Source organism: Rhea pennata, chromosome 1 (genome assembly GCF_028389875.1).
Source record: "Rhea pennata isolate bPtePen1 chromosome 1, bPtePen1.pri, whole genome shotgun sequence".
Classification (NCBI taxonomy): Eukaryota; Metazoa; Chordata; class Aves; order Rheiformes; family Rheidae; genus Rhea; species Rhea pennata.
In genome coordinates, this window is record NC_084663.1 from 7,650,371 (window position 1) to 8,186,179 (window position 535,809).

At 43.0% G+C, this 535,809-nt stretch overlaps 3 protein-coding genes across 11 annotated transcripts; 1 reads left to right on the forward strand and 2 right to left on the reverse strand.

Moving 5' to 3' along the window:
• Positions 1-1,033: 1,033 nt before the first annotated feature.
• On the reverse strand, positions 1,034-47,222 carry BEND7 (BEN domain containing 7). Of its 4 annotated transcripts, none has more exons than XM_062596289.1 (9): positions 46,936-47,222; positions 42,938-43,021; positions 31,699-31,998; positions 25,914-26,036; positions 23,241-23,506; positions 18,738-18,963; positions 14,318-14,437; positions 5,742-5,792; positions 1,034-1,238 (listed from the first exon to the last, which is right to left on the reverse strand). In XM_062596289.1, exons 1-9 carry the CDS (start codon positions 46,994-46,996, stop codon positions 1,201-1,203), a joined length of 1,269 nt encoding a protein of 422 aa, XP_062452273.1. In that variant the 5' UTR covers positions 46,997-47,222; the 3' UTR covers positions 1,034-1,200. The 4 variants fall into 4 exon arrangements, with proteins under 4 accessions (XP_062452273.1, XP_062452189.1, XP_062452364.1 ...); XM_062596205.1 differs by having other exon boundaries at positions 1,034-1,319; XM_062596380.1 differs by lacking the exon at positions 5,742-5,792 and having other exon boundaries at positions 1,034-1,319.
• Positions 47,223-59,139: 11,917 nt separating this feature from the next.
• On the forward strand, positions 59,140-75,744 carry PRPF18 (pre-mRNA processing factor 18). Of its 2 annotated transcripts, XM_062581178.1 has the most exons (11): positions 59,140-59,265; positions 60,470-60,547; positions 60,671-60,697; positions 63,461-63,565; positions 65,347-65,460; positions 67,215-67,361; positions 69,088-69,156; positions 70,288-70,428; positions 70,905-70,976; positions 73,370-73,525; positions 75,119-75,744. In XM_062581178.1, the coding sequence occupies exons 1-11, from the start codon at positions 59,200-59,202 to the stop codon at positions 75,197-75,199; spliced, it is 1,056 nt and encodes a 351-aa protein (XP_062437162.1). In that variant the 5' UTR covers positions 59,140-59,199; the 3' UTR covers positions 75,200-75,744. The 2 variants fall into 2 exon arrangements, with proteins under 2 accessions (XP_062437162.1, XP_062437171.1); XM_062581187.1 differs by lacking the exon at positions 60,671-60,697.
• Positions 75,745-79,717: 3,973 nt separating this feature from the next.
• On the reverse strand, positions 79,718-311,262 carry FRMD4A (FERM domain containing 4A). 5 transcript variants are annotated; one of them, XM_062581146.1, is made up of 23 exons: positions 310,949-311,262; positions 219,381-219,446; positions 186,023-186,117; positions 178,075-178,167; positions 164,288-164,372; positions 158,258-158,314; positions 155,074-155,096; positions 147,500-147,583; positions 140,600-140,665; positions 140,083-140,140; positions 138,240-138,326; positions 122,125-122,201; positions 118,106-118,244; positions 111,174-111,315; positions 102,301-102,434; positions 98,630-98,752; positions 95,279-95,507; positions 93,987-94,043; positions 93,261-93,498; positions 92,578-92,742; positions 89,819-90,678; positions 87,194-87,290; positions 79,718-83,404 (listed from the first exon to the last, which is right to left on the reverse strand). In XM_062581146.1, the coding sequence occupies exons 1-23, from the start codon at positions 311,012-311,014 to the stop codon at positions 83,302-83,304; spliced, it is 3,144 nt and encodes a 1,047-aa protein (XP_062437130.1). In that variant the 5' UTR covers positions 311,015-311,262; the 3' UTR covers positions 79,718-83,301. The 5 variants fall into 5 exon arrangements, with proteins under 5 accessions (XP_062437130.1, XP_062437112.1, XP_062437139.1 ...); XM_062581128.1 differs by lacking the exon at positions 310,949-311,262 and adding an exon at positions 274,800-275,327; XM_062581155.1 differs by lacking the exon at positions 310,949-311,262 and adding an exon at positions 235,483-235,538.
• Positions 311,263-535,809: the final 224,547 nt, after the last annotated feature.

Sequence of the window (535,809 nt, forward strand, 5' to 3'; positions counted from 1 at the left end):
TCAAAGGCCAAATAGTGTCAAGGAAAAGAAACCTCATGGGCCTAAACTACACAAAGGAAAATGAAACACAACGGTGAAGGCTACAGAAACCTCTCAGGTTCCAGGAAACACACTCAAACTGTCTGACGATCGATATATGTTGCAGGTAAGACCTTCTAGACTTTTTTTCCCCCCCCCCCTCCTACGTTTTTAAAGTGAATTTAGTGCTGTCGAAAGGTGCAGAAGTGATAGTTTGCGTGGAGGGCCTCGTAAGATTTTTGCCTTAGCCCTGACCTGAAAGGACCAACCCTTCCAAGGCCTAAGAGGTTAGTGCAATTTCTTGATCAATTCACTCATCTTAACTGCTGAGACATCAATCGAGTGCCAGTCAAAAGGAGACTTTTTTTTTTTTTTAATTGGCGAATATTGTCCCCGAGGGCAGTGGTTGACAAATCACAGCGTGCAAGACCCGCTTCCTGGAAATCAGCAAACTAATATATTTTAAGATTGAGGTGGCAGGGAAAGCTGGAGAAAAAAAAACAGCAAGGAGAAAACTATCTCCTCGTGCCACCTGCACTACAAAACTCCTCGGGAGCCGTCACACTAGCACCAGGCAGGGGAACTCCAACGCGTTCGAGTAACAGCTTCTCCCTACGGTACGTGAGGAATTTGACACTGCTGGCACAAACCCCGCTCGACTGCTTTACTGCTAAATCCAGCAGGGACCTTTTAATTACTGCATATGGCCGTTTGTACCATCCTTCTCTGAACAGAGAAGCAGCTGGAAAAGTTGCAGAACCACAAGAGCAAAGCGGTTCCCCTAGGGAAAGGGTTGTTGAGCCCCCAGGCTCGCGCCGGAGGAAGATGCCGTCCCGGTTCCGCGGCCGGGAGGAGCCACCCCATCGCGTTTTACTTCGCCTCTGCGGAGCTTAAGATGAAACGCTGCTGGCGAGCGTACAATCACGTGGGAAAAGTACGGTCGGGAAGGAAAAACCAAGGCAGGAGAATGTCTTCAGTTAGAGTGGATCCCACATTAATTAAATTATGCATTGGATATGGAGGAAAATCATCTTTAATTAAGATGTAAAATAGCGAAACGATCTGGCGTTTTTGTTATTTCAGGTGACAGAGGATATGGATGATACAGATTTGAAGGGAGAACGGTATGGATATCCACGTCTTGCAGTATGCTGAAATTCTCGCACAGGTCTTGCGGTAACATTATTCGAATGAGAGGATGTTTCTATCTGCTAAAAACACTGGCGCAGAATGTACAATTTAAGCAGAAAAATCTGGGTTTGTGTCTACCAGACTATCTGTTGTTGTCTCAAAAAGGTTACCTGAAGGAAGAAAGAGTTTGAAGAAATTACGTTATTATTTTTTTTAACATCCATTCAGTCATTTGTAAAAAAACCATGATGGAAATTATATATTGGAGTTTCTAATTTTAATTTGTGATGGGGCTGAATTGCTGGTATGTATGCCAAAAGCAATTGCTGAATTCCACTTAGAATATAGCTCAATTGGCTAAAGAAAGCAAATAAAGAGATTTTTTTTAAATCACATTATCTGTGAGCAAAGGTTTTCATAGAAAATATAGTACATGCCACTTCAGATGTAAAGCACTGCATTAGAATATGGCACAAACTGTACTGCAATGCTCACTGCTTTGAAGTATGGTTCTGAAGAAGTTTAAAAAAGAAGAAAAAAAAAAAAAAGCACCGCATGAATTTTAAACCTAGAGTACATACTTTGGGATGTTCTTTGGAAAAGACTGAAAAAAACCCCACAGCAGTCTAAATGCATACAGCAGAAGGAAAAAAAAAAAAAAAAAAGTACACTGTATGATTATATGCCATCTTTTTTAAACCACTTTAAGAATGTATTTTTTCTAAACAGAACAATGAAAGATGGACAGAAGAATTACAACTATAGCACTAAGAACACAGGGCAAATAGGAGACAGACATCAATCAGTGTAAGAAGCAAATACAACCCAATGAAAAGGGAAAACTCACACAATCATGCACTGAAAGGATAAAGATTTATATTACAATAAAGGATTTATATTTAAGGTTTCGAAGTTTTTTTTTTTTTTTGAAGTTTCATTTTCTTGATATTGTATTTCAAGAGAAAAGGAGACAACCTGTATAGAATTTGATCATTGCTGTTTTCTTATCATTGGTTTCTTTACCAAGAGATTGTTCTCATCTTTTCACAAAGCTGCATCACCCCAAGACCTGAGGATTGGGATGTTGCTTTTTCTGCTCCTTTTAGGGGTATCAAAATTCTTTCTCATTCTGATGTTAACCCTAGTGTGGAGAAACTATGTGAACCCTTCAGCACAGTTTTGGTCCAAAGCACAGGTATAAGGAGGGCTCTGTCATGGTCCTGGGCTGCCCATACCATTCTAATGTAATTTTAAAGATGAGGATTCAAGAAAAGGGTTTTGCAGCTGGCTTATATTTGTTTCCACATGCAGAACTGCAGAATTTAGGGATTTTTTTTAAAACTAAATCCAGATGCTGTTGTAAATTGTAGGTTAAACTAAGAGCCTTTTTTGCAATACCACTTACATAAAAAGATTCAAAAGGCTGGCACATCTTCATTCTGCTGAAGATTTATCTGACACCTTCGGGTTCTTAGATCACCAAGAAACTAATCAGTCTTTCCAGTTACTCCACAGCAATTAGCCTGGGAACTGTCAGATCTTTCTCAGCTCAGGTTTGAACACAGACTTCAGCTGAAGCAACAGACTGCTCGACCAGCAAATGCCGGTAACTAGGGAAAACCTGGGCTTTGTTCATGTTTGTTAGAGACAATTCTTCTAGTATCTCCTTGGAATTTATCTGCTAATACGCTAAAGTTCCCAGTAAGTTTAACTGCCACTGTTCTTCCAATTCGCTTTAAACACTCTTCAATCAACAACTTTCAGAGCAAAGGCACACTTCGCATCTGGGGTGATTCTAAAATGATAGCACAATTTGTGCTTTGAAGTGCTAAAATATAATTGGGCAAGAACGTCTTCCTTCATTTTATGAGGATGTACTAGTGACATCTTTTACAGGAGCAAACAGAACACCTCTGCTCTCCTCAAAGTCCAAGACTTTGTTAGCGCTGGATAAGGAGGCAGCGGATTCAACCTAACCGTAGATACCTATACAACATAACTGAATTAAGAGCACATTCCTCCTGGCATCAACGCAGAGACATCTCTAAACACCGACTTAGCTGATCTCAAATTCTTTCTGGGGAAGCATCCCTTTCCCCACCAACTATGAAGAGGGCTGAGAGCAGCTACGCTTTAACTGAGCCTTAGGTGTCAGCCATAGGTTGTAAGCTGAAAAGGTGCAGGTTGCAGAATTTCAGCATTAATATTCCATGTGTGCCCAGATCTTGTTCAAAACATTGCCAGGGGCATGGGCAGGGTTGACTGAGCAGAAATGGCAGATCAAATGCATCTGAGGTTTTTGTCGTCGTCCCCCACCCCTTAATGCTTACTATTGATTCAATTTATTCATTCATTCTGGGCTTTTTCACTTCACAAGTCTGTTGAATCCTTGAAGACTAAGTCAGTAACCATCTGATGTCTGTCATAAACGGATTCAGCACCCCACTTTTTCTCCAGTCTTCTGCAAGACTCTCCTTGAGCCATCTGATTCCATCTGGTTTTATTCTACCCACACACTAGGTTAACCACTGATCATTCCTGATTTATCTTATAACAGCTCCTGCAGACGTTATGTACGATCAAGGCCCGTTGCACCAGGCACTGTACAAACACACAGTAAGAGACACTCTTCTCCAAAGAATTTTCAAGCTAAATAGAAAAGACAGCTGAATAGACCACACTAAGGCTCCTTTAAATGATCCATCAGTAACAGCCCCTTATAAAAGCAGCTGCACTAAGACAGGGAAAGACCTCTGCAGAAGTTACATTCCACCTCTTTTGCTACAATCCTTGATAGAAAGCGTCTGTATTATGGCTCTCTATCATAATTACTGTCATTATGCTGTCTGTATATCACTTTAAATGATTTGCTTCCAAGAACAGTATGATATTACACTGATACATTCTATAAAGAGGCTCTTGCACATATATAATAATGGGTGTGAGTCAAATGCTTGGCTTACAGCCTGTGAACATCACCTCCCCCACCAATGCAAATTGCAGCAGGGTTTATTTAGGAATCTTTCCACAGATAGCACGCAGAAGTGTACATTGCAAAAGAAATATTTCAGCTGAAGACTTGTGCGTACGCACAGATGCTCAAAAGGTGTGTGAGCGGTAGGACTACAACGGCAGCGCTCTTCTGCGGAATGGAAAGGGAGTCTTTGTTTCCATCGATAACACAAGATGCAAGTGGTAACTACAGAAACTGTGCTCAGAGAAAAGCACAACAACCCGATAATTCTGCTCCTTAATACGATTACTAAAGCACTGAAAAGATAGCACCACGTCGCATTAGCAACCTTTATTAGGGTTCGCTTTCAATACAATTGCTTCCCTCGCTGATAAAAGAGACAAACAGGATGTCACTTGGAAGAGACCTTTCAAACCAGAGCTTCCTGCATCTATTATCATACTACTACCCTGAAACATTCAGCGGCTAGCCAAGAAAGCAGCCCGGCGGCTCACAGCAAGCGCGTGCTCCCAGCCCCCACTGGGCCCATGCCAGAACAAGACTATAGCTGCTTGTCCTCACAACTGCCTCGCTGGTCCTGCTCCTTAGTAACTGCACGTGCGCCGACAGCCGGGTTTCAACCAATGGGCTCTGCTGCCGGCAGCTGCCGCTCCAGCCCCAGCGCAACAGCACCCATGTACGGAGGACCCTTCTCCGGCCCTTGCTAAGGGAGATCAGGAAGCGACTCTGCCGAGACAGATGCTGCGATGCTACCGTCCCCATCACCCCGGAGCCTCCAGGTACTGGGTCAGGCACTGAGCAACCAGTAATGTCCTGTTCTTCTCAGGAATTGCTAAGCCGTGTTTCTATTTGTCTGCTACAGATTCTCCCTCCTTTTTCTTGGACCTTGGGCACATTAAGCTGCATCTCAGTGAAATTACAAATGCAGGGAGACAGTCGTCTACGCAGATTCTGACCCTGCTGCATTTTCAGAGAACAGGAGCTCAGCTCCTACCACCACGGCACGTATTGATGAACTGACTTTTAACAAGAGGGTGCTCCAAAGGTTGGTCTCAGCTTATCTTAATTTCAGCATCGCACACAACAGCGTGCAGAAATTTCATTTCCTAGTCCACACCACTGCATAGCTGTGCTCCTGCTTAACAACTGTTAGGCTTCGAGGCAAGGTGGCTGTACTTCAAGACACACGTAAAACAACATTTAACTATCACATAAATCTGCAATCCTTCTGTAAATCCAAGATATTATTGCTAATATCTTGGACAATGGAAAAGAGGCTGTAACATAACTTATTGTGTCTGTCCCTGACAATTATTGGGTTAAGATTCTGAAAACTCCCAGAAATACTGGGGATGAGTGCAAGTTACTATATGTAATATGATGAGTCACTTACTTGTCTTGTTACCTTAGCTGCTACTGTGAAACTTGAAGGTGAAATTGTAAAATTCTCATGCATTTCTTTCTTTTTATTTATTTATTTAAATACAAGATATTCAAAACTTAGCTGGGTCCTCTGTGCAATTATCCAACTGCATATGGCATGCCAGGATTATTGAAAAATGCTTCTGTGCAATAAATACACACACTGGAAGCTGATAAAAATTTTAATGCATTTTACCTGTCTGTAGTAAAGAAATGTCCGGCTTCTCATCACAGTCAGTTGCCTCTGCTGATTACAAATATAAACAAGAAATCTCATTACTTTTACTGAACACAGGAATGCGATTAAAAATCTGCATACTACAGAGTGATTTTGCATTTTCTATCTACTTTCCTCACCTGCAATACGCTAGTGTTCAGTTAAAAAGTCACTCCTTGGAGGAAAAGATCATACAATAAAAATGCAAACTTAGAAGAAGTTTTGTATTAATAAGCAGTAATAGGCTGGAGTAATATCTGCTCCCTTTAAGGTTTCAGGCCATCCGGCTGATAAAAGGAGTTGGGATCATTTTATAAAATTAAACAAGAAAAGTCCCATTTGTTAAACCAGCCCTGGTGGTCCTTCGAGGAAGAGCCTCAAAAGCTGGTAGTCCATGCTCCAACAACTGCCAGCACCAAATGCCAAAGCAGAAACTGTGAATACTCCCATTTCTGACTTGTGCACCCAAACTTCCTGTGACCACAGGAGAGTTCATTCTGAGAGGGACAGATTTGCAAAGGCAGGATGTGTTCAAAGATGCAGGTGGGCACCCAGTATAATTACAACAGCACATAACTGCTCAGCTACATAGGCAATTACAGTGTACATATACACACATGCTTTCAACCCACAGCTTATGCAAGCTCATTTGACTTAATTTAGCCCACGGTGAAGGAAGGCTAAAAACCTAATTTGTTCATCTCATATTTGCCACAGGCCAAGGGTATGCATAAGGATGGTTAATTTGGCTCAGTTGATGTGCAGTAACTTGTTAAGACTGCGGTACCCTGGAGAGCGAGTTTGAACCCCGACTAAGTTATAGACATCTAACAGAAATCTGGTGCCCAACCCACACAAGCCCTGTTCAAAATCCTATTTCCTGTGTGCTTTGGCACCTCGGCATTGAATTTAAGACCTTTAAAATACAATGAGATCTTCAAGAGTACTTAAGCAAATTAAGTGTGGTCATAAAGGAACAGGCAGGTATGTCCATTACATTATACATGTTCAGTGTGGTGGATATACACCTACTCACAAATACACACATTCACTCATTGCACAATACCCATAAACGTCAAATCTGCCAAGGCTATAGATAAATTGAGCAACTCAGTTCAGCTCACACCTGAAACTAAACTGACTGTTCTGATAATCTTTGACATAGCCCTACATGCAAGGATGTTGAGATGCTGCCTTTATGAGGATATCATAAGAAGAACTAATCCAACTGCTGGTCTACATCCGTTTCCAGCTTCCAACTACTCTTGGCTATTTGTCCTTAGACCAAAAGGTTGAATTCTCTCCCACTTCCCACTTTATGCCTGCTTAATTTTTATCTGTATGCTCTGTAGTGAGTTCTGTGAAACAAGTTGGATTAAAAAAAAAGAAAAAGAAAAAAAAGCCAACAGCCCCCCCCCGCAACCAACCAACAGCCGCCAGTACAAAACAGCTCTCCTCCCACAAAAGGTTTAAATAAGGAGCACTGACAAGCACAGCCATGAAATTGCAGGTTAGTCTGAAATGTACCTTGAACCAATACCCTTTCTCCACTTCCTATAAGAATGTTTCTGAGCAGAAACAAAATAGGTGCTCAGTACAGCTTATTGTAAAAATCTTTTTTGGAAGAACTAGATGGCTCACTAAATGAGAAGAGATTACATGATTCTCTACCTCTAGATTAGGTTTGAATCTGGATCAGACTAACATTGATGAAAAGAATGGATGAGCAAGGGAGGAGACAGCATGGTGGTATGAGCAGCTGAGAACCATCCAACAGGACATACACCATTTAAAACTGCAGTGACAGTCCGAGACTAACTTCTAGCTATCTTACGAAGACCTACCTGCACCAAGAGATGCTGTGGCATAGCCATTCAGCATGCAAGAGAGGAAGCTATAATTGGTCCCATGGGTTGAAGAGACACAAGCTATGAAAAATCAGGGAAGCCATATATTAGTCCTGGTAATGGTCTGGAAAGATTCCTCCTCACAGGCCCTTGGCCTCACAGGCCAACCAAGGGACAGGTTTTCTGAAAGTCTCAGCAGAAACTCTTGAAGTCACTCTAGAGATGTGGTTACCCTTCTACCTAATGGCTCTTCTTATCCCTTGGTAAAACTGAACTTAGTGGAAGGTAGAAATACAGAAAGAAACAAGTGGAAGCTAGGATGCACTTGGCTTTCAAAAAATAAAGAGTCCAAATTTGCAGAACCAGCTTTGTTGATGACAAAATTAGTTACCTAGCTATTTAGTTACCTCGCTATTTTAACCCAGCAGAAGACTGAGATGCTGCTTAAAGATGAAGTCTTGCTCCCCTCCAATTATTTCAGTCCCATTCCTCATGGCAGCACAAACATTCATGCTGTCACAGGGACTGGATATTGCTAAAAACTGACAGCATGGCCACATTAATGCTTGTGCCAGTGCCAGAAAAGGAGTGGGAAAAAAGAAGATGCATGGAGAGCCTATTCACTCTTCTCAGTAGCTGCCTGAATTCGTTCCATGTAACTGGATGAGTAACCATAGCTTCAGGGGAAGTATGACCAGCAAAGCTCCCGCTCACAAATGCATGATAAACACCTTGACCTCCCAACATGGATGTAAATCAGCATCTTTTCACGTTCCATTCCGAACAGGAAAGAAAGTTTGCCTTCAACAACCACACCCACAGATAGCCAGCCAAACTCTACTTGTCTTAAGCCAACTTGCAAGACAAGGCAAGCAGGAATAGATTCTACTGTGGGAATTCTGCACCTCTCTATCCTCTGCTTAGATAAAGCTCAGTAGGTCTTGCAAAACAATCCTAGTAGTCATTTCCTTAGAGGGTTCTCCCTCCCCCAGCCCCAAAATTGATTAGCTTATTAAGTACGTAAGTTCATCTGTGAAGCATACACCTACTGTCTTTTCCCTTAAACAGAAGTACATGTATGCTCAAGACTGGAAAAGTTAGCACAGCAGTTACTCATTTTAATATTGCTATCTTTACCTAAATAAGACACTGGCCACAAAAGCACTATACCACATCTCACACTCCTACATCAATACACCCTACATCCTTTCTGGCCTTGTGTCTATTGCTAAACAAAACTCAACCTGATCTAGAATCTGTTGTCTTGCAAGACATAGATAATATATCAAAAGCATAAACCAGGGAAATAAGAAGTATGGGGAGAAATAGAATGGGAAGAAGAAAATCATACAAGACAACAAAAGCAGAAGTTTGAATAAGGATGTGAAGAAAAGGCATATTCCAGAAAGAACATAAGTATTTTTTCCTTCCTTTGTTCCTACTACTTTACATTGCAACAAGGTAATGTTAACTTTAAGGAGCAGTTTAAGGATGTAACGTCACGGCATGTAATTTATTTAAATTAATCCAGCCTGAAAAGTTTCAGCATGTTTTCTAACATTGCTGTATTTTCCTTTATTGAGTACGGCAATCAAAAGCTTCCAGGTTACGTACAATGTAATTACTTTGCATGAACAGCTCTTACCCTCTGTACTTCAGGAGTATTAGTCATACAGTATCAGCTTTCCTGTCTAAGCAATGGGCAGCCATTATAGAATAATGGCTTTTATGCTCTTCAAAACATAAAAAGAGAGGAAGAACTTACTGCAAGAGATGTAGCCCCTGACCTGTTACTTATTAATGGATGAAGAGTTGAGTAATCAAAAGGCTTGGACACAATGTCTAACGAAGAGGCGACATGAAGAGCAAGTCCGTTCCTTCTGATTCTACCCATCTCAGATCTCTATGCCAATGGTCATCTGTCTCTTTCTGTTGCCACTGGCAGGGCCACCAGTCACCTACTCATATTCTCTTTGCAGGGTGAAAGGACTATGCCGTAGGAAACACTGCTGCTCAGAGTAGTGGTAAATTGCGATGCCATTTGCATTGTAATTCACCCTGCTTTAAGAGAGGAAACCTATGCATATGCCTTTTCCTTCGACTTCTTCCTATCCAGGGCCACTTTGCATCCCATTCCAGCAGTCAAGAGGGCTCAGCTTCTCTGCTGGGACAAGACAGATGTGGCACGAGGAAGCTATGACCCAGCACGCTGTGCTGCTAGCATGAGATGGGACCCATAGTCAAGGCTGAAAAATATTATCATACTATTTAATTTTAATTATAACATCTGTTTGTAACATTAACCTCACAGTCTCTTTTCCCCTTTGTGACAGTCAACTTGTGAAATTTTGAAAAGACTGAACAAGGCCAATAAAAATTTAATGGTAGTGACAGCTTTATTCTCAGATCTAACAACTAAAAAAAAAACCCACCCAAGTCTCAGATCTCAGGCAATAATCTGAAAGAACTAAGAAAAGCAAAAGCAAAATAAATAAATTAAAAAAGAATACTTCCAGTTATGAAAAATATTGTCACGGATTCAAAACTTAAATGAATTTCTATTTGGCTTAGGATAACAACCCTTCAAAATCTACATGAGGGAACTATTTTCTAGAAAGCAGAATTTTAAAGTGTTTTTTTGATTAGCTTTCCAAGTTAGGAGCTTTTCTGTCCCTAATTCCAGGAGATGAGCCAAACATGATAAATAAGGCAACAATGGACAGCCTCTATGATCCAGTGATCATGATTTCATTTAATCTGGAAATATTCAGGAAAGCAAGCTCTACAGAAAGAGGTACAATAAACAGATCCACCCCACTCATTTGCTGGGATTCTCTGAAATTATTAGTATCACTGAAAGCGAGAGCAGGATTTACATTATCAGACTGAAATACTGTTTCACAGGAGAAAGTATAGAGGGCTGCTCATGAATGCAGTGTCTTACAGTCTGGTCTGAAAGAAGAACTAATCAGAGAATGGACTAACTGGCTCAGAGGAAGGCAAGCAGAATAGAAAGCCTGCCCCTTGTCTCATAAATACTCCTGCAGTTAAAATTTAGCTCAGCTCAGTGGTGACTAAAACATTGTTTTGTGGCTTCCATGAAATGCTACTGAATAGTCTGCACTGGATCATCTTAAGCTTTTTCTATATAAAGCCTGTGCATCAAAATAAACTAGAAACTGATTTAGATAAATCCATGTGACCCACCAGCAGGGAGGCATATTGGTTTTAAAAAGTCTCAGATCAGTTTAGCTTAATTTTGATTCAGCTTTGATCTTTGGGCACCCTGGCCTATACCCACAAACTTGGACAAAACTAAGAATGGTTTTGGAGTACAGGAGTCAGCATGTGCTCAGGAGGGCTGAACCTCTTGTCCACATGCCACACACAAACTGGATGAGCTCAACAGCCACAACTGAATCCCACACAACCTGGAGGTCAAAAGCGTGTCCTGAGAGGGGGGAGATATGAACCAAAGCATTCAAAAGCAGAGGAGGGATTTAAACCCCCATTCCCATAGTCCATAACAGTGCTCAAAGCAATACATTGTTGTCCACATGTAGAAGAGGGCAAAAGGGAATCAATACTTCTCTTGGCATTTTGCAAAACAAATCTGACTGATCCCTTAGCTCAAGGACAGGACTCAGAGTTGTGAACTCCCAAGGGCTGGAGAAGCCCAACAAGCCAAGGCAAACAGGACTGAGGTCCCACCTAGCTTCTCAGCACATCCAAATATCTAACTTGAAGGCGGTTCCTGCTCAGCGCTCACTCTGGTGGATCTCCTTCTCAGTTATTGCTCCCCATGCACAGTACTGAAGGACTGCAGGTATTTAGGTGATGGGCTGTGATTCCATCAGTTACCAGGTTCTCAAAAGCTAAGTTTTGCAACCTGGAACAGGTGTGACAGCTTTTTACCAAAGCACTCCAAACCTGCTTTTTCCTCTGCTCTCTCCTCCCCTACTGCTCTAAGCTACATACAGATTTAACAGTTTTAGTGAGGTTTCACAATGAATAGTTAGAACTGGTTTAAACTCTCAGCACAGTGAGGCTTACATTAGGACAAAACCGTGGAGGATTATGAGATTGTGCTAGCAAACACTGCAACATCCTTCCCTTGGTCGTACACACCTCCCTAGGCACCTGCCAACAGCCTCTGTTAGAAACAAGATATGGGACTGGATGAATCTTTGGTCTGATTAGTACAGCTCTATGACCCTCCTATCAGAAACCCTGGACCATTACACACAAGTACTAATGGATCTTGTTTCAACAAAATGTTACTGCAGCCAACTGTTATGTTCCTGCCTCTCTGCCATTCCTGACTGCTTTACTGTCACAAAGGCCATGGATGTGAACACTACTCCTTCGCTTCAGTGCAAGGTCAAGGCAGGTTAGTTTAAGCCACCAGTGAAGATGGTTGGAGTTAATGTGGTTGAGCTTGCTCAACACTGAGTGCCCCATGATCAACTGTAGCAGCTCAGCTACAGAAGCAGGAACCTTCGAGCGGCAGACAGTAATATGCAGATGGCCATGGCGATATTTTCAATCACTCCTGCGAGATCTGAAAGAACACACCGATCTGTGGCCTGGCAGAAAGAAAGTGAGGCACTTCAGGAAATGGCCAGTAAACTAGACAACACAAAAGGGACAGCCTTTCTAGCAATGCAGTTATCATGTAATTATTTTAGTAAGTTCAGGGACTGCTAGGTATATTCCTGTTTGCTGCTCATCCATGTACTAGGTTGATGGGTTCGCTTCTCTCTGTGGCCTGAGACAGATATTGGAGCCCATCTCATTCAGCCACACTACATTCAGCTTCACCTATTTTTTTCATTCTTTTGCGAGCTTAGAGACAATAACCCCTGCTTAGATCTCCCTTCCTGGGAAAGGACCAGAGATGGAAGCGGTCCCATTTAAAAGGCAAAAATCCGAATGTCATTGTCATTTTAATTAATAGCCTGCAGAGGCATCAAGAAACACATATAAGAAAAGGATGAAAGAAAATAAAAATCAAAACAAAATTAGGTCAATCCTCTTTCCCAGGGGATCTTGTGCAGACAAGCCAGGGACCGGGTGTTCCCCACACCCCGGATTGCACTCTTCACCCGACTGAAGCCTGACATCACAGGGCCATTCTTCCACTCTGGGAGGGACAGGCAGCCTTCAGAGCAGGGAGAAAGCAGTCCTGTTGTACAACACCAGTAATCTGACACTGTCTTTAACAAGATTAACTTGTATCCCTCTTCTCCCTCCCCCAATGCATACAAGAAACCCTTTTTAAGGCTGGTGCTTGTTGCTGCTCTGCTCAGGGAAGCTTACGCTTCTGCTAGTCTGTACCTTTTTCTCCACATTACTTCTCTCTTTTTTTTTTTTTTTTTTTTTCCTCCCAGTCTTACACTTTTCTCTCCTGGTATTAATTGAAACTGTGGATAACGATTTCAGATGCCAGTCTTGGTGTATGTTTCAGAGACACAGCTTTGGACAGAAAACACGGGCTCTCTGATTCAGAGAGAAGTGGTTTGTTCCTTTGCTGCGGTCTAGCTCATCCCTGCTTAGCCAGCTGGGCCACTGGAAACCTCTGGGGAGCCATCAGGTTTCTCATTCTTTAAACTAGCAGATATTAACAAGCACTTAATTGTAGTGAAGGACAGCAGGGAAGAGGGGAAAAGGCAGGCAGCTACATACAGTAAGAGTGAAGGAACATGTTTAAGGATAGCGGCACAGGTAATGCCCAAGAGTGTCAAATGCTGCATGGGTGAGATGGACAGGAAATCTCACCATGAGAAACCCTCGAGAAAACACTAGGAGGGGAAGCGTAAGTGAAGCCCTGTATAAAGGAAACCCCTTGTAGGATAGCAGGCATTAAGATGAGGAGGAGAATAGTTACGTTTATAAGGTAATTACATGTCTCCTGTACAGTGATACTGTCTTCTGATTCCCAAGATTTCTGCAGGGAATTTCGAGACTGCACATTGCTGCTCACAGCTGGAACTGGTCGTTCACAAGCAAAGCAATGCAGCTCCACGCTGTCAGCACAAAAGCTTAGCGCTGTGCCTTCACTGTGGAGCTAACTCTCTGCCAGGCGGGTCCGAGGTCCGAGCACGCACATTATGTGGCCCAAGCTGAGCAGCTTTACTGCAAATCTCTGCCTAAATATCTGTTACTCGCTGCTGGCATGCTCACTCCTATGCGTTGCTAAGACCTCAGAGGCACAAGCAGGGTTTTTTTCAGCTGCAGTGATGCCAATTCTTTCACGAGGAGTTGTGAGAAAACTTATCCATCCTTCCAGACCCATATGGTACAGAAGGAAAGGTGATTTAGGTTATGTCCTAACAGTAAAGTGAGTGGCTTATCATACAAAATAACAAAATTTAATGTCTTTAACCTACAGTCTTGGCTGGGAAAGCTACTTTCCATCAAATTTCATCAAACACTGGGAAGAAATTTTGGGTGCTCATGGAAAGTGGTTAGAGGCAACTACTGAGGAAAAAAAGTCTGATTTAACTTGGCTGCAAAGACACTTATTATTCCAAACAAAAGGAAATATTGCATTTAACATTTCAGTAGAAAATTGCTAAAAACTTAAGAGGTTCAATTTTCAAAGACTGTACATACACAACTCTAATTACAGCCAACAAGAAAATCACTTCCGTGGATAAAAAGGCGCTAAGACTTTAATTTTACATCTTATTCCTTATTAATACATACCTGAGCCTCTTTTTAATCGTCTTCTTGCCAGTTTAATTTGATCCTGAAGAATCTGGACCCAGTCCCTAGGACCAGGAAGTTTATCCACATGGTTAGCAGTGCAGTATTTTTCTGTAAAGACTGAAACAAAAAAATACCATCTTTTCTTAAATGTGCCACTGGAACTGAGAAAAGGAGGCAGAAGAGGATTAAAAAAAAAAACCCAAAAAACTTTACCAAAATACAACATTTAAATGGCCTAAGACAGTAAGAACAAGGTCTGACTCAGTGCCTTACATGTTTATTATTCAAAAGTCATGTTGGCATATAAACACCACAGTAATACCACAGTTACTACTTACCAAGCTTGTACTAGAGAAAATGTCTACACTTTTTGTCTTACATTCATGAATTTCACACACACACAAAAAAAAAAAATCTCAGAAAAATAGCAGTGTACTTTGAACACCAGCAGCAGTGTACTTTGAAAAGTAGCAGTGTACTTGCAGTCTCCAGATGTCACAGATACTTATAAATGATGCCTTACATATGATAAAAGCAGAGAAATGAAGATCTCCCAGTTATTCTATTTTCAGAATTGTTTCTAGTGCAACAAGAGCAAGCAAACTGAGGAAAAAAAATCAAGTCCTACCACGGCAGAAATCTACACAGTTATTACACTGCCAAACTAGATGAAATAGATTTTTTTAAAAAAGCTTTTTAAAAAAGCCATTCCTGAGAAAAATAAGTATCATTTAGGTCCAAATTTATATTTTGTAAACATAGTACATAGAAGATCAACACTGCTGTTTAAATCCATTCACAAAAGAAAATTCTGTGCCATACTTAGAGCAAACCTAACAATGTCCTACTGAAAATATGAAATTATAAATTGAGTGAAACTGATGCAATTGATTTTCATCATGCAACTGAGAGGTGTGTGAAAAGTAAACAAGAGCAGAAATAGAAAAAATATTACTGTTAGTATTGCTATCGTAGCCTTGGTCAGAGGTCTCAGAACCCAGTGTCCAATTATGACAGGCAAACAAAGAAAAAAAACGGTCCCAGCTCCAAGAATGTGCAATCTTTGAAAAGAAATGTCACACAAATGGTGTGAGGAAGCACTCAAGAAACAGTGACAACTTTGGTATTTTTAAACACACACGCTTTCGAAACAACTAGCTGATAGGTATAAAGGGTCCAAAAAGTAGTTGCACCCTCCAAATTCTTTACATTTTTGCAGCTTAAGAACACTTTCCTCTGCAATCTGCTTGGCAAGGACATAAGACCAACTGTCATGGTTTCCCAGAGAAGTTAGGTTAGCTCCAGACATTCCCAGTTTCTGATTTTCAACAACTACAGGATCTTTGGAGGTAGAAATAATCTCTCTCTTCTGAATTCACACAGTGCACACAATGGGAACCCGACCAATGCCTTACACCTCTACCTCCATAACGCAGCAGTAATCCACGTTTGTGACCAGGGTCTAGGAGGCAATCTGTGGCACAAGGCCATGTCCAGGCCACCTTGGAAGTACACCTACCTCTCTCTGCTGCCTGCACAGGAAACCAGGCTGGCGGCCGTGGAGAACAGATTCATTAACTCGCTCTTCTCTTAAATTAGTATCAATTAAAGTATATATCTTTGATTTTTTTTAAACATCCCTGTATCAATTTTTCTTGTTTGACAGTGTCATTCCCTTTCTTTTTCTCTCCTCAGTTCTGAGAGAAAGCCTGATGCGACTCGCAAGGGAAACCAATTACACAGGAAAACAACGGATTCAATGAGTACCACAGCATATCCAAGGTCAAAAGACAGAATTTCTCCCTAGCTAATCATCCTGTGGTAGAAGTGTTAAATTACTTGTAAAGATGGCAGTTAAAATGTTTTTAGTCAGGAAGAGTAATTTTCCAGCAAATAGTCTCTCCTTTAAGTTCTCTGCTAATTTCTGTTGTGAATGTAGCCTTTTCTCCACTTCTGTATCTCTGTTGTGGAGCAGGACTAATGTACTGCTAAAGAATATCTGGGTACGTGGTGGAGAAATATCCTAATGAAATAATACAAACAACATGATGTTGTTCTCATGGAGATTTCATACTGGCTCTGTCATTTCTCCGAATAAATGAAACCACAGTGTCCTACAGTCCAGCTCTTTGGATGAAATATGGGTGCTATTGGAGTCAGGCTGAGCAAAGACCAACACTGCATCAACCCTTGGCACCTTATTCCACCACAGCTTTCACAGATGGTCTCCTTTACGAAGCTAATGGAGATCATGTACTAGCACTTGGGCAATATTAGCAATGTCAATAAAGATCACTGTTACTGTTAGTACTGTACCACTGTACTAGTGGTACCTCATAGTACCATCACACATAAAAGTTAGCTGTTGAAGTTGAAACTTCCTCCTTTTCTTCCCCCAGGGTCAAGGGAAGTGGCTAAACAAAGTCTGCCAAAAACCCTGTAAGATGTATCAGGACTAAGATATGACAACAACACACACTTTATCAGAGAATCACACAGGTTGAAAGGGACTGCTGGAGGTCTCTATGTCCACACTCCTGCTTAAAGCAGGGCAACGAGATCATCCTGCTCAGGGCAATGTCCAGTTGAGTTCTGAATATCTCCAAGGATGGAGATCTCTCAGCCTCTCTGGGTCCTGTTCTAGTGTTTGACCACCGTCATGTTGAAAAGTTTTTCTTGATCTTGAGGTGAAGTTTTCCATGTTCTAGTTTGTGTCCCCTGCCACTTGTTTTATCTCTGTGCACCTCTGAGAAGAGTCTGACTCCGTCAGCAGCAAAGGTGCTTTCTAGCCAGCCAGGTTGCAGGCTCTCCTGCTGCACGAGGTTAGTCCACACCAGGTACTAGACTCTACATATGCCTTTGCTGAACTTCAAAGAGGTGCCTGCCAGCCCATTTTTCCTGCCTGTTAAAGTCTTTCTAAATGGCAGTCCTGCCCTCCAGCATACGGACCCCTCCACCATTTGCTCTCATCTGCAAGCTTGCCAAAAGGGCACTCTATGGCATCATCCAGGTTGCTGATGAAGATGTTAAATAGTATTGGCCTCGTTAGCGATCCCTGAGAGATGCTACTGGTAACAGAGTACCAGACAGACTTTGTACTGCTGATTACAACCCTTCAAGTCTGGTGGTCCAGTCAATTTTTCACCTACTTTATTTGTCCACTTATGTAATCCACAAATCATCAATTACGCAGTAAGGAGACTATGGAAGATTACGTCAAAGGCCTTGCTAAAGTCAAGAGCTCACTGCTCTCCCCTCACCCACAGGGCCAATCACCTCATCACAGAATGCACTTGACATATTCAGGCACAACTTGCCCTCAATAAAACCTTGTTGGCTGTTGTCAGTCACCTTTTTGTCTTTCATGTGCTTGGAAATAGCTGTCAAGAGCATTTGCTGACAACTCTCTGAAGAACTGAGGTGAGGCTGCCTGGCTTATAGCGACCCTCGATCCTCCCTGCCCTTCCTGAAGACGTGTCTTTTACCTTCCCCCATCACCACAACTTTTCAAAGATCATAGAGAGCAACCTCGCAATAGGAGTGACCAACTCCCACAATGTATATATCCATTCACTGCCACAGACTATGCTACCAGGCTTAGAGGGCATGCTTTACCATGAATACTGATGCAAAGAAGTATCTTAACCTTTTCCATGTCCTTTGTCGCTGGTTCTCTGCCTCCCCTTTTGCTGCCGATGTACTTACAGAAACTCTTCTCGTTGGCTTATATCTCCTAGGCTAAGCAATCTGTATCTCAGGACAAGTCCTGTGCCCTAAAGCAAGCTCTACTTTGCAACACAAACTGTCTTTCGATAAGGAGTATTTTTCCTGGTACATTAGATTTCAAACTAATACTATCCAGCTCTGAGACTCTGACCTAATACCAAATCTTCACATGTTCAGACCACAGAGTTTAATGGCAGACATGTTCTTCTGGAACCCTGGAAGACATGATCACTAGGAAAACGCACCCAGCACAGGATCCTTCAACTGATTAAGAAATTCACTCCCACAAGAGAAGGGGAAACACAGTCCTTATGAGTATCAAGCTCATCTTCTGCCCCAGTATAATCTTCCCAATCCAGCCACAAACTACTAACTATTTACAGAGCAGACACAGTTACATGTAGTTATGCTGTGATTATGTTTTCAAGATTTCTTTGCATCTCTGATATCTAAAAAAATGTTATTTTAAATGAACATTAAGATTCTAATCTTGGCTTCTGAAACTGGTATCACCAGCTTAAACTTTATATAAACTGTGCCTGTAGAAACTATTTTAAAAAGTAAATTAAAGGGAACAAATATAAGACTGCATATTTTAATATATCTAACACACATCAAAAATACTAACCCCTTATACTCTCCTTAGTTGAGAATGTATTCTAATAAAACATATGAAAAAGCAAGAACATACCTTTTATTGCACCCACAATATTTTGGTCTAGTCCTTTTCGGTTGTCATTAAGTCCTCTTTTTCTTTTGCCATTGGGTAAAGAGTTAGCCAAAGTCTTGTCATCAAAAAATGCACAGACCAGCTTCCTAAACAGCAGACTTCCTGAGCGAGTATAGTTTGATAATATAGAGTCCAGCTGAGATTTCGGCATGAAGACGTCAAAGCCTTCTGCAAGTTGCACTTCTGGCTACCAAAAGAGCACAAATGTTTTAATTCAAATAACATTCAAATGTGTTCTTTTACTTCAATCACGCATCTGGCAAGACTTTACAATCACTTAAATAATCAAACCGTGAGTCTTTTTCCAGCTATCGCTGCCTACTTCATTGAAATCAAAACCCATCAGTGAATAAGCACCTTAAAAGGCAAATCAAATAATCATACTCGTGTCTACCGACTGTAATAGTTAAGAATCACTGACATTATTTCTAGGTGTACAGCTAACAAAAAGGAAAGAGAAGAAATACCTTTCAATATTGGATAATAATTACAGGCTAGAGGATCATCCCAGAGCAACATTCCTACATAACGTTTTTGGACATTTATCTAACCATTTTATGGACTTGCTTCACTGCCAAATGATGCAAATGAGCATGCTTTGGAGCAGCCAGGCATTTCCAGGAAGGATGATGGCAGGGTTACCAGCACCTTCCACACATTTTCACAGAAGGGCTTCTAGTGCAACTACGGCTCATAGGAATAAAAGTAGATGATGAGTTAGATTGTCTCTATGGCCAGCGTTTGCTGATCAGTCTTATCTCCCGCCTTCTCATATCTGCCAAAATGCATCTTAAGAACGTGTTATATAAACAGCTTATTTTAGCACAAAACCCCTCAGTGGTAAATCACAGAGATTTATGCCACTGCCTGAAAGCAAGATGGAAGGGAAGAAGAGGAGAAAAATCATCTTCTATTTCCCTAGACTCATCTCAAGTACATTGTGGGCCAAGGCAGACAAAGGCCCTCAAGTAAGTCCCCTTACTGAGATATTTTTATTGCCCCTGTCCATACATATCAGAATTACATGAGCAATATTTACAGTAGTTTCTTGTATAATGACTGTGCCACATAACGCTTGCACAAGCTGTATGTGTGGAATAATTATATATTTAGAACGAAGATGCATCATGAAAAGACTAATTTTTCAGGATATTATCTGGAAGTAGGCAATGGGAAAAAAAACAGAAACAGTGGTCATGATGTAAGGAGGTAAGATAACATTACAGACTTGCTTTTACTAAGTTTTTTTTTTCCCTTAAGTAAAAAATACATCCACCAGTGAACAGCATAGGTGCATTTTCAAAGGTGTTTACAGAAGAGCAAATGCCATCTTGCATCAAATCACCTGCAAACTTCTTCAGTCTCCATAGAAGGAAGGGCTGCTAATCTCAGTAGGATTTGGCTGTGCCACTCTTTTTCCATGAATTTCCTAATCAATACCAGGAGAGCTACAGCAAGCAGAGTATTTTCAAAGCATATCCTGCCTTTGGGTATGCACGTTCATTGTGCCATACATACATAAAAAGCTGTAGATTACAGCGCTTTGAAAAGCCACGACGAAGAATCTTGAAATATACAGATACTAAAGAAAACCCCAAACAAAACGAAACAAAAAAAAAAACACATAAAAAGCACAAAAGATTTTCAGCTGGATCTGGATGAAAATGTTTTTTTTTTGGGGGGTGGTTTGTTTGTTTTGGGGGGATTTCTTTTGTTTTTAACCTTGAAAACTTTCAAAATGACTCGAGTCACGTTACTCTATTTGGCAATCTTCTGATGTAGGTAGGATTTTAGTATGTTACTTCTAAACTTTCTGGTGATGGAAAAGATTCTCAAGTTTAAAAAAACATAGCCCAAGTTTACAACTTGGGAAGAATATTACTTCACATTACTCAGAAAACCCAATGCAGCCATGCATAGTGTAGGATGAAGGTATCCTACACTATTTTGTTACTTCAGTCTTGGCCCTTCCTTAGCAGTCTAGCGTGAGTGTGATAAAAGCAGCACAACACAGACAAGCCGTTCTCACTTATACGATTGTAAAATATATCTGAAAACTCATCAGGTCACCAGCAGAGAGGAGTCAACCTTATTTTAGTTGCAACTTTATTTTTAACAAATGAAACAATTTGTGTATCAGTGAAATAATTTGATGTTAAAATGCTGATTCCTTCTTGCTTCCTTCAGTAGTAAATTATTCTTCGGTCAAAGACAATCAGTACCTAATTGAGCTTTATGATCACTTTGAATGTGATTTATCACAAGGAAAAACATTTGTTAGCAGATAATGATCACGGTATAAAGAACTGGTGGGTAACCTATTCGTGTACAATGATACAAGTATGACCTGAATGCCAAAAGCTTTTGCTGTACAGGCAGCAAATTAGATTTAATCCTAGACACTTCAGGATGTTACACCTACTAGAAATGCAAAGCCTTTCCCAGTTTACAAAAGTGTTATGTTATTGCACTAAAACAAACAGCAGAAACTTACCTAAGAGCAAGGGATCATTACATTTAAAAAGCAGGTTATTTGATTCACGGGCCAGATTAAGAATTGGTCCCACAGATCCAAATCAACACTTCTTCCATCTCCATGGATGGTATTTTTACATCTCAACAATTCCAAACTAATTCTACTAGTTTCAGTGATGTGGCCCTGCTTTTACATAAATGAAATGGAGATCAACTTAAAGAGGAAGAAAAGTGAAGAAAATAACAGTGGAAGCAGTAGTACTAGCATGGGTGTGATGCACAACACCCTACACACAACTCATACAATTCTAAAAAGAACATTCATTTATAGTGTTGCGTAAAATGTCTTTCGGTTTCTTTAGGCACTCAGACATATTGGTCATCAACATATTAGAGACACTTATGAATAAAGAGAAAAAGATAATATCACCATTCATTCTGAAAAAAAATATTACATTTAATCAACTCAAATTTTTAAGGTCATATTTTATTTTCACTGTTAGATACATCTATTTTCAGAACTCAACTGTTTTATTCCCAAAGACAAAACAAAATCAATTTGTTTAATCTTTGGGTTCTGACTGTAAATATATTCAACCAACTACTGTGGCAAACAGGCCAAAGCACAGAAGGGCAGATAAGAATCTGATTTATGAGCCACGTGTTTTCTTTGGGGGGGCTGATTTTTTTATTTTAAGTGCAAATTGGCACAGCCAAAGAATTACGTTCAGCAACGGAACGCATCCACAAAACCAAATTAAACTCATCGCAAGCGCAAAACTGTTCTCAAAACTATGTTTCAAGCTGTAAATAATGTCACAAACAAAGAAAAAGTATAAGCATTAATTACATTTTGGAGAAAAATTATGAATCCCTTCCCAAATCATTCCCTCAAACACTATTAACCATAATACTACAAGAGGGGAACCTCTGAAAAAGCATTAAGCTAGTTACTTCATATCACTGCAGACACTATGGCATGACACTGCAATCTAATTAGCGGTGTGGCTTGCATCTATATAACTGAATTATCATGACTGCTCTTTTTTATTGTTAGTTCTCACTTCCAGAAAGGTAAAACATTATCTGCAGCATTGTTTTCATTTACACTCATTGATACAGAATTTAATTATGTTTTTCTTGTTTTTTTTTTTTGTTTTTTTTTTTGTTTTTTTTTTTAATAAAACTCACAGTGCTTGGGAAAGAAAAACCTGCCTTCTGAAAATTAAAAATGTATTAGAGAAACTAATGATCAGCCTACTCATCAGTGAATTGGTCAGAAGACACTATTTCGTCATCAAACAAAGCCAATCAGCCACCGGTTACATGAAATTTCTATCATGTTCTGTGAATCAAGAAAATATACTTACTGCAATTTTGCATGTGACAAGTACCTATTTTAAAGGCAGCAAATTTTGGCCCCCCTTAGTTACACAGACATCATCGACAGTGTCAAGGCCCTTACCGGCAACCACAGCCATGAACGCTAAATCATCCAATTCAGCACAGACTTGGCTACAAAGTTTATGGAGGTGAGGAGTCCCAGGAAGCCAGTGGGACCAGTCAGGCATGAAATGAAGCACATAAATGCATCTTGGCAGGATAAGGGCATATGTGTGGACTATACGCATTAATCAGCAAATGACAGGGTTGTGAATCGTTTATACACGCAACACTTTCCACAGCTCCCAATCTCACGGTGGCTCTTGGCAACAAGACAGACGAAGAGCAACAAGTTTCCACTGCAAGCTCAAACAACAGGGAGCCTTGAATTCAAGAGAACTACGTGCTCATGGAAGTGGAAAAAAAACAACGTTGTAATCAGCTCTCCCCAGGTCTATATCTACTATCTCCATCCAAATCCACTCAAGTTTTGCTTGTTTATTTTAACAAGAGGAAACACGTGGCAAGCTGACACGAGTACTAATTCTCCTGAACTAGTCAGTGCTTTAAAAACCTGTCATCCCATGTATCAAAATATTTACTTACATCTGATGAAGCTGATTCAAGGATAATTCCAAATCCTGAAACAGGGGTCTCTGGTTTTAGGGAAGGCTCAACTGCATGCAGACTTGGCCGTTCAGAGTTTGCCAAAAGCTTTTTTTCATTCTCTGCAGTGTTGGGTTTCCTATTCACGGTAATCGGTTCAACAGTTTTGAGGGGCAGTTTTTTCTTTTTATTTCTCTTTCTTGATATTGTCGACTTTTGTGCACAAATCAGAGGAATAGGAGGCTGCTGTCTATTTTGAGTCCCAACTGAATGAAAGCAATAAATTAAATTTATAGACAAAAAGACACACGTATAACCACACAGACGCACCATTAAACTACTGACATGCTGAACTCATCTTCTGGATAAATGATACCGTATTCACTGCTGTTTGTGCATGTGAAACAGTTACATTTTATCACCTTTGCATAATTTTCCAATCTGTACAATGGGGATAATGACACTGAGCTCCACCATGAGCAGTTTTAAGAGGTATGATGAATAGTGTTTTATGAAAATTAGGAGTATGCGGCTCTTTTGCCTAGTGACCACTGGATGGTTGGTGACATGAAGGACTTAAGCAATGATTAATTTGTATACCTTCTTGAATGACTGAGGATCTCATTGTCTTTGAGCATCTTTTACTGATAAAATAAGATAACACAAGTGCTAATCCAATTACAGTTATTTTCTGAATGTAGTCACTAAGTTAATTAGCTCAGCAAGAACATTTTAAGTACCATTATGTCAAGAATGAGTGAAAAATACTATTCAACAGTTTAATGTCTACAAAAAAGTAACCCAAACTCATATATTAGTTTTTGTTTGTATAGAGAAACTGAGAGACCTTATTTTATACTCATATTAATATTTTGCATTTTTCAGGATCCAGCAACATTTGTGCAAATTAAAGCACCAATTCTGAACTTGTATCAGTGTTAGTGAGTCCTCAAGCAGAATCTTACGCAAATACATGGATCTGTACATGCAGATTAGTTGACAAGATCAAGGTTAGAAAGAAAAAAAAAATCCAAGTATCTTTGTTTTGCCACACGCAATTCAAGCTACAAATGAACTACAAATGGTCCTAGTCTACAAAGCTCTGGAAAAAACAAATACCATGATGCTGTTTATTGAATGATTTATGAGATACTTTATCTTTTGTGGGGATATAAAATGTTATAATTTATAGTTTGTCATTCAGACAGAAGGGTGCCTGAATATCAAAATAAGTTATTACACTTCCACTTACATGTTTATATTTTAGGTTCTTTTCTTTTGGCAAAAAAAAGTCAAACTTTTTTTTCTCTGCATACCAGAAAATATTAACTATTCCCAGGCCTATTTCATCAAGACACTCATTAACTAACAAGGTATTTATACTGTAGGTATATAATAAATAAGAAATGTTCCTGCTATTGAGGAGCCAGCTCCTCTGGCATAAACTCCAGTCCTGTATCTCTTATCCACAAGCCATTTTTAATCATGCACATAATTTAAATGACATCAGTGAGATTGTGTAAAGAATTCCTTGTCCAGGCAGGATTGTAAAATTGTGCCTTCACGTACTTCTTCATAAACCAATGACTTTTAGAAAAGCGTATTTACTTGTATTGTATTACAAAACTTGTCTGATCTTTTCCTTAGCTCACCCAAGCGCTATACACAGTGGACACAATTAGCTTAGTCACCCCCTCACTCCACCCATATTTCATGTAATTCCTCAACACTCCCTTTTCTTACAGAGGTCTCATCCAGTGACTCTAGGGGAAAAACCTCCATGGCTCCACCCTGCCCCAGTCACGATGGACAGGGAACTCAGCCTACTGACAAAATCTATGACTCCAAGTCCCCATTCATATTAACACTAATTTTTAATGAAGCACAGCGGCTGCAGCTTCATGGCAGCCTCCAATGACATACCTAACTGCTGGCTGCCATGGTCTCATCATCTTGCTGGCTCTAGTGCTCTTCTGGCTCTGCTCTGTTCTGTGTCAGCTCCTAACCTAGCGGAAAACTATCCTCATTAGTTCTCCCAAACAACGAACAGATATCTGCTAGTTCAGCCAGTAGAAACAGCTTAACAGAGGGACTGGGGAAGCAGCCCAAAGAAGGGTACAGGCCACTGCATGCAACACCTAGCTCAGTTTGGCTGTGTGGAGCCATAACCTGAAAGGTCTTTGAATGGAAAGTGGGCCTTGCAAGTCCCACTTGCAAATAGGCCCCCGAATTAGTTTTTCCTTCTAAGATCAGTGAACTGGGTGATAACAGCTGAAGTCGGATTTTGTGCATCTGAATGAACACACCAATAAAACAGGAACTAAAGGTGGTTATGGCATATTAACTTGCCCACACAACTCCCATTACTTAACTACATTAAGTAATGCAGAGTTAAGAGTACTTAACGACATTACAGCCTTTTATTTAATTTAATCTTAAAAGACTCTTACAAGATAATATCCCATGTTGCAGGTGAGGAGCTGAGGCCCAGAGGATTAAAAATTACATTTCCAAAAGAGCCCATGAAAATTTGACTTTGAGTGGCATGTCAAGAAAGCAGGCAACAAACAAGGTTCTCCTGAGTTTCCAGACAGACTTCTAGCTCATCTGACCATTCTTCCTAAAACCAGGATGCTAATCATGGATATGCGAGTGTCGGACTGATCATTGTACCTGCTTGAATCTGCATCAATTTCCTCATGGTCTTGAGTTCTTGAAGAATAGCCTGTAGAGTTGACTGGCAATTACAAGTACAGCAGTTTGGTCCAAATGATGAATTCATCATTGGAATTTCTCCTGAAAAAGAGAGCAATGAAATGGGGGACAAATGAGGTAACCCACACAAGAACACACAAAACAAACAAAAATTGCCATCAGGAATCTGAACGTAGCTTCAATACACACAATCATGAAATTAGATCCAAAGCAAGAAAGCAAGTAATTTTCAACATCCTCACTTTTAAGAGGAAGAGGCCAGGAGGTTTTATCCAATTACCAGTATATGCAATTACATACACTAGGTGATGTGATGCTACATGGGCTGGAGAAGACTGCACAAAGTGTGAATACAATGCACTCTTCACAGCAGGGCTCACTATTGTGAGGCTAGTTCATCTAGAATAACAATAGCACGAAACCTCATTATAAACACAGTCACTTTATCACACACAAAAAAGCCCGTCTCCCAGAACAGCCTTACAAAGAATGAAGAGCAGTCTGCGTAATAAAGGTTTATACTGAACATTAAACGAGGGTCTAAAAATTTTTAAATTGCTTGAATACTACATGTGACTCTTTATCACGTGAAGAATTGAGAATGAAAACAAAGTCCTCTATTCAGAGAGTAGAAAAAACAGAATGGAAAAGAACTACCCGAAGGAAAGCTTTCAAACCTTTTCTTCTGTTTGCTTATGTGGAATTGTTTTCTACGGCAAGCTTTCTAAAACTGTGATCTACTAGAAGGGTTTTCCATAGCTTCTCTTTGAGGACCAACGTAGTAGTTCAACAGATTCTCCTTTTTTAGTAATTTATTCTAGTATTTAACTGAACTTACATACCTTTATTTCTATCCCTTTGCAATCCTTTTACTATGGCCTTGCTTTCCAGAAGTTTTACATTGAAGACCTTGAATGAGGATAGGCTGTAACAGTTCAGAGATTTCATGGTTTGCCTCAATAGCTGTATCCTGTCCTTTAAATTAAAGTAACCGTATTCCTAGCCTTAGTTCTACAAATACAAATTATGAAGTACAACAAAACACCTAGTGGTATCTGCTTGAAGCTGAGGCCAGATAAGCAGCACTCCATTAATTTAAAAATGTGCTCAGAGTCATTTTATTGCTTTCCTAGTTCTTCCGGTGCGTTTCTCCATCCTCAGAACTCCCTTCCCAAGTACCTGTTCTCCACCTCCTTCCATTCAGTCCTTCAGATCTTAGGCAACATATATCAGACTTCAGAAAATTGGTAGCCATTCTCCCAAGAGTGAGTTACTTGTGAAACTAAACTGATGTGTTACTTAAAGATTGCTTATATCTCCTAGGTATCAGTCTCCTCCTTTTCTCAGGCATTTAGACTGTTCCCACTAATGCAATTAAAAATACTGGTATTTTAAAACATCATCTGTGACATAAGCTATTCATGAAGGACTATTACATCAGAATCTCTGCAAAGCAACAAACTTGAATGTGACAGATCCATTGGCTTCTTCAAGGTTTCAGATGTGACTTTCCTTTGCTTACTTTTTTAAAAAAAGAAAAAAAATGGAAAAGAGGCTGAGCACCTCATATTAAAATAAAAACAGGTTACTGACTCAGTACGACTCTGCTAGTTTGATTTCATCCTCCCTTTGTACATTGTCTACTCACACTGGATTTTATCTTTGCAATGGACCACAAAGTGGCTAGCCTGTTGTTAAAGGTATATAGGGAAAACAAAACAAAACAAAACCTAAGACCAATCTTTAGCCTTGCAGCAAATTAGTCAAGAGTCCCTAAACTTGGCTCCACCAATACCCTTTACTTATGCATGAAATACAGACTTCTGAAATAGACGAGGTTCAAGGCTACTTTCAAATTCAATAGCATGAGCACACATCCTTGTCTTTTAGGAAGACAAACAGCTATCCCAGAAACATCATATCTGTTTCTCACAGACACGGAAGCCTAGAAAATGTGGAGAGTTTTAATAATAAGAGAAATATATAGCAAGAAAATCCTGAACATCCCTTCCTCTGGGCACTCCAGTGCTTTCTCTGTTCTCTGTATTGTTTTCAAATAATAAGTGTTGTAGGATGAGGCCTGTCCTCTCTGTTGGTCAGAATCCAGCATTTTAGTTAGCAAATAATATCTGAAAGACTATAGCAGGGGATAGCGCTGTTGACTTTTGGTTTCTTTTTAACAAAGACTCTACATTGTGATGAATTACATGTAAAAACTTCCATCAGTAAATACCTGTACATCTTTCCTGCTGCAATATAATGCATTCCTAATGAAACCATGCAGGCACTCGAGCTCCTGATGGAAAACCAAGGGGTCTATTTTCCCATTGAGGCATGGGGATTTACATTATAATCCCCATTAGCATTGATAGAAATTACTCGTGTAAATCTACCATAGGTACTGGAAATGGGAAAAGAGACCACCAATATTTCAAATCAAAGCAGGGTTCTACAGACTTCATTCATATTCATGAAGGTTTTTTATTTTACTTCTATCCTCCCTCTTCTGATCAGTTACTGTGATGTAAGAAACATCTTGTAGAGTGTTTTCAGTCATTGTTTCAAGTACTATCTTTATCATTTTTAGAGGACAAAAAGCAACCCTTTTCAACTTGTTATAAATCAATTTTTAATTTTAAAAAGAGAACAGACTTCTTATTTTTATGAAGGAGTCTTTAAAGAGCCATCTCCCTCCTTTTGGAAGCTAGCCAGCATGTGAATTTGATACTGGTTTGCATGATGAAGAGAAGATGACACAAATACAATAGTTGCTTTCCCTGTGCGAGCAACCAAGTAGCCCAGGACAGTGGTTCTTGCAGATGGATCTGCTGAGGGTAAATTCCACCTGCTGTAACACTGCTACAAGTTTGCATCTGAAAAGCGTGCAAGTGCAATCCATCCAGAACAGCCCTGGCATGACCAAGAAGCTGTTCAGCTGCTGCATCACTGCCACAGTTACTACAGAACACAAGCAATGAAATGAAAGTATTTAAGATCCAGGTTCTACGAGTTTGATGACTAACTAGCTAGTCTCAAACTCTAGGCAGGCTTGGTGATCACTGTAACCTCACAGGCTTCCACTTAAATCAGTGGGTCACAGACACCTACTTAACATCCCGACTTGCAAAACTGCTGTCTTAAATTCAATTTGGAATAAATCATTGTGCTTTTAAATACGTTTCTACTCTTTCCCCTATCTCCCCTCATTTCTCCTTTTCTTTCTTAGGCTATTCTTACCAATACCTTATTCACCACTGCCTGCTCTACCAGCATCTATTAAACAGAAAAATGATCTTCCACTCATTCCAGCCTTTCCCTGATACACCTTCACCATGCAGGTAGGTAACTATGCTGGGCAGATGCCTACCATACCCTTCAGACTTGAGTAATTCAGACAGCCAGGTACTTACGTCTGCCAGACCCTAGCTTCCTAAACAAGGTCTGTACAATGGACAGAAACAGCTTGCAGACTCAGACCACCTGCTACAGGTGCCTGAACATCTCTCTAATGATGACCTATAAAATAAGCCTCTGGGCTATCAGGCCTGTCTAAACTGTTTTGCTCACAGAAGTTTAAACACCTCCATAAGTGAGTACCAAGAATCAGTATCTCTCTTGATGCATAGTTCAGCATTATCAGATTTTTAAGGACTTTGTCCTCTGAATGGCACCCAAAATCCTGAGTTACATACTGAGGCCCCCAATACAAAGGATGTGGAAAATGAAGCGCACGAGGCTTCTCTAGAGCTGTATGCTGGGCGAGAAGTGGCTTAGAGCGTGTGTGCAGCACAGAGGTGCATCAACAATTCTCATTCACCAGATAACAGAACCAAAGCAGCAAGACTGTCCAGCAGGATCCAGAACATCTTACTGAAGACACCCGTAGTCTTGCTCTCAAAGAGCCACACAGGTTGCCTTTTCAACCATGGCCAGAGGAGAGGGCCCACACCTTCCTTTATGTAATAGCCTAAAGATTGCATTCCTTTCTGCAGCAGAGCAGCTGCAGAGGGAGGTGTGGAAGGTGCCTCCACCCAGGCTCACCCTGGTGCACTTCCCTGAGAGATAGGCAATTTGGGCACTGATTCTGTCGTGCTGAGGAGGCCACTCAACCCAAGTCCTCAGCTTTCTTGGAGACTGTTCTAGCCTCTGGGATATTTACAAATCAGACAAACCCTTGCTCCTTGTACAGAAAATTAGAGAGAGGACATTTTATTGCAGAGGGGCCCAATTCTGTCAACACGTTTTGGCTCACATGCTGAATCAGGCCCCTAAGGGGAAATAGGTGCTGCTCCACCTACTTTCTGGATCCAGGAACTAGACACCTAAGCTGTGCAGGCTTGGGCATTTCTGTGCATGCAGAGAACTGTCCCTGCAGGTGCCTAGGCCAAAGAGGAAGATGTGCAGTGAATTTCAGGTCCTTCCACATTTAGAAGGTTGCTAAGGTGGCATTTTGAGAACATATCTTTTTTTCAGCTTTGATGCTAAAACTTTAATAATGCTAAATCCACCCAAGTGTCTTCCTCTCTCCTCTAGATCTGCTTCTAAATTACTGCATATCTTTAAAAAGCTGAACTATTTTTGGTATTATAAAATGAATAAAACTAGCATAGCTATGAAATGAGTTACTGCAACATCTTTCTCTAGGTCACCCAATACAGCTGTGCGAATCATTGTCTATACAGGGAAACAGTCAATCCTGTGAAACCTATGACTGTAAGCTTTTTAGTGCAAGGATTGTACTTCCTCCTGTAAAGTACAGAGATTATATATATATATATATATATATATATATATATATATATATATATATATGTATTTTGCATCGGTTAAAAGCAACGAGGGCATGTGTGCTTTTCGATAAGGACACATAGCAGACATCTCCATACAGTACAGAAATACCTTTGGAACCTATTGGAAATTGGTAATGTTTTTAGATATAATCTCGCAACTTGTAATTTTCAAGATGATAGAATGGAGGTACTCCTTTAACATAAACAAAAGAAAAAAAACCCAGACCCTTGAAGTTTAGAGTTGAACACTGGGAGCAAGCACTTTCTGAACTGAATTTAGAGTATCAAGGAAAATCTTCAGAAGACCAGCAGTAAAATCTCCATTCATTGGGACTTAAAGTAATAGGGGGAAAACATTTAAAGGGCATATTACCATCTACTTTGGAGTATAATTCTCCACTAGAACAAAATGGACTGCACCCTAGTACATGTTATTCGTAACTAGATTCTATCACATCTTTTCTCCAATAGTCCCTTCAGAATAAAAGTCTAGGGCAACACTTGGATTTTGTACTTGAAGTTAAGTAGTCAGTTATAAGCCTGATGCTCTCATCTCACAGAAGTCAGCAAAATCCTGCTCCACAAGTGGTGTCACAAGAGTACTATGTTACTCACTGCAAAAAGAAGTAGTAGCATATAATTAGCTGTGGATTTAGTAACAATGGCAAAAGCTGCTTTAATAAGTCTATGTAGAATTTAAGTCCATATAACAGTTCTGAGTAATTTTGTTCTCTCACCAGAAATCCGTTGTAAAACCTAAGACAGATGGTAGCAGAATGCACTGTGCCCACTTTCGCACCTTTCCAAAGTGATAACTATGTGCTCATTTTGTAGTCTCCGAACTATAACTGATTTCAGTGCAGTGGTACAATAAATCATTGGAACAAAGGCAGAAATTTAGTACAGTACAAGAAAAAGAAGGTACTATTCTCAGTATCTAATGTAGATCATACCATTGGATGCCACGGTTCGTGTCTGATTTTGGAACGTTTTAGATCGAGTTCCATATTGCCCTGAAAAATGGCTAGCCTGGGGCGGTAATTCGTTCCATGCACCACTCTGTGAAGAATGAAGGCTTGTCTGGGACTCTGCAGGGGGATTCAGGCGCTGGGCCCAGGCTAAGTCTAAATCCTGGGGCTCCTCCTTCAGTTTTTCTCCTTCTTTGCCAACTCGCTGATAGATTCTTCCAGTGCTGTCATTCAGTAATCTTCTCATCCCTGTAATTTGTTTTTTAATTTCCCGGCTTTCATCTCCTAATGAAAACAGAGCCACAGTTATCACTGTAAATTAGCAAAAACGGTAATGGGTAGAGATTACTGATTTTAGATGCCAATAAGAGTTTCTAGCTGTTGGAATAGGAAATAAATAAATAAAGAAGAAAAAGAAAAGACATGGTTGAGTGGTAGTTAGTAAGTACTAGGCTGTACTTTAACACTGCAATAGTTGAGCTCTCTCATGGTTAAAAGACCTGCTGAACTTGGCTTTTTTAATGCTATTTCTGAAGCTTTGATGAGCAAGATTATTTTTCTCCAAAAGGAAATAGTAACTAGAGCAGTTTCAAATAAATTGCCCTTTTAAAAGACTGATCCTATTCAGGCACTGACATCAGTGGATGTTTTCTAAGTAAAGCCCAAAGGATCAGACTCTTTATATATCAGCTTGCTATATGTTTAAGGATATATATTAAAAAGGAAACAAAAAATATACACACACAGGGAAAAAAAAAAAAAAAAAAAAAAAAAAAACTCAAACCCCACAAAAAACACCACTCCACGCACACAGAGCAACATAGCATCTATTGATTCTAATGGAACAAGATCAGTTCCTTAGTCTGCAGAATTTAATAATACTGGATTATACAGGAAAAAATTAAAAAGCAGCTAATACATGTATAACTGAATATAGCCTAACTGCCGAATATCTTTAAAGTGTAGATTATGAAAGCAAAAAGAAAATATATACAAGAAAAATGTGACCGTTTCAAATAAATTCAGCACATTTAAATAATAATGATTACATACTTTAATACTCTTGGCACCATTTAAGTATTAATTTTATGTATGAAACTGCTCATTGCACAATGAATATATATGTTTTGGGCAGATAGCAGCTATTTCGCTCGTTAAAGCATGCATTACATTTTACTAGTAATAAGGAAGTATTCATAACCACATCTGAAATAAGCAGCTTCTATTTTTTTATTGTTAATAGAAAAACAAAACATCCTCAGCAAACGGAATAATGAAGATCAAGAAACTGATGAATCAACCTCCTTTTATAATACACTTAATACTACTTGGTATCCTCTAATGAACTTACAGTCTCACTTCCCAAAATAAACCTGTATTTTTGGAAAAACATGCGTGCAAAGGAAATTTCAGAGGGAAAAAAGCACGACAATACCTTGTTGAATCAGGGCGATCGCCTGTTGAGTGTTCAAAAGCACGCAGAACGCCTGGCTTTGCAACAGTTTTATCAATTTTAGGCACAGGAATAGCGCTGCTGACTTCAGTGAATGCTTCGATAACTGGCTAAAACCACTTTTTTTTTTTTTCCCCCCCCTCGGTGCCGTGAGGATGCTTTGCTCCAGGAGGCGAGCTGCGGGACGCGAGCAGGCCGGCGCTGAGCCGGTGCGGCTCCCGTGCGACCCGGCGCGCCGGCAGCCTGGGCCAGCTCCGCTTCCCTTTGGGGAAACGCCAGCTGGCTCCGGCTCACTCCAACCCAGCGCTCAGAGTGGGCGGCTAGCGAGAAAGCTTCCCGGCCAAACTTCGGAAATATTTGTCAACCCAGAACGACGGTTTCCACTCTAGCTTAAGCAGCCAGAAAAAGCCATTTGCAAGGAGGAGCTGAATGCCATATTTATTTTGCTGTTTCGTCTGAAGGTGATCGAGTGAGTCAGTGCGAGTGTAGAGGGGTGTTAATCAACAAACCACAGCCCCAATTCCTTTCTCTTTAAAATTGCACTTTTTAGACCCAGTCCACTGTGCTGTTGAGTGTTTGCAATTCCCACCCTGGATGGGAATCTAGAGTCCTCAGAACACCATGAAGATTACCTTTTTTGCTTCTACATAGTAGTACTTGACAAGAAGGTTCTTGCCCCATATCTGAGCTCCAAACACTCACATGGTACAAAAAAAAAAAAAAAAAAAAAAAAAAAAAAAAAAAAAAAACGGAACAACCCTCATCATCATTGCACTCAGCAGTACACTGGGTACTCACAGTTTTATGTTAACGATTCATATTTGTATATAACAGCAGTATTATTATGAATATGAACACAGCTTCCCGTCCACCTTCTCCTATCAGGTTTAGTGGCTGAATGCTACAGGGGCTGGTCAGGTGACACTTTGTTTAAAAGATTGAATTTCCCTTACCCAATTACATAAAATATTAAAGTTAACCAAGTTTCTTTGACCTTGATGCTGGTCCCCTGCTCCTCCACACAGTGATCTTTCTGTATATTGGCAGGAGGGCACTGTTCTCCAAATAGAATATACTACGTTACATTACAACAGCCCCGAGCTTGCAGAGAGTCCTCTGCAAGCTCATCTTTGCATCCAGGTAGCTTCTTACTTACAACAGGGACATTACTGCTGAACCTACAAAATATATCTTGTCTTGCAATGAAGGTCTTCAAACACGCAGGCCGGGCAAACTCCAACTTCAGTTTGAGTTTATCGCCTCATAGGACCTTTTCACATTTTCAGGCCTTTAATTTGTAACAGCCCAGCTACAATGACAGTCCGCCTGACGCGAAGAGGACTGTGTAACTTGATGTTACACCACCCGCCAGAATCTGTGGGCAGTCTGGAACAGTAACAAGTCTCACTTTTTGCTCTTTACTTGCCTAATTTGGCTACGAGCTTTACAGCCCAATGACAGCATTTTGCTATCAGCTATTCTACTGTTGCTCATTTTCACAGATAATAAGCAGGTAATTTAAAAACTAAAAAGGAAGACAGAGCACAGAGAAAAAGCAAATGGCATAAGCTACCACGTCCTAAGGAAGAGCCAGCCTCCCTTTCCGAATGCTGAACAGGATAATAAAGCACCATAAAAAAAAAAAAGGGAAGTTTATTACATAAAAATCTGCATTACATATCTCTGAAAAGACTCCTGAGATACCTGTTGTGAACTGAGCGGAGTAGTATTTGGAAGACATATCCAAGATCATCTACCAGAATTGAAAATACAATCTCTTTTCTGGACTTTCACACCACCACTTCAGGGTACGTATTCCGGTCTTTGCCTGGAGGGCACAGGCTGAATGAACATGCAGCAGGATTCCCTGTTGCTCCTAGGAGAAGGGGTTGCCTCCAGCCAGTAAACTACAAGACAGATTTTGCCATTTTAATTTCTGTTATAATCCCTTTGGTTTTATTTGGAAGCAATAAACTTACTTGCAAAGTACTACTCAGAAAAGATAAGCTGCCAAACTGCAGCCCTATTTAGAAGCTTTCATGTGAGATAATGATAAATAGTTAAAGCAAAAAAAATTAATAGCTTTTTTTAATTACTGTTGTAATTGTTTCTGTGATGGTCTCTCATATAGAATCTAATCTTTCACAAGGCCTGACTGTAATCTTACAACAGCAAAAGGCAAAACAAAACCTCTTCATAAATACTACATCAAATACTCAGAAAAAGTAAATACTTCAAAATGAATTTTAAACTCTTTCCTTACTGAAAGTATGTGCACAGTATTATAACTTACTGCTTTGAAAGTTTTAAAAATGTTAACAATTAAAAATGCAAAAATTAAAACCAGAATTGCCCTAAAAAGAATTAGCATCCAGGTGTTAAGTACACAACTCTATGAACTGCAGAACTGCATTAGCAACTTTGGTTAATGAAATATCATTGATAATTCAGTAATTCAAATCTTAGCTCCTAGATGCATCAACATCTTTTCAATATTACGCTTATTAAACTTAATGTAAATATGGCACACTGCCTACCATGTACTTTTCCAAGTAATTTAATTGTCAAAATATCATCATAATGCTACAAAGAATTCTACAATTATATGCATCCACATCCATGTGTTAAAAAAGTAACTACTGCAATATGAAGTAAGTGACAATCAAACACATAATTAATGCACATATTGGGCAGTGTACGTACGTGTGAATAGAGAAATATTTGATATTTTCTTCCTTTGATTTGTGTAAATAAATAACCTTAATTGGAAAATACTGGGCCACGGTATTTATTTACTTCCTTATTTTTAACATTTCTGGGAAACATTTTGGGAAACATGTATGAGTAGCTCACTTTTTTGGAAGTCTGATTTTCTACGAATTAGCGTCTCATTCTGTGTTCTGTTGTGCCTTGTTAGATGCAACTTTTAAGAAAACTTTTCCTTTCTTGGCTACACAAATAAGCCTTCTTATTCTATCAAGCTGCCTTCTGAAGGAACTTTGTATCTCATAGATTTCTTCCTCTGTGTCAAACCAGGCTGACATTGGTGAGCAAGTTCAGGAGTTATTAAGAGGGCGGGAACCACAGCCACAGACAGCTAGACAAACACACGTGATGCGACAACATCAGCCTGACCTGTAAGGAAACAAGACTAGAGAAGGGAGAAAAACTAAGTGCATGCGGTTTGAGAGTTTTGTTGGCTCAAGAGAAGTTGCGACAGAGCATGCAGGTTATATCAAACATGAAATACCAGTCCATTAGACACCGCTTGAACGCTGCCTTTCCTGGAATAGGGCCAGCAAAATTCAGCTGCTGGGCTTGAAAAATTTACAAGGGCTAATTCAGAGCACTTCAGGGAATTGGGGAGGCCATTCGCAAGCACGGTGCACTTCTTCAATGCACAGCCTAACCAAAACAGCTCAGCAATGGTCTCGCGCTATTCAGGTACTTGCTTAAAGAACAACGGAGAGTTATCTCAGAAGAGTGTTAGGCATCCCTTCTCTGCAAAAACTATATCCACATCAAATCATAACTTTCCCAGCTCAGCCATTTTTGCCTCTATCTTCTACTGTACAGTGGTTCTGAGACCAGGAAACCATAAAGGTCAGCACGGGGAGCCACATGCATGTTTCTCTACCAGATCAGAGGTTTCCCAAATCAAACGGCAAGTTGTTGCGACTGTTCTGTAGCTAATTTGAATTGGGCATTCACGTAGCTAAATTGATACAATAAGCACACATTTCTCAAATAAGTGATCCCTGGTCTTTGAGCCCATAGAAGAACCTATATTGAACAAGTAACATCGGCAACATCACTCTTGGCAAATTAAAAACTCAAAACTCAAGTCAACACGGAGAGCAGTGATCATGGACGATGTCACAGGGTCATATAAGCAACGAATTACGACCTAGAGAATTTCACTCCTCAAGCAGACATTTAGGGATATTTAAACAGTCTTACTTGAGGCATCTTACCAGTGCTCAAAAATGCCATTTAAAATCACTTACCTTTCTTCATGTCACTGCACAAAGCACTAGAGATCCTGCTTTGAGATATGCTGGATCACCCTCAAATTAGATTCCCTCACTCACCACCCCAAAATCTAAGCATGAAAGTACGTGGATCGATTGATATCCATGCCTACTACAAGACCTGCAAAGTTAATGAATGTCGCAAACATTAATATAATCAAAGCAATTTACAGAATCAAACCCAGGATCAAACCCTGCATGATTAATCAGACCACAGGTCAGTCCAACCACCACCACAATAAAAGTACTCTTCTGAAGAGCTTGGTGGAACAGTTTCAGACTTCTAGATGTGATCATGTTGCATGTTTCTAAGTTACACACTTCAAAGCCACAGTGCAACAACTAAATCACTCAGGCAACTGCAAGTGAACAACTACTCAATAAATACGTATAGTAATGGCATCATATAACTAAAAAGGAATAGAAAAAAAGAGAAAGAGATGCAATAACTTCCCCCACTTCTTTGACATATCCTAGGCCAAGATTAAGAAGAGTCCACTTCAGTCCCAAAGGGAAATGTTTTACAAAGTTGGATCATTTGGAAACACAAACACACACACATATATATGCAGTTTTAATTATAGAAGCTATTATTGCAACAGTCATTCTGGGGACATAATTCTATTAAAAGTAACAAGTAACTTCAGACTTACGTTAAGTCAACTTTTTCTCTATGAATAAATTGCAAAGGATATTATGCCTGGGACAGAATAAATTCTTGGAATTACTGAGTAACTTATGCATCATTCCCCTGTTCCAAGAACACATTACTTATTTTATCATGACATAGTAAAGTTATTAATCTGCTGCCTTCCATTTCAACAATGTGAAATGCTGTAAAATGTGCAGACACCTGCATTACAGTGCATTTCAGTTCCGCTTTATATCAGTCATAAACATCTCTGGTTTGGACATCTCTTCAAAACAAATGCTCCAAGCATACTGTGTGTAGCATTCGATTTTATGAAACTATAAAAGTTCTTCACTGTTAATTACACAGACAAATGTCTCATCACACATTTGGTTACCAGGATAATATAATTAGTTTTCTACATTAACCTTTCAAATATAGAGCCTGAATTTCAAGTTGAAAGCATTGTAAAAACACTCAGTCTGGAGGTATATTATATTTCCACTTTTTTGTGATGATAATAAAATACTAAGACTGAGGAAAACAATGTAGTATATGCAAAAGACATTTTATATAGCCAAGATAGCTTTAACCAGTGTTGTCCACAGACCATGGCTTGTGTAGCCCCCTCATGGGCTTGTACTCCTAAGTCTGGGCTAGTATCTGTAACAGAACATTTATGCTGACAAATGGTAAAAGCTGAAGACAGTTCTGCCTTAAATCTTACTCACATTCAAGGTTTAAGCACTTCACCACAAGCTGCCTTTTCCTTTTCAAGACGACCACTCTCTCTTGATATTAGATAAATAAGCTCTTCCCCTCAAAACCAAAGAGGCACCGGTCCTTGTCCGCAAAATAGCGTAGTGATCTATTCGCCCCAAATACTGCTATGGCTGTGTTCAGTGTATCCTCTATGCAGGAAGACTTGAATTTCCATTTAGCATCTTATCAAAACAAAGGACAGGAAAACATGACCGATCACCATGTCTACCATCCCATAAACTCAGCTACTGGACTAGATAAGCAACCTTCATAAGCTTATCAAGCTCCATTTAGAGAGCAGTTGGGCTTTATTCCCTCACAACCAATGTAAGTCGCTCCTAGTACCTCATTCCTCTAACTGTGGTGAAGTTTCTTCTACTTCCCAGGCTGCATTTATACAAAGCCACATTCTGCCCCTTCGTACTGGTGCCAAGAAATGCTCCTCATGATTGAACGGTTCAACGGATCTTTGCTGACGTTTGACTCTTAATTTATTTGCACATTAAACAAACTGGACTCTTCTAATTTACTTGCTTATCCTAGAGTCTCCCCTCTTCTCCTCAGTGCATCTCCTCCAGTCTGAGTTCATCATTCTTGACTGTAACCAAAACATACGCATAATACATTCCAGATACAACTTCACCTGTTCTTTTGCATAATGCCATTAACATTTCCCCTTTTCCACTGAAAACAGTCTAAATGATGTATCTTAACATCCATTTACACTCTAAAGTCTTCATCACATAGAGGTTTCAACAGCTGCAATCATCCATGATCAATTAAAAAATACATATAAGATAGAGAACAAACTTTAATCTAAACCAACAACTAGAGCACTTGCTGGAGTGATTATCCTTCCCTGATGAATTTTGGCATAAAACAGTGAAATTAAGCAAAGCAGGGATTAGATCCTGAGGATTCTGATCAGTGGACAGAACACTGAGCTATGAGAACTGTCATTCTCCCACTATCCCTGCAGCACAATGAATAATTTATTCCATACAACATGAATATTTTTAAAAGCAAGCTGGAATGCCAAATGCCACTCATCCCAGATGTGGCACATCCTGCTGGCAAGTGGGAGATAGGAGTTCAAGTACTCTCAAGTGAGTTCAGTTCCTGCCACTGCCTTTCCTATATCTCAGATTAGTGCTTTCATCTCTAAGAATCCAGAAAAAAATCCTACCTACCAAGGACACAGCAGAAAAGGTTATGCATGCTTTGAGTAACCTAACTGATACAGCCCCCTAAGAAAAAAAAAGCCTAGTCTGAAAGTCCTGCAGAGTCCTATGTCATTCAGCTTGGTCAAAACAAATATGTTCTGATGATATTTGAAATTCAGAAACTCAGGAAAGCTGCAGGAAATAGGTATCTTCATCTTTTCATAAGAACTGAAGGTGGGTTCTCAGAACTGCAGTTCCGGACTTCAATATGGAATCACAGAATAGCTGGGGTTGGAAGGGACCTCTGCAGATCAGCTGGTATAACCTCCCTGCTCAAACAGGGTCAGAGAAGGTTGCCCAAAGACAGACAGCTTTTGAGTATCTCCAAGGATGGAAACTCTACAACCTGTCTGGGCAACCCATTCCAATTCAATTGCCCTTGCAGTGAGAAAGTGTTTTCTTATGATCAGTCTCCTGTGTTTCAGTTTGCACCCATTGCCTCTTGTCCTGTCATTGAGCACCACTGAGAAGAGTCTGGCTCCATCTTTACATCCTCCCATGAAGTATTTATAAACACTGATATGATCCCCCCTGGGGCTTCTCCAGGCTGAAGAGTCTCATCCTCTCCTCACAAGAGATGATCCAGCCCCTTAATCATCTTTGTGGCCCTTCGCTAGACTTGCTCCAGTACATCCTTTTCTCTCTTGTACTAGGGAACCCAGGACTGGACACAGCACTCCCGATATGGCTTCACCAGGGCTGAACAGAAGGGAAGGATCACCTCCCCTGACCTGCTGGCAACACTCTGCCTAACACACCCCTAGATACACTGGTGGTCTTTGTTGCGAGGGCACAATGCTCTCCAATGTTCAACTTCTTGTCCACCAGGACCCTTGTTCTCTCTCTGCAAAACTGCTCTCTGGCCAGCCACCCCTCAGAATATACAGGTATATGAGATTTTTCCTCCCCAGGTGCAGGACTTGGCATTCCTTTGGTTCAATTTCATCAGGTTCCTCTTTGCCCATTTCTCCAGCCTGTTGAGGAACAGCAGTACAACCATCCATTACATCAGATGCTCCTCCCAATCTTGCATCATCTGCAAACTTGTTGAAGGTGTACAAGGTCCCATCGTTCATGTCCATTAATGAAGAGGTTAAACAGTTATTGGACTCATTATTGACCTCTAGGGTACACCACTAGTAACTGGCCTCCAGCAGCACTCTGATCCTAGCACTCTGAGCCTGGCAGTTTAGCCAGTCTTCAGTCTATCTCTCTGCCCCCTTACCTAGTCCATACTTCATCAGCTCATCTATGAGGATATTATGGGAGACAGTGTTAAAAGCCTACTAAAGTCAAGATGAACAACATGCACTGCTCTTCACTTATTCACCATGCCAGTCATCATAGAAGACTATCAGATTGGTTAAGTACGATTTCCCTTTTGTGAATCTATGCTGACTATTCCCCATGACCTTCTTGTCCTTCACGCACCTGGAAATGTTTTCCAGGATTAGTTGCTGCATTACCTTCCCACAGATTGAGGTGAGGTTGGCCACCCTGTAGTTCCCCAGTCTTCCTTCTTGCCCTTCCTGAAGACAGGAGCGATATTTGCTTTCCTGATACCTGATAAGGAAATCCTTCAATGGAACTCAGACTCTTAAGGATTAAATTCAGACTAACTTCTAATATAGCTGGACTTTAGGCACCTAAATGTCACAGAACATTCAATCTTAATGCAAAGCTGGGCATGGTCAAAAAGACACAGAAAACCCAACTGAAACAAACCAAAATCAATTGGTCTGTGCTTTGACAAAGCACAGACTCCTGCAAATTCTTGGAAGCATCCTGGCTTAAGCAGCTGGGTACCAAGCTGCCAAAGCTTCATCTAAGCACCAAAAGCGCTTAGAAAACACAGAATTCAAAGAGAAAGCCTATCAGACACCTTTGCTTCTCCCAGAAAATGGGCGTAGCGAAGAAATATTTGCTCAAAATCCTAATGGTGAGGAGTTGAGCAGCAAACTTAACACAGCTCTCACTCTGCTTAAATACTTTGAACAGCCCAAAACATTCTCCCTCTTCTATTTGTTGCTCGTCTCTAAAAGCAGATATAGCCTTAGCACTACGAATGAAGAAGACAAAGGCATTTTGTGTTCAACTCAGTTTCAGGTGCCGATTCACACATTCAGGGCTAGTGCTTATCACTGACTCTAGGGGGCTCACACAGAGAATACGGAAACCTTAAATCACCTTACAGAAGTGCTTACATTTCTAGTACAGTCAAGGAGAGGTGGACACCTCCCTTGAGTGATTCAAATTTCTCTCCACAAAGGCACCAGCTTTCTCAAAAGCCTGAGCAAGGTGACCAGGAACTTGCTTTACATGGTAAGAATTATTACAGTAGGACAAAAACAGGCCCTTATTTCTCTGGAACCTGCCCCTTGTCCCTTTGCAAAGGGGTTCAGCAACTGGACAAGGTCCTAGATGTGACACAAGCAGGACTGGAAGCAGGAAAAGTAGAAGCAGTCTACAGCAGAAGAGTTACACAGGACAACGGGCACACAGACAGGAAAGATAAAGGTTCACTGATAACCAGTCCTATCATGCTGCAGTATATATCATGCTACAGACTATATATTACTTCTCTGTTTTCTTTATACTTTTTTAACTGTTGATTTAATTTAATTTTGCCATAGCACGATTAGCAGGCAGGCTAGAGAGGTGGAAGGACATTACATTAAGACAGCACATTAATCCTCTATCCCACCCAAGGCAGAAGCAAAACCAAACAAATAGCAGCTTCCTGGAAATTGAATTTCTGTTATCCAGATGTCAAAGATGTAATACCCCAATTACACAAACTATTGCCAGTGAAGCATGCCAGCGAATATGCAATGTAAATGGGGTGAGCACAGAGCTGCAAAACTGCACAGTCAGCATCTGGCTCTCTGAGTGAGTGATAATTAGCACTGTGTGTAGACACTAATAAACATTTATGTCTGAAATTACAACTTTTAGCAGTGTTAATAAAGGATATATTGGCAATTTGCAGAATAAAAGGGTCTTGAAAAGAACGTCATATTAAACAATGGCAGGCACTTCCTGTGCTTGCACAGAGATTTTTTTCCTCTCTAATTGCAAATGGCCACGCTATGCTGCTCGGAAATTAATCAATGCAAGAACATACCTAAAAAAACTGGTTGTGTTTCTTTGGTCTCCCCATTAACATCATTGCTGTAGTCAGAGATCTTATATATCTCGTGATGGTAATCTGGAATGAAAAACGATAAAAAAAATTAGAACTCAAGTGATCTGGAAAAAATGAACACTGAACACATTGCTACAGTTTTACTACATAATTTATCAATATCTCTGCAGTTTATTTCATGTACATCAAATTAACCACAGAAAATGTGCTCTGTATCAGCACCTCCTAAAAAAAACTTTGCTCACACTGGAGAGATTTCACTGAAACATTTCACAGATTTTAGGGAATAGCTATGCCTGCCCTAAATTACTGTGTTCATTTTCACAGCAAATTATCCCACCAGATGCCAATTATCTGGCTTCTTGCTTTACAGATGGAAAGCAGATTTATAATGAAAACTTTACCTTCCTACAGACCAAGGGAAACTTTCAAACTTTTCACCTCAATAAGAAAATCAGCAACATTTATTAGGGCTGCATTTTTTTTGCTATGCTGACTTATCTTGCTACCACCGGCCTCTGAATTCTGAAGAAAGGAGGATCAGGCACATCTTAAGATATTTACCTATAAACACCTGCGTCCATAATGACCCTAAACATTAGCATCTCATATTCAGAAATACTACACGATACCAAAAAGAAAAAAGCACTTTCAATCTCAAATAAAAGCAAATTTTGATGGACAGCCCCCACCACAAGCACAGGCACGTGTTCAGTAAAAACCAAAGCTTTGTTTACACACATGTATGTGGGCAATAGCAATTACAAGAAAAAATATCTAAAGGCAATTCTCTTGGATTCTGACTCTGGTACTGGCACACACTTTGTCCTTAGCAAATCACTCAAGGCTGAACAATATAATCAGTGTCTTAAAAGAGCTACCTACCTGATCACCTAACTCCTTTAACACTTAAGCCCTCCTAGGTCCTGACTTTCGCAGTTACTCCTATACTGGCTTTTTATATTTACCTGCCTGGCAGAAAGCAACGTAGAGATTAATTAACACATGGAAGAGTACTTCAAGGGATTCACTTAAAAAGCACAACAGAAATGAAGAGCAACATAAGCAGTTTCTGCTTGCATGAGAAACACACCTGCATCTCTGACAAAACGATCAGCTGCAGAAATGTAAAGGTCTCCTGGCAGTAAAACTTTTTTTGTTACATATTATTTATTTGGATAGCATGACTGTCTTGATGATTTAAGAGAGTGGGGAGGAAGAACAGCTCAACAAGAAAACCAGAACACAGCAAGACAAAAGAAAGAAAAGGGCCTGGAAACAAACGTCATTGTTTTTTTTTGTTTGTTTTTTTGTTTTTTTTTTTTAAGAGCAAGCACAGATGAGAGAAAATGAAGTTAGAGAGGTCAGCAACGAGGGGTTAGCAAAAAGATAACGTTGGGGTTTCTGTGCTGCATGGGGCAAGTGAAATGCACGGGCTGCCTGATGCAGAAAGGGCAAAGGCAAAGTCTGAGACACAGTATCAAGAAAGTGGAAGCCCCTTTTGCAGGACTAAAAACTAAAGGATTTACGCTAACTACACTGAATGTTCTTTAGCTCTTCTCTACATTTTTATCCAAGAACTTCCAAGAACTAGTAGAAGTGAGTATATGGAAAGCAGGTACTAAATAACTAACAGATTCACAGTGCCTAGATACATTGCTTACACGCAGTTTCTTTTTAACACTCTGTATATCCAGCTGGTCACAATACTCTTATTTTCTGACTTATACACTGCTACCTTAAAGTCACCACATTTCATCCCACAGGTGGCTGTGTTTTAATGAAATAATGGATTTGCTTTGTATATGGGAGTTAAAATAATTTTACCATGTTGATCAGGTGCCATGAAGTTTTTTGGGACAGTGTTGTATATACACACACATCCATAACAGATTGTGTGTTACAAATAAACAAACTCGGCATATGTTTTTCTCTTTGGTTTCTCTCTTCTGCTTCAGATGTCACAGTCCAGGGGCTGTGAAATCCATATCAATTTCACAACAGTAAACACTAAACTGTGACATTACTGAATGACTCCAGCAAGAGGCAAAGGCCAATTACAAGAGACAACTATTTATATGTAATTATCTTTATAATCAACCACAACAGAAAAAAGTATGCAAGAGCGGGCTCTGCTAAAATGTGATATTTATCTTCACTATTCTCAAAGTACAAAACACACATTTGCTCTCCAGGACTTGCTTTTAGTGCAGTTTTCTATTTAAATTTCTATATCTAAAAAGATAAAATATGAATTACTAATAATTTACCAACACAAACTTATTTCCCTACTAAAACAGTTAACTACACTGTTGTAACTATACTGTTACAAGTGTCAACTGAGCATTTGTACTAATATATTTTTGAGAGCACATACTATTCTTTTACAGTTTTATTAGGATGAAAATAAAACCAAGTCTTCAATTTCAGTTTTGCTTTTCCATGCATTTCCCCATGCCCCAGCCCAATGTTGCACAAACTCTGCACTGAAGGCGATTCAGAGTATCTGATGCAAAAAAGGAAAAAAAAAAAAAAGGAAAAAAAATCCTGCAAACCAAATCCATTCTTTTTAGAAATTTAAACCCTCAACAGGTTTGCTCATGTTTGCACTTGTAAGATCTCCAGTAGATTTTCGGACGAGTCTGACCAGTCGCTATCCCTCTAGTTTTTAAGAGGCACAGGCAGTGCTCAAGATCCTCCTATGATGTTAAAACAGTAATTATTTATTACGCCCATCAAGTGAGTTTATTCTCAGCTTTTAAATCCTTTGTGTCTGATTTCGGCTTGCCAAACACCTAGGAAGGAATCGCTCTTTAGCCAGCAAGTATTGAAACTCGCCTCTTCCCCTCCTTCTCTAACTGTGACATTCTGCCGAAGCAGTCACCTGCCCTGAACTTGGCATGCAGGACACACACAGCATTTCAGGGAGGTATTTCAGCTCAAGACTTTGAAACACAAAAAGGGGGAAATAATAAATAAAATCTTAAGGCAAATCAGTGAGGGCAAAAGATCTAATCAGCTGGAGAAGCAATAAATACCCAACCAAAAGAGAAAAAAAAAAATAAATAAAAGGAAAAGGAAAACCCCAGGGCTGGGAAGTCCACCTGTTAAAATGACTCCCAGCGGCTGTATTTTTTTTTTTTTTTTTTTTTTTTAAAAAAAACACGACTGAGAGACAGGGCTGTGTTTCTTCCTCGACATGAATCCAAACATTTCCTTAACGATCCCTTCTAAAACATCCTCTTTTCGCCGAGCAAGCACACACGGAGCGAACAAGTTGCATGCCAGCCAGGCTTCCTCGCCCGCGTACCACTAATTAGCTGCGTGGATTTTAATAAAGCCACCGCGGTTCGGCTTTTCTCGCAAATACGTGTACGGACGCAGCCAAGAGGAGGGGGAAAAAAAGCCCACAAACACACACGAAAAAACCAACACAACAAATCCACAGGAGTTGAATGCTAAAAAGGTCTGCCGCTGCTCAAGTGTCATTATTTTCCTAATTTCTTCATTTCACCTTCCTTCTCTCCCTCCCCGAGAATTTATAATGAAATACGATCCAACTTTATTTTGTGTAAGATTTTTTTTGTGGGGGGGGGGGCGGGGAAAAAAAAACACGTCTACCTTTGGGGGCGTGTGGGGTTTTTTTAACACTACATCGTACCATTAAAAAATTTTTTTTTTAAAAAAAGGAAGAAAGGGGATTTAAAAAGAAAAGAAAAAAAAATCCAAGGTTTTGAGGAGTTCAATCCCACGACTGCGGAGTTAAATAATAAATAAACGGAGGGAGAGAGAGACATTACCGAGGGCAGGGAAGGGAGCACACACATTTCATAACATCCTGCTCTTCTCCCCCCGAAACCCAGCCCCGCTCACGCCAAAAAAAGAAAAAAGAAAAAAAGAAAAAAAGTCTTTTTCAGCCACAAACAAATAAACAAAACAAAGCGCCCCCCCTCCCCTCCCCGCAGCCACCACTTTACCTTGATTTATCAGTTTAAAGCTTTGGGATTTCCTGCTTCTCTTCCTCTCTGTAAACTCCATAGTGCGGGCAGGAGGGAGGAGGAAGAAAGGAAGGAGAAAGGGGATGAGAGAGGAGGGAGAGCGCGGCGAGGCAGCGCAGCCGGTCGCCCGGCGGCAGGAGCAGCAGGACCAAGGTCCGTCCCTTTAATCAGCGCCACCAGCCCCGGGCTGGGCGATGTCGGCTCCGAGAGGGGCTCGGGGCAAGTTGGCGGCGGCGCCGCTGCCGCCCCGCGGGCCCGGCCGCCCGCGCAGGCCGCCCCCAACTTCGCGGGGTGCCGCGGCGGGGGCGAGGCCGGGCGGCGAGGCCGGGCAGCGCCGCCGCCGCCGCCTCCCCCGCCGGGCGCGCGGCTGGCGGCCAAGGGCGGCCCGCAATGGCTCGCCGCCGCCGCCGGGACCCCGGTGCCACCTGCTGGGGGAAGGCGGCGGGCTCCGCCGCAGGCCGCCACCCCGAGGCGGGCAGGGCGGGCGGGCGGCCCCGCGGGGGCGGCGCAGGGGGGCTGCGAGGGCAGCGCCATTTTGTGTCCCCCCGCCGCCGCCGCCGCCGCCTGCCCCTCGCCGGCTCCCTCCGCCGTGCCCCGCCGCCGCCGCCGCCACCGCCCCGCTCGCCGCCGGGCACGGGGCGCCCTGCGGCCGGGCAGCGGCGGCCTCTCGGCGCGGCCTGCGCCGCGGCCTCGCCGGGCGGCGGCTCCCGGCGCGGCGGCTCGGCTGAGGCGAAGCGCGGTGCCCGGCGAGGCTGAGGCGAAGCAGCGCCCGGGGCCGGAGCCTGCGCCCGCGCAGCGCCCAGCGCGGTCCCTCGCGGCGAGGAGCCCCGCGGCCGCTGCGCTGCGCTGCGCTGGGGGCCACTGGCCTCCAGCGCTTGACGCCTTCAGCCATGTTCCACTTATTTCACTTAATTCCTGTTTCAGGTCCCGCTCAGCCAGCAGCGCCTGTGCCCATCGCTGGTAGAAGGCGGCTCCAGAGAACCCGAAACTCGGATCCGGCCGCTACTTAGCGTTTCAAACGTAGCCAGGCCGGGTTACGGCGGAGAGGGGAGACGCGGTGTCCGCGTGGGCACGCGCGAACGCGGGTCGGCGCCGATTTGCGCGTGGCCGAGCCCCAGCCCGTGGGAGAAAGCCACCCGCTTTAGTGACGCTGCCAGAGCCCGTCGCTAGCCATACGGAAATAAAACTCCGAAGTGGAAAGCGAGTTGCCCATTAACAGTAATTATTTGTGTCGTGATTGTAGGCTCCCATCAGACCTGAACCCGCTTGTGCGAGGCGCTGCTCAAACGCCCAGCAGAAAGTGGACCCAGTTCCAAAAACCAACCAGGAAATAGGCTTAATGGTGAAGCGATATCAGAAAACATGCCTAATGGTAAAATTTATTAGACTCAGGAAAATTAAATTCATAAGGGAGGTTATGGAAACCTTACAGATTGGGTAAGGGTGTAATTTTCTATTAAACTGCTAAGTGGAAAATCCCAGAGGCAATCAATATGCTACTTTTGGAATTTTCCTAAACTTCGCTGCAAGACTTTCAGAAGGAAACTGGGCTAACATACTATTTAAAATCCTACATTATATATTTTTGGGTGATTGCTGAAGCAGCAAAGGTAGGTAGATGTCATATTCTGTTTGCTGAATTACATAGGTCCAATTAATCTCTGGTATAATACAATGAAGTGAAGTCTGAAATGCAACAGTAGCATGCATTAATTTTGTGTACAAAAAAAGTATTTGCTTATTTTGCCAAACAGTCTGTTTATTCCTATCCGCTAAGTTTATTTACGAGACATAAAACATTTCTGAAACTGTTGTGTTTGACTCTCATCCTTACTGGGACGGGAGAATGTTATAAAGCATGAGGCCTTCATTTACTGTTCAACACGCATGATAGGTTTTATCCTGCGTTTGCCAAACAAATGTGCTGCAAAAATAAAGAAGTCTTTTCTGTTTCCCTCCTGTTACTCAATTTTGTAAAACATTTGGGGATATAATTTATGCAAAAAGAAAGGGCAGTGTTTTGTCACCTGCTCTCTTTTCCCTCTTAGTTCTTCCTTCCCTGTGGTATATTTTTTGCTTAAAGGGTCACCCGTGATTTGAGAGTGACATTTCAGTCTGAAAACTGCATGTTGTAGTTTCACGAGATTTTTAGGAGCATTAGCACATCCCTTTTTTATTAGCATTTATCATTTTGCTTCTTGTGCACTTGACAAGAGAGGGAGATTCACTCTTTTCTACCTGTAGAATGAGCCTGATCCTGCAAAGAAACCGACGTGTGTTAGCTCAGATGAGTAAATCTTGCGATTCTCATTTGTGGAAGTATTTGCCAGTTTGGATACCTAGGCCCTGATCCTGTAATCTCATCTGCATAAAAGTGAATTAGAAACTAGGACAAGGTGACTTTAGGTCAAAGTCTTCTAGTTATCCATAGAACATGTAGGAGGATCTGGTAGCTGAAAAACAAGCTTTCCATCGTGAACTGCTAACGTTTCTCAGCCATGACTTAGAAAAACTACTTTAAGAATTCAAAGGTTAGTATAGTCTCTATTTACAACAAGTTGCAAGCCTGTTCTGGGGGGCATATTGGGGTTGGTATCCTGAAACTGGACTAAGACCATCTGCTCATTTGTCATAGGCCACCATCACATTATTCTAGCTGGAGACCCAGAGATAAAAGTCGTCTTTATTCCATTAGAATAGCTGCTTTGTTTCATCCTACATATTCGCTAGCTACGTCTCCTTGGCAGCCAAATGACTTATGATAAAGTACGCTGGCTCCAAGGGGCAGTCGGCTTTTAATTTCATCTTTTATTTCAGTTAATGCCTCAATATTGGATTGTTATTACGTATTACAAATTATTACGTATCCCTTTTTTTGTGATGAAAACATGGAAAATTCACAGCATTTGGTGTATATATTCGTGAATAGCCAAAAAGTATTCCCCCAATCGAAACATTAATTGAATAATGTGTTTTTTCAAAATACCATGAAATTAGCTAACTAAATAAAGGTTTTATCTTGCAATATATTCCAAGTCTGCATGATTATCCTTGACTATTTTCTAGTTACCATTTTATTATGTCGTAAGTTACTTTGAAAATCATTTCCCCCCACTTCTAACCAACATTAATTTCTCAGATAATTTTCTACTTAGTTTATTTCAGGTGCTAGATCAGTAGCTAATCAATTAAATGTAATTAATCTAGTAATACAAGCAAATTACTAGTGTTAATGAGAACTGTGCTCTTCACATCAGGATGTTTCAGGCTTCTTTTCTTTGCTTCCAGGCTCATCCCCAAAATGGGTGTGTTGAGATAATTACAATATTTTAATTGTTATTAGGAAGGTAGGATAGTGTAGGACAAACAAGAGGGAAGAATCCTAGAGCTGAGAAGAATTGTATGGGGGAATTATGAGCTTCCTCGGTCGTCAGCTGGAAAAACTACTTAAGTCTTAAAAACTTCATGACTTAATTTATATGTCAAGGAATCCAAGTGAGGTTGGGAGAAGCAGAAAGATGCTGCCAGTTGTTGTATTAATAGCGCTAGGATTGCCACTTGTTTTGGAGATCGAAGAACATCTATGTGGTATTAGAAAGCAGGAGAAGGGTGAAGGGGTAAATTAGAGATCAAGAGTTGCGTAGGTGACAGGTTAATAGGTTAGCTATTTCACCTAGTTATGTTTAATGAATGTAGCTGAGGGTTTTATAAACTGTGGTAACATTTTGCTCTTGCAGGATTCCAGTGGTGTTTTTGTGGCCATATGAAATATGCAGGCAGTACTTTTTTTTGGCTCCCCAACTTGACAATAAATTGCTTTGATGCGATAATGTCTTACTGCAAACCTTCCATTTTGTGGCGCTTTGATGCTGATGGGTCATTGCAGAGGTAGGGTTCTGAGTGTCATGAAGAAGTCTGAAGCTTAGGAGTGCAGTTTGTCGTGTTTTCTGATCCTCCTTAAGTTCTTCCTGTAACAATCCAGTCATGGCACTTGATACCCTATTACATCTCTATCCTTACTCTCGTTTCCCTTTGGGAAACTTGAAATAGCCTCTTCTGTCTGTTCTGCTGCTTGTTAACCTTCCTCATATAAACCAAAAAGAAAAAGCTACAGGATTGATCAATGTCTTCATCTGCTCTCCAGCTCAGGGGTAATCACCAAAACTTCCCATAGTTGTTTCAACAGTGAATATAACTGAATCTATGTACAACGTGTTCTTTGTGTGTTTACAAGCTTTGTGTGTTTACGTGTGTTTACAAGCTTTATATATATTGCTCTAACAGTTTACAAATTCCATCAGACTGGTCTTTACCTGCCTTCCATCATTTTGTGTCTTCCTTGGACTAAAAACACGAGGAAGGGTGGCATAAGAGTCAAGTTTGATGATCTTCCATCTTGGTAGAGTGCTTGTAGGATAACTGGATGTTGAGATACTAACTGCTCCCTAGGACAAACCAGTTTTCATACTTGGATTCTGGGGGGAGTGGGTGGGGAAACCGAGGTGGCGAAGCAATAGATGGGGTTGGAGGATAACAAAGAGGTCTCAACAACCATTTTCTGATGAGCTAATGTGAAAGAATGAGAGAAGTCTATCCATGCATACACCTCTTCTGTGCTTCTTCACAACACGCCGAAATCAGGAGCTGCACAAGTTTTGCCCTGCGTCTGGCTTACAACCAAGGTGCCACAAGGTAACTGAGGATAATGTGGGTAGGGTTTGTTATTTTGGCTGAATCTTTTTCTTCTTTGTGTGTGTGTGTGTGTGTGTGCTAGCGTGTGCGTGCTATATAAAGAATAATAGAGCTTAGTTCTTTGTGCTGTAAAAAGAGTAATAGTGCTTAGAAATTTTAGCAAAGCCTGGATGCATCTTTGCTATGTTATGTCCTCTCTCTGAAGAGATGAAATGTAAAGCCAAGGATGATATTTGAGGAAGGGGCATATTTAAGCTTTTGGGTAGTTCAGGAGCTGATGGTGGGAGCCGGAGCATGGCTAGGCTAAGTGTCTAAGGGAAGCTCAGCTCAGTCCAACATCTCCTGCTCAGAAGAGTTCAGAGAGGGTTATGTTGCTAATCATACCTACGTTTTTGTGTCAGTTTGTTTCAGTATCAGAGTTGAAGGCAGATGGAAGAATGCAGCCACGGAAAGAGTCCGTCATTGAAGCTACAGATGGAAAAGCAGGAACAATAGCATTTAGCAACGTTAGACAGCTCCGACAGGCTGCGGGATGAAGCAACCCAGACAACAGCCGTCCTCCTCTAAGTCCTGGCTGAGACTGATGTGGGGACGTCATGCTTTGCCTCCCAGCCCAGCCTTCTCGCTGTTTCCAGCATGCCACGGGGAGCTACCTTCTGCGTCTCGAGGCTGCCTTGATCCTCTTCCGTTTTTCCTGCCACACATTAGTAAATGCGCCGCACTAAAATCAATGGGAGTTTGGAAACTAAAAGTAATGTGTGCTTCGGTATGCTACTAATCCACTTATTTGGATCCTCTTATGGCTCCTCTGGGCTGCCCTGATCCCCTCTATCAGCCCACCCAGCTGCTCTGATCTGCTCTCTAAACTTCCACTGCTGCTATATTAGCATCCCTGTCAACTCACAGGGCTGCAGCTTCAACTTCTTCAATCCCCTCTCCCAATGAGAATCTCTCCACTAAATTATAATCCTTGTAGCTCAGAATACTGATGCAAGCTAAAATCAAACCACCAAGAGCTGCTGCAGCCCCCACCAGGATGTTCTGTTCTGTTTCCCTAAATGTTTTCAAACAGTGCTTACATTTCAGGCTAGGGAAATAGTTTTAAGACACATTTATAACCACCTGCCTGTATTTCAGCTCTGAGAAAAAAAAATACTGCAAGGTACAATGTGATTCAAAATCTACTCATGCATGCACTTTTTAAAGACAGATTATGTGAATTTATTGTCTGTATCAGGCTGGAGACTGACATCCCCTGAAGATGGTGCTTTCATTCAGCAATAAGGTATATGCAGCAGCATTTTCATTAACGTAGCTCCCCCTGGGTTTGCCTTCAGAGATGTGTAGATATTGAAGACTCCATCACCTGTTCAGTTCTTGACCTCTCAGCTGACGCAGCCGGGACACCTGAATGGGTATTTTCTCTCAGATGGACAAATTCTGCAGGGATCTAACTGACAGCACAGAGCTCTGATCATCTGGTAACAAATTTGAGAGATTTCTTGCCAGGGTTGGATAGAAACTAATGAACTCAGAAGTACAATACTTTACACTCAGCCTTTTATCTTCTATACACATAAAGAAGTAGAAGAAAATAGATTTTTTTTTAATCAGCTTTTCTACCATCCAGCAAGACCTCCATGGCATTTCAGAGTGTTCACATCATGTTTATTCACCTAAAATTTAAATACAGCTAAAATGTCTTGAAAATGAGAGTTGTGGGGTGTAGACCTTGCTTTGGGGCTAAACTCAGGGCGTGAGATTTGACAAGCCCATCTGCATTTTCAGGTATTAGCCCTGTTTCTGCATCTTTCCTGAAAGGGGTTTGCTGCTTGCGTGCCTATGGTGCAGGGTGATACTGATAGACTTGAGCTTCCGCTTTGCTGTACCCTAGTTTACCACGACACTGTTCACCATCTCGTACTGCAAAGTGTTACTGTGGTTACTCGTCTCTTCTGGCTGCCCCCTTTTCACATCGCAATCAAACTAATGGGCTTGGCCTGATTTGTCTGACTTTTAAAATATATTTTGGCTGTATTTGTGATCTGTAACTATTCTCTCAAATTTACTTTCCTGGATAAAATCAAGGGGATATTAACATTATGTTCCCCACTTTTATGGTTTGCCTGGTCCTGCTGAAGTGATAGAAGGAAGGAACATACTTATCTACAGAAATATCCACACACACACACAAAAACCCATGATTATTTTCCTGCAAAACGTTTTGAGATCTTTAAGAGCAATAAATGGCCAATATCTCTGCTATATACTGCTTTCAAAAGAGCATGGTCTCCCTAATAGCATCCTGAGACATGATTCATTAGCAGTTCTCATGACACAGTGCCACAAGAAAAGTTACCGATATTGTTTCATGAAGCAACAACATTTTCTCCAGATAGCTCCTATGCCACCCAGTTAGACCATAATTAGCCTTTTTAAAATGTAAAGCTTTTTAGAAGCAGTAATGAGTTCTTATAGTACCTCAGTTTTACAGACAATAAAACTACTGGGATAGGAATTGACCCAAAGTGCCTTTGGACAACCTAAGCAATTCACCTAAATATTTATCAAAACTGGAGGATATAGCATTCAAACAATTATTAAAAGCTTATTTCTAAAAGTCATACTAGTCTCACTGAGCAATATGTGGAGTCATATTGCTCAGTCATATTCTTTTGAAGACTCCTTTGCCAGAGGTGGATATATTCAGTCATGATAAAAAAAGTTTTATTAAATGTGTTTTTTGTTAGTGTTCTGAAGCTGAATAAAAAAGAATTCTGTACCTAGCTAAGAAAATTGTTACTTGAAATGAATTTTCCTGCAACCTCTCTCAGCTGTAAGACATCAGTTTTGCCTCTTTTGTGTAAAGAAAATCATACAATGGCTGAGCTAGGGTTTTCCCCTGTTTTAGTATTATATAGAGCAGGGAAACGGGACTCGCACATAAAGTCTCAAATACAACCTGAGAACAGCTGAATACAACTGACTGCAACTTGAATCATTCTGATGTGCTTCCCCACTTTGGCAAACAGATGACATCTGGGTTGTAATGATGTATTTCCGAGCTGCCTTCAATAATCTTTCTGTAAACTGACAGTTGGCCTGCAGGAGATAAAGCTGAGCAATCAGTTAATCATGGCAGAAATTGGGATGAAACACTTGGTGTGTTTTGGGAGCTTGTATTTCTATTACTTGTAAGGCTATTACGAATATTCCAGGATTCTGAGTAACTTCTAGATTTCCATTTTCAGTCTTGATTTAATACTGAATGCTGTGAAGTGAATTACTTTAAAGTAGGTTTGTGGTTAACAACATGGGGTTGTTCCAGAGGTCTGCGGAAACCTGGATATAGGAAAAACATGGGTAATACTATTGCTTCCAGACCCAAGCTCAGTTGCAGTGAACTGTCATGACTCCACAAGTGGTTTGGGGAGGGCTTACTGGCCTGGCTACAATCCGAGAGCAAATACAACTTTTATTAATCCTATGTGAGCTAGAAATACACTGCCATCACGGTACCAAAACCAGCAATATTGCCCTGAAAAACAACACAAGCGGTTGAAAATAAATAGTCAAAGTCAGGATTCGTAGCGTGGATCTCATTGGCGCTAATGAATACAGTAATGCCATATATGATAAATCAGGAAGATGCTCTTCGCCATACAGCTTGGGAAAGCAAGCTGTTTCACATGTTAAAAGTTATCTTTTGCACTGATGCCATCAAAAGGATCATTGCATAGACGAGACACCAGCACAGTGAACGACTTGTGTCCTTCTGTAATGTCCTACAAGGTGCCTTCCACTGTCCAAGGGCCCGTGGAGCAGCAGTGTCTGGAGGCGTGGAGAATCGATCCCGCGGCGCGGAGGACCCGCGTTTCCACCGCGTGTGGTCCAGGGAGCAGAGTGCAAGGATGAACTTCCATGTGTGCCACGAGTCCGTCTGGCAAGGGAGGCTCCAGATATCCATCACAGAACAAAGTAGCACGTGTGAAAGAGAGATGGTCAAAGGACCCAAGCTCCATAATGAAGCAGGCAGGGACCATAACAAATTGCGAGCATAGATGTATCCTCAGAGAATATCCGCTACAGAACAGAGGAGCTTTGAACAGAGTTCAGATGAGGCTTGACCCAACCATCTCAGTGATTCATGTCTCTGAGAAAATGCTGCCCTGAGCCTAAGGCAAAGAGGAGTCAAACAGATTTGCCATTCTGGAAATCAGAAGGCAAGTGGATATACTCACGAGTTGTTGAAAAAGAAGGGAACATCGCTTCTTTTGCATAAAAGGATTTTCTAGTCTCTTTGAGAAGAGATATCTTGAGACAATGGATGACATCAAACATTAAATATATTTTTTTCCATTCATGGGGATATTGGTGACGGTCCTCAGAAAAACAGTGTTTGCATATATCCAGTACCGCTGTTGGAAGGTGCTGGTTTTTGTAGGTAGCTACTCATCTTTCACAGAACAGAACAATCACGGGAGGGATTTACACTAAATCATAGTTTGATTTGGAGGCAAAAGAGCACCTAACCAGGAGTACTGGAAAGGGCACCAAATTACAATGATAATGAAAGGTCGTGTCATCTTCAGGTAAACTATTTTAGAGGTATAGCATTAATTTCAAATCTCACAAAAACTGTTTCCCAACATAAGCTGGTTTCTGCTGTTTTTCCTGTTCATTATACCCCTTCCTGCTGCTTTACTGGTTTGTTTAGACTCTTCTAACCTGGAAGATCTTTGCACTAGGTACCACCTCAGATTAATTTCATTATTCTTATGAATATTGCACGTGGTTTAGCTTTCCCCCTTCAATTAGCACTGTCTCTAATTGAGATATAATGTCAGGCTGGAGCAGGAGATCGAGGCAGGAAATGAAACCAGGTCGAAGGTTACATCTACACTGCGGAGTTAATTGTGCGGGGCAGCTGACACTGAGACATGAGCATCCGGATGAGTTTGCCACAAAGTCCACCAAGAGGTATTTCTGCAGCCTCGCTCTTTCTGCCCTTACTCCTGGGTGCCTCTGGGCACATCCCGTGGGCCTCTCTGCTGAGACCTTCTTGGATTCTTCACAGTCTGTTGTGAAATAATTTCCTTTTAGGAGAAAAAGCGTAGGAGGGCCGTTCCCGCTTCCTCATTGCTAAGGAATTGCATTGAAGACCAAGGTATTCTAATCCATACCCCTCCAGCTAGGGTCTAAAAACACCTTTAAAAAATAAAGATGAGCCTTTTTCTGCAGGGAGGAGCCAAGGTGCAGAGCTTAGATATCCAATCCAGGTAAAAAGCCAGTCGCAGTTACCACCCTCCAAAATAACTCTCAGAGCAACACAGCAGCTACAGGGAAAGGGAAAATTTGGGGAGGACCAAAAGGTGAACAAAGCCTGGCAGACACTGCGGGCATAAGCTGCCAAGGAGCCATAGCAGGAAGCTGCTACGTGTGCTGCAGGCAATGCCAGCCGGGCTATTTCTGAAACAGAGGAACTAAGAAGCTTTTTGGTAGCCTCCAAAACACTTCCGACCAAAGTGTAGTCTTTTACATGATGAATTTAAGCAATTGGCTTTTCTCAGCCATCCCTCAATGCTTTTTCTGGACTTCTTGGACTTCACAAGTCACCAGATGAAAATCACTGAGTGAAAGCAGATAATTAAGAAAAATGAGATGAAATTTGCAGAGTTCAGCCTCTCTGCATGTGGCTTCTTCATCTGTGTCATGAGCGTGGTATGCCTGGTGACAAGGACTCAAGAGAGGGGAGGCTTTTACTTACAAAATATACACACACACGCGCGCGTGTCCCCACGCACACACGTTTTTACACATACTTGCACAGCTATATGAAGCCCACGTTGGGGCTCGGTTCCTGCCAGCTATTCAATCCTTTAGACCTGCAGGAAGGAGTAACCAGGCACCACACCGAAATCCCGATGCACTAACTCAGGGCACAGACAAGAGTGGGGCTGGGGGCTGGAGCAGCCCCCCACGCTCCCTAGGGCCTGGGGAGCCCCCCATGCTCCCTAGGGCCGGGGGCAGCCCCCCACGCTCCCTAGGGCTGGGGCAGCCTCCCACGCTCCCTAGGGCCTGGGGAGCCCCCCATGCTCCCTAGGGCCGGGGGCAGCCCCCCATGCTCCCTAGGGCTGGGGCAGCCTCCCACGCTCCCTACGGCCGGGGCTGCCCCCCACGCTCCCTAAGTCCGGGGGCAGCCCCCCACGCTCCCTAGGGCCTGGGGAGCCCCCCACGCTCCCTAGGGCCGGGGGCAGCCCCCCACGCTCCCTAGGGCCGGGGGCAGCCCCCCCACGCTCCCTAGGGCCGGGGGCAGCCCCCCCACGCTCCGCACGGCCGGGGCAGCCCCCCCACGCTCCCTAGGGCCGGGGCTGCCCCCCACGCTCCCTAGGGCTGGGGCAGCCCCCCACGCTCCCTAGGGCCGGGGGCAGCCCCCCCACGCTCCCTAAGTCCGGGGGCAGCCCCCCATGCTACCTACGGCCGGGGCTGCCCCCCACGCTCCCTAAGTCCGGGGGCAGCCCCCCCACGCTCCCACGGCCGGGGCAGCCCCCCCACGCTCCCTAGGGCCGGGGGCAGCCCCCCACGCTCCCCACGGCCGGGGCAGCCCCCCCACGCTCCCTAAGTCCGGGGGCAGCCCCCCCACGCTCCCACGGCCGGGGCAGCCCCCCCACGCTCCCTAGGGCCGGGGCAGCCCCCCCACGCTCCGCACGGCCGGGGCAGCCCCCCACGCTCCCTACGGCCGGGGGCAGCCCCCCCACGCTCCCACGGCCGGGGCAGCCCCCCACGCTCCCTAGGGCCGGGGGCAGCCCCCCCACGCTCCCTAAGTCCGGGGGCAGCCCCCCATGCTACCTACGGCCGGGGCTGCCCCCCACGCTCCCTAAGTCCGGGGGCAGCCCCCCCACGCTCCCACGGCCGGGGCAGCCCCCCCACGCTCCCTAGGGCCGGGGGCAGCCCCCCACGCTCCCCACGGCCGGGGCAGCCCCCCCACGCTCCCTAAGTCCGGGGGCAGCCCCCCCACGCTCCCACGGCCGGGGCAGCCCCCCCACGCTCCCTAGGGCCGGGGCAGCCCCCCCACGCTCCGCACGGCCGGGGCAGCCCCCCACGCTCCCTACGGCCGGGGGGCAGCCCCCCCACGCTCCCACGGCCGGGGCAGCCCCCCACGCTCCCTACGGCCGGGGGGCAGCCCCCCCACGCTCCCACGGCCGGGGCAGCCCCCCACGCTCCCTGTGCCTCCACGCTCCCTGTGCCCCCACCCGCACACACAGTCACAGCTGGTCAGAGCTGCACACCTGGTGACACTGTGCATGTACAATCACACTCACAGCCACACGAACAAGCACACGTGGACACCGTCACACAGTCACACTCACACGCACACTCACTCGCGCACTCCCTCGCGCACTCACTCACTCGCGCACTCGCCCCCGCCCGCCGCAGGGGGCGCTGTGGCCCCGCCCCCCGGTGCCGCCGCTCCGCGCGGCCGGAAGCGCCGCCCCTGCTGCCGGCGCCTCTTCCGGCGGGCGGCGGCGGCCGGGCCGGGCCGGGGGCGCCATGGACATCCTCAAGCGGGAGATCAGCCGCAAGCGGCAGCTGCTGGAGGAGAAGGAGCTCGTGGGGGTGAGGGCCGGGGCGGCGGGGCGGAGGCGAGCGGCCTAGGCGGGGGGGGGTGGGATGGTGCCGGGAGCGGCCCGGGCTGGAGGGGCGGAGCGGCTCGGGAAGGGGCCGCGGGAGCTGGGCTGTGTCAGCGAGGGGGTCAGGCGGGGCCCGAGTGGGGACTGGCGGCCAAGAGGGGCTTGGGAAGGAGTCAAGGGGAGCTTGGGGGCGGCGGGGGGCGCAGGCGCGGCCTGGGCTGCGGGGGGTGTTGCAGCCCCCCAGGCAGCCTGGCCTGGGCGCTCGCTGCCTGCTTTTGGGCCTGGTTCCGTTTCTTCAGGCGCTTGAGGGATGACAAAATCTCTGCCGCCTTTCCCGAACGGCACGCAGCCCCCTTTTCTGCCCACTGAGGCAGTCGGCTCGTAGTAAGGCTGTAGCGCTGCGGGGCGGTGTGTGTGTATGCAGTGTGGTAGCTCAGCTACAGCCACAGCAGGGCAGGGCGTTTCTGTAGAGGTCTGAGTTTAGGTTGTGGTGTTAGTGGTTGAAGAAAAAAACTTTGGTCAGGGGCTGTTGTTGGTCAGGCAGGCAGAGCGTGAAGAAAGGAGTAATATTTGGTATTGGATTAAGGGATGTGTTTCAGGGTGAGGTTTTGGAATTTGAGATATCCTTTGGGTGTGAAGCTGAAACAAGTTCCTTAAATACGAACAGAGAGCACTTATGTTGACTTCAGGTGGGTGCACCTCTGAGTGCAAAAACCTGGATAACCACAGTTGCCAGCTGTTGTGTGTCTGGAAGGTCTTGTCAAACATGTATCTATATAAGTGCACCAAACAAGCTTAGAAACTATTTTGTACAGAGGAGACTTCTCCCATCCTTTTGATTTAGTACAGTTTAAACATTTAACTGTACTAAAATCAGGGCCTTTAATGCACTTTTGAAGTGAAGCAGCGTATGCTTTGCACTAACTAGTACCGTGCCCTTACATTATAAAGAGTTTTTCTTTTTTTGAAGGCACTGGTGAACACGTTATACTTCCAAGCCTCACATATTATAAATATTTGCTGAGAAGTCACTCTATATTGCTGTCATTCAAACAAACAAACAAACAAAAAACCAAATTGGAGGTACCTATGAAAATTTAGCTGAATTCACCAAATTAAGTAAGAAAGTTTGAGCCATTGCTGCAAAAATGCATTAAACTGTAAAATGTTAATAGTATCCTCTCTTTTAGGAAAATAAAAAATATTTTAAACGCAGTGAGTTAGCCAAAAAAGAAGAGGAGGCCTACTTTCAGAGATGTGGTTACAAGGTATTGTAATTATTCTTTCAGGAATTTGTGTTTACTTTGAAGTCTACATTTTATTATGAATAGTATAAGTATTGTTAATGATAATTGTTGTTCTTTGTTCAATCTGTTAATGTTATACATTAGCCTGTAAATGAGAAGCCACCTGGAGAGGTATGAGTTTCCAAAATCGTTTTCAATGCAGGAAAAGATATGCATGATGTACAGCTACTTAAGTTTGTGTTATGGTTTGGCTTTTCCTTTTTTTTTTTATTTATTTTTTGTGGAAAGCATGAAGTGGCTTGGGATCAAAGCTTGTTTTCTGTTCTTTTTTAAATTGTGTTTTTAGGCATGAACACTGGCTCTGATATAGCCACCTGCCCTTATTTAAAATAAAATTGGACACACTGTACTTTCAGATAATTTTCAAGGTGGTCTTGCCAAGATATCCAAAAGAAATCAGTATAGAATGGGTGCATATTAAAAAGATCTGTCAAATTTTGTACTATATTCGTTTGTAATTGTTCTTTTGGCTCCTGATCATCCAGCATCGAAAGAGTGTATTTGTTTTCTTGCTGGCAAAATACGAGAAAAAAAATTGGTAACTTAGGGTGCATTTTGAAACAAATGATTGATCTGGAAGGCTTTATCTGCCTTGTAATCATGTTAGGGAAATAGTTTTCTGGGAAAGAATGCTGTTTTATTTTACAAGTGTGTGTGCGTGTATGCCTGCTTGCTTGATTATATACATACATGAGGGGGTTTGCAGTTCATTTTGAAAGACAGAGGCTATAATCTTGTTTACTGTTACTGGGCACAGATAAGAGGCTTTGTTTTCAATTGAACTTTACCCAGTCAGTGACTTATTCTGAAACCTTGATCTGTTTGTAGAATATTTAAACATCAATGCGAAAACAATTTTTTGGAAGGCATCAATATGCAGTGTAAAGAGTTCTGCAAATCCAGTCACTCTTCCAAGTGGAAAAGACTACATGCTGCTTTCTGAGCCTTAGCTTGAATTGTTCAAAACCTTACATGGCAGTCAAAATGGGATATCTGTGCTGCAGCAGGAAATGGAATTGAAATGTAACCCTGAAAATAGTTTAAAACTAAGGTGTTTTGATAAATTTAGCACCTTTTCAGAGCCTCCCAGATTTCTGCATTTGATCTTTACTATATTAATAAGATGTAGAGTATCGACTGATTTCTTTTTAAATTCAGGTGCTTTTTTGCTTTGCTTAGATTTAATAAGCTGTAATTACTTGATTTGCTTGATTTGCTTGAAAAAGAAAGCACTGAAACCAAAATAACTGTGGCAAAGATGCAGCTTGTAACTTGGAGTCCAGCTGACAGAATGGATCAAATCTTACCCCCAATGCTGCTGTCTTTTTACAATTTCAAGAATGTTTGTAAGTTAAAATTTGTGTATATCCTTCTGCCATGGGAGTGTATTTCCTTGTATATGTTTACACAGTTCTTTCATATTTTGTGTTGCCTGTCCATTCCCCTCTCCTGCATTGATGGATGTTTCATTTCTCCCCTCCCTTTGTGTGTTAAGTATTGACTTGATTGTCCGTTCCTTGCTCGCCCCAAACTCCTGTGACTCTGGGATTAGTTTCTGTGTTTGCTAGTATGGCATTGAATATAGATTTGTGGCTGAATATTGTAGCTGGAGCCACAAGGGTGGATCCTTTTATGCTCTTGGAGTCATACTGGTGCCTGAGCACAAGACTGGGACATTGGTCTGAAAGAATATAAAAATTACTTAAAAAAAAATCTGTCTAGCACATTCATCAAGCTGTTGAATCTGAATATAAATTGGAAATGACAAATCACTGTCCATGTGTGGGATGCGACAGAGTACTGTAGAATTGAGTATTTCCCTTTTAGCAAGAAAGGAAAGGAAATAAATTCTTGTAAAGCATCTAGGAAAAAAAACCCCCAAGATATGAGTAAGAACTGGAAATATTTAATATTATAGGAATATTACCAACACCAATCTACTCATGCAATCAGAAATGTCACACTTCAGCTTATAGAGGAAACTGTAGTTACATGACTGCTTTCTCAAAGTTGCCTTGATCAAAGAGGTTTTTTGCATTATTAAAATATTGAGTAATGAAGAAGAAAGGCTCTGTTTGATTCAAGGACCTTCTTTTAGATTAAGAGAAATTGTTAATGAGATGCTATCCTTATGAGGAGAGGTAGCTTTATATATATATATTTTTAATCTGCAAGAAACTGCTCATTTGGCAAGTTTGGAAAAATGCATTACCTTAAATGAACAAGCACATCTTAAAACACAGGTTAAATCATGGATCACTGCTAATTGTCCTCAGTCTAATAAGGTTGTAGGTAATGAACATTTTCAACTGACATAGACACCAAAAGAAGCAGTCCTATCCTCCCCTTGCTCCTGGGTTTTCATTTCTGCCCTTGTGCCCTGCATGTATTTGTGCTACTGCCTCGTGAGCTGGACGAGCAGGCTAAGTGGGCTGAGAAGAGTACCTTTTTTTGCCAGATTAGTTTCTGTTTGAATAATTTCCCCCATCTGGTTCATCACATAGCAATATGAATGCTTTTGCATGAGTAAGAAAGATAGGGTAGGAGCAGGAAGGAACAGGCAGAGGGTGGGTTTGTTGTTTTTGGCGCCAGTGCTGACATATGCCTGCTAAAATGACTGCCAAACCTTGGCCATTGTCTGTTCCAGTTGCCATGAAGATTGCTTCTTGCAACCTGCAGAAGTGTTAAGTAAACCCTTAACATATAAAAAACATATTTTTTTATAGTATTCAGTTACAGGCAACAAAATTTATAAAACTAAAATTTTAAATTGATACCATCATGTTACAATCTGTGTTCCAGAGTTTCTGTATTATTATCGATGTATAGGTTTACTTCTGTTGACACATTAGTAATGATATCTTTTGTATATAGGTACAGCAGCAAGAAGAGGAGGAGAAACCACTGACTTCATCAAATCCAGTGCTAGAACTAGAATTAGCAGAAGAAAAGTTACCAATGACTCTTTCCAGACAGGAGGTAAAGTCCATCATCATAAGATAATCAGCTTGAGTTTGCAGCAGATGTGTCTGAAATTTCTTGTTAAGGCTATGTTTTCTGATGAACTTTACTTTCTATGGCAGTTTAAGTAATAATTACATAATGAGTCTTCATTTTTACAGTCAGTTAAGGGTCACCTTTGCTCATCAGGGATCTGCTGTCTGCACGAATGTAGCTGTGTTAGAGTATTTTGTAAGTCTTTGAGATGATCTCTTACAACAATAGCCTGATTCTGAGATAATAATGAAAATGGCATGCGAGATTTTTTCATTTTTTTCCAGCTTCTATGCTTTGTAGCTCATTGTTCTGAACTCAAATTTAGAAACTAAGTAGATTTTTGGATATTTATCTTGGTCTCTGGAAGAGAGACTCCTGAAGCTAAAGCTGCTGGTATGTTCTTTGTCCTTTCTAAGGATAAAAAAAATATCTATGTGAATACAAGTTCGTAAAACAGATCTGTACCCCAAAGCAGAGAGGAAGCAGGAAGTTTAGGAGTAATATTAAGTACAGAATAAATTCAAGACTTAGAATACTGAAATTCACAGCTGAGATCATCCTAAGGATGTCATTTGTTTTCTTAATTTTGCAAGACACATGCTTTTTGTTTTTTTTTTTTTTTTTTTTTTTTTTTTTTTTCTTATAACAGAAGAATAATACAGAATTTGTGCTGTGGGCTATCGGTTGCATGGTTGGTTGTGAGGTTTTATCCATATGCCCTCTGTAAAGCACACTGTCTCATTGTTATTGATCTACTTAGATGCATGTTTTAATGGAGGTTTAAGTGTTCCTGTGCCAGCAGTCTGTCCACCTCTGGTTTTGTGATCCGTTTGCAAGTTAAATGCCTGCCAACATATGGCAAGGCAGAAATCTATTTGGAGAATTAAGGAAATGAATGAATGTCTCACTCCATTTAGTTGTTTGTCATCTAGCCAGACTGTTGGTATAGTGAAGTGATGGCATGAGATAACATGTAAGCCTTTCTCTCAATCACCAGAGGTACTGCATGGCTCTTCATGTATTAGTGAACCTAGTGCTTGATACACAGAATGAATAAGGGTAAATAATGAGGTTTAGCAGGAGTGTGTGAGATCAAGAATAGGGAAAATTAAGTTCAGTTCTTGGCTCTGCCCATGACTTTGTAATTCAGTTGAGCAAGGCTGTTATACCTCAGTTATATCTAGCTTTAAAATAACTATCACATGAGATTATGGGACTTAATGTTTGCCAAGTGTTTTCGGGTGAGAATCTTCAGCAAGTCAGTCTTTCAGAGGTGTTGGGACAACCTGCTGCATAGTTATAGAATTTGCCTTTGCCAGCGAAAAGTATTGTTATTGCCCCAGACAAGTAAGTGAGTGAGATTATTGTCAAGTTCCTCTGTGATTTCAAAAATGATATTTATACTCTGCCAGAAGGATTGTGTCTGTGTGTGTGTGGGTGTGTCTGTGTGCGCGTGTGTGTGTCTGTCTGTGTGTTGAAAACAAGTCAGAACAGGAAGAAGTTAGGCTACACCAAACAGCTTGAGATTTTATGCAAAACTTGGAGCAGTCATATTTGGAATGACCTTTTGCCGAAATACCGTGGGAATTTTATATTTAGATTGTAAAGTGTCTGGAACATTTTTCTACTACTTAAAATATTGCCATTTCCTCTCCAGGCAGACCCAACTTGTTATTCTAAGCAATATAAATAAATCTAGTGTTCTGGATTTTATTTTTCTTCCTTTGAAAGTTTATGTAAGGGAATGCTTTGATTCTTTTCAGGTTATTAGGAGGCTGAGAGAGAGAGGTGAACCAATTAGACTGTTTGGAGAAACAGATTATGATGCATTTCAACGTTTGAGGAAGATTGAAATTCTTGCACCTGAAGTTAACAAGGTAAGACTGGCTAGTAACTAGTTATTTATGGTGCAGTAAACAAGTCTGAATGCTGTAAAAGTAACAGTTACGGAAAATGTGTTCCTGTAAAATTTCACAAGGGAGAACAAAGAAATATGTGCTTTTCTTCACTTGCGTGTTGTCTGAGAAAGTGTGTTAAATGTCATAGAGTTTCTGTGCGCTATCATAGTTCCTTAACTTAGACAGTTTAACCCTAGAAAACTTCTAAGCCTTTGAGTTGAGACAGGGGCCTCCAGGTGGCAGTCATATGCCAGTCTCCGCTGTCGGCCACTTTTTAATCAGCAGAGAAAATGGTTTTTCTCGGTTAAAACTGGGCTGGTTTTGTGATTATGTGAGTCTCTGAGAAGGTACGGATAGGTAAGAGGAGGATTGCATCCTGTCTGCCTGGTACGTACATGAATTTTCAAATCTCTTATTTCTAGATCTATAACTTTTTATGAACACTCTCTTTCTAATTTTCTTCTTCCATTTAAAGTAACAGTCAACTCCAAAACTGACTAAAAGATGTATTTTAGTTTCCAGATTTGTTCATTTTGTCTTAAAAATTGATCAGTTAATTGTGGAGATGCAACTGTGGTTTGTTTTATGTTCAGTATTGACCAAAGTTGCACCTAAACTAAGAGCAGAGAGCTGGATTTTATTCCCTGATTCATGAAAAACTGAATTGCTTGAAAGCTCTTTGAAGGGAAAGAAAAACCCAGAAAGGAAAACCTTTTCCTGTTCAAATCATTTAAAGCAGGATAAACAGATCTGAAGATTTGGAGGGGAAAAAAAAGTGCTAACAAAAGCTTTCTCCTATTGATATCTGTGACAAAACTTTTGATGACATTGATAGAAGTATGAGGAAGTAATAAGGTCATAAATAGGATTGTTTGGGATTTTTTTAATCATACGTTTTGGTCACTATTGTTGCTAAATTTTCACTCAGATGTGGATAATCACTATAAGCACATTGTGGTTCAGACGTTTTTAAACAAATAAATGGCTCCAGGCAGTCAAGAGCAAGGTTGGAAAACTGGAAGTAATTTTGTGTGTGTATTTTGAGGGAGTAAATAAATTTATCTTAGGGTAAGAGATGTCATACTCATTTACAGAGCTTTATACTTTTCATATTAAGAAATGCAAGACTTCTGACTGAGACTAAGTCATGTTTCTTGTTCTCTTTTAAAAAAGCTCTTAACTTAGCATCAGTTTGAAACTAAATGTGGGTGTGTATATTTAATCATATGTTCTGGAGTGGAGGATAAAAGCATTGGCAATAATGGGATGCTGCATAGATGCTTCATGTGATAGTAGTGAAGAAGTAGTGCTTTTATTGTTTATTACTTTAAGGTAAATATGAAGACTTGATAGAGCTGATGTTGGTTATGATGAATTTTTTGTTTGCTTGTTTTGGGATGGCTTAGTGCTCTGCTTGGAGAAGGTGCCTTGAAGAATGTTTTGGAAGTTGATTCAGTCTTCCATGCTCTTTTGAGTGAAAATGTGAGGAAAAAGCCATTTTTTCATAGGTGTGACAGTTGCTTAGGTTTATGCATGTGCTTTATGCTAAGCACTGAAGCAATCCAGAAACTGTTCTTTGAAGTCTATGTGAATTCAGACAACAAAACTAAACCTTCTTGCACATTTTTGAAGAATCTGACTTTTCTTAAATAAAGGTTGGATGTACACTGTGACAATTCTGAACTGCTTTTTTGTTTGTTTGTTCTAAATTGTTTATTTCTTCTCTCTTTGAGGGCTTGAGAAATGACCTGAAAGCTGCCTTGGATAAGATTGACCAGCAGTATCTGAATGAAATCGTTGGCGGCCAAGAAGCGGGCGAGGATGACTCACAGAACGACTTGAAAGTCCACGAGGAGAATACTACTATTGAAGAACTGGAGGTAGATGATGAGTAGATTTTAATTCTGTGGTTTTTAGATGAAATATACCATTATATTATTGCGAGCAAGCTTCAGGATTTGTTCAAAGTTATCTTGTTTTCAGTGTCTAATATAGGTGTTATAAATAGCCCTTTATAGACAGTCTATTAAGAAAAATAGCTTTCTAAGTTTGAAGCTTCTAATTTTAGCTACTTTTCTAATCTCTGAATTGCACCATAGGTGGTTAAAATAGGCATGTGAAAACTCATGTAGTCTTTGTTCACAACACCTCATTAAAAAGAGGCGAGGAGCTTCCTGCAAGGAAAATGACATAGTTAGGATTCCCTCTGTAGGTGATTTGAAGTAGAGAATTTAATACAAAAGTATTACCTCATCACAAATAGTAAAGCTCTTGCAAGGAGTGTTTGAGGAGAGATGAATTTTCCTTCAGAAAGAAAGATAGACTCTGAAAAACAGGCACACAGAAAGAATGTTTTGAGTGATTTAAAAAAAAAAGCATCCAGGATAAAGAAGAAATGAAAGTTGGAAGTAGACATTTTGCAAAAAAATAAAGTGCAGAGAAGATGTGTCCCAGAAACTTCAGTGGAAATAACTACTATGCTTTGAAGGAATGTCAAGGTATTCATGTAGGTGAGTGGAGAATAAGTGCCGTGAAATACGTACAGCTGGTATTTTAGGCTAATGTTTTCAAAAGCACATTAATTTTTGAGCTAAAGACTTTTACCCTTAATCTTCAAACTCTTTGCAGTAGTTAATCTTCTTAAACATCCCTCCAAAAGTGCCTTTAAAAAATAATCTGATTTATAACTAAAGCTTAAATGAATACATTATTATTAGGAGATAGTCTCTGGCTTTTATGTTAGTGTACCAAGGATTCTGATGTAAGATAACTGTAGTACCAGAGCTGATGCCAGTTTTGATGGAGCTGCTTTTATAGATCTGTTAGTTCTCAAGATATTCCCTTTTTGGAGTAATAGCACAGGCTTGGTTTGAGTTATGAAAGTAATCTTTTTTTGTGAAGTTTGAAAACACTTCAGTCTTAATTTTATGCTATTTTGATTGAATTCAGTTGAGCATAAAGGGTTGCACTGAATGTGTTCCAAATCTAGGAGGCTTTTAAAACAAAGCTCATGCTGGAAACCTGAGCACAATGGAAATAAATAGCAAAATCAAGTATACCTACTAGAAAATGTCTCTAAGAATTGCTGTTAATATTAAAAGTTTTGTGGTTTTGGCAGGAAGCTAGAGTACTGGAGTGTTTCTTTCTTTTTTAATTTGTTCCTTCAATTTCTTGGATACAACAAAATGAAACATTAAAAAGCACCAAAGCATCAGAGAAAAGCTTATCAGCTTAAAAAAACCCCAGAGTTAATCAGTGGTCCTGAGGAATCTCAAAAATGCAGTGCACCCACTTCATACAGTACTGTTAGGCAACTGTTAATTATACTAATAATTTAGTGGTTAATTAATGAAAAATTACTGTTGCATTAACTTTTTCAGAAATACTCATCTTGCTCTTTGAATATTTTTAATAGATTAATAAATCTCAGTAACAGGTATAGCTGTTTCATTCTGCTTCCTAACTAATCATTTGGTTTACTGTCAGAGTTCACACTGCAGTGAATCACATAGTGAGTCAGGCCAACAGTCTGCTTTAGAGGGGAGGGAAGGAGCGCAAATTAATAGGCAATGTGGAAATAATTGCCCTGTTTCTCCCCTTCTATAGGCTTTGGGAGAATCCTTAGGACGGGGTGATGATCACTACGACATGGACATCATAACTAAGTTTCTGAAGGTAACAAACTTTAGTTTAGTAGATGAGTTTTTCTGTGGTTGTGTCATATCTTTTCTAGCATGAAAATATTTGGTGAATAGAAGGTCCAGTCATTTGGTAAACAGAAGGACCAATTCCATCTACTTGGAAAGAAAGACTCAACCATTCTGCTTAAGATTTTACTTCTTTAAAATGGTCAGCTCTTCTAGGCCTTAGTTAAGTCAAAGGTGACTGGATTGTTCAAGAGAAGTCACAACAGTGACTTCTAATAATCCTGGGAAAGAGCTGTGTGGGGAGCAGAGTTCTTCAAAATCTGATCCTACTTTTCCGGACAAAATAAGTATGGCTTTGATTTCTTTTTGATAATTGAGACAGCTTTATGCAGTTGCTTCTATTTACTACTCTTCTGCATTAAAAATTCCTCTTAAATCCTCCCCTACTCAGGAAAAACAGTGCAAACTGAGATGAAATGTACCTGGTATTATGTGAAATAAGAGACTTTTAAGGGAATTTCACTGGCTTTGCTAAGGAAACAGGTTCAGGTGGCTAGTCTAAAATTGTTTCCTTATTTCCTGGCGAGAAGCCTGTATTTCCTCTCATTTGAGTCCCTGTGTAACTAACTACATTATCAGGAGTCACAACAAGAGCTGAAGCTTTCATTTGTGTTTATCAGAGAAATTGGCACTTAAGTATGGTTTGGGCTAGGCTGTCGGGCAAAGAATGCTCAAGAATGGTTATCCAGATGGAGGATAATGTTTGACATGTTTTGCTTCTGATGTGATGAATTTCCAGTATAGTCTTTACCATTACTTAGCTTCCTTCTCAAAATTGTTCTGAAATATCAGTGTCTTCTACTTAAATTTTTGCCCTTTCTATGGCCTTCTCCTTGCATCAGCACTAATGCCTATATTTTTGTTTCCTCATTTTTTCTTATGCTTATTTTTGAACCCTGGTCACGCTGTTTTTATGATACTAGTGTTGTTCCTATCCATCTGTGCAAAGCTTCTCGCCTCTTTCATTCAAGTTTTTCCTAAGAACTTACTTTGCCGTGGTGGCTTAAACCAGTTTCCTGTTGCATCTGTTTTCCCATCTGTTTTGCCGAGGCAGTCACTAGATGGCAGTATGACACAAATTTGCATGTTCTTTGTACAGTTTCTTCTTGGAGTTTGGGCCAAGGAGTTGAATGCCAGAGAAGACTATGTGAAGCGAGGAGTACAGGGGAAGCTGAGCAGTGCCACACAAAAGCAGACAGAATCGTATTTGAGGCCACTCTTCAGAAAACTTCGTAAAAGGGTGAGTGAATTAAATGCCACTGTCTTCTGAGATGTATTTTGACTTCTCCTTTCAAAGTAGCCAGTGCTAGTGTCCTTTCCTAAGATAATGTTATCTACATAGAAGAAGAGAGGATAAGTGAGTTACCCTGGTTCCGTGTGTCCAAAGCCTGTGACTCTCACTTCAGATCTTCTTATCTTGACCAGTGAATTCTTCTGTCTGGCTGCTGCCTTTCCAGATGTCTTACACATTACTCATCCATTGGATTGCAAACATGGCAGTGAATTAGGATTGTATTTTGCACTTTGCCAGTAGCTGCTAGGTGTAACCACTTAACCTCTCCTGCTTCATATCCTTCATCTGAATAACGAAGATGTTTTCCTTCATTAAAGTCCTCAAGCTAAGGTAGATGCAAAACTTTGTATAGATGCTGACTAGGATGATTTTACTAAGCTATATATTTTGAAATAAAGCTGTTTGTTTTTCTTCTCCTGCAGACGCTTCCTGCAGACATCAAAGAATCAATAACAGATATTATTAAATTCATGTTGCAAAGAGAGTATGTGAAGGTATGTTTGTTTGCACTTTTGCAGCAAGTTCAGACAGTCTGGTTCTAACAGATTGAGTGTATATGTGAACATTCCCATTTTGCATGTTAAAGAAATATAGCTGGAAAAATACCTGACATATAGTCAAACAAAATGACAAATGATTGCTAAGGATTAGACTCCAGATAGTGTTTGACACATGGTCTGTCTTGGTGGAACGGCGTAGCTTGCAAGCATAAATAGAATTTTTCTCAGGGATAGTTATATTTAGTTGCAGAAGAATCCTGAACGGGAAACCTGATATTGTAAAATTAAATGAAGGTATTGAATTAATGGAGATAATTGAGTGTTGATTAATTAATTAGGAATTAACTGAGGTTAATTGAGGTATTGTATACGAGACGTCTGTATTCTCGTTAGCAGACCTACTCAGGTTGAGGTAAGTTACTGAAAAGTTTTCTGGACAAAGGCTGGTGGAGGAAGCAGTACTTTGGCATATGAGATTAAAGGCAATGCTAGGTTTTCTTTGTAGCAGCCTTCACAAGTGAAACTGGTATTGATAGCATTTGCTTAAGCAGCTTGTGTACGTAGAGGAAATTGAGCTTTGTTTTCCCTTCAGTTTTCTAGTATTTCTCAGACTTGTGAGGATGTGGAGTAATTTGTCTAGTAAGCAAGCAAACCTGCTTTTGTTTTTGAAAAATCTTAAGAAGGCCTAAGGCAAGTTTAGTTCAAATCATTTTAAAGTAGGACTAGATGTGTGAGGGTTTTTTTTGTCATTATGCAGAAATTCCCTTTCTAGTGCCTTCATGAAGAAAGCAGTGAGTGTGCTGGAATGCAGCATATCTTGCAGTTTAATCAGCTGTGCCGTTCTGTCTTGTAGGTGCTTGGCGTTGTGTAAACTTCACAGACTGATTGAGGGGTTTTGAATTTACATTTAGAGGAAGGGGTTTTTTTGAGTCTAATGAGCCTTGTGCTTTTAAAGATATTCACAACTTTTTCCATTTTCCTTCCTAACAGTATTGCCGCTTGCCATGTGCTACTGTCTTGTGTACTCTTTTACTTTGTGCAGCCTGGTAAATGTTGTCGGCCCAAAATCCTTATCACTTTGTTAAATGATATGCTATAAAGCTTTAAATTTTAAAATCCCCATCTGACAGCAGGAAAATGCTATAATGCAAGCACTCAACATTGATTAAGCCCGTTGTGACAGTCTTGGCAGGGTCTTTAGTTGCATGCTCAGATACTGTGTTTCACTGCAAAACCGTATTTCAGTCAGTGAGTGGGTATTCCATGTTTTCTTTGAATATGTATTGTACTGGCTTAATATCAGTATGTGGCTTCAGCTGTATTTGACTCGGCAGTTTGGATCTTGCCTTATATAGGTGAGGGCAGAGTCATGTCTATTCAGACTCAGTCTCAACTCCTTGAGTCGCTGAGCCCTTTTTTCTTCTTGCAAACCCCTGCCTTGTTCATTATTCCCCCCAACTTGCTCAATGAAAAAGGTAAAGAAACTGCAGCCAGTGCTCATAGTCACTGCTTCCTATGGTATAGTCTCTAAATGCGAGATGGAAGGATAAATGAACCTTTTATCAGCGAGTCTTAAAGCTGCTTGCTGATAGTGGAGGAATGTCCTGCTGAAAGGATACTTGAAGCTGTTTTTCTGTAAGTGTGTGTGTGTGTGTGTGTGTGTTCCTCACTTCCTGCCTCTCAGTTACCTTAAAAAAAAATCATACTTCTTTCTCTATTTATCCTCATTCTTTATTTTTTAATTGATTTCTTCCTCAGGGGTAGCATCTGCTACAACTTTATATTAAGAAATGAGGTCTGCTATTTTGATCAAATTCATTCTCTAGTGCTGCTGTTCTGTTCATAAACATTGTTATAAATGGGCTTATTTAACTCAGTTTTGTGTTAAGCTGGTTCTTGGCCTCTGTGGAAGCTAGTTCCTCTCCCCGAGAGCTGTTGAGGCATGGCATGCTTCTGTGGGTGATCTCCTTTCCGTGCACGCTTTATGGACTGGACTGGACTGTGCTTATAGCCAGCCTCCCTGGTCCAGGCTGTCACCAAAATGACAAGGGTTGTAAAGGTGATTACAGGCAGAAAAGCTTATGGGCACTTGAAAGGGCTGAATTGAAACAAGTCACAGTAAACTTTATTTTTTGCAATGTTAGATGGCCTGATCCAACATACTCTTTTGCCCTCTATAGATAAAGTCTGTAGTCTTTGCTTACCTCAAAGTTCAGCATAAATGTATATTGTGTTAGGAAGATGTATTGTGAAATTGGTTGTTATCATACATTGAAAGGCATTTGGTTATTGTTAGAAACTGTATCTGGTAGTGCAATAAATGTGCAAGCTCTGCTTTCTAATGCCCTTCCTGCTTTGCTAAGTGCATGTACACTGTGTTTCTTCAGGCAAATGATGCCTATCTTCAGATGGCTATTGGAAACGCTCCCTGGCCGATTGGTGTCACTATGGTTGGTATCCATGCTCGAACAGGTCGTGAAAAGATTTTCTCCAAGCATGTAGCCCACGTTCTCAATGATGAGACTCAGAGGAAGTATATTCAGGTAAGCACCAGGGAATGCTAGCTTTGGAAATTCAACAAATTTCCTTTTGAAGTTAGTGGGTCTTTGAGAAATACTAGTTTTACAGGCACAAATGATGTGGTAAAAAGTTGCTAGAAACAGACAGTTGCCTTCGCTTGGGTCATGTAGCAGCACTTTAATAGCTAGTTCATCCTGGACCTCTGAATACTCTTCAGTGTAGAGCTGGGAACAAAGTCTAATGCATTTTCCCACAGCCTAGCTGCTGTGATGCTCTATTAAGACCAAGGTAACTGCACACATGTGCTCTGTTTTCCTGAGTTCCATCACTGTCTGACACGTGGTTCTAACGTGTGGAGTTTGATACTTCTATTGTGTTGACTTCAGTGGTGAAATACGGTCCTTGGTTCATCTTCCCACTGGGAATTTCATACCTGTGTTCCAGAAGTACAATATTTTTTGAAGAGCCAATACAGAGATCACAGAATCATAGAACTGGTAAGGTTGGAAGGGACCTCTGGAGATCATCTAGTCCAACCCTAAAACGAGTGGCCTGTACAGGGATTGAACCCACGACCTTGGCATTATTAGCACCACGCTCTAACCAGCCGAGCTGAACCTAACCCACAATGGCTTTAAACATGTATGTTCTTCACGCTGGTTTTAAACACAACATGTTCTTTTTGCTGAAATTGTTCAAACTAGCTTGTGAAATATTATCTGTGCTCAGAGCAGTGATACCAGAAGCTTGGTAGCTTGATTTTAAACACCTGTAAACATAACAACCAAACAAAGGGTCATTGTGGTGCTGAGACATCTTTTCCAGACTGTTGTCTGCAAAAGAAAGCATCCTCTAGTAAATCATTTTTCTCTTCATTGAGGAGCCGTCCTCCATGATGAGAATCTTGAGAGACATATGTCTTTTTGCCATCTTGGGGTACAATATCGTTGCTAAATTATGCTACAGCACTGTTCTTCAATAGACTTTTATGAGAGACTTGAAAGAAAATAATCATGGGGTTTCTGTCAAGTTGTTCTTTAGGAATTAGTGCCTTAAAAGAACTGAAACCTCCAGTCTGCCTTTTCTTTTGATTCCTTTTCAAGCTTATCCATTATGTAGGTCAGGTTCTGTATGAAAAGGAACAACACCTCTCCTCTCTAAAGAAATTGATTGGAAGTCATCTAGCTTTATCTGGTGTCAAAAACAGCTTTTTTGCTATTTAAAATTACTTTAATAACCACGTTTCTTTTAAATCTTTTACTTTGATAATGTCATTTTTCTTCCTTGGTGGTGAAGAGGTATTAAAACATTGCTGTGATTCTTCACTATGAATTTCATTAGGCATTAAATCTATATTTTATATACATAGTTATTATGCATAGTTATTATATATTACGTAGTTAGGACAAACTCTTTTGTAATAGTGGAGATATTTGGCACTTCGCAAGGAGAAAGGTTAATAAAACTTACAAAGCAAAGCCAAACACACCACACACAACAAAGTAGCAGCCATTTGTCTTTAATTTTTATTAAGCTGAAAAGTAACTGTTTGACTGTTAAGTTTGTTTGACAGCCGCAGCGTATTACAGAAGTGTCCTTGTTTTGGTAATTCCTAGGGGTTGAAGAGGCTCATGACCATCTGCCAGAAGCACTTCCCGACAGACCCATCGAAATGCGTGGAGTACAATGCGTTATGAGGCGCTCTGATGTCCCAGGCGTGCCTCACGTTTTGCTCTCCAAGAGCCAGAGAGCAGTGAAGAGAAAGCAGTTTGTGCCTGAACACCAACAGAAACTTAGGATGGGTTTTACACAAAAGCATAAAGCAGCAGATTTCTCTACAGCTTCCTTTTTACAAGCCCCATCTGTGCTTTGTACAGAATGGATCCAGTATACAGTAGAGGCTTTTTTTAGTGTGGGGGGGAGATGAAATACTAGGGGATAGTGACTATGACCCTTGCTTTTATTTCAATTTGTAATTCAGGGAACTGTACAAACTGAACTGAGACTCTCTCTGCTTCCCGTATCTTAGATGAGACTCAGCCCTGCGAGGAGTGCGCGTATGTGAAGCTTTTTGGCTGCTTTCCCATTGGAGACTGAGGTGGGGAGATGATTAGAGGAAAGCAGTTGAATCTGAATCTTGGTTATTTCTGTAAATATGAAGAGTTTAATGGCTAATCTTTCATGTGTTATTTATCAGGAAAAATAAAAAGAAAAGGTTTATGTATTTCTCAGCTGAAAAATACAGCCAGTCTAGGTCAAAAAAGTTTTTGATCTTCAATAATGCATTTTTTTTTTTGTAGCTACACTTTTAATGTAAACCTTCTGGGCTTGGAGGAAGTAATCCTATGGCTCTTGAGGCTTTCAGATCCCATTTTTATACATCTTCAGAGCATTGCAGAGAGAAAATTAGGACCTCCCATGACCAGCTAGGTCCTGTGACCAGGTATAGCATTCCTGACAGCCACAAATTACTTGCATCTTGATGAGGAATAGAGAGGAAACTCCACAGAAATAATGTCTGATCCTACATGAATAGTGAAATATTGAAAATTTGTTAGTAGTGCAAATTGAAAGTCCTAGAGACTAAATCATGTTTTTTTTCCTCATTCTAAGAGCAGAAGTAACTGAGCAACAGTACTAATGTGCCCTATTTTAAGTGAAGCTCCCACACAAATCACTGATCGCTATAGCGTCTGCTAATAACTGCCAGTAACCAAATGTGTGAGAAGCTAGACCAGATAGATCTGTCTAGCCCCAGATCCTGTCTCTGGCAGTGATTAGTATTGGACGGTCAGTATTACCGACCTGTACCGGTCAGAAGAAGGAGTGGTACAGAGCACTCTCCAGTGTGTGGTGTATCCTCCCAGCGTACAGCAGCCCGCCTTCAGGGACACACGTGTTGTGTGGAGTTTGCATCCAGGCCATCGCGTTCAGTGTTACCCTCTGAGATGCTGTTGAGTCCTTTTTCGGACCGTTCACACTTTTGCTGTAGTAGAAGGCAGTCGTTCCGTGAGAAACTTGAGAAGCCTTTTCAGTGTGGTCAGTGGAGTGGGGAGGGTTGGTCCTTGCTGACTGGGGTGGGATTGCAGTACAGTTTTGAATCTTATGTTCCACTATTGCTGGGATGAATGTGAGAAGAACCTGTTCCTGAAGGAATGAGATGATTTTCAGCTTTATTGTTTTGTCTGAGTCTTCATCTCAGCTGGAGGCATGGGTGTGGGAGCTGCTGCCCTCTTCTGAAGGAGTTATCCCATGTAATATTCACATGTCCTGCAGCACAGTGAGGCATGATGCTAGGGGAGGTTGTGTTTGCAGGGAATTTGCTGGAGTATAAGAAGAATTTCAGTTTTCTTCTGGAGTCTCTCAAGATCTTCAAGTGCATCTCTGGCCATAGAAATTCTTCAGTCTGGAATATCTGACCCTAAAAGAAAATGTCAAGCGCTTAAAGAGTTTAGAAGTAATAAAAATGAGACTGAGAAGAGATCTAACTGGAGCTTGGGGAAGAGGCTGGGGGAACAGGCTGGGATTTGTGGGGAGAAGCTGGGCAGATGTCCAGAGCATGGAATAGTTTTATTAACAGCAGTGTCTGGTGGATTTTTGGACTGTTCTGTATACAGGATTCCTTCAGAGGCATTAATACAACAGGAAACATTTATAACGCCACGGCTCTATCCCTCTCCCCACCCTGATTATTTCCTGAGCTGTTTCTAAATCTTTAACCTGACCTTAGTTTGAATTCTTTAGATAATCAAGGGACATCATTGTCCCTCATTTAGAAGCAGTATAATTTCCCTGGAAAGTGCAGCAAGTAAATAGGGAATGTTTTAGGGAGCATTGTTAAATTTGCTTTAGCGGGAACTAGATTCCTTGGGGCATTAGTAATAGTATTAGATAGGTTTTTCCATCCCACTTCAGAGTTAAGTATTGAAGAGCATTTTAACAGTATGTCAGGTACCTGTTCAAATGGGGATGCTCCTCTGGTAGGGTCATGAATTTTGGGCTTGGAATGTTTTAGTCTAATCAGATTTAAAGAATGTAATTTAAGCAATGTGTCTCCTTGCTGACAGTCCCTGAAATATAGCCTTCTCGGTTGAATGAATCCCATGACGGAATAACTTTATCCCCTTACAATTTATGGAATGGCACTGTACAGGGAGCTGAAAAGTACTTTCTCACGGCATATCTGTGTAAGAGTTTCCAGCTGTCCTGCACGTGAAAGCCTGCTTCAGTCCCTGGGGGATCGTGAGGCGAACACTGTTACGGCAACTGCTTTTCATCGTTGGTTTGAGGCTTTTGTGCAGCTGGATGGCCCCAAATTACAGCTACCAGACTATGCTCAAATAGTTAATAACGCCTTTTAACAAAAAAGAAGCCTAGTGTATGGAGAGCTTTGAGCTTGAGTGGGTGCGGTGCAGCTGTCCAAGTGTTTGACAGTCCGTGGGGACAGTATGTTTCAGTTTAGAGATTTGGAGTTTTCCCTCTGGACTTCTCCAGATGTTTATTTCTGATAATTCTTGCATTAGCAGGAAATAACTCTGTCGAATCCAAAGACTTGTAGCCTTAGGATGAAGTCATGCATTCATTGTGGAAATGTCTGGAGTATTTTTAAGATGTTACTGCCCATGGTTGGTTGTTACAGTCCCCCGACTCCCTTCTCTAGCCTGGTGGTGGAATGGGTTGTGCGAGTGCTCCTCGGCCCCTTCCGCGCAGTCGCGCAGCTCGGTCTAGACTGCTGCTGGAGGCGGTCTGCGCTGACCTGGGTAAGTGCTGAAGTGGAGGAAAAGCACTCGCTCTGGTCTGCAGGCTGAGCTTGAGAGGGCTGCGAGCGTGCAGGGAAAGAACAGGGAGCAGAGTCGCCTGTGTCCGCGCTGGTCGTTACTGCTGGTTGTACCCATTAAATGTTGACCGTACCCAAGGGGGAGCAGAGGTGGAAGTGCGATAGGGTTGTGATCATGTGCTTGAAGAGTTACTGTAGATATATGCCTTATACCAGTATTATTAGGTTTGGTGATAGTTATATGCCTTAAATTCTTCCCTTGCTATTTGTCTGTATTACCAGAAAGGCTCTTTTATATAGATACACGTGGAATCAAATTATTTTGATTGAGAAACTCTGTTCTTGTTACTCTAGATGTCATATAATCTCCATTACAAGTCTTATCTGAAGAATGAACTTAGGAAATTTAAGTGGCTTCTCTTCTCATGTTAATGAAAATCACGACGAAGTTAGGCCTCGATTGCTAGATCAACTGTAGGCTTAGCTTTTAAAGTAAAGGGATGTGTTTTGTCTGCTTGTAAAGAGAAATATATCTGAGGATGCTTCAGATAGTGGAAGGTAAATGCACAGTTAGGCAAACCCCTCTGTCAACAGCAGTTGCTCTGTGCAAGAGTTTTCCTAAGCACCTTCCCGGGACCTTAACTCCTGAAGAACGTTTTTGACTGCCCTGTTTCAACGCAAATCACTGGACATCGTAGTGTGAGGCAGGCGGGTGAACACTGCCTGTGGTGGGCTAGTACTGTCTGCACGTTTTGTCCTCAGCCTAGCTGGGGAGGAAGCCAGCGTGCTGCACGAGGAGTAGGGGCACCACTCCGCAGCGCGCGTGGAGCCGGTGCTGTGACCCGTCATCCGCAGCTGCTGCTCTGCCCTTGGTGGGGCTGGCCGAAGCGAGAGGAGAGCTCCCAAGCCCCAGTGAGCGGACACCAAGCGTGGTGTTAGGAGGGCTGACACAACAGTGGCATAAGCAGGTATCAAAATGGGAGCAGGTTGTCTAGAAAGCTGTTTCCAATGTGCTGATGGGCGTGAACATGCCTGTAGTAGTACTGGAGCCACTGGCAACAAATCCTAAGGCAAGTCCCAGAGAGAAGAGGACATCTGAAGACATTTCCTTGCTGCTGTTTGGGTATTCCCACTCCAAACTATTTTGGGACTTACTACAAGAGTCCCCCATGCAGAAAGCTGCTAAAGATGATCCTTGAATTTCAAGGGATTTCAGAAGGGCTTGCTTCTCCGGGGTGAGCACAGCATTTCTTGTACTCGGGCAACTTAACAGTGAATTAGTGGGTCCCTCCCGGTATCCTGGCCAGCCTGAGACTTCTGCAGCGGGTACGTCTGGACTGACTAAGTATCTCATAGAGACGGCCGTGCTGTGGCCGTGATGGTACAAAGATTAAGGATTCCTTAGGTTGTGCGTGTACTGGAAAAGACCAATGCAAGGTTTCATTTTGAAAATGCTTTAATAAGGAAGTGTTGACAACACCGTTTTGCAAAATGTAAAGGTAACTATACAAATTCTTAATACAAAAAGAATAAATTAAAAGCAGATCTTTTTTAATTCTGCAACTTTTTCTACAACATACATATTTCTTCCTTGATTACAGTTGAACAGAATCCAGTAAAATCATTTTACATGCTCTAAAGTCAGCTTCAGGAGAGACCTAATTTTTTTTTCTGTTTTTTCCCTTTTTTTAAACTAGAGAGTCCATTTTACACAACTTGTAATAAAACTATTGACATTAATATATATGTAAAACTTTACATCTAGTTAACTAAGCAGTAACTGGTCATCTGATAGCACCTGAATGGGGATTGGCTATGCCTGAAACTAAAACTAATACAGAGTGAAACAAATTTGACTGTTCCAACATTTTCAACACTCAACTGCATATAATATCATTTAAAAATAAATCCTGCCTCACAGCATAGCCTGGTGTATAGACCATACACCAAACTTCTGGCTAAACAGAGGGAGCTTCAGACATGTAGACTAAGAATGCAATTGTGGCTTTATGTCAGGTGGAGCCTTGAAAAATAAAAAAAAGTAAGGGAGAGGCTAAAGTTGGTAGTCAAGTGCTTGTATATAATAGCTATGTATATACCCCTCCATGTTATACTTAAATATGTTAATCTCATATGATTAACATTTTATGTACACTTGTGTTTTAATTGAATTGAGCTAAACAGTAAAACCTGTTTTACTTAATCTGTCTTTACTACCAGACTGGCTGCTCACGTGTGCCTTGATTGCAAACCAAGAAAAGCAGAACACAAAGCAAAACTCAGTCCATTTCTAGAAAGCTTTTCCTCTACTCAAGCCTGTTTGCAATTCAGGCCTAACCATTTCTTTTATTTATTTATTTTTTTCCCCCTCTCTTAATTTCAGGGCTGCCACCTCTTAACTTTTGCTGCAAAACTGCCGATCTGGTCTTGGAGGAATTAATGTTTCTTCCTGTAGTGCCCAGAGGCCTCGTTGTGCCACTGTTGTTGAATTCTTTTTAATTAAAAGAAGGTACACAGGGGAAAAGAAGTATTTACCAGGAAAATTAAAAAGAAAACAGACAGTTGCTCGGAGGCCCTGAAAATCTGTGGGCTAAATGACTTGCTGCTGCTTAATTTGGTCCTTATTTAATCTTTTCAGTTTAGCTTCAGAATCATCTCAGCAAACGTCAGTAATTTGTACCATCTCCTATCCAACTAAAAATCCAATTAGGAGCTTGCAATAATTCCCACGTTAGAGACCCCAAAGCACAGAGAGATGGTTAAAAGAGCGTTTTGTGCTTCGGCTGAAGTGTGCGACCTCGCCGCTGTCGGTGCTTCCAGCGGTCGGCGACGCAGGTTCAGTCACTCTCTGGTGGGTGGTTCGTCCCTCTCCGTGACTTCTTGGAGCTCCGCAAGCACCAGGCTCGCCAGGCTGCCTTTAAAAACCTCTCGCCAGTGCAGAACTAAGCTATCTTTCCTGCGGGATGATTCACGTACGCTTCAAGCGTTGAGTGTTAAAAGAGCTCCCTTCCTGCCGCGGGCGGGCAGGTAACCACGGAAGAGCGGTTGAGGTTGGCAGGGACCTCTGGAGGTCATCTAGTCCAACCCCCCTGCTCAGGCAGGGTCGCCTGGAGCGTGTGCCCACGGCTGTCCTCACCTCTGCAAGGCCGCAGCGCAGCGGCGAAACGCAGAGAGCTGGAGCAAACATCTTCTAACGTGTGTCGGAGGACGGCAGTAGCAGCTCGCGGTAATTTTTAGAAACCCCATCACCTTTCCGGGTCTAATTACGAAGAACCCGTTCTCTTTAAAAGCCTGGCGCGCAGTTTTCCAGCAATCTTAATACAAAAAGGTGTGGCAGCCCCCAACTTGTGGCGTTTCATTTTAAAACGTTTTGCCCTACTTTGTCTGGTAGACGCTACTGTTGTTCTTGGAACGCGCTCGCGCTTTTCCTTTCAACTTCAGCTAACTGCAGTTTCTGCTTTTCACAACGTAACCCCCCTCCAGCCGTTTCTTTAATGCCTTTCCCATAGGAAATCGTTTGCACGCACAAATGAGGGAAGGCCGGCGACCTCCCCCCATCTAGTGGCAATAAAAATAGCATAGCACCGCAACGAAGACTAGACGTGCCAGCTTCAACATCCACCTAGATTGTGCACTTGTTCGGTACAAAAGTGTCTTTGAGGCCTTTTAAAGTTCCATGGCTTGACGTGTATAAAGCATTGCTCAAAAGTATGTGTAAACTTGCGGCTTCTTCCATGACCCTCTGCTGTAATTCCTTTTGGTATCAGTAGACAACTCTAGTTTGTGTCGAACATCTAATTTATTTGCTTCCCTTTCTTGTGGTCGCTTCTTTCAATGTGAAAATTTGCCTGGTCTGCTGGTTTTTAAACCCCGCTGCAGCTCCCTCCTGTTTCCCGACAGACCGGTTCTCCCACGCAGCAGTATGCTGGTGATGAGCCCTTTGCTACACTGGTGCTAACAAAGATAAGATAATTCAACAGATATGTTAACGCAGCTTTGCCGTGTCAATTAGATTGCGATGTGCTTTCCCTTTGATTTCATGTTAACACTTTGTGCAGAAATAGATTAGAATTTATTGGCTGTATTTATTTGTAGAAAGGTTTTTGGCAATTTTTATCTTCATCTGAGTATTTAAAAAAAACAAAAAAACCCACCTCCCTGTGTATTGATGTGTAATCTGTGCCAGCCAGAGATGTTATGAGCAGCAGTACTTGCCTCTGCTTCAGGTAATGCCTTTGTAAACCTTGTCTGTCCAGTTTATAGTAGCTTGTAGACACTGACACTACGATACCAGCCCAGACCTCCAGCGTGTCTTCAGTGCATTGGGTTATTATTTCACTTATTTTCGATGGGCTCAAAGTGAAGAAGGAGATGGTCACGTGTGTCACTGCGGTGAATTAGAGCGATGTGCTTGTTTCAATAACTTGCTGAACACATTCGGTCCTGTTTGTTCGGTGATCTTTGGCAGTGCAGATCTGATTGATTGTGAAATTTGATACATCTTTGAAGTGACAGGAGCTTTACTGGTTCAGAAAAGAAGCGCTTTCGGGACTACGATATCTATTTCCCAGCATCTGTCCCATTTCCCCCCCTCCCCCTCCACCCTCACCCACTTAAATTAATGCTCTGTTGGTTTCAAATCGCAGGTCATGGAAATCTTATTAGTGTTACATGCCACAGAACAATGAGATTTGATGTGAGCCTTGAAAGACTTCCGTTATTTAAAAAGCAAATTTTTAAATTGCCAGCTGACTACTACGATGGTTGGTGGTCTGCATCCGCTCCCCTGCGGGCTCTGGGAGGGACGGGATGCAGCCCGTGGCGACTGGGTGTGCTGCTCTCCATCGCTGTGGTGGTGAAAGCCTCGGGGCCAGCGGTCCGCAATGTTGTCTTGAATTGCAGCATGAGAAAAGTGCTCAAGTTGAAGCTGGTGCTGGGTGACAGTGCGTCTGGGTAAGGCAAATGAGAGGCAGTGAGGTGATCTCAGAATGGCATTGATGTGATTCGACTGAGGTCAGGGGTTCACACTAGAGTCCCAGGCTTGGCTTTTTCCTGTCCATACCACTGGACGTCTGCTAATTCTGGATAAAGGGGAGAATCCAGGAAACAGCTATCATTGTAGTTCCTGCAGGAGAAAGGAAACTTTGTTAGGACAACGAGGGCACCTGGAAAGTCCAAGCATGCACATAAAACATCACGTTATGGGGAGGAATGCAGTATAGCCACAGCCCCCCCTGGATTCTGTGGGTCCCCCAGAGCTGGTGGTTGGGGGCGAGCTCAGCATGCACAGCCCTCCCTCGACTGAGGTTGCTCTGGCCACTGTAAGGGCACAAACTGAAGGGCACGTTGCCGGACGGAGGCAGGGGAGGTGTCTTGTTTTGATGAGGCCCCGCTACCACGCCGCACTGCAGCGCAGCACCTCTGCGCCCGCCTTGCACGTGGGCCTGTGTGTGCTGGGGGAGGCGACGCTGGCGTGCGCGCGCGTGTGCCCGTGCCCGCGGCGCTGTCTGCGCGGGGACCTCGGGCAGACCCGGCTGCCGCAGCGCGTGCAGCCCTGGAACACCTCGCTGACGAGCCGCAGCGCTTTGCTCCGAGCAGAGCCTCGTGCATCGCTTGGCAAGCCCAGGGATGTGGCTTCTGCAAGGTGAGCGGGGGAGAACAGCAAAACCAAGTGGCCAATGCCGGGCGCGCCGTGGGAAGGACGGTATTTTGTCATAGGTGGCCCACTACGCCTCTTGGGCACCTCTTTCTTTTTACAAGCTACAGTTTCTTTTTCTGCATGGCTTTTTGTTTGCTCACATAGAGCGGATGAGGCTCAACAGTTTATGGGACTTTGCTGTGCTATTTATCTTAGAGCTCAGATCAGGATCAGCTTCTGGCTTAGTCCGTGGACCTCCTTGCCAAGGGAAAACATTGATGTCAAAATCCTGTCAAGATTTTTTTTAAAAGGACTGTTATATTCACACAGTAATATTCAGAATTGATGTTTCTTTCTTGTGCTTTGATTTGAACCAAGTCCTAAGTTAGAGATTGTACTAAGACAAAATGTGGGAGACGTTTTCTTCCTGCTTACTGTAGGGTTCTTGCTTCTTCCTTGGTTCCCCCCCCACACACCTCGCGGCACTGATCTCAGTCTGATGCAGCTGGGCAGTTCCTGCCTCCTCGGTTGTGTTTCCCACCTGGCTTGCCTGGTGCCGAGGCACAGACGTGCTCGTCTGCGAGGAACCTGAGCAAGGAGGTTACTCGGCTCTGTTTTAAAGGGTCTTTTGTTTCCCAGCTCTGTGCTGGGGTATGGAGGTTTATGGGTTCTCTCTCTCTGAAGCTAGGCTTGAAATACTTGACCGATTCCAGCCCTGAACGGTGGTAGATTCAAATGAGAGTGTCGGACAACGACTGCAGTTTAATTAAAATAGAAATACTCTGAGGGTTTTTTCATTCCCTCCCCCCTGCCTCCTCTGTCTTCCCACAGGAACTAGGCCAGAGTCGTTCCTCGCTCCCCGAAATCTCATTGCTACTAACAGCCTCTGCCTTCACGGCTTTCCTCTGAGGCAGGAAAGCATGAGCAAAGCAGTGCTCGGTGCCATGGCCGGAGCGCTGTGCTGGGGGCTCAGTCCAGGTGCCCCCCCCAGGCCTCTGTTGACCAGGCCTGGCCTCCCTGCTTCGCTGCTCCCAGAGCCTCCTCGCAGTACTTTGCCACGCTGCTTTGAAATGTCTGCAGCCATGGATTTGTTGCTCTTGTCTGCTCAACCCCTGTCTGAACACTTGCACTGCAAAGCAGGCTGGCCTGAGGCCCTCTTTTGCTGAGAAAGAAGTCCTCCTTCCCAGAGGAAAATGCAAGAGTCACAAGCTTGCTGAAAGGACACCCACAAGGCTTAGAGATGCTTTTAAGTTGTTTTTCCAAGAACTGAAGGAAGCCTTGTTGCCAAATAAACAGCCACACAATTAAAACGCCTGTTCCTTTGGGACAGTGGGATGCCAGTTATTTGCACTGTATTCATGGCGCACAGACTACAGGGCAGGAGGATGAAAGAACAAAACATTCCCTTACTATACCTCTATTCATCAGTACTTTGGTGGGTTGGAGACTGAGACTCATCCATAGTGGGTGAGTTGTCTGTTGCTTCTCTGAACAAAGGAAAGCAAAAAAGGAGGAAAGAGGAGAGAGGAAATGTTAAAGAAAAGAAGTGACACAGACATTGTTACGAGCTTATTAATCCAGTGGGGAAACAAGCTGATGAATCATCTTCAGAAAAAGAGTTAGTGACACAAAAATACGTCTGGGAGAACTGCAAATCTTTTGATTCATGCTGGGAGGTAACAACCTGTTCTTGCAGTGAGGGAGTTTGTGTTGTGCATCTGATGGCCAACGCTATCTGGCCCTTCTATCTTTACACATGCACCCTGGGTATTCTGCCCAGGTGTGAAACAAGTACTGATCTGTTGCCGATTCTTTTTGCACTGGTTGTTGGTGCAGATCCTAAGCTATAAAGCTAGGTAACTTCACTTTCACCAGCGGAGAATTTGGTTTTGAAGTTTTTGCTAGGAGAGACAGGGAGTAGCAATTTGCTTGAGTGGAAATAAGAACAGTCAGAGTTTTCCAAACAAAATTCTCAGCTGGCTGCTAACCAGTATTAATTCTGTTCATCGTGGAGATATTCAAAGGAAATAGGACTGGAATGGAGACTAAGACTTGAGTCCAGAGTCAAACCCTTAATAGGGAAATTTCTGTGTACGCTTATGATAGCTGTCATTTTGCCAGTCTTGCAGTATCTTGACTATTTGTGAAATGGGACCAGGAAAATCATCCTGTTCTAAAGCTGGAAGTAGATTCAAAGACCATATGAAGCTGTATGAAAAATGCGTGAATTTAAAATTCAAACAAGGTATAATGGATTTGTAGTTATGGTTCTCCTCATCTCCATTTTAAAGTGCAGATACAGGTGACACTGGAATAAAACCAGAGGTCAAACTTGGTCATAAGTCACGGGAAGAAATTAAAGAGCATGGGATTTTCCAGTGGCTGCGCACTAAAATATCTGCAGACTTAACTCTCCTAGTCCCAATTCACAACTCTGAAAATTGTATCTGGTTTTCTACTGTAGGGCCTAGGTTATTTTGAGGACAGTAGTCTGAAACTTTCTAGTTGATATCAACAAACTCAACTTAGATGCATGTATTTGTGATACGCTGAGTTAGATGGGATCTTGAAATGATATTTATTTCTAGGACAAAATTACAGGACATTCCTTAAGAATACCCACAGGACCTTGCAAAAGGCTATTTACTCCTTAAACTCCCTGCCTCAGTTTAACCTCACAAAGAGATTAAAGAATCCAGTTGCTACATTTACATGAGTAATGGCTACCTGCATATAATGACTCACTTGTGTTTGTGTAAGTGGCTGAAAAAAAAGATACACTTAATGATTATTAAGCCACATTGCTAGGGAAAACCTGATAGAAAAATGTGTTTACTGCACATACAAATATGGGAAGCATCTAACCTTGCCTTCACAGCAAAGATCTCCGTGGTCTGGACAGTCAGCCTAACATTTGCTGGAAAAAATTAACTATTTCAGCATATGGAAAACTGGAGGAAAGAGGCTGTGTAGCAAGCAGGGAGAACCTTCAAGCCTTCTTTCACCCTTGTCCAGCACGGATGATAGCAGTACTGCTGGGTGCAGTTGGCACTGTTGTATTTGTCAGCCAAAACTAAACCTCCCCAGCTACCACGGCACAGGTGGGAGGCTGAGAAGTGCTGTGCAGATGTAGGCTATCAAGCATCTGGAACACGTTCCCCATACCTATGCTCTTCCTTTGCTTGTGTTCTGGGAGATTTCTCCCAATGAACGCAACCTTTCAGATCCCTGCACTGATCTAGGTGAATCCTCTAACCAGATCCCATAGAAACTCACCCAGTCTGCCATGCAAGAATGTGATGGGGACTGCCTGGTGGCGTGGCTGCTAGTTCACTCGATGGTGTTGAGCTCCTCTGGCTGTGAGGTAAGGCAGCTGAAAAAAAACAAAGAGTGGAGAAAAATAACCAGTTAGGTGAAGGCATAAAGGTCAGGGTGGTTCAGAAGCATCGGCTGATCAGACCAGCAGAAACATGTCCAGTTGTGAATAAACACAACCTAGGAGGCACAACTCATTAAGTTCCTGAAGGGCTCTGCCCAAATGTTGGCATGGGAGCAGCAAGCCTGCTACTGATGCTATTGCACATACTCAGAGCCACAGAACGTTTGGTTTCAGCCCAGCCTTCAGTTGAATACAGCAATCTGGACTCTCCCAAGCTCCGAATGAGAAATATCACACCTCTCCTAGCACAAGGTTAATGAGGCTGTCTTGCTGCTGCCACTGCAGTCCAAACTGGTGGGACCTGGCCGTGCATCTCTGTGGGATCTAAACTGGAGCAGCCCAGCCCAACAGGCTCAGAGGTGGTGGGGGATCTCAGCAAGTGTCTGAACAAATACGCTACTTCACGTGCAGAGGAAGAAACCGCTCTGAAGATTTCAAAAGCTAAAACTTGCTTCTCATTGTGCACTTGAAATTAAAAAAAAACAGTTTGACTTTGGTGAACCTACTACTGTGGGACTGAAGAAGGCTGATCTTATTTTAATGAAGCTAGAAAAAGGTAGTACTAAAAATGTAACATTGGTAGACATTTTCTGGGGAGTTTCTCCTGTGAAGGTCTAGCAAAGAAATTCACTTTGCCATTCTTTCCTTCTCCTTGAATCCATGCAGCATTGACTCTCCAAGTTTAACATACACCTCAGAGTACAGTTGTCTTTGAACAACAGTGTGAAGTCCAATGGACATATCAGCTAGGGGTTGTCGGCTAAATGGTAATATTTCTACCTGACAGCCTCTTTGTGCCATTAAAATCTTTAGTTGTTGCCAAATGACACTTGGAGAAAACAAATTTTAATTTGTTCCTTGTAGCTGACAGTCCCTGAGGTCAGTATCTTCCCATAGCTGCAAGTGGGAGCTGACTCTCTGAACGTGAAAACTAATATATACTGCCAACTGCTCATGACAAGCTGTGATTATTGAGTGTACCTATCATAGCACTGCCCAGAGATCACATTTAGATTTAAAGTCCTGGTTGGGTGGAGGAACAGACTGATTGACAGTGGTTTTAGTTCACCCTCCTGCCCCACTACAGTTTTCCTTTCTGGATTTCTTAACTGAACTGATACGTTTTTTTCAAAGCTAAGCAAGGCAAAGGCTTTATCATCTATAATGTCTTCTTTTTGTTCTTTAAAATGCTTAGGTGTTTTCTGTTGCTCATTGAAACAGAAATGCCTATTAATCAAAGAGCAGGAAGACAGTTTTTCATATTAAGCAGACATTTGATTGTGCCTAGTTCACATCTAGGCCTCCTGAGTACCTTGGCACTACACATAAATCATCCTTTTGTCAGTCAGTTGTTAATGGCACGTGAGGATTCTGGTGTCAGACTGCCCCTCTGCCTCCACGCTAGAGCCGGTGGCAAGTACAACAACCCAACCAAGGTCAGCGTGGCAGTCACTGCGGAGCGAGCGCGATGCTCAGACGTGAGAAGGTCAGATACCGGCATGCTTAAACAAGGTGCTGCTGCTGGCTCAAGGTGGCTGCTAGAGCCTGCTCCAATGGTGTCTCCCGTGTCAAGGCTGAGGTACGTGGACGGGAGGAGGCTTTACTGCATAAATTCTGATTAACCTTCTCTCCCAGCCACACTGGGCAGGATTCAAGTTTTTAGCAAATCCTTGATCTGTACAGACTGGCTTGTCAATGGTGATTGATGGCCAGTAAATATTTAACCTTGGACTGTTTCATAATACTTAGTGGTCTCTTCAGTATGATGAATTTGACTGTTTTCTCACTGTTTAATATTAACAAGTACTGCAAACTCTGAACTCTGACAGGGGGCCCACTCTTGCACGAACCTGAGCACTCTGAATTTCTGAATGTGATCAGCACAGCTACTGGAGTTGCATGGGAAAGCCAAGTATCACTAGTGCATAAAGATGTCATCATTCAAACATTTTTGCAGGGGGCGGAGGGGCTGGAATGTTCCTCATTTAACTCTTAACCTTTCTTATGCCTTTAGTATTTTATTGAGGATGTACAGTTTTATCTGTGCGTACTGGCAGCTTGTTTCATCACTGCCCTCGCTGTGATTACTAAGAGTGGCTCCCCCATAGTGTTCAGTCCCTAGTGGCATCATCCAAAGGCAAACTGCAGTCTCAGGAAAGATCTGACGACAGCGGGGCTTTGGGTCTCTCCCTGCCTTTTGAACTAATCATTCCAAAGCAATGACTTGTATGGAAAAAACAAAACAAAACGAAACAAAACAAAACCCTCCTCTGATGAGTATCTTAGATAAGACTCACCCCCAGTATTAAATCAACAGGCAGTGCTGAGCTGTGTATGAAGGCTAGATAACGTTTTGTTACGGTCCAGCATCGTTCTTAAGCCGTAGCGTAATGCCTGACGTGAAATCAGGCTGTGTGAAGCCCCCCGGCCCTCCCATCCCTTTGCCCGGCATCGACTCTCACCTGACGTTGCTTTACACATCTGAGGCATTCTCGTGACCCTGCTGTGCGCCACAAAGGTGCTTTGCGAAGATGTGCTGTACTGGGAGCTGCTGTCCGAGGAAGTGGAGCTCGTGTGCGAGAGGCGGCTGTGTTCTTTGTGGGAGGCCGTGGACCGCTGGTACCACAGCCGGAGTTCGTCCGACACGGCAGTCCTACCCGAACCTTTCTCGTGGCCCTCCCTGCCCAGAGATGGAGTCCTTATGATTTGGGAGCGGGAGGGGGTCAGCCTGACAGAGTCCACTTCATCCCCGTGCCAATTCTCCTTAAACATCCCCCCTGCTGTGTAGGAGTTGGAGGTTTTAAATTGTGCTTTCACGCTGTAGTGTCCCTCCTGGTCGTTCTCTAGGCTCCGCACCACCACGGGTGTGGAGCTACCCTCGATGTATAGGGGATACTCTTTGATCCTGTACTGGGAGGAAGGCTGGCTCTGGCTGTGCAGATAGACTCGGTGGTGCCCCGTCCCGTTCCTCGCAGCCAGATTGGGCATGCTCCCTGAATTTGAAGAGACCAGGTTGCCCGCTGATTTGTGCCTTTGCCTCTGCCGCTCTCTGGCTTTCGAGGGGGAGTCCTCAGCCAGGGTGGAGTAGTTGGGGTTCATCTGAGCAGGGTAGTAGTGCTCAGAGCTGGAATGGCTGGTGCAGGAAGAGCAGTCGTCCATGGGGTCAGAGCCGTTACTGCTACGAGTCCTTGGGGTGTAGAAATCGGGGCTCCCTGTCTCATTTTCTGACCCGAGGAGCTTGCCTTGTGACTCCAAACTGGAGCTCCGGTGTCTAAAGTGCTGAGCTAAGCTGTGCAGTCTGGTCGGGCTGATGTCTACTGACCTGCAGGTACCAGGAAAACATTCAGGCTGATAAGGCAACAGGATGAAACACTTCCCCTTCCCTTCTGCACATAAGGCTGGAGTTGGTGGCAAGGGAATATGAGGGCGCTGAAAACCTGGACCCCTCCAGCACTGTGTGGGACCACAGGCTGTAAAGCAACTTGCTTCCCTGACATTAGGTTTGGGGAGATTAGGTTCAACTCCTGCTCCTCTCCAGTCTCCTTAGACGTGGCATCTGTCTGTAGTATTACAAGGAATATAAACTCTTCTGTGGTGCAGATACACTGTTACTGGCCACCTCCAGAAAAGACCCAGTCTCGAAGGCAAAATCTGGGGATCTCAGGCCCTTGGCTTTGCCAGCACAGCCCTGCAGCAGAGCTGTTTAGCTCAGCACCATCCCTGTGCTGTTAGGTTCACCTTGCTCCAACTCTGTAACATCCCAGACCTTAGCTTCAAAGGTGGTGGGATTCCCTTGCATGTGGTCTGTGAATGTTTTGCACAGGTACAATTCACCTTACATGAGAGGGAGGGGGAGAGGGGGAGAGGGGGAGAGGGGGAGAGGGGGAGAGGGGGAGAGGGGGAGAGGGGGAGAGGGGGAGAGGGGGAGAGGGGGAGAGGGGGAGAGACCACCCTTAGTCCAAAATGTGGTGGTTTTTCCACTAGCCTTTGAAACTTCACCTCTGTGAAGCAGCCACATTTTACTGCAGACTGGCCATGGGTAATGCGCGTAAGACTGTCAGCGGTGACAGTCCTTCAGGCAACTACCCTGATTTGCAAGTTTACAAGGCTTGATTCATGGCCAGGTCTGGGTGGTCTCTATTCATGCGGGCTGTTTGGAGAGTTGCAGCCATCCATTCAAGGAGCAGGAACGCCGCCCGGTGATGACTCACCCAGCCCAAATGACAGATGGCCAAGGCCAGGGCGCACAGCTCATGAATGAGCTACAGACTGAGTGATGGTTGTTTCCAGCACCCAAACGCCCCATAACCAGTCAAGGCCACTTCTCATCTCTCATGCAGCTCAGCTCTAGTGTTAACAAACATTGCACTCTTGAAAGGCACCTTTATCCAAAAACTTGTAACAAACTTAACCCAGGGTCTTAATGCCTTGTAGTGTTTCTGCCCAAGTCCGATGTGTTGGCCTTACTCTTGATTTATGCCAAGTTAAATGGTGTTAGGGCAGTATTCTCAGGGCAGGATACCTAACAGCACACAGTTATAGCTCAGCTCCGTTTCCTTCAGAAAACCTGGGAATTTGCCATGAGAGCAAAATAACACTGATGCTGAACAGTTTTAGAAATCTTGCTGAAAACCTGAGTCAAATTTGGCAGTGCACATCAAATCCCCTCCCTTAAACTAACACTTCAGCTTATTCCACCATCAGCCTCTGGCTGACAGGATCCCTGGGTGGGTTGCTTTGAACAGACAGGCTCTCTCCACATAAGCACACACATGTGCACACACTATCTGTCACCAAGAGAGAGAATTAACACTACTCAGCCTTTCACAATGGAAAGGAAATGGTAGGTTATCTCCAGCTGGATCTGTGGAGGAATTTACTGCAGAAATTAGAAGTAGTACCACACCCCTTTTAGGAGTGGTGTGGGGTTTGTAATGCCTCAAAACAGTCGGGGGAGTGAAAGGTCCCAGCAGAATGAAATCTTGATTACTTGGAGGGGGTGATGAGGGGCAGGATCCTGTTCATCCAGAAGCGATTTCAGGATCTAAGTTCAGGAGAGAGTGCTTCCTGGTTACAGTACCTGAGCCCCTGACATGGATGGGGCTGGTACGTGTGCTTCCCTGAACTGGGAATTAATTACTAAACAGGGGGAAGGTCAAAACAAAGAATAATTAACTTAGAGTAAGCAAGTTGAGGCTGTTGTAGAGCCAGGATGACTTACCGTGTGGAGTGGACGTAGTGCGGACTGCGTACCCGTAGATCTGGTGTCGACGGCATGCTGGACTGGGAGTTCCAGTGGGGAAGGCTTCGGATGGGGCTGTTCTGCAGGGAGCTGCTCCCTCCCGCCTCAGCACAGCTCCCGGTGCTGGGGAACCGCTTGTGACTGCTGCAAAGCAAACACTGTGCTTCAGTTCCCAGGTAGGAATTTGAACGAGGGACTCCTCCCAACTCACTCCACGTCTCAGAAACACACCTGTGATCTTGCAGGAGAGAGCAGGAACCATGCCAGCCACTACTCTGTACTGCTTTTTGTCAGCCACTGCTCTGGGTTTTTGCTTTTGAAGTAGCTGACACAAATCCAAGCCTGGTTAAAGCCCTAAGAGGATCTGCTGTCCTTCCTTTCTAATTGTTTTTTAAAATAACAGTGAGGTACCAAGCAACAGTTATGTGACTGCAGCCAACTTTTTATGATATTATTATTGACCAAAACACCTAAGTGTCTTCTTTTGGTAAGGCAAATTTTTGTCATGCATTTTGGAAAGAGCCTGACTTGGTTTGAGGCTGTTTCAGGCACATAACCCTGGGCATTCCCAGCAACATCAACATCTCCTAAAAGGCTCACAGGCTTCCCTTCTAGAAGTAGAGGATGTTCATCTGGTGGGGCATTTGAAATGGCTGGCTCACCTGGAATGACTGTGTGAGGAGCGTTTCTTGACCTTCTCATAGGGTTCATCCAGGGATGACTCACTCCACATCTTGGGTTTGATAGGCGACTTGTCGTAGTCGTTGCGGTGGTAATGCATTTGCCGGAGGCCTTCTAGCGACTGTGGAGGAGGAGGCCTGTTGTGCAAGGGTGGCCGAGGAGGGAGTCCTTTGTGTGGGGACTGGAGAGGGGATATTGTGCTGGTGACCTGAGAATCCTCTGTGAAGAGAAAGAGGGAGAGAGGTGATGGCTCTGTGACACCTCCAATGCCAGCATTACCCAGGGGGACTGCATCGCACATTGAGATCCTGGTTTCTTATCAGCACCCTTCCACTGGTTGCACTCAGGAGCCAACAGGAGGCCTAACTTTCAGAAGTGCACCAGCTGATATTCCCATTTTGGAAGGGAATGGCCAGCAAGAGTGTGTGACTTTGTATGAAAATTATTGAAATCTTAAGAGAAAAGAAACGAAGATTCTGGGATTGTCTCTTACAGGAATTCAGAGCAGTAACTATGGCAATATTCACAGCTCCAGACTGAATACAAGTTGGAATCAGGAGGAACTTTCAGACCAGAGCCTTTTTGGCCCTGGTAAGGTTGGGTGGATTATTATACAGAACAGTTCCTCCATTTTGAATGTTGGTCAGTAATTCATGCATCCCTCTCTATTTTGTTCTGCAGTCTAGAATATGCAGCAGCCAACGTACCATCCTCAAGAACAAGGGCATCCGAGAGGGAGCTGTCTTCACTGGCAATGTTTCCTTCTGAGGGGAAGGAAATTAAAGATGGTCAGAGGGTCAGAAGTATCACAGTGACTGAACGCTGAATTGCATTCATTGCATATTCTTCCACTGAGCCTTAGCCTTAAGCTATCACCCACGTCTTCTTCCTCACATATCCAAGAGGCAAGAAGATTCCTATAAATAACTGACTCAGCCCACTCAGTCTTCGAGGGCAGAGTGGGGGAAATCTGCAGGCTAGGTCTCTTGTTTGCAGCCTGCCTTTCAGGGAGCTGCTAACTCTTTTCACTTAATGAGGATTAAGAATGAGTCATAACAGACAGCTGAGATCTCCAGAGGATGTAAAATGGCACAGCGCCATAAGTCAGATCTGTATCTGCTGTGGACCTCCGGCCTTAAAGACTTTGGATTTAACCTTTGCCTTTCTAAAATGACCATTCTGTTGCTAAAGGCCCACACTATGTTTCAGTTTCGTGTAATTCAGGGAAGTGCTTTCTGAGCATTCTCTGTAGGAACACAGGAAAAAGCTCCCAGGTTCTAGTCATTAATGTATTTGAGCTGCCTTTCTTCAGGGCCACCTGCTATCCCTAGCTGCAGTCAGCTTGGTACCCAAGTCACAATACTGTAGCTGTCAACTCAGTTCCTGTTATAAAGGCACAGAGAAATGCTCTGCAAGTCAAAGAGAAATGATGAAATCAGTGAGGGAGAAAGAATCAAAGGAAGTTAATGGATTTCATGGAAAAAATAAACAACCCAGTAAACCATACAGTGCCCTGAGAATTACATTTTTTTTTTTAAAAAAAAGCTTCTGAATGCAGCAATGACACCGTACCATTTTCACTTTACAGATGCCTTTCAGCTAGAGAGCTCACCCCAATCTGCTAACATTAATTACATTTGTACAGCACCATTTTGGAGGAGACATTAACTGAGTGATTTTATAGGTGAACAAAGGAACCACAGTCTGGTTTCCTGACATATAATCTACAGCATGACACTGCTTCTTGTGCTGTGAACCAGCACATCCCTAATGTGCTGCACATAGCCCCCTTCAGCTTCTGCAGACACCAATCTGACAGCATGCTGGTATGGGAGAGGATAAGCCCGACTGCCAGCACCCCTGCAGTTCTGCAGATGTGAAAGGGAAGAAAAGGAGGGGAACTCCATGCCCCAAATCGTGAGTTCAAAGCAAAGTTTTGCTCTGTTGCCTGTTCTCCAAGGACCCTTCAGTGATGTCTCGGGCACTGAGCCCCACTTACCATCTATGATCAGGGATGCTCTCTGAGTTGGCTTCTTTCCAGATTTGATGCGATACTCATTGATGGCGTTTTCGATCTCCTGCAGTTTCTTCAGGGCGTTTAGGTAGGATGTCTTCCTCTGTTTCTTCAGCTTTTTGCTGACATTCGGGTCGCTCGCCAGGCGTCGGGCAGCCTCTGTGATCTGAGACTGAATGGCAAACTCTCTCTCCAGGCGCTCCAGCTCTGCCTCCTTGGAAAAGGGAAACGGGTTCTGGTTGCCATCAAACTCCCCTTGACTGGCAATGGGGAAACTCTTCAAGAGCCTGACCACTCAAGACTCTCCATCAGGAAAACATCCACCATCACGCTGTTCTTCTAATCTCAGGGCCTATTTGTGCATACCCTTCCCACCTCTGCCTGCTCACACGAACGGCTGGGAGCACGATTTGTGGGAAAGATGCCACAAAAAAGAAGGATGTTTGTGCTACAGCCCTAACCCCGCTGCGCTAGCTGGCTTTACCTGCAGTTCAGCGTGGCCCAGTTCAGTGGTGCTCTACTGTTGACACATTCACCCTTTTACACCTGCTTTTAGGGCCATGTCTGCCTCCCACCCTTTCCCTGCTCCTGTTTCTTACTCCCATATTTGAGTGCCACTCACCACCAGCTCTATGTATGTATGCAAAGCTACAGCTTTAACTTTCTTGACAGGTTTGTTCAACGCTCACTGATCTCTTTGGGGAAACATGGGAGAAGATGGCTAATTCCTCCCTGCTGTACGGCCATAATAGCCCAGGGGCAACTATGAGCTTGTGAAATTATGGGCTGCTGCATTGCGTTGCACCAGAAAATCGTCTCCTCAAGTTATAAGCCATAAGGGTGATCTCAGAGTGAGCACAGTGTAACAGAAGGCTTTCTGTACACTGGACGGCTCCAGCACTAGCCCGTATAGGGTCTCAGCAGAGTTTTTAAATGCAACCAGATGTACCCTGCAAGCTACCTACAGATTTTTAGTTACACTTTGAAGTCAATGGATCTAGGCAGCACAGAAGCTGATATAGTGCTTCCTGGCACACAGGGCCCTAACTGCGATCTTCAAAGGTTTTTGCTGTTTGTAATGTATTTGGCTACCCCTCCCAACTCAGTGGAGTTTTTGGTGTTAATCTTTTAGAAAGGGGAATACAATACATTGTAAATTAGAGAAAAAGCCAAACTATTTTACTTCTAATGAATTGTTCGTGTTCAGATCGCAAGTGCTGATAGTTCATGGAGATCCTTCTGTTATGCAAATTCAAATCCTTTCTCTTCAGGTATGCTGTGAGAGCTGATGCTGTGAGACTTTTAATCAGATTAAAACTTTAGAGGACCGTTTCATTCTGGGGTTCTGGCTTAAAAAAATCCTTCTGCTGTCCTTCTGCAGTAGTGAGTCAGTATTGCCTATAAATGACAATTTCCCTCACTTTACTGAATACTGGACCCTCCACTCCTACCTTTTTAAGAGGTCCCTTTTTGAAGAATTTATAAGCTCTATCAACATCAAACTTATTAAAAGTGAATTTGACACAATAGAGTTTTAAGGCTGGGAAACTGGTTTGCTGCCTTCTGGCAAAATTGTTCCTGGAGTCAGCAATGGGGATTAGGGACCAGAAATACAATAAGACCCTACCCTGCAATTCATGCTCTGAAAAAGCTCTTACTGAAGTTACCAAGAGTTTGTCATGAGCTGTAATTTCAGGCCTTTACAGATTCAATTCTAAATCACCTAGGATATCTTAGAAAAAACATCCTCATTTTCCTCCTGGCCATTATTGTCTATTTTCTTCCAGTGAGGCTCCAATAAATAAAGCCTCAGAAGATGAGGGCTATCATTTATCTTCAGATGGAAGTGCCTTGTTTCAGGTCTCCATTACAGTTGGTAATTTCAGTCCTGGAATTACGTGATTACGGGAGGATTTCACCTTTTGATTTAAATTGAATTTCTAATGTTCATACTTACTGAAAAGTGTATGAAAATCATCACTGGCTTCTAAAAGCCCTAAAAAAATGCAGCCAAATAAACACAGCCCAACATTATTCTTCAAAAAGAGAATTTATGATTTTCAGGCGTAAAGTTTGACAGATGAAAAGGTGGGAGGAAGGAAAAACTGAGTCAGCATGTTTGAAATGCTGTTGCCAAAATGCAAAGAGCCTGCAACAGGGAGGAGCTGCTTTACCATCACGCTCTCCTTCTTGCCCACGTAACCCTGCTGCTGGAATAAGGAGATTCCTCACCCAGTGGCCCCAAAACCTGCCTCTTAGCAGTAGGATCTGGGGAAGCTGGAGATCAGGCTATAAAACAGAGCAGCCAACAAACTGCAGGGCTTTTAGGAGTAGCCTAGGTAAGCAGTGCTTCCCTTTGAAAAGCCTAATTAAATGTGCTAGTTCATGAATATTTGACTTCAGTGGAATTCCTCTCTCAGACTCCATTGAGAACAAAACCAAAGAGCTCCACTGTTTATTTTTTCAGCAGAAGGAAAATGCCAACAAAACGACAAACAGTTAATTCCCTGGCTGAACTGAGCCTTAAACCACATAGTCACACCAGATCCAGTCTCTCCTCTTACAAAAATAAAAAGGAAACTCAAAACTGGAATATACACAAGTGTCTTGAGACAAATGCGTCTCTGCAGACAATGGCTTTTCTGTGAATCCGGTCCCGCCTTCCAGCTGCTGCAGGCCTGTTTTCACAGCCACGGTTCAGGGCACTGACCCAGCACATTGTGGGAGCCAGGGAAGAGAACAAACACTCCCTGGCAAACTTAGAAAAACATCATTCCAGCTCCCTATAGGTAGGGACGAAAGCCCTTTTGTTTAAGGATTGGAAAGTAAAATGCTTTTGTTTTGCTATTGTAGGACTAAGATGGATATTTCTGGTGCTTTTCTCCCCTGTTAGGGGAAAAATACCTGGGTGCTTCTGTTTCTGAATTCGGATTGCTGCTAAAGCAGAAAGCAGGTGGCTGTTTATGCTAAAAATGTCTGGCAGCAGCGGGGCTCAGATGGCTCAAGAGACTCCTGATGTGCTCCTTAGTCACACAAATCTCTGCAGTCAGTCACCGGAGCGTCTAGATCATCACTGGTCCAGTTGTCATCCAGGCTATTTCTGTTACTTCTAGCAAAGTTAGCGTTTAATCTTGATTCCAAGTCTGAACCAAGACCACTAACCCTCTCTGCTTTCCTGTTCTTGTGCAAAATGAAAAAAAAAGAAGAATAAAAAGGTCCCGTGACCAACTGCAGTCTTTTAAAGGAAAAACATCATGGCCCCTACACAATGCATGCTGGATGTCTTAGAGACCTGAGGTGGGGAAATCAGGATGTAAGAGAAGGGCAAAGCCTCACCTCTCCCTTAGGCAGGATTTTCTGCTCATCCAGTTTAAAGGCAGTTCCTATTCTTCTCCTTACGATAGGCGGCTCCTCCCCAGGATCTAGAGGATATTCTCGCGGCAGCTTTCCTGTGAGCTCCTGCAAGAAGAAAATTCTGTTAGTCATCTGGAGAAGGCCGCAGCAGAGTCCTGGCCTGTGGAAAACACACCACCATGCTTGAACTGTGACTGTAAAATGACAGCTGTTCACAGTCTTTCATTAACACTGTAGCTAGTACAGTTAGCCGATAATACGTACAGGAGAGCATCCCACCCCGCAAACTCAGCCTGAGAGCTGACATGCAGAGTGGAGAACTTTTCTAACCTGCGTACCAGTACGGATTTTGCTGATGGGGGGGGGGAAATCAACCAAACTGTCAGTGGCCTGCCCAACACCAGTTTGTAGGTGGGGCCCATCCCTAATGCCTTAAGGCCTGAGGCTGAACAGATTGCAGCGTTATTTTCATCTATGCAGTAGGGCTAGCGGAAAAGGACAGCTTCTACTCATCTGTTTCTGAAAGGGGGATCAACAGATCTGACTGTGTTCATGCAGATTGGAGCCAGAAAGCCCCAGTGGCAACAGTCCTGCAGGTAATGACCTGCACATCAAAATATTCCCATTATGTGTCTTAGAGGAATGCAGTGAAAACAGTCACTGAAATTGGTGCCTGGTACCTAATTACCTGTCTTGTAACACTTCATGTATCAGGACCCCTTCCAAACCCTGGGGATGACATAGGCAGCTTTGGAGTGATACTAGATGATGCTTTGTCAGATCGATGGGGTTATTTGCAAAGTTTCGTTCAAAATCTGAAACAAACTCCACAGAGCTGAGGAATATATGGAGCACAGGAAGCAATGAGTGCTAGTATTGATGTGAATGCTGTATTTTTTTTCTTCTGGCACGCACAATAAGGCCACACATATCTGAATTAAAGGCATTCAAATGCCTACAGAATGAGGCAGGAGCCTCACTACCAGAACAGCCTAGCTCCTTGTACTCAAAAGTCTCCCTACGAAGGACAAAAGGCTTTTGTGTTCTTTAGCATCAGCCTTGAGAGGATCCAGCTGGCAGAATAAACTAAATCATCTGAATCCCAAAGAACAGGGGCTGACCTTAACGTGAGTGCACAGCTCAGGCCCCTCCTGCCTGCCCTGGCCTCTCCCCTGCTCCCTAATGGGGGTTTTCTTTCTACTCTTTTCAGGTCACTAGGAAACAAGGACCTGGCCTTTTCAAATCCTTCCTCCAAGCAGTTCCCAGCAAAACTGGGTTTGTAGCACAGCTCTGTGCTGACGTGCACAACCTGCTTTTGTGAGAGGCACGTTGCAGCATCTCGTGGGTCCCATCCTGTGTTCTCTGCTCCAGCCCCGCAGAGTTATTTCAGCTGCTTTTCTGTAATGTGTTTCTCCTAGCGTTATGTGGCTCTCAGTATTGTATCAAGACATGGATTCTTGTACCCTTTCCTGAGGGAAATGAGGGCATTTTCTTTACAATCCCTAACTTAACATGAAGCAGGGCAGCAGGGAAAGAGTTAACATCTTCTGTAAAATGCCCAAGATTTGAGCAGAATAAAATTAATGTGGGCTACCATGCTTCCTTCATAAGCTGAAAAGTATTCACAGACATAGTCCTGAAATGTAATCTAGATTAATAAATAACTGTAGTGGTGATGGCCTGAGGTAACTCAATGCCACTGTTATGAATGGCTCTGGCTGTGCCTATTTGATTATGTCCCCACTTTTAACCCTTTTTCATCTTCTAATTTACTTCCTCCCTCTATTTTGGCCATTCCTGTGCCAAAGCAGAAAGGACTCAGGGCAGTCTGAGAGGAAATGCTCCCAATAGCAAGGCAATGATGGATGAGCTGAAGGGTTGCAAGACTGGGTCAGATCCCAAATGTCCATCAACTGCCTCTCTCAGATCATCTGCAGAAAACAGTAACACTTTTTACCAGCTCTTAAGGTGCTGACAGATGGGCAGCCTTGCTGCAGCGTGTTAAGGAGTTATTGCTCCTTACTGCTGGCCCCAAGCTTCAGCAGCGAGCTTGTGTCTGGGCCCTGGTTGCACAGTGCAGTGTCTGAGGCTGCACAAAAGATGAGGATCGTGTTAAAGTCAGAGCACTGGGCTATGAGCTCCTGTGACTGAGGCACAGGCACTTCTTTCCTTTTATGCACACTCCTTTGGGCAGAGTTAGCTTAGGGTGGTAAATTCTTCCAGGATGAGCAGAGATCTCTCAACTTTGTCCATCAGTGTCTGAAGAGTATGTGACCACTTCCAGCACATGATCTTAGCTTTGCTCAATGGACTCAATGGACTTCTGGCACTGGATCTGCTTCTGCAACCTTTATCAACATAAGTTGTTTGTTGAAGTCAGCCAGGACTTCTCAGACGAGAAAGGATCACCCGTGTTGAGTAAGAGGGGAATTGGGGCCACAGAGATTTCTGTAGACTTTCTTCATTGAGAGCTGTTTTCCACAGCTTATTCTTATTGGCATTAAAGCCACAGACAAACAGAAACAAACTGCATTGAAAGTTCAATCAGTGGCCAGTGACTCAGTTCCCCTCTTTTTGTCAAAGGCGATATACACATTAAATATTAAGCAACAACTGGAAGATCTCAGTGCCACTTTCTGCAGCGAGCTTCCTGTTTTGTTACACATCATGACTTATTGTTAAATTCAGATTTTTCCAGGCCTAGTAAACAAAGGAGGATTTCTGAATGACCCAAGGGTAAGCTGCTGCTGATCTGTGTCTCCATGCACATTTGCAGCATGGTTTTCATTTCCAAAAACACTAAATTGATCTTTAAACTGGTCAACATCTACTCCAAGAATAAATAGAAAGGGAAGGTTATGAGATGAGTTCCTCAGCTGTTCTGCCTGTTGTCCCCCAGCAGTCTGGGATCACCAGTGGTTCATCTTCACAAGGTGTACTACCACACTGCCATTCTTCTCCAGTGATGCCAGGGCCTTTTGGATGAAGGGAGTCTATATGGAGGACTTCCCATGCTGTCCTTTGCAAAAGAGAGACCCCAAGTGCTGTACATAAGCCACACAATTAGCTCTTTAGCTCTCTGAGATAGCTACATCTTGAGGCAACACATGGAGCTGGAAGGCAGCAGATAAACTGAGGAGCAGCTGGGAGCAGGAAGAATGTGCCGGGAGAAGAAAAGCACCTAAAACCAGACCTGCTCTAGGAAGAAAGCGTACCACATTTTTTTTTTTGGCTAATAAAGTAAAAAGCCTTTGAGGAGTGAGTTACCAGTACACAGGACAGCCCATCTATGCCATTTAGGTACATGCATATTCCTGCCAAAGTCAGTGAAAAGCCTAGTGGGAGCCTGACTAAATGTATCTCAGATGCAACTTGAACAGGAGACACGGATGTTCAACACCCTTCTAACCCCAAGCCAGATGAATATCCAACTGACATTGGGTCCCCCTCCTCCAGAGGGGAAAATGCCTTGTGATACTGCAATCTGGAGTTGAAATGGTTGGATGTTACTGAAGCCTTTGTACAACATGCTTTGCAAGAGGTGGCTGTGGAAATACTCGCTTTTACTGTTTTCATACTTCTTCTGAACAACAACTGTGCTATGATAATGCAAGCAACTAAGTGTTACAATTTATAAAATATCCATTGCCTACCGCTTCTCGAAGACAGAGTTTCTTCAGCTCTTCCAAGCGTTGGCGCAATGTCTCTTCCAAAGCTTCTTGTCTGGATTTCAATGCAGCCAGCATGTCTTTCTTGGCAGACTGAGAACTATCTGACTCTTGGGAACCTATCAATAAACAATGATTTCACTAGGACAGCTGACAGCAGAACACACATCTGGAGTGCTTGTGAATTTTACCAAAGCCTATATTTTGGATGTAGTCTTTCCAAAAAGAAATCAGACTATGACATGAAGCAGGTGTTGCCCAGTCATGTTTGTTTACAGCAAATCCTTAATGCTTAAGCTAACAGACGGAGGTTGGACAGTGGAGCATACAAAGACATCTGTAATCATTTTCCAGAAAAAATAAAAGCAACACAATTATTCATGTAAAATCCTAGCAAAAAAGACATACCATTCCCATGAAATTTCTCAATAGAAACTAACAGTACAGTTTACAAAGCACTGGAGATAGATAGATTTTGAAGAAAGTAAACCTTGGAGAAGCCATCTGAAATACAGCCTGCTTATTTAGAAACTGCAAAGACCCTAATAGCAAGTACTTAATAAATGCTCAGTCAAATCAAATAATCAATCAAATACTCAAACCACTTAAATTTACTTATGAAAAAAAATTTAATGCACCAAAATTACCTAGAAAGATTGCTGTAAAATAAGCTAAGCTGTAAAACAAAACCAGAACAATAATAAACAGCAGGAGGTCTTCCCAGGATAGTAGCTGTTTCTTCTTAAGAGGTAGGTCAAGATATTCAAGCTGGGTGTCCAAATGGCTTGATTTTCCAAGTGGCAATTACCCAGCAACTTCCACTGAAATAAGTCCATGCAATTCTCTTGGTACAAATCCAGAATTAAATCAGATGCTCACTCAGATGTCACATCAGCACTTGTGATTTCAGTTCTTGTGGGGAACATACTGATGGGATTCCTGATTTTATTTTGGTTTGGGATGATACATTGATCACTGTCCAAGGTCTAGGTTCTTGCAGAGGGAGCAACTTTGGATGCATCCCATTTTTGAGTACCCAACTTGAGTTTTTATAGGTGACTGACTTTTTTAGGATGTGCTTAGCACTCATCCTCTAACGAATCTCTCTCTGGGCTTGGGCATGAGTTTACAATGAATTCACTACTTCACCGTGATCCCCCTGAGTGCATGCTTTCCTGAGTGCATCATTTCATCACAGAATAGGGACACTAAGGCTATGGCCACACTGTGAGATTAAAAGCTCAAGAAGAGGCAAATATCATCCTTACACACTTTCTACTCATATTGATGATTGTTGTTAACTATAGATGCAGCTCAAACTGCCCACACTGTGTTTATAGAAGCTGAGTTCTGGTATCTGTGGTGGATTCAGTGGTGGCATCCCTGCTCCATCCACAGGATGTGGCTGAGAGCATCAGCTTGGTGCACAGTTGAGCTTCACCTTATACACAGCTCTGGGACTCAGTTTAAGTTTGCATCTGAAATTATTTCCAAGAAAACCCCATCTGGGACCTTAAGCTGGACTGAGTAGATGGGGCTGCCACGTTCTTACAGGTTAAACAGAGGTGTCTAATGCAATTTGCTAATCTAAGATATCTGAGACATCTCCCACGGCATGGCAGAGGTGACACAGAACCTTATGAGATCCATAGCCTTTTGGACTGGCAATGGGATACTCTGATCAACCTAAAATGGCATCAGACACCTATGTTTATACAGCCAGATTGTGCCCAGAGTGCATCCACAGGGACTTCATGCAGGGCATCTAGTTCACTCTAGGTTCATGCCTAGCTCAAAGGTTCTCTGAGGCAAAGAAGCCTTTGCCTCAACAATGCTTTCAAGGAGTTTTCTCTTGGACTGACTCAGTGGTTCTCAGCCCTCACTGTCTCAGGGTGATCTTTTGGGGGCTCCACTGCCTCTGTAGAGCAACAGTGGAAAGACAGCAGGCTCTTATTATCCGCAGAAATCAGATTTACGGGATGTCACGTGCAGGTCTCTGTGCACCTGTGGATTGGAGGAGCTTCTAGATACATTTTCAGCCTGGCCTCCTGAGTGAACTCAGCCTAAATTGGTTGAAAAGATTGCTGCCATTTCATAAAGCTCTGGAATGAACCTGGGAACAATTTGGTTTGGCAGCAAAACACAGTGAAATTTGTGCTTTTAGTTTCATCTTTCATTGCTACTATTTCATCAGACCATTAAAGCAAAACTGAAAAAGGATCTAGGCAATCCATGCCGGGAAACAGTTCTGTGTTGGTCCAAAGGGAGTAGAGACCGTCACAGATCTTTTCCACCATTATTTTCTGCAGTTTTCACACAGGAAGACAACTGGTGCTTATTCTGTAAAATGCTACTCTCCCTTGTAACACCCTTTATTGGGCTGTACTGGAGTGGGAGAGGTGGGAAAAGGTGCTCTAACGGTCAACTAGGTTGAGCATCATCAGATGAATCAGGATGACCACATAGTAACACATCTGTTTACTAGCTGTAACTGCCCCCATTTCATTTGGGTTTGTTTGGTCTCCCAGAGCAGCAAAATTCAACTCCGTGAATACATCTGCACTGCAAGAACCTCACAGGATCCTCCAGAGGAATCTTGTATTTGCACTGGCAGGGGAAAGGCCTCTCTAGCACTTAGTAACTCTTCATAGTAGCCCTCATGAGCTGTTACTAGCAAAAGCTGAACCGCTGAACCTCTCTGCTTTATTGCCAACAAACTGCTGACCCCTGGTAATAAGCTACTCATGATTCCTGCAGATGTTTCAATCCTATTTTTCCTTTTAGGATAACTTCAATGACCCCTGTTTTCCTTTCAATTGCTCTTCCCCTTTCCTTCTTCCCTCTGCTCCCCACCTTCCCATTGGCCTTTCATTTATTTTTAAAAACTATCAGTTTTTGTAGTGCTTGTTGCCACAGCAGCTACATAGATGCTAAACATTTAAAAACACATTAATAGTCTGAACTGTGCCCAGAGGTCTGTGCTTATTTGAGGTGTGATGACAACAGGGAAATAAAAGACTTGTAACTGAGCTGGTACAGCCCCAAATCAAGCACTGACAGTTCATGGCATTTGCTCCAGCTGTACTAAACCTGTGTAAGAACCACAGTGGTCTCAATCCTGATGTAGTCAGAGGCAGGTCTTGCCATCTCTGTCACTCCTCCTAGAAAGCAAAGGATTTGGGGAGAATCTGGAAGTATATTGTTACATTCTGAAGTAAGCAATGGGATTACTGCTAAAACCATGTCCTTTTCAGCACTAACAAAGCAGTTCAAATTAAGTAGTATTTCCCTACTGTCTCACAGTCTTCCAGTGTAGTGAGGGTTTACAGGATTGGGGACAGGGCACTCACAGTTTAGGGTTTGTGATGGTAAACTTTTTTATCTTAACTGTACCTGACTTTGAGGATCCCTTGGGCATAGTGCAAGACCCATTTATTTCTAAAGACATTCCCGAAGAGAAGGATTGGGCTGGAATTTCTGTCTAACTGCCTCTTCTGACTTTTTTTTTTTTTTAAGCTGAACTATTTTTGGATTGGATTGTTTAGATTTTTATGGGTTTTATTCTCTGCTTGCTCCCACAGGTGTAAAGCAAATGTAAACTTGATCATTCAATTGAATCGCACCAGTGTGAAATGATTGTACAGGACCAGAGAAAACAGTGATTTGTGTTGCTGATATGCCTACAGCATCCATTAGAAGCTCTTCACTTATAAAAAGGTATTAACCCAGCCTTGAGCAAAGCTGTGGCCACAGAACCACTTTTAAACCCAGTGTTAAGTGACCCAAAAATGTCAGAATAAATTAAGAGACCACAAAAACAAGGAAGGAAACACTCAAAGATCAGCTCAAACCAAACCAGCCAAGCACATAATACCTTGAATGAATCTGCCTTATTAAATATGATGCCCACTGAGTCAGGGCTGCCTATGAAAATTATTGTCCAGCCTCCTTCCCATTTGCAGTGCACAGATTTACCAAATTATGCATTTTAACATATGCTTCTATAGAACCATTTGAGGGCCCTAAAAGAGAAAGGGTTGTGAAAACACTGGGTAGCAAACATGGGGTCACCTCTGACAGGCAGCAGTAACTTGCTGGATCAGGGCCTGTTTCTATAGCTGGTCCTGCCGGTTTAAATTCAGACTGAAGGAAATCCTACATGACATTTCTTCCTGAGCACACATGATAGAATGCAAGTCTTGGCTTAATGCCCAATAAGTTTGCAATATGCTCTTCTTCTGATACTCAATTAGCCTCTCTGCTCCTCATTCTCTGAGTGAGACTATCTAACTATCTCCAGCCACTGACATGCAGGGAAAGAGGTGCTATGAAATGGGGAGATGGTGGTCTTCCTTGTAAGTAATTCCTCCAGCATAATTCATGGCTAAGCTTCTTCACCAGTGCTAACGGGCTGGTTTCTGATCCCTCCTATACTGGCGAAGTTAAGAGAGTCTCAGTGATGTTGACGGGGCTATGAAGCAAACAAGTCACACCATCAAAAGATCTGATCAACATGATGTGCCCGAGTCTATGTGCAGGAGCTCCTGCTTACCAGTTGTCTGCTCTAAGAAAAGCCTTGTTTTAAAGCTCATCAAAGGGAAGGACATCAGCAATGTGAGCCACAGTTTTGGAGAAGAAAGCCCTAGCAGTGATTCACCGCTTGTCCCTATTTTTATCAGTAGAATGGAGTAGATTACTATTAATCTACCATTAATGAAGTAGAGTAGAGTCAGCTGAGAATGATGAAAACAAGCAGGGAAGAGAGATGAGATGCTGAAGAGAAGAAGAAGGAGCTAAGCCTCAGTGCTAGCATCTGTAAGAAGAGATGCAGCAAGGTGGTTAAGCAGCAGCAAGACAAGAGCATCAAAGCTTAAACAAGAAACCAAACTTCACAGCGGCCCTGCCATCAGTCATATCCAATTGCACAATCCTGGCTATCTCTTTGATACCTCTCTTCTCTCTTTCTCATGTGAGTCTCCTGCTCCAGGAAAAATGCATATAAATAAGGCAAATCCTTCATACTACAGCCTCCTGCCAGCTCCAGCTTGCTGGTTCTCAGCAAGGTCCCTGTGGAAGGCTGTCCCCTGAGCAGGGTGGGGAGGTCCCCCCACTCTTGCTCTGTGCCAGAGCCTGAGCTGAGTCACAGCACCAGGATGTCAGCACACAACAGCCAGAAAACTCAGACAGTTGCCGTCTCTCAGCTCTGCCAGACAAATAGGATATCCTCCACGGCGCGCGGGAGCCCAGCTGGAGCTGCTCTGCACAGGATGCGCTCAGATATCCTGTGAGCGACTCATCTCCCTGAGTCCCTGTGCTCACAGGCCTGGCCAGAGGCTGCACAGGGTGCTGTTTATCTGCTCTGACACTCACTAGGGTAGTGCAGCTGGAAGATGGCCCTGCCGGATGGAGTGGCAGGGGTCAGGGAATTGGCTGGCTGGGCTCTGTCTACATGCTTGCGGCATTTTCAAATGTAAACAGGCTTGTGCACAGGAAACCTCCACTGCTGCTGAAGTGACAGGGCTTGGGGGGTTGGAGGTTCCTCCAGGACATCTGCAGAGCTAAAGCAGCGGTACTCCTCTGTGGTCTCTCCTCTACCCACTGATGTGAAGGATGCCTGTAGGGCAGTGGGAATTTGGGGCTCAGACTTATAATAATCCCATGATAACGGGACTCCTCCATAGCTAGGAGCCCTGTAAAGCTCTTATGGCACAGCCTACTGTGAAGAAAAAGCCTAGCTTTGAACATATTCTAATAACTATCTCTGCTGATTTTGATCGTGGTTCATACCAGTCTGAAAGCAGAACTTCTTAACCCCTACTCTACCCCTATCTTACCCCTACCTCTTTACTCCTGGGCAAATTTAGCCTCAGATATCCAGGGACAGCACAAAGAGTTGTCCCTGCTGTGAGCTAAGTCCTGTCAGCCCACTGATTTGGGGGCCCCTTCCAGGCCAAAATGCTGACGAAAGATTAAAAGAAATATAGTTGGCAGCATCAGGGATCAAACCTACAACTTTGCAGTGGACACAGACAGAGGTCGAGGGTCTGGGAAATGAGGAGAAGCCAGGAACTTGGGATTCTCTCAGCTTGAGCACTGAACTGCTGTGACCACGAGGAAGTCACTGTCCCAGTATAAGACTTCATTTCCCCTCTGCGATGTCTAGAGACTGTAACGATTGTGGGAAAGCGACTGCCTCTCACGGCACAGCCGTATCTTGGCCAAATGCTCCGACAACCATAAGCAATAACAAAAGCTTCCTTGCAGCCTTGCTGCAAATCCAAGAGATACAAGACAGCTTCAGTGTGCTTCTTACGCTGGTGACGGCCCCTCCACTGAGGAGGAGTGAGATGAAAAGAGGAAATGAAATGGCTACAAATAGTTTCTAGGAAGAAAGGAAAGAGAATGGCAGGGAAGTAGGGGCAGAAGCAGTAAACAGAAAGACATTCAGTTCTCCCCTTGTGATTTCATGTCACTCAGGGTATTTATGGCCTGGAAATCTACTGTGGCCACTTACTCATTTGCACTCATTCTCTCCAGCACATAAGTTGTACCGCGATAACCCATCATTGTTATGATCGTGCCCTGATAATCTTCAGCCTACAATGGGAGGAAACGCACATTCTGGGACTGAGGAGCGACCGTGCCCACTGGGATAGGTGGCCAATGCCCCTTCCCGTTCAGCAGTGCGGCAGGGGCTGGCTTAGCTCTGCCAGCCGGCTCAAGAGAAGGAGGCTCTCACAGCACAGTGGTGACTGTGTGGAAGCAATCCACGGCCTCTGATTCCCTGTTCTCTGTCTTCCTCTGACATACGTCTTTTCTCTGCACTTCCCTCCCACTAGAAGTGGGCTTGTAGCTACTGGAAGTCACATGGCAGCAGCAAACCTCACACCTAACATCTGAGAAGAGCTCTACCCACACAGCTGGTAGGACCTACAAGACAGGAATCTGGAAAGAGCCATGCTCTCCTGGCCCTGGTAGCAAAACCACCACTGAAATGGAGATTCATGCAGTCCTTCATAGGTATCCAGGCAGTCTCACCCATCTACCCCAGCCAGAAGAAATGACTCATCCAGTCAATGAACTCTTCATAGGGCAATTAGGCAGGAGGCATTAACTAGGGCTATTCTGCTGAGTCTGCAAACCCCACTCTCAGCCAGAACGGACGTGAGCAAAAAAAAAAAAAAAAAAAAAAACCCAAGAACAAAAACAAAAACAAACAAACAAAAAAGACAGAAATAAAAGCCTGGGCAGCTCTCATTTTGGGATTTCCATCCACATAACTCAGATCAGGTGCTGGCCCTACAGAAACTTTTTCCTGTGCCTGATTTTCTGCCGACTTCCACCTGGCTAACACTCTCTCCTAGTGTGAGAGCAGAAGCATACCCCCATATTTTTTTTTCCAGAAAGGCTAAAAGCCAGTGTATTAACAGGATTACTACCAAGTAGCTTTCACAAACTTGGGAATGGTGCCCAGGAGGCTGAGATCTTGGAAAGACCTTAAGAACTTCCTTGGAGTACTTAACATTATTTACTTTGCAGCAGGAGAGTTGGAAAAAAATGCCAAACAAACAAAGAGCTCCAACAACCCGACACCAGGCTGGGAGCTGCCCAGCTACTACTATTCCCTGAGCAATGGGAAGCACAGAGGCAGATTGTGTGCTTGTCAGGAGGACCTAGGGAACAGAAAGGCATCTCTGTTCTTAGGCAAGGCAAGGAATTGCACAGCAGACTGCTCCAGAGCTCAATAAGCATTTCACTTTTTAACCCCTTGCTGGACATTTTCCAGGAGGGAAAAGGACATTTAAGAGACAAGAGTACAGTGATGCAGAGCTGATCTACAGAGTTAGAGTGGGCTCAGTGTTATAGCATGTGTGTTCTTAGATGGGACTGTTCCCTTAGCAATTATGAAAAAGTTATTTTCTCATGAACATATCTCATCAGAATGGATTTCAATAACTTCAAACAACATTTAACACAGGACATTTAATTGTTTGGTACTATTAATTATACAAATAGCAGCAACTCTGTCCTCCTGAAAAGCTTCTTAGCTGAGAAGCTTAAAGTACTTTGCAAACTATTAATCCTTGCTTTGCTCCTGGAGTGACATTTAGCACTGTTTTGCCCTGTTCAGACTTACAGGAAAGTCTGAACGAAATGTAGAACTGACTCTTGTTGCTTGTTCCTTCTCTTTTGTTTCTTTGTTCTTCTCCTTTAGCAACTTTTCTTGGGTTTATTTTGCAGCTGTATTTCTTCCTTTTACAGGAAGGTGCTCAAAGTCACCAAAAGAAACCTCTAGGTCCCGGGCACAAGTTTGGTGGAGAGTGCTAGGAAACAGTTCTTTTGGGCCTGAGAGACTAGGCAAATTCTAGCATCGAAGAGGCCAGGTAGTTTTTGTGAAGTTACCCTGCCTCTGTGCTACTGAGAGACACCACCAAATCCCCAGCCTTGGTTTCCCTAATGAGCTGCACTGGCAGACCACTTCCCCACTGCTGGTTGGGGAATGCTTCATTAAAGCATCTGCTGAAGATAGCAAATAGCCTGGAGAGACATAGATATTAGCGGGTGCTTAGGGAAGAGACTGTAAAGAGAGGCCAGGCCTTAGCTGGAAAGAGAGAGTTGAAGATGACATCCTGGGGACAAAGAGGAAATGAGCAGAGGTAGTGAGAGAGGGGGAGGCCTGTAGCCTGTGCTTTTAATGGGGCAGTGCAGAAAGACGGGCCGACACACCTGGACAGACAGCAAAACTGAGAGGAAGTGTCTTTCATTTCTGCAGTGCAGCTTCTGGCAGTTTCTCCATTATTTCACAGATATGGCCCTTCCCACCATATTTCCCTCCAATTACAGGATAAAGAACCTACCTGATGACAGGAGACTCCCGCTGCTGCCACTGATAATTTTGCCTTTACTCCCCATGTTGGCCAGCTTTGAGGTCTTGAGCGTTCCAGTTTCGGTCAGGTCAATAGCAATTTCACTCAGGCTTCTTGCAGCATGAATCTTGGACTGGAAGTAGACATAGGAATTAGTAGTAATCTAGCACTTCTCTAAAGCTCACAGAGGCAAAAAGACAGTCCACTATGGCAGGAAACAGGCCTCGCTGGAAACAGGCCTCCACAGCAAACTCAGATTATTTTACAAAAATGGAGCAAATCTGGCACTGTATTCCCTGCTGCACTTTTTACATTCTTAAGTAGGTGCAATTCAGGCATTGCTTTCCGCTGTTTGTTATTTTCTCTGCTTTGCCACAGACTTCTTCCCCTCTTAAACAAATTGACTACATATGGAATTACTGTATTAACAAATACAATAGGAAACCTCTAGTAATGCCAATGTAATGAACTGCAACCCCCAAAGACTAAAGACCAGCTCTAGTATTTAAAAGAAGCCAAGATGGGTCTTTGCGTGTTTGCATTGAGATTTGGACCAGGATACAATGAGGACATGGCTTAAATGGGCTGTCATGAGAAGACGGAAGAAAATGGAGGCAGGAAAACATGTTCAGGTTATGGTCCAAACTAACAAATATCATGCAATGCCCTTATTGTGAGGGACCTCTTCAGAATTCAGGACTTCTTAAGGTATTAACTTTAGTCCAGTAAGAAAACAACAGCCAGTCCCAGTAACTAGCTACAAGCAACACAAGGAGTCATCCATTGTACCCCACCAAATGTCAATGACCTAGGCATCTCCTGGGGAAAGTAAACCTGCATACTGCATAAACCTACCTCAGGAGGGAATGAGTTGACCTCTTAAGACATTGTTCTTTCTCCATCGGTTATGACCAATGGACTTGAAACAATAAGAGGTCTAGAAAGTTAAAATGAAATGAACTCTGGAACTTTCTCTTTGCTGAGCCGTGAGATCAGATGTGGTTATGCCCACAGAGCAAACGAAGGCAGAAAACACCATTCAGTGCAAGAGGCTTAGAAGCACCAAGCAATGAAATGAGTAGAGCGGCTGGTTGCAGGCTTGGGCTCACTCAGTCTCAGCGGCTGCCTGTCTCTTCAATACAAGCCCCAGTGTTAGCAGCTCCCTACCTCCAGTTCAGACCCCTGAGAGCACTTAGAAAGTGTTAACGTGAACAAAAGGATCAACAATGTTCATCAAAGTTGCTGGTATAGCCCTCCTGTTACAGCCCAAGCACTGCTGTAAGGACAAAGCCTACATATGAACAATGTTTTGTGTCGCTGAGAAATTTTCAGTCTTCTTTCTAGCCTGTACAACTGCAGGATCACCTTAAAATAGCATACGTTTTATCAAAACAATTCCCAAGCCCCTCTAATCCCATATCTCATTTCTGACTGGGGTCACATCCAGATGCTTCAGAGGAAAAGATAAGGAAATTTTTCAAAAAGCAATTGCGGAATAATCTGTCCACACAAATATTTCCTCCTGCCTCTTCTGAATTAAGGACAGGCTTATATTCTGAACTCTATTTTATGCTTTGGTTGCTGAATTCACTTCAACTAACAGACCAGGTTATCAGAGCAGAAAGCTCTAAAAGCCTGAAAGAAGCTTTCTGTCCGTAACATGCTGTGTGTGAAACACAAAGATGACTGCTATTTCACTTCTGATCTGGAAATTGGCTTCTTGTTTGCTGACCTTTATATGAATTCTCCAGTCGCGGACAGAGAGTGGAGCTCAGCCTACTACCCAACAGCCTGCTAATCCGGTGCTGCTGAAACTCAATTAGTCTGGTCTCAAAGGACCACTGACCTGGAATTTCTATTTCCTAGAACCCAGAAAACTGTTGGTACATTGTGTCGAGGGTCTCAGGCTCTTCAGCAGACTGAAAGCTTTCTTTCAATGGGATGCTGAAAGTTCAGATTAGGAAAACTCGAGCATTCACCCATGCATCTCCTCAAGGTGAGAGGAGACTGCAGTCATATAAGTTTTGGGGTGATGGGCGAACCACTACAGTGTTAGGAAATGAGAGTCTGACTGTCATCCATGTATCAGAGTGTGATCTGTTCTCAGCAGAACAGAAAAGTGATATGGGACTACAAGGAAAGCTTGTTTCAACAGCATTCCCAGTACTATTTCATACCCTCAGGAAGATGAAATAATTTTTTAAAGAACTAAGAGTGAATGGATGGCATAATGCCCACCACACTGAGCTTCACGCTTGGCTCTGTCACTGATTTGGTGTGGTGCTTTGGGTAAGACAGATAAGGTTAAATTCTTAGCCATCATCTACCTCTGTCTAGGCATCAGTGAAACAATAAAGGAATTAAGATGTCTATATCGCATATTGTATTTCTAAGCCTAATTTAAACTGCACAAGAGATCCTCACACTAAAAACACCCACAGAAGTATTACTATAATTTACACATTCTTGGGTACTTGGAGGCTCCACGATTACCATTCAGAGGAACCTGAGTGCCTCATAGGCTTATCTCCACATCAGTCTCACAAACAAGGGGTGTGCACTCACCCCTGGTTGAGGGCAAACTCAGGGCTACCTGCCAAACTCTCAGAGTAGAGCAGGCAACCTACACTGTTATGCTGTTATGCTAATGCTACACCTAGTCAGAAACCTTTCATTTCCAGCAGCTCCTCCCCAGTCCCAGCCCAGTGAGAAAGATAACAGTACTTCAACCTCTTGGATCTGTGGTTTCTGGTCAGAATCAAGATGTAACAAGCTTTGTAAAATATGTTCTCCAAATAGCTCTGGATGGTTGATTCTAGATGGAGACTGCTTTTATCTAACAAGATTTCCTGCCATTGGAGTTTCAATAAGGAGCCTGAGCGGGAACTGCTATCTTGCTGCAGTGCTGATCTTTAGAAGCAACAAGCGTTAAGTTTGCTGATTTCCTGGTGATTTATCCCCCACAGATGTACGTATGTTGTACAAACCCACGTATATGTATGGTTATGTATACCCTGTACAACACTAAGAGTGTCCACATTGGTCCAGCCCAGCATCCAAAGCAGTATATTGAATCGCTGCAGTTGATGTCTGTGAAAGGATATAAAGCTTAAGTTTGTACAGAGACATCCTTCCCTCCAGTATGTTCTCCTGCTCTATGAGGCAGCGGTTTTCCTGCATTTATTTTTTAGATAGTTTCAAAGAGAAGCCTTGTAGGTTATTTCTACTCATATTCAGGCTGCAAATTAGAGCACACACTGGTCCTACCTGTTTGACTAGACACTAGGTAAAATGCTGAGCACAGGCAGCGCTGCTGGATGCTGTGGTCCTCACCAGCATGCCAAGCCAGCAGCTGCTGGAAGGGTGCCCTTCATTGGGCAGGTGAAAAACTGGTGCAAGAACAAAGCCTGGCATCCCTGCGGCCCAGAGAGAGAAAAAAGCAAACCAAGGGTTGGCAGGGAAGAGTGGGTTTCTTCCATGGAGGGTGCAATCCGAACCTGCTGAAGCTATCAGAGAAGGTTTTAAGATAGACTGTAGTTCTGCTAATGAGGCCCTGTAAAATTACTGATGTTGGAACATCTCCTGAAGGGAGCTGGTTTAATTTTCCCTGCTGCTCATTCCCTGCTTCCTCTGCTGCCTACAGCAATGCCAATCAGTGTCAGGTGGTCTTGTGCTTTGGACAGTCACTGATCAAGAGCAGGAATGAGATGAACAGTTCATTTCGTACAGGCCACTGAACAGCAGCTAGCATGAGGCCTGGGCTAGGTGCTGAACTGACAGCACAAGAGTGGAAAGCTGCAATACATCCCATTAGTGCTCCCTTGGGCCTTGCAGTCCCTCCAGGCTTAAAAAAAAAAAAAAAGAAAAAAAGAAAAAGAAAAAGTAAATCATTCAAGGCAGACCTGCCAAGTCTCATTCACATGGAGGGAAACTCACTCATTCACGAGTCACTTCAAAGTAGGGGGCCAAACTGATCCCTGGTGCTGTTCTGACAGGGTCAGAGGGAGAAGAAAAATCCATCAGTGAGAAGTGAGAGTAGATTGACACCAGAAATCAATTTGTCCATCTTGTTTGGAGCATCAGGGTTTTGCTGCAGGTGTTTCAGAAGGACATTTTGAACCTCTTTGCCTAGTTTCTACCAGACTCATTCTGCCACAGACTTGCACTTGGAGAAATACGCTATTGAAAATTCCCACAAAAAGAGAATTCTTAAGGCCTCTAGGCTAAACATCTGATTAACTTGGTGGAGTCAACAGAGCATAGACATAGCTTTAAATCCTGCTGCATTTGTCTCCTGAAAAAAAGGGAAGCTGACAAGAGTTCTGTATGCTGACGTGTTCACCCAGAAAGCTGGGAATCTTTTCAGTCTCCATGTTATGCTTCAATTGCAGGGAGAAAGAGACAGAATCAGCAGGGAGCAAGACGCTGGGAACTCAGCAAGCTGGCAGGAGTTCAACATGGAGCAAGCCTGAAAAAAGAAGACTGGGATCTCCTTTCACCACAAAAGGGTCAAAACACATGCAGGTTGATTTTATTTCATTTTAAAATCAAGTGAAGTGAAGCTTTTTCCCATGGTGCTGGGCAGAAAGTTCAAATACATCTGCTGCCCAGTTATATAGGGAGCATGGATTTCAAGCTTGCTTTCTCACGATGGCGTATTTCATGCCATCTAATCTACACCACTGGAGCCAGTATGGGCCCAGCAGGTTGTTTCTTCTCAGTTTGTTTTCAGTTGTCTTTCCTTTGTTAAAACCATGCAAAATCTCAAGTTTATACATAAAAGCAGGGAGTATCTAACTTCTGCTTTGAAGCTGGCGATTCATCTGAAGTGGGGGCTGAGATTTAAGGGGATGTAAACCCATGTGACTTAACATTGGAAAAATGTTTCTCTAAGCCTTCGAGAGCTGAAACAAGGGCATTTCACATTGCTGCACTTCAGAATATTCTTTACTGATTTCCAAAAGCAAAGTGTACATGGGCACAGTATTGTGAAGTGACCAGCAGGTCGAATTGAACAGATCAATTAAAATTGATGGATCTATCAAGATTGATAGATAAAGAGTGTCATATCAAAGACTAGGACAACAGACTAAAATACCAATACTCTCCTGTAAGAGAAAGGGACAAAAATATTTGTGTGTCTCAGCTTCAAAGCCTCAGTGTAACCACTGGGATTATTGTAACAAAGCGCTCTGACATGGTCACAGATGTGACAGATTGACAAACAAGGGCTGGTGGGTGGTGCTCTCTGCAAGAGTGTGAGAGAGAGGGGAGATAGATTGAAACACAATCTGCCAACAACAAAAGAAGTCACCGAAGGAAAGTCCTGGGCATTTAAGAGACCCAGCTTCTTCCTAAAGAAATGTGAGGAGGAGGGGAATCTCCTTTTGTTTGTTGGTTGCTTGTGACCTAAATACCTTGCAACTAAATCAGGGAATCCATCTGGCCAAAAGTAAGAAAATAAACTTCTGTTTGTTCACTGAGTCGTCTTTATTGAGAGCAATAGCTAGGCAAAGAGAGGGCTGTGCATTGCCTTGGTGATGCTGCATAAAGGTGGGAATCCCTTTCCTGGTTTTGGCAGAATATGCAATTTTGTCCATATCCACAGCTGGCACACAAGCAAGAGTGGAAAGTTAGTTATGCCTCCTAAATTCAACACAGATCCACAAAGATGAATCCTAATGACTTTTTGCATAAGATGGGACTATGCCAAAGTTACTGTAACATGTGTCCTGCCCAAGGCATCTGAAAGTCTTACCTACTCTACAGTAAAGTAACAGAGCTCATGATAGGGAAAACAAATGTCAAAGGGGTTCAGAGTGAGCTGGATTAACAGCACGCTGCTGGCCCTTTTTATAATCTCAGTGAGTCAATTCAATTCACTGAACTGGCATAAAAATAATGCAGCAAAGAACAACAAAAAAGTTTTTCTGCCAGTTTAGCTCATGAGGGGGCCTCATAAGGCCAGTGCCCATTCAAGAGAAGGAGCAGCTCTTGCCTGAAAATGAGGGCAGTGGACTGCCCTTTCAGCAATAGCAAGATACTAGATTGTTTCAGCCATTTGATGGGATGTCATCCTGCACGTGCCTGGCATTTCACTAGAGGTAGCAAGAAAACACAAGCAGCCCTATAAGCAGGTAGCCACCCAAGACAGTCTTTATCTTATCTGTAAAAATTTACACCAGCATGCTCATCCGGAGAACGGCATCTCCATGGAAAGTCTCTCTTAGGTCTCCAAGCAATCTCAAAGTGAACAAAGTGATATCCTGCTGTTCTGGGCATACCTAAAATGACTGTTGCTGAAAGGAATTGGGGGAAAAACACACACTCTTCTGTTTTCAATATGGTTTCTTTTGTGCACTGAGCAGTCCTTTGTGTAACACCAGATCAGACAGTTCCTTCTAAAGCCAAGTCATTAGTATCCCCCCTTTCTGGGGTGAGACACTGCAGGAAAACAGAAACAATATCCTTAGTAGGATATTTGCTCCTTCGTTGCTAGAAGAATATCACAGTAAAAGGTAAGGGACAGCAAGAAGGATTCAGAGACAGATTTGTAGCTACTTTAAACTTGGTTATTGAAAGCTGTCCTGACTTTATGACAAGAGTTTAAGAACCAGAAGACCCGTGGAAACAATCCAGGCAGGGATATGATCCTCTGTCTGCAGACCTTGACTGCTGTGATTTGGCCACAAGTCAGCACAACTTCCCCCTCAGTCCTCACTCCTGTAGACATGAATTTGATAATGCCCTCACCCTGGCCAAAGCCAGCACGTATTTTGAGTCAATTTGCCTTTGTTTCATCCCCAGTGGAAAGGGAAAACATCAAAAGAGCCACCACTCAGCTTTGACATTGCTAGGAAGGGTGGAAAGTGAGAAGGGCTTACCCAAATTCAACATGCACATCCCACCTCCAACACGCTTACCTTACTTTGCTTTCTGTCCAGATAGAACTGATGTTGACTAATGGCCATAGCCCAGATAGACTTTATCAGTGCTGGACAGGCGTACCAGGTATGCACAGCAATACCACTATGCCCAAAAGTTCTCCTGGTCACAGATGCCCTGGAGAGGAGGAAAGAATGAAGTGGGGTTACACAAGGTTTCCTTGGATGCATTCTGCTGCAGAAAGTAACTACAGACCTCATAGTAAAAGCTGCTCTTCTTACTGAGCACGTCCTTGCGCTAAGGGAAAAATTCAAGTCAAAAGAGCCTTTGCTTACTGGACTAGTCCAGTTTGTCCAGTTTGAACTGAACTCCTGGGTTTGGCTCAGCTGACGTCAGCCTGTTACGTGTCCCACAGGAGTCATTAATGCCAAAGTGCCTTGAACCCTGTGTGCCAAGACAGCCAAAGTCAAGCTTTCATCCCCTCCACCACCTCTGGCTTTGGACTGTGGTTTCCAAATAGCAGGACCCTCATGACAACTAAAGAACTATAGGGTCAATAGCTGCTTTAAAGAACACAGGAGAAAAATTTCAGGTACCTTGATTTCCCCATTTCTAAATGGCAGCAGGACTCACCATATGGTACGGAACTGTGCAGCTCAGAGAGGGCTGCCTAGTATTATGGAGAGAAGAATGCTACTCAGCGATTAGCTGAGAGAATATAAAAACAGGAAAAATAAGAGCTAAATGTTTCCTCTTTGGGACTCTCAGTGGTCCTCAAATATTAGCAACAAATGCAGGTTAGGCTTCCCCATGCTTTCACAGCTGTACAAACCTGTCTGATTATTCCTCCTCATCTCTCAACTCTAACCTCAACAACAGAGCCTCTGACACCTACACGCTGCTGGGTAAGCACTACACAGGCTGGCAGCATCCTGGTTTACAGAACGCCTCCCACTACAGGGACATAAAATTGGCTGAATTAAACCAAACCACTAATCTCCAGAGTCCAGAACACAGGAGATCCTCCTCTCCAAGCTATTAGAAGAATCTGTTGGTGGAATATGATTATGAAAATGAATGTGAGCACAGGAGTACAGGGTAGCCTAGAAATGCAACACTTTGTTATGGTCTTTCACTTATGGACACAGATGGTGACGAGAGGCCAGGGGTGTAAGGCATGCTACGGAGGGGTTGCTGCAGTCCATAACTCGCAGGCACTTCGTGCAATGCAGATAGAAGTGATGCCGTAGGACAGTGCAGGAACTCTACTGCGCAACACTAGGGACGAGCCACTCTTTCCTCAGCCCTCTGAAGTGCTCAGCTGTTAAAGTACTGTTTCCCTTCCTGCATCCGCACTAGCAACCTCCCCTCTGGTGTCCCTGTCCGAAACTGGAGGCAAAGGTGAAGGAGAGGGAAAGCACACGGTGAGAGAAGTTGTGAGCCGAGAAAGAAAAGCAAAACCCTGCAGCAAAATGGAAAGCGCTGGCCAGATTTGTTAGGGAGCTGGGTGACAGCTCTTGCATTGAAGCCTTTTCAGTGCTGCAGAACGCGTTACTGACTCAAATTGTTAAGCCACAAATTGGAGTGAAATATCCTCTGAGAAAACAGCCATGACCAATGCAAACAAGGCTTGTGACAACTGAGATCTCATGTTTCAGTGCTATCCTGGCCTGAGCCCTTTCTATGCTGCCTTGTCCTGTCACAGGCATAGATGGTCTTGATAAGGAAGGGTGCTGCAGCCCCATCCCCGTCACTGGGCATGGAATGAGGGCCGTGCTGGGAGGCGCTCCTGGAGTGGAGGCTGAAGGGTGGGATTCAACCCTGCGTGCTTTATACTGGTTTGAGGGACACAAATCACTGCAGCACATTGGCATATAAGGCTCTGAGTCATGAAGTACTCAAACATGTTTGAGCCTAAATCTTGGTGTCATCCTATTCAATTCAAACATAGCTACTTGTTTTGAACTATCTGAACCAAACTCCCTAAACCATTCATCTTCTTTTGATCTTAAAAGCAGTAATTTCCAATTTTTATTTTATTTAGGACCTGAATATGTTTCTGAACAGAACTGCAAAACCCATTAAAAAGTACGCATACTTAGATGATCCCAGATATGGACTTGCTTTTCACAGCTACTTTTTGAGGAGCTGTTAGAAATGGCCCATGGATGTTTTTTCCACGACTTTCCTCTGTGCATGCCACACACGATACAGAATTAACCTTTGTTGATACACCCTACAATGCATCATTTCCCTCCTTTAAGGGATAAGGAACTGAGAGGAAGAGAGGTTAATGCCTTGCTGAGGACAGGAACAAGGAGCAGAGGCAGGGCTCGAAAGGCCCAGCCCTTGCCCCAACCACCAAGCTGTGCCTGCTTTCCTGAGCCCTTGTGCCTGCGAGTGTGGCTTCGCTGACTCAGACTCTGGTTTGGCTACCCGGAGAGGATTGCTGAGAGTGCACCAGGCTGGCTACTCCTCCGCCTCCACACGTCGAGTAACTCCTCGTAGGAGTCCGTCCCACTTGGCTGGGAGACTACAACTAGCGCTCTGGTCCCACTGTACCACTGCAACGTGTGTTGCTGCTTTACACTTGGAGTGTCCGTTCGACACAGGAAATAGGACTGAAGCACACACTGTCTGGCTATTAAAATCAACTGAGTTCATTCCCACATAGTGAAAAAGTATCAAGGAGTATCCAGTGCCATTCCCACAGGAAAGGGCTTTGTCCCCGTGGCGCCGTTTCAGAAAAAAAACACCAGTGGAATATAAAAACCCCAAACTTGTTCTGTGTCAATAATTTCTACCACCTACATTCAAATGACACACAGTTAGAGACACAAGAGGTTCCTCTGTGTGGCCACGTTTCATGTATGACATTGAGTTGCAAATATCATAATGATTTTAATGTCCCAGAGCTATTTGCTTTCTTTTCCTTGCAACTGCTGCTGACAGGAAATGGCCAGCCTTGGTGTTTAGGGGATCCTTGCTGCTGTTTGTTCGCAGCACGCAGTGTTGCCTGCTGACTAAGGTTTGAGGCGTGGAAGGAGTACACCACCCCCAGCTCCTGGTGCTGGAAGATCTCCCTGTGTATTCTCAACTTTGGGAATTCACTCTACTGGATTTCATAGGACTATTTACATGCTTAATATTAAGCAGATGCTTAAATGCTCTGCTACCCTGGAGCTGCAGCTTGTAAGAGCTGTTCTATTCAGTTTTTGCTTTCATAAAATATACCTATGGATACTGGCATCTTTGTATTGGTGTGATATCGGGACAAATAGGTATAGCAGCTGAATGCAAAATTGCCTTAATCAAAGTATATATATTAGTATACAGACAGGCATGAGAAACAGGTGAAACAGGATCATAGCTGAGTGATCAGCAAAACACATTACTACCCAGCAACATATCAAATCAGTCTAGAAAAGAAAAGCTAGTTTCTTCAGTGTTATTCATGCTTTACTTTGCAAGTGGGGCATGGAGTTTAATGGAAACAACTTACAGAGCAGTACACACACCAAGGGATCTTTTTCCCTGTCTGCTGTACCCATCCACTAATGCAAGTAACGAGTGCATCTGATCACTGCATTTTGCAGTACAGTCATTTGAACTCGCTCTCTCCTGCGTTAGGTCTCTAAAGGAAGAAATAATACTCCTTTGCCAAAAAGACTGATGGGCTTTGGTCCAGACTGCTGGTAAGCCTCTGGTACGGTGCCATTCGCTTCAGCTGAACCGCTGAATATTTACAAGCAAGCATGCGAATACAAAATTTGGTGCCCATCGCCGACGCGGGGCCGAAGCGGATCCTCGTTCAACGCACAGCGGCTGCCGGCAGCACAGCCAGGACACCAGCCCCGCACAGCCCCGCCGTGCCGAAACGGAAGGGGGGGGAACCCCAAATAACACTAGGAGGGGAAGCACAACCTCACCCACGCCCTCCCGAGCACGAAACCCCGCTGCCGGAAACAAGCAGACCCCAGGCCGGCCGGTGCCCGCCGCGCCCCGGCTCCGCACGCCCGGCTCGGCTCGGCTCAGCTCGGCTCGGCTCGGCTCTCACCTGCGCGGGTCGTGCACCTCCACTGAGAACTTCTTCTCGCGGAAATAGAGGTTCTCCAGCTGCCTCCATTGGAAAATCTGCGGGGACAAGAAGGGCGTGAGGTGCCGCCGCGCAAGCCCCGGCGCTGGCCGAGCGCTGCCCGCCGCGCTGCTCCCTCCCTGCGGGGCGGCCCCGGCCCCGGCCCCGCTCCGCCCCGCTCCGCCCCGGCCCGGCCCCGCTTCCTGCCCGCCGCGCGCGGAGGGAGCCGCGGGGCTCCCACGCGAGCCGCGGGGCAGCTCCGTCTCACTGACGCGGGGATGAAGGCGGGGGCTCGGCGCCCCCCCTCCCCCGGCGTTCAGCCGCTCGCCCCGCTCCGGCGCGGGCAGCTGCTGGCCGCCCCCGGCGCCGCCCCGCCCGGGCAGAGCTCAGCGGAGCCCGGCGGCCTCGCTCCGCACCTCGGCTCCGGCTAGCGGGAGCTGCAGCGCTCCGTGGAGGGCAGCCGCTGCGCCCTGCTTTCCTCCCAACTTTCTTTCGCAGGGAACCAACCAAAAAAACTCGTACAAACATAACTCCGTGGTGTCAGTTTATCTGAGGTGCTGACAGCGCCCAGGGTGGTGCCAGGACTCCAGTTTGCTACGGTAGTACGAAACACGGGAGCAAGTAATGTTCTTGCCTCCTTTTCGCAGGCTGCCTCACCTCGAAGCACCTTGCAGACAAAATCAATGCTATCACCAAACTGGGGAAACTGAGGCACAAAGCGGGTGCTCCCTGCTTGGACAGAGCACACAAGCAGAACGCAACGCGGTGACTGCAATCATCGTGCCAGCTCCTGGCCTCCTCGTGGTCACAAGCCGGGGGCCAAAAACCGAAGCGGCATCTTGACCTCCAGGCTGCTGATGGAGACAGGGAGGAGGCAATCTTCCCCCCCCAGCTGTTTCATGCTTTGCCTTGCCTGCACTAGCCCTAACAAACTGCAGAGCTTGTTTGGATACCTTGCCGCTGCTGAGCATAGCTAGCAGGGCTTTCTTTCCCTGGTTTATGCTCCTTCTCCTACTACAAGTAGCTTCTGCTGAGTTCCTGTCCTACTCCCAAGGAAGGAGCTGGCTCCTGCCACGCTGAGATAAGCCGCTGGCCAGTGTCAGCCTTCTGGAGATAAGTAAACAGGAGGCATAATTTGATTTTTACTGATTAAGCTGCTAGTGGACGTGAAATTTAGAAAATAAAGCAAGCCACCGTGGGCAGACAAACGTTTAACCCTTGCTAATATTTCAGGGGCACCAGAATTCAAAACATGCCTGATATTTGCGTTTGTAAAAGTTTCCAACTGAGCGGCTTTTGTTTTGTTTTATTTTGTTTTTTTTTAACGGGTGTTTGGTAGGAAGTGCAGGGTGGGGGCTATGACAGCTCCACCGCGCTCAGCTGCGGCTGCTGCAACAGCTTGTCTCACTTTCTGTGTCACAAGAGTTACCCCATGCTCTGGGGTTGTCTGCATGGGTTAGTGAGGCAGGAGGGCAGGGCAGGAAGGGGACAAGGAAGGATGGGGAGGTTAAGAGGGGTGACACACGCTAGGTTATACTGTCTTTACAGGACAAATTTATTTCTCCTATTGAAAAAAAATCATTGCACAAAAATCATAGTCACAAAACAGCACAGAAACATGCGTTATTTTACCCACCAGGAGAGGACAGACTTGGGGTGAAAGGGTTAAGCTGGGAACTGAGATCTGAACGCGAAGCCTGCCTCTGTCACAAGCTCTCTCTGCACTTTAGCTGAGCTTCAAAGGCACAAAAAGGAAGTTTGGGGCCTAAACTCCCACTGACAACAACAGGGGTCAAGCATGAGGCTGCCATGCGGGCCTCTGAAAACATCCCTCTGCCTTTCCAGATGCCCATCTGTAAAATGGGGAGGATAAAATGGCTGTGCCTCGCAGCATGCAGACAAGACGTGTTTGGGAGGCACTCAGACGTGTGGAACACATAACTGTCCAAAACCCAGCGGTTCACACCCTTCACAAAATATCCCTCTGTTCCCCTGTCTGCCCATCGTCTCCCTTTTTACGGCTAAACTACGGCATGGGGCAAAAAGGATTTGAAAGCCTTTTCCGAGCTGTTGGTAGTCACCGTTCTTGGAGGGTTTGTCCCAGAATCAGCACAGGTGGGTATGGAGATCTTCATAATCCCTCTGTCCTCCTCCCTCCAACGCTGCGAGACTGTTCCCTGCGCTCTAAGGCTTTTGTATTCTCTCCTCTACGGTAATAAACCTCACAGGCAACAGTGCTCAGTTCATTAACTCCAGCAAAGTTTCCCTTCGATGATTAACTCCAACTGTCCAAACACATAAGGCTCCATGGGAGCAATTCAGATGCTTAAATGTAGGCATCTAGTGCCATTCTGCATGCCCTCGGTTACCCTGCCTGGCCTCCAGCTGCTGCCCCGGAAGGGAGCGGCGTCTGCCATAGGTCTGCTGTGGTATCTACCGGCCCTCCACGGAGGCCTTGGATCCCCAACAGCTTCAAAATGATATTAAACACCAATGTTCTGGGCCCTGGAGCAGCTCCCCAGATAGCGACACATGTATATTTAGTTTTTCTATTTTTGTTGGCAGGGTACAGGAAGAGGCAAATGCTGACTTTTGGGAGGACGGGGATGAAAGCGACCCTGCAACCCGAGTTTGCATCTTTTTCTTTTTTTTTCCATAATGCTACTCTCCAGAACGTATACATATACATATATATATATATATATATATACACATTTTACGTTGCTGTAACTATGCTCTTCCTTTGCTCCCCAAATGTTTTTCTGCAGCTTCTCGCTCATTTTTCCCATGTTGATCTGAGGGGTCTCACCCTTCCTATACATAAGGAATCCAATCTGCAAAAATGTTAATACCCACAAGAAAGTATCCACTTTCCTGTTCACAGCCCCTCAGGAGAAACAATGCCTAATTTCTCCCTTCAGCCAGACCTCCTAATGTAAGCAAGCTGTTCCCTTCCCAGTTGTCTGGCTTACATATGGTCTCAAATTGATGTTGTTAATTCAGCGACAGATGCACAGGGTGCCATTAGTGGGTCTTTTTAAATGGAAGCATAATTTTTTACCCATCAAGAGCCTTTTGCCATGTTGGTACTTAGCCTTCACCAGGGAATTAAGAGCCACAGCAAGACGCTGGCCATATTTTCAACATTATCTTGCAGAAATGCAGGGACAAGCAGATGTGTGCAGTTTTTGGTGTACCCGTTTTGGGGCTAGTTTAAATCAAAGCATCCATGGTGAGGGCAGGTTTGCCTCCTCTTACACCCAGGCTGAGTCTGATTCATGTCATTTGGCTTATGTTTGTCTTTCATTGATTTGCAGGCCTGAATCCAGCGGCTGCCCATGTGGCTGGGAACACTTCTATGGGCTTTAACTGGAGTTGCATTAGGGCTGTAGTGACTTTAACTTTGTGGGACAGACAAATGCAGTCCTATGTTTATTCAGAGAAAAGGTACCTCACAGCAGGAACTGGGCCAGCATCTCCCCAAACACCCTAGAAATGGGGCTTGGAGGAAATTAACTTGGCAATGCAAGCTGAGACCGTGGTTCTCCTGCCCCTTTAATAACTGCCCTCACTTCGAGCCTGCAGACAAGGTGCCAATTAGTGGTGCTTGTGGTGGGGTGAGTTTCTGTGATGTGGTGGTTTGCCCATTGGGATCTCTTCTGAGGTCAGCAGCCCATTTTGGATCATGCAGCACGGGGCAGCTTTCAGATGGGAACAATTTTTGGTAGTGGTCATCATTATAGGCTGTGCATGAGATCATGTAATCTTCAATGGATACTTAAAAGAAGTCTTCCTGAGACTGGCTTTTGAGCACAGCTGCATATTCATGTGTGCCTGTGAAAGGGAAAGGGGTTACTAAAACATAGTAAAAGAATTATACCCTCTTTATCTGAGTCAAGGAGACTGTCTACACTGTGGGCTTTGATTCATTATGCCAATAAAACTGGAACCAATATTATTACTTGAATTTGCAAGACTGTTTATCAACCTGCAGACATGCAAGGGGGAACTTGGGCAATAGGTGTTCCATACTGCACCATGTGTACCATTTCAACTGCTTTGGGATGAGTGGGGGGGCTCCGGTGGGGAAACCAGCGCCAGAAATGGCTTTTCTGCAAAGCTGGCAACTTAGAAAAAGAGCCAGGAGAGGGACTGGAGTGCTGTATGGTGCGTTTTGGAGAATTCAGGTGCAAGCTATAGGAATTTTCTTATCAGAAACTCCTTCCAAGATGCAGGCAAGCTCGCCAGGCACCAGATGTTTGTGGCCTGTAACAAAGAGCTGCAGTCAAAGCCCTTCAGATGCAAGCTTCTTTTGTGAGCACATTTGTAGTTTGCTGGCTGCCCCCTAATTAAGCAGAGCCTGGAGGAGAGGAGGCCCAGAAATCTACATCCATGTCAGCCATCTGAGTTTAAAGGATGTTTTTACCATTTTTATTGACTCTGGGACCAACGCAATGGAATTTGCACACAGCAGGAGGTAGGGTCAGTGTGACAGCATGTGAAGAATGTCAGAGGCTCTTGATAAAAAAGTGAAGGTGTTTTGTGAACAGGGGAGAATTCCTGGCTTGCCACCGATGTCCTGGGTGACCTGAGAAAAGGACAAATGTGCAGGACTTTGGGCCTTGCTGGAATGACATGGAGGGAATCAGATTGCTGGCCATATTCTTGTCATTTCTCCAGGTATGGTGAGAAAATACACTAGCGGCCAGGCAGAATCCAATCTAGCTCCTTATCCATCCAGCTATAGCTCATGCACAGTGAACAGCATGTTTGGAAAAGGAGCGTAACAAGGCCTCTGAAAGGAGTTCACAGAGGTATGAGGAGCTGAGTTAATGTGTGCGAGGCTTTGGCCTGTGCTCTCTCCCTTTGTGCTCAGGAAGCCTTGTCTGAGTACTCAGCAGAAGAACCACTCTGCGTATTTGGGAACCCCTGGCAGTAGCGAGGCCATTGGTAGCTCTTATGGTTCACTGCAGCTCACAGCAGGGATGGGACAGAGAGGGCTGCTTAAGGGCAGCGCTGGTAGCTGATGCACAGTACTCTCTGGATTATGGTTCCTAGAGAAATGCACCCAAATAGCACAGTAGAGCAATTCCTAGGCCTCCCTATCCTGAACTGTGGGGGCCAGCCGCGTAACGGAATAGGCTCTCTCCTGTTGGAGAGACCCAGCACAGAACTGGGCAGTGTACACCATGCCTGGATGGCCCTGTGGTAACACAATGTGAACCACTTTGCCTTGTTTCTATTGACAACAAGATATAAACGCTCAAGTACTTGGTGTCTTGGTTTTTTCTTTTTTTTTTCTGTGTACATGTCTACCCCGGAAGCATCCGAGGTGGGCCACAGGCAGAGCAGAGTTACTCCGAGATATGCATGCTCGCAGTGGTTTCACAAGCTTGGTGGCTGTTCAGAAACCCAATACTAGAAAAGTCAGGAAGGATCAGATCCCAAGACTGAACTACCAGGCAACCCTGAGGGTTTTTGTCCCCCCTTGCAGCACAGGGTGCCACCTGCTCTTAGGAACATCCTGGCATTTTTACTTCACAAATCTATAGATGTAGGATACCAACGATGCCTCAGTCTCATCTGCACTCTCCCTGTGATTTTGGTAGTGTTCGGTGTTTTCATTAGGAGTCTTAAATTTTCTAGAAGGCATTAGGGTTTGTGATGCCTTGAACAGCAGTTCTGTGGCACTCCTGCGCTCTTTCCCTCTCTTTGGCACTTACGAGCCCGCATCTGAAGTACTATGTTCAATTTTGATTTTCCCAAACAAGAAAGATACCGACAAGCTGGAGTGACTCCACTGGAGGCTACAGAGACTGTTTGGGGGTTGGTACACATGATGTACAAGGACAGACTGGGTTTATTCAGCTTGGAGAAGTCTATGGGAGGATCTAACCCGCTATCTGTCTGCTGTCTCTGGTGACCTAAATGGGAGTTAGAAAAAAGATGGAGCGAGTCTCTTCTCCGAAGGGCCCAGGAAAAGGATAAGAGGCAATGGACACAGGTTGCAGCACGGGAAATTCTGACTAGATGCATGGAAAAAAATCAGCAAGGGTAGTCAAATACTCGGTCTTGAGCATCTGCTCTGACTTTGAAGTTGGCCCAACTTTGAGTAGGAGGTTGGACTACAGACTTTCAGAGGTCTCTTCAATTTAATTTTTTCCTGTGATTCTAAACATCTAATAAATTACCAGTTGTGACGGTCATCGGACTTACTAACCTATATGGCCTCTCTCAGTCCTTCAAGTCTTGCAACTTCTTAGATGATTAATGCCTTGCTAAATCATACTATGCAGAAGGAACAATCATCTCTCTGAATGCACAGACTACCTCCTCAGGAAAGACGCTCCGAGAGGCTTCTGGGAATGGCAGGGAAAGAACACGATACATTTCTAGCAGCCCAAATGCCACCTCTTCACTCACCTACGCCCAGTGCGAGAGCCAACCTTGGATGACATCCCAATGCTAAAACAAGTATTAAACAATGAAACTAAACAATGACAGTATTTTCACACAACTTGCCTGAGTGCAGCAACAAAATCCCAAGCATTTTGTTTTGCAATTTAAAGACACAACAAGTATACAAAAATTCCCTGCTTGGAAATGTAATTCTTTCCACTGAACAAACCAGCAAGTGAAATTCTAGGGGCTGAGTTATGCAGGAGGTCAGAGGGGAGGTTATGAGTAGCCCTTTTTGGCCTTAAGAGCTGTGGAAATCACAGCTCCAGTGAAGTCAATGGCAGTTTTGTCCTATTGATTTCAGTGGGACCATGGTTTCCGGGCATGAATTTCTGTTCTGCTTTGAGCCAGCCCTGCTCCCATCAATCATACCTCTGTCAAACTAGCTAGAGTGAATGAGGAAGGATTTGGTTCAGGCAGAATAGCACCATCTCAGCTCAGACAAATGGGGTCTTGTTTCAGGGGCAGATTTACCAAGAGATTTCCGTGGGCTGTCACCTGTGAATTACCGTGACCTATTGCTGAGGGTGCCCCCCTGGTCATGTGAGCAGGATGTTGTACCATAACCAAGCCTTCCACACTGCCATGCTTCCATAAACTCCTATATTTCTATCAGTTTGGGGTATATTTTTTTCTCTAACTTCCTAAAGCAAAAAATAAAAGGTTTCCTGTCTGATTTGATTTAGGAAAACAGTTCCACCAATGATCTTCCCAAAGGCCTGCCTTCCTCCCTTCCCCCATGAAATGAGAGAGTGGCTTGGCTAAGTGGGACTTTTGGTGGTCTGTCAACAATCCCAGCTCGCTATCTAATTACTTCTTCCCCTCAGGCTTCAGGACTCTCTTTTTGCCAAACAGACAAACAATTTCTGGTCCAACTTGAGATCCTTTTTGCTATATGCTGTTCTCATGGGACTGCACCACCCCAACAAACATTTCTGTCTTGACCAAACAGAAATTGTGTCTATATCTATATAATCACCAGTCTGTATTCATTTCCATTATGGAGAGACAATTCCCTATTAAATTTCAAAGGGTTTTATTGGCTCAGAGACACAGCAAAGCAACAGATCACAGAAGGAAGAGCAGTTATTTGGACAAAATGTTATTTGTCTACATAATGCAACTTGATATTTGTGTCTGTACTGTATCCAGATTGGGAGATTTGACTTTGACTTTGTATATGAACAAATCCACCTTTGATGTACATATATCTGGTAGATGCTCTTACATACTGCTATCGCTATGCTGAGTGTGTCTAAATCAATATGTCTACAGAGAACTTTTTAAATTGACTCTTATAAGTCAAATTTTCTCCTTTTTATCCTTTACCCCCTCCCAAAAAAAAAAAAAAAAAAAAAAAAAAAAAAAGTAGTTCTTTCTGCATGGAAGATCTTTCCTTTCTGACATAGCACTCTAATACATAGAGAAAGGATAGAAAGGATGCCCTATAGCCAAGGCATCTGTAGCCCTATAAAAGGAATCCGTAGACCATGAATCAACTATAGCACACCAGAATGATTCATCTAGTCCACAAACCATTCCTGCAACTCTCTTCTCTAAGGATCCTCTTGTCTTACCAGAGGCGTGACTGAAGCATGTCTGTACTGTAACCAAAATCCACGAACCTCCATTCTATGAAGCACGTATACCCAGTCACGCTATGAGGATGCACATGCATATGGGATCGCACGACCGAAAGCATGCCATTGATGGAAGGTGCCTGCGCTGGGGGTCCTGTGACAGCAGCAATCCCATACGCACAGTGACGGGCTACAGTGCATAACCTTGTCAGCCTCCTTCCCAGGCTCACTTAAAGAGGCCTCATACTCATAGCCATTAAGCCCTGGCTCCCTGCTTGGCTTCACCTGGTGATGAAGGTGCCCAGGACTTTACAGCAGAGAGCCACAGTGAACAAAGAGAAAGCATTAGAGAAAGGTGGGACATGTAGCGAGCCTGCTACCAATTTAGAGCCAAGCACAAGGGCTGAAGGAGGTTCTAATCTCACTCCAAATCTCTGCCTCAACTTCAGAGTGCTAAGGTCCAATTTGTTTTACTTTGTGCTGTTGGAGTGATTTGTTGTAGTTCCTGCTGTGTGTTGCAGAATCATTTAAGACTTGGCTGCTGCTTTTATAGAGTTAACCTTTAAGACCTGAAGCACTTAAAGCAAGTGAGTTCTACTTTGATGGGACTACTCCTATATTTAATGGTAGCCATAGGCTTGACTTGGCTGGATCAGGGGATGGGACCTCATGCTGCAGCCTTTGCCATATCCATATTCCTGCAGAAAAACCTGGAGACGGTGTGCACGACAGCCTTTAGCACAGTTCACATATACTGAACCACTGGAAAAAAATGCTAGCTTCCCTGTAAGACATCATTACTGTAGGCTATGTATTAACGCTTACATGTATTATAGTTGGTCAAACTACACATTTACCTAGATGATGAAAACTGAGCATGACTTTTTTACAGTTAGTTGATCTGGGAAAAGAACTCCACCAATGGTATTCCCAGAGGCTTGCCTTTCTCCCTTCCCCCATGAAATAAGAGAGTGATGTTTTTACAAGTTCCTCTATCTAGACAGTCTGCTTAGCTGCCTGAGATCAATCCTGTTTGGGAGAGACACTGAAGCAAACTTTTATCAGTTTATATGAGATAAAAACCGGCGATTATGACCTATACTTAAGTGTTAGTTCATCCTGGCTCAACCATGGCAAATTCCACAGAGCCAAACTGTTCCCACCTTGTTCTGAGCCATGCAGTCCTTGTCTCAGGCTCCACAGAATTGGGGTGTAGGTTAATAAGCATTTCTTTTTCTGGTTGCTGTGATTTATGCAGCCTGCACCTATCCAGCTCCTACAGCTGTGATAGTGATACTGACTGCAGACCAGACAGTGAATGGGATTGGGAATGATTGAGGTTAAAAGTGACCACTTTTTTAGGCTGGATTATGCAGAGTTCTGATGACTTTTTTGGACCAGTTTCCTTCCTGGCTACACAACTACACCAGCATGACTGAGGAAGTGGCCCAAAGGAGGAAATGAGGGGGAGGAGGGTACTGAAGGCCATTTAAGCTGGTGCAGCTGTCAAAAGAAATGTTCACTGAACAACGGCCTAGTGACACATCTGGCCAAATTCCGTGGAAATCCTCAGTCTCAGGGACAAAATCCTGCTTCCCAGCCCAACGTGCTCTGATCTGATTTATTCATCTCCCAGTGCTCTTGACAATTTTTTGGCACAATGAGGTGCTACTGCAGCATCAAATGGGTTAAATGGATCACAGTTAGCTTGGGGGTGCCTAGGGCAAGTGTAGGCAGGAAGGGAAAAGGGGAAGAGCCTGGTGCTGGGTGGTACGCAATCCTGAAACAAGGGCAAGCAGCAGTAAAAAAGGTGCTAGCAACAACAGTGTCTCCTGTGTAACAGGGATGGAATAACACTTTTCAGCCGGAGAAAGTCTTAACACTGGCTGCTCTTCAACGGTAACAGCTTTACATTTTGAGGTGGAATGAAACGTGGTGAGCAACCTTTCTCTATGAGAAGGAACAGCACAGTAAGAAACCTCACTTTATATATGTCTCCCTCCTCAAATGCTGTATGTTTGCAAACTCTAAACTAGGAATGAATTACTACACTATAAAATGAGTTGAACCCGCCATGACCTGAAGACTGGTTCAGTTTACAGCCAAGTCCATAATCCAAAAAGCATGAAGGATCAGCAATGGGAAGAGAAATAAGAGTGTTGAGCAGAAGGAGTCAGCAGGTAGTCCTTAACAGTCAGCTAATCACAATGAATAATTTATTATAGCAATACCACTGAGAATCCACTAGCTTTTAAAACAGTATTTCCTGGAAATGTCTTTTGCTCCTCTTGCATCATTTGTAAAGTTGAAATATTTTATTCCTGTCTGCAATGCAAAAGTGTCTGTGAAAGTCTTAGGAAAAGATACTATTCCACCAACAGCTCAACTACCCACCAGGTCAATATACTGCCTCTGACTCCAGCTGATTCTGCATGCTCTAGAGAAAGGCCTACCTTTTCTGAACATACCCCCCGGCTTGGTGGCATCCCACGGAGAGGAATGCTTGCTTCATACCTCTGACAACAGATACCAACCTGCTGCCAAAGAAAACATCTTCCTTGAACATGAGGGTTTATAATCCCTCCAAAAATCCTGTTTGAAAACAATCTGTTTGGTTTTGTAACTGGCTGGATGTGTCACCCATGCACACTTTTAGCCCTTTTTTAATTCATCTAAACTCTTATCACCTATTGTATCATGTGGCAAGGAGTTATGCAGGCTAACTGTGCTCCATTTAACCCATTTGAATTTCATGTTTCTTCTACCTTTTTGACTGTCTTGACGTTCTTCTGTAATGGGTCAGGATAGAGACCCATTTGTCAGCTTCCTCCTCACCAGCATTCATTAGTTTCTATACATTTCCCATCAACCTCTACTTTGTGTGTGTGTTTTTTTTTAAGTTACTGGTCTGTCCTTCCTTCACCACAGGAAGCACAAGTTTAACCACTCCATCAATGCTGTTACGGACCTGACAATGCTTCATTATGCCCTAAAGCAGAGAGGAGCTCTATTTGTTCTGCAATAAAGCAGCTCTTAATTAGGCTATTGCTCCTCCTGTGTAAATATCTTGTTTGGCCTCTGGAACTGGGAAAGTTCACTCTATCTCTTGCTGTTTGGGAAAGGCCATGTGCCATCACACAGCAGGCTTTTGCTTTCTGACAAAATCAATGTGTTGATTACTTTGCCCACGCTGTCAACAAGCAGGTGATCTCTCTCTAATCAGATACACAGAACTATTAATTTAACATGTGCTTTGTACTGCTTGGCACACTGCATTCAACTTCGCTCTTGTTTTCACATGTACAAGTGGAGAATCAGTCTCTTGCCATTGTTTTGGATTTACAATGTTACAACAAATTAAATTCTTCTGTCATGAAAAACCCACAGACCTTTGTGGTGACCTTATGACAAAGGATAGAGTATTTTTACTAACTGTTTCATCTGACCTCAGAGAAAGGATAATATTTTGGGAACAAATGGCAGAAACTGACACCTGGCTGTGTCAGGGAAAATCTTTGTCAAGCTACATTTGCAGCTGAATTTGGGGATAACTCACATTTTATCTTGTTCTTAAAAGTCTTTATCCTCTTGCGTCCTCTTCAGTCAACTGGACAACGAGAACACTGTTAATGTTTACAAGGCTGAGAGAAAAGGAGTCATCTTAAGCTTTATTACCACTAAAGTTCTGTGGAAGAAATTGGGATAATCCCAATAATGGTACTTCTTGCAAAGTAGGCAAACACTACCAGATTCTCCTTTAAGGTCATTTTATTTTCAGTGAGAAGTTAAACAATTCCTCTGTCTGGCCATATGGAAGCCCTTTGGCTGACTTTGTTAATCATTCATTCTTCAGTTTGGAGTTAATTGTTTACTAAAACTGTTAAGCTGTGTGCACTGAAAGATGCCTTTGGGCTCTTAAATCAGTTGGAATATCTCACTAGAACAACAGAGACATGCCTACTGCTACTATAACTGCTGCTCGAGCATGCAGGACTCCTTGTCACAGAGCTCCAGGCTATGCCACTTCTGCTTCATGTAAGGATCTCTTGGGATGGAGAGGAGTAACATTCCTACCCACTGGCTAAAATGAACAAATACTGCTCACAGACAATATAATCATAGAGTGATCCTGCAGTGCCTGGCTTTTTTTCTCTGATTGCTCTGCAACATGAGGAAAAAAATAATGACCTTTCTCTGAAAATGATGGTTATGGTCACTACAGCCTCAGTACCTCATGACAGAGTGCTGCTGATGCATCCTGTCTAAGGACTTGGTTCTGAAAAAATTGCTTTAATTTATCATGAATTTTGGATGGTGCTGAACCAAGACAGTGCATAAAGCCCAGCAGGACAGTTACTCTTCTTGGATGCACACCTCGCCCTGAAGGATCTTTTCTCTTCACAAGGAAGAGTCTGTAGAAGCTAAATCTTAACTAAAACAGAGAGAGAAGGATTCTGCCCATCCTGAAGGCTGTGGGCTGCTGCTACAAAGATGGCACTGGTTCTGCAAGCCACTACTAAACTTTCAGTTGTCTCTGCCTACAGTTAGCAGGACAGCATTATGGGACATTGAGGCACCCACTTCTCCACACTGGACATTCCCTTCTTCTTTTTCAGCTGTAGTGATGGATTTTGTGAGGTATACTTCTTGCTGCTCAACAGAGACTAAATTTTGTGTTTATTCAATACTAAAGAATGAACTGCTATCAGATCACCACTGATACAAACCAGATCTGGATTCAAAAAGGCAGCATTCAAAAGGAGACCTTCAGACAGACTCACTGAGTCTCTGCGCTAACCCTTGAATACACATGGGAAAAATAGGAAAGAGAACAACAGGCCTCAAAATGATGGCTTCAGGGATTCCAGAGAATCAAAGCATAGGCAAAAGGGAACACAAAAATAGAAGCACAGAATCACATTCGGGTCTGCTGCCTAGCACAAGCCGCATTCCAGTTTAATAGCCCTGCATTCCTATCTGAACCACCTCAGACTGCGTGCCAGATACCCATCTCAGCTGCATCCTCAGCAGTGCTGGAGGACTTACGCCTGAGTGAGAATGGAGCAAGCAAGATCAGATTCTGGCCCAGCGTCAGCCTCCATTCTCCTCTCCGAACTCATCCAGTTTGCTGACAAACCTGGTTAGCTTTCCAGAGACACACGGCTGATTTACTCGAGCAATTTAATAAAAATGTGGTTTTGACTGACTGCTAATGGGATCACTTGAGATAGGCTCAGCTGCTCAGTATGGGTTACAGTTTTACTTACAAACACAATAAGCATGGAAAACTATCTGTGATGACATAATAGGAAAACATTACAATCTCTCTTATAAGACAAGGATTTTATATGCATTTAATATAAATTTCTTGGTTTCAGCTGGTTTCTTGCTACAATTTTCTGCTTGTGTTTTTTTCTAGGGAGATTTATTTTTCCATTGTAATTTTTTCATTTTGTTCCTGGTGTTGGCAACGTGCAAGAACAAAATAATAAAGATCAGAAAACTCATAATCTCATCCCTTCCCCCCCAACACCGTTAATTTTGCCTTGCAGAAAGTTCAATAACACTAACCCTTCCCTTGCACAGGGAAGACTTGAACCAACCCATTCTTGTACAGTGAAGTGAACCAGATTCCACAGTAGGCTCACAGATGCCATGGTTATCAAATGTGATTTTACAATCTAATTAGCCCAGAATTAAACATCACACCTCACTGAGGCAGTTGAACTGTTCTTGCCAGAGGGGTTTTTACCACCTATGTAGGGTACAAGGCATTTTTACTCTGTCTATGGAGGGTAAACACATACTACTACCCATCTCCTCTCCCTGGTTTACACTCCCCATTTTGGGGTCATCATTCCAGTGGATGGGGTTTGCGAGCATCATGTAACAGAGTAATACTTATCAGACTCCTTTGCGCTGCTGTGGTCACTGGATTGTGGCAATGGACAAATTCTAGCCCGGAAATTCCTGCTCTCCCCTCCCACCCAACCTTCTCTCCCAGATTTACGACCACTTCTGCTAAGCCACAGAAATTCTCAGTGGTTTATATGTAAGGCTGCATTATTGTTTTGGGTCTCCTGGATCTCATACATAATTTGCTGAGACAAAAAAGCAAGTTCCCAATAACAAGAAAACTGGCATCCTAATTTTTTGGATGCTCACTGTTGTCTTTGAGAGAAAGAGTAGGAGATGCCTGGAGTCTCTAGTGATGTGAGAGCTGGAGGCAGAGAGCCAGCCAAGCTGCTTTCAAGCTCTCTAACCAAGGATACAAAGATACCAGATCACACTGAGAAGCTGAGAAGAGAAAGTAGAGAAGCTCAGAAAGAGGCTTGACCCTTCCAGGGGAAACAGTTATCTCCTCTCGTGCAAAGTACCTGGGCTCACTTCTTTCTCTCTTCTGATGCTCCTTCCCACCCTAGTCATCTCAGCAGCTTTGGTGGAAATTGCTATAGCTTCTAAATGGCTGAATCCTGTCATGGCAGGGCACTGTTTTCCTCCAAAGGAGGCGTTTCTATCACAACGACTGGCTTCTGAAGGCATGTTTTAAGGACATATCTCCCTCGGGGTGCTGGCACTGATGGAAATGTGTGGGTGCAAACACCTAGCTTAGGCATGTTTTAAACTATCAGATGTGTGAGTATGGCTTGCCCTGCAGGTAATGTTTGATCCTAAAGGGATATGTCTTTTAGAACACAGATGCTCTGGGAAGAGCCCCTTATTCCCCTCATCCTCTCCTTCAATGAATAAAAAGCCCAGTGATTAGGCTTCAAAGAATAAAAGGCTAATCAATGCATCTATTATCTCCTTAGCATTTTTGTTTTCTTCCAAAACCTAGATTCTAGTTTATTTTATTAGAAGATGCTATCTGTGAATACCAGGCCATGGCCAGATCAGAGGTGAAAGAAAGGAAGGGCAGATGCCTTCATACAGAGACAATGCAAAGGGAAATACAGAATACATTAACTCAGTGGAAGCTTTTGCATCCACAGAAGATCTGCCTGGTCAGTCTGAATCACCCAGTTCTGCATGGCTGCCTGCAAGCAAGTCTCAGACCTTGGCTTGCCTCCTAACATCTCAGTGGGTTTGCAATACAACAAGCACTGTTGCTAACAAACTGTACCTGTCAGCCTGAAAATCATGCACTCAGAGACGACCTTTTTTATGTTAGACTGCTTCCTAGGTAGTTCCGATATTTCAGAACACAGGAATGCCTAGGAGGATGAGCTCATGGGATCAAAACCTTACTCCTCCCAAATACACGGGACATTTCTTAGCTAGATAGCTCAAAGGCAATTTGAAAGACCTGGGACAAATCACGATTTTCAGATGCACTGAAAGCCCCACTAAAAATTGTGATAAAGAAACCAGAATGGCTACTCATCCCTGATGAAGCTCAAGTTTTGTGATCAGATCTGTGCCTGCTGTGCCTGAATTTGTGAACTGTTTTAAAGTAAAAGTAAATTTGTTCTTAAACAAATCAGACACTGAACAGAAACCTTTTCATGCCTTTTCGTTAGGCATGTGACGAAAATCTTCATCCACTGTTTGCCTGACATTAACTCTTCAGTTAGTAAAATCTCTGCTTATCAGATGTAATGCTATTGCTGGAAAAATGTGCAATTTTTTCTTTGTATAATAAATGGAAGAAGCTTTCCCATCCATTCTTCCCTCTTCCTCTCTCCGAACACTTATGGCTTGACAAAACACTATCAAGGGTTAACTGAGCACCTCCATAGCCAGTGGGGAATGGGACGTCTCCAGTACTTGAGAGGATCAGTCCTTCAGTTCCCATTTATGCCTTATGAATCACGCAAAGAAGAATCATAAGTTGCAAGACTGAGTGATGTTTATTTTCCCCCCATACCACAATAATTAATAAATTAGGAGCTTTTTTTGTCTGTTTTTGAATGCAGATATTTGGACAAGTTTGGGAGAAACTTAACATCCTTCAAAATCACAGGAATCAATGCCAGCATTTAGCATACATCACACCACCAAATCAAGCTATTACATGAGTGGCAAGCCCAGCCCTTGACAGAAAAAATAAATACTTACCTTTCTTGGTTTCACTTTATCGTGGTAGTCATATTGAAAAATCCCCTTGTAGCTAAGTCCTAACCACCAAGGAATTCCCTGCTTGTCCTGGAAGAAAAAACAGAGGGAATTATATAGAATGGGAGAGGGAAATACTGGAGATTTCTTAGGTTGTTATTCAAAGTATGGATTTGTTCCTAAGCAAGATCCTTGAGTGTCATGGATGCTGTTAAATTACCCCTGCTAAATTTTCTCAAGTCATCAAGCTCCTTGGTGTCTAGGGGAGATCTGTTGCACTTTTAGCCATGACGTATAACACATTTAAAATGCACCACCTGCCGTTAAGTTACTCAAAATGTTGTCAGGGGATGTTTTGTCTTCGGTCCCTTGTGCCATGATACATCCTCTTCTTCCTCCTTGTAAATTATTCAGTCTGAATGCTCAGAGATTGGAGAGGAAGGAAGGAGAATCACCCAGCTGACCTGAATTATGGGGAGGGATTTTAGCATTAATTTTGAAAATGCAGCATTAATGGGATCCAAGCGATAAGGTCTGACAGGCTTGGACCCAACTGCTTTGCATCTGAGTATGCAATAAAACAGTCTCATGGAGTAATGGCTGATATCTGATACCAACCTCTCTGCAATTTGCTGAACTGGAGTCCTCAATGAAATTATATCTTTTCTGTTAATATGACAGAGGAAGGCAGGGTAAAACCCAGCAAAACCAAAACCCCCACATCAGGCAGAAGCAAAGCCTATTATGTGCAATATTTGCTGCCTTGGTACTGCTCACTGATGCTTATTGATCACAGTGAGTTCACTGTAGCAGCTCTCAGCTGTTTGCAGGCTTGGGTACCTGGTCTAATCCATCAGTTCTTTCTTGGTCTAGTCGTAGTGCAAGAAAGATGGATGCAAAAAGGTGCTGGAGGGACCTGGCCCTCTGGCAAAAGACAAGGAATGCTTTTCTACAAAATGTCATCCACATTAGCAGGAACAGACTAGGAACACATCTCCCTGAGACAGACGTGCTCAGGTATTTGTATTTTTATGGTACTTTGTGTGTGCAAGATAATACAGACATATGAAAAAACATGAGTTGTGCAGAGAGATAATGATGAAACACATCAAAACTCCAGGGACAGTAAGTAGTGGGAAATACTCTGGGCAGTATGGATCTAGTTTTCTGTCTGTTTATTGATTTCTCTACTTGAAAAAAAGAAAAGCAACCCTCCACTGCTGCTCAGGCAGGGGAGTGATAATAGAAGACTGGAAGATTCGGTGATAAATCACTAGACAAAAGAAATGAGAAATTTCCTGAATACTTGCATGAAATCCACATAGTTAGAGGTAAAGAATGGCTTGAGGAGGGGGACCCGTTAGCTCTAGAGGATGGCACAGGGCTTTGGCATTAGAAAGATGTACTATATCTATATCCATTTATCTACATCTCGAGTGAATGGAGCTACAGCTTGCAGATCATCACTGACCCTAGTTAGTTGCTCATAAATTTGCAGGCTGGGAAAAATCTGATCTCTTGCAACTATGAAAAGGGGTTGGCTTGTTCCTTTAGTGCCGGTTCACTGGCATCACCAGAGCTTGCTGTTGCTTGTGGGCTGAACATCCTAGCACAATAGAAGGATTGCGAGAATTTTATCTCGAAGAACAGGATTTTCCTCTCTGGAGTCGTATTTACCAAACATTCACTACACAGTTGAAATAAGTTTACCCTACCACAGGAAGTGAAACAAGACTTCAGTAATAGTGTATTGTATTCTGGAAACAGGGTGGTTATTTGTACCTCTCCCCTACCCTCTCCAGCATCATTTTAATTCAATAAATGACCCTTTTTTAGCAGAGCCTACCTTTACTGCGTAATAATGCACTCCGTATGTTGGGAGGGATTCTACAATGCTCATATAACTGCAAAACAGCACATAAGAGAATAACATGTCTACAAAACAGAGAAGATTGTCTGAAAAAGAAATACTTAAATAAATAAATACTTATGTTGGGAAGAATTCTACAATGCTCACATAATTGCAAAACAACACGTAAGAGAATAACACGTCTACAAAACAGAGAAGATTGTCTGAAAAAGAAATATTTAAATAAATAAATACTTATGTTGGGAAGAATTCTACAATGCTCACATAATTGCAAAACAACACATAAGAGAATAACATGTCTACAAAACAGAGAAGATATTGTCTGAAAAAGAAATACTTAAATAAATAAATACTTAAGTAAATAAATAAGTAAATAAATTAAAAATACAGTATTAGATGAGATGGAGAACTTGTTACGTACTGGATTTACAGCCCAGTATAAATATTTCCTGACAAAAAAAATGTCATCAGAAGGTGCTCTTATTTCACTTACTTCACAATTGCTTGACCTCTTGTCTGACCATTTAGCTTCTTGTAATGTTCAATAACTCGGTCCTCACTGGAAAGGAAGAAATGAGATTTTGTTTTATCTAAGTGCAATATCAAGTTTAAGAAGCTTACCAAAAGGTGAAGAGACGCTTTTGTTAACACAGCTACCAATTGAGGTAATCAAAACATGCCAAGAAAAAGTGTTAGATAATGGGATTTGATGCAGCCTCAGGAAAACAAGGGGGACGCAAAGACTGAAAACAAAAAATGAATTTCTAAGAGCTGGTTTTCTAGAAGAGGCTCATTTTATTTACAGACATCGTGTCTATTTGTACAGATTTTTTCTCTCTGCCTGACTTCCTTTATCTAAAAATGGTACCTGTGATGTTTCACTGTACGGTAAAAAGATGTGGTTGAAGCTGCTGAAGGTCTGATTTTTTCCTAGCTGATGCAAATTCTTTCCAAGCTCACCATCTCCCCTCACTAGTAGAGTGAAACTGGCGGCCAGTCCTATCCCTAAGCCTCACAGATTACCCCTCACTGCAGCTGCATAAAGCAATGTACAGGAGCACTAGTGGAAGTACTCTGGAGGCATCTTTCTTAGTGAGGAGTTAAATTCTTAGTGTATACAGAGGCAATGTCTATGACAGCAGGTTGGGAATGTCTCCAGGCTTTCAAACTCAGATGTCTACACTGTAAAACTGTATATGTGCCTTTGCATACCTTCGGCTTATACTAGTTTGCATTCTCCCAGGCAGCTCCTGGCAGTGGACTGGGATTTTGCCTGGGCCAGGGTCCATTCTCAGTCTAGAGGCAGTCATGCAACTTTAAAGATTTTCAGTTTTACTTTTCCAGTGAATGGGTAGCAGGAGAGCACAGATCCAGAGCCGATGATGTGATGCGTACAGTGAGCTGTGACAGCAGAGCCACAACATGGCAAAGTATAAGCCAAGGTTCTTCCTTCAGAGGTTCATGGTATTCTCCTTTGACTTTGATAGCATTCCTCTCAATCTACAGGCAAGCAATTCATCACAGCCTCCAAGCCTGGTGATATTTTCAGACAGGTCTGACTTTGGTTCTTCTTTCACTTCCAACTGTGTAATGCCCATGGAACCAGCTCTCTTACATTAACAGGACAGAAGACTCAAGTCGTAACGTTTAAACCCAGCATCTTGCTCCTTCTATGATAACAACAAGGGTGAGGACTCTCTGCTGAGTCTCCTGGAGGTACAATGTAGACCTTGTCGGTCCAAGAGGAAGGAAATCTAAATTATTTTTAAGCCACATTTGTGCTCTCCCATTTGGCACCGCACAAGCTTCCAGCAGTACCAAGTGTCTATCTAATGCCGTTATCCTGCATGGGGTTTAGGCCAACGTGAACTAGTACTACTCTCCTTCCCCCATTTCCCAAGGTTCACTTTGCAGTGGGGTCTTTAAAGACAGCTGCACAGTTGTCTGCAGTGCGGTAATCCCTCCTGCAAGGGAACGGAAGCTTATCTCACCGCTGCTTTTCCCATACTCGTCCTTGCGCCAGAGATACCCGTGTGGAGCCAGAACCTCCACTGCAAAGGAGTTCCCCGGCCGCTGCTGGGCCCAGCCCTGCCGACAGTGCCCATGAAGCCCTCTGGGACTTCACAGGTAGAGGCCACACCGAGACCGCTGTGACATTGCCTACAGTCTGCACTGCGACATGGCAAACCGGCCCTTCAGTGCCTGGATGGCACACGGGGCCCCTGGCGTAGGGGAGATGAGGGCTGTGCGTCCGTCTGAGCATGCCTGGTAATACCAAGAAGAAGGAAGAGGAACAGAAACAACTCAGCGGACAGCACAGGGTGACTCAAAGTAGATGGTCTGTCGGATTGTCAGCAGGACCAGCTGTTCTCCCACAGGGCTGCCATTTGTCTGAGAATAGCTGCTTTCCTTGCTCTCTTGCCAATGACTTCCCCCGCTCATCCTGCCAAACTAAAAGGCTCTCTTTGGGGCAGGGTGAAGAGATGTCCCCCACCAGCAGGCCATCAATGTGCTGACTCAGTTAGTGAGAAATTACGTGGGTAAAGGAATAGTCTAGGTTTCCCATCAAATCCCTCAGAATAATTTTAATGTTTAGAAAACGATCCTTAAGGAAATTCATCAACCATGAAACTGAATTCAACCCAGTGATCCAAGCAAGTAACTTCACAGATGCTATCGGCATGCATAAAGACAGAGCCTGCCTCTCCTGCTATGATCATTGTAAACAGGATTACTTCTGGAGAAATAACTGAATTACATGCATGTTCAGTACTGGAAGATCTCCAAACAGCATCATTCTTAATGATAAAGATGGACAGAGAGGGCTTGCAGCCCTTTGTAATTACCTCCTAAACCCTTGATTACATGTGGATGCAATTCATCTCTGTCTCAGACAGGAGCAAATCAGAAGTGACTTCACAGAAACGATGTAGTTTCACCAGTGGAAAACTCCTATGAAAGTAGAACAAGGTGCTACGAATTGCTCTTTGCTTTGGTTTCTACTCTGTACAGATCAAGCCCTGATATTGAAGCCATTCAAAAACAGGATAGATCCACCTACTTGCTGATTATCTAATGTGCTCCTGAATGTGGTCTGCTTTCTGACAAGTAATTAATATAAAATAATAGATGTGTTCTTAGACCATATCTCTTGCATAGGGAAGCCAATCGATGGCCCATTTCCTTCAAAAGGATAGATAAGATGTCAGGGAGCTTTACTCAACAGTGGGATGAATAAAATTATGTACTCAACCTTTACTAAAATATATGGGATAGTGCAGGCTCTCTCACTTCTGCAGAGCAAATGCAGGCAACACTCTCTGCTGCCCCATTACGATACTGATGATGTCCTTGTCTATTGTAAAATGTTCTGAGTTCTACAGATACAGAGTGCCAGAAAAGTATCATCCTTGTTTCTACTTTCTTTTGGACAAAAAAATAAAGCCTGATTTACTAATAGAGTTATGAAGACTTACAGTGGGATTCCCTGTGTTTCACCTAAGATATCTACAATGCTGGGCTAGTTACACTTCAAGGAGGGAAACAGATACCTCAGGGCACATTTCATCCAATCTATTTTAGATGTCTTCCTTGGCAGGAGGTGTTTGCCGCTTCTCTCCACTGACAATAAGGGAGCTAAGGGACCCTCATGGAGATGAAGATATGCACATGATCAGATGAATCCCACCCTAGCTGCCTGACTGTTATTTTTCCTTCTAACAGTTCCTTCTTTTAATTCCTGCAGCCCCATGCAAGGAGGGTCATCCATCACAGAGGTCACCTTTTGCCTCCAACTATGAGATGAGGGGCAGGCCCAGCATGTGCCAGAGAAAATAAACAAAATCATTCATGGGTCAGGAGGAGCATTAGCAGAGCTTATAAACAGTCTCCCCTGTCATTTCAGCTGTTCGTGTTGAGTGGCTGCAGTGCTGTTACTGACAGCTGGGAGAGTACGTGGGACACTGCCTGGACCACCAGCTGACGTCTCTTCTCCAGCTTTGGCTTGTTGCTGTGTCAGTGACAAAAAACCTCATTCATAATGCAGGGATCACAGAGGGCACTTAACTAATGTGGAGACACAGGGGCTGCCAAGGCACTACTGCCTGTTTGGCAGCTCATAAAACATTCCTCCAAAAGCTCCAAAACGAATACACGGATAATATCCTGCAGCAGACAACTCCGATAAAGATCTTAAGAACTACCAGGAAATACCTCCTGTTTCAGCAGCTAACAGAACTGGATGGCAGACAACTTGCAAACAAATGCAGGGCCGGAGCTATGCTTCCTCGGAGCCAGATTTTCAAAGGTATTTGTTTCCCCCCTCTCCTCCCAGCACAGTGTTTTAAATAGCTGTCCACTTGTTACTGTGCCTTACCGTTATCCTCTTTCCATCCTGATTAGTTCATTTTGAGGATATTCTCAAACTTTAATGTCTGAGCTTGCAAAGATTCACGAAGTCATATACTGTCCCACTGAAGCCTGCAGAGCACCTCTCGGGCCTAAGAGACCTACAGCAGAATCAGAGCCTGAGGTCTGTATTGTATTAGCAAAACTAAATAGTGATTTACAGCTGATACTTTCAGAGTGAGATTTTTTTGGAACCTTGATGCCTTCGGTTGCTAGAACAAGCTTTCAGTCAAGGTCTGTTGGAACGTGGGAGGAGTCTCCTTCCCTCCCATTCTAGCATCCACTTATGTGCTATTGCCTCTGCTCTTTGCATTCTTGCTGACAACCAGTGCTGGGCTGGCTTGCTGAGGCGGGTCTATGTGGAGTTAAAATATTATAACAATGGCTGCAGAGGAGCACTGTGAACTAACATGCTCTCTAAAGGTTCTCTCCCACCTAATTGTGATTAGTTTTGTATCTGAAATAACAAATACTGTCAATTGTTTCCATACATGGGTTTCATACATACAGCTTTCACTTAAAAAAAAAACCACCCTCCAGCCTCCCACCTCTTGCTTCACCAGTTATCAGTGATGTTAAGAGATGCCTGAGAACAAGATGTTCAACTGATCCTTCTTAATCTGTAGAGAGCTGGAAACTGCAGCTTGATGACATATGAATTACAATCTTCATCCTTACTGTGAAGTCTACAAATTTCCAAAAAGAGGTCTCAGTGAAGGGAAATGCCTGGAGCAAGGATGTGTAACCAGGAGAGTCCATGAAGGTGGAACCAGAGGTCCCAGACTGTCTTGATTCAGCCCTGACTGAATCCTACCTTGGTGAAACTGTCATAGTATCCACTTGAATATCTGTCTTATCAGCTGTTAGACCATTTTGGACTATTTTTGTGCAGTTTCAAATACCCCATAGGATTTTTTGTTTGTTTGTTTTAAACTAACTAGAGCAATTACTCCTCCCACCCCTAATGTTTTGAATGTTTCTCTCTGGAGCTGGAAATTCACTTGCTATTGCTTTGTGCTAATGCTAGAGAACTGACTGCATATAGAAAGGGATAGGGTAAAGCTTGTATCAAGTATATAATCTGCATGAGATGCAAAAGTGAAGGATGCAGCATGTTAGTACAAACAGTTGTAAAAATCTGCCCTTTTAGATCACTGAAGTTTGTTTTTCAGAGGCTTTCGGTCTGATTCATCATCAGCCTCTTCCTGAGAAGGTTCACCATGTCAGAGGGTGTTTATGGAAAACATACTATTAAAAAATAATGAACTACTTGTGTACAATAGGTCTGTAAGACTTAGTCATTGAAGTGAAATCACAAGGGAGTTAGAGGACTGCAGTCACTTGTTTTATTATCCTATTGGAAAGAACCAGCTTCCCAACTGGGACTTCTTCTTAGTTACATGAGAACTCCCACAACATGAAGCACAACTGCAGTGAAGTGCTGTATCTTGTGTATAACTGCATATACTCGCATTTTGAACAGGTTTTCACACAGCTCTTCTTGCACCAGATGACTCAGCATAGCCCAAACTCAAGGAAAGCGTCTGTAAGGAGAGAGGCAGTCCCAGACTGCATTCAGACTTCCCAGGAGACATCCTTGACATAAGCATGGTGACTAACACTCATCAACAGTGGGGGTAGATAGGGTCTGACAGGCAGCATGGGTTGTTACTGCTTTCTTGCATACAGACATCATCACAGGCAACCGAAGCAAAGGTAATGCAAACACCTTAATTTGAAGTCCATGCTTCTTCTGAAGGGTCAGATCTGCCCTCTCCTCTGTCTATGGCTATTTGTTTCCACCACTCCTCTTGTGGTGGCACTTGAGCTTGAGTTACCTGTCTGTTAATCAGACCAGGCAACAGACCTGGCTGGAAATGCATCATTTTTCAATTTGGTGGGTTAGTTTGTGAAAAAGAAAGGAGCTGTTACAAAGAGGAAGGTCATTCTGCCTTCAGTGAAACTGCAGCTTACGTTTGTTAGAGTTTCATAAAAGTTTGTTTTGAGTTGATGGTTCTCAAGCAGAAACACCAGGCATTTGTGACTATCTGCAGCTTTTTATAAATGCTTCCAACATCAGCCTGGGACTGAGTGTCTCCTGATGTGCTCAGGAAGTGGTTAGGCCCTCACAGACTAGCTTTTCTACAGCTTTGTACTAGGAACAGCTAATTCTGATATTGTAGCCATGCTATGAAGAGTAGATGGATTTCCTGGCAAAGAGCAGAATTGAGATCATGAACCACAAACTGATTTTTTTTCCCTGCCATCCTTAAATTACCAGAATGTAGAAATTAAGAGGACTAGATAAGAGAACTTCAATCCTGCCTCAGGCTTATAGCCTAATGCTTTAAAGACAAACATGAAAGAGGAACAAACAATCATATGAAAGCATCTCCCTATTAACGAACAGTCTTTTCCCAAATTCTTTCCTACTTGCATAGATAAAAAGGAATAGGTGAGGTGGCACAGAAGCTATCTGTGAGTATACAAAATTTAACTGTCATCCTGCTCCTACCCTGAACATCACCTAGCACATACAAGAAGATAAATAAGGCCCCTTTACTTTGACTGTGCCATGCAGAGAGGACTTGTGAGATGAAGCTCAACTCAGAAACAGTGCAGAGCAGTACAGCTCTGCTGTGCAGAGCAATACAAGACTGACATTTCAAAATAGGAAGACTCTCTTGTCTTTTCACAGATGTAGAGTGCTGGGAAAAAAAATGCCACATTACACCTCTGGAATTCAGGGGACTTCCACATTTACAGTGAATTTTCTGGGCAGACATTACTGCAGCCATTTGCCAGATGGGGAAACTGAGGTCTAGGGTGATTGCTCAATTTATATTGAATCATGCAATGAATCAATAGCAGACAAGAGCTAAAAGGCAGGAATCTCTGAATTCCCAGACTCATCTCAGATCACCGACTGCTGCAGCCTGGGACTGGATGAAACACTGCACAATTTCTCAGCAGAATGATATATTACCAGTAAGCAAGCGAAGGGTGCTCCTTCAGCGCTGGTGTTGGAAGGGCTGGCAGCTTCTTTAATTCATTCCTTACAATTTCATTGCTGAAAGAGAGTTCAAAAGAAGGATCAGGCTACAAGAAAACAATCACAATATTTGATATGACCTGACCTAGCTGGCAGGCTGCAACAGCTCTGCATCTGTTCCTCCTTAACAAAAGGCACTGGGGTTTCCTTTCTCCTTTCTCTTTATTTGTTTTATGGCAGCCCAGTTAACTTTTCCCTTTATTATCAAAATTGGAGAGAAACTTTCCCAGATGGTTGTGTCGAAGCATTTCCTATCACTGACTCTGAACACACAAACCACCACGTCACACTTCATTGAGCAGAGTCCTATGAACACATTCATACCAAGAAAGAAAATCAAGCTTTGGAGAAAAGAAAATAGATGCTTTCAACTGCAATAAGGCTCCTTTGTTTAATGCCTTACAACCTGCTGCAAAAATAATTTGTTTTCTTGCAACACAAGTTGCTCTTAGCCTGTTGCCCCAGTGCCATGGCCTTTGCACATCTTCACTGTTCCAGCTTGAATCTATATCCTGCTGCACAAAACCCTCTGCGGGGCCAGACCTAACTATTTCTCTAACATTCTCTCTCTGCAGCCTCTCCAGTGACTGCTCTGGCCAACTGGAGCAGCGTAACTGCACACGAGTGAGCAGGGAAAGTTCATGAAAGGGAAGACTGATTCTTGCAGATGAAATGAAATCATGGGATGTTCTCCTAAAGACCCAAAATGTCTGTTTTCCCACGTTTGAAAACACAAAATTGTGCACATGCAAAAATATCTCAAAAGCTTGGAAAGAAAAGCAGTGTTGCTATTACTTTTAAATTCTTATAGACACACAGGCAAGAGGGCCAGACAGGACACTGAGGACTGCCAAATAATTAATGTTTATTGGGTTCCTTTTTAATAACCATTTTTTCTGCCTTCTTGTACTCTTCTCTTTATCCTGCCAAACAGTGTGGCTGACCTGGAGTTGCAGACGCAGATCACTTTTCCAGAGCTCCAGATTTCCCAGTCCACTAGCTTCTCCTGTATGGCAGCAGGGTCATAAATGAGGCAGACACATAGTCTTGGCATCCCCTGGTGTAGAGCAGTCCACCTAGTAGGACTCTCTGACTCCTAAAGGCCCAGGAAGCCCTGATCTCTGTGACAGGCTGTATGATGGCTCCTAGAAGCATGGAACTGCCTCAGCTTTCAGCAAGTCTCTTCCCACAGTGTTTCTCCATTTGCATACCCCAGCAGCAGGCCCTGCCCGAGCTCTTGCTGTGTTTTTGTTAATTGGAGTTTGCAGGTTAATTGCTAAGTTGAGTCATAGCGTAAACCACTAAAGTAAATCCTGGAGTAGGCATTTCAGGCACATCTACAGGCATTTAATATCATGGTGTTCCCTGACAATCAATTAAGTAGTGTTAAAACAGGACCACAATTTCTAATTGAGACAAATCTGTGAGAAAGATGCCCAAGTCTAAATTAGGTTCAGATTTCGCTGGTGGCTGAAAATGTGTTGAACAACGCTTTCAAGAAATGACTAAGGCAACCACTTCCATGCTAAGCTCATAGAAAACCTCCCAGTAGCATCTCATATGCCTAGTCAGATGACTTTTGGCAAATAGCAATATTTGAATACCCACTGCCGCCTAAATCCCATGGCCCTTTGACAATCAGTTCTTCCTCTGTAAGCGCAAATGTTCAAAATCTGTTCAAATGTTTCCTTCCATGGCAGGTAAATATCTGCACAAGTCTAAACAAGAAGCTACTCTGTTCCACACTATCTGCTGATCTGGCCATTCTACTCTATGAGTGACAGCCTAGAAAACAAGCTGTTACTGTTCAGTGTTTATTGGGTCTGCCCAGCTCTCCATGGTGTGTGCATACTCAGCTTTTACTGATTTTTTTTTAACACGATGAAAATAACTGAAAAAAATCGTCAGCACAGTTGGAGCACAGGCAGGAGTCACTACACTCAAGTGAAAGGTTTTTGAAGTTGGCTGTTCAGAATGGTTCCACAGAAGGAAGTGGTGACATTTCCAAAACTCTTCTGAGAAGAAAGGGAGCAATTCCAAAACAGGGACTTTCTGAGCCCAGACAGCTATGAAGTAGGACAAGATTAGTGGTGACTTACTATCTTTGAGAATCTGGGGAAAACCCTGAACCAGTAATGGCTCCCATGAAAGAAAGAACTAACACTAGTCAGCTCCTTTTCAACAAATTGCCCTGTGATAAAAAGTCTATCAAGCATCAGAGGAAAAGACATTATTAGTAAGGTTGTTGAATGGGATTGGCACTTCTGCTCAGAACTTAGAAAATAAAGGTAATGACTCATAAATCCAAAAGACCAAATGTATTTCAGGTAATCGTTTACAGGAATAAAAAAGTATTTCATTGCATGTTCCATTCACTCACTACTCTTCTGGCAAGACTAGTCTCAAGACAAATGAATTTAGTCTCCCCAAGGATGCTAAATGAAGAAGAAGGAGGAAAAAAATAATGACTTGGGTTGCATTTGAACTGGTGACCATGAGGTCAGTTTCCTCTTGGCTCCTTTTAAAACATCACAACCCTTAATTTTTTAAATGTTTTGAACAGAATCACAAGTGGTTTCTTACTTACTGGCTTCCCCACTCCTTCTACTGAAACATCTCAGTGTGTGTATTTTATTACTGTATTTAGTGAGTGTTTGTTTAATCCAGTCACTTGTGTTGCATTTATTTTATATTCTGAAGTGTTTAGTATACCTCCAGGGTTGATATATATGTAAGAGTGCTTTAGATAACAGATGTAATATACAGGGGAAAGGCTCCACGCACATGGTCTCTGTGTCCTCCAGACCACTTCATTACTGCATTATTGTGGGAATTATATTATTTAAAAGACTGAATAATAACAAGAAAACAGAGCTGGAAGAGCCATCTACAGAGGAGTCTGAAATCTGGTTAGATATCCAGAAATGGGGTTTCTTGGCTAAAGAATGGACCTAGAAAACAAGAACTCCTGAGTTCTGGTCTTAATTCTGGCACTTACTGTTTAATGAGTCTTGGCCAAATCAATGCGCCTCCAAATCTCAGGATATCTGTCTACATATGGGGATAAAAGGACTACCTAGCCACTTCCAGGATTTTGTGAAAAACTGTTTTTTGCCAATTTCCTGCAGTAACTTTGAGCAAGACTACATATGCCATTATATCTCTGAAAATCCATACATATTCTAACATGTTTAGTAACAATGATCAGTTACAAAACAAAATGGTAAGTGAAAGTTCTGAGCTCTTTTTCAACTCTGTTGAATGCAAGAGGAAACAGTCTGAGATTTAGGATCTCCTCCATGAGGCTGCAAGATGGAAGGATGCAGAATGTAATCTCTTAATGAATTCTAATTGTTGAAATGGCACTAGATTACGTAGAAGGAAAGGTAAGCCTGAAATTGTGTTAGGTTACCACCTGCCATTACCTTGATATTGTAAAATTCAATTAAAAGCAAGCTGTCCCTTTGCTTTCCTCCCATGTTCAAATTTTGCAGGGAAATGCTGGACTTCACTCAAAATGTCTCATATTTCTTGACTAGAGGAAGTCTAGCAATGACGGCCTGTCTCAGGAACTAGCTGCAACATTTCAAGCTTTTTTTTTTTCTTTCTTTTTTTCTTTTTAATTTAGGCTTTTCTTTTCCCTTCCCAAATTGGCAGATAAACGATCAGTGTATGTTATTTCTGGCTGCCTTGACATAGCTGCTATTTAAGGTTGAAGAGCTGGGCTCTGCACATTTCAAAATGAAATCTGTAAGCCTTTCTCCAAAGATTTTGATCATGTCAGACTCTGAATCCACGATTAATTTAGAGGGAAAATCTCAACTATTTTAGCGATATACTCTGCTCCCCTTAAAATTAGCCAGGATACTCCAGTGCCACCTTGTATATAGGCTAAAGAGAGTCACACCTATAGGTCTCAAGCTTATCAGAGGAATCTAAACTTGTCCTGCCCATGCTCTGCCAACCAAGAATGACTCAGCTCCTGACTAGAAACAATATTAACTTAAGCTAATAAGCTTTACATCTGTCTGCAGGATACTATTTTAGGAGCTTTATACAGGCAAATTTGTACCTTTGAAGTCAAAAATTTTGTTACTGATATCAAAAAGCACAGATCAAATCTTAAGTGTCCTGTTCATCCTGAGAATCAACTGAACATGGATACCTGATTGTCCTATATTCAGTGGTATATCCCAGCCTAAATGAAAACCTTTTTCAGTCCTGTCAGCTGGAACACTTTGGGAGTCTCTTAAATAAAGTGAAAACTGTTGTCCTTTAATGAACAAAGGACTAGGAACTTTTTAAGGTGAATAACTTTTTATTTTGAAACCCAGCTGAGCAGTAATACTTACCTCACGTTCTGCCTAAATCTGTACCAAATCAGAAATGCACCATTTGTACAATTCTGCTTGCAAAACACGGAATTGTAGCAAGCCTCTTGCAGCAAACCCTGAGAAATACTTTTCCTAGAGCGATTCAGACCAGTTGCTCTCCAGGCTTACCAGCCCCCAGGCAGCCATTGTGTCGCTCGAGTTAGGCGCTTCTAAGGGGTAGAGGTAGCCAGAATCAGCACTGAAAGACTCGTGCATGATGATGCCCTACTGAAGGACATAGGACAAGTGTGCTTGAAATCATACATAAGTCCTGTTGGAGGAAAGGAAAGGAAAGGAGAGTACTATGAGCACAACTATTATTCCCAGGTATGGTACGAGTTCCTCAAAAACAACAGCGAGAGCTGCTGTCACTGTAGGTGCAACAGTTCACAAGTTTGGAAAATTGCCTCCTAGATTTTGTAAAATCAGTTCTGCTTTTTTGAGCTTCTATGAGGCGTAAAAAGCAGACTTGCAACTGCGTTCAGCAGGCCTGAACCAGTCCGCTGTGATCTACCACCTGGGTGCAATGGAGTTTGGGGTTAATCGTGCTAAGGCCAGCATGTGCAGGTGCCAACCCATAGCCGAACTAGTGACAATTTGATGTCAGATATCACTGCATCTTAGGTGATCGGCAGCAATTTATAGGAAGGCTCCCATGAGAATAGCAATTCTGCCATCATTATGAATGAGTCAGGATTTATGTACGTTCCTGGATCAAGGCCAAAGAGAAATGCGCAATCTTATAGGCTGTAAATTTGATGGTAGCAGTAGACAATGCATGTGTGGAAATCTGCAGTCTGCATTCCAAGCATGCAACTCTTTAGAATTAACTTTTTTTTTCTTTAAAACAAAGTAGGGTCGAAGAGTTCAGACTTCCTGCAATGTATGCTTATGCTGCCATCCACAACATAGTATCTTTAAATCTAGGCAGCAAGAAATTCTGCAACTGTAGAGCTTCTCTGTTTCAAAGAATAGCTAATTCTATTACAAGCAACATTTCAGCAACAACTAACCTCAAACACTGAAGCCAGCTTCAGCCTTAACAGAAGTCAGAACATTTGTCTCCATTTGCAGTTACTATTGCTGGCCCCAGGCTTAATTTGCCTCTCAGATTTTACACTGCTGATACGAATAACCACAAATCTCAGTGGGCAAAATCTTGACCACAATGACCTCATGTTGACTTCAGTAGCACCTGGATGTCACCCAGCACGTAAACCCTTGTCAGTGCACATTAGATAGAAGCTGCTGGACAGACAAGCCTAAAGATGCTAAGTCTGCTCCTAGAACATAGAGGGTCAGGGTAGGTTTTTTCTATCTTCCTCCGGCAAAAAGCTTTTAACTCTTAATATTGGAGGTTGCTTTACATTCAAAGCCAATTAATAACTTGAGATCCTTGGCAATGTCAGTATGCCAACAAACTGTTATTATTGCATCACTTCTCTGTCTAGGACCCAGATGTAATGTTTACACCTTCCACTTAAAACCTTGGAGAACCACTAAGAGCTAACTGTTTTAATGGTGATGATGATAACTGTCACACCATCATGGAAAAAGCAGTTAACATCATGTGTTGCGGTATCTTCCACGGTCTTAATGCCTAGCCACGTGCATTGTGGTAAACACAATCATTCCTTTTACAAGGGACATCAAACTGCTTTGAGCAGATGGATGCTTTCCATGGCTATTTCTAGATATGGAAATGGATACCTGAAGATAAAATGCTCTCAGATGTATTACCCCAAGTCATCTAACTGATTCCTTTCTGTCCTGAGTTTCATAGTGAAATATACTTTTTGAATGTGTTTTCCTCATGTCCAGGGCATTCTGAGAAACTTTAAATAGTGTTCTTCACAGCAAAGCCAATGGAAGATGTGACTTATCACAGGTTTGAATGGCAAAACTCTGCTGGGTCCAGCTGTTCTGGACTAATCACTTGGCAGGGTATGGAAAGCCAGACAGCAGTAAGAAGAGCCAAATGTGTTCCAGTGCCCCCTAAACACTGCTGATAACTGAGTTATTCCGAGGTGGGTGGAACTGAAAAATGAAGCAAGACTGGGCTTGTGTTTCTGCGGTCAGACGCCTGTCAGGATTTTGCAAGCTGATTAAGGTTCTGAGAAATGATAAGGCAGAACTTGAACTTCCTTTTATCAAGGGTTACCTTGTGTCATCTCACATTCCAGGATGAGCATACAATACTCGCAACACGTTGTCTTTTTCATTGATTTGTCCAAATTTAGCTGGCCAGAAGTCTTTGTCTAACAGAAAATGGGATATTATGTTTATCTGGTCTCTTTGTTATTCAGTATCTTCTATGGGTCTACAGAATACCTCTGCACTTTTCTCTCAGTGTATCTCAATGCTGACAAAACAGACCCTTCTCCACGCTCTCTGATGGCAATTCAACCTCCTTGTCCATTCAACCTTGTTTTCTCTTTCGAAATCAACTTCAGTGGATGTTGTGATTCTCGAGCTAAATTCAGGTTCAGGTCCATAAATGTATACAGAAAAACTTTAGCACAGACAGTTCTCCTGGACTTCAGATAAAGAATATTCATGTTTCTCACAAGAGGCACAGAACAGCTATCACCTGATATTGACCTTTGGTCACTATTAATGTGTAACTCATGGATACTGTCAACTTACAGGAAAATTTAGCATTTCATTAGCAGTCTTCTGAAACACCAAGCACAGTTACCTCTTTGAATTTCTTACAGCACTTCTAAAGATTAGGCTCAAAGGATAGCAGAACTTCAAAAAACCCAATAATCTATATTCTGATTTTGATAACTTTGTCCAAATTCAAGCTGAAATATCAATTAGTGATGGAATTTTAAGCCTTTGGCTGGATATGTGATATAACAACATTGTGGAGTCATTTTCTTATTAATTTCCTTCTGGAGAGTACTCTATTTCCTGAACTTCATGGGTATATAGAGGCATTTGTCAACAATGTAGTCCCAAACAATGCTGTTTGCAATGCATGCTCTGGTCAAAGACTGTTTTGTGAAGAAATCATTTCTAGTAATGCATTCCCTTTGCTACAGTTACAAACTGTGTCGCATCACTTGCAGAGTGATTTCATCAACTTCATTCTCACAACACACAATGGCAAAAAAATTTAAGTTCACCTACCTCGAAAAATCTCCTTTTGCCTCCTGTAAAATGAAAGACAGAAACAAAAATATATTATTAAAAACAGAAAAAAAGAAAAATAAATCTAGTGTGCAAGATTTGCAAAATTCATTTTAGCTGCGATTTCCTTTTGTAACTGATTTCTCAAATATTTTCTGGGACTAGTCTCTAATAGGCTAATTCAAGTGTTCTGACACATATGGCATTAGCTAGGCAGATCTAACAGACAAAAGGGTTGCAAAATACATGGATGGATGATTCCTCATTCTGCTTGTGGGTATCCAAGAGGCTGCTGGAAACAGTGCTAGTAAAGAGGTAGGTAGCCTTTTTGCTCAGTGTGGAAGTTACATTACTAGAAGATCTCCAAAGTCTCAGTGGACTCTAAAAACCCCCTGACTCTTCTCACAAGTATTCTGGTTATTTTAGTAACTGGATTTTGAATAACCTAGCTTACTCTCAGCTTTCAAGGGGATGCAGTTTCTCTAATTCCTCACTAGGTGTTTGAGGAAGTATTTAGTTCCCCTCCTTAAATACCTAAATATCTGAATTTATTACCATCACAGCCTGATACTAAAGAGTTGGGTAATGTTCCACTCTAGTAGTTAGATTAGTAAGACTCAGATATCTGAGTCTTACTGGATATCTGGAGAACTCTCAAAATCCGAGTCACCTCCTGAATAGATGTAATACACATTTTGCATTTTCCATGCACAAATTGCATTTTATTACAGTGTATGCCAAGTTCTACAATTGCTGCTAACTACAAACAAAGCACAGTGCAATAATGTAGTTTGCAACTGGTCAGTAATGTAACTTGTGCTTTCACTGCCAAGAGAACCTGGTTTTGCATTCAGGTGTTAGTCTCTGCAGCCATTGAGCCACTCACAAAACCACTCAGCCCAGGTTCAATGAAGCTTTGATCCTGTGATTCAGGTAAGTTTCTGCTGGTAACATCACTTTGAAGTGAGGATGCAGCCTAAATCACTCGAGTTCTGACTGTCCCCTAGTATCTTCCCATTTTCCCCTGAGCAAACTGAAGGACAGATAAGCTCTCCTATGCTTCATAGGATGGAACCATCACAAATATCATAACTGTTGTTTAACACACAGCAAAAAACAGAGGATATGACCCACACTTGTGCTGGGATGAGCATACTCAACTGAAAAAAATGTTGTTGGGTAGAGTCTGTATACCTCGGTTCTCAGACCTAAATACTGTAGTGAAAATTGAGAAGTAAAACAGATTGCTGCATGATCCCTCTTGAGTTGCTTGGATTTTGTCACAGACATGGCTTGTAGTAATTTCTTGTTACAGACAGCAGAGGTGTGGCCTGTTTTGACTCCTTTTGTTAAATTACACATTAAACTACTACAGGAATACACGCAACATCCTGTGCTTGTCTGTGATAAAAAACACAGTTGTAGCAATGAGGGTTACAGTGACAGACCTGGATCTGGTTGTACAGTTGCTAATTGCTCAAGTTATTCATTAGGATGAGCAGACAATAGATGCAGAACCCTATTGCTGATTCTCACAATAAGCCTGTTTGATGAGTATTCCCCTAACACGCCAATATGCAATTTCTATAATGTGCTTTTAATTGAGTCTCCCATCCTGACTCTCTCGCTCCATTTTTGTTACATAAAATGATCTTAATGAAGATTCAAATGCCTATGCATTAATTGCTTCCTGAAGCAATTTTCACATGAAAAGTGCTACAGAAGTGCAATGCTTTGTTATTAATGTTTGTTATTAGGGCAGTCTGATGAGAAAGCCTTTCTGCTCACATGGATCCTCATAGCTTCATGGCTGAAAGGAAAGAGATTAAAAACTATACCGAAAAAGAGAACAAGAATCATCTGACAATTATCTCTGATCTGCTCCCACATGAGAGCATGTGGAGAACCCACTTCCATCATCCTGAAGAGATTGCTCTTTAGGAACCACAGATTTAGTAAGCTCTGCTGGCAGTCTGCTCTCTGGCCCTTCCATCTTCCGGCAGAGCAAGACATAATTTTTGTTTCTGAAGGAGGTTTTGGTAAGTCTTTGAGCCTTTCTGTCCACATTGAGGAATACAGACAGATGCACATACAGAAGCTTTCTAATAGAGATCTTCACAGGGCCAAGCTCTAATGGGAAAACAAATACAACAGAAATCTCTGCAGGGGAACACATCATGTAAGGATTTCACCTAGGAAATCTCATTCAACACTTAAATTTTCTATGGCTTTAAATCATATCCTAGGGCCTTTAATATCTCTGTTGGTACAAGTATAACATACATTTATGTATACAAAATATTGGGCAGTGGTATCTGCTTCCTAAATGGGAAGTTTTGGTTTTGGAGCCTTCTGTATCTATTTTGCATTGTTATAAATAATGAAAGGTGTGTACCGACAATTTTCATAGCTCATCTGCTGACAATTGAGAGGTCATCTTCATGGCAAATCTGACAGGACTTGAATGCTGCATACATTCAAATCTCAGCCTCACTGAGGGACTCAGTACTTCAGTTCACAGGGACTCTAAGACTCAGTTGCCTGGACCAAGAGGGAGTGTAACCCCTCTGAAGCATGGAGTTAGTACTGTCCCAGTGACAGTACTAGTCACTGTCTAGTGACTAGACACTACCTACAGAAGGTAATGTCTTCTACCTTCTTCCTTCCATTCTCTCACAGGTTTGGAAAGGACAGATAACTATTCTCATATGTCACTGGGAAAGAATCACAGAGATGCACTTGTGTCCTGTAGATCCACGGGCACGGGATGTGGGACATTCCCTTGAGATCTCATTAGCAAGGACAGCACATGGCCCTTTCCCATCCTGTCCATGTGTCAAGGCAGAGCTAGAGGCCCTTTGCCCCACTGTGGCAGTGAGCATGCTACCAGAGAGAAGAAAGGAGAAAGCAACTAGCACAGATCATTTCCACAGAAGCAGAAGTCAGGCTTTGGGAGTCACAATCATTTCCATCCTTCCCTGGGGACTGTTTGGTCACATTTTAACCCCTCCTCAGCCTTACCATGGTTACAAATGAGTATTACAGGTCCCAATTTCTTTTTTTTTCTCCTATAATTTTGAGAATCTTTCCACTTCTGTTCAGCCCTTTTGGTGTGATTTTGCAGGTTACCAAGACATCTGATGCAACACAAAAAAGCATAAAGCAAGAGAAGGCTGCTGCTTACCTGCAAGATGTAGGCAGCCAGTTCAAACACCACTTCACTATCCACCTCAATGAGTTCCTTGAAAGATGAAAAAAACAAGGAGAAAGACAGAAAGTTCAGTCAATTTGAGCTCCTGCAAGAAGAATATGCATCTCCTCCTAGCTGCTGCACAGTGAAGCATGCAGCGCCAGTTTTTTCCCCTGGCTAGGCTTCAAAGCATTCCCTATGTTCCTGGAGACCAAAGTAAGGCTTAACCTGCTCACTGTGATGTGGAGAAAGCCAAATACTCACTGTAATGACTTGGTAAATGAAGCATAACTGGATGTGGCATAAAGGGATTCCTGTGCAGGAGGGAGAAGAAGGCAGGTGTGGGGGGTTCAGGGTAATTTTTATTTTCTTGTGTGATTTAGTGAAAAGAAGTCTGGGGAAAAAAACATGTTTTCTCTACAAAATACCACCCATGTCTCAGGGGAACACAGCTTTTTCCTTGGCTCATAGAAGCAAGGAAATGAGGGAATTTGTCTTTACTGAAGTTGTATCAAAGCCTATGTGGACCTTTTCTGGCCCTTGTGCAGGCTGAATTCACAGGAAAAAGAAGCATATTCTGTCCTACAGGATGGGAGTTCTGATATTGGCCCCTTCATCTCCATAAGCATTGGGTCTGGGATTGTTTTGGGAATGAGCTGTGAAAACAAATCTCTTGCCAGATCTGAACTGCTCCATTCAATAGAACCCACCACTGATGAAAACAATCGTGGAAGGCTGGGTAAAATTGTGAGGGTTATGCTTGGACACTGTGGTCACAAGAAGGGCTCTGATGGCCTCATCCAGTCCTCTCAAGGTCCATCTTCTATTGTGCCTGAGATGGTGCAGTGTTGGATAGGGGACAGCAGAGGACTGTGGTGCCAGGGTGTAGCTGAGAAATCCAAAGGACCTCTGATTGTGGCACTTTGGTCAGAAACCTCCAGCCATAGTCAGGCATCGCAGCATCTCCCTAGGGACCTATGTGCCATGTACTGGCAGCTGGTGTCATGCACCTGGCTGTCTGCCCCTGGGGAACATAGGGCCACAGGACAGAAGGGCCTCGGCACTGCTCTCTCTGAATCTCTGAATGTGTGGGATATGGATCCATCAAAAATGTTTGGGATGGGAGGTAGGAGTATTAATCTCATAGCCAAGCGCACTTTTCCCAAGTCTCTGGCCCCTGCTTTTGGGAACATAGTGGGCCTCTTCTCCCATAGTTTTGGCCTTAATCCCGCAACTAGATTTCCTATGTAGTCTCCTATGTGGCCATAGGAGTACATATACATGAGCCACTGTTCAGCTCACATCTGTGGTGCTCTTCTGTTGTATTTATTTAAACTGCTTTTTTAAATATTTTATTTAATCTGGAAGGAACTGAGTGATCTAAATATATATCACTATTGTGATCCATGCTCCAGCCAAGCAATGGCCACACCTCATTTACAAGCCACAATCGCTGAGTTGGCTTGTCCCTGGAAAAGTCAAAAACAAAGGGAACAAAACAGAATAGAATCCAGGTGTCCTTGGCTTTCACCAGTGCCAGCTTTTTAAAATAAGCACTTGCCTCACCTCCCTCATAATGACTCCCTGAGGAACGAAGACCAGCTCTGCCATGGGCAATGAACACACCTTCCCCCGTTCAGCTAAACTGTCTGATTCGCACAGGCACCTGCACTAACGATGTGTATGTGCCAAGTGAAGGTGGCTGGTGTGATAAATTGATTCAACTATAAATAGAGCCAGACTAGGGCTTTCAGGCATATCCTATAGCAAGGGGGCCCAGGAGTAGGCCCAGAAGGAATCAGTGTGCCTGGTCTTCCTCTGCCTTTGTAACCACGTGCCAATGTTATGGCTAGTCTATATTAGTAGGCAAAGTGGACCAGGGCCCATTCACTGGCCCTAAGGGTACATGGCACAGTACAGCTCATGGCTAAACACAGTATAGTTCATGGCTAAACAGTGTTTCTTCCTCCCTACTCCAAAAAGCGAGTGTTGCATCTCATCTATATCACCTCTTGAGAACAGGTGTTCTTCTCTAAACACTGCCCAAGCAACCTCTGGGAGAGGGCTAGGTGGCACCGGCCAAAACCCATACCATAGCATGCTAATAACTCAATAGCGTGACTAACAGTGGGACAGTGCTCAATGTGAAGGCCCTTGTTTGCTGTACAGACATGGCTTGGCCTTTCTGGCCAATGTTAGCTGCGCTAATCCTGTGACAAGATTTTGGGTTTGTGGGTCAGTGGGTGCACAGCTGAATTTCTCAGTACACAACAGGCTGGGTCAAAAGGAGCTCTATGCACAGGCAGAGTAGGACAGGGCCCAGCACAGATCCAGCTAGCAACTCTAGAAGACCCACAGCCCCAATCTAATCAGGCATCTCATTTTTCTTTTCTCTCAACATGAGAAGCTCTGTGCATGGGGACATAGGAAGGTGTATGTCTGGAGAATTGAGAAATGTGGGAAGGTCTGAGCTACTAGCATAAAGCTAGGAAGTACAGTTACAACAAACTCAGCATGGCCTTCCCTGGCTGCAGGATAAGACCAGGGTGAGTCCAGTAAGGAACCTTTTCATCCAACAAGGATACTTCCAAGGTTTGGGAGTCTGCAACACCTGCTAGCTGCAGGGAGACAAGCACTGGTTTTTCCTAGATACTGAATCCTCTTTTCTGTATCCAGTGGATTCCCCAGGCATGCAGGCTGGGTGCTCATCCTGTATCTGAGCAGAGATCTTGCACCTACCTTTCAAATTCAACATCTTTTTTAATAATAGAGCAATGCTTGACTGTGGCAGGAAGTCAGACAGGGAAGGACTTGTGAGGGAGACTGGGAAGCCAAAAGGGCTATTTTTGGATAGAGATGACAGTCAGCTCAAATGTGCAGAGTAATGGTTTCAAGAGAGGTCAGACTAAAATAGACCAACCTAGATCTGTAGGCACTTTCTTTTTCTTCTTCTTCTTACGCTTTTTCCGAAAAAAGAACAGCAGTGTAATCTTTTCCTGGCAATACTCCAAAAAAGAACTTTCCCCAGGAACCAAAATGTGATGTTCACTGAGCTTGTTGCTGGAGAGGGCTGAATAAGCACATCTAATTACAGCCCTGCCAGAGAGCAAAGCTCTGCAAAGCTCGGCTCAGCAACCCTGCCTCTTCCCAGTGCACTGGAAAAATGGCATTTTCTGGCTCCCCTTATCTTTCCCTTCAATTTAGGACATGCAAACTTAGTCTCTGCATTTTAGGACATGCAGATATGTAAACTGGTTTGCTCGGCAGTTCACAAGCCTGCTTAGGGTGGTGGAACAAAGGCACAATAACTGGCTGACTACAGATGTCCCTTCCCGCCAGTTCCTCACCAGCAGGTGGGAGGTGAATTCACACAGGTGAACGGCTTCTGCCAGTGCAGGATGAGGCAGAAGGCAATAATCTCTATTTCAGGGAATATGGCTGACAGCAGGCGTGTCCCAGTCCCACAGTTCAAGTCACTCCTCCAGCTCACCTGGCAAAGTCCTTAAGCAACCAGCCTCTGCCTGGATTCAGCAGGTTCTAGCCATGCAGTAAAGGAAACAGAAGGCCAGAAAGTTTCAGGGACTGTGGGGAGGGGAAAAGTCTGATCCTGTAAGGGCTGATCTGGTAGCTCTCAAGCAGGACCTAGCAGGGCTGGAAACCTGCTCCAGGGCTCTGAGGTTGATTTTCCAGACTCTGCCTCTTCTACCTGTGCACTCAGCTTGTCGCATCGCAGGAATCGGCTCTGCAGCTCTGCCACCGGCGCTCCAGCTGGGGTAGCGGCAGCAGCCTGAGCCAGAAAGCCCTTCTCTCTGGCACACGGAGCGCCTTACAACAGGTAGCTCTGGTTTACGGTCCTAATGATAACAGGCTGGTGTTTCCAATAGCCTACCAGGCTGGCCTATTTTTGGCACAAAAACATTTCTCTGTGTATGGCCTGATGCTATATAAAATGACCTTCAATACTCACACGCACAGACATCCCCCCCCTCCACTCACCACACATACTCCACGTACTCACGGACACAGACGCTCCCCCCAAAACACACCTGCAGATGCACACACATTCATACTGCACGCCCATGTACTACTCACACTCATGCACGACACACACTCTCACACACTCTCACAGTAATACACACTCTTGCACATATTCTCCCTCATGCTCTCACAAACCCTCCCTCATACTCTCTTGCACTTCCCTCACACACTCACCTTTGCAGATATACACACTTTCACTGTCACACTCTCACCTTCCCCAAGGCTTACTCATACCCCACACTCTCACACATCCCCTCTTGCACATTCATGCACGCTCACACTCCTGTCACACACCCTCACACACACACACACACACGCACACATGCTCCCTATGCCACACATACACACGCACACACTGCTGTCACACATACTCTCTCATGCTTTCTTCACACACACACAGGTGCACATGTGCACACACACTCTCTCCCCACACCACACATACACACACACTCCTGTCACACATCCTCACACATACGCACTTACACACCCACACACATGCACACATGCTGACACTCACACGCATGCACACTGTCACCCTCCTACATGTACTCTCTCACACTTTCCACACACACACACACACACACACACACACCCCCTCACACGCACACACTGTCACACCCTCTCACACATACTCTCTCACACTTTCCTCACACACACACGCCCCCTCACACACACTCACACGCACATGCTGTCTCACCCCCTCACACATACTCTCTCACACTTTCCTCACACACACGCCCTCTCACACATACTCCCTCACACGCACACGCTCTCTCACCCCCTCACACACACTCTCTCACACTTTCCTCACACACACGCCCCCTCACACCCTCTCACACATACTCCCTCACACGCACACACGCTCTCACCCCCTCACACACACTCTCTCACACTTTCCTCACACACACACGCCCCCTCACACCCTCTCACACATACTCCCTCACACGCACACACGCTGTCACCCCCTCACACACACTCTCTCACACTTTCCTCACACACACACCCCCTCACACCCTCTCACACATACTCCCTCACACGCACACACGCTCTCACCCCCTCACACACACTCTCTCACACTTTCCTCACACACACACCCCCTCACACCCTCTCACACATACTCCCTCACACGCACACGCGCTCTCACCCCCTCACACACACTCTCTCACACTTTCCTCACACACACACCCCCTCACACCCTCTCACACATACTCCCTCACACGCACACGCGCTCTCACCCCCTCACACACAGTCTCTCACACTTTCCTCACACACACACGCCCCCTCACACCCTCTCACACATACTCCCTCACACGCACACGCGCTCTCACCCCCTCACACACACTCTCTCACACGTTCCTCACACGCGCGCGCGCACACTCGCTCCCTACGCCACAAGATGGCGCCCGCGCCGCAGCCCGCGACGCCGCTGCCGCCCTCGGGCGGGAAGGGCTGGCGGCATCAGCTGAGCTCGGCCCGGGCCTCCCGGAAAAGCAGGGTTTTACTGTAAAACCAGGAATTTCCTTTTAAACACAAGCAAGCCTATCATTTTAACAGGTACACATGCCCTGCTGTCCACCTCCCAAGTTATTCCCGGGGAGTTTTACCTCAGCGCATCTCTGGGGAAGGGAAGCTGCACCCAAGTGCGAGGTGGTTAGAGAAGATGGAGGGGTGGGAGGAGGAGGAGGGGGAGGCCGGGCATTGAGGGGGACCGCGATGCCGTCAGGAAGGAGGGGCGCTGATGGCTCCCTATCGGCCGGGGCGCCCGGGCGGCAGGGGCTTGTTTCTGCCGTGACCCCGTCGGGGTCTCCCTGGTGGAGCAGCTCCTCACCTCCTCCCTCATTTCCTCAGAGGTGCCGTGAGAATTTACCTCTCCGAACAGCGTAAACTGGGGCAGCGGGTGTGGACGGTGAAGCCCGCAAACGCAGATGGGGTGCCTCGGCTCTTGCGAGCCAGCATGCCGCCATCGAGAGCTCCCACAGTCCTTACCTTATAGATGCAGGATTTGGCATTCAAGAAAAACAGCTCAATGGTGGCATTATCCTTCAGATAGGAGATGCTCTCAATGTAGAACCTGAAGGGGAAAGCAACAGAGGTGAGATATGTGGGAAAACTGCAGGGCAAAACATGAAAATGGACTCGTTACGTTAGAACATGGTCAACGCATCATGATGAGTCTACTGAAAACACATTTTTCCATTTATGACAGAGAGACTGGGAGGATGAAAGAGGCTTGAGCATGCTCTAGGATGCGATCACTCAGCACAACCCCAGCCATACCAAAGGAATTGGATCATCACATAGATTATTTTCTCATCTTTTGTTTTTGTTTGCCTGAAAACTTCCCTCCCTTCTCCATCACATGGTGGTATTTCTTTTTCTCTCCTCTACCTAACCGGTCCATTTCTGTGCTGCATTTTGTAAAATGTTCACTACTAGAAATCCACTCGTGGATTCCTTTCCTGGGCACTTTAGCTCTGCATCGGGTAATTTTTATAAGGGATTCTTCATGCACTTCAGCAGCTGGTATGTAGCAACTATGGTTGGAAAGTAAGTGGCCAGGAATAGCTATGGACCTTGCACAATTTGCCAGTGCAGTGAGTTGTGATGCTGGGGATGACCAGGAAGGACAATAATGTAATCTTTTGAGCAGAGGATGAAATGGTTTCTCAGAACTCATTAAAAACCTACCCAGCCCAAACCCTCAGTTCTAGAAAAAACACTGACTTGCATTGGCTGAATGTGCCAAATATTTGCAATTACATTGAAAATTTCACCATATGTATGAATCAGTTCAGTATTCCATGTTCTGATTGCTTAAAGCTTTGATTCTTTGCACATATGAACTCCATTAGAGTTTTGCCACTGGCTTGGATAGACTCTAGCCCTTAATTCTGCTCTTTGACCTTTCAGGGAGAGAAGTTCAAAATAAAATAAGTGCAAGGTACTACCTGTGCTAACAGGGAAAGCTTGGGTGGATTCAGAGAATGATTAAGATGAATTTTGCATTTATCTTATATTTTGATTAAAGAGAAAAATACATAGACCTGCCGACTCTGATTTAAAGTTATTTTTAAGTTGTAATATAATAGCAGCAATGTTCCTTACCTAAATTCCACTACTGTCATGCCTTGTCAGGGGCAATTAGAATAGAGAAGGTGCCAGGGAAATGCTGTCTGCATCAGGAACTAAAAAAACCCAATGAGATCCCTTAGAAATCAGGGTTGAGATGCAGGGTCCAGTTACATGGAAATCTTACTGTCTGACCCTGCTGTCTGGGAGCAGAGCTGTGAGACCTGCTGAAACTCCTGGGGCTGCACACAAGCATTAAAGCAACTGTCCATGTCAAGCTATTTGTAGAATCCAGGGCCTTAAATGTAACCTTTCTAGGGGTAAAGGTCAAAGCTTTGTAGTGATTCCAAGTGTCTTCTGAAGACCCTTCAAAACAGTTTCTTTCCTGACTGTTCTAGTGAACTATTTGCCTATTTGAATGAGAGAAACATTTGGAGGGTCTTTTTGTTCATCTGCTGAATTTCTCTGACTCCTATCTCTTATCCTTTCCCTCCGGAATAGTTCAAACAGCAAAATAAAAAGAAAGAAGGACTCCATTCAAATGTTCTCTAATGGATCAAGAATAAAAACTCAACTTTTTCTTATTTTTTTCTAGTTTCCACATGGTTTCACCTGATGTCTCTTTTTTGGCATGTAAAAAGATGTTTGGCATAAGAAATGCAAAAAAAAAAAAAAAAAAAAAAAAAAAAAAAAAAAAAAGACACTGCATTAAAAAGGCACCATCTTGCTAGATCTGCCTTCTGAGTGGAGCTGGCTTTCTGTCTGCTGAATTCATGGAGAAAAATGATAATTTTACACCTACTGCTATTCTTGAAGAACCTCCTCTGCTTATCACCACTACCAATTCTCTCCAGCGTATGATAGGATTCCAGAGTTGGATGAAAGAAGAAAAATCTGTCCCAGTTTCAAATCCCAGGGAAGATTAGCAAAAATGCTTTTTGTTCCATCAGCAGATCAAACAAGACCATCCTGCTGGTCACTAGAGGGCAATATTGTATTTCGTAAGGTTGCAAAGAGCTTTCCCAAGGCATTCCACATAGACCATTTTCTGTGTAAAAATGAGTCTCTTCAGAACCCAGATGATATTCATCTTCAGAAAGAAAACCCAATTCTCAAGTGCTCTGCAGAGTGGAAAGTGTGCTGGTGAGCTACTGGCTCTCACACATGCATCCAGACAAGTACAAAGCATGTGCACCGGGAAATTGGTGCTATTGAGAGAAAACAGATTTGCAGAGAGAACTCTTGCGAGATTTGCTGTGTGGCAGGCTTCAAAAACTCGAACTGGAGCAGGCTCCCTTGAATTCAGTCAGCACTGGAACAACAGAAATGGGAGGGAAAGACACTTTTTTTTGCCCAGATTATGAATCTCTGTCAGACCTCCTCCTGTTATCACCTTTTCCAAATACAGGGAAGGAAAACACACTTTTAAATGAGTAGTATGTCAGTGACTAAGGAGGCAGGAAGAAGGATCCAGCTGCTAAGGCAATGAACCAAGCAAGAAATCTGGGTTAAATTCATAACTCTGTCACAGGTTTCTTTCATGACCTTGAGCAAAGTATTTAGCTGCGTGTGGCTGTTATTTTATGTTTGTAAATACTCTTCCCACCTGTGACACCTCTAGCTGTTTTGCCTGTTAGCATAACAACCCCTTTTCTTACTACATAGTTCAAGACCATCAGTTTTGGGGGGAAACAATAAGACTTTTATCAAGGACTCCCCAGAGAGCAGTATTCCTACATGTGAAATGCACACACTATGAAGCTAATATATCCAGGAAAAAACAGATGGACTGGACAGGGATGTAGGCAGTACAATGTGTCCCACACCTCAGCTGTGCTACCTACATCTCTTACAATACAATAGCAAAGAGCTTTCCCTCAGACAGCAAGCAACTGTTGCCATGAACAATTAGGTGCGTGCTCTGATGACAAGAAGGAAGAAGATCCCACAGGACTTTGTGAATGTTTTAAAGAAAGTTTTAAAGGTTAAGAAGAGAGATCCATCCAATGATAATCCTATTTCTACATTTCCCCTCATGCTGCTCCCCGGTCATTTGTAATTCATCAGTTACATTTTCTAAACTTTAATTAAATAGACCAGTGAATATTATGCTGGGTAATGAACACAAAGTGTCTGTCTTGACTGCTCTCTCTCAGCAGCAGGAAGATAATAATGAGTCCTACAGTAGGTATCTTGGAAGACTTCAGTAACTGCTGCATCTGAAACATTTAAGTCTTTTAGCTGTGAGGACATGTCTTGTACTTACCAATCACTCTGTATTAAGTAATGGTTTACTGGTAACTTGCTCTGAGACAGCTTAAGACCCCTCATGCTGTGACGAATGGTAATTCATATTGCAACCAGCCAAGCACAGACTTCTATGCAGTGGTGCCTGTAACAAGCATCTGTGAAAACTCCCAGTCTTTGGGTGATGGGAAATTTGCTATGTTGTCTCCCTTGCATTGCACAGATTCCCATCTCTGGCTTGCAGCACAGAAGGGTGTTTGTCTGGGCCCTGGACTCACCGATGAGGTTACTGGTTCTTCAGGATTTAGAGAGTCTCTGGTCATTGCTGTCAACATCGTATAAAAACTGAGTTGTGTGTGCATACATGTGCATTTAGCTCTACTGGGAAAGCACTTGTCATTGAAACTGGAGCCCTGACAAAGACAAAGGTCCTCTGCCCTCTAAAGAGTCCTGACCAGGAGAGGACATGGCAGAACCTTCTCTTGTTACCATCTTCTCATGCCTGGCTGCTCAGATGTCTTGCTCAGAAGATGCTCTTGACTCAGAAGAAGGCAGTGGGGTGGCCATGGGAGTGCAGGAGGTGGCCAGGCAAAGAGGATGGCTGAGTGTGTGGCTCCAGCATGCCAGCTCAGCGCTGTGCCATAGGGCTGGCTAAAACAGAGGGGAGCAGCACATGGCAATGACTAGGAGGCTGAGGCTGCAGGGAATGGAGTTGGCACTGGATGTGTTTGTTGCTGATCCAGGTGACTGTGATAACAGCATGAAACTCATTTGTGGGTCAATGCCTGTTTCTTCTAAAGGGCAGGAGTTAGGGACTTAGTTTTGGCAAGGGGTGTTGTTTCCTTCTAGCCTGGTTATACCACTTCCATTCAGGGAGACAGAAGGTCCCTCTTGGGTCCATTACAAATGGGAAAGGGCCGGGGGGGGGGGGGGGAACAGAAGAAAAAATCAAGTGGCTCTCCTCTGCCTTGATGAAAACATTATTTTACTAGGAAAAGGACAAAAAAAAAAAAAAAAAAAAAAAAAAGATAAAACTATATTTCATGGAAAATGTCTAAATGTAGCAAAAGATTTTGGTTTTGATGTGTAGTGATTCTGACTAGGATGCAGGAAAGAGCTGTCAACAGAGCCCAGCGGCTCTGTCAATGGATGGTCCCTTAGTTCATTATTACAAAGCAGTGGAGAAAGGAGAAGACCTCTCTTTGCCTCATCCATCCTGGAGTCTATCTTATTATCCTCTACCATGTCATTTAAAACCTCAGTGGATAATTTGAAAGATATGAGGCCATTTGCTAATCAGGAAAAGAAGAATCACATACATCAGTGTAATGGACTTAAATGTAGATGCCATTATGTCCATGGTTTCATGCTAAATGAGTATTCTGAACAGCTCCAATTCACAGCTCCTTTTATGTTGCATCCCTGTTTGCTAATAGTTACATGGGTGCACTTTATGCGCTGACACTTAAAGCACACAATGGTCGTGTCTGTTGGCCTGTTAAGTAATCAGCCAGGAATGAAAATCAAAGATGCCAAAAAGCTCCATTTACCTCCCCTCTGTGTTCACTTTGATTTCATTCCCATATCCTTTATCCTATGCTTGTCCCATGCTCACACCCCCCCTCACTCAGCATGAGGTGTCAGAGCTGATGCTGGAGATGTCCGTGTTGGTATGCAGAGGATGGGATGGAGCAAGAGACCTGTGTCTACTGTTACCTCATGACAGGGAAGCTACAGATGTTGGAGGGGAATGTGATTCCAGCAGGATGAACAATTGCAGCTGACCAAACTGTGGCTATTATTTAACCTGGGCCACCTCTCTCTCTCTCTCTCTCTGCTAGTCTGCACTGCACTGTGAAGCTGGTTGCCCATTTTCCAACTGCCCATTCATTTTTCTTAAAACTTATGGTTTGAGGATATTTATTCATTCCTGCGCTTCACCTTCTCCACCTGCAAAATATTAACTAGTCTGCTTTGGACAATATAGGACCCAACACTCTCCCAAACTACACATCCTGGGAATTTTTGCACATCATGAAGTGCTCCGGTACCAACATAGAGAAGGAAAGGAATCAGGGTAGAAATACAGGCATATTCTTCCCTAATGGTTGGGTACAACATCAAATATCACGTGGAAAGGCACTGACTTCAGTACACTGAGTCCTCTTCACTCATACGAGGTGGACACCAGGCCTGACGTAGCCATCAGAACAGCAGTCACTCAATATATTCTGCAAATCATTCCATCTCTACAATGCTCCATGGAGTCTAGTTTGCAAAGGAAGTGCAGCTTTGTATAAAAAAGCTGTTGCATCTCCCCTTGGTTTGGAGTGGGTGGTTACTTGTCTCAAGCGCAAGGAAAGAACAGTGTCAGATCATACTAACATACTGTCTTCCTCTCCTTCTGTCCCTCAGCCAGCTCACAACACAACTGACGGGGAATTTCCTCACACAGTCTTGAGCTCCATCCCAGCTCTTTGGGGGCTCTGATCCTAACCAACAGTAACATCTTGACTATTAGAGATTGAATGCTGGGTGCCCTGTCTTGCCTAACACTGTCACGAAGTATATATGGTACATCTTTCATCTGAGGATCTTGAACCATTTTAAAAACAGAAATCAGCCTCCAAACATACTTTCAATGCCATTAAAGTAACTGCTTCGCAGGTAGGTAGCTGGTAGGACCATAGGCATTTTGCAATATATCTTGGCCAGTCAAAGCTATTCAGAGCACAGGCATTTGTTTTAAAAGGTCATTTTTTCACTCTTTGAGCAGCCAGTATCATGCCACCTCTCATCCCTGTGACTTCATGTAGCTGTGTGGAGTGGCTGTAAATCCATCTCTGAAAGAGGCAAAATATGCTGCAAGGTAGTGGAGAGTGTGATTCAGAGCACTTAAAATACAACACAGGTAGTCTGGTTTCCCATGCCATGCTTCAGCCTTTCACTTTGTGGTAAGCAGCACATAAAGGTATGATTCAGCTTCAAAATGTGGTCTGGGTTTACTAACTTACCGGATCTACTCCTTCAGCACTTTTTTCAATCCTATTTTCATGGGACACCCCCATAGCAGACTTTTCTGCTTGCTTCACTGGTGACAGCAAATCACTCCCACTGATGTAAGATATAAATGCACAAGTTGCAATGAAAATGGAAATAATGTCTGTATGATTTTGACCCAGTCAGAGAATCTGTGTGTAGGCATTAACTTAGGTGTTGCTGCTTGATCCAAATTAGGTACAAATCTTACACTGATAACATCCATCATTTCTGCATAGTGTCTATCATGCTGTTTAAATGCTTCCTAAAATTAGACAAGACAGTGCTGCCAGTCTCAAGACATTCAAAATGTGGCTCAAAATAACAAATTTTTAGAGTGCTGCTTTTTCTTTCCCCTCAGGTAGCTGAATGCAAAGGGAAAACAACTTATCCCCTTCTCTAAACACAGCTTGCTTATACAAATATATTCCCAGTTAAGCAGAAAACAGAAATGATGTTATGAGACTCAAGAGCCAGACTGCTATTAGATGTGTGTGTAATGGATGGCTCAACTCAGAGCTGTGTGCTAAGTAGCAGAGCCCCATTAGTTCCCTTCCTCAAGCAAAGGTCAGTTTTCACACAAGTAAATCTTCTGTCTGGACAGAAGTTTCTCATATCTTTAAAGAGACTCAAAGGAGCAAAGCCTCCCCGCAGGCAATTTATTACACCTTCCCCCTGGTGAACAGAGCAGGGGGCCACCCTAAGAAGGCTGCAATAAATTGTCTGCGGGGAGCCTTTTCTTCCAGCACAAACAAGGTCTGAGCGACTGTATTTATACACTGTGGCTGGGTGGGAGGAGGGGATTCACAGGGCTGCCGGCTTTCGAGATCTTCCCCCTTAGACTACACACAGCTGATGCACACCCATCGGCAAAACAAATGCTATACAAAGAGACTGGGCTTATGGCACAGCCTTGTTGGACTTGGCAATGGAGCAGCTCGGAGGAATCACTGAAAGCAGCCTTGTTGGGCTGGGTTAGCTATGCAGATTTAATGTTCTGATTTTTAGTATTGTTTCTACAGCATCCCAGCAGTGTATGGAGTAGTAGAGATACAGTGTAAGTGGGAGAGGCCTCTTTGTCCCCTCTCAACTGAGAATAAGCTGCCTGGGTGCTGGTTGTCGGTAGTTACTGGCTTACTGCTATGGTAGCAGTGAGAGCAGGTAGAGGTGACAGCACAGCTGGAGGAAGCTCACAGGAAGGTGAGAGCACGTCTTGTCTAGGTCTGGCCAGTGGACTTGCCTGAGCTCAGTGGTACTTGTCAGGCCTTTGTACCTTAAGTATGTACAGGACCTAGTTACACCTGAGACCTCTCCTCATTGTCAGCAAAAGAGAACATATAAAACAGCCATCATGGGTCAGACCATCTAATCCAGGATTCTGTCTCTGACAGTGGCCTTGGGAAGAGTTCCCTATGAGCTACCCATAGAATCCCATACAGCTACCAATGATGTTTCCCTAGCATCTTCTCCTGGGTGCTAACAACGGGGATGAAGTATATCCATGGCTGGGAGAAAACCTTGTCACTTCTCTTCCTCTCCCTTGACTACAGAATTGACTATTTGCTAATCCACTCATGCCTCTCTCCACAGTTCCTGGAAACTCGTGTTTCATACCTTGCGTGGAGAGAGTACTGCTCCTTCTCCCTCAGAGAGAGTAAACTGGTTGTCTGAGGGAAAGATGCTTCTACTACCAGCTCTCTTCCCTCATCTTGACATCAGCTTTCTGACAGCTTTTCCTCGTCCCACCAGCTTTCCTCAGAGTCGTATTAAAAGACCACTGCAGCTAAACTATCCTCCTCATTCCTTTCCCAGAGCACAACAGTGGAGCGCCACATACCCTTCTGCAGTGTGGAAAACCAGGGATAGAGAAACACACCCCTTTACATGTGAGACAAATAAATTGCTCTGGTTAATTTAATGTGGTTCTATTCAGCTCTCTATTCAGCTCTTCCTGCCACAGCAGGCTGCTGTCAACACCACCCCCTAATCTAATTTCTCTGAGACAAGTAAAGCTGAGTAGAAGTGAATGGCAAACACAGTGTGTTCTGGGATTGCTGCGAGAGTAATTTGAGCAAGTTAAGAGCAGCATCCATGAAACTATGCCCTGTATTTGTATTCTGGTCAGTGTGGGATGTGCTGATGTGTTTCAGCAACAAGTTGCAAGGTCCATCTAGCACTAAGAGCAATGCCATATTAGCGACCACTCTTTCTCTTGTTTTCAGAGACCACTGCTCCCAAACAGACAAGTGTCCCTTTTATTTTTTAAGATTCGTCCTTTTCTAATGGAATATATTGATGTAAAGACTGGGTATAAAAGACAGCTTAAAGTAATCTAAGGCCTAATTAGCTATTGAAATCTGGTTTAGTTCCACTCAGGCAGTCAGGCAAAGTCCTGTAGATGGGGAAAACTTCCTCAACCCTGGCTGAACTGGCCCTATTTGAAGTAATAATCTTATTGTAAAGGCTGCCCTTGGTGCATATGGAGGGGATTCATCAAGTGAAAGGTAAGTAGCTACTATGTAGATGCATCTAACCAGGAGTCTAAGGTCAGGAAAGAGAAATAGGCTATTTTAGACTGTAGCTCATTGAATCTGAAAGCAGTGATCTAGAATAAGTCATATGAATTATGCCCAAGAAGTGCCTATTTGTCTCAAAGGACTGTACAAGGAGGCTATGCTAACTAGCTCTGACATGGAGCAGTCTACCAGGTAAACATCTCAAGGTTGGTGTGATGAATCCTATCATCTCAGACATCTGTCCCTGCCTCAGACCAGGGCTACTGCCGTGCTCACAGAGCTACGTTCTTCCAGGTTAAGGCAAGTAATGACATATATGAGCTTTGCAGTCTGTGTTTCAGTGCTATTCTCTTGTTTTGTAGTAACTGGTAACCTGCTAGAAGGTCTGGCCTTAGTATTGAGTCTAGAGCCTGTATGGCTCCCATGCTGACTTCAACAAAGCCAGTGTATACAAACACATGCCAGACATTGCTGGACACATACATTCCTCTGTGGGAATACCACTGAGCCATAGATACGAACTCTGCCCAACAGTGTATTTGAATGCTGGGGATTTTTTTTATGCCTTCTTGGAAGAAAAGCTCTTCCACATGAAATATGTTTTGATTCAGTGTGATGACTTCTGCTGTGAGTTGTCAATGATTAGCTGACGGAGCGACCCTGAGAACAGGTATATTAATTTCTGGGAAAAGATGCACCAGTAAAATGAATGTTATTTGCTGAGCTTGTTCATATAAATTAACAGCATGATAAACATCCGGAAGGTAAAAAGATCAGTCCCATGCTGACTGTTCTCTAGCCAGGGATTGCTAATCCTTCAAGGTCATTGTTTGAGGATGAGCTCTTACTTCAAAGCCAGGCCAGCTTTGCTTTCCGTGAATAGCTTGTCTGTGCTCTGGTCCTCTCTTGCTTCAAAGACTTCCACCAAGGGAGTAGCTTTGCCTTCTTTCCCCTGCCCATCGGAGTTGGACCAAAATGCTGCTGCACTTTCCCTTCCCTACTGAAAGTGTGACAACTTTTATTGGAAGCCCCTGCTTGCTCTGTGTTTTCCTCCAACCTCCTTGCTCCTCGTGTTTCCACACCTCACTTGGATTCCTGCCTTTTGCCATGCAGCTCATTTCATAATGTACAATTTCACTGTTCTCTTCTGGTCTCAAAACAACTCTGTAAAGTTGACTGACCAAGCAACTCTCCTTCTTTCATCTCCATCCTTTCTTTCTCCTGGGCTTTAGTTGTGACACTCGTCTGACTTGTTGTATCCACACTGTAGACTCTCTGAGGCAAGGAATGAGTTTCACCTACAATCAAGTGGCCAGGGCTTCAGAAAGCCATACAGGAAGCTAATTCTAAGATGAAAACTACTATCACTCCCATCCTGTTGCCAGATGTCCCACCTCTCCTGGAAGACACATGGCAGTTCCTCTTGCTTTCATGTATCGCTTTATGCTGTGTAAATGGACATTAGCAAAGAGTCTCATAAAATAATATTGCACAAGAATAGCCATAGGATAGTTCACATCTGCCCAAGCAATCCTAATTGCTTCCTAGATGCCTATACAGTTCTCAGTGGAAAGCTTCCAAAGAAGCACTGTAAGATCCTAAAGACAAAGGTTTCAGTGGTAGCTGTGTAAGTGTACAAGGGCAAAAACGATTCCTTCTGAACCAATGCTAAGAACATATTCCTCCTTTTTTCCTAGAGCTCTGTGAAATCTTTGGTCTTCTATTACAGAAGACATTGGACATCAATGCTAGACAATGTCAAGCCTCAAGAAAATGTGTGACAAAACACTATGAAATAGCTTCAACAGTGCTGCACAGAGTTAAATAAGGGAGGAAGAATTCACTTTGCAAAGTCTGTGAAATGTTGTATTTGCAAACAGTCTCTCCAACAAACATGCTTAAAAAGCATGTTGCCCTTAAAATATGCATTTAGGGCAATCTAAATAGCATGGTGTATTTGGTGGGCTGGTTGCCCATCAACATTGCTGCAGGCATTTGAAGGATGAAAACAATTTGATGGTCACATAAAAGATGAAAATGGTTCTTCCATACCTTCCCCGCCACAAGAACTACCATTTACTGTTCTTGCCTGAAGCTTCATATCTTCAGTAGTTACCCAGTGTGGTCCAAATGTACATTTACTTAGACTAGAGGAAAAATCCACATGATTCTAAAATCCTGATTCAGTAAACAGATTTTTCTGTAACGAACATCTGGCACATCTGGTTACCTCTATTACTATCCCCCTGTCCCCCTGGTTAGGACCCCCTGCACCAATCTAAGCTTTTTCTCCTGAAATTCTTGAGAGAGGTACTGCAAAGAATGTATCTGCAAGCACCAGCAGCCCTTTACCAATGATACAATAGATGTTATGGGCACCTGAAAAATTAACACTTATGTAGATATCTAAGGAAAATAACTAGTTATTTCTACTTTCCACCTCATGGCAGCAGGGAGAAGGGAGCTTTCTGCTGCTGATGTGGATGGCTCCATAAACCATTGTGCACTCTCAGACCATCAAAATGCAACCCCAGCTATGGGTCTCTTCACATCCCTTTCTTCAGCCCTTGCTCTAGATCCCAAACCAGAACTCAAACTGCTGTGTAATAGATATGTGCGACACCTTTCCAACTTCAGCCAACTGGCTGGAAATGGTTTCTTCTCCAAAGGCCTTCAACTCATATCAGATTTGGGGATGGACATGGGAACTTGTTACATGCTGGAAAATTGTTGTAACTTCTTGACACTATCTGGCACCCACAGAGGAAGAAAACTAGTAGAAAAAGCCAAGATAAGTTAATGCCCATTCTTCACTCTTGAGCATCTGGCCTTTCCATCCATTTCAGACTGTAATGCAGTGTGGCAATCCACTCATTTCTGCCACAAAAGAGAGTATAACCCCCTAGTTAGTCTTTTTTTTTACACTCCCTCTTTTCAGCCACACGAGTGAGTCAAGCAAGTTCAGCCACTGAAACAAGTCAAAATAAGTCAAAACCCCCAACTTAATTTTGTACGTATGCCATCCCAACCCCAAGCCTCCTTCTAGGTCTTCTAAAGCTGCAAGAACAAATTTGTCTTCTCAGAGAATATCTCCCTTGCAGGCAGCAATGCTATGTACACAAGAGCACTGACTTTTCCGCTATGAATTTCCCATACGGATTATGATTCTAGAATGGGAGAGGTCACTCATTTACTCATGTACTCATTTATTAAACTGTTGTATGGATCAATATTCCTAAGATATCCCTTGGCTAAGATATTGCTAAATGACTTCTTGTCCCTACTGTTTTGCTATCTCTCATAAAACAATACAAATGGCTATATTTAAGCTCATTGAGTCATCCTTGAAATGAATATGAGAGTAGCTCAGTAGCACTGGGTCTTATGCATTGCAGTTCCACTGCTAAAATTTGTACTTAGCTCCTGTTCAGTCAGAGCTCTCCCTGCTTTCTGTGGGATGCCTGCCCTAACAATTTGGCCCTTAGGCAAGATGCCTGAAAACAGAGCTGCTGTGTTCTTAATGAGGTGTTTTTTTCTAGTGCTTTTATTGCTTCAAGGTTAAACACTTTTGGAGAAAAGCACCAACAATTTTATCTGGTTTTAAACTCAGGTGAATCTGGATCATATACACTAGAAATGTTCGGCTCTGGATCTGTCTTTATAATTTGAAGCACCTGAAATGTCACAGGTAGAATAACCTACTTCCTTGGGAGACACTAGACCAGATCTTGAGTCATGGGGACTCCATGTGACCTTGATTTGTCCTAAGATAAATATACTGGTAAATATAGGGACATAACAGAATAAAGACTCTCTTCTCTTGGAAAGCCTCCCTTGTAACGGAAGTTACAGGAATGACAATCACTGTGCAGGGAAAAAAAAACTCGCTGAGGGGAAGAAACTCAGAAGTAAGTCTTCATTTTCTGTGGATATTATGGAATGAATGAGAGTGATGTCAGATGTAACATAACACTGGAGTGGAAAAGCTAATAGAAAAGGCACAGTATCACTTCACTGGCTAGTTCTAGACATGAGCTATCCATTAAAAGCAAGTCAACCCCCCAACATAATTTTGTACATATGCCATCCCAGCCCCCAGCCTCCTACCAGGTCTTTTAAAGCTGCAAGAACAAATTTGTCTTCTCAAAAAATATCTCCCTTGCAGGCAGTGAAGCTGTGTACACAAGAGCACTGACAGCATTCCAGCAGCTCCCAAATGCTAACAGTTCTTGCAAAATTCCCAGATGCAGAGAAATTTTCTGAAACTGGCACAAACTTCATGAAAAGCTTTCAAATCTGGTCCAGTCCAGTCTACAAATGTGTCCTATGCACACATAGAACTGGTTGCCAGGAAATGCCATCGTCTGCTATTGCAGATAATTCATTATGCCATTGTGTAGTTGAATCCAGAATGCAAGTATGACAGATTTATACTGAGATTAATTTGGTCACTGACATAACACACACCTTTGGCAAAATCCAGGCGAAATGGATGGCTCACCAAAGAGGAAGTGAGTATTTTTCCTCCAGGTGGCTGGTTCAGATTGATTATGCTGGCAGAAAGAGGTTTTTGTTTTGCAGCTCTGCCAAGCATGGCCCTTCTAAGAGTGTTCAAAATCCGCAAATAAAAATTTAAATCCATGAAAGACATAACATCTGATCTTTCCTCATACACAGTTTTTCTCAGTGTAGCTATGAGTGTTCCTGTGCCTACAACTAATTTACACATGTGTGAGAGGTGTTTTCAAAGCTGAAGAGCTCAAAAGGAACAGCCATAAAAGTGTTAGTTTGTCTATGGGCATTTCTATAACTTGAGAACTGGACAACCTCATTTCCTGACCTCTAAGCAACAGGTCATTTGTAGGTTTATCTGATAGGAATGGCTTGCTATCATGTACTTACCTGACACAAAAGTACAAAACAACCGGTCCTGACTTTTTGGGGAAGTCATGTTCCAGCACTCTGCGGTCCAACTGAAGCCAGTTCAAGTGTCCCCTGATAAGAGAGGAGACAGTTATGAGCCCAGGAGTAAAGAGATTTCTTGCTACTCATTGCAATGAGGTCTGAAGCGTTAAAAAGATGAATAAAAATGCATGCTATTTGCCCTTGGCTATTGCATGATATTTGAAAAACACACAGTAAATGTTTGAGGAACAGAAACGATATCATCCTGGCAACATTTCAGTATGAGAATTGAAGAGCTAAAGTTCAATCTGTCAGAGTGAAAGCTGGTAATACAGAGCAGATAGGACAGAACAAAATGTTAAGAGCTTCACCTTTTATTACAGCCCCCTGGAGCAGATGCATCATTAAAAGTCTGTCAAGATTTTCATTAAAAATCCTTATTGTTAATAGTCACCACAATGCCTGCAATATTTCACTCAAAGCTAAACCCAAATGTATACAGCCCCAGAGAGTTTATTTACCACCCTCATGCCTGAAATAGCCTCTCTAGGTTTGCCAAGTCTTGCTTTTCCTTCTTCGGAGAGCTCCTGAAAAATAGCTGCTCCATGAAGCGTTCCAGCTCCAATTACCACATGCTGCTCTTCTTTTGCCTAGATGGTACCTGTCGCTATTATTTTCTCCTATAATTTATCCATTTGTGCCTTGCTGCTGTAAGCTTTCCTGGGCAGGAGCTCTGTTTGTCATGTTTCACACATTATAAACCACCCTGTGCGTGTGTGGTATTTTATAAATACCATTATTTGTATTACAGTGGCATCTCACTCCCCAGCTGAGATAAAGGCCCCATTAAATTATACACATAGGGTGAAATTCAGGCCCCACTGAAGTCAGCAGGAATTTTGCCACTGCCTTGAGTGGTGCTAGAATTGCATCTGTGGACAATTTTGCTATTGATTTCAGTCTGACCAGATTTCATCCAAAGGGAGAAACAGTCCTTGCCTTCAGCACTTTGCTTTCTAGGCAAGCAAAGGGAGAGAGATTTAAAGTGATTTTGGGGGGGGGGGGGGAATCATGCAGCAAATAAAGCAGGAAATGGAATTCAGATGTTCTGCACTCTGTTCCAGTGTCTATTCACTGGTTCATGCTAATCCTCAAGATTAATCATTTCACCAAAAATGAAAAAAAGCTGTGTTTAAAAACACTGTTAAATTAAGTTCTAAGGTTGGCACAAGCCTTAGAAATGTACCCTGTCAGCAAACACACTCAGTTTTCACAAAGATCTGCCCATTACTCCTTAGCACTGCATGTGCTTTGAGTAACTGAGGAACTGCCTTGGAAACTAAGCAACAACAGCTATTTAACATTTTAACCATATTTGCAGCTCCCTCACTCCTTCTTTTCTAGAAAAATAAATAAAGAGGAGAGTAACAATTTCAGGAGGCTTTGGATCACCTGGGTTCAATTTGATTTTCTGTACAGCTGCCTTGCTTATGCAGATGCTAAAAGGGCTTGGTAGTGCAGGGATCTGCAAAGCCAGACAGCTCCAGGCTGGCAGGAGACCAAAGGGGACATCGTGCTTGACAGCCTTTGGTGTAGAAAGCCAGTTTGCGCTGAGGGGTTCAAAATGGCTTGTGAGCTTCACTTATCACTCCCGTGAGTTCAGGATCAGGCATTTATAAAGAAATCATCTCACATCTGTTTTTGTCTGAACAGCCTATGCATCAATTTGCCTTGGCCCATCATTCCTTCCACATCTCAACTAAGTACAGGTGAGATTTGTGTAGCTGGGGACTTTCAAACTTTTTTTAGACTTCTTTTTGGTGTAGAGAAAAAAAATAACACCTGATTTTTATGTTTTTTAGTAACTTTTGTTCTCTATGTAAAGTATTTTTAATAAGTTTCTTTCTTTATTTTTTTTTCTCTAGGTAGAGGGCAGCCTAAACTGCATATTAAAGGCACACAAACTACATTTGTGCCCTGTTGCTTAGCAAAGGTGCATGCTTTAACAAGGGCTGGTTTTTAGAAGACAGATGCTCTGAGCTGTTAGAAAAGGAACCCCCTTGGAAGAATCCTACCCTGGGCACACAAAAATTGGAGGCGTCTACTCTTCCAACTGCATTCCCCTTCTCGAGGGCTGGCCTTTTCACTATTGACCACTTTTTTTTTTTGTCCTGAGGTCCCATTATGTTTCTCTTAAAGGGGATTCAGAGAGGCAGAAATTAATTTTGAAGGCCACAGTATGCATGGAAATTGAAACTAGACATGTTCACCCGTTTCTAGCCAAAGTATAAAATGAGCCTTTATCCATTTAGACCAAGGTATGAAACACTGTCAGAGCAAGGAGAAGCCACACTAAGCCTGACATCCTATTCCAAACCTCTCCAGCTGCATTTGTATCACCAAAGTAGCAGCCACTAGCAGTGGATGGCATTGCAAACCGTTTCCTGCTCAGACCAATTTGTTAACAATGAATTTACAGTTTACATCTATGTTTATTCAACAGAAATGTCTGGGTTTGCCTTACATGTGCAGTGAAGGGTTTAGAAGCCACAGTGCAGAGAACAGTAATTCGTTTCATGTTATTTCTCATTTTAAAATGATTTGTTCTTTTCATGCTCACTGCATCTTTGGAAACTTGTATCTCATTGTGATATGGTTGGTACAAAAAGAATACATGTATAGACATATGCATACTTACATGTGCATGTAATTGCACACATACATGGGTGTGCATACTGAACAACACAGTTAACTTTGCACCGAGTTTTTGGGTTGAAATCTTTTGTCACTCCTATCTGCTATGAGCTTAAATCCAGAGCTCCTTCACAGGAGGAAGGTCACTTAAATCACTGCCAGGACCTAACTGTTCACTGTACTCAATTACCACTTACAATCTTTCATCACTAAAGGCTTCTGCACTGCAGATTGTCACCTAACTCCTTGTTTCCAAGCATGCATGTGTGGCATTTAGAGAACAGCAGCAGTGAACAATAACTGGTATCTGCCAGTGAACGTTGTCTGTCAGGAGCCAAACTCTAATGCTGTTATGCCACAAAATGCTTTGCTCTGGAAGCTGTCTTGCTGTCTTCAGCAGGACTATTCACAGAGTGCAATCCCATATAAGACAGTAAAATGTTTGTGCGTATAATCCTAGGCATGTAGTAATCTTGGCAGTTTTCATGGACCCATTTGGGCAGTTTGCAGTGGGATCCCCTTCAAACATTCCCATGTCTAGCTGGATTTCCTTCACACTTCAATTTAGAGACTCAAAGTAGCTTTTGTTTCATTATTTCCATTGATTTGTTCATTTGGTGTTTACATCAGTGTATTAACAAATAATGCTGCAAACAGTTTTGAGTGACCTACAGGGAGGCTGAATATTGAAAACCAGATAATTTTTCACCATTCATTGTACCCATGTTGGCAGTTAAACGGGTGTGTCAATAAAAAATACATAATTGCTTCTAGGAAACAGAAACTAGGTCCATTTAGGTTATAGACTGAGTATGGATTTTGGTGCCCAGAGCTGATATTGTTGATTGCATGCAGTAGTTTCTGTTTTCTTTCATCAGGGCTTTTAGTGAAGAGTGGTACATCAGCGAGTACTTTGCCTCCAGGTGGATCTGTTTATACAGATTTACCGGTTAATGTCCAGATTTCTGAAAAGTGGATTCACATTTATTTGTTTTCATAAAGATACTTGGACCAATAAACCAACTCACCTCCCTTCAAGGTCAAACTCATGTTGAACTGAATTTTGAGGAGGACCAATTCACATAATGGAAACCATATATGTTATTTTACATTTCCATTGACCACTAGAGAAACAAACAGAACTTTAAAGATAAGCATGTGGATTTTCTTATTTAAGGTCTAAATCCAATAATGGAAATATTTTTGGAAGGGACTACAAGGCTCTGGAAACTATATGAGGTTACGTAAACAGATTTTTCAAAATGGTGGATTTGGGGACAAATGAACTAGTTTAATGCCAGTGCAGGACATTATTCTAGAGAGCTGGACCATCCATTGAACAGGCTAGGACACGGGACAATTGGTACCTAGTTCTGGCTCTACCACATTGCTGCAAGGCAGGAATAAGTCACCCATCGAATTCCTGGAGGCCAGGAGAGTATTCCAAGGAAGAGTGGTACTCTGCTCTCCCTCTTCTCATACATGTCTGTGCCATCCCCTTATCTACAGGATCTGGGGCTAAATAAGGACATTCTCTGTCTTTATCATGTTAGTATGAGTTCTAGCACAAGTATAACACAAATAATAATGGCATCATTCACAGCCTAATCTCCGACATGGGCCAGTACCAGATGCTGAAAAGGACTGTTGTAGTACAGGGAGCCAACAAGCAGGTTGGGGGTCTGCACAGATGTTTCAGAGCCTCACTTCCTTGCAATTTTTTATCCTATGTATTAGCTAGCTGCTCTGCAGTTTCTGCTCTGGTGATGGAGGAGAAGCACCATGAAAAGGCTTTGGTTGAGCATTTCAGTTTTTGGTTAGGCCCACGGAAAGGAGGAGCAGTGGGATGCAAGAGTTGGGAGATCTCTACGGAACAGGTACCTCATGTCTAAGGACAAGCAAAGGACATGAAAACCTGTCTGTGGCTCAAACGGTTCCTTCTGCAGTGAACAGAAGGGGAGTTCTGACCACTTGCTTTCAATGAACGCTAGAAGGGCTAATGCCAAGGGAAAACATGGTTAGCACAGATTCATACTAAGCTGAACTGGAAAAAGGCCCTTTCCCAATTCCTTTTAATCCATAATCAAGCAATATATGGGTTTTATGGCTTTACATTTGTGTTGGAGCTTAGCTCCACATACTATGCAGAGACACACTTTTGACCTGTGCTCTCCCTCTGTTAATGGCTAATGCCGTAAAGTGTTCCTATGATCATTAAAATAGGAGGCGTTATTCTTTCCCCTATAATAGTCTGACAATCTAATTTTGGTCACATTGAATGCGGTAATGACCCTATACTATCACAAGAAACTATTAAGTCGCCAACGCAAAGGTTGTTCCTATTGATTTTCTTCTCAGGTTGTCATGATAGAGCGCAACTAATGAGTGGAAATCCCCAGTCCAAATCATTTCTAAATAAATTACTCTCATAGAGCTTTTACTCTTAAATAGAAGAATTGATTTAATACTTTAGTGGCTTTTCTTCTTTGTAAACTTGCAATTTAGCCAACTTCAGACTACATTTATGAACCAAGCATATTCTGTGTTAGCTGGTCCCTTCTCAGAAGGCACACTGGGACTCGGAAATGTTATTTGTGAAGAGGAGGAAATTTCTGAGAGCTCACATTACAAAATTCAATGATTTCTCTTTGTATGCCTCATCTGTTCAGAGCATTAACTATAGGGCTATGTTGGGTGCTGTACAAACGCATGATAAGAGACCGTCTTTCCAACTTTTTGAGGAAAGAATTTTTTTTTCGCTTCAGATTCACACTGCAGGTTAATATCTGTGGTATAGACAACCCAGTTGACTTTCTCAAAGTGACATGGGACACCTGTTTCCAACACCCAGTTCAACGCCCCACATATCTTTTTTGGTTGTGGTCAGTAAAATAGTTGTTGTTCTGGAAAAGAGCTTGTTACAGCTGAGGAGGAAATATTATGCATAAATCATCTTTGTAAGTATTATTTTCACAGCAAACAAGAAGCCTCCATGTAAGGATCAGGAATTACTGTGGGGCAGCACTAGGGCTATAGACCAAGCTTTATATTGGCTAGAAATTTCTGATAGGTTATTGGACTCTGTTCACTAGATTTAATGAGGGTGTCCCCAAATCTTTCATCTGGGCCAGCTGAGCTCCTGCTAAATTCTTCTTGTGCCATCTTGACCAATTTTTTAGAAGATGAACTAGGTGAGTGGATGGCATCTCACTCACCCTATGATTCTTTGAAGTCCTGTTACACAATGCTCATCCATCCGAATCCCTGATTCTATCATTTACACCTGGCTTTCGCCAGTGCTTTGCATGCTGGCTCGACAACCTCTGTCAGCCTCTTGCACTACCTTCCATTGCTAACTGAGGTATTTGCTCACACCACTCTCTTTTAAACCTGAGGTGGTCCCTGGGGAGAATGAGAGACTCTGTCTCTCTCGTTGCTGACACCTCCTCATGAGCATCCCATGCACTCCTAGGGGAATCCTGGGCCCATTCAGCTCAGCTGGCAGCCAGGACCTGCTCCATCGCTGTATGGTTGCAGATCTCTTTCTGCCCATGAACCTGTCACATGTTTCCTCTTTTTAACCTGTGCTGTTGGGGCTGTCAGAAGAACATTTTCATCCCTTCGTCATCTTTAGCTTCACTGCTTCATTTCCCTGCACCCTTCAGCCAGCACCCTCTGAGTAACTCACCATGTCTGATAAGAAATAACACCCTGATGAACAGTCATTTTCTTTTGCTGCTTCAGTTACTTGCTGATACCTCTCGCTCTTCCTCATTTGAGGGCCAGTCTTATTTTGTGTTGGGTGAAAGATCTCCTACCCGTGCTGAACTGCTCATGTCAGCAAGATTGCACAGATCTGAGCTCTCCCTTGATTTAGGTCTCAGTTCTGCACGTGCCTGACTTTAAGTGTCCTCCTGCACCAGGAGCCGTGTCCTGAGATGGCCTCAGTCTGCCCAAGCAGACACTTGCCAGGAAAACTGGCTTCGAAGGGGTGATTGCTGCTGCGTTCAGTGGGGGCATGTATGTGCACATTAGGCAGCTGCCGCTGATTACCTGATCGCAAATCATTATACCAGTAGACAATTTACATTACTCTGCCACTTCAGCAAGAGAGCAGAGCTGGCCCGTGACAGTAGTACTGCTGACTCAGTTATATTGGGAAGACAACAGTGACTTGAAAATCTTGTTTGTCAGAAAAAAACAAATGTAGGGTCTTTTCCCAATTATTATTAGAGAAAAATCACAAACCGGGGTGGAATATAGTAGCTGCCGATATGAGACACACTCCATATGCTAAGGACAGTCTAACTACAGAAGGGAAACAGGTAGCCAGAACAGAAGTAACAGGCACTATACAGTAACACTGAAAGGTCACAGTCCAGGAGTAGTCATGGTAGTCAGACCCTTGATGCTTAGCCAATGTAAATTTTCTACTTGATTTCTGGCTTTTAAACAAGAGGAATTCAACTTTTCATGCTTTCCTTTACAAACACAAGTCATAGAAATGTCCGGTCTAGGTATGAAAGCTCAAATTTTGTAGTAATCATAGGACCTGGGGTTTGAGATGAACAATCAACATTGTCTGAGGTGACTGCGCTGTGATAGCCCCGTTCTTTGATTTAGCTCAGCCACAGGATTATTTGACTTCTAACGAAGGTCAAATCCTTTTTAAATGGAAATTTTATATTTAAAAGTCATTTGGTTCACATTAAATTTATACCCCTTCCTTTCCCAACTTTCTTCTTTCCTTTTTTTAAGAAACTCTAATCTAGGATCTAAAACATCAGAAATAGTAATTTTTTGAGTTTTTTTTCTTTCCTTGAATTAATTTAGCATTAGTTTTAGTTTTAAAGCTACTTGAGTGAATAAACACATTAAAACTTTAATTGTATAGTTCTGCCAATTTGGTAATAATATTGAAATAGCAATTGGATATTAAGTCCAAGAGAGCTTAAGTCAACTTTTTACCAATGCCAAATGACAAGAAATCTTTGAACGTGTGATAGGAAGGGATTGTTACTGTCTCTGTAAACCCCCCAACAGTGCTTAATTCACTACTAGAGACCTCCAGCACTCTGCAGAAGAGAAATTACAAGAAAGACTGATATGAGGCCCTGTCTCCCTGGACTTTGGTCTAAGACCTTAGAGTACTCAGGTCTTCTGTGCTGGTCCTTTTGCTTAGGCAGAAATTCCACTCAGTTTTCCTGTGATTTAACAGCTGCTTCTTAGGTCTTTCATTCATGGCACTTACGTTTCATCTGTGAATGCAATTCCAAAGTACTCTTTTTCCTTCAGGTTGAAATGAGATGCCACCAGGTCAAGCAACTCCTTTGCCAAAAGCTTTGGCTGGAAAACAAGAAAGAAAGTGATCAAAAAGGAGAACTTTGATATAACTGCACTATGTATCTGGAAGGAAATGCTATCTTTGGAGGTGCTCCATTGCCTTTTTTTAATGTTTCCCCTGGTATTCAAACTAAAATTTCAAGCAATGTTAGCTCCTTGAAATGAGCAATAATTTCCCTCCTAGGTAAATAATAAAAAAGAGGTGACTCCAGCCTCTTTGGTACTTAATTTCTCTGCAGAGAGATGACCTACCATCTGCCAGTGTTCAGATTTACTATGAGCGACTCACTCATGCCTCTCTAATAATCTAAGTTGTTAAAACTTTTTATCAGAAACCTTTACAAACACATCTCAGACACCCACTCTCTCTCACACACAGTGCAGATATATACTCGTAACACTAATACAAACATAGTGCCAAAAGATATGATGTGACAGGACCAAAAGAGAAGTAAATTACAAAACGGAATATTTTCCTGCTAAGTATTGCTTGTCATTTATGGATGAGCATTTGTCAAAAAATGAAGGTACTTGGAAGCAAAGAGAGGAAAGTAACACACATTTTCAAAATGCCCTTTCTAAGAACATAAAAGCTAAGCGAAAAGAAGCTGTTCATCACATACAGAGCACTACGGGGTACTACAATGGGCCAGTTTTGCATTCTGTGCAAAACCTTTGACTGTCTAACGCTACCTTATCTTTGTGTATTTCCACCAACTCTTGTCAAGCTTCTGTGTTTAGTGCTGTGCTGCTGAAATCTTGGTACTAGATCTCTTATCATAGAATCAGTGAGGTTGGAAGGGACCTCTGGAGATCATCTAGTCCAACCCCCCTGCTCAAGCAAGGTCACCTAGAGCATGGTAGGCAGGATTGCATCCGGGTGGGTTTTGAATAGCTCCAGAGAAGGAGACTCCACAACCTCTCTGGGCAACCTGTGCCAGGACTCCGTCGCTCTCACAGGGAAGAAATTCCTCCTCACATTCCGTCAGAACTTCTGTGATTCAATTTCTGCCCATTGCCTCTTGTCCTGTTGCATGGGACAACTGAAAAGAGTTTGTCCCCATCCCCTTGACACCCTCCCTTCAGGTACTTGTACACACTGATCAGATCCCCCCTCAGTTTTCTCTTCCCCAGGCTTAACAGGCCCAGCTCTCGCAGCTGTTCCTCATAGGGCAGATGCTCCAGCCTTCTGATCATCCTTGTAGCCTTATGCTAGTCTCTCTCCAGTAGCTCCATGTCTCTCTTGTAGTGGGGAGCCCAGAACTGGACACAGGACTCGAGATGAGGCCTCCCCAGGGCTGAGGAGAGGGGCAGGATCACCTCCCTCGACCTGCTGGCAACATTCTTCCCAATGCACCCTAGGAGACCATTGGCCTTCCTGGCCACAAGGGCACATTGCTGGCTCACAGTCAACTTGTCATCCACCAGTACTCCCAGGTCCTTCTCTGCAGAGCTGCTCTCCAGCGGGTCAGCCCCCAGCTTGTACTGGTGCCTAGGGTTATTTTTCCCTAGGTGCAGGACTCTGCACTTGCCCTTGTTGAACCTCATGAGGTTCCTCTCCACCCAGCTCTCCAGCCTGTCCAGGTCTCTCTGAATGGCAGCACAGCCCTCAGGTGTGTCAGCCACTCCTCCCACCTTGGTATCACCAGCAAACTTGCTGAGGAGGCACTCTGTCCCCTCATCCAGGTCATTGATGAAAAATGTGAACAGGATGGGACCCAGTACTGAGCCCTGTGGGACGCCACTAGCCACAGGCCTCCAACTAGACTCCACTGAGCCACTGATGACGACCCTCTGAGCTCTGCCTTTCACCCAGTTCTCAATCCACCTTACTGTCCACTTGTCTAAATCACACCTCCTGAGCTTATCTAGGAGGATGTTATGGGAGACAGTGTCAAAAGCCTTGCTGAAGTCAAGATATGCAATGTCCACTGCTCTTCCCTCATCTACCCAGCCAGTCCTTCCATCCCAGAAGGCTATCAGATTAATTAAGCAGAATTTCCCCTTGGTGAATCCATGCTGACTACCCCTGATCACCTTCTTTTCCTCCATATGCCTGGAGATGACATCCAGAGTGAGCTGTTCCATCCATCACCTTTGCAGGGGTGGAGGTGAGGCTGACTGGCCTATAGTTGCCTGAGTCCTCCTTCTTGCCCTTCTGAAGACTGGAGTGACATTGGCTTTCTTCCAGTCCTCAGGCACCTCTCCAGTTTTTTTTTTTTTTTTTTTTTTTTTTTTTTTTTTTTTTTTCCTTACTGTCCCTGGTAGGAAATTGGGGTAGAAGGGATCTGAGTAGATGTGACCTGTGATCCCACAGACCTGTAATAGTCCCAGATTCTAGAACTAGGAAGAGTCACAGTAGCTTTGATACAGCTGAGGCCAGAGATCCTAACAGCATTTTCAGATGACTGCTTATAAGGGCTTGATCTACAAATCTCTACTCCAGACTTCAGTGAAAATAAAACACTCAGCTGTCTTTACTGCCCCAGCAAGTCAGTCAAGCAGCTGAGTCATTTACCCTTGCCAGGAAACTGTTGTTGGGTGGAGATCAAATAACTCAATGATACTGTACAGAAAATGGGTGGCAGGATCCAGGGAACCCTGCTATCCTAATTGCCTGCCTATCTGTAAATACAGATACAACTCCCATGGGAAAAAAAATCTTAATCTGTATTAGACTCCCAAACAGATTCATAAATCTCTCAATCTCTATTTAAGACTGTCCCTAAACTGAAGACTGTCCTAGTACTTGACACTCCTGAGACAAATGGCAGCCTGAAATACTTCTCCGGTGCTCATGTTTTATACTGGCCTCCACCCTGCTCTGTCTCCCTGTTACAACCTGGTGGAGCACCGCAGTTTAAGAGAATGTCTGTACTCTGAATTTAAGAGAATGTCTATGTACCCAGAAAAATGGTGGCTTCTAGGTCAGCAAAGAAAGAAGCAATATCCATGCTTAAATGCAGTACTAGCACAAACCAGCTCCTGAGCAGGATGTAAGTTGCTGTGTAGGAGGAAGAATTGGCAGAAAACAAATTAGGTGGGACTTAACAAGCCTCATTTTAATTCCTAAATCAGACTTCTCTGGCACTGTGAGCTTGTGATGGAGTCTCTTTGACATGTCTACATTACCTGTTGCATTGCCTTTCAGAGATTCCTGAAATAGCTCCTGACTGGCAGTCAGAGCTGAGCAGACCAGGCACAGGGCCATGGCAATGCAGCTGAATGGTTTCAGGGATCCAAGCAAAGAGCACACCAGCTTCACCTGTCTGGGGATTCAGCAGATACTTCTGTCTTGGCATTATCCTGAGTGTGATAGACATTCCCAGCCTCTCTATTACCTGTTAAGATGAAACTTCCTTCACTGGGACATTTTAAGGACAAACTGTACTCTTGCTTATAAGGTACTCAAATACTGTGACAAAAAGGATGGATGTTAAGACTGCCAGATGCATTGAGCTACAGTAAGCTCTGCACATATATTTACTGGGGGTGTTAGATGAGTTTTCAGGTTAACAACAGACAAACTAAGACAAATTTGTTAAAGAAAGAGAGGAAGGGGGCGTTGTGCCTGTGCCAATGTGCAGGTTCAGAGCCTAAGCCTGCATTACTATAGATGGTCTTGCTTTTCCCATACCCCTCCCATGTCTCTCTGCTACCTTCTTTCCTGATCAGGAAACCAATCAGACTGAACTCTCTCTGCCCCAGAAAGGGATTTCCTTCCAGCCTAGTGCTAGAACAAGAGGAGGAATGGGGAGGCATGACCAGAAATGAGTGCAGGAGATGGAAGGCCTGACCTCAAGCAGCAATGTGGACTTTGACCAGCTAAATGCCCACTTGCCCCAGATAGCGCTGTTTTCAAATCCTAGTGCTCCGAACCCTAGGTGTCCTCAGAGACAGCAATGAAAGGCCAGGGTGGATTAAAGACCTACTATCCTTGCATAAGTATGGGGCAGGGACTCTGCTGCACATGATGAGAACATGATCGTTCCTTCCCCTGCACCCTGGGGATAAAGCACTCAGAAATTTATCACGTTGGCCTCCAGTGATGAAACATGTTCTGGGTTAGAGTCGCAGGAACAAATCTAATTCAGCTCTTTCACTGCTTCTCCTGAGGTCCTCACCACTCCTGCTCTGCAGTCAGGGACCAAAATCCCAAGTCCTTTTCCACTCCAGTCTCAGCACACAGAGCCTTGACTGATGCTCAGTGTTGCATCCAGATGACCATCGCAGAGACAGAAGGAGGTGGGGAGAAGTAAGGGAGAGAAAAAGGCTTTTTTGCTCTGACATGATTCTATAAACTGTGGGCACAATGGCACCATTGCCTCTGCAGCCAAGGCCATTGGTGAAGGCAATTGGTGGAACTGAATCTGGGCAGCCCCACAACAGCACATATTTCAGACACTGTGCTTTGTGGCTGGCACTGCCTGTCACCCACCGCTCTGTAGTGATCTGCAGTGACTCAGATATTTGATAAATGAGCAGTTGTGCTGCTGAGCAGGGAAGCCAGACATCAGCCAGCCTCACCATGTGTCCCAGCTGAGAGGGCATGGGTGGGGAAGAAACATATTAAAAACACAGGAGCATTTTCCCAGGCCTAGAAGCATCACTTGGAGGGGATAGGTTGGGATTTCATATACCACAAGAGAGCAGAAAAGAGCAGTAAATGTATGATGTGAAACAGGCTGCCCATACACACGGGGAAGTGATGGGTCCCTCAGCTTCAGTCAGTCAGCAGTGTCATAAGAGGTGCTGGAAAAGGGGTAAAAGTCCCTTCTCCTGATGTCCAGCCATGTCATGGAGCATTGACTATGGGGCTGCACAGCCTCCCTTGCCCCACACACTGCTGCATCTGGCCCCAGGGTGTCAAGTGAGGAGCAGGACCTGAAAGCACCAGCCTTTGGCCACCCTCACAGGCAAGATAGGTAAAGGCAAAAAGTGCTGTGTGTAAGCTGTCTTTTAAGTGCTGCAAGTAAATGCTACTCCTTAGCGCTGCTGAGTGAGACCTCACAGCTGAAAAAATCGTGGAGGTTGGTGAGCATGGTGTGGCAGATTTCCCTGTGGCTGCTCTGCTCCCAGCACAACTCCCCCTCCGCAGGTCTTGCCAGGGATGGAGACAGGGGAGCAATCTCCACAGCCCTTGCTTTGGGGCCTCATTCAAAGCCTGCTGCATCAGATAAGGGAGGATAATTCTTGTCTTGCAAGATAAGGAAAAAGAACAATAGATGCAAACCCAGCACTGGAGCAGTGCCAGCTTAGTTACTGGCCCAGTGTCCCTGAAGAGGCTTATAGCAGTGAACTTAAGCCCTGCTAGTCCCCTTGAAGATTACTTTCCACTCTCTTCTTAAGCTCTGCAAGGTTATTGTCTCTTTTCAGTGCTGTGGGATGAGCTCTGTTTCCTCTCTACGCAGATGGGCAATCTCAGTCTTTGGTGGGGGAAGGAGGGAAGTGCTTTCTGTAGGTAACAAAGACTTCTCAAGACAAACCTGCACAGCTGGCTGTAAAACCCTGGAAGGCACAAGCTGAGTTGCAGCCTGCCTTGCTGTCTCAGGAGAGACCCATGCGCTGAAAGTTAACGGTTTAATCGGCTTGTAGTTCGGGATGGGAATGGCTGAGCAATGACCTCCTTTCATGTGAGCCACACAGACAAAGAGCTCATTAGCGATGCCTGTGGCAAGTTGTTTTAATTCATTATTAATTTCTGGACTTCATTTTCCAGAGGGATATTCATTTTGCATTAATAAAACTTCCATCACAGACACACCAAAGAAGACGGCACTGGTCTCTGAGAGTAGGGAAGTACATAGAAAGTGGACCCAGGACCTTCTGCATCCCATGTATCAGGAAGGTCCACAGTCTAGCCAGTGAATCCGGCAATGTAAATCAAGAATAATGATGGCATTCAAAACAGAAATTGAATCATGTCCCCAGTGCTGCAGAACTGCAGAGCTGGACTTCAGTGATTGGTGACTTGCTTGGACAGCTGCTGACACACCTCTGCATCTGCTGGTCTTTATCTCCTTCCCACGAAAGCTGCTCCACAATCTGTGCACTTCACTGCCCTCAGACAGCTACTGATGGAGAAGCACTAGGGGCAAGAATGGTTCCCAGTATCCTCTGTATCTGCAGCCTGCTTCAGCAAAAGCAGTCTAGGGGAGCTTATCATTAGCTCTAGCTGCCTGACCTGAACTCGTGACAGGGTACGCAAGCAGAAATTTGTCGGCTGGCACAGTGCGGGCTGAGCATGCTTTGCTGGTGGGGGATAGATTATCAGAGCAACATAATTCTGCCAAAGTTTCACCTCCTTCTGTCTCACACTGTAAAGCTGTCTTTGCAAAAATACACATGAAGAACAAGGCACTATAACTATAACTAAACTGGTCTTTTTTACTAGAGAAATCATCATGGCTCTGACAGTGGTCCCAGCACTTGGGACCTGTGGCTCCCGGAAGAGAACAGCCTGCTTCTGGCAAGAGCTCTCCACTGTGAGGAGGATGGGCTGAGGGACTCACGCCTAGCATCTTGGAGCCTCTAGCAGAGACACTAGCCCTTCCCTAGCCACAAGTCCTGTCCCCAAGGCTTTTCTGCATGGTACAAGCCAAATGCTTTTACAGATCTGGATTCCTACCTGCAGTCCCCAGTTCCTACTCCAGCCATGAAGGCAGGGCAGAACTTTGCAACCGGGGCTCCCTGGGCTTGCAAATACAAGGACAGCTTCCTCTCCACATGGTCCAAAAAGCAAAACTTCATATCACAACTCTGTGACAATGGCCGCGCTAATCATAGATCCACCTGACTAGCACAATAACATCATCCAAGGGAATCTCCTGGTGACATGTAAGACTGGGATCAGCCTCCTAACATTAGCTAACATAGGCCTGATACTGCTGTGTTATGGACACACATTGGCCACAGGAGGAACGATGAGGAAGAGGACTTCTGGGGAGAAGAATCCTCTCATAGCCTGTGGGAAGACATAGGAGAATCTGGTGGAAAACCTGTATTATCCTAAAACAGGCCAAAAGAATCAAGTCCTACAAATAGCTATTTTTCTTTAGAAGGGCTTGGTGATGACTCAGTTGAGGAGTGACGCTGTAAATACTTAGAATGACTCTAGTTGAATCCTGCCCGGAGAGAGAAGTGCTGCTGTCCAAGGAGGCTCTTCTCAGGTGCTACAAACCAAGTAGCCTAAGCTCTCCCATGGGTGCGATCAGCAGATCACTCTGTCAGATGTGTAAAAATACAGCAGAAAGCAGGCATTCCAGTATTAAATATTCAATATAATTAAAAGACAATGTTAGTGGGATGTGAGCAGCCTGAGGAACTCCAGAGTCATGTCTTTCCCCAGTGGAAAGAAGGGCTGCCCACTTTTGGCAGAGAAACATGTTTCTCAATGACAGCTTCCCATTACATTTAGAAATGAGTGAGTTATAGAGAGAGATTATCTATCCACAGTCCAGCAGCGCTATGAATAAAAAACAGATGACATGGTATTAGCAGCTGCTGGTACGCCCCTAGAAACGCAGGCGCAGACAAAGTATATTTTGTTGTTTTATTAACTGTCAGACAAGCCTATCTGTTCTCCCTCCCCTGTTTCATAGCTTTTGCCTAATTCTCTGTGGCAGAAGGTTTCTGGGAAATGCATAGTTTCAACATATGGACAGATGTCTGCTGCCCAAATCCATCTAATACAGAGACACACTGAACTGTGGGAACCAGGTAACTAGATCACACTTAGTAATGCTTCGTTTCATTAGATTAAAGGGCCCATTACCATCTACTGTATTCTTCCTTGAAGAACTTGCAGCTAGATACATAAAGGGCCGAAGATGCCGCTATGCCAATTGCTGCAGTACTAAATACTGTTTACTATACCTAAAAATCAGGCATTCAGCCCTGGAAGAAGGGAGCAATGCTGAGATAAATGTCTAAACTCCTCATGACATTAACAGTGGCATCCGCAAAGTCTAAGGTGGTGAGGTAGACATGTATATGCCAAATACAGTTTGTCCAAAATCCTGGACTAAGTGACTAGTAGCCCTGAGACAGCTGCCTGTGCAAGCCCGAGAATCGCAGTAATTTTTGCTTGAGCTGGGTAGCTAATGTACCAACCATGGCCAGGCATGGGTTCCAGGGCTGTCTCAAATCATCTGTATTTAACTACAAGCACATGCTGATGTTGGCATCAACACTCTTCCAGCCAAAGCCCAGGAGAAAGCATGGGCCAGAGACTAGTCTCAAAAGCAGCACAGACTAGGTCACCTGGTTTGAGGAAGAAAGAGAGTTTACCCCTGATGATAAACACAAGCTGGGCTGTGCCATGTGGCTGCAAGTCCAGACAGCAAGCCCCAGCCTATTTTATTTATGAGCACAGACATAGCAGATGTTGTCCAATGTGATCCCGAGCAGGTTGGGTTGGTGCAGGACAGATTGCAAAATGTGACTAGTCCAAGCCAGCCTCTTGTGTCTTGTTGACTCAGTCCAGTTTTGCTAACATTCAAGGGCTGTTTTGCTGTTTGCGAAACATCTCTTCAGCTACTTGGGTTGAAACATAAGAAATATAGGCTCTGAAATGTGCTGGGTAGCCATCATCTGGAGAGATGAAGTGGAAAAAGGACCAATTTGCATGAATACAGAACGAGTCTTCCCTCAGCCATACCCAGAGCCATACCACGAGACTCCCATGTGGTAGGGTGCGACGCTCCGCAGTCAGCTTACAGCCGCTCTCAGCCATCTCAAACCTTGGGCAGTGCAATCAGAAGGAAGTAAATGTGCAAAATGGTGATTCGCACACAGTTCTCCCCCCTCCACCAACTACTGTAATTTGCTAATAAAGTGGAGCTGCTCCTCTTTGCTGTAAATTCCAGGCGCCCTCCCTGAATTCAATCGCCTATGAAAACCGGCCCCAAAACTATGCTCCAATACCATGGTGATAAGTACAGATGTCCTCATAGACAGTGCAGGAAGCAGCGCACGGACCCTTTGTGTTCCCACTCTGTTTCTAAAAGGGGTTCGTTAGTGGCCAGCAGCCTTATCTACTAAAGGCCAGCAGCACGCATATACCCATATGCATTAGGCAGTACATATTACCCCATGATAGTCACGGACCGTAACTCCCTCCCACCCCTGCTTCCTTGTGCATGAAATGCTGAAATCTCTCATCCAGGGGCCATTTAACTGTCACTCACTCACAATTCTTTTCTTGTCAAATTGACTGTGCCAACAGCTTAGTCACCCAGTTCTTTAAGCCATTTTATGCACTTCAAAGAAAAGAAAAAATCCAAAGTCGCTCAATAGTAATATTATGTAAATACTAAGTAACATTTTTTTTCAGTTACTGTCTCATCTGAATACAGTGTAATAACATTGTACAAATCCACTCAGACTGAAGACTTGGGGCCTTAGGGGTTTTCGGCTTTGAAATTCCCCTTATGGGATAGATCTACCATTCTTTAATTCTGCATTAGTGTGTCAATATACAGGGCGTACGTAATCAAAACAGGCTGAGATGTATTTATGTGAAAATCACTCATCAAAATGCAAGATGCCTGTAGAGGGAATGCCTTGTATTTTAACAGGAAACAACCGAACTCTGTCCACGTTAGGGAAAGATGATGGAAGCGCTGCTCACACTGGCACGAGCAGCACCTCTTTCACAGAGTCAGTGGTTGGCTCCAAAATGTATTTTCCTCATTTACACAGAAGAAAGAGACAACCTGCCTCCAGTAACCTCCTTGGGAACATGGAGGGTGGTGGCCGAGTGTCACTAATGCTTTTCTTGAGAAGTCAACACCTGCAAGATGTGGGCATTAAGATTTACTAGGGTCAGAGAGACAAAGACAAAATCCTCAAGTTTTTTTGAAAAAGTATGTTTGGGAAAAGGATTAGAAATACCCTACTGACAAGACTCCTTAAAAATATTCACAGTTAGCTGCATTTCTAGGTTCATCTAATATCTGGCATTCAATATCTTAAGTCAAAATCCATTACTGATACTCACTAATTTCCCTACTTATTAGCAATGTGAATCTGCTTAAATATTTTTGTACTCAGAGAAAGCAAAGCAGAGAGCATGAGTTGGCCAAGTCTGGGGGGCAAATTCATATTGAAGTCAAAATGTGATTCCAGATGTGGATTTACCAGCCTGTGGAGAAGGGAAAGCAGTGGGTAGGAGGAAAAGTACACTTTGGGTGTCTGTAGCATCCCTCCTCCCCTTGTTGCCTGACACAGTGGCAGCTGCATGTGCCCCTATTCAGACTGGGTCGGCATCAATGCCCAGTGACCCCATTCCTGATCGTCGTCCACTGGATCTTCCTGTGGCTCCAAGAGTGTTTCCAAGTAACTGCATCCAAAGAGACTGGCTAGCCAGCTGCCGCTGTTGCTGAGACAGAATAACTGCCCATCTTCACTGCTCCAGAGCTCAGGTCTTCTCTCATGCATGACAAAACCCTCAGTGCTTTTCTCTCTCCTCCCTTAGACCTCTGCCTGCTCCATCTACTCCCTGTCTCTCCAGGAACTTGCAGCTTCAAATCCAAATCCACACGAAGCAGCTAAAGTCTCCCAATACAGCCAAAAGAGCAGGCTGATGGACTGAAGACAGAAAAAGGGTGAGCTGCATTTGTAGCTGGCACTTGCTTCTTGTGTGTTTTTTATCCATACAGCTGAAGCACAGCAGGAGCAGCATGCCGTAAGGGTCACCCTATTTCTGTCTTGGATCCCCAGAAATAAATATCTTTACAGTCTGGATGTGCTGGCTATGTGCACATCACCTTCTCAGAGCATCTGTGCCAGGTCCACTGTATCTCAGTACACTCACATATGCCAGAGGGCTGATCAGAGCATACCCAGGCAGCCCTCTGCATGAGCTTTCCAGAGGCCTGAGAATCAAATGCAAGTAGCCAAAATCTTTACAAGTACCCCAAACTGGTATTTTGGGGGCAGTAAAAGGGGTTGTACAAGGTAGGCTCGTAGGTAGGGTAACCTCAATCATATGTATGCCTCACAACTCATACTCTGTCTACAGGTTTGTATTGCACATAGGGACAAATTCCCTTTCACCTGAATATCAGAGAGAATATATTTTGTGTGGTGGCTTTGCTGCTCACACCTTCTCATTTCCATCTCTGATTCTTAGTTCATCTCACTCACAGAGATCTAATTGTGTCACTCATTTTTTTCCTGCTTCATGGCCCTTTCTCCTTTAGCTGCACCTTCAGGGAGCCAAAGGGCTCAGTAACAGTGCATCACCCTTGAGTCCTTTGAATAGTGTCCAAAAGCATGAACTGAGAGAGATCTGAGCAACCACAGATGCAAGCCCGGTTTGCAAGGGCAAACAATCAGTATTTTATATGGGATTCAATAAGGAAAGTGTAGAATTCCTTATGCTGACTGATGTAAAAATTGCTTTTGTAGCACTGCCAAGGTCACTTCCAGCTCAGCTAATCAACCAAGGAAACATCATTGAAGCAAGCTGAAAAGTTGCCCCAAGTCAATTTGCACATGCAACTTTTATTATTCTTCATTTCAACTTTCTAGATTTGTCTTTGGATAATTGGAGGAAGTGGATCCTTCCTGTATTAATTGTTTTTGGGATTCTCCCAAAACCTAAATGACATCAAATTTGTGTTGTCCTTCACAAGACAATTCTGAAAACAAGCCTGTCTTACTGTTTAGTTTGCTATGTATTTGCACTAACAAACACTAGGTTCTCAGGGAAACTGCTCTGGGGTCTGTGGAACATTTTACAGTAACGCGAGGAGCTGCAGTCTGTGGATTAGTATGGTTCTGATGAAGATTCAGTCCAAATTTGACAGTTTTTGGCTGAGATTTCATTGGAACTTTCAGGGAATTCAGAGCAAACTTATGAGGCACAAGCTTACAAATAAAGCTATCTACTTGCGTGAACCAAAACAGTCAACTTTCAACTTAAGTTTTCACAGAGTAGAAAAAACCCCACCAGGCTGTGAAGGCTAGATTCACTAGCCCTTCAAAGCTCCATTCTCAAGGTCTCAAGCCCATTAACGCTCGACGTAACTCAATAGCTTACCATCTCCCTCTGTACACACTTATGGGACTTCCAGCTGTAAATGAGAAAAGTATGGACAAGAGACAAGCAGAGCAGGTATCCACAGGCAGAAGGACTTTGCTCAGGTTGAAGACTACCTATTTCACATAAGCAAAAGACAGAAGCTTCTCTGCTTCAAGACAAAAAAATACCGTATTCAAAGACACAGCAGCTTAAACTGAATTTTAATGCAAAGGCATCCAATTGGTGAAAGACATCTCTACAACAGAAATATTAACATAGACGTTGTGATTGAATTTTGGATTTTATTGCCATTAATATTATTTGTAATCAATTTAAGCAAGCAAAGACATTGGTGAGAATAACCATATCTCATGCTTTTTGCACAGAACTGGAATTTATGGAGAATTTTTCACCTTCCATTGCTCATGACATACATGAGCAGCGATGGATATAGAGACCAGATTAGATGGAGCTCTCCAACTGGAGATTAACGCTAAATTAATACAAATTGAAGCAGCTCAAGATGCAAATTGCACATACTGCAGAGTTAAGAGGGTTTGTGTACAGGGCTTCAAGCCGTTGTCTAAATAAAAAGAAAAAGGTACAGAAATGGCATTCTTTACAGCATGAGGGGCTGAAAGTTACACAGCCTAGTTCCAGCATGACAAATTTATGCAGCTGATTTGTAATGTAAATGATTGCCTAAAGTATTTTGGGGCTGCATGTTTACTTGCCTTTCAATTTCTGGAGATCTGTATAATTTTGCAAAAGACTCGTCAATTGTTGCAAGAAAATAATTTGTGTTTTAAACTGTCCAGCTGTATCACATGTGGCAAACCAAACTTTGAACATGAAGGGAGCTTCAGAGCCAACTTTAAGTGGCAGGAATCCATTTCACACTCAGCCACCAACAGGGTTTGATAAGAGCTCAGTTAGTGTGAATAACCAGCTGTCTTCTATATATATTTTGCTTTGGTAGCATCTGTTGAAGTTTTGTATCACTGAGGGGTTGTTGGTTTTTTTTTAAGCGTTAAAGCTACCTTGACAAGGTCAACAACAATTTTCACAGAGGTCAGCATTTTTTTTTGAAATATTTGATCATAATTCTATCAAACATTAAAGAAAGAGTTTGGTGAGGGCAAATAATGAAATTGGACAGCTCACACAATCCATTTATCTTTCAACTGTAAACCTCTGAAGTGCTCTAGTTCATCCAGTTTCAAATCAACTGTAGAAATGTCGATCTCCCTTCATCCAGCCTAAAGAAATTGGTGTTTGGAAACGCTGTTGATCTCTTAGATGATGATGTGGAAAAGAAAAAATCATTTCCGAGACAGACTAGCTTGTCTACATTCTTATGTTCTATTTACTTTTAAAAAATCTCTTCTGGGATGTTTATTTCTATATTGAGGCAAGATCACTTTTTCATTGCTCAGTGTAGTTAAGAAAGCAAGTAAATGCTCATTTTCATAGTGCATTTCCTAAACACATTAGAATCGTTTATTAAAAAGAATGCAGCAAACCTACAAAACCAGCTTATGAATGGTGATAGACTTGTTCAGATGTTAGTAAATCTATTGGCAATAAAAATAAATAAAATCAATAATAGCACTAGGTTTAATGTGCAGAATTAGATCTTTCTGCGCATAGGAACGTGCAGGAACGTAGGATCTTTATATCCTACACAGCATTTGTGAGTGCAGAGAGACTAATTAAACTTAGTGAGAGCTATGTCCTGATGTGCTGAGACTGGGGAAGAGGAAATCCTTCTGAAGTGTAATGGATGCAGAGGTTTTTGTGCCTTCATCTTCTTTAGCCTTTCTTATACCTATAAATGTAATCATAAGAGCAAACTGGACTGTTACACGCTGTATGCATATGGCAGTATTACTCAATCCCTCTCTTAAGGAACTTGCAATTGAAGCATATTGGTCTTTCTGGATGCTCCCATCAGTTTAATTATCTTTTATATACCATAACATTCTGAACCTTCTGACTTAACACACTCAAATGTAAAACACACTATGAAAATACTACACATATGGACAGTTTTTCCCCTGGGAAGATCAAGAGAGAGATGCTGAACTTTACTTCCAGATGCTGGTTGCATTGCTTAATGCCTGATGCCAAAGCTCAGATACTATGGGGAGCCATGTGGTCAGACACCGCAAAAAATGGAATACAAACTGCTTTAATCTTGAAGCAGAATAAAGGCCTAGCTCTCAAGGGGAAGTAAATCAGTGCTACTCCACTAACATTCCCACCTACAGTCTGGCTGCAAATTTCCTTTGCATAAGCGAAGCTCTGAGTTCACCAAAGTGATGGTTAGGTCCTGCCAGTGGCAGTCATGGGCTATATGGGAGGGTATAATACACCTTTACTGCAAGGCAGGGGGACCCCTCAACTCCTTGTCACTTCCCAAAGGAGTCTTTGCCTCTTGAGCCAGCATAAGATGCTGAATATAAGCAAAGATCAGGCTTGTATCAAAACCAAGGGTATTTCACAAGGAATAGAGAAAGGCGCCAACTTCTCATTTAAAAAAAGGATAGAAAAGTCCCTTCCTTTCAGGTACGCATGTTAAGCACTACCTGCTGTTCTCCCTAATGAGTCCATATGTTAAGAGTCTATATATGGAACCAACCAACTGACTGTGTGTCCCTGAGAAGCAGAGGTTTCCGTGTCCAGCTGTGCTTCAGGACACAACGAGGAATCTGCCTGAGTCATCAGTGCCAGTCACCTCCATCAGTCATGCTGGCCAACCCATCTAGCAATCATGTGAGTTGACAGAAAAGGGATGGAGATGGGGCATTTCATGAAGTGCAACGGAGGAACCCTGGGCACAGGCAAGTCCTGCATCTACCTCTAGATGATCTGAATTTTCTGTGGATTTATAGAACTAAAATGGTCCCCTAACACTAGAGGAAAGATGTAATTAGTGCTCTTTTTAGGCATCTTTAAATATTTAGCAAATGATGTGCAGATTTGTGTTGGAATTGTTATTAAGCCATGCTGGGGTCTGATTGAACTCATAAATTTCACTTCTGAGAAACTGGGTACAGGAGAGCATTTACTTTGATATATCTAGACCAGACAGGAGAATGGATGGCATCTGTAGGAAATGAGAAAACATTTGAGGATTTCTCCCCTTTCAGTTTGCACACATGTCATCATATCCAGTGTAGACAACTCTGGGCCTAGATATTACCACTCATCTCAAAGCTTCTCTGTCAAAAATCCATGTGCATCCATTCTGTATCTTGTGCAAGGAAATACTTCCTTGAAGAAAACCTGCAAATTAGTACACTGACCTTATTCAGTCCTTCCTTACCAGTTCTTATCGCCCTTCTCCTCCTGCGATACCTGCTAAACTAACTCAGGGAATGCTAGAACTCAGTGTGGCTGAAACACGTGGATCGCCTTCACGCACAGCTCAGGACTGGCTACTGTCCGAATGGGTCCAACCACTTCCCCTTTCAAATGGCTCTATTACTAAAGCACAATCTGCTGGTGGATAAGAGGGGGACAAATTTCTCCTCTGATATGGGGATTCATTTCCTGACTGTAGTCTCATCATTGTCACACAATGACCCCCATAAATAAAGGAGGAGACAAAGGAGCATACTGATAACTGGCCACAGCTCATAAGGAAAAAAAAAAGCAAAATAATACTTGCTCACCCTAGGAATTAATGGGGGATAAGAAAAGCTTATTTCCCCTGATATTTGTAAAAAGAAGTGCTGATGATAAAAGAGGTTCATTAAAAAGGAGGAGGATTAAATGAATGACGTTTCTAGACCACATGAGATAGTGAATTTCTTTTATTATTAAAAAAAATCTATTTTCTGCACAGAAAAAATAAAGAAGACATAAGATAAACAGATTAGGAGAGAACTCAGGCAGGGCAAAAACTGTTAGCGATAAACAGCTGCTGAAGAAATAATTGGAAATGTAAACGCATACAAATGTGGATGATGACCCGTGTACTTGGGTGATAGTAGAATTAGCCAATAAATGTAATGGACCATGGAAGGAGAAGCTTGGAGACTTTATGGAGAACTGAAGAAGATTTTTCCAAGGAGGAGAGGGGGAAAAGCAAACAAAGGCAGGCTGATTTGTGAGTAGGAATGATTGTAGGCTCATGGCCGGCATAAAGTCGGCATGGTAAATGACATGAGAAGAAGGAAGGGGAAAATGAGCGTACAGCATCAGCTGAGGAAAACGATCTAGGGAGGGATGCTCATGCCAGCTCCACTGCTTCCCACACTTGAGGGCAGGAGTGCCTCCAAGCCTGGAGTAAGGAGCAAAGCCCAGAAATGGTTATACCACTTTATGTCCCATGAGCACTTGTTTTAGGTAGGGGGAATCCTTGGCCTCACTTTCTGTCCTTTTCACAGAATGGAGTTTGAGGATAGGGTTTGTAACTGGTCTTAATATTCTTACTCCCATTTTGGGAATGAGATGGACTTCCAAAGGTGGTCAGCTTTCTGAAGCGTTATGGGTATCTGCCCAGGTTTCATGTCCTAGTGATGTGATTTGGGGCATTTTCTGTTCACAAACACTGCAGAGGAGCCACGAACAGATCAAGTGGGCCATGCAATGGCTTGGCACAAGGACCTGCAAGCCACGAGCTGAGGCAGCTGGAGTTAGGGGGTTTAACAGATGCTGCCATCATGAGCAGTCAGCTTGAATCCAAAGAAAATTCAATTCAATCAGCTCATTTATTTCTCTGCTTGAGAAATAGGTCTGGGGAACTTGAGTAACAGTGTGGGGGCATGTGGGCAGGGAAAAGGATTTAGATGTCTGAGTCGTTGGTTTGCCGATGCTCCCATAGTGTTTTACTTTATGGTGTTTTCAAGAGAATCCAGACAATGGGGTAGACCTTATAATACAGTCCCAACTTGGAATTCTTCAAGATCATTACATGGATGAAAATTAAATCTGTGTTCATGAGTACAGGCCCTCAAAATTTGTCCTCTCAAATATCTAAAAGCTTTCCCAGCACTGTGAAATATATAACTACCAGGAATGGGAGGATGGCTTGGTGAACACTGACCCAAACCTTACAAAGAAGAAGACTTCAGCCAATACTGTCTCCATGTGAAAGGACTTGCCCTACAGTGCCTCTTGCCCTGAACACACCTTTGTGAGTTGCTGAGCTCAGCAACTGAGGTCCTCTGCCACTGCTGGGGTTAAGACCCCCCTTCTGTCATGGGTAAAAGAGCAGCTGCCTGCCCTTGAGGGAAGCTGGAGTCCTTCCCCTTCCCTGGGGAAGAGTCAAACCTTCCTGTCAACATCCAGAAGACCTCTTTCTGCAGCTCATCCAGACACATCCTTGCTGTGTGTGAAAGCAAGTGAGATCCAAGTGAGATCGAAGGCTAAGTAACTGTATTCCTGTTCTTGCTGTCATTAAACCCAACAGGAAAAAAATGGGAAGAGCGGATCCTAAAAAAGCAGTGCAGAGAAATGAGAGAGAGGCTCTTTCCTGCTGTTTCTTTGAGTGACATGGCCAAAGTCTGATCAGCTGGGCCAGCCTGGAGATCAGAGCCTTGTCATGCTGCTAACAGATGATGCTGTTGGAAGCGCAAAGACTTTCAGAAAATGACCGTGAGGATCCTGATGGCTCTCTGGGAGCTGAAAGCATCTCTCCTCACCAGCCAGCCATAATCCTGCCTGAATGACAGGTGTGACAGTTGTTAAGTCCTATCACCTGGCTGCAGCCCCAACACAAAATTTGCTCCTGAAAGTACCTACTGCAAGGACTGCAGTTTTAGAAAGAGCTGCACGTTGTATGTGAATTAAGAACTCCATTATTTAAGTGGTGGGAACTACATTTCTGTTATTTTCCTTTCCAAATAACTTAAGCAGTGGTAGATTAAGTGAAAGCCTTAGAAACCAGGTAGCTGTCATCTCAATTTATATCCACAGTCTCTTCCGAAATCAGTATTAATTAGGATCAACTCAGCCATTTAGCAACTCTGATCTTACATCACGAGAAGAAAAAATGGTTAACCCCTGTCCCCTTCCCTGAAGTGCATAGGTAACACATCAGAAGCAAAAGATGCTGAGTCCTGTGACTTCAGCTGCAGAGTGGGAATAACCTATGCCATTAAATCATGCCATGATATGCACTGGTTTTTCATCTAGAGCCTAGGCTCATGAGAGGTTTGCAACTGATTTCAGTGGGAAAATCTTTGTGGAGGGATAGTAGAAATAAAGATTTAAGGCCTAAAGCAACATCCCTATGTATAAACAGAACTTCTAGGTGAGCTTCTTGGTCATGCTGAATGTCTCAATGGCTACACTTGACCTAGATTATTATTAAGGGCTAAAGGAAAGGCCATATATCTTCGGAAAGACATTCTCCATTGCACTTGCCATAGGGATCTGGAAAACATTTTCCTGCCTGTCTACAGTGATGTTCTCTCAAGAAGCTCAGAAGATGTAGCTGCAGTTTGTCCCAGAAAGAAGATGCCAGTAGCACTTCAAAGAGAAAAGAAAGTAGCTAGCAAAGATGTTTGCCCTGCAATGTCTGAAACTACAAAGGAACCCTCAATGGTAGAAAAATATATATATATAAAAAAAAAAAAAAAAAAAAGGGAGAAACTACAAACTTAACCAACAGTACTAGCCAGGCAAAAGTCTCAAATGCAGACCTGGTCTTAGGTAGAAAGTGGTTACATGAGAGCAAAGATATGTTATATCCTTACAGTGTAAAATACTTCTGCTCAGTAGAGATTCATCCATCAATATCAGAAGAGAAGTCGGCCTATGGCTCTTTACTGATTTGCCAGAATTTTATTAAATGCATAAGAATGCCAAGTCTGTAATGTATAAAAGTGAATTTATTTAACAATGAACTCTTTGAACAGAGAGTCCCAGATGTGAAATTAATAATGAATCAGTGATCTGAAATCTGATCCAAAGACTACTCAAGCTGATAGACAGACTCTCTGACTTCAAGGAGTTCTGAATAAGGCTCTCATTAGTCAAAAGAAAAAAAATTAAAAACTGAGCCAGCTGGTTAGTTAAAAAAATATTATAGCTTGAATTCTGCTCTTAACAGAGACCTAGTGTAATCTGCACTGCACAGAAATCCCCTTTCATCTGACAGGGAACTCACATATTTCTGTGTCTGAAGCTGAACTTGATGTCCAGGAGATAAAAAAAAAAGATCTCTAAGACAATCCCCAAAGGAAAACCTCCAGTGGTTTGAAACACAGCTTGTTTCCTCTTGACATGAATTGGGAGATAACTGTCATATATGTATCATTTGGTGGCAGCAGATGCTGCTCCTGATGCACACTGGAGCGCTGCTCGCACCCCTAGCCCGCTCCGGCTGACGTCCAGCCCAGCCTGTGTGTACCTACACCACTTTCCATCAGCTGCCTCTAAATGAGCTACATGCAGCGTATGCTCATGGAGATAATCAGCCCGAAATTCTTGCCAAGCTCAGTGTAGCATGGTGTTTGGGGAGAGGATGCAGGTTGTCTTCCATCAATGCAACTTAATTCAATTTATCAGGGATGCAGACGGTTTGAGCGAGCCCAGTCCAGCAGCACTTGGTCACGGCCTTCCCAACATCAGGTGAATTTGGCGTAAGATAGGGTTGTTGCAATCCCTAGTCTCCTGTTATTTATTTGCCTTTCAGTATGACCGTAATGGGGAGGTGGAAGAAATGTTTATTGATGAATGATTTTGTTGTTCCATGGCTTTTTCAAGAGACAAAGCACACGTATTAAATCATCCCCTTGAGTCAAATATTTTTAAGTGCAGTAACACAGCTCATTTTTAGATAATCAAATAATAATTAAAAATAATCAGCTCCCATTTCTGCTGAAGAATTAGTATGTCTACATTGAATTTACTTTTTTTTAATAGTAAAATGTAACTCAATCTAAATGTAAATTCCTGGAGAATCTGCTATCTAATTCTCATTATTTCCACTTGCTTAATGCAATTAGAAACATCTGTCACTGATCAACTGTCCAGACAGTGAAAATAAAAAATAATTCATGCTATCTGCCTCTATATTGTTGTTCAGGGAAAGGACTGAAAAGAGCGTTAAAATCATTCTTTAAAGCTTGAGAGCTAGAGCTGTGTAAATGTTTGTGACAAGCTCTGAATCACACAGAAGTTGCCTGATTTTGAGTTTCTCTGAATCCTAGAGAAATATATTGAATAATTTGAGAAAATCCTGTAAATATAAAAAAAGCGACCACCCCAGTTTATGGAAACATTTGGCACTGGATTCCCAGTCTTCATGGATATATTGTATCCTGCTGGAATCCCCAAGACGTCTGTGCTTTCACCACTAATGAAGCAGGCGAACCGCACACGTTTTGGCTGAACTTTGAAATGGTGCTTCCTAATCTTTAAAACATATTAATACATCGAACCTCTCTGTATAAACTCTCTGGGTGCTCAAATGCCAGGAATAATTGGAGAACGATAGAAGACAGGCTTGGACTGAATCTCAAGAAATTGGCTTGCTCACTCCCTGTCCTCTAATAACAGGGATGCAAATAGAGTAAAAAGCAGAGTTTAAGTGGAAAGGTATTCTCATTAGGTATCTACTGCTGAAATGTTACCAAAACAAGGAACTAAATTAATCCAAAATCCAGTATTCCTAGTAACTAAGAGAAGCCCATTGTCACCGTCAAAACACTTAATGTTTTTGTCTCTAAGCTTTCAGCAACCCTGCTTTCTGGAGTTTCTTCCCATGCAATGTCTTGGCTGTTACACATGACCGACGAGTGAATGCAGAGGATGCAGTGACAGTCTCCTTCAATAAACATCAAGCAAGTAGGGGAACCATGTGCAACAGCATTTCCCAAATTGCCGTGTAGGTCAGAGTGAGTCTATGCATGAAATGCTCATCCCAGCTTCAAAGCTAAGAGGGGGAAGTGAAGTGTAAATGGCTTAGCTGGTTCATTTTATTTTTATTTTTAAGAATGGCAAAGGCAAATCTTTTTAATTTTTTTTTAAAGGAGACAAGTGATTCTTAGAGATGCTGTAGGAGCTACTCTGACAGGCTCTAACACTGTCTGGGCTGCCAAACCACGAGGGCAGAGATGAACAGAATGTTGCTGGCACATTCATGATCTCATCAGGCTGCATGTAGTCAGTGCTGCATCTCCTGGTGCTCCCCATGCTCTTCTGCAGCTTCTGCCATAATCACCCAAGAGTCTCAGGCACCTCTGCAGCTTGGTATCCTTTTGAGCCAAGTAGTCCAAAATGTCAAACGACCCCAAAAGCTTAGATGAATTTAGTTCCCTTTATTTACACTACAGGAACTCCTCTGACTTACACCTCATTTATGAATGGGAGAACTTTGGGAAATGCTGCAATGCAGAAAACTTAGCAGCTGTCATGCTCAAAGTATTTTATGGAGAAACAGAGATATCATGGTTGAGCCTATGTCACCCTGCAGGTGGATGACCAGTGCAGGGACAGCAGCCAAGTCTCCTGGGTTCTCCTTTGGTATTTCTTCTGCAATTTACTGTTGGCCTACAACATGCTTGCAAAGAAAGAATTATTCTTGTAGAGCTAGCGGGATTGTCAGAGATGGGAAGTGTAGCAGAGGGGAGAATCCTGCCTGAAAACAGGATGGATCACTAAAACAAAATCTATACTATTAATCAATCTTCCCAAAGCTAACAGCTTCCAGAGTTGGTGGCTTTGTTGGTTCTATTTCCAGGTGTCTAGTTTGACCTGTTATCAGGATAACATCATCCTCAAATGTGGAGCAGACAGTGAAACTTTCTCCCAAGACAGGTTTAAATCTGTGCTTCTTTCTGCCCAAATATGGGCATTTTCATGGCAAAGGTAATAACAAACTAGATATTGTTGAAACATAATGGTGATGAACTGGTTATGAGTATAGATAGGTGGGGAAGTAAATGTTGTCCTAACTCTACTAACAGCCTCTCATCTGAAAGGATTGCTTCTTTGGGGAGGTCAGGAGAGGAATGTAAGGGGAGAATGAGCACAAGTCTTGTTTCTCTTGATGAGGTCATACTTTATTTTTTAAAATCATGACCCAATTATAAGCCAAGAGCCATCTCCTCTGTCACGAAAATTAGAAAAGCTGATGTTTTTTCTGATGACATCCCATATCGTGGGTGACACAGACACACACACATGGACATGCACACGAATGCCACAGGCAGCTTTTCTGTGCTTGCAGGAGGACGTTGTTCTGCAGGCAGAGAAATCACAAGAGTGCTGCAGTCAGCAAACTAACACATCCCTGGGGGAAGAGGAGGGAATTCAGGAAAATAAACTGCAAAAGAGAGAGACAAATCCGTTTCGACATGAGATCTCCCTTCTAGTCAAGTGTCTTGAGTAGACACTTCCCCCAAATAAAGACAGAAGGACTGACAGGCTGCATGCTGGAAAAATTGCAAAGGCTGGGGGAATGGAGGTACGTTTTATCACTGTGGATAGCATTTTGCACCATTTCCAAAGAGACTGGGCCTAAAAAAGAGACAATCATCTTTGATACATCTTTGGGTCACTCAACAGAAACAAGTAAAGATTGCATAAGGAGAGGGTGGGATGGGCAGGACTGGGGAGCCCCAAAGTGCCTTTGGCCATATGGAGGTGCCTTCCTGGCTTTCTAAGGAAGGGGGGCCCTTGTTGTTCGCTGCCTGATGTGCCGCTCCACCGGAGCACCCATAGGTTGTCACCTCTTGCAATTATCTGCCCCAAGGCAAAGAAAAGCATTTCCCAATGAAACAGTAATGGTTTAAGATGTGTTTTGCTCGTTATATGCAATATTCCAGAAGCCAGTGCTCAGACCTCAGGACAAGGTTTTCATTGCACTGTGCAGAAGGAAAAGCCTTTCAGCTGTAAGTTTAGATCTTCTGTCTAAATGGCATTCACTGATATTTAAAAAGGAAAGGAAAACAATTTTCTATAAACCAAGTAATGTAGCTTAAACAATCAAATCTGGCATCTCTCATTCACTGTCAACCTAGTATTTATACCGTGCAATCCGATGGCAGCAGTAATGGGAATCTCTCCATCCTGAAACACTACCTGAAATTGGAAATACGCTTTTTTTTTTACTTTGGATTGAAAACTAATGTGCTGTGCTACCTTGTTAGTCTTTTTTTCCAGAGTACTTTGTTCCACGGTGTTCAATATCTCCTGAAATCATCCAGTACATGTATTATTATTTTTCAAAATTACTCGCTCAGAATGTGCTGTAAAAACAATTTTCTGTTTCCATTTTCATTACCTCCCAAGAGACAGCTTTTGTCCTGTGCCATATCGAACATTTTCTTACCTGAATTTACTCTTTGAGTTTCCTAGTCTATTCAGGAGGATGTGAGAGTGGGAGTCGGGGAGCCGAAGAGGCATTGATCTGACTGTGCATAAACACCTGCAACGTGAACATCCATCCAAGAGCTAATTGTGGAGACTCCTTTTGTAGTCAAGGAGAGAAATGGGCACCTTTAGAGCATTGACTCATTTCAGATGATCTGTCTTAGGATGTGCTTGGCTGTGCCCTGGAAGTGTCCTGTTCTCCCCGCTGCCTACAAAAGAGCAGCTCAGACGGAGACGCCAGTGCTGTACGTGTCTCAGGGTAAGTGAGATGAACCTTGCCGCCAGCTCCTCAGTCCCTGCCTGACACAGACTGAATCACCAAGGAGTTCAGGCAAGCCAGGGCCGAGGGGACAGGGCGAAAGGCTGCCCATAGCTGGAGCAGCACTTGGCAGCGACAGCAGCGTGTTTCACACCACTGTCATCTGCTCACAGGTTGTCTCTGGCGTGAATAATAGCGCCACTGAAGTCATGGAGTAGCTGAGCCAGGTGGAAACAAAAGTGAGTTTTTTGAACTACTTGTGTGACTTTCTCCGAGCAACTGTGACAGAGACGTTTTTCTCTATAACAGATCTGTGAGACACTGGATGTGTAATTTCAGTATTGGTGCATGTGGTGGGAAGTCACCAGGATAAGCTAAATAGCTTGTTCTGCAAAACTTCAGGAGCTAACTCATCAGAAAGGGAGGAGCTTTCTCAACAGCACTATAGGTTTTTGATAAAGGAAACACCAGTCATATATTTTACTGGAAGAATCATCAGCTTTCCCAGTAAGTTTGCAAAGCTCTATCTTTGCTCAAGACTAAGGCTATCTGACAAATTTTAATGGAACAACTGAAAAACAATCACAGAATATTTTCACCCATATTTAGCCAGCTCTAAAGAATATCCAACTCTCAACATATGCGGTATGAATAAACATATATCTTCAGCTTATCTGCTTCCCAACAGCTCATGGATAGCTCTCCAGTCTGTGTTAGTTTAAATGTAATTTATTCTGGAAGGCTGATAATAGGGATATTGATTATGCAAGACCTTGGAAATCACCCTCTCATGTCACTCCATGGAAGAGAATGATTGTCATTCCCTGTTTATTCTTAGGAGGCCCTGAGCAGTTACCTTGGGGGTTTATTCTCTGAGGCTCCTAACGCAGCCCATGATAGACATGCAGAGCTCACTTGCAGAGATCTCATAGCATGAAAGAACAAGGACAAAACCTGATCTCCACTCTGTTTAAAAATCAGCATGCAGTTTGGGGAGTGGGGGATGCACAGCATTGCCGTGCCAGGGAAGTATGATTTCTACCAGTTATCACTCCTAAAGTTACAGTAGTCCTTCTCTACCATACTCTTCCCTCTATTGCAAGGTTGGTTAAAACCATCTGACTCCTGCTCCTAGGTCACTTTGCTCCTAACGGCTATTGCCCCCTGCCTCCACTTGGCCCATCTTCTGCTAATTCTCCTCCCAAACTCATGCCTACCCGCAGGCAGCTGAGTAACAAATCTGGAGAAACTGAGCTATTCCTGCTGGGTTTCATTAATTTCCAATCTTGCCTTGACCTATACATAGGCTAGGTTTCTTTCGAGCTGCTCAACCAGAACGACCTTAGCCACATGCATGAACCCTCTCTGTGGCTCTCTTTGGAGGGTCTCCATGTGCCCTGTCCATTTGGGATCACTATTAATCAGTGCCTTGATGCTTTGCACCCTACTTTGCAGCCCCTTTTCAAATTCTGCTCATGGTGAACCTCAAAAACTAGCAGGACTGCTAGCTTGCTCCCCTTTGCCTCCCCTGTCTGTCTCTGTCCTTAGGACTCCTCCAGCAGGGCAGTCTTTTCTGTGATGCCTGTAGCACAGGGGCCATTTTCATCCCCAGTGAAGATGGTGACCATACCAAGAGCTTGTGGGGGCCTGGAGCCCTACCACGGTGCTGAAGCAGTTCTGGGGACTGGGCTTGGACCAGCTACTGTGAGCGATCATCACTTCACTGGCCGTGCTGGCACTAAGCTGCTCTGCACCACAAAGATCTGTCTGCCCACAGTTTCTGAGCCCTGCCTTTGAGGTGCTCATCTCACCTTCCAGCCTGACCCTGGAGTTTTTCACTTTTGCCATCGTAGTTAATCCTTCCCCCCCCCCCCGAATTGGTCTGTCTAGCCACCTGTTGGTGCATGCACATTACCCTGTTTGGAGTTCCTCTTAGATCTTAAGCTAAACTGCTTGCTCCCCAACCTTCCACGCTTTTCTGTTCTTATGCTCTTTCTTTTGCTCTTCCCAGCAAATACTCTGCCCTTTAGGCTTAATTTCTGTTGGCTTTTTGGTTCATGGGAGCCTAAGCTCAGAACTGAATTCTGAAACTGCAAACCTATGTGGATTAATATCCAAAGAAATTTTCTCATCTAACTTCATTTTGCTGGTGATCTGCAGCTCTTGTTCCACACATTTAGATTCTCTTGTATGTCTCCACCAGCCATCAAGCATCTCCTTGAGCCTCTCAGGCATTGCCACTGTCCTCCAGACCAACATCAGACATTCAGTAAGCCGTGGATGGCAGTAGTGGATGCCTTCTGAGAACGTTTATCAAGGGTCAGTGGAACAGCTTGACACAGTCACAGCTTACCGGCTAAAAGACAGGGTTTGGGAACAGACCTGGCTCTCCTGCTCCATTTTTCATTTGTCCATTTATCTGATCTTAGGCAACATCTAGGTATCGTGCAGAGACTGTGTCTGCAGGAGACATGCTGATCAGGAAAGCCAACAACATTCCCAGCACCACGTATCCCTCAGAGCACTGCTAAACATATTTTCCTAATACACTATTTTCTGCTAAGCAGCCAACTTTTCAGCAGAAAAGCGTTTAACTTGTAGCTCACTGGTTGCTCAGCAAGAGCACCAAACTGCATTGCGAGGCCAGGCTCCCATATCGAAGTGATTTCTGTCACTTCCCACTGTGCAGCAACCAAACCCAGCAGTACTTTTACCCCATTTACAGTCATGCTCGCTACACCAGAGACAATCAGAACTCTCAAATGAAGACAAGTGAATTAGTAAAAGGTCAGGAAGGAGTCTGTTCCCCAGAAGAGAGAGCACTGAGCACAGTTAATCTATCAGGAGTGACAGGCTGCTGAGAGGGAATCGTACGGTTCGTTCTGGTGATGTAAATCCTACTTGAGACACTGCTTGGCAGGATCCTTCTAAGATTCCCAGCTCAGTCCAAAGCTGTTGATCTCAGTAATTTTTAATGCCAAAGACTCTCAGAAATCTACTTTGCAATTTTCCAAATACTTCCTGAGCTGGACTACAGTCTTACTCTCACTATAGTAAATCAGGATTTGTTTCTGAAATCAGGAGACTTAGTGTTGTAGTTAGGGAAAATAAAGCCTCCTTTCCAGCATGTAGATCCAAACACTCTTTCAGCTCTGGCCTATTTTGAATTATGATCTAAATCCAAATTTTGCACATTTTCTCAGTGCAAGGGTTTTCCTACCAGAAAACTCCACTTCGGGTCAGTCTAGTCTCTAATTATTTATCTGCCCTATGGGAAGGACACTTTTATTTGAAGAGGGGTGACAGATCAACACACAACCAGAAAGCCACTTGGAGGATACCTAAGAAGCCAGCGCTGAGTCCTTGTGTTAAGCAGAGGGATCACTTCCTTGGCTTTATAAGGCTGCCCCTTTGGGGATGCGCAGAGGCTGGGTGGGAAGAGGGGATGTGGACAAGATCCCAGCTCCTCTTACTCTCCAAGGCAAGACCTATGAGCAGCCCCAGCAATATATTCACTGCACTGTTTCTCTCGTGGGTGTACAGAATCTTTTCAGCAACCCCTAGGCTCTTCCTGTGGGGAGAGCAATCCCAAACATCTGGACACTTGAGACATATTCCTTATGCATCACCTTAGTGACAACCCACCAACCTGCCCTCAGCCACTTCTGATTCATGGAGAAGAACCAGCAGCTCCGTGCTCACTCCCTGCAGTGCCTGTGCAAGCCCTGGCCTGGCTGTCGCAGCCCCACAGTGGGACTTTGCTGGCTGTGGAGCCAGCAGGGCAGCACTCACCTTCTCACCCCCGCCTGCCTCCTTGCTCCTAGACGAGTGCCTGGGTGCTGCTTCCCTCCGCAGCGATGGTTAAAAGCACTTTTGGAGCTGAGCCTGCAAATGCTGCAGGGAATGGCAATGACTCTTTCACGTTGCCAGGATGGCTGCTGACACCCAAATGTCTCCATTTATGGTCAGGGTAGCGTGGCTGTGTTTCTGCACTGGTCTAGGAGCTGGTCCTTTTAAAAGGCCAGCAGGTCTCAGCCCCATCCTGACCGTGGCATGGCACCCCGCACCTGCTTTCAACAGGGCAGCAGGCAGGGTGCAGGGCTGGCACCTACTTTTCTGTGATCCCTGTCACTTCCCAGAAGTGACTTAGTCCATCTTGGGGCTTGCTTTATCATGCTTTGAGGCTAGGGTGTATTGCTGTGGTCCTCGCACAAAACCTCTGTCCAAAATCAGAGATTCTCCCCAAGGGCAGGTAGGTGCCATCCTCAGTACTAAGAAAAGGCTGAAGGGAAACTTGCACTATTTTCGTTGCGTCAGCCCTGGTAACTGCCCCAACTATTCAAACACAAAAGTGAGACCATAAAACACAGGTAAATCCCAGCTGACTGAGATTTCCTGACCATGAGCAATACTGAAAAGATTACAAAAACTGTAACAGCATCTTTTGAAGAGGGGGAAATATTTAATTTTCCCCTCTTACCATTATTAGTGGTAATAATTGAGCAAGTTATTTCTTCCAAAAAATACTTCATCTTCTGGGCCAGGCCAGTAACCACCATGCCTCAGCCTGGCTCGAGAGAGACCGAGTCTGGTGGTGCGAGGGACAACTGTGTGCTCTGAGCACATCTCCACTGGGACCACCGAGCTGATGACAGCCGTCCCCACAGTGAGTCACCAGCCCTTGAGGCACCTCAGCATACACCTGGCGCTGGCTCCCAGCTCCCAGCATCTTCCAGTCTGGCTGGGAGGCATTCCCTCTGACAAGAGGACAAGGCATGGTTGGCACGGCAGAGACAAGTCCTGGCCCCCAAAAGACTCCTAGATGGCTCAGGCAGAGTCACTGTGCAAGGTGAAAAGCCTGGAAAAGCATGTTCTGCACATCTCAATAATTTTGGCAGTGCTTGTACACATACCACTATTAACATGTTTTTGGATGTGCCTCCGCTGCAGCTGGGAGATAGAAATGCTGTCAGCATGTTTCACTTACCCTGGGCTATTTGAGTGGCTGGAATTAGCTAAAAAGTGGTGAGACAGACATCCACGTGGGCTAACGGCCCAAACACCGAAGGACGAGTGCAGTGCTGACCCCACGCGGTTGTGCACCAGCTGCTCTTGGTCCCTCATCCAGCTGCCCCGAGGCAGCCTGACCCTGTCTATCTCCTCCAAACTCACTTTAGGGGGAAGGTTAGACACAAAAAGCCCACTATTTCCTACAGGCAAAATTTCAGAGCCCTCCAGACCCCACAGAGAGCTCTACTATAGGCCTCAGATGAGCTCCTTTTCTGTAATAATTCTTCCAGAGAGAAAAAATGAGGAGACTTAACACTTTCCAATGACAGGTTTTGGAACTGCCGTCAGATAACAGGCGCAGGCAGCCCGCACAGAAGCAAGGACAGGAGTGAGCCAGGCCCCATGATTCAACCAGCGCATAAAAAACAATGTTTATAAAACCCAACATGAAAAGGAACGAATTGCCAATTACGTAAAACGCTCAAATAAAGCAACGCAAGCCTTTTATGTGCAACAGACAAATGATACACAGCAGCACGGAAATAATATAACAGATAGCAAGTCTGAGACAGGGGAATGTGAGCAAATCCATTTTCCAGAAGCAGGAATGGGGGACTTGCTCGCTGAAAAGGATTAACTGGATAAAGCCAAACACTTTCCTAAAAAACTTGCATTAGAAACTAAACACGCATCAAACAGAAACAGAAATGAGAAAAAAGCAGAGTGTAAGAAGATCCAAGGAGCCAGGCTCTGCTGCTTCTCAGAAAGAAAATGCTGTCAAAAAAAAAATCCTATGAAAACTTGCCACACACAACAGAGCATCAACAGGCATTTATTAAACGAAACACATCCCAAATGCGACTCCTCTTCATAATCCCAAGTCAAATAGGCTTTGAGTTTCACACCCTCAGGAAGAGATTTCCATATGATCATACTCTGCCTAGTTTATGATTAGACCTTCTAAATTTCAGTAATCTTCCAAAACACATTGGGGTGAGCTTTCTTTTATCTGCAAAGTCTGTATTTTTGCCTTTTTTTTTTCTTTGCCGCTGCTCTACCATTCTGCAGCCACTCATCTCAGGAGAAAAAGACTCTAGTCAAGATCATTTGATTGACTGAAAACAGGAGCACTCACACCATGGTGGTAACTCCAAGCCCTCGCTTTATGTGCCAAGACTGAGGCAAGCCAACGTTCACAGAAAGGGTTATAAATGCTGTCTTTGAGCCAGAATCTCACTTTTGGGGATCAGTAATGAAAACAAAACATATGTGCATGAGGAGTCCCACTGGAGATATCTGTGTGGCCAGCCTGAGAAGTCTTTGTAGTCTTGGGAGAAAATCTGTGGTGCCGAAACATTTCAGTAATTTTTGGACGAGCTGTCGCACAGAGCCAAGCCTGCCTACTCCAAGCAGCCACAGGAGCACACTTACCACTTGCCATCCCCCTACAGACTGAGGTATGGTCCTCATTAACCATAAATTGATATGTTTTGAACAACATATTCATAAACCCATGAGTTTGATCACGGCTAATTTGCGGACAAAAAGGGAGTACATTTTGTTTAATACACTACTCTTTGCAAATACCCTGATTGTTCCCAGATGCATCTGTTCCTGCGCAGCAGCACTTGAGGCAGTGGGAGAGGAATACATCTTCTCTCCCCCGAGTCACTGGCTTAAGCAATTTCAAGATACTCCAAGAGCGCTCATGTGAAGGGAGTTGCACACATCTCGCTAGTCCTGTCTGGCCGAGCTTCTTCTCCTTTTTTTCCACAGCAACATACAGACATTTCCCTTTCAAAGAGCAGCCTTCTGCAGCCCAGGCACTTCATATATGCACACACACAAGTGCTGCAAGGCTGTGTAAAACCAGATCCAAGTTATAGTATTATTTTGGCCTCATTCATGGGAGAGTAATCAGTTCTACTGAATCAGTCACTTTTAAACTTGCCATGGGAGTGTGAACTTAGCTGTGAAGAAGCTTAGGAAAGGTCGAGACTGGTGGCAAGGGACAAATTTCCCATGACACTTTGGGAGCCTTGCTCGTGAGCAATTCAAGCCAGTGCAGATCTATTTGCTAAGGACCAACACAGCTGTGGAAGACTCTCTTTCAAGGCATATAACATTAAGCAAATCAGCCCTCAATTTCAGCTCATGGCAAGATATCTACAGATAAATACAACTTTGAAGTCACAACCAGAAGCTCCAGACTGAATGAACATTTTATTTATTACAGCTTCTGATTCAGTTCAGCTATGAGATAAGGTAATCATAAAAACAATGCTACTTGGAACTTACAAAGCAACTTTTATCTTGAATCTCATCTCAAGCCCCAAACAATAAGCGCTAGCTGGTGGGATTTGCTCTTGCAAAGTACATGTTGCTCCTGGAGGGAGTTTAGTTGCCTAGGAGACTTCTTGGGGCAAGCACCGCTCATGCGAGGGCAGCACTCTTCTGCCCCCAGAGAGGCAGCCATAAGGCCATCACAAAGCTGGTGGCTTCATCTGTGCTTTATAGACAGACCAGTCGAGACCTAGTGACTGGAAGTGTTTCACCCACATTTGCAAAGATCAGTAGCACAGGCACAATTTGAATCCAAACATCCTCTTCCTCTGTCATTCGCTCCACCCAAAAGCAATCTATTTACTATCTCTGTGAATACAATTTACTGAATAACCTTGAAGAGCCTTATTTAACCAGAAAAGCAGCTGAGATCCCTCAGTGGATAATCCTGTGTATAAGCAGGCATGGTGCTGTTCAAAGAGCTGGGTCAGCCTGTATGTAGCAAAGGTTACTGCTTTTTATGGGCATGAATTTTTCACAATCACCTTCTGGCTTTTCCCCATTCACACGTTATTTGAAAACAGTGAAACGATTTATTATATAAATAAAATTCAGCTATGGGTCACTTGCAAACTAGTTAGTGTGATTTACAGAGCAATTTGCTTCCTATATTGATCACTGGAAATTCCCATTGAAGGTGTGATCAAACACTTAAAAAAAAATGGCATGATATTGTTTCTGCTCACTCATGTAATAGCTTCAGAAAGGGATGCAGAGCTTTCAAAACCAGTCTTCGCAACTGTGAGTTTCACTGTGCTTCCTTTCATGAGCTTGCTTGTAACAAAAAATGTTACCAGTAAAAACCCCAAATAAGCAGACTGGTCAGATTGTCAGCTCCAATAGATTTCCACCAGTGTATTTTAAACTGTGGTTATTATGAGCAATATTTTATTAGAGATGTTTTCCAGTGGCCAACTTGTTTTCATTGAACTAGTAAAAATTTCAATGGCATTTATGTGAAATATTAATCCAAGCCTCGCTCGCACCCTTCTGATTAAGACGGTTGGTGTTTAAGGACATGCCTACAGACGCAACATGCAACCAGTCCTGACCTTCCCCAAGTGATCTGCTAAGCTTTGCAGAGCCGGGCACCAGCCTGCGTGGGGATGCTCGCCTGGCAGAGATACCGCAGCATCGGTGCCGTGCTTCGCTTAAACTAATTAGTCACACAGATTTCGCTGTTCTCCTTCAGGCCCTGGCCTGGCTTGTTCACAGCTATTCAGGCAATCCCTGTCTGTACAGAGCGAGCGTATGCTGAATGTCTCTGAAAGCTGAGGGACTTAGCCTGCTTGATGACTAAGTACTTGAAAAAATGTTATCCGTTAACGTTTTGCTAATGGTGTTTTTTAAGCAACTTTCCAGAAAGCAGTGCTGAAATGCATTTCCTGTGATTCAGATTGCCTTCAGAAATCCCCATTCAGATTTTGCCGCTTGCTGGAGTAAGATCCTGCCTGCCCCAAGTTTATCGGCCAGCGGCTGGTAATTCAAGTGCGATGGGAAGTTTCATTTCCTGTTTCTTGTGCTGCCTGAGGCCAGGCCCAGCAGCATTTGTAAAAGAAAGGACATTCTTCTAATTCTTTCTATTAACCCCTTGGTGATCTCTGAGAGAAGAGCTATAACTGTCAGAAAGGGTCAGTAGAAGACAGCTTCCATGAGCCCCATCATTACACTGCCAGTACCAGATTCAAACTTTTTCTAATTTACCCTTTTTTAATGAATAAAAACGAAACTGGAGCACAAACTTATTTTAATACATGTTTGTGTTTGCCTGCCCTTTCCACTGCCATCTGCAGGCTTTTTCTGTAAGGGATATGCTGTGCTGGGGGGCCCTGCTACCTCCAGTGATGATGAGCGGTGAGCAGCAAGGACAGCTGCCCCACAACGCGCATCAGCAACTTCAGGTGACAAGTAAAAAGCAGTGTGCAAGCAGACGAAATCATGGGCTGCAGGTATCTGAGGGATGTACAGTTCTTTGGGCTGGCAACTAACGCCTCAGAAAACAGCTAAGTAGTAAGGTAGCGTGGTCGCAAGCGACACGAGCTGCTTTTGCATCTCCCTGGTGCCTGGGAATGTGTTGGCACAGTGTAAGGCAAATCACGGCACAAATTAGCCCCCAGCCCTCCCTGCAGAACCATCCTTGCAGATCCTCCCCGCGCTGGACTCTTGCTTCCCCTGAGCTCTGCATGTGACTGTAGCACGATGTTGCTGCCTAAACTCACTGAAAATCCTTTCCTCCCCCCCGGCAGCACCCACAGCTGTAGCAAGCCGTTGCATTGCCGAGCATGTGTTTCCTACCTGAACGAGAAGCTCCAGCTTCCTGTCATCAAGGAGGTGCACTTGGCATCTGCGGCCCTCCGTCATCTGCAAGAGAGAGGAGACACTTCAGGACAGTCACTCTACCCACTTGGCGAGCAGGGTGAGCATGCAGCGAGCGCATGGCATGGCTCCCCAGCACAGGCTCCAGGCTTTCAGTCACTCCACCGTTTTCAACTTGCTTTCCCCTCACCTCCCCACCTTCCTTGGCACTAGGAAAAGAAAAGGCTGGAAGGAGAAAAGTAAAAACCACCCCAATAGCTGTCACAGAGTGGCTTGTGACATCTGCTTGGATTCAGCTGCGGGAGGAAGGTGGTCGCAGTGTGAATGAGGCCAGGGAGATGGTTCACAGCACAGAGGTCCCGACATTTTATACCACAGCCTCTGTCTTCACAGCTGCCTTGGCCAGCAGAGGAAACATCCAAGCAAGTTTCCAGAAAACTCAGTACTTTTAGCAATGATTCAGACATCTCTGAGATAGCTCAAAAGGCTGCAAGCACAATGCTAATAGGGCTCTCCCTGGAGTTATACTCATTTGGGCCTTACTCACTGTGGCTTGTCCACATCAGAGGGCCATCCTACGTGAGGTATACTGCAGGACTTGCTCATGATATTATTATCTTACTCTAAAGGTGTGTTTCCATACTGGTATAGTTTATTTCAAGTGTTAGCAGATACAACACTATCAAAACTTTTATGTATAGAAGACTATTTCTTCCAAGGTCCTGTAGATTGGAGTAGAAAGAAATACCATGGGCTGTGGCTGGAAGAAACTCCTCTACAGTCAATCAAGGCCTTTCCTGACTCCTTTCCTGCACAGAGCACCATAAGTTAGGTATAACTCCAGCTCAGCAAAGCCCCTCAGCACGCACACAAACAATCCTAAGAAAGACAGCAATCCCACTATCTGCTAATGGGATATGTACCTCTTAAGCCTCTTTTGATCTTGGAAATCTCTTCCTCAGCATGACTTAGGCAGCATAAAGGCAAACCCCCAGCTGCCCATACTCCCTGTGCCATCATGCATGCCAAGCCCCCAGAGGCACTGGCAGCTCCTGCTTGATGGGCAGCTTCGGGGAACGCTCCACCTTCCATCCAAGGTACATTCCAGAGCATTACACTGATCTCTGCTCAATGCAATGATATTTCATGCCAAGACAAGTCCTAAAGTACTGCCAAAACAAAACAGAGGCTCCTCAGGAGCCTGCCAGGGTAGATATAGTCTATCATCACAGCACACGGGGCCTTTCTGCCTGCACCGATCACTGCTCTCCACTGATGACATCTGAGCTGGCTCTCAGATCCAAAGCCGCATTACCGGGAACTGGGATACTTGGGCTCAGAGGGTTAACTAAGGACAGCTCTGCTTTCAGACACGAGTCCTGTGGGTTAAAAATCACATGCTCCTGCAGTTTGACATTGTCGACACATTCTGATCCAGGATGAGTTATGGGCACAGGTGAGGGGGAATGTTGTTGAGGACAAGGGATTGTCCTCCTACCTCCAACTTGGGTTGTGCAAGAACCCTGGAAGTCCCAGCTGGTGCTTGGCCATTGCTGCCATGGAATATGGCTGGGTCAGGTCCTCAGCGGCATCACCTTCACCCCAGCCGTTGCCAGCTCTGTCCCACATCCCTCCTTCTGGGACAGACCTAGCCTTGCTCTGGCCCCTGCTTCTTCACCTAAGTAAAATTCAGTTGTGCCAACAATGCTAAGAAGCCTCCACTGGCCTTGTGAGACAGAGAGTTTATTATGAGGCAACTTCAGTGAAAAACAGCTTTTCCTCTCAAACAGTAACCAGCCTCAGATTTACAGTCTTGGCCAGGTACAAGCCCATGCGGTCCAAGCAGTCTCTCCCCACATGGTTACTTACAGCAGTATGTATCTGGAATATCATGTACACAAAATAATATTGGTTTCCTTTTCATTTTCTGTAAGCACAACTGAAACACTGGTGTTCAAGCCAAAGGAAAGCCTTGTAAAACAAGACTTCTCATAAATGTCAGCCAGTTACTGCCATGGCAATAAATTGTCTTCTTACAAGAGGTTCCTCTGGTAAGTTATATTATACAAAATATTACTTCTCATAAGGTATGTTACTTGATGAGTGAGATTTTCTCTATGAACTCTGTTTATATTAAATGGCTTTCAGCTCAGTTGTAAAGATATGCAAGAGGCTTGCCATCTGAGGCCTCAGCAGAAGGGAACTGCAACATTTTGCCCTTTTCAGAATAAGAGAAAACCATTAAGTTTTCTATGCAGGGCTGTCCTTGAATGCCACACCAAACAGTGCCATGGCCAAAATGAGAGGTGAAAACTCAGAGGTGATAAGCTCTATGTCTACATCTCTTTAGGCCTCTTACTTTCAGGTATCTGCAACATCCCAAAGACAGTGAATGTGCGTTGATATTCTGATTTTATTATGACTATACCCAAGGCACAAAATAAAGCAGTGACTTGATCACAGAAGTAACATGTGATGGCAGAGGCAGCAACACAGTCTAGCTTTCCTGCACAATCACATTGTACTTGGTTGGTTATACCAAAGTGGAAACGAGAAAATAAAAAGTGAAAAGGGGAGAGGGAAAACTTTACAAAATGTTTGACTTTCTACTTTAGTGTTGCAGGAAAGGGCTTGCTTTCCATGTGGAACTTCTTTAGCTCTCCATAGTTCTCCAACCTGTAGTTTTACATCCTCATAGTGCTTTGGCTTCCTATTGAAATCCCCGATGTAAATAGCCAATATCATGGAGCATCAGAATAAAGTGAAGTGTTATTGAGAGAGAGAAGAGGCTGCATCACCACTGCATAGCCAGGACCCAGGACTGCAACCAATCCAGCCCCAGGGACCAGCATGGACCAAGGAGGAGCCTGTGGCTGTGGAATAGGAGGCTCCAAGTTTTGTCTGTGCTGTCACCTTGAAACTGATAGAGGCCATAATACACATTGCTGGAAATCCGCTATAGTATTTCCTTTTAGAGACAAGATGTCCAGTCATAGCGCTTTTCACTTCCCTTTGAAATAAAAAAAATGCTTTCCAGAGAAAAAAAGGGAATAAAAGACAGCCTTCCTACTTGATATAAGCTGAAACATGATGATTCTTCCCTCCCTCCCTTCTGGTTTATTATTCCACCAGGTGTCCGGAGCCCACACTATGTGCTTTTTTTCTGTCATCAGAGTAATACAAACTTGGCTAGTTTGTCAGAGCAAGAAATAGGAACATTTCAAGGCACAGTGAGAAGGAACTGATTTAGTACAGTCTGTCTCTGTGAAAGATGCTGCTTCTGGCACTTTGCAAATCTGATATTCTGCACTCTCTGCTGCACTGTGAGAAGGCTGTGGCAGGCTCTTGGTGGACAAATCAAGGAACCTCTACATTACTGGAAAAAGGAAATCAACACCAAAGCCCTACAGTTGTGAGTGTGGGAGCAGAAGGTCATGAAACAGGACCTCAGCTGCACCAGAGTTTTGATGAAGGGAGTCTATAACAAGTAAAACGAGGTTCTTCAGCTCCTGACGTTCTTGCACAGAGAAGGACATGGGGGAACTGAAAGCTAAGAAGCACAAAGACATGTTCTGCTCTTCACCATGGAAAATCATAATCCAAGCAAAGAGAGAAGAAGGGATGGGCAGAGCTATTAACAGAAGATAAGGACACTTGATGTGGGACGGCAGTGTAGGAGTTTGCTCCTAGTCACTTGAGTTCCTGGGCTTCACTGTGAGCTCGGTGAGTGACAATGGCTTCTTGTACCAACACAGGACACACAACTTCCCTCTGGAGGGCAATATTCAGCTACCCTAACTCCATAAAGTAAAAAGATGCACCCTGGGCAGACAGTTAATCCTGGGCATGCTAAATGGAGTTTCTCTCCTAGCAGACATGCCTATTTCTTTCCATTGATGGCCATGGGAATTTAACTTTTCACCACTTAACGTTTACACATTTAAAGTTATGGCATAAAATATGACTAAATGAGCTCCACAATCATACCTGCTTCTTGCTCATCTCGTGCTGCTTGGTTTTCTCATGTCCAAAGCTGGGCTTTAGTACTTGGACCAAGAGCACCCTCTGTACAGGAGCTAGGATGCTGTATCCACAATGACCCTGTTTATCCCCAAATTATTGATGCTTCTCATGAACTGCGAAGAGGAGGGACTGTGTTACAAATTCCTTAGTGCTAGCAGTTCATCCATATGGCAGAGCACTGCATATTTCATGTGTGAATATGGACCACATGCACTTAATGGGCCAGACTTATCACAAACTCAGATGGAAATCATGCACCAAAATACATAACAGATTTTTTCAAAACAGTTCAGTACGTCACATTCTTCTGAAAATCTGCTGCTTATTTTAGTGCCTACACATGCAACATGACTCCAGAGTGCTTGAAAAACTGAACGTGAGTGCTTTTAAAAAGTCATGTCATTTATGTGCATGGATATATAAAGACTGGGGATAATATATCTCCAATACACTAACACAGATGGTACTTATAAGGCATGTGTAGAGCTGAAAAAATGTGCTTGTGCGGCTGAGGTACTAGATTAGTGTTCAGGAGACCTGGACTGAAGAGTGATCATACACAAAACATGCTCTCTCTGCACCTTGGTTTCTGCACCTAGAAGATGGGCAGAAATGATGCTGACATCCTTTGCAAAATGCTATGAGATCCGTCGGTGGCGGCACAGGCTGCGCTATATACTCCTTCACTCTGAATATAGGACTGCTACAGAAAGGAAATACCTCTTGTGGATACTTGCTGGCTTTTCTGAATCTTAGCTGTTTTGTACAAAGAAAGCATGAAACATCAGATTTAAATCTCATTTGGAGGCTCCTATGCAAATATTTACATAGAGAGTTTCCTAGGAAAGACAGACTGACAGTTGCTTTGCAATCTTGTACAAATCATTCTAGTGATGTCTCTCCTCTCTATTTACCTTTGCCGTAACTCCAAACACTAGCTAGGAGCATCCTACAAACTGCCTGTGACACGGCCCGAAAATCCACACCATGCTCAGCTAATCCCTGGACGCAAGTCGTTTTGCCACTAAATTATCACTAACTGTCCGCAGGGCTGTTACGTCCAGCACAAACAGCAAAGATGACAGGAAGAAACGGCTCCAAAGGGAACCTTTCCCTTTCAAAATGAAAAAAATCCTCTTGGTGAAAGCGCCGTCATACTAAATAACTCAAAGGCACCAAAGGCAAATGCTATTTACAATGGCAGTTCTATAAATATCCATGGCACGTTTCATTAGCCAGTGTCTGCAGAAATAAAGAGGATGCAGTGTATTCTTCCATGACTCAGATCAGAAATTATAATTGGAGGGTGAATATTTCCTAAATAATTGCTGCATATATAGGAGGCAATTACTGTACTGAATACACAAAAATCTGTGCCATTTTGCCTGCTCTTTGGACAAATCCACTGAAAGGAGATAGAAAGCGATGACAGTCCTCCGATTAAAATAAACTATTAGATTAAACATGCTGCTCCCACTTGACCGCTTCTCACTGACTTCTTGTCCCGGCAGCTCTTAAGCTTGCAAGGCGACAGAGGCAAAAAGCAGTGTGTTTCTGTTTATTTTGTGCATGAAGCAGCACTTGGCTATACTGAATTGGGGCCAGCCTTGCAAATGGCTGTCTGTCACGGTGACCAGTCCTGTTTTCTTTGCTTGCTCATACCCATCTGTTGCTTCTTGTCTTACACTCATACACTAAGATCTTGGAGGACCGGATGATTTTTCTTTTTCATTCCACGTATTCATAGAGCATCTTCCCCAGTAGCTGGTTTTGAACAGCACATAATAAATAATACCAACAGTGGCTACGGTGAGGAAGAGGATGACTCTGCACACAGTGCTCAAAGAGTTTACCCAAGTGGCTGAGTCCTGCATGGGTATCTGGGGCCAGGAGCATGCAGAGGGACATCGCTAGAGCTAGCGCTGCTCTTAGTGGAAAGAAGGAGCGTATCCTTCACCCAGATGGCCAGGAAGCTGGCCAGGCTCTGCCCAGTGGACGTTGTCCCCCGTCTGTTAATTATTTTTGAAATCCTTTCTTTGTGACTCAGTGGGAACAAGCCCTGAAGAAAGAGAATGAGATGCTGATTGGTACAAATATGACTCACCCACCCCAGATATGGGACCATGCTGCAATCCCTGTTCTGGCATGTGCTTTGGCATAGTTTAAAGCACTGCTCATGCCTACTTGCTTTTCAGGCTCAAAGCCCCAGGCTCAGACATTTCCACTGCTTTTCCTCTTTGTCAGAAAGGGCCAACTTAAACAGGCTAACTTACACCTGAGCATCTGAGGATGAGGAGACAGTCATGAGGGACATGAGGCTGAGGGACTGCAGCACAATCATCTATGTTGTTTGAATATGGTCCTCATTTTTGTCTTTTATGTGAATTAATCTTTTCTGAAACAATATTGGAAAATTTGCTTTGTAATTCTTTTCAAGAGAGAGAAAAATTATTTTAATTTGATATAAGGCTCATGGCAATGTAGAAAGTATAAGTCTATAAGGCTCATGGCAATATAGGAATCATAGGTCTATACTGCCTATCTTATTTGCAAAGGTTAGGGACACAGCACATAACATGGTCTGAACTTTCTGAAATTAGACAGCACTAAAGTGCAAACAGTGGTCACTGTGATGCATAGGAACCCAATGAACTACACTTCTACCATTTATATTTGTGTATATGATCATTTCCCATTTGAAAGGCTGTTGATGTGGAGTGGGAAAAGTTAGTTGTAAGCCAGCTGACTTTTCCCTAGGAAGTATTGCCTGGCCATATTCTCAGGCATCTGCCATCATCCAGCAAGACCTCTGGAGGAGAAATGACATGTTAAATTTCCAAAGAAATAGAAAAATCCTTCTTGGGAAGGGAGCTTGGTGGCAACTTACACTTTGGAGCCAAAAGCATGGACTCAGCAGAGACCTTGCAAAGTGGATAGTGGAGATGCAAAGAGAAGCAGCAGGGCAATAGCTGATAGCTAGATACCAGGTTCTAATGCAACATGGCTTTATGTGAGAGAGTGCAGAAGCTCTGTGAAATACATGCACAGTAAATAGCGGAAGGTCCCCCCCCAAAATGCTGAAGATTACATAACATTTCCTACAGGCTTTGTAGGTCCAGTCGAACATGTCACATGCAAGGCCTTTGGCTTCCCCTGTGAGTCGCCTTATCCCAGCCCTTGAAAAACCAATGATGTCCTTATTCCACAGATTAGAGGAAGGAGGTGAAATTGCTGAAACCACAGTTACATGCACAGCTCTGCTATCCTGCAGGAAGGGAGTGCTGCTGCCGTTTTGAGGAGCTTGATGGTGCTCAATGGGAAATCTGCACAACAGGACATGTTGCAAAGGGGCAGCAGCAAGCGTTGCAGTCGCTTCTGCAAGCAATTGCTGCCAGAAAGAGAGGAGAAAACAGCTTAAATACTTAGAAAGCAAGAGTCCTCCTCGAGAAGTGAAGCAGACACAGCAGGGTGGACTTCGCAAGAGGAAAAGATCTGTGTCGTGTGTATGTATCACCTGCCTCCATGTCCGCCAAGGCGGAAGCACCCTGTGAAAGACACGGCCTTGCCATTGTGTGAATGCAGATGGAGGAATGATGGGATAAATGTTAAGGAGAGCTAAAAGCTGAGTGACCTGGCAATTTCCCGGTTTTGTCTTGAGGGCTGACAAAAGAATTCCTGGCCTGCTGAAGGGATCTTCGCTTCCTGAGAGCTAAAAGCAACATTTTCCAGCCTTACTCAGGCTCCCAAATCACCCAGAAACATCTGCACAGGTTATTTCTCACGCTTTCTATAAACAGCAATCAGCAAAAATGCTCTGATTCAGCAAAGCACATAGCTATGTACATAAATCCCTTTTATTTCAGTGTGACATAAGCAAGCATTTAAAGTGGCTTACTGTTTCAGAGCTGAAATGAAAAACCGTCTCCTACGATCTGTAAGTCCATTTACAATATCAAGCAATAACTCTCAGGCGAACTTTAAAGCTGAGAACACCACATCTTAACCTCAAAACACTTGGTACTTGAGCATGTAGTTAGAATTAAATCTAATTCCAACGCCGCATTTTAAACCAACCATGGTATTACCCAACAGACTTCTAAATCATTACTCCGAGAATGGTTGGCCTCAGAGGCCTAATTTCAGTAATATCCTGAGATAAGAAAGTTCTTTCCTGAGCAGGCTGGTTTCCTCACTAGAAGCAAGGTTGTGTTGTTTTATGTCACGTATTGTTTTCTTTCTTAAAAATAATACAGATCTAAATCTTTTCAAATACACAGGAAACCAGAACGTCTCAGACCCTTTCTTCCTTTTGATGTTGATTCAGAAGAAGAGGGCATTCCCAATGCATGTTGAATTCTTTTTTCTCCCACATAGCTCTTTGCATTCCCTTTCTTGACTATAAAAAAGTAGTTGTAAGTTTAAAAACGTATCCGCTTCCAGGCAGTGTCACTCACTATTTGTAAAGCAGGAGTGTAGAGTGTAGAGAGTCTGGCAGCTTTAAGACATTTGGTCATAGCATCCTCTGTGCTCTTGAGCTGAGACTGACCCTAAGGAGGTGACTCAGTTTTCAATACATGTTTTTTCACTCTAGAAGATTCACTGGCCACAGATCTAAGTCTTGCGGATTGGCACTTGGGAAAACTGTGCCGCTCCTGTCTTGATAAACCTCGACTTGGCTGGTCAGTAAGGCAGGCGGTTAAATATGGACACCAGCTTCAGTGTAATCTTTCAGGTTAAGAAGGTGCTAGAACCCTTAAACCCTTAAAACCTTGCTTCAAAGTGTGATCCTGCAGCTCTCGGCTCCTGTTTGGCCCAGGAAGTGTGTGTTGCTCCTACCGCCCATCTGCACGTGCCGTGTGCTGACCGTGCCTGGCGATGGGCAAGTGCCACGTGTGGAATAACTAATAAATAATGGTTTGATCGGGGCGGCCCAGCTGCTCAGGGCTGTATCTGGCAGCACGTTTGGCCAGTGCTTTTGCACAGATGAGTTTCAAATGAGTCAAGTGACAGGCTTTCCGTCCTCTCCCGTGGGACTTGCCTGTGCTGCCTAATAGAGCTAATAGATCAGCTCCTGCCGGGAGCCAACTGCATGTCCTGGTAACAGGGAGAGCTGCCGCTCCGCTCCTGCCTGCTGCACGTGACTCCTTACGGTGAGGACACTGAGTGGTTTACACCAAGCCTTGAGGAGCATCTTGAGGTGCCGTGTGCTGAAACTCCTTTGCTGCAAGCTTTCAGATTAAATTCCAAGATAGCTTGCGTTGCATGTGAACGCCTCCTGAGCTAACTACGGCCAGCTAACCTATGTGAAGAACTTTATTTTGTGACTTTTTTTTCCCTCAAGGGAAAACTTATCCTCTAGATCATAAGCCCTTTAGGGCAAGGACTGATGTTTCATTCCACGTTGGTACAGTATATCTAATGACTGTGATCCATTATTTGGCTTACAAGTCCCTAATGTGGTCCGGAGAAATAAATATCCACAGTAATAATAAAGTGGGATACTGAGAGGAAAAGAGGATGAAGAATCTCCTGTATATTTGCACAAGCACAAGTAGTATGGTCCTGGGACAGGTGCTTAAACACTTTTTGAACATAATGGTGTTTTCACCAAAACTGCAATTTGGGAGAGGTCTCACGTCCCTTGGAAAGAGCTCCATATTCACTCTGCTTGCTTTGTGCAAAAGACATTGTGTGGTTTAAGGCAAAAGGATCTAAATTATCTACCAAGGGTCCCCTTTAATCATAATGAACTGTACAACCTTGTATAAGTTGCATCGGCCTCTCTGGGGGGACTCGTGGTCACCTTCTGGTTCAATCCCTACTTATATACTGCAGCTAGCATCATGAGTCATCGTCATGATAAAGACCATGTGGAACTAAAGTACATAGTATTTATTTATTTTTTCTAAAGATGTTAGAAAGTCTGTTACTCTCTCCTACGTCTGACTTTTAATTTCTTGTAAGTATACATAAAAAATAATTTTTTATACACTTTCACACTTCAAACATGGCATATTTTCAATGAACTGTTCCAGACATCACTCCTTTGTGCATGTAGACAGGGTGGTAATTACATTAGAAGATCCATGCCTTCTGGGAAAACATTTGCAAGAGGTTTAGTTTAGTTATAGGGGAGGATAGGATGATTTATTTGCTACCGAAGCTAGTATGGTTTGCTGGAGAAAAAAAATCAATGTAAGTTCATAGGAAAATGACCATAGTGACCCAAGGCAGTAGAAGCAGTAGTATATGTGAATTATTTTTAAAGGGCAAATTAAGATTTAAGTCTCAAAGTATCCTTTTAGTGCTCATTGAGTCTATTGTACCTACTGTATCACTAAGAAGCAGAAGTGTAAGTTGTGATCACCTTGATCAATTGAGCCAAGTCATTGAGCTGTGCATCATTCACATATTCTTAACAGAGTGGGTCAATAGATTACATTGAACAGTGTTATATATGATACACAATAGAAAACACACTTGGAAAAGTCACTCTGTACATGAAAAAAATTAAAATGTTTCTTAGATTCTATCTTTTTGTATGTGCTTCCATGGATCTGTATATGCAAATGTTTTTTTCTTTTTCTTTTTGAATAACACAGTAAGAACTGATATTATTCTAGTGGAAATATATGACACTGGGATGTTTCCAGCTATTGCAAGTCAATGACTTTGACATACATCTCATGCTCAGGGCCAGGTCTTTGTCTGGTGCCCAGGCTGCAGCTGGGCAACTGCAGCAGTTGTACATGAACTATAGCAACTGATGGAGTTGGTGTACAGTGGCCACTGTCCTTATGATGGGGTTTCAAGGGAAGGACAAGATGATATGAAGACTACATTCAGATCTGAAGCAGCTGATTTATCCTCAGAGATACAGATATTTTTAGAAGCAAGCCCTGTCTGCAAAAGTCTGGCTTTACTATTTCCCTTCATTTTATTTGGGGACAAACTGCATGTTGAACTGAGTTACTGTAGGGCAGAGCCAAGTTGGGATGGTGCAGAGCCACGACTCCAAGACAGGGACATCTCGCATGGGCTTGGGGTCTGCATGCACACGACACCCCCAGAGGGTATCATATCTGCCCTCCCAGTGTCTGGATACCAATGCTGTTTACCTATGTGTCCGGTGAGGCAAAGGGACCAGAGCGAAGACTAGTGCCCCTATGGGATCAAGCACAACCTCTTGGACAGGCAGCCTGCATTTTTATACTTCCATTCATCTTCTGAGTAACTCCATGATTTTTGCATTTCCCACACTGGAAGTTCTTTGCCTGTTACAGCAGAGGGACTCCAGGGACTCAAGGCAAAAGCTAAAACTCAGTCCTCTCTGCGTCAAGGTTCTTCACAAAATAACAAATATGGACAGACTGTAACCGTGACAAACAGGGAATTGGGATAAATTGTTCTACCTGAGCACCTTCAATGACTGCATCACCAGCTCATCCAGGCTGCAAAGCTTCCCAAGGAGCACAAACCACTTCAGACAGTACTTTTTGCCTCTTTTCTGGTCTTCAGATAAGTTCCACACTGCAAGAGGCTGTGGAAGAAGCCTTGACAATTTGTTATTTTCCAGTGGGCTTCAACGTGGTGGCTTGTGTGTGTGCGCAAAGCAGGCCTTGTATCTGGTTACAAGTCACCTAAACCATCCATGTCTTCTTGAGCGCCCATTTCACTGGGAGATGATGGCTTCCAGTGGCTCCGGCAGTATACAAACACACGCATGTCAGCCGTGTATTGTGATAGCAATCACCTTTGCAAAACCCTCACTGGAGACATCTAGGAGAGATCCCATTTGTACAGATCAAGGACAAAACAGACTTTTAAACGTGCAAAGATCTCGAGCCATGTTCCCCTTTCTAGGATAGAAGCAAAGTTTCAGCTTCAGATTTTGTGCTGACTTTAGGGCTGCTTACTTGACACAGCAGTTTTTCATTGCTGGCTTGTCCTACATAAACACACTCTGAAAGCAGTGGGGTCAGGTCTATTGCTGCTCCGCTATCTGCAAAGCAGTTCCTGGTGGGAGCTGGTGTGAAATACTTCAGCTTGGAGAGACGGGATGCCAGCAGTGTTGCAGTGTGTGTGTGGTACAGCTGCTGCCGTGGTAGAAGCCAAGCGGTCAGGAAATCCAAACAAGATTGGATTTATTTTGATTGGGAGATCTAGGGACTTCTAAGAAGCAAAAATCTAAACACAGAATCTAAGCCTTGCAGATTGGCAAGCACCACAGTCATTGTCAAAATGTTACATATTGCATGTGGACCTGTATTACAAAGGACTTCTGCAGGCCGGAATGGTTCAGAATAGTGAATGTCAAGCTCTTTTTGGTTTGCAGCTTTCTAGAAGATTTTCAGTAGATTCTTTCACAGTGAATTTAAATAAAAAGGATCAACTCATCTCCCTTTTTGTAGCTTCAAGGACTTTTCTGAAGATTGCTAGACTAAGTCACACCACATCCTACCAATGCAGACAAAGGATGAAAAGGACATTTTGCTACCCACTAGTCTTGTTTTCTTTAGGGTAGGACACAGCAACTCTTCAACACTATGTGGAAATATCTCAGAACAACTCAGAACAAAAGGAGAAGGAAGTAGTATTTGATAGAAAAGAAAGCTGGGGGAACTATAAGCAAGAGAAGCATTGTCTGCTCTGGAATTTGGACTCTCCTACTCCTAGAGTTTCCTTTGTGCTTTAAGGCTGAGCTGCCACCCCATGGAGAAGCACCCAGGGTAAGAGTACCTGGCATAGTGCACAAGGCTGCAGAGGGATATAGCACAGCCACGGAGCTGCAATACACTGGGAAGAGGAAGGTACAACATGCTCTTCTTGTGCTTATTTTGACAGGCAGCCTATTGGAGCCAGATGTAGGCAAAGAACAGCCTTCAGGCTCCTTTTGACCCATGAGTAGGTGTATTGCAAAGGTAACCTGGAAAAGAGGGTTGCAGGATCCGAACCCAAGTTTTTGCTATTCATCAGCATAAATGCTCCCAGAAGCTCAGAGCTGATCAAACTATCTGCTGGAGCCTCTTCTCTGTATCAGATAAGAGAGGAAGCCACTAAAGGTCATTTTTGGTCCTGGGACTCATCTCCAGAGCAGAAGACAGTGACTCAAACTCTTTGTGCAGCCACAAGAGATCATTTGTGGCTTTCTATGAAATGGGAGAGACTGAGATTTACAGGAGGGTCGAGGATTAAGTTGTTAAAAGTCTGGGATAATGAGAAATATCAAGGGATGTTATCAGTTGCAGCGGTCCCCAAAGCCATGTTAAGCAACCCACTGCTGATTTAAGGAACCATGTTGCCTAAGAGAGGCTAGGGTAAACTGGGGTTTGGAGCTATCACCTGCTCTTATGTCCACCCTGGAGCACTACCTCCTGCCAGCTCCCCAAGAGATGGGGCATTTGTGTGATGGCTTCCAGCTAGATGGAGATTTTGGGTGCAGCCTCAGAGAAACAGGAAAGTTGCCAAGCTCAAGCCTCTTTTGTTTCATGTGGAAGCCTGATGGTACTGATGGTTCCCAAGAAATAAGCCTGAGTAGGGCTGTATGTCTGTCTTTCCTTATCCCAGTGATCCAGCCTGTGCTTAGCTTGTGAGAAGTGGGTCATGCAGTGCCTTACTACATCTTCAAAGAACACTGCTGAGCCCCAGCCCCAAATCTTATTCGTGTTGGATCAATATATTCCTTTTATACCTTTCCTGTGTGTTTCACATTTCTTATAATCCATAACCCTTCCTCCTCATTTGTAGTACCACTAGATTTGGCCCCTGGGGCTTCTGTGACTCCCTGGCCCCTTTCAGATCCTGCCTGATGTAGCTTGCTTTTTCTCTAACTCATATTATGCAGTTTTACCTTTTCTTTGCTGTCTGTTAAGCTGCATTTAGACCTTCTGCTGTTACTCAAACAGTAAGCAACAACAGCAACAAAGGGGATTTGTATGGTTGCAACTGCCTGCGGTAGCATGAGACCAGACTCTGTGACTTGGGAAGCCTTTCCCAGGCTTATGTCCCTTCTCAAAATGTCCAGCCCATCAACTGAAGCTATTTGTTGAACAGTTTCAGGTGATTTCATGGAAAGATCCTCTCTGCAGCAAGCGAAACTGCATTGCTGTATTGCCCTGAATGACTCGGTGCTGTGACCATGGGTGATGCTGACTTGCACCTTTCATGCAACAATCAATTCAGAACACAAGGAAAGGACCACCAGAAACCATCTACCTGGAAAAATGGGGGTATGTTGGCCCCAATGGGCTATGAGTAGCTCACTAGTTTATCTCTGCTCAAAGAATGGCAGGAAGCACATATTTTATAGCACAGGTACCTAAAATAAAATGGCCAAACCACAAACCTGCCTAAAAACGAAAGGCATATTTTATACTTGCAGAAGTCCAACTCCTGTACCCTGCTGGAGCACTTACCTCCACTATGGGAAGTGACAAGGGCTCTTTGCAGAGCAAGGGATGACTGATGCCAATTCCTGCTCCCCCAAAATGAAAAAAACAATGTCTGCTTAGCTACCTATGACTCCCACCACAGCATCCTCTGCGTGGGTCATCCTTATGCAGCCCCCCATGCCAGCAGCAGAAATGGCACCATGAGCAGCTCTTCCTCCAGCAGCACGTGCCGAGTCCCCACTTGGCACCCACCACTGGTGGCCCTGGGAAAATGGCACTGAGCATGGGAGCTCAGGGCCACCAAAGCCCAGTTGCAGAGGACACGGTGCTGCAGCCCGCTGAAGGGCGATGCGCAAAACCCAACTTCAAAGACTTTCTTGGCCCGGCAACCTTTGCAATTTTAAAATTAGCACAGACGCATACAGAAACAGAGCTGCTGTGATTTGGATACAACAAATCCCACAAATGACTCCAGTGTCACTTGTGGGCCCTCTGCCATTGCTGCAAGGAGCAAGGACATTAATCTGCAAGTTTTAGCACCATCAGGATCTCTTTGGCAGTTCCAAGCAGGAAAAATGGTAGGGGTGCCCAAGCTGGTGATTGCCACGCACGGAAGGGGTGAGAGACTCGTTGGATCCTGTGGAGACCCATCTAATGGGAGCAAGAGTCTTGGGGCACCCAGTTGGCATGGGGCTGAGCAGCGCTAGAGACCTAAGGCCATGGGGAAGCCCAGCTCAGCGGCGCCAGCGAAGTACGACGCGCAGGTAGAGGCACCACACCCCCCTTCCCGCAGAAAAGGCTGAGCTGGCCGGATGTTTTGTTCAGGGCGGTTTAAAATCCCAAACCCAGCCGAAAAGCTGGCACTTCGGCTTTCCCTGCGACCTGCCTCATCGGGGAGAGATTTGCTAGATCACTCACGCGTCTGCGTGCGCGTTGCTAAACCGCTGCCAGCGCTATTATTAGAAACGATTGTGTCTCCTGGAAATTTTACATCGAGCCTTGAAACAACTTTCCGCGTGCCCTCCCCAGCAGTGAGCAAGCTGACAAAGCAGCCGCGACACGGTCCTCGCGCGGAGCCGGCCTGCGAGGCGTGCGGGCGCCCCGGACGGGCACAGCCACAGAGCTCTTCATTTGTCTTCCCTAGACCTGGATCCGGAGCAACTTTTCTCCCTCGATTTAGGAAAAGGTGCATAAAGGCAAGGGAAAAATAGCCCAGGGGGGCTTTACACTTCCCGAAGCACCCCCCCCCCCCGCCCCAGCTCTGCATTAAACTTGCTGCAGCCATTTGGAAAGGCAAGGAACAGTCCATCTTACAGCCGGTGGGGACGAGCATCCGTATGGGGTGGGGGGAAATCGCCCCGGCAGCCCTGCTCCCAGCACCCTCTCCTCCCCTCCGAGGACAAAAAAAATCAGCCAGCGAGCTCCTCTCTTTCCCTCACCCACCGAATTCTTTTTTTTTTTTTCTTTTTTCCTTTTTTTTTGAAAGGGCGAGGAAATCAAAGCGGGAGGAGGCGGCTGCCCGCATTTCTCTCCGCGTGAGATAAATGGAGGGAGGGGGCGTGGAGCAACTTGCCCCCTGCGGCTGGCCTGTCGCGCGCGGGCTCGGCGGAGCCCCCGGCCCGCGCGGCCCGCCTGGCTGCCCCGCTGCAGACAAAGACCCCCGTTACCTTCTCCCGTCCCTCGGCGGCCCCGGCGGCCCTTCAGCTCCACACGCCGCCAAAGAGCATCCCGCTACCTCCGGCTGGCGCAGGCCTCGGCTCTACCGCACCGCATCCATGGCCCGCGCCGCCTCGGCGGGGGATCGCTGGGTGGCGGCCCCTTCCCCGGCCTCCCTCTGCATGTGCCTCCCGCCCGGGGCTCCCCGGCCTCGGCGGGGGGCCGCCGGGGACCGCCGCTCGCCGGCGGGCGGCCGAGCAGGGATGTCGCAGCCCTCCTTCCCCTTCCTCCTCTCCCCCGGCTCCCGTGCAGCCAGGACCGCGCCGCGGAGCTGAGAGGCTGGAGCCGGGGAGGGAGGAGGAGACGGAGGAGGAGGAAGGAGGAGGAAGGAGGGAGGAGGGCAGCGAGCGGCAGTCGGCGCTGGGTCATGTGAAACGCGTGAACCCGGCTCAGCCTGCCGACATCTGGACTCCCCCTCACCTCTGGAAGGAGGATGGAGGGATGGAAGGACGTCGGGATGGAGGGGGGCATCCCTCGCCACCCCCGTGCATGCACACCTTGAAATAACAACGCTGGCCAGCGGGAGAGGGGCGGAACTGCAGGGACGTGCCCAGCTCTCTCGGGCTTCCCGGCCGGCTGTGCCCTGGTGCTGCTGCTGAAGAGGCAGCCAAGCATCCCTGGGTGGGGAGGAAGAGGAGGGCAGCGAAGGCCCTGTAGGAGGCAGCACCAGCCCCTGCCAGGCTGCAGCTCAGGGGCAGAGAGGGGAGCATCTCTCCTTTCCAGGCCTGTTTCCTCCTTGCCCTCGGTTTGCAGAAGTTTAGCTGGGCAAGGAGAGAGATGCAGCAGCCACTCCTCAAGGGGAAAGGAGCTTGTGCTGGTACAAAGGAGCCCAGGCTGGTGGGGGAAGTCACACAGGAATATAGAGACTTTATAGACCAGTGGTAGCACTGGTGCAAAGATATTGGCGTTCAATCATCAGATAAGTCAAAAAGGACGATGTGAATGAGCCTCCAGGTAAGCAAAACATGTTGGTGCATTGGTAAATAGGTACAGCATGAAGTGTCCATGCCACGATGCTGTGAGCGCTGACTTGCTGTGGGGCTGCTTTGCCTCCTGGTCGTTATTCTTCTTCAGGATTGAGTAAAACTGCTGAGCAGTTGCTGTTGTGCCATGTTCTGGCACAGGCTGGCCAGGAGAGGTCTGCTTGGGGATATATGGATATGTAGAAAATAGGAAGTTGTTTTTGCACTGTAGGAAGATGCATGGAGCTGGGGAATGGGCTGGAGGTTTGGTTTCACCTGTTTTTTTTCTGGGTTTGGTCAGCTATTAGACTGACCACCAAGGCAATGGCTCTGCCTCCACGCCTCTGCACCCCTCCACACTGGGTGATGCTGCAAGCCTTGTGCTCCCCGTCTGCAACGTGCTTTTGGGTAAGGGGATTGAAACCCAACCTCAGAGAGTAACTGTCTTTAAGGGCATTGACATTATAAAATGGTGCTGCCTACACAGCCACAGACAGGCTTACTCTTTCAACTCTCCCTCCCCAAAGCCACTCGTGGCTTTAGTTAAGGAGCCAAATATAGAGGCAGCTCCAGCCTTTGGTTCTCAGCATGGAGAGCAGCTAAAAGGAAGCAACTGAGATGGCCAAACTCTCCTGTAGAGGTGATCCTAGGATCAGGACATGGTGACAAGAGACAAAGAACAGAGAGGTGGCTTTAGCAGCCCACTAAGTGGGTTTCAGCCCTGCCCCAGTGAAAGGAGAAGGACCGTGGCCACATCGCCAAGTGAGGGCAAAGCTACAGCCTGGTGGAATTTTCTGGGTACATCTAATCCGGGTCAAGATCAGGCTGCTGAACGACCCAGAAGCGGCAAAACAGTCCCCAGTGGGGTGGTACCTACATGTATGGCCAGGAGCCAGTGGTGACCTCATGCAAGTGGAGACCTCACCAAGACATGAACAGGGAAGGCTGATGTATAGCAGTTTCACAAGCGGGTACAAACACTGTTGTTATGTATTGTCAGCACCTGAACTTCTGGAAGGACAAGAGACTTTTGCTCCAGGATAGGTGGAGGGGGCAGGTTTAGCTCAGTTGGTTAGAACGTGGTGCTGCTAATGCCGAGGTCGTGGCTTCAATCCCCATTACAGGACTATGCTGAGGGCTGGACTAGATGATCTCTAGAGGTCCCTTCTAACCTTACCACTCTATGATTCTGTGATTAGGGTGTTAAGATGGCTGCATGTGCTGCCAGCCCTTGTGATCTGCTTGCTCAGCAGTAGGAGACTCCACTGGGATGGTCCCCTTTGCAACTGGAGCTGGCATTTTCATTTTAAACAACAGAGCACAAATGTCAGAGCATCCTAGAATTTTAAACTCATAATTTCAGGGAAGGGTAAAACTTAAAATTGCATCCTAAATTCTGCCTTGCTGTTCTCCTTCAGCTGTGGTCAGCACAAACCTCGAGCAGGTTTTGCCACTTTCGGTGGTGGTTGTAAAATGTAAGTAAGTCCAGAAAATAGTCTGGGTAATTTTTCAGTCTGAATCCCAGTGGAAGCTCAGCTTGGGTCCTCAACTCTGGCCAGGATCAGTGAGTAAAAATCATGTTCCCAGGCTGTTTTTAACTAAAATAGAAAGCAAAGCTGCTTCAGAAGTACATTCACCATGCAGGTGTCTGCCTCTGCTTGTTGTAATACAGGAATATGCCAAGGCAATGGCCTTTGCTCTTGGGCTAGGAATATCCTTCAATTAGCAAAGCCCCAAAGCAATTTTCCCCACCCATCTCTATATGGCACACATGTCCTTTGAGGTAATTTGTCCTTTCCTGCCAGGATCTGCCTCAAAATCCAGAGCAGAGCCAGGGTGTGGTGCAGCATTGCTCAGCTGGTGATACAACAGCCCGTTTGTTGTGTTAAAGAAACAGCAACAGAGATTGGAGGACTCTAATCAGAAAGTAATTTGTTTCATGCATAGTAGAAAAACTGGAAAGCAAAGTTCACCCTGCCTGGAATTGTAATTTTCAGCTTTCAGCGCAGATGTGGGGAGCTTCATTAGACTTGGCTCTAAACACAAGCTCCCAGCAACAGTCCAGCCTCTCCCTTCTGCATAAAGCTTGGACAAGTACGCATAGGCTTTGGACAAGTCTGGGGACAAAAAGAAGGCATCGTTTCTCATGCTCTCCCAGTGTTATGGTGGGATTGTCTGCTGGAGGTGGCCAAAGAGAACCCATCACTGTATGATCCTAGTGTTATCCTCTAATACCTTTGGAAGGTGGGTTGGCACTATTGACTTATGTTACAGAGAATGACCTGAGTTACAGACCAATTAACTTCTGTGTGTCATGTCAGGAAAGCAGTCCAAGGCGCAAGTGGGTGGGGAGCCCCTTGGTTCCCCAAGTGCAATGGCTCAGCACCTCTGCAGCCTTTGAGCCACCTCAAGCATCTCAGATCCCTGGTAATAGTGTAATAGCCATTCCTACCCATCTAGGACCAGATTCAGGAAGGTTCCCCAAAAGGAAGACTAATATGGGCTACAAAGTAGCTACAAAGTACAAAGGCTTAAAACTTCCTGCAAAGGTGGGAGATATTTCTGTCACATTTCCTGAAACCTTGCTTTCATGATGCAGCATTTCTGATAAAAATAAATTTCTGGTCTGTATGGAGATGATGTCCTCTGGGTACATGATGGAGCTAATGGAGGATTGAGAAATGAGAGCTATTTCTTATAACACGGGAAGATAGCTGAGAATTGTCCCTGCCTGGGTTGATCAAGAAAGCTCAGCTAGAGATTTCAGTCCTTCCAAAACTGGACAAGGAGCTTGTCCTCTTTGGTTCACAGCACATTTCCTTCCTAGAATCACTCCAGCCAGCTCTGTATCAATTCCCTGGTGGCAAGGCAGTACCCAGAGCTGCAGACAGAAGAAAGATCTGTGGAGATACAGACCAGCAGTTTCAGATCTTTTACTTGGGGCCTTACAAGTAGAGAGGAACAGAGGCTCTCAGAGTAGATGGAGACCTCAAGAAGAAAACCTCGTCACTACGAAAGCCTCCATGGGGAAGAGCATGCTTTTGGGATCAGTATCCTTTTTCCAGGCTTCATGCACCCTCTCTTGGGTAAATAATGAACCAGGGACAGTAGAGGAAGTTAAATGGACAGCTAGATGAACAGTAACAACAGTTTCTGCTTGTGTGGCAACCCTTGCAAAGTTCCGCTGTCTCAGTTAACCAAACCCTGCAGTACTCTCCAGAGTCTGAGGAGTGCTGCTAGCCTTGTTTCACAGATGGAAAAACATTTGTAAGTGGTAAATAACACTGAGTGGCATTTGATGATATGAAATAAAGATAATAAAGCTGGGGCACAACCCTGTGGGGTACATTTACCTTGCTGTGACTGCAGTGGTGTGACCAAATATGGAATACCTTGAGATGGCTGTTAGGATGCCAGTAGCCACAAGGCCACCAAGGCTGGGATCAATAGCCCAAGGAGGATGCCAAAGTCCAAAGAAGTTTTGCAGTGTGCACAGGCTGGCTCACCTAAAGTGCTGCTGATGCACCCAGTGACTAGTTTAAGCATGCAGAAGGACAGCTGCACTGCAGTACAGAGACAACACTTTGTGCCATCCTGAGCTTGCTATCCCCTTCATCCTCTTCCAGACACACACACTGCAGTTCACATTTCCTCAACAGCATCGTTTTAGGAAAAAAAAAAACACTCACCTCATGCACATTCCTCTCTAAATGTCCTAATTATAATTCAGCAATGGTAGCAAGAGTACTTTACTCAAGGAGCTTCTGTAATTTCACAAGGTCTCTGAGGTTGTCAATACCCAAACAATACGCCTGAGCAAGAAACATTTAGTCTGGCCGCAGCAGAGCTGTTGTCATTGCAATGATTAGAAGCAGGCGATAGCTGCTCTTCTTCCAAGCTAGTTTGCATCATGGCAAGACTCAAAAAGAGAATAGTAACCCAAATATTTAATTTAAACATACACAGAGGTAAGCCTCTAGCAGCCTGATTCCTAGGCTCCAAAATAACAACACCGATTCCTTTTTATTGCTTCTTGATAACAAAGCGAGGAAGAAACACAATGGCCTTGTGCTGGAGAAATACTGTTGACAATTCACTTCCATTCTTGTTAGCAAGGATTAAAGTATCAAAATACTTTACAAGAAATGGGATTGTGGGTGCCATCAAAATGTGTGAGCTCTTACGTGAACACTCCCAGTGTTTTCAGAAAAGCTTAATGAATATTGTCTCCCTAGAAATGCATTAATTAGCACTAACGTTTTGGAGGAGATGTCATGTCATGCAATAATATTCACACTTATATAATGATTTTCATCCTTAAGGGGTGCAGCACTTTGCAGAATTCAATGTCATTCCCCCGTATGGTGCATCTGAGATCCATGGAAGGTGAGGGAAATGTTTTCAAGAAATACTTACAATATGCTAAAGATATCTAACTGCCTTACTCCCTGTGGGAGGTTTTTGAGGGCTTAACTCTTATTGATTACACAACTCCTAAGTCATTATTTTTGAGGGGCAGCAAAAGATTAAAAAACACCCCAAACTTAAAAAGTAACATGGATCTAGGTGACTTAGGAACTGAATCTCATTTTGAGAGATAAAATCTGTTAGGTACATGAATTTACTGTAAATCAATGCAGCTGACTTACTCTCACTATGACAACTATCAGCCAGCCCTAGAAAAAGAAGTGTCAAGTTAGCCTTTGGGTTAACGCATGCAGTTCCTCTGAAATTAATGGTATAGCAAGGTCTGGTCTGATAATGACCTCTGATGTAGGTTACTCAGAGTAGCAGCACACTATGTGCGATGACAGTGCAAATGTCCCTCACTTCTGTTCTGTTGAGACAACCTGTATCCTCCATGCATTAACTGTGCCCCCATGCTGGGAAGTAGGAGCTGGACTGATGCAACCCATTCAGCTCCCCCCAACCACCAAACTACTTTCACCCCCTTCCACCTACTGTTAGCATCTCTCGCAGTGTCAGCAAGAGAAGATGAAGTACACCACTAACAAACCAGTCTCTATCATCTAATTTTTGTTCTGTAATAGATTAGGATGAATTGTCTTCTTGGGATTATTAAATGCTGAGAGCTTTGGAAGCAAGGTGGAAACCACAGGGATCTCATTCAAAAATGCAAAATGAGATCAAGTGTGAGCAGGACCTGACTCGTGTAATTGGATCTGAACAGGGTGACCTGTAAACAATTTAAAAGATAGAGTACATGAAATACCAAGTGTCATGATGCAGTACGTTCCCAACCGGGAATATCTCCAAATTTACTGTGTGAACCACAAGATGTTTCTAGCTAACCCTTCCACAGAAATGTTTCACTTTTGAGATGAGCCTTGGGTGTTATTTCCCATGCCATGCTTTCATTAGTTTTCAGGACAATTCCTTAAATAATTGGGGCACAAAAGGAGGAAGTGGGGGAATGAAATGAGCCTCCATGGCCTCTGATTAATTTTCACACAGACGCTACCTAAAAGATCTCAGAGAGCTGAAGAGGGAAGAAAGCAGACCTTGATGGTCCCAAAGAGCTGGTACAATAAATCCTCCATTCATTAGAAAGAAAGTGTATGCTGGCAGGATGCTGAGCTGTTACGCAAGCAAACGAAGCTGAGCTGGGCTGTCCATAACTCATGGTCTTTGGGAGGCAGCTAAGACGGACAGTGAGGACCAGCCAATTCCAGCTGCTCGGTCCTATTACGCGTGGGTTGGCAAATCCTGCTGGCTGCCTCTAGCTCCGGCCTGGGGCTGGCAGGGAGAGGGACACGCGCTGTTTGTAAGTCACCTGTGTCCCAGTTAGCTCCGCGTAATCCAGGCATCCAAGAGGCCAAACAAAGCAAGCAGCTGAAGTGTGCATAAGGGAATAAAGAAGATCTGGGTATGCAACTAGGCCACTGTTTCGGCCATTCTTGCTATTTCCAGAATACTGCCACTTTTAGCCACAAATGACCTAAAATGACCATAGCAGAACATTGCAGGAAAGGCTGGACATCATGCAGGCCTCTTCCATCACCAAACCTGGGATAAGGCCTTACAACAAGAAGGAAGAGCATGGCATTTTGGAGGAGAGTGGTGGGGGGGGGGGGCATGGAGAAAGACCTCCACATTCAGAAAAAAACCCATTTCCTTGGCCAAGAAGTCTGTTATGTTGGAGAAGACCTGGAGAGATACTCTCAGATCACTTAAGCAGTATCAGAAACAGTGGGCCACAACACAGAAAGAATTAATAGGCAGCTAATTAAAGGAAATCTGATTCCTTACCAACGAACGTAACTTACGCTGAAGAAATGCATAAAGACAAGAACCTGAGAATAAGGCTGAAGAAAACTCATAATATTTCTCCTCTCATCCCTGGGAATAAGTTTTCCATTCCTCTGATGCTGCCGTTAACCTGTGCTGGTGAAGCCTAGGAGCATTCTCGGATGATAAAAGGCAGGACAAGTAATTGTGAAGGAAATAAAATGAATCAGCTCAGAGCTCTGAGCCCAGAAAGGTTCCTTCTGTAAAGCACAATCTATGTGGCTGGCCAGGAGGGATCTACGTAGTGAGGTACTTTCTCCTGTACAGAAGAAGAAAGCAAACTCTTATTTTATTCTTATTATTTCACTCTTTTCTGTACTGAAGTGTTTTGCTTGCTGTCAAATACAAAGAATATTTTTGTAGTTGTAGACTGCCTTCTACTGAGGATCTCCAAATTTACACTACTGGGAAAAGCTTTATGTTTCAAAAGGTATATTCACACAAACAAAATCTATCTTTGGGGTTATATTTTGCAGAAAATCCTAAGAATGTTCCAAAATGGTATTGAAATTATTATTGACAGCTTTCGTTTTTCGTTTTTAAGTTCACATAGTCTTCTTATTGATATTTTTCACTATCTCTGTGAAGCAAGATCGTTGCCTAACTTGGATAGGAAAAAGGGAGTCATAGAGAGATCAGTTTACCTGAGTAAGACCCTATACCGAATTGGAGAGACAGATAAGAGAATAAATCTCAAGACCTGTGACACCGAAGCCTTGTGCTAACTCAAGATCACTCTTCTTCCCCCAGTTAACAAATCAGGGATTAACAAATGCTCCTCCATTTCTGCCAGCTTAATCTGTAATTTCTACTTTACACTTTGGTTTGCTTTGTTTTTTTAAGCTTTATGAGGCAATCCTTGCAAGTAGAGGAAGCAAACAGTAAATAAATCTCAGAGCAAGTAAACCCTCCTGTCATAAAATTCCAATGAACAGATCTTATTTACCAGAAAATATTTATCTGAACAATAATGTTTGCATTTAGGCCCAGTCAATTGCTTTAATAACAAACACCCAAATTACTTTTAATATGAAAACATTTAAAATGGGCTCAACATCTTCTAAATAAACACAGCAATAGTCATAACGGTGCTCTGCTAGAGCCAAAGGCTCAGTGTTACTTGATTTATTGTTTAACTTGAGTCTAATTGCTGCATATCTAACATCTCTGGGAGCGGGGGCTTCTATTACTTGTCTGAATACAATTTCCTTTTCATTACTGAAACACACTAGGAATGAAAACCTGCTCTCCTGATACCAAGTCCAGAGAAGTCACCACAGGACTATTAACTCTCGGCTATGGAGACTGAAGTGCTTGATTAATTCAGCCTATAAATGTGGCTCATTTGCCCTCCAGTATGTCAGTATGTACTGGCCAGATTTCATAGATCCCATGACTTGCATGAGTTTCTCCATGCAATATTTCTGTAAAGTCTAGCTGCATTTGCACAGGGGTCCAGAGATGCAGGGATCAGCTCCCAAAAGGGAAGGAGACCCTAAAAGTGGCTCATTGATGGGACTTAGCAGTTTTTTCTAGCTTTTGACTGATGGGACAGAGACTAGCTTTTGACTTTTGGGATGGGAGAGTTGGATTTCAAGTGCCTACTTTGAGGACTCACTATGTCTTTCAGATAATAGCTGTAAAAGGCCTTGCCATGGAGCTGCAACCCGTGGTGTCCCCGAAGCTGTGGGCATTAACACTGCCCTGGAGAATGCTCCTGGAGCTTGGGCTGGAGAACTGCATCTGCATCTTCTGCCTTCCCCCATCTCCCTCCCCAAGGAGTCTGAAATCCTTTAATGCAATGTGGAGTGGCTTCAGCTGGTGGGATTGAAAGCCAGCTGCCCTTCCCTGACCTGAGACAGCCATACTGGGAAGTAAGACAAATACTAGGTGGTAGGATAAATGGCAATGATGCTTCCCACACAGAAAAGAGGCAAGAACCTTGGCTTTATATCTCCTGTGTGAGGTCTCAGACCACTGAGCTCTGGTATTAGAAGGCACGGATGGGGAGCAGGATATGTTTTGGCTCTGAAGACTGATCAACTCCTCATGTCCTTGTGTGAAAACACTACCCGCTAGCTGCTATAATGGTAATTTCTGTTGTTGCAGTCTTTGGGCTATGGCAAATGAGATGCCTGTTTTTTTTTGGATGGGAAAGGGTGGGTTTGTGTGGGGGTGGAAGAGCTCTGAGGTCAAGTCTCTCCCACCCATTCCTCAATGCCTTTTTGCCTTGCACTATCCCGCTGGCCTCATTCATAACTTCAATCTGGTCATAATGCACTTCCCTGTCCCCGGGGTGGACTGTGAAGTGTAACTCATTAACTCCTGAGAGGTGAATATGTACTTTGCTCATAACTCATAGGTCAACACTTGCCAGGCTGATAATTTTACAGTGACTCCTTTTGCTTGTTTTTTAATTTATTTTTTTTATTTTACCAAAAGGGCAAATTATATTCAGATTAGCTAGGGCAGCATATTCCACTAGACAAATAAGATAAACAACAATTAAACTCAAGCTATAGAACAGATCAAGTATGACCAGCTTTTGACTCTGCAGAACTTTTTGGCTTTGCATATGTGTTACAATGACTGCAACATTTGTTTATAAGATTTTGAGTACATTTAAAACATTTTCAGATTAACTGTGTAGGAGGGGTTGTTATTAAAGCAATTGAAGAGGCTAAAATGCAAGCATTCTTGGTCAAATGGATTTTTTTCAGGCAAAACAAGTCTTTCCATGCTAGCTCTCATGGCAGACTGCATGGGAGAAAGTGAGGAAATAAAGCCCAAGTGCACTGTGGTCCCTGCTGTTTGAAATATCACTATGTAGCTGCAGGATAAAACTACACTGCACTTTTAAAATAGGTGCAAACATCTACCAGGAATCAGCTGCATAAATACATTAGCCCTTGTACATTCAAGGTGCAACCAAGGAAACTAGTGATAAAAGACTTCTCCATGCCTTATCTACAAATTGCTCAGAGCCACTGCTGCTGATGGAGAGTACATCACCACTGATGTCCTGCCGGGGCTGAGCTGATTCCAGCCCCACAGCCTCGCAGTGGGGTGAAGCAGCATGGGCTGCACAGTCCTCCTGGTGCATGAGCAAAATAGGCTGTGGTGGCTTGTGGGGTCATGCAACCTGAGGGATTTAGATTGGCCCCGCTGTGTCGTCTCAGAGGAGTAGTGATGTTATCTCACTGCTGTGGCTCAGGCTTCTGATTTGGGGAAATGCTAATTTTTCAGTCTTCAGGTTCCCAGACAAGCACTTCTCTCCCTCCTCCTCATTCCTGAGATGGCTTTCTTTCCGCAGCGACAGTGACCTTATGATCTGAAAACGCGGGGTTGCCAAATCTCATGATAGATGACGTTTTTCTGAAAACCTGTTCTTCTGGACTGTTTCCAGACGGCAAACGAAAAGAAAGCCCAACTCTATTCTTTTTATAAAATCTCATTATTTTAAGGCAGTCTTATTATTTTTGAGCCTTAGTACTCTTAAAAATGGAGCATTCTTTCCTTGTTAGAGTCAAGGGAGTAGTTTGACACATTGGTTTAAATATTTTACTGTTCAGTGAAGAATAGCTACATATGGAAGGCCCTATCTTAGAGTATGTTTTTTTTGTAAAACTCTATTTTATAATCCCAGCAATCAGTTTTCGTATAGTTTCACTGGTTCTTGTTACATGAGGGACCAATGTGCTTGGCAAGCTCAAAAAGTTCAGCTGCCAGCATCAAGTGAAGTGAGGACCAAAATTAATGGGAAATAAATGAGCAGGAAATGGACAAAGCCAAAAGTTAAAAGGTGACAGGAGCAACCCCTCTGCAGGAGGAAAAAAAATGTTAATTAATGCTTTTTCTCCAAAATTTGGCTTGGTAACACAGACAGAAAAGCTGACCTAGGTGGTCCCATCTCACAGGGCTTAGACAAAAGAAATTTGCCTTGTGCAGAAAGACCTGGAGAAAAAAGGCAGAAGTTTTTCCTGTCACAGGTGGAAGAATGAAGTAGAAGTGTGGAAACAAGTGCTGGAGGACAAAGATGGGTAGAAAACACGAAAAATGTTTCCTATAGCTTTGATCCTACAAAAACTGACATCAGTCGAAAGGGCAAGTGGCTAATGAGGGCCAACAGGGAGTTTGGTGTCGCTCGCAACATGACACACTGGCTGAGCTTAGGCTATTGTGTGTTTATTGAGTTTACAGTGTAAGTGGCTTTTTTACGGCGCTGGAACGGCTGCAACAACTTATTATGGCTGTAAAGCGCCATGCACGCTCTGCAGCCCAAAGTGGTCTAGCAGCTCATATAATTGCAACTTTAATAAATTAATGGGATCAGCCTGAGGACAGGACAGAGCGCTGTGGGGCGCGGTACTGTTCATGTTGAGGCCCCAGCAGACCAGCAGGACACAGGCACAGAGGAGGTGTTGTGTCCTACCAGTGTTACCACTCAGCCTGAAGAACAAGTCACATTTAATCAGAAACGTAGCCCAAGCATAGGTGAAAAACTTGAGTTTAGGCAATGCTCAGCTAGTACAGAGCTAGAGAGCAGAGGAGACAGGGGATACAGCCCCCACTGGGAACCCAGAAGGAGGATCCAGACCCAGGAACAAAGCATCTGCACAAGCATAATTTGAACTGAACTGGGAAAACCTCTTCCTCATTAATAAAATGTTGTTGCTATTGTCATTTTAAAATAATTGAGAATGGAAATGCTCCCGATGCATCCCAATACCCTATTGGTACGCAGGTCTTACTCTGAGTTATAATCACTGTTTTCCTCCTTTTCCCTTTTTATGGGTATTATTGTTATTGGAGTTATTGCTATACAAACACAGCCTCTTTCTAAGTTAAATGAAAGTTACAGTTTCACTCCTAGATGGCAGTATACATTATTACACAGGCTACCCTATAATCTTTGGTCATGTTGTAAGGTAAGGTAATTGATTCCCAAGTCACTAAAGCTAACTAACATGACTGTAAATCTAATGCTTGAGCAGTGTTTGCTAATAAAAAGTCAACATCTACAACGGTTACTACATTGCAATTACTGAGAAAATGATGATTTGCTCTAGACTTAAAGCAGGGAGTAATTGTAGCCTCTCTTGGGACCTTGAGTGTGATAATTGGTGGTGAACGGTGATTTTTTTTCCAGTGGTGATCACGTATGTTGCCTCTCTATGCATATTCCCTTAATCTAGCAGGATCATGATTCCTGGCACACACAACGCGCACAGAGCTCGGCTCAGCGCTTCAACTTGCATTGACCAAAATAAATAAATTAGCTAAGACAAGTGAACGGTTTCAGGTTGAGCTGCTGTAGGTCTTCGCAGCTTCGTTAAAGTCCAAGAATTCTGCTGATATACCCGATCGAAAACTGCCCCTTCCCGTTTGCAGCTCAGAAGTGGAGTCAGGCTCTGTTGCTGTCACTTGCAGAGCTACAGAACTCCTAAAACATGAAATAACCTGGCTGGCAACCTCGATTTAGCATGTTGAAAGCCCTTTAAGTGTTAAAGAGTAGTGAGGTAAGGAGGAATAAGGGAGGCACCGCATCCCAGCGGTCACCCTGTTTGCACATCTGGGTTAGGCCAGTGAAGCCACTGATGCCTAAATGAGTTTTTTTCGTGACCAACAGGGAGAGGTCAGTGCCACTGAAAACTCCTGTAGAGAAATGTGATGGCCTCTGAATTTCTGCCTCCTCCTTAGACAGGCTGCATGCTACCTAGAAATGCAATTTCTCATGTCACTAGCATTTCAGTTTCTAGGGATGTTTGTGAAGATTGTTGCATGCTTTGATACTTCTTAGCTTCCAAGCAATGTAGAGCATGTGCCCCAACCCTGACTGGCTCCTGAGGCCTGCAAGAGACCTTCTGGCATCGGGACCTGGCTGGTCTCTGGCCTGTTGGCTCTCCACAGCACCATGTCCAGTGAAGGGACATGTGAAAACACAAGCAGGACAGCAAGCAGTGCTTCTGGGCTCTAGCAAATCTCAAGACTGCAGACAGTTTTTACAGATAAAACTCAGATAGTATCCAGGACTGAAGAGAGTGGGAAAGACCTGATAACAGGTCAATCTGCTCATATCAACACAACTCTTTAGAGGAGTTGATTTCAATACCAGGTTTCTGAAAATCTTTTTTAGGGCTGTACAAAACATCCGGAGGGAAATCTGGAAGTCATTCCTTTCACGAAAGAAGAAATTCCTTTCACTACAATTTCTTTTTCCTGCTGATTTCCTCTCACAAAGAAACAAGCAAGCCCAAGCAAACAAACAAGGCAATCCATAGGAAATACCCCATTTCCCTCTCATCCTTTTATTCCCACTAAACAAAATACTTGAAGTGGTGCAGGGCTGAAGATGGCTTGCTGCTTGAAACAAGAAGAAATGAGAAGCTGCCACCCACTTTGATGCAAAATCATCTCTTTCGCTAAACTAGCAGAGATGACCAATTTCTGCATTATCAAGTGACCAGGGATAAAATTGCATAAATTGTGGTGAAGGACTGTAAATGTCATTTTTATATGCTTACTGGCAGAAATACTGAATAATAATAATAATAATGAAATGGTTAGAAAAAATCTTTCATTTAATCCTACATTTGAATCCTAATCAGTGTGCAAGTGAAACCCCAGCATCATCTTTACTGCTAGCACCACAGCTCGCTGTGCATGCTGCCTCCTCACGGACGCAGGCTCGCGTGGCGGCTGCTCTTCACTCTCAAAACAGTGGTGACTGAGGGTGAACGTTGCAAAATGACCCTAATTAGCAGAACTAGAAAAATGGTCTGGAGGAAAGGAAGAGAAAAAAGAAAAGCAAAAAAAAGGCCACGTGTAAGGGAATACCTTTTAAATGAGTCTGTTCAAGAGTGAGTGTGGTTACATTGCAGGTGAGGCCGTCTTGCTTGTTTGGCTGTTCATAAATCATCGTGTTAATGAGGTTATGAATAACTACGTGCATGCATATTGTAGGGTGCTTTCTTAACACTGAAAACAATGTAAATCTGTTGAAAAGAGGGTTCTAAAAATGAAAATTAGCAGTGGAGGTGCTTTGGGAATAGCAGGAAGAGAACAAAATTGGGTGCTGGGAGAGGCACCATCCCTCCAAGTCCCTTCATGGGTGACCAGGGTATTGCAAGGATCTTTTCTTGGACGCCAGCAGCGCCCATAGACCGACAGGCAAGCTTGTGTGGGAAACAAAAGAAGAAATTAAGCTCTGCATTTACCACCAGTTATCCTGCAATTGCCCGGGCATGCTCGGCATGGCAGTCTGTCCCTTGACCGGTCTACACTGCCGCACAGACCAGTGATCCCCCCCACCGTGAAACCAAGCAATTTACAGCCAAATCAATGCCCAGCTGGTGCATGTAGTGCGAAAGAGGGGCTGGGTGCTTACGGCGGGACCAAAATGTTAAATACCTCCATCATGCTCATTTATTTATGACTTCTTCAGCCTACAGTAACTACAAGCAGTAATTGGATTGTGCTTGGCATAGCAGGATGGATTTGCTACTTAATAATAAAACCAGGCCCTCTGTTGGTAATGGCATCCCTAGAAACGAGGAGATCTGATGAAAAATGCATTCATGGCACAATGCTAACTCTGAAAGCTCACGTGGCTCCCCGTGCAGAACAGGACCTCTGCCAGATGCAAATTTCCTACTGGCAATGGTTAAAACATACTCTTTGTGGTCTTCTGGGCCTTCGACAGAGTATTTACCAACTTTGGCAAGGCTGTTATTTAGCATTTTGACAAAGCACAGTGAACACAGCTTATTTTTCTGCAGCTCATGTTTTTGTGAAGGTCGTGGCTAACCCCCAGTACAATTTGTAGTGGCCTCCAGTTGCCTCTGAGTGCAAAGTGGCCTTTAGACTTAATTACAAAGCAGCACGATGGAGCCGGAATACCCCAAACCCCTTCTTCATCTGAAGCCAGGAGCACCTACAGCAACATAAATATCACAAATACAAATGTCTGCTGTGCAACCTTCTGTAGTAGGCGCTTATGTGGATGGGTCTGTTTTGCTGGTGTTGCTCCTTGCTTCTCATTGCCAGCTGGGCCTATCACAGGAGGCTGGTTAATTTTTGTGCCCTGCTGCTCCCTCCTTGAATCAAATACCCCGTCTCTAGTGGACTGCATTTCGTGAACCATGTGCAAGGGTGCCAGCCCACTCCTGAGGCATATATGTAACCATACAAGCCTTCCTCAGGTTCTACCTTTATAGAGTGGATGTGATGCACTTGCCCTGTGCTTCTGCCTTGCCTGACTCCCACCAAGCACAACCAACCTTAGTCACTTCCACCTGGCCCAGCCCTGGTGGGTTAGCCTTTGGAAGAACAAGGAGGAGCCATCAGTTACCTAACCATGGAGGTCACTAACAATTCTGCTTCAAGATGCCATTCTCTATTGAAGGATTACCTGACTTTAATATATAAGTAAGAAAAAGAGCCAAGGTCTTGAGGCCTGCATGCTAAAAAAGACAGGAGTATGATGGGAATGAGAAAATTGCCCACTTCATTGCCTGCTTGTCAGAAGTTTTTGCAGAAGCAGCAGGCACTGTGCCTGCTGCTGTGGGCAAGAGCAAAACTGCGTAAGCTCGCTGGCCTCAGAGACGCACAACGTTCACCTCCGTCCTCCTGGGCATGCAAAAACACTTGGAGCAGACTGAACTCCTCAATCATGTAGGACGGGACACATGCCTGCTGCCTTTACACTTGGCTGGATCCTCATTTTAAGCTGTGTAATATAACAAAATAAAAATACAGCCACTGTGTAGGTAATAATCCATGCTAAACTTGCTGCTGTGCTTGGTATTGCTGCTGCAGGATATAGAAGCCAAGAGGCAGAAGAGAGGCTGTCATAATCACTTTGCAAAAGCATAAGTGTAGAGAGCATTTGCAGTTCTCCTTCTATTATACATTTTTGAAAAGATTGTAATTGGCTTATGATCATAATTATATGATTATGATTTATTATTATCCATAGACAGCTAAGGGTAAAAAAGGGGTAAAAGCAAGAATCCTGATGAACTTGGTAGGTTTCGGTTCAGAATTCAGTTAGAGGAGGCCCAGATTTCCCAATGTCTAAGTACGCTGCCACAACTCATGCACAGCGTCATTTGGTGCCTGATGCTACCTTGGTGTGACCTGACCAGTAAGTTTGCAGCAGAACACCATTAGGTGCATACAGTGCAGTTCTCAGCTGAGCTCAAGTCAAGACTTGTGGTCACAGTGACCTTGAGCCACCTAATTATGGAGTGATGTGCCTGTAAATTATGAAGGCCAGCCACTGAGAAACCCATCACTTTTTTTCAAGTATTTGAATTGGCATCTTTTCCACTTGGACGTGGAACTCAACTTCTGGCACAGCAAGAAATGTCCTGACTTGGAAACCGCCTTCTCCTCCCTAAAACTGCATGGAGAATAAAATCAAAGTTTGCTGCAAAAAGCCTGGTAGTGAATTTCTTATTTTATATCACTTTCTGATACATACACACATACACGCATGCGCACGTGCGTGCACACACACACACACACACACGTTTATGTATCTATTTTAGCGTACAGTTGTTCCTCTAGTGATGCACATACCAGAGCCAGTGGACAACTGTGCTGAAGCTATCCTGCAGTACTTCTGCTAAGGGGGTCCCGAAGCTGCTACACACTATATACTATCGCAATTTAATCAGACCTTGCACATCCAAGATGCCTGGAATTGCTCAGCTGTAACAGATCATGTTTGGGGTGTTTGAAGCTGTGGGACTGCTCCTTCCCTGCCCTCTACATAGCTGAATAGAAGTGAGTAATGAAAAGCAGGCAGCGGTGTGGAAGAAGTCCTCCCTTTGTGTACCACATGAAGCTTGTAGTGCAGGCTGTTTGGGCACAAATGAGATGAAACAGCCACGCTGCTGGAGTTAGTTCAGGAGACAACTCAGCAGGAGACAAGGATTGGGCTCCTCCTACCCTGAAACTTTCTTTCCCCTCCCCTTACCGTGCCTGGGGGACTCCTAATCTCCTCCCAGGACTTTGGGACCATGTGCTGGGCCTTTTTGGTTCCCCTAGTGCTGCAGGGTCATCACTGAAGTCCCTCAGGATGATGCTGGCATCGGGAGCAGGATGTCCGGCCCACACTCCCCCTCGGTTACCCCTGAGGGAGCACAGCAGCAATCACTGAGAGGAAAACTCCAGATTATTCACCGAATGACAGCTTGTCACCAAATAAATAAATAAAGCAGGAAAACCAGGTACTGCCTGTCATCCCTAATGTGAATCTCCCTCTGATGCTGACAGCCCTCATGTTTCACAATTTACTCAGTTAGTTTGCTTTCTGTATGGCGTAATTAGCAACCAGGCTGGACAACTTCCTACGAGGCTCTTATTTGCTGGCTCTCTTCTCAACTGGGTTACCCTGACTTCAATTAGAGGCATCCTACTTCTGCCCGAGGAGAAGCCCTGCATGGGGATGGGTTCCTGGCTGATGCAGGGGTCTTCTGGAGCAGGTCACTGAGCTGGTCACCACATGTTCCCTTTACAGCCACCAGAACCTCCGAAAAGCCATTCCCTCCTCTGACCTGAAGATGAGCTGAAAGGAGAAGCTCTGAAGGTCTCTGCTGCTTTCCACTGGCTGCACAGAGAGCTCCAGGTGACTGTCCAGACCTACGTGCCGAAAGCCATAGCATGATGTGCATTTAAGCCAGCGCTACTACTATAAAGGCAACTCCAGCTCCAACTGCCTTTTGAGGGGATTAAAGCAATACCCAACTCATGGCAGGAGTAGACATCTCAGTCTCCTGACCCTGTCTGTGAGCTCAGTGGGACCCTCCTGTGTGGCTATCTTCACCTCACAGCTTGGAAAATACATCCATGCTTGCTCTGAAAATGAGATTCTCCTGGCCTGTAAAAAGGAGACTCTTCTAGGGGGACCAAGCTGATCTGCATAAATCTCATCTCATCTTGCTGTGTGTGCTCCTAATGAGCCCGTTGCTGCGGGGATAAACTTAGCCCCTTCCCCATCAACAGCTGCATTTAATGTTTCTGCATGGTCATCCACTGGACAAAGGCAATGTTTTGGTAAGCTGCAAAAATGTTGATAAAAAGATAAAAAGGTAGTTTTTCAGCACAGAAAGAGTCAGGCCCTGCAAATTCACGTGCATTTTGCTAAAATTCATGCTTGGTGGGGAAAGAGTGGGAAAATTCCTGACAATCTCCTATTCTGATTTTTCTTAAAAGAAAAAAAATCTTTTATCTACATTTTTTTAAAGCTTAAGACAAACGTATAGTATGAACACTGCAAAAGTAAAGGCAGAGTATTTCAATTGCTCCAGATATTTGGTGGTGAATTTTAAAATTTGAAATGTGCAATACCTGGTCTGGCCCAGGATAAAAACAAGGCAAGACACCCTCCGAGAACGAGCATTTCTGTTGTTTCTCCCCTTTTTTTACCGTGGCCTAACCTGGGGAGGGTCAGCGGTATTTCAGGATGACAGCGCTGCAGTAGCTGTATCATTCCGTTCTCGGTCACGAAACGATTCTGTCTCAGGGTGGTGCACAGCTTCCCAACACCGCGCAGCCACCGACTGCTTAGCATGAAAGAGCTGGGCAATAGAAATACCCTTTGCTGAAGCCAAAAACAGTTTTGTTCTGCAGATCTGAATATTTAGAAATATTTTACCTTTTCCATTTACCTTCCTAGTCTGTGCTCATTACATATGCCTCTTGTCCTCTGTGACTGCTCCATATAGGAGCCAAGCTTTTTAAACCCACAGCTACAGGGCTCGATTTGTTGGCTCAGGTAGCAAATACAGTTATATTGCCGAGGAGCACCGTAGCAGTCCTCCGCGTTGGCCACACTGATGGCCATCACAACAGGAGTGCCAGCTGCATCGTTACGATACCCTCCGGCAGTGGATCAGCAACTGCAAGAATGTGCAGGATTAGTAATAAATCAACCACATCCTGCAAATATTGTTGCAGGACGTGATAAATTTTCACATATGCCAATAGCATGGTCAGCCAGCTCCTCTGTTAGTAGAAAGCTGCCTAATTCTTGACTTCAGGATTTGGCTTGGTGTAACTCACTTAAGACTCCCAGCCAGCTTGCCTATACCAGTGTATTGGCTTCTGTGTTCAAGGTCAGATCCTTAGCTGGTGAAATTAGCAGTTTACAAGAGGGAAAAGTTTGCCTTGCAGCAATGGATGGGAGTAATATGAGCTGGTTTGCATGCTATCTGTTGCATTTCAGAAAAACATGCAAGATTAGTAGAACCAGGGAAAAAAGTTCCTATGATCACCGTGCATATATGTTTGAGCATACATGGGGAATTGAACAATTTAGGCATTTCGTTCAGAACTAGAATAGAAAACACGATGTCAAAATATCAGAGATTTCCTCAAAATGGGATGGCCTGCAGTGCCCAACTCTTAAGCACCATTGCTGGAGAAGTCATTAGGATTCCTCATGCCTTTTGGAGATAATCATAACACCAGTCTCTGTTGATTTCCTGGGAAAGCAAAGTCAGGAAACTCTTTGCAAAGCAGTGGCTTGCAAATGGAGTCTAGACAAAGTCCCTGTACAATGCTCATGCACATGAAAAAAAAATGAAAGCTCTTTTCAGATCTCAAGAGCCACTGTGGGATTATAACCTACAATGTGTTTCTGAGCGTTTGAAAAGCCTCGTAGTTTGATGTTTCCATGTGAGGATGCAACAAAGCAACCCTGCACCGGGTTGCACCACGGTATAGCTGTCCTCAGAGTCTGTCTTGGAGACAGCTTGGCTTCTCCTGAGGTCCAGCACCTTGGCCACCAGGGAATCAGTTGAGGGTGCTCTGTGGGGCTGGGGGTATGGTGTGGGGCTCAAGTCCCCTACTCCCTCCTGGGCTGACAAGGAAAGAGCTGTTCTGCAGTGTGAGGTGGGAATTAGTGCCCTAGATGAAAAGGAGCTTGCATTGGTCTGAGTCACAAAGCCAAGAGCCAGAAGAGATAGCAGTGGGAAAAGCCACCAGACAAATATGCAAACTGAAGTATACCACTTGCCCTGTGTCTAGCAGCCCATACCTTCATGCTTGGGGAAAGAGCTAACCTGACCAACTATCCCTTGCTCCAGTATAAATTAGCAGTAATCTCACCGACACGATCCACATTTACCCCAGCAGAACGAGGGACAGAATTCAGTCTAACTTTTCCCCATTTAACAGCCTTCCATCTTTTCCCCAGACTGACTTCAGCCCTGCAGAGAGAATCAGGCAGGCACAGTCTGCTTTGCCTGAAAAATCACGAGTGGGAGGAAAGTTCCTAACACCTCTCTGCAGAAGCTTGTCTTCCTCAAACTGATTAACCAGCGTTCAAACAACATCCTACTCCTTCCTGCTTCATGGCAGAAAGAAAGAGAGAGGAGCAGCTTCTGAGCTCTGCCAGGACACCTGTGGGGCAAGAAACCTATTCTTTGAGTAGCTGCTTTGCTAGGCAGCATTCAGGCTGTGTTTTCTGGTGCTCGGGAGGGGCACGCCTAGGAATGACACGATTATGTCCCTGCTGAATTGTTGGCCTTTGTAGTGTTTGGATTTCCCTGTGACTCCATTGTGAAGAGTCCTATTCACTCAGGATGTGTTTACCCAGCTGCGTGGTCCCCTACGTTTACCCTGGACCGCTGTGCTCTGGAATTGGACGTAGCACTGGGGATTGTGGGAAAGAAGAACGGAAAAAGCTCAAGAAGAATACGCCTGAGAAGAAATCATGCCGGACGTACTGTATTTACCACTGTGATGACCATGTGCATATAATGACCTCATCTCTTCTTTGGGAGTGAGCAGGCACCTACCAGTCATTTTGGAATCTGTGCGCTCAGTGACTGTACCTTGCCTTTTCAGGACAAAATCTTGGGAAAGAAAAATGCTGCTGGCACCAGCAAAAATAGTATTTTTTTGTGCTCTGGTGATTTAATAAATTTTAGCGACTGAAAGGAATGCAATAACAGTGTCCAGGGTGGGATTCCCAGCCAATGTTTAGAGGAAGACCTCCACCAAAGTCAGGAAAGGATATTGACTTAAACCCCCTGAGAATCGTTTCAGGTTGCCTGGGGTATAAGTATCAAATACGTGCTTGCAATAGTAAATGACCACCTATCAGCTAGTACAGCTTCTAGCCAAGGTCTAGCTGAGGGTCTGAGTAGCCTTCTTTGGGGAGGCAGAGATCCAGCCCCTGTGCATATGCCCTCTCCTGTCTGTTCATGCAATGCACAGAGCACTGTGGAGCCCCAACTCTTCCAGCCCAACAGTAATTCACGCACAAATATAAAGGTGTGCATGGAAGCCTATTTTTCCCTCTGAGGTACGCCAGTGTAAGGCCTTATGGAAAGATGTGGGGCTCTCCTGCTGCTCCCCACGAGTGGCTGGATGGTACCCAAATGCGTAGTCATCTCTGCTCGCTCACCCACACATGGAGACCAAGCGGAGCCTTTTAGCTCCTACTCAAGAATTAGCGTAAAAGGTCCTTAATGACAAGAAGAGATCAAATCCATTTAAGCCCAGCTGCTCGGATTGCTCGTAAATCTGTGGGCTGAAGTATGAGGGAAAATTCCACAGATTTGGATTTCTTCTAATTCGCTTTGCTTTATGTAGTCCCACCTTTACCAAAAGGTGACAAAATTCCCAGCTAAGTGCTGGGTTTTTTTCTCAGCCAGCCAGAGAGAGAGAAATACCAACAATGTACAGTAACTGCTTTCTCTTAAATGAGAGAGCAAGTGAGAGGAGCAGTAATAATAATAAAAAAGGACAAAGACACACTCAGTTTCTAAGGCTTATAAGCTAAGCTTCCTGAAAGCAATTCTTTGAAAATAAATTAATGGAAAATGTTACAAGCCTTCTCTTGAGCAGAGCCCATCAGACTGCTCTTTCACATCGTTACTACAAATGGAACATGTCTGTGGCATTTCTTTTCATTTCAGATGCCCTGAAAGGCTGCGTTACTCACTGGACCTTGCATTTCTCCTTTCAGCGTCTGCACAATGCCCTGGGAAATTCCAAGCGGATGATTCAGTGGGTGATCCGTGCAGAGCGCAACCTGCACGCCCCGTGCAGCCAGCAAAATGCAGCCGCCTGCCGGCCTGACCCTCTCGCTCGCCGGACACAGCGTGCCCAATCTATCGCAACTTCAGCCCAATTTCCGGAAACGAAACCGCAAGCGGAGGGGGAAAAAAAAAATCAGTGTTTCTCAAATGCTGCCGTGCCTTTGCCTGTGGAAGATGGTAGCGCGCTCAGCCCAGAGCGGAAATACAATTAAAGAGCAGAGAGGCAAACGGACACCACATTTTGCAAATGCTTTCTGAAAGCGGAGCTGCCCTTCTTATGTAGCTGTGCTCCGTCACTAGGTGGTACTGTGCATCGTGTCTTTATGCCTTATTGCCTTATTCTAATTCCTGACTTCTAGTTAGATGTTTTTCTGGTAAATATTTGGCTTTGAGAGAGGGAATCTATTGTCCAAGTCCTCTCATGTACTTCTGACTTTAAACACAGGAAGGCTCAAGGCAATAAAACACTTCCAACTCAGCTATGTTCAATGCTGGTGTCTGATTTGAGCTGCTGTCAAACAGTATATATTTAATGCTGCCTAGCTGAACCACTTGGTGATGGCTTATGACACTTTTCATCTCCAGATGCTTAGGCTTCTGGAAAGAAAGGAAACCCCACACAAACTAGGGACAATTCAATAAAAATTGGGAAATAAAAATAGATCTTTGTTTATTTTTATAATGAAAAGTTAGGTCTTCGAAAGATCTGTATCAGTTCTGCCACTGCTTGAAAAACAGTAACAAAAGTTTTGCTGTAATTTCATTGCACTTCTACTTTTTGGCAAAAATCGAAGTTTAGGGGATGCACAAAAACCTGGAAAGGGGGGAATTTTCTTCCTCCTGCCGGAGGCCTAAAGTGGCCCATTGGGCTGCCCTGCTTCGGCATCGCTGCCACATCACACACATGCCTACTTCCACACCAGGTCCCCAGGGCAGGTAACAGTGCCCATCCTTGAAGACCAGCAAGTCAGCACCACTTTTCCTCCTCATTTCCTGGGCCTTGAGGAGAAACCTCTACCTGCCACACGCCAGCGCCACCAAAACCATTTGCTGCCCCTATCCTTGCCTAACATGGGGGCAGGAGTGTGAATGGGAGTGAAGACCAATGTGGACACAAGGAAATGGTTGTCATGCTGCAGCTGTACATGTTTTATACAGAGACAAACAACAGTTTCCAAGGCTGTTAATGCAACTCTGTCTTGGGATGTACAGTCTCAACCCTGTACAGCAAATTGTACAGCACAGAAGTGTCAGCCCGTGGTACGGAAGCCTTCACTCACATTTGTAAGACAACAGCCTATGACACAGGCTGTGCTGTCTGTATGAACCCTGTCCTGAACAACTGCACCCTGTACCATTAAGATCACAGAAGTGTAGAAAAGCTTAGCTGAGTCCTCTTGTGATACACACTGCTACAAACTCAGAGCAAGTGGCAATCATCTCCCCTCAAATGGGATTCAACCTGAGCAACTGCAGTGAGAACACTGAAGCAAGCACGGTAGGCAAAGACCATGCAGGATCCCAAGACCTTCCAATCCCAGCAGCAGAGGTAAATTCTGCAGATTTCTCAAACTTCCAAACAGTCAAGAAAATTCCTTCTAGAATACTTTTCTGAGTGTCTTTCTTCTTTGCATAGTGACCTCGTGGGTAGCCTGATATAAAAAGAAAGAGCATATTGATGAGTGATCAAAATTCAGCAGTGATGACTAAGATAGGAGTCTTCTTCAAATAACGAGTCCACAGCTGCTGAAGTACAATACTCAATCACTCAGCTGCCACTCACTCCCAGGGCGCACTATGGACATATTAAGCAGTGCTTGGCATCCTAAGCGGCATTTGGATTTTGCCTCAGAGGAGCTAGAAGCAGTGTAATCTGCAAGCACTTTCATTTGCTTATGAACAGAACATGGGGTGGAGATGGGGGAGCAACTCCTGGCAAGAACAGTCAGAACAAAAAAATAGTCAGGGAAGAAAAGCAAGGGGAAAAAGAGCAGATAGGAGCAGTTCATCTATATATCTACAAGAGGGTGAATACATAATATCTCAAGGTCAATGTGGCTCTCCAAGGCTGCATGCTTGTCATCATTTGTCACCTCTACCCTGCCCAGGTCTCTTTACAAGGTGCTGAGACAGAAGCGCCGTTGCACCGGGTGCTCTCTTTACATGACCAAAGCAGATAGGCATCTCCAGAGGTGGTGCCAAATTAGATCCTCACTGTGCTGTTAACTTGGGCTAATAAGCCTGGACTCCTGTGCAAAAGTGGTTAATTATTTGTCTGTCTTCTCTGGACTTGATGGGATCCTTCATTCTTATCTTTCAATGATCTTAGCTGGCAGTCAATCCTCCAAGCCCTTGGACACTTTCAGGGAGGCAGTGTTGGATAAGAGGCAAGCCAAGACTGGCTGATTGGGGTGACTAAGAATGAAATAGGGACAGCATGTCCTGGGGAAAGATGCAAGTTAACAGAAAGTTTTTGAGGAGACCTCTCTTGAAAAAAGCTTTGGAGAAAATCCCAAGCAGCTGTACAGACATATTAGTCCCTAGAATGCAGCCAGCCTCTGAGACACAGGGGCAAATGCCCCACCGAGAAAACTTATGGCTGGCGTATATTAACAGCAATTAATCCCTGGAGACATGCAAGGTGTTTGGAGTCCTATTGTGTTCCAATATAATGAGTTCCACTGAGAGCTGGGTTTATGAAATGAAAAGCAGTGAAGTAAACCAAGAGTTATCAGCTTGGATCAAAATTAGCTTTCCCCACCCCAGAGCTTTTGGAAGCCAATTCAACAGTATGCACTCAGTATTCCCTGATGCATTTTCCTGGTCAGATTTCATTTACTTCCAACCTCCTAAGTCTGATGAAAGAGGGAGAGAAAGAGCTAATGATTATCACTCCTTTCCCATCCATGGCTAATGGATAATAAGACATTATCCATTTCATTACTAAATGTTAGATACAGGCCCAGGCCAAAGGCAATGTGGGTGAGAGCTTTCTTGTGTGACTCCAGACCTTTGCAGGGCAGGTGGGTCCATCTCTGCTGGTCACCCCTGGCTATAGTTAGTATTGACACTTGTCAGGCGGGTCTTCTGATCTGCTTTACATATTGACTATAAGATGAAATGAAGCATAGGAATGAGTTTGTGCTTTTGTATCTCTAAATAAATACATGATTAGCTTCACTATTACAAAATTATGTTGCTGGGAGTCACAGCCTTCCTTTCAGGGCATCTAGGAGTAGATTACTCCTGCTTGGAATGAACATTTATCTCTGCTCTCCTTGGGCCAAGTCTCAATCACTTCTGGCTTGTCTGACACTTGTGAGGGGGGTTGTCCTTATGGTTTATCACTGTGATGTGACTCTTCAGCAAAGTCAATTGCAGGGCTTGAACCTGGGGATTTCCACATCAGACTGCAGAACTAAATACAAGTGTGTGTAAGTCAGTGGAGCAGCTGTCAGTCAATCTCTTTGGTTTTGGGTGAGTGTGAAAGTCTTTCACCTAGAAATAGGGATGAGCATCCTCCATCCAGCGAGACATTGCATTCACTGTGTATACTTTTGCCCCTTCTCACCTCACTCACAGACAGCTTGTCTCCAGCTTGGCCTTAGCTAACAAAAACTACAACACTAAAACACAATTACTATAAAGACACAATTTCCCTCTACTGGGAGGGAAGATGATCTCTGAGCTCACTGGTGCTGGCTGTGTTGTTAATGAGGCTCAGCATGCTGCAATGAGGAGCTGGCTAGGACCCCAAATAAAAAGGCAAGAACCTCACATCTATATCAATATTTTGGACCCTTAATACTAAGGTTCATCTGATCAGTGACTGTTTCAAGATGGCCAACAGTGCATCCAGGAAGCCGTGCTGAGCACCACTGCCCTGGAGGGGACAGAGCCAGAAACCACTGGAATAGTCCCACTGAGGCTCCAAAGAGAGTTTCTCCTGCAAACACCTTCAAATCATTCATCACCCCTCCTTACTTCTCCTCTTGTGCTCAGAATCCACGAGGACAAAGCTGTGAGACCTTTAGTGTCATGACAGGACACCTGAGAACAACCAGGCCCTTAGCTGGGAAGGGCTTTGGCCGGGAGGGCTGTGGCACCCAGGGCTTCTCAGGCGCACTGGGACATCCAGGCGCTGCGACGTGTGATAACGTATGGAAAAGGCCCCAGGCTGCAACCCGCCCTTCAGTCCCACAGACCATGGCTGTTTACAATGGCTCCTTTGCAGGAATTCCAGACTTCAGTTCTGCACTATATTTAGACTGGTAAACTGCTGATATTTTTTAGGTCGTTGGCCTTTGACACAAAAGTGTATTTTCTGCAAGGAAAAATTTCAGCTCTCAAGTAAATGGTGGGAAAATGCCACCCCCCAAAAAGCTAAAGTTTCTAAAATTGAAGCCAGGCGTTAGGAATCAACAAGGAGAGTTTACATTATAAATAAAGGCAGTCAGCTATGCCAAATGTTTAAGGCAGCAGCATGTCAGAGACCCTCTGTCTGGGTCAGTTAGATTCAACTGTTTTCTGACAGTTAGGGCTTCCTGCCTATTTACTTTTCAGCTTTTACCATAAGAGGAAGAACAGTTGTTCAGAACTGATCATCTTGGGACAAACAGGAAAGATGTGAAAATGTGACACACTTTTAAAATGAAACTTATTGCCTGTAAATCAACATCTGGAGTTAAAAAAAGAAGAAAAAAAAAATCCTACTTCCAGATTCCTAGTTATGAGTCTGTTAGAGGACTAGGATCCAAGGGGAAAAGGTTTCTATGAAAATGGCTTGAATGAAAGAATGTCTTTGTAGGAGGTTATAACTGAGAAATTACAGGAATGTTTATGATATGATATAATAGTGGCAATTAAGAGACATTTGAGCTGATGAATGCCTGAGAATACGCAACATAGTGAACTTCCCAGAACTTCTATTTTCCAGTATGAACAGTGACTCTGTTCTCACTTTGAGTAGAAATTATCCAGCCCCTGTGTTGTGTACTCCCTGTCCTTCTTTCCTATCTTCTCATCCTTATGGCTTTTCTGATATAATTTATCCGGGCCAAGTCATTCCTAGTTTGCAGTCTGATTTTGCAAAATCCCTGATTGGCTGCCTGAGGTTTTGCAAAACTGAACTCAGCCACTAACCCTGCCGAGACTTGAAGTGGTTGTCTCGGCTTTGACTAAATGGACAAGGATCTGTCTGACTTCCCAGGCTACTGTGGCTGAGGGGCTCTAAGATCCTTAAAAAGAGAGAACAATTGAAAAACAAGAGGTCAACCGAAGTACAGCAAATCACAGATTTGTAACATAAGAATTCCCAGCTCACAAACAGCTCTCTTCCACCACGAGAGCTACCATTTTACTAGTGTGGAAGTGGCCGTACAAACGTGTTAAGCCTCTAGGCACATAGGATTTGAAATCAGGCCCAGTGAAGTGGAGCAAAGCCAGCCTGCAATTGCTATAACCTCCATGTTCCCGCACTCCCAGAGCTTGGTGAGAGCCACCAGCATCTGTTGTCCCTGCGTCCTGGTGGCTGCTGGCTCCAGTGGTGCAGTGACCAGCAGAGGTAGCGATTAACAGCATGCAAGAGCGTTTGTAAGTTATGCAACACAGCAGACATCTTGTAACTTTTGCCAGATGCTGGATGGACACTAACTCCCCACTGGGGTGCCAGATGGAAGTTCACAACACGCAGGAATTTGAGCTTGGATAACTTTTTGTGTTTGAAACTTAGCACTGCTGAGCTGGCTGTCCTGTGGATCTCTTCTCGAGAAGTGGTGGAAAAGACCAGCATGAAACTATGCATTGGCAGCTGGCTTTGAGAGCTTGGTGGATTCACATGGTTAAAAAAGTACCTCCCAAAATGAAAGGAAGGAAAGAAAAAAAGGGAGGGTTGAAATCCCTTGATATCTTCCCTCCCGCTTGGCCTCATAAGCTTCTGATTTAGGAAAACGACAACCTTTCTCTCCTGTGAGCTCTTGTGAACATGCAGATTTAAAATAAAGAAGTGAAAGATGAGTAAAAATAACAATGGACACTAGAAATGGCTCTTAATATTTAAAATACAAAAGTAATAAATGTACCAATACTGGTAAAAGACTTGCTGTAGCCACTTGTATGTGTCAAAGGCACAAAGGTTTAACATCTCTCTCAAACCAGCCAGGGAGGCAGAGGAAAAGAGAGGCAGGACCTGCTGCTGCTGCTACCACAATGGCCTTTTTTACACTCTTTTTTGCTCTCTGTCATGAGAGTTATCTTTCAAGTTAATAATTTGGGCTTGTTTTTCCCCAAAGCTCCCATGCCCAAGAGCAATTATTTTTCTCTTAACATTCAGATTCTGTTGTTTGGAGGCAAACGGAGTTTCTGCAAGAGTGCAGATGATTCACGGCAGCATCTCAGATGCAGCCACAGACACAATTAGGGAAGGATCTCATTAAGGGCACTAGTGAGCTCCACGTTTGTTCCAGGATAACATCCAAATGGCATCCATTGCGCAGAGCCTCTGGTGGAGCAACAAAGGCATTTTGCAAAGAGGAGAAAAAAGACATTTTTTTTTCCAATGGGCATTTCATTTTATGCAACGGAAGAAAAACACTAAATTCTGATGGGAATGGACCTGTTACAGGACTACCCTTAACCCACAGGGTATATTAGCATATATGCTGATATATATCAGCATAGATTTTTCTCTTCTGGGGACAAAAACGGCAAAGGGGTCAAATCAGACAAAAATTATTCAGGTAAAACTCTCCACAGGTTTCAGCTGTTTCCAGAGGATTGAACTGCTCACAGGTGTGTCTTTGGGGAAGGCAAAGCTCTTTACCAAAATGGCCTGGCCTGTTACAGCGCAAGTTATATTCACTTGAAGAGCTAAAGGTATATGTCTCCTGCCACAAGCTCTGGTTGCTGGGCACCTCATCTTGATGACCATCTACTTTCCTGAGGGCTTCCAGTATTTTCCACTTTAGGACCCAGGCCTTGGATGACTTTATTTAATCAGAACAGTATGACTGGGATCTACTCCACAGGATTGTAGATGCCTCTAGTTCAGTTTAGTGGTCTCAGCTCTTTCTAACTTCATCACAAAGGGGTAGGCATCTCCAGAGGGTCACTTGCACCCATCTACCCAATACATCCATCTTGGAAGAAATGCCTAATTTTTGACAACAAAAGTCAGGTAAGGTGCATCTCACATTTCAAGATACTGAGCAGAATCTAGCTAAATTCAGAGAAGTGCAGTTCAGATCTAGCTTCAGCAAACCTTTAGGATCAAATAGTACTTCCCGTGCTGGAAGGTATGTATCATAAGCATAGTGAGCTGCTGTGGATCACATCTTATAGTCCTTGCTGAGAGCAGAGTTTTGATCTCTTTCAGCCAGAAGCTAAGACAGGGGCTGGAATGCTCAAGTCATTGGTGATGGACTTTGACAGAGCTCAGCTTTGTGACAGATTCAAAACTATCCCTGGCTAGAAACAATTTAGCATCGCTTTTGTCAGCTCCTTAGCCAGTGGCCTACATAAGCTGTGTTGGCAATCTTAACCTATTTATTAGTGGACTAGAAATAACGCCATGAAAGGCTCTTCCTCTGTTCATAATCTACCTGGGCAGCCTGACCCCTCTCTGAAGAACAGACTAGTCCTGGAGGTTGAATGTTTCCTACAGAGAGGCAGGTTGGAAAAATCTACACAGAAACAAAATGATGCCAAAGACTCATCCCCTTTTAAGAGACTTGAAGAAAATGAACTCGGTCATGAGACTTGGCCACTTGATTTCCTCCCCTTGTTCCTAAAAGTTCAGTTAAAGAGGGATAGGTGGCACAATGTGGGTCAAGTTATTGAATAGGTATAGGTACCTACATATAAGTATGCGTACCGATGTATTTTGCCTTGAATCAAATGCCCACGGGACGTTCAAAGTAGCCCTGTGGCTTTACCTGGACTGGGCTACCATTCCCATGTTGCCCAGCTTGGCATGGGATGGAGGTCAGCCCTGGGCTGGCTGACTTGGCATGCCGCAGGTGGTGATCAGCACCCATTCCTAGCTGGCTATTTTGCAGGGGTAATATTTTGACCTCTTCACTGATAACAGTGCTCTGCTGAGTTATGAAGAATCAGATGGTGTGGTTAGTAGTGGCAGCAAGGACCCTGCCAAATAGCTAAGCTCTTGCCAGCTCCAGAAAGGCAGGGGAGAACAATATCAAATGCTCAGGAAAATCTTACAGTGTGTTGTAAAAATACCTGACAATGGGAACTTATTGAACACCTCCTTTGCTTTTGCAGTAGTTGCCGTGAGTATAAAAGGCTTAGGGTTCCTTCACAGACTGCTTTTTTTTTTTTTTTTTTTTTTTCTGCCCACTTGGATGTGTTTTCTGGCAAAGATGAATTTTTAATGTTTGCATTCTCTCTCCCCTCCCCTGCCTGTCCAACCCTCTTTGCTTTTGCCTATAATGAAGATGGGGTGAGAAACTTTGAGAGCCAGAAGCTCCCAAGTGGCTTTCAGAAACATGTGAGGCTAATTAGCCCTTTCTGGAACTACAGGGCTTTTGGGTGGAAGGTTTTTTTCCTCTTTTTTGTGATTAGTCTCGGTTGTTGTTTTCTTTTAAGGGAAGCAGTTCAAGTCTCATAAATGCTTAAATATGTGGCAATAAAGTTTGAGAAGCTTCAAGGGCTGCTCTGCAGCCTGTGGACTAGCTCAGCAAGGAGCGCCAGGGAAAAATCACAGTTGCCTCTGCCTAAAACTGAGAATTAGGCAGGCTGCAGGCTCAGAGAGGCCTGACTCAGTTGCAATATCACATGCGATGGTTTCAGGAGGACTCCTGAACTTCATCTGCTCCAAAGCATTTTGGTGCCCTGCAGACAGAGCAGCCTTGGGCAAAGAGCTCTGAGAATGCAAAGCTACAAATGGCACCAATACCTGCTGCCACCACACTGAGACAAATGTAATTAATGACACTGGAGCAAAAGACCCCTTTGTCTGCCTTGGCTGTTGAATCTTTTCTCTTGGGAGGGAGCTCATTTTCCTTCCAAGATGACAGTATCACACATCAGTAATCAAAAACTGCAGAAAATGTGTGTCCTACCCACGAGACTCCATTGCACTGTGAATTCCTGTCTCACACTGACACTTTATTTTTCATTTTGAGTGCTTTTGGCCTCCTTCCTACCTGTTCCCCTCCCAGCAGTGCTTTTTAAAAAAATCAGCTGCTGGTTGTGCTCATGAGACAACATCAACAACCTCACTAAAATGCCCTCAGCCTGGAACCAGAGGAGGAAGGACCTGAGCTTGCTGACTTCAAAGGAGTCACTCCTAGTGGCCTTAAGTACAATCCAAGACCTAAATAGGGTCCCATGCTCTCTATTTTAGCTAGTTAGCTATGAATTTTGCTGGCTGTTTTTGCTTGTCCACCCCAACACTCCCAAACCCCTAATGCTCTGTTTTTTTCAGACCTCATCATTCTCTATCTGACTAGATTAATGTGAAATGCTAATATGTCAGGCCTGAAAGGAAAGCAAAGAGCTGCTTGTGTTTAAATTCCACATTAATCTACTTGGTGATGAAGCTATAAATCAAAAACTGCAAGTTTTACCAATCTGAAATGATATGTTTAATATTTCAGACCTTTCCTTCCTCTCTTCTGACCAACATTGATTCATATAGCTTTTTACAGCAGCAAAATGCTAGCAAAATGCTGCTTTTCATCCTAAATTCCTAAATGTGCTTAGACATAACACAGGGTCTTCAAGAAAACCAAGATGAGAAATGATGTTGAAACAAGTTTAGATTTCTCCAAATTTCTTCCTGGTAGTGTACGAGGTGGGTGGGATGCTAGTTTCTGGAGAAAGGGCAGAAGTGTTGAAACACAAGGGCTGAAACATAATATATTCCCAGTGCTGGCAGTTTAAAGTAAGTTAAAAACTAAGCATTATTCTGCTGTGACTTGAGAAAGATGCTGAAGCAAATGGATTTATACATGGCTCTCTTCAGGTCTAGTTACACCTTTCGGTGAATGGAAGGATTTTATCCTTTCCAAACCAGGACCTCAGTGGCCCTCATTCAAGCTCTCAGCATCTACCCTGAGCCCAAAGGGATACCTTAGAGCCCCTTGTGAGGTAGTTAATAGCCTGTGCCTTTATGGGGGTGATACCGAGCAGCATGCTAGAAATCCCTGGAGTGAGCAACTTGAACAAGGAAAAGCCCCAAAGCTCTTCAGACCAACCATAACGCTAATGGTGAAAACCAACCAGTAGCCTGCAGCAGGCACTGTGTGGGAAGCAAACCTGAGGTGCATTGACCCCAAGGGATGTGCAATTGCATGGTGGATCTGTCAAATAAGGAGAGTGAGGTAGCCAAACACAGGGTCCAAGGAGGATGAGTTTTGGAGGTTTACATTGCCTCCCAGCTGAGTTTGTCCATGTGCGTGCGGCAGAGAGGAGGAAGGTGGCAGAAGCATGGCAAAAGCAGTCTCACTCCTTTCTCTTCATCATTTCAGGTTAATGCCCAGCCCCAGAACGCTAAGTGCTATAGCCCAGTTGTTTCCTTAATCCAATCATATATAACTGGATATACAGGGAACAATGAGGTATTGTAGACAATTTTGTGCTTATGTCTATAGCCTCAAGCAAGTCATTTCGACTCTCTCTGCCTCAGCTTCCGCAGCAGTAAAATAGAGATGGTATTACTTAACCTCCTTTGCAAAGCACTCTGTGGATAAAAAATCACTGTGTAAAAAGCACACACCACTACTGTGTACAGTATGCAAGCAATTAAATGTATGTGCGGTTTGGTATTACAGCTTCTCCAGAGACTGCTCTGCATCCAACAGTCTGCCGTGGGCTTGGTAAGAGCAGTTGGTGGAGTTTTAAACAGGCAGTCACATAAACATATTTTTACTGAAGACGTAGGTCTTGGTTTGCCTAATGTTCTTTGACACTGCACAGACAGAGCTGGGAAACTAAAATATTTGTTGATGGACTTGGAGATTAAATAAACAGTGAAATATCTTGAGCATGTTAAGAATACAGAATTTACTGCCTGTTCAAGAGTGAACCTGCCCTCCCCCAACAATTCCTGAGATGTGAGTATTTCCGCAAATGCATTCACTGTGTTATTCACGAGGCCATTTTTTAGTTGGCTATAGCAGTCAGACATCTTCTGGGCATTGGTAAAAATACACCCGACGGCTCTGTGACATCTCTCACAACAGTCTATTTGTCTGAAAGCTCCAACTGGAACTTTATTATTTGCTAATCCCCCCTTTCAAATGAATTTCCGTAATACAGTCAGAAATACACCACATGACGGATCATGAAACACAATTAAAATATAGCAAGCCTTCATCGCAATTAAAATATAGCAACTAGTAAAAACAGAGTAGACTTGCAAGGGGCAAATTATTCTGTTCAAGCTATGCAGACAAATGCACCTCTTCGGAGGACTTGCAAAAGGATTTGCTTCCCAGGAGGAGAAATGCAGTCAGCGAGTGCTGATAGTACCTTGCTCCAGGGTACCAAGAATCTCTAGTTCTCAGATATCCTGAGCACCACAGCCACACTTACAGACAATGCGAAATGGAGCTACTCAGCATCTCTGGAAGTCAAATCCAGTCACAGTCTGTCCACCAAAAATGAAAGAATTTTTGGCTATTTCAAATTATAAGAACTGTATAGGTCAGAGCACAGCCCAAATAACTCCACGCCCTGACTTGAAGGCTGAAATCTTGGATGGACAGCATGAGATCATGATGGCAACATCCAACATCCCCCCAAAGTTGCTATTCCATCTACCTCTGCTAACGCGTTGCTGCTGATATAACATGTACTTGATTTTTCAAGAGCCAAGAAACCAAAGACTCCTTTGCCAAAAATAATAATTATGTTGATGCCTGGAGCTCCTTTTCTTTTCAAGAAGCCATTGCCCATTGCGTTGGCAATAAATCTGGCTCACACCCTCTGTACAGTCTTAGCTTTGTTTCTTTGTTTGCTAGAGGAACGGACTGCAGAAGGAAAACGGCAAACTAACACATTTTTTAGGGTTTGTGTTGTGGAAACAACAGACTAGGGAAGGGATACCAGAAACTTTCCCAAGTTAGTGGCTTAAAATGAGAACAGACAGCACTGTTGTATTAATATGCAGGCATAGATGAACACTGTGTGGAGATCAACATATCTTTGTCATTCCAACTAGGCCTCTCTTTAATTCCCCCTTTTCCATAGGAACTAGAGAGTGACCCAGTCCATGCTGGAATTATGTTGGGGAGTTAATGGTGGAAGTTTTCATTCCTTCTTATCAATGCATGGAGGTATTCAGTCTAGAGTGCTATCAACCCAAGAGTAAGTGGATCTCAAATAATTTTGCCTTGTAAATCACTGCCAAAATTCCTTGAATGCCACTATGTACCTCATCATCAATATCTCACCTGGAAACATCACCTGAGCACGTGGCCCAACCAGCTGTTACTGTCCTAACCAACCAGAAAATCAAACTGAGGTTTTGTCTTCACCTGCTGGGCTCTAGCCCTGACCCAGATCACTGGGTAGTACAGTCCACACAACTGTCCTATCTGGCAGTGCAAAGGAGGACCTGAGTCCTCTTCAGTGATGTGCATACAGCCATCTGGATCCTGCAACCATTTCCCTCTGCAGAGGAATCGTACCAGTGCTGCCATAAAACCCTCCACAAACTTCAAACATTTGGTGTGATAAAAGTGATAAAAGAAAAAAGAGAGCTTATGTGTTTCCCAGGTGTGCTATGAAGATGAGGCATTTCTCTCCTTTTCCTATGTGTTAGTACAACCCCACCCAATAAAGTTTCCATCTGCTGTTGGAGGGTCTTTGCGTACCATGGAGAAGCAGGTGTCATGTTGTCCCCAGGAAGCAGACAGCTCTGATCCATCCTGCTGGCTCTCAAAGAGGTCACCAGTGGATGCTGATGCTCTGAATATGCCAGTGGTGTCCTCACAGAGAGCCCGCACTTGGGGAGATTGTCCAGCTCTGGAATGGTGAGTGCCACACTGTGGGGACAGAGGGAGCACGTGGAGAAGGAGGCCACACATGTCCCACATTTGCTGATGTTGGCTCCACAAAGAAAGCCATAAATGTGCCAGTCCAACACATTTAACTCAGCCTTATTATATGAAAGAGGAAATTTTTCAAATCCCTCTCGTAATGTCTATAAAAACTTCTCTGCAATGATTCACAGCTGGCTTGTGCTTACAGTGCCCAGATCTGTCTTGCTGTTCCTTTGGGTCTCCAGCTGGTGCCTTCCGCCTCTGTATCTTGATGGGAAGCCTGAGGGCTCACAGACCACAAGGCTGGGGCAGAGACACACAAAAACACCCCAGCAGCACACAGGATGCTACCAGAATGACCCCGGCAGCCCATAGCTTCCTGTTGGATTGTCAGAGGAACCACTGCGTGCAGGCAGCACCTGGGAAGGATGGAAAGGGACCTGCTTGGAGCTGACAAAGTTTTGGTGGCTTGAAGTTCTTTCTAGGCCCATTATAACTTCGTAGTTTTGTAGTTTCTTGGGATATTGCCCACACGGGATCCTTCATTTTATCTGAGACCAGTATGAATTTTAGTGGGACAAGTTTCTGGATTCTTGCTCCCACCTGTTTGTGATTAACTGCACATGCTCCCCTCTGTCCCAGCTATGTCTGATGCCTCTGCAAGCTCTCTGCCATGGACTGGATGGATCACACCAAGGCAAAGGAAGGTTAATGCTGGTGGGGGTACCAGCACACAGGCTGTACATTGCTCTTTCTAAGCACAGGATGGGCTGTGACTACCATACCTCTGGGTTTTCTCTTGTCTTTTGGAGACAGTGGAAATTTTATCAGGGCGAAGTGCAAGCACATTTGGGCACTTATCTGCATTTTGTGATGTTCATTTGGGAGGGAAGTGCTCTGATGAGCACTTGCATAGATTCATTCAACAGGGCCCAGGAAGTAAATCTAAGGTGTCTCGAATGCATAGGAGTTAAAGGCTACATGCAGACAGTCTGTGATGCACATGCCTACAGATTTCCATCAGGACAGAAATATTGCAAGGAGGTTGTTGGAAGCTGTACCAATAATCTACAGCAGTACATCACAGCTGGACTGTGATGCTACCAGATCCACCTTGCAGAGGTGAAATAAGCAGGGCTGGGACCTGCCAGGGCACCTGTTCAACCCATCTCGACACTACAAACCAGTGGCTTGTCTCGACAGTCAAGTCCACATAAAGTCATGGAAACACTTTTCACTGTCATCTACTCTCACTTGCTCTCTAAAACGTAACAGAAATGATGAGAAAAATATTTTTCACTACTGCGACACCCCCAGTCAGTCTAAGGAGTAGTGAGACAGCAAATGGTTCCCAGAAGCACACACTTGGCAGTGATTAGCTTGAAATAATAATAATAATAATAAAACATAAAGGAAAGGGATATGTATTTTTCTGGAATATGAGGCAGAATGCTTTCTTTAATTTTAGAGCTGACTAATGTTTTTTTTTTAAGGCTATTTTAGTTCTGGTATCAAGCCTTGTAGCTGATCTACAGTCTACTCTCAAGATTAAGTAGCAGCAGGGATTAATATATTGCAGGCAGAAAGCTAGCATGGTCAAGAGATTATTCGCTCATCTAAACAATGAGCAACCAAAGAAATCACTGTTTCAGGATAGGAAGATTAAACCATCAGGTTCTCTGTTCAGGCAATAACCCACTAAAATACCCTGTCAACATTTAAAGTGGGGGACGTTGGCTAGTGGAGGAAATATTGTTAGGATTAATATACATAAGTGTAGAGTTAGCTAGTTAGCTATCAGCTCATGTTGGCCACTAATACTACAATTTATCACATGGTTGGTGAAAGAAAGCAACTCATGTGAGATCCTCTGTTCTGTGCCCGAGATCCCCATGGTGCCATCAGTAGTGGAGCCAAAGAGCTGCATGCATCTTGGACTCTCCCAGGAAGGGCTGCTCTTTTCTGGGAAGTGAAAAGCATGCCAGTTTGGGACTGGGGAGGCATTTTTTCCCATCCTATTTCCCTGATGAGTCCAGGGAAGGGGGGATAACACGGCAGTAACAGGATATAATGCCATGGGATGGGGCTGAGTATGTGTGCATGGTGTATGGTGTACTGGAACATGAGCTCCGTGCTCACATCAGGGTAGATCTGGGACAAGATCACTGATCCTAGGAGATATATCACACTTCCATGGGTAGTAGCATACCCCACAAATGGTGGTTAGTTGGGGATAGGTTACTCATAGTGTGAAAGTGGATGTGTCTAACCTTTCTCCTTGGTTTTAAAGGACAAAACATGGTCTTACATACACAAATACTGGGGGGTAAAAGAAAATTCAGCATTTACCAATGGAGTGTGAGATCTCTTTCTTCTCCTTTAGCTGTCCCGGGCTGATCTGGGCTAATTAGCCTCAGATTCAGGGTCCTAAAATAAGCTCCTAAGAGCAGAAGGGGTGAGGAAGGGGAGTGGCTTTGGCCCGACTCAGTGCTGCTGGCACAACCTCCCACCGAACAGGCAGGCGGGTGGGCACAGGGCCATTGCGCTCCTCCTTCTGCACCATCATTGCAATTGCTTCCACACGGCTTTCAAAGCTGTGTCTGAGGCCACCAGGAGAGTTAATGGGACTAGCGATCCTTCTGGGTAGTGGATTTGGGTTATTGGCCACAGGCATCATCTAGGACAAACACATATTTAAAATAAACATGCTGCCCATGCCTGCTGAACTCCAAAGAAAGCCAAAAAATCTATTCCTGAAGTCTGAAGAAACCAGTGCTTGGTTTGAAGCTGGTTCAAAGTTTGCTGAAATAACTAAGATACTTCCCTGGCCTCTCTCAAACCATCACACACAATTTCTACAAGCTTTTAATCTGGCCTGTACTGTAAAATTTGGCTTTCCACACAGAGACTCCCAAAACACAGGAAAAGCAAAATACCAAGCAAATGGGAGTAGCAGAAAATGCCTTTTCCAAATGCAAATGCTGATCGGTCAATCCAACGTCCAACAGTAGCCAAGCCCATGAAGCTAATAAATATTGTAACCATAGGTTTGTCTCTGCAGCGGATTTTTAGCCTCAATTATCTACAACTAACTAAAAAAGCAGATGAGTAGGGTGCTAGTTAGCTTACAGAATCGCTTCAACCTGGACTCACCTACAGACTGAGATAAGAGTTGCTATCGGAACTGGAATGCAGTCCTAGTACCTTCACTGTTATGTTAGCTCACATTATTTAACTCAGTTTAGTGAGTTTCAGAAACAAACATAGTTTATTAGAACTGTTTAGTTATACCTCAAGCTGCAGTTTGATATCATATCTTTACAGAGAAGCCGGTAGACCAAGCACTAAGTCTCTATGTCCACCCTGTTCAGAAGAGTAGAGGGACAGAGGGGAAAGGCAGTTTATATACCACATAGATTATGTACCAAATAAAATAAAATAAACATTTCAGGTAATCAAGTACCTCAGACTTTACAAAGCTGAACAGTCAGAAAGCATTGCATAGATGCATTAGGGTTACTTAATGCTATTGCAATTTAAAACTGAGTGCATTTGCCCATTTTGCACAAGAAGGTTGTGTGTCTTTAGGCGTCCTTTCCTCTGAGTAAGCTCTAATTTACTATTATACAAACATAGGGACTGCATGAGGACACAGCACAGCTGAGGCTGGCTGTTCCTACGAGAACAAAGCTCCACAAAGGTGAGATACGTAACAGAAGGATCCTTAATTCACATTCTCTTATTCCTCCCTGTTTTGCAGGAAGGAAAATTTGGACCTATGTCCAGCCTTGGGAAACCCCATGGCCAGCCTCAGCTCTTGGTATCTCCTCCCAGACATCTCCCGTACGCAGGGTATCCTCAGCTCCCACCATCTCTAGGTAGGAGTGGGACCGGACCCTGTGTGACTCCAAGGGGGTCTGACGTTTGGAAGCCCTACCTGATAAACGGCTCTGGAAATGCACCATGGCTTCAGCATGAGCTGCAGGACCCTCAGATTTCCAAAGCGGCAGGTCCTCAGGGCCCGGGATGTCAGGTTCCAGACCAGGCTGTCCCAGCTGTAGAGCAGATCCTCAAAGCCAAAGAGCACTGCAGCCATGCCAGCTCCCTGCGTGAAACACCCGGACTGCCTGCTCAGAAGCGATCCGCTAATCCCCAGGTGCCTTATGAACTGCAACGTTAAAAAGCCACTGCAATTTCCATCAAAGGAGGAGAAAGGGAAAAAAAACAAAACCCCCAAAAACCTAACAACAAAACGAGCAGCCAAAATAAATTGTTTGGGGATGTATCTTTCTCCTTTCACAGACACCCTTCAGTATGTGGTTTCTCCCCGCATGTATCTTCTCAACATGAATACTGCAGCACTCAGGGGTGAGCAGGGAAAAGGTAAAAATATCTATCCTGACTTAGGAAGGCAGTTGCACATCCCTCACGAAGGGCTTCTTGGTTACATTGCATCCCTTCCTAGCTCTCCGCTGCAGAACCAAGAAACAAACTCGGATCCAAAGTCATCACTTTGAAAGCTAAGTCCTGGGACTCCATCCAGAGGGAGGAAAAAAGCTGCTCGCTCTCCCTCTCTTTCTCTGCCAACATTCCCAAGACATTCCAGTATTGGGCTTAACTCTTTCAAACACTCCCAAATAACAGCTGAGAAGACAGCTTTGCCACACGCAACATTTCATCCTTTTGTTTCACATGTTGACTAGCCATTGCACAGTTACACTCTGGTCTTTTTTTTTTCTTTTTTTTTCCCCCATTCAGCTGTCTGTTTTGGAGCCTTTATATATTTTGGACTCAGAATTATACTTCATCTTTATATGAGACTTATGTAACAGTCTGCAAAGTAATGCTGTTTACTGAAGGGCTGATATCTTGGAGAGTTACACAGATTAAACTATGCCCACTTAAAACCTGTCTGCTTCAGCAGGTGGGGACATATTTTAACCCTTGCTTAGCTCGCATTAGTAAGAATGGGATTCATTTGCGTAAACACGAGAGAATGCAGTACAGTTCTTTTCATCTATACTGGGTGCCAAAGTGCCCTTTCTATTCTTTGGAAGCAAATAGGCACTTCTGGTGCCAGGTATCCCTTCCTAAAGTTAGGTCTGATAAAGTTAGGGAAGAGGTCTGTTCCCTGCCTGTTCCCCTGCAGTAGTCCAGAGTAGCTCGTCTAGGCTGTAAACATTTGAGATTAGGTGAGATGAGGTAACCAGTCCCATGAGGATGAAAATAGTTTTGCACACAAGGGTTTTGCAGTTCAGTCAAATCATCATAAAATACATGCAGTTAAATTGCAACAGCTTTTCTGTTACGTCCGTTAGTGCTCCCTCTACCTATGGGCTAAGTTTTAATAATCATGTGGGGAAACTGAGGCACAGAGTGGAAGTATTTTTTCCAAAACCACAACATAAGTTAGCAACCTTGGAGACAGCTGCTTGTCACTGCTATTTTCCACTTATTTCACTCTCCCTTCAGGGGAATGTGCATAAAAAAGGCAACTGGACTGGCCGGGAGCAGACGGGAGTCAGTTGGTGAGTGCCTACATAGAGGCACTTCCAGTGAGGGAATTTTGGGGGTGAAGATGAGATAAGCCCACTTCTAGTTGAACTCATGAAGTACTTGTGAGTACTGAGCCACTAAGACCTCAGATGCTGGTTTCTCATTTAGCAGAACTGAGCACCAAGTCAAAGGAAACTCACAGAATGGCTGAGAAGTTGGAGTTGAAAGGGACCTCTGGAGATCCCCCAGCTCCTCCTCTGACAAGCTGCTCTCTAGCTTGTCAGCTCCCAGCCTGTACTGGTGTGTGAGGTCATTCCTCCCCAGATGCAGGACTTGGCATACGCCTTTGCTGAACGTCACGAGGTCCCTCTGCGCCCATTTCCCTAGCTTGCCAAGGTCTCTCTGGATGGCAGCACAGTCCCCTGGTATGTCAGTCACTCTTCCCAGTTTTGTCATCTGCAGACTTGCTGAGGGTGCCTTCGGCCCCATCACGAATGACTCAGAATCTCAGAATCCAGAAACAGAATCCACAGTAGCCTTACGAGAAACCATTTCCTGAAAGCCTTGATGGTTTCTCTGATTTTACTCTCTGCACTGGGGAGCGAGCGAGGAAATCCACTGCTGGTTGACTTCTGTAATTCAGTTCTCACCTTGACACAGTCTACAGGCAGTTTGATCTGGGAGGACTGGAGGGAACAAAGCAAATGGGACATAATCAGCACAATAATGCTGATCAGCTCATTGACTGGGCAGGTGGAGGAAAATACAGCTGCAAAATTCATGTTCTCAGCATAATTGCTTCTTCAGGACATCATTTTTTAGAGTGGCATCATAAAAACAGTATTTCCTTAGAACTTATTAGAGGCTATTCATTCTGCAAAGCATAGTTTTCTTTCCTTTTTTTTTTTTTTTTTTTTTTTTTCCCTGTGGTCCTGCCTTTCTGTTTGCTTGGTGTTTAGCTTTTTCTGTTAGTCTCTCTACATTCATCCATCTCCCAGTGATTTTTTCGCCCGCCTGTAAACTAGGTAAAATGTTGCCTCCATTATCAGTGATGCAGACAAGTGACTAGGCACATCTCCATTATCAGGCATCATTTGGAAAAAAGATTTTTATATATATATATATAACTTGACTAGACAACATTTGCCCCAGGCTACAGCCTAACATGTAATATCTCTGCCTGGGAGCAGAAAAGAGGAAAAGAAAGAAATGTGTTTGATAAAAGAAAATAGTGGGGGGAATGAAACCATAGCAAGTGACTGCTCTGGGATGTGATCTAACCACTCTGGTATTCTGGAAGGGGGAGAGAGGGGAAATGGAGGATATGCTGCAGTTTTAAAATTAGCCACTCCACATGTGCATCTAGTCTCCCTGTATGTTTGAAAGGAGACTTTTGGCCTCCTTGTCCCATGCCAGTACTTACCCAACAGATGAGGACAGTTCAGGAGGAGCTGTTTCACCCTGCTGATTACATAATCAGACTTTCTGAAAACAGTTTTGCTATGTGTTTATTTAACTGATAGACTGGAACAGTCTCCTCGGGAGTCACTTGAGTCTATAGGAGGCCCACTGAGCATTTGAGTATGTAGATTTACCTTCATGATTAGCCCAGATTGTTCAGTTTCCTGCAGAGTTTTTCCTGCTGATTAGACACATACTATTTTTAGGGGGGGCAAAAATTGCCTGAATAGAGATTATCAGGCCCACCTCCCATTTTCCAGGGGAACTGCAACCATGCATGTTTCTCAAGAAAAGACAGACCATTTCCTCCACAGCCAAGCAGCTCTGGACCTACCTGTCCCTGAGAGAAAAAATAGTCCTGGAAAACCCAGCTAGAGGGGTGACAGACTATTTTAATGCTTATTCAGTAAAACCAGGTGGATATTGGTTATGCTGAAGCTTGCAAAAGAAAGACTTCTGCAGCCTACGAAGAAATTCCTGGCCAAAATCAGGGCAGAATTGCCTTGCATCAGTGTGAAACACATAACCTGGGAGAGAAGGGCCAGCTCCCATGTGAAATGAGGCACAGTAGCTATCATCTCTAGCCTCCTCCACTCCAGGTTAGTGCCCTGCCTAGCATACTCTTGGCTATATTTTGAAATAATGTTTTACGTTCAAGTGTCCCAATTTGTCAAGAAATTATTTTTTTCCAGTAATACATCATTGAATGTGCTCTTACATACATGAAAGACCATTTCCAGAGGGAAAGGGAGAAGAGAGAGGAGGAAAGACTTACCAGGTTGGCTATTCTACTGGCATACACTTCAAGTAATTTCTGTAAAACCATCTTACGTTTCTATAAAACATTTTTAGTTTGCTTCCTTGCTGAAGCTGATTAGGAAAAAGAGGTCCTTTGAACTCTACATAGATCTATAGATACTTGCAGGTCTTTTCAGCACAGCTTCTCTAATTATGCACTGATTATTTCCTACTGTCTCTGAGAAAATGTCAGGCAAAACATTTACTACAAAACCTCCCACGTTTTTCTGACAGTCCAAAGGCTGTTACAAGGATATAAAAATAGCTCATGAAAGCTTTCCATGAAAAAGAGGGAAAAAAAATCCATTGGTCTGCTGTGTTGCTTCATCTGACTGTCAACAAGAGCTGAAGGCTTAGGGTGGACTTCCCAATCTGACCTCAGCAGCCAACTGCTCTTCAGTGCAGTGCTCCAAAAGGCTCCAAAAGCTGAGCTGGCAAAGCATTGCCATGCACTGAGGTAGGCAGATGCTGTCTACAAGCGGGAGCTCAAAGTGACAGGTCTGTGTTTTTTCCTTTAGGCAGCTTGTGTATTCTGGCCTTGGAAGAAGGAATTCAGCATCATGCTCCAGTGTGCTCTCGAGTAATTTTCTGCCCACAGTTTTCCAAAGGGTGTGGATGTGCTTGGATGTGTTGAAAGACAGACGTGCCGGGCAGAGGGTGGTTTCCTTTGAGCTTGCTATAGATGTACCAGAAACATCCTGTTTCTGCTCAGCATATGGCCCCTACAGCCTCTACAGCTCCAGCCCAGTTCTTTTAAGACTCATTTCAAGTCCATTACTCTTTTTGATCTTTCTTCCGCTATAATATTAATATTGTTAGATCTTCTTGTCTAAAGTTCCCTTTCATATTGCAGCTTTATGCTTTATTGTGTTGGAAATGTTTTTCCGAGATGTTTAACTAGTCATATTTTCCTCCTTGAGCCTTAACGGCACATCATTCCTTGGCTAACATGACAGGAACAGCAAGGGGTGACCACTGCCATGTGACAAAACATATTGAGAAGGAGACACTGTCCTTTCTACTCTGTTTCAGGTGCACGGGTGCCCACTGAGAGCCAGAGCCCTCAGCAGGGACTTACAGAAGTGTGCCCCCTCCAATAACTGCACCAGCACACAAACACTACAAAGATTCCCAAATGGACATCGGGGTCCAAATCCTTTTGAAAACCTGAGCCTCTGAGCTTTCCGCTGTTCCCACCCTACACAAGGTGGTCTTGTCGCTCCTGTTGGTCCCTCTGGACTTCTCTCTTTCCCTGCCATGGGTCTCAAGGGGGTCTAGGCAGGCAATCTGCTTCACTGCCATCCAAGGAGAGGCTGTGGAGGCCAAGTGTGTTTCTCTCTGCAGAACAACGCATGCCAATGGCAACTTCCCTGGGGCAAGGACTGAACATAGCTGGCACTATTTTACATACCTTTGCAGGGTTTTGTGGTTTGTGATTTGAAGTGGGGGCTTTAAAGGGGGCTGGCATGACATTTGAGTTGAAGAAGGAGGTCCCCAGACCTCGAGGGCTGTATATGATATATATAGTACAGACAAATGAAATTCACCTGAATCTAAAAAGAGAGTGAAAATTGAGTATGAATGTCCAGATTGGTTCTGCTGAGAGCTTTGATCAAATAAGTGCTAAGGACCAGAGCCCAATGCCTGTTATAGCAAAGAAAAGCAAGAATAACTCTACTGACCATACAATATTTTTGGACAGAGATGAGATCATGACCTCACCCTGGCTGAGATGCAAGATCTGGCTCATAACCATGTTTGAATCTTTACAACCATGTGGAGGAGGTGCAAACACTGGACCTAGGACTGCTCACCTCTCTGCAGCTGCAGGTAGAGAAGCCACTCTTGGAAGCATTTCTCCAAAGGTCTTCTGCACCATGCAGACATGAGAGTTTGCATATCGTCAGTTCCCTTCTAGCTCTCACCTATCACACACCTCCAAAAACACAGACATAAAAAACCTCCACTCTCCCATTCCTTAATCTGCCATCCTTGACAGCCCTACAACTCTCCTGCAGAGAAAATTCAAGAAACTGAAGATTTTACTGGGTACAGTTTAAGATGAACATCACAAGTCAGAAATCCTGAATAATTTCTTCAAGATGTTGTCACGAGTCCCTATGGCATAAAATGTTCCATAATTAAATGTACTGCTGCTTTTTACTGTAATAGCTGAATGAAAATTTACTATTCTAGTCATCTACCTCGATCATAACATTTCTAAAGCTTTTTGAAAATGTAAAGTGCTCTGGTAGTGCTGAGTATTATCATTATGTGAACAACAGCTCCTTGTGTGTAAGAAAGACTGCACGTGTTCCCACTCTACAGGGATATTTAATGACTGACATAGGAGATTATGTCATATCCTCAAATCATAAACATTTAATTTCCTAAAGTAATCTATGTTAGTGATTTAATAATGTTTAAAAGTAGATGAACCCTATAAAGCTACGCTTGTGTGCTTGTCCATAGCATTCAAACAGCTGAAGTGAATTCATTTCTACTATGCAGAAATGTGAAAAAGATTGTACAGAGATTTGCTATTAAATCCTCTTTCTCTGTGAACACTGCAGTGAATGAGTCTACAGGAGGGGATGTAGGTCAGAATAACGTATTAAGTAAATATTGCAGAACGGTCACAGAAAGTGAATGGTGAGATCTCAAATACGATTATTCACTTTGGAAACCCAAGCTTATGATTTACTCCAATCCCTCTGAGGAATGTAATGTCCTATGACCAGTGTGCCCAGTCAAAGCACCACACATTTTTGTATGCTGATCACTACGAGATTTATGATCATGCTACACTCTGGTACTATTTGCAGAAATGTTCAGGAGAATTATATTTAGCCAAAAGAAAACAGAAAATCACAACCTGCTTAGGAGTTACATATGAAGGGGCAATGTAAAGCTCATCCATCAGCTGAGCTGTATTCCTTCCATATTATTCACCTATCTCTAAAATAGCCTTGGCACGGTTCAGGGATAAAGCAATATGAACCTCAGAGAAACTTGAGTTTGTGCCCATCAAGCAGGCACTGAATATCAGACCGGAGATCTAGCACACCTGGCTGTTTATAGGAACAGCTCATACACATTGTTGAGTTACACTGCTCTTGTTTCAATCTGTTTATTCCTTTTTCAACTGGAGCAAGTCCTGCAATAGTTGTATTTATGAAGGGTTCTTCAGTATCCCACATATTTGCATAATTTTCAAATATGTATTTAGCATGCCCTTCCCACCCTGTAACAGAGGATGATGTCCAGGCTGTCCAAAGTGAATGGGTTTGGCTGTGGGCTGTGGGTTAGAGGACTGATTGCTTTATTTTGCAGGTATTTCCAGATTGTTACTATTCATTTGGGAGAGAAGACAAGCCTGGCAACTCATAGAAGGCCAATCTGCAGTTTTGCCATATGGTAAGATGGGTAATTTAATGATATGCAGCCTTGCTATCTATGTAACAGAAGCCTATACAGCACAAATGGCCTATTCCATAAGAACGTTTTCTTACAGCTTATCCTGCAAATATGTTTAAATAGTCTGTCTGATTCGGACCCAGTGGTAACACTAATGGCATTCAGTAACTAATACAAAGTCCTTTCTGTCCACAGACAAGAGTTGGGCATTTCATTAAAAAGCAGGAGGGCAAAGAGAATGTATTTTAGAAAATCAATGGACCAGATTTCTCATGTTTGAGCTTGCTTATAGCTTGGAAAGCCTACTCCTGCCTAAGCTAACGTGTATATATTTAATTTTTTCTTATTTTTTTCTTTAATCTTAAAAATGATCATTAAGAACAAGTACTTGTCACGTTGGTTAGGATGTTGTTCTAGATAGAGAGGAAAGGTATAATATAATCAGGTCAAATCTGAGCTTCAGAGTAGAAATGAGGAGGGATCTGGTCCTATTCCAGAAGAGCCATCAGTTTCCTGAGTAACATTAGGCAGATCACGTAACTTTTTCATTTCCGCAGAGGATTAATTCACTGACATTTGCCAGGTGCTATGAAATTCCAAGGGACCTATTTTACATTAAAAAAGAAATATGTCTTCAGCCTGTTAGACAAGCCAACCAGTTGTACTCTGCAAGACTTACACAGCAAAAAGCAGCAATGCTTGAGATATTTGGCAATACCTCCAGTTGATAATGTACCATCTCTGCTCAGACATCCTACACTGATTTGCAAAATGGTCATAACCATAGATGAATAAATGTTCCCTGAGGTGAAGACTGGTTATTTACTTATACATCCTCTCTGGGAGTAGCGCTGTAGACATCCAGGAACTAAATGCACATAGAGGGCACAGTGGTGAAAAGTGGTATCTGTTGGCTATGAGGTACAGAGGTCCCAGAGCTAGACACAGCACATGCACTTGCACACTCATTGGTGGCTTCTGTGCTGGAGATGACTCATGTGGGGCCAGTCGGATTGTCTCAGCACAATTAATTTGCAGTCAGAAAACTTAAGAGTCAACGTAGGGAGATTACACTACTGCAACAGATCTTCGCACTGAGAACATCTTCCCATCTGGGATCAGTGAGACCTTCTCAGTGGAGCATAACAGTTGACCTCAACCCTATTTGCTCCTGAAACACAGACCCCTGTGGGTCATACTAATGGAAAATCTCCATTTGCCTTGTAAGACAGCTCTGGATTCATGCCATCCAAAGGGATAATGCATGCACACTTGACAGAAGACGATAACTTGCACTGCTGTTGTTGCTCAGCTTAAAACCCTGTACAAACATCGATTTCTACTGCCTCACAATGCTTTGGGAGATTTGCATCTTTGTCCTGCAATCAGAATTGTGGATAAACTGAGATATGAGGACTAAGTGCTTGTGTAGGACAACCAGTCATAGAAGTCTGCAGTCCTGACTTTCCCTTTTTCTAGCTATTTTCTACAGCTACTATTACACCCACATACCCACCAGCATATCCAGACACTGTGTTGAGTTTCAGGAGGTATAAATAGCAGCTCAGACCTCATCTGCAGAGGTGGAGTGCAGTTAATGAAACTCCCTCATGCTCTGCCTTCCAACCTGATGATCTCTGCAATTGCTGGCTTATTCGTTAATTCATTCCAAAAAGAGGAGAAAATGGATCGAAAGCTGCTGAATTGAGGCAGCAATTCAGTCACTTCATTGTCTCTACAGCAGACAGCAGACTGAAACTGTTCAAAAGTTAAAACAAAGAGGATTTACGCTCTTGATTTAGAAATTTATGACTCATTCCCATTTTGGCCGTTGTTTGAAATGGCTGTCGTTTCCCCTGCCCCCAATACATCCATACCATAAAGAATAAAATCCATGAACTCTCTGCTGTGCTTATCTTGATACACAAAGAATTCAAATGTTCACTCTTGCTATCTGAAACTTGACTTCCTGTTATTAAGAAGGACATCCTAGTATTTAACAGCACCAGATTTTTAAATTTTTTTTCCTTCTTCAAACCAGGCAGAATGTCTAATGATTCTGGGATTTGTTTCCTGCTTGTAATTAAGTAGGTCACAGCTGCAAAGCAAGAGAACAAGAAAATATTCAGATCACACAAAGCCAAGAATGATTAAATCATTTGCAGCTGAAGGATATGGCAGATTTCTTTTTTATGAAGTCTCAGTCTAAGGAAAACAAATATAAGAACTTTTAAGAGAATGATGAACTTGGAAGTTCTGCCCAAGTACCACAGTAGCTCAGAAAAAAAAAGAGTGATCAAAAACTAGCTAATGCTGTTCACAAGTTGAATAGATTTATGTGGTTGAAATAAACTCACTCTTTCATTGCTTAGGGCCATATATTCTATCCTTGCAATTCTCTTTGAACCACATGCAAGATTGCCCTCATTTCTTCTGGGCAATTCACACCAGGCCATGTGCAGCACAGCCCTCCATGTAAGCCTGAAAAGCCGTGTTAGTGTCCTCTCCTGTAGGTCTGAGACAGCCATGGTCACTGGGCATGCACCCCACGCAACTCCAATTGCAATTCTGTCACAGCATGATCTCTACCCAGGCAAGAAGCTTCCACAGGACTGGAGGTCTTTTGATCTGCAGTCATGGCTCTCAGTGTTATGGTGCTCTGATTTGGCTCCCACTCCACCCCAGTTTAGGATGGCAGGCGGTTCCCAGTCACTACACAACTACCTTCACCCCTCAGATAGATGATCCTAAGTGAATACAGGCCATGCATGGACCATTGCCCTTAATTAGCCATGCATATGTGGGCTGAAGAACAAGCTCTGAGAGGCCCTCACAGAAGGGTTAGGCATCAGGGTTTTGCTTGTCATGTACAGATGTCAACTAATGAAGTTATGCCAAAACCTCACAAAACAGGGAGAAATTTTCTTTGTAGAGCCAAAGTGTTGGTCTGTGTGAACCAGGCAATTAAAAACAAAGTTGATCCTGAGAGGCATAAATGACTATACATTTTTTGTCGTAGTGCTTTTTGAAGGTGTCTGTGAGTTTGCCTAGGCACTGGTATAAAACAGAGCAGCACCAGCACCTCCAAGCCATTGCCTCAGCTAAAAGCAAGGAAAAGAGAGCAGCACACCTGCCACCCTGACCTTCCCCAGGTAAGGACCTGAGATCGCTCTACACCGTCCTGAAAGGGACATGAAATAGGGTACTCAGATACGAGAAGAGCACTATTAAGCTACTGCTTAGTCTAAAGAGAAGTTGAGACCTGTCACGAATGTATTATAGCTGTAACAATAGGGCTCTTTTCCTGCATAGTGAAAGAAAAGGTCTCTGGGCATGTTTACGTCTGAAGTTCACCAAACCCAATACCGTATAGGGCAGTGGTCCAGTCAGACAAGAAGCATTGCCTTGGCAGGGAACACCTCTTGTGAATCTGTGTGATTTCAAAACAGGGCTGGTGTATGATTTTGTTGGAAGAGTAGTTAAGATATGCATAGAACGACAATAATGAAACAAATTTAATTCCACACACAAATGTGATCAGGGGAGACATAAATTTTAGCAATTATAAATTGGTGATGACCTCATGTTTACTCAAGGTCTGGTTGGGAAAGTGTCATGGGAAAAAAAGCCCATGTAGATTATATTCTGGACTCTGTCTCTGTCTGACCGGACATGATCAGTTCATTCCAGGATAAGAGAATGTACATCTTTTTATGCTAGTATTTCTTGGCTTTGCAAGCTAGGAATTGAGGTGAAAGACATGCTCACTGCCTCCCTGATATACAGTCATTAGGAAACACAAACAAAGAAGGATTTCTCAGAGCTGAGTGCCTGGGGAATTTGAGGCCAGTCCTGCAGTCTCTCCTTGCAAAACACTGACCTCAGAGGACAGGGGTTGCTTACATGAGCATGGTGACACATAGCCAGGGCTGCAGAAGATGCCTGATCCATCTTCAAGTGATTTGAGATATTTGGATTTGTAGGTTCTCACCTGGAGTTTCTCTAAAAGAAGCTTAATTTCAGAGATATTTTATTCCTTTCCCTCCAAAATGGTGACCTTTCAACTTGAACATCTCACATGAAGATGGTTTAGGCTTTACCGATGGACTCCTGGGGAAGGGAAGTTAGCTGACTTAAGAGAAAACATCAGTGCTGGGCTGTGTAAAGGGAGTTCAGAGACCTCACAGCATCTCTCTCTTCAGCTTTGGAGAAAAACATTCATGCTGCCTACACTCTTGTTCCGAATCTTTCAGCAGTTTGCCTTCCAAGCAAGGGCAGATAATGGGCCTCTCAGATTGGTATAAAAAAGGCTTGGGAATTAAAAGTTTTCAAAGTGCTGCTGCAACCCTGAGCCTGGTCAGCACAGCACAATCTGCCATGACTAATTTTAAAGAGAAGGGACTAGATCATTAGTTGGCATCAGCCTATTTATTTTTCCTCTGACACCAGCCTACAGAAGCTGGAGGTTGGCCTCAGGGCCATTTTAACCACTCTCTGGTGACTGATTAGATGGCTTGGAATGAACTAACATAACTGCATCGACTGTGCTTTTAAAAATCAACGTCTTCTGTTTTTATGACTCTTCTTGGCCAGGATCCCATTTGCTGTAACTGAAGCGAATCCTTTCCAATCTGCAGGAAACTGTCACTATTGGTGCATTTGAAAGTTTACAGGAGGATACATGTTGGCTACATTAGAGTAAAGCCAGGATGGGCAGAGGAAGCTTTCCAGCATTTCAGGCTGGAAATGCTGAAAACTAGAAAGCCTCCTCCCAGGCCCTCACTTGGTTCGCAGCATGGTTTGGGTGGAGAGATGCTGGAGAGGGAGAAAGAGGACGCGGGTGCCCATTCCTATCAGGAACCCTAGAAGTTTGGTCCTGCTTCAAACATACCCAGATTTGCACAGCACTGGCAATTTGCTCTAGTTCTTCCCCTCAAACGTCCTGGCTGCCAGATAGGAAGGACAGCACTGTAAGGGTCTTGCAGAGGTGTGGTGAGGACTAGTGTCTGCAGAGCCAAGGGAACATATACAGCTCTACATTTTTTAAGGAATCTTTTAAAAATATGATCGAGGGTTGTCAAGCTTCCCTCTTGCAATAGCTTATCAATCATATTAGCCTTGATAGCTTTTCTTTGATGGCATTTTCAAAAATCAGAAACTTCGGGCAAAGGTAACAGCTTTGAGCTCAGCTCTGAGTAAAAGAGACTGAAATTTTGCTACTCACTTTTCCTGGTTTTGTCTGAAAATCTGTACCTTTTAATGAGGATAAACTACCTGAGGGTTTTTAACCTTGCTCCTCCTCCCTGCTGTCTGATCATACATTAAGATTGATTAACAGAAGGCAGAAAGTCACTTGTTCATTGCTCTCATTCAACTTGCCAAGATACTCCAGTACATTATGGATAATATTGCAACCCATGGAGGATAATCCTTGTGGTTAGGGACAAATCATAGCTGCTGAATATACAGCAAAAGAATTAAGCAAAACAAGATACTGGAGAATTTGTTCAGAATGCTCTAGAGGAAAAGGACACTGGCTTTCTCCTCTTTGAAGACTGGTCATTTCTCATGAGTCACACTGATCAGAGGAGGGCACTGACCCTGTGCTTTTCCCCCGAGCATCTCAAAGCACTGATGTCCAACCAAATCTCAGCATCTCTTGTAGTAGCAGTAAATACTGGCATCCACATCAGTGTAAGATACATATTGCTTTGAATGTCAGATTATGTCTATCCTGCACTGAAAGAGAGGCATTTGGAGGAGCTGTAACTACAGAATCCAGTCCCTTTCCTATTTCTGCAGCTGCGTGGTACTCAGGTGAACTATATCTAGTATTTTACTAAGCCACGGGTCAAGGTCCCACACAGTGTATTTTCAGTGACCTGCTTCTGGTGCCCTTACTTCCAGCCTGCAAGCACATAAATGTAAGAGACTAATCTTGAATATGGCCACAGGGCTGCTCTTCAGAGCAGGTGTAGGTGTTTCCTCGATGCTCTCTAAGATCCCAGGTCCCCAAAGGAAATAGTGAGCACCAGGAGTTCCCCAAACCAGACTGCTAGATGAAGAGGCTCCTAGAACTAGCAATTGCTTCTGTAAATACTGTCTCGGGGACAAAGAAAGGGGGCTGGAGGCCAGGATCCTTCTGCATGGTGTCTGTCCTACAGCTAGTGGTGTCATAGACATGACAGACAAGGTCTTGTATTGCTGCCCTTGTGATACAGGTGCTGGCTTTTTCTGGGACTTAAGTGATGATCCAGAAATCCACAGTGCAGGACCCTGTGCCTGGCTCTGACTCCAAAGACAACATGTGCACCATATTATGCTACAATTTTCCAGCCTGATATGGAAAAACAGGAAGGTGTATGGGACCACCAGCAGGGCTATCAGGACAGTACCACCAGAAGGATGGCACCATTGCTTCACATAGCTAATGGTAGCGGCCTAATTGCTGAAAAATTAATAAACTGTATCACAAGACACACACTTTTTGTTAGCATACAGACTTGCACTGTACTTGCAAGCCTTGACAAACGGAACTACTATACAAAGCTAACTCATCTGATCTTCCACACAAGAAAATCTGTCAGAAACATATAGAAGTATTTCAAGTATGAATTAACTTGCTTGCTTTCCTGGCCGTGAAACTGATTTAGATGACAAGATCTTCTCTAAACTGAGATACAACTCATTTGTTTTGCAGTGTGCAAGACTCCTCAAAATTCCTCTTGAAAGGTGGACACGTTCTCCATGACTACCACAACTATTGGAGGTGGAACTGCAGGGCTTCCCAGAACAGACCATGGGTCACTAGCCCAAATATTCACAGAACCATGTGCAGAGCCAGTGAAGCCAGTAGTGGAATTTAGACTCTGTTGTGGTGATGCTCATGTATAAACTGGACCAGCCTGGCTGCCCAGATCTGGATCTGGGACTAAGCATGCAGTGCAGAGGTGGCAGTCTATATTAATCTCTAACTGGAGAGGTTTCTGCTCCCTCTATGGTTAATGGAAGAGGAATGCCATCCCAGAGGGCTGAAGTTATGGGTGGAAAGCAGCTGACAGGAACAGAAAACCAGCAAGGAAATAACCTCATCTTAAGTCCCATTTAGATGAATTTCTCAAAGCATACCTCATCCTATAACACATCTATTGACACGATTGAAACTCCCTAGCAGAAGCTTTTGAGTTAAGATCAATTAGATTCACTCTTTCGGTGATTTTTGGTTCTAAGCTGGAATGCAAAATGGTAGATCTCTAAAGGGCAAATGCTTAGCGCAACCACATTAATTGCAGGTTATCAGTCCTTAGCTGTTGTTTCACATGAAGTTTACCTAATCTATGATGATGTAAAACCTGGAGAGAAAATAGACATCTTGGGTCCCACCCCATTAAGACTTGTTGGCTTTTATAGAGGGAGTACTGGAAACCAAGATGAATTTCAACTTCAATTAAGAAACTTGCTCACTTATTTCAAAGCTTGCACAACCATAATTACACCTTCTAAATATATTCCAGAAGTACAGCTGGATCGTAGAGCATATGCGGGTGAGTAAATTGCATGATTTGCAGCCCATTATCTTTTCAAACGCTTTTCATGCAGTATCGCTGGAAAGTGAAGACTAATTGTACTCCTTGCCTGTGCAATTTGGAGAGTTTGATACTTTGGTCCCAACAAGAAAAAATAAAGTGTAAGAATCACTTGTATCCATCTGCTGGTAGAATGAAAAGTCACCATTTCTTTGATGCCATTAGAAATGATTGAGACAATGAGGGTAACATATACTTCACCAGGAAATAAGCAAAGCTCAGACCAAAGTTTGGAAGTGTGTTTACAGTTTGAACCCAACTTTCCAAACTTATTGAATAAGCAAACTGGAAATTCTGTGAAAGTTGACTATTTTCAGTATAGACTTCCTTTTGGTAACTATAGCCTCTTCCATGATTTTTATCAGGTTGCTTAGAGGAACTTGGATGCTTGTGAGCTTCACTGAAGCCACTGTTGCTATTTAATCAGCTTTATGCCTGGTCTTGACTGGGGATGTGTGAAGAGAGAAAATATAAACCTCTCTGAAGGTTAAATGTGGGTTTCATCCACTGTTTTTCTTTTTTCTTTTTTTTTTTTTTTTTTTTGTAAAAGACCATGAACTGTATCCTGCTCTAAACGGAGGAAAAGTTTGACCAAGAAATTAAGAATGGGAAAAAAGGAGGTATTAGACATGTCTCGTACTCTATTTGAGGTCTGAAAATGTTGTTAGTTTGGGAGATTATTCAGGTGACATTTAAGTAATCCATTACTAAGATCACAAATTGATGTGATCTAGAGACTTGCTATGTCTGGACTTTAAAACGCAGCTGCATGCCTAAGACACTACAGGGAGGAGTCCTGGCTAGGTTCTGAATTAGGATAAGGTTTTCAATGTGAAACAGACTGGAAGCTCACGAGTGAGCAAGCTATTTTAAATACATAAGCAACCACTTTAAATTATCTACCACCTGTTAACCCTGCATGAAACAGGTTTTGTGTGTAAAAGCCCTTCCAGGGGTCTTGTAGGGGTGGTAAATTCCTGCCTCTGGGCTATAGATTATCACCTTGTGGTAACCTAATCTGATACTAAACCATCACATCTCCTGAGCTTTGGGCTACTGGGAGTGGGGGGGAGGCTACGAGCCAGCAGAACCATGGTACTAGCTACCAGGAAAGCCCTTTGAGCAGGCTGGGTCACCAAAGGGTACATGACTCACAGCTGCCTCTCCACAGCCTTTTCTCTCCAAACCCTTTCACAAGATCTTTCTCTTCTCCTCACTTGAATCCAAAGCATTCGTCTAATTTCTGGCTCTGACCTCTGTCCCCTGGCCTGCCCTTGCTGTCCCAGGAGTCGGCCAACAAGAAGACAAATGACAAATTGTAATGAAAAAGTTTTTTTTCATTTTTCTGATCAAAATAAGAATCTGAAGCATTGGAAATTTTACAGAAGAGCCTTCTCTTTTGAGGTCTCCAGGCCTTGAGAGCTTCAGATAATTCAATTAAGCTTCAGCCATTTGAAAGTCAATTTGAGCAATACTCCAATTCTGGAATCTGCAAAGTTCACCAGTCACTATCTATTAGTTTCTGCTATGCTCTCACCTCTTAAACGATTAACCTGCATGCATTTTGGGGGGATAAAGTCTGGCACACCTCCCGATCTGTTTCACAGAAAAGTCTGTTTTGATTTGTTACACCTTTTAGAAGTGTCACAAAATATTACAACTTCCACACACCCAAGAGGGTGCACCAAACATTTTTCTGTCTAGATAGAGTTCAAATTAAACCAGTTCCTCCAAAATACTTGTGAACAGGTCAGAAAAGATAAATCTCAGATGAAGCAGACATAATTGATGCTTCGGCAGTCACAAGCGGTTATATCAGAGATTTATATAGGTGACAGTTTTACTATTTAAGTTTATCCCCTTATTCAGTTTTCTTTGACATGCAATTATTTGTCTATAGGGCTGGTGAATAATTCATTGTAAATAAAGTGTGCTGCAAAATGTTGCTTTTTTTCCCACCTCTCTGGGTTTGTATATTAGATTCATCACCTTGAGACTTGAGAACCTTGCAGAAAAAAGCTAAGACAATAGGAGTTCATTGCTTCAATCTCTCTCTCTTCTCTCAGATAACTTCTGCAATCAATTATATACTGTTTTTCTGTTACCCACAGCACTTGACTAACTCTGCTGTCACCTAGGCATTCTATCAAATTGGTAGTGATGCTGTCAAGGTAAGAGACACATCCAAAAAATGTAACCGAAGGCACTAAGCAATGGTCTTCAGAACCTGCATGCCAGCATAAGAGTTTGCAAGTAAATAGCATGCACTGGAAAGATCAACTTCCCTTGAAGCACTTGCTTAGTTACGGTGTCAGTTGTGGTGTGAGGCCAAATGCTTGCAGCGTCACTCACAGAAACCTGCACGAACGGGTTTTACAAATGAGGATTACTCTACCACGAATGCCATGAGATCTGCCTTGTTCCACCCTGTTAGGTGTGGAACACTACAGTCCTTGGTGTGAAAGGTTTCCTACTGCTTTGCTCTTGAGTCCATGCTGGAAAATGATTAATAACAAGCCAAATGCTGAATTATACTTTGTCTAGATGAAAGATAAAATCAATAACCCAGGAGAGCAAAAGTGCTAGTAGATTTGTACAATAGCAGTATAGAGCCAAACTCTCTGTCCCACTTTGTGTGAAGGCAACTGGGTACACACTATTCTCTCACCAAAAGCAAAGGTCACCATAAGCTGCAGAATAGCGTGGGAAAACCTGCCTCAGACTTGGCCTGCAAGCTAGAAAGACTGATTTTTTTTTCAGCCCTGGGTTCTCTCTTCTCAAGAGAAATTTATTTATAGGAGGAATGACGTTTCCTGCTGCATTCTTAACATGCTTGCAGCTTGGGATAAGAACATGGGAGCTTTGTGTTTCGCCATCTGTTTTCTATGGCAATAAATATCCATTTACAGATTTATCTCTACCTAGTATAGTTTAAAGCAATGATATGAATGAATGTTCAAGGATATCCATTCAGAACGGAAGTGTCAGAGGTAAAGTACCAATTCCAGCCCTGAGCTGGAACCCTCGTATAAAGGACAGTGGCACTGTGGCTTGTAGCTCGGGCTGCATTTTAAATCTTAGCTTTTCTTCTGCAGAGGTACAAGAAATAAAATGCAATCTAGACTACATCCTGCTGAGCTGCAAGCATCCACTGAGGAAACTGGGCACAGGGCCTTTAATACACCATAGCTGAGAACTGGGACCTGAAAGCTGGGTGTAAACTGTGAGATCTAAGTTAATAGGTCTCTCCTAGCTTGATTTGCTCCTCACAGCACTTCATTTAGTCTGGAAATGGCCTTCCATTTTCTGCACTGGCTGTAATATCATCCTTTGAACCTTAAAGACAGAAGAGAGTGGCAGTTTTGTTTTTTTGTTTAATTCAAGAAAGCTGCGTATTTTCTCTAGGCTTTCTAACTCAAGAAACAAGGACTTGTGTTTATGATGAGAAACATTCCTGTGGCTGGAAAATAGCCAATGAGATCTTGAGAGAGGGAGTCAATACGTGCTCTTTACCAGTGCCTTGCAACAAAGAAAGAGGTCTGTAAATAGTAATAGACATTTGTTAGACATTAGCAGTACTCTATTCATCTTCCTCTCACACACATCCACAGCACATGGATGTAATAAGGATAGCTCCCAGGCATGAACCGTCTCACGTTAATAATGCAAAGGGAGAAAGGACTACATATTTAAACGTGTATATTTACCAATGGAGGGAGATGAGAGCCAGAAAAGGATGATCTTATTGTGAGAGTTGAGAAATAGCATGTCTGGGGTGGAATTCATCTCCCCTGGTTTAGGGGCCTGTGGTGGTGTGGTCTTCTCCCGGCCAAGGTGTCCCTGTGTATATTGACTAATGGAGAGCTGGTTGATACAGTACAGGGAATTTAGGGAATTATTAATTTGGCCAAACATGGGTGGCCAGACCACTTATGGCCTGAGCTGGACGGCCCTGCAGCCTCCTCGGAGTAGACTGACTACTTCTGCAGTGACCATAAATGCAGCCTGAGGTGCTGGCTTGGACATAGGTATCTTGTAGATGTCAGCATTAACTTAGATGAACCCAACTAACCTCTCAGTTTTGACACTGGTATCTGGTGTGCCCCAAGGCACATTGCTTAATTCTTTGTCTCATCTATATGCTGTATGGTGTCTCTATGACCTACCCTATAATATTTAGATATTTAGCACTATCTTTTTTTTTTTTTTTTTTAATTATTATTTGGCCTTGTGAAAGCCTTTGCAAAGCCATCTCTTCCACTGGGATTTTGCCATACTAATTGCACAAATCTCTCAGATCTCAGACTTTACATGTGAAACTTGTTCACCTAGGTCTGGACTTCAGACTCTCACACAACCACAGCTGGATTTCATGAACTTGGTGGAGCTTTGACATACAGCTTCGGTGTGGGCTCACGATCCCACATCCCAAATGCAGGACCCAAACCCAAGGGAGTACCTCATGGCTTGACCACAACCTCCTCTCATCTGCCACAAGATCTGGGGTGACAGCACCCAGCATGACAAGTACTGGACAAAATCCACCCAGAGAGAGTGAGTCTTTGAGTCAGAGATAATAACAGCAGGAACAGAGGGTTAGGTCAAAAGAAGAGTTGGCTGCAAACACCATCCTACTGAATCTCCTAGCAATATGCAAAGGAAGACTCCAGCTTTTCTCTGACAAGAAGCCTAAATCACCCCAACCTTAGATCAACGAGTGGGAAGGAGAGAAATAAACTCTGGATGAGTGAAAACAAAACAACACAAGCCCCTCTGACCAAGGTCAACCAAGGCTGGGACTGTGAACTGAGCAGGCCGACGCTTAGTCTGGGCGCCTCTGCTCTGCCCATCCATGGTGCTCCAGTCACCCGTGAGGATGTGTTTTCAGTGAGTTCCTCAAACCGCTGGACAGCATGAGAGGTGGCAGCAGTGTCAGTGGCACACTGGCTGCTCCTGTTAGGGCAGTCACGAGAGGAGCAAGCAGCAAGCTGGGCAGAGAGCTGATATAAGTCATGGCCAGGAGGTCTGTCCATAAGTTATGACTTTTGGCCCCACCTCTGGGCACTAACAGTTAATATCTCTCACTTCTTCTACCCCGCATTGAATTATCTCCTGAAAATATCCTGTAAGAGTGCTGTTCTCTTTCAGATCCCTCCATCAGACAACTAATGCATACGACGAAGCCAAGGAGGAGTTGGACAGGTATTGCTTGGATCACTGTGCATGGTATATCTCTAAAGAGGATATTTGCATGGGGAATAGTCTCTCTCTCTTGCTCAGTCTCCATATCTCCCATATTTCCCATATAACAGGCTGTTTTCCAGACTGTTATGTCACTTGTCTTAAGGCTCATTGGTCACAGACATGGCCTCTATGAAAGCATTCTCGGCTTCTCGCGCCGCCTTGTGAGAGCAGCCGCAAGGTTGCAAGACGCTGACCCATCTCCTGCAATTTGGGCCAGCGAAAATAGTGCCTTGCTAGAGCAGCTAAGCCTGGCTACAAATCTCAGCTGTGTCCACCCTGACTGTTCACTCTGGAGCTGTTCTTGGGGCTGGTTCACTATTGGGGATGTTGAGGATTTCAGCATTGCCATGGAGACTAAGAGAACCCACAAAGCCACCACGTTGCAGGATTAAGGCTTTGCAGACCACTTGTAGGTTTGCATGTGCTAAGGACAACTTATTTCTGTGGCTATATAGGATAAAATGTACAGAGGGTGTTCATCCCTGTCCTTTGCATAATTAATTGTAAAGTGGCCCCTCCAAATGGGCCCCAGCCACAGCTAGGCTAGGCATTGTACAGGACCCCAAAATAACATCCCTATTCCCCAGGCAGGTTAAGGCCTAAGTCCACAGCTTTTGCTCATGCAGGCAGGGCTGTCTGCCCTGGGCCCCTCTCAGCATCAGTATCCTGAACTGCAGAGCCCAGATTTAACAGGAGTGACATTTCTGAGTGTGCTCCAAAGCAACAAACAACAATCAAACAACAGCAAACCAAAGCTGTGTGAATAATTGATTATTTTTGGTTTGCTTGACAGAAAGGCGGAGAAAAAAAGGTTTCAGGTTGACACAAAGTTATTCTGTTTTCCCTTCAGCCAAATGGACATGAAAGAAAAAAGGAATAGCTTTGGATTGAACCACAACAGTTTTTTGATCTGAATTTATTTTTTGAGATTTTTTTCACATTTCTTTAAAATTAAGCAAAGATATTCATCCATACAAAATCACACTATCTGAAGGAAAAAATGAAATAGCTTGTTTTGAAATGTCCAAAAACAGTTTTTTTTTTTTTTTTTTTTTTTTTTGGAATAACACATGCAACAGACTTGAACTAAGCTTGCAGGTGGCTTCAGCTGCCACAAAATTCCCTTTCAGCAAAATAAATGTTTTGAACAGAGATTTCCCTCAGGTCTACACTGACCGATTATGAGACCTTTCCACACTACAGAACTTACACATGTGCCCTAAGTCATAAATCAGAGGGTGAATTGCACATCGCCTGCCCACGTTTCTCAATACCCAAACTGCGAGGAGGCAAGAACGCACAAAACGTGCCATTTGTTGCACCAAGCACCATCTCAGATGATGGCTGGAGGAGGACCCACACACCACAACCAGTGCGTCCCATCTCCGTGAGCTCTTGGCGGTGCGAGATGCTCACGTTACGGAGATTTGTGTTCACACCGTGGCTGTTTCATCAGCCTGTCAATCCTTCAAAGCAGCAAGATCATCCCCCGTCCCTGACCCCATCCCGGCTTCCCCGCGTGCTCCAGTGAAGGTGATGCCCATTTGGGAAATTAAGGACGTAATTATGACGCTCCGTCCAGTTTATGAGAAAATAAATTGGTCACGTCTCTGGAGCCGCTGTGACAAGCTGACAAAACCCTCTAAAGCACCTTAACTTTTTGGGCTTGTTGTACTGTCACGCGATGTACCGCGGTGGAAAGCCGACCTCCCGGGGGGCCCCGGTGGCAGGCGTTTCCACAACAGGCGCCCGCCCAGCCCTCTGCAAAGCCCTGGTGCCTCCCGCCTCGCTTCCCCATGCCAGCAGCAAGGAAGCGGCAGCATCTCCTCGACGGACTCTGGGATTAGCACAGGCAGGACCACACTGACCTCTCCGGTACTGATTCGAGCCGCGCATCGCTGTACAGCATGCATTAACACTGCTTGCCAGCATGCACCGTACAGCCACGTTAGACTAAGCCACTATTGATGCTAATTAACTCTATACATCACAGATACTCGTAGGCAGCTGCTTCTACGTTTACTTATACAGAGCCCTTCTTCATCACCCTGAGGTTTCCACTGGCGTTTATTATTTAACATTACCATTTACTCCCCACTGCTACTGGTTATTACTGCCATATGCCGTCAGAGTCTCAACAAGCACTGATTATCAGGAATCACCCTTTCAACACTGATCACCTCCAAGTATTATCAAAGAGCGTCTGACTCGTTTTAATTACTACATGCTCTCATTATTGCTCCTGGTGGTACTGACTACTACCCCAAGTTATCAGACAGCCTCTGACTAGTGCTAATTACTACGCACCACCACACAGATCCTACCAGTACTAATTTCTACACGCTATGACATAATCCCCGTTCGCTCTGATGACTAACGGGGCAGAGCATTGCTATACCCTCCTCACCCTCCGGGCATGCAGTCAGTACAAAGAAGTCACGGCTTACCCTTTCCACACTGCGTCTCCTCAGTGATCCATGGGGTATCCTGAACAAAAGTCTTCGGGTCCTACCCGGAGTCACAGCTGTCTGTACTACCATAGTGCGGCGCTAACTCCTGCGTGTGTGAGCGAGAGAGTTCACAGCAGACAGAGGCTGCCTTGGAAATAACTTTCAGCCTCATCTAGATTTTCCAACTATCAAATAGCTGAGTGGGTTTTCACATCAGACCGTATGAGTCAAGATGTGGCTTGTTTGAAAGGAGGAGGGGAGGGGGAAGGAAAACCCCAGCCTTGTAACCTTAACAACATGTTTCAAGCAGCATATCTTCAGCTTCCTTCTGTTTCTCAGTGTAGTTTACTCAGCAGGATTGCTGTGCCACAGAGGTGGGAGAACTAAGCTTCTGGGGAGAATGTTCCAAAAACGTCAAGCTCGCTTCTTGTTGCTACAGATGGTAACCAGGTCAGTTGTCTAATCAAAGCTCTATCAGATTTATTATACGTTTTGTCATGTGACTGCAGACCCCTCTGGTTTGCTGTACAGTAGATCACATGTTCATCTTAAAAAGAATATCTGGTGTATCACCATCTGGTGCAGAGATTAATGTTAAATCCTACATTCAGATATTCCTCTCTCCTGGATGCTGGAGAGCACATACATACACAGAGCAATTGGGTTTTGAAAGATTCCCTAGGCTGCTCAGTTAAACATGAGCCCTCACTAGTTAAGGCGGTATGTTGTACATAGCATAGTATAGCACACATGTAGGTACAAAGAACACACATTTATCATTCCCTGCATCTGTATGTACCCCTATGTATTCATATATAACTGTTGTGCAACTTAAAAATTATTACATTAGAGTTGTTGTAACTGGAAAGTGTTGTCTGCTCTTCACAAAGTCAGTTTTACCATCTCCCTCTTTCTTCTCTTATAAAGCCACAGTAGAGAATACTAAGAATACTAGACAATGACGTTTCAAAGAAGTTTGAAACAGTTTTTACTCTTTAAATAGTACACAAGCGATTTGAAAGTGGACAAATTTCTTTCCCTTCCCACAGACTTTCTGCAACAGCAGGAGTTGTCCTAAAGCAGCCAGATGTGATTTTGAACTTTTGCAGCAAGTGTGATTTGCGTGCTGTGCTCATGTTCATATCCAGTTAAGGTCCTAGTCCAGATGCAGTTTTGTTTCTCAACCTACCAACTCCATGTTGGTGTTCTGACTTTCTTATTAAACCAGGAAGGATCTTGGCCAACTCTGTTTTCCTCAGAGCAGTCTAGTTGGGGGAACAAATTCTGCTGAGCTACGGAGCCAATCCTTTCCTCCATGTATTGTTCTCATTTTAACGCAAAACTAAAAATATTTTATTCTGATCAAAGTCCAAAAGCCAGGATGAAGGTGTTAGGGACAGACATTAAAGCAATTGCTTAGAATAAAGAAGAGAAACACTGTACCTACGCAACATATACACACGCATTGAAGCCAGTCAAAGAGAAAACCCAGCAGCTTGATGAGGGAAATTCTCAATATTAAAATAATCAGCCTTTGTTCATAATTACTTCCATATGGCTCTTGCCAAATAGAGTGAGAGAGACAGGAAAAGATGGAAATATCTTAAGCATAACTGACTTGTAGAGATTCTTTATATAGACTAGGTGCAGAGTTGCAGCTTTTGTCTCTCTCTCTTTTTTTTTTAATGATCATTACCCTCCCTCCTCTCCCCCCCCCCCCCCATGATTCCTACTTGTTTCTGCAAGAACCAGGTAACTGCCATTTACCAGCTGCTCCCAGGGAATCTGTACTTGCATCAGCAGAGTCACTGGGGATCTCCCAGCAGAGAAAGGGGGCCCGAGTGACTGTGATCTGCCTTACTGCGTCTGCATGAAAACTGAGCCACGTCTGAGCCAGGAGCTCGCCAAGCCCTCTCCATTAAGCTCATCTACAGCCCTGTGATGTGGAACTCCTCATCAGCCCCCTTCCATAGCTGTGCGCACATTTCTCTGGGCAAGATGTAGCATTTCGCATGGTCCTACCCATGCCTCTGAGATGACTGGAGGACCCTAGCCTACCTTATGGAGTGAGGAAGCTGCTTGGTCTCGAAGAAAGACCAGCCTTGTAGCTAGATCTTTATCCACTAGAGGGGACAAAGAGCCATAACACACATTTCTACCCCTGTCTATAAGCAGATGAACTCAGGGATCAGCCGCAGTCAGTCTAGTGGTACCAGCTTGAAGCACCACATGGACTAATTTGCTCTACTGAGCTCCATCCTGCCTTGGCTAGGTTGTGACTGGGGATTCACAAGCTCAGCATCTCTTCACCATGTGCTGTTTTTTCTGCAGGCATAGCTTGGCTGCCAGGGACTGCCTGAGTACCTTCCCTAAATGTTAGTTCAATTATTTGCACAAACTACAAGTTCTTTACTCAGGTTTTTGGGTCTTGCAAATGAAATGGAAATTTTTATGTAGTTCAAGGCAGCTGAAAAATAATAGAAATATTCTTTTCAGGAAATCTCCAGTGTATGTGAAAAGTAGAAGAAATCCATTCATTTGCATGGTATTGCAACTGACTCCAACAAAATTGCTGCATATCCTAGTAGGCCTGACCATTCCCTCACTTATGGTGCTGTACACCAGGCACAGCTCTACTGGTACCCACAGAATCATATGAAACTGGAGATCTGGACCCACTATGATACTTTATTCAACCTAATTTCTCAATCAATATAGGCCTGGAGAGAGGAAACCAAACCAGAATCATCAGGACTGTGGAAACCACCCAGCAGCATAGCAGTTTGAGTTATTCTTAGAATTGTTCAAGGTTCAAGGTGTATAGGATAGTTTGGTAAGGTAATATGGGCTCTCAAGATTGTCTTTCATGGGAACGCAGCACTTGTAGAAGATAATCCTACTTGGGATTTGAGTCTTGACCATGTTTTTTTTTTCTATGCTAGCTCTCTATATCAGCCATTTTCTCTACACTGTGTAGAGCATCAGGATTATTCTGGTTTGCTATTCCTGGGAGACTAAAGCTCAAATTCTCATACTTGAGGTTAAATCAAGTTAGGCCCCAACAATGTGAATTCAGGCTGCTCAATGGCTGCAACACCAAAAGCAGATGAATCCCCTAGGAGATGGCATACATACCTATGCCATCAGTGCTGGTCTTTCCAAAGCAGACTGGCTCTGGATTCCCATAATATAACGGCTCTCCCTGGGCTCCATGTGGGCCTTATTGCTGTAAGATGTAATTAGACCTTTCTGTGTGTGTTCTTCAGGTCTAAATGCTGTAATGATGAGAAGCAGGTGCAGGATAAAGTAGTATTTTTATAGCATGCACCTGAAGGAAAATGCTACTCACCCTGGGATGCAAGATGAGCACATGGGGAAAAGGGAGGTCCTGGAGCTGCACAGACAGCTGGGGCAGTGTTGGAGGACTGGTCAGGCAGAGGGAGTCAAATCTGTGCATTGCACTGGGTCTGAGAGTGATTTCTTCTGAGTCACACATGGGTTTTGTTTCAGAAAGAAATAGTTCATTCCATGTGATAAGCTGGGAGTGATCCAACACATGCAGTGTGGATGATCAAAGAACCAGGATTTGGCAGAGAGAGAAGTAAGGTGCTAAGATTTTTCTACACTGGCTGTTCCCTAAGACTCCTTCAAGGTGCTTGTGGTAGATGTAGGCATGTCCAAGGACACTTCAGTCCATCATGCTCTGAATTTCCCTCTGGAGAGCCCCCTCTCTCCCATAGTTGACTGTAGAGCTAGACTAAAGCAACTAGACTTATAACTAAAGCTTTATCCAATGATATTGTCTGGGGAGATGATTTCTCACTGAACAGCTCAATAAGAAATAGAAGTCAAACTCTTGTAAAAGAACATCCCAGCCTTGCCACCAAAGACCCTCAATAGAGACACGCTGTATTTACTCACTGATGAAAGATAAAATGCCTTAAAGTAGCAGATTCAGTACTAATTGCAGGCTGCCAAGAACAGTGGTTTGTGGTAACAATGCAGTAGACAAAAGTACATTCCAACAGATTGCTATTTAGACTAGAATTTTTTTTGTCTTTAATGCAAAAGAGGAAGAAATAATGTACTGATGCAAAACGTGTGTTATATTTGGATTGCAGGAGTCAGGTTTCAAGCCAGTATATGCCCTATGGAGATCAGTAAATGGAAATTAGTGACAGCAGTGGCATAGACTGAAATTCAGTGTGCTGTATTAAAGATCTATCAATGAGTTTTGTAAAACTGAAAAGTCCCTCAGTTCAGAAATGCTGACTTTAGTGCTGTGCTCCATGAAAACACAAGTGCAGCAACAGAATAGCAAGAGAACTATGATAACTGCAGTTCTTTCCAGTGTTTACCATCCTGGCAGATATTTATCATCCTTATCAACAGCAAAGCCAAATTCTTCCCTGAGGTCCTGAAAGGGAACCTACTTATATTTGAGATCTTCAGCAGCACCTCCTAATTTTGGTGAAATTTCTTACTTTGCACTGTAAGAAAGCCCTCCCTAGCTTGTTTGATGGGGTGGCATGAGTGCCACGGAAGCCTGGGGGCTACTGCTGTGTGTGTAAGGCTGTGTCATGGCCAAGGGCTGAATATGAAGGTTAGCCTCACACCTGACCACAGATTTTTATGTTGTTTTACTCTATTTCAGAACTGTGGGTTGTGCAGAGATCAGCACTGTGTTGGACTGCTTATGCAGCATGTTCATCACTTGACTAGGAATTGATGCTTCTGTGGTAGCTTTGTATTGCTCTACAATGTTATTTAACCACCTGTAGTTTATAGACATGTTGATAAGTCTGACTGGCATGAACCTAAACAAAAAACCCATAACCAAGAACTTTTAGATTCACACAAGTTCATTTTCTGATGTGAATTGCCATTAACTCAGAACATAATGTTAGAAGTTTCTAAATTTCTTCATTCATTGGTATTCAGCAGAAATATCCACATAGCCACCCATCTGTTGCCTTTTGTACACCAGTCTTGGGTGAGATGGGGAATGGCTGGCAGCTATACATGAAAGCCAGGATGCCTTCTGCTGAGCCTGCACCAAGTGCTCAAGCCCATCAGCTGGTGTGACCAGCAAGCCAGGAAATAGTTGGCAAAATCTCCAGGACAGAGAAGATAAGGTCATATTGCACTAAAGCTCTGAGAAGAGACCCAACCTAATGTTGGAAGGAGCATTGGTCTTGTTAATTCATAGTTGAGAAGGGAAGCTACAATATGAAACATATCTCCAGTGTAAGCAATATGTGTGGTGTGACCAAGGCACCCTGGCAGAGTCACTTCTGTGAATGCATTGAGAGAATAGGTTAGGCTGACAGGTCAGAGGCATTTATGAAGTGCAGAAGTGTCAGGAAGAAAAAAACATCATTTCCAAACAGAGCACTAACTTCAAACCTCTTTCTGATTGTGAAACAGGTCATCACGGTCTCCACTGGGAGAGAAAGGTGTGCAGAACGGCACAGACATGGATACTCCAGAGAATGTCTTCAGAAAAGGAACACACTTTGTCTTCCTGCTACCACCACATAGCAGAGGACTGGTGCATGAGGTGGAGGAGCAGCCCCACTTCACCTCCAGTTCCCTTGCTCGTCTATTGTCCCGTGTGCCGTACTTGCTTGGAAAAGTGGTCCCAGCCTCTGTGCACCCTGATGGATGGGCTGCTGGCACAGCTCTGCTGGAACAACAGGAGCAGATAGGAATGGGGGCCTGTGCTGGAGGGAAGGAAATTTCCCCTGTGCTTTGGTGTGCCTGAAGGTCGGCTCTTTTCCCACATAACTCAGAGAGACAGTAATTAATTAGGGAGGGAACTTGCCTGACCCCATAGCCCTTGAGACACACCCCTGTAAAGATCTTCAAGGGACCAGAGAGGCTGCCTCTGACTTCCAGAGCTTATATAAACAAAAGGGGAAATATCTGGCAACACCACCACATTCCCACAGCATGGATTTGTAGCAGAAGCTAGATGTGAAGTGTACAATAGCAGCATGCAGTGATCTGGGATAGGACTGTGCAGTATTTCTGTCAGGGATCTGATCTAAAGCACTTGCAAAGCTGATTGATGGCAGGGAGATGTGTGAATGCTTGGTGCACCTCAGTATCAAGTCCTGAAATGCTAGCACATTATTCCTCTGTTATGCTCAGCAGCCCTGATTTGCTTTGGTTTTGGAAGAAGTTAGGTTTGCTAAGCATGGCATAGGTACTCAGCCTTATGCTACATTTAAGCCTTTAAGAGGCTATGTGACCTATGGACTGTGTCAGACACTGTGAAGATATGTTTTCCATTGTGCTGTGTAATTTTCTTTCTTCTTAAAATTCATCCTTCTTACATATGCTTTGATCGACCTCAAAATATCTCAGGAAAATGTACATGTATATAAGGGTTGAGAGATTTTAGAAGATTTTTAAGCCTTGCCAGGCCTGGTAAGTAGCCTTTCAGACAAATGTTGTCTTGTAGTTGAGATCTTGCAGGCATATGATAATGATGTCTTTTCTCTAAGTAAGGAGAAAACTGTGTTTGTCCAATACAAAAAGAGGAACTCTAACATTGGCAAAATACAAAAGAATTTGGTTATGTTCTGCGCTTTGTGGATTTATGTGTTCAGACAGAAATGTGATGAGCTTGTCTGGCTTTCTAGACCATAAGCCTTGGAGTTTCTCTCCATAATTCCTTTCAAATTATAATTTTTGCGTGAACTCTATGTCTGCCTAGCTGTAGCAACATCTTACCTCAGCTGCAGAAGACTTCTGGCATGGCATTTACCTCTCCCAACTTCGGTTGCCTTCATCTGAGCCTGTAATTTGGACTCCTCTCATCACCAATAAAGACAAATGGGCCTGTGTAAGGTTTGAGTCACATTACTTTTGAGTCTATTTGCCTACTTTAGTGGCAGCTAAACCCTATCTAGCCCTAGTTAGCATGGTGCTAGGGCTGGATTTGAAAAATAACTGAACAAATTTGTGAAGGAAAAACTACTGTGGACTGCTAAATTCAAAGTCAGCACTTCTGGATCAGGAAATCTTTGAATGAAGATTACTGGTGGTAGAAAGATAGCTATGGAGAATGTGGCTGTATACTCGTCCTGTTCTTACAGTCATCTATAGGTACCTGTTGTTGGTCACGGCCTGAGACAGTGTACTGGAAGGTAATTCATTGGAATGACCTGGTACGGTCATTTTTATGCTCTCATTTTTAGAACAGTCTCTCTAAACAAAACCTCATTAAGACCTGCCTAATGGTATCTAATGTCACAATCTTCGCAGGTGCTGAACAACTTCATCTTTTAGTGCAGGTCAAGCGGCCTTATTCTGCACCTAAGCACTGCACTGACAAAACTCAGACTCACTTTGGTGGTGGAAGATGAGGCTTTAAATCTGCAGACCAGATGCTGAGGATAAACTGGAGGATGCTGCTGTTGCCAGAAAGAATTTCATTAGAAGCTACTTCAAAGAACTGATTCCTCTGATAAATGAACAAGTAATAATAAAAAATAAACAGCAGGAAATGCCCTCCATTTTGCAGAGGGTGAGGTTAGCATTCACACTTTTGCATTATACATGATTTGTAAAGGCTCCAAGTACAAGCTTGCCATTTGCTCTTCGATTAGCAAGTCCTGGCAGCCTGGAAAGCCACAAAATTTATTGCTGCTATAGAGGTTAATGGATCACTTTACATGTTGATAATGTCTTATTATTGCATTGGTTATTAAGAATAATGTAACACAGACATCAAGAGCTGATAGTAACTGTAAGAATGTTTGTTTGACTACAGCAGGGATGAAGACTGCTCTGGCAGGGTTTACTGTGCAACCTGTGGTCTAAATGATTTAATCTTAACCATCTTCCTACACCCCTCTTTTCCACCGGTTGTCCTCAGTAGTGAGTATTAGAGTGGCCATTGATTGCTAGTGTTCACGACCTCGGAAAAGAACAAGGTAAATTATGCAATTGCCCCAAGAGTGGACAGGAAATAACACCTAGCTATGCTAATGGATGCTAAGACTAGATACAAAGGCACACTTGATACTTGGCACTAGAGATTTGTGTCCCAGATGTGCATTGTTTGGATTATTCTGCAGTTGCTGTGGAGTGTTATAGTCTGGAGGGAATATACCACCAAACTGGGACAGTGGAAGTCATATTTCTCCTCCTTTTAATGCTAGGAGAGAGAGGAGGGTGGTGCTCAAATTTTTGCTTCGTGTCCCTCTATCTCAGTTTCTCTATCTGTAAAATATTGATGATAACACTGGCTGCCTCTGTAGAGCACTTTGAGGCTTGTTGAGGAAACAAGTAACTCTTATCACAGCTGCTTTTGTTGCCACTTCTCTACTACTATTAATTAAGAGCCAGGTCACTTCACTAATGAATGTTCTTCTCTTGGCAGTTCAGTTTTACGGGCTGGAATACATGGGCATTGGCAGAAACCATTCCAGATTCTTCCTGCAACTTAGTGGCCTTCTCTGCCTCATGGTGCTGTCCCCATTGCTGAGGTCTGCCAGGAACCCCTGCCTTCTCTTGGCACGCTCTGTCCAAGGGAACTCACCCACATTTTGGTCTGTTCAAAGAGTTAGTATCTAAGGCCTGCTCCCATGAACATCCAACTTTAGATCTGGCTGGATAAAGGAGTTTGGCTCAGACCTTAAATTCTGTTCGTCACTAGCTGGCAGATGAGTAAGCCAGAATAATATACTTGCAGCTTCACAGGTAGTCCCACCCTTCCTCTGACTAAGTTATGGTATTAGAAGCACATATTAAATTCCTTCTCCTTGCTATTTCGGTATTAACTCTGCCAGGACTTGGCAGTACGGAGAGAGGGAAGAACAGCTGTTTCTGGGAATGATGGAGGATGCTGTAGTATAGCAAACTAGTAATTTTTTTCTTCCCGCACTGGTTGCTACATTCACCTAGGGCAAAGCAACACTGCCCTTCTCCATGCTGGGAAACCTTAAAAAATGTCATTTCCATCAGATAGCCTGGTGGTTGGCTGATACAGAGGGTTATCAGGTTCTCCTCCCAGACCCTATCTCCCCAGTACACATGGCTATATATATGTGTATACACACACATGAATACATACATGTATGTACATATACGTGTATATCTATATAAATATATAGGTATATCTGTGTGGTGTGGTGGGAGGGAGGCTGTGGTGGGAGGGAGGCGCAGCAAGTAGGCTGTGCAGCTAGTTGTGGAATACATGGCTGTGGGAATACGGACGAAGCCATGGAGTGTACTGTGGATTTGGCAGGGTTGGTTGTGTTTGGATAGTGTCTAAGACCCCATGAAACACTGGCTATTAATTGCCTGTTCTTTCCCAGATTATATTTAGAGTGAGCCAGGGATACAGTGTTTGTTTTAAAGACTTCATCTAAGGCTCTCTCTCTCTTTTTTTTTTTTTTTTTTTTTTTTTTTTCCCTAGGACATTCACTACAGTCCTGTTATGCCTGCCTTCAGAAATCAATCTCCTTTTTTCAGACTGGTTGATGTTTGACTACTCCAGACCCACTTTTCCACCAGAATTATTATCTCTTTGCCTGTTTGCTTTAAGTCTGTTTTTCCAGTTCTACAGCTACATCCATAATTCAAGGAAAAAACAGCCATCAGCAGGGCAGGCTCCACAGCCCACCTTGCTCCTGAACTCTCCTAGACATCCCATGCAAAGTGCCCTAGGCACGCAGGGCCCAGGGTATCATGGAAGCTCACCCTAACTGTACCTGAGGCAAGGTTTGGAAGTAGGCAAGGTTGGTCCTGAGGGGTATCTTGGAGGTCTCTATTAACTGTCTGCACAAGAATAATCAGTGAGACCAGGGGCAAGGAGGGTTGTGTTCTGAGGAACTCCTTGCAACCTTTGAAATAAGGGCTCACAGCCTATATTCTTTTTACCCAGATTCCTTTTTCCCAAGGGACATCTTGAGCTTGTCCCTGCAGCGCCTCACTACTTTGGCCCCTGCTCCTCTCTGTGCCTCTTTGGATGCGCTTGTAGAGGTAGCCAAGTCCCTGCTCAACAAATAGTTCATAGGAAGCCTGCTGGTGATGACAGCTAATTATGAAATGTCATGTCTGAGGCTTCCCTTTTATCTCATCTTGTAGAATCCAGCAAAGCTCTCCAATGTCCTTTGGTAATACGGGAAAGGAAGTGTCAATACAGCAACAGCTGCTTTTCTGATAGTGAGCTGACAACGCAGAGAGTACATGATGTCCTGGGAGGAAGTGGCAGTTCATGCCACGTGGATGCAAATCTTAAGTCTCCACAAAAAACCCTCCTTCCCCCTCCTTGTTCCCATGTAATATTAGCTTTTAAGGCGAAGTATTAAATACATTTGCTGCCAAGACCTGCTGCAGCTTCCTATCTTCCCTGTGAAATTCTGCTGAACTTACTCCAGATGAGCTATGATAGGATTAATAAAACTTCACACAGAAAAAGAAAAAAAGTCCAGTCCTACAGTCTTTCTTCAGTAGCCACAGTGGGTTAATCTGAGCTGAACTAGTTACTTCACGTTTGTTGTCTGCCATAGCCTTTCTCTCTATGCCATGATAAAATGGGCTTGCTAATTCAGTTCAAATTGTCAAAGTGGGCTTTGCCAGGGTCCACTGGTCTGGTAGTTATCTATTGCCCTTGCAGTCCATGAGTTTGAAACTAGGTTTCTTCAGAGGAAAAAAAGACAAGTCAAGGCACCACAGTCCACAGTTGTCCGGTTTTGTAAGTGATCATCTGATTTGGAGCAACAGAGGACACAGGAGAATTGGAAACGTGGCGATATGGTGATAGATCACTTCCCTCTTTAAGAAATAAAGCTGATGTGGATGAAGATGCATGCCGTGGAGCACTCTGAGCTCATTCCTGAGAGGTCCTGCTGCCTGACAGTCTGTCTGCAGTCCCTTCAACTCCTCCAGTTTGGCCCAGCGCTACTAACACAAATATTAGTCTGGCAAAATGCTTAATAACAGACTAATGACCTCAGATGAACCTGGCTACTTGAATGATCTATGACAACAGAACTTTAGGTTTTGCCCTTCCTTCATATTGAGTTTCGTATTTAGTTTTCTGTATATAGTTTAGAAATTATTTTTAGCACTGCTCAAAGGATAGGTGGTTTAAGATCAAATACAGCTACAAGGCAAAGCAACATATGACTAAAGCTAGAAAATTGTACCTGATTGTGTCAGACAAAATTATTCTGTATTTGGAATATTTGATCTAGATTATTCAAAATTCTTCCTGCCTTGGTTCCTAGTTTTTAGAACCCATTTAGTTCAAAATGTGATTGCTCATCAGGAAAAACTTATTTCCTTGATTTGTATAGAGGCTAGATTAGATTCACGGTCCTGTTAATTGAAGTAAATCATGAAGCCTGGATGTGCTACCCCTGAGTCTGGACGCATCAGCCTCTGCAGAGGACAAGCAGGGCTAAGCAGCCAGGCTGGAGCACGGAGCCAACACTGCTATACTGTTTATGGCACCCAGTGCCCCTACACAATGCTGCATAGATACACCAGCCCCTCCAGATCATGCTGATGTCTCTGACATGGTACAGTGTGGCACCACACAGACATGCTCCCTTAAGCCATGGTTTCAGCTGTGACTGAAATAGCCCAGCTGGGGACATTTTATTATGTTTCTGAAATTATATATATTGAGGACTAGTTCAAAACACAACAGGAGAAGAGATCTATCGATTTCATGGCCTGAGACAACGTGCCCCTCTGGAGAATTTGGCCCATGTTTTATATGATCTATTGTTGCTCTCATTACAAAAAAAAATACCATAAGGAAAGACACTTTCACTCAGAAAAGAGGGTAGACAAAGGCTAAGCATAGCTCTATAACAGTACCCACGATGAAACCTGAAGAGTCAGAGAAGGAATGATTCTCCACAACCTCTCCCCATGACCTCTCCCATAGGGTCGAAGTGGTTCCCACCCAGGGTAGGTGCTGCCCCACAAACATGGCCTGATATATTTGGATTGTAATCTTGGTTCTCTCATCATCAAACAACTCAGTCAACCTTGGCTTTCTAGATACTGGTAGTTTTTCAGATACTACTTGAGACTACCAAGAAACAGAACACCTTTAAATGGCCACTATTTAATGACACCTGGCACATGGAGGACAAGGCACTCAGCCTCTGAGGCGTCAACTTGATGAAGTGATGCTGAGGTACCAACAGACCAAGAGGTATCATGGTGCCAAGAAGGCTTATTCTACAGCAACTGCAATAGTACAGAGAAAGTGCTGGCCCCTTCCCACACAGAGTAACTTTCATTCTACAGTCATGAGACACTGTGGACATTGCATTTTTTCCTGCCACGGGGTTTTAGCTCATGGGAATTTTCTCTGTATGAACATCTGTGATGCATGGTACTCACAAGTGGGGAAAGGAACTGAACCCAGAGTGGCAAATAGGCTTTAGATTAATGCATATATTACAACTCAAAGAATATCTGAATATTTCATACCCTATGGAGAGGTTTTGACAGGACAGCTTCTAAATGTTTTCCTCAATCCCCATCTCAGCAACCTGTGGGAAAGTGAATGGGGCAATCCCCAAAGGGCTGAGTGGAGATGCCAGCACAGTGGGGGCTCAAACCAATAGCTCCCACAGGAGAGATGGAAGCCTTTACCACTGGACCATGGGCTAGAAAGTCAGAAGGACCTCTTTTCTTTGCTTTCGTGGTTGATGCCTAAGATTCTTTAACACAAAATCCTAAAATCAGAAGCATTTCATTTAAAAGATGCCAAAATGAACTTTTCTGAAAGTTCAGAATGTCACTTGCCATCTTATTTCTTACAGCCTGTACCCACAAACAGTAAAAATCACCTTTGCATGACTTTTTTTTTTTTTTTTTTTTTAAGAAGATAAATGTTTTGGCAATCCCTTATCATTGCTTCCCTCCTATCCCCGCAAAAAACCCTTCCAAAACATGGTCATTTCAGATCTTTAGGAAAAAACCACAATGTTGGGTATGAAAAGGGAGGAAGCTACGTTGAAAGGTTTTGATATTTTTAATAAACTTTTTACAAGAGATTATAGCAACAGATTCTAATCTCAGATGTGCAGAAGCAAACCGCATATTGCTTCACTGAGCTGTGATGATTTCAAGGAAGCAATTCCAGATTAACACTGGTTTAAAGTGTTTGACTTCTCCAGGAGAAATAAACCTGATTTTCTCAAAAGCCCAAGTGCTTGTTCCTTCATGTCTTTCAAAACTAGCCCAAAAGTCAAACAAGTACAAGTCTGTAATCTAACACCTATCAAAATGCTAAAGACAAGGACAGTTGATGCTAAGCCATACACAGTTGAAATGTTCTACCAATGTAGTTCCTTTTAAAAGACATTCCTGGAACTATTCTGACCAAATCTGTCCTCCTTTTCATGTGCTTCATTAAAAGTGTAGATGATATACAAAACCAATGCAAAATATATCTTGCCCTGGAGTCACACTGTTCCAGTTTTACATATTATTGCTTGCAGTAGATGCTTTAGCTATATCATAACACATTAGTAATGTTGGATGCATTGTTTGTTAGGAAATGTAAGGAATTAAGTCCATGAAACATTTGAATATGCTGCTCTCTGGATTGTTAGCACTTTGCTTTAAATAGGAAATTGTAGCTTACTTACGAACACATCCATCAGAAGGTGTTCCAGCGTCACTTCAATATCCTCTAATTTAGCTGCTAAAGTCATTCTGAAGTCAAATGTTAGCTCCAACCAGAGAAGAGTCCTGAGGAGTCCCAATCCAAACTACCTGCGGTCAAAGCTAATTCTCAAAACTGCAGTAAATGAGTTTCTTACAGATAAAGGAAATCAGAGAAATCAAAACATAACATCTGAGTCTAAACAGTTTTTGGACTCAGTGCTGACTGCCACAGCTCTGCTTGCAGGACTGAGGATTATTCCATGTGTGCAAAATGGAAGCAGAGGCTGCAATATGCGTGCTGCTTTCCTTTCAGAGCTTCACAGTCAGAAACATGGAGTTATATCTGGGAAACCACAACAGAGGGAGGGAGAGACACACACACAGAGAGAGAGGGGAAAGGAATGGAATAAACTGTCGTTGACTATGGCTGATATTTATAGGACTACTTGTTTTTGACTCCAGTCCATTTCTCTGTTCATTTCTGACCTTTCACAAATGGCTCAACACACTGGAGCGTATTGTAAAATGGGGGCAGCAGGTCCCACAGAAGTTGGCTGTGACCGGTGCTGGGCCAATTCACACAAGCACACCATCAATAGCTCTTTGTCAGAGAATATCAGGCTCTGCTCAGTAGCTAGTGACAGAGGAGAGCACAGACGTGTAAAAAACAAGGAAATGAAAGTAGTTTGGGTACTAATTTTTTCCTAAGAGTATTAATAGATTCCCTTACCCACTCACTAAGCTATCAAACTAAAGTACAAGCCATGATGTACAACCCCAGTACAATCCCATGGCTGGGGTTATTTCAGAGGGGAATAACCTCAAATGATCCCGCAGAGTTTGGTTCTGCAAACGTCCTGGCCCCCCCTCCGAAATATCCTCCCCCTGCTCAACACCCTCAGCTCTGCAGCATCCCAGTGTAGGGCGCGAAGCACTTCGCAGGAGCAGGCCCTTCCTTTTGCTGCATGTGGGGAAAGGTTAAAAGCATAACCCTAAGTGCTCACTGTTCCTCTGCACATCTACTCCTATTTTACGTCAGTGGAGAAAAGGTGGTGTGGCTGCTTCTTAGCACTTTTTGACTGTAGTGCTCAGAGCACCTCCTGTAGCAGTAAGGTCCTGATGGATCTAATCCAACCAAAGCTAAACGCAGTGGGGACCCTTCATGGATTTTGTTTGGTGCTGGCTGGAAACCATTGCCCTTATTTTATAGATAAGGAAACTGAGGCATAGAAATGAGAAATAGTGAAAGTCATGATCAAAGTCTCCTAGACAGTACTAAATTCACTAAACTGCCTGGGCTTCCATACTGATCACAGAGGTGGGAACAACTTATACATTATTCTATGAAACATTTATTTATTCAATAAATATCCACAGAGTTTGAGATCGCACAGTAAAATCTTGCATGTGATACGTTCCAGATGCTGAGGAACAAAAAAACAAACAAAAAAACCCCAGAAAGCTGCCCTAAATTCAGAACCCTGATTCAGAAACTGAAGAGCAGCATTATTTATAAAGGTGTGAGACAGATTGAGTTGGTGGAGCTTAGAGGGACCTCAAGTCATAAATTCCAACTAAATGTCCTCAGAGTTATAGCTGAAATCACATTTTCCGACATCTAGCCTCAGTGTCTGAACAAGAGCTGCTTCTGATGGCAGAGTTTTACTAGACAACAACATGATAGACCATTTGGGGATAGACCATATGATGGATAGTTTTGATAGCAAGGAAGGGCATGTAATTCATTTTCCGAGTGGACCAACTCTCAACCACCCACGGCCTTGCATCAGATAATATCGTAACCACTCCAGAAATAAACCAAGCAGTGGAAGCTTACCTACTGCAGAGAGAAGCTCTTAGTCACGTGTATGCCACCCTTTCGTTAAAGCTTTGACAAAGCGTATCTTCACCAGTCTGAGTGGAGGGGTGTTTTAATGAGCATAGATTAAAAAGGCAAAGAAATATATTTGGAGGGTGATACCTCTGAGGCTGTCAAAACTCAGAGAACCATAGTGCAGTATGTTGACGAGCAAGCTAGCATGCATTTCTCTCCTCTGCAAGAAGCCATAGGGTTTTCAATGGAGACAAGATTTCATATGTATTGCTCTCTAGAAAGTAATTGTAGAAGACTTGGTTGCTGCTAACCCTTCATCTCCTCAGGCATTCATGGAAATTTAGAACCCCCCAGAAAGCTGCAGTTTCCATCTACAAGAGCAGGCTGGAAAAAAGGCAAATGACTGTCCTTTCCCAAGTCCTCATCTCTACTCTACATCAATCAGTGCACAAGCTGTGTCAGTAGGAGGTAACAAAGGTTCACCAGGAATGAATCATGCATTTATTCACCTCTAACTAATATTACTGTTCAACCAGTCTGACCAAAACAAAAACTTTACTGGAATCAAACATGTGATCTCTTCCCCTCCCCACCCCCATTTATTGCACAATGGCTGTCTGTTAAATACAGAGACATGAAATTAAAGTATCTTTTCTGTAGCCCCTCTCAATGCAATGGCACAGGGCAACCATGTCAGTTGTGTCCCTTGACTGTCCCTGTAACTGCATTGTATCAGCCACAGAGATAAGCAAGAGACATCTTCCAGGGTCAGAATGTGGTTTCCACGTGACAGACTCTCTGACACCAACACAGGCTCATTTGTTCTCTTCACAGAGATGAATTTCAAGATTATTTCAAACCTGATAGAGAAAATAGTGTCAGACATAATAAAATGGCTTAAGGGAACACATAATGGCTTCCCTGACTCCCAGTCAGGAGACATCTGCCACTAGAAATGCCACGTGCTCCACTGGTGACAGAAAGGAGGATGGATGTGTTTACAGGTTCCAACACGAGCTAAACTTTAAAATTGTCTATGTTTCCCATTGTCACAGTATTATATATGAGATATGAGACTAGTCTGTGAGATATACCAGCTCTTAGACTCTTGCAATCCCATTATTCACAATGGCATTTCTCTGACTGATCAATACTCATTTTGTTTAGAAACAGTCAGAAATTTTTGGAAAATTTGGTTGACTGGAAAACTTGCTTTGTTGAAACAAGTTCTGTGGAATTTGCCTGCTTCTCTAGACTGCTGAGTATTTTTCACTCAGTGGGTAAATCTCTTTTTGTTTTACTTTCAAATTACATAAAAAGTTTCAGATTCATAGCAAAGCAAAATGGGAAACCATTCCGAAATCTAGAAAACATGCAGATGAGAATAAAAGCTCTTCTTTGCTAGTGTTAACTGAAGCAATTGCCTTCTCTAGTGATAACTGAAGCAGTTGGCTTAGTTGTGGTAAAAAATAATACTTAATACTTAAAAATGCCTATATTACTTGAATACTTTTTAAAAAAGAGTCACCAGACTGTAGAAAGTTATTTCATTCAACCACTTGCAAAAACGTTTTAGCAGAACTCAGGATCACAAAATCACAAAATCTGAAGAAAACTTATTTCAAACACATCAAAGCTTAGGGAGCTCTGAGTCTCTCATTGGCTCTCTTCTAACTCTTAATTTAACATTGCTTACCCCAGATGACCTCTTTTATGGAAATAGCCAGCTGAATACAATAAACAAGAAACCAGCAGAATACAACTGGGTTCCCCAGGGATTATTCTCCATCCCTCCTTTTAAGTGTACATGTGTATTAATTATAGGTGCAAGTGAAAATTAGATTGAAAGTGATAAGGAGAAGCTCTAATTTGGGTGAGTCCTTACTATGTCCAAACACTTTCCTTATTAAATCACTATTTCCATCTTTCTGAATTCCTGAGAATTTATTATTTTGGCCTTTGCAAGCATGAGACCTCTTCTATTTAAAGCAGAGCATCCATCTGACAACACACCAGGGTATTTCTGCAGAACAGGATGTTCTTCTACACCCACATTTTCCCCTCACTTCCTTCCTAGCTTTCTTCTACCATTTGGAAATAACGTATCAGAAGTGAGCTGAAGAGTGGAGCCAGTTCAAACATTTTTGCCAAAATGAGATTTCAGCAAAATGCACTGTTTTCAAAGCTGAAATGTCACATGGGAACACATTGGGTCCCAGAAGCATTTTCTCAGGAGAGTTTTAGGGATGAGGGTAGTTGATTATAGCAGGAAAAAGTCACTCTGTAACTCAAGGCTTGAGAGCCAGTTTGCAAAGATGGAGTGCTAATACAGAGTGCAAAGCACACAAAGCCTAAAGCTGACGAGAAAGGGTTAAAGAGTGGATATGAGGCTGATTAGCTCCAGGATGCTATGTTTGCACTGTCCCAGCTTGCAAAAATAGAAGCTGAAGAGTTTGGGAAGGAGAATAAGCAAACTATTGTATGAAGCAAGAAGCATGGCTAGGTTGTGGACCACAGAAGGGAGCCTGCCTTGCCTGCACTGATTTAGCACAGGGGACAAGCCCTAGGTAAATGTAGATATGAACATAAATGAATATGGGTAAAAGTCCATTTAGGACATTATCTTTGCACTGCCAGCCCACAAGCGTGAGATGGCGTGGCAACTTGGCTGCAGTAAGCAAGGGTGGGGTTCTATCCAACTAGAGACCAAATTATATGAACACCTTCATTTTAAATTAACCAGAGTGAGGATCTGAACCTGTGTCACTAAGCTACCATCTTGGGGCTTTTACACATTTTTTTTTCATGATAAACCTCCTCTCATGAGCAAATAATAGGTTTGCTGCAATGAAGTATGAAGCTGCTCCCTTCAGATAAGGTGAATTTGAAGAATCCTGTCCTTTAGAACATACAACAAAAACAGGAATAGCTTCAGAGCCCTACAGGTCCGTGTGTCCTCTCAGTACGTTTGGACGATAGGGAAAGGTCAGCTTCCAAAATCTGCCCTCCACCTCCACCCTTCTTCTCACAAAAAAACCCTGGATATAGCAACCCATTAACCTGACACCTTCAGGCTGGATTGCAGTAGTTACTGAATCTACAGCTAAGTGTGAAGACTGCCAGGCTTCAGCTGGCACGGGGCACAGCCATCTGCCTTCACCATGGTCCAGGGCATTGTAAGTGAACCTCATCCTGCAGTAGCTTTCAATGTCAGCTGAAGGCTTTGAGGCTAACTTTCCAATGAGTGAATTATCTACAAATATGCTACATCAAATGCTGAAGATCAGCCTGTGGCCCAGCCTCAGAGCCACGCTTCAGGAAATGCATGCATGAAATGCAACAGTTTTATCTCATGAAGGAATCCAGCTATGGAGCAAATGTCTCTCAAAGAGGAGTCTTGTGAACCTAGAGCTTGTGCAAGCCAGGCAATGATGAGATCACTCCTGAGGTTCTTCAGGGATCTAGGCTGGGACATGTGCAGTCCAACATACTCATAGATGACCCGAGAAAGTGGGTGACCAGTGAGGAAGTACAGGTTGTAGGTGACAGCATGATATTCAAGGTAGTGAGGATCAGGGCTTGCAGGAAGACCTGATGAAACTGAGTGAATGTGCAATAAAACAGCAAATTAAATTAAATGTAGGCAGAAGTGAAGAAATGTGCATGGCAGAAAAAAAATTTCTAAATTTCATGTATAAAATTATGGGCTCTAACCTTACTCAAGAGTGAGATATTGGGATTATAATAGCTCTGTGAAATGTCAGTTGATTGCTTAGCAGTGGTGGGAATAGCAAATTAAATATTAACAATTACTAGGGGGCATGCAAAATAGAGAATATTTTTATGCCACCGAGTAAATCTAAGGTTCACCCACAACTTCAATACTGCCTTTTGATCCCTTCATCTCCAGAAAGGAATGATTGAATGGAAAGGATGAAAAGGATTTAAGGAAGGGCAATAAAGATGATCAAATGTAAAAAAATGACTTCTATGAAGTAATGACTAAGGAAGCTAGCTGGACTCTTCAGCCTGGAAAAAAAGGTGCCTGTAGGGGAAATGATGGAGATCTATAGAATGATGAATAATGTAGACAGGATGAGTATGGATTGATTGTTCACTATTTTTTCCAATACACGAACAAGCGTGCACTAAATGAAGCTGGTGGCAGCTATGTTCAGAGCAAATAAAAGCAGTGATTCCAGCAGAGCTGACAGCTGATCTGCGGAATTCCTTGCCAGAGGATGTTATGGATGCAAAATTTTACAAAGGTTAAGGAAAAGACTGGGCAAATTAAAGGCAGATAAAGCCATTGAGGGATATAGTATACCTTGAAGCCACATCAGATTTAGGGAGTCCCTGAGTTGCAGCCATCTGGAAGGTAGGAGGTTATCCTGATGACATACCATACATGCCTTGCACTCTTCCCTGTGCATCACTCACAACCACTGCTGGAGACACACGGACCTTTGCTCTGACTCAGTAAGTCTGCTCTTAAGTTGCACATCTGTATGACACTCTACCATAAATTTATTATGAATTTTCCTAAATTATTAAGTCAATTCCAGACTCTGCAAAACAAAGTTCTCCATGGAGACCATTGAGCCCCAAAAGACAGAAATGTCAGAGACGGCATGAAGTTATCAAACCTTTAGATCTTACTGTTAAGTTGGCATGGAAAGTATGTGCATGCTCAGGTCATAGCAGCAGTACAGAACTGATTGCTCATCAAGGGCCTAAGGAACCCACAACTGCCACCCACTGAACATGAGTTACCCATCTCTTCCATATCAGGTAGAGCTTTTCTTTTTAAGAGGGATTTATGTGTGTTTATTTCCCTTTATTTTCAAATCTCTCTCTTGCCTTTCTCCCAGACTGCTTGATAACACCCCACAGAGGGGAAGCTACTTTAACTTGTAGCTTGTATTGCTTCTGACAAAGCTGACACCTGAGACCACTGGCGAAGAAAGGGACAGAGCACAGGGGATGATGAACTCCATTACGATCAGGCCTTTCCTTAGAGAGCATCCAGCTCCCTTCCCTAAACAGTGTGGGCAGGGACCACGAGCTGTGCTGGGCAAGGCTCCACAATGTTTGAGGGCTGGTCAAAGGGCCAGTTGAGATCCCACATGTCTGTCCATCTCCTTGCTGGTAATGGGATGCAGGACTCATTTCTTGTAGCTGATGGGTTTGCCAGGCCTGGCCAGGCCGTCTGTTGAAAAATGAGCGTGGGAGTCCCATTCCTGACCTCTCACCCACAGTGGGATTGACATAACTCCATAACGGAGAAAAATGCTGCTTCCACACGACAACAAGATAAACGTTTTTATAAGAAAGTCTCCAGATGGAAAGTGCCAGCAGTCCCGAGGTATTGCAAAGAAAGAAATGATGACTGGAGTCGAGCTACCCTGGCAGGCTTAGCATCAAGGTTCACTCCAGCCTTTAACATAGATATTTATCTTTGTTTATGAAGCAAGCTTTGCATTAGTGCAATAGAGTCCCAGCTCATCCTGCCACTGAAGAGTCCCAGGTGCTGTGAAGTGCCAGGATTTCTGGTTTAAAAATTTCAGCTATAATTCCTGTTTTATTATTACCATATTCCATCAGCATCTCATCTCCTTCTTGAGTGTAGTTGCCACTTTCTGTCTTTTCTCATTGCTTTCATTGCATTGCTGTCACCTCACTGGGTGGTCCTTCTTTCCTTGATGGCTCCACACTGGTCTCTGTAACTATGACATTGTTTTGTTTCTGTGATTTAACTTAGTGTTCTGAAAGACATTCCTTGGCTAGAAGGCATCTGTCTTCTGTCCTTTCCAGATGCACTCTCATTTAAAAGACACTGGAGGTAAGGGAAGGGAAACCTCAACTTTTCTCTCTGCTGGAATGCTTCCAGGGCCAAACAGGCTTCCCAAGGATGGAGGCTGGCGCAGCCCTTTTATGTTTAGCATAGATGAGCAGGGTGGGTGATGCTCTGATGGTCCTTAGATGTTTTTACCCTGAGAGAGGTCATGGAGCCCTCACCTCCACAGTCCCTAATCGTGCCCATAGCTTAATGCATACCCAAGTCTGTCTCCCAGGGTGGGAAGCTCTGCAATACAATTCACTTATCCAAATCACAGCAATAGAAAAGCAGTATATTAAGACATTAATGATCTTTTTTTAAATATCAAGAAAAAACTGCCCCTTTCTAATCATATTTGCCAGAAACTCACAATTCAATGTCCTTCTGGATTTCTCCCTCACTTTCCTAAAACTTCATCCATTTGTCATCAGTCTCTCTCATTTTGCCTTCTACCCTCAAGGTGACCTGCTGGGAAAGGTTTCGCCATTAAAGAAGGCTTTACACCTTGTTGGATTGGTAATGTTTTCTTGCAAGATCACTGTGCCATGCACATGCTCAAAGATGTCCAGATGCTACTGAGTCACATGAACCTATTATTTAGCTTGCTGGGATCCCTCTTCATCCTCCCTCCTTGATGTAGCAAATCAGCTGCATTATTAAAATGATTAAAAATAGACTGAGCTCGCCTGAGACTGCATCTATAATGGATCAATTGCTTTTTATATATTTCTGGCTCCCTACAGTGCTGCTTTGTCATGTCACTTTCACTCATTTGGACCAGATCTTGAAATAATAGGCACATTGAGGGGATATAAATATAGTTGTTTATTGTCTTAAAATGGGTCTACAGACAAATCACAGTCCTGGTTTCAGATATTTGGATGTTAAATCTTCTCCTTCTGTCCTTTCCCTTTTTGGACATGGATCAAATGCTGGATTTTGCACTTTGGGGTCTGCTTTATCACAAGCTATAGGAACGAGCTCTGCTGCTCAAAATTCATTCCCTCACAGGCCATTGATTTAAACAGCTCTTGGCTCAAGCCTGAATTCGATTCTGGTATGAAATAATGTCGAGTTAACATTGAAAAGATGCAGTACAGTGAAGTAAAAATAAATGCTCTGCATTGTGTAGCTTAACAGGGTGTTAATTTCTTGGGAGCACATAAATCGGAGGCACAGAGCACATCTGTTTGCTGACGTTCGGCAGGGAAAGAGCAGGGGAAATTTGGAGCTCTGCGACAAGGACAGGCTGAACTTTGTTCCCATGTCTTGTAGCACCACACAAAGTCTCCTCTGTAGAATATCCAGTTAATTAAAAATGATATTTATGGTCCCCTTGTGATAAATGCCTGTAATCCTGCTATTAGCATTACTACAGAAACTGGCACCACACGAGGGTGGGGGCTCCAGCGATGCAAACAACAGCCTCTCGTTTTCGGTCCTCCTCAGAGAGCTGGAGTCAACTCGAGAGGGGACGCGGGGACAGCTGCATCCTCCTCACATGCCCGATATTTGCTGATGGGTTTCATGTCCCTGCCTCTGCCCCGCATGCTGCAGGGTCTCCAATGACCACTCTAATGTGGACCTTACCTACGAGTTCGAGGCTAAATGGGGGTTGAGTAGAAACCCCTCAGCTTGGGGCATCCTCAAAGGACATTGTGTCAGGCTTTCTGCTTGGCCTGCACATAGGGCAGCAGGACGCTTACTTTTGTCCTGCTCTCAAATTCCCAGGTGTTTTGCAAATGGAAGTGAATGAACCTGCCTGGTGCTCCGGGTAAGATGTAGTCGGGTTGCCTTATTTCTTGCTCACAGTGACACACATGGAATTTAACGCACCAAAAAGCTCCAAAACGTTATCCTGCATGCTAACCACAAGCCTTCCCTTCTCCTTGCCGTCTGCCTCCCGTGACTCACCTCGGACATGGGCCACAGCAACCATCCTCCGGCAGTCGTGGGATATTCCCTTGATACTGCTGGTGCAGTCGAGCATTTGGAAACGTTTGCATGGTTTCTTTCTATGTGACACAACGGTTTGTAGTTCGCAAGAAGTGATGGCCTGAACCTTTAAAATACGTGCACGATAAAACATTGTAGAAGTATTGGGGGAAGAGAGGAGCTGGGAGAATTTCCCTGACTTCAGACCCCCTCTTTAGGCAGCTGCTCTGTAAATAGCAGGAAGGAGAGATTTCCCTCTGCGTCTCTCCTAACCACGGTGGGGCCTCAAGGCGGGTGTTTTGCCCACGAGTCCCTGAGCTCTTTTAGCCTGAATTTAAAGAGTTAATGAAGTGGAGTGATTTGTGATTTAACCTGACCAAGGAATGTCCCCAAGCCTGGAAGGATGTCACACTCCTATTTTTACATCCCAGCCCCAAATCCACCCCTCAGTTGGCCCCTTGAGGTCCTGCGCTGCCCCAGACAAAGACCATTTGCCTCCAGGAGATGGTTTCCAGTCATGCGGCTGAGGAAACAGCCAAAGGCAGCTTAAAACCACAAGTCTGATCGTTGTTTGGTTGACATTCATTAAACCTGGTTTTCTAGCACTGCTGGTAACCTCTAGGCAGCTGCAGTATTAAAACAAAACAAAACTAAACTAAAGAAAACAACAAAACTTGCAACATTACCGGGGAGCTGGATTAGCATAAAGCTCCTTTTTTACTGTTTCCATTCAGTTGCTGACAGCATCTATTTATATCCATTAATTTGTCCTAATAGCTGGACACTGTAAGTACACTGCAGTGAGTTTTTAAAAGCTTAGGAAGAACAAGTTTCAGCTGTTGAATGTTTAACTTTAAATGATATTAGATACATATGAGCTCCATCCTTACACCACTGAAAATAATAATAAAAATCTCTTTTCCTTTAGCATTTTGTTGCCAAATCCTCTCCTCTATTCATTTTTTTACAGACTGTTAGTCAGTTAAAAAGCACAGAGTCTGTTAACAAAGGAAAAAAAAAAGATGATGAAAGCTAGAGAAACTCCTTGACACACTTTTTTTGGCTTTATGCTTTCCACTTTGAATTAGATGCCAAACCAGGAGAATGACACTGCAGAGTTCTGAGGTATTAAAAAAAAAAACATTAATCAGACCTCAGCAGGACTTTTTTCCAAAAAGGAAAAAAAAAGCCCCAAACCATAATTAAAAAAAAAAAAAAAAACTTTGGGGGGTTTTTCTCTTTTCTGTCTAGTTTCTGAGCTTCTGTGCTATACTTTTCTGGCAGTAAGGAAGGGTAAAAAATCCTCTCTTTTCTCACTGAGTCTGTCTTTGCCACATAATCACTTGATTGGAGGAGCTGGGGCTTTAGGCAAGGCTTGGGAAGCATGAGAGACTCTGGGGGATGCCTTTCCCCTGGACGTGAGGTTGGGTCCAAAAAGAAGATAAAAACAACAACCCTGACAATATGATGTGGGAAAATGACTTTCTGATTCCCAATCTAGAGTTTGGCTTGCCTTGCCAGGTGTGATCAGATCACACAAGTCCAGCACCTGAGAGACTTGCAACACTGAGCGGTCCCAGTGCAGCCTGGTCCTAAATCATTTCAGTCCCCAAAGTGGACAGATGCTGACAGCCAAAGAACTGACCAAAGAAAATCACATTTCTCCCTGCCTGCTCCAGAAACTGAAGCACAGCTTAACACAGTACAAAAATAGCTTGAAGAAGCAGCAGTGTCCTCTACTGCGATGTTTTGCTGAAGCAACCAGCTATGATTCCTCTCCATGCTGCAGTCCTATGGATTACAATATAGATGACAAGTCTGTCACTGATTATGGTCCATTACATCCTCACAAGATTTCCTGTGCTGTCTGCAGAGTGGATGTCTTTGCTTTGCTTTTAAAAGGATTTTGGGTAAAACAGACAGCTGACATCCCTTGGCAGCATCAGCCTGGTGCTCCAGGGTTTGCTCCTTTCCAAGTGCTGCCCTGTGGAGGTACGAAGCCTTGGAAGACCCATGATAATAGGGAAATACCAATTAGAAATTAGAATTTGGCCCCTACACTCTTCAGCAAGAATTCTGCTGCAAAAACAGGCTGAAGTATGTACAACAGTGGGACACAAATCCTGCTGGGGAGGCAGGTAAGCGATATGGGATGAACACAGTGCTTCGCAGCGCTGGATCCAGAGCTGCCCGTACAGTCTTATCAAATCATGGGGATGCCAACGGATATGTGCACGTATGGAATTGTATAGGGTACACAAGGCAATTCCCACCTCATAGAGCACCTGTGAGGCAGGATTATTTGGAGATGGCTCACAGCCAGAAAGCAATACAGTTACACTGAGTCCATTGCTTAGGCTGCAGGACAGCACAAACCTTAATAACCTTGTTCCTATAAATGAAAACCACAAGGCCCAAGCTGTCATTTTATCCCTCTGGCTTCGTACTACAAATGGACATACAGAGTTTGGAGCTTTGCCTTCCTTCTCTCCAATGGTCAAAGAGCCACCTGAGAAGAGCCAGCACTTTCCTTGGTGAATTCAACAGGGAACAAATGGAAAGCACCTATGGGGATTCTGGAAATAAAGCTAATGCTCACTTCAGGGGGGGACAAGTTTTACTCTCGCAGGCAGCTCTGACAGATCCATCAAGATCTTAACTTAGTTATAACCCACCCCTCCCCCAGACCTCTGGAAGTGAGCCCAACCTCCATCTTCCTTCTGTGTTTATGCTGCTTTGAACTGTCTAGGTAATGGAAGAGAGAGAGAGAGAGAGAAAAAAAGACACAGTAATGGCTCTCTTTGGAGGGGTTTTAGGCACTTAGCAGAAAGCAGGAAGTAGAGGCCTTTATAATTAAGTTGCTAATCTCTCACCAGATCTGGCAGGATGTGTACTCTAGTCCAAAAACAGGTTTAAGTCCCATAGCAATTTTTGTTTTAACATTAGGTACAAACTAGGATCCTTAATTTCTTCAGCCCTGAGACTCCACTAACAGTGATGTGCCCTTCATTAGACACATGCACTCTAGCAAAGCCTGGGCACCAGAGTCAAGATAACTCTCTCCTTCTTGTCAAAGAGATTACAAATAAGGTGAAGCCCCTCTGCTGAGGCAGAGACTCTCCTGAGGCTCCTCTCTCAGCAATGTTCAGCTCATGTCATCTTCTTTCTCTTCCCTCTTTTCATATCTAACAAGCAAGTTGCAGCAGGGACTCAACTGAGCTCATCACACTAGTCCTAACAGCATGCAAGGCCTTGAGTAGAGAGATATGGAAAGATTTGCTTTCTGTCCCTCTATGTATGCACAATTTCTATACTGTAAAATAGGTACCAAACCCTAAATGTCCTAATCCAAAGCAGTGGAGAAGGTGTGTGGAGTGTGGGGCCAGTTCTGGAGCTGAGGTAAACTCACAGTTTCCTTCCTTCCTGACACTTCCTCCTCTTACAGCAATCACATTTAAACGTGCAGACAGACAACACTTGCAGATTACTGTCATTTTGCTGAGGAAAATCAGCAGGCACAGAGGTATGAGATAGGATTTTTTGGCTTATTTATCACTTTAAGGAAAGTGACAAAAACAAATGAAATGAAAAAAAAATCCTCATTCCTTTCAACATCCTCTCCACATACCTTAGGGTTTATGTTTCTCTGCAAGCTGCTAATATCACTTTGTCACCCGCCTGGAGGTCACGCAGTCAGAGAGGGTGTCCCAAGGAGCACTGGTTCTCATTACTCGCAGCTGCTCATCGGCTCAGCTCTGTGCCCTGGAGAGCAACTTGGCTTTGAGGCATGCTCCATGCCCCGGACCAAAGCAAGGAGCAGTAGCATGAGGGAAAGGGGGAAGGAATGGAGGGAGCGAGAGACAGAGGGAAAAGTAGCTTGGAAATCAAGCTGTTCGTCACTGTAAATGAGGCAGTTGTGGCGCACACATTCCTTGAGGGCCGTACACAGCCCTGCCTGCATCACACCAGTGGGTGCATAGAATAGGTGGAAAAGTGCCCTGATCAAAGGGCTCCGGAGGCAGGCAGGAAGGCTGGCTGCTAAGGGGGTGGTTAGAGTCCTCTAAAGATCAAAAAGCATAAAGCACAAAGGTGTTATATGCACCGAAAAAGAATAGAAAAACTCTGAGAGAGACAGTCTAATGGTTAGGGAATCCTCGGAGATTCCTGATTCTTTGGGATTGTGTTACAGAAGCCTTCAATGCCACCTGAACGATCAGCCGAAGTGTGTGAACGTCTCAGCGGCTGCAACGGAGAGCTGCGACTATGATAAAACAACTCAGCCTTTCTGAACATCACATGAGACTGTCCAAGACAAGCTCTGGGCTGGGTTTGACATTTGTGTCTCTATCATTTTGGCCCCAGAGATGGATGACGGGGAGCATAAGGAGCATCCAACCCTCCATAAAGAAAATCACTCATTTGTTTTTCCAAACATCTGCCTGTTTCTGATGCCTGTGGACATTCAAATATTTGGTCTGATTTATTTCAGAAGGATGTTTTGATGTGTTCTGAGTCAAGCACCAAGGACACACAAATCTTATTTATGTGACTACAGCAGTCACCTGTCACTAGCTAAAACAGCATTAAATATTACAGTTTTTCCCTACAGAAGGGTGATATATAGATTATTGCAAGAGCGAAGTTACCATGGTTTATCAGAAAAGCTGAAGTTACTGTTTAGCAAATTACAGTCATTAGCTTGAAGATGTTTGCATGCTTCCAGAAAATTGCAACCAAATCATAATGCATATTAACTTATTTTGCTAATCTGTGATAACTCAGTCACTTGCAAGCACCTAAGCATACTCCTTGGTTTATGTGCCCAGTCTTATCACGTCAGGGAAAATGGGGAGACAGTGAAATACACAGAGTATTTTCCTTTGTGGACCATCTAGACAGAAATCTTTATGAAGTTCTGAAACATATATTCATCTGAGAGAAGATTCATACTGTTTGGAGAACTGGCCAATTTCAACAAACTTTCAGTGAGAAGGTTTCTGTGGTGAATGAAGGACTTGTGCCAAAATGAGGGATCGATTTGCACCTTAGTAGCCAAGTGGGCAGAGTTCTGTGTGGATGGAGAATAGTAGAGGAAATCTTGAGTACAGTTCTCCCACATCTCTAGGACATGCTTTGCCACTTACTCCTTTCCTATTAGAACCAGCTTTTATTTGTTTCATTTCCCCTTTACAACTGTTGTTTCCCCAAGCTGGAAAAGTATTTTGCTCTTCTAATGGGAAAGGCAACTTTGAAAAATGGAATAGAATGGAAAAAAAGGCAGCATGCAGGATTGCTCAAGAAAGTCTCAGGCAGTTTTAGAAATTCAGCTTCTGAGAGCAGCTTCTGAACACAGGGAAATGAATGTGAAACACACCCAGACTGTGCATGTAGTTTCCAAACTCTGTTATGTATATTTGGACTGATCATAACAAATGCTGAGAATCTACATTTCCCAAGGGCCTCCTTGGGGGCCATGACTACTAAGCACATTGCAGACTGAGGTCTGAGCTCATTCAAGTAGCTTATACCAAGATCTGCAGTTCCCCCTACACAGTTTGCAGTGGTGCTCTGTGAATACCAGATAGGCAGCTGTGCCATATCCTGAAATTGCACCAGGTATCCATTCCCATCTCTGGAGCATGCAGACACAGCTTCCTTCCAGCTCTATGATTCCTGCACCAGAAGAATTTGTCAGCATATAGCAGATCGTGCTCTGTGTCCACTGCTGCATGGTGGTATGTGGGAATCTTTAACGGATGCCAAGCTCCAAATTAACACACCCAGTTCTGAGTATCAACAGTAGAGGTCTTTACATGTGACTCAGCTGTCTAAACTCCCATTACTCCCAGTGGAGTTTAGGGAGCTATTCAGCTCACCCTAAGGGACACATACAGACGTCAGTTCAGTTACTAAAACTTAGACTCTTGCATCATCTGAGATGCCACCTAAGAAATCTGCATGGGGCTGGCAGACATGGCACTGGAGCTATAGGAGACTTGCAGCCTTCTGTAGCAGCAGCTGAGGGCAAGGCAGGATGTTCTGTTGCTTCTCAAATGGGAGTATGTGCTTGGATTTAAGCAACTGAACGAAGTCCCTACACTTGGTCAGCTAAATTGCTCTCTACACACCTTAGATACCAGATCAAATATGGACAACTATAGCTATAGACACTCCAAATTAGATGGCTAGAGCAAAATCTCCAAAATTCATTTTTTGAGTGCTGTCTCTTGAAGTGATGATGGTGACGCAGCCGTAACAGCCACACCGGCTTTGTGCAAGGCCACATCCGTATGAGGAGGCATTTGGCTATTCTGGCAATGTTTGTATGTCACTGTGAAGTGTCTTGTGTGCCTTCAGAGGCAGCTGTACCACCATTTGGACGTTCCTGCCTGAGAAGCCAACTGCAGTAAATAGTCCTGGATGTTCAGTGGATGGCATTGATATATTTTTTTTTTGAGTCATCAGTTAACTTTTTAGCCAACAGGTGCCAAGGGAAAGCCACAAGTGCTGCCTTCACAGCTGATGCATTTAAATTACAGTATAACCTATTTATGGCCATTAGAAACCTCTCAACCATTTGTGTTAAATGTGGAAAGTCAATTCCAGGATATTTGAATTGGCCGATTATTTTCTTCCCTCATACATTTCCTCTACAGAACCAACTGAATATAATGCTTTCTATTTCTTTACCTCCTCATTTATGGCTGGCATTGGGCATGGTTCAATGTCTGCCATGTGCCATCTCATAGGTGCCTTCACTTCAATACTGAGCAAGAGGAATGCACCCTCACTGACTGATGAAAGAAGTCACATTCAGCTTTAAACAGAGGCTCCCTGTATGGGAGGGAACAGTTTCCTATGCAGAGGGACTAAATAGATAAGGAGCACTCAGGCTGGGAAAGATGACAGAGGGAAGATATGATCAAAGTGTATAAAATCATGAAGGACAGAGATGGTGACTAAAGAATGATTTTTTTTTATGTAACACCAAGACTAAGGACTGTGCAATGACATTGAGGCAGCAGATTTGGAAAGGGAGGAAGCATTTTTTTTTTGCACAGTGCATGACTGAAGTACGGAACATATCACCACAGGATGTAGGGGAGGCCAACAGCATAAACAGATTGGAAAAATAATTAAGCAAATTAATGTAGGAAAAGTCCATAAGGGGTTGTTAAACATGCCAAAGTCAGGAAGCCACGGAACTGCTGATTGTTGGGACACAGGAGGACGTACTGGGAAGAGTCTCTAGACTGGCCCTGTTTTTCCCTTCACTGAAGTGTTTGTGACTGACCTCTGTCAGAGGCTGGTACTTGGGCGGATAAACCACAGTTTGATCTAGCGTAGCTGTTACGGTACGTTATGTGTTGTGTTACCATAGGTGGAGAGAGTCTTCCACAACGCGATCCAGAGCAGGAGGTAGTCCAGCTTTGACATCTCTCCATTGACTACAGAGCAATATTGAGATGTTGCAGTCTGCCTAAGCATGTAAGTTAGACACCTGAAATTGCTTAGTTTAAATGTCCTCTCTTCTGGCTGTGATTTGCAGAAAACAATAGCAAGTTAAGTGTCTAAACCCTGCTGGTTTTAAGAGGAGTTATGTCCCCTTTATCTATTTAGATTTTTTTAAATAATCTCTCCAGGCACCTCCATGTATTTTAGGTAGCAAAACCTCTATGAAAATCAGGCCAGAGTGATCTTTTCCTTTTTATCTGGTGAAGCTCAAGCTTCATTTGCAAAATGATTGTGACCCATAGATTAAACTACAGTTTCTACACACTTTGCAACCATTATTATTAATGATGCTTTTAAAGCATTATGTCTGGAAAAGGCATATTTTGTCTGTTTGCAAAAATAATTTCAGCGAGTTCTCTTTCCACAGATCACAGAGAGTGAATGTATTCAGTGCAATGAGACACATTTGTGTCACCTTCATCAATCTCCTAATTTTAAAACTAATTCTTATGCCTCTTACCTTCCACTCCTCATAGAGCAAGTCAGGAAGAGAGGTGTTTTCCGGCTTGGCTGAGCAGCTTACACGTAAGCATGCCAGGCTCCAAACAGAACCACATACACTAGAAACATAAATCAGGTCTGTAACATGAGTCTGCTGGAGGAGAACTCTATTATGCACTTGACCTGTATCCAGGGTTCATTTCAACATGACCCTGGCGTAACTCGCTTTATCAGCTGTAAAGCCAAGCTCACCAGCTGTACATTATGTTCACACTCCAAAGCCACTGGAGAAAGCAAATAGAGCTCCAGAGCAGATCTATGAGAACAGACCAAGAAAGTCCCTTCTACGTCTTTTGCTTTCATTGCTATAAAGCTGAAAGAATTAATCTGGGCTGTACTCAGAATGAAGTGTTTTGTTTAATCTGGAGGTACGCTTCTGAAATTAAAGAAACAGAGTCAAGCTAAAGCTTAAGGTGAGCGGTCCTCTTGAAGTGAATGATTCAAGTGCTTCTTGTTGAAAATGTTAAAATGGAGCCTTTTCGGTTTGTCAGGAAGAAAGGGTCTTTCTGCCTTTCTGTGGCAGAAAGCATTAGATGAATTCGGTCTGAGCCTGTGGATAGTTTCAGTCAGCCAGAAACTGAGTTTATTAGCAAATAAACTATCCATCTGAAAAATGTTATCTAACTCTATCCCCAAAGTTCTTCTCATTGCTTAAAAATATCCTATTTATAGAGGAAGCTGTAGCTGAGAATAGATTTAAGCTGTTGTGGTTCATTGTCTGTCTCCTTGGGAAAGCAAACCAATTAAGCTCTTCTATTCTGGAGCATTGGTGCCTGTTTATTATGTTATTTGAGGGAATATAGTCTTACAGTCTCTGACAGATATGACTGCACTTTTTATAAGCAAATAACCTGTTTTCAGTAGCTTTGAGATAGAAATGGTCACAACACAGCTTAGGAATGCAGAAACTGCCAGCTGAGACCAATGGAGCATCCTGCATCCGCGTCTCTGCCAATTGCTTTTACCAAAAGCTCTCCAAAGAATCTGCCAGGCAGTTAAATAAAAGCATTGTTCCTAATGTGTTAGAAGAGATGGCTTCTGGCTTGAAACAGGAGGAACTATCAAACTTCTCATTACCTAAGCTAAGCAAAAAAGGAAAAAAAAAGGAAAAGAAACCAGAAATAAGGGGGAAAAAAAGAAGTGCTAAAAGCAACTCCATTTAACCCTGATGTTTTACATTGTTTTGAGGAACTTCTAAAAGTCTGATTGATTGCTTTGCCATTTGAAGTTCTCTGTTTCTTTACAAAATAAGTACAACACAGATAAAATTAATCACACTTGTCTTGCTAAGGCGTGCCAGCCTTTTGTTGCCAGGAAAGGAGAGAAATCTGTGCAGAACCTATTTCTTTCAAGATAAGTAGTGGGACAGCTGGGCTGGTGCTCCCAGGGCTGGAGATGCCCTTGGAGAGGTGACATGGAGTGGGTGTCTATTCATCCACTATCCATGATACTCAAGGATTTGCTTTTGTAGGCTGCCTAGCTGAGCTGGCAAGAGGATGCCAATGCCTAGTTTACTAGCATGGAGAAAAGAAGGCTTGAGGAGGATCTTATCAGTGTGTATAAATGGGGATGAGTAAAGAAGATGGATCAGAGTCTTCTCAGTGGTACCCAATGACAGGTCAAGAGGTAATGAGCACAAAATGAAACACAGAAAATTCAATTTAAACATTTTTTAAAAAATAAACTTTTTTACTGAACAGGTAAATGGGAACAGCTTGCCCCGAGAGATTGTGGAGTCTCCATCCTTGGAGATATTCAAAACCAAACTAGACATGGTCCTGGGCAACCTGCTCTAGCTGCTCCTGTTATACCTAGCTGATCTAGCTGACTTTGCTAAATCTAGCTGATCTTGAGAGGTTCCTTCCAACCTCAAACATTCTGGGAATTTGTGATATGAGCATATATCCTGATAAATCTTTTCTGAGCTTTGTGCTTTGTGGCCAAGTTATGCCAGGTCAGTTACTGGACAGTGAATGTGCAGGTCCCTTAACATGCACATGTCTTTAGACCTGTGCTTAGCATCACAGGGATGACAGCTTTGGTTTTGCAGGCAGTGGACTAAGTCCATCCACTCATTTTGTGTTTATTTTACCAAGCAGACAGAAATTCGCTAGCCAGTTTTATTGATTCACTGCTTTTGCTTTGTCCATGTAGGCAGATGGACCATGTTCACAGCTACCTTGTGTTCCCAGGGTAACCACAACCAGCTTTCTTGTCCACATCTGTTTGGCTGCTAGAGACTTATGACTTAGCTTAATGACCTGAATAGCAGCCTCTCATTTTCTCATCAGTATCTTTGAACCTCAGGGCTATTTTACAGCCATGAACTCAGGAGTGGAGTCAAAAAGACAAGCAACAACAGCACAAACACAAAAATTTTAAGATTACATAAGAATTATTTGCTCAGTGGTGATCGTGGAAAGTCTGTCGGAGACTATAAGGTTAACCTGACACCCTGGCTGTGGCATGAAATGAGTCAGTAGATAAGCTGGCCCAGACCAGCCTCCAATGGGTCTTGGGGAGCTACCACTATTTACCACCTGCAAATTATTTATGGTGCTCCTCTTTTCTTAGCTCCTGTGATCTAAAATGTATGTCCAGTGGCTCTGAATCACTTGGCATTTTTAGCATGTTGTTAAGGAAGGCTCACTGGTTCTGCCTCAGAACATGTCTACAACATGTTTGCTGTCAAGAAAAGAGTCCCCAGCATGTAGTTTGTGTAACCAGAAATCTCATGGAAAACATTTTCTCATGGAAAATACGCAAACCCTACTGGCAGAAAATCCATGACTAGACAAAAAACAGTCCAGGTGGCCTTTGATTAGATGAGAGATTGGACAAGATGCTCCGGATGGTCCCAATTGGTATGAAGCTGGATTGACTGGACCAGACTTGAGTGAAAGGGTAACACACGCAGATGCAGAGTGGCTATAGTCAAGCTTAAGAGCATCAGGCAGAACTGTCTGTTGCTTGCAAAATGACTTCCCTCCAAACTGGCAGTTTAACAACACCATGGCCTTGTGTTCATCAGGTGCAGGAGTTATACACAGAATGCTCTTTGAAGAGCCACAGCAGCTGCAACAGCTTCCTGCTAAATTAAAGGAAAATACTTAAAGCTCCTGTGTGCTGCTGAAGTGTGCACACAGCTAAGAGTTTTACAGAGCTAAAAATCCCCACACTGATTTCATATATTCATTTAAAAGCCTTAGGGGGCACAAGCCATGGTTTAACAGCGGGAACACAAAGAACCTCTTCTTTGGGAGCAGAGAGTTTTCTTTACTGTGTGAGGGAAACAATGCCAATACACAACTCATTTGAGCTCTTCCCCTACTGAGACACAGAATTACTTTGCAGCAGCCTGCTAAATGCTCAGCCTTAAGGTAAAGTAAAGTAGTCAATGCACTTAAGGTAGTATAATAGATAAAATAGGCTCCTTCTCGCACCCAGATGACATTCATTTGTACCTAACATCAACATACACTTCAGTTGGTATCCTAAGAGAATTCCCACTTTATTTTTCCCTTCTTGATGGGAATTGCAGGGAGGCTAATTAAACCCCTTGAACTATTGTTGTTATTCCTCAGCCTTTCCCTATAACATAAGCAACATGTTATCTCATACTTGAGTGCCTGAGCTCTTGTTCCCTATCAAGACCTGCCTTGCACCTTTGCCTCCGTGCTCAAAGCATTTCATGCAGCAAATGCAATTAATTTCCTTACAAGAACACCCAAACAGCTTGATCAATATTCTCTGCTAAACCACAGCAGAAAACAACCCTCAGTCTCTGAGCAAAATGTGCAATCTAGACCTAGTATCATTGTGCAAGAATTTGGAGAAACAGCACGACCTAGTGTTCCCTCTGCTTTTCACCAGCTCTTGAAGATTTACAGTTCCTGAGCATGTCATTCCAAATTCTACCCCTATGGAGCTCCAATGAAAACAGATTTTTTTTTCTGTTATTCCGTTTTCTTTTTCTTCTCCCTGCTGAAAGTGTTCCACCACAGATGTATGCTGGAATCTACCTCTCTTCCTTAAGCACAGCTTACTTCTTTATCCAAACAAGGAGAATCTTACATAATCCTATACAGCATGAACAGTTTCAAAAGCAGCATGGGCCTAGGAAGGAGTCTTATTCACAGTCACATTGCAGGGGATTTTGATAGATATTCTTTTCCCTCTATGAGCACTTAGTAGGAGTTGTCTGTGAACATCATCGATCACGGAAGGCCCATGGAAATGGGAAAGTACCAGCACTCTCTGGTTTGTGGAACCTATTTATGGCCACCATGCATTTTGATACTGTCAATCTTGATCCTAAATGTAGTATCAAACATGTCACTACCCATATAAAATGGGTTTATAAAATGACTTCTCAAATAAGCCAGTTTAACTTCACGTCCTTTCAACAAAAGCCCATCAATGTTTTCTCCTACGCTTCTGGTGTGGTCATGCATGTCCACTGTAGCGGGATTTCCCACAGTTTCTGCTCTCAACATGACCAACAGAGAAAAGCTCCACCACAAGCTTCCTGCTATACACAAGCAAGACAGAATAACTTCTGGGACTCTGCTCTTCAATCACCAGGAGTAGGCAATATGACTGGAGGAAACCTGGGTGGCTTGAAGTTTAGCTGCTGACTGCTACTTTCCAGCAAATCTTATGACATGTTTCACTTTTCATGACCTGTGTTATTCATCCACCCTCAAAGTAGATCTGTCCCTCTCAAGGCATGTCTCCATAATGGAAAAGCCCACCAATCCATCTACTAGAAGCTAGAGGGTTTGTGTCCTTTAAGAGAAAGGCACTGGAGCTGCACAGCAGCCCTAGCTATGCAGTACTGTCCTGCAGAATAGCATTCTTTCCAGAGCTGATCAGCTTATTCCCTGGAGCTTGAAGTTTTCCTCTGAGATTTTTGTTGCAGTCTGTGTAATTACATATATTATGCTATTTGGGTAATTGTGACAACAGAGGATGTGCATTCCTCATGCTCCTCAAACATCTGATCTGATCTGATGCACCATTAGGCCAAAGCTCCTGCAGAAAATCAGATACATAGGGAACCATAAAAGATCATTCATTATTGACTATCTTTGTGGGCAAATTGCCGGCAGTATGTGGGCACTAGAATACCTGGAAAGAAAAGGACAGATTGTGCTGCAGATCATCGTGGTTATGGAGGGCTGACTGTAGTGACTGTTGTTCAAAAAGGATCAAAGAAAGATGTAGCTATTCTTTGGGTAAGACTCCTGAAAGCATCCTGCAAGGCCACAGCTTTGGAAAAGGTCATTCCTGCTACACTCTGTATTACATAGCACAGTATGAGAGTCATGTGTGACTAGGCTGAGTTATCCACCCTTGAGCTCCCAGCTGCTAGTCCTCTAAAAGGGATGTTAACCCATCTTTACACTGGCAAGAGCATCTCTCTTCTCTGTCGTATAAACACCAAACCAAATAACCAGACCTCAAAGCAAGACTCAGCTTGCCTAACCTTTAATCCAGGCTGAAAACAACAGCACCCTGACAACTCCACCAGCGCAGAGCCCCACATGTCAAGGAGAGATCTGAGTCAGCCCACAAAACTGGATGAATGGATGGCCTGGCAACAGATAAAAAGCTGACTCCTTATCTATCACCCTCACCATCTGGGAACCTCTCTCCTTGCCTTCCTAGCCCTAACTGCTTTTACTGCTTGATCTCAAGAGGTGTTCATGGCATGACCCATATCCAAGTAAGCATGCTGTTTCTTGCTTTTTCACTGACAGTTGGCTTTTCAGCCACTTTACTACCATGTTCACCTGTGAATCAGCAATCTCTTGTGAGCCCAGGTATTAGTCCTGTTTTTGTCATCACAAGCCTTTGGACATTCCAGTTTTCAGGGGATTATATGCAAAGCAGAAAAGACATCAGCTATGCCTTTAATGCTTTCCTTGGTCTCTCATCTCCCCAGGGACAACTGTCAGGGTGTCCTTATAGAGAAATAAGCAATTCAATTCCACTTTCTTGAGAAACTTTAATTTCAGATACTTATTCCTATTTGATCATGTCTGACTGGAACTCACAGGTAAATAATGAAATTCTTCCAGTCTCAGATGCCAGCAACTTCCTAAAGCAAAAGCAGACAGCACTGTTTTGCCTACACTACCATTATTTTATACAATGTTTCTTTTTAACCTCTCAGTCTTGAGGTCTGTTTCTGTGCAATACAGACTTAATGCTATTTTAGCTGTAAATTCACCAGACCTGACTTGGTTTGGCTTTAAGCTCATTCTGAAATCCTACTGATGAACTTCAACACAAGAAAAATGTAAGTCTATAAGGCACCTCGAACCTGGTTCCAAACACCTTTCCTGCAGAAGAGACTTCCAGCAGCAGATCTTTCCTCACATGGATGATGCAGGAGTGAGACCAGAGGGGGTCAGTGTCATGTTGCAGAGCAGATCAAATGGCCATAAGGATCTCTTCTGAGCACACTATCCATAGTAAATCAACATAGTGTGTTAAATACCTATAAACCAGCTGCAGTTTTCCTCCAGTCCAGACTTCTCACAAGCATGTAGTTTAGCCATAAACACATCCTTCAGAGACTGGGACCTGCAAATTTTGTCACTGTGTACCCCAATTACTCTTGCAGTGCCATCACCAGCCACTGCTGAGCCAAGCAGGTGACCTTCGAGTCCTGCATGCGTCCTGATGTGTGCAGGAAGGATTGAGTGTGGGAGCTGATTGAGCTTTCGAGGTATTGCTTAGTGTGAAGCCCTTGGAGCCCACAGCACGGAGGCAAGGGGGACACCCCATTGGGCATGCCATCTGGCCTGTTCTCTGCCACGCAAGGGAAACTCCACTCAGGAATTCAGGAATAAGTCCCACCTAAAAGCTGTGCTGAATCAAGGTCTCGATTCTAGACAGCAGAACAAGTTTGTTAGTTATTACTCTTATCAGTAAATCTGTAACTGTATTGAAAATTATAAAGCAGCTAATTTATTTTATGTGAAGATTGTATCTATTTTAATGAGAGCCAAAAATAGCAGTTTAATGTGTTGGCATTAAGCAATGACGTTGCACAGGGTCTTTTTCCATGTGAAATTTTCCATGGTGTTTAATGTTCTTTATTCCTAGAGATAAAGAATCTCTTTCTGTGTCACATGCGCTGAAAGGTCCTGTGGGCTGAATCTCGCCTGACTGGCCAGTCACGGACGTGCAAGATCTTCGTGGCTGTTCTGATTGAAGCCCTAATCCTGTGTGGCTAGGGAAAGGGATGGTCTCTGGGTGGAGAGGTACACTTAGGGTGTGAATCTGTATCATGAATTTTCATGCTCCTTAACATGTCACATCCCTACCTCAATTCCCTGTCCAACGTACAACATTACAAACCTCACAACTTTGCCACTTGGAGCCCTCCTCTGAGGCAGTGATATGCCATTTCATGTATAAGCAATGCGAGTCTGCAGAAGTTTGGCCCAGATAGACGTAGGGGTCTCCCATTAGCATTGCTGCCCTGTACAAGGGGTCACAGAGACATGTTTAGCCTCCAGGACAAAGCCACTGCAGCTGTGACCTGCTAGAGAAGACCGAGGCAGAGGAGGGTGAGTGGGAACCTCTGAGAATGAGCAGTTGGGAAATTGCTTCTGCATCTTTCAGTGAAAGCTCCCGGCTGGTTCTGCTTCCAGGAGGTTGAAGCAACCTTTCTGTAATCAAAAAACGTGGCTGTTGGCAAAGGGACGGCTGGAGATCAACTTGGGCTAGGGGAAAGGATGCTGTGAGTACACAGACTGTCAGACATTGCTCTATCAGGAGGTGTTGTGTCTGGGGATTCCTGCATGGGCAGTCCCCGTGCAGCTTCGTTAATATAATCAAGGCCAGTACTTATTTAGTGCTCATCCAGTCATTGCAAAGGGACTGATTACAGGCTGCTCTCTTGGGGCACTGTTTCAGTCTTGGACTTGACTGGTGAGTATAAATAGTGTGACAGCTGCACCGAGGAGGTATTCCTATGTGATGGAGAAGTTAAAGCCCATGTCGAGGCCTCACTAATTGCTCAAATTATTGCTACTGCTCACAGGGCAGCAAATTATGTCAGGGAGCCTTTTAGAAGTTATATGACTTTTAGCTACAAATGATATACACTCCTGGATTAATGCTGACAAACAATTATAAAAGGGGGACGCATTAATAAAATCTGAATGGTGGGTATAAATGTCAAATTAAAAGCAAACAACATCTGAAATATTGACTTTGGCAAAATAAAGTGATAGTAAGAGAAAAAAGAAAATGCTATGGAGAGAAGATTGAGAGCACAGTTGTGCTCAGGGTAGGTTTTACCCAGTACTTTAGAATTAGAGCTCAGCCATGGCCATTTGTAATTGAGTTCTGGTCTGCACTGAGGAGGTTGGAGACAGTAACAGAAATTGGGTCTGTCAAACCGTAGTTCTTCTTTTGCTGTTGGACAGTCACTGGCTTCTCTGAGTTAAAACAATGGTGAATTCAGCCCACTGTAGATACAGAAGGCCTGGCTGACCTCTCATTTACAGTAGTAAAGAGCAGGACTAGCTTAGTAAAATAACTGACTTATACTGGTTTTACGCTAAGACAATTAGATCTGACCCAGATGGGGCCCCAGCTCCACTTTAGCAGCTTCCCATCTCTTAAAGCTGGAAGAACTGAGTGTTCAGGTCTTATCCCAGGATGATCTGAGGCACAAACCCTCTCCTTCAATTTCCCGTCATTATAGTGCCATCGGCCATATAATTCTCCTTCAGATATTATTTTACTTATTCTTTGCCCTTTCTTCTTGCTTATTCTATTAGAGATATTTAGTATAAAAGATATCAATCTTATCTTCCTTTCCACACATATAATTTACTTATAGATGTCATAGAACAGACGTCAGAGAGTTTGAGGAAACAGCTAAAATGCTTTGAGTTCACAATACTGTACAAATCACAGTCTTACACTGGACCACATGTGGCCTATTTACCTGTATGTGTGTAGTAAATACAACTAAACTAACATGGGCCATGAAGATATCGCCTTGGCAAACACTGGAAGCTCCATGGCCAGGACAACCTGACCTGCCTCTTCAGGGAAGGCTTGGAGATAAGGTTAAAATAGATGGAACATTCTGCAGATCGGACACAGAAAAAGTCACTTCTCAATCTAGGTTGCTGAGGGCTTGAAAAATGCTCCCACACATTCCCTCAGTATCACAGTAGGGGTAAACAACAGTCTGAATCATTGCATTGAAGTGAATCCCACTGCAGTATCAAAGCCAAAATGTTTCTTTTCCTAAGCAGTGCCTTCACTGGCATTAAATAGCTGAGAACACTATTATTTTTTGTTCTGTGCCAACAGGCTTGGGTCTGGACTACCAAATACATCGTAACATCCTGCACTAAAGAGGTTGTGACCTAAAGTGTATGTGACACATATGCACAAGGGAGCCCAGATTCCAGTAGACCTCTGCTATTTTTGTTTTAAATGTGCTTCTTTGAGGACCTTTTAAGAGGCCTTTTTTTGCTTTTTAAGAGAGACCTGAGAGTGGATGCATCTAGTTTTGATTACCCCAAATCTAGGCTCACACTACATAAAATCCAGCTTGGTGTCATGGGGCATACACTCTTTTCCTGAATGATGTCATCACCGATGGCAATTAATATATTCTCCAGAGAATTTTTGAGTATGAAGTCAGCAGTTCACCACAGTGGGATGTGGGATTTTGCAGGTATTCCTCTGTGTGTGAAGTAGGGTGTTGCTGTCAGGGGGTAGATACCAATATGACACTTCTGCGTAAAAATGGACTTTTAATCATCCTCTGTCTGTATTCTAAGTCCTCTGTGGAAAGGGGATTTCTAGTCTCTCTGGAAGAGGGCATTAGAGCCCATAATCTCATTAGCAAGTAGGAGGATGTGTATTCATACTCCTATGTGGCAACCCAAAAGCTTTCAGAAAACAGCTGTTTGTAAAGACTGCACCTATGAATGGAAAAAAAATGTTGATGCTGCCCATTTCTGAGTGATATTCTCAGTTCTATGAATTTTAGTTTTCTATGGCTTGGTATTTGATGTGGATATTAAAACATACTACATGTCTCCTTACTTCCTGAACCAGGGCAATCAAGGGCTAAAACATTCCTCACAGCACAGATGAATGGCTTTGCAATAATTAGCAGTAGAGAGTCTTACAGAAGATGCAATAGTCCACCGCTTGCAGTAACCTCTCTTTAACTTGTTTAATCTTCTTAGTGAGGTGTAGATTACATCACCTCAAACCGACCTTGAAAGCTCCGGATCAGCCACATCAAGTACATGAGTGTTGCAGGCAATTCATTGCTTTGGTCCTTCTAAGCTCCATAGTAGCAAATTAACATGGCACAGCTGGTGCTTTCAAAAGGTTTGCATTCAAATAACTGATACAGATTTGGAATCCCAGCTGACCTAGGAGCAGAAGATAGCTGCTTATGCCCAAGACGGGATAGTCAGATATTATCAACATTGGTATTACTGCTGAAAGTTAATTTTTGCCTTTTACAGTAAAACCAAGCGCTGGTGTTACACAGTTTGTTTGCAGTCATTTTAGCCATTTTAGTCATTCCTTAATAACAACGAGACTGCAAAATTGCTTGAGGATTTTTTAGACAACATCTCAGGCTTTCAAAAGAAGTATATGTAAGGAATTTATGAGATTCATTTATTTATTTCATGATAGCAACTTCATTTTAAGTGGATATAAGGAATAAAAAGGAGTAATTTCGATTGCCAGTGCTTACCCTGGGATAGTCAGTGGGAGTGCTTTCCTTGATGTCAGTATATGGATCTTGCACAGTCAGTCCCCCAGATAGCCAGGATGCATTTGAGGGCTGTTACCTCCCATTAAACTAAGGTTGATTTTCCGTGACTGAAAATTGCATTGTGTTGTTCATATATACGACACTTAAATTTCCCACAAGAAAGGAAGGATATGAAAGGTGAGAAAATCTGTGTACAGGGTTATCTAACTTGTAAATCTCTCCAAGCAGCAGATATTTCATTCAAAATCACACTTTAGAAAGGACATTCCATTCAAAGTAACGTCCAGAGGCTACTAGGAAACCAGGGACAACAGGGCCTTGCAAGACTATTCCATCTGGAAGAGAAACTGATATGAGATGTATAGCCTTGGGGCTCAGATCTGTTCTGTCTCACTCAGGTATTACATCACCTAAATGTGAAGTACTCAGCCCAGAGCAGGTGATTGAATCCTCCTAAAATAAGAGTCTAAGTTCCCCAGAAAGTCAACGGAGAGATACAGCCCTCTCCAGAGACCTTCGCGGGTAGCACCCTTCATCTAATTTAACCCATCTCCTGATTTCAACTGCCTGACACCTTTTATAATTACGGGCTGTGAAGTCAAGATATTAGGATCCCAGGCCCTCCTTCCCTGGCAGAGGTTGCATCTGGTGCCTATGAGGAGTGCTCCACCCACCACGCTCCAGGGCTTTCTGGGTGCAGGCATCCTCTCCACTCAGATGGAAGATGGATCTTTGTTTGGCCATGAAGAACAAGTCACAGATCCAGAAGAATGGATCGTACTGGAGCGGTGCATTTCAGGTGTGCATTTTTTTTTGGTGCATGCATTCTCATTTAGCCAGATTTTATCCTGTCCTTGGTGTTTATTCCAGAGAAAGTCTGTAGACGTGAAGGCTTCTTTTCTTGGCTATGAATAATAGCAGATGCTTCTCTGCAGATCAGAAGTCCTCCTTGTCTACTGCTCTAGTGAGCGCTGTGTTGACAGTCTTAGCACATCACAACCTTTCCCCTGATTTTTTACCTCAAGCCTAAAATATGAAATGGTTTTCAAGCCTTGTGCTCACACCTGGGGTACGCTCTTGTGTTCCCTGGGGCTGGCACACAACTAGGTGCCTTGTGCAGGTACTCTGCATTTGAGGCCAGGAGGTGTTTTTGTTGCACAGAGGGAATGAATTGTTCTTTTGTGGGGCCTGACAGGGCTTGGAATAAAGGCTGGACAGGAAACAAAAATTCGCTCCCAATTAGAAAGATAAGATTAAATTTTTTATTTGTTTGTTTGTTTCATTTCTTCAGGAAATGAAACCTGAGAGACATCATGTCCTTCCTGGACAGAATTGGAAAAGAGGTCTCTCCAAGTCAGCACTGCAGTGCCTGCCTGGGCATGAGGGCATGGAGCTGGTTTCTCATGTAGAATCTAACCAGCCTGACACACTTCGTCCCACTGGCTGGTCTGGGAAGCTTCCTGAGGACAGTTTTGTTAAAAAAAAACCCATATTGTGACGAATTTTGAGGGAAAAGTCACCTTGCAGCAATTAGCATGTTCCTATCTAATATAACCAGTGGTTAGATTAATCTCAGGTATATCTGTAGTTCATTTAACAAAGTATCCATGCATCCCGAGAGGGCACACGTGTTACACTGGCTTGACTCCCACTGTGTAGAGCAGCACACCACTGCTAGCAAAGAAAGGGAGCTGTAGCCAGGTTCCCAGTTTCAAGTTAAAGGAATACAGCCACCATTGAGTTAAAAACTTCTTGTCCGAACCAAACGGCGGATGATGAATGTCTGACATCTAGCAGGGAAGCCAACCAATTGGCGCCGGCACCAGAAAAGCCACTACAAGGCTCTTAATCCCTGCCTCCTGCCCATGTGCTGCTTCCCTCATGGAGGGGCCTCATGGATAGCGCAGTGGTCTCACAGGGTGCCAGCATACCAGGCGCAAAGGGTCCATGTGCTTTGGAGACCCTTTGAGGCTATTCTGGGGTTAAGGTACAGATGGATCTCAAAATAAATAAAGCAAGCAAACAAACAAGATATGGCCTGACAAACTGACCCAGCAGAGAGAGATGCTAAGAATCAAGCTTTTATATCACTATAGAAGAAGTAGAGAAGGTAGGATTTTTCCGGCCAAGATTAAGTCTATTATTAATCACAGTGTTCACAGGGTTGGAGAGACATTATCTGTAAATAAATCCTGATCTATTTTAGGAAGCTCTTCCTTCACAGTAATGGACTCTTATTTTGGAATGTAATTCTGAAGTAACCAGCTTGGTTAATGAGGTTTACTATGTTTTCCAAAACGTGATTTCTAATTCATTTGCCTCTTCTTACTGCCATCTAGTGAAGCTTGCTGGGAAGATGAATAAGTCCCCCCACAAACAGTAAAAGAGAAGCATTTCATTTTAAGCAAGAGTAGTTCCAGGCAAATCAATATGCAGAAGTAAGAGAGAAGGAGAGAGATGGCAGGAATTGCTATGTACTTGATTATACTGTTTCTGAAATTTTTACTGAATCTACAGAAAAGATTTTAGATCAAAGAGCAGTTTAATCAGCCACCCTGCATGCCCTTTGCTCTTGTGATTAGCCTTATGGATGATCTTACACATGGACCCACCAGTAAAGGTAAAATAGAGAGCTTGGGATGGAGCTGTGATAGTAAATGGGAACTGCCAAAAAAGTCGATTTACTTAAAATAGTGTAGGAAGGTGGAGCTGGGCTCTCTTCTTCTCCTTTCAATCTCTGGAAGAAAATGATGGACATTGATGTGGTCAAAATATGGGGATCTGGATGAGGGCTATGGGAGTTAAAAGTGCAAGCAGCTGTGTGCTGAACTGAAGGTCTGTGAAAGCTACGCCTGAACCAAGGAATAGCTGATGAGAACCAAGAGTCCCATGTGAAAGGAGAAAGCAGACTGTCCTGCTGAGAGCCAGAAGATACCCAGAACCTCAGTGCCTCAAACACATAAAAAGACATTTGCTATGCAGAGTTCTTAATCCAGCAGATTTTATTTTAAGTAAAGAATTTGATAAGCTACTGTAAATCATAGGCAGCATGTTTTATTTGTGATATATGAAAAAATATTTATTTGCCATGTTCAAAACAGAAATAGATAACTGTTAAAGAAACACAGGTATTTCTAACCAGCACTCCGAAATTCAAGCTGCAAGTGTGCCAAATGTCTTCTCCCTGTGTGCTCTCTGAAGAGCACTCTGCATGGGGGACACCCCTGAGCTTCATCTATCTTCAAGCAGGGAAAAAAAACAGAGGAGCATTTCCCTGAAAAATTGTATTACCAGGAACACTATTCCACAAAATACTGGTCAGACTCATGTCTTGCACATTGTGCAGCTGTCCTGACAGCAGGAGTTATGTGATATACTACCTCTGCCCATACCACTCTGAAACAGCAGGACAGGTGAACTTCAGGTAGACAAAATAGCCAAACTCATCCACCTAATCCTGAAAAGCCAAAAGAGAGATGAAGGTACCAAGGACCTTCCAGGAGTTGTTCACATTGCTAGATCATGCCAGACCTAGTCAAGATTCTTGTGATAGCTACATAGGAGGAGTCATGAAGGGATGTGATCTCCACTCAGCCCTCAGCTTAGAAGAAATGCCCAAAGCTGGAGTTCTTGACTTGAATTTTTTTGGACTAAGCTTTATCTTTTCACATGGTCAAGTCAAAAGAAGGGATGACTATTGAGGTGGAGGGATGAAAAGACCTGCACCTATTAGTGCACATTGGGCTGGACGTCTCTGGAGTTTTTGCTGGTGATTCTGTTTTATATCTGTTCTGATATTTTAAGGAAAGTCGAAGATGCTCAGAAATGGATGACTTATTTATAACTCACAGAGTACACATTACACACAGTAATGTATTTTCAATACTGAGCTTCTATGTAGCAGAAAGGTCAATAGTTCTCTAAATCTTGCACCTATCAGAACCAGCATCAGATGATGGCAGAGTTTTACACACTGATTTGGTATTAACATGTGTGCAGGGTCCAGCCATAGCTGAATGGCTGCAATATGGGTCGAGTCTGGTAACTTTATCCCATTACAGTCAATTCTCACTGGAGGGTACTTTGCACGTTGCAGAAATGCTCATGATCCAGCATATACTGCAGTGCTAAGTATCACCAGAGAGCCTGGGGAAAAGCAAATTAATTATTCAGTCATGGAGCTTTGTTTTAATAGCAGCCCAAACATTTACAATCCCATTCTGTATAAAGACTAACCATACGGCATGTGTGCATACAGAGTGTGCTGTCCAATTAAGTACATATAATGCAGTCTCCAGCATACTAACTCGTACATCAGGTCCTTAATTACACCAGACTTTATTCCAGTGGTTGAAGATATTGCCCTTTGGTGAGGCCTAAAAGCACCAAAGGGAGCTGCTATAGCCAGTACCTCATCCAGATCAATATAGAGGGGAAGGATAATACAATTACTTGTGGATTAAATTGAAGACAATAGAAATCCTATGATGTATTGGGAGCTTGGAGCATTTCATCATGAGGAAGAGAGGGAAAAAAAGCCAATGTGGTAAAATTGCTTTTGAGAGAGGAGGAAAGGCTGCATTCGTAGGATATTTAAAGATACTTTTCATATATTATTAAGACTAAAATTTGAAAGTACTCATCATATAGTTCGACCTATGTGCAACAGGTCACAGATTTCCACCTCATCATTCTTACTTTCAAATAATTTGTGTTCTAACCAGAAATATATCCAATTTTACAGTGAATTCAGTGTCAAAACTGCAGATAATAAGAGCAGGATCAAAATTTTCCTGTTCCCATGGAACCATTTTGAAATCTCCTGTAAGAAGTATTTTCTATGAGCTTTCCAAAACATTTTGTGTTCTAGAAGCACTCAGATTATGATATTATCGTAAAACTTTATCCTGAAAGTAAAATAACAATGTGTTGAATAAACATTTCTGAAAAATAACGATAACTATTTGTAATTTTGAATGAGTAAGTTTATCTCCAGAAAAGTTTTTTAAAAAAGTAAATATACTAAAATGTTTGCCATTTCATTATGAAAAGTGGTAAATAATTGGAAATAGGTTTTAAATCAAATGAACCATTTTGAACTAGAAACTCGTATCTGACTGTAATTTAGCACAACCACTATGCATACCTAATATAGCCCTAGAAGCAAATATTACTCCCACTTTTCTTTATACATAATATTTATTTTCAGGCTCACTGATGCCTTTGCAGAAGTGAAAATTCTGTAGAAGTGAAATTTTAATAACTTTATAGTGTTTCATTACATCAAAGCTATTTTGATATTTGGAATCACTGTCTCTTTTAAATTCAATAACATTATATTTTCCAATGTGTCAAAAGTTTTTGAAACATTTCCTTTTAAGGCCAGCCCAGTATGTTTCCTTTGACCTGACTAGACCTTTATGTAACATGCATTAAGAGATTTTGTCATCAGCAGACTTAATGGCACTGAGGAGGAAAATAATTTTTCATAAAAGTATTTAGTAAGAAATAGTTGCTGTGTTTCTATCTTTACCTCTTGCTATTTCCCCTCTGGTTTTCTTGATAGACACAGTTCTATTTTTGCAACATCTTTATGACTTTTCAGTATTTTCATTATTTGGAGCTATTCTAGAAGCATGTTTTTTGAAAATAATAGTCCTGAAGAATTTCATCTGTGTTCCCTACCTTGTTCCAACCTCTTTTTGGCAAGCCATAGTATTTTTAGCAGAGGGAGCTGACTCCACTAACCCCTGAAGATCTGCTGGGGGACTGGGCTAGAGGAGAAAGAGACTATTCACAGGTTATGATGAGGCAAACAACTTCTTCAGTACCACAGTCAGCTTCCAACATTTGTTTTTGGGAACTCTGCTGTGGGGTGCAAATCCTGATACCACAGTTCACCTCCATCATCATCTGCTCTTCGTCCTCCACTGGGAACAACTCCTTTTCTATGTTAACCTTGAAAAAGTCTACTCAGCACAAATTCTCCACGTTTATTTCACTGAAAATCAGGCAACGCTGAATATAGATAATAGCCCATTTATGTTGACTCTTGTTTTCCCATCTTGTAAACATCGCTTGAATTTATATTCTCATCATTTTTTGCTATAATACTGTTCCCTAAGCCATAAAAAAGAACAATTCTAAGCTTCTTGACAGCTTATATTTCTGTAAGCAATATTAATGCATTGTAAGTCTGACCTGAATGCTGCTGCACTGCTGCCTGATCCTACACAGCTGAGTTCCCACTGTGCCTCTGAACGTGCTCTGGGGTTTGTGGAAGGAGAAGGTGCACAGCAGTCAGCAGGATGAGGCTCCAAAGCACCAGTGAGGACACAAAGCAGAACTAAGATGCCCACTGCTACTCGAATGTAAAGAGTGTGCGAGACACACTTGCAGGAGCTAAACTCTACTGGTGAGATTCCTGTAAGAGATGACACCCTTTGGGGACAGAAAGACTTAAAAAGAAAGAACATAAAAAGCTGTATGTTTTCATGCTTCTGTGGGCAAAGGCTTTGCAGAGGTCACAGGCAAGATCTGTGTAACATGTAATTCTACCCAAACACAGACTTCTGCATGCCCAGCATGTCCATAAAAGCAAAGCTTAGCTTTGAGTTTCTTTAGCTGTACAACTAATTTTCATGCTAATTGTTGCATCTGCAAGAATAATGTTCTTAATAACTGTGCAGCGTTCACATTACGTGGAAGCTCTGATGATATTTGGAGCCACAGTCTTCCTAAAGAGCAGCAAGCAGCTATTAAAAAAAAAAACAATTATGAGCTATAAACACACACGCCTCCACGCGTACTGCATCACATCCTTCTCTCCCACGTATACAAGAGACATCTCCTAACTGGAACTGTAATTTAGACATAAAGATATCCCACCCCAGCTCCATCTCACTGCGTCTTGGACTAGTGAGAGCAAACAACTTCTGAAATAAAACCGTAAAACTCACTTGGCTGACTTGATGTAAAGAGTTAAGCCACGATCCCGGTGGGGTCGAGAGCGACCAAACTGCAGAGTGGCCTGGCCAGGCCACTCTCTCACCTTTGTTCTAGCCTTTTCCCTCTCTTTTGCTAACTTTTAGTGTCCTTTAAGCTCAGAGCACTCTCTCTGGGGAGGCAGAACCAAAGAAGAACTCCTGGGAGGTTTTTTCCTTTCTTCTGAAGGATCTTAACAAACTCAGAGCTGTTTAAAGTCACTGCTTTTTCTGGCCAGTCAGTACTGCCTGATAAAGTCACTGAGGCAACAGAACCTGGGACAAATGATCCTTAAGGTTTTCAGCTGCTCTGTCCACTGGCAATGTTTGCTCTGCTCTGTAGGCTGCAAAGGTGGTTGGCTTATCTTCACTGGTCTCTGTGGATGGGCAATGAGAGGTCAGCCTTCCCCAGCCTGGCAAAGCAGCTCTCTTCCTCATCAGCTAAAGTTTTTGAGCACACCCCAAATTCTGCAGAAGAGGAAACTGATAATGAAGACTAAAGCCTGTATTTTTTTTTTTTGCAATTGTTTTTTTCTTCTTGTCATGGCCCATTTGAAGTAACACCAAAACTGGTTCCCCAGACAATTCATTAGAAACTGCACAGTGTAGCCAAAGTTTGACATATCTGGGTACTGGAGAGGCATTCATGGATTACCTCCCAGTCAAAATCGCTTAAATACTCTCCCTTCATAGTCTGTTAAGTTAGATGACTCTAGGCAGTGAAGCATGGCTGGTAGCTTTAAAAAATTAGAAACTCAACTATAATTCTCTCAGACATCCCCTCTACAGTGATAACACTTTCCGCTCATGTAGCACTTTGCAGTGGAAACTTTCTAAGATATGCAGCAGCGACAAGGAGCTGAGAAACACTATCTGTGTCAGGAGCTACCTCCGTCATGACCTGCCCCTGACTACATGGGGAAAGGGTTTGGGTAGCAGATCCAACAGCTGGGTGCAGCAGGCAGAGAGCATCAGGCTGGAAATGTGGCACTCATTCCTGACTGAGAGGAAACTAAACTATTCTAAACTGTGGTATAGAACCTCCTACAGGGATAAGGTGGATTTTCCAGCACTTGAGGCTTAATATGTATTTTTTTTTCAGAGATCAGTGCAACTAGTCCTAGAGAAAAGAGTACAATCTCAGAGCAAGAGGGCTCGTTCATGGGCTACACAGAGACTCAGGCCAGGGGTGGCTGCACACATAACAGCAGCTCTAAGACATACTGCGCTGGCTTTATCACGTATGAGTCACCAAACGAGGGTCAAAGCAAGAAGGCAGTGAGCTATAGACTTTTTAATTTTCCCAGGGGTGCACACACAGCCTTTCACACACCCCACACAGGCCAATACTTGTAGCCCTCAGATACCTTCAGCTAGGAGCTGAAATCCCATAGCAGCCATCAGGCTGGCAAATGTTTGCATATGTTTGGTTTAGGCAGGGAAAGGTGACACTCCTGCTTTGAGAATGACTTTTCTGAGCATCTGGCTTATGCAAAAGACTTAATTTAATGTCTCTCGTGCAGTTTGGAAAATTTTACTGCAATGCCTGTCTTTGGTCTTCTGAGTATGGAGACTTCTGCCTGCATTCCCTCCTTTCTTTTATTTATTTATTTTTTTCCGTTGAGTGCCCTGGATTATGCCATCTGTACTTTACTGTAACGTTATCTACTGTCACTGCTTATTCACTGGGATCCTCATTTGGAATGTACAATTCATGTCACTCTAATAGTAGGTAAAAATGTAAGTGCTAAAATGTCAACTGCTATAAATCAGTGTAACTTAAGTGCTTTATTAAACATATCCAGGTCTCTGGTTTTTGTTCCTCTAAGAACTGTGCAAAACTCTGCTATCCTGAAACAATATAAAGCAGTTTGTCTCACTACCTCATACCTTCTGTGTGATCCTCAGACCTCTCCATTTCCCTTGTATGGGAAGACATGTCCCATTCATCCCTCACCTTACAGAAGCAAGGGTGATACTAGCCTTGTATGTATCAGATATGAAAATAAAGCTGCTTTTTAGTGCTAAGATGACTCTGTTACAGCATCAAGGTCTGATTTGTGTACTGAATAATTTTTGCCTCACTTCTGCTGGCTATAAACTGTTGTAAGCACAGCACTGAAACCCAGAATTCTGGTCCCGAAGTTTTATGTTGCCAAAGAAGCGTCAGATCTAAGGGTACCACTATGCAGTTGTCAAGTCAATAGACATAGATGGTAACACTCTCTGTGGCACTTCGAGAAATACATTTCATGGAAAGAGAGAGAGAATAAGGAAGCTGAAGAGCAATGGAAAGAGAGAGATATGGCTGAAAGCATTCATTGAACAGATGATGGAGACACATTCATTGTCCTGCACTTAACTGAAAGCTCATTTCAAATTTCCCATGTACCATTTTACAAAATTAAGCTGTCGGATCTGCTTATTGGCAACATGCTAACCTAGGAAACACATTTTCTCTATTCTCCAGAATAATGCATTTTAGCAAATCTTTCTTCTATTACTGCCTCAACATTGTTACCACTCTTTGAGTAAGAGCCATCTTGGTGAATGGGGTTATGAGGACTGATAGTCAGAGCATCCACGGTTGCAGGAACTGTTAGAGCTGTAGCTTTGAAAGATGCCATCAATTTCTTGGTATATCTTAATCTCAAATTCAGTAGAAGTGCATCAGGAAAGAAGCACTTGTGACATTCAGTCTAACTCCTGCTCCCCTCTCTGATGTTCCTGTCTCCCTCCTCTAAGTTTATAATGATCCTGGGGCCAACCATGCTTCCAGCTAAGGTATTTCAGATGGTAGCAGCTGTCAAGAGTAATCCAGAGTTTTCTCATGCTCTTCGTGTGCTGAGCACAGAAATTTGTCCTGGGGATGAGAGACAGAGAGACAGAAACCGCTGGGAAATAGGCTGTGTCTCTCCATGAGCTGAAATGCTCACAGAGAAATGCTACACTCTTACTTTCACTGAGGTTTCATAGCTGATGAATCACTGCCACCAAAAGGGTTCCCCATCCTTTGATTTCGTTATGCGACTGCATTCGTGCAGCTTTCCCTGCACAAGTGCTGTCATTCCCCAGTTGCTCACCAAGGCTGTTCAGCCAGTTAAACCAGAAAGAAACTATCATGGGGGGGGGGGGGGGTGAGAAAAGTGGTTATTTTTCTGCTGGTTTAGGGAGCTGAACTGGCTCACTGAGTGGTTTGATGAGAAACTGAGCCTGAATGAAGGACGCAGCAGGACTGCAGAGCTAGCAAAGGAGTGAAAGAGGGGTAGGCCAAGTCAGCCACCTTGTGAAGACTCGTTGTGGCGTAGCTCAGATTTGTGCCTAAATTCAGATGGGATGTTTCTGGGCCTAAATCTAGTAATCAGGGCAAAACATGCCTGTTGGTGGGTGTCTCTGTGAACGTTGCCCTTGCGCTGTCAATCCGCTGTGCAATACAGACAGCATATCTGACCAACTGCAACATTGCCAGCTTTCTGTTTTACGTATCTGTAAATAATGAGCAGAAATTTTCCCACAAGCTTTCTTCCTGCATCTTTAGGAACCTCAAGCCTAAATCCCCATCTACCAATGCCAGTGGGAATCTTTCCACTGATCTCAAATGGCTCTACATTTTGATGAGGAGGAGAAAAGTCTAATTTTGTCAAAGTACACTGCACCAAAATACATTTAGCTCCGCATATATTTTTGATTTTATGGTTTTATTTCAGCTCAACAACGTGTATGAAAATCTATCTAGAACTCTATTTTATCCTTCCAGTGAGATGAAAATTACTATGCCAACTCTGACTTCCTTCTTCCTTCTTATCAGGAAGTTAATGAAATTAGGCAGTCTAAGATGTAACATGCAACGGGTTGTCAATGAAGCACTTAAAAGACATTTCTGCTGAGAGAATTTTAGTGTCAAAGACAGTAACTTGTGGAGCAGCCTGGATTGCAAGAGGGTAGGACTGAAGCATTCAAACTGTGCTGAATATCAGATCACTCTGTGCAAATGTATTTCAGGGGCTGATAACTGTTCGTGAATGTGCTGAATATCTGAACACTTTTTAAAGAAGTTTAGCATGAAAAATTCTGCATCACTTGTTAATTGCTCTTTACTGTTCTCGCCTTTAAAGAGAAATAAAGATCACTGTAGTGTATCAGGGATGACAGCATTTTCAGTGTAAGTGTAATTTTAGACCCCCACTGGTGTAAAATAGCTGTATCTCCTGTGGCCACAGTAGGATCCATGGTGGGAGCTAGGCAACTCCCAAACAACTGACCAGCTAAAGTTAGCATGAACTGTTTGCTGAATAATTGGGCGTAAGTAATGCCTGACTGCAGGGAAGGCCAGACCATGGTGCCCTGACCATGGCCAGCTTCCACCTGGCACGAGGTTGAACAGAGATCTCTCTGCAAGATTTGGCAAGAGAAATGACATAGGAGCTGACAAACATGCGCTGGGTGGGTCAGCAGCCCATCCGTCATACCTCTATACATTAATCTTGGGTAGAGCAACCCAGTGATGAAATGACGCCGCCTCTGATAACAGATGAAGCTCTGGAGAAGGACAGTTTTGCTTATTCTTTCAATGTGCTGTAAAGACTTATCCTTACTAGCGACTCAAAGCGAGGGCAGATTTACAGGCAGCACTGAGCACTTTGAGCCTTCCTCCTAAACACCTTGATGTACCACCTGGCCCAGTGCTGTAACTGGCAAGCATAAAACTCATAGTGGGATGGGAGGGTTTTTGCCAAACGTTTTTACTATTTAGATATAATTCCTGACGGCAAAATGTTTCAGGACTCACTGTGAAGGATGTGCAGATCAGCTTATGAACAGCATGCGGACAAGGAAGAAAAATATAATTTTCACTCATGCTTGGACAGTATTACTTTTAAAGGCAGAAAGCTTGATTTTCTCGATTTTTCTAATGAGGAAATATTCTTGATAACAAATAATCTTTTTATTCAATAAACTTCTGTCTTCTCCTTTTTTGGTTCAGAAGCCACTGAGACATCTGCTGAAATGAAGCTTGCAGAAAAGTGCATAATGAATTGGAGGGATTGTGGCCTGATTTTTAATGCCTCTAGGCACATGGAGATATAGGCACTCTAGGCTTTTATTCTTATCCGTAATCCTTTGCAGAGGGCTCTCTGCCAGGAAGTATTTGCAGTTAGTTGATGATATGTGAATGATTAACAAGATGGAAACCACTCAAACTAAACATTCATTTTGAGGAGCAAGCATTAGATTTTAGCCACCACTGACTCAGACAGAAAGAAATTTTGCTTATATTTCCTATTGTTCACATACCTGGTCCAAAGCTTTCTGAAGTCAGGGTGAGTATTCCTATTACTTTAGTGACTTGGGGACTAGCTCTGTAAGTATTTCTAGACCTAATGTATAAAGTGTTTGTGAAGACATAGGCTTAATCTTAAGTCCTTCCTTAAAATACTTTTCTGTGGGTTTTAGAGGCTGGAGTGCTTACCAGTTCCCTTTGCTGAAGCCATAGGGTCAACGTGTATCCCACATACTTCTCTTTTCTTCCTCTACATTAAGGAAAACTGCTGAGTCTGAGTGGGGGAAGGATCAGACCCATTGCTCTGGAGAGGCCTTACGAAGACCTGCATTTCCACGCGTGGCTGAACACTACATGGCTCATGCAGGCAGCCCAGTAGCCTACACTGGGAATTGTCAGGGCCAAATCTGTGTAAAGGATTGATTAAAATTCCTCCTGTTCTGTGTCACAAGGACATCCAGTTGGATGCTCAGGTTCTGCGTTCAGTCACTGGTGTAATTATAATCATTATGTGGAACACACAGAGGGATTATTAAATAGTCGTACTGTTTAAGTATGCACTAATTATATAAAGCACAGGACAAGGACAGCACAGAATGTCTCCTAATAAGAGTAGCCTGCATCTCTGGCATCCATCTAAATTAAAAACCTTCACAGAATGATAACCTTAAGTAACTATGCACTTCAGAGGCAGCTGTGAAAGAGTTAGAACTAACTCAATCAACTAAATTATGTGTAAATGGCTCCACTTTTATTAGTGGTCTCCAATGTATACAAATTTCAGCAATAAAGCAGCCACAGCAAATGAATTAGTCCATTATCTATTATCATCTTTTTCCTCTCTGTCAAAATGTTTTTCTGACCTTAAAGATGAGCTTATAAATTAAAAAAAATAAAATAAAAAACAACAACAACAACAACGGAGGACCAAACAGAAAAAAATCCCTGCTTAAAATTCCATCCCTTACATGGCTTTCCTGAGGATAAAAGATGCACTCTGCACTGAGATATTTGCAAATGCAGTGAAGGGGGAAGCAAAAGGCCAGTTTTACTAGGCACACTTTGGTAAACGCACTCTAGACAATTATGATACTTGTAACTGTAATCTACTCCAAACACAGGATGCATAAAATGTACACGGGAGACAGAAATCCCCTGTTAGCTTTCCTTCTCTCTCTCTGAATATCAGCTCTTGTGCCTCCTAGCAGAAATAAAAGGATAAGCACAAAAGAAATCCTTGTTGATTCAACAGTGAAGGTGGACCTTCAGCTGTTTGGACACAGCTGATGTACTTAGTGACACGGCCAAGGATGGGCAACAACAAGGCTGATAGCTCAAGCAATGACTATATACCATAGTGGAGGGGGTTGGATGTAGTCTAAATGCATAGGTTGCTATGCAAGGCAGAATGTGATGGAAGAGATGCAATACATGGCTGGTCCAAATAATTTTTAGTTAAGAAAGAAGAAAGGTGTCTGTCAAACTCAGTACCAAAATTTAGTCTACCTTGGATCAACGAACAATTTCCTGAACCAGAGGCTAACCCTGTGTTGTAGCACTGTGGTACAGATTGTCTTTTATCAGTAAAGGTTTTCAAGACAAGCCAAACTGGCAACCCCTGTGAAGCACTGGGAAGCACCAGTGCATAGCCATAGCAAGTAGAAGGTGTTTCTTGTCGTGTCTGATTCCTTAAAAGCCAAATTCTGTCCCTACAGTGTACACATGTACATAGCACTGAACAGGGCATGCATCAGCAAGCTGTGGCTTTTGGCCTGCAGTTATTTCGTTGTTCCAAGGGGAGCTCCCTTCAGATGTCCCAGGCATGAGCCTCTGCTGCAGAAGAGAGGCCATAGTTCAGTTCTCTGGGCACGTGTGTGTGCCTGTAATGGAAGATGCCATAAATGTCCTTGAATAAATAAATGTCCAATCTATGCCTGGAAGAATATATTTGCATATACAAAAATACATTCATAGCTGTTTCCTCCACAGCTTAAACTGCCAACTAAGGTCAAAGGCCTGAAGTTGTAAATTAAGGCAGCTGGAGAAGAGCCAGCACAGAATGTAGGCTCCAGTCCTAGGCTGACTTGGTATGCTGCATTTGTAAGTGTTTCCTTCTTGTTTACTTTTCATAATGCACCACTCCCTCTGAGAGTTTGTGTGCATTATTCAACACAACAAAAATGTGCAAAGGTTCAGCAAGGAAGGAGCTACTCTCTAATTATCTAAGACAGAAGGAATAGAAAAAGAAGAGTATTAGTCATGTTTTGCAGAAGGGGTATGGAAGAGTGAGGGATGCAGAAGATCAAACACTTCTGGGCCACAGAGAAAATCTCCTAGTGGGAACTGAGGTGACTTTTGCTACTTACCAACCTAATGTCTAGGATTATATGTCTCACACTTGTACTTCAAAATCTCCAGACTAGCTGTACCATACTTTGAACCACATTGGCTATAATAAGGGGGAAGTCCTGGGAGAAGTGACCACAACCTCCACCTCCGCTCTGCCAAGTAGTGTCCTGAAAGACTTTTTCTCCTGCTCATGAATGCTCTTTCTGTCCACGTCAGTGTGGTGAAAGGGCTTCACCAGGGGGAATGGAGAATGGGTACCACCTGAAGATACCTCCGGCGTGCTTAGAGTATGCTCCTGGGAGATGAGCAGTGAAGGTTTGACATCCTCCCCACAGAGGGGCAGGTGAAAATTGAACCTGGTTCATTCCTATCTTAGAAGAACACAACTGTGTAAGGCAAGAGGAGGGATTTCCTTTGGCTGAGGAAGATAGGATTAGAGACCTTCTGGGCAGGCTAGACATCCACAAATCCATGGGCCCGGATGGGATGCATCCACAGGTACTGAGGGAGCTGGCGGATGGTGTTGCCAGGCCACTCTCCATCATCTTTGAAAGGTCCTGGAGAACTGGAGAGGTGCCTAAGGACTGGGAGAAAGCCAATGTCACTCCAGTCTTCAAGAAGGGCAAGAAGGAGGATCCAGGCAACTATAGCCCAGTCAGCCTCACCTCCATCCCTGGTAAGGTGATGGAACAGCTCATTCTGGATGTCATCTCCAGGCATATGGAAGAAAAGAAGGTGCTCAGGAGTATCCAACAAAGATTCACCAAGGGGAAATCCTGCTTAACCAATCTGATAGCCTTCTAGCATGGAAGGCTACTGGCTGGGTAGATGAGGGAAGAGCAGTGGACATTGCATATCTTGACTTCAGCAAGGCTTTTGACACTGTCTCCCATAACATCCTCCTAGAGAAGCTCAGAGGTGTGAGTTAGGTGAGTAGACAGCAAGGTGGATTGAGAACTGGCTGAAAGGCAGAGCTTAGAGGGTCGTCATCAGTGGCGTGGAGTCTAGTTGGAGGGCTGTAGCTAGTGGCGTCCCCCAGGGCTCAGTACTGGGTCCCATCCTGTTCCATTTCTTCATCAATGACCTGCATGAGGGAACAGAGTGCCTCCTCAGCAAGTTTACTGATGCTACCAAACTGGGAGGAGTGGCTGATACACCTGAGGGCTGTGCTGCCATTCAGAGAGACCTGGACAGGCTGGAGAGTTGGGCAGAGGGGAACCTCATGAGGTTCAACAAGGGCAAGTGCAGAGTCCTGCACCTAGGGAAAAATAACCCTAGGCACCAGTACAAGCTGGGGGCTGACCCGCTGGAGAGCAGCTCTGCAGAGAAGGACCTGGGAGTGCTGGTGGATGACAAGCTGACCATGAGCCAGCAATGTGCCCTTGTGGCCAGGAAGGCCAATGGTCTCCTGGGGTGCACTGGGAAGAGTGTTGCCAGCAGGTCGAGGGAGGTGATCCTGCCCCTCTCCTCAGCCCTGGGGAGGCCTCATCTTGAGTACTGCGTCCAGTTCTGGGCTCCCCACCACAAGAGAGACATGGAGCTACTGGACAGAGTCCAGCGTAGGGCTACAAAGATGATCAGAAGGCTGGAGCATCTGCCCTATGAGGAACGGCTGCGAGAGCTGGGCCTGTTCAGCCTGGGGAAGAGAAGACTGATGGGGGATCTGATCAATGTGTACAAGTGTCTGAAGGAAGGGTGTCAAGGGGATGGGGACAAACTCTTTTCAATTGTCCCCTGTGACAGGACAAGAGGCAATGGGCAGAAATTGAACCACAGGAAGTTCCGCCTGACTGTGAGGGGGAATTTCTTCCCTGTGAGAGTGACGGAGCCCTGGCACAGGTTGTCCAGAGACATTGTGGAGTCTCCTTCTCTGGAGATCTTCAAGGCCTGCCTGGATGCAACCCTGTCTAACATGCTCCAGGTGAGCTGAGCAGGGAGGTTGGACTAGATGATCTCCAGAGGTCCCTTCCAACCTTACTGATTCTATGTTTCTATGATTTTTTCACTGCTACAATGTATATATATTTTAATTAAGTCCGCTGAATTATTGAAGGGAAGGTTGCAGATACCTCCTTATATGGCAAAATCCAGGGCATAAGCTCCATTTCTTTCTTCCACATTGTCTCCTGGCTAGCTGCAGGTGATTGCGTGTAGGGGACCATTTTCGGATGACCTAAATTCCACCCAGCATCCCTGGGTGCCCAAATCTCCCTCCCCCCACCATATCATATGGAGAGCCTAATATCTGAAACAGTGTCACTTTCCACTCAAGACACCTAAGTCCTTTCTTGGGTCTATACCTCAGTTACAAGACTATCTGGGAATGCACAAAGAAAATATAATGGCTCTCAGTATAAATTATCAGAAGGTAGTTTCAAGATTTAAGCTACGAGGTTTGCATAGGGCTTGATAATAGGTTTTATTTCATTTGCATGGCTTTTTTCAGAGCTTCACGACATTGATTTGTCATTGACTCTGTCATTATGTAGTCAGTGACTAGTAAGCCTTCAGAGTATTGAAATGCCAGCCCAGAAACATGGACATTCCCCCTGAAGCCGCTGACAGCCATCCAGAACACCTGAGTATAGGAAACCAAGCTGGAGATATGGCAGCTCTCCAGAAAAATAGAGCAAGTAGATGGAGTCTTTTCTTCATCATAATCCATGTCTTTAGTAACTGCCTTCCCATGCAGCCAGAATTAGGAATAAGGAAAAGGGAGCCCCAGAAAGACATACAAGAGTTGAACATCCCCAGCCATTTTGCAGGCATTTGGCAGTAGCAGATATTTCCTACAACTCCAAAACTTATTCACTACCTCTTTAATGAAACACTAGCTATAGTCTGCTATTGTCTTACGAAAGCTCTATACGCCAATTTCCCCATGGCTTCACTTGGACTTCTACTTGCAGAAATCTTTCGAGGTTGGACTATAAATGACATCATGTAGTAGAAAGGGTATGTTCTCTCATTTCTGATGTATATGACTGGGAAGGAAAGAACATTGCTTGCCAAGGACTCACTATATGACCTTGGACATGTCCTCTTTCTGTGCCGATCTCTACCTGTAAAATACAGTTAATAATTCTTTCTTTACTGTACATCATAAGGTTGTTGTGATGCTTAATTAATGCACTTAGAAAACATTTCAGGAGCAGCATTATATAAATGCTAAATGAAGCTGTTCTTCTTCTTTGGTTACTGTCAATTGTTTCATTGATCTAGTCCATTATAGACTCAGAAAAAAGCTGTTTATTACAAGAACTGAGAGCTGAAATATTTCTCTCCTTCTTACTAGATGCAAAACTTGCTCTCAAAGACATTTTTAATTATCAAACACATTGACTTGAATCTATAAAACGAAGTAGAAAAATACTGGCTGTTATTCCCCACTAAGTAAACTGCTCTTTCAGGGCTTTCCATAATAACTGACACAATCAATTTACTATACATGTTGTGACTCTATATGGGAGAACTACATATCTTTGCTCTTCACCTAAGGCTGAATGGAAAAGTGATAGGTGTCAATAGGAGTCTTCCTACTAATACAGAGGGATTTGAATCAGATTATTAGTGTCCTGCAGGTTGAAGGTACATAAAAATCTGTAATGACTTCACAAGGAGTATTGTGTGCACAGAAATTGCAAAATCATACCCAGTATTTAAATACTTTTAGGACAAGCAAATTGATGCTAAATGATTTATAGCAACAGGTAATATAACTACAAGGACTATCAAATTGTCTTACATGTTAACGTGAACATGTATTTAAGCTCTACTAGCCCCATCAAAAAGCAGCATTTCCAAGATGTCCAGCTATCTTGAGAATCCTATTATTCCTTATAGAATCCCTAAGAATCCTACATCATCGTGTTATTCAAAGAACTATTTTTAAATAGTTCACAAGTTAGGTAGCAGTTAATAACATAACATTTAGCATTTCAGTGAGAGCTGAGCAATAAGCAGGTGCTTTGTTGCTGTGCTCCCTTCTTTTTCAATTATGGAGAGAATAATGTTTTTACAAGGAATCAAGCAAAGGTTAATTTGCAATTAGATCTTATGATGGGAAGAGGCTCTACTGGTGAGTCCTGTGACTCACAAGCCCATTATTGAGACACGAAAATGAAATGGAGGTCAAAAAAAAACTCCACAACAACACAGAAAATACTGCACAAACATATTCTGATGCTTGTCCATTGGTCGGCCATTCTCAGCTCATATGAGGTCCTTTTAGTGAGGCACTAAACAAGCATATCTGAAGCAGACCTTGCAGAGCAAAGATGAGAATTTACTTACAGAAAGTAGAGTTCAGGAGAAAATATGTTATCATCCCTTGACATAGGTGGGGAACCAAGGGATAAGAAGACTTGCCAAAAGTTGCAGCAAAAATAGGAACTGAACTCACATCGGTTGGTTCCTACCTCAGTGTCTCATTTTGAGTCTTCCTTTTATGTTCTTTTCCTACAACCGTACATGAGCCACTGTGGGGTAGGTGAGGGCTTAAACCCACAGGATGGCAGTAGGAAATACTGTGGCCACTTACTGTCATTTATTTGTGGTGGGAGCCTGTGGTTTACTCTGTCCTTGGCCAACACCTGCCACCCTTCTCCGTTCATCATGATGCAAGGAATACTCTTACCGCTACACTAACAAAAGGGGTGAGCTTTAACTCTCTTTCAAATTGAAAGTCACCTTTGCTACTACGGGCAGACAGGACGTCTGGTGATTTGCCTTACACCCATGTAAGATGCAGGCTGCTGCGATGGGAAACGAGTCTGGGACACTTGTCTCCAGTGACAGAAATCTTTGTGCAAGAAGGCAGAGCTAGTGCATCTGAGTTGTAGGTATGTTCCTGCTTTGCCATTCAGGGATGAAACAAAGATTAGACTTGAGGTCTAATCAGACACCAGTTTCCTTATTTTAAAATTTAAAAATGATTAGATTTTTAAGATTTCCTTGCTGTTCTACTTTTTTTTTTTTTTTTTTTTTTTTTTTTTTAACAGAAATTTCAATAGAAAAACAAAGTCCTTACCTTCAGTGCAGCACCAGGCAAATTTTGAATTTGAACATGTTTTTTTTTCCCTAACCAGCTCTTGAATTGCCTGAATAAAGATTATTAGCAGAGATTTGCACAGTCTGTCACAGGTATTGTCAGGATATGGCCATACAATGGCAAACAGCCCAATTACACAGCATGAGGATATACAACCCCTGAGATGAAAGGCTTCTGCCATGAAAGAGGAGTGCACATGTGCTCCAGATACCCTGGATCAATGTTTATGATTATTTGTGCATATCTTAACCTGACTCTTAAAATTCATTATAAGTAGGGAAAAAGTAGTCCATGAAAAATAGAAATTAAAGTTTGTACCTGCCATCTGACTTTTAAGCCTGTAATAATCCCTTAGGTCTTGTAGTTAAGCTTCTTCTGGCAGTCATAAAAACTAACATTTACTTTAAAAAGAAATCTGGCAGCCAGCTTCCAGTATAACCTAACTTCAGGAGCTAAAGATCTAAAAATAATTCCAGTAACATAAGGTTCATTCTAAAAATTATGGGAACTGGCAACTGCAATCTGATAAACTGACAGTTTCCAAGTTCTTAGCAGGATATGGAGAAGAAAAAAAAAAAGAAAAAAAGAACAGTTTGGGCCCACAGTAATGTGTGCAGAGCTAATGTCCACCTACCTATTCATTATGTATACTCGTTCACCTGAAAAAGAATTACTCAAGTTCATTGCTCATGCATGCTTATTCCTTGTCCTTCTGAACGAAGGAATTTGAAGAAGGCAGGGAAATAATTTCATCTGCTTGGATGTATAATGTAAGGGCTGCGTAAATATGATCAGCCTCATGGCAACATAAAAAATTACTGAGCATTGTAAGCATGCGTGCATGCTAGAAACTCACCCACTGACGAGGTAATGAAGCTCGATGGAAAAGGATTAAGCTAAAAGTCCCTCATTGAGGGCCACTGAAAAGCATGTGAGAGATTTTTATGGCCTTGGATGAAGTGGGGTAGCCTTTTTCCAGCTGCCATGTCATTTATATTTCCAAATCCTCAGTAGCCCAAATCCACAGTGGGTTTCAGATGTCATCAGAGCGTATGGAGAAGTCACCCAGCCTCGTGTCCCTGGGAAGCTCCAAGGCAATCCGAAGCACATCCCACATGGCTGCAGCACCTTCTTCCCACCAGCACCTTCATCCCAGCAGCTCCCCCATGCCGATAGGGACACCTGCAATGATGGATGCTCCAGACTCTGGGGCCGGACAGACAGCACGGGAGGACTCACCACAATGGAGCACCGTAAAATCAAACCTTCACATTTAAAAGTTCCCTTGATTAATGGTACCGAAAGCCAGATAAATGAGAATCAGCCACGTTGTGCATACAGATATCTGGGCAGATTAAATAATTAATCATACTATAATTAATAAAGACAGATACTGGCGTTTTTGAACTTTCCCTCCTCCTCTCCTCACAGACTTTCAAAAGGTTTTTGACAAAAATAACTACAGACACGAGTAGCTAATCCTTCTTTGTGGGGGAGGGGGAACCCACTGCTTCGTTAATGTGGCAAAATCTTCGCTTACATTTGAGCAGTAATGAGATCTCCAGGGCAAAGTATGACATCTGCTCCAGAACTTCTAAAATACAGGTTAATTTACACCAGGCAAGCCTCTTTGAAGCCAAGCAGTTTGATTTTCACTTGTAGACTTAATGTAGTAGCGTTTGACAAGCATCCTGGCCTCAAAGGCCTTGCCATTACTTAGCTTCTGGTAAACGAGCCTATCAAAGCCCTTTATAAATAATACAACCAAATAATCCATCAGTAGAGGAGCAGCCTGAGTCCTTGGGCATCACATTGCATGGTCAGTAGCCACAGAGGTGGCCCTGAGCACAGGGCTGGACTGAATGCCCCCAGCACTGGTGTTATTTTCATTACAAAGACCAAGAAACTCAGCACATGAGAGCTGTAGTTAAGAAATGAGATAAGGATCCCTTTCAGGGAACGAAAAGAAAGGGTAAAGTTATGCCTATGGACAGTGATCAGAGGGAGTATTTTTTTCTCCAGAGTAGACCTGTTCCTCTTATTCTATTGGTCCAACATTGCCTTTCCCTTTTCTTCTTTTTTAATGAAATGGAAAAATAACAAAGATATTACTACATACTCAAAACATTTAAATATTTTCCATACATTTTGGAAAATGGATTGAGCTAGAAAATTTGTCTCAAAGGAATTAGTTGTGGTGGAAGATAGACAAATTTGGGATATTGGTTCAAGTGCTTTAAGTCCATGCCTTGTGGTCCCTTCGCTCCCTGCAGCTTCTTTAAGGAATATTCTCATTTGGGACCCTGCAGTTCATGTCCTGGCTGAACTAGAAATGGCCCCTCAGTGAAATACAGGCTGAATTAGAGTCTAACAGGCTTGTAAGAGCTCAGATATCTGCTCCCCAGCAGAACTTTTCACTTGTGTTAAGCCAATTTATCTGATGTAGTTTATCCTTGGGAAGGTTAGGAGATAACTCAATTATAACCTAATAGTATTTGCATGAGGAGATTTCACATAGGACTCAGCTCTTCAAGCTAAAGTAAAAAGTCATAATGAGATCTAATAGATGAGGGTTAAGGTTAAGTAAATTCAGACTACGAGAAGGATCTCAGCTTTTTCCTTCACGATTCATTTTATTTCTGTTGTTTAAGATTAAAATCTAGAACAACTCACTGAAGGACACAGCAGTTTCCCCTTCAGGTGCCATCTCCCAAGGAACTCTTTCTAAAAATATATGTCATGGCCCATTCAGAAGTTATGGACTTGATACAGAAATTACTGGATGAGTTTCTAATGCATAAGACTAGATGTTCATAATGTTCTAACCTTTAAAAACCATGAATCCACAAATCTGAATGAGATAAAGCAATAGAAAAGCACAGGCCACTAGGACAAACAGAACGAGTCAGGCCTAGATGTTTCTTAAGCAAATCAGTTTATTTCCCTTTGTCTGAAAAGCCCCTCCAACAAATTATTTAATGAGATTATTCTAAGTCTTTTTCACAAAAGTCACTCTGAAATCTAATTTCAGAGATTACCTGCTGTAATAATCCAAACATAATTCCTAAAATACAGGCAGGAATGCTGTGTGGTCTTATACAGAAAAGCAACAAATAGCCCAAGAGGTCCTGCTCCCTGGGGTCTCTGGGAAAAGGTGCTGTATATTCTGCACGCTTGCGGAAAAAAAAAAAGGAGCAAAATTAATGAAGCAATATGGACACTATCACAAATGTAGCAGGAAGTAATCAAGCACAAGATCACGTTGCTTGTGTGACTGTTGCCATGACATTCAAAGAGCACTTACTATTATCACAGACTATGAATATTCTGCTGGCTGATTGATAGTCTGTTTCTTTTTTTTTCTTGTAAGCAAATGCAATGACAATATTAAGCAATTACTGATAATGTCACCCAGCTGCTTTCCTGCTGCCTGGGTGCCGATGTTTCTGAACTGCAGAAATAACAGCGAATTTATTAAAGTATGGTACATTTTCTCTCCCTCTCTGCTCACCGGCAGTACGTGTCGACCAGTGGCAGCACAGCAGAAGGTTTCATTACAGCAAATTCAAGAAACACGTCCCCAGTAAACTTTACTGTGGTAAATACCATGGGGCTTATTTAACTCTGATTAGATCAATGAGACTCCGTAAACACGGCAATTAAAAATACAATTGGTTACAATGTAGCCTGCTTAAAGGCATCTGCATGCCTGTGAGGTTTATACAGGAATAAACTTGCTAATGTACATTTCCTGATTAGTAAATAATCAATATGCATGGTACGTGGTAGATTCATGCGGAACGCTGGTTAGGGCAAAATTTTCCTCAATTAAGTGTTGTGTTAGCAACCTGCCAAGAGCCGTTGTGTTGGGCTTAATTTATGTGTGATTGACCAGATTGTGGCCATCTTTTCCCTTAATCATCCAGCAAGGGCTATAGGTCCCAGCGTGCAATGTCTCACCATGAGCCAAGCAGATTGCACATTGGCTCTGTTGCACATTGGCTCTTGTCATCGGGTGGGATGAGTCCACCTGAAGTATAACAAGAAGGTCTGCAACCAACCCTGGCGCAGAATTTGGGGTGGTTCTTTGGCCTCAAGCTAGACCTGTGTCTCACGGTCAGATCCTGATCTCAGCGGCACATGGTGTAATTCAGGGTAACCCCAAGAAGTGTAATTCCTACGACATATGACAGAAACTAAAGGCTGGCTCCTCACTTGGTGTAAATCTTTATGGCCATAATGAAGTCAAAGCAGATATGGTAAGTTATACAAGCTGAAGATTTAGCCCTAAATTAACTGGGTTCTGTAGGAAATTGCTCTAAAACCCTATAAAATGTAACAGAGAAGAATATTTTGCCCAGGGGATTTTAAAGTGTTTTACAGCTGGGCTTTTATTTTATATTAATTTTTATAGACTGGTTAAAGTAAACCCGTAGCAATAGTAATATTTTCTGTTAAATTTTATAACACTTTGCCAATAAAAATTGGCATTTGGATATGTGCAGAGAGAAAAATATTGGATGCTGGCAAATTAGAAAAGATATAAAAGGTTTCATAACAATAAAAGCAGCAGCTTACCAGTTGTGTAAGTCTCCATACTGTGAGGAATATAATTTAGATTGTAGCATTTTGAATCCCAAACTGCGTATGCATCAATAACATGATGCTATATTGCAAATAATAATAATGAGGGACCTTATTGAAGGAATGTATTCAAGCTGTAGCAAGCATCTTTATAACCTACTGTTGTCCAAGTTGGACACCATCTCCTAAGAAATTAGTGGACAGTTTCTAGGAGAGGGCAACAGGAGTGATTAGAGCTTAGAAAATGTGACCCAGTGAAGAGAGGTTAAATGCCTGAGGGGTTTGTGAAACAGTTTGTGATAAAAAGGTTGTAGAAAGCGCAGTGATTAATTACAAGAGAAGGACGATCCAGCTTACTTTGCAGCGAGAAATGAAGCTAGCATTAGGAAACCCTCTTTAATTTAAGATTAGTTATAACTGGAGCAGGAACAGGTTGCCTAGGGAGATTGTGAAGTCTCGTGTGCTGCAAGTATTATGAACAGTTTGGACAAACTCCTACTGCAAACAGCGTAAATGTGCCTGTTTTGCCTCTGAGCCCGAGTTCCTTCCAGCCCTATTTTTTTTTATATATAATTTCACTATAGTACTTGGCATATGCTATTTCCCAAGCAGTTTACAAACAGAGCTTCAGAATACTTTTGTGAAAGGTAAAAGGTAAGTAGGTGGTCAGGTATTACAGCTTTAATTTATAAAACTGAGGGGAGATAAAGACAGAGAGATTTAAGTAACTTCTCTGAGGCCAGGGAAGCAACTAGCTTGTGAGATAAGGTTCAACTACAAGTGTTTCTGAACCCAGTAATCCTCAGGAGCTTGCATCCATCCTTCTCCTCTGAGAGCATCTGCCTTTTGGAGTGCACCTTTCATCTGTCTCCATTTTCACATGATTGCCTGATAGCTTCTTTGCCTTTTCTTTCCCTGTTAGTGACCACAATAATTGCATGCCTTAGCTTTGTACCTGCCTTATTACCCTGTTGCTAACCAACTTGAGGAACCATCTGCTGAAGCTCTGGATAGCTGTACAAAGTGCCAAGTGACCCAGTACCAGTCTCCAAAGGGCAACGCTCAAAGGGGAAAGAGAAGGTCCAGACTATTTGTTGAACTGTTTAGGCATCCACAGCCTTGGGAGATTAGGAGCAATCGCATTACAAATAATACAGACATAATTCACTAGTTTTCAACCATTCCCTTACTTCCTCAAGTATGGATGCTTACTTCCTCATTCACCAGAAAATCTTTCTGTTTCCTTCTGCCTTTCTACAAAAGGTATGGAACATATTCACACTCTGCTTGTATTAATTAATCTGTCATAATCAGCTGGCCGGGGGAACCTATTATTACCATGATTTCTTTTGCATTAGTGTCAAGCCAGAAAATCCTAATGCCTGGTGCCTGAGGATTAATACCAAACCACAGTGGACTTTTCTATGGCATTATCTCTCCTATTTGCATTAATACCAGCAGAGATCTTCCAGAGCAGTGCTACCACCACGCACACTGGCAATCACAGCTAATTTGTACGTATGCTTCCATTGGACAGAAGCCATGCGATTAAGAGGACACCCTCAAGGCGTTAACATTTCTCGTCTCGCAGTAAATGCAGTGGGAGAATGCAGTAGAAGTTTATATGGTGTTATTCTTGGGAGTGTGTTATTTCAACAGTATTTGTATGAATCTGTGAGGATGAGTCAGAACTGGACAGGGATCCAGTACAAAGAGGTGCCCAAGGCCACGCTGGAAGTCTGTAAGTCTCTGTTTGCTGGAAGAGGAAGGCACAAGGCACTGATGATGCTGGACTAGAAAATGTCTAGTTCTCTACTGGGCTGTTTCATATAGGACCCAGAGTGCCAAAAGCTTCCCCACTCTCTTCATGGTATTTGCACCTTCTCATTTTCCTTCTAGTCCTGGAAGAATGCCCATCAGCTGCATCCCTGTGTAGCCACCAGGACCCACCAAATCTGGTGTTTGGCAGAAATTAACAGCTGTGTTGGGTTATTTATAAACCTTAGAGTTTGAAAACACCCTTGGTACCCTGCAGGGTTGATGTACCACAACCCAGTCACCAATTAGGCAAGAAATGTGTGGGTGTGAAAATACTGTAACTACAAGGACAGTTCTTCATGTGCTGCTGGTGGACATCTTAGTCCCAATGAGAGTGAAGTGCAGACAGAAAGACCAACTCCCTGGGGCTTCTGGGACTACAGGATGAGGTCTGCCATAGGGACTTCCTATAAATACCTGTCTCTGCCCTCATGAGCTCTGAGTGTCAGCTCCATGGCAAGGAATCTGGAAATTACAGGAATGCCTCCTAAGACCATTCAAAGGTCTTAACTCTACCATCCTCACCCTCCAACCCTAAGACTTTCCACTAGAGATCTGTCTGGGTCCAAGGAGCCTATGGGTGAGTTTCTTTGGGCAGTCTCAGAGCCTCTGGCCCTGGGGAAGCACACCAGGTGCTCTGGGGTGCTACCAAAACTGTAGATTTAGACAAAGCCTGACCCTGAGATATTTGAAACAAGTTGCTTTGGGGACAAAAAACCTGAAAAAAATTTCAAGCCAGGTTTCTGCCCTGTGTGGTTCTTAGATTCAGTGAATCCCAGTATTATCTGGGAGATAGATCCTGGCATCATGGTCCCTCCCAAGCTAGGGGTAAATGGTTCATATGTGAGACTAATAGGGAATGGTAAAGGTCCTCTTTATCAGAATACTACATGGAGGAAAGGACTTGCTTTCACTCTATTCTTATCTCCTCTACAAATTAAAAAAGGAAGTTCATACGGAATAAATTCATTCAAAATGCTGCACTTCCAGCTGCACTGACTTTAGGAGAACGACATTCCCGTACACCATCAGTGAGTTGGATCCCATGTGCTAAAATGGTGTATGTTGAAGCATCAGTACCACTGGCTAATTTAGGACTGCTCTCATCATCATAAAAGGAAGAAAATCGATTTAAATCAAAAACCCACAACAAGCTACGACCTTATTCAAATCAGAAGGAAACAATCCCCACCTCTGTGGTGGCATGTCAGAGAAGCAGTGAAGCCACGGAAGATGCACAATATTGATTACTCTGTAATAATGATTTCCCTTCAACCCACAAACCCTGCAGTATACTTCATTCTGCATTCTGGAGCATGTCTCTGAGTATCACCCGGACTGGGAAGTATCACACGCCAGACATTGCTGGGGGTTGCAGGTTAAGTACTGCACTTACGTTTTATGGAGCAGAGGAGTAGATAAATTCTGTCAAATGAATGTAAATGTTCTGCATTAATTTTTGCTTCTGGGAATCTTTAACTATTTCCTTATGTTATTAGAAGTATTTCTGAGGTTGCCTATATTCATATATAATATATATATATATATTCATATATATATAAAAACCATGAATCTCTCCTTGCTACTGAGTTTTAATTTGAATTGATTTTTGTGTTTGTTGATAGCAATGCAAATATTCCTGATTCTTTGCTAAAAATGTCCAGGGCTTATGCATAAAGAAATCATCTTTGATATGAATTTTCCAGTAAATCTGCAGGAGAATTGAACCTTGCTCAAAATTTTAAAGAATTCTTAATTTTTGGTTTTTTATTCTATTTTGTCTGGTACATCACATACACAAGGTGTGGTCAAATTCTTAATTTAATGCCAGCTGGCATAGTATGCTCAAAGATAGTGGTGTAACATGGCTTCACATGTCTGAATCTCTGCCCTGTATTTTGCTCTTTTTTGGTTTGTTCCTTTTTCAGACAATACTAATTCTCCACAACACATGTAAGAAGCAACATGGCTTTATTTCATCTCCCTGTTAGCAGTACTGTGTATGACATCTCCCAGGGAAGATTAACTGGGAAAGCTGATTTCTAGTGTGCACAATCTAAAATAAAATAAATCTAAAATAAAATAAAATTAAAATTAAAAACTCCATTTGGTCCAGATTATTTTTTTTTTACCTTTTTTTTTCTTTTGAATTTGTTTTTTTTCCACTCTTTGCTGACCTCCCTGATAACTTTACCATCTTTCTGTGCATCTGTGATGTTCCCATATTAATGTGAGTCATTGACACAAATAAGCCTGGGATTCAGTTGTATGTACAGGAAATTATAGTTTATCGCTGCCGAGTTTCAGGAGTTATGCCAGCAGAGACTCTGACTCTGTGCAGTGTAATCTCAGTTACTCTTGTTCTGCCACTTCTCCCTTTTCTTTTTGCTGTATCCAAGAGAAAATGTCAGCTCACTTTGGGAAAGAGGGTTGCGAGTTGGCTGACGTTTTCCCTTGAATTTGCTGAAGCACCAGAATACCAACTAAAGAGGATCTTCAAAAAAAACCTCCAACTCAGACGTATTCCTCAGTCACAAATCTGTGATCTAAGTGAAGAAAGGTATTTAGAACCTGAGAAGGGCTGATTGCAGGTTAAATAAGTGCCCCCAAAATCACATTTTCTGCTTGATCTACCTGACAATCTACTTTGATAACAAAACTGTTTGCTAATTAGAAAATCAACCCTCAACAAGAAAGCAAACACCTTTAGTAAATATGCGTGAGTGATATAAGACAGAGCAGCTACTGTCATATACAAATAGGCATATACTGGAATTGCACCACATGATAAGTCACACCCATTTTGTAAAGCTTTCTTTTTTACTACTCTGTCAAATGAATGCAAATAGTCAGATGGAGCTTTCATATAATAACATGCAAAGACATTTATTCCAAGCAAAGATCGCATAGATAGATGCAAGTGGAAGAATACAAATTCATGGCCCGCTCTCAGTGTATGGTTTCGTTATACCGCCGTATTTTAGTTTGTGCTTTCACAAGCTGCCTTAGGGGAAATTAGTAATGGGAGGTTAAATAAAAAAATAACCGCGTGACAAGTGCTTTGTGCTTATTGGCATTATGTGGATGGAAACTGTGTTGGGTAAATACCAGCATGAAAATATAGAAAACGCCAGAAATGAGCGGATGTTTAAATATGCAGTTTTTAATTGCATGATAGTATGCTCTCTTTGCCCTAACCTCTGCCCCGACGGTTTCCTTCTTCCTTGTGCAGCGAGAAGCTGCCTTTAAAATGAGTCGGTGAAGGTGTCTGCTCTCTCTGGGGCTCTTAGGGGTTTGTGGCAGATGGAAAGTGCCCCGTGAATGAAGCTGGGGAGCACCACGGCCAGTGAAACAGTCTTTGGGTAAAGACGACCGATGATGGGTGATTCGTATATCCAAACTTTTATTGATGATCCCATTAGCTTCATTTTCAGATTTGTGACAGAATCCCCGGGCACATGACTTGAAGCAAGCTCAGGCCCTGCCAGAGGCGAATGGGGAGAGGCGCACCGTGAATACAGAAAGTACTGTATATTAAGGATGCGGAAAAGTCAGCAACAGCCCAAAATGACTACCCAAAACTGGAGCAAACCCTTACCATTTCCTTCATAGCTCAGTTAAATGAAAATAAATCTAGTGTTTGATTGAAGGTTTTGATGAACTTTATTACTGTCGTGATTAGTGCTACAGAAAAAATACATGAGAAAACGAATAATTCTGTTTTCAAGGCTGTATTCAGTACATAAGATTTAGGGTTATTCACTGAGATATGAAGAGAATATAAAAGAAGGAATAGCTGCTCATTATCTGAGTGCTGTCTGTCTTACGCAGTATATGAGGAGAAACCCACGGAAAAACAGCATGCGATGGCATAATTAGATAGGAGGAGGCTACAGGGATGCCCCTTGCTCGAGTATTTCCTGACTTTGCAGATTGATGATGTTCCTTCTTTACAAAGCAGCTCTGCATGTGTGCGTTTTCCTACCTATGTTTGGCTAGCCTACCCCAGGACCCGGGGTCTGGACCGAAGGAGGTTCCCAGCGCAGGGGCACGCGTCCTTCGCCACCTCCCTGCCCTCCCTCCCCATCTCACCTGATTAATTCTGGTCTCCACTTCTCAGATTCCTGATCCCAGTCCTATTCCTCTGTTGTGTCCTCCCCTAGTCCCTCCAGACTATTTATTCCAATTTGGATTTTGTTTCCCCTGTGTTCGAGTCAGACTGTTGCCTTATTTTCCGTGCTGTCGCAGGTGTCAGCAGGTATCCCTGGGGATGCAAACCAGGCAGGTTCATGGCCAGCATTTGGAAAGCACTGATCTAACAGAGATAGGCACACAGCCTGCCTTAAAACTCAACAGAGCTGGCTTCAGCTTGCGACGATTTTGCAGGCATCCCTACCGCAGTCCCCATCGGTACCTGGATGTGTGCTACCCCAGCCAGAGGGGGAACAAACCTCGAGCCCTGGTGTTATGGGGAGGTAGCTGAAAATATAAAGATATTTTGCCCTCCCATCTCATCTGATCTCTTGCTAAAGACTGCAATTTGTTAGGGGAGGGATTGCGCTTGCCTTAATGAGGCTGAATATTGCTTTATTTGTACAATATATTCCTTGGGCCAGATCACGGAATATTTACTGAAAAGATTAGTCCTTTAAGTGAATTAGTCTTGCTGGAAAGGAGTTTCAGTGGCACCAGATAAGACTCCAGTTCTCTCTATCCAAAACAATTTAATCTCTTCTAAATGAAATCCATTTTTCTAAAGAAAAATGATTTCCACAGTATTATTCCAAACCTGGCCGCTGAAAGATCCAGCTTTAGATGAAACACTAATGACTCCAACTAACTTCTTCTTCCAGCTCTTAAGCTACTAGAATTAATTGAGCGTGTAATTAAGGAAGGGTTTTCTTACCAATATGATCATGCCTATAATTAAAATCTCACACAAATCTATATGTAGAAGAACAGGGCAGGGCAGAGGGAGGGTGAGACCAAAGTGTCTGACAGGTTTACATCAAAGCACCTTAGCTCCTGCAGCTCTAAGCTAGAGGGAGGGGAGGAAGAGAAGACAGGACTGGCTCTAAACTGCTTTGATATGTTGGTTTTGACCTCCAGTCTATAAAGCCCCAAGTGGTTTGGGTGCTATCTATGCAGGAGATTGCTTCTAGCTTTGATGTAACTTCAACAGATTCAAGCTTTGCAAACATTTGTGCAACCAGTCCCCATGTGAGCAGAACAGCAGTGAAATCTGAGTGTTTTCAGTGAGCCTGCAATGGATTTGGCTGCTGCTACCTGCTTTGCTTTATCAGCACTGGAGCCCTGGGGCGCCTGTGCCATGCCACAAGAGCCGTCTCTTCCCTCGCGTTTTGTTATGTGGGAGACTCGAGAACAAAATTTTGCAAAAGGTGGAATGGTGCATTTTTATTAATATTATTTTTGCTGCATTTACTATTAAATCAGCCTTTCATAGCAGTGTTTGGGCTATGAATGTCACCCAAGTCAATGGCTGTGCCTGGGGAGGGCTGCGTTTTTGCAAGTTTTGTTCTTTGCCCATAGCGAGACACTGGGTATCACCAGGCAGAAACACAGACCATCAGCTCCTGAAAAGCTAACCGCCTTCGCAGAGCTACAAGGGGTTTCCCTAAAAACCCCAGAGGGGATCTGGAGTCGTGATAAGCACTGACACTGTTTTAGGGAGGGAAAAATAGGCTTCTGTGTAGTCTAACCAAGCGAAGGAACCCAGCACCACAAGAAAGCCTGGGTGCGAGTGGGTACTGCAGGAAAGGAGGCGTCTGGAGTGGGAGACCTGCCCTCTTGTTTGTTTGCTTCCTGCTGTGCTTAGGGAAACAGGGCTTTGTATGTTTGCTGACGTTACTGTGTGTTTACAAATGACATCAAGAAGACACCAGAACTTGCCCTTAGGTCTTCTCTGAAGTGGAGCAACCTGCAGGGCCAGGAATTTTCACCTTGCCAGTTGGATGTCAAATGGGGACAGACTTTTCTTCTTGTAGATTTGGTGAGCTTTTTATCATAGTGTACATAATATAGATGGGACAGTAAATAATATAGGGAAATTAATGTATGTTAGGTAGGTACTCTCAGGAAGAAAGCCTGTAATCACAACTGCACATATATTTATATGTTCATCTAAAACCAGTAAAAAAATATAAAGAATCGCTGATCCATATTAAAGTGTCTGCTGAGGTCCTAAGAGCTATACTAATATGCTGTAGTAAGGGATCAGCACTTGCACTGCAGACAGTCCCAAACACTAAACGTGCACATTGTCTACCAAAAACTGCCCTGAGAATGACCTTATATATCGGACGGCCACACAGGAGAGTTTCTCTCTGTAGGTAACTACTATGCTGGCATTTTGGGAGAACCATTATTTTTGTTTCATAATCATTCTTGCACCTTCCGCATTTTTAGAGCAGTTGTGGCTTTTAGACCTTCCCAGTGGATACCTGCGTAACCTATGATTCATAGCTAACAGCGGGCGGCACAAGCTGAATTCTCCTTTTGAAAAGGATGGCAAATTGCCTCACCAACAGCTGTCCATTAGGCAAACTGCTTAATGAAACGGCTAGAGAGGTGGGTGTTCAGCAGTCTATCTTGTCCACACTTCTCATTAAAAAAAAAGAAAAAAAAATCATTCAATCCATGCAAGGAGCTAATGAGCTTTATGCTCTTACATGCTGTCGTTGTCACTTTTAGTTGACTCCTCCACTCCATGCCTTGTCATACTGCATTTTAAAGCATCTGTTTTTATTATTATTATTTTAATTTGGGATCACTTGGGATCCTTCTGCTTGACTTTTGCCAGGAGCTCCTTGTTCATCCATGCAGGTCTCCTGCCCCCTTTGCTTGATCTCTTGCTCAGGGGATGATCAGCCGGTTTGATTCCAGGCTCTGACACAACCCGGTGCTAAGCCAGTTTGCTGCAGATTGCAGTGCTGGCGAGCCTGGCGTCAGGAGTGCCGCCAGCGGTGCCGAGGATGGACAGCGTCACGCAGCCAACGAATTCCTAGTGAGATATCAGCATCCACGCCGAAACCCTTGCTGTTTGAAAAACAGCGGCTAAATGCCACTATTTCATCCCATCTCTGAGGTAGGGAGCATTTTGGGGCAGGGATTGTCTTATTTTCATATGTTTGGTCAGCACTAGGCATAGGAGGCCCCACACCTGACTGTGACCTCCTAGCGCTACTGCAGTGTGATTCTAATTAATACCAAAGTGCCCGGTTGCTGCCTAGGATATGCAAAAAATGCTTTGCCTGGATATAGTAACTAACTCACTCCTGCTGCGGCTGTGCACAGGCGCAGGACCCAGCCAGGCACAGTGCCTCCCTGCGCGGATGCAAAGCACAGCCAGAGAGGAAAAACAACCTTTCGGTTTCATGTTCAGACATTTATTTTTTTTAAATCTGGATGGATTTAGGAAATGTTATGAAAGAACAGAAAGGGCTCCAGTTTTCCAGAGGCAAAAATGTTATGAAAAACTTATTCTGAAGCCAAATTCTGCTCTGAGTTATGCCCCTACAGTCTGTCTTCCAGGTATTTGTAAAATTATGATTAACAGTATCAGGCAAAGAACTTCAATATATTTTGAATTACCTTTTTTAAAAAAAAAAACTGTCTACAAGCTCATATATCTACATACGGCCTCATTAATCTTTGAGTCAAACTGCTAATAAGATGGTGAACAACCTACCCCGCTAAGCTGTTCAACAGCATATGTGACCACCTCGTGGAAGGGCTGCCCGGGTAACACCAATGCATTGCTGGTCACCCTATGGACTTGCACGTGGCTATGCTAACTGGTTCATGATTTCATAGCAAACTGAGAAGTTTAGATGCTCGTGGCCCATTAGAAATTACTGAAGGCTGGAGATCTGAATCCCACAAGAGGCTCTGCAGATCCCAATCTCTGATCATCAGCTCAGTTGTTACCTCTATGGGATGTTCAGGTTGGGAGTTAATTATACAGTGGTATCAACATGGGGATCTGAGACCCTAGAGGAGGAACGTACACACTTTCTGGGGAACATTTATCCTCCCTATCTTCTGCCAATGCTAAGAATACCGGGAATAGTTTCATGCCATATGCAGAGGAGGGCTTGTTCTGCATCTCAGCTTGCATAAGAGTGCCATAAGGTGATCTTCAAATGCGTAGCTCCCAAACAGTGCAGGATTCTAACTTTAACTTCCCTAGGATGTCTGTGAGCTTAAAGTTCAGAATATGTTCAAACACTTTTCTGGATGCAGCCTCACAGTTTCTTGCTCTTAACAAGGAACGATAAAAACCTGTTTCTGTAAATGTACAGAGGGGTTAGAATCGCAACAGTCCAATGTATAAGTGTAAAAAGCCCAAACTCCAGACTTTTCTTTCTTTGGAGCAGGTTCCTCCTTATGGCAATCTCAGAGGCCTAATGTCACAGCTCTCTGCTATTTAAGACTGACCAAGGACCAAGGACATAGTCCCCACCAAGGCTTCTCTGCTTTGTTTCACTATGAATTTCTCTAAGTAAGGCACAAAGGACAACTTCGCCATTCTTTTTGAGAGATCTAGCGGTCAAAAGCTAAATTGCTTTGGAAGTAGAGCCAAAAGAATTCAACAAATAAAGAGTAACACCACGGGAGTTTGCTAATCCCAAGAATCTATAATAAACAGATAAAGTTAATAAGATTCAATAACAGAGAACAGCTCCATTAACTTTTTAAAAACACTATCTAAACATTACACACATTATTTACTGAGTTCGCTGGCTGAGTTCTCTGTACACAGGCACCCTCAAAATTCATTATCTTTGGATGCAAAGCTTAGTAAATTCAAAGGTAATTAATCTCCATCTCCCCTCTGTGTAGGTTTGTGAACAGATGAAAAGTTCATTGAAAAAGTTCTTTCAATGGGTCTAAAAGAAAAGCAATGCTTTGAGAAACAGAAAGCACCAAATGTGGGCTTCTCAAAGGAAAACAGAGCAGCTAGCCAGCTCTGTATGGTTCAAGCCAGGTGCTCATTGCAAATTCAGTAGCATGCACTGGCAAGTGTCAGCGGCAGAGAAACTGAAATTACTGAAATTCTTATGCCAGCGTAAATTGCTGAAGGCAATGCACAGGGGGGTTAAGGGAAATTGTGCATGTGTTGAGGATTAAAAAACAAATTAAAATGGAGGTGAACAAAAGGAGTGTAATATTTATGCATTTCTTCATTTTAACTGCACTGTACTCAGTCAACTTCACAGACTCTTAAGGTGGCCTGGGGACTTTGCTACAATGTACATTAATTATCTCCTGAAAAAAGAAAAGACTCAAACCTACTAGGCACAGTTACAGAATCCAGCTGATTCTGGTAATACTTATCAGTGTCATAATTAAGCCACTGAATAGTTTCATGGCACTATTATTTTAAATCATGTGAAATTTAATCATCAGTATAAAAATGCAGGGTAAATTTTCTGTTCAATGCATTCCACTTGTGTGCTTCAGTTTTGATATACCAGCCCATTTTACCACTTATTCCTCCACTTTCCCTTAAATCTCTGCATATGTGCAGAGATTAGGGAAAAGTAGAAATACATTCATCACCCCTGATTTACTATAGTGGAGTCTGTTACACGGTGTGATGCACTTAATGGTTGATATCCAGTTTATCTCAAATATTTTAAAGAGTTTCCTAGCTATCAAGCACCCATGCTCTATGACCACCCAGCGCAGCCTAGTAACCCCATGGACTATTGTTCTGTAGAAGCAGAAATCAGTTCCCGATAAAGTAACTCTGACTGTTGTCTCCTGCTAAGTGTGGGGAGAGTGAATCCAAGGTTTGGGGATGGGCTTTTTAGGGGATTTGGCCCCAGCTGTGTATTTGGTGGCCTCTACAAGAAAAAGGGACCAAAGACCTTATGGCAATGATATTTTCAGCTACTTCCATGAGATTTGCCAAAGTTCACCTGCGGAGACTCTGGAGCTCATTTGAATTACAAGGACTTTTGCATGTTTTGCTTAAGACAGGCAGGTGATGTTGCCCTCACCAGGCGACAGACTACAGAGATGCTAGCAAGAGCCAGCCTTCGCTCCACGTTACTCAGCGAAACAAAACAAACTGTGGGTTGGCTTTTTTTTCTTTTTTCTTTTTTTTTTTTTTTTTTTTTTGATTTTTCTGTCTGGATTTGAGCAGACTGATTATAACTGCCTGGGACAACAAAAGCTAAAAGCTTCAGCACTGAACATATGCTTATTTGCATTTCACCATAACGTGGAGATCTGATCATTCGTGTGGACGTCCAGGAGCTCATGGACACCGTGGTGCCGGATCAGGATCTAGCCTTTCTTGGGCACTCCGTGGGGACTCCCACTGGCTGCCGGAGTCAAACAGGCAACCACCATCCTCCAGTTTAGTGTACAAACCATGGGATGATCAACTTCCAGCCCCTGCCTCAAACGATTGCAGCCTACGTGTAACGCAAGCGACAGCAGATGGGCACAGACAGACGGGGGAGCGGAGGAGACCGCGGGGGCAACGCCAGCCAGCGCAACACACAAGGTCTCGGCGCATCGGCAGCCTCACCGATGTCAAGATTTGTGCAGGCATCACGTATTAAGGTTGTATTTGGAGGGTTTTACAGTCGCTTTTCTGGCAAGTAAGCAGGGAGCTGCTGCCAACTGTGAAGCATCTTGGAAACAAGATCAGTTTTCACACCTATTAAAGTAATCATCTCGTCGTCGTCTCGTTGAAAGGTAGAGAAGTAAGGGGCAGAATCTTGATCTTCATTACACGGTATACATTTGAATACCTCCTACAGCTGCTGTGGAACTACTCCAGATTAACACCGACGTAACCAACGTCAGAATCTGCTTCGTTTAGAGAATCACACCAGTTTTACACCACTGTTACTGATGATTTAAAATCTCAATTCTTTGCCTTGAAAAGATTTCCATACATATAAAGGAAGCCTGGATCTGTCCATTTCTGTGTTACTAGGACAGATCAGGACCCAGAGGATTTTGTGTATATTCTCAAGCACATTCCTTTGTAGGATCAATAAATAACCAGGTAATGGCAATTGAGATTACATGCTAGAAATGACATTATTACGATTTACATTCCAGCTGCAGCTATGAAGCAAGTCAGACGAACAAACATAATACACAGTCCCAGTCCAGTTCCCTTACTCTGTCATTTTTATAGCTCTGTGAATGCTGCGGGTGCCGATAGTACCCACATCTAACTGCAATCCAAACATTAACCTGATAGCGCACCAGTACTGGGAGACACTGCCTCAAGCAATCATTTCAAGCCTAGTTAAAGTAACAGAATGGAAGCATCAACTAAAATGTTGAAAGTTGCATTTTCTACTACGGGAAATGGGATTTGTTCAGCACTTTTGTTTTTTATTTTATATTCTGTGATTTTAAAAATGGAACACTGAGAGCTACCTTGGAAAGACTAATAGCAATGTATGTATTCTTTAGAAATGATAAGTATGAATGGCTGAGTCTACAATCCCTTATAAATCTTTCATTCTATAAATGTTAGCATTATTCTTCTGTAATGGAAAGCTATATGAAGTTGGCAGGTCGTTTTTATATAATGTCCAGCTTACTGGGCAAGACAAAAAAGAAGTGAATTAAAGTAGAAAAAAAATACTCCTCTAGAAGATTACAGTACAGCCATTTGCTGGCAAATTATTGTTATTTAAATCACATTTCTAGCTTTTAATATTGAAAATACTTTCAATCATTTAAGAACCTTTAATTTAGGAGAGTAGATGGTAGAGATGTAAGGCAGGATACAAGACTAGCTGATCTGCCTCAGTACAGGGGCTGGACAGGATGATTTCTTGGAGTCTTTTCTGGTCTTGCATTTATACGAAACAACTCTGATAAAACCACACCTTTAAAATCGCTTGTGTTCAAGGTGAATGGAGATGCCTTGTTGCCAGCAAGAATGGTCATTTATTCCAGTTCTCCCAATCCTAAAATACAGTACAGTGGAGTATGGCGATGAACCAGAATCAAAAGGGTTTACCCAAGCCAGTTACCACATGGGTTGGAGGTAGTGACTAAATAAAATACAGCCAGGATTCAGTCAGTCAGCCAGGACTATGCATTTTATAGAGATGAAAGATCATAAAAGGGATTTTGCAACCAAACCATAATTGCATTTCTCTATCTCTCTTTTTGCCCCTCTGGAACTCAAGTTTCTTTCATAAAGAGGATTAATGGCAAACCTTTAAAAAGAGTTTGGAGCACGAGAAGCCAGCAGGCAAGTACAGCAGTTCCTCAGATCTGCACGCTCACTTTCTCTTTTACAGCTCTCTTGCCTGGTTCCTCACCAAGAGGTCCGCCCTTGGCACAAAAGCGGCATCTTCGCCTATGCGTGCAGCCCTCGCTGCCGAAACCCGGCACTCCGGGGACCCCCGAGCCGCAGGTACGCTCTCCGTGGGCAGCTCCCGGAGAACACGCGCAGACACAATGAGAGCCTCTGGTTGGGAATTCAAACAGAAATATGGCTGTCTACTCCAAAAAGCAAACTCATTTACAAAGGTCATCTCTGTCGAGGAAGAGTGATGGGTTACTCCCTTCTTGGAGGCAACTGCTGTTGCTCCTCCACGGAGTTGCATTCATGAGCACAGTTCCGAAAAAGGAGGAAAAAAAAAGGGAGAGAGAGAGAGGAAAGAAAAGAGACAAAAGCTCGGCAATCCCCCTATTCACAGAGCTAGCCCCGCACCTCCCCTTCCCTTCCTCGGGTAAAAGCAGCTTCAAAAGACATTAACATCTTCCCCTACCTTCGTTCTCATCGGAGACAGAAGCCCTTCCATTTTGGTCCGATCCTCATGCCAATCCTCTTCCCCCAAGTTAGTCTCTGGCGCCTCTCTCAAGCATCCCACACGAACAGGACCATGTCAAGGACCGCCCGCGACGCCCTGCCGGCAGCTCAGCCGCCCGCCAACCCGCGAACTTGCAAACCTCAGGGGTGTGAAGCGCCGTTCCCGGAGCAGCCTTCCTCCCGCTCTCGCTCGCTCGCTCTGCATAATCTGCCTGCAGCTATGTGTGTACCATAGTCGCTGACAAACGATCCCTGCCTTACGTAATGCGTTCAGCACAGGACGGGTGATCCCAGCCAAGCCGCGGGGACCCGGTCAGGCAGCGCCGTCGGCCGGTGCGGGGCTCTGCGCTGCCTATTGTGCCGCCCGGCTTTTTAGATAGGGCTTAATTCTGCAGCCTCCCCGGGCTCGGTCGGCGTGAGGCAGCTGAGAAAGCATCGAGAAAACTTCCCCAGTGCAGGAAGGCTATGGATTTCCTGGGCTTTACTTTAAAACCGTGTATTCCTCATCCCAAGCTTCAGCCAAAGCAATTTTCCCAAATACCGGCTCACAAATGCAGTCCTGAGCATTTTCTGCTGCGTGCGTTTGCTGGCGGGGGGTGCCCAAGCCCAGGCTGAAAGGGAGTTCCTTTCAACTGTGAGATGGGAAACGAAAGAAAGGAATAAAAGAGAGTGAAACAAAAGGAATATAGTCCTGCAAAGTTGGTCGGCAGAAGATGCCCGCTGACTGCATTTCTATTAGCATTTCAATTCAGAGCAGGAGCACGTTTTTGTGGCGAATCCCTAATTGCCCCCACTTACTGCTATTTCGTTTCCCTCACAGAGCGGTGCACGGATGGGATCTCTGTTGGATGAAATCTGACTGGAAAACGTGTCTCAGAGCTGCACTCCACGTACTAATGTGCATACAGTCCACAGGATCAGGCTAGCTCAAAATCACCCCGCTCCGAAATGCTGACCAAGTGGACATCAGCTGCCCAGCACTGTTTTGGTCCGCAGACCTGTTCCACTGGGGCAACACCACATCCTAACGCAGACAGACATACAACTCGCCTTCCACAGCCCAGAGAATCGTGCTCCACAAACGTGTACTCTACTGCTGTTTAAGAATGAAATAATAATAACAAAAAAAAAATACTTGTCAAACCACAGGAACATGGTTCTCAGCATTATAAAATTGCTGTCTGGGAATGTCTACTGTAGCATATCACAAGTGGAAATTTCTAACGCCCTTTAACATTCACTCTTCTTTGAGGGCCTAAAGCTACACACTTAGGAGGAGACATTGTGTAATTAATGCACTGGGCTGGGATTTGGCAGATCCAGTCAAACACATTCCCTGAGCAACTATGGGGATTCACCTCATTTAGCTTTAGCCCTCCAGTCTAAAGTAGCAACCAAAGCTCCCTGCGCAGTCAATGAGAGAGGTAGCTTCCTTCTCAAGATGATTCATCTCAACTTCCCAAAGGCCAAAATGGATTCATTCTCAGGTCCTCAGGTACTCTCCAGGACATCCCCCATAAAGCTTCTCTCTTTCTTTTCCCATGGTTTCATCCTTTGGCTGTTCAGAACAGAGACTCTCTCTGCCACGTATATCCTTCATGCTCAACGCAGATTTCTGTAAGCTCCTTCAAAATGAAGTCAGTGTTAAAGAATATATCCATGGAGGCAAACACAGGGTGCGAAGCCTGGGATGAATACAGAAAAAGAAATGATCTCTGCTGTGGAAAGACCTAGTAGAAAAGTACCCAGACTGTGACACTGGCAGGAGTGTTTGACTCCACACTTCTCTGTTCTTCTCCGTCTCTGCCTCCTGATCCTCTTGACCCCACAGATCTTGCAGTTTTAGGGTATTTTTCTTATTATTCTTTATGGGGTAAAAACAGGGAGGGGAGGTGCCTCCTACCGTATGATTAATATTCATTTCAATGTAATTATATGGATCTTGGCAAAACTCAACTCCTTATTAAATGTGAACAAGTCTGATTACATTATATTCAAGGCGGAGGGACGTTTTCCTGAACCAAAGAGAGTCTGTACAACTCCAGCAGGCTCATCTATTTCTTGGCGGATTTTTTTTCCATTAGTATTCACACAATTTTTACAAAACTTTAATAAGTGGCTGAATAAATGACAGGCAGGAATTCCAAGCTACAGCAAAATACATCAACCGTGATTTTTTTCTGCTGTGCAGTCGTGTCAGACTCTGTTGTGAGGTTCTGTCTGTGCATCTGTGAAACATCCTATCCCCAAATTATCAGAAGAAAAGGGGTCAAAAAGAACCTAAAGAGTAAGGAGTATCTCTGGTAATTTTGGAAAGCTCAGTCCACGTGGGCAACTTATAGCGCAATATAATAAAGTGGTTGGTGTTCCTGAGATAGAATATGAATGCTCGTTTCTCTTTTAAAGCTGGTTCTCTTTTGAACCAGTCTAAACCACATTATCTCATGAGGTTTCCTGTGTTATTTCTGTTTACAAGCAAAAAAAAAGATAGTTTTCCTAAAGGCCAAAATACTAATTCAGTCTGGGACCAGAAAAGCAAGCTGGGGCCTTTCTGGTTCAGCAGCACTCAAAGGCTCTGTGATCTGAGAGCATTCAGATTTGTGCTGATGCCGCATGAGTCAGGCTGGAGCCCAGCTCAGCAGGACGAACAGGAACAGCAAAGAGGACAGCATCCGTGGCCACGACTCTGAGCCACGGGCACTGCAGGAAAAGGGAGCCTGCCTGTCAGAGGGGCTGCCCCGTTGCTATGAGGCAACCGACCTGCAGCCCCCGCCAGCACAGCTGGAGGATGCTCTTGGCCCCTGTGCTTGGGATGAGTCCTCATGTAGAACTTTTGAGTGATGCAGCTGAACACAGGGCTGTAGGACAGCAAGATCTGGCCCCATCCATCTCCATCAGTGGGGCCAGTGACTTGGCTGGCTCTGGCAGAGTGAATTACGGAGCAGCTCTGGGGCTGTCATCTCCTGCATATAAAAACCAGCAGGTGGATGGAGGTCAGATTTCATATTTCATCTTCCTCTATCAGGTAGGACGTGAACTCTACTAGTATCTAGGTGGATTGCTTTAGCCTTGTCCTTCATGTGTCTCAGTAGCAGGACATTTAACATCTGCTCCATGCATTGCAGCCTCCTTATCAACCCCTTTCCTGCTCAGAGCAGTGACCTTGCAACGGTGGTAGCTAGGGAAGTTCATGCTTGCTTTAAAATTAAAGTTTGAGCTGCTGTAGCCTGCAGAGAGGTGCTGTGATAGCATGTGCCATAGTCTGATAGTTCGTTTGTCCCATGGGCTGCAACTTGTGGCGATGCTTAGATTTCCCTAGACTTGTTCTGCAGCCTCTGCTTCCGGGATTTTCAGATCAAAGGCACTGCAGAGGGAAAAGGAGCATGTGAACTCTTGCTTCCTCATTCCCTTACAGAGGAGGAGAGGAGCATTTGACTCAGAGCCTGGGCAGCTCACACCCATTGTGTCTCACTTTCTCCATCAGCAGAAGAAGGCACCCACTTGTCTGGGTCACACAATTTGGCCTGTCCCTGATTCAACCCATCTAATACTAGGAGAAGTGCCTAAATTGCAAATATAATTGCTCGCATCTCCTTAACTAATCAAGGGAGGAAGATGGGTATCTTAAAAATCCTACATGTTATAATCCAAACACATGGTGGGATCTAGACAACTGGCAAAGGTAGATGTCTGCCTTAGAGTTGAATATCTTTCTTGGCTCTTCCGGCTGCCTTGATAGGTCTCCACAGACTTGAACGAGAGCTCAGACATCTAGCTGACATTTAGTCATGTATATGTAAACATCTAAATTTAATGTCTCCTAATTTAGGAGCTGCATATCAGGTATTCCAAATAGGGGAAATAAGCCAAAAAAGGCTTATATTCGCAGGTAGACTATTGGTCGATCATCCTATAAACAGTGCGTATCTGAACCCTCATCTTTCCTTCTGCTCACCCTCTGTGGATGGATCCAAGCCTGAATAGAACTTCTGTAAATTCAAACCTTCCCAAATCTCTGGGATGTGATTCCTCATGCAGAGCCAAGCTACGCTGCCAGGATCGAAAAGAGATGGATTTGCACACCCCTGGCAGCAGAGCAAGTTTGGAGCTGGCCCCCCAACACACTGCTGTGTGAGCCACCAATGCCAAGGGTGAGCATGGGGGAGAGGGCAGCTGTGGAGGGCTTGGGGAGCTCGTCCTTCATTCGAGACTGCCAAAATCCACCCCACCACAAACCAGCCCAGCTCTGTGCCTGGATTTGGCCCTCGCTGAGCTGCCAGTGTTGCCTGTGCCCCCGGCCAGCACAACAGTCCCGTCACACCGTGTTTCGTGTGCACGCGGTTTGCAGACCTCGCTGCTGGTCATTTCATCTGCTGAACAAAAGGTAGCATCAAGGTGTTGCCATGGTGACTTCCCAGACATCCGAATTGCTATGGCATCGTGTAAAGGAGGGGGAGACATCCCAGTCATACACTGGGGCTGCACGGAAATGTCGCTTATATTTAGAATATGCGGCGCGTGGAATACTGATGAATATTTAACACCCTGAGTATCTTTCATGCTTGCTTTTTTATTTTTGTTGCCTGCTTTCCATGAATGCAACATTTGCCTCCAAATGATATGAATTTTTCTTGCTACCGCGCTTCTGTCTTCAACACTTCTCTAGATTTCCCATGCATTTCATTTACCTTCTTCTATGAATAAAAGTCTAAACCAGCAGACTACAATCTCCAAAGTAGTTAAATCCAAATCAACATCTACAACTGGTCTAGGGAGTTGGCTAACGAGCTGGGAGGTTCATGTAATCCAGTTTCCCAGTGAGACCCTGCTGGGTTTAGACTGCCTTTTACAAGTCCATTAATGTAACAAATGCGAACTGTTCAGTGTACCTGAAAATGGGTAAGAGCTGCTAATGACCCACAAAAACTAGCTCTGATTAGGCCTTTTCTTTTTTCTTTTTTTTTTTTTTTCCTTGTTAAAAATAATCATTTTCAACAATCTCTATATGGGGAAAAAAAATCTAACTCACTCACTTTTCCAGGCAAAACACACACCTGTAAATTTCCTGAAATTCCCTCTTCTCTCTGTCTTTTTTACCTAAAGCGTAAAAAGGGTCAAACCACCCAGAATATCATATCATATACGTCCTTTTCTATAAGATATGATTTAAGAAAACAGATGCAGGAGCGCTGGGCATGGCCATCAGTCCCATGCACTACTGCCACGGCTGTGCAGCTCACCCCTTCCCAGGGAGGCAGAATGAGCACGTACTGGAGTTTAACGAGCTGGGTTTTTAGGAAGGCAAAGGAAAGCACTAGGAGTCAGTGAAACCACTTCTGGCTGGGGTGCGCAGGGTGAAGTCACATGCAGAGTCCTGGTCCCCCTTGCAATTTTGGTGCACCTCGGAAGCCCTATCTCCAAGTGTGCAGCGTGCCCAGCAAAGCACTGATTATGGATTATGCTGACAGTTGGGTGCTGCCTCTTTGGGATGGCCCTACCTCTCCAGTTTCTTTTTAGCTATGGATTAACTATAAACAGGATTAGAAACTGTGAACTTTCAGCTCTCATTCTGAAATTATCTCCTGGCATATAGAAAGTTTTATTTTCAGAAAGGCTGTATTCTCAGCAGTGACTTTTAACAGTGAAATGTGCTTTTTTCTTTTACTGTTTGGCAGCAGGGCATTGGGGTCTTTTTTGAGACTAGCAGAATTGCAAATGCTGCCCGGTTCCTGAAAGCTTATCTGTGTGCTTCCTGCTTGGTATCACTCCAAGGCACTGAAGCTACAGGCAGGATTCAGCTGGCAGCTTTGTCACTGATGCAAGAGGAGGAAGAGTGCTGTGCTGGGTGCACTGCTTTGGCAGCGCAGAGAAACTGGAACTATGTTTATTTGTTGCTGGTATAGGGTATATTTTCAAAATACACTGAGAAAGGAGATTTTGTTCTCCATGATAGCCAGTGCAGTCCTTTGAGATCTGCTCCGTGGCTTCAAAGGGAGCCAGATCAGCCTCCAGGGAAGTAAATAAGGGACAGACTTGTACTCTTTGCAAGCTGTTCCACTGATGCAGTATTTGCATGAGTAAGTGTTTGCAAAATCATTTGCCAACTTACCCTCATCTGGCACCAGTTTTAATGAAGCCTGAAAACACCAATTTCTTTTCTAGGGGAATTCGTCTTTAAAGTTCTAATGACCTGCTTTTTCCACAAAAGCTAAACAATGTGATGAATATTAAGGTATCGAGGTATTACTAAGATTACTTTATCCACCTTCCAGTTTTTGAAGGTAGCTGTAAAAAAATAAGTCTTAGGTCTCTGTTCAAGCTGAGAGAGAGAGTAACTTACAGCAAAGCCAGCTTAGCGGTCTGTCCTGCTTAACAGCACCATGAGTGTCTGACCATTCTCCTCCAACCACTGGAAAGCATGTAGCTTCACAACACACCAGTGGTTTCAGCCATTATTGTTATTATTCTCATTAAGTCACTGTGGAAGTTTGGGAAGAAAACCTCTCTCTCCATCATGCAAGCATTCTGCAGCCGGTCGGAGAGCAGGAGATGGGATTGTTACACTAGGAAGAGATCCAGGACTGAGGCTCTGGCTTAGTGGCCTGGGCAAGGCTCTGGCCACCTTGTTTCTCCTTTCCTTCATCCCAGTTCCCCAGTATTTTGAGGATCTATAGGTGAAATTTGGGAGCTGTAGAAATGAGATTTATACACTAAAAGTAATAGCTGCTGTCCAGAGTTTCTGCCCAGCAGCAGAAACGGCCTCCAGCTCTCCTGATTCTCAGCAGTGTGTGTACAAGGCTGAGCTTCATACTTAGTTGTTTTGACAAAAGGTGTGCTGTAAATACGATGGCACTTTCTTCCCAAAGCAGTAACTGGAATGGTATTTTCCTTTCTCTGCTAGGTATGTGTGCTGTTGACTATTAACAGTCAAAACACATACAAAGCTGTTTACTAGACCATCAGGTCTATATGTGCATTTTCAACAGTCAAATAAATGATTTATTCATTTACTTCAGTAACCATTCAAACAGCACATGGAGTTCACTACAGTGTAGAGAGCCACAAACGCTAAGTGTGTTTGGTTTGCTAGAACAAATCAACAGAACAGAATGAAAGAAAAACTGTTTTTCCAGAGAGTAATGTAAAGGACTCTGTCGCCGTCTTTGTTAATACCTCCATCAAATTAAACACTCTTTCTCAAAATGCAACTCTAGGAAAACATGGTTATTATGCTTTCTGTTAGAAACTTCTTTATAACAATATGTGTCTGTAGAAACACAACCTCTGATGCAAGATGACTTCCAGATACTCTGTAAATGCTTGAAAATTCACTTGCTACTCTATAGACGTCTCCCTGCGCGTGTATTGGAAGAGAGGGCCCAGCTCTCACAGGCCAGGAAAGGCCATTAAATGAGAAACAGTCGTTTCTCTGAAGTGTAATGTCATTACAACTGTGCAAATCCTGGTCTTCAGCTGTTCAGGCCTGGGGGAATGAGGGATGAACACTGAATGAACTTGAGCACTTGGAATAAAGCAGAAATGGAACATCATGGAGAGGAGAAAGGAGCTAGCAAAGTACAAAACAGTAGTGATAGTTTGGCATAGCCCAAGAGCAATCCAGTAAAATATCATTTCCTGATGAGATTATTTAATCACCTGTTAAGTTTAGATTAATATTGAAGTAAAATGGAACCCAATATAAAAAAAGAAACTGAAGTCTACCTGTCTTCCAAGATGTCAATGCAGTTTTGGTCCCCCTGAGAGTGAGTACTGGAGGAAAATTTTGCAGTTGCCCAACTCTCAGGAGATATGTGCATGAAAAAGGCATGGCCCTTGCAGACAGGAGGATTGCATCTCTTGTTTGATCATAGAACCATAGAATCAGTAAGGTTGGAAGGGACCTCTGGAGATCATCTAGTCCAACCTACCTGCTCAGCAAGGTCACCTAGAGCATGGTAGGCAGGGTTGCGTCCAGGCGGGCCTTGAAGATCTCCGGAGAAGGAGACTCCACAACCTCTCTGGGCAACCTGGTCCAGTGCTCCGTCACTCTCACAGGGAAGAAATTCCCCCTCACGTTCAGGTGGAACTTCCTGTGGTTCAGTTTTTGCCCATTGCCTCTTGTCCTGTCACACGGGACAAATGAAAAGAGTTTGTCCCCATCCCCTTGACACCCTCCCTTCAGGTACTTGTACACATTGATCAGATCCCCCCTCAGCCTTCTCTCCCCCAGGCTGAACAGGCCCAGCTCTCACAGCAGTTACTTAGAGGGCAGGTGCTCCAGCCCGCTGATCATCCTCGTAGCCCTACGCTGGACTCTCTCCAGTAGCTCCATGTCTCTGTTGTAGTGGGGAGCCCAGAACTGGACACAGGACTCGAGATGAGGCCTCCCCAGGGCTGAGTAGAGGAGCAGGATCACCTCCCTCAACCTGCTGGCAACACTCTTCCTAATGCACCCCAGGAGACCATTGGCTTTCTTGGCCACAAGGGCATGTTGCTGGCTCATGGAGAGAGGTTGCCTCTTAGGATGTGGCAGGCACCCAACGTCAGATCCTGGGGAGACCCAACGACTGCACCAATCCAAGCAAGGGCCTGGCAAGGGTCTTCCCTCACAGCTACTCTCTTAACTCTTGTCATGCAAAATTCCCCAAATCAGCATTTTCCTCAGTACTTCTGAGCCTTGTAAGACCTCCCATTTTGTGGGGTATGTAACACCCGATGTGATTATTAGCATCCATCTCCATTTAATTTTTCGCTGCTGTATTTCCAAGCTAATTTAAAGCTACTCTCTTTGAAAGATTTTTCTGTCTGCTAATATATCTCTCTGACAGGCAGATCTTTTTACCCCCATGATGATCCTACATTTTTCTCCCTCTTTCATGTTTTTATCTTGATTTGTTCAATCTGTAATGAATCCCACCCCCGCCCATGGCCCATGTACTATTTGTAAACTCAGAGTCAGCACGTTACCACAGTCGTGGCTCTCAGCTGACCATGCATTTTTCTCTCAATCTATTGTCTCGTATGATTCTTTCTATCTCTGTTGGCATTTCATACCTCCCCGTTCCTTCTGACATAGGCAGCAGATACCCCTCCCTTATAGCTCAACTGGGAGCCTTGTGCCCCTAGATGTAAAAGCTGTCTTAGCTGATGCTGTATGCTGTAATGGATACTTCTAGCCACATCTATCTGTCTGCTTCATTAGCTGTCCGTAAGCTCCTCCTTAAGTTACAACCCTCTGTGATCTTCAGGCCTCCTGGGGGATTGATTCTCATTTTCTGGCCAGTCATCATCCCCTTCATTATGTTCCTGCTGCAGCTGCTTCGCAGCTTGAGTTCATTGACTTTAGAAAGGAGGTGAGGGATACTAGACAAAAGATTCAGAGGACTGGGATTTCCTCTTGCTTTCTTGCAAAACTACTCTTTCTGGAGTAGATTCATTCAGCTTATTCCAACTCTGCGTCCTCTCACACCTTCCACCACTTAGATTGATCTCTTTGGGACAAGGATTGTCTCTAAGGGTCTGCTAGTCCCTCCCGGGTGCTCCTTACTGCATGGGTCACTGCCATACAGATAGTCTTCTGTGAATATTTCTGACCCTCAGTCTCCTTACTGTCTCATTTCTCCATCTTTACTGGGTTAGTGGGGCATTTATCAGTCTCCCAGAATGTCAATAAAGATGTAAAATAATGATGTATGGCATTATCCTCCCGCAGAGCATCCTCAGCAAGGCACAGGAGAGCTTCCACATATAATAAATGCAGATCATCAGCCTGTTTTCAGTCTAAGTAACAATCTCCACTTACATCAAAGCCTCATCTGAATTAATATTTGATGCTGGAATTCATACGACCGTTAGATGCTGTTAAAATTCAGAGACCCTCATCTTTCTTCATCTGGGAACAACAACGAAACTGGCAGAGCAGGGTCAGTCTTCAGAGGTGGAATTTGTTTCAGCTAACTTCAAACATCAATGGTGTGGCTAGCTCCAGCTTAGCTGGTTAATTATCATTTCTTTATAGTGAGCGAGGCAAAATGGCTCAGTTCCCTTGACCTATGTTAGAATAAACTGATGTGTGTCCTAGCTACCCCGCAATAAATGTGCTTTTCATGCTCCCATACTGCAATCCTGGCAGACATGCGGGTGAAAACAGCTTGTGATGGTCCCTGCCCATTGTCTTAACATTGTGGTGATTGCTGGTCTGAATTATCTTTGATGTAATAAGAATGGCAGCCACCACAACAGTGGACACAAACTTTTTAAAATAGTGTCAGATGATATATAACAAGGGGTAAAAGCCAGAAATTGTGAGTTGGGGAGGTTTGGATCAGAAATTCACCGTTTGCCTGAAACTTGCCAGTTGGCTATGACTTTTTCAAAGATAATGCATGGCAGGAATAAGTTAATTAGCTAATTCACTCTACACTAAAGTCTTTGCATCATCTGGATGTACTGATTCTTGGAAATCCAATTTTTCTAAGTGTTTCCTCACTTGCTTTTCATCTGCTATCACATTTGCAAGGTCATCATTACTTCTTAACTGTCCTTCCCTCTTTACCTTACTTTGCTTATTAAAAACAATTTAAAGGGCAATTAAGCATCGTTCTGCAAACACAATTCAATGTCTAAGGCAGATTAAATTTAGTCAAAGAAAGAAATCTGTTGGTGAGACAGAGGGGAGTGTCTCCTATTGATTCAAAAGAGATTTATGTCTGCCTTTTATTAGCCCTTATAGCCCTTATGCAGACATAACCCAAAGCATATATTATGTGTCTCCTTCTAACCTGTAACTGGCAGGAGTCTCCTACAGCTTCCAGGTGGATGAGATCCTGCCTTGTGAATGGAGGACTTAGTTCTGAAGAACTTGAAGAACTGTAGCCAGGATTGTTACATACATTGATCTCTAAAACATCAACGTGATCGATAGCAGCATTGCTGTGCTGCGGTTATCGATGCTGACATGTCTGAAAATAAAAGGCAGCCACGTGACAGTGGTTATGATATAAGCACAGCTCACATCCACATGTGACAAGGGCAGCTCTCAGGCCGCACCCAGCAAGCTCTCACTGATTTTTTGGGGAAGCTCTTCTGTTTTTTGGGTGCAGCATTTAGCAGCTCATATTGACTCAGGTAACAATTCCCCACTGTCCTTACAGGCCTTGCACGTCTGCAGAGAGAGGGAGTCCAGTCCTGGGGATGAGGGACCAGGGGATTCCCATTGCTACTCCTTGTCCTGCCTTGTAATCTCATGGGGATTTAAGGCACGTTGCACTGCAAACCCCTAACCGCTCGGTTTTATCACGCTGAAAGTGGAGATAATCTATACCTCACAGGAACATTGCACGGATAAATCAATTAACCATGAAATCACAGATGGAAGATGCAAAAGAAATGCAAAGGATTAGTTATGGAGAGCAACCCCGCAGGCACAAGTACATTTTTAGATTTTTTTTTTTATCCCTAACTAAATATCACTAGCAAGCTGCTTCTTATAATCCTGCTTAACCCATTAATGGGGCACCTGCACAGAACCCAGCTACTTCGATGACCACAGCAAGATGAGTGTGAGGGCACCCTGAGCTCAGCAGTGACCGGCTCTCTCAGACAGGAGAGGTCTTGCTCCAGACCCCGTCCTGGCCCCAGCTCACTGACGGTCTGCAGAGCCGTCCCCTCTATTGGCTCTGCCTTGCTGAGTGCTCCAGGTTCAAAAGAAGAGCAACTGCTTTTATTGTCTATGTTTCAGAAGTGCTGAAGGGAACTTAAAACCACTTGAAAACCATATTGGATGGAAGCAAGTTTGCACTGGGGATTCAAAGGTAGGCTAAACCAGAGAGGACCCCACAATGGTTGTGACTGTGTGAGTGTCTTGGGCTCTTGGTATCCCTGTGTTAAATCAGGAAAAGGCAGAGTCTCGCTGAGAAGCCAGATGCTGCTCCTGAGTTAAGTCAACTACGCAAATAAATCATAGGAAACTATTGTCAACCACAAGCTCTTAATGGCAATGAATTAGCAATAGCAACGGGTCTAATTTCAGAAGTTACTCAACCACTTATGCATTTCTTGCTTGTAATCACAGAAAACATTTTGTTTAGATGTTTGCTAACTCTAGTCTCTCTGAGATTATTTTCCTTTGTGTGCCAGTGGCCTTAGACAAAGTCACCTCAGATACTGAAGTGTTGTCTCCTGTCTTATGCTGTCTTGTTGCTATTACTAATCATTGCTGTTTTCACAGCATTAAATGGATCTGTATTTGGAGAGCCAAGGGGGTCTATTCCTGCCCTTGCCTCACTCTTCTGACAACTTTACTTTCTTCAAGCTGCCCTTGCTCTGACCACTCTCCTTTGAAGCAACCTGTCTAGCATGCTCCTCACCAGGCCTCGAGAAGCACGTTGCACTGGGGTTCAGATGTCTCTCCTCAGGTGTATGACAACAGGGCCTTCAGCCTTGGGATAGCTGTGTATTTGCTTATCAGAGCTGACTGCAGGTGAATTGCTGTAGTTTCTCCTTGAGGTTCCTTTTATTCCTATAGGACTTCACATGAGTAAGCTGGAACTCTACTAAGGACATGTTTTTATTTTGAATTCAGTTTAAGAATATCTTTCACTTCTCTCTGGGATTATGAAAAACTATACAGACTATTTAGATTTATTCTAAATCAGTGGCCCTTTGATAATTAAGTGGTCCTCATTTTACAAAGTAATTTGGAAACATCAGTGGATGCATCACTCAGTAGTGACAATCACCTCATCCAAGTAGTCATCTTTCTGCAGGCAGGGCAGGCTGGAAACACTATTGTAAGATATACAGACCATGGTTTCATGTGATGATGCGTCTAGCAACAGTAATGAAGGGGCTCCCATCCTTCCATAGCCTCCCCAAATCCGTACCCCAGTCCCAGACTAGGGCTGCCTTCTTATCTGGGGGATTTTATTGAATCTGAGAAATTATCTCAGTTAAAGGAAAAAATATGCAAGAAAAAAAAAGTGGATCAATGAGGTTCATGTTATAGCACTGTGAAGCAGTAAGTTATAGCAGAAGGAACAAACAGCCATGAGGAAGGGAAGGTTTTGATTTGTTGATAGATGAAGTCTGACACTGGACTCCATGTTTCTGCTTGAATGTTCCTGCTTTTCAGACCATTGATGAGAAGTAGTTTGTTTTTTTTTCTTAATCAGGTTTTCTTATGTTCTTATGTAGGTGCATTTATACTATCAAAATAGTGTTTTCGTTATATGTTGCTTCAGTAAACTGCATCAGGCAAAAGACTCTTTTGCCCTGAGTTGCCCAACGAGGGAGTATTTGTCTATAGAGCCAACCTCTACCAATAAACCTTTAATAATTCAGAACAGGCTATTGTGCTGATTAGCTACTTTTCTGAGATTCACATAGAAAAAACATGTTTTGCAGTCCTTATTGCAGCCTCGAGTAGTGAAAAATTCAGCAACACATTATTTTCTAAAATAGCAGAGGTCAAATTCTTGGTAGGTTGGATGTTGACAGAACCTACAATGATTGTGTATTCACTTAGTGCATATTTCATAATCGTGGTTGCAATAGGAAAACAGAAGAACACTCCAAAGTGAACAGAGTCTGCAGGCTGGTCTCCTACACACTCGTCTTTCTGAGTTTGTTGAGAGTACTTTCCACAGATGTGGGACCTGCTGATCCACATGATAAATGATACTTGCACTGAAAATGTTGTCATCAGGTCTAAGTTATTTTGCATAAATATCACAGTTTTCTTATCAAAGCCATTTCACTGCAAAGACAGCATAATGATCACTGCCCAGAGACTGGGCTGTGCTGTGATTTTTCTCATAGAGCGGTGTTAGGTTTACGGGAGCTCCGTCAGGTGGGATCTGCTGGATTTAGACCAGCGGACTGAGACCCTTTTGGCCCCCTGGTTATGACTGCTATAACAGTGCTGAATCCTCACCCAACCTGTTTTATCATGTAGCGTGTTGCCTTAAACCATTGGGAACGCTGCAGCCCTTGGCAACATTGCCAAACGGACCTTAGTTTGCGTTATTTGCAGGCAACTCATCTGCAGGCCCTTTTGCAAAATCCAACCCTGTCTCCTGAACACAGCGTTCCCTCTGTAGTTTCTGCTGGTCTGTGCTGCCTTCCCCAGCGCCGTGACAGAAAAATGCCTGAACTGAGGCCGTGTACAGCCGCCACTTTATCACGCATTGTGGTTTAGCATGCTTGGCCCCTGCCACACAAAGAAGCTGTCAGTCCTGCCAGATCAGGGGCCAGATTGTGAAATGCTTCCGTGCACCAAAAGAGAGCAAACCCAAGCAGAAATCCCCACGTAAGGCATTTTTCATGCAGCCGGGGAGACCTGTCCCTGTCACCGCAGATACCCAACCTTCAGGACAGCTGTGAAGGTGACATTATTTTTTAAGCTTTACCACCTTTGTCTTCTAAGCTGTTGCCTGTAACACTGACCATTCGGTTAGGGTACAGCCTGACCACTGCCATATTGCCAGCAATCTGGACATTTCCTCCAGATAATTAATTTTTATTTTATGAGAAAGGAAAAAGCATTAAAACCTTAGTTTCTGCTTTGACCTATTTAGGTAGCAAAGTACATAAAGAGTCTTCCACTGAACTATCCCACCTTCTCTGTGGAGTAGTTTTGCTCTCCCTTTCTCTCCTCTGGTTGTTGGTACTTCAGTCAGGCCAACAAGTGCTCTCTCAAGTCACGGCCCCATCACACCTGGAGATGGTTTCTCCAAAGGAGGGTTCATCAGGACAGAGAAAAATGCATAATCAACAGTCTAGTCTCTCAAAGCACATTCAACAGACTCCAAATTATCAGATACAGCACAGTTGAAAAGCCCCTATGGCCCAAGGTTTGGATATATCAACTGCTTTCTGTTCTCTTTTCCCCCTTGGATAAATAACATTTGGCTGCATTTATGTGTTAGAGTAAACTGAAAAAAAATCTTGCTAAGGAAATACATCACTAGTGTATGATCATGGCAATAGTTTTATAATTTAAAAGCAACATCTTTCTGCTTGTATTCTTTTTTTTTTGACAATCATATTTTTTAAAACCAAATTAAAACTTGTGTATTTTTCTACATACGGGTATTGTTGAACCTGTCACACCTAATAAGAGCACGAAAAGAAAGATGAAAGCGCTGTGCTCATTTCTGAGCAGCTGGAAGCGGTGCTGAGAAAAGCACAGCAATTGAGATTAAGAGAGAGCCTTCACAGTGCAAGATAACCCAGCTGCTTGGAAAATCAAATCTATCGAACACAAAGATTTCATGCAACAAAACAATGCCTAGCCCATAAAGGGAAATAACAATGCTCACGCGGAGCTGTACAGTCTTCAGTTCAATTCGGCAATAAGTGGGCACTGCTGTTATTATTAATCTGTAGAAAAAGACAAAGTTATCATTCTAATAGCGACTATTTCTTGTCACTTTTTACCACCTCTGAAAGATAATTCATCAGTTGATAATAATATAGCCCATGCTTTACCGGAAAGGGCACTTGCACTGGGAGTTACGATATGCCGGTGCCGTTCCAGGATCTCGCGCTGGGTTTAGGAACCTCATTCAGTTCTCCTCCTCCCCAGTCTTCCCATGCTAACGAGACATTAGTGCTTTTGTAAAATGTTTTGACATCTCTAGAAGAAAAGTGCTATACCACTACCCCGTCATTTTTGTACTCCTAACTAGCTCATGTTAAGAATTAAAGATTAACAGGATATACAAAGCTCATCAGAAAATATTTTTCCCTCTGAGGTAAAATGTGTATACTGTAAGAAGCCACTGTTTTCATTTGGGGGAAGGGGAAGTATTTGGGCCCAAATGTTTAGGATATTTTCTCCAGAAAGTGATACTTTTCATTATATTTAAATCTTTTTAGTTGAAAGCTAATGTTCTATCAAAGAGGCTTTATGGGATTTTATGAGATCATTTTTCAGCTGCAGAAGAGCAAGATGCTCTATTAGAATTTAAATTTTCATCAGAGTCCAATTAACTTCCAAATACAACACTTCACCTGCAATTAATTTTTTGGTACAGATATAACATGTTGATCATTCCCACCCATATTTCATTCTCTTTTTCTCATACTACGGAAACTATAAACATAAAAGCACTTTTGCAAAATAAAGGCCCAACCTTCCTTCTCAGACTCAAGAAATAGGTCAAACACTGGACAAGATATTATAAAAACCTTCTTTTTCCTTAATGAAGAGACTTTATTTTCAGTGACATTCTGATAACCTAGTATTTTATGGAAGTTTAAGGTATTAATTGAGAGAAGTAATACTTCTGCAGTTTTCACTGGATACCAAAGAAAAACAATAATCTTAATTCCTCTAAACAAAGCCTTTTCTTTATGTATTAAAAGACGACTAATAAGTTCCTTCTGGTGGTCCTTTGTTAGGCTTTTGACATTGCGATAACTAACTAGTTATTCCTGCTCCATTTGTTGTCCTGGCCAGTTTTTAATCAATGGCGTAGTACCTTACCTTTCACCGAATACCTCTGGTTTCCTTAACAGCTTTTGTACAAAACTTTGTCAAAGGGTTTGAAAAGCCCACGGAAACCATTGTTGCCCAGTTCTCTTTGAACCCTTTACTGTATTGGTGCTGAAAGAATTCAAGTAGGTTGGGGGAAGGATATCATGTTCTCCAGAGCAGGATGTCTAATTTACAAGCCTGTATTTCCAATAGGTTCCTCTGAAGAAGCTACTGAAGGTGCTACAGTCAGTGTCGCTCGCTGCTCCTGCTTAGACCAGCAATAATACACCTTACAACTTGTAGCCCTGAAGTTACTCTCTTGAGATGAATTCCTAGCATGAAAAGTCCTTTCCTGAGAGGACATAATTAACAATTTTTTGATTCTCCCCCCACTTCTTCCTGTCAGATTAGGACTCCAGCTTCCATGTCTTTGCCTTGCTATCCAGCCCTGTGAAAATGATGCGAGTTTTGGTCTTAATAACAAGTCATGTAAAATATACATAATTGACCCCTTTTCTGAAAATAATTCAAAGCTTTCTCTTTAATCTTTGAATATGCATGTGCAAAAGGAATGCCCTCATTTCAACAGACCCCTGTTGCATACAGCTACATTCTTGCTGCCATACACGAAGAAGAACCAGGGAATTATAAGAAATTGAGTGTTTTGCATTCCAGATGCCCTACTTTCCCTCTCTGTGTGATTTTATGAAGAGGAGCTCAAGCTTTTTATTTCTGTGCAAGGCACTTGCTACATTGCTGCACATATTATAATCCACTTATCTATGGGGGATCAGGGTGAGTGCATTCCACACTGAGGTCCACAGGCCACTGGTGATCCTTGAGGCTCAGACAAATGGTAGCACCACAAAACCCAGAAACATTTCTAAGCATATCAGCTTGTATGGAGACATACCTCAAGAAAACCTCAGAGCTAAAAGTTGGACTCTTGACCTAAAGATCTGGAAGCTGCTCATCAAGAAATGAGAAGTGTTATGGCACTGGAGCCTTGGTTCAAGGCATGAGCTGTCAATATGACTGTTCTCCACTGTGAATTACTTCATTAGAGTAATGCTACTTGGCCAGATTCGGGACTAATATCGCAGAACTAGTGAGTCCAATTCAAAGCCCACTGAGTCCATGGCATCTTTCCACCCACCCTGAAAGGACCTTGGGGCAGTGCTGATGCAGATCTGAAACAGCAGTGGCATGAAGCCCTTGTTCTGTCTTAGACAAGATGACGCAGCTACTCCATATGAAGGCTGCTTATGGAGGCTGCAGTGGTTTAACAGTCCTGCAGCTTCCAGAGGAAATTTGGGTGACAAATGCCAGCAACGAGGGGTAGCTGTGGGGCTCAAGGTTTCCATCTGAATATTATGAGATTCCTCAGTCCCTTTCTATCTATGACCACACAGGTGCCCTGCAACCTCCCTATAGCAGAACACCACCTCATTTGTCTGCACCCCCAGAAAGATTTGCAGCTACTGCTGACCTCCCAGGTACAAATCATATTGAAATCCACCCAGCAACTCCCAGAAAAGTCATTAGGCAATTGATCTGAGGTGCTGTACCAGACACTCGCTTGTTGTATCTCCATTTAACACCACTTTGATGAGTTCAGTCACCAAGAAAATATTCCATGATTAAATTCTTTCTCTTAGCAGTTTTTTCTCCTCTTCAACATTAGTGACCTGAATGGGTACAACTTTGCTGAAGCCAAAGGTAGAATCACAACTGTGGGCAGTATCTTGCTGGTTTCCACAGTTAGCCAAGTATTCCTTCCCCTGATTCTCAGACAGGTAGCTGATGGTTGCCCGATCACAGGTGGCAGGACTTCCTCTTTGTTTTCTGCTGTTGAATGTTATTTGAAGAGATCTTACAAACACAGTCTCATGCCTCTTCACTAAAAGTTGTGTCAGCATCAGATTATTGTGTATCTGGGAGCTGATGGTGTGTGCCATTGAGAGGAAAAGAGAAGACTGCTATATTACAAGTGGGAAAAAGGAGGGTTGCTGCACAGAAATTCTGGGAGAAGACATCCAGGCTGCTGTGTCAATAGGTAACCTGTGCCACAAAAAACCTGAGTATTCCTAAGTATCCACTGATGATTGATAGATCTATAGGGTAATTTTCTCAACAGTTTGGAAGTTATGACAGTCCTAAGTTTTCACTTCTTTTCTTTTCCAGCCTCTTACAGCTATAATTCACAAAAAACTTTTCTTCTCTTTCCCTTTAATATTTCCATAACATTCATATGTCAACTTCATCTCAAGTACTAAACCATAGCTTGCTCATTGGTTGTTCGCATTGCTCTGCTCCTTGTCCCTGTTCTTAATCAATCCATCTCACACATTGCCTTCATTCTTCATTCAGCTATGGTGCCTTATGGTTCTTATGCCAACAGGACTGAGAAAGAGGGTGCTGTAAACACACCATACTTTCATATTTGTGACTAAAATTTGCCTTGCCCCGTTCCAGAAAAAGACTTCCACTTCTCCATCCTTTGGAGTCAGTCAGTCCCTCCACTTCTTTAGAGTTAGCTTTCCAAATCAATATTACTCATGTGTTTATTTCGAATCGATACTGCTTATTACAGCTTCTGCACTTGTGTCTCACTGTGTGTCAGCTAGTTAGCTCATCGCCTTCCTGGCAGACTCTGAGCTTCTTGTGAAATGTTTGAGTTGCAAGATCGAGAAAAAGAGATCACAAAATCAGGCAGAAATTGAGACTTGCTGATGGAGGATGTCACATAAGACAGGTTGCCAAGAATTCCCCTGTCTGCTTCTTGTTCTCTCTACTCAGGCACATATGGCCAGATGAGAGACAGTCATAATCTTTGAAATCTCTCTGTTTCTACTTTTTTTCCTGACAAACCAAAGTGAAAACTTCTCTCTGACTTCTACGGTCAAGGCTAGGATCAGCCAGAGCTCAGAAAAACAGCACAATTTAAACAGCGAGTAATATTTTTGTACCCTGATGCTACCCCTATAGAAGCAGATGGCAAACTCCCTTTGACTTTAATGAGGCCATAAAACCCCCGTTGCATGCTTGCAATATGGAAGAGCTATTCTGTCCCACTTGCAGCCCACATGCCGCGAGTGCCGCTCTCACTTTTGTTGTCTCCACACACTGAGTGAGAATCCACTGATGCCCTGCAGCAAACACGCTTCCTCTGTGTAAAACTGGAGAAAAACAGAAGCCAAATTCACAGTTTGCAGAGAATATCTCAGCCACTAGAAAATCCCAGCTGCGAAAATGAGCCAGCCTCCTAAAATCCCCATATGTGCACCCGAGTCATACAGACGTAATGGTTATCGGCTCCTCCATGGTTCCTGCCCATGGTTTGACCCAGCTGGATGAAAACCACCTAGAAACTATGTGACTGTGCTACCTGTGGCGATAGTCTCTAGGTAATAGCCCAGACTCCAAACAGGATGTAATAACTCGAGCACTCTGCCATCCTCACTCAGCTACACAGTTTCAGGGTCATAGAATCATAGAATCACAGAATCAGTGAGGTTGGAAGGGACCTCTGGAGATCACCTAGTCCAGCCTCCCCGCTCAGCAGGGTCACCTAGAGCATCTTAGACAGGGTTGCATCCAGGCGGGCCTTGAAGATCTCCAGAGAAGGAGTCAATGTTATCTCGCCTCTGGCTGTCTCAGAATATGGGCAAAGCCAGTTCACAACCATCTGCAAAATATTGTGCGAATGAACACAGAGACAAGCCAGTCTTTTTTATATCACTTATTCTACGGCCAGAATATCTACTCCCAGCAGTAAGGGGCAGAGCTACCGCTGGTCTCTAGAGAACTAATAATTGGTACAAATAGGAAGCCAGGGTAGGAACAAATGTTTTCACAGCTGAAGGAGAGTAACAACAGTGTCTGCTAAGGATCGGTCCTGGCACCTCTGCAATCCAGTGTGTTCATAACTGACCCAGAAGAGGAAAGGCACCTACTGCCAGAATGTGCAGGTGACATTCAGGATAGGATAGTCAATGCCAGAGGCAAATGTGAGGGGTTACAGGAAGATCTGTAAGGGCACTGAATCATACGGCAATAAAACGTCAGATGAAAGTCAGCGTCAATTAGGGCAAAGCGAGACACGGGGAAAAATAAACTTACCTATACATATGCAATGATGGTTCTAAAGTGCTGTTATCAGTCACGAAAGAGATGCTGAAGATGATGCAGAGAGTTTTCTGAAAACGTCAGCTCAAACTGAGCAGTGATAAGAAAAGGAAAGTGAATATTAGGAAAGCTAAGGGAAGAAATTGAGAGTGAAAAACAGACTTCATTATACCACTGTAGAAATCTCTGTGCGCCCACATTTTAAAGAGTCTGTGTTTTTCTAGTGATTTCATCTCAAAAAGCTAGGAAAGAGAGAGATGAGAGCCAAAAGCAATCAAAGGTCTGGTCTTTCATAAAATGAAGGAATAGAAGAGAACTTTTAGGCTTAGAAAAATGAAAAAGAGGAGTGGAAGATAAAAGTCTGTAAAATCTCAGCTAGTGTAGCAAACAGGAACAGGAAGAATACTGATTTGCTTCTTGTAATATAGGAACTGGTAGGCACATAGTGACATTAAGTATTAGTTTAAACAGAGCGGAGAGAGTCCTTAAACTGGAGTCTATTGGCAAAAGATACTATGGAATCCAAGGTATAAATGATTCAAAGGGAATTAGATAATCCCTTTCTCTAGAATGGCTATTAAACACAAGATTCCAGGTAAAACCTTTAGCCAAGGAAGAAAAAATATTAAGTGTTTGAAGGTATATTTCTTAAATTTCTCTCTAAATATCCATTAGTGGACACTGAATACTGGCCTTTATGGTTATTTGGTCCATATTTACTCAGTATTTGGGTATCTTATGCACCTGCACACATTACAGATCCTTCGATGGAGGTAACATAAGTGCAAAATACAGTTTTATGTTACAGAAAAATAATGTAGAGCATAAAAAGATAGCCCTTGCATCACCAATTACATCTACATCTCCATTACATCAGTCAAGGACTTGGCTTATGGATGGCTCGTGTCAATAAATGTTTTGTGTAGCTTTCTAGTCAAGACCCCAGGTCATTATGTGTGTAAAGTGCAGAAATATACACACCCACCCACACACATATATATAACATTTCTGACTTTAATCCTCATTTTTCCACTGATTGTCTTAAAAAGGGGGCTATTTTTACACATCACAGTATATAGCTGTGAACCTTGTGATAAATCACCACCTAGCACCTTGCCAATGATGTGGAAAATAGTGGCCATATAAACAGATCAAATGAAGTGGAAGTTAGATGGTACAATGGTGTCAGACCATAGCCTTTGATCTTTAAAGGCCAGAGGTTAAATCCATCTGCTCTGAGAAGTAAAAACGACTTGGGGGGTTTGTCCTCATGCAGGGAGCTGAGAAACAGCATCTGTACTCAGGTGAGGTGCTTAATTTGTAAAGCTAAACCTGTGATGCATATGAAGTTTGGGACTGGAAGTGAAGGTAGTTAGGAAAAGTAACACTGATGGTGCTACTGGAGCATCTGATCAGCGAGAAGGTAACTGCTACTAAGAAGTGAGAATCTCCAAGAGAAGGCATATCTGTTCATCTAGAATTAGTCAGAGGGTTGTGGGGAGATGATGCTCCTCTGTCTGGCCCTCCATGAGGGGTTAACAGAACTGCCACCAAAAAAGTCTCTTGCTGTCCGTATCATAGCAGTTTGGTTTCACACAGTGTTTGTGCATTGCACAATGAGCAATCTCAGGCTAAGTCACTTCACTACTAGTTCTCCTGTGTTTTTCTATATAATAAAATACCCTTTAATACTGGGGGGGAGAGGGGGGAATAGGTTGTTTTCAGACTAACAAAGCACTGGCTTTTCCTTCCCGCCTGGGGGACCATCCCTCTTATTTATTTTTATTGACCCACTCTGCCTTTCTCATTTGATTTACAATTTGACAGTTGCCACTAACTGCAACTTTAACAGTTTCTCCTGGATGTATTCAACACATGAAAGTTAAATATTGAGACTAGAAATACACTAAAGACTTTGAAAATTTAAACGCTGACAGGCTTGGGTTTTTTTCTCTCTTTGCTCTGCATGCCTACTAGTGCACAACTAAAACATTTTCACCTACATTACCTTTCGCATTTGATAAGAAATGTGTTTACGTGGATGATGTGTGGCACTTGCTGTACAGGGAGGGGAGAAAGGAAGCCACATGATGCAGAGTCCTCTTCCGCTACTGCTGCCACTGGCATGAAAGTCAGTGCTGCCATTACCACCCTTAAACCTGATGGAGAATATGCAGCGCAGGTTGTATTCTGCATAGATGAAGTGTCAGGGGTGTAGAAGACCCAAATGCTCACAGATTTTGAACCCCCCTGAGGGATCTCGGAATATCCTGTGCTCTGCCAGAGAGGCCAAAGGAAAAAAAAATGTCATTTTTTGGATCTCGGTCACCATGGGGCTAAAGCTCTTGTCTTTCTGCTTGACAGCAGAACACCTGTTCTACTCTACAAAATGAATAATAAGCTCCACATGATGTGCATTAATTGTCTCAGATTAATTCTCACGCAGTCACGTGTCCACAGCGGCTGCTCTGGGAGCAGTAGTCGGGCACAGCTGCAGCCTCACCTAGGTTGTCATCGCTGCTCATCAGGTAGGAAGTTCACAGCCTCCAAAGATGGCCCAGGGGCTCCCAGCAAACTGTTTTTTTCCTTAACAGTGAAGTTGATCTACAGTGCTGATGCAGACTGCCGTTCATACCGGTCTAAGATGTTAAACCATCTGGCTTCACAGATGCAGTGTGGCAGAAAGAATTGCCTCACACTGCCAAGGGACCTCATGGTTTATCTGGGATAGGGAATGGCCTTTCTCATGGCACTCTGCCTGGCTCACTTCCCAGACCTCAGCCCTATGATCCACCATGGCTAGTGGTGGGACGGGCTGCTACTCCTATGTGGTTTGTGCAGTTGACGTGTGGGTCAGCACAAACCAGGTGCCATAAATAATGACTTGAGGTGGAAACTTGGATACAACGGAGTGAGGGCCAGGACCCTGCCTTACTCCATCCAGAAAAGGGAAAGGCATCATTTATCTCTAAAAACACTAATCTGCCTTGGAAAGGCCTCATGTATTCAAGGCAGAGCTTTCCCAAGTGTAGTCTGAAGGAATGAGTTAGTTAGGCTTATTCCTAGTGGAAATAGTCATTAAGGGAAGGATTTCTCTCATCTCAACTCGGACATGTCAGTCAGTTGCCTAGTTTTAAGCTAGACACCCTAGACTTCCTCCTAGTCACAGGTGTCCGTAGAGCAACTCATTTGATCTTAGATACCTACTTTAGGATGAGATGAACCACCTTTTGGAGACACCTACTGTTTTTCATTGACTATAAGGAGAGAACAGGATGATTAGCTCAGAATTAGATGTCTAATTTCCAGATGTCCTACATGATGGCAGAAACATCACCTCCTGCCTGTGTGGGCAGAGTAGGACTGCTTGAGTTGTGCTCAAGGGACACAAGGACAACGGAACTGAGTGGTAGCAACAAGTGGCTGGCTGAAGGAAAGGGCTAGATTGTCCTGTGCCATGGCTGAGATCTAGGACATTCAAATCTGAATGATCTCCAGTGATGAATCCAGATTTTATAATCAAAACGAATACACTAGATTTGAGCTGTATCTAATGAATGCAATCTGAAGATGATACAGCTCTGAGTGAGAACTAGAGTGGATAATGGAGGAGAAGAGAAGCCACTAGGAATAATTTAACTGCAAGGTCATGATATGGTCTTTTACTGATTTTCACCTTTTCTTACCAGCTTTGCAGCTGTGTTGGCTGGGTTTTGTAAATGAAAGATTCATCCATTTGTAGCTTGTTGATCAGTGCATTAAAAACATTTCAGGGAAGATGGGTCAAATGGGTCAACGTAAAGGATTTCATTACTTTGGGGTAGCACAATGAAATTCAGGGTCTGGATTAAGGCATGAAGAGCCATCCCTCTAATGCATGTATGTGTATGTATATGTATATGCATGTACAGATCCATATACATACATACATACATAAATATATATACATGTATATAGTATATACGCATCCGAAGAGAATCAAATCCATTTCATCTCCATGGCTGGCAGCTTGATGACTGGCAATGGTAGGGCCTATAAACAGCAGTGGCTCCCAGTGACTTCCGTTAACCCGGCAAACTCTGTAGTACATGAAACAAGAGAAGGAGACAGGCCTTAATATCCACTCTCTGAAAAGCACTTGTGGCCAGCCATGAAGCAAGTGGTGGTATAAACTAAAGCAAATCAAGGCTCGTGGGGGCACATTCATCTACCCTTTCCAAATCAATTAGTTCAGTAAGATTATCACAAACATGACGGATTGAATCCCTTAATCCAGTTAGATGGTAGCTCAAATGGATGAGTAAATATGAGAAGAAGTCAGGAGTCCGATGGCCTTTATTGACCCAGAATAGCAGCCGACCAAGTAGGCTGTTTTCATCTTTGGCCTTGACCTGCTTACAGGGATTAATTTTTCTAATAAAATGCATGCAAGTGCCACAAAAGAGCTGAGTAATGCCAGGCAATGCATTTGCCATCAGAGGGTGAGAGGCTGGGAAAGAAAGTGTTAATTATTTCTTCCTGATCTTGTGCACCTCTAGGAAGAAGTAAAATATATCTCATTCATGAAAAACAACAACAACAGGCAAAGATGTGACTTGAGTCCCTACTTAGATACACTTGTGCAAGAGAGAGGACAGTGCTTTAAATACAGGACAAACTGGTGTCCATCAGTTGGAGATGGTGACTGCACCACTGGGTATCTGACTGTAAAGGAGCACAGCTGAAATGCACTTCCTGGAGGTGCTCTCTCACCCCTAAATCAGCACAGCAACCAGTGCCTCATGTGCAAAATGCAGTCACTCCTGCCTTGTGATATTTGATATTAATCATCACACTGTCGTAATTAAAATTTAACACCTGAATTAGAAAGATTTTGATCATTAATGACTGCATGCAATGCCGTACTCAGCATGAACCATCAGATAAGCATTTTCATTTCATGTATGCAAATACTACAGCTGGAAAAGGCAGTGTTTGGGATTCTATTTTTTTAATAGAAATAATTCCATCCTCCACCCCAGGTAACACCAACAAAAAATACTACATTTTATTCCTCATTTTAAGGAAAAGAAAAGGTTTTCATACTGAAATAAAAGCATTAGTGTGTTAATATAATATAATATATACAATTCATTATGGTCTGCTCAATAATTAGATGTGATGTTACACTCTGCCCTCTTACAAAGTTTTATTAGAAGGGATGATTAGTGCCTGAGCTGGCAAACAGAGGAGGGTTGAGATCTATAGCCCTGTATCTTCATACTGAGTAAGCGCACATCAAAGGACTTCTGAAGTAGATCGTGGGTGCGAATTTTGTTTTGGGAGGGGAAGAACAAATCTTCCTTCAAAAGCCCTCCAGATGAGGGGAAAGAATAGGCATTTTGCTAACACCAAGCATTTAACTGCCGCAGTCAATAAATTAAATCAGAGCCAATAAAAGAAAAGAAGAAATAGCAGAAATGATTAGCAAAAGTCCACTCTCATTGCATAATCACCACATTTATACACACACGTATATATACATATATGCAGATATATTTGACTTAGAGATATTTTCAGAACTTTTAAAAATAAATAACAGGTTTATAGTGTGGCAAACCCTGTATTTTGGGCTAATTAAACTTGACTGCTTTCAGAGCAGCCTGTTAATAAGCAAGTTTTTCATTATTTATCAGAAGTCATTTAGAGTTCACACTGTACAGAACCACTTTTCAAGAACTAGCCCTGCTAGGTGCCTTTATGGATCTGACCTGCAGCCCTCCATGGCTCGCAATGCCTGCTGCTAGCTGCTGCGTATACCCCATGGTTTTCATCCTGCACATGGGAGCAGCAGCTGCATTCAAGACATCTTGAGCAGCTCTGCCCTAAAGCTGCCTTAACCATCCGTGGGGGAATTTTTCATTTCTGAGGACTTTAAAGCTCCAAGAAAGCCATGAGCAGGTAGGACTAATGCTGCCAGCATGTGCTAGGTCCATGGACATCACATGTGACCAATGAAAGATTCGCAAGAGCGAATTATTGACCAGTGGTGAAGCTGAGGCTGATCCGAACAAGAGGATTTGCAAAATGTCCTGGTCTTCTGGGTTGTTTGTGGGATCCACGTCCAAATCCACCGGGGCAACACGTTGAGGACTTGTTCCCGAGTGCAGACAGCTTGGAGGAAATAGGAGGCAGCAGTTCTGTGCAATTATTTCTTCACACCACATATACTGTAGGGTAAATGAATAAAGTAGTGCATTCCCACTAAGGATCTTTCACACGAACAGATAATTTGCAGTAAATTAAATAACTCTAGATTGTTTCTTGGGGAAAAAATCAAATAATACACTGACAGAAATGTGAACGCAACAGTTTGCTTCTTCTCCCACAACTACAGTTTTTCTGTAATGTTGTGGTAATGCTGGCTACAAGCAGTGATGTATGAACTTCGGGTTGCCCAGTGGGTTTTGTCTGAAAACCACAAAGAAATCTGGCTGTTTTCTGAAATCGACTCTTGTCTTAAGTACTTTAATTTACAGCTCTGCTCAGCACTATGGTTTGATTGCATTTGTCAAGTGGAGAGCAAAAGGTGTCGGAGGGATACTAGAAAAAGCCGCTGATAACACTTGACTTGAAGGGAGGGCTGTTCATGAATAATAGATACAGAGGATGGAAGAAAACTAAACTAAAAATTTCATACTGTTTGAGAACTGCCAGCTTCCATGAGTGTACTGTAAATCTTACAGCATTTCATAATTTTTTTCTGAATGTCCCAGGGAATACACAATTCACTTTTACAAACATAAAGCCTTCATGGTTACATGGAAAACAATAAAAAACTATATAAATATAAAGAAATGAATAGAAGGTGTCAAACAAACAAACCAAACCTTCTCTAAACTTTTTACTAACCCACTCTTCTCTCTCCCTAGGATTTTTGTATTTATGGATGGAGTTTGATAGCTTCAAATATGTGATAGCAAATTAAAATGCTAACTTGGAACTCTGCAGAAAGATGGAATTTACAGCAAATTAAAAATTTTAAGTATTTTGCATATTTATTTAAGAAAGTTTGAGAATATGCTTATTTAGTTCAGTTAAAATGCCAAAATCTGAAAGCTAAACCAGCTGATGAAAGGTAGATACTCAACTAGTATGTAAAACCAAAACCGAGGAAATATAATCATGTTTTATTTAAACACACACACACACACTGATGAATAACATAAATTCAGTGCAAATCATTTGCTCTCATTAAAACAAATGCTGAACTTGTGGATTGATGAAGAAGTTGCTGATCCCTCATCGTCGTAGCAGACCATCGGTTTCTGAATCTCAGCTTGGATGAGATTGCAGACTTTTTCTCAGTGCTTTTGAATTTTCACATCTCCTGGTACCTTTTTACACACCACTCTGAAACCTACAGTCCCAGAATGGCTATATTTCTTTCTCTTAAAGGATAGGTAGCAATTAAAGTGTCATTAAGCTTCAGAGTTAAAGTCCCCCTGAGTTAATGGGGTCAGACCACCTCTTCCATGATAGTGTTTCTCTCTTAGATGCAGTAACACACAATATCAAATCTCATCCAGAAGGTTTTCTTCATAAGAAGACAGACAAGACATCTTTTAAAGGAAGATAATTCTGAGAGAACTGATGAGGTCACTAAAGAAATACTGACATGGTGTATTAGCAAGGGCCAGTCTGATCTGACCTCTGCCTGTACCATTGAATATTGCGGGATTGCTTTTAATATTGACTGTTCTTCAGGGAGCAGGAGGTCATGAGCTACATTTTTCATGCGGTGTGTGAGTGGTTTGCGGCTGACTGATGCTTGCTGATCTTTGGAGCTGCACGGATCACTTGTAGAAAGAGTCACGATGTGTGATTAAAAATATGTCTTGGATAGCTCAGGATTGCTATGGGGCAAAAGGTTATTAAACCTGACTGAGTTTGTACTGAAATGGTCTGTTAAGACAGCTGTGATGGAGGGGGGTAATGCCCAACAACTGCAGGGTGCATCTTAAAATTGCTCTGTTTGCATCCCTTAGAGCGTATCTTCCTTCACATGAACAAAGCGACCACATAATAATCAGTTTTCTCCTTTTTCTCTGGAGAATCATTGCATAACTCTGAATGGCCATTTTGTATGACAGTGAGTGTGTTCTGATGAGTCCAAACATCTTGCATAGTTCACCTTGCAAATCCTACCTCTTTAACATTCTTTAGCATTCATAACTTTAATATTCATACTTCTGTAAAACAGTGATAAAATTCCTACCAGGGTTAGTTACTCTATGATCAGGGAAGTAGCATATTTGCAAACTAAAGGACAGCACACCTACTTCTCTCAGCCAGTAAACTGGGCACAGAAAAGCAAAAAGCCGAAGATATGCCACACAATCATTCCTTCCTAAAGTTGACAATAGCTGTTGAAAACTGTGTCATGGAGCTAGGACCTAAATCTACATATGAAGAAAAGCCACTCTAGAAAGGCTATAGAAAGAGGAAGCATTGAGAAAAAGGATGCCTTTGTTGGCTGAAGCTTCACAGCAGCCCAAAAGTGTTGTCAGCAAGTTAAGTTGTCTTGAGGGACATGGCTTTATTAACTTGTATGATCTTTACCCCATTTTATGCCCTTTGGAGGACCGCATGGCCTATGTCTCAGCCAGGGTGGAAGACAGAGCTCAAGAGCTTTTCTCAATAACTGACTGGTTTCTTTAATTTGGGGGTTTTGTTCCTTGTCCATTTCTAGCCCATTCTAAGTAGTTTCTAGCTACCTCAGGAAATTCATTCTCAGTGGGATTTGCAAAACAATCCCTGTTCATTAGCTAGGCCACTGCTTTAATAACTCTGATGTGTAAGCTTTGAACCACCAACTACTGACTGATCCTGAGGAGGCAACAGCAGCCTTTCTAACCAGCCTGAAGACCCAGCAAAGCAGGTATTGCCAAATGACAGGAGCACAATTCTTGCTACTCTTCCACAAAGCACAGGCATGAAGCCAGCCACCTCTATCCAGACCAAACAGTGCACCCTGCCAAGGAGGAGCATGTCTGCATTCATGTTTTAGTTTAGATGGGGAGGGCTCTTTTGGACTGAATCTCCTGGTTGTTTCCACTTGCTACAGTTTGGTTCATGTCACAGAGTGATCTTGGAGTGCATGAACTTGTTTCCTTCCAGACGAAGCTCAACTGGAAGAGGGTGCAGGAGGCAGCACACCTATTGTGCTCCAAACACTGGTAGACCAGATGATCCATGAGATGTGGCAAGATCCAGTCTGGAGTAAATGCCTTGAAATGACTATGGTGCTTAAAAGGGTCCTTAGCACCAACTGTTTCACTTTACAGATCTGCTTCTTTTGGGTGGTACTACTTGCTAGAGTAAAGCATAACCAAAATCATCAAACCATATCACTCTTTACCGGGAAACTCATCATTTGTGTGATACGGTGACATTATGAAACGGTCTAATTGCAAGATAATTTTCCCCCTATAGAGAGAAGAGGCTCCCAGCTCTTCTAAATTGAAACACAGGCCTAATAACATAAGATAACACATTTGAACTAGCTCAGTCCAAGTGGCACATCAGAAAACCTCATGAGCTCAGCATGGCAGGGACCTCAGATTCATATGCTCGCAACTACTAAACCATTTGCTACTGCATCTTCTCTGATATTTTTACCCCAGTTGTCACAAAATTGCCCCTTTGTTCTGCTACATATAACATTTAACGTTGTCAAGGACTTCCAAAGGTTTCAAACATCAGATTAGACAGTCAGGTCCAGATGCCTCAGACTAGTGCTCTTGATGGATGAATGTGATAGAAAATGCTGGTTTCAGTAACTTACAAATTGGGAAAGGATGGGCTGGTGAAAAAGGACTTGAGCCAAAATATATGAGGTGGAAAATCCATTATGGACCTAAAAGCCTTCCTGCCCCCTTCCCGCACAAGCTATGATAGCTTCATATGATCTGTTACAAAACAGAGTAGCATAAACAGTGTGGATGATATACAGCATATATAAGACATTTTCTTTGGTGAAATGTAAAGCAGTGTGGAATTACATGCATTTTCTACACACTCATCTTTTCCATCTGGGCCTTGCAGTTTTGCAGCTCTTAAAAAAAAAAAAAAAAAAAAAAAAACAAAAAAAAAAAACAAAACAAAAAACTTGAGCTCCTGGGTCTCCAGGAGATATAGGATTATAGTTTCCAACCTTTGCTGCTCAGGGATATAAGCTTCCAAAAAGCTTATGAAAAAATAAAAAACAAATCCTTTTTGGTAATAACTCATGATTTTGAATGTATGGAGCTGACACTCCATTATAGCTCAGAATTTAAATCAGCCCTTTCTTATATGATAGTTCATCTGTCTGTGAGTGGAAATACAGTTACTGTACAGGCACTGTTAGAATCCCTATGACACTTGGCAGAAGCACGACTTGAACGCAATTGAGATCTGTAGAAAAATAAGAAAGGGGAAATCCAGAGGAAAAATTCAATTTCATTCTGTCTGTGGTTCAAATCTGACCTGAGGTGTCAAACAGCCGGCGTAACAAAACCTGCTATAATTCAGTAGAACGTCTATAGCCAGAAGGGGCCCTCGGTGGAGTGAGATTGAAAGATTAATTCCATTCGCCTCTAAGAAAGAGGCAAATGTCACTGAGTTAGGAATAACAGAAAAGGGATCATTCACTGACGTCTCTTTGTATACTGTCTAACCAGTGTACAATAGGACAAGAATCACAGATGTGACACATCGAGATCTTTCCAATATCTTCTTTGAGTGAGCACAGATTTTAGAAACAAATGTACAGCTCCTTGCATACACTATCTAAATTAGACCCCATCTATTTTCTTATCATAAATTCCTCCTTTCCTGAAGTTAATATTTAAACTGTTCGGATATATTCTCCCAGGTTGAGCAACTATAGCAGGTTGGCTGACTGCCTGAGCCCAAGGACTGAGAAAAGAGAGATCAGTGCCTACGGGGATAAGTTAATCCACTTGGGACTTCAAGGCACCTTTGAACAGCATATCATTCACAACCTCTGCCCAGCACCTGATCTCTGGATCTCCAGGAGTGTTGGACCAATGCCCAAGATCAGAGTCCCAGCACAGCATGTGATGCCATATGAACATAAGAGGTGGCCAGTACCTGGTTGTCAAATAGTAAATTCTCTCACCATAGTTTCTTCATGTGGAAATTTTCCCTGGAAAACAGATTGCATAAGCCAACTGTCCTCTCAGCTCACCAACCTCACATCCAAAGATTTCTGGCAGTTGCTCAATCTTTTTGGTCTGTCTGTCTCAGAGGACATTAATCAAGAGTGACCAAAGCCAAATGCAGGCAAGGTGCTCATGATCTTGCCGTGAGCTAGAGGGTGAAGTGCTCTCCAGGATGGTGGGACCCTCCACAGGTCTACCAGCTCACTGCTCATGCCATGCCAACACTGGCCTGAAGATGCAGTTCCCTGGCACCTTCATCCTCTCTACAGCTCATCTTTGAAATCCCCAGCGAAGTGTTTTTTTTTGCAGGTGCTTGTTCACACAAAGGCTGACAGCCTTGTTAGTGCCCAGAAGTGAACCCAAATAGAAAAGGAGTTGAAGAAGAGTCACACATTAAATGCAGGGAAAGCTAGTTTAGCTTGCTCCACTGCTAGCTCATTACTTAGGTACTTGATTGTGGCAATCTGTATCTCCCTCTGGAGATGACCAAAGGCACCTACCTCTCCCTGACATTCACACAAGAAAGCTCGGCCCTCGCTCCAGAGACTGGGTCACTAGGCACTTAAAATACAGGAAAAAAAATAGGATCCTAAAGTAGGTAAGCCCAGTCATACACCTGGTACTTATGAAACACCTTTCATTATCTGATCACATATATGTATATATTTCTCCCTAGAGGTCTGCTGCTTCATTTAGGGCACAGGATGGTCTATCATTGAGGATGACGCGAGGCTGAGGAGGTTCAGGCCTGTAGGCCTACTGTGTCCAGGAAGCCTGCAACGACTGTGACAGAGAGGTACTGGAATAAAAAAAATGGTTTTACACTTAATTAAAAGCAGTTTCATACAAAGCTGGACAAGCTGCTCTTCAGTCTTACAAGAGTTTGAAGATTGGATTTTTTATGTCTCGTGCCAGGATGGTGAGACTAGTTCTGAAAACCATTGCCAACTGATAATTCGAACACTTCTTCCTTCGCCCAGCCATGAAAAAAGTCAGTATTTCAATAGCAGCTTGGATTTTAACTTCGATAGAAATAAAACAAAATTTCCAAGCAGAAAAATCAATGGAAAATAAACTTTTCATTTGAAATTGTTACAAATGGCTATTTCAACCATTCATATCACTTTTTTTTCCAAAAGTAGAAATCTGTTAACAAAGTCCTCTTCTACAAAAAACCCAGCCATTTTAACTAGCCAACATTTTCATGATCACAACACACTTTCTAACTGCTGTTAAGCACTCTTGATTAGATTTTGTTAAATCCCATCAGGGAGACCTGGACCCTGTCTCTGCCTCTACCACAGCATCCCTGCGTAGTACCTAGGATGTCACTTAAACCACCGTCCTGACACAGAATATATGTTCTTTCTCTAGATGAGAATCAAGATGAAATCCTGGAATCTGATTTGGAGTAATACTGAACACTCACTAGTTAAAGTCAGTTTTTAGTAGTACTTTAAGTATATATTGTGTTGTATAATACTTGGAAAAATCAGGCTCTAGGTGTTTCAAATAATGTCACTAAATGGCATGTGGACACTTTTGACATTAATCTCTCCTATACTGCAGCTCCTCATCTGTAAAATGGTGGTAATAGCATCTTCCCTTTTCACAGAGGTGTTTATAAAACTGACATTTGTGAAGGTTTCTGATAATTTATAGTAGCAAGTACATTAAAAACACCCATGAGGAAATTAATAATTCTGTCTTCAAAGCAGCATTTGAATAATTCTCAGTAATAAAGTGCAGCTTTTATACATGACTTTCTGAGTACACTTTATATTCAGTATTTCCATACCAGTCATATAGCAAAGTATAAAACTTTTTCTAAGGGACATTTTTCTATATTCAAATAAAAACTGATTTGGCAAGGAAATTACATTATCCTAATTACGTTTTGTGCATATAAATCAGCTGTGAAATCATTTGAAACTCTTGTGTGTTTGAGAAATTTATCAATGAGGCAGAATAATTATCAACAAACTTCCATTAAGCCTCACTTTAAAATGATCTCATTATTAAATATGAACACAATTCTGCACTTCAAAGTCGAAACGACTCCCCAGCGGACTGGGCAGATATCAAAGTTTGTATGCATCAATGTACATGTCTCAAAAAATTAAATTATAATTATTTTGTGTTTCAAATAGGAATTTCCTTTACCTTTTATCATGACAAGAGACTGCTGTGACCTAGAAACAAAATTAAGCTTGCTCAAATGTAACTCGGCAGTCAAATAGCCAGTCTAAATGTAATGTCAATAAACATAAAACAAGCATTGATACAATCCTCAATAATGCAGAGATTCTTAATAAGTATGGAATATTTTACCTTCCCAAGTACCAAACTGTGTATAGATCAAGCGATAAAAGACATCAGTTTTGCTCTTCGATCTGGTCCAGTAAACACTGATAATAGATCTTCAAGACAGGCTGAAAAAAGTCTATTACTGAACATCAGCAATGAAATGTTAAATTAAAAGTTCCTATAAACAGATTCGGAAGATAAATAACTGCCTCTTGCACAGCTCTTTTCAGCAGAGACTCTGAACACATTTTGCAAAGAAAGTAAATATCTTTCTCCTCATTTTATGCTCGAGAAAACAAGCACATGCAGGCAAAAAAAGGTGCAGCTGCTGCTAGGCAGAAACCTGTATATTCTAATCCCAGATTTTCTCCTAACTTTTCAGTAATTCCACATACTTCATGTCTCTTAACCAACCAAAACCTTAGATACCTGTCTTCTTTTGACAATGACTCACCCAAAGGTGAGCAACTGCATTTGAACAAGAGTAGTTCAGCCCAGGTGCCATACTCAACCCAAAGCCAAATCTTTAGATCATCTCCTGCATGTCTCACACTAACACAAGCCCCTCTGCCCTCCTCGGCCAGGCTATCCCACCCCTATGCTATCCATGCTGCAAATTGAGCAGCAGCAGCAGAAAACCTGGGACCAGGCTCTGGTTCAGCTTTGCAAAGCAGAGCTTTCCTGGCCAGGAACAGTAATGCAGAAGAGCACATGTGGCTTTTGCAGGAAAAATAGAGGGAGGAACGAGGCAGGAATCCTAACTGAAAGAGGTAGGTGACCTTGCGGGAACGCATGTGCCGTTGCTCCCTCATGGGCTCTCGCTCAGGCTGGTTACCAGCACCCTCCCTTTGCACAGGCTGCACGAGGAGGGAGAGGTGGGTGCAAACCCTGCCTGGGACATGCAGGGACAGAAGGAAGATGTACACATTAGGTTACGTAGGCAGAGGTACGCACACACACTCATGCGAAGTCCCTGGGATAGCATTTGCCCCTATAATGTTTTAGGATTATCACTTGGTGAAGAAGAAGCATCTCTTTTTGAGGATAGACCCATGGTTCAGGAAAAAGAGAAAAGTGAAAATGGCTTAGATAAATGTTTGTAACCCTTCCACTGGGTCTATCCCCAAAATCAGTGTCTTCTTTCTCCTCACTGGAGGAAATCCATCCTATCCTGATTAGCCTGGGAGGAAGCCACTGCATTTCAGCACAGGAAGACACGGGGTGAATCCAGCACTCTTTCCGAATACAAACCATGCTAATATTTAGGAATTCTTACTGCACAGCACAGCTGTAGGTCCTCCAGGCAAACCCAAGTAATTCTGTTATCTTATTATATGCACTTTGCTTCTCTATGCCTCAATCATTCTCCTACTCTCACTCACAAAGATGAATTTTAGCTAAGCCTGGTTCTGCAGAAGTCAAATGTCTGCTCTGCCTCTTGGGCTATAAACTTAGCAGGGGAGAAAGTGTCTCCAAACATATTTTAAGATATTAAAGGTCTTTTCACCGGCCAAGCAGCAGTGACAGCTGTGAACAGAACATCTCACTAGACCTGGCTGGATATTAAAAGTGTGAGGGCTGAAGACGATGGCACAGATCTCCTTTTTCATAGTGAGATTTTTGCCCGGCTCTGACAGTGAAAGCATTCTTGACTGTCCACAGTGAAACTGTTCTTACACAAAACTCCCCTCTTACACCTTCTATAGAAAAGAACATGAATAACTATTGTAAAGTTGAAAAATGGAAGCTGTTATAAATAGATATTTGAAATCAAACACAGATGTACACTAACGCTTCCTTACAGAAAAATTCCACATAGTATTTCCCAGTTGTCTCTTTATGTTCACTTGAGGGGGTTTCAAAGTTGTGTTTCATCAAAAGGCAACAGATGTGTGTATGGGCAGGAAGGTTTCTTATGCAGGGATTTCAGCCTACGCAAATCACCCACTGAACTGAATCCTATTCTAAAATTGTTCTGTTTCTTTGCCTGGCTCAGTAGTCCTTGCAGACTCCTGCTATGACAAATATTAGGAATTATATGATGCCCTGGACAGATTGATGGTGGAATGAAATGAATGTCTTTGTTGTCTGCATTTAATCCCATAGGCCCTTTGGGGGAGGAAAAATAAAAAGACAAACGGGTAGTGAATGAACCATCACTTTGGTATCCAACAGTCCATTTTGGAGTTAGCGTACCAAAACCCAGGGAACAACAGAAGCAGAGCATATTTATTTATTTTCAAATCCCACCTCCTCCTTCAGACAGAAGCAAGCTTTATGTATTCCAAAACACATTTAAATGTTGGAGGTAAATTTGTTCACCAGCTGTTGTGCAAAGCCCTGACACATTAATGATACTTGTTATAACGTATCAGAGTAATAGGAACTAGCACCACTACCAGTGAGTGAACAGTCTTTTATCTTCACAGAATGTCATTTAGAGATTTAGATTCAGATATTTTGTGGCATGGCAGATGTTTTCAAAACTATATGCATTTCCACAGCATTAAGACCTGGAGCAAAAAAAGTGGCATAGGTAGCCCTGTTATAACCTGTTATAACCTAACATGTGATAACCTTATTTCTGTTCTAACCAAGACTAAAGCCTATTTGATTTTTTACCACTGTGCCTTCCTGACATGGAGCATCCAGGATTTCCAAAGAGGAAGAGGAGGCCGGAGGAAGGTGGGGAGCCTTTCTCCCACAGGCCAGGAGCTGTGGGCTTGTGTTCTGGTTGCAATGGCAAGGTTCCGGTACACCTTCCTTCAGGGATCAGAGCTCTCTTACTGAGGGAAAGGGGGAACTAGTGGAAATCTGAAAAGGGACATCACTTTAGGTCTTGAGCCCATTTAGTGAGTAGAAAGATTCCAGCTGAGTGCAAAGGGCTGTGGACACTGGCCTAGGAAGATCAGGGAATAGGCCAAGAGTATGAAATAGGAAAGAGTAGGTAATGCTGGAGGTGTGAAAATCCAAAGCAGATGACGATGGAGTGGCTCTGCATGCACGTCTGGACACTGAGACTGTTGGCGCCACATCTCTGACTGCAGTTCCACTGCACCCAGGACAGTATAACGTACCTCTGTACTGTTATTGCTATGATATTTGAACAATTCATGTTAACACAGGAGCTTCCCGCCTCTATCCTGCTAGCATCTTAGAAGGGAGTAAGTCATTGCCTGTGATGAACCGAGTTTGTGGCAAGCCTGGAAAGTCAATTCAGGCATTTCAGTCCTAAGGTAGCAGAGTATCTACGGAGTTAGTTTTCTTGTAGGCAGTTTGGAGAAGTGATCTCCCTCAACCAGTGCAAGGCACATCTGTCCTCGTAGGTGAATATGGAAAAGGCACTGTAGGCCCACATCATACAAGGGGTGCAGAGAGGGCTCTGAGTTTTATGGACAGCCCTCTGCTATTTATTTAGTGCTTCAGAAGGGAATCCTGATTTGCAAAAATGCAGATGAGTGAATATGAATGAGATTCCGCAACAGGTGGGGTGCCTGAGTCAGAAAAAGTATTGCATTCTTGTGCAAACAAATCTTAAGAGATGGGCTGTATCCCTCGGTTTTTCTGGTAAGTGAATACACCAATCGTTACAGCCACAGAGTCTGTGGTGGGAGGAGAAGAGGAAATGTTGCCAAGCTAAAGCCACCAGACCCAGGTTTTGATGCCTCTAATGTGACAGCTATATCTTTTTTCTACAAGCATTATTTTGGGTGGATTGGAGGAATCTAGGCTGGTCCCATTCTGCTCTTTGGATTCTACTTTTGCCTACCCGTGCAGTGAGTGAATAAGCTCTTCACACCTTTACAAAGTGCTGAGAGATCTGTCACAGGCCTGTAAACCCACTTCCATAAAACATGCCATTTCCTGAACAGACAGAACAGATAAAAGGGATTCAACATTCCCTAAAACTACCTCGTGCTCCAAGCACGCTCTCCCAGCACAAGGATCTGGGTCTCCTAAGGATGGACTATGAGTCAGCCTCCCCTGGCTGCTGTGTCCTACTGCCGCACAGACAGACCCAGCTCAGGACCTTTGTCAAACCATGTAACCCCTGCTCAGTTAAACTTGGAAGCATTTCACTTCAGAGGCAGCTTACACTTCTGTTGTAAAGGTCGAGCCACTTTGGCAGCTACAACACTTAAACTTTAAGCACTTAATTTCATTACTGAACCTAGCCCAAGGGTCTTGTCTTAACACTGTGTTCTCTGCCTTGTAAGAATTGATCTGAGATCTACCTTCCTATCTTTGAGTAAATGTAATTGCAATTTAAAACCAATCGGCTAGGCCCAATTTAGAAGCATTAAAATTCTTTGAGGGTGGAAGGTCCATTACTTTAACATCCTGCAGCTGAAACTCTCTTCTAGCTGTTTGTTGACCTATAAAACTGTGACATAAGTTCGTCCTTGACATGAAGAAAACAGTGAGGCAGGTATGACATTTCCCCCTGAAGCAGCTACTGCAGCTTCAATTATCTTATCTACATGAAAAGTGGCCTACAGCACCAAAACACTACTCAATTTACTTATAGCTGGCCAAGAACAGACCAGTCAGCAACCACACTTGGCACTCTGTCCCTGAGCATCCCCCCCCCCGCCAAGCCCTGGAAGTCATTACTGGATGCACTAACAACTCGTTGCACAATGATGAATGGGATAATTGGGTTGCGTTGTCATCTCTACCAAGCTGGCGTTGTTTCATTACCAAGAAACCTTGCTACAAAACAAAATATTTGGAAAAAAAATCTCACCACCACCACCACCAAAAACACTGTCCGCAAAAGGTCGATAACGTTTCTTTCAGTTTTGCAATCTAACACACCATATGAACCCCGACATGAATGTGGAGATTATGCTGATTAGCCGAATTGGAAAGGATCCTAGGAAGAGAGAATAAACATTCGGGCAGTATTTAAAGCAAAGAGCCGTAGGAGAAAGTAAAGACATAGAGACACTCTCCCTCCCACTTACGTATCCCTCTTCTAATTACATTTAGCTAATCTGTTCAATTAACATTGATGATTTTATGATGAAAAGCATAATGAATCCATTAAACGCAAACCAAGTATTGGCATAAACCCTTTTCACCCCAGGAAGTGAATTATATCAGGAGGGCTACAGTAATTTACTAATAAAGTGACCTAATGATGAAAAGAAGCCATTCATTTCGTGGCCAGCCAGTATTCAGGCTGGTGGAGACTGGATCCTCCAGATTACATGCTGGTCCTCAGGGGCTCACCCCTTTCTTAAACCAAAAGTCAAACTGGGCCAAAAATGTACATCCCTTGTTACTACCTAATAATCACGTTACACTGACGTTATCAGGATTTCTTACTGCCCTCCTCCTGCTAGACTGCTCTATAAAAAGCAGATTTATTAAGAAGTTGGTCACTGCTATATAATTTATAGACTCCCCAAAGTTTTAACCCGAAATCACAAAAGCAACAAGGACCAAAATGACTATTTATGAGCCACAAACATCCCGACGCCGCTGGCTCCCCTCGCGACGTGCGCGTTACATTTCTATCACGTGCGCGCTGAATTTCTATGTCACACGCTCCCTTAACGAGACTATTCGTACAACCGTGATGAATAGGGCCGTAATCCGCAGCGATTTCAGTCCCTCTGCACGCCAGCCGCGGTCTCTTAGCAACGGTTGTTAGGGGCAACGCGGGCATCCCGCATCTTTCCTCGGTTCGGCGCAGGCCGAGGAGCGCGCCGGGCTCCCTCCGCCCTCCGCAGATCCCTGCGGCTCGCAGCCCCGCGCCGCGCCGTTATCAAAAGCAGCGGCGCGAAGAAATCCCTTCGCCAGCCCGCTCCCGAGCTGTGCTGCCGACGCACGCCCCGAGCCGCGGCACGCTCTTTCATTCCGGCTGTATCCTAATGCCATCTCCTAATTGCTTAGCATCCCCCACAAGAGGAAATGCTGCAGTTCATATGTTTTTGCAAGATGCCTTTTTTTTTTTTTTTTTTTTTTTTTTTGCAGTGAGAACATAGCCAGTCCGTCTGAATCAGGACTGTCTAGGTCCTGACGATCTCTGACGAATCTTCTGCATTATATAGAAAAAAAATCTGGTAAAATCCGACTGAAAAAGTAATGGTGGTCCTCCGCCAATCAACCCAAAATGCATATTGAGCAACGCTAGCTTTAATGATGACATCTGCGATATGGGCTGGGAAGAGTATTGGGCTGCCTTGTTCCCTGGGGAATATGTGAATATTTCATCTCAAATCAATTACTGAGTTGCTATTCCCACTGCTGTCCTTAAGGCTGTCAGCCAACTCACTCTAAAACCCTCCTTCAGAGGTAGTTGACATCTCAGCCTTAAAATAAAAATTTTATAAAAGCCCTGTGGTCTGCAAAAGGGCTTACCCTGGAATCACATCACAGTGTTTTGATAAATTAAAAATTTTTCTTCTTAAAAAAAAATCCCAGCAATTTTCACATACCTTTTTTCTCATTTGCATTTAAATTACTTCATTAGGTGGCATGCCATTTTCCCTGTGTTCTATTTGTCTTCCAGGAACAATTTCTCCCCTCTCCCTTTTAAACTTGCAAAATTTGCAAGTTAAGCCCGAGCCCCATGTTGGAGCGGTATTAAGATTCTAACCAAAAAAAAGCAAGATGTGTCAAAGTTATGGGTGACACTCTCTTCATTGCAAGCAGTTGCACAGTTGTCAGATCAGTACAGGAGATGAAATATTATTTGCTGTAATACTTTGGCATCACCGTTTGATTTATGGATCTGATGGCAGAATTAGATTTAAATTTTCTTGTTTATGCTAAAGTTGAATCACACCTGTCTTGCTGCTCCCTTCCATGAGAACCGGTCAGGTATTTCAAACTTATATAATATTTGCTGGACAAGGAGTTATACTCTCTTTCCCAGCCTCAGCTGATTGACCCTTCTGTGCCTGCCAGCCTAGGAATCCTGATCAGACCTTCAGCATACAATAGCGAGCCTAAAATCTCCTCTTCACAACTTTCAGAGGCTTTTGGGTGAAGAATCTTCCCAACTAACGTCAGAGCTCTGCAACACAGATGTTATAGGGTAGATCTGATCTGGCCCTTCTCTCAGTCAATGGAAAGAATGAGATCCACAACTCACCCTCGGGGCAAGCTGGGTTTAATAGGAGCTGATGGGCCCTCTCAGTGTTAAGGTATGGGAAAAAAAACCTCCATCTTTCCTGCTGAGAGGAAGAGTAGGACTAAGAAACAGAAGATAAAAAGTTAAATCTGAGCTGTATCGTGACTTTATAGAAGCAATTTAATATTAGTCACAGCCCTTTGCATTTGGAAAATGGGAAAATCTTCCTTTTCTCCCAATGTTTGTTGTGTCTTTAAGAATCTCAGTGTTTTGGGGAGAGGCTGTGCCTTGGGTGTGCTTGTACAGCACCAAGCATGACACAGACTTCTCCAGGAAAGGATTTCTGCATGCCACAAGGACAGACCCTCTGGTGGAGCTCAGCCCCTCATGGTAACACAGACCCCTCTGCAAAGGAGGTGAGGAATTATCTGAGAAAAAAACGCATCTTACTTCTGCAGGATACTTCTGACACATGAAAACATCAAAGTGTTGAGGTGATAAGAACAGGAGAATCAGCTTATTAACCCTTTTTTCCCCTTAGCAATATGAGCAACTGAAGTCACTGACTTCATTTCTAGGAGAAGAGAGTTGCCCAGTTATTTATAGGGTACTCACAGATTTGTTCAGCTCTCTAAACACAAAGTTGTTAGTCCCGAGGAAAGAATGGAATGGAAAGAGGGAAAAAAAAAGCAAGAAAGGAGAGGAACAAGAAAGGAAAAAAAGTGTAGGAGGCAGAAAAACGATAGTTTGTGAAAAAAAATGTCACTTACCAACACAATGATACGGTGGAAATCAGTTATAATAATGGTAAAAATAGCCCAGGTCTGAATGAGTCATTTAACCAGCTTTGTAAGGAGATCCCCTGGCTCAGCTGTACAAGGCTGCTCTACTCCAGGGCAGCAGTCTGCAGAATCTGCATCAAGATGCCTGCAGGATCACCGATTTTTTAAGTACTCTTGGGAATTAAACACCGATGTAGTAAAATGAAGACTGAATTAGACTGTAAGGATGCAGTTTTTTTGCAGCTGCTAAACATGAATAGATCTGAGAAGACAGTAGTTACTATACTATTATATTTACTAGTATCCTCAGAGCTAACTGGAATAACTTCTTTGGTACCTCTGTGTGGAAGTTCTTTTTATATACCCATGTATGCTCCCAGATGTATTTGACTTCTTGCATTACATGAAAAAAGCAGCCTTCAGGAAAATGCTAGCTGTAGGTTTGCATTAGCGGTAGAACAGATATCATTTCTTTTGTGACTGGAACTAATGCAATCTGCAAGAAAATCAATGTAGGTTCACAAGGAAATAACCCGACAGGTCTGAGAGTGTGCTGCAGTCTAGCAGAGACACGGTCTGCTAACACTGAGAAATGCTCAACAGCCATGCTTTTGATCTTGCTTCCTTCACATTATAGCCAAGCCTGCCAGACTATCAGGAGTGCATCACACAGCTTCCAAACGTATCAATCTTACACTCATTTTTACTGTCTGCTCTGATGTTTGCATTATGAAGACTAATCTGATTACTCAGTGCTGGCTGCAGAAGTGAGCATTCTCCTCACATTCGCCTGGATTATGAACATTAAAAAAAATACTGGCAGGATTTCAGGCTAATTATTTTAAGGAGTTTTTGGGTTGCTTTTTTGTTATGGAGGTACTGGCTCTGCATCTCAGTTCCAAGGCACATTAAAGCATCTCTTTTTATCTGCAAATCAGAACTTCTTTTAGGAGAACTTATATGTGAGTACTAAAGCTTCTTTCTATGCTTATTTGAAATGTGGTGTATTTTTCTTTACTTTAAAAAGGCTCTAAAGCAAACACCTTATAACGCCTAGTCTTTATGGAAGAATTAAAAACTGGTCCTAAAGCAGCAGAGCAATGCTGGTAGAAATGCACATGTCCCAAACCATGGGATTCATGCAGAGCTAAACACTGCATGAGAAAGATGGAAAGGTGCAACGCACAGAGAGGAGGCTTGACTGTGTTTAGGAAAAAGGAGTACAGCTGACCCAAATGGATTCACTCCACTTACAGGACTGTTTGACCCTATATGGGAATCCTAGAAATAGAAAAGACAGTGTATGTGTTTTGGAGTCAAAATGCTTGTATTTGTATTAATCGGTGAAACACAACATCTGGAAGGCTGCTGCTCTACTTGGTGAATGCTGAAGCAACAGCAAACATTAGGTATAAACGGATACTTGCAGGTCAGAAGATTTTTTCTTTGTCCTGGACCATTTGAGAGATATGAAGGATGCCTGCCCTTCCCAAACTGGAGAACCCTTTCTAACTTACTAGCAATTTTCTCAAGCTTAACTGGGTAGGATGAAATTTCAATTTTGGATGTCTGTCTCAGGCTGTTTATTCCTTCTCTCTCCCCCAAATTCAGGTAAAATTGGAGCTGTTTATGAGAGTAATAAGGGAAGGCAATGAGTAGGGTGTAGTGAAGGCATTTTTCAATTTTCCCAGTAATTTGCAAAGTTCTATCAACCTCAGACCATGCAACAACCTCTTGAAAGTTGGTAAGCCTGACCTCTATACTATAATCACACTGTAGGGTTTTATTGCACCATATCAATATGCCAACTTGGTTAAATTATAAACCTTTGTAAAAAAACCCCAAAATAATAATAAAAATGAGTTTGTATTTATTTGGTAAAGACAAGACATAATTATTTAAATCCTTAGCCCTCAGACAATGTGCTTGAATTTCTGACACATCTTAAAAGAGACACCACGCTATCTTCTACTTGGAGAAGCAACCATGTTTCCTCCTGCCCAGGGCTAGAGGCACTCGGAAAGGTTTCTCTGGTAGCAGTTGCTCCTGGTAAAAGACTAATCCCTATATCCCACTCCATCTCTGCCACTTCTTTCACTCTAATGCCTTGGCTTTATTAATACTGAAGGCGAAGGCAAGAAACCCTCAAGAAGGATGCAAGTGCGGGAGGAGAGGGCAAGGAGGTGATGGGAAAGGAGAGACTTGAGGACTGGAGAAAGGGGCTGGGAGAACTAGGATTAGCTGAGGATATGGGGGGAAGCCTGAAACCAGCAGGAAAAGGCCTGAAGGATGGAAATGTGTTTAGCCAGATAAAGACCATCAGAAAGGACTCAAACAAGAGAAGAACCCTGAGATGTGATAAGGCATTTAGTGAGGAAGAAATAGGTGGAGTGGGAATGAGGGTCAGTGGAGCAGAGGAGTGGGACTAGGAGCATATACCAGATGGGCAGAGAGACAGCAGGGGAAGACTGCTTAGGCTAATGACAGGATGTACATGGAAGCTTGAAGCACATCCTAACTTTCAAGTGCGTGACAGTGCTGCTTAATATTGCTCTTTTAATTTTTTCTAATTACTACATTAAAGCCAAAGAACAAGAGAGTGTCTTGAGGCAACAGCAAAATTTCTTGCATAAATCTCCCAGGATTTGTTGCAGGAAGCTGTAGTTAATACTGTGATTACTGATGTGCAATGACGGGTCAACAGCAGGGCAAGAATCAGAGCATGTTGTGGACCATGCAAAAGGCTTGCTGCCATATGCCCTCACAGTCGACTTGGTATCTAGGGCAGCTAATGGCAGCAGGTTCATCAGGAGGCTTAGTGGAGATGTGGATCACGACCCAACCCCAAGCTCATTGGCTTGGAGAGGTGAAGTTGCAGTAACATGGACTGTCCAAAAGGGATTCCAGGTCACATCCTCTCTGCAGCTCATTGCCAAACAGTCATATCCCTGTAGCATGTAGTGCTTGATCTGAATAGATTTATTTTGTTTGAAAACACAGCGAGTGAAGTCACTTCAACTGTGTAAGTGGAGAAATATTTGCTGACTGAGATTTTACAATATACAGTATGAAACGCTAACCCAGAAAACAAAACCCTCATGATCTCTGTCTATGAAATGTATAACAGATAAACCTTTATATCTAAGAGGAGAATGTGACAAACTAATCAATTCCTCTTAGCAGTTACAAGAACTACAGTGAAGATGGAGCTAACACTGGACACAGTAATAGCACACTAAAAAAAAAGGATTTTTTTTTCAATTGGAACAGCGATTGAGTAAGCAGTTTGTAAGGTAGAATAAGACAAGAACTGAATTTAAAAGTGCCTGGAAGCTAAAATCTCTATGATTTGGTCCTCACTGAGTTATTTTCCTCTGATGTGCTTTGAAAACTGAGTATTTTTCTTGACGGAAGTCCTGATTGTCCCCCAGGAAAAGAAAACTTTGTGATGAGCACTCTCTCCAAGCTCTGGGGATATCCCCCCACCACACAAGCAATGTCCACAGACAGGATTTCACTAGCATGGCAGTAAAAATGAGCTCCATCTCTGTGGCTGAGTAAAAGCAAGCAGTCTCCCAGACCAACTCACATATGGCTTACAGGCAGAAGTAGGTGCCCTGGAGGAGATGAAATGATTCTTGACCATGAACAAATGCAGCAGCCATGGAGTAAATCCAGGAGTGGCATCCACCAGAGCTCAGCTGGGCAGTCCTATTCCTGAATATACAGTTTATAGACACAGTACCATGGGTTCACCTGGAGCTCAGGACCTGCTCGGCCCTAATATAGGCATGAACAAGTGCTCTGAGCCCAGGCATCTTCAAGAGTCTTCCTGCCTTTGGGAGCAAGTCATGACCATAGACAGCATGACATATTGAGGGCACGCTAGTACCTGAAACAGGACTTAAAAACTAGACAAGGATTATACAGTATTAACTAAGCATTACAGATTTTCCTCAGAGTGGTACAGTCTGATTTGCATCCTGAACACAGGATAAATTTACATGCATAGAATCATCTGAGGTAACTTTAAACTAGCTGGAGATACAAGATCATATCAACAAGGTCAGTTGCATGAGTATCTACCTATGCTCTATGCAATTCTTCACCAGGAGGGATTTATGGGCCCCGCTAAGCTGTGCATCCCACAGTTTCATTATTATCAGAACTAAACTAGTTAGTATCAAGCTAGCCAAGTGGTGCCCTTGATCTATAGTCCTATCTTTCAGAGCAGAGAGGCCATAATCTCAAAACAGAAACACTTCATTTTATATGATATGAAAAAGAGAACTGGTTTTAGTTCTGACTCAGGGGGAAGAGATGCAGATGCACTAAAGCAAATTAGAAATTCAGGCTTAATAGGTGGACAGATATCGGAACAAGAAGATAGATGCCTTCTAGCAGTTACAGCTGCAGCAACAACATTTTAAGTAAATCCACTTGAAAGACTGAAATTGCAGACTGAAAATGGCTGCAGCAGCTACTGATTTGGGTTTGAACCACAAAACTGAAAGTCTTCATATCTGAGGAAAGAAACTGAAAATTTTCGCTCCTGCATACAACCTTCGTCTCCATGCCAACAGTGTGGACCTTGCACCAGGGTTATAATGAAGTGTCTTGTGCTGTTGGTCACTTTAACAGGTTGTCTCTTTGCTCAGTAAGAGCCTGAATCAATATTCAAGCGGTTCCTGCCATCAGAGCAACCCCTGACTCACCGTCCCTGGTTTAGATGGTAAAGTCAGTGATGAAACACAACTGACCTTCAATGAATGTGTGTGTTTTCAGCATAAATACAGTGTCAGTCACACCAAACCCCATTCTTGGGGTCTACCTGGTCTCTCGCTATTACAGTAATAAACATGATCAACAGCCGCTCTAAAAAGCAGTTTAATTCTGAATGGTGACCTCACAAAAGGGAAAAGAAAGTTGAATGAACCAAAAAGCGGGCAGCACTATGACATTTTTATGTTCCCATTGCTTTACTTTTCATGTTCGGATGGTGAATACTGATTGCTCACGAAAGGAACAAGGGTTGTGTTTACACTGTCAGCATTTGCCATCGCTGCTCTGTGGCATGGAGGTGCCACAGGTGATTGCTGCTGCAGGGAGACAGGGAGACGAAATGTTTCCCACAGACTGTTGCAACCACTGGCAAATGCTTAATTGCTTTGTTCGTAGCAAAGCAACCAGGGTCCTCTAGCAAAAGAGCTAAAAGCCACCCTGGCAATCTCAGGTGACCTGTAACCTCTGCTGAACAAACAGAGTTGCAAAGGGCAGGACTGAGATTAGTTCTGAACTTATTTAATCTAAAAATCAGGCTTTTTAGCGGTTTCTGTTGCTGAGGCTCAGAGCATATAATGCCATGAACATTTATCCAATAGGAACTGCATGGAGATTTTCCTTTTCTTGGTAGACTTTTAATCACTAACAGAATATGATTTCCCTCTTCAAAATCTTGAAGAATTTACTTAGCATGAATCATTTTATTCAAGAGCTTTTTGCAGAAAAACCTCTAACACTATTCAGTGACTAGAAGGTGAGGTTCGCAATATCCAAATATTAAATTAAATGCACATTTTTAACAACAAGAGCAATTAATTACAGGAATAATTTCCTTAAGGATGCAACAGCTTCTCCATAGCCATGACCTTTGAAAAATATCAGATTTTTATGGAGAATTAGATGATTTACTGTTCGATACTTGGTGCAAAGATAGGAACTACTAGCCAGCTTGTATGATTTGGGTCATGCTACGGCCTAAGAGTCTTATCACTGAAAACGGGATTTTCCCCATGCTTTTTGCAGTTTCTATGGCCTCATTTTCCAAGCCCTGTACTCCATTTCCTTAATTTTGCAAACAAAGCTGCTTTTTTCATGTTTTAAATTAAAGGAAAACTTGAACAGACACTTCATACAAAATATTCACAGCTGCGCAAACCAACTCACAAAGGAGATCAGGTGTTTATTAGCAGGAAAGCATAAGCTGCAAGAGCATGCTTTGTACCTTCATCACTTCATGGTTTTGTTGTAAAACGTTAAGGATGTCGTAAGATACAAGGCAATTAGGCAGATAGTGGATTACAGATAAAAAAATGCTGCATACTTCCTCCACTTTGGACAAGTTATAATATACTGATTATTTCCTCACTACAGTAGAGGTGTTTCTGCAAAGGCTGCCCTCCTCTGATACAGAAGCTACAAAAAAAATTAAATATTGAAATGTATTATTTGAAGACCTGTGAAAGGCAAGTGAAGGGCTACAGTTGGAGTTTAAGATGCACAGAAAGCAAACAAAATCTGAAATGGAAGCCAGGCTAACCTGTCTGCCCTCAGTATGCATTCGTACTGTCAAGTTACAAGCAACAGAAAACAGTCACTCATGCCAGCACGAGGTTCACCATCTGCACCTCGTTGATAGCTGCCGAATATGTGGTTTCATCCTTGGGTATTTTGTGCCAGGCGACTTGAAGCTTAGGTCCTGCATCCCATCCTGGCGTGTTGCTTTGTACCATCCCACGTTGCACCTGCATCCTACGAGAGGGAACCACGCTTGTTGCCCCTGCACACTCCCATCCCAGATTTGGGGTTAACTCTCCAGGGAGCATGTGAAGATGTGAACCTATGGCAAAACGTTCTCATTCTATAAACTCTTTCCCCCCTTTTCTATCTCATCTTTCTCTTGGCAGTCCTGAGGGGGATTTTTTAGGGACATGTGCTTCGATCAATGTCACTGTAAAACCTCTCAGCCCCTGCATCAGGTACTTTCAGATCAGGTTCAATCAAAAGATAGCAGACCCCTGCCAAGTGGAGTATGTTGTCAAGGCAACATTTTCCCTGGAAGACTGGACAACAAGAGAGATCTTATCATTTAGGGTGATTATGTTTCCTTAAGTGATCTGCTATCATTACTTCTGCATTGCACCACTTAAGAAATCGAGTGTCATACATCTGCAGATGGGCTTTAATTGTTCACTGTGGCTCTTTCCCATAGCTCCCACCCATCTGGACAGGACTGTGACATGCATCCAGGGGGCATCCGGGATTCTTTCAGATTCTGGGCTTAGTTGCACTGAAGTTGAGAGAGCATCATTTGTCAAGTGTGAGAATGTATTAGAGATAAGAGGTTATAACAAAGCTAAAAGTATGGTAAGCTAGAAATATAACAGAACTGAAATATATATATATATATATATATATATATCAGAGCTCTACAGTTCAATCAGTGGGTGCACAGTACAAAAACTGCTCTTGCTCCTTATGCACCACCCCTCCAGCATCATTTTCCCTGGTTTCACTAACAACTGGTGCATTGTACAGTGACCGCTCTTGCTCCTTATGGGTCACTCTTCTGGTCTAATTTTCCTCCACTTCTTCTCACCATGCTGGTGACATCAGGTGCATCCTCACTGACAGGTAGGTCCACAGGCAGCTAACCATGGGTCCAAGTCCACACCAAACATATGTGGCGTTATTCTCTTTCATACTTGCTGAGAACAATGCCAGCCCACGGTTAGGCAAAAGCTGCATGGCAATACACGTGGCCAGTGGGCATGCACATCAGCCCAAACACAGCTCTGGGGGTAACACCATGCCGGTTAACTGGTCACTCCGAGGGGAATGGCTCCACAGCACCAAGGTGTCTATGGTGTGGGTCTGCTTGTGTTGTCACTTCTCCTTTGTCTGGACTTGTCAGTCATGGGTCATTAGAGGGTGTGCCCCCAGGCTACAGCAACCCCACACTGTGGTGGCTCCAGCCAGTGGTGCACCCAGGGCTTGTTAACTCTTGGGGAGCACCCCAGAGCACACCCTTCTTTATGGGCTGCACCATGCGGAGTCCCAAACTTGCCTGTGTGGCACTTCTGAAGGGCTTACCAGGATCAACATTTGCTCCTCAGAGGCTGCAGTTTCAGCTTTCCTTACTTCTCCCATCCAATTGTCCCTGCTGTGGAGATCACAATGGCTGGAAGAGAAACAAGGAGCGCCACGGGGGATATATCCCTCCTGGTATCCCAGCAAAATCCCTGCAGATAGCATGCATGGTTGTTAGACTAGGCTCGAGGCAAAAGACCTCAGGGAAAGTCAAAGGCAATTTATCTACACAAGAAATGTCAGCTTTGCAGGAACACATACAGACAGTCCTGATCACAAGAACTCATATTATGAGCCTATTTATTTATTCACTCAGATATTTAAGACAGTTCCAGTCAATCAACGTATCAGCAGACATTAACTGGTTAAAAGGAAGCCATATCTAAAAATTTTCCTTTCTATTTGCCCTGAAGTTACATCAAGACCATCTGGAGTCCAAGTGTGGCTATGGCAGAGAATTTCAATGAATACTTTTAAATTATTTGTATGCTGGTCTCATGAGCAATGGTTTAGCATCACAAATGAGGCACATCCCAAGCCTCCTTGCATCTGCACAGGAATGGAGAAATGTTCTTTCCATTGGGGATCCATGTATGCTCATGGATTTTAAGGCCAGAAAGGAATGTGCTTTACCTTCCAGCTAGATCTTGCAACTGAAAGGCAGTGAAGGTATCATCCCTAATTGTTTGAGAACATCTCAGAAACAATGATAAAACCTTGATTAAGTTAGTAACTTGCACTATGACCCTCTGCAAGGTCCTCCTGATGGGGTGAGGCTCTAAGCAATTGTACCAAGTTTCCACCCAAAAGCCTTCCAGAATGTCACCTTCTTTCATCTAAAGACCTCAAAGTGCTGTGGAACAATAACTTGGCCCCATGAAAATTATTTTTGAATGATAGTGTGCCCCCTTAAAAAAGGGCTTTAAAAATACAGTAAAAAAAGAACAATTTAAAAATACTGTAGCCAAAGCCATCTCTTTTATGTATAATTTCCTATTTGTACCATTTGGCACACAGAAATGCAAATCTAGGTGATAAGTTTTTTTGATGCATTCTCACATACACAAAAAGTCCATCGTTCTGGCACGTGCCTTCTCCAGCACCTACCTATGCTTGTCATCTGTGAGCATTAAAAATGCCCTGTAAACACAGTCACCTCTTCTTCCCAATTTATTACACCCAATGTAGTAAACCAGCGTTATTATAACAGCTGCATTGTGGTTTTGTCCTTTTTATTCTCTCACTCTCCTCGGGGTAATTGAGAAGAAAAGCCAGTGAAGACACAGGGCTAAGACAGACGCTGATTTTGGCCCTCATTTATATGAGAGTGACCCCACACTTCAAATATTTATCTATTTCATTGCAGAGCATCTGGCATGGATCAGCTGCCATGCTGCTAAGACACTACATACATATTTTTGTAAGTAAGTGCTTCCTTGCATCAAGGTTTTACAGCCTTAGAAACCATGAGGGCAGGCAGACAGATAGACGGACAGACTGCGGGAACCGAGAGGCAAGAAGATAAACCATATTCCAGCAGTGCACTTTGCAAGGACTCCAGCTGTGCCATGTCAGCCCACTGCACAAGCACTTCCCGCTTCACCGTGCGTGGAGGATGCCGGCAGAACAAGATCCAAAAGGAAAGCAGACAGAAAACTGCAGAGTCTGTACACCACTCCTCTTTCAGATAGAGTCATTTATTCAAAACAAGTTGATGAACTACTACGATTTTTGCTAGCAAATTTAGAGATTTTGAAATATCAGCCTGAGAGCCTTGGTTTCTGTTCAGAATAGGCAGCGATATTGCTCCCTGCGAGCTGTGCCACCACCACGGCCTGGAGACCGAGGGGAGATCCCGCAGCTCTCAGGTAGTAATGTACCACAGGAAGGAAAGTGGTTGGTCATGCAAGTGTGTACGGTAGGCTGTATACAAATAAGTCTTCTTCACTCTCCAGCAGCTGAATTGAAATGCACCAAAAATCACTATGCTAAAATTGTAGTATCAATTAGCACTTGTGGACAGCCACCACACCTGAAGCAGTTGGTTGGCTCACACGTGTGGTTGTGCTGTTTATTCTGCATGAAGCGAAATCTCAGCTGCAAAGAAGGATTTTCACTTTCCAAGGCCTTGCCAATGCAGAATTGCTCATCCTTCCCCTCATCAATATCTGCCTTCGCAATTTACTCCACACAAGATCACTGTCAGCTTCATTTTCTTTGCTTTTACATCCAGGCAACCAGGAAAACAACTTCAGTATGAAAGGTAACTATGTAAAAATGGAACAGAAAGGCCGGTAAACTAAGTCCAGACTTTGAATAAGCTCTGCCTTGGAAACCTTTTCAGCTGCATTCCAGACTAACCTGGCATTTCTTTTTTCAAAGATTTCTTTTTCCCTCCTGTCAAATTATCCCACTTGAATTCTGAACAGGTTGTGCTTGCCCTTATGCAAACTAATAAGGAAGATTTTAGTCTCTTTAACAGAGCATCTTGGCAGCAGGGGCAGACCAGGTTTCTCTGACAGATGCAAATATTTACACCAGATAGCAAACGTCACGGGGTCAAGCAGCAGAGCAGCTGCAATACCAGCATAAAGATACATAACGTTCTCTTTGGCTCCAGGTTCACATAATTGATTGAATCAGCAGATAATCAGTTACACTAAACACCCACTAAATCTTCTCTTTGTCAGTAAGGGTTCAGCTTCCTATAGGGAGAGGTACTTAAGAATGAGATAAAGCCATTTCCCATAGTTATCTGTAAATGCAAGTGCGGTTATTTAAGGTACACCGTGCATACACTTAAAATGGTCACTGTGGGCTACGGCACAAACCAGCATACTCAAAACCTGTTTTTCTCCTCAAATTTCATGGAATAAAGGAAGGAAAATTTTGTAGAATAAGAACAGGAGGAGTATAGAAAGGGATGTTCCCAGTCCAGACACCTAAGCTGAGCTGGCTGCCTAGGCTACCCATTCCGCTAATGAAAACTGGTGTGTTTAGGTCATGAGCCATTTCATCCTATTTAAGCTAAATCAGCATGAGATGAGCCAAGTCCTCAAAACATCTGTTTCTCTCCTCTGATAATACGAGGTGTTAAGAAAAATAGGTCACATGTAAGTATACATATATTGTAGAAATTGTATTTGGTGAGATGATTTCCATACTCAGCACCCAAATTGGTCTTGCTAAGTAACGGTAATAAAAGTCCAACAGAGAAGCTTTGCTCAAAATAATAAAATTTTGTGGAAATTGGTCCTTCTCCTTGACTTATTTCCCAAGTCTTGTTCCACATGGTTGTCCAAGTTTATGCTTTTTTCTAGCCCATTGTACTGCTGAAAACCATCACTTCCATGCTAAACCCCTGAATTTATTTGGTAGGCCTTCATCCTGAATGATACCGCTAGAGAACTCATTCATGCTGTCAACAGCAACATTTGTTGATTTGTTCAGAAAACCTCATTTTTATTGTTGCTTCTCTTTCCTGACAGCTGCCAAACAGTAGACAACTTGCGGTCGTGCAGTACAAGCCTCCTGAGGCACATGGCCACTTTTTAGAGACACCTCATGACATTCGACATCCCTGCAATTCACAACTAATAAATTTATACTGTACTAAATTTATTAGTTAATAGGTAGATCTAGGCTTACTGTAACACTGATGAATATGGGCCAGTGTTTTTGGCCCCAAAAAATATTTCAAACACCTAATTTGAGTAGCTTTGCTCTGAAACCTTTTGGGAGGTATCTCGTCAAAAGAAGGCATTGTGTCAAACTCTGATCTAGACCTTTGTGGTATTCCCAGGAAAGCAAAGGGACTATATTTATTATAGCTGTGGGGCACAGTTAAATCTTGGGATTCATTTTCATCTCCCGAGTCTTATTAATATAAAGCCACTGCTCTGCCCAAATTGTAAAAATGGAGCACAAAAAACTTCCTTCAAAATGAGCTGGCTTCTGAGTATTGGTGAGAGAGATTGTGGGGCTCTGCTTGGCAGGAAAATATACTTTCGACTTTGCTTACCGATCAAGGAAATCACATCCTTGGAAAACCATACAGTTGTACCCAGAAGTCTTTTTTTATACTCATATCAACCTTCAATCCTCTTGGAAATTTGTTTGGATCCTTGCATTGTAGAGACATATCATTCCTTTAGAAGACACTATCTGTGCTGAGCAGTGACAGAAGAGAGCTTGGATGGAAGGAAAAGGGGATGAAAGACTTCCACTTTACAACTCCATAGAGAACAGAAGGCCTTAAGATTGCTTTTGAATCCATATCTGGGTCTCAGCAACTCTTTGCCTTACCTGCAAAATCTACTATAGCAAGAAAAATATCTTCTGAGACCAGCTGAGAGCATTTCAGTGATGCTGGGATGAATCCATATTACAGGGATTTGAGGAAGCCTTTGCAAGATGCTCTTCTCCTTTAACATACAACAGCTTCCCCATTAATCATGAAGTTTGCTCCTTGGAGAGCTACACAATAAAAGGAAACCCAAACTGTGCAGTATCTTTACTGGGCTTCAGTGAGAGAAAGGCCAGGATCAGCTGGGGCTGTCCCACAGCATTTTCTATTTGCTGGCAAATCGTTTGAACATCTCCACTAGGAAAAATAGCGTAGGAGGACATAATGTTAAAAAAAATGAAACCCCAGAGTTTTAATATATGGCTCAACATAAATAAGTCATGAGCAGGGAAGCTCATGGAATAAGCTTTACATCTGTCTCAAATGTAAATCCCTAACAAATGCAGTGGAATTGCACCAGAGATGGATTTGGTCCCATACATTTACTTTAAAGAATTTATCTACCCCAAAGCAATAAGCTTCCCCCTGCCCTCTCCAGGAAGTGATAAGAGCTCTGACTGGGGAGGGTAGGTACCCTGCTGCTTCAATTCACCAGGCAGCACAGTGCATTAATGGCGCAGGAGAGGGGAACCTCACTCGAGGAGGCAGGTTTGCCAAAGGATACTCCATTTTATGAAAGCAATTTGCATTCATTTGCAGCTACAAACTACAAGTAAGTAGCAAGTTTCTTGTCTTGCTAATTACCTTGCACTTGGAGATGATGCCAGTACAACTGAAAATGAACAGTCTATAGTGTCCTGGCCACTATGCTATGGAGTGCCTCAAGGTCATTCTTCTATTCATCTTGGAAAGATGTAGGAGCTTCAGACCATCCTGGCTTGCAGGTTCAGTCCTTATAGCTTAACGAGTTTCTGAGCACTTTAGTTACAAGGGACAAAAGCATCGTAAGGAAAATGGTAGAGAGAAATCTGAATCAGTTATTATTTGTATTTGTAGCAGGTGGCAGCCATAGCTGAGATTTGTGTGCACAAGGTGCTCACAGGGCCTAGGCAACTTTTCTCCCTTGGGTTTACAATGTAAGTGGAATAATTTTAATTAATAAAAATTAATCGTAATTAATCATAAATTTCAATTAATACTAACAAAAGCTGAGAAAAAAATAGAAAAAGGAAATAGCTGATGTAAATTTGACAATGTCCACACCAGCATCTAGAGGCAGGGATGGGAATTCTTACAAGTCTTATCCCAGCATCCTAAGCATAAAGACATCCCCTTGGCAGAAGGATTCTCAGATAACGGATCAATGATTTTGTATCATCCAAAAGCTCAAATTGTGCACCCAGTGACAAACTACAGAAGTGCAAACAGCTGTACAGCTGTAGGAAATCTTCTAGTGAATCTAGGTCTAAATTTCACTAGATGGTACCAGACAACAGATGGAAGAAGCTTTTTCCTGTTGGAGAAAAATCCCTATAATTTAGTCTGAGTGCTATGGAAAAATCCAAAGTTAGTGTATGTCCATAAGATATTTTGGATACCAAGCTTAGACTCTGGATCTCTGCACAGTAGATTTGATTGATTGCCTGGAGAATCAAACCCAGGGTGTCTTTTCCCAGTTGACCTTCTAAGACTCTTCAGGCTCTATAACATTCCTTTGAAGGAGGACAAGTTATTAGTTATTCCATATACAAATCCATGGGTTAGAGAGCAAAAAGAAAAGAAATGTACTGTACAGTGTCCCTACTATTTTAAGTAAAGAAAGTATTCTTTCGACTGATGCATCTTGATAGCTCTGTAGGTAGGAAGCAACAACAACAAAACCAGAGGGGAAAGGTGAGACACAACCCAGATAAAAGAGAAAATGGTTCATTCAGTGATTACCCGGTGAAAACATATCACATTTAACGAAATCTGTCGCTGCCCTCTGAAAAAGATCTTTGTCTCTATACAAGCATTGAACCAGTTTGACAGTACTGATTTAGGTCAAAGTGTACAAACCCTCCAATGTGGGTCCACTTAGGTTGTATAAAGATGCTTTATATCAAATACAGGAATTTGAAAAGGAGAATAAGTAATTTACTGTATAGCTGTATTCACTCTTGAAATTATCTTTGTAGCAAGATTTATGTTAAACTTTTTTTCCTCAGAAAAGTAAAAAAATCTAAGCTTTAATACTTAAAACAATACAATACCAAAAAATGTTAAGTCAGAACAAAAAAATTCTTTGGATCAGGACTAAATACATATATTTTTTTCTAATTCTTGAGATGTCCATTCTGAATACGTAAGGTTTTAAACCATGGTGGTTCAGGAGTGAACAGTTATTCTTTTTAGGTGTCCCAAAAGGAGGTTCATAACTCCTGACAAATGGATTACACCAATACAGTAGCCACATGAACGATCCAAGCTACATACACTTACAGATGGAAATACGACACTTCATTTTATTGCAGTAATTTAGAAAAGACTTTAAAAATTGTTTTCAGGAGGGATGGTACACCTTGCCTTTCAGATGTAACAGATTAAGCATCCCAAACTGTAATGCAGTCTTTTCCTCTGGCTTTGTCTTACAGCTCTTGCTCATGTAAGTGGGTTGTCCCATTAGCTGATGGAGACTATTTGCAGAAATAAGAGTGATCCACGTGAGAATAGTGGTATATTTACAGAAGAAGATTAGTGTTTAATGTGTAGAACTGTGTCTTTGAGACTTGGGAAAAATAGAATAAATAATATACTCTGAACCAAAATCTTATTTTCAGCCCAAAACCCACTAAACTGTTTCATAAGACTCTCTAGGATTATAACAAGTATAATTCAGAATACATCCCAGGGACTCTTCCCTACAAATAAGTCATATGAACACGCTATGCCACACTCCAACTCATAAAGAGAACCAGAGGGCAGACTATAAACAGGAGGAAATTGCAAGAAGGCCAATAAAACGCAATTCTGATCTCATACCATCAGCCGGACTAGGCAATGGGGATAAATAAAGTCACAGACTTCTATATTTATGAATACTTATTGTTGCTGAGCTCTCCTCAAAACAAAAATGATTCTGGAGGGGAGGCAGTTGTGCTCCTTTCAAATGGCAGTGTTTAAGAAAGGAGAACCATATGGTTCTGAGTTGACTCAACTGTGGCAGCCAGGAAACTCATCCGCAGATTTATTAGAGCTGGCATACGTAACAGAGTGGCAGTGCTCCTTTCATTTTCTGCCAAGAAACCCTCTGTGGTGCAGAGCTTTACCTTGAACAGCAATTGCTTAGTGGGCATATGGGCCTTATTTCTGCAAAGGGAGTGGAAGCGAGTCAATTTGCAAATCAAATTGGAGCTCTCTTCCTCCTGCCACTCCAATTTACTACACAGACTTTATTCATATTAGAAGGAGCCTGGATTTCTGCCTCTTTTTCTCTAATGAACTTGTTCTCTTGATTTGGGACCTCTAAATGGGAAGAATATGATGAAGAGCAGCAGAAACCACTTACATCATTGTCATTGTCCAGATAAGAGTTATTGTAGTACTTTACCTGATAGCTTATTACACTGTGGCCAATTGCTAGAAGACCCCTAGCTATTATCGTTAGAGTCCCTGATTTTACTTAAAAAGGCCATACAAAAATGCAGAATGGCAGATCAGAGTCAATAATCTACCTAAGGATCATCTGTTAGAGTGTTTTCTTCATTTGGGCTATGAAGTGCCATAAGAAATTCTCAAGTATCCTTTGGGCATATTCAGAGAAGGGTTTCAAGAGTATCCTGGGGTTTACTCAGAAAGAGGAATCAAAGGCTTGACTTCTGAAAAGAGATGAGGTGGCAGGGGATGAGGGATAGATGAACTGCAACCCCTTACAAGTGCAAATGCAAACATGGTTAGGATTTGGAATCAGCCCTGTTCGCTCAGGGAACAGGCAAAGCCGCATCTGAGGTCTGCAGCAGGGCACTGGGAATTTCAGGAAGAGCTATGCTAAAGTAATGTTAAATCTATTTCAAAGATTTACTATAAGCAACAACTAGAGACACTATAAAATTTACATAATTTCTCTGGGAATTTAGTCATGAAAAACCACATCTGTCTCTTTTACAGTAGAAACAGCATTATTTTCTTTTCTTCAGCAAAAGAAGAGAATAAAAAAGGAAACTGGAAACACTTTGCCAGGTTAGATCAATGGCTCCTCCTTCTTCAATCCTACCGTCTTCACTGTGCTCGGCACCAGATATGGCCAAGAATGGTAGGAATGGCCACATGAGGACAATTCTGTAACATGCCTCTGTCCAACACATCTTCATGTCCTGTTTCTAAGAATACGTGTTTAGAAACATCAGTGTATCCAGTCAGTAACTTTGGAATACAAGAACTGCATCAGCTCTTGATGTTAATCAGCTGCAGTCTGTGATGAATTAGGGGAATAAATCATCATGCTTTTAAAGGTTAACATTTGCCATCTCTCTTTGCTAGGTGATTCCTCTAGCAAACTAAGCATTATACCAAGCACAAAAATATTATTGAAGAAGTTAAGCTGTCTTCTGAAGACTGCTAAATGTGAAGACAGCATTTAAATCCATGCAGTATAAGTTCAGTGCAGTCAGTTCAGTGCAAAGGCAACCTAACCTGCAAGGACTCCCACAGGTCACTCAACCATGCTGTGAACTTGTTTTGATGTAGCTCTGATGAACTGGGTCAGAAAATGGTTTTCCTCAGTAGGCAACTCTGACATCCAAAATTCCCTTCCTTCATTATTTGCTGCGAGTAAGAGAATAGAAATATATCATCAGAAGTTAAAACAAAGGAGTGAAAAATATTCAGGAGTTGATTGAATCTAGAGGAGTGCAGGGTTCAAGTAGGTGTAAAGAAGTGCTTCACTTTTTGCCTGCCGGAGCTACATCGTACAATAACGAAATGCTCATAAACAAATATACTCGTTTTCATTGCAAGGTATTAGGGGTGCAGCACCAAAGGGCAAGACCGAATCTGTTGATTTCCATAAGCACAGATCTAAAGAGGAGCTATTGGGCTGCCATGCTCTTGGCAGGGACCATCCGCAGCAAAGACGTGCCTGATACAGCAGTGCAGCTGGGCACTGGATGTCCCTGACACTGGAGCTCCACAGGGCAGCGCTAAACATAAGGAAAAACTTTTTTACTGTGAGGGTGGCTGAGCACAAGAACAGGTTGTCCAGAGAGGTTGTGGAGTCTCCATCCTTGGAGATACTCAAAAGCTGTCTGGATAGGATCCTGGGCAACCTGGTCTAGGTGACCTACTAGAGCAGGGGGTTGGACTAGGTGATCTCCAGAGGTCCCTTCCGGCCCCAATTATTCTGTGATTATATAGGCATGGGCTGCAGTATCTTCAGTGTCTGCCCTTGCAGGGAACCTGCTCCAGGGTTGGTACCTCAACATGATCCACTCTCATTTCTGCAAAGAGCTGTGAGAAAGAGGAGAGAGGCATTTTCACACTTGAAGAATCTCATCACTGTTGAATTGCTCATTGATACAACTGTTTGTATTTCTCCTTCTGACTACTGGAAGAGGCAATAATGCACATATAAGCACATACAGACAATGAAAAATTAATTACATGGAAATAATTCTGCATTTTACAACCTTAACTTATCGCTTTGGTACAGTTGGCAATAAAAATACTTCATTTTGAAATAAGCATCTACACACACAAAAATATATTAGTCCATATATTTGCAGGATTGAACTAAAGTACCATAAGGGAAGATTTCAATCATCTGCCTCATGAAATTAATGCATCTTTGATCATATAAATGATTTTATTTCAAGAGGTGATTTTTGAAAGCAAGCATCTATAACACTCATAAGCAACATATGTCTGAATTTGTCTGCAATTTCTACTCTGAATATTAGGAGTACCAAATGATACAAAAAGACCCCAGATATCTGTCAAAATAATCCTGTCTGCTATGCAGAAAAAGAGAAGCAGAAAACTAAGTTATATCTGTACCACATTGCTGAAAAGTACCCCTAATACCGTGTCCTCATTTGAAGGATGGTGAACAAAACCAGTTTGATAAATTTATGAGAAAGGGGTATCTATTCACCAGTGAAAGAAGAAACAGATAGTGCTATATGTGCTTTGAAATTACTTTAAGGATGATGTCAACAGACAAGAAACCTTCACACTGCCAGGCCTCCGTTGATATGCCTTCCCTCTCTGAACTAATGAATTAAGTCATTTAGAATTCAGAATGTGACTCTACCAAAATAAGATCAAGACCTAATGAAAGGAACAGATTACCTTCTATATGCACATGGTGGGAGCTTTATTCCTTTCACTACAGAATATTCTTTAAAGAAGCGACCATTCTTCCTTCCCAAGCTACAACCAGAATGAAGAAACAGATTCCTTCTATTTATATGATGCAGTTGGTTAAATGGCCCTTTACAGAACTTTCTTTGCCATTGACTCTAATGGGACTGCTTGCAGTCCACACTACTGCTGTAAACCACAGTAACAACATTTTAATCTGTCGTGCCATTGCATCTACCGAAGAGCCCATTAGACCTGGAGAACAGGGAGCAAATGTGCTCCCAGTAGCCAAGAGCATTCCTGTATTCATGAATTGTGCTGCTTCACACAATGCAAGCAGGGTTTAGGTATGGACAGTGTTACCCCAGGTCTCCATGCAGATAGGATGCTAGAGAGATGGAGGGGAGGGAGGAGCCCTGTCTGCCTAACCTCACTGCTATCCTCCAGAAATGGTCTGCAAAAAAAGCCTGAGCTTTACAGTTAAGTAGGTGAGTTAGGCACTTTCTGTTGTCCCCAAGGATGGAGAAGAGACAGATGGTAGGTCAGATTGTCCATACCAGAAGCATCACTCATCTGAAGTACAGAACAGTCCAGAAGCAGCAGAACTGTTTCCACTCAGCCTTCACCACTCCAATGCTTTGGCCCAGCTGCTTCCTTGCTCCACACATCTGCTCTCCTTACATCCTACCTGTCTGTTTAGATATTAAAGTCTGGAGTTTTGACTATTGCTATAACCACGTCAGTAAACGGTACAGATTTGAAACCTCTAAGTCAACTAGCCATAATATTGCATTGTTACTGAGAGCATTTCTTGCATAAATAATGCATTATCAGGACATTATTCTAGCATATATAGCTATAATTTGGTTCTGTTAACTATTAAGAGTAGATCTTGTAAATAGCTAAGTAAGACATTCGGTGCTAGAGACACTGAATACATGATTTTAGTTGCAATCATTTTAACTCTCCAAAAATGTAAGATAATGGTCCTGCAAATCTTATAGTAAGCAGATTGCTTTGCAGCATGTCACAGCTATGTCATGCGAGCAAGCCATTTGGAAAAAGGGTTCACGTTTCACATAGTTTCAATCTTTTAAAATTAAAGATGTTTGCAAAAAATAAAACCAAAAAAACAAACCCACACCTTGAACCTTCGAAATGATTTCTCTCCTCTGTTCAAACCATGTTTAGAAAGAAAAAAAAAAAAAACTTATTTCTGCCTATAGAATCTACATTTCAGTCTGTCAGTGAAAGAGAACAATTCCTCACAGTAACCTCTGAAGATGTCTTCCGCTGCTGATTGGTAATCCATAATCAAAATGAATGACAGATCACACAGTAGGATTTTTGTTTGCAGATCTCTGAAATCAGTGAGCGTATCTTAACATCTCACATCTGTATCACTTTGTCCCTAGACCTATTTGTTTGTTACAAACAGGCCTGAATACTCTGATTTAATAGATTGCTGAGCTCTTCTGTTCTTTTCTCTGTTCATTAATCTTCGTATAATAATATGGCATTGAGAATTGCTGGAGTTCTCCCTGTACTACCTGCTGCACTCTGGGCTCTAGTGGATAAACGAAGAGTATCTAATATGTGGTTTAAGTCTGTATTCTTCTATGCATTGGAATGTCTGCAGCCTCCATCCCTGTGGAAATGTAAAGCTTTGTATAAGTGATTTGCTATGCAGTGCACATACAGCAGGACTGTCTGAAGGCATGTTCCAGAGGAGTTAAAACAATGAAGTAAGTTACAGGTAGCATCGTGCTTTGTGGAATGCATAAGGCACTTACGGCAGATGATGACATTCTGTTTTTCCAAGGCAGTGGCTGCATTAAATGTATTTCAGAAGCACTTCTCAAAAAGCAATTTTTAGGACAGTAGGAAAGTATTGCATTCTATCTTTTAGCACGAGAAAGGCATCTGCCTTCTGCAAAGCTTGTGTTACTGAACACAGACATGTCACATTTGACATCTATCGGGAGTTTCACCCCTAGCTGTAAGACTAGAAGGAATCAGATCACCTGATATGATGTCCTATGTCTTAGAGCAGCAAGACTGCCAGTGCAAATGCCTGAAAGTTGCTCTCAGATGGCAAGTGTGGTACAGAGTACGTGTGCTCAGCAAGCCTCCAAAGGCAGGTCTTACAGTCAGCAGCTGGTGCACGGGGTTAGTGGCCTCAGCCCATCACCTTGAGCTTTGCTCACAGAACAGTTGAGGTTGGAAGGGACCTCTGAAGATCATGTAGTCCAGCCTTCTGCTCAGGGCAGGGTCAGCTACAGCAGGCTGCTCAAGGCCATGTCCAGTCAAGTTTTGAATATCTCCAAGGACTCCACAACTCCACAACTCTCCACAATTTCTCTGGGCAACTTGTTCTATGTTTGACCACCCTCAGAGTAGAAAACCTTCTTCCTATGTTTAAATGGAATTTTCCATGTTTTGATTTCTGATCATTGCCTTTTTTCCTGTGGGCACCACTGAGAAAACCCTGGATCCATCTTTACTCCTTCCATCAGATGTACAGATTGGTAAGATCCATTGAGCCTTCTCTTCCCAGAATGAACCACCCCAGCTCTCAGCCTTTCTGTGTATGTCAGATGCCTTAATCATATGTCACATATGCCTTGTATGTCAATCTCTTAATCATTTTCATGGCCCTTTACTGGGCTTACTCCAGTAGGTCCATTTCTCTCTTGCAGTTGGGAACTCCAGAGGTTGGATTAGATGATCTCAAGAGGTCCTTTCCAACCTCAGCCATTCTGTGATTCTTTGATTCTGTGTTCTGTTTTTTCCTCCCCAGATGCAGGACATGGCATTTCCCTTGGTTGAATTTCGTGAGATTCCTGTCAGCTCATTTTTCCAGGCTGCCGAGGTCCCTCTAAATAGTAGCACAGACACCTGGTATTATCAATTACCCCTCACAATTTTGTATTATCTCACCTTGAACAATGCTTGGTAACCTGAGGAGCACCAAATTAGGAAGCACAGTTGTCTGTCAAGTAAAATACATTTCACTCCTGGTCCTAATTGATTTAGTTTGCATCTTTACAGTGTGCAAAGGGCAACTTATATAGGTTGTGGCAGCATTTTGGGAACCTGAACTATTCCAAATAGCCTATTAAGATGTGGCAAACACAAGAGATGTAGGGAATATTACAACAATGCACCAGTGATAATTATGACATGTTTTTTGGTTGCTGGTTAAGAGTGAGCATTTTTCACAGAAGTCAGATAAGGATTATTTTCCACAGGATCCAGAGATCTAGGACATAAATAATATTGACTCTCCGTATTGACAAGGTAACAAGAGACTTGAGAAAGCAACGACTGTCATTGCCTAGTTCATGAGAAATTATATATTGAACCATACTGGACATGTCCTGGAAGGTAGGGGGATGAAGGTACTTTGCATGATATCTGTCAGACCACTTACACAGCCCAACACATACATGAGTGTTCTTTATTTAGAAATACAACCTCAAATCCAGTTAATCCTAAAAAGGCATGTAAAATAGGCAGCTGAACCCCTCTCTTAAGATATCTATTTCTCTGCATAGTGCATAAAAGTAGTTAGCCAGGGTAGTTAGCTCAGATGGAGGCAGTTGCAATGGAGACAACTAAGTCTGAACAGAGTAGAAGGGCTGAGATTTCTCCGAGAACTGTGGAACACATAGCAGTCCTTGTGTAGCATCAGAGCGACACTTCGTTAAGACAGGCATTTAGATAAGTGCTTTGTCATTTAAAAATATGAAATGAAATACCTATGTTCTTAAATATCTTTGTTCTTAAGGTATAGTACTTTGCTTTGCGAGCACTGGTAGAACATCTGCTGCTCTTCAAAAAAACAGAGATAAACATATCAAACTAAACTCAGACATGCTGAGGTGGTGGCCCTTTAAGGGGTGACCAGCCCTTAAATGGAGGAGAAGAAACATGGATTTCCACTGAGCCTGTTGTTGTCTTAGAGGATCAGGTCTAAGTAAAGCAGGCTAAATGACAGAAGAGGAGAAAAAGCGACATTACTGGAAAGTAAGGGAGAGGAAGATTTTGCATATATAAGTGCTATTGCTTAGCCCCTAGACAAGTGTCTTATCCAGAAAATAATTTTTCCATATGAAAACACTGAAATGAGGCATTGCAGTGGTTTGGGAATTTATATATATATGTATGTATATATATTTAAGGCAGTACTGATTCTTTTTCAAATAGGAAGAAAACGAATTTGATTTTTATAGTTTTACTGTATACTGCTTTGCTATAAAATTCCTGATCAACAGTAACATCACAGGAGGTAGGGTCATTTCTATTGGTGCTCATTGTGAAAGACAATATAAACTTACTCACTTTCCTTGTATCTATATATCCCTTACATTAGCACTTAGGCTGAAATTCATATATCGGGTATCTGGAACTTTTCTGGACATGTAATTCTGGGATTCTTCTACTTGTTTAGCCCAGGGCTTAGGTCAGTGGTACAAGGAAGTTTTGCATTTCAAAGCTTCCTGCAGAGTTTTTCTTTGTTGCCTTTAAAACTGCTCACAAGGACCAAATACTATTCATATTTTGGACTATTATTCCTTCCCAACACTCCCCCTCTCTCAAGGCCACATTTACTTTCCACTTTCTTCAAGGTATACCTACCCCGCTTGTTTGAACAAATTTAATTAGCAAATGTTGGTTGGTATAGACGCACTTGATGCAACAACATACAATCATTGCGATTTCCAGGGAACATGGATGTGCTCAGAAAGAAAAGAAAATAAAAAGTTTTGTTTTTAAAATGTGAAGATTTGGGAAATCCATCCAGTCAGAACTGATAAATTCCAGGAAACATGAAGAAATTGTTTCTAGGAAGACTGTAGCTTTATGAAATGTCTCTGACTGAGTCTTTATATACTTCTATTGACAAGATCTTGTGCACTGCCAAAAAAGAATTAGCAGAGCACTGGTGTCCACAGTAGTGTTGAAATCAGACCAGAAATGGGCATGTTCAGAAGTGTCTGAATGTAGAAGAACTAGTTATTGTGTTTCCCCAAACGTGGAGCTGCTTAGGGAACAGAATTCATCATGCAAAGCAAAAGGAGAAAGATGACGGAGAAAGATTTAGAATGAACTTGCAAAAAAACAGAAGGAAAGCAGAGACATATGGGAAGCCTTGAGCAGAGGAGGCAAGAACCTGCATGCTTTTGTAGCTAAATGGTCAGCCTAAATTGGAGGAGCAGAACTTAACGGAACATATTTAAGGATCTAATAGGACAAACTAGGGGGTACATCAAAAACTCTTGTGCCACCAAGATATGTCAGAGGAAGGAGGAGGAAGTCAGTGAAATACATGGATGGTAGCTTCTTCTCTAGATTCACACTCTCCTGTGCCTTTATCTCTTGAGGAGAAAACAGAGGGTTGTTTTAGAGTCTTGTGCAAGCAACAGCTAAGTACATTGCATGGGTATTTACATATTCCTAAAGAGATAAATTTCAGCCCAGGCTGGCACAAAGAGAAACATGATTTGATCTCAATGACATCTTTTATGAAGGGATGCTATTAAAGGATCTGTGCCCCAAAACTGGGCCTTCCAGCATCCTAAATAAGGGAAAGAGTTGAGGTGCTACTCAAATCAAGGCTTCAAGGATCTCAGAGCTGTCAGGACCAGCAATCAGGATGTTCGAGTAACACTAGACATATTTGGATGTTGGGGAAGTTAGGACTCTTCGCTTTAGCCCACACAACACCTGTCAGTAACTTGTGAGTTAATGGAGATGGTTAACTGGTGCCAGATGTGTTCATCTCTGGAGACACCCCAAAGCAGGCAAAGCTCCTCCACCAGTAGACCTTCCCTTTCTGGGAGAAGCAAATCGTGCTTCCTTTTCCCCACACACATGGTCAGACTGGCCATGGGAAGGTGGGGAGAACCTCTGAAAGAGAGGAATAGCTGGAAGATGATGCCAGCTGCTTATTCCGTGGAGTACCTTGATCTGTTTACCTCCCAGAGCTCTTTACAGCACCTACATGGCAGTACAACCCTCAATCTGCACTTTTATTTTATGTGGGTAAAAGCTAGAGGTCAAGTAACATCATAAACTATATCACCACTTCGCTCCTTGCAGCCTGATCTAACCCTGCATGTTACCTGTGAATTGTTTGCCAGCTGCACATGACAACAACCACTTGTTGGTCATGAATTATTGAGCATTATAGTAACAACAAAAAGTCATTTAAGTCAAGAAACCTGTTGCTGCTAATTTAAGTCACACGTGTTCCCAGACTAGAGGATGTCAGGAAGAGTAGTCAGACAAGCATGTTTTACCACATCAGCTATTTCTTCAATGTTTCTTTTCCTTCTCTGAGCCCCAGATAGGTGCATCATGTGCATTTGTGATGCTCCAGTAAGAAAACAGTAGTGAGCACTTTTGTCCCAAAGCAGGGCTTGGGCATTCAAAGTTCTGAATCTGGAGACAGAAAAAACAAAGGCTCAGGATGTGAATGAATGCTTCACTTCAAAGCTTCTTTCAAGTAAATCTTAAAAAGAGAGAGAGAGAGAGAAGAAAATGGAAGGGAGGGCAGAAGAAAGTAGGGAAATAAGTGAAATCTTGATCTGAGTTTTACAGTAGAAAAGTTCCTTTAAAACATTTCTCTGATGTGCGATTTATTAAGGTAGCCTTTGGCAGGATGATAGGTTCTGCTCCTGCTGCTTTAACCTACATTTGCTGCCTGGGAGCATGGCTTAAGTCAAAGGTTACCAGTAAATGCCAAATTCACCTTTGATAGAGGCTTTGATAGAGCCTAGGGAGAATATCAGCAGCAACAGAGCCAGCTCAAACCCTCTCAGAGGCACTCTGATCCTCCTTCCACAGGATGTGAAGTGTGGTTTCTGGGGACCATGACCTGTGCATTTTATCCCCACTGCTTCATGAGAATCTCCTACCCAGCTACCAGGTATCACAGCAGCAGCAGCAGCAGCACAGCCCTACCCTGGGCCAATGGACCCCTAGAGAGATCTCATAGTTCACAAAATATTCTGCTAGTAGAAAAGATTCATTTGGTGCTAAAACTACTGTATTCTACCCCTCAGAGAATCTCTATCCGATTTATCCATTTATCCTTGTATCTCCAAAAGTGGATTTTTTTGCAGTTAAGACAGTCAAAAGTCCCTGTTATTTGCAGTGTTTTTCATCTGAAATACATACAAGACTAAATTTCTCATCTTTACTGAAGGATAGGGACAGGAGACAAAAATTTGTTCATTTTAAGTACATGGAGAGACCATATAAGATCATGATTGCTCTCCAGCAGTGCTGCCACAACACTTAATTTCTCATATAAGCCACATTAGAGCTTGGACTGCAGATTCGTTTCATCTTCACTGTTTACATCCTAGGCAAGCCTGCAGAAAAATCAGATTTTGAGTATGGAAAAATCATAGAATCATAAGGTTGGAAGGGACCTCTGGAGATCATCTATTCCAACCCTCAGCATAACCCTGTACAGGGACTGAACCCGTGACCTCAACATTAGTAGCACCATGCTCTAATGAACTGAGCTAAACCTACCCCCTAAAGTGGAGCTGAAAAAAGCACTTGTTAAAGGTTTTAAAAACATACATAGTGTTTGAGAGGCTGACTTTGCCACTGCTGTTTTCCAAAAAGAAACTTTGATTTTCATATGTTTTCTTCACAAAAGTTATTCATTTTCCATGAAAACATGGGTATATCTTGCAAACCCAATTCCTGATAAACAAAAGTGTGTTTTCCTCCTCTAATGAAAACCAGCAGAATTTTTCTTGTATTGGCAAAGAGTAATCATTCAGGTGAGAAGTTCTCAGTGAGAAAGCAGCTCTAAATTTTATAAATAACAAGGTCATAAGTCTTGTCAGGTGTAAATCAGGATAGTTTCAAAAAATTCAAAGTAGTTACGCTACTTTGTGTATGCCAGCTTGGGACATAAATTAAATCCCTGAAGAAAAAGATCATACTTTGAAATTACACCAAGATATTCTCAAGCTTCCTATAAATTAAGACACCTTCTCATGATTTACAAATAGAACAAATCTTTTAACAAGTGTTAAAAATTAATGGAGAGTGCAGAGAAGGAGATCAAAGTTAAGGTAGATGCTTCAACAAACTGTCAAAGCATCCACAGAAGAAATCTTTCAGCTTTAGTTCATAAGAAGAGACCAGAAAAATATTTGTCCTTTTATGGAATGAAACAGGTTTAAATTTAAAAGAAGAGAATTTTAAATGAGGTGTCTATAAGGAAACAAGTCTCTTCTACTTGTGAAAACTTTGTTGATCTGAACCCCAAAGTTATGAACTGATTATCATTTTCTTACCCCAATGCAGCCAATTACCTTCAACACTGAAGAAACAGGACACTTGTCTCTAGACTGGAATCCTCTAGACTGAGATGCATACACTTGCATGCAGAACGTGTACTTACAGGTGCAGCATTATCCTTCCAGAATCTAACCATTTAACAAAGATGTTATTCTAGCTGCAGGTCCCACCTTGCAGGCTCCTAAGGGTAGGTTTTCACTGTGCTTATTCCAAAATAAACTTTACACCTTAAGGCAGACTGGATATATGCTCACTGCTACTCATCTTGACTTACCAACTTCTCACACTTTTTCGTTGTGTGCCATGAACTGTCCACTAACACCCCACTGCAGTGCCTGATAAAGTTCTCTTCTTGCCAACATCAAAGCAAAGGATCCTCAGAGGGTGTGTCACACCAGCAAGTCCTGGAGATATGGATTGAGCACATCAGTGAAGTATTTTGAACTGTATAACTCAGACTTAAGAGTTAAGATGAGGAAGAGGGATGTATTCTTCCCTTCAAAACTAACCTCCAACAAACATCTACAAGTGACTGATAAATCTGAGTAGGTGTGTTAACCACCTTGTTGATGTTGCAGCTACATGCCACATAATGTCAAACACAGAATGAAATCTTCTGACAACTGCAGAGACTTCAAAGATTATATCTAGGTCAGAAGAGGCTTAACACAGATTCAAACCTTCTTCTGCAGTCCTGCAGAAATCCAGGTGCTAGGTGTTGTTCTAAGTTGGCCACCTGGGCTTCTGCTACAGCTGGAGAAAAGCAGGGTACCGGTCTCCCCACCTTGCTATCCCATGTCCATAGGCAGAATCTGCTGTCACACTAAAGTTCGATTTTTAACTACTAGGCAGAGCCTTAAGTTGGAGGAGAGGAATCCCATCCCAGACAACTTCCTTGTCTAAGGTCTTATAAGCAGCTCATTGCACAGACAGTTCCTAAATTCCATTTTAGCTCAGGCATCTCTTTGTCTCTGTTCCCTGGCAACAACACAGGACACAGCTTCGGAGCTCACTTTTAGCCCAGCAGCCTTTACATGCATGGCTAGCAGACAGACCCACACAACCACGCAAACAAGCTAGAAAAAGATAAGGGCATGTCACAAAACATATCTATAATTGCTTTAAGGAAAAATAAAATGCTGGCTTACCTAAACCTTTCACAGCTGTCAGTATAGCAAACAGTTTGGTTTAGGTTCATGCACCCAGCAAATACCATTTTGATTCATGACAGCAGTATAATTAAGCTACCAAAAAAAAAAAAAAAAAAGCCATGGCCTTATCTTATATTACCACACAGGACTTTTAAAGCTGTTTGAGCTTCTTCCATCTTCCAGCCAAAGGCACTTCTTCTTCCCACCCTGAGGGCTGTTGACTTTGCTCTATTTTGACCATTAGAGAAAATAAAGTGATTAGAAGTCGAGAGCCTATAGCCTTCAAGAAGTGCTGAAAAGGTAAGAGTTACTGCCTCTTTCACAGCACGTAGCAGTAGTATAGCATATACCTTATATCTCTTGCACAGTTTGATTCAGTCTAAGCCCACTGGACCATTCCTGATTTACACCAACAGTAGAAAGGGGAGGGGGAGGGAAAATCTGCCATTGTAAATCTTCCCCAAGTGACATTTTGAAGGGCTCGTTCATCACTTTGAAACTAAGGTCTAGACTCACAATATAGATGAGCTGAGAAATGGCTGATATGCCCAAAAACTTTGTGTTTTTTTTCCTAAAGTATTGTTTAGTTTAACAGATGACATTGTTTTTTCCTATAAAGCCTATTTCACTGGACTCACAATGGCATTTAGGAGTCATTGTCCCATTAACTCTAATGTTAACACTTCCCAGGACATTTACTTACTACTAGCAACTAACACAAAAGGATAACAACATTTTGATAAGCTAAATGGGAATTTAGTAGCCTAATTTTCATTGACCACCAATGGGATTAGATTTCTAAATTATTTGCAAAAACATCAATAGTTTGTTATTCATCCTACAGGAGAGGAGCAAGAGTTGGCAGTCCATGATCTGGCCGTGCAAAGACTCAGTTGTTGAGTATTACAGGACATGTTTATTTTCATGCATTCAGTGGCTCTGCAAGAGTTTCTGAAGGGGCAGGCCAGAGCTCTTGATTGTTCACCGCAGCATATCTCCCTCTCCCATTGTGTTAGAGATACAGTATTATATCCAGTGGAATTCTAGTCTGACCCAAAATATGCATTGTTCGTATAACAAAATCAGATTCTTTTTCCATTTGCCATATACACCTTCCCTGCAGCTTAACAGTCCAAACAGACCAGAAAATGAGAGGCAATACTTCAACAAAGTGTCTTCTCCAGATCTGTTTCCCAGCTTCAATTCAATGTGTTTGAGATACTTGTCTCATCGGGCTGCAGTAAGGATGCTGAGCATCATCAGGTTCTGCAGCACTGTCTGAAACCTCAGCTTTGAATATGCTCTTTGGTAGAATTGAAAGTCTTCCTTAGGAGAAGACTGACACTCTAACAGGCCCACATGGATGCTATTATGGAAAGAAAGGTGCAGGACATCTTTCAGCAGAACTCAGAGTCTACTATATTGACTAGTGTGGCAACAATTGGCGGTTTTAATGAGTTAATGGTGGAGCAAGATCTTCCTGTCTGCTAATCTTGTCAGCGGTTGGATCTATGTCACCTAAGATTATACATTCACAGTGTAGGCATGTGCTTCTCTGTCAGCTGTCTGAGGCTCCTAGTGCTGCTTTTAATATCTAGTCAATGGAGTTTAGGGTGCGACTCATCCAGGCAAAAGTAGGCATTTAAGGTGGAATGAGAGTAATCCCTCCCTAGACTCCCTTGACTAGAGAGTCTGTATTTGAAGAGCTCACTGTTTATTATAAAGGGGTGTTAGGCTCACTTGTTCAGGTTTATGTCATATAGACAGCTGCAATTTTTTAGCTGAATCCCAACCAAGTATCTCAAACAATTAAAGTCTGATTTACTGTGCATGGAGCAGAATTAAATTGATGCACTTGAATGACCCAGTATAAAGGGCCAAGAAGGCCAATGGTTTTCTGGGCTGCATTAGGAAGAGTGTTGCCAGCAGGTGGAGGGAGGTGATCCTGCCCCTCTACTCAGCCCTGAGGAGGCCTCATCTCGAGTACTGCGTCCAGTTCTGGGCTCCCCACTACAACAGAGACATGGAGCTACTGGAGAGAGTCCAGCATAGGGCTACGAAGATGATCAGAGGGCTGGAGCATCTGCCCTATGAGGACCAGCTGCGAGAGCTGGGCCTGTTCAGCCTGGGGAAGAGAAGGCTGAGGGGGGATCTTATCAATGTCTACAAGTACCTGAAGGGAGGGTGTCAAGGGGATGGGGTCAGACTCTTCTCAGTGGAGCCGAGCAATAGGACAAGAGGCAACAGGCAAAAACTGAAACACAGGAAGCTCCACTTGAATATCAAGAAGCACTTCTTTCCTGTGAGGGTGACAGACCATTGTCAGAGGTTACCCAGAGAGGTTGTGCAGTCTCCTTCTCTAGATATATTCAAAACCTTCTTGGATGTGATGCTGTGCAACGTGCTGCAGGTGACCCTACTTGTTCAGGGGGGTTGGATTAGATGATCTCCAGAGATCCCTTCCAACCTCAACCATTGTGTGATTTTGTGATAAGATTAAACTGAGGGAAGTGTTAAGTCTATACCTTCGATTACACAAGCACATTGCTTTAAACTCCTCAAAATCCATGAGTTCATTGGCACCAACAAGATCAGCAGAAAATGTGTGCGTATATTCCCGCACGAGCACCGGAACCCGTGAGATTAAAACGAGACAGGAAGTATGCACTATTCCTAAATCAGACACAAGACTGACATGCTATACTCCACCAGATGTCAAAATCAGACACAGAAGCCTTATCTAGTGGTGATGATAAAATTACTGATCTAATGGTGAGAATTCTACTGGTCCTTAAAAGTGCATTAGCAATTAGCCCACTGAAACATTAAAGATAATAGTTACAGCTCTAACATAACATACCATTATATGGTGATTCAGGCACTGAAAGCATAACTAATTTTAGACTGAATGTTGCAGGAGATACATTGGTAGAGCTTGAGACAATATTTAAAGGCATGTGTAGGCAGTTACAAAATACTTCCAGAAACCTGAACAAAGACATTTGCAGAGGATTATAAAACTAAGTCTTTGAAGAGCAGAAGTAGCATGTTAGCCATGCCCTTTCCTCAAACCACATTACTATACTCTCACTTACTTAGCAGTGGATTAAAGTGCTTTGTACTTGGAATCCTATTAGTAGCTAACAACAACATAATACAAATTCTGGGTCCTGGATGTGCAATGTTGCAACTATGTCCTACTGGTAGCACTGCTGTAGAAAGATAGTTATAAAAAATGCAGGACACTTTTTAAACTGTATCTGTTGTTACCATTTTCCTGTCACAGCTATTTCTGTTACTAATAGCCTTTATTTTCAAGCTAATAAGTACACACATATTAAAATGTTAATAATGTCAGGGGACAGAGTAGTGAGGGTCGCTTGCATTTGTTCACAAGATAGATTGTGTCTCTATGTACGATTTCCTTCCATCCTCCCTTATGAAAGGTTAGCATTCAGCTGCTCTGCTCCAGCAGGGAACTGAACCTTAGAAGTACTGTTTTATTCACTGCTTTTCCCCTTATGTGCAGATTGCATTCTTCATCCCCGCAGTCCATAATTTCCTCTTCCTACCCATTCATATCTATCACAAAATGAGGGATAACACAGCCAAGCAGTCTTTATTCCCCAAGTCTAAACTGTGGCAGACCTGTACTACATGGTTGTGCAGAAGTAGGGTGCAATCTTGTCCTAAATTATTAGTTGTGGGGATCACAGATGCACATCAACATCGAGCTGGCAGAATGGTTTCTGTATCTTGCCCTGGACCCAGGGATACAGACTTGAGCCTCAGTCTGGACTCAAATGCAAGGCTGAAACAGAAATGCACCTGTAGTTCAGTTACTGCCCAGCAAAATGCATATTAGATCCAACTCAACTCAACACACCTCAGAAGGTGTCTTCAAAACCTATGGTCTTATGTTATCAACCCAGTCCTCAAAACTTGTGGCCCTTTAACATCTCTTTTATCAGCACCTTGATCAACATTGACCACCTGCCTCAGCTCTTAAGATGGGACTTATAAACATGATCTCTGAGGAGTTATTTTTCAATTTTCTTAATATTTTAGTTATTCCTCAAGAGCAGGTCTTTATTAAATTGGTATAACATTTTAATGTTCACTCAAAGCATATCTGGTCTTAAAGCTTCTTTTGGGTCCTATTAACAAAGCTGCATGAGAGACGCCTCTTACAAGACCAAGGTCAATGATTTTTTTCCCAGTTGTTGCTTACGTTCTCCTTCAACACCATTAAATCTAATACAAATTGCAGGAGTGCCTAAGTGACCCCAGAAGTTTTTGTGTGCAGCATTGAAGTGCTCAAATCAATCCACGCGTTACAGTTGCTGCATCTCAAGTGCATCTTCCATGGGCAGATGGCTAACCTCTCCAGGCAAGGCAAGAGCCGCAGGTTCAGCAGTACTTCAAAATCTGAACTACGCTTTTCTGCCAAGCAAGTCCTGTTGGAAGGGGGCTTCAGAAGCACAGAAGGAGAAAGTCTCTTATGTCAGCATGTCAAGCCATCCACTCCAAACGGAAAGGTGCAGTTTGCCACAACAGCAGCAGCAGCTTTCCGATGGCACAGCGAAGCATCCTGCTGACTGCTGCTAGAATCTGCATGCTGTTGAGGGTGCCTTTGAATTTAGCCTCCTTTTGACTTGTATTTATGACAATCCTGCTTAACTAGCTGAAAGTGCTATTCTAACCTCCTTGTTCACATTCCTGGTATTATTTGTCCATTTCATATTTGGCAAGGCAGATAAAAAAAATCCCCCCAAGAATCAAGACAACCTTGATGGTATTTTCTGCTAGCAGCCACCTAGATTACTGTTTAATATTAGCCAGAAAGTATTTTTACAGCACATTTCTCAGCGGTATTGTCTAAGATTCAAAGCAAAGAATCTTTTACAACTTGGCTGTTTACCATGACAACTTTCCTTGTCCAGTTTCCATTTATTAATATTCATTGTATGGGTTTTTAGCCTCTTCATGGGGAAAAATATTGTTACAAAGAGACTGAAAGTGTCATGAGAGACAAAGGCAACATTATGAAGAGCCAAATGGCTCTAAATTCCCGAGCAAAATTCTATATAATACAGAGCAAAAAACTGATGCAGTTGCATTTCGCCAGTAATAGCATCAGTACTTACAGTCTCAAGTGTCATCATTTCATTTCAGCTGCAGAATATTGTTTGTAGAGACTCTTAAGATGAATCCTTGGGGATAAACTTTTGCTGTTTGCCTGATAATGTAAATTTTAAATAGGCTGCCAAGCAGGACCTAGCTGAACCATCGGGACCTGACTAGACTTCTTCTTGAGCTTTTCCCTTCCAAACACACAAGAGACTTTAAGATCAGATATTTCTTCTCTACCTTTTAAAATTCACATATTTTAATCTCAGTGAGGTTTATTCACTTTCTAATTGCTTATCTGGACATCATCTTTTTATACCTGTACCTATACACTGAACTAGCCAAGTTACTTTTAAATCAGAGACCAGCTGAAGATTAAGAATGTATTTTGGACAGGTAATTTTGAGTAGTATATAATGGAATTATTGGTTAAAAAAAATCGATTGCCTAAATTATTCAGAAGGTAAAACTGCACTGTTATGCTGATGTATAGCCTTGTACTCTTGAAATAAATTTTAAAACTGGGATAGTGCGATAAGCAATGAATTTGCTGCTTTCACAAGATTATACCTCTACAAAAGAGATTTCCAAAAAAGGCCAGGGAGAGTATTAGAAATCACCAAGGATGGAGTCATCTCCCTTAGTTTTAAGCTTGCACCTACATTCCTTTTACAGTAAATGAAGGGAAAATGGGTGTTTCAAAGTCACAAGTCATCTGTCCTATTTCAGACATGTCTCTGAAGTGGGCCTGTGCCCTAGCAATCTCTATTTTCCCTCTTTAGCTCTTAGGGGAAAGGAGATCAAGGCCAGATGAATCCGACCCCTTTCATTTGTGCACAGTTGTGCTCACTAAAGTGCACAATTTACCTCTGTAGAGCATCAAGTCGTGTCCACAGCTTAGACTCCACTTCTAGACCAGCTGTGGCACACCAGATCATATTTTTGCAAAGACTCCAGCTCCTATTTAAGCTCATGACAAAAAGGCATTTTAATTTATTTTTTTAAACACTGATGGTTCAGCACCTCCCACTGGGAGGCAAACAAACAGTAAACAGCTGTGGGAAGATGAAAGCCTGTGTGAAAGAGCAACTAAACATTGAGAAGCTGACGTTGGCTTTGCTTGTAACAGGTTATGAGGACTCTTTTCTATGTTAGGGGTTGAGACTCTTGTCCTTCACCATAAAACCATCTCTGGTTGCAAGGATGGGGCAAAGGCTATTCATACCACGAGTTCATAGGCATACAGTTAGATCCAGGTATGACTAGGGTGGAGGGGTGCACGCAATACAACGATCATGAAATTTGAATCAATCTTAACAATCTGTGATAACTGTGTAGTTTAGGACATGAATTTGTGACAAGAATTCACAACTAAATGCACTGCTACATTTCCTGTAAGTATTAATCCTCTTAAAAAATTAGACTAGCTGGTAAATCTCATTTTATTCTCCTGAAGTTTTTGAGTCCTAAAATATCTGGACAGGGGTTAACATAACAAAAGCAAAAAATGCTATATGCTACATCCTTTCATTTGTCTTTAGTGTGATACATGAAATAGCCTCTTCATTTTAGAAAGCTTTTCTTCATGAATCAACATCATTAGCAATCAAAGTAACAGCTATGAGCACTGAACACAAACCTTTGAACTCCCATAATTTGCATGTTGTTAATAGGAAGCCTGGCAGAATTTGGTCATAAAGTTTTCTTTGGAACTTCCCACTGCTGTTCTGGCTTGGGTTGTTGTAGCAAAGGTGAGGTGCTCAGTTCGAACGAGGCTCCTGTGGAGCTAGGAGCTGTATCTAGCACAACTAGCTGCAGCCTCAGGGCCTCCTCACTGTAGCATGAACCTCTGCTTGTACAAGTGAGGGGGACAGAGTTTGAAACCACTCTAGCGAGACCACTTTTTTCCCTCCTGTATTCATTTTTTGTGCATACTTCAGATACCTGGGTGGTTTCTTCTTTCTCTCATTACAGGATTACTGGAGTGCCAGAATATCTAGCACTCTGGAGATCTCCAAAGCGGTCCTGCAGCAGGGATAACACTGAGCAAAAAAATCAGCAAAAATGGAAGATATTGAGAAGTGAAAGAGTCTGCCTGAGGGCATGCAGGAAGTCTATCGCAGGCAGCAGGTCCTCAAAATTCAAAAAAGTCTAGTATCCTGAGGTTTAGAAACCAAGGGGTAAGAACAGATAGCCGTCATTAAAGTACGGGTGGATTGCCTTTGGGAAGCAAAAGTAAAATACTTTGTGCAATCCAGAGTCAGAAAGGGTTAAAAAATAAATAAAAAAGAAAGAAAGGGAAAAAACCCACCAAATAAAACAAAACGAGCTGCCTTGGCTGGACAGGTTTGCCCCATTTCCTACCTCTAACCTTCATGATCTCGATGGTTACTTTCACCACCTCAGTGGGTAGCAATAATCAGCAGTGACACAAACCAAACTGACAACAGGGGAAAATGACGCTTTTGATTAAAAATAATCAATAATGCAGCCTGAAAGGCTTCAGCAGGTAGGAAGGGTTGATGACTCGGGGGACGTAATGAAAAAGGCCGAGCGAGCGAAGCGCAGAGCGGGCTTCCCGGCCTCTCCCACGGCTGCAGGCGGGCAGAGCGGGGACGTGGCCGCGATCCGCAGGCAAACACAATAACTCTGCCGAATATTGCAATCTATAGTTCACTGACCCCAAATGATTACTGCACGCCTCTCATGCGTTCAGTAATTTTCTGTCCTGATTCAGCGGGATTCAAAGAGGCAACCCAAAGAAACAGAACTCTTTAGCTTAGCTCAGGGAAACTAATAAAAAAGTGAAAGCGCAGCCCCCTGCTTCTCCTCGTAACTTTTTAATATCATGTTTGAGGGTCAGTTTAAAAGCTCTGTAAGGTCTAGTCACCAGAGTAGCAGCCTCATTAATGCACTGTGAAATGGCCCTGTCTTTGGAGAGATAGGTTGAGAAAGTGACATCTAAACAAAAATAAAAAACAGCCAGCGGATGAGCTCAGTGCACACTCGTGCCCCAGCTCAGAAAGGTGCTGAGGGACATGCTCGTGAGTCTCCAGAAACTGCACAGATGCTCCTGCACCTTGCTGAAACCCCAGAAACCCAATCATAGCCACACAATTAGTGTGACGTTAAGACAAAGACATTTCTTCAAAGAGAATAAGCTCACAAAAGATCCTGGAATTTGCACAGGTAGAATTTTTCTGGTCAACCAGGCAAAAGTTTGAACTGTATTTTTTACCTTTATTTTCACTGCAGAAGTTGTTTTTTTTCCTAAAAAAAAAAATGCTATTCCCAGTCAAAGCCCTGTTTTCCCCCACTCCATCCATTTTGAAGTGCCCGTGATGCTTAAAAACATAAGAAAATGTGATCAAATGTCTAAAGATGCCTAAATGCCTAAAGACGTCTCTGCTCCTAGCTACGGATGTCTGTCCTGTCTCCTGCTCTACCAGAGGCAATTGGGAAACCTTGACAACCCACCTCATGCAAGAGGTTTTACATTTTTGCTGGAATATTTGAGCCCTACTTTTCAGATTGCCTGGGTACACATCTCTCATACTGTTGCTCCGGTCCTGGGGGCTCTTAGGTTCCCATCACTGCCCCTTGCCATCCTGAAGTGGGGCAGCAGAAAAGAGCCAGCCGTTCTGGGGTGGGGAGGGCTGGACTTATACAGTGCTGCTCACAAGTTGCATTGAAATGCTAAAACAACCCTGTGCATGGATGCGGGTGCTTCTCAGCTCTTACTTTAGCCTCTAGACCTGCTTTCTTCCTTTCTGTTCCAGCACAATCCCCAAGGTAGCAGTTCACAGGCAGGCTGCAAACATCACCATCCTCAGGCCAAGCCCCTAGCTTAGCCCCCAGCCAGATACAGACGTGGCCTGGCCCTTCACTGTTCAGATATTCCCTGCCTCAAGCAAATTTTTGTATTAATATTATATACAGGCAATTTCTAAGCAAATGAGCATTCTCAGCTTCTCTGACCGAAGTCGGTCAATCCAGAAGTTGTCACCTGTGTTGGCCGCCACAAATTATGCACATAACACTGGTCTTCCCCGCGCAGGATGGATGCTTCATCGCAGCTGAATATTCTTCTCACCTGGTTTTAACTATGGACAGCAGAATTTCTCTGTTGTTGACACTGCAATCCAGACAAATTTTAGCTCTGTTCCGCTACACAGCGTACACCACACATGTTCCTCCAGCAGTCAGCAACAAAAGCAAAACACTCAACTTTTATGAGCATCAAACACAGCCCACATACTAGAGGTACATAAAAATGTTTGGCATAGTACAAAATTTATAGCAACCCTTTTAATGTAAGATGCATCACAGCAAAATCTTGATTTGACTAAGTGTTTGACATCTTCACACAGCCATTACTGCTAACAGGATTCATAAGTCACATTCCTTTAGTGTATGCAACTTTAAAGGGGACCATTCACACCGTATTTAAATCTTACTATAAATTTCCCTGGAGGAGAACCAGCAAAGGATGCGGTCATCCTTTGCCAGTCAGAGGAGCCCAGTCTCTGATTTACAATGATCTAAAAGATTTAGACTTAATGATGACAATTTAATTTTTTGCCGTATTTGTAGAGTTCCTGGTACAATAAAGCTCCTGCCTCCAACCGGAGTCTAGCTGCCATGGTAATGCAAACACAGTAACAGCACAATAGCATGTAAAGGTATGACTGGGAGGAAGAGAATAAATTTACAGTGATCTCAACTCACTATCAGGTTGGAAAGAGATCAGATTAAGTTAGCAGGAGGCTGACTCCTCAATATAAGGGAAAAAAAAGAAAAAAATCTATCACTATCACTGATTTCCCATCTTGTGTTGAAAACTTTGACATACCTTTAAAACATGACACTTCCATTTTTTTTACATGGTTGCATGAATAGTGCAATAGGGAATAATGAGACCACTGTGTCAGGGCTGGAGAAGTTGAAGTCACTTTTCCTCGGCTGGCACCTAAGAGTTAAGTTTTCTCTGCTGCCAGACAAAGAAAAATCAATTCACCCAAACTGCCATGGAAGAGAGCAGAGAGCATAAGGGCAGACGGGGAGTGTTCACACGACTAGTTACTGCATCTCAGCTGGGAAGCAAAAAGGACCTACAGTGGCCTCATCCCTTGGATGGAAAAGATCATGCCACAGTAGCATTTTCTGCAAGCTTAGTTTTCAACAACAGCTGCCTCAGCTTCTCTCTCCTGTGCAGACCTTTCTTTCCCACAGCTAAAACAGATTATTTTTAAGAAAGAAGGCAAAGACTACTCAGGACAAGACAGACATCAATTTCTGCCTTTCAGGCTCCTCTAGGAAGAGAAACATTCCCAAAGCTTGGAAGCATAATACAAAATCATAGAAATAAAATTAAAAAAAAAAAGAAGAAGAAGAAGGTCAGGGAAGCCCTGCACGTCGAGACATTTTGCATTAGATTTTAGACAAGACTAATGACAAACCACCTTAACCCAAAGGGGGATTCAATGATCCAGTACTACCTCTCTTGTACATGCCAATTTAGAACACAGCACAACTCGTACTTGCTGCATGCCAGCAGGACACCTTCAGATAATTTGATTCTGGCAATAACGTAACACTTTTTCTGATCACGGCAGACTCATCCACCAGATGTTGCACTCGGGAAGCCCTCGCTGTGGTTTCTCTCACTGTGGTGCCTCTGTAAATACTGCAGCTCATAGCTGCCATGTACTGCACTACATGACAAAAATTAAGACACTTTACGTGAAGCTTTGAATGTTTCTCCTGGGGAAGCTACTGCCTTCTTATTTAGACCTGCCGAAGTAGAACTGAAACCAATAAAGCTATCGTGGAAGGAGAAATAGGAGCAAGTGAGGGGAGAGGGAAAACTTTCTTCCAGCAGAGGTTCTTCCAGTTTGTTACCCAGAGGACAGAGGCACTTAGAATTCCCCACGCTGCACCTTTTTGGAGATCAAATGAGAATCACAAGCTGCAGTTCATTAGCACACAAACTAACCTGAGCAATGCTGCAGAAATCAAGGAGATTACGAAAGCAGTTTTAAGAGTTTCTGATGGATGTATATCTGTCATAGCGAGAAACTCAGCTGCCTGCTTCCAAGATATGGGATACCAGCATCTCCATGTCTGTCAAAATTCACAGCTTCTGTTAACCACAGTTCAGTCTCCTCTGCATAACCCTCTCCAATCCATCTCCTAAATTCCTGTATGCCACTAGGCTCCAGGCATAGCCTGGCTGCTGTGTTGTGCAGGCTGCAAGACTGCAGCCTTCTCTTCCTAGAGCCACCTGCTCAGCCAGCATAAACAGGCTTAAAGAGGAGCCTTTAATGCAACAAGCACATCCAAAAGTTTATGACAGGAATTGGAGAAAGATACGTTTTTTTCCCCATGCTTCCAATAACAGCTGTACATAAGTGAAACTCCTCACTTCAGATGCATCTTCTCTCCATGTTACAGAGCCCAAGTAGACGTTGTCAAGAAGTTGCATAGGTAAAATCAGACAAATACTGTGTTCTGGTAGGATTTATGTTAGTGTTTATCACTCAGTGCATCTAGCATGGCTGTGACTAAATGTCTCATGGAGAAAGCCATTTCACCCCCACACACACTTTATAATTTTAACAGCGCTAACCACAGTCAGATTGAGAGTTTCTCCTGAAATGCTGCTCTGCTTCTCTGCGGTTTGGCAGGTCTCTTCAGCTAGCAAGACACTCTTGAAAGAAAACTTGAACAGAACAACACTGTTCCAGCATCCTTAGCCCCTCACTTGGTCCCTTACCTTTGCTGACACCTGGGTCACAACCACCACCACGTGCTGAAACCATAAGCTACAATGCCCTTCAGTCAGACTATTACTACTAGATACACAAGGTTTCACCTTGCAGAGCTGTTACCAGGAAGAAGAGACTGAAATATGAGCACAAGAGTAAGTGTTCAACCTTGGAAAGATGCAGCGGATTCATTTTAGTTTATGCTGGGTGCCATGTAGAGGCTGTGGCTCATGGAAAAGGAACAAACTGCAGCAGAATGGACCTTGTTCACTCTGGGTGTCTCGAGAACCGACTTCAAATGTTCCCTCTGAGCCAGGCATTGGCTTAAAAAATGATTACTCTAAGTGTCCTTTGCAATGTAGTCAAACTCCAGCCAACATCACCAGTTTTTCTTTGCTTTGAAACTGAATATAAGCCCTGGACAGTCATTGCCACTTTGTAGTGAGTTAAACTAACATGAGGAAAAGCCGCTATGGTAAAAACCAGGACGTCAATACAAAATAGAGTCACTAACCTTTTGCCATTGAGGTTTGCAGTCACATTTTTTTTTTATTTCAGTATGAGCAGATTCAGGCCTAGAATAGTTTTAGGAGGAGGATCTTAGAGGCAACTCATACAACGAATTTAGCATCTGCTGATTGATCAAGATTCTTAGCAACTATCTTTCCTAAAAGTAACACCAATGCAAGAAAATAAAATAACACATCTAGTTTTCCTATGCTGTTCAGAATTTACTACCATGTTTTTTCCCCCCTCTGGGTTTTATTTAAATAGTCTTTGCTTTGGAGAAAACAGTGCCTTTTACACTACAGTTGACCCTCAGGGTTTACTCTGCTAAATGTTTTCCCTGAAAGTAGCCATACTTTCCCTCTGCAAAAAAGAGGAGAAAATATATAGTACTCTTTAAGTCTAGACACATTCTGCACGTACGTCACTATAAAGGTAGATGGATTGGGGGGGTCAGCATTTTATTTTTTCTAATAAGCTTTTCTATATAAGCCCATGATTCTACAAAAATAAGCAATTCCCTTTCAAAGCTCACCTCTTACTTATTCACTGGATTCCTACAACATTTTGGTGGCTTATCTCACTGCAAATTATCCTTTAATGACTCCATCTTCTGGGTATTAGGAAAGGTAGTTATACTTCTGGTGGGGAGCATGTGAGGAGGAGAAATCACACGTGGGTATTTAGGATTCTGCAATATAAACAATTATAGCATTCAACGTCTGCGAAAAATCAAGTGGCAAATCAGCAGTGAATATCAATTATACATCTGCCGCATCACAGAGGCAGATGGCATTTTAATTGTACATCCAAAACATTATGGACAATTTTCCGCAGCCCAGCCTCATTGAAATGGTGGCTTTACTACCGAAAAATATCAAGGTAGGAGACAAGCATAATGACTCATCACTAAAAATGCATTTCTGCTTGAAAAATAAATATTCCACCACCAAACCATTAATAATCTCCAAGATTCATAATTCATATGCAGTAATGTTGCTCTCTTGATCTAGATAAGAAACTCTACTGAAGAGGAGCAATACAGTGAATATATGGGTCACAAGACTCAGTTTGGAGTGTGAAATTGTCTAAATGTTCAATGATCAGTGAGTTGAATTCTTTTGATTGCATCAGTAGAAATTGGAAGAAATTGAGCAGAAATGTATAATAATATGGATTTACACTTCCCTCCCTGCTTGATCCTAAGAGAACAAGGATCAAATCCATCTATCATCTCAGAAAGCAATAGTTTTCACAGACTCACAGAACGTGTTTTCCGCAGTGGTGGTGGTTTTAGGGAATTTAAACAGATTCAATACCACAACCATTGATCACCACGAAATCAATCAACACTAGATTATGCATGGAAAGAATGATTATAGCTAGCTAGTGATGGCTCTGCTAATGAAAAAGCACCAAAAGTGTTGTAAACACTTGCTTTATTAAAGATTATTAAAAATCAAAACTAACTGCTTTCTCACTCAGAGGTGACCATGCGCTGTTCTGTGTATACAGGCTTTAGCAATGAAGTATTCCTGTGTTATTATACACAGTCAACAATACAGATAGCAAATAGGATTTATTCCTTAGTCCCATTATATTCAAAGCTCCTGGAGTTTGCTATTCATTTGCTTTGTTTTAAAGCCACATGGTCTTAAAACTTCCAATAACTCTCTAGCAGTGCTTTGCACTGCATCACACAAGTGAATAGCAGTCATTTCCTCCTCTTCTCTGCAAATATATTTGGCCCTAACCATGACAAGCACTTCATATCTGAAATACAATTAAACATGCAGCTGGTTGGGGGAAATTTAGAAAGTTAATGACTGAAACCTTGTTTGAAAGTGGTATCTCAGGAGTTAGCTGCACACCACTAAACAGAGACAAACCAAGCTAGAACATTGAGAATGGGATCCATGGCAAAGACACCAGGCACCTTTGCACTTTGCAGCTCAGGCTTAATTCCTACTGTAGGAAAATTTCTTATGGATAACCCGAAATTTAAGAGCTAAGCGGAGAGTGCACTTCTTTAGTGGTGCATTCCAAAGTGAGCAACCCCATGTACTAGCTGAGAACAACCTCTCCAAAGAAGTCTAGCAGCAAAACTTTTTAAAAAGTTGGTCAAAATATTTGTGTGATACAAAAACATAATTATGCTGAAGTCAGTTAAAGCACTATGTTTAGGTTTTCCCTATTGCAAGTCTTGGACAACAAAGAAAGGTATCTGATATCAGATATACAAAGAGGAAGAGAATGCAAGTGGAGTAACTCAAAGGTAAAGGACTGTGAACAGATAGGCTTTCATAATGTATACCATAGCAGGGATGGTGACAAAATGAGTTTCTGTATCTATCAAGAGAGCGATATAGGCCTATTCAAAAGGAATCATTTACCTTCTGATTCCAAAACAAAACTTTTAAGAGTGGAAAAAAGTTGTTAAGTTTCAAAATTTCTTCTTCACTTTTCTTGTCACTGTATCTTCAGGTGTCTCTCTGATTTTAGCTATTTAGGACTCAAATGCTCCTTTGCAACCTCATTAACAGCCAGTGGTCTTACAATATTTTGACTCAATAATTTTGATCTGTGTGAAATATTCACTCCTGCTTTAGACACATGATTAAAGAAGAGAGCATTAAACTAAACTCTATTTAATATAATAAATGTGTGCCGTTGTTAGCAACATCGTTTTGAAAGGATGGAGCTTATAAAAAGATCAATTTTCATTATCCTTTTACTTTCATTATCACTTTTTTCCTTTAAGTAGAAAACAAGGAATTCTCAACCATGCCAATCTGCTAAGGGCTTCCTGAGGAGATAATATTGACCCTTTTTAGAATTATCTTTTGGGGAGTTTAGTGTTCAGTAGAAATATCGCCCTGCTGCTCTCAGGACTCCGATCTGCAGAACAGTTTGAGCCGGAGAGGCAGCAGAAAGGTAAATTTCCCTGCAGCATCTGCTGGAGTGGGTGGTTAGAAGCCCCTTTAGGGGCAGCAGGGCAACCAGAACCTTCATGAGAAGGCTAGTTTTGGTCCTTTACCAAACTCCAGTAAACTCAAGCCAAGCCTCAGGTGTCAAGACACAATCCCCACTGATTCAAAGTGTAGACACGGCCTCTTTGCTTGCCTTGTGAGAAGTTTCCCATAGTCATCAACCTGGTGTGTATGCCTTGCGGCTAATGAAGCTGATGAGAGAGAGCGGTTGGGGCTTTTTTTTTTAAAGTCCTTGTCTAGCCTGCTGAAATCACCATTAAGAATACAACCTGTACCGATCCTTTGGAAAGGTGAGCATTTGGCCACATAAAGCTAGAAAATCATCCTCTCAAACAATTCAGCTGTTTGATCTCTATTTTAAAAAAAGTGGCAAACTCTAATATTAAAAAAAAAAAAACTCTAAATGTAGAGTAATTGAGATCACTCTTTTCTCCTTTACATCTGAAAAGAGACTAGAATAGGGGATAATAGGGAAAAAGATCATGCCAACTTCTTTCTACTACACTAGTTTATATAATGGCAGTAATAATGACCTTGAATAGACATTTCCTTGAGTACTAATGACCTGGGGTTAATGGCCCAAAGCATAATTTTATGCAGTCAACTATCACAGACAGCAATTAATTACCAGGAAATACAATGTGCTTTGATCATTATGGCTCAATTACTCTCATATTCTTTAAAAATGAAAAAACCTCAATCTTATTTACTGTGAAACTGTCCCAGATTTTACTTTAATATATTATCCTTAAAAAAAGCTCAAACCTATATTAACCAAACATACGCTCTGCAGCACTCCTCCATTAACTTCACAGAAATTATGGGAAGCCAAAATGAGTGTCTTGGAATATGAAGACGACAGGCTGCCCACAAATGGAGAAACATTGTGGAGGAAGGCTTTGTGTGATTTCTACCTCTGTACTAGAAAAACCACCTTGAAAATAATTTTCAGCTCCCTAGTGGCAGTGGTAAATGCATTGGAGGGAAGACAGTGGAAGATGCACTGCAAAGAACAACCCTTCATGGCAAGCAGTTGGCAGGATGTGTTGGAGGGGAGGACAGGAAGCGAAAGAGGTATTTTGTTTTTCACAGAGACTCTATAATTTGAAAACTAAGACAAATTTACAAAGAGTGTCAGCGAAGATTCTTTTTTACTCAGCTTTATACTTTTACCCTGCTTACTGCAATTCATTACCTTTCGTTATTTCAGGAAGGCTTTCAGAGCATGCTCCGAAAGCAAACCACCCTGAACTCAATCTCATCATTCCCAGTCAGTTGTTGGCTTCTACCATTCCTCTAAACAGGCTTCTGGCATTCACCATTGCTTTTGTTTAGGTGAAATACAGCCAAAAGATATTTTTGTGGATCTCTTCATGTCTGGGAGTATTCTTGGGAAAGCTCTGGTACCTCTGGTACAACTAGCAATGCTTTGGAGATGCCACTTGGTCACAGTATTTTTGCTGTGCAAGTGCATGCTAACTAGGTTGTAGCCGGACTAGTCAATATGACCAGTCAAAAAGGAAAGTAGCAGCCTCATTTCACATGTAGAGAGATTTAGCTTCAGGCCAACCCAAGAATGGAATTCATGTCTCCTGAAGGTGGTAATAAGTTTGGGCTAGCTTGATACTTGTCCATTAAACAGCTGTTAAAATAGCCATTAAAACATGAAGCAACTGATTTCAGCCTCCAAAATTCCCTTCCACAAATTTCCACACTTGCTGATATTAAAAAAAAAAAAAAAAAAGGAGAGGGAAAATTAAGGAATGGGGGAGGCAAAAAGCAGGCATTTCTCTGCAGGTGCAGACTGGGGGGATGAGGGGGGAGGGTGAAGGCTACCTAAAGCTTATCAGTGATGGCAGGAACAGAAACATGCATCTACGGATGGCACTTGTTGTGGCCAAGGGATCACCCGGCACGGCTGCTGAAAGCAGGGGACAGGATGCCAGCTGGGGAGAGACCCAAAACTCAGTCTGGTCCCTCCTTCGGACCTGCTACCTCCCTAATACCTTCAGTTTTGGTGAGGAACATGGAATGAACCAGCTGTTACTGTCACTGGCACACTCCAAGAGTGCGTACGCTGGCTAGAGGCCACACAAGCCAAAGCACAAAAATTTGCATTTTCATGGGATTTACTGGGGAAGGAGCCACGTGGGAATTGTCTGTATCTAAGCCTTGACATGCTAACCACATTAGCCTGTCAGAGGACTGGATATTTGCCATGTTGAGAAGTTAAGACTACAGTAATTACATGAGTACAACATTCATAACCAAAAGGCAAGGAACTGAATAATTACAACTGCCCAATGCTGCGGGTCCTTCCTATGTCTTAGTAGCTATTTATAGCCTTGCATTTTAATTATGACAACTGCAGCATTTCTGAAATTTTGTTTTGACTTGGTGATATCAGTCAACTTTTCTAAGGCATTTTATTTTTAAAAAATAAAGCAATATTCTTTTTTGTATATCGACAATGCAAGTTGTCATACTTAGTGATCTATTCAGTCTGTTAAGACAGTACTTTCTTCCTAATTGTTAAAAGGTTCCAATTAATCATAATAATTTACTCACATTCCCACGAATTCAGTTCTAGAAATAGTCATGCTCTATACCATCGCAGAAAAAAAAAATCCACACCAGTGGCTACATCTCTGACAAGGTAATTTTATCAGTCATTCAGAATGAGTAGCCAGAATAAAAGGCATAGCCATATCCTCAATAAAATGAAATAATAATAAAAAAAGATAATAAACCAGTAATCCCTCTTACCTCTCTATTAAAGTGTAGTAATAAATGGGAGAACTGAGATGTGAAAACATAAAGATCTGCTCTTTACAGCCCTTTCAAGATTTAAAATACACATGTGCAGAGGGATGAGGAAAAGAAAACTGATGGCATGCACTGCAGCAGAATCGAAGGACTAACAATTTTGTAGTCCTACAGCTCAGATGAGTAAAAGGCAACATCCACCACAGGGAAGCCAAGAGCAATCATGGAGAGTGTTTAATCTCATTCATCAGAATTAAATCGCTGTGTTTGAAATCGTACTGTTAGGTTATAGAGGTGTGCAGTAGAGTTTAGACAGAAGTTAATGTTATAGCATAACTTGTAGAAATAGTAAAGTTCCCAGTTCACAGTGAATAAGAAGGCAGAAAAGACCAGCAGGAATTTCCTTCTCTTACCTCATCCTTCAAGAGAGTAACCAGCACATCTCAGCACTTTGCTGCTAGCAAAGCCCATTAGCAAATTACTGTCTTGGTGAAGCAAGGAGATGAGGGTGAAGCTAGGTGGAGAGTGATTCCTTCCCCTCTGATCTTGCAGTGCCATTGGACATTACCATCTCCTGCCCAGACCTCCTGCTGCAGAGGAGTCCCACAAGACTACATGGTGAAAACATCTGCAAGAGAAGCAGGGTAGGGCTCCACAATTACTTCCCCTCACTGTTCAAGCATCCTCATGGTTATTAATTTGGGCATGAAGCAGAAAACAGTCAGACAGGAGCTGTGCAGCTGATTCTTGCAGAGATGCATTATTCATCCCTGAGCAAGGTATGTTCTGCTTACAACCAGATCCCACAGTTTTGCCACATACAGTTGAAAGGGTGTGTCACATTGATGTCAGATGACAGTGTCATTAATCTCCACGCTACAAATGAGAAAGAAACGAGTGGGGTTTTTTTATTTTATTTTATTTTATTTTTTTATTTTAAGGAGTGTGCCAGCCATGGCTTGGCTTGCAGGTCAACGTAGTAGTTTGTAGGTCAGGGCACAGTAAGGAGCTTTGAATGTCAAGGGGTTCTGCATATTGTCAACAGCAAGACAATAAAGCCTGAGACAGACAGAAAATGACTTCATCCCTCAACTGTAACTTTGCTGGTCCCAAGGCATTAATATGATCCCCCCAAGTCAGTCATACTGCTGCAGACCTATCTAAAATTTGAGTGGGACAGAATATAATTTTAGGGCAAGGAGAGAATTCAGTTCTAGGTCTAAATGGACTTTAGAAGCTCTTCATCTTTTTAGTTACTTACCCAATTTGCCTTCACAAGGGCAGACTGCAAGTATAAAAGCTCAGTAGTCAAATACATGGCATAAGTTATGAAATACCCAGAATGTTGTCAAGTCTAATACCTAGGGAGCCAACAAAGCAGGGCATGGTCTTTGCAGCATTTAGTAATAATAACTATTAATGAGACTTCATGGCTATGAGCATGTTTGAAGGAAGATTCTACAGAGTTTGGTCTTAAGTTTCAAAAAAGAATGATCAGAGCTGGGAGATTTATGTTCTTTTGAGGACTCTGGTTTAGCAGTGCTTGAGGAATGGAAGGATAATTTAGGAGAATTGTCTTTAAAGGGAGAACTAGCACAGCAGCAAACTGAGATTTTCAATTGGTGCTGACATTCCGATACCAATTATTTATGCTATGATTTAGATATAGGGCACACTGTCCCTATACTGTCTGCTATGGCAGATGTCTGCCTTAGACACTTGTCATGATGTTTTCCACCCAGGAGAACAAGGAAAGAATCAGACTGACAGCCCTCATAGTAGGCACACCAGCTAACTTCTTGCTCTTGACCCTGGCATTGTGAATACCATGATTTCTAGAGCAAATGTCTGAATTAGACAGCCAGGAACAGAACAGACCATAACTATAGTGGTCTCCTCCAAGAGATCCTTCCAATATAAGAGTAGAAAAGGATCCAAGCAACAACAAATGACACAGAAGGACAGAAAAGAAAGCAGAATACTCATTCCTCCATGTGGCATGGTGGTGAATGCGAGAGACACAAGACATCCTCTTCCCTTTACAGAGAGGAAGGATGATCCTCCAGAAACTAATTAAGGACACAAGCCTGACTGAATGCTCTGAATTACCTTTTAGAAGTATCTTCTTTCCCTTTAACCACAGAGGTTTCGTGTGGTTAGAGTTGACAAGAATATCTCATATCAGCCTCAGTTTAGAATGTAACTCAGATACATAAAATAATAAATTTTACAGTTTGAAAGCATCACAGAATACCCTGAAATGAAAGACGGCTCTATGGCAACAAGCAATTGCCATTATTTTACTAAATGTGCATGTTTTCCTTCAAGAAATAATGTTGTTCCATTTAGAAAATATTTATATACACAGATCAGAGAGGGAAAATCTGGGTTATAAGAATGGAAGAGCTTCAGTCTGGCAGAGGCTATGAGAGCAGTTAGCAGTCATTCTGAAACCAGAAAATCATGATCTTCTTTCCTACCATTTCAAGAGTGTTTTGGACCAATTGATATACACTATGCAGTGTACCTTGATCATCTGTTGTCTTTTAACACAGATTAATTAGTGTTATAACCTACAGTAGTTTGAAGGTCAAGTCACTAAGATCTAATTTCATGAAATGCAGTAATGCTGTCTCAAGAGACAGCAGGTATCATAACTTATTGTGGTGTTAAAATCTGTACAATAAATATATGTCTCTAAAGCAGCTCTAAAGTTTTACAACAGACTAGTAAGATGAACATAAAAATCCTACTGGTATTGCACTTACTCCCAGCAGCATTAATGATCTTAACACAGCAGGCGTTTTCCCTCTTTACAAGATATGGTATTTGCTATTTCATGCTTAAATGATTCCTCCCCTCTGATTGTAGAAGCTGAAGAAGCCCCATTTTCAAGTTTCAGTAACGCAATGAGATAACCCTTGTGGGCAGTGTTTAGCCCAACTTCCACCATGCTGAGCAAAGCAAGACCCCTCACCTGCTGCAATCTCTGGAGCCAAGTAGGGGCAGCACCGCTACCAGGCAAGGCACAGTCCCGAGTCATTTGTAATACAAGTCATTTACAAAAATGGACAAGGTGCAGTTAGACTTTCAGACTGCAGTCTTTTTAAGGAAATAGTATCTTTATATCAGGAAAATATGCGTTTAAATGTTCCTTCACTTGACCTTCCACTTCAGCCCAGTGGAACTGGGAGTGGGGAAAATCACTAAAGAAAATAAAAAAAGAAAGAATCACTTAATTGACTAGAAAACAAGAAGAAAATAAAAGCAGATTCAAATTAGTCAGGCCCTTATACAGCCAATATTTATATCACTAAAGTGAAGTAGGTCCATCAATACAGGGCTACTGGTTTAATGAAATTATCCTGTGTACTGCCTAAGCAAGGTGCATCTCCCCCCAGACCTGCCACCTAGGAGCTGGGACTCAGAAGTGCCACGAGGTTAGTACATAGCTCTCTCCTCTGGGATATTGATACTAGGTGCCCATGTGATAGACGCTCCTTCTTCTACAGAAGGTGGTGAACCCCATCCTGTGGAGATGTCTATCTCTCTCAAACGACTGAAAAGGAGTTTGGCATGAGCAAACTCCTCGCTTAGATCACTTGATTGCATAGACTTCCAGGACAGTCAAATAACAGCTCTGCATCCCGGCTTCTTCACCTGCAACCCAAAGTACTCAGACGTATCCCATTGAGCAAGACAGATCTTCAGACTGAGTATGATGCTGCACTGTCAAATATTCTGAAGACGACAACCCATTAAAAAGTAGACGGTTGGATATATAACTACACACGCATGATATTGCCATAGTACCAAAATATTCCTCACTGCTGAAAGACGGGTCTCTTGATGAAGAAAGCCCATCAAAATATTAAAAGCTACTTTTCTGGACTTCCCGAAGATATCTAATCCTTTAATCTCTGGAGGATGGCAGTTTTAGAAGGGATGCCATTATGGCTGCTTGTTGTGGGATGAATTATGCATGAATTTATTATTGATTCAAGGGGAGACTGCTCAAGCATTCACTCAAAGCTAAGTCAGAGCAGAAGGGAAAGGATGAGGTTTCTATAGTTAACTATAGCTCTTTCATAGTCCAAGAAAAATCCAAAGCAAAACAAGCAGTTGCATGGTCAAGGTATTTTGCATAGCAGAGACCCCTGCCACAGCTGCCCAAGAAGGGGTGACTTGGGATGCCCCGGCTGCAGGGCAGAACCACAGGAACACCTAGCCCACCTCGAAATCCCAAACATAGCCCAATACAATAGTGTTCATGCCACCACAGAAAGTCAGGTGGGAGGACAGGAATTTTGTGGACTGCTTGGCACAGAACCAGGTTGATGTGGTTAGCTCAGCTACAGAGGTGGTGAGTAGAGCTTGGGAATTAAGAGGGTTCTGAAACTAAAAGCACATACAGCCCAGATGATCACCCCAGGGTAATACAGACCTGTCAGTTTGACTTTGAAATGGAAAAAGAAAGAGGCTTTTTAAACAGCCAGGAAGGCTGGAGATAAGCAAGGGGAAATGATGATGAGCTTGTACAGCAAGTCAGTCACCAGCAAATATAAAACAAATCACACGGAGGTTTAATAACACATTTAGTGTTTCAAGTAATGGACATAAAATCTGCTTTTCTCAATTTGACCTCTGTTAACAACACACGGCACTACAGAACTATTATGCTGCAGCGTTCCCATGATAAACTCATCTCACCTGGGAGTGCTAGGGACCGTTTCCTATCACAGTCAGAAAAGAGATCAATAGTAATAATTACACATGCACATACACACACACTCTCTTGTTCTTTTCTTATAGCAACTCTCCTGTGGAAACATTACAGTGACATTTAGGCAGAAAAACATCCAGCAGAGATATTACACTGAAACTGTCCCTGATGCTGCTGCACAGAAAATGGCAAGAACAGTGAGGGGGCATAAAAAGAGGGAGTGAAACCAGTAAAACTAAACAACTCTAATAGCCCAAAGGGTTTATTTTAATTGCAGTAAGACAGTGGCCTGTTTCTGGACTCAGCCACCATGCGTTACGCTAAATAATCTTCTTTTTCTGATACTATAAATATGCAGAACTTTGAGAAGTAGGTCAGTAGCTCAACACGTTGTAGCAAATACCTCGGATAAATACTAGTTATTTCTCTGCTGTCTGCAGACAGTACCAGGTCCAACATACTGTTTAGCTAGTCAAAGGGCTATTCACTGCCTTCACAGCCTGTTCCCCAAATGATACAACATCACTGAAGTACCTGGTCACGGCTAGCAATGTGCCTGTCAACCCACAGAGAAATCAAGCTGTTCCTCTCAACATTAAGTTGTCTCACAGGCAGCAAGGGCAAAACAAGGAGAAAGCAGAAGGATGTGAGAAGTCGAGATACGGATATAACGTACAGAATGAAAAAACCTACAGCCCAGGTTAAATCCAGAAAGCAAGTGTCAGCTCTGTCGTAAAGATGACTTCAAAACACTACCATAACTGCTGGGCTTTGAACGTTGGTCAAGATGCATTAAAAACCATTGCAGGAGGAACACGGGTACCAGACGAGCCCTTTGCAAAGTTCCTCGCGACCCGTAAAAGCCAAGCTGATAGCTCACACCAAATCCTCCCGAGGATTTTGTGCCCTGAATTGCTTCCTCTGTGCCCCCCCCCCCCCCCCCCCCGCACCCCCCGCAGCAGGTTTCGGCAAGCACTCACCATCAGCAAGCTGAGGGCAGATTCGGGAGCACGCTGCACAGCCATGGCCGTCTCCTCCTACGTGCAAATCCTCCCTACGACTCGGTCAGCCCTCGGCCCTCCGTCACGGCAAAGCATCCACAGGAGCTCCTGCTAACTGCAGGGAAAGAAACCCCAGATCAGGCTCGAGAGCATTCGCAAGAGGAGGAGAGGATGGATGAGGGGGTGGGGAGGAGAGGAGGGAAGGAAATAACCTTCTCAGCCAGGGAAAGGAGCTTAAGCTAGGCCAAATTTTACACTAGAGAGAGGAGGGGAACGAAATGGAGAGCCTGCTGGAGAAATGAGATATCAGAAACTGCAGGATATTTAAAGCTCAGATGCGTGCTGCTACAGCGAGCAGCAGGAACGGAGGACGTGCATCAAACACCTACGTGACAGGTTAGGTCCCAGCCATTCCTCCCGCTGCCCCAGCACGCTCGGTATAATTGCTTTTAATTGCTGCTCTCCTTCCTCCATCTAAATGAATGCTCAGGCTGAATAAAACAGCAGTGCCCTGACTCTGCATCTTCTGCTCTGCCCTGGCAATGCTAGCGCAGAAACAATGTCAAACATTGCAACGTACCACTTCCAAACCAGCCAAATCTCTTCTCTCTTCTTGCAAAACCCTGCTTCTCCTTTTCTTTTCTTTTCTTTCTTTCTTTCTTTCTTTTTTTTTTTTTTTTTTTTTGAAAGCAGACGCTTGCATAATACAGACATAAGCAATGAAGGAGAGGAGCCAGAACCGGTAAGCACCCAACATTCACTGCAGAGCTAGAATTACCTTTATCGTGTTCAAGCAAGAGCTGGATTACGCACTGACCCTTTTCACCTTACTCCCTCCCCCACCCCCCAAAAAAAAGAAAAAAATGTCTGTTCCTCCTCCTTCTCCTCTCCAAATGGACCCAGCTCCCCATGGAGCTAGCACACTTCCTAGAAACGTGTAATTACACAGCCTGGTCTGCTCGCACTCTGCTCGCGCCGGCTGCACCGCGTGGAGGCGGCAGGCAGCCCCCCTCCCCTCCCCTCTGCACGGTTACGCGCTGCAATCCCCCACGGAGCTCCGGCCGCTCGGGAGGTCAGAGACGGCTAATTGCGAAAACGGGGGCAGTTAAGACCCAGAGACAAATTAGTCCTGAAAATAAACCACTTGTTTAAGTATTGGATGCAAATGGAAGACCAGCTTTCCTAAAGCTTTTTCAAAATAAACAGAGCACCCCTGTATGAAAGCCAGCATCCTTATATGAAGGTCACAGCTCTCACTCAGACACATCAGAGTACCTGGGGATTAGGGGCACTAACCCAACCAGAGCCCTCTCGTGACATATGGGGCCCTCATTTTTGTAGGGCTCAAAAGCCTCGTGGACTTTAATATTTCAACTCTCGCATCTCCCCTCTGAATGAACACAATTTTGGCTTTGTTTCCAGAAATATTAGGCTTAACGCAATGACAGCGTCTGTTCTTCTTCCAGATCCTACTTGCCCATTCCCCTCCCTTTCATGATTTTGGAACCCAGTTAGAAGTTTCAGTCAAATCTAACCAGAGAGAAGCAGTCTGACACATGTCATTCCTGCAGATGTCATGGAAATCGGAAGCTATCTAAGAGAATCGCAGTGGTGTCTCTGTGAGGACAGGCAGCAATCCAGGCCCCTGCACACGGTGAGCAGTGGTTAGCAGGCCAGTCAGTGAGTTCATCATATTGAAGCACTCATGGGTCCAACCTCTTATTGCTGACCTATCACTATGCTTCAGCAAACAGGATATGGGGACATGGGAGATGATAGCAAGCATTTCCCAAGGTCATACAGGACATTTGCAGCAGACCCATACCTCCCTGTTAGCTATTTTGTGAGCCATGGAATTGATCTTCTCGTAAGGTACATACAGCACATGCAATAGAGAAGCTTGGGCTCTTCATGTAAACATGGTGTCCATCACAACAATACCAGTGGAAACTCCAGCAGAACCAGGGGTCAGTGAAAACCCCCACAAGCTGATGCACTAAGCCTGGTGGTGCAGGGTGACCACAGGGCTTCTTTCCTCCCAGGCAAGTTCTCCATGAAGGGATGTGGGAGAAGGAAGTCATTCATGCTGAGGAAGGATGCTCCTCCAGGGAAAACAAGGGCTGACTTGTGGTCACAGAGAAAGGAGTTTTCTGAGTCAAAAATATATAACTGAATCTTTTTTAGTAGTACCATGACAAATATGCTAAGGTTATTATATTTTTCCTTATACTAATCTAGTCTGATGTAATATATAGAAGTGACTGCAGAGATGAGTCTTTCAGTAACCCCTGTATCTGAGAAACAAGGCTTTCCTCCTCTTTGCCAAGCAAGTGCTTTTAAGGCACTAGTCTACCGCTAAATTTGTGGGCCTAGCTAAAATGAGGAGTCCTGAAGAAAACGAAGAGCAGATTCTTCTTCCACCTCTAGGTCCTTAATTCATTCTACAATTGTAGGGCAAAAGTCTGAGTCAAACACTAGGGGCTACTTAGAATTTACGGTGTCCTTGGAAAAAATTCTAAATGTGTCCTGAATTCTACAAGTGTCAGGGTAACGATCGTACGTAGGGAGCCATCTGTGCCCAAGTATATGATCAATGGCTTGAAGGTACAGTTTACTTTCTACCATTTCAGTGAATAAATTGTGTGGTGAAAGAGGAAAGATTTGATCATTAGTCATTGGACTTTGGCCAGAGATGATGAAATAAATTTAGTAAGTTCATTTTTTTAAGATAATTAAAACTGATATCTATGTTACAAAGTTATGATACTTGAAAAAGGAAAAAAAAATAAATATCCAGTTTTGTTTTGCCATATAGCTTGAGGAAAACATACCCTACAATTGGTTAATAAAGATAACTGCTTACAATTGCTAAGACAAAACTTGTTACAGCACACTCAGGACTAGTAGAAGAATTAACCCTGTTCAGTAGACATAAAGCACTTGCAGACTAGTCTGTGTCGAGGAAGCCTGCTATCACAAGCATTCAGTTGACAGGGATAATATAGGAATGCATATACCATGCCGTGGTGGATCACCACCATTAGAGCTGGTGGTTGTTGGGGCTGGGATTTGAGGTTCTGGTAATGCAACGCGTAAGAAAATTGTCTGCTAAGAGCACATTATAGTGACTGCTTGTGGGCATACAGAACCTGACAGGGACCTGTGCGCCTCAAAAGGAGTAATGACTTTGGAAGCTGAGAAGAGTAAGGTATTGCTAATGGTATGAACACAGGAAATAGAGAGCTCAGGATTAATTGCAAGATTTGGTCTCAGCTAGTAAAAAGCTTATATTTCATATTAAATTTGTTTCCTGTATTTTTCATAAATTAACAAACAGCAGCTCTGTTTTTCAGTGAAGTCTATGAATACTTCCCATATTGCCACCATTATATTGCAACCACTAAAAAGCAAAGTATTTTCTCCAGTCGCCTGTGACATTTGAGAGAGATCAAAATACAGATATGAATTCTGTCTTGCATCAGATATGTGTTTGAGTGAAAGGTTGTTTAGCAGTATGACAACTACCAGAAGGTCATTTATATAAAAGGGCATTTAAAAGAAAAAAAAAAAGAAATCATTTGATCAAGAGAAGCTGAATGTAAATCAAGTTGAAAGCTGCTATTTTTAGTAATTTAATAAAACAAGTTATATTATTGTTCTATCAGGAAAGCAGTAAATTAATGTTGGCATTTCTACTATGAGCACTGAAGTGATCAAATCACACTAATTTACAAGAAACTCACCCATCCAAGCATCCAATGGAAAAACTAGTGAGCATTTCCAAAACCTCTTCTGAGGTTATATTTAAGTTAACGCTAGGCATGCAAGATTTTAAACCTTTAATTCAAAGCATAGAGAGCTGCCAGGGGATGTGGATAGTATAGATGATGCAAAAGCACGAAGCTCTATCTGAATTTACTGAATTTCCTTCAGCCGTTCATATGTTTCTCCTGCATCTTTGCCTCTGCTGGAATTCCCGTAATGAGCTTCAAGCAGGCATTAATCACAGAAAACAAGTTTGCGTTATGAACTCCCATGGCAAAAGTGCTTGTTGTCCTCTCACCCACAAAGAAGGAACCACTTCATATAAAAAGTCATAGTGAAGCCACGCAGCTGGGATGTCCAAAATGCCTAACCAAGCTATGGAGAAATACAATAAAAAAAATAGAGTCACATAATTCAAATGAACAAATGCAAGGACCTACACTTTGCTTGTTGCATATCCCCAAGAAAGAGAAAAGGCTGACTCCAGCTAAATATTCATTGTAAATTACTCATTCAGCTTTAACAAAGATAACGAATTTATTGCATTAGCTCTTCTCTTTACATTCATTTCTCTCAACCTTATTAAAAAAACAAAACCAAAAACACTTGTCGTGCCCCACAATCAGATCACACAACGATCTGGGACTGTGACTATTTCTTTTGAAAACTCTCAGAAGCTTTTGATAACTGTGATGATAAGGATTACTTTTCAAGCTATCAAAGCACTACAATACAAAAAGAAATGTATGCAGGACCAGCAGGACCTCTGGTATGTATGAGACTGGGGCGGGGGGGGGGGGGTTGTACCAGTACTAAGAGCTAGAATGATGGGTTTATAAAAGTACACCCTAGTCGCACACAGGAAGTGCTTCTGGAAGCCAGGTGGATTCTCATCAGAAGTGGTGTACCCTCAGGTACAGCGAGGCCTATTGCATCTGCCAAGCTCCTGTAGGAAGGCCAACACGGGCAGCTGCCTCGACTGCTGCTGCCTCTCAGTTTCAAGGTGATGTTTGGACAGCATGCAGGGAGAGGATTTGTTGCTGGCCCATTTAGTGGAGTTTCATACCAGGCCTCGTATCCCCCTTCTGCAAGAGGCAGCTGTCTGCCTCCCAGATGCAGTGGCGCTCAGTAACTACTTGGCACTCACAGGTCTCAGATCTATCTATGTTTTTTGTCCGAGCTCCAATTCCCAAGTATACTCCCACCCAGCTGTCACAGCCAAGACCTAGTGAGCATAGAAGAGTGAGTGCATGTGAGTGAGAAAAACTAAATGAACACACCTGCGGGTTAAAAACCAAAAAATAAGCATGTCATGACTTAAAGTATGACTTAATAGCATAGTAATTATCATTCAGAAACCATCAGAAACCAATTTAAGAGCCTTGGATTTCATAATATGATAGTTTAATCTGACATTTATGAGACAATAGGCTCAACAGATGTTATCAGCCTAGCTGAACTTCATAGAGGCCGAATAGAGCATTTGAGAGCCTGTATGTGTTACTGCTGTGGTTAAATTCGTCTTCTGAAATCCATTTCCCAGTGCTGTCATGGGATCTACCAGGGCGTATTTGTGCTGCTTTTCCTTGTGGAGCCTCCTCCCTTCTGTGCCTGTGCACAGTATGAACCTCGTTAAATATCCAGCCAAACAAAATTTGTGTGAAGTGGCTACTGCTATATAATGTCTTAGGGCAGAAAGTGAAACGGAAGTTAGAGCAAGTAGCAGCTATCTGAATACAAGTGTTGCTTAGAGCAAACAGTCAATTCTGAGTTTTTGTCCTTAGACCAGGAGTCACTTGAGCTAATGTGAACAATTTAGGAATACGATGTCTAGCCTAAGATAGTCCATAAAGGCTCCGTCACCAGTCAATGGACTAATACATGAGACTCCAGCAGGTAGGTTAATGATCCCATCTATTTTCAAGGGTAATGAGTGTCCTCTGGGGATACTGACTCTATCCACTGGCTGCTACAGAAGCCTCGGTGACAATTTTAACATTGGCAACAAGTTTCACCGTACTCATCAGCCTTGAGAGTTACCCCCAGCTACCAGCCACACTGGTTGTGTGTGCTGTGAGCATCTCTGCATAGGCTTTCACACTTGAGCTGCAAGGAGCAGCCCAGGCTCAGGGATGGCAGTGGAGAATACGCGCGAATCCCATGGTCCAAGAGAGTCCGGCTCAGAATGCTCCCAGCACTGAGCCAGAAGACACCTGCTCTCCCTTTAGTTTACTCTGTCCTTCTGCTGTGACCTGAGGTAAGTTCAGAAAGACAAAACTGATTCTTAAAAAGTCTCTTCTAGAGAGGGAAGAAAACCAGATTGACAGCTGTGGCACAGACAGATACCCAAAGGGGTAGCTCACCTACCTTGGATTTAGCAACAAAAATAGCACAAGCTCACCTGAGAAACACAACAACATAAACATCAGCTCTATCTCTCTGGCAAAAATATTTATTGGTAGCATAATTACATTTTGATTATCACACAGATGTTTGAATGATCCAGTGGTGTTAGACATTGTACATATACCTTACGGGACCGGGGATGTTATTTTCATATCAATGATTTATAATGACTTCCACAGAAAAATTATCCAAACGGATCATGAGCTCTTACATGCTTCAGGGTGAAGTCTGAGCTTAAAAAAAAATAAAAATGATTACTTGCACAGTCTGTTCATGAAGCTCAGTATCTTCCAGCAAAGTACTAGAACCTCTCAAACAATCATGGCTATTTCAGCAGTGGTTGTTGTAGCATGACTTAAATAAGAAGAATTGCTCACCCTGAGGATTTTTAAATCCATAGTGAGCTGGAGGGAGTAAGAATGCTTGGGGGGGGCAGGGAAAGAGGGAGAAGTTTATATATAGATATGTTGAAAGTTGCACGCATAACAGTAAAATGCAAATTTTTAATGCATTTGGAATATTTTCAGCTATCCATATATCAACACTTGCCAAAGCAAGTTATCACAACATAAAGAACATTTGGTTGCTGTTTCATTATGTAGTTCAAGGAACATTGGAGTGTTAAACAGAAGTCTATTTTAAAATAAACTAGAAAGCTAGTTTTATTCACTTACAAATTACTGTTACAAGGAACTAATTTATTAGAGTGTTAATAAAAACAGAACTGTGCAATATCTACAGTTATGAAGTGTGCACGAGCATTAGTATGCAGCGGGGTTCCAAATACTCTTCCTTACTTCAGAAATATATTCTGTGAAAATCTCACATAAAGAAACAAGCAATTCAGCTCAGTCCATTAATTGCCCTAGATATCATGGCTGGTAATCTGCAAATTAGATTATAAAACCTCACTGAATATAAACAAATGCTAAGATAGATTGCCTTTGCTTTCTCAGCAATTAGTTCACAAAGCAGTTACTGTATTTTACGTTTTAACTGTATTAAAGAGCCAACAGTGATTTCACAGTAAAGCAGCTTCATAATGAATATTGTTTTTATGAATCCTAAGTCCAGTCATTACGTTTTATGGGTGCCCATATAATCAGAAGTATCTTTCAAAATTAAGTTATCAGTCTATCTAATCAAATCCTCCCTACAATGCTGCTTGGAGCAGAAGCTAGGACTCCAGGCCCACGTAGGGGCATTGGATGTCCAATTTTTCACCCAGATGTGCCTTCTTTTCCTCTCCTAGGAACATCAGCCAGTGGATATTGAGAATTTGCAGTGTTAGTCAGGGATTTTTGGATGTCTAGTATCTCTGACCAGTGAGATACATGGATAAAGGCTCTGACTGGGATGTTCTACACCTAAAATTAAGGGGTCACTGTAGTGAACATACTCACAGTAGCTTTCATGTCCTAGGAAAAGGAAAGTTAAATGTATTTAAGTGCCTTTCTAGACCACAGCAATTAAGAACTAGATCCAGGGAGAGACTAAACCACACCATTGGAAGCTTTTGAGGCACTGATACTACTCCACATCTCTGAGCATGCACTTGACATGCAGTAGACCAGGATGACAGTTAAGCTGACAGACAAGGAGCTCATCAGCCCTCAGATGCAAAGTCTGAAGACCCCTGAAGAAGTTCACTTCCATTTCAGGACAGAGACAAATAGATCAAGTCTCAAACGCTGGAGCAATTGATACTGGTCTCAGCGTGCAGCTGGGCTTCCCAGTGCTCCCACAGATATGGCTTACTCTAAATCAAATATTGATTTTCCTCATTTCACATATTGGCAGTGGCTTTGCCATTAAAGCCAACTGGCTGTTTAACGAGCTTTTCTTTCTCACCACCTCTCACTAGTTACTGGCCCTAGCTCCGACATGGATTGTAGTTATCAGATTCTAATGTAACACAGGGATGCAGACAGACGATCGGATGCTCAGACGGATCAGACCACCTAAACACAACGGACATAAGAATGTGGGTGAGCTCCCAGGACCTGAGCCTAGGTCCTGAGCCCAGGACCCCTGAACAGCCAGCCAACATGACTTGCAGAGCTGATCAGTGAGGAACAAGCAGACAGAAATCTCTTCTGTATCCCTACCCTCACATTTTGGCACCCAACCCCATGGACATGAGCAGAGTTGCACTTCAACCTCCAAAGCAAGTACGGCAGAACACACACTTCAGAAGAACAGGCCATGGGGTAGGGCACACTGATGGCAAATCGCTTGAAAACATCAGTGGCTCCACTCACGTACTTACAGCACTGATACGTGGTAGTAAAATTCTGCTGAATTTTTGTTTTCTTGATTTTCCAGACTCAAACACAATATTAATTCATCAGGTTTTCCCCCTTTCTTAATTTGCAAAGTAATATAAACTTTCATGAACAATTAAAGCATGCTACTTCCCTTACCGAGGCATCTGAAAAGTCATGCTTCATTCCTCCCAAGGCAAGTAAATGGAAAATAATATTTTATTCTGCTATGTTGGGGGTCTAATTGAGAATCTACTGAGTTCAATAGATTTTTATACTGAAATTAAACAGGATTTAGATCAACTTCTCACTGAAAAAACGTATTTCAACTCTTCTATACACAAACAGCTGGTAGCTTAAAGACATGCATTTTCTTTGGAGTGTCTTCCCTTGGATAAGCCAAGGCCTCTTAACTTCTGATAAGTGTTGTCACTCGGAGGTGTACATGCTTGAGCTAAGGGAAATGTTATAACAGTGATATTCCACAGTCCCCGGGCTACAACGCTCCAGTGCTCGGATATGCAAAGGCCATGCAAAGATGCAATATTCCGACTGTGAATTTTGCACCATTATCACACCTTGATGCCTCTTGTTTTCTCAGGATTTTCAATAGAACATGAAGCAGCAGAGGTGGGAGCACAGAAAAACACTGCCTTTACAGTAGTCTTTAACAAATCATGTAGTCAAAAAAGCTCAAACTCCAAAGAAGAAAAAAAGTGTTATTCTGCATCTGTGTCAGCAGGGAATAACACTCCATTTACATGATTAATACATGAAAATTTTAAAAGAGAAAGGGAATATTTGTCACTATACTTCCTCAAGATCCCAGGAAGAAGCACTTCCACAAGGTCTTTCCCAGGACCAGGAAACAAGGCCGAGAGCCACGTCAGCTCCATGCTTGGAAGTGCAAGTGCTCTCTCAGAGGTCTCCACTGCCACCCTCACATCCAGTGTGGCCTGGAGAGTCCCGTTCTCTCCTGGTCCAAATGGTGCAAGACACCTTTGACATGAATCCAGATCATGGACAAGAGTCTAATTCACTGAACGCTTTCCTCAGTGGAGTACAATGCTAAACCCTCAGCATAGTTGCATCTTCAGCACCTGATATATTACCCCACCTTTAATTTGGCAAGAGTCACTCACTTGGTCAGTACTGCTTATGTGTCTGAGCGGATGCTGCACCAGAGTCAAACATGTCTTCACTTGGCCTTCTCCTTTGTGAACTCCACTTGGCTCCGTGCTGCGGCTACCATAAAGACAGGACATCACAGGAGACCAGCTTAGATAGAACAGTCAGCTCCTCACAACCTGTAAAAACCAACAGGAAAAACCCCTCACAAGTTCAGCTGTACTTCTCCTGGCCAGTGAAAAGTTTTACATGCCTGCAGCAAACTGGGTCCCCCTGGGAAGGAAAACCAAACCCAGCACCTGGGGACAGGAAATCAAGCATATGAAATTCAGTCATTAAACCTACCTCCCCTCGCTTCTCCTCGGCCTGGGAAAAAGCTAATATTCAGCAACTTGTTTCAACTCTTACCTCAGGGTATCAATTTTATTTGCAAACATAAAATTGCAATATTATGCCAAAGCAAAGCTATTTCCAAGGCTCATAGAAACCTTACGTCCGACAACCGATATTGCTTCTTCCCTAGAGCCTAATGCAGGCAGCTGCCTCCACACACCCTTTCTCCTTCATTAACGTCTTCAAAGGATTTCATAGCCGTCATAGTCTTCAAACGATCAGTCTCACCTTGGAGGCACCTGAAGTGAAGGGATGCCCTATCTTGGTAAGAATGGCACCTCAATCTGTGGGGTTTATGTGTTTCTCCTTCCTCCTGAGATCATAGCATCTGAGCTATTCCTGAATATGCTTATTCACTGAACATTTATTAAGGAAAGGAAATTCTCATATCCCTGCTCTGTAGCCAATGAACTTTAAACAAATGTGAAGTTTGAAAGTATTTAGACCAATTCCAGTGAAGTCGCTGAGAAATGCAGTCACATCAACAAGAAACACTGCAAAACACAGATCCAGACTGACTGAAGCTACCCATAAACTGTAGTCACATTTGGCAAACAATTTCCAGGGGAAATTAATGGAAGACAATAAAACAAATGAATCAAGCTGTTTTATTTTAGTAATTTCTAAATTTATAAAGAACTTGTATTTATAAATGTAGCTAAAATTGTGCTCCTAAAATAAAGATGTGTTTTGCTTGTGAAGATTTGAATGCTTGGTTTGATTTTAAAATAATTAATTCAGCCACTTCTTTCCTTTTTGATGTGAAAAATATTACTTTTGTTTAAAGTTGACATAAAATATTTCTTCTATTTCTGAAATCAATCACACAAACAAAAAAATTAGAAAAGTCAATTATGTGCTAAGCCTTATGAGTGACACATACAGAAATAGGTAACTGAAGTTGAACCTGCTGGATATTATTTTTCTATCCTCTCCTTGTTCCAAAGGAAGAGAACATTGACTGTTTCTATTAAAATACAGTTAAATACTCCAATTTTACTAATACAGATCTTTTGAAGTATATTTTGCAATATGAGAAGGCCTTCTTAGAAGTGTGTGACCTTTTACAGCGCTGGATCTGAGCAAAATGAAAACAGGTTTTTTTACAGTTATTCCAAATAGTTCTTTGTGAATTGGGTAATGAAAATTTCCTTTAAAATGTCAGATAAACTTACATCAATTTAGTCCTCCCAGCTTGCATTATGTTTCAAGTATTCTTAGGCAAGTTCTCATTCAGATAACATATTAATGCTTTATTTACAGCAAATGACATAAATAGAAGTTTATGTACCTTGTATTAGGTAGTGGTGTTAAACAAAAACATGTTGCATTTATTTACATTCAGGGAATACATTTAGAAGGCAATTTGTTGCCTTCATGCTACCAATGGCTGAACAAATGCTGAGCAAGTGTAAGTAAGTGCAGTGTTCTTTTTAAAAAATAATGAGCCAGAATGTCTTTATTGCTTTGCTAATTAATACAAGGTTTAGTTCGCGGTTCTAACTTAGCATCTAACTTAGCACAAGAGTGCAAGAGTGTCATGCATTTCCCTAACACAAGAGCATCTAAATTTCCCTTATGGATTTGAAAAGAAAAGAAATCCTTTCAACAGATTTTCCAGGGTTCCCTATGGAAATCAATAGTTTGGCTAACATTTTCAGCTCAGTTCTATCAGAATCTGTGAAATGGTAAAACCGAAGTGGAGAGTCATGTCATTGCTATTGCACATTTTTACTGAGGAGAGACTGAGAGAGCTGGGACTGCTCAGCCTGGAGAAGAGAAGGCTCTGAGCTGCTCTGAGCATGGGGGTTGGACTAGATGATCTCCAGAGGTCCCTTCCAACCTTAATCATTCTGTGATTTTAAGATATCTTGTAAAGGACATTAAATGTTATTGCTACTTATTGCTATTTATTTCAGAAAACTTTTTCCAGAAGGACCTCTGCCCCAATAAGTGACTCCTCCAAGGCTCTGATGCTTTATTTTCAGTGTTCTGCACAGAAGATATAGAACCAACTTTAACTGCTCATATGATTTGAAGAAAAGTCTGACCCAGAATCCTCTTCTTAGGAATGGAACATTTCCAGTGGTTGCAACCATCCCTTTTATTCCTCTTAGTAATAGCAGAGACAGTCATTTTATTCATTTTTTGTTATATGTGCATGGTGAGCTTGAGAAGTTGCCTAGATGTCAGTTAACAAGGAAAAGCCAAATGTGAGCTTTGGAAAAAAAAATAAATAAACTCTAGCTCTTAAGTTGCTTTTGTAGACCTAAGCCCCACACAAAACAATGAGATCTTATGAAACTGTGCATCTCCTGCCCTTACAAGCTACTCCTCTGCATGATACAAGTTCCATGTTCTGGTGGAGCAGGGCTCTCACAAGGAAGCTCTAGGTGAAGGATAGGTTTTCTTTTTCCCTCTGGAGCAATCCTACATACTTTTAAGTGGCAAGGCTGTACCTCCATATAGGGCACTGCACATTCAGTAAAGCACCAAGGTTCATAATAATCTGCAGTATTATGCAACAGTGTTTGTTATCACAGAACTGGTAAGGTTAGAAGGGACCTCTGGAGGTCAGCTAGTCCAACCCCCTTACTCAAACAGGGTCAACTACAGCATGTTAGACAGGGTTGTGTCCAGGTGGGTCTTGAAGATCTCCACAGAAGGAGACTCCACAACCTCTCTGGGCAACCTCTGCCAGTGCTCCGTCACTCTCACAGGGAAGAAATTCCCCATCACGGTCAGGCAGAACTTCCTGTGGTTCAGTTTGTGCCCATTGCCTCTTGTCCTGTCACAGGGGACAAATGAAAAGAGTTTGGCCCCGTCCCCTTGACACCCTCCCTTCAGGTACTTGTACACATTGATCAGATCCCCCCCTCAGTCTTCTCTTCCCCAGGCTGAACAGGCCCAGCTCTCACAGCTGTTCCTCACAGGGCAGGTGCTCCAGCCCTCGGATCATCTTCATAGCCGTACGCTGGACTCTCTCCAGTAGCTCCATGTCTCTGTTGTAGTGGGGAGCCCAGAACTGGACACAGTACTCAAGACGAGGCCTCCTCAGGGCTGAGGAGAGGAGCAGGATCACCTCCCTCGACCTGCTGGCAACACTCTTCCCAGTGCACCCCAGGAGACCATTGGCCTTCCTGGCCACAAGGGCACATTGCTGGCTCACGGTCAGCTTGTCATCCACCAGCACTCCCAGGTCCTTCTCTGCACAGCTGCTCTCCAGTGGGTCAGCCCCCAGTTTGTACCGGTGCCTAGGGTTAGTTTTCCCTAGGTGCAGGACTCTGCACTTGCCCTTATTGAACCTCACGAGGTTCCTCTCCGCCCAACTCTCCAGCCTGTCCAGGTCTCTCTGAATGGCAGCACAGCCATCAGGTGTATCAGCCACTCCTCCCAGCTTGATAGCATCAGCAAACTTGCTGAGGAGGCACTCTGTCCCTTCGTCCAGGTCATTGATGAAGAAGTTGAACAGGATGGGACCCAGTCCTGAGCTCTCAGGGACGCCACTAGCCACAGGCCTCCAACTAGACTCCATGCCACTGATGACGACCCTCTGAGCTCTGCCTTTCAGACAGTTCTCAATCCACCTCATTGTCCACTCGTCTAACCCACACTTCCTGAGCTTCTCTAGGAGGATGTTATGGGAGACAATGTGAAAAGCCTTGCTGAAGTCAAGGTACACAACGTCCACTCCCTCATCTACCCAGCCAGTCCTTCCATGCTAGAAGGCTATCAGATTGGTTAGGCAGGATTTCCCCTTGGTGAATCCATGCTGACTACTCCTGTTCACTTTCTTCTTTTCCTCCATATGTCTGGAGATGACATCCAGAAGGAGCTGTTCCATCACCTTTCCAGGGATGGAGGTGAGGCTGACTGGTCTATAGTTACCTGGATCCTCCTTCTTGCCCTTCTTGAAGACTGGAGTGACCTTGGCTTTCTTCCAGTCCTCAGGCACCTCTCCAGGACCTTTCAAAGATGGTGGAGAGTGGCCTGGCAAAACATCCACCAGTTCCCTCAGTACCCGTGGGTGCATCCCCTCTGGGCCCATGGATTTGTGGATGTCTAGCCTGCCCAGAAGGTCTCTAATCCTATCCTCCTCAACCAAAGGAAAGTCTTCCCTTCTCCGGACTTTCTCCCTCACATCCAGGTTGCAGGATTCATGGGGGCTGCCCTTAGCAGTGGAGACTGAAGCACAGAAGGCATTCAGCAATTCTGCCTTCTTTGTATCCCTCGTCACCAGGGCCGCTGCCCCACTCAGTAGTGGGCTCGCATTTTCCCTAGTCTTCCTCTTGCTGCTGATGTATTTGAAGAAGCCCCTCCTGCTGTCCTTGACATCCCTTGCCAGACTCAGTTCTAACTGGGCCTTAGCCTTCCTCACCATAGTAAGCTATAGTGTTTTGCTTCCACTGAGACTTTTCCAGAAAAAAATTCACATACACACCTATAACTTTAACATAGCTTTGGACATATTTACACAGTGTGCTTTGCTGAAAGAACAGAAAAGTTAGGCAAGAAAACCAAAGAAAAACAATCTTCTTTTCTCCAAACCTCTTCCCTTTGTTTCCTTCATTTTACTACACTTTGTAAAGGAAGATTAAGATTCAGCAACAAAAACAAAAAAATAGAATGGAAAAAATAAAGATATAAAAATAATTTTTGAAAGAGTAATAAAAGACATTGAAGAACAAAATAACAAATATAATTTTAGCAAAAACACAGTATTTGGCTATTGTTTCATCCACAATTTTTGTTTTAAATCATCAGCACCAATAAGTCACTCTGACTGCACTTGATACTAGTCAGCAAGTTTTGATAGAATTACAATACCCTATGCATATGTATGTGCCCAAAGAGGTAAGATGAGGGACATGGAGAAAAATCAAATGAACTGTGGAAAATCAATAAAATGCAGCCCTCTGACCTAATAGGTGATCCCTGTCCGTTTTTTCAGAGTTATTTGATAAAAATCACAGCAAAAGGTTTTAACCCGCCTGCTGCATCTACCCTGTGTCTGTGAACTAGTTTGTTTATTGGCCACACTGATTTATTTTTTAATGTAAATATAGTGCCTCTAGAGATGAAACCAAATTCCTATCTCTTATTAAAATTTACTTTGATAGAATTAACATTTTTACTCAAACTGTTACAGTTCTCAAAGACAACCTCAGGAAAAGAGAGCACACTATCTTCTCTGCTAAGGGAGGAAAAAGGAGAGATAACAAGAAATGGAGCAGATGGAGCAAATTTTCAAAGCTGTGTGTGGGAGTCAAGCATTCAAATCCTATTAACCAATAACGGAGTTGGAGGATCATTTTCCTATTCACCAGGCTTTGAAAACAAGAGGTTTACATTCCTCTACTCTCACTTGCTTCTTGCATGTCCCTCAAGCTGCCCTGGCTCCTTTTTAGTAGGCTGATATTTATGCAGTGGTGCAAGGTCACCTATATCTTTACATTTGGGCCAGCACTGTTTGCCCATCAAATAGAAATGGAGGTGTACGTAGGTCTGAGCTTATGTATGTGCCACATATGCTTGTGGATGCAGTGTATAGAGTGGCCACAAATGTGCCATGGCTGCATCCCATGAGCAGAATCAAGCAAGATATCATCAGTGGTTTAGTACAGGCACCCAGGTGGCCACACTATCCTTTAGGATGGAAGAAGGGTGGGAAGTGGATGGATGCAGCCAGTACATGCTCAGACAAGGTCTTCTGCGCTGCTCCAAACCTGTTACCTACCGTATGTCATATGCATTGACCTTGCAACCCCGTAATATTGAGAAATACTCGGTTCAGGCTGGTGGGATGACCTCTGTGAGTAAACATTTGGGGCACCAACCTCCTGCACAGGTGGAGCTGATGAGCCCAGCTTTCTTAAGCCCAGCTCCTGTAGTCCGTGTGAAGGGTGCAGCTGCCCTGCACATTTAGCAGGGATGGTGCAATCCTCTTCCAGGGCTCTCACCTTCTCCCCTGAAGCATCTCCGCAGGAACACTTGTTTTCTATTATGTGGTTAATCATTCCCTTCTGCAAAAACAGGTACTCCGTCCCTGATAGCTAATGAGAAGCAGCAGTCTTCAGCTCCTCTGTATTTTATCATGGTAGCTTTATTTTTAGCTGACATTAATCACCCAATTATTAAGACTGACACAGAACTTACACCCTATCATTGGAATCTAATTAACTTCCAATCCTATAAATCAGTCTTGTACATCAAATGCATAGTATCTAGGGGCTGAATCTCATATTTTATTTGTTTCGTGGGGATGCTCAGCAGCTCCCGTTACGAGCGAAGTGCAACACAAAAGGAGAACAAAGCAGCTCCTGGAGAGCACTTAAATAGGCTCTCTCGCTTCCCTCTTGCGCTCCAGCTGATCTTGAAACATCCTTTCCCACAGATCAGCAGCAAGGCATGAAGCCTGAGCTGCTGCTCCCAATACTCTGAGATGCCACACATCTCGAGAAGCCAAGCAATGTACCCGGGATTGCCACTTGCTCCCCCACTTCTCAGAGAGAACTCAGCAGCAGGTACCAGGGGTGACACACAGACAGATGTGGATGATGTGCAGCACGGGAACAGGGGCTGTGCGAGGTTACCTCTTGAAATGTCCGTGAGAGAGGCAGATGCCTGGGACCTGGTTCATCTTAAGTCTGAACTAAGAAGGGACTCGGGTCACAGCTTCATCTAAATGCACTTACCTTCAACAACATCTTCAGAAATTTTTCTAGGAGTGACAGCATCTTACAAGTCCTGCTGAGCTTCTACCACCAGGCTTAACATCTAAATTGTTTGTAAAAATACAGATTAGCACAGTACTCTGTCATAGCAGACACACTGGTCTGCAGGCATGCTCCTTACCCACTGAAAGAGCTCATCTAGACAGCCCTGGTCACCAGAAGACACTTCCTCCTCTTTCTGACCCCTGTGGGGTCAGGTAGGAGGAGTATCTTGTCACTACGCATGTAACCAGAAATTTTCTGTAACTCACATTAAGGTAAAGTGAAAATACAGACATCTCTTTTATGCATATAAAATATACAGTGTAATCATGAATGCGTGTTAAAGATATAATTTGCAGAAATAAAAAAAAAAAAAACTCACATAATCTGGTTATACCAGTATTATTTCTCTATAGTCTCTGTTTATCTCTCCTATAGCATGCAAGTGACTTGCTGCAAACATTATCCTGAGACATCCTTTGTCAAGGGTTCAGTCTGGGTTGCATTCTTCAGATAACCTGCTCTTGGTAGAAGGCATGAGATTTTATTGATAATTTCTTTTCTGGAGTCCTCAAGATTGCCCGGATAGATTTAATCTTTCCAGTTGAAACGTATTTTTTTATAACCTCTTCAGACATTTTAAAGAGAACCTTGACACTACTTTAATGATCATAAGCATTGTTCCACTTCCTTGGAGATGCAGGCACAGCTTTGTTAGTGCAGATGTCACATCCTTAACAGTCCTTGACTCACTGAAGGGGAAAATTTCCCCTCCCTCCTTTCAGTATTAAGCACATCCACAATCTGAAGCTTATATTTGATATTCATCTGCACAATAGCAAACATAGCATCAGCATTTAAATGTAGTAACAATGGTGTTGGACTATAAACATCCTCCTAGGACTATGCTAGGAGTTAATACCTGCATGAAAGCATGGAGAGTGGAAATGAGGAGAGAGCTTTGACTTGTTCTGGCAAGGCTAACTAAATGACATAGGGTTCGGCAGACACTATGTTTGAAACACCATCTATTCACTCCAGAAGGACCCAGGCTCTGATCCCATCCCCAGAGGGAGGTTATTGTCTGAAGTTGCAAGTAGAGCATAAGCAATAGGCAGGAAACCCATCTGAGGAGCAAGGCTGAAGCACTGCTCCATGCAACTGCATCCTTCTTTTCCCCTCACTTACAAGCTGAAATTTTTCAGATGTGAGTGCAAGAACATTCATCCATTCACCACACAGTAATATAACTCACAGCCTCAGTAACTGTGCCAGCCTGCAGCTTTAAGTTCCAAGTACATCCAATGAAACATGATGGTTTCAGCGAATTTTTTTTCTTCTCTTGAGTAGATGATCAGTATGCCTAGCAAATCTGACAGTTTCAGCCATCATCAGTTCCTGCTTTCACTATGCAGTGGCTCTTTCTCTCACACTTTCTATTATAAAGACCTTTAAAATATGCTTCAGTTAAATTGGGTGGAACCAAATGAGGAAATCTCATTGTAGTTCCTCTTTTCAGACCTGTCTCCTATTAAGAAAATTGTATAGGAATAGGAACCCAGGAGGAGACTCACCTGATGCTGGATTTCTTTCTCCAGTAGTTTGAAGGCTGCTTGTCAGAAAGTTATTCTCAGACATGTAATGCTATAACCCATGCCATTTTTCTTACAATAGCTATGGGTGCATTGCTGAGTAGAAAGAAGGCCACACTACATGCTGAAGCAAGATACCTGCCTGCAGAAATATCATAACCTGATGATGTTCATGGAGAATCATTGTGTTCCAGCATTACTGACTTGTCCTTGGGATGAACCCAGTCTCCATCTTCTCTGTCTGTCTCTGCAGTAAGAGAGCAGGGCAGGTCAGACAGTGCAGTGGTCCATACTGGATCTTCTGGGCCTCTCCACAGCAGGCTCTTAGATGGTGTTTGTGAGATGACTGAAGACAAAATGCCTTCCAGGAATGATTTGAGAATCCAGTCCTAGGTCTCAGAGTATGTGGCCACAAACAGTTGTCTGCTGGCCCTCGTCAGGTCTAGGTCAGGTCCCTCCATCTCACAATTAAACAATCGAACACTGACTGAAACATTGCCAAAGCCAAAAGATTAGTAGATCCCCAAATATCACAGCGGGACCAATTGCACTCTTGTTTTTAATGAGTTACTGCTGCAGGTTAGGGAGAGTGTGACTAAACACTTCCCCATTGCCCAGGAAACCTGGCAACAGAGAGCCCTGGATCTTAATGCCCCAAATCTTGAACACAGGAAACAAACACAGCTCCATCCTGCATAGATAGAGGAAGGGTGGAGTAGCTAGGCTTGCCCAGTTCTTTCTCCCCACCTGAACAAACCTGTCTGCAGTACCTGAGGGGAAAGAGATTTTCCCCAAAAACTTCACATCCTCTTTCAAAATGCCCTCTGCAAACTCGTAGAGCCACTATGCAGAAGCCTTCTGCTCCAGGCCACAGCAGCACGAGGGAGAACAAGGCTGGTGACATGAATGTTGCACTGAGGTAGAGGAGGGCTTCACCACCGGTTTCTCCCAGGACGCAGCTGAACGACTTTCCCTTGTCTCCATACCAGGAATGACTATTGTCGTTAACCTTGACTACAAGCCCAGGAAATGGGCCAAGGACAGGGCAATTACCCTGAGAGGATGCCAGGTTCTCAGACAACATCATGATGGGGTTGTCTGCCATTGTGATGGCTGTGCAGAAAGCAAAACAATTTCTCTTTTGGGAAATAAACATTTGCTCAACACAAACAAAAAATCAACGAAAACACTAAATCTAAATATCTTCAGAAATCAGAGGGTTCAACTATTAGACTGAGCTGGATTAGGCTTCAGAAGGCTTGTGTTAAATTTCTGACAGAGCCACTGGTCTCTGAGTGGCCTGGAACAGGTTGTTTTCCTGTCCCATGCCTCAGTTTCTCCTCCTGTGAAACGGAGACAGCAGTAGTAATTTGATGCAAGATCCGTTATTGAAAAAGCTCGTATAAGAACTGGTATTATTACTATTCCACTCCCCAAGGCAAGCTGTGAAGATCTTTTCAAATATCCTTAGGAATAAAGAATATATGATCTTTACAGAGTGTAGCTCTGTATGGAAGCATTGCACAATAGCTATTTTTCAGCATGATCTAGAAAGCACTGGAGTCTTTTTAAGGAATATTGTTTTCCTTCTCATTAATTTCTTGCTTAAGGATTCTTCATGGCAGCATTAAGCATTTTGTTTCCCCATATACAATAATGAACTTCCAGCTACTTCAGCCGGAATAACCTTTCATTTCTTATTAGGAAGAACAAAGTAAAAGTTAGCAAGCAATCTCTACCAGGTGGGACAGTGTGTCACTGCTTTCAGCAACCAAGTAAAACTGGCAGCTGCCTCCAACTCGCCAGCTGCCTCCCAGCAATGGGAGGTGCAGCACACAATAATTCCACGTGCACAAGGCAAGCAAAGGGGGAAGAGGGCCCCAGAAAATGAGTTTGCAAGGCCTCATTCAGACAATGAAAGATGCAGACCAGAAACTTCTTGAAGCTGTATCAACTACCTTGAAAGTTTCTTCCAGTGGTGTTACCTATGGCTCAAATATAGATACATACCTGCCACCTTCAGGGATACTTAAATGCCGTGGTCTAGCTTGGTGTTGTTTTGCACATGGGATCATCTTCCAAATATCCCAAAACTAGATAATTAAAAAACAATCTAAAAATTTGGTGTGTTCAGGGGCCTAAGTCAGTCTCTAGGTCTTAGCCATCTTTTTCTGCAACAAGAGGTTACAAGGCAAGCATCCAAATGCCTATTTTTTCTGATGCATTCAGAGTAGAAGCATTGCATGACTTCAAGGGCTTAAACTAGTCCACAAGTCTTCATTTAAAATTAATCACAGTGCAATATTATTACACTTGTCAACAGTTCAGGAGGAACTGACAGATCCTAGTTTAACTATTTAACTCTGCCAGGGGTAATATGTTCTCTCATGCATTAAATTAAAAATGGCACTTGAATATAAGTGCATTATGGACCAAATACAGCACACAAATGGGGGGCAAAGATTTAAACTGCTGCCTGGTGGAGGTTTGCCAATGAAGCAATACGCATCTCATTACACAGACTTACACAGAACACATTCACCACGAAAAACCTTTGCATATAGATGTATTTTGAGTAGGCAGACACTTGCTATCGGTGTGGACAAACATCTCTGTTTATTTTCCAGTGTGACAATATTCTGTTAAAACACCAGCTGTGAGCCTCTTACAGTGAGTAAACTCTGGACAGGGCAGTCTGTGTCTGAGTTGCTGGGTCAGAACTCACCTTCAACCTTCAGCATTTTTGCCTTGCAGCCCATGGTCTGTTTGAAAAATCCTCTCTCTGCTGCTGTCTGACTACCAAGAAAATATACTGAGAGGTTGAGCTGATAAGACCCATTTAAGTAAGCTGATAGAAGAAGTAATAACATCAATAAAAACAGATTTTACTTGTTAGTGGAGTGTGTTCCTTCCAGAAGGAAAGAAATTACAAGCTCTGAGTTTGATAGATCTGAGTTATACCACCCTCTGCCACTGTTGCCAGGGTTTCTCTGTAAGATCTCTGTCTGCTGTAGGGTCATGGCTGTGCACATACTTCTCTTCTTTTTGCATTTTCCTTTGCAACCCAGCTCTAACTTTCTAACATGGAGCCTCTGTTTTTTGCAGCATTATCTCTCACACAGGTACAACTGAAGAGATTCACAGCTGTGTTCAGTCCTGTGCTGATGTATATTTCCAGCTACTGATAGACACGTGGGATGGATTTGTGCCCTTCAGTCCAAAAATATAGGATCTCTACGCGAGTTGCTCTCTTTTATAGAAATAGTAATTTGTAAAGAGGAATTTATCTGGTTCTTTTAAAGGAAATGAATGATGGCCCAGTGAGTCTTACAGTCTGGACCACCTCTCCTTTTTCCAGGTTGTCAAACAGTCGTAGGAGGGGAGTGCTGCAACAGGAAGTGCTACTGACAAGTCTACCAAGCTCAGGTTTAGTCATCTGTTCTGTAAACATCTAAATTTAGACAAGATGAAATGAAGTAAGCTGAGCTTTTGAATGAGAAGACACCTCAAAAAAAGAATCTTTCAATGAAGAACCTGTGAAGCATTCAGGATCTTTAGTGCGAGCTGAAAGGGAAGGGGAGAAAGAAGATGTGACCAAGTCCAAAGTTTGCCAGGAGCTGGGAACCACGATCTGGGGCTGCAAACAATACTCTTAAAAAACAGCAGTTCCAGGACCAGCTTTGATAGTTAGACTAGCAACAGCAACGTTTGACACAGGTATTTGTGCACCTTCCAAGACAGGATATAGATGTACAGCTTAGGAGCTGCTGTCAAAGAAAAGGCCCCTGAGGATAGGCCTGTGCCTAAAACACAGCTCCAGGTAAATGTTGGATCTGAGCTGTGCCAATCTGTCACAGGAGGAGGATAAAATAATAAACATGAGCAAATTATTCATTTTTGTTGCCAGCTCAATATCTGTGTATGTGCCCCCATAATGCACATAGCCCTTTGAGAAATGTTTTTAGCAAATTTATACCCTACAAGTGTACGAACTGCTTTAAAAACTCTATCAAAAATCTGTCCTCTGGTAGAGGATATGGAAAACTGTCTGATGAAAGTATATTCTCTAGTAAATGATGGAGGTTTGTAGAATGAAATTCTTACTGACTTGACACCCTCCAAAGTCTATGAGGAATATCAAAGGGAATTGTATTGATGAACGCAATTCTAATTAAAGCACCTATTACCCTGAGGTTGTAGGGAGATCCTGGGACATTTCCTTTGATAAAAAGTCCACTAAAAGTATGGGTGAGACATATATGTGTGCTTTGGGGGTCAGGCCCTGCATGCTAATAATTATGCCAGTTGTGTGATGACATCTTTCTCCAGAAGGAACAAAGATATTCTCATCCCAGTTGAGAGAAAGACTTTCACACAGCTGTTGAAGAACGAAGTTCAGAACATTTGGGAGTTTAATCAGGGTCCATAAACTAGGTCTGGTGTTCTTCTTCCTGAGACTATTCGACATTAGAGTCAAAAGCGAGGGAACATGAGGAAGAGGAAAACTAAAAGTAAAGTATGCATCCACATTCAAATGTTGAAGAAGGCCCCACATGAGGCTTGTTTTCATCTTCTTCCCCTAATCCTATGATCAGGAAAGTGGCCATCTAAGAGACAGGACTGAATAGTCCCACTCACTGACCAAAAACAGAGTTCTCCTCTTCCAAGAACCAGCGGGGTTGTCAGCCAACCACCCCTGCTCCAGGCATATCATTACTTTAAATCTTTACTAAGCTAAGTCTCACTCATTCATACAGAGCGTCCCTGATGCTTGGGTCCACTGGTCTGTCACAGCTTCATCCTGTGGGGATGAGCTTGTGATGCCACCTGGAGGGACCCTCCAGCAGGGACAACAGTCCCATGGGATGTGGCTGTGCAAGAGCTGCTGGTGAGGAAGACTCCATTATGCGTCCGAGAGGGAGATATCAAGATCAGCCTCTTCTCAGCGTGCTTGTTGCCATATCTCAGCTTACCGCCGTCATGCCAGGCTGTCTCAAACAATGCCTTAGGTGGAAACAAAATTCTCGAAAATCCTTTCCTGGATTGCTCAGAATCATTCATATTCATTAGTAGTTATCAGCACGCAAGCAAGACCCACATTAATTAAATATCTTTGGCATTTGGGAATTGAAGAGTTTGGTCTGGTTTTGTTTAAGTTTAGTTATTTATTAGAAGAATTAACTTAGACTGGAATAACTTTCTGTGATAACTTTCCTGGGTACAGAAAGACTTATAAGCAAGATATTTGAAAATGTATCCTTAAAGGCAGAGAGCGCTTATCAGTTACACTAGAACTCAGAACTTTAGCCTCCATTTTTTAACGCTCATTTTAAGGTATCAAATGGGAAAATCACGAGAGAAATTCTTCCCTTGATGAGTCTTTCTCAAGAAACACTTGTACCAAGAATGCTAACTATCTTTGAACCTGGATCAAAATCAGTTATCAACATAATTGATACAAATATAACTATTTCCAGTCCTTTAGAAATCTATTTATGTACAACATTAACACACGCAAGAGTTAACAGCTAAGGAGGCAAATCTTCCTTCAGATCTGTCACAAGGGTAGGTCCTTTCACCCCCAAACTGCCCTGCTGCCCCCGGACACACTGCAGCGTTGGTGGGAGTAATTATGACACCTAGTGGCTTTGGCGGCAAAAGGCACAAGAGAAAGAAGTTGGACATGGCCTATTACAGAAGAAGTCATCTGGCTTTAGTCAAGAGTAGGTAGAATTAAGGGTACCAACTAAAAACAGCATGCTGCCAAACAGCCCCGAAAACATGGCTGAGATGGAGTCTGAAGAACCAAGAGTTTGTGCTAAGTTCATTGCCTGCCTTACTTTTTGAACAGCCTAGCTCCTATTTTTTGCTCAACTCAGTATCTTCACCTAGATGGCCTTCAGGAACACATTTCAGCAACAATCTTGCTGTGGCTGTATCTGGGCACTGTTATTCTTGTGTTTTTATAAGATATAAAATCTTTCTAGTGTGAGTGTATTTGTTTATTGAAGAAAAAAACTCCGCTAAGTTGTTTCAAAAACACAAGGTAATTTATTACTATCCTACTAATATGATCCAGCTGTTCTAAAGAAGAATAAACTGCAAAAATATTAATAGTTACAGAACTGAGCATCACAGGGAAAACACTGTTGAGTTTTTCTATAGAAAGAAGCTTAAGCCACAAGGTCACAGCTCTGCCATTAAAATCCCTTGCCTCACGCAGCCCGAGCAACATGCTCCCTGGAAGGGCTGAAGATTCGAGACAAGGTCTAGGACTTACAGCTACAAGTGAGAAGGTGATATGAAAACGCTTCCTACCGCTGCTGGGCCCGACGTCCACAAAGGGAGGTGCACAGGAAAGAACAAAAGATGTCTGGGTCCCAGAGGGAACAAAGGACGGCTAAAGATTCGGACCGTGGAAAGACACTGCCTTTTTTTCCTAGCCTTTTATCACTCATATCTGTCTCCGCTGCTGCAGTGATAATAACGCACAACACTTTCCTCCAAGCCATGAGAGTTACAGATGTTTTATACATATATTCATAATGAGGTGGAATTTTTATTAAACTTGTCTGTGAAAGCTATTGTGGAGCCTGAATTTTATTTACTACAATATAATAAATTTCCAAAACAGTGGTGACACCATGGTAACAATATTGCTAATGTAATTATTCCTGCCTCTAAAATAGAGTCAAGTCTTTGTAACATGCAGCAATGTTATCCAATAATTGAATACGATTAGGTTTCCTTTCTTCTAAGCAGGAGGTGAGGAACTGAAAACACACTCTCTGTGGTAATTTGAATCAGTAATTATTTGCAGAAATCTGCAGGAGGAATTATACATTCACAACCCATAGCTTTCTGTTTGGTTGTCTTTTCTAAATCAGCTAGAATCAGACATAGACATTTTGATCTGTGCATCCTAGCAATGCAGGAGTGAAGTAGCTTGTTCAACACATACACGCACGCATGCAGAATCAGAGCCACTGAGAACAGAAAATTTTGCAGAGCTAATCAAATAAAACCTTTTTCATGGGCTACATTTTAACATTGTGTTGCAAACTTCTGGAATATAACAAGGTAGAAGGACAGTCTTATTCAAATAAATCACAAATAATTCCATGAAGTGTAATTACTTAGTGGCACTGCCAAATTTAACCTTCACAGGGAAATACCTGTAAGAAGTTTATAATGCTTCTCTTCAGTACTAGGAGAAATGTTTGAGTGAGGAGACTCTACGAAAGATCAGAAGAAATAAGGCACATCTGTAAAATAACAAACGTCAATAAAACCTTTAGAAGCCAATAGTAATTGTTTATTATTGATTTATCATTTTCTCTGTTATTAAAACATATTTGTATTTTAGGGGATGAATAAGTGGGCACATTAGCCCCTGATGAAACATTAGCTCTATAAGCATGTATTTACATGTATGTCTACTAAATGAAGACAAGAGCTACTGTGTCATGATACAGCTCCGCTGAAGCCAAATAAATTCTATTGTAATCTATACCGAAAGATGCATCTGTTTCCTAGATTATACTACTGAGAAGAAAGAAGTCACCTTAAAATCATCCTTGTTAAAATTAAGCTTCCTTATTTAATAGCTCCTATATAGAAAGGAGGCATATGATGGAGTGAAATGGAAAATCTTGTGGAAAAGAGCCTCATCCATGGATTTCAAACCGATTTATGTACATTCGCTGAACTCAGACCTTAGCCTCAGAAACAATACGAAAAGGAGAATATTACCATGACTATACATATAAGAAATAGCATTTATGGCATGTAGAGGTGTCTGAGTCCCTTGAGCTTGGCAAAGCTATTAGCTGCATTTTAGAAGTTACATTCAGCAGTCACCTTTGCCCATGTCCTTCAAGAAGGCTGCTGAGCATTTGTCACACCACTGGAAGCATGGTCAGGAAACACCTGAAGGGAGGTAACAAAGAGACCTCTATCAAAGCAGGCTGTTTTTGCCAAATGCCCATTGCAGTCAATAACATTACTTGCATGCTTAATGTTAAACACGCGCTTAAGTGCTTTGCTGGACAGAGGCCAGATGGCTCAACACTTCGCAAAACTGAACTCTAAATAAAGCTTCTCTAAGGTCTGGCTGTCCTCCTCCTTGGCCTCATCACACTGAGGTTCTCCAGGGACCAAATGGGCACCTATTTCTCACTTACTTATGTCCATTCAGAAATGACCCAGTGTTGTTACTGCTGTGATCATGGCTTGTCTAAAAACTCCTGAAATAAATAGATGCTAGCGATGCATTTCCTGAGAGCATATTAAATCTGGGATATCTGAGTTTCTGACCCCAGAATTAGACACTACAGAGAACAAATTTCAGAAATAGATGTTAGGCACTGAAGTTCCCTCTGCAGTGTGTTTGGAGAGCTGGGCACCTCAGAAGTCCTGTTTGAAAGGAAATTGCATTCAGAGCAGTAAGCTGCCTACATGTACAGGACTGCAGCTTAACTGTTTCAAGTAAAATATATAAAGGATTCTGAGCACTCAGACCCAAACAAAAGCTCAGCTTTTTCAGACAACTTTGTTAGCTAGCAGGATCAGTTTTCATGAACACTTTTTGGTTTTTTGGGAGCCTAAGGGAGAAGAGAAGCTGGATTTCTTAGATCAGAGCTGATGAACTTCAGCAAGGCTGTGACCAAGGTAACACTGAATCTTGTACCCATCCCAAAGAGAAAATTTCAGGAGTTCAGGTGCAGGTGAAGGGAAATGAGTCCCTTGCACAACATTTTCAGAGAAAAGATAGCTTAAAAAGCCACTAGTTTGTAACTGAAATAAAAAATGAATTCTAGTTTTTTACCTGAAAACGTTGTCTTCAGTTTCTAAGCCTTTAAGGATCTATTGCTCTGAGGATTCAGATGGGAGATGTCTGACTATAAAGATAAGATAGATGTGATGACTGGTCTGTACACAGCGACATACTTTATTGTCAAGCTGGGTGCTGTGTGAAGTCAATAAACCTCATAGCTATTGATCATGCTGGAAAAGGAAATTAATGTGGACATGGCTTGTTTTTGCAATATGCTAGGTATGTCTGCACACTGTCACCTGACCGCCTCTAGCTGTTTATGCTTGTTTGAGTTGGATAGGATGCAACTATCCAAAATCTGGATAAATAATAAAATCAGTAGTGACCTTTGAGAAACTTCAGATTTGTGATCACGATATTGAGGGAGGCATATGGGAAATGACTTACAGGATTTGTTTCGGTCAGGGTGGCCATTAAAGGGAGCTAGAATAAACTCAGTGAGAAGTGCTCCAGCCAGCAGCCTGCTCTATCTGTCCATACTGTGTGTCCATAGCTGCGTTTCAAAATATCCACAAAGATGCCCACTTATAAATCATACTTTAAGAGACCTATGGTTTTCACGATTTTGAAAGATCGGTCTGTGCATTTTGTTTCTATAGGCTTACTAGGCAGGACATTGCAGGGTAGTTCTCGAGAGCTGTTTGGAAGAAAATGCTGTTGTAGCTTAACTGTTTCTAGCACACAAGCTAGGCATCTGAAAGTAGTTTAAGGCCATCTGAAACTATGCTGCCATGTGGTCCTACGAGGATGCAGAATGTCCTTAGTTCATCAGTTCATATTTGCACTGTTCATAATTATAAATTATGGTAGTATTCCATTCCTACTAAGTCTCATATAGAAAAATATTTCTATTTATAAGCAGGTCCACAGAGATCAAAGTCAGATGAGGGCATGCAAGTTTGCAAGTCACATCCCTTATTTTGCTAGCTGTGCTTTTATTATAAGTGCTACAGATATTATAACAAAGTTCCTTGCTGTTTTTATACATTGGTACATTTCTCCAGTAATCCATCACTAGCTATGTCAGCCAAAAGCCCACAAAACTTAATCAGATGGAAGTGGTTTATTTTTTGAAGGAAGAAATTTCCCCTGAACCTCAATGCATTATGAATTTTCCAGTCCTAGCAGATCAGCAGAATGATATTTGAGCCACAGTGAGAAATGGAGTTGCATGGTTCGATGAAAGCAGTAAAAACAATCAAGTGCCTTGCTGAGCATGCAGTGTGGCTACTCTGCCTTGCTCCATCTCTTCACGAATTACTCTCACCTTAGCTGCATCAAATGAAGGAAGACACTCTGGAAAACCACCATGCAGAAAAGTCTCTGCATATATTACTGCATTTTTTTGGGAAGTAATTTAGATGCAAAGAATTCTTGCAATCTTTCGGTCTACTACCTTGCGATTTCTGGCTAGTATCATACAATCTGTTGTGCATCAGCATGTGCACATCCAAAACTAATCCAAGAAAAGAGGTTGCACAGTGTTTGCTGGTTGCCTGAAGTTTTGATTGCCAAGATTTAAAGCTGAGAACATGGCTTAAGTGAAGCCAGCACTGTTAAATGACTTGGTTACTGCTCCTCATGCTCTCTCCACTGCTGCAGGGCAGGATTCATGATCCCTCGTGCCTCCTCTTACAGCTCTGGCAAATCTCAGGCCTGGAGGGTCTCTTATACTCTCCCGGCCCTACTTTGTATCTCCTTCAGCTGCATTTGCTGCATGGTGATATTCCTGCTCTCCTCATCCAGGACCCTTAGCGGTGTGGCTGACTGTCGCATCCGTGACAGACCTGTTAGCCTTTTGGTCTGTCCAGCTGGCCATCCTGGCTGGGAGCAAGGGTGGTGTGTTGCTCTGGGTGCAGGCAGCCACAGTCCTCAGGAGATATGGTTGGAGGCCCTCTCCACCCTCAGAGAGCCTGGCACAAGCCCATTCAGCATCCCACATGCAGACTTTTCACATAGCCTGTCCAGCCCTTGGTGTAGGCAGGACAAAGGTGTTACCTTTGTCAAAGGGCTTGAGATATAGGAAATCTCAGCCATCAGGATTTGGCTTTTTTGGAGCAGGAAACCTGTTTCACAGCTAGGACCCTGGCTTCATGAACTCTACAGACAGGGGAGTTGGATCTGGAGTCATCATGTGCAGATAATTCTCTTTTACAGCATTTGTGGCAAGCTTTAATCTTTCTAAACAGCTCTCTATGGCTCCAAAGGGACACATCTGAATGGCCCTAATAGGTTGTCATGATTTCACTGATGGGAGTTTAGTGCTTGACTTATGGGCAGAGACCTAATCCCACTTCTCATTCCTGCCATGCACAATGCTCCTGCTTCACCCTTCACCCACACAAGTGTCTCTCTGTTGATAGGTGTGAGTATCCTGACATTAGGAAAAGAAGTTCAGAAGGAGCAATTCAATTTCCTTCTACAGTTTACTGTAGACCTTTGCACACCACAGCCTTAAGTAGAGCTTTGTTAGAGGAGATTTAAAAATCTCTCCATGACCTGATTCATGTAGTATTTCTATTCACCCTGGTTCAGAGAAGAACCATGCCCAGTACATCTTCCAGTATCCCAGTAGGAGTAAACACACAATACTACTAAGCAAAATGGGAGGGAAAAGCTCTGCTCTTAAATACATTGAGCTGCTGCCAAACACAGAGGATCCACACTTGAAAGAATGGACTGGGCTCTCCTAGCAGGTGTAACTTGAAATGTTGCCCCCTATTCCCTGTGGGACACTAATAGCTGTAAATCTTTGACAGATGTCATATCTAGTCAGTATTCTGCCTGTAGCTATTTTCTGTGTCCTGTAAGTGCTTTCATGTATTCCACTAAAAAAGACAACATTTTCTGGCATAAGGAAACAGGGGCACTTTCAGGCTCTAGCTACTAAAGCCTGCACTGAGAATCCAGGAAAGCCACACCTGTTATAGGATCCCTTTGGTCCAGGCGGCTAGTGCTGGGCCAGTGATGACATCTGTTCACCTCAGATCCCTTTGCTGTCGACTCTTAAACTAACTGCGCAAGAGATTGCATCCCATTCCTCCATGGAGGCTTTGACGAGGTTGGGGCCCATCATTCTCCAGTTTTATAGTGATGGGTTTATAGATGAGGCAAAGCCAGGCTGTTCTCAGAGGTGCACAGTGAAAGCCACACAAAAGGTAATGAACAAAAGCTGGAACAAAGAAAGGTCCAACTGGTCATAAGAAAAAAATGCTTCACTGTGAGAGTGATTAAGCACTGGAGGCTGTGGAAACTCCATTTTGGAGATATTCAAACATCACCTGGACAAAAAGCCCTGAGCAACCTGATCTAATTTGGAAGTTAGATCTGCTTTGTGAAGGAGGTTGAACTACGGATCTCCTGAGGTCCCTTCGACCTGGATTATTCTATGAGTCTGTGACCCTGTAGGTGGTTCTGGAACCGGGTTACTGCTGCTAACACATTCAGAATAATGGAACATCTTGATGCTAGTTTCTTATCTTAAAAACACCCTTAACTCAAGCCAGACTAAGCTTAATCATATATCTTTATTTACAAAATCAAAAATAAACAAACAAAACTGAACAATCTACTCATCAAAAGATTAGCTTCATTTATTCCTTCTCTGTGTCCATTTGGGAAAAATGAAGACCTAGCTCACATAGACAGGCACTCAGTCCCCGCACATGCAGGCTGCAATCCCAGGTGAGGAATCATTCTTGGTGGTAGATCTTTATATTCGGTCCTTTCTTTGGCTTCTTCCAGATGTTCAGTTCAGACTCTTCCTTCTACCACGAATATTGGTCCTCAAATTGCTCAGGAGGCAGTTTTGGCACTCCCCAATCCAGACCTTGGGTTGTTCTCACTTTGGAAATGTCCATGTTCCTCTAGGCAAAGATCCTATAGACTTCACATAATCCTGGTGAAGATTAGCACTCCTTCAGCCCCTTCCCTTGGGAAGCCATGTGAACCTCTCAGTGCAAAACCTTTCTACGCGTGATAGTTTATGCCAAGTTATATATATATATACATATACATATACATATATATATATATATATACACACACACATACAAGCACACTTAACCAAAACCTAAACAATGAATTCCATTGCACAACTCATTACTGACTGCCATTTAAACCAAGTTGCAATGATAATAAAACATTTGGGAGTCGTACTGGCTTGGCACTACTAAACCCAGTTTAGTTCCCAAACCTATCTTTGGGGAGTGTTTTGGCTACGCCCTTAATATAGAGGATGTGACCTGTCTATCACTGGAGCAAAAGCTGTGACTATATTGTGTTTCAGTCAATAAAACAGAGAAAAGGTGATGATACTACAAACATCTGTAAACAAAGAAGCTGAGGGTGTTAGTCACTGTTTGAAAGGGCAACATGCTGCTCAGCATGGACTAATTGACCTAGCTTTTCAGCATCGCATGACAAACTAAATTACCCTAGAAAGAGTGCCCTGACCTCACACCTTCTACTGGAAGAGAAGTCCTACATCAAACCCACATCCTGTCTCGAATTCACCAGGGGCCCTACGGAGAGTGAAAAATGTGTTAACATTAAACAATGCTAATGCACATATGTTAACTCAAGGGTGGGGATCAGGTGCTGAAATGCAATCCAGAATACAAGGTGTAATTGCCAAATCCTGCCTTTGCCTCTGATTATCCCAGGTCAAATCATTCCCTAGAGTTCTATCTGCAATTTTGTCTCAGGTTTCCCAGCTATTTCTTTTGCGGCAGGAATGTGAGAGGTTTCTACCCTGCAGGGGAATCGGCTCGAGGAAGTTGTAGTTACCTCGCATGCACCATATGAACCGAAATTGTCTTTTCTACCAGCTTCATGACCCTGCAGTTTTAGTTCTTTCTGACTGATACCATGGTCTTCGGCTGTACATGTCATGGAGTCTTGTGCATGATTACTGGGAAAGTGTATCCATTTTCTTTAATATACTGTACAGCACGTAACACATGTACCAGTAGAGAAAACAATTTCACCATAAAATCTACGTGTTTCATTATGTGTTCCACATGATGTATATATTCTATCATGAAATATCACCTCAATTTACTACTTTATGTTACATTTCTCAGGAGGTTACCTTGACTTTCATCTGACTTCTATGCTAGGTTTTTATACCTACATAACCTTTTAAGACATACATGCTTTTTGTTACATGTACAAAAAGAGTTAGGTTCACATATTGTGGCTTTTATTAGTGCTCACAGAGAGGTCTCATTACTCTGAGAGAAACAATAATACTTGCTTTAAGGCAAGTCTTCATCTTTTCCATGGTCATTTGCTTTTGTACTGTCTGCATCGTAATTTTTTCTTTTGGTACTAATACGGGAAATGCTCAGAGAAAAAAAAATCTGTTCTTTATTAACTTCACATAGTTTTTTTTTTTAACCAGTCCAAGGGATGTAGATCATTGCAAAGGCAGACTTCACACTGATAGTGGGAGTAGCACTTTATACAATCAACGGTATTGAGCCTATGTTGCTGAAAAATCAACTATGGTCCACTGGAATCAAGAACCTACGGTGATATAAATGAGAGAAGCAAATGACCTATTTTCTTAGCACAGCTTTTTTAAGAAGGCTAATTAATTGGCTCATGGACACTCTTTGAAGTTACAGGCCTTTGTTTTCCATGACCTTGTCCCAGTTTTACACTGTTACAACCCCACCAAAGTCACACCAATTAAATTAGGAGCAACCAAGCAATGCACTGCTCTCACCAAGCACACAACACAGACTCAGATGTGGTGCCCAATTTACGCATGGCACAAGACAATTTCCTTTGCCTCAAGGCAAGGTTTACTGAGCTCGATATCCATGGGATACTCTTGACTTCCCAGATCGGCAGAAATGGAGCCCCATAAGGAGGAAAGGCCTCTCTGGGCGGAAGCAGCGGGAGAACTGGGCACGGGATGAAGGCCGTCATTTCAGCATCTGCAGCAGATTGCTTTGTGCATAGAGTGATGCCGCGACCTGAGCAATAAAAGGTGACTGCAATGCACCACGTGAGTGACAACAGACAGCCACCTGTATGCCTGCCAAGGCTGACTCCTCTAATACAAGGAATTCATAGTGATCTTTCTGTCTGATAGGCAATTATGCGGAGCGAAATGGAGAGGAATTTTAACATTCAGGTATTAACTTTCAACCACCGACTATAAAGACCTGACTGTGTTTAAACACTGCCCTTCACACAAACAGAGCCTAGCAGTCCTTGTCTTCCTTTGCCTTCCATCTGGTACAGCCATTCACCTCCTGCACAGTCACTGAAATATTGCCATTTTCATAAGGTTTTTCTAATGTTCATTTCATAAGAGTTACCTAAAAATAGAAATGGAGAATCAGAACAAAAGGTCTCAGGAGATAAGAACAGGATTCACATCTCCAGGATGATGCTTACACCCGTGAAGAGTTTAGCCCTTAAACACCGTTCATAAGCAAAATACTGAAAGCAGTATAAAGTTCATGCTGCTGAAAATTATTTTTGTATGAAATTCCCATCATGTATTTACAAAACCTCTGACCCCACTAGATAATAACAGATTACAAATTACAAATGAATGCGGTTGTATTTCATTATTAATTGTAACATGTTCCCAAGCTGTTAAGCCTCATGGTCTGCTGATCATGCTTGACCCACAAATGGAAGTATGAGGCGCAATAAAATTTCACACACACTTGGTGTCCTTTCTAATTAATGAATGAGTCATGCCCTACATTTGCAAAGTAGAACTGTACTTCCTAGTTTCTAAGAATATATATAGATTGGCCTGCAGATGTCAACTCAGGTCATATTGTATAACACGATTTTGAAAGGATCGGCAGATTGGAAGCTAACTTTTATGCCAAAACAGCAGGCACCTTCAGGACTTTGGTTTTAGAGCTGGTCACTTCTTTGAAAAACTTGGTGCTGTTTTTTGTTGTTGTTGTTTCTTTTTATTTTTCTTTTCTTTTTTTTTTTTTTTTTTTTTTTTTTGGATTAGGTCCATTTAGGAGGTGAGTCTGAACATAAACTCTGTGTTTGTCCCTTTGCATCTGTATGTGATGGTGATGGTATGTGTCCTTCAGCTGAAGTGGATACAGGGAGGCTGTTTCTGAAGGCACTGTCAGGATATCACCGCACGGAGCACACAATTAGTTGTGATGTACAAATTGCTGCTCCAGCTCCAAGGGCTCTCTGCTGACAGCAAGGCTTGCTCTGTGACTAAAATGACTCCCTGCCAAATGATCCTACTGCTCAGGAAAAAGAACAGGCTAGTTTAAATGAGGTCATTAAGTCACTCGGCCAAATTCCTACCCCAGGCATTTATCCTACATGTCTCCTCCAATTCTGTAACACAGCTGTTAATTGAGCACTGGATTTTGTGTAAGAGTAATGCAAATCTCACCCCTCCAAGCTCCCTCAACCACCAGGGAACTTGTAAGTACCTTCTTGTCTCAAATGCTGGTGGAGACCAAAGGGACCCTTTCCCCATACCTTAAGATACTGTCAAAGTGCCCATGGCTTAGATTTATCTCCCTAGACAATAAAATGCACAAGCAGTACAAATTTCTCTTGCTTAAGCATATTTCTTGCACTGATTATGAACAAGATCATTAGCTAGGCTAAGTTAGGAATCTCCCATTAAGTCAACACTGATTTACTCCAGTAAAAGCTAAACTGCCTTCTCCACTGTACCCTTCCAGATAGGTTTTGCTTGATATTTGATCAGACGGGCTGATATGTTTCTGACTGAGTAGCTGAGCTCCTCCCTTCCCTTACAGCTAGCTGAACTCCTCTCTTAGCAGCCACGTGGATTAGAGGAGAGCAGCAAGGGCACAGCAGAAAGAGAAAAGAGACTCAGCTGATAGATTTACTCCACCCTAATCTGATTTGTTGGACAAAAGAAGCTAAATTTTCCCAAGCCTACACAAAAAAGAGGCAATTACTCAGAGAAGCAGGCTGAGGAATAACATCAACCTCTTATAAATAATACAACTCTCCCAGGCTACGTGGTTTTGCTGTTAGCTGTTCCCCCCAACACCCAAGCACTGTGAGGGCACAGGAGCTATCAAAGGGTGCCTCTACCTCATGTCACCTTCCAGCAAGGGTATTTATTTACAAAACCTTTGCTGATCAATGGGGTCGATGCCTGCTACCTGCCCGGAGGCAGTGTGTGTCAGCCTTTTCACTGAGGCTCCCAGAGCTGGAAGCCTGGTGGCAGGTCCCACGTATGGGAACAGCTCAGCTGGGATGTGATCTCCTCCATCTTCTTTACACACCTCTTTAAGTACCAGAAAGCTGCCATCACGAGAACTTTTCCAAGTTACCCAAGCCCAATTCCCTTCACTTCTCTATATAACATGCTCCTGCCCCCCAACCATTTTAATGGCCTTCTACTTGGCTCTCTCCAGTTTATTGATAAACGAAAATCTGGGTACAAAAATACAAGGTTTCTAGACCCATCCAGGACATCAGACTTCAGAACAATTATATACTGGAGAGGTAGTTGTTGTCTCAAAGAGCTTAGCCCAAAGAGTTTGCAAACTACCTTACACAAACTGCAGGAGGGGAAAGAAAGGCACAGAAAATGGAAATAGCAGAGCTTGTTCAAATAATTTACCAGCTGAAGGACCAGAAATAAGACCTGAGTCTTTAGACTTACAGACTAGGCTTCTACATGTCTCTTCTTTTGTTGTTGCCCATCTTCCAGGTTTTATCAGCCCATCTGTTGAATGATCTTAACAAAGGTCTTATGAAGCCTTCAGACTCTGCAGGAGTTATGAACCATGAAGTGTCTATGCCAAACCTGAACCATTAAAACTTTTTTCCTCCAGCTCACCTAAGTATATGGTCCTATTCTATGTTCCGTCCCAGTAACGTGTTTGTGTAAGGTCTGATCTTGTACAGCATGATACTCTTATTTTATGTATTTGGAAGTGCATGAGAAAAGCACACTCTTGGATTAATCTTATACACAAAAATGAAGTGAATACTGCTGACCTTTAAAATAAATCCTTCCTCTGGGCAAGGCACACCGTGAGTCTGAAAAGAACTTAAAATTCAGTATTAGCACCATGAGGCATCAAATGAATATTTGGCCCTATTTGTAGGAGCATAGGACAGCTGGGACTCCTTAACTCATCAGCTCTCTCTCCTGCTCTAATAGGCAATGGTTTCATATAATCCCATCCAAAAGTTCAAAATTTTTCTCTTTCTTCCTTTATCAGGTCTATATTCGGCAAGTGACATAGGTAGAGGAAAGACGACAGACTGTCTAAGCAAGAGCCTCACACAGAACCTTTGGATATGAATAACAGGACTCTGTGTGTTGCTTTTGCAAGTGTCTACACGATAAATTATTTAGTTATCCCTTGACATGTTCAACGAGGCTGCTATTTATAGCACAGTAGTCCCCCTCCCCAGCTCCACATAATCTCTTCATCCCCTGGGAACGTCTGACATATTTAATCTAAATACATACTTTTCCATGCAGAGGAGGGATCTAAATGCTGATGCCTGCGCACATGCATATCACCTGCTAGTGTTTTGCAAAGTGCAAGTTAACGATTTCCCCACATCTCCCAGCAGTCATTCTCCCCACATGGACTCCATCCACCACAACCGTTGGACATCCTGGCAGCGCCGCAGCGGCTAATTGTCCCGTCCTGTCACACAAGAAATTCTGGGATTGCCAGAGAAGCTGTTTTAAGCAGTGGCAGCTCACGTAAGCAACGGGCAGACCGGGAGAGATCTGCTCACAGTCTGGTGTATTTTAAGAAGTCTCTCCTACCTATGATGCCTGCAACTGAAGTACAACTAGTTTAATGGGAAAGCAAAGCACGGGCAGAGTGAGCAGCGACCCAACATACAAACCTTTTTAATATATTAAATATAGCTTTTGATATTGTGATACGGAATGGATTATCCAGGAGAACATGCTGAAAGGAAACAAGCATCTCCCCATTCAATATTTATATAACCCTAGATAACAACCTTCACTGAGATGGATTTGTCAGAGTTACAGTGCTCAGTATCCTTTTATGGTTAGTATCTCAATTTTATGCCTAACAATAAATGGCAGTGATATTTTCCATTAGAAATGCACAACAGCTGGATTTGACATGAAGTCCAAAATCTGATTCCAAAAATGGCACTAATTTATGAGGCATTGACAAAAATACATAAACGCAATAAGAAAATATTGATTCTTCTGACTTTCTCTTTAAAGATTTGGCACATGCACTTATGGCCCAATATAAATGAATAATAACAACAGTAATAAAGATTAATTCCCTTCTCCGCTTTCAGACCTCATCTTTGAAACTCTGCATGGTTTTGTCTTACCTCCATTACTGCTCAGATTCCCTCACGTTAATCTTTCTTTTAATATTACTGGTTATATTGCAACATCTCCAGAGGTCGCAGCAGTTTAAGGCTTCGTTGTGAAAAAATGGGACCTATTCTGTTGCCAGCCAACAGAACCTATCTTCAGTCTCCATACTGAAGAGTTTACGATCTAATTACAGGCGAGACAGAAGCAGTCAAACATACACAACATGAGAACATTTCCTATCTATTGTAGTTTAATCCTTCATTTCTCTTTTTTATTCCTCTTGTCTTATCCTGTACAGGATATCTTCTCACTGTTGGTATACAAAATTTATTTTGGTTTACATCAGACTTAGCTTAAAATACAGTTCCTTGTGAAGTTCTTCATTGGCAACCCACCTAACGAGGACTTCATGCCTTGCATCACTGTGAGGATCTTAAATGCCAGTTGTCACTGAGCATCAACCCAGGAATAGTTTGTGATGGTTGGTATCTTTATTGGTATAACAGCTTCTTGTAGACAAGACTTTGCTTCACAAATAACCCGTGAAATAATATTGACCAGGAATGGTGGTAAGAAGCACCATTGCTCCTTGTTCTAGCACTTTGCCTTGAGTAAATAGTTACAGAGTTGGAGTCTGGTCAAATTTCATTATTCTGTCAGTGAGGCCTGAGGCCTGTGTGACAATTTCAACTAATTTAAAGAAATAAAGAAGAGTTCTCCAGTTAGAGGAAAGCTCAGAGAAGTGAGCTAAGATGTATACAGGTAAAACCCAGAAGAAAAAGGAAAAACCTCTTACATTCTTATTTATGAGTTTACTTTTTAAACCCTCTTGCTTTTTGGGCCTCTTCAGTATTTTTGTAAGTGCATTGATCTGACAGCATGTAAGTTCAGATCCTTGGTTTGGTTCTCAGAAAGAACTTTAAAAGCACCAAGATTAGTCATGACTCGTGTTAAGTTGGAGACTGCACAGAAACACTGGTGCATGGATGGTTCTGATCAGTGCTGACACCAGGAAAGCCCACAGACGTTCCCAGGAGAACTATTAAAAAACAAGCCAAAGAGCCCTTTTCTAACCACAGCTGAAGAGACTGGAACAAAGCCTTGTATTTTAACCCATAAATTATGGATTCTTGTAAACATTTTGTTAATTATTAATTTTATTATTCAAAAAATTATTTAAAAGTCTTTTAAAGACTGGAAAATTGACATGAAAGACAGCAAATGAAGCATATCTAAGAGGCAAGATGGTTTTCAGATTTTTAAAACACTAGTGAAATCCAAAATACTCAACACAAATCTTATCTCCTGACTCAGGGTTTCTTCCTTATTTTTTATCTGATTCCATTAACTGTCATTCTGGAGAAATATTGCAACAAAAAACTCTTTGTTGGAATGTCATTATGGCTCTACCTTTTTAATAAAGGTTGGAGAAAGTTTACTGTATGCATCAGAGATCTCTGAGTCACTCTCCAAAACCAAAGAACAGAAACACTTTCTTAAAGTACAAAAATGTTGCCCCAAAAGGGCACCTATTTTTAAAGACAAGCAAGACAAAAGAACTGTCAAATTTCTTTTCATGCATGGAGAAGAGCTAAGTGTCATAAGATCCCAGTTACTTTCTTTCTTCGTGAATTACTTTTCTCTACGGCAGGATGTCACCACTGGGCCATAAGTGACAACTGTGTTAGGTCTTGTCCACCACTGATGTTACTGTTTCTTTACTGCTTGCCTATTAACCAGGAAGGCAGGAGGTGACAAGAGGTGGCTGTGAGCATAGTGAAATTGCTGAGTGCCTCTGGACTTTCATCCACAAGTTATTCTCCTCCACCACAGAGTATGTCTAATAATAACGTTGATCTCACCCAACACCTGGAGGCTGTAAGGTGTTTTGGGCTCCTCTGACTGAAGCTGCTTCTGGAGTGCATAACGTTGTGGGATTGTCTTTTGGGGGCAGATGACTGAGAAAAATCTGATTTTAACTACAATTTCTAAAAGGGAGAGAGATGAAGACAAGAATCTGACAGCTATGTTAATCATACTACTTGCAGCAACAGGACTTTTTTAAATACATCAGGCCTTTGTGGATATTTCTAATAGATCACTCTATTCATTGGTATTCTGGAGGAAATCTACAGGAGTTCAACTCTGATTTCTCCCATCAACACATTTTTCAGGAACTTCTTAGCATGTCTGACATATTATGAATATATGGCTGTGGAATCAAAAATACATCAGGACTGAGACATTCACTTCTGACACTTGCTGTATAGACTGAAGGTATTTTAGTCTCATAGGAATCCCAACATCGTTTTTAGAGATGTCAATCATATGAAAAAAGAATCCTGTACATTTTCTAGGAAGCCTTTTAAATATTAAAAAGAACATTTAAACACATACTTATTTCTTTTCAAGTCTAGTAGCTCATATAATGCTTATTTTGACTAGAAAATTGTATTATTTTACTATAGGATTTGGGTTCACAGTGCTGCAAATATGAAAGCAATAGTCTTCTCTTTCCCTTCAGTTCCATTTCTATACCACTGCTTTCCAAACACCTGACCTCCAGGCCGAGCACAGACTTTCTGCCAATCCATTTTTCTAAAGAAAGAAGGTTTTTAAGCAAAATTATCATCTGCTTATCATGGAAAAAATGACTTTTTCTTAAAACTCATCAGAACAAATATTAAATATCTTTACTGGAAAAAATAATACTTTGTCAACAAATGCTCTGGTGAAGACCAAAGGAGAGCCCAGCCTAGTATTGTCTGACAGTGCGTGAGAAGAGCTTTCTGTGGAAGAAGACAAGGATATGAAAGAGAGAGGGTGACAATTACTGCCTCAATACTATCCCTGCAGCCAGAAAACTATGGCTTAAGGGTTCCCTAACACAGACTCGGAGTCTTTGCTTAGTGAATTTTTTTCTTCCATGAACTTGTCCAATTTCTCCTTGAACCCTTGTAAATTCTCAAGAGCACCCTGTGGTGAGGAGTTCCGTAACTTAATCTATGTAGTGTGAAAAAACAGCTAAATTCTTATAGTACATTCTTACTGCTGTGCACTCTTACCGTATACGGCTGCTGCTTTGTGTTTTAACTTGTTTTCACCTGGTGCCTCCTAATCCTTAACATCAAAAGAGTAATAGTGGGGCCTTAGGCATCTTCTGCTTTCCACCACGACACTACAGACTTTGTTCTACCCCTGCTCCAACACTTCTTTACTAGCTAGGACTGTTCAGTTATTCTATATGCTAAAGACATCCTTTCTGAGACCCTGGTAGAGCTCTGATATATTTGTGATGCATGATTTCTCTCTACAAAAGTCATGTCTATTTCCCCAAAATATTTATTCGTGTGTCTACTGATTATTTTATATTACAGCTTCAGCAGATCTTCCTCTTTTGGAAGCCAAACATACTCATCAGACAAACTAGTAACCAGATATACTGGTGAAGGTACAGCAAATAGCTTTTGCATTCCAGGTAAGCACTCCCTGGGTTCCTCTGCAGTTCTTTTTATTGCAGAATTGATTTTAAACAGAATTCCTCTGCTACAACAATTGATTCCAGTGATGGGTTATATACCTCAGTAAGTAGTTTAACAATTTTATATCTGAGTTCCTTTAGAACTAAAATCCTCTTTTGGCTCACTTCCACCCAAATACCCTTCAGAAGGATTATAAACCAATGGGACCCTCAGAAGAGTCTGTAGTCCTTTTCCTCAGGAGGTGAAACATGAGGTCCTCTCTGGACCCAGGCAGCTAGTTCATTATAGGTGAGATAAATCAGAAAGCACCTATGCTCTCTTATCAATAGCAATGTAGGCATTAGGACCTAATTATTATCTTTTTTTCACTTAAAACTTCATTATCACTAGCAAATAATTTAGTGCAGTGGATATGGATCAGGAGCAGATGGAAGCTGTTGGTGATGAAACCCCTGCAACTATACCACAGGCAGTTGAGAGGGATTTGATTTAGTCTAGTGCCCTCCACTGAATATTCCCACCACATATGTGATTTCAGGACATCTGAAGGGCAGTCGAGCCCCCTTATGCCCCATTAGGAGGAGGAGAGCATTAGCAACTAAAGCAGTGCATGTGCTTCTCCCAAAAGAAAGCCAATCTGTGCACACCAAATCCCACCTGCAAAACGAACCCAGGTGCCCTGGTGAGGACTGCACTAAGTCCCTAGTGCAGACTTCAGAACTGCACTAATGCTCTGACCAAATGGCTAATGTGGATGCAGCTTTAGACTACGAGGCTCTTGGAAGTGAATCTGCATCTTACCAAAGCAAGGCCTTGATCCTTGACAGCGTCTCTGCTCGCTACTTTGGTACAAACCACCGTCCTGGAAATGACAAGCTGCCCCTCAGAAGCAGTGCACAGATATAGTTCGGCTTTTATTTATGTAAACTGAAATAAGAATAGATCCATTTCCAGCCAAAAGGCTATCAGATCACAGTCTGCGTGGCTGGAGGTTTAGGGAATTTCTAAGAAGTCTATAGAAGAATTCCCCAAACTGCCGTGCTTACTGACGCCTTGTTGCACAGCAGAGTCTTTATCTTGCCCAAAGCAGTATAGGTCAATAGGGTTCCCATATGCACCCATGTTCTCCCTGCCTGAAAATTGGTCTTACTGTGTGGCCACTCCTTTTTTGGTTGCAGAAGACCTGTTGCAGCTCTGAATGAGACTTTTTCAAAGGCTCTCCCAAGAAAACAACTGAGAAGATGGAACCAACCCAAAGGGCAGGGCTGCAGAGAAGAGAGGGAATCAACGGCGTAACAGCTCCCTTAGCAGCACAGACATTGTGGGTCTGATCTGAAAGGTGAAACGGCCTATTTTCACTCATCTAGAATGCCAGAGGAAGTTCATGGGGAAGAAAGAAACCATTTGTACTGGCAGTTTTAATACTTCTCAGAGCTTTCTATTTCACATAGCCACTTTATTTATAAAGAGACTCATTTCTCTTCCTCCATATGGGAAGGCACCGGAGCAGACAACTGCAGGGAAGGCCAAAATGCAATATTTGCTCTGAGTAAAGGTCACTGAGTCACTGATCTGCTGATCGCTGTCTTGCAAATAGGCTTCAGAGAGGAAGCTGAAGAGAGAGAAAACAGCACACAGTCCTGCCTCTCTCAGATACAGCATAGCCTTGTAGACAACACTGGGGCAGAGGAATCAAACCCCCCAGCTCCCTCCTCAGCTTTGCTCTTAACCATCAGCTGCATTTTTGCAGCCAGCTGTAGCTGGGTAGGCCTGGGCCTCCTGTATTGTTAGAGGAGAGAGGAAGTCTCACTGCACAGGGTAGCCCAAATCCTCCTGGGTCATGGGTGCCAGGAGTCTCCTGCTTCTCTCCGTTGACCAGCCAGGAGGCCTGGAAAGATAAATTGGCTTTCAGACTCTGGAAAGCCAAAGAGGAACCTAAATGTGGGTGAGCTTTTTGATGTCTTTCACCTGTTTCAATATGGATGTTTATAAGTAATGCTGAGTTCAGCATGGACTATCTTCTTGCTTAGGATCTCTAGATCTACCAGAGCACAGAGGACACAGGGATAAATTCCTCCAGAGCACTGTAATAGGATGCATCAAACACGTGACTGAGGTAGGAAATGAGTCTCACTCTCTTATGGTTCCTCAAAATTTGTCCAGGGTCAGTGACTTCCACAGAGTACTCCTGATCTGCATCAGTGGAAGGATAGTTTTGGAGTACTGAGTCCAGCCCAAAGCTCCTTAGGAGAGGGACAATTTTTTTCATGGACTTCAGTGGGTTTAAGACCAGACTTACTGCAACAATCTCTAAAACACACCAAACTCAGTAAAATACACTTGCAACTTCTTCCCTGTAATAGTATTGAAAAGAAGGTACTTTTGTTTCATAGCCTGCAATACTTCATGAGACATTTCTCAGACAAGGCCATGCAGCAGAAATAATCCTCCTCTTTAAAAGGAGTAAGTTTAAGGACAGAGCTTATATACGGAGATATTTCCCCATCCCTTTCCCACCCTGCAACAATTTGCAACCCAGGGACTTGCTGAGCTGAGGAGATCCATTGCACATGAGCAATGATAACTTCTTTTTGCTATCTACAGCACAGCCCCATATGTTGTGTGGGAATGGCATGGCCATAAGGACAGCAGAGAGCAGTGCAGCACCTGTTCCCAACAAAGAAATGGTTGTTTTCCCAAAGGCACACTCGTGACAAGCTGAAAGCAGAGCTTGTCACTGTGAGGAAATTCAGTGAACTGGGTAGGTCCTGGCTACCCCTCTTTGGTCCTCCCAGGGAGAGGAGCCACTGGTTGCTTCTCCAGAAGAGGCTCTGGAGCGATTTATCCTTCTATTACTCCATGTCCTCCATGCTCTAGTAGATCTAGTGTCCCTAACACCTAGAGATCCAGAGGGACATTACCACTCTGGGTCTCACTGTGGCCTCTGCACTTCCATGCCTAGGGCTGTTTTTTGGGTATGTGCAAAGCATGACACTAAATGGCCAAGCTCTTACAAGGTAAGCCTTTCCTTCCTATAAGCTCTGGTACTTTAACTAATAAAACACAGATTTAATCAAACAAAACAGAGCAAACAGAGCTGCAGAAAGTAGTTTCCTAAGAGGGCTTCCAGGGAGTGAGGGAAATGTGTGCCACCACCCACTGTGAACCCTTCAGCCTAAGGAGCTGTTCTGGGGACAGACAGGAATGAGAGAACCAGGAGCAGGGGGAGGAATTGGCCCTGCAGGGATTCTCAGCCCCTTTAGTCGCAGGATCATCCTGCAAACCCCCATTCACTGCCCTTGCGATCAGCAAGCTTCAGCAGCAAGCAAGGCAGATCCTGTGAGCCAAAACATCCTTTGCTACCCACGCTTCACCTCATTCCTCTAGATAAAAATGACAATCACATAAGAAAGCATTAAATTGTAACACATGGCAGGCATTGGGTTGGGTTACAATGCTGATTTTGCCCTCTCCTAATTTTAAATGCCTGACCTCTGCAACTTAATGTTTCAAAGCTGTATTTTACATGTTGTGTGAAGAAGCTGTTTATTAATGCATTAATCTGTCTCTCTATCTAAAGGGAGTACAACTCTGTAGACACTAGACGTTTTGAGTATGGTCTGGGATCACAAAGCTGAAGCCTGTGGAGCCCCTCTCTCCTTTTGGAGAAATCTCATAATCAAGGAAGGAGTCCTGAATACCTCCCACCCAAGGACAAAGCAGCTGGGGGTGCTTCCTTCAGACCTGACAAGATGCCAGTGTCCTCTTAGGAGAGTAAGATGTTTGCAGATGACAAATAGGGGAGAGGAAAAGGGAGTGTAAAGAGGGGGGAAGCTGTTAAGGGAAAGAAAGCCCATTGCTCATTAGACACAGGGAAATAACGCCTTTCCTACCTGCTTCGCTCCCCTTTGCTCCCTCCAGTCCTCAGACAAATGAGATGCCCACGATGGCACGCAGCGCGCCGGCATGCTTCCTCAATTATTAATGGGAGATGCTTTGTTTTATTTAATACCATGTCTTTGATTAGCTTATTCTCCTGGGACACGCTTTCTTTTCCCCTCTTCTCATTTCCTCCTCCTTCCTCTGGTCTACCTTTACTCCCATTTCACCTCTTGTAGTTGCCCTGCACCTGTGTTGCTTCTTCTGCCACCCGAGGTTTTGCTAAGGCAGGCTCCAGTGAGTCAGGCAGCAGGGAGGTTTCTCCAAAAGATCCTATGCTGCCAGAGCCCCTTCTTGGGCGAGAGTAAGGCCTGCTAGAAAAAAATGAGAACTGGCAGGTCTGATGATCCAAAGCGGAGAAACATATGCCTAGCCTGCCTCTTTCATCTCTGTAATTGGATTTTTCCACTCCTGTCAATTAGGGCTTTTTTCTCTTCCTTCTACCCCAGCATTTCTCTTTTCATGGAGCATAGGGAGAGTGTCTGAGTGGCTGATTGTAACAGTGGCCCTTGGGCAACTTATACTGGGGCAATGTGTAGAGAGAGGCTTGTATGGGATCACGGAAGTCTCTGTTCAAATCTTACAATTACTTTGGTGAAGATCATTTCTGTCAGAGATAAATGACATTTTGGAATACATGGAAATGGGCATCTCATCTTCCTTTCTTGTCTTTAGGATGCCCTGTATGCTATTTGCCGAAATACTTAAAGATGAGCTCTGAATCCCATGCAAAGGTCTTTTCCTGCTTCTAGGTCCAGCTGGGAAGTTAATTCCCAACAGTGTGCTTATAGGGATTATTCTTAGTTACAGCAAAGCCCCCTTGTACTGCTCTGGTAGGGAAATGAGAGCTTAGAATAGGTAGCATCTCCTCTGGGAGAGCAGTACCTGCACAACACAGCTACTTCTTCACCCCCAGATTTAAATATTTCCCCTAGATTTGGCATATTTTAAATTAAAAAAAAAAAAAAAAAAGCTTATTCATTTGTTGTAGCAGAACAATAATCCTTGCTTTATCTCCCATCTCAAACAGCAGCTCATTTCAGACAGGAAGTTAGAGTGCCAGCATCCAAGGTAGAAGCCGTGGCCCTGTGTTAGCTGTTGCAGTCACAGCTGTGGTTACCAGCTCCATTACCACTTTGCAAGCACTGTTACAACTGGAAAACTTTGAGAATTTTTTCCATGAAGTGAATTCAAAGATATTTTTAAATTATATGAGAAAGTATACTATACTATATTTTTACACTATACATAAAAGCTACTAAGTTTAAAAAGTACTTCCAGTATCATATAGCTTAACACTATCAAGTTTTATTCTGTTCTTTTACAAGAGAAGTCTTATGAAAAAATACTTTCTTCTTATTTTTTACTTTTCTTGTCAAGTATGAGAACAGTTTCAAAAAGGAGCTACTTAAAAACCAGTATATCCGAATTTCTAGGTATAGATATACTTACAGAAATTTGACAAATCCCTTCCTTCTCCTTGTTCTCCTCTTGTAATTTTTAGTGCATTTTGGAGTGGCTGACACACCTGAGGGCTGTGCTGCCATTCAGAGAGACCTGGACAGGCTGGAGAGCTGGGCAGAGAGGAACCTCGTGAGGTTCAACAAGGGCAAGTGCAGGGTCCTGCACCTAGGGAGGAATAACTCCATGCACGAGTACAGGCTGGGGTCTGACCTTGTGGAGAGCAGCTGTGCAGAGAAGGACCTGGGAGTGCTGGTGGATGACAAGTTGACCATGAGCCAGCAATGTGCCCTTGTGGCCAGGAAGGCTGATGGTCTCCTGGGGGGCATTGGGAAGAGAGTTGCCAGCAGGTGGAGGGAGGTGATCCTGCTCCTCTACTCAGCCCTGAGGAGGCCTCATCTCAAGTACTGCGTCCAGTTCTGGGCTCCCCACTATAAGACAGACCTACTGGAGCTACTGGAGAGAGTCCAGCGTAGGGCTACGAAGATGATCAGAGGGCTGGAGCACCTGCCCTATGAGGAACGGCTGCGAGAGCTGGGCCTGTTCAGCCTGGGGAAGAGAAGCCTGAGGGGGGATCTGATCAATGTGTATAAGTGCCTGAAGGGACAAACTCTTTTCAGTTGCCCCCTGTGTCAGGACAAGATGCAATGGGCAGAAACTGAAGCACAGGAAGTTCTGCCTGACCGTGAGGGGGAATTTCTTCCGTGTGAGAGTGACGGAGCACTGGAGCAGGCTGCCCAGAGAGGTTGTGGAGTCTCCTTCTCTGGTGATGTTCGGGGCCTGCCTGGATGCAACCCTGTGTAACATGCTCTAGGTGACCCTGCTGAGCAGGGAGGTTGGACTAGATGATCTCCAGAGGTTCCTTCCAACCTTGTTGATTCTATGATTCTATGATTGTATGATGTGTTGTTCAGAAGTCTATTCAAAGCAGCTGGTATTTTATAACTTGGGATGGATATGATAGGCTAAAGAGGGCCTTTCTGGACTGTGTAACTAGTACATGGATGTCTGCAACTACGGATCCAGCAGTTATGGCCTGTGCAATTGTCCAAATGAAAAGATACTAATTCTCCAGAGATTAGGAATATATTATGGATACTGTAGATAAAACTCTCCTCTCCTAACTGATTCCAGTGGAGCCACGAATTAGGCACTAAAGATTGCTTTGTACATTATATATATAAAAAATCATTAATTTTACTGCCTGACTGTCCCCAGAAGGGGCACGTGAGGGTGGGTGGCTGTGCATGTTCCTGTATGCTGGAGAGGAGACAGCACATATGCTCTTTATACTTCATCAGTTTTTAACCTGAAAAAATGCTGAAATGAATAAGTAATATTACATAATAATAGTCTTTGCACTTCGAAAGAGATTTATCTGAGTAACTGACTGCATCAGACGTTTGGAGGTGGTTGTACGTCAGCTCAGATGTTAAAAAATACGGAGAGAATCATGAGAGAGAAATTATTTCACAAGCCTTGACAATAATTAAATTTGTATCTCATTTTCAAATAATACATTGAAGGAGCTGTCTAAAGAATGAAGGACTTGGAGCTGACTCTCTTCCCAGCTAGAAAATACACCAGCAGAATAACGTAGTTACCGTCCCAGACCTTAGCACTGAGCACACTTGCAGACGTGCTGATTTTTCCGGAGTTCGCTACGCATCTGCTGGTGATGGCTCTCCCTACCAGGCTTGCTTTCATGGGAACTGTGAAGAGGAAGTGTAATTTGCAGGAAATGAAAAGGGGGCTTCCTAGAATTGAACACTGGGGTAATTAATGTTTTTGAAGAATAAACTCCAAGGAGTCTGTAATTGGGAATTGAGACACTCAGACATGTTTGTTTAATCATAGCGGAGAATTAAATGAGTACACAGAATCTGTATAGATCAAATTCCACTTAGACAGTGTGAGTTAAATTATGATGGACTCTGTTGAATCCTGAGGTTTTAGTCTAATATTTCAAGAAAAAGAGCCCCACCTGCAGGGAACTGACACCTCTCCAAATCTCATGAGATCAGGACATCACATCAAGTTAAAAAGGAGAGAACAAAATTGAACACCACAGCTGAGATTCTCTGCTGGCATACGGCAATAGAGCTAAACTAAGATCTTTAAGGCTATGTCAAGGTACACCAGATGTTGTTCATGCAGTCTGCAGCACCCAAACACAAGGAACCCAAAGCAAAAGCAACAAAAGCAGATTTTACTTGGAACCTTTCTAGCTCTCTGTAAACAGCGGTTTGAATATAGCTCACCCTTAAGGCTTTAGTTGATGTCATGTGGCCAACTCATTCTTCATAAGTGATGATTCACATAATTAATTTTAACAATTCAGTAACAAAATAGACCATATCAGCTGAAAATCTGGTCCTGAGTTTTCTTGAAGAATAAATAAGGGAATATAAGTTGCTGGAATCTTAAATTTGAAAGTATCAGGCCTTCACCTTGTAAAATATATATAGTGATTTTATAATGTCTTTCATTTGTTGCCCTTCCCAAAGGCACTTATTTTCTCTTTGCCGTCTCCATCATCTCAATTAGCATAGAAAGTGGAACACCAACAAAGATGGACATAGCTTACAACATCTCAAAATGCCCAAGAGCTAGATAAGTCTCTAAGGAGGCAGCAGCCTGAGTTTAATGTGACTAAAATCTGTTGCACTGGAGAGAATGATCTAATTGCTGGCTATTAATCTCCTATATTGCTCGAAAATCTGGCTATTCCAGCGCCTTTTCCTTCTACCAAGTCTAAACCCAGCATCAGATCGCTGGAATATAGTTTCCAAATCAGATGCTTAAACAGTGCTGTAGAACTGGTAATAAACAGTAATTTGGGGGAAAAAAATTTTATTTCTATTTTGTCAGTTGTGTGCTAGAAATACAATGACCCAGGTTACATTTTGGGGGGCATAAAATCTCAAGATTTTCTGCCTGAGTTTAAAGATGCATTGACTTCTGATTTCATAATTAGCTCCTTTATCCATTTGAGGCATTATTGCTGTAATGGAAACTGCAAATTAATGTTTCAGAGTCAGATTCTTGTCTTTTCCAGCTCTGTAATGCCTCTCCGGGAGGCACTCACAGACACCCAGTGCCCACTCAGTTCACTTCTTGCTACCCTCTGACTTTTCCTCCACTGGAACTCCCTTGACTTCACTCGTCCTGGTGTGACCCTGGCCAAATTCTGGGAGTCAGCCTCAGTGAGGTGAGGGGTATCACAGACATAGAACATGCAAGCTTATAAAAATCAACATCTCTGCCATCTCCTTCACTCTTTACTGTGGCAACTCTTGCTAAATAAGATTCTACAAGCAACAGCCGTAAGCCATAACTACTCTAGTAGTCTAGTCTTCAATTAGTAGTTAACTTCCCACTGTACCTGGATTTTTATCTTCTTTCCAGCTTGCTTGAAATTCTGTGATGAGCTTCACTATGTTATGACAGCTTTTGGTGGCAAGAGGAAGCGGCCAATTTATAACTTACCTGTCGAAAACTCTGCCATTTGCCTTGGACCTAGCACGTCACTTCTGCTTTCTGGTGAATCGTTCCTACGTTGGGCTCAACCTGTGTATTAGGAAGGTGCAAGCAAGTTTTCTGACAAAAGCTAAATTCCAGGCCTGGCCAAGGACAAACTGGTTCACATGATGAAGGGCTGCCCTCTGACTCCATTGAGAGGAATTGTATTGCTAGGAACACCATCACTCAAATTGGACAGATGCTCTCACACTTTTATGTCTGTGATTCTTGATTTTCCTTCTATGCCTGTGATTAGTAACCAGCTTGTTCCATTTAATAAGGCTGTATTGCCTCCAGCTCTTGAAAACCCTTTATCAAAGCAATATGAATTTCCACTTTGCAGCTTCTGTCCAAAATACATTAAAACAAGCTCCTGAGAGGTGCTGCGTGAAGTCAGGATCTGGCTCACTGGCCGGACGCCTAGGGTTAAATGACTCACAAGAGTGCATCAGCAAAGCGAGCATTTGACCAGACCCGCTCTTGCACAAACCACCAAGTATGTCAGGAAGCCAAAAAGTGGAACATGCTGCGGGGAGGCATATCACAGCAACGTGAAACCGAGGGCAAGAGCAGGAATCCACTGCCAAGCTTTAACTTGTCACCTCCTCCGTCCACCTGGCAGCCATGGCTCAATACTCAGGCCCCTGTTGCACTCCTGAGAGGCAGTTGCTTGTTTTCATCCAGAAAAAAACATGTGAAGGTCATGCTGTGCTAGTGGCAGCAAGTTAAATGAAATACTGACATTTCATAACCGAGAAATACATAGATGCAGGAGTCAGTCAGAAAGGAATGGCTTTGAAGTTTACCTCCTCAGTGTGACCTTTTGTTTTTTTCTTACTCCTGCTTTTTGCTTCTTAAATATATGATGCATATTAAATGATCCTCTAAATAAATGAGGACCTGGGAGAAGGTCTGCTACAGCATAGAAAGCTTTCTTTTTTTGTGCACCAGCCAAGGAAATAAACTGTAAGAGTTGTACAGCCTTCTCTCTCGGCAGTCGTTAATAACACCAAGCTTGAGCAGCGGTGTTCGGGCGCTCCCAGCGCTCTGTGGTGCGCTTCACCATACCCTAGTTTGCTTTCTATTTGCAGCTCTCCTAGTTGAAATTTTCGACGTATTCAAAGGCCACAGGGAGGAAGCTTAAAGAAAGGAAAGATCTCCCACTTTTTACTGATCAGGGAAGCCGCCCCAAACCTTTTAATCTTTCTAACAAGCGGTAGGGCAAGCCACAAAATGCTCTTCCAAAAAGTTCCCCTGGATCTGGAGTCCCAGCACGTAATGGATATTCTACAGTAATTTGGGAGAGTGCAACAAGAAGCAGGAATAAAAGCAGTAAGAGGAAAGAGTTTCTCTCTCTATTCCATAAGATTATATCTATTTCCTAGCTGAAAGAATTAAAACTCAGAACAAAAGTATATTCCATTCAAATGAGAAAATTTTTAAAACCACCTTTCCAGGCTTTTCTATCATCTTTTAAAATCAAAACAAAGCAAAAGAACGTGCTAAATTACTGAAAACAAGCTCAGACCATTCAGTGCTGTGATAGACACAGTGCTTATTCATTTATATTTTCTCCTTTCAGCCTGGAAATCAGAGAAGAAAAAAAACTCATTAGATCATGGAGGCTAAATCAGAACTGTTCTAGGCACTGCTTGACATGTTCTGCAAGATTTTAAGGTCATCTTGCTACACAGAGAAGGAAGTGATTACAGGAAATACTGTGCTTCTCGCTTCTGCAGCTGGATTAAGTGTTTTATCACTTACCACTGAGGACACTTCTGTTTGACACAAATATATTTGTTAGAGTATTTTATTAAATTACAGCAAACATCTGAATTCAGAGTGGAGCTATTGAAAAGCTAAATGTGAAAAGGAATTGACATTTCAGTGTCTTAGCAGCAGTAAAGCTGTAATCAGTTTTGACAGCTATTACTCATATGCTTAAGGCTCAACTTCTAGTTGTTCAGAGACCACCATGGTGAACCAGAAAGGAATAAAATACCACATCCCTGAAAAAGTATCTCTATAGAGAGGGGCGCTAGAGCTGCTTCTCCCTATTTTTCACCAACAGCACTACAAAACTGAGGACTGCATGTAGACAAGAGGTAAAAAATTTGGTACGTGAAAAGATGTGGCATATTTGTTAATAGCCCTCTCTCCTGGCCTTACGTGACTGCATGGAAAGCTCAGCTTTCACTTTGACACATAAGCTCGTAGCCTCCAAAGTGGTAGACAACCTATGGGAGGAAAATAAGATGGTCACATAGCATGTTTTTTAGGCTAACTTTTTAAGGCTTGTTCCATGTGTTTTGTAATTCTCATTTGATTTTTTGAATGCTTGAGGTTAATAATGCTAGGTCATTTGATTTTGCTCTCTCTGGGAGAGGAATTAAGAAAACGTGGTTTCTGGTGCCTGCGTTGACTGAAGACAGCCTGCAGAAGCCTTCCAGGATCGAATCACAGTAAGGACGGTAGAAGGGCAGCAGGCCGCTCTTTCCTTCTCCCCTTGTCATGAGATGCAGGAAGAGAGGTATAAAATAATCAATATCATCCTCCTGCCAATTCTAGGTGATCTCCAATGGGATTCTCTGCTCAGATTTAAGTCATTTTAAATCCCAGGCCAGAAGACAATTATATTCAGCACCAATTAGACCAGTCTTCTGTAACGAAGAGGGGTACAGTATAGTCCCATTTGTTTTAGCTCCTACATGGAAACCACGGTGTAGAGGGAACATTTTTCACAGCTACAGTCTGTAGATGGCATTTTCCAACAGTTAAAGGCTTCTTGCTCATCACAGGACAATGAATTTCCCAGAGGAACGTTGTCAGGCTCATATCTTATCCCTTTCACTCTACCTTATAATCCTTGGAGTCATTAGAGCACAGGTACTTCTTGAGTCAGTTTTGAAATACCAAAGGAATTGCAGAGCAGAGATTACTTCCTCCCTCTGGCATGCAAATCATTCCTAAAAGGCTTGTTCTGGAAAATAATTCCTTACATAATAATTCCTTACATTTTTCCCCAAGGGTACGTGCTCTTTTATTTGTCAAAGATCAAAATGTTTCTGTGAAGCTGTATGAAGAGCTAGCTAAACCTGATAATACTTTGAGATGGTGGCAGCTTTTCCTTCTCTTTCTCTCAATTTTTCTCATCCTATTTACCCATTAATAAGACCTACATTGAGTCAGAAATTGGGGAAAATCTTTAAATGGTTGTTCAATTCCTTAGTGAGTTTAAATGAACTAATTTTTCTGCAAAATTCGCCTAGGCACTGGCAGATTTTCTGTAACTTCTTGCTGTGGACAAGCTTCTTCTTTATAAATTTCTTGGGCTTTTATTTTCCCTGCTCAAACTTTGCATGAAGTCAACATTGTCACTTGCAGTGAGCTCCATCCCACCAAAACTGAGTGGCAAAGCATTATCTTCTGATGTCTGCTACATTTCTGTTAAAGTCACTTGATTCTTAGCATGATCTTCAAGTCTCCCTCCCTAAAGGATGAGCAGGAGCCAGACTTCTGACACTACGTGTCTTATGGTTGATCCTAACGACAAATCTTCTTAAAGTCAGTATCCAACATGTCTTTGAAGGTTTCCAGTGGCCGATGCTTTCTTAGGAGCCCTTACTTGACTGGATGTCTCCAAAGACAATCCAAGGTTAAGTGTTCTGGATGACAACATTAGATACATACTCATGTTTCCACTGATTTCAATAGGAATTAAAGGTCTAGTCCCAGGTCATTAGCAAATTGCACTTCTGCTATTCACATCAGGACTGAGATTTACATAATTAAGAAAGAGTTTTGGTGTCTAATATGCAAAGCCTTTCAAAGTCTCAAATTGTTTCTGAATTCAAATAGACTGTAAACTCTTTTGTTGGGTCTATTCTGTCCAGTGCCAAATGGGCAGGCAGTGCTAGTGCGGGAGAGGTGTTCCATTGATTAACTCAGCTGAGAGTCCTTCCCCCAGACTTAATTTTGTTTCTTCAAGAAAATAAAATCATTACAGTTCAGGTGGGATTTCTGTTTTCTGGAAGCCTCCCTCAAAATATAGCTGACTGATGAAGCTGTGTGTTGTTTTTGCTGGTTTTGCCATTTTGAGTCAAAGTCACTGCAAATGATAGCATCTTTTGGAAGTGTTCAAGGGTCTGATGCAGCAAAGGACCTGTGTGTTCAGCTCTTTTTCTCCCTTACAGGAGCAAACTCATATTCTTCTTCAGGTTCCTCTCTAGAGAGAGCTTTATTTAAAATTCTGTTTATGCATCTTTTTTTTTTCTTTATTGCCTTTGGGGCTTGAGAAATCTGGAAGCTTAAGAATTCAAACTTCAAGGAGGTGGTTTAGAAAAACTCCAGTGTGCTACAGCCTTTTGTAAACCCCAGGTGCAGGCTGGTGCCTTTGATTGTTGATACATGTCATTCAGACTGTGCCTCCGTCAAACATTTTTATTTGCATGCTACTGGGTGAAAAATTCCCCATCCAGCAGTTGCCTTATGAAGCAGAAAATGCTAATGTTTGCGTCTGTTGCAATCCACCTCTGGCAGGAACAGAGGCTCTGTGCAGGGGTATCATAATGTTGTCAATCCCGTCTTTTCACGTAGAGTATGTGCCTGTATCACATTTGTATATAATCACTGCAGGTTGGTCTTAGGAAAGAATAAAGAGCTTAAGTTTATGGCTTCCTGACTGTGGTTGTAGCCTGCAGCTCATTTAACTGTTCATCGTGCTCCATATCCTCGGCCCACGATACAGCTGAGGATGCCATCTATCAGACAATAAACCCTTGGCCATGTTAGAAATTCAACATTAAACATTAAATACATATATGGCATTACTTATTAAAATTTTTCTCTATATAATATATATTAAGTCTCTAGCACTCCTTGCAAAGAGATTTTCGATCATTATGTCCTGCTCAAGTTGTAGCTGCAATTATTATATTAGGATTCCTGTCATAATGAACCATACCTTAAAGCAGTTAAAAAAATAAAATCAGCTCTACTTATTCATAGTATGATGAACTGGCAGCAGTTCATCAGTAGCATAAGGTAGACTTTATCTAATCTAATATACAAGTTGCACTATAAGATGTTATGACAAGCTTCCCAGTTGTGCAGGGATTGAACCCATGCACACCTTTAGCCACATGGTTAAGGCAGTGCATTCATCAGACTGTGAAAGGAGGTTTGCTTCTTGCCTCGTATGGAGAAGCTGGAAAGCTGCGAGGTCACAAACACCCAGACCTTTGTTGCAGACACGGAACCCAATGGTGCAACATTTGTTTGACTCCTTGGCTACCCACAAGACTTTGTGTTCTGCCAGCCTTTAACCCATGATCTTCTGTTGTGTGCCTTAAGCATCTGTGCAATGCCAGCACACCAGCAACCGCTGAAGACACTTTTAAGTTACTTTCTCCTTTGAAGACCATGTTGTGTCCAGCTGCTGTTGCTCCTGAGACCACTGCCCCAGAAATGTCAAATGCTATGCTGAGCAGTACCGTGGCTGGTAAGCAGAAGATGCCCTGCCATGGTAGTGGTGTTGCAAAAGGATGGCACCACCAGGATGCAGCAGTGCTGAGCAAACTGGTCCTTCCAAGAAGAACAGCCAGAGAGCATGGAGGCCTCCACCAGGGGCATTTTCTTGGCCAATACTGCCACATAATCTCTAGCTAACCTACCTCCAGCATGTATTCCTTAGGTGCCAATCCCCTTTATAGGCCTCTCTCATGTACCTGACATGTCCAGCTGCCAAAGCCTCCCCCACAAAGGCAGAGTCTCATCCCTTCTCCAGCCTCCCTTTCCAAAACCATTTCCAGGACCTATTTTTAAATCCACAAAATGACTTTGCCAAACTTGATGTTATTACAGACACTCTGAAGGAGAAGGTGATTGAGTGGAAGTCAGTGGATGGCATCAAGTGTCTACGTCACTGTCTAGTACTATTTCAGTGCACTAGGGTAAGCCACATGCCTCCAGCTGTCAAGGCTAAAGGATGCAGCTTTCCCATAGCTCCTGCGTCATATCTGCCTGGCCACAGTTATGTCTGAAATGACCTCCTGGAGGCTAGGCAGTATCCTCATTGGTACCTAAAACAAAATTAAATACCAATGTTTATGAAACTCAAATCCCTCAGTGCTCTTACCTAAACAAGCCCAAAATGGGAATGTAGAAAAGCAAGAGATACACCAAACTGATAGGAAAAGAATGTGATGTGGCACTGGAACAAATTGCTCAAAGAGGCTGTGAAATCCCCATCCTTGGAGATATTCAAAATTCAGCTTGACAGGGCCCTGAATAACCTCTCTTAAGTTGGCTGTGCTTTGAGCAAGAGGTGGATCAGAGATGCCCAGAGGTCCCTTCCAACTTGGATTGTTTTACCCATTTACGATCAACGGCCAAGATGACAGAAAGCCACAGGGTCCATACTACCAGGTAGGATTTGAAACAAAATGCCAGAAAGGGCAGAGGAAGGTTCTACAAACTGATCAGGACATGGACCAGCTGCATAAATGCAAATATAGCCCAGTGAGAAGCTAAGTAGATAAAAGCAGCTGGTAAGATTGCCTAATGTATCCACAGACCAAACAAGTCATGATAAGACCCACACATCAGACCACGAGACTGGATGCTGGAGTTGTTGACTACAGGTCTTGCTCTAGGCCTGCCAAAAGATGGGAAGGGAATGATCGTACCATGCAACTCACTTAGTGTCATGTTACGGTGTGATTTTCCAGAGAGAAACCACAGCTAAAGAACAAGTGTATTTATTTGATTTGCATTGGCTAGGCATATAAATAATCCATGTCACTTGAACTCTCCTCTTGCTTTTCAATTTTACGTATTTTTCACAGAAAGCCTCACCTGAAACTTAGAAATATTTCCAGGCAACCTTCCAAAAATCAGAGTAGGGAATATTGAACACCATTTTCCTTCCTTTAGACTACCTAATCAATTTTAACCACTAGGGGATATACTTTAAAAGTGGCACTTAAAGGCAGACAAATCATGTTAAAAAGTAACATGATTTCCATCTCTAAATCACCATGAACAAATTTAAATCATTACCTGAAGGCAGCTAAATCATTACCTGAAGGCAGCTCTTGTTTTTTTTTTTTTTTTTTTTTTTTTGTCCAGGTAAAGAACAAGCCAGAAAGGAAAATCTCTGGGTGCAAGACCAAGTCTGAAGTTTCTTGCTTAAGAAAACAACTTCTTTTGCAGGCATCTAGGAAAGTTCTTAGGAGTACTTGGAGGATGTAGGAATGCTCACTACTCATGTTTTGCTTTCTAGATGAGTTCAGTCCTGTGCAAGAGGCCAGAACAGGACCTATGACTAACCTAGTTTTTGTTACCAGTTCCCTCAAGTGCCAACTGCTCCTAGAATATCACACTGCCCCAGCTAAAAATCTCCAGCTTTTTAACTTAGGGTAAAACAACCAGCGCTGTTAATTCTGCTGGTCCCCGCTTAAACCCACAATACATCAGCTGAAATGACATCTCTTTTCTCATTGCTGCACACAAAATGTCAGCTTAATTGGTGTTCTGTATTTGTGTTCTTGCACTGCTTTTTCATTTTAATTACACTTCATTCATTTTTGCATTCAGAACTATTACAAATGGCAAAGAGAAACCCAGATGCAAGTATATTCATTTTCATTTTTCAGTCATACTCATTTTTTTTTCATTACAGGCATGTAATATATATAATACATTAACACTAGTACACTTGACACCAGAAGATTAAGGCCCAAATTCAAAAAAGCATTTAGACTCCCACCTTCTCCCTGAACTTAGCAAGCACTTGAGAGTCTAAATGGCAGCAAAAAGCTGAATGGTTTGCTGAATCAAAGCCTAAAGGAGTGGGCCAAGTCCACACACCGAGTTAGAAGAGCACTAAGAATAAAACCTAGGAGCTTTTCGGCTTTTTGTTCCTCTTCAGGCACAAGATCAGGTTTCCTCTCTTCAGTGATTTCATGTAAAAGCAGTGAAGAAAATCAGGGAATGGTGCTAAGAGATTAATTTTCAACCTAGTTTTGTGTTATTTAGAGATCGTCTGCACATCTTTGCATTCAGTGACTCGTGTTTCAGAGAACATATAATGAAAATATTTGAGAGGGAGGTAACCAAATCTGAATACAATTAATCACGAGGAAAAAAATGGAATTGTACAAATAAAGACCCAGGTTGAAAACTAAGATCCAAAAATTAAAAAAAAAAAAAAAAAAGAAAATACAGAAGTCACAATATTATTTGGTGAGGCAATGTGAAAATTCATTAAAACAGTGAACTTCTAGGATTGAGGCATTTGTAGGATTTGCTGGGCATAAACATCTTTGTATGAGGCTTCACCCCATGTTCCCTCCTTTCAAAATAGGAATTTTTAAATAAACTAAAAAGATTATTAAATTTATAATAAAAGAAACTGTTGAAGTGATCATACAAAGCTACTCATTAAAGCATTTTTTTGACACAGGGAAAAGAATAAACTACAAACATGAAATGATCCAAACAGTGGCCTCTACTTTGTTTTCCTTAATGGATTATCTTGAGGCAGCTTCCCCCGGCACACACAAAAAAAATCTTACTCTGCCTGAGCAGTCGTTATACTGCTATGGACTCAAGCCATGTTCAGACACAACGGAAACTGTTGACGTTGCAAGTGCTCAGAGCACTTGCAGGCTGTAGGCATCTCCAATACCATTCCTTGCAGGTTCTGAAGACCACTGACATCTGCACTTCCTGCAGCGCAGAGACTGCAGCTGAGATATTTCCAAACAGACTTCAGTGATCTCTCCGTCAGCTAACAACTGGCTCACAGAGGATGAAACACAGTAATCAGTAAGTCATGGCTAGAAGAAGAATCATGTATGTCTTGTTTCGATTCTTGCTACATTTGGGATAATCATGACATTTTTCAGGACAATGAATGATTTCTGAAACTTTCCTGGCTGAAAAAACATTGGCCTTTATGAAGACAGCTTCTTCAAAGTGGTTGTATGTACAAAATGCTTTCACCGAATAGCATTGCCTAACTATGCAGGTATTTTCTTACATACCTTTTTTCCTGTTTGGAAGCTCAGACATTTCAAATTATCTTCAATTTTAAATTTCTCTAAGCATAGAGATTCCACTATCAGTCCACATGAACACAACAGTAACAGAGTAACTTTTTTAGCCAACTACAAACTAAGCCCAGAATCAAGAATAAAATACATAAATTTTGTAAAAATCTTGGGAAATTAGAGTATGTTGGTAAATAATCTTCCTTTTTCTTGAATGTGTGACCACACAGATTCAGTCTGAGGCATGAACAAGCAGATTTGGGAGAGCTTCCTTTACACATCTTATTTGATAAGGGCTGTAGAACAGCTGTTCTGAAGCACCGCTCAGATCTGAAAGCTTGCAGCAAGAGGACTAAACTAGTTTATGAGCTATTGAGGCTTACCTCCCATTAAGCTCCTACACGTCTGGAAAGTCAAACATCAGCAGGGAAAAATACACTGTCTCAGAAAACCACAACTGAAAGCACCCTCGTATTATCTGAAGAGATGCTGTTCTGTGATTTGTGCCATTAAATGTTATATGAGACTTCCTGATTCTTTCTGAAAAATACCACAAATGTGAAGGTTTTTGCTAATGTTCAGATTGTAAAATCATGCACCATCCACAGACAGTATATTCAGGTTAATCTGGTTGGGACCGGACTGGAAGCTTTAGAAGAAATAAAGGAGATCCATGGATTCATAGAGGACAAAGCTGAAGACTGCCTTAATCAAGAACTGTAACTTGGCTCTATTAAGGATTTTATCTTTTTGGGAACTGGTACAGGGGATCCCAAACATGAGGCTCTGAACCCTTTATTGGCATGAACAGGTCATGATTTGTGATTTGCCATATTATCAGATGGATACTTCTTAAATTTGCCAGGAACCAGGAGCCTTGGGCTGAGGGAAAACATGAAGCTCTCAAGGAATGTTAAAATGTCTGAAGTTGCTGAAAAAAAAAGTCAGAAACATTTATGGGAGTAAATTTCTGACTGGTAGGGAATCTACAATATTTAATAGTTCATTAAAGATATCCTCATTTCTTCTTTTGAAAAAGGAAAAGAATGGGGCAGTACTCCCTGTGGTCGTCATCTGAAGAACGTTTGCTTTCTCCTGACATAAGAGTGCAGCAGCATCTCAAATTCATCTCAAGTGCTTTTCCCCAATTTCCAAAACCAGCTTCTGTGAAAAGTTCACCTGTAAATTTGAAAGTAAAACAGACCAAAGTCAATTCACGAGCATTTGGCAACTAAGAGTTTTTTTTTTTGTTGTTGTTGTTTTTTTAAAAAAAAGATAAGTAGCTTTGAAATAAGGGAGCTATATAAATCAGCAAGCCAAGTATCTGCCAGTACCGATATCCATATCAGCTACTGATACTTTTGGTGTTTCTGTGGCCTCAACCACAATATAAGTTCTCCTCTTTATATAACTTTGGAATACATAAAACTGTTCTTCTGAATGCTCTTGTCAGGGGCCAGAAAGGCTCAAAAAAAGGGGTTTTTAAACAGAGCTCTCAACCCAGGGCTGAAGAGCCACCACAGATAACTGCGGGGCACTCACAGCAGACCCAGGTTAGCTCGGCTGCTCTTTTTCACTCTCCCTGCATGAACAGGAATCTGTCTACAACACTTTACACTCCAGTCTGCAACTACAGACACATTTCACCCTGCACGAGTAGATTGCCCACAGTCTGCACTCGTGGCTCAGGGCGCAGGGCAGGGAGAACTGATGCCCTTCCTTTAGACTCCTGTTCACTGCACTTCTGCAGACGTGTTCTGTGCTGGACAGGCAGTCCTTCAATGCTAGCTAGCTTTCAGGCCAGGACACAGCACTGGGCATGCATTTTCCCCCTCTGTTTAAGCAATCCTCCCACTTCCATGGTCTCTGTATTTATCCAGTCTGCACAGGCTCTGTGGGCTTCCCTAGAACACGAGGGTCATGCTTCTCACTGCCACAGACCTGGATGAAGGTCAGTGGGCATCCCTGAGCACACTGCTTTCCGCCTTTCTTTGTGCCAACGCTGGTAAGGGGTTGCTCATACCTTATGTGTTCTCCCAACACTTTGAGCAATGTGTGCTGACATCAGTTGAGGACATGTCCATCTCTAAGGGTCTCTGGGCGTTTGAAGTCTCCTGGTGGAGCAAACAGTCTCGGAAGTGAGCACTGACAAGGCTTACTCCCTGCACGAGGCCAACATACTTTACTCAAGTCTTACACCAAAAAAACATTTTACGTTTGACAATATGCACACATGCTTCGCTAACAGGTGTCCTGTCTGCTCTCCTGCCTCAAGGCCCTTTGGGACAGGATGTTCGAGGAGGAAGCAAGAGGAAGGCAAGAGAAGATGAGGTCAGGGCGCTGTGGGGCGCTGCCTCCATGTTTGGGGCACATCTCCCCGTTATCGCCAGATGGCCAAGGATTGAGGAGAAAGTGAGTGTTTTTGCACATATGGAGGCGATTTTGATGAAGGCAGGCAAGTGTGGCAGGGGCTGGCCAATTTGGCCTGGCTTCTGCTCGTTGTTATAGCAACAGGAGGAGCCTGCTGGCAGGCAGGAGGATGGTGAAAGGGGAGGATTTTGAGAAAGCAAAAGAGAGATTTGGAAAAGGTAAAGAGAGTAAAAAGTTAAAAGCCTAGAGATGAAGATGGACACTGTGGAAGGATGAGCAGGACCACCTGCAGGAAAGAGGCAGGGGGACAGGGGACATTTTGTAAATTGCTTGGGTTGTAGCACCATAAAAATCATCTACAGTGATCTGAGAGGACAGCAGGGTGGTAGGTATTGCCACTTACGATAAAGTACCTGCCCCTGGAAATGTGGTTCACTGGTGCGACCCGGGTACATTTGGCCTTATTATGCCTCCAAAGCATCCTCCAAAGCAAATAACACCTTGGATCCCTCTGGCAATCAGCCTGGGCAGGATGGTCCTGGAGAGTCCACAAGGGCCACTACAGAGCTCTCCATGACAAACCGGCATATCTAGCCAAACAGAATTCAAAGGGAGACATAGTATTTTAATAAAAACCAAGAGACCAAAAACCTCCACGAGTCTAGCTCCCAAATCACCGAAATCTTGAAGCTCAGTCATGGCTTTTTAGCATGATGTCTTAGCACAGTGGGACAGTAGTGATCGTCACATAAATAATGAAAAGAACACGGGTTCGATCTCTCATTTCCCCAGGAAAGTACCAGGTTGTAATACAGCAAGACTCAAATGCTTGGCACTGACGTATTTTAGGAGGAAGATTTTGGGAGCCCCTGCAGAGGGCTGCCCCCAAGGCCCCAGGCAATCCTTGCCTGGACATAGCCGCTCAGCGCCGCTCACCCCAGGAGATGGCAGCAGCATCTACGAGTTGAGCTGCAGTGCCGCAGAGCCGGGTACCGCGTGAAAAATCAGGAATTGAGGCGTCCTTAGAAACAGCTGCTCTCAATTCTAGCATACAGGAGGCAAACAATCTGGATGGTAAATAATTCAGAGAGTCTTCTTACTGCTTTAAACAAGGCAGTTCGAATTTGCCATGGGATTGCTTCTGTCTCTGTGTTTTGGGCTTATTACTAAACACACAACACATTTTTCCAGTCCTCGTCAGGCTTGTATCATTATGACCCTTCCTTTCAAGTGGGGCTCTGAGACAAAGCTTGGATACGGCTATGCTAGTTGCTCATTTATGCTCTGTCAGACATCCAGTCTCCTGGGCTGAATGTTACTGTTGGCTGCCCACACTCTTCTTATACTCTTTCTCAGTTTTTTTGCCTCCTTTTTTCAATCCTATCTGCTATTTCCCCCTACATAGAATACAATTCTTGTTTCCATTCCCCACACCAGCCCGCTGAGGGTCAGGCTGAGCTCCCTTCATCCTGAACATCAGCGTGGTTGTCAGCCTCAAACACTCATTTTACATCCAACCCCCAGAATCCTAACTAATTAAATGCCTTTCACTACAAACCAGTCCTGGGAAATAATCCAAGGGCAGGGAGGCCTGAGCAGGCAACAAAAGCTTAGGGTGAAAGGAGACAATAGAAGAGGAATCCAAAGCACAACGAGGCTTCAGGAGAAAAAGACATATGATACATTAGATTTGAGCACAGGAACACACAACATCATGCACAGGGCTGTACGCTGTGCTCAGCTTCAAGAGAGACCTAGGGAAGAAGAGGGATTCTTCATCTGTCGAGGTCTCACCTTCCCCCACTTCCCCCATCCTCCTTTTACCACCACCTTTTTCCTCCCCTTCCCAAACAGCAGGGATTGCTACTCTCAAACATCAGAATTTCGTGGGGCTTCCTCCAGAGGGGTCTTTACAGCTGTCAGTAGTTTGTTATTTGGCTCCAGTCGTGGGATCAGGAAGACTTCCCGACAACCCCACAGCCAGCAGAGTTCTTGGTGCAGGAGACTTCCCTTGCCCAAGGAAATGACAAGAATACAAGAGCTCTGCTGTGAAGAGAACTTATTCCCTGGTATTTAATGAGTTAACTCTAAATATATCACAAACATGAGGAAAATTTCTCTAATGAACGAATAGTCTTGAAATTTAGCGGGCACCGTGACTAAGAATAGCACATTTTCCAAAGCCACCTTTTCCAGCAGAACCTCATTTTTATAATGGGACCCTAAAATACAACCCAGCACAGAAGACAACTCACTTAAGCTATTAGCAAAAAAACTGACTGAAGACGAACACTGAAATTATACGTTGGGGAAAATCAGTTAGGATCCATGACTGTTTGGTGAGGGAAGGCCTCCCAGGTTTGTCAGCATAAGTTTGAAGAAAGTCTCTCTTTTCCTCCTGTTAGTGATGAAAGCAAATTCCTGTCCAGCTTTTCACTGGAGAATCTTCTACGCTTCATTTACTGATTTAAAAAAAAAAAAAAAAAAA

Coding starts and splice junctions, on each gene's coding strand:
- FRMD4A (XM_062581128.1), bottom strand. CDS start 274,958: ATGGCTGCAGTGCTCTTTGGCTTTGAGGATCTGCTCTACAGCTGGGAC. Junction 147,584..155,073: donor GCAAAAGGAGATTTTTCGAG/GTAGGTGAACTT, acceptor ACTCTCTTTCAG/CAATGAAATTGTAAGGAATG. Junction 118,245..122,124: donor GAGGTGCACGACCCGCGCAG/GTGAGAGCCGAG, acceptor CCTCCTCTCCAG/GGCATCTGTGACCAGGAGAA.
- BEND7 (XM_062596205.1), bottom strand. CDS start 46,996: ATGGAGTTTACAGAGAGGAAGAGAAGCAGGAAATCCCAAAGCTTTAAA. Junction 31,999..42,937: donor AACACAACCAGTTTTTTTAG/GTATGTTCTTGC, acceptor TGTTTTCATTAG/GAGATGAAAGCCGGGAAATT. Junction 1,320..5,741: donor CATTTCTTTACTACAGACAG/GTAAAATGCATT, acceptor TTCTTCCTTCAG/GTAACCTTTTTGAGACAACA.
- PRPF18 (XM_062581178.1), top strand. CDS start 59,200: ATGGACATCCTCAAGCGGGAGATCAGCCGCAAGCGGCAGCTGCTGGAG. Junction 60,698..63,460: donor ATGAGAAGCCACCTGGAGAG/GTATGAGTTTCC, acceptor TTTTGTATATAG/GTACAGCAGCAAGAAGAGGA. Junction 70,429..70,904: donor TCAGAAAACTTCGTAAAAGG/GTGAGTGAATTA, acceptor CTTCTCCTGCAG/ACGCTTCCTGCAGACATCAA.